Here is a 576,716-nt window from a genome sequence, read left to right as displayed (position 1 = left end):
GCTTCCCCGAGCAGGGCACGTCCGTTATTGCGTGCACGCTGTAATTCAGGAACTAGCAGATGTCTGAGCTTCGTGCCCAGCCTGACAAGACATAGGAAGGGAACTGGTTCAGGGTTTGTGCACAGCTGCGCTGGTCAGATGACTCTGTCAGCTGAACCTGCCTCTGAATCAGGCCTGATTTATCATAGCAGGGACTCTGACCTTTGTCTGGTCACAAAAATACCATCTTGGAAAGCTATCTGAAGGCTTTATAAAGAAGGAGAGTGATGGTAATAATAGTTCAGGGGCGTCCCTGTAAAGGACTCTTTGCCTGCCGGCTGTGATGTGCAGCTTTCTCCCTCTCCGTGTCTCTCACCAAGGCTAGTGGAGGCAATCACAAAAGGCTTGTCTCATGGGATGGTTAACATTTTTGCTTGCATTTGTCTGGAGATAATGGGGCATTGCTCTGCCTGGTTGTCTCGTTCCCACCTTCAGGCAAGTGCACCTTCAGATCCACCTTCAGCCTTGCCTGCAGTGTGAGTGGCTCAGACCCATGACCAGCCCATAGCTCTTTGGTGGCCAGAGTGACAGGAGTTGGCAGCTGCCTTTGATCCTGTGCCACAAAACCAGTATACGTGGACAACCTCAGCGCAAGCTGAGCAGGCTGGGCTATGTTTCTCACCATCAGGGCCACCTTGCTTGGAACTGAAAACCTGGGCTCAAGCTCTGCTCTCATGTGGCAGGGCAGCCAAAGGCTGTCTGAAGATAGCTCTGCAGGTCAGCCTGACCTGGGCTTGACCACATTTCCAAATATAGCTGAAAAAGAGAACTGGAGAAACCTGTGGATTTCCTTTCAACCTCATCTGCCGTGGCTGGGCACATTGTGCTGCAGGCTGTTGTGGCCACAATTAAGTTGTTAAAATGCTCAGTCGGAGAGCCCAAAGCTGTTTAGGCAGGGCTCTGGGGTGCCTTTCCTACTCTTTGGTGAGACCTTGAAAGAAAGCAGGCTCTGCCTTTTGGGTGTGAAAACGGGAGAGCGTTTTCTTTAAAATGAAAGTGCTGCTTAGCAGAGTTATGTATTCACCAATGTTCCTTTTCCTTCAAAGTCCAGAGCATAATTGTCTTTGCCTACTGTGTAAAGCAATAGGTACTTACCATTTGCAGAAAGAAGGGAGCATAGGTTGGTGGCTAAAACTCAGGAATGGCAACTTGGAGATATGAGCTCCATTCACCCCCAGGCACTGCCAATCTGAGGCATAATTACGGATAGCTATTAATTCCTTCCATTTTTTTCTCCAAAATGTCCTGATGAAAGGTGCAAATGAATCCTGAAAGACACTGTTGTCAAAGGGACCTCAGCAGGCAACTCTGCAGAAAAGGAAAACGTTGTGCAATATTTACTTGTAAAAATCTGTGACTCGTTCCCCAAAGGCAGGCACACAAGGACTGCGGTGTTTGCAGCAAAGTCCAATCTGCAGCTCTGGCCCTGAAGGAATTACAGCTACTCCTGCCAAAAATTACTTGGTTCAAGACCTTTTCCTCAACCTTTACAGCATGTTAGGTTTTATACCTAATGACAAGCAGCAAAAATGCCCCTCAGAGCAGCAGGCAGAATACTACCAAGATGCATAGGTAACCATAGCAAAATCAGATCAGGATATGGAAGGACAAGAAGAATGGTGATCACATAATTTGTTTGCAGTGATTCATGGTCTTGCACTTTCACAAATTCCCCTCAGCCTCCTGCACAAGGATGCACTGTCTGTCTCTGCAGTGTTCTGTGGAACAACTGTGTCTCTTGGCTTTCCTGGACAGTACTCTTCTCCCTCACCTGCTCCGGTGATCCTGCAACTCGACAATGCCTGCAGTATCATTTCATTAATATATTAAATACATTTCATTAATACATTTAATGCTTCAGCGATATTTACTTAAGTCCTGTGGCCACACTTAGGAAAAAATTGCTCCTTTTACCAAGAGGAGCCAAATGGAATGGGTGTTTCATGAAAGCAACAAAAGTTTGGGAAGAGGGGAGAAGTCAACTGAGTGCAAACACTGATCGAAGCTGTTCTCTTGCTCAAAACAAATACTAAAAAAACTTGCTCAGTGGGTCATGATGAGCTCATTCAGTCCACTCAATTACTGGAAAAATCTTCCACTTTGAGGAGTATGCATGCGTCTGTGTTGAGTCAGAACCTGGCACAGCAGCTTCAGTACACATTTTTGTTATAAAAAAGTCCCCTTTGTCTTTTGCAACCCTAAAAAAATTCTGGCCCAAACACTTTCTATGTTTCACATTTTTGACACAGAAAACATGGGCACTGTAGTGTTATGTTTCACCAGGAAGGTGATGTCTTCAGACCTAGGTTAGGTCTGTTTTCCTACCTGCAGCATCTCAGTGTTGTGCATCCTTTTATTTGCTGTCCAACCGCCTTTTATTAGATATACAATTAGTATGTATGAAAAGGCTGCAAGCATATATGATTGTACACAGAAATCACATTTTGAAAAGTGTGCTGAAAGCATAGCAGAATTCTTCTGCTGAACTTATTGGCATATTTTCAATGCAAAGCTGGCAGCTATTGTATAATGCCTCCAGCCTACAGTACAGGGGCCTCAGAGAAAATGATGTGTTAGTGAGACTGAGAAAACACAGTCACAGACACCACAGAGCTATACTGGGAAGGGCACAGCAGTTGCAGGGAGGGGTCGTGGACAAATGCGCTATTTCAAGCAAAATCTGAGAAGAGGATGTATTCTTAGCCACAGGAAGAGAATGGTCTTAATCTGGGTGGTTAATCATGTCACATGAAGAGAAATACATACTGTAAGTCCTCATGATTTCTGTTTCCAACAGCTTTTTTCTCCTCTGAAATGACTTGCATGTAATTTGGTGCTGCTCATTTGCAACATAGTAGCATCTGCGCTCTGGCATTGTTGATGGAAAACTGGAGGTTCTCCGGGTGGTACGAGCCATGCTTCTGTCACAGAGTTAACCTCCATGTGTCTCTTTCTGGGAGACAGGCAGAGAGAGAGAAAGAGAGGGAAAAAAAAATGTCCTGCTGACGTCAGTGAAGACCACACTCTGCTGGATAATATTACCGTGTACCTCAACCGCCCACTCCCTTTAATTTACTAGAAACTAAGCAAGCTGTTTTGAAACCCATTGCTTCCAGCGTGTTTGCACTGTTCTCCCTCGACCAAAGGCTATTAATTGTCAGGAGCTTGAAAGCTACCTGATTCCTTGTTCAAAGCACTGAGACAGAGGGGATTTCCATGAGTAATAATTTCAGTCTGTGCCTGTGCAGCGCACCGTAGGCTAGAGTAAATTGATCCAGCTGCTTGCAAGACTAGATGGAAAAGTGCCCGGGGGGCTGGGAGAACATCACCAGATGGAGCTGGATGCTGTTGTCATCACGTGGGGCTCCCCAGCTGCTGGGCATGCTCGGGCTTGACTTCCACCATAAGCAGGGAGGCTCAGCCTTCCTGTCTGTGCTGACTTGCAATGCGAGGCAAATTTGCCAGCACATGTTGCAGTGTCTTCTCTTGTAATAAAAAGGATAATTTTAGATTAGCCAGAACTAGCTTTTTTTTCTCTCTCTCTCTCTCTCTTTTCTTCCCTGCTCAATGTCCTCACTCCACTGACCCCAGTATTTTGTGCATGTATTTTGCTCAGCAGCAATCTTCTCTGTGACAGAGACCATAAAAGCTTCCGAGAGGCGAACTACTTCTACAAATAATAAAAACTGGCAGGATTAACCTGTAACCCGAGGCGATGAAAATATAGATTCCACTAGCCAGATGGCAGAGTTCAAAGATCCACTCACTTCCTGGTGGAGGTTGCACAATTTATTTTTTATTCTTGTTAAAAAGAAATAAGAAGTGAAAACATAGCAATAAAATGTGTACTGCTTGCTTCTCTGGTTTTAATCACATTTACTTTATACCTTTATATTTTGGTGTTAGAGATGTTAGGAAATACATTCTCTCTCCCTTCTGGAGCTGTTTACATCCTACTTGTTTTTTGGTTTTGGTGGGTTTTTTTTTTTGTTGTTGTTATTTTCCTGGGATGTTTGTATGCTCAATTCAATTTAGTCTATTGGAAGAAGAGCATTACATAGGAGGAAGTAATTAACATAGTAGGAATGCAATTCACTTATTTTTTAAATGAGCAATTTAATTAGAGTTGCAGGGAAAAGAGATAGCACCCTGGATTTGATGGCTGCATCTTTGCAGGAAAGCCCAGGGCTGGCAGCATGACAGCAGCAGCCCAGTGCAAGCTGGGCAAGAGCCAGGTGTGCTCAGAAGGTCTGAGGGCTGCCTGAGCCTCAGCTCTCTGGTGAGTTCATGGAGGGAGAGATCCATGTTGCAAACGAGGTGCTAAGCCATTAACGAGGTGGCCAGAGAAAGGGCTGCACCCCTACGGTGGGACAGGGGCAGTGGGGAAAGGCATCCCCCAGATGCTAGCACTGAACGCTGAGGATAAGAAATGAGGAGCAGAGGCTTTCCCTCCCCAGTGCAGAGCAGCTAGCTTGGCAGGAGAAAGTAATTTTACATTTCCTGTGTCCCCCTACACAGGAGCATTTAAGTGGGACCTAGTTTATCCAGGGAGTGGCAGGAGCAGAGGTAGTGCCATGATGCCCCACCCATGCTGCATGCCCCATGCCCCACGCTCCCGTGGCAGGGTTGGCCAAGCAACACTTCTCACAAACAACAAACCCACTCTGCCTCTTTACCTTCCCATTAGTCCCTACTGACTAAACCAACACATGCAGACAGTGTTGCAGCAAGGGGACCTTGCCACATCCCTACCGAATTGGCAGTAGTGAATGTATTGGAGAGAGAGGATGAGAGCATGTTAATCTGTGAGCAGCTCTTGGTTCTTCTTTTCCTGGACCGGGTCCTACAGCTTTCTTCACCAGCCAGGCATTAGCTGTGAGAAGAAAGGCTGCGAAGTGTGAGATTTAGATAAGCTCCTGTGTGCCCATCTATCGTGTAGCTGTCATGAAGTGTACACAGAGGTAAACGGCTCGGCCAGCAAATCGCAGAAGTGGGAGTGGAAGAATAAAGTTCATGGGTTGTTTTTGTGATCGTTTGTCCTCCCTCGCCCGCTGGGCCACTGATGAACACAGGATTTGAGCCGGTGGCAGGGATTTGGAGCAGGCTGCAGGTACCCTTCAGGAGAGCAGCACTGGGAGTTCCAGGCAGAGAGTTTATGATTAATTTTGCAGGCATTTACTGTGCAACGTGACATGGCCACTGGCCAGCTCAGAAGTTAAGCCAGAAGATGACTGTCAAATGAAACTGTTACGTTTGGCAGATCTTTCCAAAGCTGCTGTGCAAAACAGGCATAGTGAAGCTGATTTCTGGATTTTCCGGACCCTCTGAACGGCATATTCTTGCAGAGCAGTCTTCTTCATTTTCCCCATTTTGGCATAAGAATGTGTATGGCTTACAGGCTGCATGGATTTTAGGTCAGTATTTGTGTACAGGCAGCCCTCTCCGTGCCCTAACATTTACCTGCAAACCTCTCTGGTAATTCCTTGTTTAACAAACTTGCAAGGAACCAGCTCTACTTCAGTTGGCTTTCTGAAAATAAAACTGTGTTTTCTTTGAAAAGCCTTTTCAGCCCAGATGAAGGGGGGGAGGAGATGAAAAAGCTGGTGGTGCGAAACGAGCTCTGCCCGTACAAGCAGATTGCGATAGAAATTTCCCCCTTGTGTGGCTTACCCTGAGCTAAGGTCAGTCAGTTAACTCTGTTTGGACACCGTCTGGCATGAATACTTCAACGATAAAGCTTAATGTGTAACCCAGGGCTTTTTTTTCTTCTGTGTCAGCAGTTGGCAGGAAGATACTGTAAATAAGGCTCCCTATGAGTAAATAGATATGTGTGGAGAGGGGAGGGGAGCACCACAGTAAGCAGTTTTGAAATTTATGCCAGCATTGCTTCAAGTGATAAGGTTATTTGAGTAACCTGCAAACCATACGGATGCACAGGTTTCAAAAACAGGAAAGCGTCTTGTTTAAAAAACTTCTGAGGCAACCCGAAGGCTTAGAAAAGAAACTGGCTATGCGGTTAAGTGATTGTACTTCCTTGTTGGTATCAGGATTGAGGCGGTGCAAGGCCTGTTGGGATGGCAGTGGTGCATATGGTGAAGGGGCAGCTGTGGTGGCCATGCTCACATCCAGCCACGGGGCTTTTTGGAGGGCTGAGAAATCTCAAAGTTTTCCTACCCACTTCCTCTTCGGGTGAGCTGGGAGCATTTTTTTCTCACTCTCCTTTTCAGTAATGTAATAAGAAAGAAGTAAATAATCCAAGCAGTCCGACATCCTCAGAGGATGCTCTGTGTCTGAGCTCACCCTGTCCCCTCTCCCAGCAGACATGGCTCTGCTGTGGGCTGTGCCAGGCTGCCTGATGCTGAGCCTGGCTCCTGACACTGCCAGCCCAGCACCAAAACAGGGAGGGCTTTGGGAGGGCAGGGCTTTCTGTGGGGTTTAAACATGGATGTGCAGAATTTGCTGATGCTTTTGGAAAGTCTGATCGCTACGTTTCTCCATAAATAAACCAAAGCCATGTACTTTCTGTTTGACCTTTGCTTTTGGATTAAGAAAATCAGGCCACAAGGTCTGAAGTTTAGTTTGTACAGGACAGAGAAATGCATTTGCCTGGGCACACGTGGCTGCTGGTGCACACGTGTCTTGCTGAACACAGTGTGACCCTTGCTTGCACTGGCAGCATGCTCCTCAGGGATTTACATAGCTGGTACCTAGAAAACACAAGTCTTTCTCACCTGAAATGACATAGCTGACACAGTTCCAGCACACTCTGTTATTATTTATTGAACAGGACTCAATGGACAAAGTTGGGACACAGGCTTTGTCTTTCCCAGCATCTCTGGTTTCCAGTGGAGGTCACGCTCCTTCCTGTTGAATTTGGGTATGTCCATTTTTCGAGCCCTAGGGGTCAGACAGGGACCCGACTGGGTCCCTTCCCAACAGGATGGCTCTTCTCTTCCTGGAAGCAGAGGGAATATTTCAATCCCAACCTGGCTTCCCCTCCCTACCTGCATTACCTTCAAGAATGTTCACTTAATCTGGTTTTCTCACCAGCGGCAGCTTCAGTGCTGGCCACAGTAGAGCTCCAGCAGAGATGGCTTTGGTCCTTCAGGTCCTGTATTTCGATTGCTCTTCAACTGAAATGTCAATGTCTTCTCAGTCACTTAGAGCAAAGAAAACGTTTGAAAAACTTCAGGAAATTAATTTATCTAAACTTGGAGAAATTGGCTTTTTTTGGCTAGAAATTCAAGCTCCAGCCAACACAGCGGACTTTTGCCAACTCAACTTTTGCCTTGGTCCTAGAAGCAAGCAATGAAAAGGGAGGAAAAAAAAAAGAAAGAAAAAAACAATCCCCTCCATTGCCCCTTAGATTTAATTGTGGTTTTTTTGTAAGCCTTATAAATCCTGCCCAAACCACGTCATCAAGCTACAGGGAAACTGAAACCTTGCCCAAGGCAGGAGCCAGCAGGGCTGTTCAAAACAGAAGGGTTACATTCAGGGACAAGTTCAATGCACTGCAGTCTTGTTTTGAATGGGAATGTGCTCGTCTGTGTGTGTATGTGAGAGAGGCACCTGGGTGCCTTTATCCTCTCTGGATGTGAGAAAAGCTGCAAAAGGAAGAGTGGCATGAGTGGAGGCAAAACAGACATCCTTGCCGCCACCCCCCCAAGAGCCTTTCAAGTGTTTTTCCTCTTGTGCTGCAGCAAGGGGGAGCAGGAAGGGAGGGACAGAGACTCACACCAAACTGACCTGTCCAAGCACTTTATTTTTTCCTTTGGGCATCAGACAGACAGAGGGAGGAGGATTTTTTAAAAAAAGTGTCTAAGCTGAACTCCTGAGGGTTTTCTTACCCTTCTTTCTTGTGGCACTCTGATATAATTTTTTTGCATGTAACTCCCAGCCAGAAAGACAAAAGTGAGTTTCAGCTTGGTATCTTTGGTGCTGTCCTGTGGTCCCACGTGTAGGGTGGATGATGCCCAGCTGAGAGATCAGCAGCATCTCACCAGAGTAAAACCAGAGAAAAACATCACTATTAGTATTTAATGGCAGGGAGTGTGCATGATAGGTCCTGCAAGGTTTCAGCAAGCACATTTTTTGGATTTTCAGTGAAGCAGGGCTTGGCCTGAAGCAGTGGCTGGCATTGTGCAGGGGCACAATTGCCTGCCCATGAAACAGGGGCACCACATAGTGCCCCACTGTGCACCTCCCTTCACCTCAGTAGCTGGCAGCTCCCTGTCCCTCTGGAAGGGAAAGAGCTAACAGCATCAGAATCTGCTGGGGGCTGAGCTATCCCTAGCAGTGTTTAGTCATCCATCTACAAACTGCAGCAGAAGCTGAAAATGTTTGCTTGGTTTTATTTGGCTTTTTCCCCCACCTCCTGTAGTAAAATACATTTAAAAGCACAAAGGGATAAGGCCCCCTCATGCCAAGCATCAAGCTGAGCCCCCTCCACTCTGAAAAGTCCCACACGCTGACCTTTGCCTTCACTTGGTCTTTTTTCAGACTCATCATTATTCTGGCCACATTTGTACTTTGGAGGAATGCAGGTGTTTCCTCTCTTTCTACCAATGTGCCCATGCTCTGGTTTCTGAAAGGTTGGGGAGGCTGCTCATGCGTGTCCTGTCGCGTTCAAGAAGGCATTTGAGGAAAATGTGGATGCAGTTCAGGCATATGACCAGGGAAACTAAGCATTTGCATGCACTTGCATGTAAGTGTAATTTAGGTGGGCAATGTGCCGAGCTTGCTTGAAAAACTGGCCCATGTTTTTCCATTTGTGGGTTGGTTGTTTTTTTTTTTTAAGTTAAGGAAAGGCAAACAACTTGTTCCTCCATTTGATCTGTAATAACCTGAGCTAGTTCCCTTGGAAAGCTTATTTGTTCTCCTTGGCTGCTGAAGTGGATGCCACATTTCGAGCATCCTGAGAAGAGACGGTGTGCTTATGGTGTTCTTTGTTGCTGAAGCTTTTGTTGGACGATTATGAGACTCATTTATATAGCTGTTTATGTATTAAAATTGTTGGGTTGCCTGGAGCTACGGATAAGTGCTCCTTGTTTGACATATCTCTAAATAAATATAGAGGCACATTATTAATGGATACAGCTTTAAAAGCAAACACACAGAGATACACTTAAAATAAGGGGAGGAAAAACCAAGGTTACATCATGTTGCTAGAAGCCAATTCCTTTGTTTTCTAAAACGTTTCTCTGTAGGACACAGATGATTTTTTGACTCATTCAGTGTTTGAGCATTCAAAAAGTCTCATGGTCATTCCAAAATTCTTTCAGCAGCATCCCACATGTCATTGACAGACAGATACAGTATTTTACTGTCCTGTATATCCTTTTCCCCTGATGGACTCATGTTGTTGTATTTCCGGAGATCATGTTGTTGTATTTCCTCCCTGCTGAGGGAGGAATCAGCATTCTGGGGCTAACTAACTTTGCAGTTTGAAGAGTGGCTGGCCCTGGGCTTCTACATGTGTATGAATGCAAGAGATGGGTGAACACCGTGGGTGGCCAGGAGAAAGTGGTAGCCTACTGGTAGCCTACTGCTCCTGCTGTCATGCTGCTGATCCTTTAGCTGCTGAGCTATGGCTGGCACAAGGAAGCACCTCCTAAATGCATAGCTGGTCCCCTAACTGGTAGTTATGAACTGCCTTGTGCACTCTCTGACACCCCTGCTGCACCCCTTCTCTGGAGAGCAATGTTCCTGCTTCCTCCTCCTCCTCCTCTCCAGCTCACTCAGGCTTGGAGCCAGAAGCTCCCACCCAGCTCTCACTTGATGGCCCTGCTGTTTGCTCCTCAGCCCTACCAGGAACTGGTTGTTGTTTATTTTGGATCTGAAGGGCGTGGATTCAAGCAGGGCTGTGACTAAGGACAGGTTGTCCTGCCTCTGCACAGGGAGCTGAACCAAGAATTCAGAACTGCAGGTCAGGTTGAGAGCTGACAGCTGGCATCCCTCTGTTCTCACTGCAGGCAAATCAATTCTTTTACTGCCATTTGCACCCTGGGCCAACAATCTGCAGTTTTGGATAGAGGATCCACCACCATCTGCCTATTCCAGAAGCCAGCCACCTCTCTGCTCAGACCTCCATGCTCAGCAAAACCCTTGTGATGACATTTGGGACATGGGACTGAGAAGTGCCTGCCCATCTTCCTTGCAGAGCTGCAACATTCCCAGGGCTGCAGGCGTGTCCTGCCTTGGCAAGTCAGATGGCTGCATCTCTGCACTCACCTCAGTGACACTGTTCCACCAGCAAAAACCTGCAGGACAAACCTGGCTGTAGGCTGTAGTTTTTGTGGGCACAGACTAGCTCTCTGTGGCATGCTTACTGTGCCCCAGGGGCAGGCTGGGACCCTGAACCCTCCCATGGAATGCAGAGTCAGAGCACAGCTGGGTGCAGTGGTGCTAATGCTGGCCCAAAGGGGCTGTATGGCTTAATAAGAGCCCTCTTGCTCTTCGCTAGCTTAGGTCTTGATTGTTACTGCTCACCCAATTAAAAAATAAATGTACCGTGCTTGGAAAACCACTGAAGGAGCAGCTTGGCCGGGTGAAGCAGCAAGACTCCTCAGTGCGGGCATGCAGGAAGCATGTTAGCTATTTAAGCCCTCAGAAGGGATGGTGAGGCTCCTGGCAGCTCCTCCGGCTCCTTCCTGGGACACACAAGCCCCCAGGCTGAGGGCTGGTGGCTCTCTGGAGGGTGGAAGCAGAGCAGACCTTGTTATTACCTGCTTAACTGGCCCCTTCAAGTGGCTCACCTATTTCCTATGTGGTTGTTTGTACAGCGATCTCATCTGTAGGTGGGTGAATTGTTCTCTCCCTCACCTGGCACTGCTCCTGTGGGCTAGGAGGGATTTGGCTGGGGTGCTCCTGTTTGTTTGCTCTAGGGAAACGATGTGTGTTCACGTTCCATGTGGAGGGTGCAGGCACAGCAGCCTCTGAACCCCAGAGCATCAGCTTTCGGAGCCAGGTCTTAGCAAGGGCTCCTCAGACTGCTGCCGTCTTCTGGAAGCACATGCCTTGGCACCACCTGGGATGCTGCCACAAGCAGGGATAGTGCCCCAGCCTACTCCTTTGCTCCATGAATAGCCTCCCTGAGAGGCGCAACCTTGGGGCTGTGTGGCTGCAGGAAAGCCAGCCAGGCGCAGGCACCCCTCTGCCAGCAGCCCTGGCTGTGGTGTCTCTGCTGTGCTGCATCAAAGTCTCAGTCCCTGCTCCTGCCGCCTTTGCAGCAGCGATGTGGTGTCCGAGCAGTGGCTTCTCCCTGTGGGGACCATGCACAGCGGTGCCAGACACAGCAGGAGAGAAAGGAGAGAAGACTTGAAGGAACACACAAGGTTTATCAAGAAGTGCAGCCCCGTTACAGTGCCATCATTGCCCCAAACTTCTACTCCCTTTCACTTGCCTGTGTTATGGGGATGTGGTGAGATGGCAAAGGGGGACTGGGCTGAGCACTCGTGGGCTGTATGGGAGATGTGTGTGTGCCAGTCGGCCTCTGCTCAGCTGCTGCTCGGACTCCGAAAAGCTATGAGCCTGGCGGGAAGGCGGGACACCTCTGGCAGCACTCTGCCATCAGAATGAGAGCACCCATGGCACCTCTAACCTCTAACCAGCATCCTGGCCAGGCTCCAGGGACTTGTGCAATCCCCCACCTCCCACCAGCTAGAATTCAGTTGTCCTAAATGACTCCTGCCCTCTTCAGCGAACAGCCCTCTGTCAACTTGTGGGATGACTCTCCCGAGGAAAGTGAACAGAGCTAGCTTTCATCCATGTGCTGTTAAACATTAGCTGCATCCCTCTTGGCAGGCAGCCACCGTCCACCTTCTGTGCTGTGCTCTTTGCCACACGTGCCGGCTTGCTTTTGGTGTGAAGCGCTTGCTCCTTATCCTCCTCAGATGGGCAAGCAAAACTGCATGGTGTCAAGGTGAACGTGTTGAACTTTTGGTTAACTTGCAGGCTTTCACTACATGGCAGAGCTTTGGAAAGTGATGAAGGAGACAGAAGTGTTGGAAAATATGGAGAGAGAGTAAAAGGGCAGGCTGGGGTGATCAAATTCCAGCCAAAAAAATCTCCAAAGCAGCACACCAGAGATGGATAAAGAATTGCCAGTGAATCAGGGGAAGGAATGGCAGCATTGTCTCATGTTTAAACAGAGAATCTGTAATGGAAGAAGATGAAGTGCCAGGAAACAAATATCCCTCTGCAGCAATTGTTTGATCCCTCCCCCTCCAAAAAAGCAAGTTGCTGCTGGCTAGCTAACAAGTTAAAAAATCCAGTCCAAAACCTAATCTAGTCTCTTGTGCCAATAAGCGCATCTGTCGGTGTGTCAGTGTTGATCCTCCTTCAGTACATGCCACATGCTCGTGTCTTTACACAAGATGGGCTGGAAGGGCCATTAACTAGATTAGAAATTCTAAGGCACAATTAAAAACCATGCTGCTGCTTTGCTTTAATCTTCTCTCCTCTAGCTTCGAGGCTTGTTATTTCCCTGGCCTGACAGAGTCCTAAATTGTTTGGTGGTGGTAGGGTATCATTACACAATGAGGGATGGTTTCTAAAGTGTGTAACATCATGCATTACCTTGGCAGCAACACCCAGGTCCACGAGGCTCTCCAAAAAAGCGTTAACCCCACCAACTGGCAGAACAATAGCTGCATTTACTGCCTTATGGGGGGAAAAGATTTGGGCATTGAAACTGTGCAACCAAGGAGCAAAATGTGCAGTTTGCTTTCCGGAGTTACCCAGAAAAAAACAGTACAAGGAAGGGAAACATTTGGTATATTTGTTAAAGATGCAGCTGTCCATCTACAGACCTATGGCAGTTGGTGGTACATGGGAAGGAGGGAGGCTGAAAGGTTACTGGCTCAGTGAGGCAGGACTCGTGCCATAGCAGCCTAGAGGAGGGGCCCCGTGCCAGCAGCCAGGACGGCTGCATCTCCCCCATTTCCATGCAAACCGTTTCTCCAGGGAAAGCTTCAATGCTGCAAATAACACCATGGTACACACTTCTGCAAGAGAGGTATTGCTTTTGTTCCTGCTGCTCTCTCTGAGCAGCCAGGGCAGAGACGTGGACTCTCTCCATCCTACTCGGAGCCAGGGAGCTCAGGCAGTCCTTGCCCTGCAGCTTCGAGGCAGAGAGCACCTCTCCACGCCTGGCTGGTGCCTGTGCCCCAAGGGCAAGGAGACCCCAGCAGAAGCAGCACCATTTGGAGCATTCCTGACCTCCTAAGCAATATCTGATAACATAGGGTGGATTACAGCCTGTTTTCTGAGACAGGGAATTGCTGCTGAATTGCTAGTGCAATGTACAAATGCAGTGGGAATTTTACAGAGGACATAACATATTCTAAAATTACTTTTTTTTAATTCCTTGGGTGTTTTCCTCATGCAGAACTGCGTTTATTACTATTATTAATGGCCTCACCGGTCCTTGTGGTAGTTCTGGGTCTTTATAGTTACTGTCATTATACAATATCAAAGGTACAGATCGAATCCTGGCCTACCTTCATTAAAAAGTAGAGTTCAAGGATTCAATTTTTCACACATTTGGGCATCAGGATATTTTTTGCATTCTGTCCTGTCTTTATTGTGCTGAAAATCTTTCATCACAACTGCCTATAGAATATAGCAGGAAAACAGTTCCCTGCTATAGAAATTAAAGACATTATAATTGTCCCACTGGGATTTTAGAAATGAATGCTATAGTGTCCTAGTATTTCTATGGTACCCTATTTGCTTATCCTTTTTAAACGCTACAAGATTTTTCCATATGGTTATGTTTAGGATGCATTATGAAGGCCTTTCTTCTTCCTCTGAAGCATAGGATGAAATATGGGTCATGGCTAGAATGAAGCAGTAAGGCTTTGTGATCTGGTAGTCTGCTGCATCTGATATGGCAAACCCTATGCTGCTAGGAAAGCCACCGTCCTTTTGGGAACTAAATGGCTTGGTGGGGTTGCTTTAAAATTGCAGCTACACCTTTTTGATACTTTTTTGGATGAAAGAACAAGATCTTTCACTCTCCTGGAGTGCCAGCCAGGTTTAAAATTAATATCAACCGACGTTGAAGAGGGAAGGAAATGAAAGAAGCATTTCTTCCCCAGAAACAGCCCTGCTTTCCTGCCTTTTCCGTACATACATAGACGTCTGTCAGTTTTGGCACCAGAAAACATTAAAAATAAGAAGTTTTTTAAATACCGGGAATTCTTCTGCGTTTTTAAATGTCGCCCAACAGGAATGCAGAGACTGTAAAACAGACAAAAGAGAATTGAGCCAGTCAATGCTTCTGCAAAGAGCTTATTCCCGCCTAACAAAACATCTGAAATATCCCGTGTTTTTGGAGAAGGCTAGAACAAGGTGAAAGGCACTGTCTCCTCTACCCTGGAGCCTGGAAACTGAGAAGAAGCCCAGAGCTAAGGAACAGGGGTTGAGTTTCCCACTGTCCCAAATTCACTCCAGCTCCCTAGCAGATTCCAGGAGTCTGGGATAGCTGATGTGAGATGCCTGTGGTCTCTTTTGCTAGAAGTACTGAGTACCTATCCTAGACATTGATTTGGAGCACAATAAACTGTGGTAAATCAGGCTCTTGGCACGCAGAATACAGATGTTTGAAACGAGCAGAGAGATATCTCTCAAGAGATATTTTCCCCAGCTATAAAAGGGGGAAATAGCTACACTGCAAGAGAGGAGGTTAAATCATGGAGTTTTTTTAAACTGCTGTGAAGCTCTGGAGAGGAAACCATTACAGCAGTACAAATTGCTCTTTATTTTTTATTTTATCTATTGCCTCATTTTCAAATAATGAAATTCTGAATGTACCTCCTTCCTAGCCATGGAAAAATAAGGGAATGTGGGAGGATTCTTAATGACACTAATAAACCCAGCTGAACACTTTGCCAACAGTTTTTTATATTGCAAAAATACCATTTTATTAATACAAATGGTCTTTATAGGATTGCACTCGTTGTGGCACAGGCTTTGTTTAGAAAAATATACAGACCAAATTATTTTGTTCAAAATGTTCCCTTTTTAACTGGTTGGAATGGAGCACTTAATTTCAGAATTTCATTTTGTAATGACTTTTTTTGTTTTGTTTGGACAATCTAATTTATATGCCATAATAAAAATATAAAGAATTGATGTGATTTTAATGAAAGTGCAATGTATTAACATGGGATAGTTTTATGTGACTGGAAACTTCAATTAGTGGGAAAAATGCCAATATAGGTGGTCAACTCTGTAGCCTTGCTGCCCTTCTTTACCCAGGGAAGAGATGGAAAACTTGCTGGAGTGTCCAGAAAAGCCATCTTTCCTTCTTCCATTCAATCCTTCTTGTTATTAACACCTTTCTTGGCTAAAAGGTAGCATGATTTCTACTGCAGGGTATTTTCTTCAGGCTGCAGTTCATAGATTTTTCCCTCTTCTCAGTTGTGTGGAGGTTGTGGCCATGTGTGACAGGGGGATCATTCACTGATTCAGCTGGCAGTGGAGTGGGGGTGTGCATAGCCATCCCTTTCGCTGCTCCCTGATGCTGACCTTCCCTTGCCCCGCCATGCTGAGCTCAAGGGTCCTCTGTATTTGGATCTACACGTGCTGTTAGGTCTGGTGAGTGCTGTAGGTGACCACTGGTCATTTTCTTCCTACCATCGCCTTCAGTAGTATGGTGCTGGGGAGATAAATAAATTTCTGTGCTTCTTAGGGGTTTTGCCTGCTGATGTGATGATGCCATTTGGGTTGACTGGTCACTGCCTCATTGACTAAAGATGCTAAATCATGATGTAAAAGGAATGCTGCTGCCTTATTTTAGGGAAGAGGAATGTGGAAACGTCTGCCTTCGGCAGTCACCAGGAATGAAGTAGGAAAAGGAATGAGAAATGTGGGCCCTAAATTCTGTTAATGGACAGGCGTTAGAGGTGATATGATGCTCTGAGCAGTCGGAACCCAAGCAGAGCCCCATGCACAATACATGGTGTGCGCTCACTGCCGAAACCACCACTGCTCTCTTCTTTTCTGGGAAAAACTGAATACGTGAGTCTCTGCAATATGTGCACTTTGTTAGGCATTGTCTGGAGTGGCTTTTCAGGGAGAAAGGGAGCTCACTGTGCATTAGCTGGGACAACTCCTCTGAATGTATGCTCGGCTTCCTTGTGCCTCTGGACCACTCCCTCCTGTCTGGCTTTTAGCACTTCCAGCCTTCAAAATGTTCAAATAACAGTTTATTCTCAGAAGACCTCTGTGGGAGGGATGGAGGGATAGGTAAATCCTTAGTTTGCCAATTGGGAAACTGAAAAATAATCCCTCATCCCTAATTTGCAGAAAGGCTTCAGTGTGCCAGGCAGTGCTAAGACCACGCTGCAAGCACACGCCTTGCATGCTCAGGAGCAAATGCACACTTCTGAGTGTCTCTGTACTGATACAGCTGCATTTTTATGGCTTAGTCAAGCTGTTTGGACACTGCAGGTTCAAACATAACTTGCTTTTGGTTTCCCTCACACAACACACATGTATGAGAGTGTCTGGTTCAAACTGCTTATAAGAGATGTATTTCCCTGTTGGGCTTTGTCAGTGAGGAGGAGGAATGTAGAATGTGCAGTGACATCCATAGCAGTGTGTACATGGGCAGAGCAGAGCACAGCCCACTGGCAGTACTGGCCAGAGGCGCTGACGTGCAGTAACCGCTGTCAGATACCGCAGGGTGTGAGAAGCCAGTGGCACTGCTGCCTCAGGTGCTTCTGGGCACAGCTGCTGCATCTGCGTGACTGGTTTGCTCTTCTTGGAATCAAACTAGAACCTCTGAAGGATATTGCATTAAATTTCTAAAGCAAAGTCAAGCCTCTTTGTCTTGTGATACTTGTTTTAATTTTACTGTGGGCTGTCAGGAGAATAATTTGTGATTAAAACTGAAAGCTACCTTGAAGCAGCTGCCAGGCTGGGGGATGTTGGTGGGGGCTCCAAGGGGGTTAGTGAACTCCAGGTCTTTGGTACGTTGTTTTCCCCATGCCTAGATCCATGTGCAGGATCTATTCCCAGATCTAATCAGGATTTGGACTTGCAAAGAGGTGAATGTTAGAGCTGTGAGTCTGGGAGGACAAGGCAGCCCTTGTGTGATTTACCTTCATGCTGCTGAGAGCTGCTGAAACCTTTCGTGAGAAAGGGTAGAGTCTGATTTAACGGATTTACCAAAGCTCTCAGGTGTGTGGCAAAAAGTCAGTACAACAGGTCTTTGTGAGCTGTGGATTTATGACATGTAAATAAGTTAGTGTGCTAATTGTGGCTGGTGTTACAGGTAGCATGCAGTTAAAAAACGTCTTGCAGGGTGTTTTATGTGGGTTATTTCACACATACTTCTGTGAAATAATGTTTATAGATCCTCTCTCTCCATTCCCCATGACTACAAGGGTAGGAGCAAGGAGCAGCATTCAGTGTAGGCTGGCCCACTCTTCGTCCCTGGGGTTCCAAGTTCCAGCAACCAGGAATCATTAAGCCAGAGGAGAAAAAAATGACTTTTGGCTGCGCCTGAGCCCTTCCATCAGTGTTGCCCAGCAATCTCTGTGCTGAATGGAAACGGTTTCCTCTCTCCCAGCCCTAAGCTTACAGACTGGGTTTCCTGCCTTCCTGTTAGTGCCTCCACCTACCCAGACAGCTCTGACACTTCAGACTTACTGATCAGCTATTTTCTACCACAGCTCTTTTAGCAAAAGTTTTACGCGGCAGTGTAGCAGCTGACTAAGCAGCAAGCCTGCAAGTGAGAGAAATGAATGTAGGGCTTTTTTTATACGGCAACCTGACAAGACTCTGTCTCAAACTGTGAGGCATTTCTCCATATGAGCAGCCTGTTCAGTGGATGTGCTGATGTTCGGTTGTGCTCTTGGAGTTGGGATGCAAGCCCTGACGGGACCCCCGATGAGCTAAAAAGGCAGGGGGATGTTTCAGATACAGTACCTAGAAGAGAGGAGCACAGGCAATTTGCATAGTGAAACCACGATGTGAAGATATGCTGAATATGTGACTTGGCTTTGAAAACAGTCATCATATGCAAAAGCAATCAATGCATAGGAGAAATCTTATAGAAAGAGACTCTGTGGACCAGAAATATGAAAGTTCAAAGTGATTTTCATATCAGACAGCCTGTCATTTCAGAAGGCTGCAGAATGGGGCATTTTGGGGCACCACAGCTGAGCTGGAATCAACCAGCCATCTCTGAACTGAATTTTACATACATATATATATACGTACGTATGTATATATATACGTACGTATGTATATATATGTGTGTGTATATATATGTGTGTGTTCCCTCCTCTGTGCTAAATTCCCTCTTTAGGAATTTATGTCAGCATAGTGCAGCCATTCAGAGCATATTTCCATAGTGCTTTCAGTTTTCATGCTCACTTTTTCAAATTACTTCAAATATATCTCAAGAAATTACCTAACTCTGTCTTCAGTTACTGATGGGTATACCTCGAAATATTCAAAGCGCTTGAAAAGTTCTGATATCTTTGCCAAACTATATCTAGCCTTGTTGAAGTCCCTGTTTATTCAGACACTAGTGGCAAAAACATCTGTAGACTTCCATTTTAACACTGGTAATCTGCTGTCATCTGTCCTAAACGGGTCTTCATTTTTACCACACTAGGCAGGTGGTGAAAAAAACCCTGGAACATAGTCTTTTGCAGATTTTAGGAATTCAGAAAATGCATGTTATTGCTATGGGACCTGGGTTCCACTGTGAGGTGGTCTTATTAAGTGCCCCATTGCCAAGTGGCTGGTATTTGAGGGCAGAGGGGTCAGGACACCAGCAGGACATTAACACTTGTCCGCTGTTGGGATACACTCCTGGACAGGACTGCTAATGCCGGGAAGGCAGGTTCCCTCCTCCCTGGAGAAAAGTGAGAAAGAGGAGAGGAATAGATAATTATTAACAAGGCAAACCAGCAAAAGTGCTAAATGAGTTCACAAGGACTTGAGAAGGAAAATGGAGAACATAGATGCTCAGGAAAGTATTGATAATGAGAGGAGACAAGGTGGATGGGCTTTGTGAGAGTTGAAGTCTGGTTCAATGGTAAGATGGAGCAAAATTAGAAAGAAAGTCTAGGGCTGATCTGTGTGCCTGAAGATGACAGGACCTGGAGGGAGAGGTGACTTCATCTGAGGGTGCTCATTCAGGGAACTGGTCATTTCTTGTGCTTTGTCTTTTATGAACAGCAGTGGCACATTTCTATCTGTACCTGCTCCTGTTTCAATGCTTACCAGTATCCCCTTGAATAGCTAATTTTTAGAGCAAAAAGGATGAAATATCCATTGATGTTGGAAAGAGGTAGCATTGCTTTCATTCAGAAGAGACCTTAGGGGTGCCTATGAAAAGTGTTGGGAAGGCAACTCTGCAAAATTGAAACCTTTATTCTTTATACTTGATATAAAGATTGAATTAAAGTTCACCCTCAAACTGGGGAACTGAGAAGGATGCTCAGTACCAGAATTTCTACTGAATGGGTCAATAAGCCCACTGATGTGCTGGTGCCTTTCATGGCATGCCTGGGAACCACTACTGAATGCAATGCAGCATTGACACTTCAGTGAATCGATTTCTCTGAATGCCATGCCAAACAGATGAGAAGCCTTTGTCAGCCAGTTTGGGTCAAGTCTGTCATCCGATCTCTGACCTGTACCTTGTGGTAGTGGAGTATGAAGGATGAAGTCATCAGGAAAGTGCAAAGGTCTTGTGTCCTTGGAGGGAAGAGTTGGATGTGCAAGAGGATGTATTCAAAACAAATCAATAAATCAAAGATGCCAGCCCTAGACAGATGTGTTTCTGTGCTGATTCTGGTGCTGATTCTGGTGCCCGTGCAGAAGCACAGCAGAGCAAGGGTTGCCTCGGTGTCTGAGAGGGGCTTTCACACCGTAGGTTTGAAATGTGCTGTCACCACTGGAGCATCGGAGGAGAATTAACTTGCAGTGCTGTATGCCTTTGCTTCCCTCACCCAGAGGACTAAGGCCAGCAGAAACAGAAGGATTTTTCAAAGTGGTGTGGCAGGCTAGCAGAAAAAAAGGAATGGGTTTTTGGTGTTACAGCTATTCCTTGTATGTAAATATCTCTTTTTACTGCGTTCAGATTCCATTTTCCCCAGGCTTTCCTCTGATTTCATCTCAGCCAAGGTAGGTGAGGCTCATCGGTATGTTCAAGAGGGAGGTCTCAACTACTGCATCTAGATAAGGTGCCCTCAGTCAAATGTCACAGCCTGCCCACTCCAGTAAGGGGCATCACTTCTTCCACAAGCATGAGAATGTCCCAGATCCTAATGCCAGCATTGCTGGGCAGCTTGGTGGCTTTTCATCTTTCCCCTCTCTGTATCTCCACATTGATCCCAGGATTTGTGAGATGTCAGAGAGGCTGGATGTTCTTGTCTCTGTGGTTTGGACAAGAGAAGGAATAGGACTCATCTGGCTCAGAAACTCGGGATATTAGTTATGTGGCAGCCTGCATTGGTAGGCTCTCCATCAGGGCATGCTGACCACTGCATGTACCAAAACAACGCGGGTTGCTTTTTCTGGCATGGCATTGCAGCTTCATGCCTTTACATGTTTGCATGGAAAGTGAAACAAGGGCCAACATTTTCAAAGATGAGGGCTCAGAGGTATGCAGAGACTGTTAGTGGAAGAGTTTGCTTGAAGAGCTGGAAAATTAAATAAGAAGAGTCTAAGAAGGGTGATTTAGGAGTGTAGGAGCAGCAAGATACCAAGGCTATGGACAGATAAATGTAGCATCAATTTGTAGTAAATTGCAGTGTAACAGCTCTGTGCACACAAGTATTATGGGGTTTCAAAAGCCAGGCAAGTTTAACCCTTATACCTCAGGTCTGAATGGTCACTGTTGTGGCTGAACTGGCTAGCTCTCACTGATTGCAGTGTGTTCCTGGCTTTTTAAATATGGGACAGGTTGCTTGACCAGGCCCCTCACTTCCACCTTATGGGAACTTTTTTGGCCTGTGTCAGCTCTCCATGGGTCACTATCCTTGTATGCTGGGGCATGCTCTGCTTGTGAGAATGCTTGCCAGATCTCATAGAATCATGGAATATTTTGGGTTGGAAGGAACTTTTAAAGACCATCTGGTTCAACCTCCCTGCAATGAGCAGGGCTATCTTCAACTAGATCAGGCTGCCCAGAGCCCTGTCCAACCTGACCTTGAATGTTTCCAAGGATAGGACACCCCTGGACAACCCATTCCAGTGTTTCACCACCCTCATTTAAAAAAAAAAAGCCAGTCTGGGACTCACTCCCCCATGACCTCCAGCAACCTGGATGTTCACTACCTCTCATGCCCTATGGCCCCACTTCTCTCTGTGAAAGGTTGCTGGAAGGCATTGGTTGGGGAGGCAGCTTCTTAATTTAATTTGAAGTTTCAGCTGTTGTCAGGAGCACTGTAGGATCAGTGGGATGAGCCGTTGCTGTTTCTCGCCGTTAATACCAGTGACATTGTAATTTTCATGGCTATAAAGATGCCTGAAGCAGAGGGTGGGCCCCCTTGGAATTAGCAGCAATTTATTTTTCTTTTCATTACTGAAGAGAACAAATGATCTTTCCAGCAAGCAACCTTCACTTCTGTTGCCATGATCTGCCCTACTCCCAGGAAAGAACTCACTTCAGAAAGACTCTGTAGCCCTGCAGAGTGTGAAGGGCTGATCACAAAACACACACACACACACTACACACACACACACACACAAACAAAACAGACAAACAAAAAAAACCCAACAAAAAAACCCCCACCCCAAAATAAAAAGCAGCTGCTGGAAGTTAGAGCTAGACTAATGTGGGGATGAAAGCATTTATGCAGAACAGAGGTGGGGAATATTGGCTCAGCAGAGTGGGTGGAAGTGTCCTCATGAATGAGCAGCACGAAGGGAGCGAAGTGGGGCTGCCTTGAATAACAAAGAGGGAAGGAGGGCGTTAGAATTTGATAGTACAGACTTTGGAAAAAATGAGAAACCAAGAAGACAAGGAAATCATGGCTAATTTAAAACTGCCTTGGAGAAGCAGGTGGGAGGAAGACCTTGAACATTTGTTACACTTTGATTTGAAAGGAAATGGGAAAACAAGGGTTGGAAGGCAGAGCAAGGGAGGGCTCATCTCCTGCTTGCTCTTTAAAATTAACAATACTGACTCCTGAAGAGAACATTAGGGATTTTCTGAGAAAATGCAGAGCTCCTGGAATGAACTATCCTAAGGGAAGGGCTGAGGAAAGAGGATGAAGCCAGGGGCTTCCAGAAAAATGATGATGATGTGATGAGTCAGAGGCACTTTCGGTTGCACTGAAATATTTACTCTTTGTCTGCCTGTATCCACATCAAGAAACGAGGGCAACCCTTCTTTGACAGGTTGGAGTTATGCTATCAGGAGGTGTGCTAAGAGGATAAATAACAGCATCCAGAGGACCTTTATCAGCTCTTCCTGTTGTTACTTGCTTTGGACCAAATTCTTATTGACTCGGTTGGGTGCGTGCTTGGGGTGACTGAGCGCAGAGCCTGAACACCTCTTCCCAGTGTGCCTGCATTTCCTTTTTTTGCACGCTTATCTTGACAGAGGTGACAACTCCTTTAAACAAGGCACATGTGACAGTGGCACTGTGCCCCTCTTGAAAAGTTGCCCAGGCCTGTATCTCGTATTTTGTACAAAGAGAGCCAGGACCATCCAGAAAAAACAGGCGCAAGCAGCCAATACAAGCAGTTTCAGTATATTCTCTTCTCAAAAAAAAAAAGCCTGAACATCTCTCCAAAATAATCAGAGCTATTAAATAACACTTATTCTGTGTGGAGGAAGTACAGTACTATGGGACTACTAGCGTATGCCAAGGAAAACACTTGGACTTGCTATAACAATGGACCAAACTGAAGGAAACGGAAGGCTGTGGTGCCTACAGGCTGTTCTGGTGAGAGCTGGGGGGGAGCGGGACCTGATGGTGGACCTGAGGGAGGACAGCCACGTGGTGGTTGTGCCGTGCCATGCCATGCATCCGGAGAGCTGCTTGGCTCGCTCTCCCCCAGACAGTGTCTCCCAGCAGCGAAGCCCAAATCAGGTCATGAAAGCAGAGCACTGTCACCATGCAGCAGGTTTGTGGTGTTCAATCAAATCACAGTGATTTCACTAAGGGAAGAATTTAGGTTTTATTTGCAAGAGTAAATACATATATTTTTCTTTTTTCTTTCCCCTCTCCTATATCAAATATTACCTGCTTGTGTTTGACAAATAGTCAGTCTTTCTGAAACACTGTTCAGGATTGCAGCACCAGCACTGAATAAGGAAAGTAGCACTACGTATGTAAAGATTTTAAAGCTTGGAGTACAAGGATGAACTGAAAAAATCCTTTAAGGACTGTATCTGATCAATGCCATATTCTGCCTCCACCTTTCCCATGCAGTGTTAATAACCTTGTTTCAAACCAGACTGTCTCTGTCCCACTTGGCCACATCCCACTCTCCCAGGTATGTAGATCTTCAAACATCTATCCTCAGGTGTCTGCTCAACAGTAGTATTGAGCAGCCCAGACTAGATGCCAATGTGGCCACGGGTGGGAAGGCAGTGAGGCAAGCAGCCTGCTTACCACAGGCTGCAGGATGAAGAATGCTGGTTGTGTGGGGCCAGATGATACTTGCTGCTGCAGCAACACAGCATCGTGGCACTCATGCAGAGATCCCTCACAAGCACGTCATGCTTCATGCAGAGAGCCATCACATGAAAAATACACCACTTGCATGCATGGGTATCGGTTTAAAAAAGAGTAGTATTTGGCCTGGGTAATTATATATTAGCTGTGCATGCCTGGTGATGGGAGGGGAGGGTTTCAACTGTGTCAGAGATTTTATATGTGAGAAGAGATTTAATGAAGCCCTCTAAACTCACAGTAATTTTCTTGTGCTTTTTGTGGAGCATGAGGTGAAAAATGTAGATTTGATTAGTGTTGCTGGATCCGTTCTGACCAAAGACATCTTTACTGTGTCTTCCCATCTGCACACAAGGAGACATTTTAGTTCCCGTGTTTCTTTTTTTCTACCTCTGCACATGAAACAGATCTTTCCTTCCTATAGGTCTCACTGTAAAGGTATTTATCCTTGATCTTCAGTTGCCCTCAGTCATGCCCAGTCTCCATTGCTGCTGTTCCTGTCTATGGCTGTGCACGGGGCAGCCCCACTCCCCCACAGCCATGTGCAGTGTGGAGCAGCTGCAGCAGGGCTCCCTTCTGGTCTCATGTATCCCAGCAGCTTCTCTCCTGGACTGTGTGAGATCCCCATGTGATGGCCTTCATGCAAGCAAGTCATATCATGGTGCTTAGTGGAAAAGGGGACACTCACTGGAATTGATACAGGGGTGAGGTGGTATCTTCTTGGTATCTTCTTCAGATTGCCCCTGCTTCAGAGATCAGTGTGAGGATGTGGCACTGGGAGGACCGGTATCATACCAGGGCAGGGCTTCTCATGTCCCAGAACTGATGCATGGGGCAAGTCCCTGATGCCCTGGAGGCAGGAACAGGATGGAGGAATGGCTGAAACAGAAATTGCTGACAGCCTTATTTTGGTCAATGTCCCACTGAAGTCAATGGGATGTTGCTCCAGGAAAAACTGGATAAGGATCTGAGGTTTGGCAGTAGGAAAGGTTCTGTGTTCTTTCTGTTTATTCTCTGAGTGGAGCCCTAACCCACTGTTTGTGACTTCATGATCATTTCCAGAGCCTGTACTACTGATGTCATACCCAGGGGATTCTGGCTTCAGGTGGGAAATTAACAGCAGGAGCAGATGAACTCTTTAATAAACAAAGTTCCTGTTTTCATGCAAATGTCTTTAGAAATAAGGAATGAGGGGAGTGAGAAATACAGAAATTTATGGTATAGAAGCGACGCTGTTTGGAAACAGACTTTTTATGAGTTTTCCAAGAGGCGCCAGCTGCTCTTTAATGTTTTCATTTAAGAGTTTTATGTATGAAAGCTCTAGCTTGTGTAAACAGCAAGGCTGAGAAAGTTGCAGGGATTGTTGTTAATGGTGAACCTAACAGGCTGGGGATCTGGCTTGGAAAAGACTGTCAGTGTTGATGTTTATTCAGAGCGGAGGTTTTTTCACGGCTGGATGACACCTCTGATGTCCCTGTTGTTCTCTGAGCTCTCCTGTCTACGCCCCTCGCTCTCGTGACTACCCCCAATGTCCCCTCCTTCCTCCAAAGACCTGGGAGAAGGTGGCACAAGCGCATAGTAAACCCTTCAGGCAGGGCAGCACCTTCTCCGCTGTGCCGCAGCTTGCCATCCTCCGAGGTGCAAGCCCGGGTTTAGGAGGTGACCATGATGCACTGCCCCTTCCTTACCTGTGGAGGCAGGGATGGATAAGGCGCTGCTGCGGCAGCATCGCAGGAATATACACCAGCCACCCATTGCTCTCTCTGTCATGTGCTCTGGTACTCCCTGCCCTCACCAACAGCCACTGCTGATCTGCATCTATTAATCTGCTATTTTGGGGAGTGCCTATTGTGCACTCTAATTAGTATAATTGCTTTATTTTGCTGGAGAGAGCACTGGAGCCCACGCTACAAACAGCTTTGTGTTTTTCTGGTGAGTTCCCTTTGTTTGGCAATTAACTCTCCAGGAGTGACATGTGTGGCACTAGGTTAGAAAAAAATAGATGAAGTCCCTTCAGCAAGGCCAGTGGGCATGAAGCAGGCAGCTGCACGCCCAGCACATCCCAAAGAGGACCTGAGCGATGATCCATGGTGCTTGCTGCTCTCCATCTTGCTCTCATGTTTTTCTTCAGCAGCTTTCTGTTTGCTTATCTACAGGAATACTCTGCCTGTTTTTGAAAAGGTGACTGCTGATGACAACTAAGATAACAAGAGAGTGGGTTTTGGGGTTTTTTTCTGCCTTCATGAGCACACCTCCGGTTCTATTAATAAAATCCTGAATCTGACTCGTCCTTCTGAGAACTCCCGGCCTCTCTTCACCCATTCAAATCTGTATTTTTAAGCTTCTGTAGGTGGATTGTCGACAATGGTTGTTATGCAAACTCTGAGTGCTGGCTTCAGGAGCTTCTTAGAAACATGCAATGAGTAATCTTTATGTTTCTGACAGGTCTACGAGGAGGGAGGGTGTGCAGTTTTGCTGAAGATAGGTTGACAAAATAAGTGTCAATTCATGACAAACCAACTGCCAAAAATATTCACATCAAACACTGAAAACAATTAGCGAACAGTATGACAGAACATCTCTGAGGCTCGGGAGTGTACTGAGGACAGAGCCCCTCAGTAGTAAACTGATATTTCAACCTTCTTTTTAAAATTTGGGTCAGAAGAAATGGTCAGGACCTTTGTTCTCCAGCATTATTTGCATGTTTGGTGTTTTGTTTTTTTTTTTTTTAACTCATAGGAAGTGGCTATACTTGAAAGATGAGATAGCTATGTTTATTTTTCCAGCTTGTTGTGTGAAGTGAGCACTGATCACGTGAGACCTAGCTAATAAAGTGGGGTCACAGAGGTGTGAGATGGCCATCAAAATTTGAGGGGCTCTGGTCAGTAGCAACATGGACTGCAGAGGCTTCTGTACTTGAAGCTGAAGCAGCAGTCCTGTGCTCCAATGGTCTGCCAGCAGGCTGATACTTTTGGAAAAAAATTATCTGTAGACAAACTTCCCTGAACAGAGAATTGGCTGTTGATAGGTTGTACATGGCTTAAATCAGAAGTACAACGTGCAAGCCTCCAGATGCCAACTTGGACAAAATGGAGAGAGAGGGACTTCATGGAGAAGGGGACTTGCAGTAAGATAAGTTCCCTCCTCAGGTAGCAGTGCATTTGGGTGAGTCACCATGTGGTGCAGTTTGCTGTTTGACCTAAACAGGATGTTGTCACATCCTACACTGCCTGGAATTAGGAAGTTTGGCTTTGTGGTACCTGTTTTCTGACTGCAATGTGTGGCTCCTGCGACTGCAGAGCATGCCAGCAGCAGGTGGGGAAGAGGAGCCAGCACAGCCCTGTGATGGCCCTTGGGCTTGAGGCTGCTCCTGCCTCTGACACCCCGGGTAAGTCAGCTAGGAGTTTGTAACAGCATCAATGAAAGTGGTGCAGGCTCATCTCAGTTGACTTCCCAAGGTGTTAGGCTTCTCTTAATGATAGTTCACACCGCTGTCAGCCTCCCAGCCCTCCCCAAAGCAGACTTGCATTTGGCAGAGGCCTTGTGTCTGTTTGTAGCTGCATGGATGTGACCCTGGGGTCAGCAGCCGCTGAAGGGCACAGCACTGGGTACCTTCTATGACCTTATATTGCTGTTCTCTTTAGCACCCTGTGTTACTGTTAGTGGGCACACCCAAATACCCGTAGCAACCCACATCTTTGCATCATGCTGGTAGTCACAAGAAGGCAATACCCGGACTCCACCAGCTGGAAAGCCCCGTCTCTGTGCACAAGCATTGCTTATTACTACACCACAGCTCACAGATCTTCAGAAGTCAACCCACTCCATGAATCCGTGTTTCCTAATGCTGAGAGTCCCATTGCCTCTGCCAGTCTGCTAGTTCCATCGCTCCTCTCTCAAGTGAGTCAACAGCCATCTGTGCATGCTAAAAGTCAAATAATTTTTTCTTTAAGGTTTTTCTTGTCACTTATAATGAATCCCTCTGCATCACCCTATGTGGTACCTAGTGATGTCCAAGATGCAATTAGGAGGAAAGAGTATGATCTGAAGCCACCCACACCAGCGTGATATTACCTTTCTGTCTCAGCTGCACTTCAGCAATCCAGCTGAAATGAGGCAGTTTTCTCTGTGCTTGGTACCAAACACTATTCTCACTGAAGCAGAGGGAAGTTTTGTTTTTCCCTAAATAGGAATGATTTGGCCTTTGGTGGTGCTCGACTGGAAAGATTCCAGCAGTTTTCTGATCTTGTCAGAGTGGCTGAGATAGTCATAAATCAGAAGGGCTGCTCCAGAAATATTTTCCCTGGGTTTGATTCTCCATCCCACCATGCTGGTATAATGAAAAGAAAAATTGGGCCCACCACTGATTTAATTTTACAGATAACCGCTCTCTTTCCAGGCAATCTTTGTGATTAATTTTTCTCACAGTCTGTCTGGGTTTTTTGGAGGTTGGTTTCATAGGGCTGCAGAGTTTTTTTTACCCTCCTCTCCCCTTCCATATGTGGAAGAATAAAGTGAAGAAACAACATTTTCAGAGAAGAAAGACTTGGAAAGGGTTGCTGTTTTCTGGGAGTCTGCTACAGCTGTTAATTTGTGGAAAACCTCAGTGGAAAGTAAGCAATATGGCAGCATTGCTTTACACGAGAATTCAACAATGGCCTCGTTCCAAACTGTGGCTGATTTAGGTTCTTGGCTTGCACAGCCAAAGCTTCATGTAGTGTCATGCTTTTTTTAATAGATAATGTTGATGCAGCTGTGGAAGGCTCTGATGTTCTTTTTTATTTATCATGGAATTGTCGTCATTCAATCAAGCTTAAGCATTGTGGAGCTGTGATGTTATTTGTCTTTGCTTGTTAGATGTTGGCGGGTGAGCCTGAGACGGGCTGAGATGTTGTTTGGGAACCAAGAAAAGGCTCCCTCCCTTCCTCTTTGCCTCCTTCACAGAAATGCACACAGACCCAAACTCCCATCCAAAAAAGCAGGAACGCTGAGAAAATTTGGAGCTAGGCTTAAACATTGTGGGCTGGGACCCTTCTGCCTCTCCAGAGCATGCACACTCTTTTCTTCTTGTAGGCTTTGCTCTTTTCCAGCATTTGTCATGCATAGTTGGTGGCATATCAAGATTCCAAGTACTGTACTGAGTGCAGTAACCTCTTTTTCTTGGATGGACATTTTGTTTGTGGAGGATACAGCATGGTGCTCAGTTGTCTGGGCAGAAGTGAACACTGAGGAAAATTTCAGCTATGTGATGTCTATTAGATCAGAGATTAATTTTCCAGTAGAAATGTCCAATTATTCAAACCTCTCCAGTAGATGAAAGAGCTTTTTACAATCTATTTTTCTGAAAAAACCCATAATTCATTTGGCATGGATTACATGACCTATTAGGGATTAGAAAAGGCAAAAGTGTTTCTAATTAACGTCAGCCCAGCTGTTAACTCGCGGAATATCAGTGAGTGGTAGCACAAGATGGCTCTCACAGATAGTTCTGTGACTACAGTTCATATGTACATTGCTACCTGGACCTGGAGCCTTCTGCATAGTACGTTACACGAGTTCCCCCTTCCCAGGTAAGGCATTAATGTGCACTGGACCAGTTACTGCTTCTTGGCTCTGCCTCCTTTTCCAAGGCAGGCTTTATGAATGGGTAAGCCCCACTTTTTTCCCAGCACTACCTTGTCACACTCACCTTCCTATCTCTGGGCCATACACTTGCTTTGATTGCATCTTCCTCACCTGTTTGGCTATGTATCTCGTTTCTTTTCCTCAGGGAGAATTAGGGCAGAATCTTTCAATCCTTAGAGTTTCCCCAAAGGCATCTGGACAGAAGAGTAAAAGTAGAGATGAGCCAGAAAGAAGCAGGCAGAGGAAGATGAAAGAATTTGGAGATGGGAACTATTTGCTCTTGGAATGAAGCTTCCTCCTGGCTGGCTTAAGGCAGAGCAATTTACTCTTTTCTGTAACATGCACAACAGCTTAGGCCCTGCTCTTAGAAGTAAACATTTCAAGGGTGCCTTAGGGGCCCCCTTTTTATATTTTTATAAGCTTCTTGGTCTCCTTTGAGTCTCAGGCTATATCCCTATTGCCAATATTGGAGCTAGCTTGAAGTGGAGTAGTGTCTTGTGGAGATACTTGAGCTAGGTTGATCAAGTTTGGCTGCTAGAAGTAGTTTACCCATAGCAGTGTATTTGCCAGACCATTATACTTGCCTGCTGCCATCCTTTATCCTGTACCAAGCCCTGTTCAAAGCTGTCTCTAGCTCACACTGGTGACTGTGCGGCAAATGCTTTTGCTGCAATCCTGACTTCTCTGCAGCCACTCGTTGAGGCTCCAGGACCTAAATGCCACAGTCAGGGTACAGCATGAGGCTTGGGAGCTGGAGTCATGCTGGTGCTTTTGCAAACTTTTTGTAGGGCTGAACCCACATTTGCTATTAGCACTCTTCAATGCTTTCTTGTTTTTTTCTGTCCCCTTGAACTCACACTGCAGCCCTAACTGACTATCGTGTTTTGTTTTTAATGACAGAGCAAAAGTGCCAAAATATTTCAGTAGCTCCCCTAGGAACATCTGCAACTTCTTTAGCTAGTGTTTTCACAGCTGGCCATAACTTCATTTTATTTTTGAATGCTAATAGTAGTGAATCTGGGATCCTGAAGGAGAACAATGGCTAATTTCCCTTACATCAGGATTTAAAACTTACAGGAGACTACTCTAGCACCTTTGAATAAACGACCAGAAACAGAGCTAAGGGGTACTCTGTCGTTTGACAGATGAAGTTTCTAAGCTTCAGACAGAGCTTAGACCAGCCTTCTGACTTAGGATGAAGTCTGTGTTTGGAGCCACCAGGATCAAAATGTACAGACCCCTTAAATAACTGCTGCTGCTGCTGCTGCTGCAGTTGAGGTTTGTGCTGCCATGTGGCAGGAGAGCCATCTGATCACTGCCTCCAGTGCAGTTTCTGTCATCTTTGATGAAAAAGGTAAGAATAAAATCTCACACCTCTAACATGATACCAAGGTCTAGGAACAGGAATTAGGTCTGTGAATTTGAACTTCATCTAGTAAAAGCGCCGTAGACCTTTAATTGCAGCTCAGATTTGTTACCTGCTAGCTATGCTTAGTTGGGTCTAACAATGAAAATAAGCCACGATGCTTAATCATTGTATCAACCTGTCACTCATAATCTTTGTGTTGCGCCTCTTCACTCCCTACACTGAGCTAGAAAAGTATGAAGAGAACAAAAAGCATGCTGCAAAGCTTCCAATTTTATTTCACTGACAAATCTAATAGAACCAAAGAAGCTTTAGACTGAGCTCTTTACCCGAATGTTTTTTCTCCTACAATGGCATCCCCATTGACTCCTGCTGGAGTGGAGACTGTATCTCCCCTCACATTCAGCTGCAGCACCAGGACCACTTCTGAGTTTGGTCCCCACACACCCGTGAGAGCTGCATTCTGGCCCAGGCAGCAGCTAACAAGCTGCACTCTTTTTCTGGAGGGCAAAGTGCTGGGGGGAGACAGGTCTGCAGCCACAATTTGAACAAATGTAGCTGTGGCACTCGCAGGCTGAGAAGCAAAGAAATACTTCATCCCGCATGTTTCCTTGGGACATCCCATTTCATCAGTGGTGTCTTCCACTGGTGACACAGGCAGGCTGCAAATCAGCACTGGGTGTGTCTGCTCATGGAGAAGTCCTTGACGGTCTACCTTTTTGAGGGAGCCAGAGCTGCCAGATGAAGGATGCTGGTAGTGGAGGATAGTGTGACGTGGCTCTTCCTGAAGGTGGAAGACAGTTTCCCAAAGACATTGCTTCCCAACGTAGGTGGACCCATGCCAGCATGCTCAAGTACTGATTATATCTGACTGTGAGATTTCCCACAGCTCAGGGGAAATGCTGGTGTGGAGTAGGATTTGGGGTTCCTGTTGTGGCTCACGGCCGACACAGACAGGTACCTCTTTTGGGCTGTTATGGTGCTCCCCTGGGGGCAGAAGGCCCAATACCCCTCTTGCACTGGGACCATGAGCTTGTCATTTTCTCAGAGGTAGCAGTGTTTCTTTTAATGTGCCTCTAAGTGAGAGGGGAGGTAGGCTAGGAAAAAAGACTTGATGCTTTTTTCATATTTCCATGGACGTGCCCTGTCAAACTCAGTGGGAACTTTGCCGTTAATTGTAACTCAAGCAGACACGTTGTTGAGTGTGATAAAATCCAATAGAAATCTTTAAAACTCCCTAGATTACCTCCATTGCTGCAGTTAATTTTTTGTCCATGACTTCTCTACGAAACCAGATACAACTAAAACATGCAATTCAAGAAGGCTTAGTGCCTTGACCTAAGTGCTAAGGTATTGCATGATCTGCCTGCCAGATACCACAGCCTCGCTGCTACAGACAGGTAATTAGGTCACCACTTGTGAACTTTTGGCACACACAAACTTTTGGCCTGATAGCACAGATGTCCTCAAGCAAGCAAAGGCAATTCCCCTATCACCATGAATCTAACGAGCACTGAACTCCAGTCATTTAGAATAAGGTGGCTTCAGCCTCCTCCATTTTAATCCTACCTGAAGGCACAGAACTTGTCTACGTGGACATCTTGCAGAAGATGCCCACAGCAGCTGGTGTGGTACCATGCAGGGACACTCAGTGGGATCCTGTGCAGACATGTGTGCAGTGCCTACTTTGGGACCCTCCACGGGGGCAAATGGTGTGCTTCAGCACTTTAACACCATCGCAGGAGGTGTGTGTGTACTTCTGTGTCATAGCAAGCCTTCAGAGGCAATGCCAGACTGCGACAGAGGACCGTGGCTAAATACTGAGCCTGGCAACACTGCTGTTTCAGGTGCATGGGAGACAGGAGGTGTCCTAAAAATGCCTCCTATCATTTTTCATAAATGGAAAATGCAGGGTTTGGTCAACTCACCTCCCTCTGTCCTTGCTGTATTTGTGTATTCTGCATATTTTTTCCTCATACTCCATCTCAAGACACTTTCCCATCAGCTCATGCTGTTATGTCACTCTCCGGTGGGTGAACTCAGTATGACCAGGAAACACTGAAGGAAAATGAGATGCAGATGTGGTAACTACATTAATATTCCCCTTCAATGCCATTGCTATTGGGGAGCTCAGACTGTTAATTTGACTTTGCTCCTTCACAGAGCACAAATACATCAAAATGTCAATCTTATCTGCCTTTTGTTTCAGCCCACCTGCCCCCCTGGAACAGCTTATTCAATGTACTTGCATCCTCCCCAGTCATTCTCCATGGGTGCAGCACATCTGGTGGGTACCAAAGGGGACACTGGAACCTGAGAGGGGCTCGGATCTGTGGTTCAGTTATGTCATGTCTGAGTGGTGCTTGTTTGTGTATTTTCAGAAAACCCAGAGTAAAAAAGGCTTTCCCCCATAAATTAATAGTGACCTCAAAGCTTCCATGGTGGAGAAACTGCTAGGTGATGCAATGCCAGTAAAATAGAAGCAACTGTAACTTCACAGAAAAAGCAGTGGTATTCTGATTAATTGCTCTGTTTTCTGGGGTTTCAGTAAAAATGTCTGCTGATTATTTCTGAAACTTACGATGACTGTCTAAGTGCATAACCTCTTCTTAACATCAATTTGGCAAACAGAAAAGGAAATATATCATACAATATTCTGCCTGTAGGGCCAAGTTCTGTCATTTATCTGCTTGAAAAGCCTCTGTTGACTGCCTTGGGATTTCTCCTCGCGGAATGATGGCAGGACATGATCCAGACCCAATATAAATGTAACGTATTAACCGGTATATCTTCAGATGGGGAAAACGTGTGTGGAATTTCTCTGCACTATCATATGCGTACTTTATAGGCAACTGCATGCACAGTTATTGAAAAGAAGCACAGACGTCTGTAGTTAGACATCAATGACTATTGTAGGAGGGAAAAGAGGGAAACTGGAAGGCTTAGAATTTGTGCTTTATTGGTTTACTGAGAAATACAAGATGAGAGAAATGAAAACAGTTTGGGATAGAACTGTAAGGAAGGGAAATTGGCATTGCTGGCAACACCGATGAAATATAATGTCTTTGCCAGAAGAGTATAAATAATGGGTTTCCTGATAGAAAATGTTGATGAGGCCAGTAGGGGGGAGAGTCTGAGGAAAGTGTATGCATGTGGAAACTGAGTTTTATTTTGGCAGTGACTGAAAATAACCATGAAGCCTGGAGCTTGTAAACCTGGGAATCCTGAAATTAATAATTTTGAGAGTTAACTGTTGGAGAGTGACAGCCCCATGAGGACCATTTGCTTTTCAAGTCTTGCATACCCTTGCCTATTTTAAGTCCTGAGACTCACTGCTGGCCACATAACAATTTATGAACCAGTAGTTAGCCAAGATAGCAGCCTTCATTTCAACAGCAGCTATGGAGGCTGCAGAAAGTGCTGGTGGCAACAGGATGTTTGGTAAAGGATCTGTTTTGGGCAGGTTTTACATTGCATTCATCTCTGCAGTACCTGATTGATGCCTTCCTTAGTTGTGTTACATACCACCACTATCTGTCCTGGGCTGTTTTGTTCTATTCCTCTCCACATGGGGAGGAATGTGTACTGTATAGTGCTCTGTTTCAGTAGAGTTTCTTGCTTAAGTCTACACTGTGGAACACACGGAAGCTCTGAAGTTCTCTGTCCAAACTCCTGCTCAGAACTTCACAGGGAGATCAGGTTTTTCAAGGCCTTGCTCAGGCACATTCTACATATCTCCAAGGATGGAGATTTCACAACTTCCCTGGGCTGTAGGCCTGCTTCATCAAGTAGGATGATCCTTCTTTATAACTTTAAGTGATTGGTGCTGATCCAAGTTTTAGGCCTTTACAACAGAGGATGCTGCTATTCATTGCCTTTGGGGCCGGTTTGGGCTGCTTGAGTAAAAGCAGATGAAGGAGGATTTTCTTGGCTTGACAGCAAACCTCAGTATCAACCCCAAGAAACTCGATCTAAAGAGGTTTCCACAAAGGCAAGCCTTAGGCTACCTGGCAGAGAGAAAGAGGCTCCTGCAGGGAATAGTTCAGAGCACCTCTGTGAAGCTTCTCTTTTGAAATGCCCTCAAGAAATAGTAGTCTATCTTCACTGATAACGGCAGGCACGTAGGAAGATTAGTTACCCCTTTGCTTCCTGTATGCATCCTCCGTGCATGAGCCTTTCTACCATCAAGCCTGAAATTTGCACAGTCTTTTCTTCATCTGGACGGAAAACTAAAGAGGTCTGGAAAGATGATGGGGAGAAAGGTGCCGCTGAAAGGCAATGATTCAACTGCTTGGATTTGCGTGTGATAATGATAATGCTGATGATTCACTGGCCCTTCAGCTCCTTATCCTGTGCATAGGTTGTGACTGTCCTTCAACAGACTTCGGCATTTATTGAGATAGAGCAGTATTTGCAATCAACCATGGTTTTTCATCACCTGAGAGCTGGAAAGTCTTGGTCTTATAAGGGATCTTGTGGCCAAAATCCCAAACAAAATCTACTGCCTCTAAATCTATTGGTTTTCCTCTACAAATACAAATTGGTAGTTAAGATCTCAAAACAGCCCAACATTCACACATATCCAAGGAAAAGCAGACTGGTGATCAGTTAAAAGACTTGCTACACTGTGTCCCCAATTCCCACATAGTCAGACCTTGGTGGGTAGCATAGGAAAAGTGTTCTCGGTGGGTAGGCTCCTAAAACTTCTTCCTCAGTGCCAGAAGCTGTAGTCTAAACAGTCAAGCAGCAATGACATTAGAAAGGGAAAAATGAAAACATTAGGAATTGTCTAGACCAAGTACAACTCCATCACTTCTACACCACGCCATGTTAAAAAAAAATACTAGAGACTTCCTCAGCATTTTGCTTTCATATGCATGCACGATGCTCTGCTTGGGGATTGTCATCAGCTGAGGAGCCATGTGGTGCAGTGATCCCAGTGTGTCCAGCACAGGTTCAGGCCCCTCTATCCTGGGCAAGCTCCTGGCTGGGAGGACACTGCAGAAGTGTTTGCTACATCCTCTTTCAACTTCATCTGTGCTTAGTTTTCCCGGCAGATAGGGCTGAACCTCCTAACTATTCATTTTTCAGGAAAAATATAAGTCGCCTGCAATGGCAAGATGCTGCCAGAAGATGTTTCATTTTGTGTGCAACTCTTGCTTTGGTTCTATTCTCCATGTTGGGATTTGAAGTCGTAATGAAAAATTATGAGATGCTACCACATTTTTGGAAAATTATGCAGGTGACCCAAAGCTAATGGGGTACAGGCCGCTCCTAAAATTCCACACATGCCTACAGGATGCAAGGAGGCTGGTGAGCCTCTTTCAGACTGCCATCATTCCCCTTGGAATAGTGCTTCCCTTCTCCTGCATTTGTAGCCTGGCTTCTCAACAGAGCAAGGCCCATGGGGTCTTTGTTCACGTATGTGTGAAAGAAAGTCCCTGACAAACATCTTTCAACATTCGGCAGATTTCAATCAAATTTGTCAGTAGGATGGAGATCTCAGCAACTTTATGTTCTTAACAAGTTTTGTGAAAATAAACAGCCAGGTAAAGAGGAAAGAAGTCCTCACTGATATTCCTACTGTGGGAAAGGCTAAATTACGAGCTTGTATCTCATTACAGCATCTGGATGGGAGACACAAAGCTCCAGGGGTTTCCCTGGTTATGGAGCTATTTTTTCATTTCCCCATGCCGAGTCAAGGCAAAGAACTGCATAGCAAGAGGCGGAGCTGGGGCCAGTTTCGCATCTGCAGTAAAGATGGTAGTGCTGGAACTGCCTCACTTATGGCTCAGTCAACAGACAGCTTCTTCCTAGGCCCCTTTGGATCACTGTCCACCGTAGCAAAGGCCAGTGCATGAAGTGTATGCGTGTCTCCTTCTGGCTGCTGGCAAACAAGTGCACTTTTTTTCACAATGCTTACCCAGAGTCAACTGTCTCTGGCTTCCTGTCTGCAGAATCTCTTTTATGAAGTAAATGTTTATGCTTTCAGACTCCCTTTAGGCCTGTATACTCATTCAGCACATGGCTGCAGGATAAATCTGTTCTTGCAGTTAGCAAAGGAGTAAATGCATTCTCCAAAATCCTCAACGAAACCACGAGAATTGGAGGGACACCAAATCCAAACATTCTTCTCATTTACACTGTTGGAGCTGCTGGGAAACTGGATATTTTGCAAAGGAACTGTCTTTTTTTTCCCTTTCACTGCTTTTTTTTTCCTTGAAGTCTGCACCAATGGAATGAGTGAATTATTTCCTGGGGCAGCTGCAGTGTAGCATCCAATACTTTATTCTTTGAGCTCATAAAAATAAATGCAAGAAGAAAGTGGCAAGTTGCTCAGTGTTCCAGAGGATTGGGTGGCTCCAGAGATTTCATGTTTATTTTCTTGGCATGTGCTAGATATGTCCATCTTTTCTCTTTCAGCTTCTGCAGGCACCACCTGCCCCTTGTTCTTCTTGAAAAATAGATGAAGTAAATCTGAGACATGGGGCCTCAAGGGAGTGCCTGGGGAAGGAGTGGAATAGAAAGCAGTAGGAAAAGAGAGGCTTGTATCTCTCTTCAAGGGATGTAGATGATAGATTTAAAAAAGCCTTAAGTGTCTGAACAGTTGGTGAAAGCTGTCAGCCATCACGCCTTACTTGCCTACTTACATACCTCTGCCACAAATTAAAGGAACAGGCATTATATAAATTTATGGCCTTGGTCCCTCTTACAGCCCCATTCCTTTCCAAGCTGTGTAAGGTGTCATGATTCTGCAGCAGTGGCTAAAGCTTAGGGCAACGAACTGTTGCCCTAACCTGTTCAAAATTGCTTTGCTCATCTTACAGGATCCCTAATGCAAGCTGCTGGGGTGGAAAATGCAACTTCTTTCCCCTGGAAACAGAGGTTGAGCAGGCACTGGCTGAGGTCTTTGCTCTGAGATCTGAAACATCCAGGCTCACCATGAAGGGAAAATCTCTCTCTGGCTTCTTGCAGCGAGACAGGCTGGAGGCGAGGGGAAGGTGTAACCAGCTGACTGGGGAAATCAGTTAAGATGCACAGAAAAGGAAGCCAGAGGCTGTGTGAATTGTGCACATCAAAGTCAGCAAGGCATAAGCTCAGGCTTCCTTTCATCCAAGGCACTCTTCACAACAGGTTTCCTACCATAAATGTTATTGCAATGTGCACATCCAAACAAATAGCAGAGGAAAGACGAAAGCAGCACTTTGGGTTTGAAAGTCACTCTTAAGGCCCTTGCACCTAAGAGGCAGCCAGCACCACTGGGGTCCTACACCATGGTGCTGCCATGGAGCACCATGGATAGGGGACCCACATGCAGCACCCATCCAGGGCACCATCCTTCACCTCCTCCCCTTGCTCTTTGCAAGTAGCCACAGCATCAGCTGAGGCAAAGCTGTGCATCTTGTGAAAGTCCACGTGGCTGTGCTGATTCACACTCTCCAAGAATGTGGCCTGTTCTCGCTGCCTTGCTAGCTGGTCTCCAGATTAATATTATTCTAGGTATTTCGGACACTTATGCACAGGAGGTGTCTATGTGTTGCAGCTGATTGCACTTCAGAGGAACACTTACAGTCCATATTTCTTTGCTCCTTGAAGTACTGGAGCGGTCTCCACTATTTCATACATTTTAATGCAAAAAAATCATTTCCTCCTATTTCATCTTAGATGTAGGAGTGGCAGAACACATGCTTGGAACCTTCTTTAGGCAGTTGAGGAGGGAACAAAATATACGTGGATCTCTTTCATCTATCCTGTGCTGGTTTAAAGGCCTTGATACGCCCTGATATCACTGGGACCTTCTTGGGTATAGAGAAGGATGAGTGTGAGACCCTATCAGTGTGTTGAGCAGCAGCAGAGTGTGCTAGTCTGCAATTCCTGCCCGTATGATTTGTGGCCCCCTACACTTAATCTCTCTGCTCCTCATCTTCCCATCTGTGAAATGAGACATCTCTTTGCCTTTGGAGAAGGCGCTGAGATACTTGGAGGAACAGCGCTTTTTCCATTGGCAAGTATTTCTATTTACGGCAACTTCTGGGTTTAATGGTGTCAAATGGTATTTAGCATTGTCCGAGTTATCTGTGGAGGTTGGGAAGAGTGAGATGGATATTATTTGAGGTGAAAGCAAGTCTGGCTTCCAAGGTCCCATCTCAGAGCACATTAAGAAAATGTACAGATAGAAACTTCCTGGCCAATGTGTTTGCTTCCTTATAACAATATAAGTGAAGTGTTTTGAAGAAGGAAAAATATAGACATGACAAAAGTGATGAAATCAATAAATTAGTATCATATTAATAAAAAGCCACTTCAACCGCAGAAAGAAGGTTTAAACAAACATTAAATAGGAAAGAAAGTTGCCTGGGAGAAAACCAGTTGCTGGAATTAACTGTAACCAGATGCAAAGTGCCATTATCTTTCTGAACAATGTGCATTTATCTCCAGCAACAGTCCAAAGTGGCTGCCACTTACTGTAACACTAGGACAATTGTTGGGAACCCTGCTTTGGCAACCTACAGGCTTGTTTAGTTATAAAAGGACAAATTCTTACATTATGGGAGGGGTACGCAATGAGACATACACATTTTTTAAATTAAGAAAGTCCTTTCTTCTCCTCATGTGAGAGTAACTCAGAAAAGACAAACATGGAAACTTTCTTCCTGTGCAAAATCCTGGCAAGCCATGTAGCAGAATCCAGAATGTCCCAGTGCCTCACCACAGTTCTGCCACTGCTTTACTGAATGACCTTGGACAAGTCACCTACCAACACTTTTATCTCCTCTACAGAAGGGATAAACTACCCTGAAGCAGATGTTTGACACCATGTTAAAAGCAGGATCTATGATTGGCTACAGGAAGGAAAGTACCATGTTATTACAAGAGGTGACCTCCTCAAGGATAGAAGCATTACAATGATGGTCCATGTAATGAAGAGGAGGTGAAATAATAAAAAGAGGGAGACCAAAGCCTTACCAAGGACACTGTCAGTGAATTTGCATGGACAGCTGTCAGATGGGGCTGATTTGAGGATAAAGTCCACTGGTTCAGCATCCTGGTGGGCTTCCTAATCACAGTTTGAGTCTCCCAGTGCTACTCCACGAGTAGTTCCGTGGACACTGCTACTGCTCCTGGAGCAAAGCACCACTCCAGATGTGATGGGTGGTGAGAGTCTCTTCCTAAATCAATCTTCAAAACTGGGATAATATGCCAGAGACTTTTAGTGAATTCACTAAAAGTAATAGTTTTCAAATGCTTCCATAAAGTGGTACAGCTGGAGTTTGAGAAGGCTTTTTATGGCTTTGTGTTTTGTTTTATAAGTAAAGAGCAGAAAGGAATACATGCTATGTATGGCTGTGTTTATAAGGGTGGAGAGATCTGGGTGTGCAGATTGAAATCCTGTGTAGAAGTGTGTGAAGCAAACCAAGTATGTCCTTGGGAATTAAAATAAAAATAACCCGTGACCTTTCCCTAATGAGCTGTGTGAAAGGTTGGTAGTGATGGCCAATAGACTGCACATGTCATAACAGCATCTCATATGCTGTTTCACAGCGGGAGTCACAGCAAGAGCTCACTAGTCTTGATTTCTCCATGCATTTCCAGCGTAGCATCCACTCTACTCAATCCTTTATCTACACCCAACTTGCAGCTACAAATCGCTTTATGTGATATGCAAGTGCACATGGTATACTCAGACTCATTTTCTTTCAGTGTGTAGTTTATCCCATCTGGTCTCCCCCCCCCCCCCCCCCCCGCATTTCACATAGAGGTGCATGTGCCATCATGAGCCTTCTATGCATGCAGCACTTCATTCTGCTCTGCCCAAGGGGCTGGAGTTTTAGGAAACATCGTGTGGTTGTCCACGAGCTCCCAGTTCCCAGGAAGGGAACACTGCAAAGCCTGTCCTCATGCATCTAATATAGGTTAGAGATAAGTATCTGACCCACGTCTAGATGTCAAGCGAATCACCTCCAGTATTTCAGGCCAGTACAACTGAAGGAAATCCAGGTAGTCCTTATGAGGCTAATATACTGGCACAGCATTACTAATAACAGACTTTTTACCTAAACTGCCAATGTGTACTTGATTTTGATTCTTAGTAGTAATTTTTTCTCTCTCCCCTGCAAAGTGGTAGTATTTCATAACTATGAGAATGGTTGTAACTGTGGGGCCTTCTGGCTTTAAAGTAAATGCTTTTCCTAGTGGGAAAATGCCCTCAGCTTCCACAAAGAGCATGCATACCACATTGAAAAGCAAAACAAACACTCATCAGATCTTCCTGCAGAAATCTGGGAATTTGGGTTCTCATTTGTGTGTGTGTGTGTCTTTCTTTGTAAAGACTGATGAGGTTTAGTAAAGAGGGAAATGGCCAGCGCAAGGGATTTTTGCTGTTTGCTTAGTGTGCCCCTGGGAGGCTGTGGGAAGAGGAAGGAAGAGCCACCAGGAGCATGAACTCGACCTGTGCTGTTGGAGGTGGATGGTGTGCATATGGTCAGAGAAGAGCAGGATGGCCACATCGATATTGCCAGTGGCAGCAGTGGTAATCAAGCTGGCTTTGAACAAGCTGAGCAAAGAAGTCTATCGGAGGAAAGGCATCTCTTGCTATGTAAGGCCTGTGGTCCACCCTTGTGCTTCTTTGTTGTGCTTCTGAGTGCTTATTATTTGCACTGGTGGCATCTAAATATTCCCAATTCAGAAGGCAGCTTCATTTTCTGTCAGGCTCTGTCAGGTGAACCTGCTGCTTTCTGCCTCCTGCAAACTGTAGGTTCACCCTCAGGCTGTGGCATTTCTCCGGCTCCCCCGATACCCAAATCCAGAGTATCTTGTTCTTCCTGGGGTCCTGGGGCTGATGAGGAAAGAGCCTGTGCCCAGATGGCCTGGCTAGGGCTGGCTCCCACTGGCCTCCTGGGATGCTCAAGGCTGCCTGCCTCTCTGCTGGTTGGACCATAATATCCTGTGGCAAACACAAGAATTTATCTAATAGAGCAGAGCTTTTTCTTATTGAAGAATCAACTTGAATCCATACAGCAAATGTAGCTTGCCCTAAGTTGTCTGAATTCCAGCCTTTAATGTGGGAGTCTCCCTGGTCCCCTCAGAAAAGTTTTGGGACTTGAGTTTTCAGGCTGGTGTCCACAGTATGGTCCCTGGTGCCACCAAGACCCATCTCCTTTGTGGATATGCTTTTGGAGTTCCCTCCATGGACTATCTGTGTTTGACCAACATGACCCAGTTGTTCCTACTCATCCAAATCACGGGATTTCAATGTTTGAGCAGTGGCTTGTCTAGACAGTCAATTACTTTCTGCTCTCATGTCTCTTTAGAAACTTCAGTGAGAATGTCTTCTTTGACCTTGCATGTATAATTATTTGTCTTCCCTATAAATAATGGATTTCTTTGTTACTGGTTGGTGCTGATTCATTAATATTTTCTTACCTTCTTGAGTTTCAAACACACTTAGCGTCTTTCCAATCTACTCTTTGCACCAATGACTGGTCCTTTGCATGCTTCCTAGCCCTTCTCTCAGCTGCTGTGTCCACATTTTCTGTAATCCCATTCACTTTAACTGTAGATCCTCCACTGATATGTGCAATCGCATCATCCCAGCTTAGCTTTTGTTCATGAAGAGTGGCACAATTTGCAGAGTTTCCCTCTGCTCATGTATTCAGACTCAGAGAATCTCCTTTTCATGTTCCTCATCTTCATATCAGATCCAGGAATCTCAGTTTTGCTCATTGAGGGAGAAGGGAAAACACGGCAGAGAGGGGCAAAGTGGGACCAAACCTTGGGGTTGTGTGCTTCACAATGCAGAGTAATTTGCCAAGGCATTTAGTAGCAAAGCCCCACAGAGGGCAAACCCACAATGAATCTGATGAGAATGTGGAGAGTAAATTCCTAGAAGAGTTGCAATGACACTGGCTCTGCTTGCCAAGTGATAGCTGGAGGTCACGGTTCTTCAATTTTCCCTTTTGAAAACCAACCCAGGTCAGGTTAGCACTGTGGGTCTCGGGTAACCCCTCGCAGCACATGAGGGCAGGAACAGCACCACATGAAACTTGGCACAGCAGAGCTCCAGCTTTGGTTAAGGCCCCCTCGAGCACTCTTCTAATTGAGATGCTTAGTACCGGTAATTAGTAAGGGCACTAATTGTCCGTTTTTAAGATCTCATCTTTCTCACACTGCAAATTGGCTGGTAGAGAGAAGAAAAGGCACGGGAACTGTCAGTACCTCTCTGCAGACAGCTCACTGCACTTAAGGAAATAGACTTTGAGAAGTGCAGTAAATTTACTGTAATCTGCCCAAAGGCTCTGTTAGCTAAGTCAGCACTTCATGAAAATGATAGCAAACTACCCTTTTCTCAGTCAGGACAGGAATTCATAGTGTGCTTGTTGAGAGGAACTACAAACCTGAAAAGGGCTGTACTTCTCAGATGAGATCAAAAGGGCATGGGAAGGGCTGCTCAGAAACAGGGAGAGCAAGCGAGGCACTATGCTCTCAGATCCCTTGGGAAGATCTCTTAGAAAGAACTCCAAGACTGTAATGTTACAATGCAACTCACTCATGCAAAATGGAAGGTCCTGGCCCCACATTTGCTTTGAGCCCACTGCTCCACCCCTTCTCCCTGTATTTGGAAGAGGTTGGTCACCCCTTGGGAAGTGGCAATAAAGGCACCCAGGTGCTGGGGTTGCCTTTCCAGGGTGAAAGGCCTGAGTGTGGTGTGTGCCAACAGCCAAGCTATGTGCCCAGCTGACAACATTCAGGATGACCCAGGCTTCTCATCCTCTCTGTCCTGGGATGCCTCACCCTTGGCCATGGGTAATCCATCCCTGCCTGCCTGGGGGCACAGGGAGAGCATGGTAGCACTAGCCAAAGAAGCCCTTTGTGTTAAAGTGGTTGAGGCAGAGATTTCACTGGCTCTGCACGCTGGTAGCTGTTTACCAGTGGTGTAGTGGTTCATACCTGCTCACACCCTCCTTGCACTGCAGAAAGCAGGAAATTGGCTCTTTGTGGCTGTTGGCAGGCGTGCTGGAGTGTTCTTCCCATTGATGGAGTATTGCAAAACCACACAGCTCTTCACTGCTTCCCTGGAAGTTGAAAGAAACTGAATTTTTTCTTGGTTTCACTGGGATCAGCAGGAGACCAATACACAGGGCATCAGCAATGCCTACCCTGCGATGCCAATGAGTTCAGCAGCAAGGAAAGCTGGGTCAGTGGCAACTTCTAAGCACATGCATCCCCATCAAGATATGGGATTTCCTCCCTCCTGGGTCCTGCTGCTTACCTGGGCTCTCCAAGGCTGTTGCTGTTTCCACAGTGTATGCAGTCCTGATCTTGTAAACTGTCCGGCTTGGAAATCCCAAAACTAACCTCTGTGGGAGCAGTGAATACTTGGTTCTGAACACTGCTCACTGGGTCCATATCCCTCCTGAGGCTGCTGGTGGCCAGCTGGTGGCTAGTTCCCATCTTCTTCAGGGATGGTGGGAACAAATAATTTATTCCTGCTTCTCCTTATGCTGAGGTGTTGGTGGGCTGATCTGGGGTGAACAGTACATCATTCTCTGTTTGACATGAGCTGTGTGAGAGTGGGACTGTACATGTAGCCTGTTGCCAGACAAATAGCCTGATGTCTTGGGAAATAGTCTTCATTTGGCATCTGCAGATGGCTGGCTGGTCTGAAATGCTATGTTTGCAGTGTTTACAGGAGGCCCCAGCTGCAGACTACAATTTCCCAAGATTTAGGGTATTTTGGACCTGTGGCTTTGGTTTAGACTCTTGTTCAGAGGCACAGTGACCAGTTGTTTTAAATGGAGAGCTGACTTCACATGATAAATCTGCTTCCTGCTGTAGCTGGATTCATCCAGTCCATTTGTGTACAGAATGCCTGGATTTAAAAAGTCATTTGGTCCATGAGCTATGGAATTCAAAAAGCCCTTTTTATTACAAATTTATGTCCTTTGTGTTCTGCAATGCCACTGAAACATGTTTGCTCCACCATGTCCCCTATAGCTTTGGGCACCCTTTAGCATTGACAGCTCCTTCCCAAACTCCCATCTCCCTCTAACTTTCAGTTGTCTTCCACCTTATTATTGCTGTAACCTCAGCTCTTTTCCATGCTCCCACCTCCTTGATCCCAACATCCTCTTGCATGTCTCATGACCTGTTCCCTTGGGAAATCTGACTGAAAAGCAGATCCAGGTTAAGCTGGTTCAAAATTGTATTTTTACATTTTCTGCAAATGTAGCAGAGTGAATTTTACTGGAAACTAAGCACAATTTATAAGTCTTTGCAAGGCCAAGCGCCACCCAGATCTGGTGCTGCACCACTGCAGCAGGGGCAGGGCATCCTTTGCCGCTCAGGCTGGAGCGTTGGGCTACCATCAAGCTCACCTAAAGTCATGCTGCCATCACCAGAGGGTCTTTCTGCATTTTCCCTGGTTCATGTGCCACAGAGTGCTGTCTGAGCTCTCCTACAGCCACAACATGAGCTGGAGCAGTTCATTGGTCCAGGTGGAAATGAATGACTTGGTGAGGCAGTGCTCAGTCTCTGGAGGGTGGATGAGCAGCAACAATTCACTCCACAGCTTCATGAGCCCTCTGTCTGATGTCAGGCAGGTGGCAGGAAGGTAGGAGCAGCGATGAGAGGCAGGATAAGACAGTAAGCTTTCATCAGGGATGCTGTATTAGGTCAGTGTTGGCTGACCATGACGCTGTGTCCCAACACACCCTTCATCTCAGCAAATGTTGGAATGACAAGTGCTGGGTGTAGTAGGCTAACATGAGCTTCATGCTTGGGGGAGAGGAGGAGGAGGAGCAGGAAGATAAGGGGAGATCCCATTACTTTTGGGGCCAGTGCAGAGGTGATGTTCAGGCAGCATAAACTCCCTCCTCAGAGCAGCGGGGGCCACCACACTGTAAATAAGCTACTGCATCCTTTCAGACCCATGCAGTGCCAGGAGACGTCAGCCTTTTGCTGTTAATACTCTCTTTGTTCCAAAGCAGATTTTATCAATGCCACTGGATGACTCTTTTCTCTTTCAACAGAAAATTAACCCAACCCTCCAGAACTTCCATTAAGTAATGGTATCATATTAAAAGAAAACAAACCAGGGAGAAGAAAACCCCAGTTCTGGCAGTTTGCATCAAGATATGAAGACAAATTTCCAGAAAGTTGTGTGCACAGGGATTGCAGAGTGATTTGGTGAGCATGCCAGTTCTGTCAAAGTGGGAGGCAATGGTGTCAAAACTATTGATGACAGGAGCTGTGCTCACACAAGGGAACAAATCCTTCCTAGTGCAAGTCCGGGTGCCTCAGAAATATTCTCAGCCTATACCTCTTTTCCTTCACCTCAGACCAACTTGTTTTTTCCTTTCTGCTTTTACAAGCCATGTCAGGCTCATCCAAAAACCTGTCATCCTTTTTAACAAAAGGGTGAAATAAACATCCCAGCATCATCCTCGGCAACTTGCCACAGGGAAACTGCTGCAAGATATGACAAGATGAATACTGCCTTTAAATGTGATACGGAGAGGAAACGAATGACACCCGCTTGAAAGAAGCAGCACCGGGGCCCCACAGGGCTGACCTGATGGTAGCAGGATGGGGTGCCAGCATGGCAGTGAGCAGGAGAGGGCTGGGGAGTCTCCTCCCTGGCACAGCATGTGGTCCTCATGACCCAAAGGGTCCATTGGTCACACTAGGGCCCTGTCTTGGCTGTCCTCATCAAACCATGGGGGTTTTTGGATGAATTCCTGTTGGCCTGGGCAGATAGCACTGTCAGGGCTCTCCCAGGTGGTGTGGAGACAGCATCAGGGCAGCTGTACCTTGTTTCATTAAGTTGTCTATAAAAAGGGCAATGCTCAAGGCAAGCTAAATTTTTTTTTTAAGAAAAAGGTAATTTTAGTTGATCTGGACTGAGGTGAGAGGAAGAGGCTAACTCTAAGTTTGCTAAACAAAACTGGTGAGAGAAAGAGGGCCAGTGGGGAAATAAATGCAGTATCAGGGGATAAGAAGAAAGCATGATGTGCAGAGCTGTCAGTCTGGAGGCCTTTGAGCCTCCAAAGGGCTGTGCAGGTGCTCTCTGTCCAGCCACTTGGCCTGCAGGAATTTGGTGCAGATGATGTACCCACACATCAGCAGCAGGAGACACTTGGTCCTGGAGATGTGGTTTAGGGGTGGTCTGACTGCTGAGCTCTCCACCACCTTACCCTGCTTGTATCTCTCTTCTGTGTGGCTCCTTCTAAGGCAACAGCACAGCAAGTGCAATGCACTGAAATGTTGTCATTTAAAGGTGATCTATGGTTTATCCTTCTAGTTCTTTGCTGTTAAAGCTTCTCACTGCCAGGGACCTACCATAAAACACAGAAATGTAGCATGCTCTTCATGGAGACACTTGAGTTATTTCAACTCAGTGTCTCTAATCTCAAAAGCACATCAGAGAAATGTATAAAGGATGCAGTCGTTGCCCCAGAGATATGATCTAAGCATAGATAAAGCAACTAAAAAGATGACATAACAGGACACTAGAGGGAAAGGCATCAAATTGTTGTATCTGGGGTATTGCAGCCTTTGCTAAGTTTGTGAAGTCTAACAGTGCTATTCTCTGTGTGTCTATGCATGTATACGCACACATGCATAGGTGTATTTACAACCATTACTTTAGCTACAGTTGCTAAAAATTCATCCCATAAATAATTTGAACTAAAAAACTCCTTAGTGATGTTCGCTGGTCAAAGGGGATGAGGACAAAAAGAAGATAGAAGTGTAAGAGTTTTCCCTGGCCACCTTGTTTCCCTTCTGAACCCTCCAAATGCTGTTGAGCTCTGTGTACTAAAATTGTAACTCAAACATACTATTATATGTCTTCCACGAGCTCAAGCCCCTGTCTACCAGTTTGTTAGAGGGCATTCACATACTTTGGCTTTCACAGTGTCTGTGCTTTAGTTCATTAGCTCACAAAAAACTTTGGGTAGCTCTTATAACCTTGGGTAGCTCTTATAACCTCATTACAAAAATATCCTTGTTGTGTGGATAATGGGGATAATGCTTGGCTACGTTTCTGCCAGGAGTTCTGATAATTAATTATTTAATCTTTATAGAGCACTTAGATCTTTGGATACCTCTTGATAGAATCACATATCCCCTTAGCTGTCAAACCACAATAGCACCTTTTCAGCCCTACTGGCGATGCAGCAAGATAGTAAAACATCCCCATTGCCTGAACACACTGAGTGATTGGCTCTACCTTTATCAAAGTAAACCACAACAGGTTTCACTACTTGAATGAAATAAAGCCTGAAAGACAATATGAGAAAGAGACAGTGAGGAGATTAATGCTAGTCTTGATGGAAGATTTCCTGGCTGGCTGCTTTTGCCCAGAAAGCCCCTCAGAGAATGCAATTAGTGTGTTTTATGCACACATTAGCAGCATTTCTTCATCCGATGCCATCCGTGTTCTGTGTGCTCTCTTCCTCTCTCATGGGTTTGAATGCTTTGTGTTTATAGTTTTGTAGCCTGGGTCACCCTTTCTTTTGTGTCTGTGGGGATGGGCTCATCTGCAACATAGATGTAGAGCAAGGTTGGGGAAATGGACAATACTAAAATGTCACTGCCTGGCTGGATGGCTGGATGGCTGTGGGAAGGCTTATAGCCTGCATGTGAGTCTGCAGTGCTTGAAAATCCAGTTCAATGGCACCAGAGGACATCCCTGTGGGCACTGCTGCCACGTGCACTCGGGCAACCTGTTCCAGGCTCAGGTCAGGCCAGGTGCTGAAGCAGCCAACCTGGGTCACTTGCTCAATAATTTCTAGTCCTTGTTAGCAAATGGTGATGGTGCAGCGTTCCTCCTGGCTGTGAGCCATGGCAGTACAATGCCACCACAGGTGACCTCCACTTTGTGCTGCCATGCAGTACTTGGGGCAGGGCAAGCTGTTTTTTTTTTTTCTCTTAGAACAGGCACAAAATGGCAGACCTCAGTACTTTGTAACAAAGCTGGATTTCAGTGCAAGTCAGACTTTGCAAATTTCAACAGATCTGAGTTTGAATTAGAATCTCAAATTCAGGGGTGGATCTGCTCTGAACCTTAGAACAGTTTCTGTTCCCTGTTTACTCCTTGGATGGAATAGAGAAACTGAGATAATTGTAATTTTACTACTATAAAGAGTCACAAATTCTGAAGCTTTTCATCCAGACCATGCAGAACAGACTTTGATGACTTCAGAGATATTGAAATCCAGCTTGAATCTGTTTATGGTTTTACAGAATTACAATATAGATTAACTAAGCTTGTAAAAACCCAATACACAAACTCTTCACCTCATCTTAGTTTCTATTACCTATCTTAAAATTGAGATTTTTTTTAAAGTCACATTGAAGTACAATTTCAATTACATCCTGTTAATAACTAATAATTTAATGGCAACTCAGTGCAAGATACCACCCCACCAAGGATTGGCATTTAGAGGACTACGCCTGCAGGGGTAAGGACAGTTTGGTTTCAGAGCTGTATCTCCTTGGTGTGACTGTTCCTGATGGATTGTGAACAAAATTTTATTGTGAAATACATGTCCTTATTGGAGTTGCTGTTAACTTCATAATTGCTTTGTAATTACTAAGGAGAGAGTATCTTACACTTCTGACAGCCAGGTGCATGTATTGCTTAATCTGTCTCCATTATGGTCTTGGCTCAGTTCCTGAGGGTGCTTTCCTATTCTCTTTCAGTTGTGCAATACCAAAACTGACTAAGTGGTGCATCTGCTGCTTTGTTCCTTCTTCAGAGCTAACAACAGGAGCAAACAGAGATGAACTTTCAAGAAGTTGGGAGAGTCAGGTTGGCCGAGATCTGGGCATGCCACTCCTGTCATGAGCTTTTTTCCCAGCTGGAGGCCTTGCTGCCTGCCCTGAGGCAGGCTCCTCACAGGGCAGTGGGGAACAGAGCACTCAGACCACCCACTCCTCTTGCCCTGCAAGCACAAAGCAATACCACAGCATCTTAACAGGCAGCACTGCCAGGAGCTGAGAAGGCTACCAGGAGAGAGGTCAAGGGTCTTTCTTCTGGACATCTTCAGGCTGGAATATGGGTTAGAAAAAGTTTCATCTCAAACAGTGATTAAGAGTGGGACAGCAATGAGAGAAACAGTGAGTTGTCAGCAACTTCAGATGAGATTCCTGCCCTGAGGGAAGTGCCATTCGTCTGTTTTGCTGTATACGGGGTCAGAGCTTATGCTAAAATATTGCAAATTGTCAGCTTTGTCTGTGGCTTTGGGAATATTTCAGTGGCCCTTGCTGCATGCACTGGCATTCTAATGGAACTTTACGAAAGGGCTTTTTTGGTGTAATCCGTCAACAGATAAGCCCAGGGAGAAAGAGAAGGAGAATTCAGTGCCTTTCCCACGAGAGGCAACAATGAAGATGCATGCATTAAGCATCCTCCTCTCCCTTTGGTACAACCAGCAGAGCAGGGTCTCCAAGGATCTCATCAAGCACAGTGCTAGTTGAATGGGTGTCCTGCCTGACAAAAACTTTTCTTAATAATGTTTTCACTTACATGTAAAGAATAAAGTTCTTATCTTATCCCTTCCTATATCTTTTTTTTTCCCCAGAGAAATCAATATTTTTGGTATACGTGACCAAGGAACAACAATCTCATGGGGGTATTGTCAATTTTATTGACTTTCCAGTAGAGCAGAAATCAATGAAACAGGTTACTACAGATACAGTTTGCTTGTTACACATGTGACAGCCATGCAAAGCTCTGACCAGGCAATAATTTCTCCTAGGACTGATGTTACACCTCCAAGGCCACCATCAGTGTTCAGTTCCCAGGCAGCAGGAGCCTCTGGTAGGCTGCAGAGCACCCCAGTCTATCCACAGCTCTCCCCTCTCTCTTCTAACCAGCCCATGTGCCTGCAGGGCTTGCAGGGTCCTGTTATTGGCATCCAGCTCCAGGCAGCTGCCCCTTGGGGGGTTAGTTATGCCCAACACTTTTGTTCCCCATAGCCACTGGCCTATTTTCTGAGCTCGTTACTGGAAACTCTTGCATCTTGGGCTGACAAACTGGCTTCGTGCTCTCCTCTGCCAGGAAGATGGAGGTCCCCTTGGGCTATGGAGACAAAAATGGCCTCTTTCTGAAGAAGCTTCAAGTGTCATATTTCTCTTCAGTCCCTGTTTCAAGGTCAGATGATGTCAGCATTGCTCTCTTGTCCACAGTGGACTGAAAGCATGAGAAGCATCAGACTTCCCCTTCCCTTTTCTCAGTTGTCTGCTTATCCCCATAGAGTAGAAGTTGTCTTTCCAAGAGAAAAGAGTGCACTCTGTGTTATAACAGATGAACTTTTCAGCCGACATAGCTCCCCTTTTCCCATTTCCTCTGTTGTTAGTATCCCTTTCCTGCTGAGAAACTTTTTAGTCACGAGATGCTCAGCAAAATACTGGCATTTCAGAAGGTGCTGCAAAAGACCAGAAGGGGGAATTTTTCATTTCAGAAAACAATTGTGTCTTCAAGGCCTCATAGTCGGTGCAGTTCTAGGAAATGCTTTGAAGTAGAGAAGGATGTGAGATTTTTTTGGAGTGACTCATGGCTTTTATAGATTACCAGTTTCACAGCCTTGGAGGCTGATAAGTCTGTTCACAGAGCAGGTGTAGCAAGCGCCCTGTGAGGCCTTGCTGTGTGTGTAGGGGGGTTGTGTCAGTGTTGCCACAGGGAAATACGGTTGTGTGGATGCCCTTGACTTTCAACCCTGCTGTTGTGCTTGCTGTGGGGGCTCCCAGGGCTTTAGGATGCACAACCATCTATAGAGGCACAGGGGGAGACCTCTTGATGTCTCTTGATGCAAAATTGCACTTTTAGAGGGAGCAGGGAAGAGAAAGCTGATGTGAGGAGTCTTGAGGAGAGGCCTGCACAGAAGCAGCTGCATGCCGTGACATGGGAAAATGAATTCCGGGTGCCCACAGATACATCATGATGGTGACCAGAGTACGTCTGAGTGGGCGCTGAGCTCTGTCCCTCAGCGTGCCATGGTCTGAAGAGAAGCCTGAATGGGCTTTACATAGAACCCCCTTTGTGCACAATGCGCTGCTGTACCTTCCTTTCCATCAAATTTTACAGCTTCTTTTAAGACTTTTGCCATTAAATGGAAGTGGAAGGGGTAGGAAATTGAGGAGAGATGTAAATGCAGCCTGACTGTGCTTTATTAGATACATTTACTAGCTAGTTACTGGTCCAGCTTGGGGTTAATGCCTGAATTGAAGCATGACTTTGCAGTAATCCACAACACTGTAGCTTTTGGAGGTGCAACACTCCTGTCTTTTCCTCTGGTTGTGGCATGCTCTGAAACATCCTCCCATCAAGTGCCATGTCCAAGTGCTTTCTACACATATGCAGAGCAAACGCGAGGCCTTTTTTTACTCCAGAAAAACATCTTGGACCTTTGGTTCTGTCATCGGTCAGATGAAAGTCAGCTACTCTAGGCCTGCTCCTATTCCCAGTCTGCTCTGGAGTGCATATTCTTCCAAACGTTTGAGTTCTGGCTGGAAACAAGTTTCATGTAGGGGCACTTTTTAATAGGGTCCTGCCAAAATTTGGTCACACAGCTGGGCTAAGTGATAACACAAGGCCCCCCTGTCCCTGGGTGCTGTGCCCTGTGCTGTGTGATTCTGTGGGGCACTGCTGGTTCAGCATCACCCAGCGGTGGTGCCACTCCAGGTATCAGGATGTACCTTGGCCTTGGAAAATATAAAAGGCCTCATCCTGCAGACCTTTGCAGGTAACTCTTTCATTATAATTTTCTTTATAATGTTTGGAGACAGTGGCTTGTATGGAGGTGGGAGGATGGCATACATTTGTTGCCGCTTCTCCATTACCTTGAGGCAGGTTAGCCAGGTTGTAGATTAACTGTGCACAAAAGCCCAGCAATTACAGTACCATTATAGATATGTGATTATGTATATCCTTAAGTTTACGACTTCATTCTTTCTTAAACTCATTTCTCAAAGACAAATACACTGAACATGTGGTGTTTTCTCAGCCTGGGCTGACATGCACTTTGTTTGACCTGCCTTAATCCTGAACAGGACGTGCCCTCCTGCTTGCCCTGCTACCTATCTGCTCGTCCACCCTGGGTCTCAGCAGGACGGCTGAGACTGAGAGACCTTGAGGAGATGCCCATCAGAGCTGCTGGGCATGGGCTGCAGTAGTAGAGGGCCTTGTTCATGCTGCCTGCAAGCACCGCACGCTTCCATGCTCCCTCTGAGCCCAGCTGAGAGCTGCCTGCCTATCTGTGGTTGCCAGGGCTCAGCTCCACTGGGGCTTGTCAAAACCAAAACAGAGCTTGGTGTCAGAAAGGAAGGCGCAAGAGCAAACACTGTCTTGAAACTGCTGAGCACTGACTGTGGAGAAAGAAGGGAGTAAACAACCCCTGGGCAGAGGGAGAGCAAGATGGAGGCTGGATCCTTGCATCCTCCCCACAGAGGCTCTTTGCACAAAAGGCAGGCAGACTTCAGGGATCAGCAGGCACACCATGGAGGTATTTAGATTCCCCATTGTCTGCAAGCTGCATCTTGGACTGACAAGGGGAATAGCCACCTCTTCACCCTGCTCTCTGTCCAGCATGCCTGCTGTTGCAAGGCCTTTCTTGCTGCGGGCTGTCAGGAACAGGGGCAGACCCCAGCCTCACAGGGGGGCCAGGGGTGTGCTGGTGTGTGGGGTCACTCTGCTTATCTGTCAGGGAAACCAGTGCACATCAGCCTACAGAGCTGCTTCCAGTGCCTTCCCATTAGCTGGCTGATTTCCCTCTTAATGCACACATTATATTGGTATGGCTGTCAAATGAATGCAGAAAGCATTGAGAAATGCATGTTGACTTATAGACAGCTGGAGATTTAGAGTGATTCATGGAAACACCCATAGCTGAGAAAATACTCATAAAAGCAACCAGCCACTTATGCTAGCTTAACACTTCCACTTCTGGCTGGGACAAGGAAGTGCTGGCTCCTCAGGAAAACAAGTGGGCAGGCTCACTCAGGTGTGTCTGAACTGTAGGAGGAATTTGCCTTGAAAACATTTCTGATTCATCCTGATAAACCCAGTCTCTCAGCCCTTGCGCTGGCTGCGAGTGGCCCAGGTCAAATCCATTGGTGACATCAGACAAGGGATTTTTGGCAGGCTTGGGGGAGTGGGAAGGACAAAAGAGGAAAGACGAATCCAGACCCAGACTTTGCAACACTTTTGAAAAGCCCCGCCAAACCCCAGAGCCAAACATAGCTGAGCTGGGGAATACCATGAGTACAAAGTTTTTCTCTTGGGCCTGTCTCCCATGCTCTTCTTCCTCTCCAAAGTTTTGCCACTGAGCTTGCAAAAAGAAAATAAACTCCATGTTATTGACTTCAGCACGTCTCTGTGCATATGGTTCCATGATGGTTCCGTGAGTATCGGCAGGACTGCACTGCTCGGGAAATGTTGCTGTGACATAGCCTGAGGCTGGGAGGCACTAGTGAGCCCCGGGCAGGGAAACCCCACTGGCTGTCTTTATTGCCAAGCTCAAACCATGGCTGCTCACTTGAGAGGCAGCCAGGGCAGGGTGAGGGGTACTTCAGAAAGGAATAGCTTTCTGGGAAATCCTCCATCCTTCTCCCTGGGGCTGTGCACTGTGTGGGGGTAGGCTAGCAGATGTTTCACTGATGATAGCCTTCTTTCAGGCTTTCAAATTGCCAAGTTCTGCCCTTCTTTCTCCCTTCTCCCCTTCACAACTAAAAAAAAAAAAAAAATCCATCTACTCCTTAAAGTTTAGAGATTTTTGGGAGGTGCTGAGTTAACATGGTGGATTTTGAAATAAGATGGATTTTGAACTTGAAAAAAAAACCCCTGAAAACACAGAACTGAACACTGAGTGCAGCCTTCCTGTGGCACATCCTCAGCTGCATCAGCACACCCTGCTGATAGAAGGAAACACTCCTGCGCAAAGCATACACTGACACCCTCTCCCTTTGCAAACCAAATTAATCATACGCATGTGCCATATTCCATTTTAATTTTTATTACACAGTCCAAGTTTAAAGGTTAATGTAGTACGGTACCCCATCTCCACTCCCATTACAATGGAGTGCTTTGAATAACTATTAACTTCGCGGTTAACTGAAAGAAAATTGTTAATCATCTACAAGCTTATGTTGCATAAAAATCATTATGTGTAACTTTCTCCTGACTGTGGGAGAGCCCTTTCCTCAACGCTGACCTTCAACAACACCTGGTACCTGCAGTCTGCAAAACACAGAAAATCATACTACATGGGCTTATCAGCCAGCCAAGGTCATAAACTGCGTGAATCAGTGGAGCGCAACTTATGTTTCTTGGTGTTGATGTTGATCCAACACCCAGTTCTTCTGCCAGCAAAGACAGAGTTCTCTGGGTCTTCAGAAAGCACCTAATAAGTTGCTTTGTTTTGCTTTGCTTTGTTTTTTAATTTAGCAAGTTAAGGCTAATCTGTGGAGCATGAGGTGTTGCTGGGACACACACTGTGACAGTACAGCCTGTCCTTCCCACTGCACAGGACGTGTGCAGACCGGCGCATGTGTGCACACTGCGGTTCAGTGGCACGGTTAGGGCTGCCTGCCCCAGGGACCAGCTCTCATCTGGGTATCAGGGGTGTGGGGAGGGGGGTAAGCCCCTGGTGACTTAGGCATACCCCCCACCAGAAGAACCTGCTGGCACCGCACATTTGGGGTGGTGGCTTCTGCTGCTTTCTACTTCCCTGTGCAGCTGCTGCCAGTGGCCAAGTTTGGCTGCAGAGGTGCAGCCTCCCCGTTGAGTGATTACATGGAGAAGGCTTGCGTCCAGCCATTTGGGAAATAAATCACCCACTGTTTGTGAAGTAGGAGGGAAGCACTTGGGATGGTGAAAGATTAGACTGTAAGCCTCACAAAACTCCCCTTCTGGCTGTAAAGATGGGCTGTGGATGTTGTGTTTTTTAGCTCTTTAAATGATTATTTCTGTGCCAGACTTATTAGGCAAGATATTGTTGGGATCTTGGCAAAGAGAGAAATACGGCTGCAGGCTTTGCAGACTCTCCTCTCCGCATCTGGTCACTGTCAGGCCTTCAGCTAATAGGCCAAGGACTGTGTGCTACAGAAAACAGCCTCTGCAGCTGTTAGGGGCTAAATGTAACTATATATTGCTCCAAACACAAACATTTCCACATTAGGCATTGCATGTCCTCCCCCAGCACAGAGCTGCAGCCACTGACCTCGGGAGCCTGCACTACATCAGCTTGCCCTGGCTTCTCCTTGGCCAGCAAATTCTGTCTCTTTTTATGGCTGTGACTCTTGAAAGTGAGAGCAACAACCCCTGCTTGGGTCAAGTTGAATGAGGCCAAGCATTGTGCAACCTCCTGCAGACAGTCTCAGTGCTGAACAGCCAGGAGCCATGGGGTGGCTGAGGCAGGAGCCCAGCCAGGAGAGACTTGCTGGGGATGGAGAGTGGTAAGAAAGGTGGGGAGAAATGGGTGGTCCCAGGCATCAGGGAGCTGCAGAGGGAAGGGTTTTGGAAGAAGGCACAGATCTCCTAGAACTTTGTAGGTATCTCTGGCTTCATCCCCCCACCCCCCACCCTGCCTAAAGCCCATCGGAGAGCTGGGAGCTGCTTTTGGCTCTTGCTTAGAGTTCAAGCAAATTGCCTTGCATGCAAACATGAAGTCCCTTGCAGGTGTCCATGTACAGTGGCCAGCTCCCCCAGGTAGTGTGTTTCCTCTCTCTTCCTCCTCCTCTGCTTTGTGCTTCTCTCTGCCATCCAAGGCCAGAAGCAATTTTGTCAAGACTGCTTTCAGAAAGGTGTTTTCTAAACTTGTCTCATGAGAAAGACACACATGTCTCATCAGCTGGAGCCTTAGTCCACCCCTGTGTTAAAAATAAAATCAACTTCCATCCAGTATCTGCAGGAGCGCTCACTCATGCCGGAGGGAATCTGTGAGTGGAGGGGGTTTGGTGTAGCTATTTCCAGTTCTGGCCTGTTCCCAAGCTGCTGCAGAGGTCTGTCCTTCAGTGCCTGCTCAGGTGAACTGGATAAATGACAAGGCTCAGGGAGGCTTTGCTCCAGTGCAGCAGTTGGGTGTCTAAAGCAATCTTTACAGAGAAGGCTTTTCCAAGACCTGGCATCCAACATGGCAGGTGTGTCCTGGGCACAGCCCCCAGTTTGGAAATTCAGCACCGTGCTGACTGGACCCTGCTTCAATATCTTCTGATTAATTAAATGTTAGCCTGTTTATATCAGCCCTCCAGCCTGCTTGTCCACCGCACAGCACTATTTGGTGCTGCGGGAAAGAAAGGCACCTTTGCTGTTTGGCTGACTGCAGGCTGGATCAGCTGGCCAGGTGCATGGCCAATTTCCATTGCTGCTTTGAAGCTGAGAACTATTTTGAAAAGAATAGAGCATTTAGCCCTGTAAGTAAAAGCCATTTATCTTAGGATGAAAAAGTGCTGGCATGGAAAAATTCCAATGCTATGAAAGTCTCTTTTCCTGAATGTCTTGGATACTTGCTGGATTAGGTTCACTGGTAAGGAGCTCAGAGTTATGAATGTCTCTTTTACAGAAATGAACTGCAGAAGGAAAAGGCAAGCACTGGCATACTTGCAAGTGGGACAGAGCAAGGTTCCCCATGGACCAGACATTTCTGAGATTGCTTTTAGAGGTACGGTCAGTATTGCTGCAGCGAGCTGAGGTGGTAGTAAATCCCCTACTGTAACCATAGCCGTTACCATTTCCCAAGGGTATAGTATCAGCAGAATACCTTATATAAACAAAGCAGAGCAGTATTGGCTTTGCTCTGCATGGCTGTTTAATAACACTTTGTGCTCCGTTTGGAGAGCATCAGAGTGTTTTACAAACACTAATGAAATTAGCCTCATGATGCTCTGGTGAGGTGGAGATATTAGCCCTTCCCCTGGGCTGAGTGCGTGTGTGGTGTAGGATTCCCAGCAGTGTGGGGTGCTCATCCCTGTGCTTTCCAGCAGGAAACACCTCAGTGGGATAGGACCTTCTGCAGCCCTGAGTCTGCTCCACCACTTCCTCTCCAGATGGTTTCTGATGCCTGGTCCCAAGGGTGGGTGTGGGAGGAGGTGGTGGCAAGCATGATGCTGTGTCACCCCCCTGCTAAGCACAGACTTTCTCCTGGGTCAGAGCAATCTTCCAGTGCTAAAGGTCTGCTGAGCAGAGACAGAAAACTCAGATCCTCCTCTCAGATTGCTCAGTGTATCTGCTGCATTTTGGGGCCTTATGTCAGCTTACAGTGGCTGAGCTCCAGGACTTTTCCCACACACCGGTGTAGGATAGTGGGTATGCTGGACAGGAGCTCTCTTGCTTGCACTGTGCATGGCTATGACCTCTTTGGATGAAAGATGGGATGTTGTGTGGAGCTTTCTGATGATCCTGCCCTCCTCAAGCACAGTAGGCCCAGTTTTGTCACAAACATCAGCGCTGGTCCCGAGATTGTTTCAGAGCTACCACTGGTGCTTTGCTTTAAATAGATCCTAAGCAAACCTTTCTGTTTGTTTTTCTTGACATGGTACTGACTGGTGCTTTCCAAGAAACAGGGAAAAAAAAAGCTGGATTCACAGTGGTGACTTTGACTCCATCTGGCAAAAGCAAACTGATCTCCTAAATGAGAAAGGCACAGCCACGAATAGGAAAAGTAAACAGGTCACTGCGAGAACCAGCCTGTTCCTTCTGACTCAGTGGCTGCCAGTGACAAAATCTCACTAGTACTTGGTTAGAAGATCCCTCCATTTTAGGATTTGCTCTATCACAGGAACACCAAAGGGCTTTCCAGAGACATGAGATCTGCATATGGAGTTTAGTATTGGATTTCATAAAGTTTGCTGCACTTTACCCTGCTCTGCTAGGTAAATATTTTGCTTCCAAATCATCATTTGCCTTTCTGGGTCATGTGACCTGTGAGGCTGGTAAGCTCATGCCTGTTGCAGGGGTGAATACCTGACAGAGTGGACTGGGGAGCAGGAGTGCTGGGGAAGAGAGGAAGACATGCCAGGTGCTGCCCTTCCTACCACCCAGAGTGTGCTGCATTCCCTCTGCGGAGTCTGTAGGATCGTGGTAGTCTGAAGCTCAGAGGAAGGGCTGAGATCTTCCTCCAAGATGGGCACTTGTTGTGGAGCTCTCCAGTGAGAGGTCTGGACTTATGAGAGGCTCAGAGTGGACCCAGAAGTCTGCACTTCTTAGACTGGACTGGGGAGCTATCATGCATCCTGGGGGGGAGAAACCTCTGGGATCCTCTCAGAGCCTTTCCTATCCCCTCCTTTGCTGTGTTACTGTTTTCTGGCTGAATGTTCAGCCAGCAGGAGCTGAGAAACCACCCTGCCTGTGCAGTAGTAACACACAGGCCATTGAAAGTAGTCCCAGTGACTCAGAGTGGAAGGAAAACACCATGCTCGGGTTTGAGCCCCTGTTATGAAATGGAAGGACAAAAATAGCACTTTTTAGCATCGTCTCCATAATCCACCTCCTCTGTGTCCTCCTTATGGTTTGTCAGCTAGTGCCTGTAGTACTGCTTGTGCTCCGTGAATCCACAGGTCTCTCGAATGCCTTTGGCTGGCATTTGGCTGCCAGGATATCACAGAATCACAGAATGAGTAATGTTGGAAGGGACCACTGATGGGGTTGTCTGGTAGAGCCTCCCTGCTCAAGCATCTTACAGCACATTGCACAGGATTGCATCCTGCTGGTTCTTGAATATCTCCGATGAGGGAGATTCCACATCATCTCTGGTCAACCTGTTTTAGTGAGCAATCCCCTGCACAGTAAAGGGTACACCAGCCAGAGTGAGAGACAGATCCCTGCACTTAGGGCTTCAGCTCCAGTGAGTCAACAGTGTTTGGCTACTGATGAGCTCAGACTGCAGCATTTGGGTAGACATTCCTAAGCCTCTCCCTCTGACCGCTCACAGGTGCTTCGAGATGTGGTCTGATTTGTCTGGGAATGGGCATTCAGACTGTGATTTTCTACCACTGGGAAGATGACTTGGGAAGTCCTGGTGGGCTTTACCACTGCTGGTTGCAACCAAGCAGGGAGAAGCAACAGCATACACAAAGATGCAGTGAGGGCTACAGGTGATGTTTTCTTCTTTCTCAGTCAGAGGTCTGAACTGGTCTCTCCATCCTTTCACAAAGTGGCCACTCTGACTAGTCCACATCCAAATTCTTGAACTTTGCTAATGGAGGAAGTGGAAATCTACTCCTGAGGAAAATACTGTGCTGAAGGTACTGATTTTCACGATGGGCAGAGCCAACCCCCACATTGCAACAAAAGCTTAAACATGGGTGTACTTGAAGACTTTGTCAGGTCTGGATATGAATTTTGTGACTGGTTCTGTCTTAATGACTGGCTGGACCATACATTCCTGAAGTCCAAACTGTTCACCTTGTAAAGCTCCACCTCTGAAGAGAAATTGCCTACAGCATTACCTATACACAGCAAGCACATAAGGTGGGCTTCTAATTGTGGGGGTGGTGGTGAAAAATGGAGTTTAGTTTTATTTTGGGCTATGTTCACACATCTAATAAGGCATACGAGCATTGACAGGGAGAACTTAGGGCAGATTTTGTCATCCGTGCCAGTTGGTGAGCTGTGGAGGGAGCGTGAACATCCCAGACAGGCTCTTCCCTACCGTCCCTCCCCTTTCCTGCCTGTTGCTAATTAGAGCTTGGCTTAAGCCCTGAAGCTTGAATTTGAGGGCCACTTTTACAAACTCCCTGTTATCATGACATATAACATTGACATCAGTAGGCAGTCTTGGTGTGTAGGTAGAAATTCCATCCTCATCTGAACTGATTGCTGGCCTTTTGAAATACTGCTTAAAATTTGGACTTTTTATCATCTGAAGGATAAGTCTCTGGTACTTCCCATTTATTTTTTTTTCTCCTGCCTGTAGTGCCTGGAATATATGTTAACAGTCTATTGATGGAAATGATAATTAGGGGATTTGTCATGAAAAATGTGCATGAACTTTTCAAGCTGTCATTCAAAAAAAGATTTTTTACAGTCAACTCTCAATTATCCGTGAGTGCATTCTCTGAGCTGCAGATTAGATATGCCATGTTTAAAAAACCCAGAACTCTTTCAGAGCCATTATAAAGTATAATGCACAATGTTTTTTTCTGTTTATTTATAACCTCATGCTGCATCTTAAACTTGATTTTTTGAAGGTAAAAGTATTAAAGCACTACATTCCTGAGGCCTTATTTACATGTATTTTGTATTATTGGTTTTGCTTTTCTTTCTCTGCCCTTATTACCCCGGATACTGAGAGCTGAGCATATCAGTTTATAGCATCTGTGGAGGAGGGCATATGACATGGTAACCTTTCCGCAGCTGTTTTCTTTTCTTCTGGTGCTGCATAAGGGTTTCTGCAGTGTGATGCTGCACAGCCAGATGGGGTGGAGAGGAAGGGGGAGTGCTCTGCTGTGAAAGAAAAAAAAAGAGTCTGTACCTGAAGGAGCATGAGTGAGCAACAAACAGCTGAAAGAGAAAGGATGTCTTAGAAACCATTTGTCAGGCTGGAAAAACGTCAACTTGTTAAAAACATGCTTGTTCAGTTAAAAGGATGAATTGACAGACGAAGGCTCAGTGCAAATTCATCTGCCAGCACTTCAAAAGCCCTCACAGCTGAATCAGCATATTTCTGTTGCCATACATAATGGATGCAGCCAATGTGCCATTACGATGCCCACAACAACACTTGTGTTAAGCTCCTTAAATTAGCTTTTTATGATAGTCACACTCTGTAGCTGTAGCTTACTTTTTCCTGGGCCTCCTTCTCTTCACATGCCTTTTGTTTTTGCAGCCCTGGGAACAGCTGCCTAAGCAAGGATTTTGGGGACGGAGTGGTCCTGACTCAGTGCTACCATGCAGAGATTTTCAGTCATGTGAGATTTTCATGCTCTCTCTGGCCTTTGCATTGCCTGCAAGTCCCACTGGCATGTGCTGGTGCTGCCAGTCCTCACCGTTAGCCAGGAACCAGGGTCCCACAGTGCTGTGGGCTGATCCGCAGGGTGCTGGCATGCAGGAGTGCAGACCTAGGGCAGTGGGCACTTCCTCCACACACTGGTACCTGCTCCTTCCTTGCCATCTTCTCACTATCTCTGCTACCAGAAACACCTTTTCTCTGCAGCACCTCCTCTCAAGGGTCCCTGTATCACCCCAGCCTGGAGCTGCTGCCCTGCTCTTCTCCCATTGGGCTGTGGCTTGAGGCACGTTCCCCTCCTGCCTGGCTAAGCTCTAGCCGTGTCAGTGTTGGGTACAGATAGTGCTAGAGAAGGACCCAAATCAACCCCACCTAGACTTTGGCAATGTCTGGGTCCAGATACATGGTTTGATTGTAAGCTCTCTAAGAATTGACACCTGTTTTTTTTGGTGTTGCTTGAAGAGTTTGAAAGTAGCTCGGGATTTTCACAAAAAGTCCTGCTGAGTAAAGTATTACTGAATGATTGCCAACATTAATCCAAAACCTACTCCCCTATAATAGATTTACTTTTTTTTTTTGAGCTGAAGGAATGTAAAAGAATAAGAAACAGTAAAAAAAAAAAGAGACTTTTTTGTGAAAACAGAAAAAAAGAATAAAGTTGGCACCTTTTTATTCAAACCAGAAGATTTTCTGAAAACAACTTTTGGCTGAAATTTTTTTAAAAGTGTTATTTTAGAACTGTCAACCAGCTCTAGTATCTTATGAAAGATCTTTCACTTAATAAAACTGCAGGCAGAGAGGGAGAAACAATATATCCATTCACCTCCTTTAGCCCCTTGCTCCCTTTTCCTACTACCCTGCTTGCTCCTGAAGGCGCAAATCCTATCAGGTGGTGTGAGCCTTTCCATGGGCTACAGTGGGATTTCTAGGCTAGGAAGACATTTTGTGAGCCACAGCTGCAGGGCAGCAAGCCTGCAGCAGGTAGAGGAAGCACACTCCCTGCACGTGGGGGATACACAGCACCTCTGCCACGGGGTGGTGGGAGCTCTGACACCTCCAGTAGATGTGCTATGTGGAGGCCAGTAAAACACAGCGGAGCATGCAGTGGTGCTGGCTAATTCCTGTTTCCTTCAACAGGCTTTTTTCCTCCTTCTCTTGACCCTGGGGATGTGTTGCAGATGAAACGTTGCCCCAGAGAGCGGGTGGAGGAAGGATGGAGTAGTTGGAGCTCTGTACAGCACCCTTTGCAGGGGTGGCAGCAGGGCAAAGCTGCCTCTGGGAGCCTCCCTTGCTGTCCCTCTCCAGAGGTGGGACCATAGGGACGGCGAAGTGCCTGTAGACTCCGGAGGCATGAGCAATGTTTCTGCTTGCTATGCTATTTTGGGAAGTTTTCATAAGGTAAACAAGGGCCTCCTCTTGATTCATTGAGGTCATTAGTGAACTGTAAGATGGTATTTACATTGCTAAGGTATTCACACAAGCTCTCTCCCAGACGGCAAGTTCACAGGGGAGGAGGTGACCTTCAGCGTTTCTTGTTTTGCCCTGTATCTGGCATGTGGGGGGCCTGCCTGTTTGACTGGAGTGCCTGGGTATTGTAATCAAAATAAATCATCCTTATCATCGCTGGTGGCAATACTGCAGAGGAAAGAGAAACAGGCGCCTACTTTGCACTTTGCGAAAATGACATCACTGTGAGGAGTGGGACAAGAGGTCGGGGGATGAACTCCAGGCAGCTGCAGCTGCTGCCTCTCCTGAGCAGGGCTCTCCTTTTCGGGGCCAACCTCCCAGCTTGGCAGTAGCATGGATGAAGCACTGGACATGATGGGGAAACTAATCTGCTGTCCAAATTAAAGCAAATAACAATGGGAAAGTACTTCTAATGAGAGAAAAGGAGAGAGTGTGGTCCAGCCTATCACAAATTGACAAGGGAACCCCCCAGTTCTCTGCCTCTGCCCTCCCTGGGGAAACCACAGGAAAAAAAGCATACAGTGAATAGTGGAACTATTTAAGACTGCTTTTTTTTTTTTTTCCTATGGATTTATATGATTCTCGGAGTGTTGAGGGATGACTTATTTCTTGTAATACTGAAGAAAATGAGCACTTGGAGAATCTACTCAGACTAGCAGTGCTATGAATACCATAATCATAGGAAAAAACTTTACAGTTTGCATGTATTCAACCTCAGCAGCTCCATATAAAGAGCAGGCCATGGGCTAAAGACTGAACTCTCTGATGACCAATAAGGTATAATTCTTTCCCTTTGAAGGAGGATTTTTAGTGACCCTGTTCAGCTGTATATTTTCATGAAACTTGTAGCAGCAACTTCCTATCTCAGAGACCAAAACATTTCAAAGAGGATTTTCCGGTTGATGTCAAGGAAAACAGATGTGGGAAAGGTGGGGAGATGCGCACAGAAGAAAGGGCTTGTGCTTGAAGCAAAGCCAGGTGAAGCAGGTCCCGCCTCCTACCATAAGCAAGGCACACACGCTGATCATGCCTCTTCTGCCTGGCCATAAGGCAGGGATGAGCACGATTGACGTGGGCACTTAGGCTGCTGAACACTTTGGTCTCCTTGGGTATGAGATGTCACTCCCTTGCTGCAGACCCTTCAAACCCCGGGCAAAGGCACTGGCTCTGTTACCTAGGAGAGGGTAGTCACAAGCTTCCCAGCTGCAGGGCCAGCCAGGGAAGATTTCTGCCTTGAGCTAACCCATGTGATATCCCTGGTGATGCTCTGCACTCTGGCAGGACTAGGCAAAGGGCTTTAAGATGGGTTTCTTTAACGCTTCCACACCTCTCCTCCTGCCTCAAAGAGGCAAATCCTAGCTTTGAAGCCTTTGAAATGACATCAAAGGATGAGATTTCCAGAGGAGCTTAAGGGAGTTGGGTGCACTCATCTTATTGATGGTCAGCAGAAGATGGGTGCTTAATCCCTGGAGGTGCTTTGAAAATCTTGTCCTACATGTGCATCCTTGCTGGGGAGGAAGTGAAAAGCAGCTGGCAGCTCCTTGGTTTTTTAAAAGGCAGATCTTGCCTTTTTTTCTGAAGATAAAACATGATGGATTTGAAAATTATGTCCAAAACTCAAGTTTGCTGTGAAAACCGCCAACCACTTTTTAAAGGGGAAGGATTTAAAAACAACCTGTGATTTTGCCCGATACATAAGATAGTAATTCATCTGATTATAACTGTGGTGCTGTTACTTGCTCTCTATTCGACATCACTGCAGGCATTTTGTAACCTTGCTGGAAACCCGAAAGCCTCTCAACGTGGGTAGGTAGTACTACTTCTCTGCCTCTCTTGGAGACATCCTTCAGTACAATATAGTCTGTGTTACTTTTTGATAGGGGTATAACCACCCCTTTGCTTCTGCTGGTGAATATTAAACCCAGGTGGTTTACCTTGTAGCACGCTGGAGGAGGAACTGCAGGGGCAGCATGTACTGTTGGGATCTTCTCACTGCTGCCAGAGCCAATGCTAGATGGTTGCTACCAGGATGTCTGGGGACCCTGAGGTGCAGATTGACTTGCCAGGGACTGTAAGTGCTGTTTCGGCCAAGCCTGCTCAGAGTGATATGCTGCCAGGCAAGCATGTGAGGTATGGTGCCTCTCCTTGGGGATGGTGGTGAGCATACAGGGAGGTGGTGGGAAGGGGCTGTGGCTGTGGGCAGTCCAGCAGGGGCTGTGGCCGAGGGCTGGCACTGATGAGCTCCTGCAGAAAGGCAAAGGAAATTGGGCTGCAGCCTTGCTGTTGTGCTATTTTTGTTCAAGGTAATAACAGGAACTCCACTGTAAATAAAAATAGACAAGTGAAGAATTTCCCGAGTCTGTCTCTGCTCATTTCTTTCCTAGTGAGGAATTATCCCACTCCAGAAGAGTAAATCCTTCTTGTCTGCTTCTTGTAAACTGGGACAATAACACTGGAAGGGAAAGAAGAGATCATGGAGTTGTCACGAGGGTGACAGCAACTTATTGTACACTGGGTGCCAAAAATGCATTCTTTAAAGCAAATAATAGTCATGCTCTGCGGGGCTCATCCTGACAGCGTGAGGGCAGTCAGAGCCAGTCTCCGCCATTCTTGGTGCCAGACACCTGTGGAGGCTGCGCTGGGTGAGGGCCCTTATCTCCCAGCTGCCCAGAGGGGCCGTGCCACTTGCTCTTGGCTCCACCACATCTCTCCCCTCCTACCTGTCACCCACACTTTGGCGGCACCTCACCTTTGGAAACACACAGCAGTCCTGCTTCAGCTGATAACCAAACAAGGTGTGTGGGGGTGTAAGTTTCTTTCCCTCATATCAAGTGTCTTTTTCATAAATGACAACCTTTTGCCCCAAAGTCTGAATTTCTAGAGGTACTTTTTTCTTCTCATATGATCCAGATAGCTGAAAGTCTCCCACCCTTAGCAACTGAATGTGTCTTTTGGTTAATAACTGCTGCTGTAATCAGAAAAGTGCATTAATCACACTATTCCCACAAAGCCAGAGGACTCTGCCAAGAATGGGATTAACTGACCCTTGTCACAGTCTGCCTGCCCCTCTGATAGTGCTAAATGGTGCTCGATTGCTCCATTTCGAATGTCCTTAGCGTTCGAGGAAAACCCAAGTTACCAGGAAATGCGAAGGCATTTTAGGAGGAGTCCCAGCAGATGCTTTGAAGAACCTGCAGATGTGCTGCAGACCACAGATGGGATGTGGCAGAGTCAGAGGCAGTGTCACACAAACCCAGCTGAAAACTTCTCCCCGCTGGAGAGCTCTGTGCACAATGCATGCTCACACTTCCCATTCCGGATGAGGCTTTGTAGGGAGAGTTAGTGACTCACTAGGGGTGGGAGTCTTATTAAAGCTGTTGTATGGAGGGAACGTCAGAAGCTCACCCAGTTTCATATGTTGGTTTTTCCATTCTCAGCTATTCATGGCTACAATAACAAGATGGATAAGCCCACTATTATTGTCTGTACAGAAAGTGAAGGGCAAGGAATGTCTACTTGCAGAAGAAAATGCAGGAATGTTGTTGGATTTTTTCCCCCAAATTGTAAGCAGTAAGATAGTGTTTTCATACCCTTTATTTTTGAGAAGCTTAATTATGCTTTAATAAAAATCAAAATGTCAAAACACAGAAGGCACTATATCTTCTCTGAAAGTGTGTTACCCATTGTTTTTTTAAAAATTAGTTATTGATATTGAGGGATAGGTGTTTTGAAGAGGGGGGGAGGTTCTTGTTTCTGCCCCCAAATCCCAGCCACCCTATGATCAAGCTTCTGATCAAAGTTTACAAAGTTTGAAACTGCAGAGTAAAGAGAAATGCAAAGCAGCTTGTGAATTGAGAGGTGTGAAACCGAGGGTGTGAAACAGCAGATCTAATCTGTCAGGTTAGCTTTCTCTCTCTACTGAGATGTAACCCACAAAAGATGAGGCAACTCTGCCATACAGGGCTTGAACTTGAGAAGATTTTATAAAGACCTGTATGAGATGGATACCCAGAGAAAGAGGGATTTGCGTGCATACGAAACCCTGGTAGCAGAGATAACTAGTTCTGGAGAGCTGAATATGGCCTTAGAAGTCCAAGCTCCGTCCTTACTTGTGAATACAGCTTTTGTTGATGGCTATAGATGTTTGAAGGATGAAGCACATGGATGGTCTCACTCCCTCTCCGCCTCATGCCGTCTATTCAACTGACAGAGTTGATCTGGCGTTCAAGCTTTTTAAGCAAACATGAAGCTCCTTCATGCCTCTTACCCCGGTTGCCCTACCGAGGACCAGATGATTGAGACTGACAGGAAATACTGCAGTAGAAAAAGTGGGTGGTGGATATAATTTAGGGATGCTCTCTTATTTTACCCATTCTTTTTAAGTTTACCTCTTTCCTCTCTAATTTAGGGATTCAGTGCATATCGTTTGGCTAAAGCTCAATACAGACTATGCAGAAAGCTGCTGTATTCATCCACTACCTTGCTGAAGCCTGGATTTTCATAGCAGCCTGCTGCCAGCACTGCTGAGGAGCAGGATATTTACTCAGTATATTACTTTTATGCTTGTCAAGCGTTTCCAGAAAAAATTCTTTGTATTTTAAGATTTTTTTCCTAGAGTTTATGATAAAAAATATTTTCAGTTCAAAGCTTAGTCTTCTGATGTTTTTTCATCATGGCATCAGTCTATTTAAGCACTTACATCCATGCTTAAGTGTAAATGCATGCCTAATAGAGTTAAAAGCAGCTTCAAGAGTGTCCGTTGTTACCCTACTGAACAGGCATAGGCAGTGTGTAAATGTAGTTGTCTTGCTGAATCAGAGGTAAGTGATAATATGGTCTCACTAGCTGAGACAGAGCAGTGAACTGCATGTGTTAACAAGGTGAGACTTCAGAGTGGAGGTGACATTAGAGGACAGGGAAACCAGTTAATAGCAATTGCTGCACCTTGACATCACTGCAAGGCAAGAGTCTGAGCTGAAACAGTAGGACTTTGAGGCGTAACGTGGAAGTGGTCTGGACATTTTGGATCTCTGTTGGCTTTCCATGTGGGCATACAGAGGGAAGGATTTCTTCTGTTCTCATGTGTGCAGTCATACTCCTTACTTTCTCATGGTAGGACAAATAGGCCACCAAAAACAGAAAGTAGGACATTTGGCCTCTCTCCTCTATGGGAGGTGCAGTGAGGATTGGCTTCTGAAAACTAGGACAGTACCTCCAAAAGTAGAACAGCTGGTCACCCCATTCGTGTGTTTGTTGCCTTACAAATGTATCCTCTAAAGTTCAAGATTTAAGAGATGTTTTTGGCCTACTTAGGGAAATATTTTCTGAAAACAGGGACACATACACTGGAACAGACCCAAACCTCTGCTTTTCTTCTGGAACACTAAGCAGAGCTAGTGACTGGAGGATCTACATGCTAGGTAAATAAACCTAACAGGTGCTCTGCATCACTACTTGCATATTAAGCAATAGCACGGTGACAGATATGCCCTCCTTGTCCAGGAGATGTTCGCTTTTCAGTAGCAGAACATGGGCAGAAGGTCTTGCACTGCAGCGTGAGGTGATGCTTTGCTGCAAGAGAACTGTTACTGAATCAAACTTGTGTATTTATATGTGCCGTACACACATACATATAATGACATCTGTTTGACCAGAAACAAACACCTGACTTTCATTCAAGCAGCAATGTGGAAAGCATCCACAGAGGGTTTAATTATCCTGCATTAAAGTTCTTCTCTAAGTGCAATTAGGTCCATAATGTCTACAATCCCATTTGAGTGCTAATGATACCGGTGGGGCAGTAGCATGTTGTCCTGATCCTGGGGACCATGCAGTAGCCTGTATGGGCAAACAGGAGCAAAGAGTACAAACCAGGTCAGCTGACATCATTCTTGGAAAGAAGCTGCTGTCCTCACTGGTCAAGGAAAACCCCTCTGTGGCTCCCTTAGCAATGGCCATTAATATTTCCACCTGGTTGTAACTTGGACTAACCCCACGTAGCTTTGCACCTTGAGCCAGAGGTTATTCAGAGTCGTTGTACTGCTCTGAAGTCTGGGTTCGTTCTCTTGGGACTCATCATCAGTCAAGTCAGGTATGAGGCTGAATCTTAATAGTTAGAGAGAGAGGCTAAAAGAAAGGGAAGCCTTCCAGTTTTTTTTATCTAATAAGTGTGCTATGGTAATGAATTTGGAGCCTAGTGGATCCAGTTGTAGTGAGAAGCTCACCGCCTTGAGAACAGGTCTTTAATCCACATAAAGAGGTGTTTCATAAGCCATATGTGATGCCCTGCTTTGAATATTAATACCCAGAGCACTTATTCAGCTCACAGCCATTTCATGGAAATATCATGCCTCTGTGAGGCCAAATGGAGCCCTTGGGTGCTCCAATTTTTTTTTTTTGCAAAGACAGTTTCAGGTTATTCTGTACTCTTAATTCAAAATTCTTATTCAGCTTAGAGTCTCTGAAGCCACTGCATTTGTATTATATAATATTAACTGATTTTAGATTTAATGAAAATGTGAAGGAGACTATAGGACAGCAGGTTTGGTCTACTTAGCGAAGTGACCTGTTAGTCATATACTTCATGAAGTTACTTAATCTTCTACAGGGCAGCCTCTTCTATAATAAAATAGGAGGCAGAGACTGTTCTGGCAAGCACTCATGTTTTTAAAGGCCTTCAGCAAAAGCTGGGGAATGAATATTCAGTGTGAACTGAGATGCATTCTAGCTGTGTCAGCCATATAGCTTTTGTTTTTTACATTTATATCTGTGGGCAGAGCTGGGGAAATTACAGCTACAGAGCCCCTGGTGTAGCACTTGCTCCCACCAAGTGCTGCTCATCCAGAGCTGAGGGCACTGTATCTATGGCAGTGGCAGGCTCACAGTGAGGTGGATGTGGACAATCCTGGTTATTTTTAATATTAGGGTATGCCTGTGATAATGCCTAGGAAAGATGGTTTGGGCTGTTAATGCTGGGCCTTGGTCATGCTCCAGCTCAAGCAATCAAGAGTGGAGCCAAGTCAGCTGTCTCATGGGGGATCCTTCCCACAAAGCCAGACTTACTGAGCAATGAGTGGGTTGTCACTTCTGTGCAGCGGTTGTTGCAACTGGTTTGCTCTCCCAGTGCTGGAAAGGGATGTAGCACTTCCTGCGTTTCTCTCTGGGCGGTTACTACATTTAAATATGCTCCCTATTAAAACGTATCATTGTTATTTGCAGTGCTGCAAAGCACTCTTGTTCTCTAGTGACCAGTAGGACATGGCACATACTTGCAAGGCAAGAATCCTGCTCTGAGGCAGGGCAGAGGCAAGGTAGGGTTTGATGTGCGTATAGCTGGGCTAGCTAATTTGTGTCACACACAGGTGCTTAGCGTTTGCATTACAAGTACTTGTCTCTGTGTTTGTTTCTGCCCTTTTTGCTGTATCAAGGGAGCTGTTCAGAAGAGACAGTTACTCTGGATTTGAGCTCGATATGAATGTCTCTGGGACACACAAGAAGAGGAAAGCCAAAGCTCAGAGAGCTGCATTAATATCTTTGAGACATGACACTGAGTCCTCTGGTATGATAAACAGACAGGCAGCAAGTCGAAACCATTGCCTGGTATGAAGTGAGTTTCTGTTCAGTTGTTTTATTCTACCACTTTCCACCCTTGTGTGCTAACCCTACCCTTAAATTCAGACTGTGACAGACCTTGCAACCTCTGCTCATCAGCAAACCTTCTCATCCTCTTTACTGTATTTATTTCTGCATGAGGCAAGAGGCTCACTTAATGTTTTGGACCAAATCCGTTTGGATTTCTGTTGTGCAGCCTATGATAGAAGTGGTGGACATAGGATCACACAGATCAGATGTGACCCTTACAGATCCAGTTACTCTTACAGGAGACTGGGGTGGGCACAGCCACACCACCAGCCCAAAAGAGTTCATCCTGAGTGGCTAAGTGCTTGCAGGGACAGGGGCCTGGAGCTCCTGTATGAGCAACTACAGTGTTATTCTGCTGAGCCCGATAAGAAGTCCTACCTGGGCCAAGCAAAGCAACATAAATATGATAAGGAGAGATAGGCAAATAGCCTCCAGATATTTTTAGGTACACAGCGTGGTGTGGAGCTGTCCTGGGCATCTTAATTTCCTAAGCAAGATGAAGGTATGGCATGCAAAGGACTCTGTGGATAAGAAAGCAGAAAATAAAGAATGAAACCATCTACCCAAAACATAATTGTCCGCTAATGAATTCAAAGAGCATCAAAAACCACCCTGAATTTTTAAAGCATGCCTGATCCCCCAGACTGAATTTCAACAGGAGACTAAGTTGCTCACAACAGAGAGGAATGTAAACCTCAGATGTGCTGCAGGCAGAGGAGTTTCAATGCCCCCACACTCCATGGAGGCAGATGGGAAGGTGAAGTGGATGCTGGATATCATAGCCTTTGGAAAATCCCTCTCCCCTACCTGGATATGATCCTCTGCCCTCTCTCCTCACCTGGTGAGTATATAGTTTCTTTGGTGCTTGAGCTTGTGTGGGAGATAGATCAGTGATGCTCTCAGGAGGTGAGGAGGATGTGCAGAGACAAAAAAGAGGCAATGGGGGCTGAGGGAGAAGAAACAGTGGTCAGAGACAGCTGAAAGGCTGCTGACCCCCTGAGAGGGGAGCTCCGACCTCCAGGGGGTGATAGCTACTGGAAGTTGAACAGCTGTATCCTTTCTCCCTCCTCCTCTGCTATCAGCTTGAGAAAATACCAGGATTGTTTCTCTTATGAGTGTCCCTTGTCTGGACATGCAAGGGAAGCTGTATCAGGTGAAATGGAGGCACTGTCCCCAGATAACTACCCCTGCCTGCAGTGGGACCAGCGCCCTTGTGGCTTTGAAGCACCACATGTCATCCAGAAGCTGAGCCTGGGGTGGCTGCAGCATGAGCAGGGTGGCCTCTCCTCTCTGTTACACCCAACGTGCAAAATCGGTTCCCTCTTCCCTGTCTGGGTTTATCTGTCTCTGTGAGCTCTTTCTGGGCTTCAGGGGGTTTGCTCAGCTCTGGCCACACAGGTACTAGAAAGAGATGGCTGAAAAGGCTGCTCCTGATGAGGAAGAAGAGAGCATGAGGTGCTGGAGGAACTGACAAGCAAGGAGATTGAACTGGGTGTAACAAACAGGTCTAGGATTGTGGAAGAATCACCTTCTCGGTAAATGCAGAATTTGAGGTTTGGGAGCTTGTTTAGAGGGTGTGGGACTGGGACAGGATGGCAGCAAGCCTAGCCCTTAGACTGGAGAGGATTTAGGTCTTTCTCCCTTTACTGCTCCATGGGGTGCATAGGGTAGGACTTGCAGGGGGAGCACTGGGCAGGGAGGAGAGAACATGGTTCTACCTTTGTGAAAACAGTGATGGAGCTTCCAGGAAAGCAGAGGCTGTGCTTGTGGCAGCTGGATGGTGAACCAGGAAGTGGCAGGAATTCATGAGAAACAACAAATCTGAAGAGAGGGATTCGTTTTTTAAAACTGAAGTAGGCACAGAAAGTGGCAGGAGGGTGATTTATGTACTTAAGAAGGGTTTTGGCATTTGTACCCAGCCTTGTGGTTCATTTCCTCATTCTCTCAAACCTGTAAAGACTGAACAAATGTTTGGTAAACAGGAACCTAAGGTTTCAGCGATGAAAAGCTTTAACTCTCACCCACAATGCTGCTTGCAGCATTGGCTTGGAAACGTTTTTCAGAAGATGATGATTTGCCTCCTCCCCCAGTCTCATGACTGGGGTAGCTCCAGCCATGACCCCCCGCATTTCCTCACTGCCCTAGCATGCTGCCAAAGGCTGGAATGAGCAAGAAAATGTGTGGTGAGCTGGGGCCCTTCAGGTCAGCCTCCATTGGCGCTGGCAAGGGCCAGCTCAGAAACTTGCACAGCTGCTGCCCGGGCTCAGTTTGGGATATGAATAACTGGAGAGCTTTCCATCACCAGGGCTGTCGGTTCAGGTATTTGCAAGCACTTTCTTTGGTGGTTTCTTTTTAGTGTGGTTGCTGGACAGGGAGGACAGGATAGAGAGAGGAACCTTTCATGCTTCAGCCTTCTGCAGCATCCGGCGTTTTCATGAAACCACAAAGGACGTTAAAGAAAAAAGAACAAGCCCTCTGTTTATAGGGATTTAGACGGTCAAAACAAAGAGGGGGCTGTGTTGTTCAGTGATCACTCAGAGTCAAGGAGCCAGAAGACATAGGTTCACAAGAGATGGGCTTCCAGGCTGAAGCCCACTCTACCTTCCCACCCTCCCTGGGCCACGGTTTGCTGCCTCTTGCTTGTGCTGCTACAAGGGTTGGCAGAGCTGGCTGGCACTCCGTATCCAGTGTGCTGCCCAACATTGCTGTGCATATTAAAAAGTCTCTCAGGATGATGACTCTAGCTTTCTGCAGCTGCCTGGGAATTTGTCTTGTGCAGGGCTTTTCCACTCAGAGCCCCTTGCAGGACATTTTGGATGCAAAGGAGAAGTGTGCAACACCCAAACAAGAAATGCACAGGGAAGGGAGTCAGGCAATATGTAGTCCACACCCTGACAGCTGCAGCTGCACTGGTTGAGTGCAAATGTTCCTTTCCAACACCTGTGTTCAGCGAAGATTTTTATGCAAGCATAGTAGTAGGAGGCAGCACAGAAACAGGTCTGATGGCAGCAGCAGAAAGGCTTCTGCTCCCAAAAGTATTCTGGATGCTTTTTTAGGAGCATTGCACTGGAACAATGGCACTGGGAGGGGAAGGGTGATGACAGCCTGTGATTCTTAATCATTCACTCATCTCTCCTCAGTGTCCAAGCTGACTGAAATGCAAAATGAAAGCAATTGTGCTGCATAAATCAGACACTGTAAGTCCTTTCCATGATCTAAATCCAGTTTCTCCACCACAGCTCTCAGGCTCTGTGCTGAGACGGACAACAGGGTGTGAAGTTGCCCCAGGCCCCCACTCACCCACCATGCTTCATCCCTTGGAGGAACAAATTGCAAAACAAGAAAGAGCCTGTAAACATCCCAAGCCAACCAATGCTCTTTGTTAGGTATTTGTGAAGAAAGGCATTTTGGAGGGATGCAATACAAATGACTGCAGTGCTGTTGCAGACAGGTCTGTCCAGTTGATCCTGAGCTATGGTGGTGGCTATGGGAGCCTTCCTGCTCCCACACCCCAGCAGCTGGCATGATTTCCAGAAAGGTGGGGGTAACTCGGGAGTAGAGCATGAGAGAGGCACAACTCTGCACACCCATGGGTGCCCTGCACCAAGGAGCAAGTGACCCACAACACCCACACTCTGCCTCAGTTCTGTGCATCGAAACTTTTTCATCCAATTAAAAGTAGTTCTGTTTTCCTAGATAAAGAGGCCCCTCCCCACTGCCAAAATTCCTGGTTTCTTGTCACTGCTGGAGTGCTCCTATCTTTTAGGAGGAAAAGCTGCAGGAGGCAGAATAAATAAATAAGTTCCCACTCATATTTTTTAGTCACCCAGCAGCCATTGGACACCTCACTTAAGTATATTACTAGCAACTCAGACATTTCAAACATAAACAGCAAGCAAGATGGTATGTGTGTACTGCCTCCAGACGCTGCCGATGCATGGCTGCTGCGTGGGCTCTATGCATCCCAAAAGCATCTCTCGCAAGCTGGCCATTGCCAGTGGGCAGGGACAGCCAGGAGGGTGCCAGGCAAGAGCCCTCCTTTGCTTTGCAGGGAGGGTGAGCACCCACTTCTGGACTTCCCCAGTGCTTAGCCCCCTTCCAGGGTTCAGATCCCCCTGAATTAAAGGGTTGGTGGTGTGTGGCGGTCTGTTTCAAATGAACTATGTCCAAATCATCTCCTGTTAACCTTTGAGGAAAATATTGGGCTAAGAATATTTTAGAAGGGCGAGGGCTGAATCAAATGCTAATGTTTTAATATTAAATTTTCCTTTACAAGCTGTCCATTCACAGAGTGCCAGTGAAATTTTGAAATCATATTTTGGGTGTGGAAGAGACCTCATAATTTCTAGTACTTATGGAATCTGTGAAAATTATTTTCTGTTTAGGATTGTGTAAAAACATTCCCAGAGACAACATCTGGGGATTTTCTAAGGAAAAGATGTGGAGATACAGTCTAAGTAGGCTCAAGGGTTTTCATCATCTTGGTGGAAAAAATTAACATGTTTTACAAGGGTATTTTTTCCAAAAAAGGCTTGATTAGGAGTCTCCACATTACACAAGTGACTTAAAACTTAAGATTCAAGCTAATTAAACACATTTTTGCTGTACCATGCTGTTCATGCAGATGCTAATTAATCTAGTCTATAGATTTTTTGGCCCCTGTGTAGAGTCAAGTATTCTTGCTAGCAGTTGTTGGCCGATTAGATATGAGTTCTTTTCAGCATTGATTTTGTGAATAGTTTATATTTGCTCCTAGAGGTTTCTGTTGACTCTTATAGACAGTCATACTGGTCCACAGTACTTCTGCAGAACTATCAGAGTAAGTGTGCAAGTGAGTTTTGGATGTGCATCCCACACAATTGTGTTGCCCAAGTGTGTGAGCTGGAAAACACACACAAAGGCAGAATCCATACTTGAGGTTCCCTTATAGTTAAAGTCCTTCATGGAATGGCAGATATTCCTGTCCACCAATAGCATATACCAAATCATCAGCCAAGGAATTCCTAAAAGGCTCTGGGATTTACCACGAGGTAGCCAGAAGGTGAGTGTGGTCTCTCAGGTCAACAACAGCATGGGAGGGGTAATTCCAAGTTCAGTAGCATCATCCCAGACTTACATGCTGGTAGGTCACATCAAGCTAGCCAATACTGCCAAATAGATTAGTTTTCCAGACCTTCCCATCAATATTTTTGATAGCTAAATTTCTATGGATCACACCTTTAGTGTTATCTGGAAATATATTTTGGTGTCATGTAAGTGTGTTATCACTCAGAGACAACACCAAGTGCCTTCAAACACTAGGCAGAGAGCCAAACCTGTCCTTGGATGAATATTTGCAGTTACTCTTGACTCCCTGTTATCTGAAGGTCAAGTTGGACCCAGACTGAAACATTAAATGTGCCAAAGACGTTTTAGGAGGACAGAAGTAGTTATCAGCAATTTCCAGTTGCTTTCATCTGGTGATAGGGAGCTAAAATGTAAGAAGAGCCAAAAGGAACATCCTAAATGCACATTGCAGGATTCTATGATCCCTTGGTTTCTAGCTGTTTAAGTGTAAGATATTTTGCTCTTACAAGTCATGCTGAGCTCTTTCATAGTATTTTTTGCCAAAACTGAGCCCAACTATCTCTAACTGAGTGCACATTTTTTGCTTCTTCTACTGACTTTTTCTGTTGGGTCCACCTTGCAAGGTGACACTTCTGTACAAAGATAGGGGTGCTTGAAAGAGGCATTCAGCTGGGTCCACCTCCCCCTCCTGATTTCAGGACGTATTCAAATGTAGTCCTATGTGCAAACGTCAGTGAGTCAGCAGTACTAAATGTTGTCTGGTAAACACCAGTGCTGTGCTTGGCCAAGATCTTATGGAACCCAATTCTGTGCATGCTGAGCCTTCAGGCATACTATCAAGGATAGGTAGAGGACTGTCAGAAAGCATTGAAGTTTTTCGGGTTAGGGTATGTGCAGTAATGTGACAGTGTTACTCCAGTGTTGTGCTTGTTGCATACAGAAGGATGAGGGAATTCCCAGGCATTTTCTGGGAGAAATAGCCAAGCACACCTGAATGAGCAGCAGACTTCCCCCATGCTGTTTCTGTCCAAGATCTTCCAACTAGAATAGAAATCCTACAAGTTTAATAAAAATGAGATTTTTTTTCTGGTAGGATTTTTGGGCTAGCAATCATTTCCTATTAAATTGGATGGAATGATGTAACATCCCTGTATGTGAGGTTATCATTCACTGTTGAACTTCAGAAGGCTTTCCCACAAGGACAGAGGTCGAAGTCATTCTGCAGGCACCACTAAGCTACCAAGTGGATGTGCCTGGGGCTGAGGCTGCCCGTGGTTCCCCTTAGTGCAAGCTCTGGCAATGTGCCTCTGCCTAGGGCTGTTATGGGGAAGCACTCCCCTGCTTCTGTCCCCATTCATGGTTGGGATGGCTCCCACTACCCTGTGGCATGCCAGCTGGGAAGGGCTTCTCTCACCGTGAAAACACCTCCCCAGATGCTGGCCTGGGGCCACCAGTGTTCCACATTGGTCTCGAAGTCTTCTCCAAATGGCAATGACTCCTCTGAAGTCTCCGCTAAATGAATGTGCTCTTTACAGGCAACTGGACCCAGAATACTGCCTTGTGGTTGCTAATAACCTGGGTCAGAACTGAACTGGTGATTTACTGGGGAAAGGCTTCATATCTTCCTCCTTAAGTGCCTGCCTTGCTGCTTTGCCTCTCTCCCTGATCTCTCTTCTGATCCCCTTGCTGCTCACATTCTGGGTATTTCCAGCTACCTCTGAATGAGGTATTAATGTAGATAAATATTACTGCAAGGAAGTCATGGCCAAATACTCTCTGCATCATCTACATGCATTGGTTGGGGAGTGATTTTTCATTTCATACATCATTTGCTATTTCAGCATATGGCAATTCTGCAAAATAAAGAAGGAGAATTAGAGAGCTGGAGAGCCCACCCTTTGTTCTTGCTGTTCCCAGCACTTGCAAGTGCAGGCACAGGGCGACTGCTGTGCAGTTACTGGCCTAAGATGCGTTTGGATGAGCTCACGTGAAACTCATCCAGACCCTGTATGCGACACACTGCACAACTGTTTTCTTCCTGTCTTTCTGCCTCTCTGTCTTCTTTGCTGGGCTTTAACACAGCCATGTAGTTTTAATCTCTTTTCACCCCCCAAACCTCCCCCTCGCTGTATTTTTCAGTGTAATTACATTTTTCAGTGTAATTGGTCCCAGCATATAACACAACAATCAGCTCTTTCCCCTAACTCCAATAACAGCTCGTACCCCGGTGAAGTAATCTTTCCCACCTGGGCTGCTCCAGTGGTTTCATACCACTTAATCCTCCCTCATGAGCTGAGGATGAGTTTAAGATAACATCTGCTAGGCTTTATGTTGGTTGTGTTTGTACTGGGGGTCCCTCGGTTCCCATTGTCAAGAAAGTGGGAGGAATGGCTTTGCCAGAGTCCCATATTTTCTGGGAGCATTTTCTGGGAGATAACCAACTCTGCTGGGCTCACTGCTATTAGAGGGCCCATTAAAATCAAGGAGGTAGGCTCAGTAAATTTATTCTTCTGGACTGCTGTACTTATTCTGCCTGCCTATTTTCCCCTTGAGTTTCTTTGTGAATTCATTCCCCCTCTGTTTCCTCCCTGTTGCTGGTGGCATCAGGCTGTAACTAAGACAGGAGCTGAGCCACCTTCCCCTTGGCAAGCCACGGGCTCCGGTGGTCCCTCACCTTGATGTGGTCCCACAGCTGGCAGTGTTGGCCTGTCAGTGGTGCTGCTGAGTCTTGTTTCAAGTCCTCTGCTGGAAAGAGCTACTGAATTCACTTTATGGTGACTGCTCCTCAAAGGCAAGGTGCAGCCTCACACGATGCTCTGCTGGCAACGTCCACACTCCCTGCAAAAGCTGTGGGCAACAGGGATCTTTTGCAAAGCATTTCAGGTGTCTGTTGATTCTGGGGACATATATGAAGATCATCTCCTCTGCCATACTGAAAGTCTGGTGGGAACTACGGAGGGTCTTTCTGAAGATCTCTCCTCCTCATGGTCTCACACGCCATGCAGAGCTCATTCATCTCTGCAGTGTGCTACTGCACGCCTTGAAGTGAGCCATCATTTCATTTTCAGTGACTTCCTAATGTGTTTGTTCCTTTTTAGCTCCAAGCAACAGCACAGGCATTGCTGCATTTGGCAAAAGAACAAAGCCTTATTGTTTAAAGCCTGTGCGCTCCAGTATCAGCTGGGACAAACACACCATTGCACTCTTAGACCTCAATCTCAAAAGCCAGCTGGACAAAGAGTGAAAAGGCTCAAAATCACAAATTAGAAAAACTCTTTACCTTTATCTTCTCTCTAAAGGACTCTGTCAAGTACAGTTTTATATCTGTGCTTTCTTTTTGTTAGTAATACCTCTTCAGAAACTTGAAAATAGCATCTTTCTCTCTTGATTTGTCCCCCTGAGCAGCACTGATTTCTCCCCCTCCAATCAACACAGCTCATTGTGTCTATTTGCTTATGCAACTCTGTTATCAATGAATGTCAGTGTGGCTCTGATCACACAAAGTGGACATGCTATCCATTTCTTTGTAATTGCGTGGCAGCAACAGCACTTCCCAGGAGTCTCCTCCACAGGTCCTGCCTTCTGAGGCAGGTGCTGAGGTGATGCCTCAGCTCTTGCACAGCTCAGTCCTAGTTCAGACCCTGGCATCCAATGATGGACGAGGCCCAGGAGGCTTGTGTATCAGTTTGAAGTGCTTTGTGGCCAATCGAAACACACAATGCTAGTATAAAATATCTCACATTGACACAATGCCCAATTTTCCTGACATAATTATGCCTGGTAAAAAGGGCATCTTTTCTGACATGCTTATCTACACCTTAGAAGCGTGAACCTGGAGTTACTTTGCCACAGAGTACTTATATAATTCTTTCTCCATAAGCCAGTCTTCTCAGCTTTCAATTATTTTTGCCAGTTCTCCCAGCTCCTCCTCCAGCCTGGCAGGCACACTGGTCAGGAGGCAACCAGAAAGAAAGCTTTCACAACAGCCATCAGACAAGTGCTTATCTCTCTGCCCTGGGATATGTCATGCAGCCCAAAGCCACATTAAGACTTTTTCTGTTGATGTGACACATTGTAAACTTCTGTCCAATTTCCTGTATGCTAACCCTGCAAAGTGTTTCATTGCATTTGGGTCTTCTCTCTCCATTTCGGACTGTTTCTTCACTAGACATATTATTCTGTGTGTCCTTTAAGCTAGGTCATTTTCTTCCCATGTCCCATATCTTTTTTTTGTCCTTTCGTGTTATTTTCCACTGCTGGCTGGTGATTGCATCTCCTCCCCAATGTAGTATCAATTGCAGTTTTAATAAACACACTGTCTAATGCTTTTTCTAGATCATTAATGAAGATGGTAAATAAAACTGGAGCTAACACCAGTTTCTAGTAATAACCCTACTGGATGCCTTCCCGCAAGCTGACAGTTTTGTCGTTGATCACTATTCATCACCAAGGCTGAATGTCAGTGTCCCTGTGAGAGGTAATTTATATTCATTTAACACCATTCATCACAAAATCAGAGAAAAACATGGCCAGAAAGGACCTCAAGAGGCTGATTTCAGAAATAATACCAAAATTTCCAGCTCACTTTTAAACACTGGTGAGGATAGGGGTTTCACATCCTTGCCAGGCAGGTGAGTTTAGTGTTTGTCAGCCTTCCTCTTTGCCAAGCACCTAACTTCAACCCTCTTGCTGCAATTCAGGTGCGTTGTTTCTTACTGCACAAACAATGGATATAGAGAGCCGTTTGGAGAACAGTTTATTCCCTCCTTCTCTGGAGATAGTATTGTGTCTCCCCTGGTCTCTTTCTTTCTGGAGTAAACAATCCCCATTGATTAAGTGTTTCTTTCGAATTCCTCTTTTCTAGACCTTTCCAGACTCTCCTAAGCTGAGCAAAGACTGTAGCAGTACTGGGTAAAACAGAGGGCAGAGTCATGTATTTTACAGGTAGAGCTCTCTTAGAGCGCCCTGATACGATGACTGCCTTGTGTATGACAAATAGCACTTTTTATTCATTTCAGGTTCCTGCGTTGCTGCACTACTCCACATCTGCCTAATCATCTGTCTCTCATTTTGTCCCTGTGCAGCTGACTATACCTACCTCTGTGCACAACTTTGCTTCTCTCCTTATTGAATTACATCCTTTTTTTCAGACCTTTTCTCTAACATGCCAGGATTATTTTTCATTCTAATCCTCTTTCAGGTCTTTACAGCTTGTCTCAGCTTGGTGTCATCTGCATACCTGATAAGGATGCCCACTCTCCCAAAATCCAGTGGCCGGACCTCTGCTGAACCTTACCTAACCCTTTCTTGTATTTTTACAAAGACAGTTTCTTTCTATGTATGGTTTTCCAACCTGTTTTGCACCCCTCCCATAAGGTAATTTCTCTAGGGCATGTTTCCTTAGTTTACATCTTGTAACATGAAGTGAGATGGTATCAAAGGCCTTACCAAAGTAGAGATACAGAAGTCTCCTGCTTTGTCTCAATCCACAAGACCTGTTGCAGGATTAAATTAGGCTGATTTGACATGATTTGCTCCGGGCAAATCAGCGCTGGTTGTCCCTCTTCTCCTGGTTGTTTCCTAGGTGCTGATGATTAGTTTGTTTAATTATTTGTTCCAGTGCATTTCCAGGAACTGAAATAGAGCTGACTGGCCATAGCTGCCTCCTCTTCTTGTTTTCCATTTCTGCAGGGTGCTGCTCTGCAAGGATCCCCGCTTCCCTACACTGGTCCTGAGGGTTCATGGAGGATCCCAATCTGGCCTGACTCCTGCATGGGATACTGCTGTGATGCTATCAGACCAATGCTTTCCTCAGCCTTCCTCTGACCACCAGTCTATAGCCAGAATGCTCCCCTGCTCACCTGCCTATCCTGTGCTAGTTATATTTCTTTTACATGTATTTCTCGATTTTATCCATCATAGTATGTGCCAACCTTTGATGTCAACCCTGAGCCATTTGCATGTATCTCAGTTTTCTGTTTGCTTCCTCCTTCCCTGTGAGCCCCCTGAAGACTGACTGACTTAGCCAGCTGATCTTTCCCTATGTTTCTTAACCTTCATTTTGTCGTCGGCATGACTTGGTTTGTGTTGTTGCAATTGTTCCCGTAGACAATTCCAACACTCCTGAAAGTCTTTGTCCTTGGACTTGTTTCTCTGACTACTTGCTTAGCAGCACTCTAGGTTGTCTGTGAATATATGTGGTGCTCCACAAAGCCTCTCAGTGGAGAAACACAGAAGCTCAGACTTTCAGTGAAATGGTGGACTTCACCCACTTCCAACTGGACTTTCCCAGCCTGCACAAGACTTCTTGTTTTCAGCAACCTCTTTATCTCTTAGCAAAAATAAGCACAGTGAGCCAAATTCTGACCTCATTTACACCATAAAACACTGGAGCTGTGCCAGTAAACTGCTGAAGTTGTTTTGGGCTTACAGTGATGAGAATGAAAGCAGCATCTGCCTCATTAATTCCCCCAATCCACAGAAAGTAAATGATTCCAAGAGGAAATAGCTCCACAGAAGGGAGCCCTGGAAAGAATTAGAGTCTGACTTAATGGGATTAAGGGGGAAAAATGCTTAAGCAAATCCAAATCAATCCTCTCCTCAAAACATTGATGGTGCCAAAATAAATACAAACACTGTTTTGGGAAGGAAGAGGTTAAAAAGCTATGAAAACAAAATATCTCAGCCTCTTCTAATGATGTCCTGTAGCAGAATGAGCACAACCCAGAAAGGATTGCTGAATCAGCAATACTGTACCTGCCGCTTGGTGTTTATCCATGGCACTCTAAGGATGGAGACTCATTTCCCACTATATCCATGGGGCTCATTCTGCATTTTCAGGTTTGATAAAAATACTCCTGGAAACCAGATGGCATTACAAGAAGGGATGTGTGAACAGGTCCGGCAAATGGAAACATCTCTCAGATGCCTGGCCAACGTAACATCCAGCCCCTAGAGCCGTCCCTCCAGTCGTTGCTTCGGCTTTTTTTCTGTAGTTAATTACCATCTTCGCACATTTCTTCACCCACTCCACCATGTGCATGGCACTAGAATCAGATGTGCCAAAAATAAATCATACATGCAGAGAGCCTGCTCCTGTGGTGTTGCTAGACATACTGGGAGCTGCATGCATTCAGGTTGCTTTTGTACAGTCATGTGGAAAGGGAAATATTTTGAGTAACTGGCAAAAGCCAGCACATTTCAGGCAGGCAGGTGGCCATGCATGCTGGCATGGAGGAGACCAGGAAGGAGCACAAGGCTCGTGCTGCCTATTATTAAAAGCTAAGGCAAGCATGATCCACTCATGCAAACTGCTTTCTTGCACCTCCTGCCAGCAGGGTGGCTGTCCCCATTCACCCAGTCGCCCTGCTCAACCCACCAGAAGAGCTGTGCAAAATAATTAGAAGGTAGTCATACCCTTGAGTGGCATGAGCATTTCTTTTTCTATTAGGCACAAGAGCACACCATTGCCAAGTGCAGTCAAGTGCCAAGGACACTGACAGTCTACTCTGATGACTTTTGAGGAAAAACAAGGCTCCATGCAAAGACCCTTACACTTCAAGATGAGCTTGACTAAATAAAAGCATTTAAAGGGGATATGCAAGAATGTACAAGGGCCACAAAGCACTCCCTGTGATGGGAAAGTGTGAGGGGGCTGATCTACTTCACATAATTTAGAAATTATAAGGCAACTTGATTAACAGTGCTGCAGTAGGAAAGAGATTTCTGACTGGGGGCTTCCATTTAGGAAAAATGTGCAGTGGCTAGAAGCAGAGGCAAACCAGATGCAGAAGAGGAAAAAAGGGTCTACATGTTATATGCATGTAACTAACCAAAGAAAAGGCTTTTTTAACACCTTGGTAGACTCTCTGGACCTTTCAGTCTTTAAGCCAAGACTACGTAACTTTCTAACAGATGCACTTGCAACTCAAAATGAAGTTGCAGGCAAGCATCAGAAATGACTGGAGGAGGTACCCCGGAGCTCTTATGCAATAGGTTACACTTGATGATCATAAGAGTCTCTTCTGACCTTAAGCAATGAATCCCTGACATTCAACTGTGCTCAAGTGTGGCACTTTATTGTACAGCAGTTTTGGATCAGAAATAGCTGTTATCAGTGAATTAAACAGGAAAATTAACAACATGGTTGCTCCAGCACCCCTTGTGCTCCTTAATTTGGTATTTCTTTATTTTATGTTGTCCTTAAATTTTTAGTGTGCTGCAGAACTGTGTATTGGATATGCAGAAGCACAGGGGTAATTAGAAGGCAGCTGGAGGGTTTTGGCAGCTGGGAAGGGGACAACAAGCACTCTTGGCTCTGAGAGGCAGTGTGGGTTTGTGGGAAAGGGATTTTAGCTGAATGCTAAGATTGTCAGCAGGAAGAGTCAAAAGGGATGACAATAGTATTTGCATCATCTTGAAGTTAACCACTTACAGAAAACAACATCAGTTTGCAGCAAAATAGAAGCTCTTATTCAGCCTGCAGACTGGTAATCTTGCGAATCTTGCAAGAAAAATCTTTTTTTAATGCATCTTGACTGGTTTAAAATCTAAGTATATGGCATTTACAGATTCTTAAGGCTTCAGGAAAGCTCCACTGTCACAACAGACAGCTCTTGGTGCTGTGCCTGCTGTAGGAGTTTGCACTGGGGCAGAACCAGGGTCCACATCCACAGTAGTGCACAGTTGAGGTAGACTTTGCTTCACTTGTTTCACTTTGCCACAATGAGTCTGCCTTGGTGTGTCTGTTCTCCTCTTCAAATTGTAGATACTCCGCTCCCTTGTTGCCTGTGAAGACTTCAACCTTGCAGCCAGAGAAGGGTGGTCCATGTAGGAACCTGGCCTTAGGAAGGGGACAAGTAAGGCTGGGGCCAGGGAGGCAGGACCTGGATGCATAAGGTGCCTTTCACTAGCATTTTAGTTTGGATGAAAGAAACAGATCTCCTGATTGTACCACATAACTGTGGTTTGATGATTCACAAACATCGTGGAGGATCGCAGCATGCAAGCTGGGCTCCTCTCAGGTGATACTGTGCCAGGAGAGGAGATGCAGGTATCCACTTGAGGTCATACAACCCATGGCTGATCAGTCACAGGTAAAACACTGCTCTTGTGCTGCTCTACTTGCTAAGACAGAGAGAGATTTTACCCTGTGTGACTGTGGCAGTCAAAATACCCTAATATCTCTTGTTTACCAAGTGGTTGAGGTAAATTATATTCAGAAGGACCCATCAAAGGAACTGTCTTGGTTGCAATGGGATCAACAGGAAGGCCAGAGTGTTAGCCTCTGTCCTGTGATTTACAGAGGATGGGAGGTTGGCTTTCTGTTGAGAACCAACTCGTTCTGATCTCTCAAGTTTTCCTGCTTAATATCCTTGCCCTGAATCAAGGCGGTGCTTATTTTTCACTAATGTCTGAGTAATAATGTAGGGGAAATATAAAGCAGTGAGGTTACAGAACAGTCCTGAGATTGGCTGTCAGAAACTGGCATAACCCTTCACTCTCAACCAGCATAACCCTTCACCAGTCAATATTGCCAGAGACATAATTTCCAAGGTAAGCTGTGAACTTCCCATTATTAGAACAACTAACTCTGCTTATTTGAGCAAAATCCTCTCCAAGATGATCATACATTTCCTTCTCCAAACTTGAAATTTCCCTTTGATTTTATGTGGATCACTATTGTTTGAGTTGCTGAATATCATGGGAGGCTGGCCCTCCCAATCCTCACCAGTGATGGTCAAATTGAATCCTATCTTGTATGTCATTTCTCAGTCAGAGAACAAAATGCTTTGGCAGTCTGGATCAAAGGCACTATATAAAGTCAAGATTATTGTTGTTTTAGTGAAATGAGCTCCTGGAAACATCATGTCGACTTCTCCTTTGAGGTTGCCTGAACCATGGAGCCTTTGGTGTCTAATAGCCTGACACTGTATCTTGTGTAGGTATAGCCTATAAAAAGAAATTTATAATGAATTAGTAAATTATTACTTATTATTTTTAGCACCTCAGAACACAAGCCTGTATACACGATACAATGCATATACAGGGCCAAAAGCTGTTAGAAAGAGACTAATAGGTGAGGCCTTCTGTTTGATCCAGCATGGACATATTTTACATACTCTCCATCCCATTTTAGGTGGATGTTCAGTCAGCAAGGTGAGATGTTAGTTCTGACTGTACATATTCAAATTTTATGTTGTTGGCAAATTGATATGAACAAAAAAGATATTCTGTGTGAACTCTACAAAAGGGCTAGGGATTATGGGCGAGGAAGAGCCAAGGCTTCTTGAAAGCCCTGGGGAGACCTTATAGCAGCCTTCCAGTACCTGAGAGGAGGCCACAAGAGAGCTGGAGAGGGACTTTTTACAAGGGCATGTAGTGATGGGATATTTTACATAACTATAACTATTTTAAACTGAAAAAGGGTAGGTTTAGATTGGATATTAGGAAGAAATTCTTTTCTGTGAGGGTGGTGAGGCATTGAAACAGGCTACCCAGAGAAGCCATGGATGCTCCATTCCTGGAAGTGTTCAAGGCCAGGTTGGACAGGGCTTTGATCAACCTGGTCTAATGAAAGATGTCCCTGCCTATGGAAGTAGATGATCTTTAAGGTCCCTCCCAACCAAAACCATTCTAAAATTCTATGAAATTCAGCTAGCTCTTTACATTATTCTTCCAAGTCAGAGAAAATCTCATGTGTGCTGTGAAATTCCCTTACTTATATTCCTGATTCCTCCTCCATCTGTAAAAGGCTTGGGAAAAAAAAACAAACAAAAAACATTTAAAAATGGGTTGTTGTTTGCAGTCACTCTTCTGTGCAAGGTCCCCACAATGGTGTTTATGCCCCACACCAGCTCAGCAGCCACTATTGTTCAGGACCCATGATAACCTGCCACCAAAAGCTGTGATGTGGCTGGCTGGCTGTAGCTCCTAGAGGGACAGTGCCAAAAGAAATCTGCTTCACCTCCTTGCTTAGTCAGGCTCCTCACCTTGTACAGTGTGCCATGTCCCTGCATTTCTCCATGTTGTTTTCCTGAACCTCTGTGCTTCCCAAAGAAACTCTGACAGGGATGAGCACATTCCCATGGCAACCAAAACACAGAAGCTGGGCAGGGTTTCTTCCCCGGCAGGGTTTCTTCCCCTGACCATCCTGAGTCTGTGTCTGTGGGAGCATCTCTGGCACTGGTACAGGTAGTTGTTCTGGGAGGGGACCCTTTTTGGGTTGACTTTCTTAGCAGGAAGCAGAATGCGCAGTCCTCATGTGGCATCTCTCATTAACTCTCTTCTCCAGGCTGTACAATAGATGGGAGGACAGGGGGGAGGTTTTTTCCTCTTCCCCTGTACACGGGCCAGTGTGGCACAGGTACTGCATGCAGGACACAAAGGCTTGTGCCTGCCAGCAATGCCAGGACACTGGTGGAAAACACAACTCAAAGGAGAAAACCAGCACCATCATGGGCTGCCAGGAGGGAAGCACATGCTTCTGCAGGGAAAGTTCCTTAACTTGGGGTAGCTTGGATCTCGCATCTCACTTTATTTGCTTCCAACATCAGAGACAGTGGAAGGGGCATCCTCTGGCACCTCCGGAAGCCTCTGAAGACCCTTCATCACCAAGACTTTGCTAGGAGGTTGATATGCCCCCAAGGGACTAAAATCCAGGGTTTGAGATATGGTTGGAGCAGCCCTGACCCTCGCTGCTCCAGGACCAGCTGCCACTGCATGCATGCACGTCAGGAGAAGGGGAACTTAGTAGGGAAACATCACGAAACTTCTGAAGGTGCTAATTAAGCAACTTTTAAGTTATAAACATTTTTAATTGGACTCATTTTTGGTGTCACATACTATCGCTTGATGAGACAAATCCTAAAATTAAAGCTGTTTTAATCTCTCTCTCTCTGCTCCTCCTCTCTACCCTCGTTGTCTTTCTGGTTGCAAAGTAGAAAAGAAATCACTGAGGCTTCTGGGCTTTACTGAAGACTGCTATTTTTAAGGTGTTATATTTGATTTACTTTAAATCTGACCAAAAACTCCACCTTGGGACCAGACCTCCTTTATCAATGTTGTAGCTAACTTTCTGCTTTTGTATGTAGATTTTTAAGGAGGAAAGACAAAAATCGGGCTTGTAAGAGATGCTAGCTACCACCTTAACAGTCACAGCACCATCCTTTAATGTAACCTTTGCCCAGGGATATTGCAGGATATCACTGTCTGCTTGTGATAAATGATACGTCATTAACTCTTTCTTTTTTATATTAAATGTTTCTTAAATCGCATAAATTGTCTTGTATTGAATTACAAGATCCAAACACCATTGGGTTTTCCTGTGTGCTCCTTTGTCACTGTCATGGGCCAACCAAAACTCTCAAGGCTTTAAGGGAGTGGGGACTGTGATCTAGGCTGTGCAGGTCATACCCTGTTATGCCATGGGAAAAGCTAAACACATCAGATTTCAGCCTTTCTCTTATGAGCCCACTGCTACTTCACGTGTGCCTGCCTTCATCTCTATTGTGCAAGACCAATTTTAAACCCAAGGTCTTGAAATTAATGACTGTCTATGAGAGCCTTTCCCCAGGGACTGAGGAGAACAGAGATGGGAGGGGATGAAGATTTCACTATCAGTCTCATCTTTTCTTTCCTTGCCCTGCAAGCACTCCTTAACATGGCACTGTGCTTACAGCAGAGATATTTTGGCCAATGTGCATGCATATAAACGTCTGTGCATCTGCTAAGATGCCACCAGCCAGGGATGCACAAGTCAGGGTGCTTGAGCATGAGGTGGGAGGAATGGATGGAGCTGCCCTAGGACTGCTCTGTGCTCAGCCTTCAGCCTTGCAGCTGGGGTGTGCTCCTTTTACCTCCCCACTGATGGGGTCTGTACACTAAACTTTGGGGGATTTATAACCAGCCCAGCCAAGAGGAGACAGATACTTTGGGAAGCAGCAAGATGTGGTCCTGGCAGCTTCCTCAATTCAGCACTGAAGCTGGGTATTTCACAGCTTGCATAACCCTAATTTGCTTCAGGATTTTTGCTGAGGGGATACGGTGCCAAGGGCTGCACGTAGAGGTTTTATTTCACTTTCAGAAGGCTGCCTGCCATTTCTATATTCTCATGCAGTCATGGAGCACTGCTGGCAATAGAAACCTTTAGTTTTCATTGATTATTCATGACACAGTTTGCCTTGCTAGGCATCCTTACAGGCCACAGAGCCAGCAGCCTCCCAGTATGTGTAAGGGGACACATTTCCTTGCCGCAGACAATTTGGCTTGAAAATTTCCTTGAGGCATTCCAGCTCTGCAGGTAATGAAACACTTGGGTGACTTTGACTTGGGTTCACTCCTCACCAACTGCTGGGTTGCCTGGATTCCCCTGGCCCAGCTGCTGCCCCTGAGAGGGTTTGGTAGTCTCTTTTTGCTAGGACCTTGCCTCCTTACATCCAGCCATGAACTCTGTGTGCTAACTCTGATCTCTGCCCTGCAGGGAACTGACTTGGGTCCCTACCACTGTAAGCTGGGACCTAGCAAGGCCAGCAAGGAAATGTCAAAACTCAGACATCTCCATCTCTTTATGGAGACTGTATTTTTGCAACAGCCTGTTTCTTCTTTTTTTCTCCTTCTTTCCCCACCTCTTTGTCTGCTAAATAAAACAACCTACATTTTTGACCTGAATTACTTTATGTGTCCCTGAAGGCATATGCAGCTCCTAGGACTGTAGGAGGGTTTTCTTCTTTGGTGCGGTCAGATACCATCATTAGAGATGACAGCCAAGCTGGATCCCCTCCCAGTCTGAACACTATATTTCTATTTTGCAACACAAACAATAACCCCCCAGATTTATGTAGCACTGGCAGTCAGGGAGAAGCTTGGGCTGCTTTACAAACAGGCAGGCATCAATTCCGTGGGCAAAAAACCTCCCCGTTTCTGCAGGTGAGAACTGGGAAAGTTAACTAATTGCCAGCATCACTTGGCCTGCACCTGGATTCAGTCAGCAATTACTCCAGTGCTGTTAACAGAGGAACCAGCAGCAGACCACAACCAGGACCTCAATCTGAAGCCCCTCCTTCTCTGCCCCACTAGTGCCTCTCCATAGGAAACCACCAGGCTTCCCCAGGCTCCCCAGAGGGTGTCCAAGGACCATACACCCTTGGAGCGGCAACAGAGGACAGGGTGGGATTTCCTCTTCTCTGCCCTCACCTCTCTGCTGCCAGCTAAACCCCTCCAGAGCTGCTAAACCCCTCTAGGGAGGTTGTGTGTCAGACCTTAGCAAAGACCCACACAAGCTACACGTTCCAACTGGTGGGTTTTTTAAAAGGACAATGAAATTCCTCATTCTGCTCATTTTAACGCTCTTCCTATAACCTGCATGGCAGACTGGCTGAATTAAACTAGCTGTGCTAATTTCTCTTGTTACAGCAGCCCTGCATAACACACAAAATGCTTGGCTTTGGAGGATGATATTATAAAGAAGGACACTATAATTTAGTGGCTCATTTAATGTGAACCAAGAGAAATATGAGGCATGCCAATGCCGCACTGGGGCTCTATTTATATCCTTTTGGCATGCAGTGTGATTTATAATAAAGGATCATTTTTATATAGTATTAGCGCAGTAATGGAGCTTACTGGGTTACCACGTCTGAAGTTAGAAAATATTGTATTAGAAGAAGCTCTTCAAACACTGTGTAAGAATAGCCCTTTCTTCAATATTAAATCATGATTCCAAGCTTTTTAAAATAAATATGAATGTATTCTATTTACCTAGGAATCTGGGTTTTTATCAATGCAGGAGGATCTCCACCTCTGAGCTCAGAAGATGTTGTGTGCAGCCTCACAGAGTTCACTTTTTGGCTCCCAGCCCTGCTGCTCAGCATCCTGTGGCACCCTCTGGCATTGGTAGCATCCTTCCCTGCCAGGAGCCCAGGAGGTTGAAAGGCAGAGAAAGCAGAAGTCATCTTTTGCTGGGGAGTGTGGTATCACTGCTTACGGGGAGAATGTCCTTCCTCTGTCCCCCTGTGCATGAAGCCCTGTGGTCCCCCAACAAGTCTCCCTTGCCCTGGGACTGCTGGTGGGGAGGAGGAAGGACGTGGATTTACCCCCTCAGAGTTTTTCTGGAGGCCACACAACAAGTAAGTGGTGGAGCCAGGAAAAGAGCAGAGCCACTCCTGGCACCTCGCCCTCTGCATGATTCAAAGCTTGTTTCTGAAGCAAGAGAACTGCATAATGTTTCATTTGTCCATGTAGAAAGCAGCGCATTCTGCTTCCCATTAAAGCTTGGGAACCTCATGATGATTCAGAGTGCATGCAGGAATGCAGCTCTATGATTTTTAGTGCCAGGCACTGTAATGAGTGCCAATGATTAGTTCTGCCATGCAGGTGGGTAAAGAAATTAAATTTGGCTTGGAAACAAGGGGGGAACTAATCAGCTGGAGGATGCTAGGGAGGAGTAGAGCTTGTACAAGGTGGAGCAATGCCTTTGCAAATGTCACTTCCCCTGGAGCTGATGTGCGAGGTGGGGAGATGTGAAGGGTTTTCCTTAAAGCATTAAGGGAGCTGGTGTTGCTCACCCCTTGAGGAAAGATGGTCTGCCCTTCCTCTCCTCTCCACTGGGTAGGGAGGAGCAGGGGGAGGCTGCAGTACCCCTGCTGCCATGTCTCAGTGCCAGAACAGAACGCCTCTGACCAGCTCCACCAGCTGAGGCTTGGCTCCTGGGGACAAGGTGACAGTTTGATTCTTTTCAATGCTGATGGGGCTAATGGCTACCCTGGCCATCCTGGACCAACCTGAAGGAAGGGAAGCCATGAGAACGCCACGTTTGGTGCCATTCATAACATCACATGGATCTAGAAGACTGTGTAAGCACGTGCTCCCAGTCCAAGCTCCCTCCTGGTTCATGCCAAGGTGGGTGTCACCCTGCAGCCCCCAGCACATGCTGTCTTGCTGGAGATCTCCCTGCTCTCCCAGCCCTGTGCAGGGACACAGCCACTGTTGTCAGTCAGGAAGGTGACATGCAGGACCAGACAAAGCCAGAGCTGGCTCTGCTTTCCGCTGAGCCAACATCAGGGAAATTGCCCAGCCACTTTGAATAAAAATGAATTAAGCAGCCTGGCAGTAACTCAGACTGTATTTTATTAACTTGGCCAGAACCAAGTAATGCTAATCTACCTCCCTGAAATTTCTTATTTTACAGCCATGCTCTAATATATGAAAATGTGCTGGCAAAGTTTTTGGTAGGTTACAACCCTCCAGTTAGTAACAACCACACAGTAGGGCACTATCCCTTGGATAGGGGCTGAGATACAATGGGAAGCCCCACACAGCCCACCTGAACACTAAGGAAGCAAGTGATGGCTTCCCGTGCTGCATGCTGTGCTACCTTGGGAAAATCCCCAGTGGCTCATCACTTTTTGGGTGAGGAATGCCAGGTGCTTGAGGGGCCTTGGTGGTCACTGGGCAAGGGTAGGCACTGGCTCTAGCCCACAGGGGTGAATTGCTCTGCAGAGGTGCCTCCCTCCCTCTCTACCTCCCCTGTGTAGGAAAACAGTTTTTCTTGGCTTAGCAAATGCTACGTCTCAGTCTCTGCAAAATTGGGGATGCACTTACTCATACTGCTAGGTATGATGCACTGATGCTCACCCTTGCTTTAGACAAGGTGCACTCCAGGAAGGAGTTAGACATCTACAGAAAGGCAAAAATCACCTTCTACACAGGCTTACCCCTCTGGGCCACACACTAAACATGGTGGAATCCAGGATGGTGATGGAGAGCAGGACTCGTCAGTGGCTGAGAGCTCCCGCTAGTGGCCCCATGGGGGCTGCAAGGAGTCAGCATGCCTGGGGAGGTCTCCAGTGGGCTGGCAACCCACCAGGATCCTAGGGTGCTTCTCTCTGTGTTTCACAGATGTTACCTTTGAGCTTAGCACTGGCAAGGGAGTCACCTTTGGTACAAATTCATATCTTCCCCATTCCCTGCATTCTTGTGCCCTGTGTAAGCCCTAGCAAGAAATAAAATTGCCATGCCTTCCTTGTTTATTAGCAGTAATAATCCTAGTAATACTTCACACATCAGTAAGACCTTCCATCTGAGGAAATGAATGCACTTTACAGACATTAATGATTTAGGATGCTTAGCACATCTCTGAGATATGCGAGGAAAACCAGTCTTTTTTTTTTACAAATGGGAAGCCGAAGCAACCTGTAGGTAGGTGACTTTTGGCCATGCAGGAAGGCAGCAGTGACACAGGGTGAGAGTTCAGTCTCCTTCACTACTGCCTGTGACAGTGGCTCCCTTCTTTTGTTTTCCAGCCAACCTCTTCTCCATGCCCATGATGCTGCAGTGGTGCCAACAGAGGAGCTGCTGCAGGCTCCTGGAGGCCAGACCCAACTTGCTCACTGTGCTGTTTGGGGGCTGTTTGCCTTCCCAGTGCTCACTTGCTCAAGGTGGACTGGCCCTTGAGTGACTGCAGGTGCTCACTACTGCTTGGACCAGATTTGCTCTAGCAGTCCCCACATCTTGGGGATGGCCTCAGGGTGTGATGATGCCTGGCACTCCATAAATTTCTCCAGTCCTCAAGGTAGGCAGGGAAGCCTGCCTAGGGGGTTTGAAGAGGATGGCACCGCAGGAACAGGTTGGGTGTTGCATCCCATGCCAGGCAGCTCTTTCACTGCAACCTTTCCTGCAAACACACTGAGGCTGTATCGAGTGCTGGGCTGGCTGCAAACACAGTCATCATTGCTCAGCTGCTGTCCCATTGCCTGTAGGGTTGACATGTGGAGAAGAAACCTGATTATAAATAGTCAGATGAACTCCAGATCACTGGGCAGTGAACTTTGTTGTATATAGCTGCTTTGTAAAACGAAACCAGCCTGTGCCTCCTCCGGTGGAAAAAGAAAGCAAGCAAGGACCACACCTCTTCTATTATGTGCGTAGATCTGCCCATCAAGGTCTGGCAGCACTTGCCTAGTTATATGAAATGCTCACTATAAACATGGGACTACTGGGTGGTTGGTTGTTAACTATTTAGGGCACAACTTGAAATATTACCATTTGGCCTGGACCACAGGCTGAAATGTGATTTTCTGCCTTAAGACACAACCAGATCTGGGTTGTCTGCTTCCCTCTGCTACGCAGAGCTTATAAATAACCCCCTTCACATCCTCAGAACAACTTCTTCTGTTTTATTTTAAACATGAGAAGGAGGGGGGGGGAAAAAAGCAGGCAGGCAAGCAATAGTGAAAGTGCCACCATGTTGTTCTATTTTAAACTCTGCTTGCCTGCACTTTCAGATGCAGGCAGGGGAGGAGACCACTGGGTCGGCCCACCACCACCCGCCCAGCTGCTGCGGTGTGCGTGTGCCTGTGCGCACTTATTGTTTTATCCTCACGTCACCTTTCAGCCTGGGCCGCTCACCCTCCCTCCGTCCTCGAAATTTTGATTAATAGGTTTGCTTGCTTTTTATATCCACACATGTGGCACATCTGGAGCAAGGCGTGCCTCTGCTTTCTTGCTCGTTTTTTATCTCCCTCTCTATCTATATATGCACGGTTTTTCTTCTTTCCTTTTTTTTTTACTTTACTTGTGACTGCCATGGCAACTGTTACATGTTTGGCAAAAAGCTTACAGAGAAGAAAAGGGGCTCAGCGCTCAGCTGGCAGATGTCCAGTGTAATCATGCTGCAGCGCCGAAATGAGGCCTTTGGCCGGCTGCCGAGCTAGGGAGAACAAAGATGTCAGTTCCCCGTGTTGGCGGCGGTGCTTGTTTGGCACCCTTATATGGTTTCCCAGAACTCCTCGCCTTGGCGGCTTTCCATTCCCTTTAGGGCAGCAAACAGGATTAGCACACACAGACTTGTTTTTCTCTTTTCTCCTCCAACTGTTCCAATGACATCATCCCTGCTGCATTCAGCTGCCAGCAGGGTGACTTTGGGGGTGGATTTTTTTTCCTGTAAAAAAAACCACCACTGCGCACACACCAGCAAGCACGATGGTTTAGGTAACCCTTGCACACCTTTCTTGTTAAATTAAAGCCCCCGAAGTGCCGAAAGCTCAGGTTAACCAAGCCAGATACACTGCATTTTTTTTTATTTTTTTTTTTTTATCTCATAATTGAATTCCTGCAAGATAAAAATCTCCTTTTCCTCAGTAGGCTGTAATCAGTGCTCACAGAGCTGTGGTTTCCAACTGCCCTTATCATGTGCTTCCTTATGAAACTCCACAGAGAAATAGCCTTGGCTTGGGTGCCAATTTAAAGGGCCCTGTTGGCCCTCCAAAATGGCAGGGCTGGGACCACCCAGGCTGGGGTGCAGGGGTGTTTGGGTGCCCACCAGGCTGCTGTGGGATAGTGCAGGAGGGAAGCCCCTTCTGTTAAGGAAGGACTTTGCTTAGGAGTGGTTTTTGTTGCTGCTAGCCATGGAGAGTGGGGAGAAAGATGTACAGGAGAAACTATTGAATTTTCTGCCTTTCCCCTCAAAGTCAAGACCTGTTTTTGCCTTCTGAACATCTTCTACCCTGGGTGTTTTCCTCTTTCCACCTGGTCTCTTTGCTAACCAAATAACAGAGTCATGCCCTGTTCCCAAGGGAGCCCAGAGGGGTGCCAGCATCACCCCCCACCAGAAGGTGGGCAGCCCTTGGCAGGGAGGTCGGGGCCAGCTGGGGCAGCAGGGTTGCCTCCCTGTTCCCTGCGCCTCTTTCCCTCCCGGCAGCACTCCTGTTTTCCTTGGCGCGGGCTGCAGGATGTGATGCTCACTTCCTCCTGTTGATGCAGACCCAGGGAAGGGGCCCAAAGGGGATGGTGGGCTTTGCATGAAGGGTTGCTCAGTGGTGGAAAAGCTCCCCAGCTAGAGGCTGGCCGCAGACCACTGGATGTTAGTCAGCATAGGAAGAGCTGGCCAGTCCAGTTCCTCATTGAGTCGCTCAGTTTTTCCACTGCAGAGGTGGACCGACAGACAGATGGACAGACAAATGTAGACGGCAAAGTAGGGTTGCTAGGAAAGCTTTATGTAAGTGGCTCTCGGCCGGCAGCTGACAGTGCAGCAAGTGTTCAGCTCCCAGAGCTCCACATCAAACCTGGCAGCACATCAAAACCTCTGTTTCATAACCCACTAGAAATAGGATTTTCTAACAGCGCCAAGAGGACTCGCCTTGTTGTTCAGGGACCTGGGATTTTACCAGTCGTTAATGGTTAACTAGTCAATGGCCTAAAAAACTCGGTAGTGCCTTTCCCCATGATGAGGTATGGGATTTTACCAGGTGTTATGCCTGGCAGCAGCCATGCCACCCTGGTCCACCTGTTAATAACATTAATTAGCAATTAACAGCAACCAAATAATTACAGAATCAGCTGTCAGGAGGGACACCATGATGCTGTGAGTGGCTTTCCCAGGATGGGAACTGCTCTCCCTGGGAAGTGGGTGTGTGAGGATGGCTGGGGAGGGAGCAAGGCTGGAGTGGGGACTTCCCCAGGGAAGCACAGATTTCCAGAGGCAGAGATTTCATGGGAGGAAGAAGGCACCAAGAAATTAAATTGATGTACCCCAACTCTGACAGCTGAACCCCCCCGGCAGTGGCAACCCTCGCCTGCTCACTCCAGCTGACAAGGCTGGGCTGATGTCTGGGCTCCTCTGGCTCCCTCCTCTGAGGGAGCAAGGCAAGCATCAGCCATGCCCTGAGCTTTACAGTGTAAGACAAAGCTCTGCAAGTGCTTTGCAGAGCAGAGCTGGGGCTTTGGCCAAGCCTGGCTGTGGCCAAGGGGCTTGCTGCAGTGCTGAAGGGCAGAGAAACCAGGTGCTCCTCGGATTCCCTGCATGCTTTGCAGGGCTGCTCCTCTGTGAGAGGGAGGCACCTCCTCTGCTCCAGAGCACCAAAGGGGATGGTAGTGTACTTCCACCTGGGCCTCTCCCCACCCTGGCTACATGCTGAGATGTGCTGATGGCACAGGAAAGGCAATTACATTTTTTTCAGACACTGAAATAGCAGTGAGTGCATTAGATACATAGATTCATGGAGATGAAAAAGGCTCAAGTATTCATCTTATTCACTGCTCTCTCCTTCCCGATGAAGAGTTATCCCCTCCTGGACATGATCCAGTATTTTGTCCAGCCTTGTTTCCACTGATTCAAGTGTCGGGGCTTCCTTTGGGAAATTCCGTCACTGCCTAATGCACTTTGCTGTTAGGAAGTGCATCTTGCCCTGCATTTGGCTTCAGCAGTTTGTCTCTAGGCTCTAGGTTTGCTTCCCAATGTGCCAGCTGCTGTGGGTTCCTGCCTCCTCCAGGCAAACTAGATGTCTTCAGCTCTTTTCACTTTCTCCATAGGTCAGTCTTAATCCTTTAATAATTTACTACTTTCCTCCTCTGTGTTGCCATCTGCCCTCCTATTGGCCTGGTTCTGCCATACATGGGCAAAGTATCGCTGGGTGGAGAAAACCTCCCTGGTGTGGGACTGAGGCGCCGGGGGCTGTGACAGCAGTGGCTCCCTGACAGCTATGTGCTTCTCCAGCTCTGGGCCAGTGAGCGTGAGCTCAGCAGCTGGCACAGGAAAGCACCGCTGGAGGGATGCTCTATTTAACACCAACTACTAATGGCCCAAAGGGGTTGTTCTGGCCAAGTAGGATTGCTGAGGCACAGAAACACCCTGGCTACACAGAGCCTTTCCCCTGGCCATACTCCCTGCATAGGAGCAGGCAAGAGGTTTGGGTGGAGGAACTTCTCAGTGCAACTCCAAAAGGGCGAAGGGCCAGGTCAGTTTGAGAAGAGCGTCCTGCCCCTCCAAGGACCATCAACAGTGCAGCTGCAGGATGCCTCATACCTAGCCGGGCGTCTGAACTGGATGGAGCAAAAACTTCCTGTGTAGTCAAAAAAGCTGGATTGACCCACGTTACATCCCTGAGGGCCTCTCATGTAAAGCAGTCTCCTTCCCTCCATCACATTCTCAAAAATGGTGTGAGCACCCCTTGCCCTTCATAGAAGTTGTCATCTGCAGCTGATACTCATGCATGTTTGGAGGTACGGGAGTGTTCCTGTTCCTCACCCATCACCATGAATTGACCCCAGAGGAATACATTTCTGTGGTTCATATTCCAAGCCCCTTTTTGTGTCCTCACCTCATTTCCCTTCTTTTGTGTCCCTGTACTTGCAGCTCCTTGAAATGGAGCCAACAGGGCCATGAACCCCTCCACCCTGTGCTCCCAACCATCCCCTTGCACGCTGTGTCCCCTCTGCCTTCAGGCAGCTCAGCACAGCTTGGCCTGGGTCAGATGCCTGCGTTCCTCCTCGCCCTGGGACCCAGCACTCTTCCTCTCTTTTTGTTTCCTTTTGTTTATGGTACTCAATCCAGCTCTCAGGCCATGCGCAAATGCTCTGCTCCTGGCCAACTTGAACTCGTTTCAAGGAAGATTGCACAAGAGTTCAGGGCTGGTGCTCGGAGCCAGGCCTGCTGGGCTGGCTGTTTTGTTCTCTCAGCCCTAGTCCTGCCGGAGGACCTGCTGGCATGAACTCCCGCCAAAGTGGAGTCAGCAGGATGCCGCACGAGCTGCCTGGCTGGGAGGAGCTAGAGAAGCAGTCCTGTGAGGTCAGGGACAGGCTTTGCAAATTCAGCTTAAAAAAAAAGAAAAAAGAGCAAGTTTGTCTGGGATGCTTTGCTTTCCCTTTAAGCCATTCGGATTGATGGTAAACCCAGCTACCTACAGGTATAAATAGCTTTTATTCCAGCTAAGCAATAAAAGCTCTGCTGTTTGTGGTAGAGAAGCCAGGCTCCAAGTGGTGAGAAAGGAGCCGACAAGCAGAAATAGCTTTCCCAAAATCAAAGGAGAAAAGGTGGAGGGGTCCTGATGGCACACACAGCTGTGAATGTGTCCAGGAGCCTTTACCTCCCTCCCTTGGCACAGGGCTGGGGCACCCTGCAGAAATGGCTCTCTGGGTTACCATTTGCAGTCTGGCTGGCCTTTGATGAGAGAAAGCACTTACTACCCTTCTTCTCTCAAGCACAGCTTTTATTTCAAGTGATGTGAAACCCTCGCATGCGTGGGTTTAAAAAAGCTGTGGGAGAGTAGTAAAAAAACCTTTTTTTTTTTAAATGGTTCCTAACTTGTTCTTGAAGACAGTTTTGTTATGTTTGGTTGGTTGGCCTGTCTTTTCAGTAACCTTGTCAACAAAAATATCAGCAAAGAGATGATATGGGAATACTTGAAAAAATCAAACCTATCCGCTCAAGCAGGCTGCGGTAGGGTGGACCCTTGGAGAGTTAGCTGACCTGCTGAGCCTCTGTCAATTATTTTTAAAGAATCACATGGAATGTGAAACTTCGGCACGCAGGAGGTTCCTCAGCAGTCTGCAGCTGAGATGTTGAAGTGCCTTGGGACAACCATTGCCATCACAACGAAGAAATTTTGTTTACTTTCCTGGCACGGGACCTCCCCACTTTGAAGGAATCTGGAGTGACTAAAAATCCCTTGGCAAAGCTCTGTCTTTCTCAGAGGTGGGATTCATCTCAGCTGACTGTAGAAGTGTGAAAGTCACGCAATGATCCAAACTAATCATCCTTCCTCTTCTCACAGGGCATAAGAAGCAACATGCATCTCACACACACATATATATGTATATACATATATCTATATATATGCATGCATCTACATACATACATATATATATATATATTCAGTGGGACAAATCTCTTGCTGGAAGTGCCCACCTCTTCTACTGAGCATAGTGGGAATTTGGGAGTTTTGGTTATCGATAGCTGTCTACCTTAGAGAAGATGAGCACTAAATTGTATGACTTGCCCTGGAGAACAGGCTTACTTTTGGTCCTTTGGAGCCACAGAGGAGGTGCTTGATGGCTTACACTGGCTATGCAGTGACATACAAATTCTTTCTCTGACTCACAGGTTCTAGTGCAGTTTCTTGGCTGTTGGCAACCTCATTAAAAACCCTGACGAATGCAATGATACAGCCCCTGAATTATTCTCATTTCCACCAATTTTCTTTGAGAACATGGCAATATTCTCCCCATATTTTACAGTTTAACATAATGCTGATAAATGATATGACAATGATAAATTTTCATTTTATTTAAAGCTGTTTATCATCCATATCTATTATAGAAAGTCATCAATTATGCAAAAAGCGTGAATGTTTAAAGAGCCTCTAAAGTGTCTCTATTTATGGATTGTATGTGTGTATTCTTTACTCCTTACACTGGAGACTCCTGCATTAAGTATCATTTCGCACAAAGAACCTGAAAAATGAAACTTGACAGGGAGATCTTAGACAAGCTGGAGGCTTGTCACAAAATGTGGCGGAGCCATAAAAATTTCACATCTTGGGAGAATCCTTCAACACTTGAAGCTGGGTCCTAATCAGAGAACCAGTGGACTAGATAGATACAGTGTGTCTCGGATCAAAAAGCCATGCTCTATGGCTCGCCTGAAGTCACCTTCCATAGCTTAGCCAGGGCTTCTCAATAGAAGGGGAAATAATTAGGTCCTTCATGAGCTCTCATTAGCGGAGGGTCCACACTGCTCACAGCCCAGAGATTTCTCCAGTCTGTGGTCTGTCGTAAAAGCCAAAGGAGCAGCATCCCAGCAACTGGCATGTGTGTGGACCATGCTGCAGAGATTGTGGCTTGCAGAGGTCTGCTCTTGCTCTGGAGCGAGGGAACCAGATGGATGAAATGGCTGAGATGTCATAAGTGGGGCAGCTATTGCTCATCTCTGAGTTTGCACAGCAACTTCTTTGCTATGGAGGGACAGATTCTGCTCACAGGGCAGTGTCTTTGGAGCCACCTTGCACTAACAGCAGTGTAATTGGCAGCTTGTTTTGGTATGTGAATTAAATCACAGTAACAGGGAGGTTTTACAGCAAGGAATACAGGTCAGGGAGTGAATACCAAACAGAGACCCTTTAAAGTAGCTGAAGATGTTGGCATCTTGGATCTTTTCTTTCTTTCCTTTCAAGATAGTGGGATGACAAAAAAAAAAAAAGAGTTAAAGTAAGGAAATTAGATCACAAAAAGCAAATTAACTAAACAGCACCATCCTGGCCTGATGCTGATCTTGCACATGGTGTGCCAGTAAATCCCAAGTAACCCAGCACACATCTGGGCGTTTCTGGGGCGGCTCTGTCTATTCAGGCCTGCCAGGGTGTTGGAGGGGGCCCGCAGCTGCCAGAGCTCTTCGGTAGCGTGTGACAGGAAAGGGAGAGCTTTCTCACACATCTGACACAAGAGGTCGATTGTGGGGATTGCTGACGGGTGACCTCCCTGTGCCACCGGTGCTGGGGCTGCGGGCTCCTCTGGCACAGGCACCCACCAGGAGACCTTCTGCTCTTGCATTACAATGCCCATAGCATTGTAAGTGTCCTGTAGTTGCCAAAGACTTAGATACTTAAACATCTCCCTGAAGTAATTAGTTGTGTTTTTAAATTACTTACAACGTATTTAGTGCTGTAGGGGATGTGTCAGGTTGTGACAGAGAAGGGAGCAGAAAGCCTGTGGAGTGGGAAGTATGGTGGCATCAGCTATTTTTAAACATGCCATGCAAGGTCACCTCCACAGTATCCCTGCACGCGGTGCTGGTGTCTCCCGCCCGCCTGCCCTTCACAGCACATGGTGATCTTTGCCGTGAAATCTTTAATTTTCTTTCATTCTTCATTTCTATTCTTTGTTGCCATCAGGAGATGTCCTTGACAGTGCCATGCAACTTTAAGCCAAGTAGGCAATAATACAACGGCGGAGTTGCAGCCATCATGCCTTTTATTGAGTGCATTAAAGGCCTGGGATCAAAGGCTGGTTACTTCCAGCTCTAGTAGAGTTGCAGTGGCACATCAGTAGGACTTTTTTTTCTCCCTACCAGTTCAAACAGCTACACAACTTTCCATTCAGCTTCTATTTTTTCCTTAGGTTCAGGGCATGAGGATGAATGGCCTCTGAATCCTGGCTTCTCCCATGGCAGACACTGCCTCTCACTGCCAATCTGCCTGTCACAGAGCTTGTTGTGGATCTTGTACCCAGTGCTCTGACAGTTAGGCTGGTCCAGAACATCACCGCTCTACCAGAGAGAACCTTTTGCTTTACAGCCATGAGCAAAACCAGTTTCTCTTGTGCCATACAGAGAAATGTTATTTTCTTTTGGTAGCTCTCTCCTATACATGCTGATGAAGGGAGAGAGGTTCCCTCAAGAACTCCTCCATGGCCCTCCCAGTACCTATTTGTGCATGTCAGCATCTCTGTTTTTTGCCTCCTCTGCTGGACACACTTCCCAGTGCATCCTGGGATTGTGCTTGTCTTTCCATGACAGCATCCCATTGGTGCCCAAAATAATTAACTACCAGCATGTCCTTTTCCCCTTCAGCCAGTTCCAGATGAGTTCACAGTTCACAGTGTCAGTTCTTGCTGTTAATCCATAAACTATAACCTTTACATCGGGTACTGTTCAACATAATTAGATTTCTATTACATGGTGTTTTTCCTGCAGTTAAACAAGACTTGCTTTACTTCAACAGCCAGCCCCAGGTGAGGTTTAATTGTAACCTTGGTGTTAAAGCTCTTGTGCTTGCACACCATTCTCTAAAAGCCTCCAGTCCACCACACCACAGCCTGCACTTATCTTGACGTGACACGTTAGCAATCATCCATAGCTCTCTGGCAGCGAAACCCAGACTTGCCCTGCAGGATGTCAGCCCTCTCCCAAGGATCAGCTCTTTTCATGAAGAGAAGAATAAAACCAGGATGGATCTTAGTCAGGTCACCCTGACTGCAGCATAAACACAGTACCTGCTCTGGTGCAACCTGGAGTGGAAAACAAAGGCACAATAGACCAAACAAGGTCATTAACAACAATTTGATCCAATTATATATCTACAATCAGGGTTCTATGTTTGATGATTTTTATTTTGTGCTGGGAGGGAGGGAAAACAACCTTGCACATAATGGAGCGGTGCTGGGTACTGAAAGGTGTCTCCTCTCACATAAAGCAGCAGTAAAGCCTCCTCAATCCACCTATACCTTGGTTGAGTGTTCATTTACCCCCGCTCTCACCACTGCTATTCACTGTGGTTAAAAAATGTTGGTATGCAGGAAAAGTTTCCTCCTACAGTGAGAGGGCTGCGGCCACCCCCCCGCCTGAGCCCAGTGGCCGCTTTTACACCACAAGAGCATGACAGTAAGAGAAATGCCTGGGGAAGTGAATCAATAGTGGCACGCTGGTCAGCTGCAGGGTGAGGATGGGGTAAATTGCTGGAAGAAACTTTCCCAGCCACCGGAGGAGTTGGGAGAACAATGCGGAGAAGAGGATGTGAGGCACTTCCCGCCACTGGCCAGCCCCGCGCCAAGGAGTGCCGCAGCCTCCAGTGCTATCTTTGTACCCTTGTCATCGTCTGGAGGCGGCTTTTGCTGTTTGCTGTGGGTTTCTATACTCTTGTTTCTTTCAGCTCTCTCTCAGAGATCTAACTGTCTCTGTAAAACAAGGGGACTGTTTTCCCCAGCCTTTCTGGCTGACATCCACTCAGCCCATCCGAGGCAGGTCTCTGGGCCAGACTGGGAGTGTGCTGGTTCCTCTCTAAGATCTGTCTGCTAGAGCAGCGCAGATGCTTTTTTTCTCTTCTCATCCCTCTTTCCCTCCTTCTATCCCTGAGAGACGGAGATAGTGGATGTCTTGTTTGTTCTGCTTTCCCATCACATTTTTCTATTACCAGCCACTTGAATCTCTGTCTACATCCTGCAGAGCTGCTTCTCTCTACAATATTCAAGTGCCTTTTGCAAGGGGAAAAAAAAAAACCTCACAAAAAACAACCCCAAACAACCCAGCCCTGTGATTTTCCTCCCCGCTCTCAGGAAACAGGTTTGTTTGTTTTTTAATGAATGCAAAAGAATGCAGATAGCGGTGAGGAAAAGCTTGGGCAATGAGTTCGGCACTTCTTTATTTTGGCTTCTCCATGTATATCAGCTGAGCCCAGCAGGCAACAAAGCAAGAGCTGGATGTTATTTCAGGAAAAATCTGGTCTTTCATGCTTGAGACAGAGTAGTGTCCCTGGAGGGCAACCCTGGGCTCCTATAGTGCATGGATGATTTGGACAGAAAATGGTCAAGGAATTTCAGCAATGCTGCTTTTCTTCTCTGTCTTCCAGGCTCTTTGCAGCAGGTGTCCCCAGGGCTGCCCACTGCTACTGAGACAGGTCGGAAGGACTTTGCACTTACAGCTCTGCCTGGCCTGGTATTTCCCACTGCTCCAGCGCTGGACACTTATGGCTGCACAGGACCAGAGACACAACAGGCACATCCATGGTACATTGTGAGAGGTAGATGGTGCATGGCAGTGGTGGGGACTCTGCCACTTACACCATGTGGGCAAGGCAGCTGTGCTAGGTGGCATGGGCAGAACATTAATAACAGGTTCATTCCAGCTGTGTCCTTCTTGGAAACAATGGGCTGAAATCACAGTCACGCTGATGTCCACACCAAAAAGAAAAAAAAATCCTAAAGTGATGTGGCAGATAAAGCACAACATTTCTCTTGACTTGCTGCTCCATGCTAGTTAGTTTTAGGTGTTTCTGCCTTACTGAAAGTCAAATTTCAGTCTTGAAGCTTCATTTCAGCATGAAAAGTAGAAGTGCATTACACACAGTAATCTGCTTAGACTTATAATTTAATTTAAACAGCATATATATTTTGGCCATGGCTCTTTGCTGAATTCAGCACAGATTCAGGCTTGGTCAGACTGCAATTGCATTTTTCCATGCATAAAATATTCATTGGACTTTTTTACCTGGCTTTAGCCATGATATTGTGTGAATCACATCTTCGGAATACCTCAGTAGTTAAAGGCATATCTGTTCATTGGGATCCAAGCAGCTCCAAGATAGGTCACCTCTGGTTACAAGCCTGATATTCATTTTCCCATGGTGAGCATATTTCTTCTTTAGTCATATGGGATTTTTGCTTCTTTCAAAGTATGTCTTTTGTAGCAGATTTTAATGTAGATTTTTATGCAAGAATGTATTACTAGGTTGTTTTCTATTGATGCAGAGAAATCTTTTATGCAATTTGCATCCCATTAACAGCTTCATAAGAGACGATCCTGATTCTAATGGCTCTGCACAATAAGCCAATAAAGCCAAATACGGAAAGGATTATGGAGTGTGTTGCTGTCATACCCACAAAATGGTTCATATGTTCAAAAGAGAGGTATCAACTCATCTGACACCTAAGGTTAGTTCTAAGAGTTACTACTACTGATATTTTTCAGCAGCGCTTTGTCTTTTATCTCCTGTAGGTTGCCTTCTCAATTTTCTTGCTCTGGAAGCAGAAACAGAAGAGGATCTCCAGCCTGCAGCCTTGCATGTGGGCATCCTACACAGCCTGACGGGTGGAAAATGCTGCCGGATTCCAAAACGACACAGTGCTGTTACATCATTTCTCTAGTGCTGGAATAACAACAGAGGCTGCCTTAGGGCAGGTATAGGTGCTAGCCGGTGTCCCCGCCACCGACACCTTCCTGAAGGCGTATTTACACCCTATGCTTTCCCTGTAGGAAAGGCCAGGTGTCTGTGCTGAGCCTCTCAGACCTGCTGCCCATCTTTGATGCTGCTGGCACAAGGTAGGATGGTGGGCAGGCTTACCAGCTGTGGAGGATGAATAACTCTCTCCCCCGGTGTCAAAATTTCAATCCTTAGCCTTGGGGGGAGTTTATCGGGTTTTGTAAACAGGATATTGTAAGTGAAGAGCAGATGTTAGAAGCCAGCCTCCCGCTGCCTGAGACCCTACAGCTATGCAGAGGGATGCAAGGGGATGCCCATATGGGGAAACGGTCCCAAGCTGTGGAGAGGTTTCTGTTCCCATCACTCAGGGAGCACATTTTTACAGTGTTTTTATATAAAACTACTGCTGTGAGGAATGAGGTGGCAGAAGAATGAAACTGGTAGAAAGGTAGCTCTGAGGAGAGAGGGAGTGTGGTGTGAAAGGTAAAGCTGTAGTCCAGAGCATGGTGGGATCTGCCCACAGCTGACTTTTCTCTCTGTCCACCAGATCCTTCCTTGTCTCCTCCTGCCTCATCTGGGGACAGCACTCACAGGTCAGCTCAGCCATCTGGCTCCCTTGTACCCTCTCTTATCCTGCAGGACACAGCCTGAAGTTCTCATATAAAAACAAGTAATTGTCCAGGCTCCTGGGAAATACATGGAAGGGTACTTGTTTGAACTGTGGCAATGCCCATACCACATTCCCCCCCATGCACATGTGATGCTCTATGTGTTTTTAACTAGCTGAAGGTTTTCACAGACTCATTCCCTAATAGAGAGACTTTATAACAAAACAAACAGCACTCAAAAAAGTATTTTACCTTCTTTAGTCATGTTTGTATATGCTCTTCTGTTTTAATTGTTCAGCCATTATGGGGCTTCAGCATGTTTTGTTTGTATATTGTGGCCTGCGTTTTCAGCTTCATGGTTATCAATATTGTCTTTATGCCTCCACTTGATTTAGAGCAGCATTTTCAGAGTCGTGACCCATTCACACTGTTTTTCCTTTAACTTCACTAAGCCGCTGTTGCTGCCATCCACCTTTGAGACAGCAGCACCATGACCTGAGGATTTTTCCAGTTGTTGCAAAGCACTGAACAGGCATGGTTCCTCTTCCTGAGACCCACAGGGTACACTGACTGGGCCTGGCAGTGGCAGGAGCTGGATACCAGCTTCAGATCTGCATTAGGAGCTGAGTTGGCCCAGTTTTGACATGTTCTGATTCACGGTCTGGTATCTTCTGACCTCTTGTCTCCACATGGCACAACTTTGAGCTCACCACGTGCCCCCGATGGGTGCACCGCTGGCTGCTTTGGGGTAGGCCCAGGCTTGGGAGGGTTCTCAGACGTGGACCAGCCTGAGGAGATGGTCTGTCACCTCCCAGGGTGTAGAATGTGTGGAAACTGGGTCTGCTCCCCTAAAAATGCAATTTTCTTTGCCACAGGATTTTGCACTAGCCCAAGCTTTTGTGTTTCTTAAAGTTCTAGCATCTGTAGGGTGTAACTTTATCAAAGACTAAAAAAGACAGTTCAGCCAGCTTCAATATGACCCTCCCTTGTTTTCTTTTCCCTTTCTCTCAGCCTTTGAATTTTCCCTTCCTCTGGACTGTATATTTTATCCTTTATCTTTTTTCCTCTACAACTCTATTATGGTGATACCTAGCAAAGACCAGGAACCTATTAGACACAGACAACAAAGACAGTTTTCAAAGAACGTGGCTATAAAATGCCTTTTTTGGAAGTTTCTGCTTTCAGTTACTTTTTTCTCTACTTTGTTTCCCATCCTTTTTTCTGAATATTTCCTTCCTTCCTTCCTTCCTTCCTTCCATCCATCCATCATAGGAGTATGGGAATAAGGAGCTGGGAGGAGTAACATCACTGAAGTGTTTCTTTTCTTCCCCATCTACCGCTCTGTGTAGCAGCCAGAGAGGAATACAGAAGCCTGTCCTGGAAAGGTTTCGGTGGAGCAGTCAGTGAGTTGAAGGGCTGGCTGCTCTTGCTTTCCAATGGGAAAAGGAGGTGGCCTAGCTGCAAGGTAGCAAGTGACCTATACAGGGGGCATTACATTTCCAGATCCCAAGACCTCATCTACCAAATGTGGCCGAGCTGTGCCCCTGGCAAGGTCAGTGTGGAGAGCAGGCACCCACGTGGCTGTGTGATGGCCCTGCTTTGCTCGGCAGAGTTAGCTACCTCAAATGCCGAGTTAGCGGGCAGAGAGCTAGCATTCATCCTTAGAAGCTCCTCAAGCACTGGGCAGCATCCTTAATCAACATGTCTTTGAGGCCCTTGACAAAGAATACAGCAAAATTATTATTTTAATGGCAGCTAACATACAGTTTTCGAAACACTCAGGATTGTTTCGGTTTATGCTTCAGACCACAACACTTACAAGACAAATGCTATGCTCCTCGGTGCAGCTTCCTTTAGCTATGATTTTATTTCTTTAGGGCTAAATTTTGTTTTAGCTCTAATTAAAATTTTATTTCTGCTAATCCTCTATAATATTTTCCACCATGGCATTGCAATGCCTGCACTGGCACTGAAGGCTTTTTTATTTGCAATTAGGGTTGACATGCACACACAGACAGGGTCGGAACTTCTGGGTTGGCTTTCTTGGGGGATTTCAGGCAGGTTATGTGGGTTTTCTCATTTAGGACTTTGGTTGTGTGCAGATGCCTTCAGGCTTTGGGGAGCAGAGAGCTGCAGGACTCCTTTTGGTTAAAAGACAAGCTAATGGGCCCAAGCATACAGCAGTGGCTTTGAGAGGTTACACAGAACCATAGAATCATAGGATGGTTTGGTTTGGAAGTGACCTGAATGATCATTCAGTTCCAACACCTTCCACTAGACCAGGCTGTTCAGATGCCTATTTGTAGTGTCACTTCCTATCACACTTGCAATGGAGGCAAATGTTTGCACTGTGATAACATTTCTTCTGCTAGAGCTTTCTGTTTGGGGATGCTGCAACATTTTCTGCAGGGCATATCGCCCTATGTTGGGGTTGTGTGAAATCTCATCTAAAAGAATTATGGCTAGGCAATGTTTTATATATTTGACATATCTAACAACGCATATTGCATCACGGAACTTAGTGCGTGATAATATCCACCTATTCTGCTGTACCTGTAGGAGACTGGGTCGTGAGAAGACAGAAATTAATAACCTGGTGAAAGGAGAAAGGAAATGTCTCTAGGTGAGAGATAGGATTCAAGTGAGGACTACCAGAGCTGCTGCTTCGCATTTGACTTGAGCTGAGCAGTAGTTTTCCTTTCCGGTGTCAAGTGCTAGGCTTTGTAGGCAGCCAGGCGAATGTATGGCATGGATTTCAGGTGACGAAGTGTGGAAGTCTAAGATGGCAAATTAAAAGTCCTGGGAAGTGATCAAGGCCAGAGGGGGAAGAGCCTTGAGGGTAAGTCATATGAGTAGTGGCTGAGGTCATTTGGTCTGTTCACCCTGGAGCAGAAGAGACTGACGGGAGACCTCATTGCAGTCTGCAATTTCCTCGTGAGGGGAAGAAGAGGGACAGGCACTGATCTCTTCTCCGTCGTGATCAGTGACAGGACCTGAGGGAACAGCCTGAAGTTGTGTCAGGGGAAGTTTAGGTTGGATTTAGTTTTAGACTACTGAGCCTTTCCCTCCCGGCACCTTTTCAGGACCATTGCTGTAGCTCTCCTTTGCACTTTCTGCAATCAGCTCAGTCTCCCTGAACTTCAGTGGCCAAAACTGCACAGATGACACTTCAAATGAAGCCTTGACAGCATAGACAACAGGGGAAGAACGGTTTCCTGTTTGTCAAAAGCTGTGCTTCTGTTTGTACACCTCATTAGAGCACTTTCATTTTTTACTGCAGCATGACCATGCTCATTCATGTTGAGCTGACATCCCTAGACCTCCTGCAGAACTGCTGCTGTGCTAGTTGTTCCCCAGTTGGTCTTGCAGTCCTTGATGATGCCTACAAAACCCCAGAGCTCCACTTTGTCTATTCTGAATGGTGCTTCTCTTCCCACCCCTCTATCTCATTTGTCGAGATTGTTTTGCATTCCCCTCCTGTTCTCCAAAGTGCTTGTTCTTCATAGTGTCCTGTGCTAATTTAATAAGTGTTCCCTACTCTTGTGGTTTTTTCCAAAGATATTAATGACAATACTGTGCACTGCCAGACATAAAACAGATGGCTTCAGACTTCATTTGATATGTACTGCCTGTTTGACAGTGAAGCATTTATAACTGCTCTTAGTCTGGTTTTCCAAGCAGCTGTACACTCCTCTAATAGCAGCATCTTTTAAGGTGTGTTTCTTTGCTTGGTTTATGAAAGTGTCAGGTAAGACAAAGGCAAAAACTGCATTAAAATCAAGATCTAAGACCTACTGTAAAAGGAAATTAGATTGATTTGATGTGATTTGCTCTTGTCAAATCAATGCTTGCTGCTCTTCATCTGCTTGTTGTCTTCTAGGTGCTGGAAAATAGTTTATTAAATTATCACTTCCAGTATTTTTCCAGGAATTGATATTAATCTGCCTGATCTCCAATTCCTGGCTTCTCCTTTACATCCTTCCCTTTCATGATAGGTGCTAGATTTGCCTTTCCAAGTGTGCAGAAACACATGCCCCCCATCCCTGACTTCTGTGCTGATGGTGCCAAATGGGCTTCAGCTGTTTTACCCAGTATGGCAGAAGACTTTCAGGGCTTCTCAGTTGGAATATAGCTGAGTTATTTAGACACTGTCTGACTGTTTTGTTCTTTCTTGCTGCCAGTATTCTTACCCTCTGACTGGGTATGCTTGTTGTGTTAAATGGAGCACTTTTGAGCAAAGACTGAAGGAAAAAAGTATCAAACAAAAAGCATGTTTGACATCATCACTCAGTATCTCCTGTTTGTGAAACTCAGGTCTTTCTTTAGCTCTCCCGTTGCTACTAGTGCATGCACTTCACACCCACTGTTTGTTGCATCACATCTTCATGTTGTTCTTCCATGCTTATGCTGTTCTTTTAAACTTAGTAGCCTGACCTAGTTCTACTTTCTGTGTGCTTCCTCTGCACTTCTGCAACTAATGAAGAGTTCGTGATTTAGCCAGTTGATACCTTACTAGCTTCCCTTTGTACTTGCGCTGTGTTGTCTCAGTACCAAGAAGCTCACAGTAGTTCTGTGCCTTTCATATAACTTCCTTAGGGCACTGCCAACTTCCAAAATGTCCTTTCTGCCTAGGATTTGTACCTCTGGGCTTGTGTGTACTAACACTGTGAGTTAGCTAAAGTCTGTCTCAAAGCTCACTGTTTTGTCTTTGTTTTCTTTTTTTCCCTTTGCCTCCTTTTCTAGAAATCATGACTTCTAATACTTCAAGATCACTCTCACATCAGTTGCTTGTCACCATCACCTGCAAAAACAGTTCCCCTGTATTAAGCAGAATAAAATTTTTTAGAGTAGCTGGCCAGGAAGAAGCTAGAGAGATGGCAGCTGCTGTCAGTTCAGGGAAGGGCATAGACTGAGTACCAGAATAGAGCCAGACAGAGAAGCCCCTGCATATTTAGCACTTAATGGTGTCAGTAAAAGTTATAATTACCTACCTATGAACTTGTCATTAGTTTCCAGGAAGTGTAGCTAACGGTGGTGCAAATATTTGTGTTATTTGAGTAAAACATGAACAATGAAAGCATGTTATTAAAATACTTTCTCAGTTCTGTTTGTCTGTCTTAGGACTTTTTAATAATTGTACAAATACAATAAGAGGGCTGAGGCCTTATTACCATAGAGTTAAGTCTTTATTAAATTATTCATTGACATTAAATTGTGTTTTCAAACACAGAGGGGCCAAGCAGAGCTGTTTTGTCTTCATTGAGCCAGACCCTCCAGCTTCTCGACGGCCAACCAAGATGCATCTGGCCTTCAAGACCATATGAAACTTTTCCAGCCAGCTTTTTCCAGTGCACAGTGTGCGCTGTTCCTGGTAACATCTCACTCCAGCTACATTAGCCCTAGAAGAGCTTTCTTGTGCCAAACTCCAAGCCAAAAGTCACTTTCTGGGAGCTGCTCTCTTCTTTGCAGCACATCCCACACAAGCTGACTTTCTTCCTCCTGTGGCTGTTCCTAGGTGAACGTCCATGTGCTGTTCTGGAAAAGCTCCCCTGAGCGGAGTGAAGGCAAGTTGGCTTTTGGCTGCTATCTGTGGCTCTGGCATGTTCCTGCTGGTATCCCTTTAGGTACTGAGAGATTCACCAGGAGGGTGTCTGGTAACTCTGCTGCAAGTTATTTTAATAACATTATTGATTTCATTACTTCGCTGTAGTTTTGCTTCACTACATCAAATCTTGGCACTAAGGTAAAGCAGCAGCTAGTTAATTCAGTATAAATTATGCTTCTTTATGGGGCATCCAGAAGTAAAGAGAGCTCCCAAAGCTCCCATGGATATCTGCCCAGAAACTGGGATGGTTGCTAAAGGAGCTGTTGACTTTACCTTTCCAAACAACCACATGAGCACAGCTTTATAACTGATTCCTCTTTGTATAATTGTATAAAAAGAAAACACTCTTCCACTATTGTAGAAGAGCTATGATGATGTATCAATAGCTGGTATTCTTGCAGGCAATCTGATTTCTGTTCTCTATCTTGCAATTGTTGATCTGATGTGTCCTCTGATGGTTGCTCTTTGAATCATAGGAAGCTCCTTGGGAAAGTGCAGAGACCTTCAGACCTCAAGGAGAATAAAGTGGTCACAGGTGGTTGACTGGGTGAGCCATGGCAGTAATGCTGCATAGTCTCCTACTCATATGGGTCTCAGAAAACCAATTTCTCTTTAAAAAGAAAAAACAAATCTACAAAATGCTGCCACAGTACATTATTCTTTTACAGTCTAATTCAGAATCAATTGTCATGAGTTGGAGAACTCATGCTCATACTCTTGGACTTTGGATCAGATCTTAAAATGCTTTAAAAAGGCTGTGAAAAAAACGATGGGAAGATTTGAAAGGCTTCCCCATAAATACATAGATGGGTAATGTATTTTTTTTTTCTAACATACCTAGAGGCTTAGACAACTGGCATATTTACATCAACATATTCTGGTTAAAAGAAATCACATTACTGGCAAGCAGAGGACCCCCTAAACCTATAGCTCATTTTCCCTGAAGTAAAATCAAAAGTAGCAGTGTCAGCTCATCATTTCTTAAAACAAAACATCTATTAAAAGTAACTCACCTGAGGGAAAAGCATGTTGTAACAGACGGACTTTCCACTGCTCCTCTGAGAACACCCAATGGCCAAAACCCTTGCACCTAGACCCCACTGCTCAGATCTGCTGATTTTGCGGGAGAGGACTGAAAGACACATGACAATCCCAGGATTCATCCTCCTATTAACACATTCGCAGAAGTAGCTGGAAGGACAATTTACCCTATCTCTTCCCTACTGCTTTTTTATTCCAATAATTCAGTTCATGTCCATCCTGAAGAATTAGTTCACCAAAGAGCTGACCTTGTAGGAAACTGAAGCATGCTGGAGAGAAAATAAGCCCTAGTTATTAATGTAAAAACAAACAGCTCAGTGATGTGTGATACGAGTTCCAAAATTACATTTAAAACCTTTCAAAACTAAACCATGAAGAGAAGGCCTGACACTTTCACTAACACTGTTTAGAGTGAAAAGCCAGAATGGAAAAGCCTAACTGAAAATGTATTTGAAAATGGTTTCATAAAAATAAGGATCACAAGAAACAAACTGGAATGAATATAAACCATATTTGGCAATAGTACTTTACAAATTGCCTTGATTTTAGAAGGATGCAGAGTGCATGATAAGATCAGCTGCCTGCACAGGCTGTTTTATAATAAATGGCATTGCATTTTTCATCCCCAGCACAATCTCCAGCCATACAGTACTTTTATTTATTATGAGAGTGTTCAGCTGCAATGACAGCTGAAGTGAGGAAGGAAATGTCTTCAAGAACATGGGAAGAATCCCATAAAGTTAAAGGAGTGGAATGGGGAAAAGTACTTTAAAGTACAGGTGGTAGTGTAAATTGTTGAACATCTGAAATGTTTTCCCCTGGTAATTTTAATCACTTTGTGAACTCAGTCACTCAGGCTTTTGTGAGACACTTGGTTTATTGTGGAAACTTTATGCCATTAGTTGCAGCTCAGGAGTCAGCCCTGCACTCAGGGCTGTGGGCAGGACACACCATGTGCAGCAGCACGCTGAGGCTGGCTCAGAGCCACTGCCTCCAAACACCCACCACCATAAAATTAGCAGTGATCATCCCAAATGGGGCACTGATGCCCAGCAGCATTGAAGTTTACCCTATGGACACCAGAGAGCATCCTCAAAACCACCACCTCCAAGAGGGATGTGCTCACCCACAGAGTCATACTGGGCTGAAGGCTGTGGGTTGGTGATTGGGTCTTCTTTGCTTTGTGCAGGGAATGAGCTGAGCATGTCTCAGTGTGAAGCATCTCTGATTCTTTCCAGAGATGCCTGCTGGGAGCTAGCCACCTCCTGGGTGTGCTGCTCCAGGGCCAGGGCCATGGAGGGGCTCCCTCAGCCTCCAAGGACACGTGGACCATGGGAAGCTGGCCCAGGAATGAAGCTGGTTTTGAAGTATCCCATGGAAATTGTGCATACAGAAAGACGGAAGGGCATCTCAGGGTGGTTTATGCAAAACAAGTATTGTCAGACACATAGCAATGCTTCGCAAATTTGGTCACATTTCCCTCTACACTAATTCCACCCCTTGCTGTTCTTCAAGCACTGACATATTTTGCCACTGTATTTGGAGATTTCTCTTGCCTCTGTTATCTAAGAATAACTAAATTATTTTGCTTGGTGCCTTTTCTTACCAAAAGAATAGTTGTTGGCTCAACTCTTATATTGTTAGCATGCTATCAAATCTCACCCGTAGTCTATCACAGTGAATGTAAAGGTGATTTAGACAAAAAAGGGTTAGGATAAGCAGGTGGTATTTCAGTGTGATTAATGAATGGATATATCTAATGCTGATCAAATGACTGGACCTCATTTATGGTAGGCAAGATTTGGGCAACCTCCTTGCTGGCAGCTGCCAGAGACAATGACAAAATTTTCCTCACCCATTTATATTTTTTTCTTTCTCCTCTTAATTGACTTAGACTTCCAGAAACTAAGGACTTTTGTTTGCTGGGACTTTTGTTTTCATCATTAATGAGGTAGGTTCTGATCTTTAATGTTCAGTATTTGAACCACTCAGGCTGCCTGAGTCCTATTTCAGCTATTTACACAGGTATGTAGCAGGTATAAGTTGCAGTGGGCTTGTTGGGGCAGCTTTTTGCCTTTTTCCTGAAACAGATTTAGCAGACCCATAGACTGAAGGATTTCCCCTTTACCCTGTCATCATCCTCTGTATAAGGAAATCCTTCCCTTCCATTAGACTTCCCAGTGAGGTCCATGTTCTTATTTCAGTTCCCCGAGGGATGAGAGTAAGGTGATGAAAAAGCCAGCATGACTGGGCATCGCTCTCTCCCAAACTACCTCCTGCCCACACACCAAATTCCCCTTGTTGTCAGTTAGTGTAATTTACCATAACATAAACCTTGTCCCGAATGCTATTAAAAATGCAAATTATGTCCATCGAGCCCGAGGACTGGCAAATAAGCAGTTCCTTTGCCCACTTCCTCCTGGCCTCAGCACACGTTGCGCAGACGATGCTCTGCTGTGACATGTTTGTGAGATCTCAAAGTCGCATTTATTTTTTTCTTAATTTAAGCAATGCAGCTGCAGACTTGAAACACAGCAGACATTTAGAAACTGTATGACTTTCCCTAACTGTCTGTAACAGTTTCAAGATAAGTAATTTTTAAAAGAATTACTTTAAACGGAGACTGCTTTAAACCACACCTCTGTACTTCTTGGTTTTGCTTTTATCTTGGCACAGATGCCTACCCTCTCTCTAGCTCCTTTGTAGAGTTCATTATGCAAAGGCAAAGAAGCTACACTAACATTGTAATTTTGTTTGGCAAGGTGAGCCACAAAGCATATGCTGCGTCATGCCTTTTTATTACTGTGCAAAAATTGCCAAAGCAGCCTAAAGGAGGAATCAAGGACATGATCGTTGAGAGGAAAAGAGGAAACAGTCCAGTTTTACAACACTCAGGCTTGTAACCACTTGCGGTAGGTAGTTTCAGAACTGGTTTAATTTTAAATTATTTTTTTACCAACCAACAACAGCTTTGAAGTGACTGGTGTTTAACACCACCTCTTTCTGATCCACATTGAGTCATTTTTCGGGGCCCTGGAGATCCAAGCTCTACCTGTGCAGTGGGCACTGTGTGGGCAGGGACTGTCCCATCCTCTCCCTGCATAGGGAGATGGCAGAGGTAAAGCCAGCCCAAGCCAAAAGAGAAAGAAAATCTCCTTGAGCAGGCACTGACATCTGTTTTCCATTAAGGGGAGAGTGGTGTGTCACACCTTATTCTGATCATGCTCCAAGAGCAAAACCTGCACTTCTCAGTCTAGACAACCTGTAATCAGGCAAGGGAAGAGCGGGCAAAGGGAACAATTAATGGGTGTGATCTCAGCCTTCTGCAGCCTGCCCTAAAAAGCTCCAAGGACTGGCTTTCTATGTGGGCATCTGTGGGAGCATAGATGAGACCCCCATGTCCACATCTCCTCTGGGGCTGCCCATGCCATGGGTGCCCCACTCCTGCTCCCTTCATACACTGTGCTTTCATTTGAAGGGGATCAAGAAAATCATTTGGCTTAAAAATAACCCAAAATGTAAGCTACTTTTAACTTGGTCTCAGATGTAAACCACCACGCAGCTCCACGGCAGGACTGGGCATGAGCAAAAGGTTTGAGAGGGGTAGAAGGAGGGCAGTTTTCACTATATAATACATTGCAACATCTCCTGATTGCTTTGGTTGCAATGGCTATGAGCCCATCTGAAACTTCAGAAACAGCTTTAAAGAAGTGGCTGTGTGGAAGGAAGCCCTGTGTCCACAATAGAACCAAACCCCAGCCTATCCACCCCATGGCTGCTGCCCATACACTGCTGAGGGTAGGCAGGGGTGGCAGGAAGAGAGAGGGGCTGTATGGCAGCAGCAAAGGGCACAACTTCCTTCCCTGCTCATTCCCAGATTTGGTGAACCTTTGGAGGCAGAGGAAGGAGAAGAAGAAGGGACGTTTATGTTATAGTGTAAAAAAAGAGGTAATGAAAGTGTGGTGATGCCAGTCAGTCGCTGCACGCTGCGAAAACACAGGGGCAGCCTCACCCTTTTTGTAAAAGCCAGGGTGTTTGTTGTGCTGTGCAGAGCGGTGACCGCCCCAGCAGCCAGCTGCTGGTTGGTGCAGGCTGGGGGACTGCTGGAGGGAGATATGATGGGGGATGTCTCCGGGGGTCATTACTGATCTGTCTCAGGCACCAAGAGGCACTTCTGTGAGCTGGGAAAACACTTGAAAAGGAGAAGTGGAGATGTTTGCCTCTTCAGTCAGTTTGCTCGCCATTAGTGTTTTCCTACTTCCCTGTTCTAAGAAAACACATTTTCTGTATGTGAGACTTCAAAGAAACGATAACCAGCTTGGGGCAAACACCTGTGGGAAAGGGACAAGGCAAGAATGCCTTGAGAAGTGCACCAGCATCAGGCTTGCTCTTACCCTGCTGATGGCCAGCCCTCCATGCAGGCATAGCCCAGAAAGGCAGAGGCTGGTTAAAAACAACGAGGCCTGTGAAGCACAGGGAGGCAGGGAAGGATGGAGAGGTTTGCAAGTTGGGACTCTGTGAGGGAGAGCATGGCAACACCAGTGTGCTGGGAGAGACAGGTTTCCTCAGAGACACAAACGAAATCTCACTGTCCCGCTTATAGCTGCTCTCAACACTACATATGACAGGTGTCCAAAGAAAGGCAGTGACACTAAACACGTCCCTTCAAAGGACAAAATGCAGAAGAAACTTTCAGCTATCAGCTTTTCATAACTCAGACAAAATGCCAGAGAGGCTGCTTTGATTGCCCTGCCCTCCTCCTCCCAGGGGAGAACACAGAGGGGACACCAGCCCTGTGGGACAGGAGATGGGCTGCATGGACCACATTTTCTCTGGCAGCCACCCTGGTGTCTGTGAATTTTGGAAAAAAGTGACCACTGCGGAAATCTGTTACTTAAATTTAATATCCTGTTGTCTGTGAGGATGCAGTGTTTTTGGGAATTTCAGTCCTGGCAGTTAAAAATAAAGCAGCAGTGTGGAAACTGTGAGACAAACAGCTCTGCCCCTGTGCATCCAAGCTGGCATGCTTGGAGTCCTCAGAGTCCAGTTGTACTCAGCCCAGATCAAGTCCATTCCCCACAGGACAGCAGCACTGGAAACCACTTGGAAATGTATCCCAGCAGAACAGTATCACCCACAACGCTTACCTGCAGCTGATGTGGAGTTACAGTGACATGAGACTTCCTTATGGCTGCACCAGGCTATTTTAAATTCAAGGCAGGCATAAGGCATGTGACAGTACATGTTGTTCATGTGAGGAAACTCTTTCATTAATATTCTCACCTCAGAACTGGCCTAAGGTAGAGTTTTTTTGAGCATGCAACACATTTAAAATGCAGGCTTGCCTTTAACACCTGAAACATTGATGCAGCTAAAATCATTGGTGCACTTAAAATCAGACCTTCACAGGAACCCCATTTCCTCTGAGTGCCAACAGACTTACTTGTATGGGTAGAAATATTCTTGATCTTCAGTCATCAAAGGCTAATCTTTTTCAGAGAGAAAGAAAAAGCAAAACCTCAAGAAGCTGCAGGATGTGTTGGGCTTAACTTTTACTATCTAAACAGTTATTTGAACCAACATAGTGGTGCAAAAAAACATTTCCACCCTCCATTTCCACCTGGAAACACAGTTTAGAGGATTTAGAGGACACATGGGTCTCCAGGCCACACTGTCAGTAATTCATACAGGATTGGACACAGAAGTGACATATGTCCCCATGGCCTGCATTTCTCTTGGAGCCCCCAGCTGAAGCGGGAGGGCTGTGATGCCCTGGGCTGCAGCAGCTGGCTCCTGCAGCAGCACAGCTGCCCACTGGTTCGCCTGGCAGGGCTGGTGCCAGAGTAGGGAGATGTGTGCAGCCTGTGTCCACGTGGTGCAGGGCAGGGCAGGCAGCTGGGGCAGGAGCTGCGTTCCCCTCGTGCCAAGATGTCTCTGCCCGTGAGTCACAGCCCTGACTCATGAGCTGGTGTGGATTAAGCTGTAATTTGAAGATGTTGCCACCTACATGTGTCTGCACTGCTCCTCTCCTGGAGGTGGCAGAAGCAAACACATACTCAGTCACCTCAAAAATTCAGCCAGACGTGCTAGTTAAAACCCCAGATGAGGACAGGTTAGGGTGAATGTGCAGGCAAGCACACACCTTGCAGCAATAAACCCAGGGGAGGAGGTTTCCACTCCAACTCAGTGGCTGGGAAGATGCCTGCCACTCCCACATGTCAGCTCCTGCCATGGTTCTTGCTGGCTCCTGTCATGGCTCTCTCACCTGCCCCTGCCCAAACCACTCACCTGGCTCCAGCACCCACGGAAAGGTCTCTCTGCTTACCCTACACACCACAGGGGTCCTCCAGCACCAGGGCAGACGCTTGCCAAATGAATGTGTCAATGCTCTAAGACTCATGAGCACCACTTCTCTTGCCATTTGCATTGCGTTGGAAAATTAGTTATAGTGTGGCCTAAGAGCTAGAAACATTTGCACTGACATATTTAATTGACAACTGAAATTGTCAATTAAATTAAAATAGCTTTGATTTAAGTGAAAATTAAGACAAGTGGCAGTATCCAGGATAAGATTGATCAGGATTATTTGTCACATTTCTGTTGGAAGAGCCAAAATTCTGTACCATGTGCTTTTTCTAGGTTTTTGGTGGTTTTGTTTTTTTTTTTTTTCCTGGCATTAAACCACCTGTTGGAAGACAAACTACGCCTTATCCACCATAAAGGCAGCCAGCACACTTGTAAACAATTTCTGAATAAATGGAAGCATGCATTTGTGCAGGATCAGCACTTTGCACCAGGAAGCCACCATGTTTGTGATACTTTGTTGGAAGCCATAAAGCCATATTTTTTTTTTCTTGTATCAGCAGCCCACATGTGCAATGCCTTAACTAAAATGCTTTAACCTCGGCCCTTTGATTACAGCAGCCCAACCCTTCCCATAGGCCAATCCTCAGGTTTGGGTTAGTCATTGCTTTTGGTTTATACTTAGGAATTTTATTTGATGCTGGAGCAGATAAGCAATGCATCTGCTCCATCATATTTCCCAGCATGTCTCCCTTTGTTCTTTTGCCTTCTATCTGCTGGGATCTCTCTGCAGAGGTCCCTGCCCTTGTCCTGCTATTTCCCCCTTCTTTTCTAAGCCTGCCTTTGCCTGTGCTCCTGCAGGAGAAGCAACCAGCCACTCTCATTTAGCAATGCCCTGACTGTTTACTGATGTAAGTTCCCCCGCTCAGTATTAATTTCCCCTTTGTTTGCCTAAACTACCCAAAAGTCTCTGAAATTTGCAACAGTTTCACCTGAAATGAGAAAAGGGAAGAGCAGAAACCCTGCAGTCCTGCACGTGGCAACCTGGTCATCCCACCGCGCTCCCTTCCCTGCTTGCAGCTCTCCCACACTCGAGGTAGGGGTGTGCAGTGGGGTGTGCATGCTGAGTCACCGCCTGGGGTTAACACACACCAGCCTTGCGACAGCAAAGACCCATTACTGAAACAAAAGCGATGCTGACAGTTCACAGTGCACAGCTAATGCTGATTAAAGGCCAGCCTGTGTCTTCAGGGAAGAGCATGGCGGGGGGAGTAGGGCCTGATGCCCAGAGGAGCCTCAGCACTCTTCTGGCTGACTCAGCCAGAATTGCCCCTGCAGGTCCCCACACGGGACCCCAGCCCTTCTCTTAGGTACAGCTTCTCTGGCACCTATCTTACAGCATATAGGTCCGGTGCCTCCAGAAGCAGCCCCAGCCTGGGCCAGAGCTGGACAGGATGAGGTAGGCAGGGCAAGAAATGCTCCTGCCCATGCTACACACAGCTGGTCTCCTGTCTTGGACACATATTTGCTCGCTGGAGCAGCCTGCAAAAGAAGATGCTATAGGCATGCATATTTAAATTTCCTTCCAATGGATATCAAGCCAAATTCCACATCTCAGTTCCAGGGTCAATCAGACACACTGCTTCAAAGAAGAGAAATGTAAGGGTAAGGCCAAACGCCAGTGCCTTCCTCCAGAGGGGACAGAGTGCCTGGCCGCTGCAGATGTGCTGCCTTTCTAGCAATTCATTCAGCAGAAAGGGAGGGAGGAATCACAGCCCTGCAGTCTACTGGGTTTTTTTTTCATCTTTGCTTAGAGGTCTTACCTGGCAAAGCTGTTTCCTGAGGTCAGTAAGTTAAAGAACAGTTTTTGGTGAACAGAGAACTTGTGAGTCTTTTGCTAAGCTCCTCTGCCGGGGGAACATGACTTGTCTCTGTAAAATACTGCTATTACCCTGGGAATATGTGCTTTGACCACGGGGCAGGAAAGTAAGAGGCAGCCAGACCTTCTAATCTTCTGGCATCTGCTTAATAAAGGGCAGGGAAGTGTGGTTTTTTCCCTGGGTCAGCTAGACTTGTTCTGGGCCCTAGCTGCATGGCATCAGCCAGAGTGTATGTCTGGGTAGCGCATCCTGGCATAAGTGACACTCCCAGTGTGGTCCTCCAGCATGGCCCAGTACCTCCATCCCACCTCCTGCACTGCTGCAGCTGATACATTAAGGTGCATTAGCACCAGCGCTGGCTTTCCAGAGCAGCCTGCCCCATTCCACAGTTTGCTTTGGTTTTGCCCAAGCTGGGCAGCCCTGCAGCAGGCAGCAGAGCGTGACGTGCAGACAGGCCACAGCAAGCCGTTCGTGACACTGGATCCAACGCCTGGAGAAAAGCACCCTAATCCTGCCAGATTTGCTCCTTACTGGCATCCACTGAGCTAATCCTTCCCGGTGTGTACCTGACCTTCTCTTTTCCTTCCCTGGGAAAGCCGTCAGCCCTCTTACCTGACAGCATTGTCACTGGGCAGCTGAGCTCTCCATGGGGAGACTGGGACAGCCACCACTGCCATGACCCAGGCTTTCAGGCTGCAGAGACAGGCCAGCACCGGGGACTGCCCTGGTTCACACCTCTGCAAACCCAACAGACGCTCACAGCAAAGAAACAGAAACCAAACCAGAAAAATGAGGCGGCTGCAGGAATGTATAGTTGGTGGACTGCTGCTGCTGGCTGTGCTGGGGCTCCCTGTTCCTGTTGGGATCTACCTTTGCTGCTGTTTGCAGCCTCCTCAGGCTGCCTCTCCAGCAAGAAAGCACACGGCGATCAGTGTGGTGATCACTGGGGACATTATTGCATGATGGGAAAAACAGCTACAATAGTGGCTGGGCGTGATGCTGAAGAAGTCATCTTCCTACAGTGTCCTTAATACAAATAGTCTTACGGAAAATGAATCAGCCCTCTCTGGGCTTTTTTCCAGAGGCCACTCTGACTAATTTTGTCCAAAGCAGCCAGGCTGACCCTGTGCAGCAGTGTGACGGTGGCAGACAGGAGCTGCTCACGTTTGAGTGGAGGCAGGGAAAAACTGGTTTGCAGGCCTGCCCAAAAAAATGCTCAGGCTGACTCTGCCAAAAACCACACCAAACATATGGTAAATGAAATCACTGGCAGGGAGCTGGCTTGGATGGCAGGAGTGTTTCAGCACTGTGGACTGCTCGTTAGCTGAACTGAATTGTATTTATGCTGCTTTAAGCAGCCCCATATTTAAGGAAGAGAAGGCAAAGGAGAGGGTAATGCCAATTTTTGGGTGTGCTTTTGATGTCTCTCTATGCACATTATTTGGCATGTTAGCACGGTCACAGCACTTGTCCCATCCTGCATTTAAGAGCAGCAACAGCATCACAGAAGGTTTCACCTCCTCGTATGGCAACAGTCACCTGTGGAAAAGCAGACAGAAGGATTTTTCTTGCTTGGAACAGGGAGTCTGCCTATTTCACCATATGAATGTCCTGTACATTTCATGGAGCTGATGAAATCATGTACAGATGGGATCCATCTTAACAAAGGCTCTTATTCACAGGGCAGGTTTCTCTGCTGCATATCTTGGGCCACATCCCAGCTTGCATAGCCATATCAACCAAATGCATCCACAGAGACAGACAAATTTCTGAGATGATACCAGACGCAGAGATGCTCTTCCTCTGCTGCTGAGAGCAGCATGACTTACTTGTGCAGCACTGTGGCCCCCCTAGAAATCTGAGCCTTGGAGTCACAGTAATAAACATGCCTTTCCTCACATGGCATCCATTAAAAGGATTCAGGTGCCGGATACCACTTCCAGGGTGCTGCCAGGTGCTGTGGAGAAAGCACACCTGCTCTGCTGTGGCAGAGCAGCAAGATCCTAAGAAAGAGGTGCCCAATGTCTTCAGAAATTTGATAGCCTGCCACAAGAATAGCTGTGGTGGCTACAGCTACTGAAAGAAGATGAAAATAGAGCAGACAAACAGCAGTTCCTTTTTTTGAGTTTGGGGTATCATTTTTCCTCCTGCAGCCAGAGTGGTGGAGTTCCTGGGGCAGAGTTCACCTCCACGTTCATGGGCAGCTTTCCACCACCCTTTGCATGCTGCACCTTGGAGCTCAACCATTCTCCAGCCCTACCCCATCTCTTAGCTTCTCCCGTTTTTCTGCAGGCTGTGGCATCCTGATCCTCTATTGCACTGGCAAGGGCTTTTTTCAAGGGAAGGCAGGGAGGCAGATACCTCAGAGCTGCTGTCCTGCTCCTGACTCTATGAGCACACCTTCCCGGGGCTGAGTGATCCTATAAGCCGACGGGATAACCAAACCCCAGATAATCTGTTTGTTCAACAACCCAGTTTGGACAAGGGAAATCAAACTTCTGCGTACAATCCAGCAACATGCATCAATAAACTCTTCCCCCCTGTTTTTAATTTCTTGTCATGCGTTCAGCGCTCAGTCAGTAGTGCCTTAGAAACATATTGCTAGCTACCCACACTCAAAAGGAGAACAGCAACAACCACAAAGGGAAATATATAGAGGGATGGCTTAAGTCAGTTTGGAAATCGCTTCCCATATGAAACACTCCTTTAGTCACAGGCACAGAAAAGCATCAAAATTCCCTGCTTCTGATGTAAACAACAGAAAGAAAAAGTCATCTGGAAGGACAAGATGATTCATACTGAGAACCTGACTCGCAATATTCATCAGTGTTGAAACTGCCTCTGCAAGATCATTACATGTGAAAACAGCACCAGTGAAATCCTAGCTTCTGCCATGAGAAGTATCATTAGCGGCACGGTGGTGTGGTGAGACTCCAGTGCCACAACACTTGCTCGGGTGAGTAATCATAAGTCATCCAACCAGTCCCAGCTAAAACAGCACTGTCATTCAGGTAAGACTGCTTTACATAAGGGCAGCTGCACAAACTGGAGCACACTCAGGCTTTGCAGCCCTCTTTAACTGCAAAATAGAAGGTTTTTTCTTGGTCTTGTAAAAACTCCTGCTGAGGGTTCCCTTACAAAGATGCTGCTCAAGTTGAGCGCTTGAAGAAGACTGGAAAATTTGGTCAGTCTTTTCCTTTATGTAAATTGCCCTGACCCAAGTGGTAACAGGGCACAAAGGGCCATGCTGACTTTATGCATTGTTAGGAGATACTTTCCCCTGAACATTTGAATCTGTTTACTTAATCTTCCAGGCCTTCACCCATGAATATTAAATTACTTGATCACTATGCATTAGGAGTCATCTTCGCACCATCTGTTTGTATTTGTCATCTAACCCTTGTAAATAATAAAATGTACTTTGTTCTCAAGTTCATGGATCCTAGCAGGAGAGCAATTGCTGTAGAGGAAAAGTACTGTGAAACTATTGGCAGTGACAGGACTCTTCTTTAAGTCCCCATCTTGCCACTATACAGTAATTAAATGAAAGCCAAGATCTGCCCCAAAGAGTGATGCTTAACTTCCATGGTTTCCTTGAAGGCCCTGAAAGTGTGCAGACATGCTTACCTATGCTTCTAAAAGAAGGCAAGTCAGAAGAGAAGGCTGCACTTCAGGGGAGCAGCCTTTCTGAGCACCAGGCATGCTCACAGGAGCTAGCTGCCCTACTCAGGCAAAAACATGTGGCTGTTTAACAGGGTGGTCTGGGCAACTGGTCTGGGCAAACTTTCTAAGAGGTATACTGGCAGGGAAGAAACATCTGAGGAAAAAGTAGTAAATAAGTGGATATACAAAGTTGCTCTCACACTGGGAGTGCCATTAAAGAAGTGAAATTGTCACCCATCAGCTGAGAGGTAAAGTTCAAGGAAGGCTAGGCAACTATCAAAGAAAACAATGATAAAATGCAGTTGTTACAATATGAAATGAATCCTTAGAGGGAGCTCTGCCTGAAAATTTTATTAGATCACACAATGAGAACAGCCTTGACACATATTACCAAGGTTCAATTTCAACTATCAATGCGGATAAATGTGTGAATCCTTAGGACAGAAGTCACGTGAGTAAAAAGAAACACACACCATGGCTGAAGACCTCTGTGGACAACAAAAACTGGCTGGCGAGCACACCTCACAGGCATGGAGCCCTGGGAAGCTGGTCAGAGACACACTTTGCAGCAGACTCACAATTATTTACATGCCCTAAGAATTTGTCTCTCTGTGCTCTTATAAATTAACCTATATGCCAGGCAACTATCAATAAGCACTCAAATTGCTACTGTCTAGTTAAAACCTAATGTAGCTGGTTAAAGAAGGGATCGTTTAGGAGATTAAATGGAATCATATTATTTCTATCCGACGTGTTGGTAGCAACAAATTTAGGCAAGAAAATGGTTGTCAAATATTTGTTTAACTGGAAGAGTTATTTGGGCTTGGACAAGATACCACTTGCCACTCTGCTCAGCCTTGCAAACATCCCACACTAGGAGGTTACCTATTAAGTGATAGACAATATATCTTGTTAGTTGTTAGAGCATGATGACCTTAGACTTTGCCCAGGTATTTAATAAAACCATCTGCTGTCTAGGTCTGCAATACTATTATTTTTACATGAGGATTAGTCTTCTTGCTTCACAAAAAAAGGTTGTAATAACAGTGCTAAAGATGAGCAGAGCAGCATGGTATTTCAACTCAGCTGGCCAAGTAAAATATACAGGTGGTGCAGCTCACCCCAAAAATCCCAGATCATTGTCTTGAATCTGGAAATCATGATGTGCTGAAGGCTGAGGGGCTGTGATCCAACTTTGTGGACTGCACTTGGGAAAAACTCCTGTGTCTTGCCTGATAACGAGCTGGGAGTGAATTCCACTGTGGTGCAGGCTGCCAGTTGCTTTGCTCTTTCTGTCACCGTTGCTGTTTCCTTCCCCAAATCAACAGCAAGGGTCCAAAGGTCACCATTTAGTAATCACTGTGCCTTCAGATCTTTTTCTCCTCGATAACATGCTTTTAAAGCGTGTGCATTAAGTGCCAAATAATCTATGTCTATATCTATAACTATAAAGGGTCTAATTCTGTTCTTGCTGAGAGTGATGTGATTTTTGGCCTGGGCTTCTCAGAGAATTTAGGAGAGGGAAGAAAACAGTGGATTTCTCTGTGCAGCTGTTGTCTTCTGGTGAGTACTTCCATGGGGCTTCGTGTAAAGCCATTCCCAGCGTGCTGGGAACCTGAGCCTACTGGATTCAGTGACAAAAGTCTTAACGACTGAGATTAGTCAGTTTCTCACTCTGGAATGTTGCAATTTTTGTGCAAATAGTCTTTTCCTCTGAATAAAGAGAAGCTGAAACCTGGTGAGCTGCCAGATGGAGGAAGCATTAGAGGTGTGAACACCAAAATGCTCCAAAAAACAAGGCCAAGAGAAAGAGCCCAGACCATACTTTAAATTAAAAAGTGCACATTTACAGTGTGGTTTTTAAAATGTTTTTATTTTGCTTACTCCTTATGTCACTCCAGTGTGTGTATGAGGAATACAACAATCATGAATTCTCCACACTCTCCAGTTTAATTCCTATATAAGACCTAGGAGGAGGAATACTTGGCACTCTGTTGCAAGAGAGGTCAAATATGAAACTGAACATATGAATGTAATTAGGAGGGCATGTAAAATATGGGGGCTGGATGTCTTTACAGTGTCCAAAGCAGGCATGTCTTGACATGCCATTGGTTGAAGAGGATTTTAAGTATTCCAGTCTGTCAGACAGTGTATCTGATTACATCTGAAGAGTTTCTTAGTCTTCTGCTCATCTGATTTTTCTCATATTTCAAGTGTAGAAGTTTGATTCTGAAAGCCTAGCATGCAGAAATAGTCACCTGTTTTTGAAATACATGAAATAATATCTTTTTATTACCAATGCTAGTTTTGGAAGAAGGTGTGAAAAAGTCCAGGTTCTTCCCATATGTGCCCTATACCCATTCTGAGGCAAAGTTCTAAGGAAATTTATGTATGCTACCTGGAGCTGCATATAGCAGGTTGGGATGGGTTTTTTTCAACCATTTGTAAACAGAGAAACTGGTATTTTCATATCGTATAGAGCTGAGTTGGGGTTCTTTCTATTGTTTCACAAATGATAAGGGAATGGCTAAAATCTGCACCAAACTGACGTACAAAAATCTATCTCTACCTTTTGCCTATGATTTGCATTTTCTTTTAAACCTTTCCAAGTGAAGCAGTAGGCAAAACCCCCGGCAACCAGAAGCATGTGCAAGGATGCAGAAAGCTTTAGAATATGTTTCCACACCCTGCTGACCTATTCATCAAAAAGTCTGCCAAAACACGTAACTCTCAGTATAAAACAAAATTCACAAGAAAGGGCCTCTCTTGCATTAACCTACTTCTTTCCAGGTTGCATGCCACTGCAGATCTCCTAGAGGAAGGGGAGCTGAGCCCATGATGTGACTTTTCTGTCAGTCCTAGGAGTTCTCCCAGCTCCTTGGCAGAGGGGAGCACTAGCAGGAGCAACCCCCCTCAGCACTGGCGATGAGTCAGGCTGGGACCCTGAGCTGAGCCAAGCAGATGCTACGGTTCTCTGGACGAGGCAGGAGTGAGCTGTCAGCTGCACGACCGCTTGACCTCACGTTAACCGGTGCTGTGCATTATCACCTCAGGCCAAATGCCACTCTAGTGAAAATTCAGTGACTTAGCCGAGCTGCCTCCGGCAGGAACTATGTTCCCACTGTGATCACTGGTTTCCTGAGGTCAGGGGTGGTGAGCGATACTAGGTTTAGATGTGCCTGGCTCTTTCTTTTCCCAGCTGTCTCTCCATTTGAAACACCATCCCAGTCCAGGAGCATCACGCAATCTCAGGCTAAGGTTCTCACAATCCCAGAGAACACTTGTGGAGCCATAAACTTGACATCAATGGCTTCAAATGGAAAGCAGTCCCCCAGACTGAAGTAGACAAGGGAGTATCTTCCTCCCTTCATACCTGCATCCCATGTGCCAATTTTCCAGATTTTAATACAAAGTCCCCTTTTATATTTTGTGGGCACGCACATAAATGAATATACACACACACACATGTACACGTTTTATTCCAGTTTTGTACCAGTTAGACACCAGGCCCGATAAGAACAACATCAAAAAAATCATGCTGGTACTTAAATGTTTTTGTAGCTCTACTGAGCCATAAGGACATTCCTCTGCAGCGCAGGGATTTCCCCACATTATCAGTGTTGGTGATGGAGGCAGGAATGCTATAGTGCTCTGCAAGAGACGGATCCCACTTCTCAAGCTCCTCAGGCCCCGGTAGGAAATGGCAGACCTACATCCAGAGTGGTCCCGTGACCCTTGGAAGCCCAGCTGGTCCATGTGTCCCTCCCTCTTCCCCACTGTGCACTCCAGCAGCCTGATGAGGTGGGGCACAGCCACTGGTGAGTAACAGGATGGGTACAGGTGCAGCATGAGAGGCTTCTGCTACAGCTCCAAAGTGATCCCACTGCTGAGGTCCCTTCCCAGCCTCCCATCCCGGCCTGCTCCCTTTTGCCCCAGGAGCACCAGCACAGCAGGATGGGGGCACCTGGGCAGGTTTAGCTGCTCTGCATCTGTTGGTGCTGCCGGATTTGCTCCAGCAGCAATGCAGGCAAGATGCCAAGGGCAGCGTTAGGCAGAACCAAGCAGTCAGAGTGGGGGAGAGTGGGACCACTTCTTCTAGCGGCAGCACCAGCTCATTGTGCCCACCAAGACAAAGCTGCAAGTGTGCTGCATGCTCTCCTCCAGTAGCTCACCCATATCCAAGACTATTTGGATCAAAGACAGGATGAGATGGTGCTCTGGAAACCAGGGCCAAGCTCATGGCGCTCTGGGGTGGTGACTTGGTCTGCTATTATGTAAGATTTAACAAAAGCTGTATAACAAAACTATTTTAAGTAAGAATGTTAATTGAAGGCTGAGTCAGGCTGCAGCTAAAGCAGAGATGTTTTTGAGAGGCTTGTACCCTTTTTCATTTGGTCTGTATTTTTTCCACTTAATTACAATGTGTGTGGAACAGCAGTTAGCAATAATAGTAACTGGCAGAGGGAAAATGGATGATCAAGATGATCACCCTCTTGCCTCTGGATCAGCCATTGAAACCCATCCCAGATCTGCAATATTCAAAAGTCATTAACCTCTGAGGCTGCACAAGGCGTATGGGAAGTGGAAGCAGACCATGGAGCAAAGAGGCAGCTGCTTAGTACTCCTGATCATGATGAACTGTGTGTTGAGACTGTGATGAGACGTGTTAGGGGGCAGGTTGTTGAGGGATGCCTGTCTGGCACCTTCCAGGAGCACATGCAAGACCCCTGAATCAGCAGAGAGTGGTGGCTTGCAAGCAGCCTCTGCAGCCACCCCAGCGAGCTCACTGACATGCCCATTCCTCAAGCATGATGCAAGGTTCTTGGCAGGACCCATTATGAAGATGACTGGTCCCTCATCCAGTCCTATTTGGGAGACTAAGTGATACCCAAGTCCCAGCCTTTGGCAAGTTCCTTTAATGACTAAAATTCGCAGGAGGAGACTGAGTTTAATTGCCAATTCCAGCACAGGTGTACCAGTTATTAATGTTGCTAGTGTTCTTTTAATCAAACATGAACTCAACTGTACTTCCTAGCAGGCACCTCTCTTTGGAGCTCAGCTTGAGAAGGAGGGATGTATGTCCCTGGAAAACAGATGCGCATGATTTTTTTGCCTGAAACTACACATGGACAGGATGAGGTAATGCAATACAGATCTGCTTTAAGTTTGCGAACGCATCATTAATGCCTAAACTCCTAAGTATTGCTCCTCAGCATTGCTACACAGTATTATACTACTCATATGACAGAACGTACAAGAAGACAAAAATACTCTTTTTTACTTGTTTTTACTTACATATTACACTGTAGTCATCAAAAAGATAAGGCTATGGGCTGAAGCACAGAGAAGAGCATTTCTTCCCTCCTCTGACTGCGCAGAATGCTCCCTGAGGGGCTCCCTGCAAAGGAGGGGTACTGCCTGGGCATCAGGAGGAGAGAAAGGGAGAGAATCAGATGAAGTGCCAGGATGCCAAAACCAAATTTTGGTTCTATTTCATGTTTTCTCAGATTTGGGTACATTTCTGTTGGCTCTTTACATTGCAAAATTGAAATAGTATAGCTGCAATGATTAGCAGAAACATGGGCACCTCAACCATATCTCAATGTGCCTGGAACAAACCAAGGCTGCAGCCTAATGCATCATTTTGCAGCCTTTGCATGCTGATGGCCAAAATTCCTGTGGAAGGAAGACTGGCCTGTTCAAGGGACTCTCCTTTAGCAGCTGCACATTGCTCTCTGTGTTAAAGTGTTTCACAGGGCAGGGGGACAGGGAAGCATGGGCAGGGAAGGGCACCAGCACAGTTCATCTTGCTACCCAGCTAGGTGAGCATGTCTGGTTAGCTACCCGGTGTTTGGTAGCTATAAAATCCTAGCAATTGCTGGGGAATCAGAGAGGGAATCCACTTCTCCTCTCTTCTCTCTCTTCAAGTCTCTTTGAACTAGCTGATTTGTGAGGAGGCCAAATCCATCACCACCTTCCCCCTAGAGTGCCCTTCCAGGTGCCTGTGCCCTGCAGGGAGGACAAGGCAACCGCTGGGCGAGTAGAAAAATGGGATTGCAAAATGGCTGGTGCTGCCAGGAAGCCTGGAGGTCAGCAGCAGCACAGAGTACCTTCAGCTGGGCTGCCTGCCCCACCGATGGTGGTCCTGTCCTGCCCCAAACTGTGGGGCCATGGCCATCAGCAGTCGAGGCAGGGAGGCCTTTGGGGACTGCGAGTTCTTCTGGCAGGCCCAGGAGGTAACTTGCCAGCTGGAGCTGTCAGCAAGCGCCAGTTTGCTGCTTCAGTGGGATGTTTGGGTAATGCAGGAACTCCCATGTTGGAAACAACATTAACAGCCCTGGCCCACGATTCAAGAAGGTCTGGGCCTCATTTCTGACTTTTATTTTGTGTGAGGACCCCACTGCCAACTCCCACAAACAGGAAAAAAGCATTTCCCAGCCTGAACTCCTCAGCCCATCTGAGAAAGCCCTTGGCTCAGCCTCCCTGGGGCTTCTCTTTGTGCTTTGCTCAGGCAAAGCAACCCTTCCACACATGCAGAAAGGGAAGCTCTGCCCCTCTGCAGCTACTCAGGGCTCTGCATGCTGCATCATCATGGGCTCAGGGGAATGAAGCACAGACAAGGCATACAACTATCTGGGAGCTTAAAAAGAAGGAGTTTTAAAGCCCTCTGTAATTTTTTCAACAGATGATCTGTTTCTGTTCTTATTTTGTAACGTTTCCTGTGGAGTCCACGCCCCTGTCCAATTTTCGAAGGGTACTTGGAAGCCTGTCGACTCCCGCACAGAAGGCAGGGATCAGAGCCAGCACGGTGTCATGGAGGGGTCACGGCTTCCTGGGCTTCCTGTTTATTTTGGGAAGGGGTCACCCGGCCAGCCGGCCGCTCTGCCTGCACCTCGGGAAGCCCCCCGCCACCACATTCCTGCCCCCATCGCCCATGGATGCAGACAATTGCTGACTGTGGCTCAAAATGCAGAGCACCAAGGCGGGGTGTAAAGGGGATAACCCGATATGCCTATTTACCCAGCCTAAGGATAAGGGACGGAAGCTTTTCCACATCAATTACCCTTTCTTCTGGTATCTGGAAGTGTCTCTCTGAAGTTTTTCTTTCTCTTCCAAGGGCAGTAACTTCTGAAATTCTTAAGTACTTCCATGATCTTTTCCTTGATGCTTTTTTTCTACTCCTGCTTGAAAAGAAGGCATAAAGTCAACTGCACTGCACAGTTAAAAACAGAATTGTTTGCTTTTTTAAAGAAAGCATGCAATTTTTGCTCCAAACTGTCTAGGGTAGAGCCCACCAATGGAGCAGCAGCTGTAGCACCCAGGCTCTTGTTTGCAGTATGAGTCCCTTGTAACTAGTCCTGCCCAAACCATCTAAAGCAAAACACTGGAGCAGAATATCAGCATACATACATATTTCAGGAGATGGTACACTAGTCTCCTTCTGCTGTTTCCTTTTCTAGGCAGGCTCTGCTTAGGAGCCTCACAGCTCTTCAGAAGTTAACACAAAACAGCAGCGTTCAATGCAGCTGTTTTCAAGGAGTTAATAAAAGGCACCATGTATGGAAAAGGGCAGACACTGAGTAGCTGCTCGAGTCCCTCTCAATCCTCTGGCATGTCCTGCCTTGAAGGGAGCTAGTGCAGTGACCTCTCTCCAGCCTCAGTAGAGTATTTCTGTGCCAGTGCCTCTGTCAGCTCCTGCCATCAACAGTCAGCTCCAGGCTGCAGGGCAGCCGTCAGCACACCACTGACAAGCGGCTCTCAGGCAAGCGTGCTCTTACCCGGTGAGCACGTAAGTGCACATGGCTTTACATTCATAGTGATGCTCCCGTGAATAAAGTTATAAGTGGTTGTAAACATCTGCAGGATCGGTGGCTTACCATGAGCCTGTCCAAAGCCTATTTATGTCAACAAGCTGTGCCTGATTACACTCTCATTTGCATCGGTATCTTTTTTTTTTCCCTATGGCACTAACATTGTTGGCCCAGAATCACCTGCATCTGACCAAATCCAAAACCTCAAGGACTATTCCCAGCCTCTCTTCTCTCAGTTCTGGGAGAACAAGCTCCATAATTCATTATGGATCAATGAAGGAGAGGTGGTAGCACTCTCCAACATAATCACTTTTCCATCTTGGCTCTGGCCATTTTGATACTACCCTGCAGGACTTCTGCTGCAACAGAAGGATGCCAATAAGAGCTGTGGAGGAAGCAGTGTATATCTGCTGGATGAGTATGCGAGACAGCTCTTGATGGGGAGGGAAAGAGGAATGCCAAGGGCACAGGAGAGCAGGTGAGGAGCACTGGATTGGACACAGAAGGAAGGGCAGGCCCCATGGGGAATGAATATGTAGGTAAAGTGCAGGCTGGGGGCACAGTTCTGGGACAAGGAGCTGCATGCGATCACTTCCACTAGCACAGAGGACAGGTGGTAAAGTAAATAGGATCCTGCAGGGAGAAAGAGAAACACAGTAAAATCTCAGTGTGGTTCACTGAAAAAAGCCAAAAAACACACAGTGAAAAGGGGCTTGCCGTGGCGATGTAGGGGTGGCAGACACAGTTCATCTCAAAGAGCTGCCCTCTTCAACCTCTCCTCTCCCTTCTTTCCCTAACCCATGATATTGGGCACACCAGAACAAGACAAAGGCTTTCCACACTGTGCTAGACCCCCATCCATGCTACCATGGTGCTCCTTGGCCAGGCACTGCCCCAGACCTGCACAGCCCCACATCCCATCAGACGTCCTCCAGCACTCACTGCTCCTATCTATAGCCTTGGTGTGTCATAGCAAGCGGCGTTTCGCAGAGATCAGGCACAAAAGGATGGTTTCTGTTTCAAAAATGAGAAAAAAAAGGGAACAAGAAACAAACGCATTATTTGTTTGATTCCTGTGCAGTTACCGCTGCAGCAGTCAGCAGCTTTGAGGTATTTTTTTTTGTGATTTGATACATAAACCGCATTTCCTATGTAGCACTGCCACTATTTTTTATCAGCTTTTTGACATTGAGCTCAGTAACATGGGTTTTTGTTTGGCTTTTTTTTGCCTTTTCCACCAGAATGAATTCAAAGGCAGTAAATGTGGCAGAACCAGAATACTGCTCGTCTTGACTTTTCCATGCAGCTAGTTTTGATTAGAAATAAAGGAAAATGAATACAGATCACATTTTCTGTCCTGCAGTTAAAAGCCTGCCACAGCTGAAAGCCTTGCTTTCTTCTTCCCCTGCAGCCTCGCTCAGCTAGCACTCCAGCTCTGCTCATGGTCTGAAATGTGCAAACACACTGTTTCTTGGCTTTCCACCAGTATATATAAATATATGTAATTTTTTCCTTCGGAGAACCTGGAGGCTAAAGCAAGAGGGCAAAGGAGTACGTGACTAAAACATCCAAACTTCCTCTTTCATAAGCCATCACATGATGAAGTGCAATTACAATTCCTGCCTTGTCCCTGCCAATTGCAGGCTCGTTGCCTCATCCGAGAAACCCGGCTTCTTCCCCCCGTATGTGTGAGTGTGTGTGTGTGTGTGGAGGCAGCGATCGCTGCAGCCGGCTTGGCGAGGCTCCAGCTTCGAGCTGGAGAAAGAGGGCAGTGGGTGGAAGACGAAAACAAAGCTCTGTTTACTTAGCATGCATGGATAAATCGTCTTTCCAGCCGGGGAGAGGAGGAGGGAAGAGAAACAGCTTTAAAGGACTTCGATGCAATGCGAAAGGAGGGCTGCTCGGTAAAAGCGAGCCGATGTTAACCCCTGGCTCCCCGGGAGCACGTCGGTGCCCCGGCGGGATTGTCCCCTTCTCCTTGCTCCTGCCCCCCGGCCTCGGATGGCCGCCTCAGAGCGGGTACGAGCTGTGAAGGCTCCGGAGGCAGCCCGTGGGGCAGCAGCCCTGGCCGCCGCCGGCGTGCGGGGCTGGTTCGGGGGCCGGGGCGGATTTTGATTTCGTTTGTGTACAGCCCGGCGCCGCCAGGACGCTCAGCCGGGCGTGCAGTTGCTAAGTCACCCAACCTGGCAGGGAGGCCAGCGCTGGAGCCAGCGCCAGGACGACGAGGAGGCCGGGGCAGGGTGAATCAAGGTCCCACCGCGGCCGCCCCAGGGCGCACAGGAGCCCGCGACATACCCAGCCCCCGGCCCCGGGCGAGTGGGGGGCGACTGCTGTCCCCGCTGCCCGCCCTACCCCCGCGCCGGGCCGAGGAAGCGCAGCTGACAGGCTGCGCTCTTCCCGGGGCCGGCCCCACAACGCCCCGTCCGCGCCGTCGGGCGTCTCCCAGCCGCGGGGAGCCACCTCTCGGCGGCGGCAGCGGACGTCAGAACTTCCCCGGCCGGCCCCCGCCTCCCGCCTTCCTTCCCTCCCTCCCTCCCCCGTAACCTACATAACGCCGTGGGAAGGGCGGCCCGAGCACCGCTGTCGGAGGAAGCAGCCTTCGCCGTGTTTACCCTGCGTGGGCAGACGCGTGCAGCCGGCCGTACGTGCCGGGATGCGCCAGATGAGGGGTTCCTTCACCTTCCGCGGCAAACGGGAAGAGCGAACACCCTCTTTTCCTCCCTCCCTTGCCCCCGCCCTGTGTTTCGGTGTGGATGCAGGCAGCGGATGAGCAATTCGCAGCGTGTATGGGGCACAGGGAAACATGTCTGCAGGTTTTTGTTTTTTGGGGGAAGGAGGCGGCGTTTGCTTAGTCTGTGTGAATTTCGCTAATCTGCATTAGAGAACCGCTGGTTTGTGGTTGAAAATGACAGGAAATCTAGAGCGTCCTATTTCCTGTGCACAATGACAACAGTTAAGAAAAAAAAAAAAGCTGGGTAATCGTTGTATTTATTTCTAATGGTGTCTCCTGGCCCGGCGGGGAGAATAAAGCCGACCCGTGCCCGGCGGTGACGATGACCGACCCGGCGGGAGATAGCCCGGGCACCGCGCCGTGCCCAAGGTCACAGGGCGAGCGAGGCGGGAGGCAGAAGGGGGGACATCGAGCCCGTCACTACGCCCACGGGTGGGAGGTTTCGGCAAAGCCCCTCGGCGGCGCAGGAAATAGTAATGAACCCAACAATAACAAAAATAAAATCAGAGAAGGAGGGAGCTGCAGCGCACCCCCGCCCCTCGCATTGTCCCTCTCCGCTCCCACAGCCCTCCCCGGGGGCGAGACGAGGCGGGGGCGCAGTGGCCCTCCGGTGGCAGGAGGAACCCCCGGTGCCGGTGGCGGTGCCGGTGGCGGGGGCGCGGGCAGGGGCCGGCGCTGGGATCGCGGCGGCGGCGGGGCGGGGGCGCCCATCGCGCAGGCGCGGCCGGCACTGTCGAAGAATTGAGGCGGCGGCGCGCAGAGGCGGCGGTGGCGGCTGGAGCCCGGCACGGCACGGCGCCGCCGCCAGCCCCGGCCCCGGCCCCGGCCCCCGTGGCAGTCCCCGCCCCGTCCGCCGCGCCGGCCCCCGCCGCCCCGCGCCGCCTCGTAGTAGCCAGAGAGCGGGGGAGCCGTGCGGGCGGTAGCGGCCGCAGCCCTGCGCCAGGCGCGCGGCGGAGATGCGCGTCCCCGCCGCCCTGTGAGCGCCGCCGGCGGAGACGGCGAGGGGAGCGGCGTTCCCTGCAGCGGCTGTGCCTGCTGGGGCGCCCGCCGCGCCCCGCTCCAGCGCACGGAAGAGGAAGGCGAGGGGGAGGGGGCCCGGCGGAGGGTCCCGCTGCGGCCGCGGCACCCGAGCCTGCCCGTCGGGACTCCGGTGACGAGGGGCGGAGGAGGCGGCAGCGGCGGCAGGAGCCGGAGCGGGGGGCGCTCGCCGCTGCCCCGGGGCCGGGACATGTCGTCGGCGGCGGTGGCGGCTGCTTCCCGCAGGCAGTCGTGCTACCTGTGCGATCTGCCCCGCATGCCTTGGGCCATGATTTGGGACTTCACCGAGCCCGTCTGCCGGGGCTGTGTCAACTACGAGGGCGCCGACCGCGTGGAGTTCGTCATCGACACGGCGCGGCAGCTGAAGCGGGCGCACGGCTGCTTCCCCGAGGGCCGGGCCCCGCCACCGCCCCACGCCAAGCAGCCTCCGCTCTCCGCCAAGGAGCTCCTGGCGCAGCAGCAGCAGCTCGGCCACCCCGCGGCGGCGGAGGCGGCGGCGCGGCCCCCGCCGCAGCCCCTGGAGCGCTACTCGCTGGCGGCCGAGAGGCCGCCGCCCCGGCTGGGCGCAGAGTACGGCGGTGGCCGACAGGTCAACGGGATCCTGGTGCCCAATGGCTTCCCCAAGCCCGAGGAGCCGCCCGAGCTGAACCGGCAGAGCCCGAACCCGCGGCGGACGCACGCCGTGCCGCCCACCCTGGTGCCGCTGGTGAACGGCGCCGGGCTCCCCGCCGCCATCGGCGGCCTGGGCAGCCGCGCCGCCGCCGCCGCCTCGCTGGCCGCCATTTCCGCCGCGCCCGCCCCGATGGCCGTGCCCGTGCCCCAGCAGCCGGCGGCGGCGGCGCAGGCGGCGGGGCAGGCGGCGGGGCAGCCCGGCGAGCTGGGGCACAAGCGCCCCGGTTCCGTCTCTTCCTCGTCCTCGGGTGGCGGCGGCGGCGGCGCGGCGGGGGAGCACGACGGCGGCGCCAAGGAGAAGCGGGGCTCTGCCGAGAGCCTGCCGGCGGCGGCAGCGGCGGAGCTGGCCGCCGAGGGCAAGGGTCGGCCAGGCGGCGACCAGGAGTGGCTGGCCAAGCCCAAGACAGTGCGGGACACGCTGCTGGCCCTGCACCAGCACGGGGGCCACGCCGTGCCCCCCTTCGACAGCAAGTTCAAGAAGGAGCCGGGCATGGCGGGCGGCAGGCTGCTGGGCTACGAGACCAACGGCTCCGTGGCCAAGCCAGGTGAGGCGCCGGGGACCGGGAGGCGGCGGGCAGGGTAGTGGAGGGGACGACAACACGAGGGCCTCTCCCGGAAAGCGGGGCGGGCGATGCCGGGCGGCTTTGGGCGTGTGGGGCGGCGGCCCGGCTGCTTGGGTGGCCGGGAGGTGGCCGCGGCCACTCGTTTCCGCGGTTGCTCGGCGATGCATTGTGATTGCGCTGCCTTCTTCTCACCCTCCTCCTCCCCCCACTCCTCCCCACCTCTGCCTCTGCAGGGGCCCGGGCCGCCCGGAAGAGGAAGCCTTCCCCCGAGCCGGAGGGCGAAGCGGGACCCCCGAAGATCAACGGGGAGGTGCAGCCCTGGCTGCCTCCCTCGTCGGAAGGGATGAAGCTGCCGCTGACGGCCACCCCGTTCATGTCGCCCCCGCCGCCCACCGCCTCGCCCCACTCCAACCGGACCACGCCGCCCGAGGCGGCCCAGAACGGCCAGTCCCCCATGGCCGCCCTCATTCTGGTGGCGGACAATGCCGGGGGCAACCACGCCTCCAAAGACGCCAACCAGGTCCACTCCACCACGCGGAGGAACAGCAGCAGCCCCCCCTCGCCCTCCGCCATGAACCAAAGAAGGCTGGGCCCCAGCAGGGAGGTGCCGGGCCAGGGGGCCAACGCGGCGGCAGCGGGCGGACTGGAGCCCGTCCACCCCGCCAGCCTGCCGGACTCGTCCCTCGCCGCCAGCGTTCCGTTGTGTTGTACCCTCTGCCACGAGCGCCTGGAAGACACCCACTTCGTGCAGTGCCCCTCCGTCCCCTCCCACAAGTTCTGCTTCCCCTGCTCCCGGCAGAGCATCAAGCAGCAGGGAGCCAGCGGGGAGGTGTATTGCCCCAGCGGGGAGAAGTGTCCCCTGGTTGGCTCCAACGTGCCCTGGGCCTTCATGCAAGGGGAGATTGCCACCATCCTGGCCGGAGATGTGAAAGTGAAAAAGGAGAGGGACTCGTGACTCGCCTGCGCTCACCACCCAACATCACCTTGAACTCGAACTGCTCGAATTATGTATATATCTATAAATATATATATATAAATATATATATATCTCCAAGACAAGGGAAATGTAGACTTCATAAACATGGCTGTATAATTTTGATTTTTTTTGAATACATTGTGTTTCTATATTTTTTGAAGACAAGAGGTATGTACTTATTATAAAGGCATTTCTTCTAATTCTTCTCTTTTTTTTGCCTTTTTTTTTTCCCCTTTTGTTATAGCAACTATTTGTTGTGCTTCCCTGGTGACAGTTACTGTTCAATGTAGGCTGTGACTTGCGCTGCTTTTTTTAGAGAGCACTTGGCAAACCAGAAATGCTTCTAGCTGTATTTGTATGCACTTGTTTCTTCTTTTTTTCTTTTCTTTTCTTTTTTTTTTTTAAATGCCAAATACACTTTCTGACATTGTAAAGATTGCCTTATTGTCTGTGATTCCTTATTCCTGGCCCCTGTCCTGTAGAGCTGGTCGCATGCAGGCTTGGTCTGAGGTGGTTGGGAACAAGAGTGGCTAGCCAAGACAGGGATGCCCTTTGCCATCCCACTTGGCCAGGCAAGCTTAGGGAGCATGAAGGCTTTCTCCCAGAAATGCATAGCTCGTGTTGCAATGGAAGATCCTCCAGATCCAGTCCCAAATTGCTCACTCTTTCTCAAGGGAAGTTGCCTCCAGAGTAGGATGTGGAGAAGTGTCCAAGAGGCGCTGTTGAGTTAGGGATTTCTGGGTTTGTTTGTTTTTGGTTTGGTGTTTTGTTTTTTTTTTTTTTTAAGGCAAAGTTGACCGCAGTTCACGTGATCAGTTGTAAGATTACAAAACTGCATTTATTCACCGATTGCATACCATAACGTGGAATTTTGATAATGAACTTAATTACCTGATTGGCGAAGGCGCCAATGTAGCACTGCCATTTCTGAAGGCCTTCAGTGTCACTTCCGGGGCTTTCGTGTCTTTGGACAAAGCTGGGGAGGTGGGGAAGAAACTTTGTTTTTGTTTTTAATTTTACTTAAATTTCCAGATAGTGCAGATGGACTTTGATTTTGCTTATCAGTCGCCTCTAGTGCTGTTGCTGTTGTTACTATCACTGACCCGGTATTTCCAAGTAGTGGCAGGTACGATGTGGTACAGTGACAGCAGTGACTGAGGCTCTGCCAAATTGCCCACGGGCATATCAGTGACAGCCCAAATGTGGGTGGAGGAAACCTGTAATTTCCTTATTACGTATGCTTGAAACAAACCTACTGCTATTCTTTGAAAATGAAAATATAAACTGGTTGAAATGAAAGCAATTAGGGCTGTACATAATGGCCCTGGCCCTGCCTTTTAAGCTACTTTGGAGAACTCTTTTGTAAAGCCACTTCTTTTGATTACGCTTCTGCATCACCAAGCAGACTTCTAAAATCAATAAATCATTGGTTACTAGAAATAGTTCAAGTCTTATAGTGATGTTTTTGTGCTGTTTATAGTTTGTTGGCAACGCTGCAGCTGTACGAGCCCTTCTGTTGAGGTGTTTATAACTTAGTTATATGTCGTTGTTTCTGAGCAAAAGGGTGGTGAGGTCGTCCCTTCCCAGGGACCAGCTAATAAACACTTTCGTTATCGAAGAGGAGGAGGAGGAAAAATCTGTTCAGCCAACTATAAATTTGAAAAATTTTGGGTGCTTTTTAGTCAACTGTTCTTATTGTGATAATGTTCAAACTGCAATTTAATGCAGAGTAGATCTTTTTGGAAGACTACATTTAAAAAAAAAAAAAGAAATTATCATTATTAGTATTTGAAGATCAGAACTGCACATGCACAGTAATTTTTTATGAAGTGTTTAATGAGCACACCCACTACATTGTGTTCCATATTACAGGTCAATGTAATATTAGATAAGACTTGCATGATAAACAAATTCAGTGAAGTCAATATTACGCTTTAAAACTTATAGTCAAGATTGGTGTCTTATGTAAACACACTTAGCCAATTTGAAGAAGACGCACATTATATATATATACCTATATATATATCTATATATAAAAAAATGCCAACTGTAAAGGATTCTTTGGAACCACTATGATCTGTGTAAATGTGTATTTAGGCACTTTATTAAAAAAATGGAATTTGAGCTGATAGATGGTAACAAGTTCTTCAAAGTTGCTTGGCCTAATACCTCACATGGGATGAAGTTCATGTTTTTGATTAAGGTGGTATCCCTACGCTTTAAAGAGAAGCAAAACTGAAATCCCAAAGACTCCCTAAAAAAAACACCCTTTTGTGTTATCAGGTGGCCCAGCTCTGAGCGTGCCGAGGGAGAGACCTGCTCCTGACAAAGTGTACCCTTGTTTTGGGGCCAAGGGACATTGATGGGACTCGGTGGAGAGGCCTGTAAGGAAGCACACCTTCCTCCTCTTCCTGCCAGCTGCTCCACTCCTGCAGCTCTGGGACTCCTGGAGAGGATGGAAACTCCCCAGCTGGTGATGCCAGGCAGTGGCCCAGAAACAACACTGATGGAGAAGAAATGGCACATGGTGGCTGTGCTCACACAGCTGACTTTCAGCCCCTAGACAAGTCTAATCTGCACCATACAACTTCAGAACTGCAAAATAAAAAAAAAAAACAAAAAAAACAACAAAACCTAAAATTTGAGGGTGTTCATACATAGCTCATTTTTTTTCACATTGAATGTTGCTTTTTTCTTTTGGTTGCTTTGCTGAATTACAATAACGCTCCAGTGGATTCTCCCTTTATTACTACTTCCTGGGCTACAAGCTTTTTTCTTTTTTTCCTATAATTTTTAAGTGCTTTAGCTGCAACAGTGCTACTGTTAATATTCCTTTTTAAACTTTTTAAAAGGTGATACTGTAATTTGTGTAGTATTAAAAGTGTTTTAATGAAGAATGTGTGATTTTTTTTTTTTTTTCAAACTCACTTCCATTACTTTTTTTTTCCAAGATATTTTTTTCCTGGCAGTTCAACTGCACAGTGTTTTTGTTGATAGCTGCTGAACTAACCTGCTGCCATTTTTACATTTATGGTTTCTTTTTACTTCTGGCACTAAGTATAAGGAAACTAGGAGCTTTAAACACTTCCTGCATTTCCTTGTATATAAAAAGAAAAATTGAAAAAGCTATAGTTGCCCAAGTACAGTATTATTTTTTCTTTCTTTTTTTTTTTTTAATACTGTCCTGACACTTACTTGTAAACAGGCAGCAGCGTGGGGCAAGACGGTATGTGTGGAGCCGGTGGGTACTGCTGTGTGCCTGGGTCCCAGGGGGTGGGAAAGGTGCCACACAGGGGAGGCTTTGACTGCCTTTGCAGTGGCCTCAGAAAACCTGGTATGTTTGGGAGCTCTCTTTTTAGATTTGCTGTAAACCAGGCCATGGCAACCGCGTGTTTTTATGAACTAGCACTTAGGCAAAGGGTATAAATACATTTGAGAGTGCTCTCTAGTGGCTTGTTATGTCAACAGAGCCCCTGGATCCTTTCCTTCTGCACCCCGGCCAAGCCCTGCTTGTCCGTCCATCCTGCTGGCAGGGCAGCCGCTCTTGGTGGGACTGGATAGGACACTGCTCTGGGGACACCCAGCCACCCGCTTGCCTGCAGTGTGGCACCTGCCGGCTGCATCTACTCCATGTGTCTACTTTGCCCCCGAAGTAGTGTGGGACACCCTGCATGGTGTGCAGGGTGTTATGGTGCAGCTGCAGTTCCCACACCAACACAGCCTCTCCTCAGGTGGGAGGAAAAAACACTGGATTGTGTGGAAATTAATGGCACCAGGGGTTAGCTGAGCTACTTATAGCCCTGGTTCTACTGCTTCAGCACGTGCTTTGCCACAGCAGGGCTACAGGTGGGAGACGTCCAGTAATTGGGCTTGAAAAGGTTCAGCCCTCAGCATTTCATGTTTCTCCTCCTTGAGCGTTTGCATTTAGGTCACTCCAGTGCACCTTTTGAAAAATAATTGGTAGAAAACCCCAACCACCATTTTTACCCAAGTGGACTTTCATCTCTCCAGACGTCACAGTCCAACCCAGTATAAACTCCACCTTCGAGCATGTGCTCCCATAATGAGGCAAGTAAAAAAAAAAGAAACCAACCAACCAAATAAACAAAAAATCAAGAATTTTTTTCCCCCCCTGTTTAAACAGAAGATGGTCCTGGGCAGCATATGGATTCACTTCCTGCAGCGGGTGCATTGCAGACAGTGAGCCTTACCACTTGCCAGGCATGGCCATGGAGCAGCACAGCTGCCCTGCCCTCATCCCATGTGGGCCACCAGGATTCCTGAGTCATCCTCCTTCCCTTGCCCTTTGTTTGCAGGAGCAGACGCCTTTCCTCTGCCAGGGCCCAAGGTCAGGCAGTGTTCAAAGCAGATGAATGGAGTGCCTGCTTATCCACTTCATCACCCGGAGCTGCTGCTCTGCTCCAGATGTAACTCTTTCACTGCCTCCAGACAGCCTCTGGAGCACGCCATGGGCTTTGAGCGCCAAGTGCAGGGTTTGAATAATTTTGTTCCTTGAAAGACTGAACTCTCCCTTCGGGGAAAGAAGAAACACTGATGTCTCCCATAGAAAGCTACTAAGTGCCATGTTAGTGCCCATATGACTGTCTTGCTTGGCTGACATAGGTGCACTGAAGATGGGGTGATAGCTCTGCAGTTATTTTTAGACATGCTTCACCTAACTTTGCTTTTCTTTCTGCTACTCCAGAGCCAGTTTTGTAGAGAGTGGCATAGCAGTGTACATATTAAGCCCCAAAATGTTGCATCAAGTGGAAGACCCCAATAAAACAAACTCACGGAGAAACCAGGAAGAGCTCAAGGAAACTTCTCACTGTACTCTAGGTGTTTCTTTGGCCAGTCACCTCTGACTCAGCAAAGACCACAAGACGCATCCCTGCTCATTATCTCCCATCTCCATGCAGCACTGGGGCAAGTGTGAGAACCCACTCTGTCTGGCAGAGCACCTGGCTATGCCTCCACCTCAGGGTCCCTTTGTCTGACCCCCCACCTGCTGCTGCTTGCTCTAGTGGTCCCCAGCCCTGGGGTGTTCCCGTCCGATACTGGACCACTCTGTCTAGGGGCAAAGGGTGCCCTTCTGGGTGGAGGGCTGTGGCTTCCCTGAGAAACCCTGGGGAGCCTCCAGTTTTGGAGGCATCTTGGAGGTGTTCAAGGCCAGATTGGATGGGGCTCTGAGCAACCCGGTCTGGTTGAAAGTGTCCCTGCCCATGGTAGGGTGGTTGGAAATAGATGATCTTCAACGTCCCCTTTTAACCCAAACCATTCTATGATTCTATGATTTTCAGGGAGATTTCAGCTTCTGCATCTGGGAAGCACATTCACTCTTCACTGCAAAAATGCCAAGTCTGCATTTTCCTTTACCCTCTTTCACTATAAAATACTTATTTCCCCCTCCCTCCCCAACCATCATGCCTTTTTTTTTTTGGCAGCCATTTAAAAAAAAACAGAAGATAAGTAAACAGAGATGAAAGGTGTTATTGGTTCACCAGGTTGCTTCCTTGCAGCAGGAGACAACTCCTCCTGTTCCCACACTGCTGGGCTGCAGTGGCAGGATGGTGCTGGGGAAACATGCAGGCAGTGCTCTTCGGGAGTGCCCCAGCTGCAATGGGGACCTCACCCTACCACCCACTCAGCCAGGGGCATGAGAAAGCAAACTGGACCTTCCCTTTCTTCCTCCCGTGGTTTTGACGGTTTTTTTCCTGTTTTTTTTAAGCATATTTATGAGCTGAAGGAGGCTTCATTTTTTTTAAATTTATTTTTATTTTTTAGTAGATTCCCTTAATTTTTTCCTTCCAGAAATTAAGGTTTTCTCCAACCCTTTTCTAACCCTTTTTTAACCCTTTTTTACAGGAGTGTCATATTCTCCAACTGTATGTAGAAGGGGACTTACAGATATTAGGCAACAACTGCATAATGGAATGAGGCATTTAATTTTGTCCAGACTACTTACAACGCTTTTTTTTTCTCTTACCTTATTCAAGTGCTGCTAAGCACTAGGAATAAATAATTTTCTCTTTTAAGATGTACCACCCCTCAGCTGATAGTTAGAAGGCTCAAAAATTAGTATACTGATGAAAGACTTAAATGAGAGCAGGGGAAAGTGATGCTGAACATCACCTTTCTTTCACTCCACAAAAACGAGGAAATACATCAGCTCCTGCACACTGACTCATGCCTTTGCAGGTCCTACGTCAGGAATTGCAATGAAGTTAAGCCAGGATAAGGACCCCTTTTTCCATCATGCTTTCAGAATTATTCATACTGTAATAATTCTAAAAACCCTCCAAATACTAAGTTTCCTGTGATTTTGTTGTGGTGATTAAATAGAGTTCTATCCAACTTCTCTATGAGAGTACAATTAGAGCAACGTCTCCTTCAGAAATTGCAGAAGGAAGGGGTTTTTTTCCTTGCAGAAAGTACCTCTGGACAACACAACACATCATGCCATAATAACACTTCCCTGTGCTCCCCTGCACCTGAAAAGAAGGGGGCTGGATGGGCCCAGCTGGGGCTTTAACTTGTTCTAATTAGTTCAGAATTTTTACTTGGACATGTAAGCTGTACCTTCTGGCTTTCCTGAAAGAAACAAACAATGATAAACAGCATGAAGTAATGATTTTTAGATGGGCTTTTTAAAGGCTATGATTTACTTTCATATTGTGAGAGCTCTTCTTTTTGTGTAAGCCTTCTGCTTTTCTTTGGAGAGACAAATAATGTGTGCTCTTAATTGAACCACCTACTCTAATATTTTTATAATCCAAATGGTTATTTCATCTCATCAGTTCTGCTTCTTTGAGTTACTGTGGCTCTTTGCCCATACCTCTTTGTCTGACCATGTTAAAATTAACTTGTGAAGGTGGAGGTCTTATTTCAGCTCCTTGTATATTTCCTGAAATCTGCCTCTTAAGGGGGAGGCTCTCCAGGTACCACCTTTCTGGGATTGGTGGTGCACACTAGTTGGTTAGTCATTCAGCTTCCAGCCCTCAGGGAGAGCTTGCAGGAAGGGCTTTGGAGGTCATGATACTGGTAGAACATGTGGACCAGCAGCCCATCCCAGCCATGCTGCCTCCCAGTTATCTTCTGGGCAGAAACATTTTGAACTGCAGCAGCAGCATGTGTTTCTTCATCCTGTGTCACAAAAGTTTCCTGACATTTAGTGTTTTGGGGTGGATCCCTTCCTTTTCTGTGAAGAGTGCCAATTTCAGTGCTGCTTTTGATTGATAACAGTCCATGAAGTACTGGAGCGACACCAATAAATGTGGCTTGCGTAGGCAGGCTTCTGAATTCCCTTTTTAGCTGCTCCCTGGCTGCAGGGTATGGGACTTCCAGCCCTGCCAGCTTGCTCTTGTCCCTTCCCCTGCTGCAAGCAGTGCCTTCCTTGGGGGAGAGGTGCTTGCAAGGGAAGGGGCTGTCCAAGAGGGCTGGGGTTTGGCCATATTGACCCTTCTCACTGTGTGCGACCTCAGGGCTCATTTAAGCTCTTTCCAAGCAGCTCCAAAGTGGTGCTGTGACATGGCCCGTTTCATCCTGATTGTGATGGTGCATTCCCCACGCTCCTCAGGACCACTTTGTGATCAAACGAATTCCTGTCAGGCTGTGGGCTTTGAATAAAGAGTTGGCCAGTGAAGCATCCCTTGTCTGTACCAGGAACTCTTGCACGGCCAAGGCAGTGAATGAGAGCAGGAGTAATCAGTCATCCATCCCCCAACAGCCTTGGAACATTCTTTACCTGAATTGTAGCCTGAGTGGAACACTATCATTATTACTGGACTTTGGAAAATTCCAGTAATTACTGTCCTAGATTCTGTCCAGGATGGAAATTTGTGGATTATTAAAGCCAGTCATCTCATGACCCTATAAGCAGTGGTCCCATGTAAGGCCCTTTGGCTTTCTTGGACTGCAGCAGGCTGCCACCACCATTTCCCTGAGTGGGACATCTTTTGGAGCTCACAGACCCTCAAGTTTGCAAAGTTCTGAGGACCATCAACAACAGGGCCTGAACTGATAGCCTCCATTCCTTGAGGCTCAACCCTTGCCTGTTGAGGAATGCCAAAATGTTTGAAGTGAGTATTTCACTGAACTTGCAGTAGAAAGGACAGTTCATTACTGTCACCTTCTTGAAAAGAGACAAAATGAAAAAGAAACAGATTTTGCAGTCCCCAAGTTTGGTGAAATACTCATCAGGGAGAGGCTGGTGACAGCAGTCTGAATTTGATCACTCTCTTAGGTGGTACATGACATACTCCTTCAGGTGCCCCTCCTCTCATGACACCTCAGTAACCAAACTTTGGGCCTTGTCATGGTACCCACAAGTGTATCAGTGAGGGTCCAAATTGCTGGGAGCTGTTGTACAGTCAGGCAAGAGTGGTTTAGGGAAATGGCAAGCAACACTTGTAAAACTGTTAATGTCATCTGGGCTTCATTTGCTTTTAAAATGCAGTTAAAAAGGCAAAATAAGGTGAATTTACTCTCCAGGCAAAAAGCAAAGCTCATCTTTTAGAGACTGAATTGCTGACCCTTAGTAAGTTTAAAAAACAGACCAGAAAAAGCAACCTTTTTCTTTTGGAATCTGTTCTCCTTCTAATCCTAAACTGGATCCCACCCTGCCAACAGCTCTGTCATTGGCTTCATCAGCTCCATGGGAGCACCCCTATGGGTAAAGTTTCACCAGAAATGTGGGAAAAATCAGGCTTAAAATGTAAATTATGAGTTACAACATAGACAGTTTTGCTTTATTTATTTATAAGAAATCATTTCATTATAAATAGGTTTTTCAGTTAAATGTATTGCTAGCATTACCCTGTTACTTATTCATAATTAATTAAATCATAGCAGATTTCTATGTTATTATCATTTCCATAAATTCTAAATAATTCAGAAGAAATGTTCGTTCTCTCAGGGTACTTAGTATGTGCAGATAAGGCGAAGGAGCAATCTGGGCCTGAGCAGAGCAAAGTTCCTCTACCCTCACCTTTTTCACAAGCATGTCTTCAGAAACACTGGAAAGAAACAAGGAATGGGGTGGCCAATGAGTGAAATAAAATGCTGGCTCCTGTCGTCAGCATTGCAGGGCTTTTGCCTCCATGCAGGGCATCTCCTGGCTGCTTTCAGAATAACCAGAAGGAAATGCAGAGCTGTAGGGGTGAAGGACTTGAAGCTATTACTGATCCACTGGTCTGCCTTTGCTGCATAGTATTTGCTTCCCTTCAAGTAAAAGGGAAAAGGGTTTTTGTTGTCACTTCAAGTTTGATTTGCCTTTTGACAAAGAAGCAAGAAATGCTGTTGGAAAATTCACAGTTAATCTAACATTAGAAATGTGTTAAAAGTTAATTTACCTGGGAAATACAATCCTTGTTCATGAATAACAAGAGAAAAACATCATGCTTTTAAGCAGAATTTCACAAGTATTTTAAGACTTTGCTCATTGGTACTGGCATCTCATGGTTTTATAATAAATATGAGGGGGTGGGAGAATTTCTTGGAGCCATTTCTTACTGTTGCTGTCTCCTTAGCAGTGTCCTATCTGTAAAGAGTTTTGTGAGTCCTGGGATGCAAACCATGTCAGGATGAGGGGTGGGGGTGGCTGGATTCCAGCAGTGCAGTGTGCTCTGTCATGCTCAAGTCCACCAAAGAGCTGGTGGAGGCAGGAATCACAGCAAACATAACTGGGTCAGGCACATAGAAGGTAAAACAGAGTCAGGAATTGCTTCAAAGTTAAGGAAAAGGATAAGCTGGAGAACTGAGCTGAATTTGAGTCACTTCATTTGAATCACTGGATATGCCCTCTGAGTGATTTTCTGGCTGCTGGTATGTCTGTGCTGCACGTGTGCATTTGTGTCTCGGGAAACATTAGCAAAGCACCACTGTGGGGATGTCACTCGGGAGTAAGGCTGACCACCAAGTCATAGCTGGCTGGAGTGGAGCTATGCTGGATGAAGGAGTTCTGTGGCTGGTCTTCTTAGTCTCATCTCCCCACTGGGGGAGAGGTGGAGAAGCACTATACGGCTGCGCAGGGCCAAAGCATTGCATTTCAGCACGCACCAGGCAGGGAAGAATTGTAAGCGGGTAGCACCACTTCTGTCAGGAGTGCAGTAGGAGGCTCCTCGCTGTCCCTGGGAAAGGTCTTCTCAGAGAGAGGAGGGCTGGGTAACCTCTCGCATGCAGAGCTGTGAGCAGCATCCCTGTGCCCCAGGCAGCACAGGCTCCTGCCTGCACTCCTTTTCTCCTTCACTCAAAGGCAATGGTGGAAAAGATGGAGGTGATGGCATGAGAGAAAAGAGCACATGGATTGGAGCCTGACAAGCAACCTGTGTTGTAGCAAATGGTTACAGTGCCTCTGCATTGGTTCGACCACAGGATATGTGCAGCTGTATGCTGCACACCTGGCATGCAGCTGTCTGACTTTCCTTTGGCTGTGGTCACCCAGGTCACCTCAGCGTGTAGGTTTCTTAGAGATACATATTTAATAGAGCTACCCATGATTATTTGCAATAGAGGGAAGTTTGTTGGACAGGATCCTCTGCAGAAGGCTGTTGGATGTCTTCTCTTTCTATCCTGTTGGATGCTCCTCTCTTTCTATCCTGTTTCTGATGCTCAGCCAGGGCCGAGTTCACTCTCCATCGCCAGAGCACTACTTAGCTGGTCCTTCTTCAACACCTGTGGGATAAGCAACAGCTCGCCAGGCCTCACACCAGCTTTCTTTCTCCCATGTAAACTCTGGCTGGGCTGGGGTCGCTGTATATTTATGACAGCACAGCAGAGGCAAGTTAGGAAGACTCTGTTCGGTAGTGCAGAAGGAAGCAGGGGGCCTCTTGACGAAAGAACACGGTTGGGTTTCTCTGTCTGGCAGACAACAACAGAACTGTGTTGTTCTCGCTCTGGAGAGTTCCCCAACCATGTAGAGAGTGGCACAGGGGAAGGAGCTGCAACATGATGCCTCTCCAACTGAGTGCAGCCAGGAGAGTAAAGCTTATAGTAGCAGCTGGGGCCATTAACTCTCTAATCTCCCCCTTTTCATTACATCAGAATCTCTGAGCTTTGTGTTACACCAGTTGCCTGTGGCAGTTTCCTGAATGGATGAAACTCCACTGAGATTAATGGAAAGGAAATTATTTGTTTGAAGATGAGTGGTTTGGACATATGGAATTTTGTGCAGAGGCACATAGTGATGTGCCCACTGCAACGGGCACAGCAGACCTGCTGTGAAACTCAGCACTCCTACAGACTCAGCATGCTGGGGTTTCCTGCCTTCTCACTGCACTTATACGGCTCCAGCTTACCCTGGAGCTGCTTCTGACTTTCTGTAATAGTCATGGCCTGACGTGCATTAGGCCTTTTTTGGCTTCTGGATGCTATCAAGTTGTCGAGCTGCTCGCCGCAGCTCATGAGAGGGCTGCCTTGCACGGGGACAGAGATTGCAAACCCATGGGCAGGGGGCACTCTGCTGCGGTGCCCCAGCTCACAGGGCATCTGGTGGGCAGCCAGACCTGCAGTCAGGTCTGATCCTTCACTCTTTTTTCTTTGTTAAAAAAGACAAATGCTCTTCATCTCACAGGCAAGGTGCCCGCTGGTGTACAAGGCCCCTTTTCCCACATCTCCCCTTCTCAGCTCAGAAGTGTTTAGTCACTGCCTTGTGATGTCCCAGCCCTGTCAGAACCCCATGCATGGCACATGAGCCAGCCACAATCCTCCCAGGCTGAGCTAACCCTCAAAGGTGGGACTTGCCGGTCCTCCTTGTTGTGCTTGTTCTCCTGTTTGTGCATCAGAGGAAACCCACCTCAGTGGAGAACTTTGTGTGTACGTGTGCATGAGCAGTAGCACAAGAGAAATGGTGTCAAAGTGAAGCAGAGGCAGAGAAAGACTGCCTGTCTAAGCAGCAATATGATGTAGGCCTGATAGCTCATTGCAAAACCTCCCTGTGTTTCTTCTTCCATCACCATTCCATCATCACAGAGCATCTGTTGCAGAGGTGTGGACTCAGCATGTCCCTTGCCTGCTGGAGTTCAGAGGGGCTCCCCAGCAGAGCCAGTTTGCTTTGTCCTCACCCTCCTTTTGTGTGATCTTCCATCTCTTTTTTTTTTTTTTTTTTTTTTTTGCCTTTTAAAACAGATGGGAGAAACTGGGTCTAGAGGTCAATAAGCCAGCTGTGTCCGTACAGAGGCTGGTCAGTGAGGAGAGGTGGAAGCAGTGTCTCCCCCAGCCCTAGGGAGCCCTGGTTCCCCTCTGGGCACAGCGTTGCAGGCAAGAGTAAGCAAATGAGAAGAAATTGCCCTGACTTAGGAAGAGGTCATGCAGAAAGATCCATGCTGGCAGACAAGACAGTGTGCTAAAGATAACTGTTTGACAAACTATATTTACTCTCCCTTTCTGGGAGGACTTACAGGGGATTTGGAGCATTGTGCTAATATAAGCCATCCAGTGCCTGCGGTGGAGGAAGCGCCTGCTCTGGTCTTCTTTGCGCTTGTGTCTTTACAAGCCTTGAGAGAGGACACTGCTGAAAATAGGCTTGTCTCCTAATTGTATTCTTGGGAATGCTAATCAGAGGGCTTGTTCTTCCCACCAGCAGCAACTGGGCAGCAATGCTGTGTGATCAAATTCAGCTGCTTCCCTCCCCACCACCACCATTTCTCTTGCCAGCAGCACTAGTTGTCCCTGCCCATGTTCCCTGGTAACCAGCATGGAAGGTGACCCATTTTAGAGGCTCTGAGAACCAGGGGAAAGCCCACTGCCCATGTTTTCTGGGTGTTCTGGGAAACCTCCGGCCTGTAGCTGGCTCTCTGCCTCCCAGAACTCTCCACCTAAACAAAGGCAACGAGGGGTAGTGCCGGACAAAGGGACGAAAGAGAGAATCCTGCTAAACAGCCATGACTTTTTAGCTGATATTCAGTAAGATTTCCATCACACAGGAAAAGAGGCACTTGAGATTTTGAGTATGCAGTAACCATGACAAATACAGAAGTACAAAAACAGCTCCAGGCAGCTAGAAAGAACAATACCGAACAAACAAATTAGCCATCTGTAGCATCTCTAGCTCCTGAAAGTAAACATAAACACAGACCCACACTGAAAAGGACTGTACTCATAATAAATCAATTAGCTCCACCAGCCCTTGGAGGCAGCAGGGGGTGAGGGGCAGGGACCAGACAAGCAGATTTCTCTCTGCCTCCCTTCAGGTTGGGTCTCTGGGCTCATGAAAAACTCTCCCGCGGGTTGGGGAGTGAGGATCAGCTCACCAGGGTGCTCCCCCCCATGAGTGACAGTGGGAGTGACACCATGGAAAATCTTCACCCTAGGAGGAGGGGAAGAGAATGTCCAGCGTTCATATTTCAGAGACTTCCTTTCCCAAGCCCCAGCTAGTGAGGGTCTTGTGATCCTTCCTCTCTCCTCTTCTTTGGGCACAGCAGGGTGTTGGGAAGGTTATAAATACAGGCAACCGTTTGCTCTAATCCAGCTCTGACCATAGGGATAAGTAGTGCACCAGGCTCCTCTTTCCTTACTCCCAATTTATCCCTGATTGACTTGCCCATGCCGTGGCCACCATTCATAACACTCAGTTTGCTTTATTTCTTACTGATGTCTCCTTATACACCCACAGAGAGGCAGCTTAAAAAAATCATCCTCTTGAGATGCAGAGGCACCAGAGTGGTGCAGGGTGGGGGCATCAGGGCAGCCCTTTTGGGAGCTTAGTTCCTCTCTTTTCTGCATGCTGGGACCCTGAACTCCTCCACAGAGTGTGAAGACCAAGACATTTGCTCTCTAAAGAACATCTGTCAGGTACTCAAGAAAGAGAGCCAAACCTTTAGTACTGCAAACCAGAGCTGTGCTCCCCACAGCCACATCAGAGGTCAGTGTGCAGTGCTGCGTCCCACCAACTGGGAAAGACAGTGATAGGACATGTCTCCAAAGACACTTCTCATGGATCTGCTGACCGGCTTCCACTTTTGAGTCCCCAGGCTGTCCCTACCCTCCTGTGACAGGTGCAAGGGCTGTATATGAACTGCTTTGCTCACCTCAGGGGATACCAAGGCAAGAAGCTATGAAGGGCATGCTTGCAAAGTCATATTGCCATATCATTGCTGGCGAAGTCTGCAGGCAAGAAGGAATTTGCTGTTACTGTAAAGTTCTGCACTAGCTGTGCTTAATCACATCCCTTTAGGGAGGGCACAAGTAGGTGAAACCTGAGCTGGGGGCAAGGATTAGGAGAGCAATGCAGACTGGAGGAGAAAACAAACACACCCATGAAAGGGTGGCCTAAAATCTGTCACTGTCAGAGAAAGAGCAACAGCCGCATCTGTCTAATAGCACATACCGTTGGGGTAGGAACTCTCCACTGGTGCATGACCTTCAAGTCATTGCCAGGAATAGATTTTGGCTCCAATTTCAACCCTAACTAAAGCATCTTCTCCTGTCACGATTTGGAAGCTGAGGTATTTCAGTTTCCAGAAACAAACAAAGCTCACAGGAGGCAGCCCAATTGGCCTTGGCTGCCGCAGGGCCCAGCATGGCAGCAGTCCCGAAACAGCGAGGCTCTGCACTTCTGGAATGACATAGGGCGAAGGGACTTGAGGGCTTCATTCCCCCGCTCTTGCCTTTGTCTGTTGCTCCTGTCTAGCCCTAGCTGATGCGATAATGCAGCTGCATCTTTTCTCCTAGTATGTAAGAAAAAACCTTTCTGTTCATTCAAAGGACTGAGTATTTTTAAGGGTATAAATTGGTTGTTGTCCCAGGCTCTTGCTGCTGGTTTCCATACCAGAGCTGTGTTTCTCTCCAAGGATCCCGAAGCCCAACAGCTGAAGGGAAGTACAGTTCTCGAAGGGAGAAAGGTTGCCTTCCCTTCAATTTAGCAGAGATGCATGGTGGGACCCATCTGTTTCACATTGCAGCTGTTACCTTCAACCTAATTAATGAAGCCTCCCACTTTGACACCCTCTCACCTGTTTTCTGATGGTGGCTGAGAAACATGGAGTGCTTTGCCCTAAATGGAAAGTGGCAGTGCAGTGAGCGGAAGGCAGTGTGGGGACCCAGGGGGCACAAACCCCCTTCCAGCTGCCACTGCCCTGCCCTGCCAGCCCAGGGCAGCCACCAGCCCCCCACCAGGCACTGCTGAGCACTGATCCCTTCCTGCTTTCTGAGATGGCGGCATTGGAAGAAAACAAAGCACAGTCTGTTCTGACAGTAGAGGGGGCCCCCACTCTCAGCAGGGGTTTCAACAGCACTTAGAAATGGGGTTCTGTCTCCCCTGCCTCTGCAAACTAAGGTCTGGATTCACTTCTTCAGACCTAGCAGCCCGTGGCGGGCTGCAATGACAAGGTCATGGCCACACACAGCCTGTGTTCCTTCAGCGATCTTCTCATGTGGAGGCAGACAGCATGTGCATGTGGCTGAGAGAGAGAAGGGGTGAAAACAACACATGAAGGCCCATGCACACTCTGTCTGACCTCTCACAGACCAAAAGTTCCCGAACTACTCTCAGGAAGAAAATGTTTTGATAAACATCACCTGAAACCGAAACTGAGGTTTCAGTTCAGTTGAAAGCCGTGCCTGATACACATCTGGAGCCTGGGGAACTGAAATGATAATCAGGATGAGCTCTGGAGAGCATGTGCTGATGGTGCAGAAGGGGGCAGCTGCTTTTACCTCTGGTACTTAAATCACTATGCCTCCATGAGCATTCTCTGTGCTTGTTTGAAGTGTCACTTCAGCAGCCAAGGAGAAGAATACGAGCTTTTGTTGGTGGCCGTGTCTGCTTGCTCGGCCTAGCAAACTGCAAATTGCAGGGGACACTACCAACCACAGAAGTAGGATGGCTGTCTGGCAGCATTTCAGAAACAGAGGACCAGGCTTGGAGTGGAAAATATTTAGAAGGACTGTTTAACTTGCTGAAGCCTGGCACCATTAGTTGGCTTCTCCCAGGTGAGATGCATCCTTCTTCTGTATGGACCCACCTTGGCAGACACTTCACAGAATCACAGAATGACAGAATTGTTGGGGTTGGAAGAGACCTCTGGACATCATCTTGCCCCCTGGCAAGACACGATCACCTAGAGCAGGTTACACAGGAACACGTCCAGGTGGATTTTGAATGCGTCTAGAGAGGGAGACTCCATGACCTGCCTGGGCAGCCTGTTCCAGTATTCTGCCACCCTCAATGTAAAGAAGTTTTTCCTCATGTTGAGGTGGAACTTCTTTTGGTTTAATTTATGGTCACTGTTCCTCATCCTGTCACTGGGCACCACTGAGAGGAGCCTGGCACCATCCTCTTGGCACCCACCTTTGAGATATTTATATGCATTAATGAGATCCCTCTTAGTCTTCTCTTCCCTAAACTAAACAGGCTCAGCTCGCGCAGTCTCTTCTCCTAAGGGAGATGCTCCAGCCCCCTAATCATCTTTGCAGCCCTCCCTTGGACTCTCTCCAGTAGCTCCTTGTCTTTCTTGTACTTGCCTCAGCCAGTCAGGCATAGCAAGGAAAGGCATATAGGAAGCCATCAGGACAGATAGAACAGGTTTTGTATTCACTTTGCACCACTATAAATGAGCACGAGGTATGTGGCAGAAATCCACCAAGCCTCATAAAAGCCCAGTGAAGCTTTTATGCTGGGAAGAAGATGCTCTATGTGAGGAGCCTGCAGCCAGCAGGAGATATAAGGGCATTTAAAGTCTGTAAGGATGTTGTCAAAGCTGGTGTAGCAAAAGGAAAGTAAGGCCTTTGTAGATACCTGGTTTAGGTCTAACATCCTCCAGACACAGTAATGACCGTGGTGGTTTTGATTCATCTGAAAAAATTCCATGGGATTGCTTGATTCCCAGGAATTTCTTGATTCCCTATGGATTGGCAGAGAGCACAGGGAGTGCTGAGGACGGGTTTTTTTGATCCTTTCTTTGGGTTTTGTTTTGGTTTTTGGTTTTGGTTGGTTGGTTGGTTGGTTGTTTTTTTTTCCCTAGAAGCCAACAGCACTTTCCATAGTACTGCAAAAAAAAAAAAAAAAAAAAAAAAAAAAAGCTGAAGCCCTTGAAATTGCTTGAGCTACTGGAGCAGAAAACCCAGTGCTGCTCCTGATGCAGCAGGACAGCCTGCTCTTGGGCATCTTTGGAGCCTGAAACCCATAGCAGCCACCTGCTGTAGTGGCCACAAGGAGCTTTTCTGTGCGGGGTAACTGTTAAACGTACAGAGTTCAGTTTATTACCACATCCAACAGGTATGCCAGATGCCTTACAAACCCATGAGACAGCTCCTGCTAGTTAATGCTCTCCCCCTGTTCCTGCTCAGTTATAGTCCATTTCTGTGCATTTGAATGGATGGGAGCTGTGTGTTCAGGATTTTCACAGCTTGTATCTCCCGCATTCATGTTTTTTAAAAGATCCACTTAATCTAGGGTAGATTTGTCCCTTCCTCAGGTCTGCTTTCTTCAGGACAAAAGAGGTGAGAGCAGGAGGAAGAACTCACAGGGTTTGTGTGGCATGGCAAGGAAAATACTTCAGTTTATGGATCATTACAAAGCTCCTGAAAATTAAACTATTTTTCATATGTAATGAACTGTGCCTGTCCTGTACAGCAATAAAAATATCAAAGGTAGTACTGAGAGCTAATGTGGTCCATAAATACTGACTCGTATTCATAATATTTTCGTAGGGCCATTATAACTAAAATATAAATGGAGTTTTTATTTTAAACATTTAATATTAATCAAATGGTTCTAACAAACAACTGTGACATAGTCATGGCCTAAATAATAAAAATTAAATGGGTGATGAATTCCTGTGAAAATTTAATTTGCAAAAGAAAGAACATTGCATTAATAAGACATAATTATATCATCAAATATTTACCATTATTTGCTGGAATCAATTTTATTTTTATTTTAGATAATAAAACAGTGGCTACATAAAGCAGCAGGCTGGGCCCCATACAAACTTTCTTCTTCCCCCCAGGTCAAGCAGGCAATATGCTTTTAACTCATGTTTTGCTGCCTTGTTTCACTGCTTTCCTCTAACAGCTCCAAATGCTGCATTTAGAATCCTGACATGTCTTTTTTGTTACTCAGTACATACCAGTACAATTATTTCAATCCACATCTCTATAGAGAATAAATAAAGTGGCTCAAAATTCCTTTGCAGACTCAGATCAGTGGATGAACAACCATTTCACATGGGCTGTCTGCTGCACACAGCAGCCACCTTCACTTCTTCAAGGAACACTGGTGTTTCCTACCACAGAAGCAGTGAGAAGAGAAAATCAAGCTGAAGCTGTCAAGCTGATGTTCCCCTCCATCCAACAGCCAGACTGAGGCTGCTCTCAGGGGTGCATTTAGCAGAGGGTGACATCAGTTTATGACCATATCCCTGAACCCTGTGTTTTATTCCCAGTCGTGCTGTGGTGTATTTCCTGCCTACAGATCTGCAGTCCGAAGAGATTAGGACCTTGTCTGAGGTGCTCCTGCACCTGCAGAGGTGTAGAATGGTGGCAGGATTTCTGTGCAATCAAGGCATGCCCCAAGAATCTGGGCAGAGTCAGTGAGGAAAGGACAGACCAGAGTGGGACATTATAATTTTGGATCAAAGCTCTCCATTCCAGGATGGTTGTTTTTCTATCAGCTTTTCCAGGACATGGTTGCTGCCACACGGTTTCGTGTTGCGCTTGTTTTAGACAGCCTTTGCTCAGCTCAGCCAATGCTGAGAGACTTGGAGGGTTATTTGGGGTTTTTCAGGTTAATTTAGAAAACCTCACTGATTATATATCTGCCAGCATAATTTATGCCTCTGAGGATTGGGTTGATTAGAGAATCAGTGTGAATGATTAATTTTATTCATTGAAGGCAGAGCTATGAGTGTGCTGCAACCTGCGACTGAACTGATATTTCCTTTAATTGTTCAGCTGGGTCCCTGGCAAGCATGAGCTGAAGCTGCACAAACTCAGTAAACATCCTAGTAGTCCAACCTTCAGCAGTCCTGCTGAGCCAAACCAATCCCAGTTTGTCTTCTGGCTACAGGTTTGAGATTCAACACCCCTATGCATGCACACACATATGGGAGCAGCTTTTTGACTTTGGATGGAGGCATGCTTACATCAGATGTGAGGCCCTAATGCCTGATGCTGGCAGCAGCAAGTGGCTGAACATGGGACACTGTGCTTTACCCCATGTTTTCAGGGGGCTGCTGTCACTGGTGTTAAGCCCATGACTCTCCCATGTCTCATGGGCAAGGGTGCTCCCTGCTCTGGTACCCAGAGAGGTCAAAGGGAAGGGAAAGCAGCAAGCAAGCAGACAGTACTGGATGGTACTGCAATTATTTATAACATTAATGAGGAGGGTATTAGGCTAGGAAGCACACTTTAAAATCTACGAGTAACTCCAGGTGGGGAAGCACACTTTGCAAGCTTTGGAGGGCTAGAAATCAAAGTGGTCTTGGCAAGTAGGAGAAATGGTCTGAGATCAATAAAATAAAATTCAGTACAGGGGAGTGCACAGCACTCACTTAGAAGGAGGTCTCAAGCAGATAACAGTGCTGTGGGGAAGGGCTAGGCTGGCAATAGCAGAGCAGGGGAGGTCTGGCTGAGTGGCAAGGCAGAAGACAGTGGTCTGGAATGGGGAAGGGGCCAAGCAGGAGGTGCCAGAGGTCATACCAGATGTGAGATGGGGGAAATCAACATTTCTCCCTCTTCAGGGCTGAGACAGGAAGAGGACAGCATCCCACTGATCCAGGGATGATGCAAGTGAGCATGGAAGAGAGAGGGGCATGGAAGCCTGGAAGACGTGGCTTACAGGGAAGGGTTGAAAGAGCTGGTTTGTTCAGGCTGGAGGACTGGAGGATGAGGGCAGACATGGCAATGTGTCAAATATGTAAGGATTGCCATTAAACCAACTATTCTTCAGGTAGCAGAGAAGATGAGTTCTTTGTCAGTGGGAGTGAGCTGGGTTACAGCTAAAGGAAAAACATGCTGCAAACAACAGCAGAGGTGAGCCCTGGTGGAGGGTTGTTCCTGTCACCAAAGATATTTTTAAAATATCAGTCAGGATATCAGCTAGAAAGAGAGGGAAGGGGTGGGGAAGAGGGTCTGGATGGTCTCTCAAGCCGTACATGTCCACGACTGCTGTGAGTCAGATTGGGGCAGTGCCCAAAATGTGTCTGGTGAATTCCACACGTGCCCAGAGTGACTCCTTATCCCGAGTTGTATGTTGTCCTAAAATGGTCCTTGATTTTTGCAGAGAGGTCATGCCTCCTCTAAAGTGTGATATTTAGGGCATCAGAAACACTTGTATCCCCAAAAGCACGGGGCAGATTTTTAATATTTGAAATTATTTTCTGCAATTCATCAAGCCTGGCTGAGTTTTACACTCATTCAGATCAAAGTTTCTCTACTGGCATGACTACAACACTGGCACTGCCAAAGCTAACATATAATATAAATTAAATGATAAGTCACATGAAATATTGTTTCATCTATATCCAACACTAATATTGTAAGATGTAGAGCCATAACGTCCTTCCTCAAAAATAAAATGATAATTGCCAAAAAAGAGATGCCAGGAAGAAAGCAGAAGCTATTCAGCATTGTGCTGGGCATTAGCTTAACTGGGAAATGGAGGTAAGGTTAACCTGAATGAAGCCAATGTGCAGAATAGGTCAAGTTAACTAAAGATATCAGAAAAAAAGGCTGCTGTTTCAGGCATGATCTGGTTAATCATCATGAGGACTAGGTACCATAGACTCAGGGAAGTCAGCTAGAAGACTACATTTAGACTAGGAAAGAAAATGTCTTCAGGTGTTGTTATTCAGGTTCAGCTAAATTCACTCACCTTTTCTATCCTTCTTCATAGACATGCCCTGTGGGACCCTCAGCAGCCTGAGCTGTGCTGTGTTGGGTAACCTTCATCTTCTCCCCCCAAAGATGGATCAGAAATAGCACACATACATCAGCACATTTCACTATTTATTATACATTTAAAGCGTCAGATCTTCTGGTAGGAAAGAGAGCTCAAATATGTGATTGCATGGGAAAAAAAACCAAAAAAAAACCAAAAAAAAAAAAAAAAAAAAAAAAAAAAAAAAAAAAAAAAAAAAAACAAAAAAAAGAACATCAGGTTTTGCTACCAGTTGTCCTTGCTGTAAACCCCCCTCTGCCTACTGCTAGGTGGCAACTCCCTGGCTTGCTTCTCTTTCTGGTTGTCCACAATCAACCCTGTGCTATTTCTTGTTCTGTTTCCCCAGTTGGCTGGGTTGTGCACCAGTGCCTTTTATGGCAGGGCACGGGAGGTCAGGGCTTCAGCTGTGCACCCCCAGCCTCTTGCTGCTGCCCCCAGCCCACCTGCACCCCTGGGACAGGCGGCACAGTGATGGGGCACAGGGAGGGTATATTTAGCTCACCAAGGAGGAGGGCTATGTCATGACATCAGCCTGGCTTGCTCCTTGCTGCTGGGCCATGCTCCCCCGCCTGCCCTACACCCTTGGCATCGGAGCCTGGCACCGCCCCGGTCACCCGCCTCCTGCTCTCGCCTCCTGACGCAGGGTCCATCCAAAGTGCGAAAACAAATGGCTGAGTGCCCACGTGCTCTGCTGTGCACAGGGCAAAAGCTAGGGCAAGCCCTGTCACTCAGCCGCCGCTATTTTGGCAGCACCAGTGGCTATCAGCACGGCTTGGGAATTTCAGTCCCTGCCTATCTCCAGTGATAGGCCCCGGTGGCCCCGACACACTTTGGCTGAGCGTGACATTTACCAATGGTTATTCCAGGGCACAGAGAGGGCTCAGAGTTCTGCAGTCACAAGAAACACACATTCCTCTGGGTTTATCCTTGTGACTTCACTGCAAGCATCTTGACAGGAGTAGTGATTCCAACCTCTCTGGTGTGGCAAGCTCCAGGCACCCACCTCCCAGCACAAGGCAGATGAGACCCAGCTTGCTTCATCTCCCCAGACTGGAGGCTTTCCCCTCTGTTAAGCAGCCAGGAGTGATATCTGACAGCCAGAATTTTTTCCCCACCTAGAATCAGGATTTCAGCAGATGTCATGGGCATCTACTGGTCCTTAACTGCGAGAGGGGTCTGGCCCTACCAAAGGAGCTGAACACAGGCAGTGAAACGTACACTTTGTGTTTTCGAGATTAATGAGGCTTCTTTCATGTGTGACACAGATGGCTGGATTTTTGGCAGTGCTGACCACCTATGACTACTATGACACTCACTTGGAACATGTCAGCATGTAGCACTCTGGAAAATTAGGCCATGTTTCTCCAGTGCAAAAGGCTTGTTGATGTGTGGGATATCAAATGTGTAAAATTATTTGCACTCTACTTCTTAATAACAATAAAAAGATGAGTCATAATTACTTTCTGAGAATATTAAAATCCTAGACATAATGTTTCTTGCTCTGTACAGTCAATCTGTAGAGCACAGTGTATTAAATGCTCTCCTTTATTACAGAATAGTGATGCCTAATAACTCCCAAGCTCAAGTTTCACTGCAGTATTTATAATTCACATCCATAATAACATTTTCCCATTTAACAGTCTGGGGCAGATACCACAATGCGTTATACGGCACGAGTGCAAATAATGAGATAGGATGATGTCACTGTGTAGCGTTCCTCCTAAGCAATCTAAAAATACTCCATCCCGCTTTCCCACCTTTCATCATTGCCTGCTTCTTCCCGCCTGATGCTTTTGCACCCGTTTCCATGGTAACAGCTTCTATTGTAGCTCAGACCCTCATGCAGATGTTGTCATTGATCCAACACCTTGCGGCAGCTTTGATGGCGCATTGTCTCCTTGTTTCCCACTCTCCTGTTTCTGTTCTCCCCCAGAAAGGATGGGTTGGGATGCTTCCTCCTGCTCAGTGCCTTTGATCTGAAGGAGGAGAAGGGAGAAAGTTATTGATTTGGCTTTATTATCAATCCTAATCCTTCTTGGAGGGCTTTCTGAGAGCTAAAATAATACACCATGGAGCCAGCTAAAGGTTTATTTGTGCAGTTTTTAAAATGGGTTCCTTAAAAAACCCCAAAACACTAGAGGAATCAGGAATGATTAGCATTGGGAGACCATAATTAAAATCTCTCTCTGACAGCACAGGGAGCAGTGCTTCATAGGGGGATGATGCTGCTTTACTGCTTGCACTCTGTGATCAGAGCCTTTTTTTTTGGTCGCTTTCTTTCTTCCATTTTTTTCCCCCTGCTAAGCGCCTAGGGAAGTTTCCACATTTTGGCCATGTTCATTGTTCAGGCTCTCCCCACCCAGGCTTTTCACTCCAGCTTGGCTTGGAGGGAAAGGGAGGGAGGTGGCAGAGCTGTGCTGGAAAAGCTGCACCATGGATTAGTGCTGAAGTGAAATGTAGCTGTAAGAAAAAAACACCAGAGAACAAGGAAAATCTGCTTAATCACTTATTGTCTCCAGTTGTTTTGCATTCTTCACCTGTCAGTCCTTGCTGGAGTTAGACATTGTTCTCCTGATGATGAGAACCTGACAGATGGATGGTAATGAATGTGTAACCGAAAACCTGGGCTTTTGCATCTGCATTATTTATTCACCTAAAGCAGGAGCTGCTCTATATTTAGTGTATGATGTCAGTGGCTTGTTTGCATCCTTAGAAACTGGCAGGGAGCCACATCTCACATGACATATGAAATCACTGATAAATGCTTCTTTTCACTGAAAGAAAAACAGCTTAATAAATGCAGCTCTTTTCTGCTTTCATCTCTTCCCTCCCTACCACGCTCCCTTCCCCTTCTGGGATTTGTCTCTCCGTGGCGGAGCTCAGCAGCATCTGTGAAGTGGAAATGAGCAGGCAGTACTGCAGATCAAAATGAGGCTGTGGGTATGCTCGGGAAGTTGCTGCCTTCCCAAGCCCCTGTCTGCTCCCCCTTCCAACGCTGGGGCTCTGCCAAACAACTAGCCAAGATGGGCGGAAGGGAAAAAGGAAGAGAGGGAGAGCCTCCTCCACCACCCAGCACAGTCTTTGCGGGGATGCTGGTATTCCTGGTATGTAATGAGTTTCAGTTGGCTTTTAGCAGGCAGGGAGGAGGAGGAAAGGCCAAGCTCCCACACATGTTGCCTGGTACAGAAATGGCCCTGTGACAGATACTAGCAGTTATCTGCCTTGAACATGTCTTTGGTGCAAGTGTCCAGAAACAAGACCTTCCATCCATGCTTTCATAGGGGAAACACAGCCAGGACACTTTTCTGGCATTTCTGCTAAACCAAAGGCCGTGCAAAAATAGCAAGTTTTATGTATAAAAAAATAGACTTGGGTGCCAGAACTTCAGTTGCTGTTGCCTGGCAGGGCTCCACCAAAATTCCATGCACCAGTTCACGCCAGCTCAGGGTCAGATTCTTAATTCAAACATTGTGCAAGTCAGGGGGTAAAGAAGCTCAGTGCATCTCCTAGCTCACAGGGGCACGCCCATCCCGACACCTTAGGGCTAGTTTTCCAAAGCTGGCAGGTGCCATGGTTTCACGGACTATCTTGGCTTTCCACAGCAGCGGTGATAAGACCTGTAGTGAGATCCTACAGGTTATATTTTGTGACCTGAGTGGGTTGCTGCTTTGGCCATCACTCATTCAGACAAAGAAAACAGCTTGCCATGGGGCCAGTGTCCTCAGCAATACCAAGGGAGATGTGAGATATTTAAAATAGGTGATTGATCCATAGAAACAATCAGAACATTTACTTCAGCAAGGATTTCTTGCAGCAAACAAAAGCAGTTCGTGTGAAGCCAAAGATTTACTCTCCCCGGCATTTCCCTACCAGCGTTTAACACCATTGCTGCCAATGCAGACTCAGTAAGAAGCAGAAGAGAGAAGACAGCCTTGCTGCAGAGCTGCTATGCTGCAGATGAATGACTTTGCCTATTAAACAAGCCCATTCAAGCTTCCGCTTCACAGCCATTTGCTTGATGGGTTTGAACAATAATGAACTAGGATTAAAAAAACCTGCCCCTGAGAAATTCAGGCTGCTTCAGCAAATGGGATCAAATAAAGTTGGTAGTATCGTGTGGCCTGCTAATATTCAGGAGTGACATCCATGTATCCTGAGCTTATTCAAATCAGCATTTTGCTTTGGTTTTGGTGAATAGGTCGACCTGCAGGTTAAGCATCAGAGAGACATTTGGGAGGAATTAAACAGAGAAAGGTGGGGACAGAGCACAAAAGGAAATTTTTTTCAAGAGCTTTAGCATAAAATGTCCTCCATAAAGGAATATGTGAGACAAGGTTTTAGATGAGACAGTTTCCCTCCCAGGAAAAGCATCATGAAGTTGTTACAGAGAAACTCATTTAAGAAAAAAGCCAGCCAATGCCACAAGATGATATCTCAGTAGTCCCAGATGTTCTCTGTCCTGGAAAAAAGAGGGAAGATTACTCTCAGAAATTCACCCTGTGTTGGCAGGATACTCAAGGAAACTTGGAGTGAGTTCGTAAAATATAGAAAGATGCTGCTCCTAGAAGTAATGTAGGCAGAAGCCATAAATAGCTAGCTGTCATTTCAAAAGGCTGAATGAAACCTGATGTCCCATACTGGGCAGGAACCAGTATGATGGCTGCCATGGGACTGGCAATTAGGAAACCTGCATTCGTTCCTGATCATGTAATGCATTTTCTGTGTGATACTGGGAGATCCCGATAGCTGTCTGTCTCTGTTCCTCTCAGTAATACCGGAAAATCACTTCTTCCCTTTCCCTAAGGTCATGATCCTTTGCATGTTAAACACTGAGGGCTTGGGTGGTGTCTCGCTGTGCCTCCACCAGCTTGCTCAGTGATAGATGCTTTGCTTTCTGTTTGGGCTTCAGCTATAGCTATGCAGCTACTGAGGGCAACTGCTTTTGCCTAGGCCAAATCTTGCAGAATTGCCTCTTGCTGTTAATACTCTGTCAAGCTGCAAGGCGCTTATCTTGCTGGTGTCTGGACAAAATTTTTGGCAGCAGTGTTATAGCTGAGACATCATGGCACAGATGTGGGGATGGGAGAGGGAGCCCCACTGATGGTTCAGCAGGATGAAGCTCCTGAGCCCTTCCAACAGGATACTGAAAGGACATGGCTAGTTGAGGTCTTGTGCTCACTGTCACCTCTGGCACTAGCAGCCATCCCAGGGAGTAACAGTCAACACAGTCCTAACTGCAGTCAGGGCAGATGGCAGGGAAAACCCCTGAGGGAGATGGTAAAGCAGCTTTTTAACGCATCACCCCCAAAATCCCCACCATGATCAGCCCTCAGCTGCCATGAGTGTAGGGTGGCAACTGTAGCTGAGACGGAGAGCTGAGGGGCAAGAACAATGACTATGGCCTCTCCTAACTTGTTCCTGGTCATCTTAAAGGTTGTGTGTGCAAAGGAAAACACAAGAACTGCCTGGCATACAGCAGGGATGCAGAGCTCTAACTGGCACCTGGAGGAATGGGAGGTGTCATGGGGGGTCTGGAACTGATCTAGCCTTGCTTGCACCAGCAAGTTTTCTACCACCAGCTGTAGGCCAACATCACAATTATGTGACATGCAAATGCAGCACTCAAACACCTAAGCCAGTTTTACCTCACACCTTTCATTATTTTGGAAGGTGTTTCCATAGAGGTTCTTATTTCAATGTATTAGTACCGTGTTTCACTGCAACTGAAGTTCTGACTGTGACTTCAGCATCATTTAACAGCCAAGGAAATGAAGTGAGAGAAGCCTGAATTGACAGCAGGCTGGGATAGCAGGCCACTGTCATGTGGTCCTAAGCAGACGAAAGTCTGCCAAGGGGGCACTAAATCAGGAAAGCTGTGATTACTTTTTTTCCCCTCCAGTGAAAGCTGAGAGATAACTTGCAAAGCTTTGCTTTGAGCAAGCGGTGACAGAGAGGGTGTCCAGTGGATACAGCCTTTGTAACTTCTCAGCAGTTCCCTGGAACATGAACCTGCTCTCCAGGCTGAAGCCAACAGGAAGGGCATCTTATGCTTGCCATTTTTGATGAGAGGATTTAAGGGCCATCCAGCAGAGTATCTAACTCTAGAACTATAAGCAATCAATTCATTTTGGTGCTCTGAAATTGTGCTAAACCAAGAAAGATGGATAAAACAATAGGATGTCAGCAAAAGAGTTGGGTGGCTAAGCCAGATATTCTCTCTCTCTCTCTCTCTCTCTCTCTCTCTCTCTCTCTCTCTCTCTCTCTCTCTTTCTCTGTGACATAACCCGAGCACATACCTTCCTCTTTGGCTCACAGTAGTTTCATTTTAAGGCCTGCTAATATAGATCAGTGACAGAGCTATTCTCTTACAGAGGGTCAAAAGCACTTTTCACATATTTTCACACTTTTTTTTTTTAACACAGCAATAGCCTGGGTCTTTACTTCTCAAGCAAAAAGCAAGTTGCTCTGGTTATTTATCTTCATCCAGTATTTTGCTTCATGCGAAGCTGAAAATGAGAAAAGTATCTACATATCCTCTAAGTTCCTAAACCCAAAGCATTTAATAACCAATAAGCCATTAGTGATCCACCATTCCTTTGTATCCAGAACAATTTCCATCTGAAACCCTGACAACAATGGAGTGATTCAAAGCTCACAGATGTCTCATGAAGATTTTCTCAGAACATGTAGTCAGATGCATTTCACAAGTGCACTCTGTTTGCCATCAGACAAATATGATATATACTAGATTCACCTTTACCCATAAACCACTTGAATGAGGTTTCATCAAAGAAAATATGCTTTTCATTGTGCTTTTTACTGGCAACAGAGCTGTGCCCAGAAGTGCTAAGTCTTTTTCTTGTAAATAACCACAGGCTTATTGCTCATCCTCTCTCATTCAGAACCTGGTGGGCATGCAGGAAGGGAAATGACACTTCCACACAGTTGTTGGTTCTAGACATTGGGGATCCTTTCTTATACTGAACTAGGAAAGAGAAACAGCTTACTTCCCCCATATTTTTGGAGCTCAGCCTTAATTGCAAATGTGATGCCCTTCAGTGTAATCAGTTATTCCCTTGTTCTGAGCTCTCCTAAATGCCTGATTGACCTTCACCATCCCTCTAGCTCTTTGTCCCTTCTGGCAACAGATAAGATAAAACCATTTAATGTGTTGGAGAGCTCCAACAGATCTTTCCTGTGTGCATTCTGTTGCAGTTGTTCCCTGACATTGTGTTGCCCGCTTGTCCAACTTTGGGTCTGATTGATAGAAGCTAGGAGAGGTTGTTTAAACAGATACGGCAGCCCCGTGACATGGAAAAAGACAGGGTCAGCTTAGGCTTGCCAGAGTAAGAAATGAAGGATAAAGCAGTCACCCCTTGCATCTTTACTGCACGTGTAAGGAACTGTTTCATGCCCCTTCCCCCATCTCTCGGCTGCTGGGGAACAGAAGAAGATATAATGGGACTGTCAGAGTTGTCTTCCCTTTCCCTTTCGCCTTCCTCTCAGCCTCATCTCATCTGCCCTAGCCGCTCTTGCTGCTCTTGCCCTCTTAAAACTCTCTTACCTCTGTTCTAATTAAGATCTTAAACCCCATTTTTTTTCACACTGATCATGGCACTACATCCTTTTATTGGTCCACCTACAAGCTGAAGTGACTGGCCTATGTAGTGCAACGAGGAAGGAGATAGATCTAGTGCGATGTGTTGAGATGCCTGGATATTTGCAGTTAAGGAGACTTGCCTGAGCATTCCCTCAGCCTTCCGGGGGGAGGCCAAGAGTGGGGCAGCTGACTAAAGAAGTCTGGCAGGGTGGGGTGGGCAGGGGGCCGGGAGACCCTAGCAGCAGTGAGGGGAAGAAAGGTGTGGCTTTATGCAGCTGATTAACTGATCTTCTCTGCTGTTTCCTGACTCTTTTAGAAGATCCCTAAAGTTTGAAGTGGAAACAGTGATACACGGTTGGGCAGCCGCTACCTAATTTTCTCCTGGCTCTGTTGCACACCACCCACAGCGGGTGGGATGAGGCCCCCCCGAATCAGCAGCTGCACTGATACAAATTCTTCTGTCAGACAGGGAGTGGGCAGACTGAGAGAGATCGCTGCTGGCTATGTCACTGCAGTCCCATGCTTTTACTTTGGGAAAGCTGGTTGCTCTGTTCCTTCACTGTGGGTGCAGTCCATTCCTGCTCTGGCTGCCAAGTCATAGACAGCTCCCTCAGTCCTCCAGAAGTGCCCAAGACACTATGGTGACAAAGACAGGAAAGGTGCCAGCAACAAGATTGGAACGCTGGAGGATGTTTAGACCCTCCTTGGGGCTCCTCAGCAGTACAGGTGAAACCAAATCTTTTCGTCTGAGGGCTGATCAGTCAGGGCCACTCCAGCCATTGTACAAGGAGAAGGATGGATCTGGAAGAGGGAGATGTGGGGCAGGATCCAAGTGTCCTAGTGTTTCACCCCCCAATAGGCTAACTACATCCTCCTCAACCTAACCTCTAAGCGGTGGCACCAGCAAACCCAGCTCTCCAGGACTGTGGCACAGACAGAATAGCTGGTGGGGACATGGCTGTTTTGATGCCATGAGTCATCTGCTGCCCTGAGCCTGTGGCTAGGAGCCAGCCAAGCAATACCTACAACATCAGGCAAAAGCCTGGCCCAGGCAGGACCAGCTGCTCCATTACTACCACTGTGCAGCCGGCTCCTGTGCCAGGATGCAGGATTTTACCAACTATTTGTCCTGGGGGCAGCACAGGCTGATGTGCTACTTGCTGACACACTGCACAGCCTTTGGGACCATGCTGAATTCATGGGGTGACATGGAGTCTGGGCCCAGCCTTGCACAGTGGCTGCAATGAACAGGGCCAAGCGGGGAGGGCACGAGCAAGGGCTTGCAGCAGCAGGATCATTGCGTTTCCCTGGTCTGCTGGCTTTTCTTTTCTTGCATCCAGCCTTTGGAAAATGTTGCAGTTCAGTCACATTGGGAGCCATGTGAGCACTGGGCTGTGGCCACCCTCCTGCTCCTGGGCTGTGGCAGGCTGACACCTACTGTGACCTCCTCACCCAGTGCCCTCGGCACAGCTCCTGGCATCAGATATTCCAGTTTTGCATAGTTGCAACTCCCACTGACTTGGGTCAGAGTTTTGCTTGAGGGCCTAGAGCAATGGCATTGCTTGAGGCTGTTTCATGATGAGAGTGACTCACTGCTCCCCGCCTTGGTGTACAAAACAAGCAAGGCCTGAACTTGTCCCTGTTCCCATCCCATTGCCTTGGTTTCCACCCAGCCAGAGCAAGCAGACCTGTGAGGGATGGCCACCCTTGTGAGGACCCAGTCAACAGGCTTTTGCCAGGCTTCTCTTACAGGTGGGTAGCAGTTGACACTAAAATAAAGATAAAAGCTCTTTTTCTAGTCATTTAAGTCCATTCCCCCTGTCAATTGCAGAGACAGCTGTGGGAGAAGCCAGGTTTTTCACCCATGTCTCATTTGAGGGATGTCTTGCCCCTCTCACACTTGGATGATTCACTGCTCTCCAGGCCTCCGCTGCCAGGAGTGCACAGGGGCTGTGGATGTTGCAGTGCATCTGTCTCCCTCCTTAACAGCCTGTTGTAGCAGAATTCACCCGCCATCACTGTGACTTAGCTATTTCCCTGAAGGATCTGGTCAGCATCAGATATGCACATGTGCAACATCCATTTAAATCCATAATAAATGTGCACACACATTTTGTGTGGTGACTGGCCCCCTGACTCACACAAAAATGTATTTTAAATGGGGTTGGAGGATTTGGGCCGTCATTAAATTTCCAGGAACAAGGCCCAATCCTGCATTCCTGTGCAGTGGGGACTTGCAGATGTGCATGTCTTAAAGGACCAAACTCACACCGCCCTTGCTGCATCCCCCTTCCCAGCCACCTCCCCAGGATGAAGAAACACGACTCCAGCACTTTCTCAGTGGCGTAGACTTCCTGTTGCAATCCTCCCCTCCCTCTCCAGCACAGGGGAAATCTGCTTAGCCTTTACTTTCTCACACATGTTTCAGATGTGCAGGGGTGTGATTGTAAACAATGTCATCGGCCGTGCCAGAGCTGTCTGCTCCTGCCATGCTCCCTTCCCAGCACCCCAGGGGTTCCCGTAACAGGGCGTAAAGCAAACAAAGCAAAACAGTAATCTGCTGTTCCAATGGCATTTTTTTTGTTTTTAGAAAATGTTAATGATAGGTTATGTGATTACCCTAGGTTTGGCTCCACTTACTCTTTATTAAGCACATCTGGTATTTAGTAACAGCGTAAGTAGCAGGAGTTTTTCTGGCGCGCAAATGAGATTATCCAATGTTGCCATGCAGTATGGAAACTCTTCAGGGAAGCCAGTGAACTGTGTGGAGATACAAGACTTTCTTGTCGGCTGGGCATCCAGCCAGAATAGCTAAAAAATGTGGATTGGCACAGAGCTGTTGCCACGCAAACACTTCTGGAAATTTCTGTGTTTGGGCCTGCCAAATCTTTCCTATGTAACATGAGTTTCTGTCTTCCTCAGCAGCCCGTCTGAAGCCTGAGTTCTCCTCTACACTTTCAAAAGGAAAAATAAAAAAAAAAAAGCTCCAAGGAAATCTTTCAGTCCTGTTTCCAGCACGCCACTGCCAAGCTAACAATTTCACTGAATTAGGGGGAATTTCCTAAAACATTTCTTTGAGCTACATTGAGTGCAACATGTGGGAGACAACTGTGTTTCCTGGAGAAGAAAGGAGAACTGTCTCACTCGTGGAGACTGCCTAATGTCTAGCAGGAGAAAAACAACCAGCCATGACAAGAAAATGTTTTTTAAAACTTGGCGTGAGAAGTAGGTTTTATTTATTTTGAATGCCTTTTCCAGTCTGGTCAATGTAGTGTATGAAGAGAGGGTTGGTAGAGGAAAGCTGATGTTTTTGTTAGGGCCCGGGGCGTGGAGTCAGGAGGTCTGGGCTCTATTTCTGGCTCTGCTGTAGCCTTCCTGTGGGACTTGGGTGAAGCTGTTGGAGGTGAGTTCTTCCCGTCTCTAAGCTTCTCCATACGTTTAATGGGGGTATTGTTTGCTCGTTTCATACGGGTTTGTGTGAACTCAGGCACTGTGGCCAAAATTTTTTATCCTCTGCGTTTCTTAAGGAAAAAACTGGGAAGAATATGAAGCAGTAAAGCAAATGTTCATTTGTTGCTTGACTGTACTTGGCGGCTGCTGTTGCAAGACACTGGCCTTTGGATCTTTAAACTTGGTTGCTCTGTGCCTAGGGATCTTTGTGGGTGTTCCTGACAAACCCCTGTCAATTTTGTCTCTCCAACCCCTAACAATGGGACACATGCATTTATATTGCAACTTTGTTGACTTAGTGATGGTGCCCTTGGGAAGGAGTTACTCTGGGTAGTTTCTAGCCTTTTTCACTGTGAAAGGGACATTTAGTGTGAAGGTTGGCCATGAGCAGAGGGGACTCTTCACAGCAACTTAAAAGCACATTGTGCCAGTGACGAGTTCTAGCAGTCAGGTTGTGCATGGCTGCCCTTTCTGTAGATCAGCTCGCAATGCAGCAGGGAACTACCTGGGTACAGCTCACAAAAAGAGTGCAAAAGCACCCTACCAGGCACTGCTGGCTGCTGCACGGTGGCTCAGCTGTCCTCTGCGGTGAACTTCTGATGCAACTTCCAGCCACAGGAAAGAACATCTCATCCAAAGAGCTGACTCAGCTACAAGCTGCATACCAACATAAGTGGAAGAGGGGATCTGGCTCTGCTACTGCATGCTTTCGACCACAGCAACCATACACACTTCCAAGAGGGGCAAGGGAAGGGACAACCATCAGCCCTTCATCTGTGCAGCACCAACAACATTCTTTGGGAAAGTGGGAAAGGATTAGTAACAATGACAAAACAGGCATAGCTGTCCAAAGGACAAACAGATAAGCTTGGGATTTTCCTGTCTGCTGACCCACCCTTTGATAAACCAAACTAATAACCTCTCCATGAGTTAACTTGTGCACAAGCAGGGCTTCTTTTCAGCCTAGTCTTGCTTCTGTAAACATCACTCCCATGGTTGTGGCTCCTGTGGCTGTAGTGACATCCATAGCTTGTGAAAGACATTTTGCCCAGTAACTAATGGGTGAGGATACAGAAATTTTGCAGGGCAGTGAGGTGCGAGGAAATGAGAATAATCCACAGCATAAAGAAGGAAAGGACTGCAAGAATGGGGAATAAGAAGGTGTAAGATTCAAGGTGAGAGAACTTAATTTCCCCAGGAAGGCAAAGATTAAAGAAAATATCAGACAGAGAGAACTGAGGTGGAGAAGAGCAAGGGATAACTAAAGAGACAGAAAAAAGAAACTGAGGAGGATGGTGGCCAGGGATGAGTGGGAATGACCAGGGAAAAAAGGAGAGGAGTAGGTAAAACCACTGTGTAAAGAAAAGGAGTGACATGATGAACAAGAGAAGAAAACTGTATTTTAGAAGAGGGAATGCAAACGAAGACAGAAGAGGATGACATAGAGAAGAGGAAGAAGAAGAGGAGAAGAAGAAGAAAACAGAGGTGGAAGGAGAAAAAATAAGACAAAGACATGGGAGAAAGCAGGTGAAACAGAGAGACTCTTCTTAGACCTTCTTAGATTAATGAAGTTTCTTTTTACTAGTTCAGTATTGTGTTGCAATGTCCCAAGAGGCATTTTGTTTCTGTGGCTCTTTTGACCACTTATGGATAATTATTCTGGGTTCCATGACTAAGTAATTTAGATGAAAAGGAAAAGAGCCTAAAAGTCACCCGGATGTGTCATAAGGCTTTGTCTGAAGAACTGCTCCCTTTAGAGGGAATTGTTTCTAGAAAATAGCTGCGATGCTGACATCCCCAGTGTACATGTGGTTGGCCTCTGTGTCGCCTGGGTAAGCTGGAGGGGCTCAAAGATTTCTGAGCCCTCCCCACCCACTTTGCTATAAATGACTCTGTTCTGCTTGGGAGGGATGACGAGGAAGGGAGGATCCTAGCAAAATCCTTTTGCCAGCTCGTCTCAAAGCTGGCTCTGATCCTGCAGGATTTGACCAATATTTGTTGAAAGTGGAGCAACTCAGAGTGCAGGGTGGCTTGGTCCTACACCCCACTCAATGGGAAGTGAGGAAAGCAGGAGTGGATAATAGATTTCTCTTCTGATCTAATACTCCTTTTCTTTACATGCTTTGCTCATATTAACTTGGTGCCTTTTATTTACTTATTGAAGTGAGACATAAGTGTTTTACATTCAGGAGGCAGATAGACCTGACAAGTACTGCATCACTAAGAAACCTGAAGCCCAGGAGTAAACATCAAAGGAGAGCCTTTTCTCTGGAATTATATAATCTCTGTTATGCATATGGTAATTAACACCTTACAGTAAAGAGGCAGAACATCTTAGTTAATGTAAGCAAGGCATGTAACTGCACTGTATGTCTTAAATCACAGTTTCATACGATAGAAAATCTGGCATAAAAAGCATCCAGTGCTGGACCAGGACATCACAGCCATGTGCTGCCAAGCACTGAACAAGCACAGAATTACTATGCTGGTTCAGATATGTTTGACAAATTCTGGCAGACACTGTACCGAATCAGGTAATGTCTGTCCTCCAGTAAGCATAAAACTGGCATAAACACCACATTGTGTGCTCTAATTGAACAGAAACATAATGGTGTTCTTATGCCAGATCTGGATCCAGTACACACAGGAGGTGCTCCTATGGTGCCAAAATCTCATATTAATGAAGCTGGAAGCAGAACCATGTGCATTAGCTGCATGCTTTGAATTCTTAGGAGTGGCAGCAGTTCATGGCAGGGGGCTTTTTCAGAACAATCATAAAAGGACTTTTTTTTTTCTGGGGTGACAAAATTATTTTCTTTGTTTCCGATAATCTTAGCATTTGCAAATACTGAACTGGTCCTTTTGTTTGCTGCATTCATTTATTGCAGATTGTAGTCTCAGTGCAGCTCATGTTAGGATGACCAGTCCCCATGCTCTCCATCATGTAGTTATGCCAGTCTGTTTAAAGATGCTGATCAAGCATAATGTTGACCTCATTGCCATGAAAATAATTTGCCATACCAGAACTGCCACTTAAAATCAAACATTTAAATCATTTGAGACTGAAGGAAATAATTTGGTCAATCAAAACACTCCCTTTGGTTTGTCTTAATGTACATATCCCAGCAATGTGCCAGAATGGCCCTTGGTATTTTCCTGTTAAAGTTTCATGAACAAATTGGAGAAAAGCTTGGAATGATTTCTCTACCTCTGGGGAAAATCACAGACTCTCAACATTATGCTTCACCATCCCTGCTAGAGATGATTTATTCCTGGGGCTCATAAAAAATTCTTGAAAGAGTAAAATTTTTGCCTTGTGACTGCAGCATATTGCACCAAGTGTCGGACACTTTCAAAACAATTTCCTGAGAGGATGTGAAAGGTAGATTGGGATCCAAGGGGACACATTTTTCTCCTTTCCTTTCATATTCCCAAGGCACCTTCCCACTTCTGTAGGAAATGCAGTGCAGAACACTAATCTTCATCGACTAAAAGGAACACTTTTTCTCATTTCAAAGAGGAAAGCAAGTTTCAAAAATTGAGGCTAAACCTGGTAACTGTAATAACGCTTGGCACTTACATGCAGGTTTTCATCTTCTAGCCACTTTACATTAAGTAATGAATCCTCAGGACTTCCCTGTGGAGTAGGTAGCTGAGTATTATTAGCCCCCTTCTGCAAATGGGAAAACCGAGGCAGAGATGTTAAGTACCTTGCCTAAAGCCACCGAGGGATTCTGTTGTAGAGTCAGGATCAGAGGTTAGGAGTTTTTGTGCTTTCAATTCCTGTATCTATTGTGTCATTTAAGTACAGAGCCATAATTGAATATTGTAATGACCTAGGGGTGAAGTGATTCCAGCTACTCAGATCCGAGCATGGCTCCTCTGATGGTCAGAAACTCAGTGGTGCAGTTGCACAGAGCCGGACAGAGCACGAACGCCTAATGGGCAGGGTAAAGAAGTGTCGTTCTCTTTGGCATCCTCAAACACACCATTGGTCAATGTTCATCAAGCCAGGTCTCAGCTCAGCTCTTCAGCAATCTGTGCCTTCACTTTAAGGCATAAGGCCAAATGTTTGCCTTGATGGGTGTCTTGCCACTAAGAAATGCATCTTCAGAGGTAGAAGCTGCTGTTAAGACCGAGGCTGCTGTTTCTCTACTTTTGTGTGAAGCTTGTTAGAACAGGCAAGTCCCTCTCTAGGTAATTCATGCCTGTGCAGGAGTGTGAAAAGAAACACAGACCCCTGTGCTCTGGGCTAAAGCAAATTCTTCACTACCTTTAGGAACAGGACTTTTGTATTGTGTGGTTCTCACATTACACACTTGGAGGAGCCTGGCTGTCCATATAGCAGAATATATGGGTATGGATACAAGCCCTACTCTGAGAGACACGGGCAGAAGGAGCAGGCAGTCTGCTCAGATCATGATCACATCACCTGACTGGGAGCACAGGTCCTTCTTTTCACAGGGCTACAAGGAGGGTTAACAGATGTCAGCCTTATCCCCTGATTCCAGCTCTTCATGTAGAGAACGTATTATTCCAGTTGGGAACTGGAGTCTATTTTGCACCTGACAGGGCCTTCATTTTGGAAGGGAATCAGAGGGTTTGGAACTGGAGACAGATCCACACCCCAAGTTTATTTTGTTTATGCACAGGAAAAATGTGGAAATCCCCAGCTGCTGCTGGCCTGGATAAGGATGATTGTTGCACTGAAAACACAGGACCATATTTGCTCTGAGAACAAAAAGATGACATTTTCTTGTTCCTGTGAATTTTGTCTAATGATTTTGCCCTGAAAACCACTCAGTTTTACTAATTGGTCACTAGAGATTATGAACATCAGCCTTGCATTAACATTTTAAAACAAAATACTACAATGATTTTTTGGAGTTCTATGACTAATTCTAGTAGTACTGCAATGAAGTATAGGGTGTTTAGAGCAAGAAAGATTGTGTGATAATGCCTGAGTCACATTAATTAGATTGTCAGAGACTACTGAACCCCACCATTAGTGTGAGAAAAGCTGAGAAGGCAATGAACCTTGCAGGGCACTGATGCTAACTGATATTTATCTTGTATTTTAATATACAAGAAAGTAAACTCCACCTAGACCAGAGTATTAACTTCTCTGGAGTCTTCTCCCTTGGGTTTGTGTCCTCTGGAGAGGCAAGCGCTCCACTCAGCAGTGCTGAACCCTGAGGAGCCCTGCTGAGCTGCATGCAGATACAGAGTAGGTTCCCTTGGCCAGGTCCTTCATGAGTGACCCCTGGTGATCACCTCACATGATCAGTGTGCAGATCATTTACTACAAAGGAGGTTCTCCACGTTGCTTTGCAGGCAGTGGGATTTTTGCTAAAGATTAGTGTTTCCAACTGCACAAAGTGTTTATAAGGCACACAACATGTCTGTTCAGAGCAGAGTATGTTTTTAATATAATGTAGTACGAGCATGTGGAAAAAATAATGGAGGCTGTTCTCCATTCAGAATTCAAGCACAACAAACTGTAATTATATCAACATGTTTAGAACATGTTTTTCTTAAGCATTTCATTAAATATTAAGGAAATATAAACACATATGTTAAAAATTGTGCCAGTGTCCTATAGATTGCATAGGAAGGACTTGGATTTTCCTTTCACATTGGGATTGCATCATAATTCCATGAGGTCATCTTTGTCTGCGAGGAAGACTGGGCTTACAGTTCCCTCCCTGCTACATGTGTATGTGGTGCAAAGGGAGGGCATGTCTGGAGCACTGTAATGTATACGGTGTGCTAAAATGTATCTTTGCTTAAGCTATTTGCCTCGTCTTTACTTTTTATTTTGAAAGGGAAATTCACTCTCTCCTCTGTTGCTTACATGAGAGCAAACTCAGCCAAATCCTTTCTTGGAGAAGGGAGCTCTTTGGTAATCAAATGTTTTACTTCTTCACAAATCAGTGAAAGAGGGTAATATAATTATATTAATGCTCTCAGCTGGTCTGTTTTATGAGACTGTTGTAACAAGACCATCCATTCACTTAGAGACTATTTTGAAAACTAAAGGCAGAGAAGCCAATGTCAGACCAGGGAGCACTGTGCACCAAAGCAGGATGGGTTGATGGAAGGGACATGGCTTCTGGGGACCAAAGGTGTAGAAATAAAGAAAGAAGTTATGAAGCCAAATGCTGTCCTCTCCCTGCTTTTGTTTTACCACACCTGCCCTACCCTGTTTTGTACCTCCTGCCTCACTATTCCTTCCCTGTTTTGCTCCTTGAGCCTTTATGCCTGCTGGAGGGTTACAGAAACCCTCCTCGCAGGAAAAGCCCCCCCATCACTCCCACAGTCAAACCTGCCTGAAACTACTGCTGCTGTGGCCAGGACCCTGTTGGAGGGGAATGAAGAGCAGAGGAGGGAGGGATGGCCAGAAACAGCATCGTGCCCTGGCAGCTCCTAGCAAAGGAAATGCAAGGGAACACCTGATGTACATGTGATGTTGCAACTGGGTGCTGGTGAGTATCTCAGGGGAGCTTTATGCCGTGTGGCTCCTTGAGTAGGTACGGGCTAAAATGAATGAACACTGATTTTCTTCATTTTTGCTGCAGTGAAAGATAGGGGCAGTTACTCGGTTCAGTCAACACTAGCTGCTGTAGAAAGGTTGCGTTGAGTGTGGCCTGGGGAAATATATGGTTGAGAGCATTGCCTTTTTAATCTCCATAGGCCATGTAACTGGATTTTCCCAAAATACCATCCGAGCTCTCAGGCTGTTCTGTGAAGCTGACCCCCTTTGGAAACCCATGATATGGTTAATATTCTTCTCACATCTGCCAGGATTTAACCTAAGCACTAATAATATTACTGGAATGTCAGCTTCTATTTTAAACTAGTGTTTTCCTAAATTTTTCCTTAAATATAGTCTGATAAAGGAGGAATAGAAGGAATCAATGTATTGGCCTGCATAAGTCCTCATCATACTAGGTGTTGGATAAGGCTGGAATTCATCTACTTTGTTACACACAAAGTTTTTCCTAAAATTTTTTTCTGGAGCAAGAACACATTTTAGTACTGTCATAGTTATGACACCAGGATCCTGTGAAATAAAATGGTGGGGGGTTATCCCTTACAGGAAATAGAGTGATGATGTAGGAAGCTGCACTGTCAGCAGCAAACCAGTGCTCTAGAGTGTTTTTAGGGTGCAGTCAAGCAGTGGAAAGGCTTTCCATGGTAGATGGTACAAGACCAGTACTATATTAACTAGAGGTTACTCAGGATTTCAAAGTTCTTTTATGAGGAAGCCAAATTGCTACTCAGATAATTACATGGTAATTCAAGATCCCTGAATTCCTTTCCTGCTCATTTCTTGTCTTAAGGTGCTGGTGTTGGTGATCACTACGCAGGAGTTGACACACCAACTGTGGGGCTGACGGGTTCGACTGCTAGTGACCCACTGTGAGTCCTTCACTCTGACTTGGTGCTGTCTACCGTGTAGAGGTGTTCTGTGAGGCTTTGTTAATCCCCACAGAGCCGTCTGGTTTTCATAGAACTACAAAATGTTGTCACTATTACAGAAACACCCATTTTATTCCATGCTGTGACTGATAGCCCATTATATTTTCCAGTCCCATTTTGCTTGTTTTCTTCTGCCAGTACATCACTTAATAAAAGAATTGGACGGCTCTTCTTGTACGTGATGAACAGCCAGCCCTTTCTCAATGTGTGGCCCTCGCCTGGACTTGCCATTATTTTAGGTGTAGATGGGTTTGTGTACAAGCCTGCGCATACACGTGCATGCTTGCAAAAGCACAAGCTGGGTGAGCTCCAGGCTAGCCATTAGATTTCCCCTGCTATTACTCTACTGTACATATTCCTAGTAGATTAGAGCAGAATTTTTTTTATACACTCTTCTATAAAAAGTGTGCTATATTGATTGCAGCACAGTGAGCTGCTGTGGTTGATATCCAAGCTCTAACCCAGATAGGGATTAGCATTACATCAACCATCAGGCGAGGGAACCTGGCGAGCTGCCAGCCTGTAAAAATGGAAGACATTTGCGTCACTGTTCCCTTGGTAATGCTTCTTGGAGCCGTGTCAGCTGTCCCCCGAGGTTGTTTCCTTAGTATGTCAACAGACATTCCTGAATCTTTAATGCTGAATAGCTCTTTTTCCTCTTCCAAAAACACTTAGGTGACAGTGTAGCTAGTGTCTCCCGCTGCCCTATGTATTAAAAAATTATATACCTGTGTAGATGGAACTTAATACCTTTCGGGGGAGGGTCACGGCAGTTACAGTCAGATCTGGGTGAAGCAAAAAGCCCATCTGCAGCATGATTGCCATTTGTATGCACTGAGGAAGCAGCAGCCCTGCTCAAACCACTCCTCCGCCTCCGGAGCATCCCACTGAAGGGAATGAAAGCATCTGTGTTAGATCAGTTGTTGGAATTTGCTAACATTTGGGATAAACTCTCTGACCTTGCTTGAGGAATTCCAGTTCTATACAATAACTTCAAATTAATGCGCAAAAGCTGTAGGGCTGTGTGTGCAGTGACCTCTAGCTTCCGGAAAACATTTGTTAGTGCCAATTGTGAGAAATAGTCAGAGGTTTTATTCAATGACATTTTCACCTTTCTGCTTCTTTGTGCAGCCAGCTGATGTTTTCAACCTGAAGAATTAAAATGCAAGTGAGATACACTTAGCAAAATTTGAGCATGTGCCCTTTCAGCTGAAAGTAAACATCTGCTATCAAAAAGACCTTTTGTTCTTAGGTGACAGTTTTAAGTTTGCTGTAGTAATTAATCACAGATTTGTAATTTAATAGTTCGGGAAGAGCAAGCAAAGAAGTCATTCTAAGAAATCACTTTGTGAGTAACTTAATTTTGGTTAAGGAGCACTACCAATTGCTCATGATAATTTATCACTGTCGTATGCATTTCACGCAACCCACTGACCGAGCAGAAAGCCACTCTGCTGGTTAAAATTCAGTTCTGCCAAGGGGACTGTGAGCTCTGTTATTTTGCAGTCTTTATCCAGTACTGAAGGACTTCCAGATTCCTTGCTTGAGGAATTTGACCCCAGTGCTGGAATTTGCCTCCCGCATAGCACCCCGAGGCGAGCTGTTTCCTTAAGCAGCCATGGGCAGGCGGCGGGGAGGGAGGTGCTTGCTGGTGTCCGAGCAGAGGCAGACGGTCGCTGCCTGCAGCTAGGCCAGAGCTGCAGAGCGTGAGAGAGATTCCCGAGAATCCTGATCTGACAACCTGCATTAGCAGTGAGGAAACCACGAAGCCCTTCAGGTGAAGCATTTGCACATGCCCATGTACACGCACTTGTGAGGGAATTGGTGCTCCTGCCTGAGCCTGGTGCCTGTTTGCCCTTACACTTGCCACTTGCCACCTGCCTAGTCTACAGCTCTCATGGCCAAGCTCTACCCTTGTCAGACAGGTGACCGGTGACTCAGTTCAGTGGGAGAACACAGAATACCCACTACAGCAGCAGCCCTAGGGAGGAGTAACCATACCCTCCGCTGTCTCAGCGTGCTGGCAGAACTGGCTTTCCCCTCAGTCTCCTGACACCTGAATTCCACATAGAGATAACTATTGCTGCTTGGTCTGCACCTCATCTTCTCCGGAACCTGGTGCTTATTGAGGTTAGAGTCACGCAGTGATGGGGGTTTGTTCTACCTTTCATTCCATGTTGCTGTTCTGTTGAGAGTGCTTGAAGAGGGAGGTAGGAAAAGTGTGGCTCACGAGGCTAATCCAAAACTGGGACAGGGCCGTATGCTGGATGCAGGTGGAGAGTACCAATATCCAAACTGAGGGATGTTTGGCTGTAGTTTACCAGCCTGGCAAGAGACAGGAGCAAGGCCCCAGATGAGCAGCTGGGCTTGACACATATGCCAGAAGCAAGACTGATCCCAGCTGTAGCTGCTTTTGCCTTTTGGCTGCCACAGAGACCTGCACAGGGCTGTGTTTGCCTTCTTGAGAGAGATTGCCTCTGTGCTGTAGGTCTCCCTGAGGGAGAAGAAGCCCCCACAGTAGGATCAACAGTGTGGAGAGGGCAAGGAGAAGTAAAAAATTTCCTTCTCAGAGACAGAGGTTGTAATTCATCCCTCTGAAGATTGCCTCCTTCCCTCCATTTACCTGCTATAGACCCCAAATTTTTCACCAAGTGAGATGAGCCCCAAATCTTTCTTCAAAGCCTGACCCTTCCCTACTTTCAGCCCTGTGGCTCCTCTCTGTCTGTTGCTATCATGCATTTCTATATATAATACAAGACTCCTGTCTGCTGCAAAGGGCGTTTTCTGAGATAAAGTTAAATACACAGCAAAACCTTCAGAAACAGAGTCTTGAAAACACAATTGCTCTATCCTGACTGCATGTGTCATTATTCAAAGAGATTGTCGAATGAAGGTCAGCTCTTGAGCAGGTTTGAATTTTTATGGTGCTGTGAATGAACTATTTCCTAGTCCCAGAAAGCTGCAAGTTGAGATCTTTTGTACCACTGAGAGCTAGGCTTTGAAAATCCCGGTGATATCTGAATCCCTAAAACTTCTGTCACACAAGTACTGCTCATAGTCACCAAGTAGTTGTAGCTGAAGGAGGTGGGTGCCAGCTTGCCCTTGAGCTCTGTACTTCCTATCAGCTTTCCAATAGTGCTTCCTCCCTATTTATGGGTGCAGTTCAACACTCTCTGCCTCTGCACGCAAAGAAGGCAGTGGGAACCTCACCACTGATCTCAGTGAATGTACAAGTACCCTCACAACACTGATGACAATCTACAAAGCCCCATAGAAGTTCCACTTTTTATGTCCTCTTTCCATGTGTGATGACAGCTTGAAAGGCTTCAGAGGGTATGCTGACCAGCTTTTAAATCTGACTGTCTGAAGCAGGCAACCCCCAGAGATTGGCACAGATTTGACACATCATATTCTTTCACCTGATCTAAGCATGCCAACTTAATGGGAGTAGTTTTGGCCCACGATATTCTGAAACTGCTCACTGAAACTGGTAGCTGGAGGAATAGGCAATATCCCTGCCTCTATTTGTGCTGCAGCAATATTCCATTAAATTAGCCCTGGATGCAGTCTGGCAAGCTAATGTACATCCATACCAATTTGCTAGGCTGTCTGCAAGGTTCTCCCCCAGGGACTGGATTCCACGATGATTTACTGTTAATCATTGTTTCCCCATGACTTTGTGCTTTTTAAGCCAAATGCTCAATATTCTGGGCAGGTGTCACATGGTGCAACTTCCTGCTGTGGTAAGAGAAAGTCAGCTGCAGCCCACGGAAATACTAAGCTAGGAAGGTGTGGCTTTCTGATGGTTAGCACAGGTTCTCAGGTTGCAATGTGAAGGACATTGTTGCCTTGGCTTCTCTTGTCTTCCTCTGTCATGGAAAAGAAAGCGATAGCACTGGCAGCAACTGGCATATCTAAAGACCCAGCACTGAGCCTTTTGTTTTCAGAGTAGAGTTTGAAATGAGTCATGTACAGGTGAGTCAACTCATAAGCTGCATGGAGAGCGTGACGGACATAGGAGGAGATATGCAGGCCCATGAAGAAGGGTATCATGCGTCCTTTTGTGATGCCAGAGTATTTAGAAACTCATGCCTGTTTTCTGGGATGGCTGCTCAGCCAAATGTTCCCATTAAAAAATGACTTGTCAGCTAACTGTGTTTGTCCACCCAAAGCAGACATTCTGTATCCGGCTGTTTCTCCTAACACAGGAAAGAAGCCTGGTTCACCTCAGCCAGTCGGCTCTGCTCAGAGTGAAGTGCAGGGAAAATTCCATAAATATCAGAGAGCTTGGGTTTAAAAAGTGTGTACAGAGACTTCTTTGAGATTCCAGATGTTTTGAATTGTCTTTATAAAAATAAAATGATCTTTTAATACTTCATCTGTGTTATAAAAATGTTTTGTTTGTTTTTATCCAAAAGTGGTGTTTGTCCTGGACATTTCATAGGTCTGTGCTAATGGATATCAACAGTGCTATGACTCGATATGTCAGTTCCAGAAACCCAGCTTGTCCTCCCATGCCCCTGACTTAAGAAATTTCTTGCTGGAGACTTGGGCCAGGACAAGGAGCAAGTGACTGTTTCCTTGCATAGCTGCAGAAGGTGGGTATAGTGAGTGCTTGGAAGACCAAAGGGCAGATAGCCTCGCTGAATGGAAACACTAGTTATTTCTGGCAAGTATGTGCCTCATGTGAGAAGTGTATGCTGTATTTTTGGATACCTCTGACGGCAAGTGAGTGCTCTTGAGGGCATGGATGTGAACCAGACAGGAGGCAGGGAGATTTCTGACCCTTAAGGACATCCAAATAGGATGTCTACAAAAATACCTTGACAGGTCAAGGAAACAGTGTTGTGGGTAATGAATGTTATCCCAAGCAAGGTAATGTTCCTAACTGATTTCAGTGAAACACCACAGTATGTGCCAGGTATCATGTTCATGAGATGGGCTGGTTCTTAATGATATCTTCCAACCAGCTTGTCTGCAATAAATATAAGCAGCACATGGCTAATGATAGGAATAAAAGAAGGTAAATAAGAATACCATACAAATGTAGGATGGATATAGCTGACTCAGGGTTAAACTTCGGTGGAATTCACAGGCTGCTGATGGCTATGGACTGAAATGGATATCTGCTGTAGGGAGACAGCCCATTGATCACTGGTTGGCATGGCCATTCTCATGGAGGTGGAAGGCTGTGCCAACAGACAATCTGCCACTTCTCTGAGCTCTGTGTACATCAGGTCACCAGTGTTGTGAGTGCAGTAGAAGTCAGCCTTAACTAATACACAGAGATGAATGCAGGCATTCTCCAAATGGATACTTCCTTTTCCTTTTTTGGGGGTTTTGTGAAAAATTCAAAAGCTGCTGATAGTTGATATCTCTTTCTTTCTTCCTTTCTTTTTTTTTTTTTTTTGTTTGTTTGTTTGTTTGTTTGTTTGGTAGTTCCTGTTGTTACAATTGCCAACAGAAACAAGGATGTTCCCCAGCCCCCATCCTGGGCTGAACATCTTTAATGGGATCTCATCTTCTATAACAATAATGATAATTCCTCCCATGCATGTTACTCCAGTTTTACCTTTCCATTCTGGGAGTTCCTTCAATATAATAATACATTTCCCAGTTACTTCCCCCATTAATTTCTGTAGCAAAGACTGGTGTTCAGATCCTTGTGCTGCTGACTTTGGACATGTAGCAGATTTTGGAGTGGGACCTTGAGTGAACAACCTTCTTGGTTTTAGTCTATAGCATGGGTGAGTGACAGACAGAGGCAGGGTAATGATTGCCTGTGCAGAGGATGCTACCTGAAGCTGTGTTCCAGAAAGTGTAGGGTAGGAGTTATCTGACCAAATGTAGGTGTCTGAGTATTCATCTTGATTCCCTATAGTCAATGGAGAAAAATAAGCACTTCTTGAGTATGATTCGTCTTAGTCTAAAGGGGATGTATACAGTAAATCTGATGATTCGCACCCCAGATATGCCTATTTCTCTGCCTTGAGTACGAAAGGTAACTTGCTCAGAGATGTAGATATCTAAAGAAGAGTGAGACAAATCCCACTCAAGGCATTATGTTTGAAATGGCAGCTCAGGAAAATATGCAGAAATAATATCCTCCCAGCTAAACACTGTTCAAAATACCTCAACCACCTTTTCTACAATTTTCTACATTTTTTCTCTACACCTGCCATTATGAAAAGTGTATTGTAGAAGATATGCCCCAAGTTTTTTTATTTGTTCACTTCTTCAGCAGGAGCATTAGAAGATTGCTGCAGGTTTGTAATGTGGAGGGGAGCAGAGAAGTTCTGTTGGTCTAACTCGCTCAGGAAGTGCAGTGCAAAGGTGGCAAGCATGGTCTATAGTTCAAGACTCAATACTGTGAGAAAGCAGCATGTTGAAGCTTCATATCACCATTATGCATGTCTCTTGCATTTCACAGAGTGGGCCAGGGAGTGTTAAACACCAGTCAGACTGGAACAGCCTTCCATCTTTGTCCAGAACGAGGGAGAGGTTGTAGGGGAAAAGGAGTTTATATTAGTCTGCTGCTGTATTGTATTTTGTAGAAGAGCTTTCCCCTGCAGATACTGTGAGCTGAATACTGGTGATGCTGTCCTCCATGCTGACTTCTGTCCATCCGTCCTCAGGGAATTCTTGAGCTCTGACTGTGCTGAATCAGTCAGTGCCTGGCTGCCTGTTGACAGTGTAAGCAATTGCAGAGAGCGCAACAGGAATAACAAGGCCTGCAGTAAAATTAGTGAGGAGGCAGACTTTAGAGACATAAACTCTTCTTCTTGTTTTTGCCCAGTAATATCCTATGGGTATGTGCATTTTGGAGAGTTTTCTCCAGGTGGGAATTTCCATCTGGATACAGCATTTTTGAGAGAGCAATCAAGCCAGGGCCCGGCTGGCATTGGATGGGGAAACATGATGGCTCATCAGTTTCCTCCATTGGACTGGTGCCACCATGGCTGCTCTCCAGCCATTGGATGGAGGGTAACATCTGCTCAAGGTGATCCCTAGGCAGGAAAGGGCATGCAGAAAACAGACACAGTCAGACCAGATGTGCAGTGACACAGTTTGTGATAGAAGTGGGACAGCAATGTTGTAACCACATGAACTTTAAAGGGACCATGATCTCTGTGACACAGTTGCTCTTGCTCCAAGGGCAGGGGGGTGTTTCCTGCAGCTGAAAACATCAAATAATTAAAGGAGAAAAAAAGTGGTGCATGGAAGCAAAGCACTCTGAGATGGATTTTTAAAGTCTTTGTAATATTACACTTCCAAAATTGCCAGGCATTAGTGGTGAGTTCCTGATTTGCTTCCAAAGATGCTGACTGTCAGAGTACAATGCCAGGCTCTGTGTTGGCTCAGGCTGGAAAGGATGATTTCGTATGTCTTGTACAATTTAACTCTGCAGTGAGATGACTTAACTGTCTGCAGGCCTTTGCTGGTGTATTTTATTGAGCATTATACGAAGCCAGGGATGCTGTGAGGGGACCTTTATTAACATCTAAAAATAAAATGTTTGCATTTCAGTGTGAGGTCTGATGCTTAACATCTGAGGGCTGCACTGCAGAGCTGCCAGGTGAGAGGCACTGGGGCTCCAGAGGTTAGCAGGGTGCCAGGGTGGGGCTCCAGAGGTTAACAAGGTGCCAGAGTTCGAGGCCAGCAGCCTGGTTACACAAAGGATCAGAGCAATGGCTCTTGCCTTAGCATCAAGTCCCCAAGAGGCTGAGAGCTGGAATACTGGAAAAACCAGACCGATCCCTTCTCTTTCCCAATCAATCCTATGTAGCAATCAAAAAGAAAGAATGGCATGTGACTCTTAACTGCTGGCCTAAGCTCCTTCACTAGTTTTCTGGGAAGGGGCTTCCAGTGGTGTTGCAAGGCCTGTATCTCTCGCCCAAAGAACCAACAACCCTGTTGACTCTAACTGCCTATGGGACATGGAAAAAAGAGCCAAAATTTTGGTGCACATCTTCATCTCGTGTGGTTGTTTCGTACTAGACTTTGTGCTCCTTCTGTTCAACTAGAAGAATTCTTCAGGAAAATGGCCCCACACATTTTAGTGTTTAGATGCTAACAATCTCCATAAAAACCACCTTCTGCTTTGTTGAGCAGGTTCGCTTTTAATTTTTCCCTATCAACGAGGTATGCCAGGTTAGGCTGAGAATAATGTTGCAGTAACTGAAGTTATGCAACTAAACAAAGTGCATGGGATTGTCACAATGTGGTATGAGGGAACCCTCAAAGATTTCCATTACTCTGGATGAGAAGGTTCTTCCTCAGCTCCCGTCTCAGTCCAGAATAAGAAAAAACCTCTCATATGCAACCCAAAGAGAAAATCAGATTTACAATGTTCAGATCAATCCTTGGGGAAAAAAAATTAAAAAAAAAAACCCAGAAATAATCTAGACATACTGATAAGTATATTTTTAATACAGTTGTTTTGGTTTTCACCAAAAGAACAAAACAAAAAAAAAAGATTGAGGTAATCTGGGGTGTAGATCAATGCCAGGGGATTTCAACACTTTAAACACATACTTTTTTAACCTTTCCTTCTGTCTCCAAAGTTTTCTTACAACTTTTTCTTCATAGCAGAACCACTGTATTTTTGCTGCATTCCCCGTGGTAGGGACATATGGATCTGAAAGCCATCAGCGGGCAGGGAAAGGAAGGCAGGTAAATGAAATCTCTCCCAAAGCCTGGGAGGAGCACATGTGGGGGAGAGTATTTCATTGTGCAAATTCCACACTGGTGGAATGTGGCTTTTTTCCCCTGAAATTATTTCTTCATGTGATCAAGGCTTGTGCAAATGGAGGTTGACTGTATATTTACTCAATGTAATGAACACAGATTACATTTTGGAACATCTTTCTAACCCTTGAGTAATGTTGACTTGTTTCCATTCCCTATCCTTTGACTATTACCTACTATTTAGTGTTTCTTGTTTAATCTAACAGGCTAATGGGTCATCTTCTAGTGTTACCTGACTCAGTAATGTGGTTAAAAGCCTGCAGAATATGTCAACACAAGAAGGACAGAAATAAGTGGCCAGCAGGATTGAACAGGATGGACTGGTTACTGAGACAGTCAAGTTCTTCAGATAGCAAACTGCCCAGTTGCCTTCTAGTTCTTCTGTAAGGAGTGCTTTATTTGTTTCTTTTGATTAATTTTTAAGCTGCAACCATAAAATCCCATTGCTTTGGTCAGAAGGTGTTTGGTTAAAACCGTTGCTGGATAAGATACATGTTATTCATATGACTTTGGGTGTATGAGCAAGTGTTTTCAGAAGTACAGACTGATTGGAGGTGCCTTCATTTTTGACTTTTGTGCTTGAGCATCTTGGAAGACATTTCAGAAAATTGTCCTAAAACTGGATCTTATAGGTTTCAGTAAGAGGAGCAGTCACTTGGTTCTCCATGATTGCATTGTAACCTGGCAAAACTAGGTCCTTAGTCTCCCCGTCTTCCTGAATTCTTCCATCTGTAAGTATATACTTACCCCTTCTGATAGAAGTCAAGAAAGTTTATTCTGTAGTGGGGAACCCAAATAAAAAAGTAGCACTAAGCTGAAATGCGTTTGCTGTCTTCAAATATCACTATTTTTTTTTCTCAGTGAAGAGCTTTAGAAAAGCCTCTCTGATTTTCATCTGGAATTAAAATTCCATATGCAGTATATTAAGTGGCTAATTATGACATTCATTTTACAGCCTTCCTCTGTATGACTTGATTGAAATGAATGGATTTTAATCTCGGGGGGTGGAGGGAAGGAAGGAATAAATGCTAAAAGGTTTGTTCTGTTTCAGCACTTGTATTTTGAAACTAAGTTAGATGTTTAAGACAAATATGGAACGTCTTTCCTGGAATTAAAAATGGGCCACTTTTGCAGTTCGATAATACCTTCTGGGATGTGGTAATTGTATGTGTGATTGACATGTATTTTAAAAGGGCAATTCTCTGGTTCAAGGAAGCAAAGGAAGGCAGTGGAGGAGAGGAAAGTGTGAAGGAAAGTGTTCTAACTTATGATTTTATTAGTTTAGCTGTTAAGATGTATTCAGTCATTCAATAAAGCTTATTCATAAAATTCATTATTCATTAAAGCACTTTGGGGAGCGGGGGGGAAGCACTAAACAGCAACAGTCATTTATTTACACTAGCAATTTCATCACGGAATTAGATCATGGGGCCAGATTCGCCTCTGCATTTTGGCAGCTCAGTTTCACTGACATCATGGAATAACTACCAATTTAGACTAATCTGTGGCAGAACAGAACCCAGCCCATACTGCTTCTTTAAGAGGATGCCTTGGGCAATTTCTTTGCTGTTTTATTGCTGGCGAGGTTTTGGGCCGCTTTACAAATGGATAAAAAATTAAAGAAGTATGACAAATGGATCTTCTCACTGAGCAATATTCAATTGAATCATTCCATTGAGATAGTTAGTAAGAGATGGATGTAAAGAGCATTCACATCAATAATTAGTAGCTCATTTTTAAGAGTTTTTACCCCTGCTGTTCTGACAATATTAAAACAGTTTAGGTTTTCAGTCCTCAGATAAAATGTTCGGGGTGACAGCAGGGGACAGGAAGGGATCACACCAAAGCTCTGATTTTGTTAATATGATATACAACATGTAAGATCACGGTAGTCAGTAACGGGAAAGAATCAGTAAATGACTGAATTCATGCCGTTTCCAGGAGAGATGCATTAGGTAATGATCATCCTTTTTCACAGCAGCACTAACGGTTCTGCTTCCTAAATGACTTTTAGCTGAATCTCAGTGATGGAGCAGCCCCCATGAGACTGAATGGGTGGCTTAGCACCTCATAATTGACTAATTGAGGCACAAAACTGTCTGCAGGCTCTATGCCTAGGGGGGAATGTCATGCTTTGGAAATTTCAGACAGAATTTCTAAAACTCCTTGGCATTGCTCATCCTGGAAATCCTACATGTTTTTTTATGATTTGGATTCTTACCGTAAGACCAAGATAAACGATATTCCTTTCTATATTAATGAACAGCAGGTCAGGAGACAGCAGTAAGGGGAATTAATGCTGTACCCTGATGCCACAAATATTGTATCATATATGGGATGGGACTGGCTAGAAGCAAAGGCATAGCACAGCTACTCTGGGGGTCCTTGACTTCCCCCATTTCTGGTGTGAGTTGCAGGAGTCAGCACTGAGATCTGGCACCAATCACGTGGAACCTGAGGAAGATACTGATCCACAAGGCTACTAAACCAGGTGGTATTGTGGAGGCATAACATGAACTTGAGCTTTTTTTGGGACTCTTGCTTTGCCTCTTTAAAAATCTTCCTACACCGTGACCTTGGACTCTCCTTGTTGTGCAGGGTGATGATGCAACTCCCAAGGAAACAGCCACGTGGAAAATCTGAGGCTCACAGTCATAGGGCCAGGTTCTCTGATGACAGAAAGTAGAGTAGTTCCCCTGGAGTCAGTGGACTTATTCTAGCTGACAATCTGACCTATTGAATTTCCAGTTCCTTTTGTGGGAACAACTCGGTGCATGATTTGATCTGAATTTCTGGGGCAGGGTAAGCCAGGAAGATTTCAGACTTCTAATTGGCATTAGAATGTCTTTAGAAATTCAGCCTTTGTCATTTTATCTTCTGATCATCTTTCGGGCTGCACAGCTGTCTCTTGCTGTGACTCCTGTACAAAATCCACAGTCTCCATTACAGCAGTCCTTCCCTGGTTGACTGTTTAGAGTCTGCCCTAGTACGATAAAGGTAGAGCTGGCAATTTGCTTTTGGGACAGGCTGTATGAACTCTAGAATAGAAGGCAGCTCTGCTTGAAAGCAGGGGAGCTCCTTGCCACTGAAGCACTCCCGGAGGGGGAGGGAAAGAAGACAAGAACCAGCAAGCTGCACTGGCTCCCTGGTTCTCTGTCAAGTTCATATTTAGTGCCAGTGTGGACATTGGATAGGGCAGCAAAAGAGATTAGGCAGGCATGTGTCACAAACACCTATGAAGACTGGAGAAAAAGAGACAACACTACACTTCCCCAAAAATCAGAAGTACAGAGTTCCTGTCGTGGGTTCCTATCAGGTTTCTGTCTCAAAGCTGCAGAAAATTAAATCGGAAGTATCGGCAGTACCTCTGCTAGCCCTTCCTTAGAATCACATGGGAAATACAAACACATTGCTGTGGCACTGGGTAAACAGGAAGCCAAAATAAGCCCATTCATGCTGCTAGCTGTACTGGGTGATAGCTCCCACGTGTTTCTGCAGTATCTGGATGTATACCAACTACAGACTGGAAGAACTCCATGTAAAATCCTAGAAATGTCTCAGAAGCGTTTCCAGTCCTCAGAAAAATGACACATAGGGAAGGTATCTGCCCCAAAGTTGTGTAATCAAGAAGCTGGAGAAACAATAGATTGGTATGCTGCCAAATTGTGCAGAAAATGGCTGACTCATGCGAGTATGCAATCTTTAAATCTGAAGTAATAGTGGTAGATTCATAAGTGGGAAAATAGTGCAATGAGTCTGCTGAAAGAAAAGCTGTCCTCATGGATAGTAAACTATAGGAGTGTCTAAAGCTACTGCAAAAGTGGAGCATAGGTGGAGTAGACGAGGTTAGTTCAGAAGGTAGAACTGAGAAGCATAAAATAATGTAAAAAGCAAATGCATAACTATGAAGCAGAAAACATCGGGGAAGACCTTTTTTGTTGTGAGAAAAATGTACACATGATAGGGTGCACAGCAATGCCATTAATATGGTGCAAAGGGGCAAAACTAGAACTCTGTGCTATGTGCCAAGAGAGAGCAGCAGCACTTAGAATAATGAATGCTATGGAGACAGTAGGACATTACTAAATGTGTTAGGTTGCAAAGGCTTCCTTACAGCTATGCCAAGGAAGGAAAGGAATATTAACCATGCAAAGCTGAATTAAAGCAATGCAATGACCCTGTGCCATTAGGCAAAGTAAATTGCAGGTCGAATCAATGATGCTGGCAACAACAAATCCTCTACTTTCAGCTGCACCCAGTGAATTGTCACCACAGAAGGGCTTTAAGTTTGAAGCAAACAATTCGTGCAGGCAATGGAAGCAGAACAAATTAAAAAAAATAATTACATGTGCCTAGCTGGCAATAGTTCCTAGCATCCCTGCAATGAAGCTGTTAGGAGGCATATCAAGAAGTGTTTGAAGGGGAGGATGTCTTCCAGGCATACAATTGCCTTCATCTATTTCCGTCTTTTCAATTTGTGCCTCCAGGAGTGGCTACAGAATAAAAAGAAAAAATAATTGGAGCAGTAGAGGGAATGGAAAAGGAAGACATTTTTAAGTAATGTTAAGTAACAAGTCACATAAGTAGTTTGGATGCTGAGAAGCCAGACAACCTACCCCTTTCTGAAAACTGAAGTACCTTCAATAAGCTGGAAAAGAGTGTTCAACTGAATGGCTACAAATGAGGAAATATCCATCTTGGTGAGAACAAACAAATTGTTGGTACATGGGGTTTTGACAAGAACTGTTGGGTAAGGAAAGAAACTACCTCACCACATCTAGGAAAAGAGCAGATGAAAATGGTTGTGAGTACCACTGGGATCAGATGTGAGGTGGGAGAGCATCAGTGCTGTCAGCAAGTTGTATTAAAAGGACTCTGAGGGATCTGCATAATGGCTGCTGATGTTCTGGGGATGGAGGCAGAGATTGTGTGGCAGAAGCTGTGATACATCATGATCCCATCTTCATCTGTCAGTTAGAAAGACTCAGGGAATGGATCTAGAGCTGAATAAAACCATAATGGCGTGGGGATTGTTTGCAGTACCCTGTATGAGACATCTGTTGATGTCCCAAGAGCCGGGACCAACCTTAGCAATTTAGAGCAATACAGAAGCTTCCTACTCTCAGATGCACAGACTCCACTCAGAGTCTGTTGGGATTTGCAACCTATCTGACAACTTTTCTTCCACAGTTTTCACATATGTGCAAGTCATTGATATAGCTCCTGAATAAAGATGCAACATGGATAACTGGTATCATCAGAGAATACAACAATTACGCATGTGAAGGAGCAGACACTTAACTATCCAACTTTTAATAAATAGCAGATATATAACATATTGCTAATGAGGAGTTCTACACATTAGAAAAAGACATGTTCCACTTGCCAACCTATAGCTTGATTTTAGTATCTCCAGCAGAACAGAGAGATACATATGAACAGAAACATTCATTTTTTTTCTATTGGAAAGGCCAGAAAGCAGAGGGAAATGTCTCCATTTTCAGGAGTATCGGATCTATTAAAACAGATTGAATGTACAGGAAATCACGATACCCAGATTGCAGGGAATGGACATTTTCTTTGGGAATTGTCCAACTATCCTCTGGAGCCGCAGTCTGTGTAGAGCAAGCCAGAAATACTCTGTCTTGGCCAAATATTCCAGAGGCTAGCCAACATCTGGTGATCTGTTGTGGCATGTATAGGGCAACCAGCAATGAAAAAATGGAAACATACTGCTCTTCCCACCATCCATAGGGAGAACACAAATGTGCCTCTCAACCCCAAGTTTCGCTATGTGGGCTGCTACTCAGACTTCTGGCCAGTGGGTAAGTTTAAAGCAATGGGCAGAATATTCCACACAGTTGGAACACAGATCTGTTTGCTTGAAATCCATCCTCAAATTTACTCCCTTCAATCATTGCCACAGCATTGCCACCAAATGGCAAAGTCAAATTAACACTTAAAATGCCTGAAATTTTATTTGTACCAAAGAACATGAAGAAAATACATGGCATTTCTGTTCTTGAATAGAGAAACAATCTCATGGAAAATGTGGCTCAATCTGCTTCCATCTTCTGATAACTTGAGCAGTGGCAGCATTAATGTGACTAGTAGCAATGAAAGAAATCACATATAGAAGAAACATGTGAAAGCCAAAGCCTCTCGTGACTGGTGAAATAAAGACCTCTCAGAACTACCAGCAGGACAAGGTATTCATATGAGATTATTTCCTCTGGACATACCATGTTCTGGGATGCAAACTATTTTCTTGAGCTGATAAGTTCTTGCTCATGTAATATAGCATTTGTAAATATATATTTCTATGAAACCTCAAATACATTAACTTGCTGTGCACAGAAGACACGGAGATAACAGTGAATTACTCACTTTGCAGACCTGATTGACAGAGCGCAGATCAAAGCAAAAGAGCGGTGACTGTGGGATACCCCAGAAATACATTGCTGAAGAACTTGTGCAGAATGCAGTCATCTGTGGTCACAAGTGAATGATACATGAGCTCCAACATCAAGGCTACTTCCAGATGTACACATGAGGCAGTACAGTACTCTGGCATGAAAGAACAGCCTCTTCAGACACAGAGGAAAAAAGCCTTGCTCCCAAAAGAACTGAACAGAAAAAAAAATAAAAATAACACCCCTGCAACCCAATACATTAGCTATAAAATGAAACAGATGTTAAGAATGTACATTAAAGGTTCACACAGGTTATGCTGTTCATATTTAATGCTGTGGTCTCAAACGTGACTAAAGCTACAAAACCAAAGTGCCCAACTGGGACTTGGATATTCAGGCAGAGGATAATGTCACCTTAGCAAGTGTTGGATGAGAAGCACAGAGGAACGGATAAACCTGCAGCACAGAAAGGTTGAGCTGCAGGTAGCAGACTGCTGCAGTCTGGATGGGAGACAGAAGGGAGGCAGGGAGCAGCAGGGACTCAGTCCCTCAGGAAGCACAGCCCTGGCCGGTCAGGCTTCCCTGCCTGTTGCAAAGGACAGGAGGAGTGACATTTCTGGTGGCCCTGGGAGTGCACCTCATAGATACATCATTTTAGGAAACTCCACTGAGGGCAGAAATAAGCAACTGCTGTTCATTCTGAATACCATAAAGGCCAGTGTGCTTAGAGCAAGCTTTTCAAACTTGAGCAGTGGGTGCCCACCAGGCATGGCCACCAAGTCTGCAAAAGGCCCATCAAAATAAACCCACTTAGAGTCATTCAGCAGGAGATATGTGCCCTCGCCTCCCCCCCAAATGATAGAATTCCCACTTATCAAAAAAGTGTCTAAACTCTCATTGGTTTTATTTTCAGCCTGCTGTAATAAAATAAGCCTAGTTGTTTGAAAACTATGAGGGGAATGTGTTTTTATGGGCCTCCTGGTAAGGCCAAGGAGTGTTTGGGGTGCTTGTGGGATTTAGGTGTCAAAATGATGAGTAGAAAGAGGTGTGTCATACTGTCACTTCAGAGCTACTGCCTGTCATCCAGAACTTCTCCATAACACTGCAAAAAGGGGTTGCTAGCGTTTCAGTCCTCGTATTTCTGAAGCTCATTCTAATTACTGAAAGTATCACCAAAACTGCAGTAACACTGATAGTTTTTATATAATAGTTGATCCTTTACAGAGAAAAATCGGGGTGCCTTTGATCTGGATCGTCTCTCAGGTGTTTCATGTCTATCTTGATATGACATAAGACATAGTAGAGAGAGAGAATATTTAAAGAATGAACCAGATAAAGCAAGATGTCAGACTCCAATTGTACATTTCTTAGGATTACAGCAGACATATTGCTGGATTCCAAGTCTTCACTGGCACTCATGACAGAAAGCCGCTGCAGCTAGTGAGCTCTGCAGGGTCTTGTCACTCAGCAAATATGGTCTGAAAAGTGTAATGTCTTTTTCTTCTTGATACAGCTTTGGGTAATGCAGATATGATCTTCAGCAACCAGCTGAGAAATAAATCAAAATGCTGGCAAACCAAAAAAAGCCCCCTGTAAAAAAAAAAAGACAAATACAGTACAATACCTCCGCAACAACAATTAGACACAAAATAAAAGAGGCCACCAACATTTTTATTAGTTAATTGATTTTTTTTTTTACTGTCATTGTTGTCAATTGGCTTTAAAACAAAACCTCAGCTCCATAGTTGAAAAGAATATATTTGCCCTGTTGGTCAAAATCAGTCTTACATGATCCCACCTAAATTTTTGGACAAAAAATGCATAGCCAAAACAATTCTGATCCTATTTTTGTTTTAAACACTTACATGACATTATGAATAATAAGTCAGTAACTTCCTTTAAGGGCTAATGTCTATAACGAGCAAAATGCCGAGCACTCCTTTAGCACTGTGGTCTCCTTCCACCATCTGCTGGGTTTCCTTAGCTATTGCAGGACTTAAAAATCAGGTTCTTTTCCAAGAATAAGATTACTTATTTTAATATTCCCCCTTTTCCTTCATCTCTCATGTTTATTTTGTCACTTATGAGGCCCTGAATGAAGAATTATTGCTAATTCTTACTGAAATGTATTTTATCAAATTTATTTCCAGATAAGGGTATTTTTTAAGATAAAGGAAAGATTTCATTTGGTTTTGTGAGTATAGACAAAAGTAATTTTTGGTTAATTCTCTTTCTAAACTGAAAGAAATTTTATTGAAAAAATTAGGTTTTTTCCTGTATCTAGCTGACTCTGTTTTAAGTCCTTATTACTCCATAACAGCATGAACAGGATTTTGGCTTGGACTTCATATCATAAACCATGACTAATTAAGTATATCTTGCAACAAGTTATTTATTAAAGGTGATTTACAAATTAGAAGCTACACAAATGTTTCTTCTCTTAAGAGTCCAGGATGAATCTGCCTCAATGCTGTTTAGGTGGAGAAAGTATTTATATAATATAAACTGAATATATTTACATAGAATTATCAAGAGATGAGAAATGCTGTATTCCCCTTCCACACACAAAGTCAAGCATGCACGCACCTCTGCGTTATTTTTAGACTTGTTTTTCTTAGTTGCAGCACATTTTAGGATGCCTTACAGTCCAGAATATGGAACTAGCTAGCATTTATGCATTTAGCATCAAACACTATGTATCAACACAGACATTTAGGACCTTTTCAGTATGTGAGAGGATCTCATATGAAACTTAAAGAAGAAACATGCATTTTGGCCTAGTAATGATGCTAAATCTAGAACAGGCATTATGATAGTTCACCTGAGAACTTCCTTGCAGGGCTAACCAAAAGTTGGAAGTTTTCTCTCTGGGTTTTGTTTTCCAAATGTTTTTTGAGGAAAACTCTGTGCCATGATCTGTAATCACTACTTTTTTTAAAGCGCAGATGGTCAAAGATCCCTGGAGTGGGCTTAAAAACGTAACTCCATTATGAGTATGTGTTATAAAACCAGTTTCCCATGAAAAAGATTGCAAAATCTCCAAAGAAACAGCTTTGCTCAGCATTCATAGATACAGTAATTTCAATGAAAACCAGAAGGGATCTAGGCTAAGATCAAATGCTTCTTGAAAATTAGATCTCCTTTTTCTGAAGAAAGCACATTTTTTGCAATATAGCATTATGGCTCTACAGTGGAAATTTTCAAGAATTATGCAACATGATTTAAAAAAAAAAGAACTAATTAGATGCAGTGACAGGAGGCGGAGGTCAAAGAAACCATCTTAATGTCAAGATTCTCAAAGATGGAGAGTTATTTTGAATGCCTCCATTTTTGGGCAGCTACTAGAGGAGAGCCACACTTTCAGAAAATGATTCAGCTTCTGAATGCTGGGTTCCATTAAAGTGTTTCTATTGCCCAGAACTTGATGATTAGTTATTGTGGTCTTCAAGTTGTGTGATTATAGTGGTACATTTTCCTGAGTGTAAAAATGTGGTAATAAATACCTCAGCAGTGTGCTTTGAAGTTTCATATATTATTTTCTATAAAATGGTTTGAATGAACCTTAATGAAAGACCTCATAAATGTGTAAAAGACTACTATTATAATTTTTTATGAGATTGAGATTTAAGAGGTGAAGCAAAAAAGAAATGCCAAGACAATATGACAAATGTCTCCTTTTTACTATTCCTGTGTGGGCAGCAGGAAGAGAACCCAAAGTAAACCTGCAAGACCAAACTAAATTAATTAATTAATAATTGAAAAATATTTTAAGTAATACCCAATATCTTAATAATGAAATTGTAAAAGTGAGGTATTTCTAAAAATTAGCTGATCTAGAGGTTTTTCCTTTGACCCCACTATCTTTAAAACACACTACAGAAACTGAAAAGATTGTAACCTCTTGGCAAACCTTTCACAGCATCAAACAAGGGCCCTCCTCTGACTTTGAAGATATTCTGCAATCAATTAAGAAGGCTCTAAATGATGTCGGAATGAGTCAGGAGTTTTGCAGAATAACTGGCAGGCTTCCACTTAGAGACAATCATTGGGAATATGAGAAAACAGGAAGGATTAGCCATCCCCATTAAAGACAACAGCATCAGGAGCTGTTTTGAAAACACTAGGGCTTCTTCTTGCCTAATGCTTCCAAAACTGCTGTTCTCAGCTAAACTGAACTGATTTGTTCTGTGTCCTTATTTTTAGTATGGGAAATTCAAAATAAACTTGGAAGTAGTTCTTTGAAGTCAAATGCACAAGTCAAAATGTGGAAATTTCATCTTAACACAACTGATTCCTGCTTTTTTCCTTGTGGGGTTAGCTAAACCAGCGTAACCTAAAGTACTATGGAAGATGAAGGAGAATATTTTAAACCTGTTTTTGCTTGCTTCCCATTGATGTAAAAGACTGTGAGAGATGGAAGGCAGCAGTGGTGTGGGCCTTTTACAACCTGACTTCCTACTGAGGAAATAACACTGGTCTCAACCAGTGGCTGTCCAATTCCTCCACCGATCTAAAAACCAAAGGTCTTTTTTGTACCTAGCAGGCTGTCTCTATGCTTCCAGAAGGGACAGATTAACTTTAGCTCAGGTCTGAAGAGCTACTCACCAATGCTGTATTTTCTGAAGCCAAGGAGCTACAAAGTTCCTCATAACGTGCATTCTGAGAAGACATTGACTTGCAAACCTTCACATTTGCAAAGAAAAATATCTAGGAGTTGGAAATAAACTGAAAGCTTCCTCCCTACCTCCACTTTCTCTTCCCTTCTTCTTTCCTCCCTCCCTTCCCCCTGCAAAAAGTGGCATTTTTTCTATATTCCCAAGGAAGTAAGTGAGAACCAGACTGGTCCTTGTGGTTTGCTTTGGTTACATTTTTTATTTTTTTAATCTACCTTTCTGTATTATTACTCCCAATAATAACACCAGGGCTTTAAAAAGACTAAAAGCTCACAAAGCTGGTAAATTTTCACACAGAAGCTACAGTATATTTTCCCCACTGTAGTAGATCCTCTTATCTGGTTCATTATCACTAGATTCCCCTGCACATTAAACTCCAGAGGCAGCAAAATACTCAGGCATGGGCTTAGAGATAAGCTCATGTTTACATGATTTGCTAGATGAAGACCTATAGACAAAAGCTGTTATGGAGAAACTGTGATACCATATGGACATTCTATCGTTTGTCACATTTCTTCCAGATCTACATATGCTTTTCAGGCTGAAAGCTGGAGAAGTATGTATTATATACATTTCAACAATCATTTGCTTCCCTGTAGAACCAGTGGTAAAATCTATTTAATCTTTAACACCTAGCTCTGAGTCTGAGCAAGGGGGAGAGGTCAAAAATGAACGATGCAGCCTACAGCTGAAGGGAAAATCCTGAATTTTTTTTTTAAATGAAAGCAAGCAGGGTCAATAAATGGGGAAACCAGCTGTTACTGGAAAGCATTTTAATTCCAGTTTGTACAGCAAATGCTACTCAGCTATATGAAGCAGATGAAAAAATGACCGCAGATTTCAGTAGTGTCCTGTCAAGTAGGTTAGCAAAATAAAGACAGATGGCAAAGGATTATATCTAATTCTTTTTACTAATTCATCTTTTCCTGACCATTCCACTGCACTCAGTCTAACTAGAGATTTACCAGCTTAACTTCCCCTTTGTAGCTCACAGTGAAAAACCACATAACAGATCTGCAACTTCCCATCATTAGGAATGTTTAATTGGACCCAAGTGTTTTTCATCAGCTGCCTTTAAATGCTGCTTCTGAACACAGGATGTTTACAGTATTACAACAGTAGAATTCCAGCTTTATTTTTAAAGCAAACATCCTAAAAAGCCCAAGAATATTGGAGTAGTTCTGATGAATATAGCTCAAAGAAGAATTTCAGGCTGGAATCTCTTACACAGGTGTGACTAATTTCACAGCACAATACTAACAGTAGTGTCCAAAAGATACCTTACTGTTTCTTTCCTGTGCTCTTTTTTCCCATGCAGATAAAGAAAGAAAGCCATGTAGCACAGCCCTGATAATGCTGAAAGCATGCAGTCCATGATTCAGTGCAAGAAGGCCCATGCTGCAGTCAGAGCTCTTCGCTGCCTGCCTGATTCTGCTCTTTCTCCTTCTCCTCTCAATTATTTAAAGATATTTTTTTAAAATCTCACTGTTTTTTTATGTCTCTGTTTTCAAATATCTGGCTTGATACACAGTTACCTGATGTTCCCAGGTGATGATGGTCAATAGTAACTCCTTATGGAGTCACTGGGGAACTGACAGTATTCAACACTTTCCTAAGCCTCAGTTACAGCATCTTCAGGGAAATGAGGAAGAGTGTATCCTGCATATGGCCTGTGCTGCCCTCTCTGCTTCTCCAAATTACTTTTACACCTCCCTCTGTACTACACCTCTTGAAAATTCCAGATCTAATCTCTCTTTTAGATAGTCCTTTTGGTTTTCTGTGCATTTATCATTCTTCTCTTTGAGTTTCTAAATTTCTCCAGTGAAAAAAAGTCCAGGAAATGGCAGTTACCTTTCTTCCTGTACCTTTCCTTTTACTTTCTCTCCTCTCTTTTTCTTCACTATCACTTGCTTTCTTTTCACCAGAAAAAAAACTTGAAAGGCACAAAACTTGAATGTCAGTGACAACAGCACCATCTTCTGTTCTGCAGAGACTGTCAAGGCTTCACTCTTGTGTCTGAGTCCTTCAGACATGGGTCTGATTGAAAAATCTGTAGCTATAGCCAGACCTGAACTAACTCTTCGAGTTTCAATGTCTGAACAGTTCTGATTGTATGTGGGGAAGTATGAAAGGTTACAAACAGTTCTCATAGCACTTATCTCTGTGGGACACCTTTTATTCTCCTCCTCATAGATGTTCAGTTACAAAACTTAAGCTACTTTTGCTTTCCTTCCCTGTGGCTTGACACATTGCTGGTTTCTGGTTTTGTTTATTTATTTATTGCAATTAGTGTTATCCTTACTCTCTACTGATAGTATTGTACTGACTGTCACCAGGGAAAATACCCAGCCCAAATAGATGACAAGATATACACAGACAGGGAATCAGCTTATCAGTACACATAAAAGGCCATAGACCACAGAAAGGCATAGACCATGTGCGGCCTAAAATTCGTGTCATTGTGACAACAAAGGGTTGTTTGGCTTATAATAGAGAAAAATGAGGTGGGAGTTAGTATGAGAAAAACACTGTCTTACTTGAAAGACTAATATATGGACAATTAAGACTGGCAGGTAGGTCAAAGGGTAGATCAGTGTGAAAGTCAATGTCTTGGTTATTAGATAAGAGGATGAGGAAGGATGGACTAATGGGTCTGGAAAGGGAAAAGGGAAAGCAACAGCATGTGTTTGATGTATTACAGAAGAGGGAGCCAGCAGAGGGACATAAAGGGAGAGGTGGCAAGGTCAAAATAGCAGGCTAATAAACAGATCTTCACAGCAGCAAGATCTAATTAGGGTAAAATTGCTTTTGTTAAGCCAGGGCAGGGGATATGGATGTGGTACGCTGACAGGCCAGACAATAATTTTAAGTTTGTGGATAAATAGGAATGTGCCTGTTTGGGGGAAATTCTGCAGATAGAATTTGCAAGATACGGGGTTTGTTCATCTTTCACAATGGTGTTTGGGGAGAGAAATGTGGAGCTAGTTACTTAACAGGTAGCTTGTGAGCAGTGATAGCTGACATACTATAATAACAGTAGACAGTATAATCAGATTGGGATATACAAATCAGACTGGGATGCTGGAGAGGACATGCTCACTGTACGTGGGTAATAAGTTCAGAAATTAAAGGGAGGAGGGAGAGACTAGCTGGACGGACAAGCTGAATCTCATTTTAAAGTGGTAAAGAGTAAGACATACTTGCACTGTGACATGAAAGAGCCAGAAGAAATGTTTTTGGGGATGGGGGTAGGAAGGCAAATGAAACAAGTACTAGAGGGTCAGGAGATAACAGCACAACCACCTAGTGGAAATGTCGTGACTAGCTTTCCTGGCTGCATATCAATGATTTCCTCTTTCAGTTAGAACAATTCTGCCTCTATCTCTCTTAGCAAGGGGGTTCAAGGACTTTAAGGCAAACTGACAAAAATGAGGTGACTTTCTTCTTTACCTTTCTTACCTCTTGTAGCTCCCTTTTTCCTTATCCCCTGGCAGAGAGGAGAAGTTTCTCAGTAACAGTCCCTTTTTAATCCTTCTACTTCCACCCACCTTGTCAAGCTTCACCTAAATCTATAAGATATACATATGTCTGTACTTGGGTATGAACCTTTGCCATAATATCTGGTCTCTTTTCCCATCTATGCTGCTCAGCACAAGTGCTGTTTTGGAGTGAGATTCATGTACCAGCTATGTGCATTACTGGTTTTTTGCACAGCAGCACTGAGGAAATCTAGAAGAGCACGTGAATATACCTAACTAACAGGTAAGGTTTATTGTATGGAGCACATCTGTGCTTTTCACTTCTTTATTGTGGGATAGGGATGTGGTGGCCAATTTTCTGCATAACTCTTTCAGAAATCTCCCATTTCCTTCTCCTGCATGCAGTGGGAGAGAAGACAAAAGGCTGTGTTACATATCCAGTCCATCTAGAGACCTTACACTATGCAGACACAATCTAGCAAGGAAAGAAAGTCACACTGCAGGGTCAACTGAGCCCTCCTTCTTATGAATTGTGCAGAATTACCTGTAAATGTGCAGGTGGTAGTATGGGACTTTCATGAGACAAAAGGTATTTTGTGTGATCTAAAACCATCATCAAAACTAAACTTTTTAAAGACATATACTTGGCCTGGGTTCTAATAATCTAAGGTAGTGCCTCAGTACCTTAGCAGTGTCTTTATGGCAAGAGTATAACACATCCTTCCAAAATGGTAAGTGGGGATTTCCAGGATTCTGTAGTTCATATTGCACCTTTGTCCATGATCCTTTTCTAAGACAACCAGCCACTGGAATGATCATCCACAAATTGTTCCTGGTATAGAATTGCCTGTTCGTATGATCACAAGGGAAAGCATTTACACAAGAAAAAGTATACATTTGCTGGAAACTCAAACCGTCAGCAAAGATGCTGCTACAAAGTTCAGATAAGAATCAACAATAACATGCTTCTCATCTTTGTTCTCCCATAGGCTCATCAACAGTATTAAATGGCACTGAAAGACCCTGGTAAAGGGAAAGGAGTCTGCAGTAAGCCCTACATCTGTTACAAGGAGTTGAGAAGTATATTGTGGCCTGTAGATAGTAGTGGCCTGTGAAGAGGACATGTTCAGACTGGCCATTTATTTCAGGGCTGTCTGCAATTACGGTGGATGCTTTTGATGCTTCAGGTAATTCCTCTTAGTCTTACATTATTAAAATAGATTGCTCTGATCAAGGGAGAATATCTTGTCTGGCAGAAATAAAGCAAGCAGCTACAGTCTGTCCTCTCTAAACAAAACAAAACAAAACAAAACAAACAAACAAACAAACAAACAAAACCACAAAAAAAACCCTAAGCTATTTCAACCTTTGATCTTGGTCATATGCTGAGGTTGGAAGGGACCTGGACAGGTCAGGGAATACAGGATACCTTATAAATAGGAGTGTAGAGTACATGAGAGATCAACATGTGTGGAATGTTCTGAGTGCTGAGGCTGGTACAGCAAGCCTAGGCTGGAAGGGCTTTGGGATCCTAGAGGTGGCTGCAGTTGGCAGGCTGGGGGACTGTGAAAAGGGATGGCTTGGAAAGAAGGCAGGAAGGGCTTGGGATAAACTTGGAAAGCATAGAAAAAAGGAACAGGACACAGTCTTTGGTGGGGCAGGGGTATGTGTTGGAATTGTAGAGCTGGAATGCACATATTTAGGGTCATAGCATGAAGACACAACAAGTATGGTATGAGGGTGTGAGTGGTGTGACTCTTGCCATCTGAAAATTACAAAATGCTGCTCCTTGCTCATTTTCTCTCTCTTAAGTCCATATCCACTTTTCTGGTTTATTTGTTGTTGTTGTTTATTTATTTTGTTTATTTTGTTGTCGTAATGTTCGATTCAGAAACTCCCCAAGCCTGATTTCCTTTTTTGTCTGACAATATGATCTGCAGTGGAACAGTTCAAATTTAAATGCTGTTGTTTAATTCAATGTAATAAGGTGTTAGATTTGGCACCCCACTGTGATAAAAATAAAGGCAAAGCAGAATTCAGACAGGAATGGAGAAGTAGCACAGCACCTAGTATATTTTATTCCGTTTTGATTACTAGTTGTTGTGCAGACCTTTAACGCTTCATTTGTTTAAGTCTTACAAATGCCTGGAAGGGAAGAGTAAGATTGAAATAAAAAGTGCTCGTCACCTTTTCAAGCCTGATAAAAGAAACACTCACAATTCATCAGACTGCATGCTATAAGTAGGAAATGGAAAAATTACTAAAGACATCAGAGCAAATAGAAAAGCAAACAAACATATATTATGGTAGGGAAGAGATTTAAACTGTAAGCATCCTGTTTACTAAGATACATTGTAATATTTTCTCCTATGAAACATGTTTCTGTGTGTGAAACAAAGTACTTAGTTTTACTTTAAATTTGAGTAAAATGTATCATTTGGACTGTTTTCTTGAGCTTCTCCTGTATTCTTTAGTTGATATGTAACAGAACACATGCAAAGTGGTAAGGCATGTGGAAACTGGGTTAGCTACTGGGTTTAAAATAATTAATTTCTACTGTCTTTTTCCAGAATAGATTGCATATTCTGGAAATATGCAATCACACTGTAGGTTCACTTCTAATAAGACACTTCAGCCATTTTGCAAGCAGTAGAATCTCAAAGAAAACAAATTTCTAAAATTTCTAAAATGCATAGCTAGGAAAAGGAGAGACTATTCATGTGAGAGAGGAGTGATCAAGTGGAAGCCCACTCAGAAAACTTGCAGTTTTTTCTTCATTAGACTCTAAGCAACTATGGCTTGGCCAAGGTAATGCACATGCCCACTAGAAACCTTGTTGTATCTGTGCTGCTGTGCAGGAAATTTGCTGTTCATTGCTTTCACAGGAACAGAAGGTTCCAGGTTTGCCTTTTCCTATAACTACATCTAGGAGAGTAGTTTGCCACCATTTTTGAGGTGCCGATCTCTAAATTTTTTTCACAGGAATTGTAATCTTGCGTAGTGAATTTACACTTACCAGAAATTGGTTTGATTTTCTTAATTAGGTTTTGGCTGCACCAGTACACTGAACTGCATGGGAGTTGTTCTCTGGCCTCAGTGCTGGTGGCCTAGACCCTCCTAAGAAGCCGACGGCACAGTCAGTGTCCAGGAATGCCTCTGACCTTCTGAGGAAGAAACTAGGCATTCAGACAGACTTGTGGTATGCTGTGATGAGAACACAGACTGGTTTCAACAACTTCTTTTGGCATAAATGGTTAGAACAACTGCGATAGGTGGGAAAAATGGGTATTTTGTGTATTACTCCTGCCTGGTCTTGCACTGTAATGTGTGTGAAGAGTAAAGAGAGTTTCTACGGCACATAACGAAGGAACTTCACCCCCTCAAGCCAGGGGTCCACACCTGAGATGTGTCCATTAGGTCCCCTCATGCTGAGCCCATGAGAGCACACAAGGGTCCAGGCTGTGCCTGGCAGTCACCATGACCAGGAACACTCATGCAGGTGGGTACAGTGTCATGGGGGAGCACAGCACCACAAAACCCCAAGGGCTAGAACCCTCCAGTCACTTTCCCCCCAGTGCTAGTGCGGGAGCCACGCAGCTGATGTGACTTCCCCTGCAACCAGTCCCTTGGCCGCTGGCACAACAGGGCTGCACAGGTGGTGCCCATCTCACTTTTCACAGGAGCACAGAATCACAGAACAGATTGGAAGGGACCTCTGAGGTCCTGTGGTCCAGCCCTCCTGCTCAAGCAGGGTCATCTAGTGACAGTTGTACAGGACCACGTCCAAGATGGGTTTTGAGTATCTTCCAAGGAGGGAAACTCCTCTGGGCAACCTGTGCCTGTGCTGGATCACATCACAGAAAAAATGTTTTCTGATGTTCAGAGAGAGACTCCTGCATTCCCGTTTGTGCTTTAAGTTTGGACCCTTTCCAGTACGTCAGTGTACCCCTTGCACTTGAGGAGTCCAGAACTTGACTCAGCACTAGAGGGGTGTCCTTACCAGTGCTGAAAAGAGGGGAAGAACTCCGGGTTTCCACCTGCTGCCCGGGATACCATTTGCCTTCTCTGCCCCAATGGGACATTGCTGGCTCCTGTTCAGCTTGGTGTTCACCCCTTAGGTCCTCTCGAAAGGCTTGATGTTTTGTGGGTTCTGGTTTGTTTGTTTGTTTTTAAGTGAAAACTGGCTTTAAAAAATGTTATGACCTGAAGATGAAGAATATTTTAAACGCAAACATACCGCCAAACCATGGTTTAACCATACTGTTTTTTCGTCGCACGCCGCTCCTCGGGGGCCCCGCCCGCCCCCGCCTGCGCAGCCGCGGAGGCGCCGCTCCTCCCCCGACTCCCCCCGCACGATGGAGGTGGTGCTGGCAGACACGCTGCTGTCCCGCTGCGGGGACCGCGCCGCGCTGCTGCGGGCGGTGTGCGCGCCGCTCTCCGCCGAGCGGGCGGAGGCGCTGCGCCTGCTGCTGCAGCGCCTGGCCGCGGGCGGGCCGCCGCCGCCGGGCGAGGCGGAGGCGCTGCGGCGGGCGGCCTGGGAGGTGGCGCTGGAGCGGTGCCGGCCGCTGCTGCGCGGCGGGGACGGGGCGGCGGGGTGCGGAGAGCGGCTGCGGGCGGCGCGGGCGGCGCGGGGCGCGCTGCGGCACTGCGTGCAGCTGTGCGGGGCGCCGCTGGCGGCAAGGCTCGCCCGCGACGCGCTGGCCGAGCTGGCGGCGGGCGGCGGTGCGGGCGCGGAGGAGGCGGCGGTGGAGGCGCTGGTGGCGGCGGCGCCGCGGCTGGAGGAGCCGGCGCTGGTGGCGCGGTGCGTGGCCGCGGCGCTGGCGCTGGTGCGGGAGGAGGGCGAGGGCGAGGCGGCGGCGGCGCTGGTGGCCGGGCGGCTGCTGCCGGCGCTGGGCGGGAACGGCGCGGCGCTTCCGCACGTCTGGGAGGGGCTGCTGGGCGCGGGCGGGACGCCGCGGGCCGGGAGGGCGCTGCTGGCGCTGAGCGCCTTGGCGGACGCGCTGCTGCCGAGGGGCCCGCCCGGGCCGGAGCCGGGGCTGGACGCGAGGCTGTGCCCGCGGTTCTGGCGGGTGGTGCAGGAGGGCCTGACGGAGCGGGACGGGCTGTGCCGCAAGCGGGCCCGCTACCTGCTGAAGCGAGCGCTGGACCTGAGCGGCGGCCAGCGCGCCGAGCTGCGCTGCCCCCCGGACGGCGGACACGGTACGGCCGGCGGGCAGCGGGAGGGGAGCACGGCCCGGGCTGCGGGCCGAGGAGAAACCTGTGTCCTCCTCTTTTTCTGTCAGAGTCGAGTCTGTTTTGGTGGTCTGCTGAGAAGAACGAGCAACTCCTGCAGTTTTGGGAAACTTACATTTTGATAATGGAAACTTTGGAAGGAAACCAGGTGGGAGCGCTGTAGAATCTGTGCCCGTCTTAGACGTACTCACTCATTTCTGGCACATGTACTGTAAATGTCTTTATTGGGCAAAGTATTTCCAGTTTTGGTGATTGAGGGTGTCTTAAGTAAGCATTAACAGTGGTATTTTTGTTTCAACTTTTAAATACTTCAAACACAGCACGTGTCATTCATTGGGAATAAATTCGTAACTCTGTGGAATAAATCAGGTTAAAGTAGTGGATTGAGCTAAGAAAGTAATACCTGGATTTTCTTTAGTGCTAAACTGCAACTGTTACATACCACAGGCATTGCAGGTTTATTTAAATGCACTTCTGTTGTCAATTACTATATTAATTGTATTGATAGTAAATTCTGGCTCAAGAGTAACTGCCAGTTCCTAGGTCTGAGATGTAAACTATTTACATTACATATAATTTGCTTTTCAGATCCATGTTATAAAGCCAGTATTACCAAAACTAAACAGTTTATATGAGCATGCCATATCACAGGACAAAGGTAAGATGTAACTTTTTCTGGTACATCTTTAAATATTGGGCAGTTAAGTTACACTTTTCTGTTTTCTTCTGCTGTTTTAGTAGCAGCTTTTTGTTATTTTTTTTTCTTATTTTACGTGTTTTCTGAGTGGCTGTTCCAGTTTTTGTTGGTCTGCTGTATGCTTGGTAAATATGCATAGGCAGTGGCCACCCTTTTCTGAGAAGAAATCCTAATATATGCTTATTTCTTATTATGTTATATTTTAATACTATTTTTCTGTCAACAAACCCAAATAAAGGATCATTTTCCACTATGTTTTGCTTTACTTAAGCTAATGTGAAAATAAAACCAGAGAATCTTGAAGTGGGTCTTAGTAGCCAAGTCACCTACACAACTCTGTAAAAGGGGAAAAAAAACCCCTAACTTGTTAGAAATGGAGAGAGAATAAATAAAATGAGTGTTGAGGCAGCATGTCTAGGGCAAAACGGAGCACACGTAATTAGGCAGTGCAAGATGTTAGAGATTTGTAAAGTGGGAAGACTATTAATGTGAAAGTATTGCAGGTAAATATATTGGTGTAAGTGAAGTTGCAAGAAGAAGGATGTGGCATTTGCCCTTAATAGTAATTTTAATTTGTAACTAATATAATGTAGGGGGTAAGTTTGAAAAAATGTGTTAATTTTTTTTGTATTAGATTAAGCAGGGTGTTTTTATAAATCAATAGCTATAGTCATCTTTTTGATTTATCTAGTGAGTAGACTATAATGTTGACTGAAATGTCAGTATGTTGTGTGTTAATGTCTCACTGTCATTTCTGTGTCAGTTTAGAAGAATTTCCTTTTGTAACAGGTTGTTGGCTGTTTCACCCATCGTGGCATATGTGCATTTATAAACGAATGTTTGAGAGTGAGAATAAAACATTGACAAAGGAAGGCATTCTTCATTTTCTGGAGCTTTATGAAACAAAGCATCTTCCAAATTCTCTTGGTTTTTTGGAGGTAAGGGCGTTACTGTTACTTGCCTGAACAAACAAATGTTTTAATTTGTAATATATCTTAACAGTAATTGCTTTAGTAGTGTTGGAACCAGACACATTATGTATAAGTAATTTATTTAGCTGTGCAACTGATAGCAGTATTTGTAAGTAGTGTCATATATGTAATTACTTGAAAAATGGCCAGGCTAGAGAGAATATGTTTTTGAGTGCAGTCATTCATTCCCACGTTTCAAACTAATGCCCTCTAACTAAAGTTGGCTCCCATTTTAATTCAGATTTGTTGCCAGAACTGAAATTGTCATAGGAGTGATAGATGCTTCAGATTTTCAGAGCTCCCTGTGTTAAGGAAGTGTTCCTGTCTGACCATTCGGATGTCACTCTGGGAGTCACACTCGCACCCCTGAGACTTCAAGTGCTGGGAGTGAAGCCCCCTCACAATGGGTGGCTCCAGTGAGCCAATGGGTCCCTGCTTGACTTCCCACACTCACTGCACTCAGACAGGTTTTCCTTACCAACTCTACCCTGGGTTTCCTGTAGCAGAGCCCCAGATGACTGGTTCCTTTAAGTAATTTAATCGTGGTACCTGACATGATAAGAGCTCCTGTTGATGCCTCCGTAGAGGGAACCTGAACAGAAGAGTCCTTGGGATTTTGTACCCTTACAGTCTGTGCACCCACTCTTCGTGTGCCTTGCACGTGCCTCTTGGTCCAACAGTTGTTTTTGATCTGGGGTCTTCTCATTGTCTATTGGGTTCTGCAGAGTCTCTGTGTGACCAGCTGGTGCCGCAGGTCCCTGTGCTATTTTGTTAGGTAAAGTGTCAAGTCAGCCTCTTAATGAGTAACTTGAAATGAAGTCAACCTTAATATACACCCTAAATCATTGCACCTATGTTGCATCCTAGTCATTCTTTTATTTAATGTTTAAATATCTTTGTCTGTTTCCCAAAAGGATTCCTTATTCGCCTACACCTTTCACAATACTCTCTGAAATGTACCTGCTGGAAAAATCACTTTGCTTGTTTACTCTCCTGGTCCCCCTTCTCTTTCGTTACCTCCTCTTTTTGCTCCTACTATTTACTACTGGCAAGAGTGTTCTCTAATTTCTGACTCTATTCTTCTAAAGTCTAGTGAAATAAGTTTAGTTAGCCTCTATGTAACAGTGCCTTTCAAATGTACATTTAGCCATTGTTCTTATTTTCTTTTATCAGTTTGTTATTGGACCATTAATGGATGCCCTCTCAGAAAGTTCCCTCTACAGCAGGTAAGTCAGTGGTTTATTTATTTATTTATTTGTTTATTTAATTTCTTGATTGCTGGACATGTGTTCTAATAATACTGGTTTTAGTATGTGGGTAAAATCTTAACTAAAGGAAAACATAAAAAAAAGGTGCTGCTAAACAGGTAAAGAGTTTTTCAGGAAAGGTGGGTAGCTATGAGTGAGATAAAGTAGGTTCAATTTAATCCTAGTAATAGCAACATAGGATGCCTCAAGGTCCTATTTTGCAGCTTGTTTTGAAATATTAATTTGGAAATGAAGTGAGAGATGATAAATTATTAACTTAGTGGAGTATTTTTTTACGTTCTCATTTTCTTGCCACACAGAAAGGAGGACTGCTCTGATTACTGCCAATTCATAACTGCTGGAAGTGGGTTTTTACAGGAGACTATTTGTGGTTGGCAGATGACACTGGCCTCTCTTGTTGTAAATATATAAAGAGCAGAGAAGAATTTGAGGAGTTGCACTCCCATGTCAATGGCCTGTTTAGCAGATTCTGCAATTAACCACTGAATAACACTTTGCTTTTGTTTAGGAACAATCGTAAACATTCTAAATCTTAGATTTTAGATTAAATCTCTTAAATCTAATATTAAAGCTGGTATATGCTGTCATATGCCAGTTGTATATTTGATGTTTTAAAACCAACAGGACACCAAGTCAGTTAATAGGAGCCTGTCCTCCTTTGGGAATGAAACTACAGAAGTTTTTGGCTACTTATTTCATGCTTCTTCCAGAAGAAGAAAAAGGTATGTTTCAGTTTCACCTTTATATTTTTTTTTATGCAAAGAAACTAAATAAAAACTATGGACCCATTTTCTGTATCTCATGTAAATATTTACTTGAGAGAAAAAAGGAGTAGTTCTCCTGGCAGTGGATTTTCCAGAGGAAAGAAAGGTCTTCAGAGGCTTTAAGGGATGCTGCAGTATTAAGTTATGAAATTGTTTTAGGGGGAAACTGAAGCAGACTTACCTTTTTTTAATGGGAAAAAAAAAAAGGCAAAACAGGCTTCAAAGTTCTGAAGGTGAACAGTATTTGCAGATTCTTTTTTCTTTATCTGCCAGACATTTTTAGTCATGACCTGGGCAGTGAGGCATTCAAAAGAGCCAGTCCAAGTGCTGAAGCAGAAGCTGAATAGGGATTCTTTTATTGTGAAGTTGGATGGAGGAAGAGTTCTGAGATTGTTCCAAACTTTAGTTTTAGTGTAGGCTGAAAAGAAGGAGCATCCTTTGGCAGACCAGAATTTAATATCTGGTCTTATTGGATTAAATAAGGATAGAACCAGCTCTGTTCAGCACCCTGTATCTACAGGTACATATTCTGGTAGGAAACATATATTTGTAATGCAATAGATGCCCTGTTTCTCTGCCCAGTCCCAAGACATGTATTTTATCACAAAATGGAAGGTCTGTGATTAGCAATCCTGAGACTGGGTGGCCTGCTTCCACTGACTGCACATGCTTATCGAGGCTTGCTCTGGCCATGCCAGCATCCATTAAACAGGTTGAATCACTGTGTACTATGGTCTACCATCACACAAACTGAGTAGCAGCTTAAAAAAGGCATTGTTTAGTACTCAAAACAATCAGTTAAAATTCCATTCCTGAATATGGTGGTTAATGCAGATTACCAAAGCCAATATTAGGTATCGTTCTGGTTCTCTCCTTATCGTATTACCTTAATGACAGACTTCTTTGGAATGTAATTTTGTTGTCTTTCATTTAATTGTCAGAAATTATCATAAATCTTCTGCTGGGGTCCATGTTATTTAAATGCATTGGAGAACAAGAAATCACTTTGGCTTGTTTGTTTACTTTTATTTTAAGGTAGCTTCCTGTTAAAATTTATTCAGAAGATGACAAGTAGGCATTGGTGTGCTGTTCCCATTTTGTTTCTTTCTATGGCTCTGGCATCTATCCCTGCATGTAAAGTACTTGGCGTTGAAGGACTTCATGCTTTAAGGTAAAATATACACTGTGTTGTGTTCTTACAGACTCCTTCCAAAGAAATGCGCTGACAATCTGGAGAGCCAGGATTTAATTCATGTTTGTTACTTCTGAAAGGATGGTTGTGCATGGGAGTGGAAGGTTCTCCTTTATGTCTAGTTTGCAGAGAAAAGCAGTTCAAAAAGTAATGTATTTATATCTCTGTGTGATTTAAAAAAATGAGTGTTTTGCATTTTAGATCTTTGTAGTTTCTTCTTTTTTAGCATAATTTTTCCCTGGTCTTCCATGCTTCCTGATTGATATATATCACACTTCTTTTTATTCTAATTACGTTGCAACCTGGTTTAATAGAAGTTGAGGCTGCTGGAAACTGAAAGATTTGTAAATAAAAGGCTAGATAAAAGTTCTTGGCCTCAGTATTGATCTTAATCACATTGATATTTCCTAAGTGTCTGCTTTCACTTACTAGTGAGCCACTAAAAATCAGTTGTCATTCCAGTTTAATCAAATTTGAGATTTTAAATAAAATCTTACTCATGGTTGAAGGAATATTGCATAGAAGCAGTTTAGAAAAAGAAAAGGAAATAAAAAGTCAGACACACCTCTGCTAATAAAAGATCATTGGAGGTTTTTTTCAGTTTTCTACTCGAGTGAAAATTTGATGGCAAACGTATTTTATTTCTATATTTGTTACAGATAGAAATGCAAATATTAAATTATCAGTTTGAACTGATGTAATTGTGGGGATTGTTCCTTTAGCTTTGATTTTGTTCCTTCCTCTCTCCCTTTTTGTTTTGTCAGGTGTATGCTCATCCAAGTTTTAATATAGGTGTTTGAAAGTACCTGTAGCAGTAGCCTTGGTGCTGGATTGTGTGGTGTCTGATCAGGCAGTGTTTGTGTCATACTTAGTAGAATATGTTCAATGCAATTCAATGTATTGAGAATGGTTAATAATTAGAAAATATATGAAAATGTTTACGTTTTTAAGAGTGTGTTTTATACAGTGTGTATTTTCCTGTTTCCAGAAATGTCCTCCAGTGTACTATGATTACACATCAGATTTTGTTGCGTGGAGCTGCTCAGTGCTATCTTCTTCAAACAACTATGCATTTGACAGATGTGGTCAGTTTGGAGGGTTTTTTGGTTTGGTTTTTGTTTTTATTTTTTCCCTGATGTAATAGAAATACAGTAGTAATGCTTTTTTTTACAGGGTAATCAGTATTCAAAAGATTGCTAGATACAACATGGAATTACTGATTTTGCTGGACTTGCAATTTTTTTTTATTGATTATTTAAATTGTACTATGTGAGTACGATATGCCTCTGTTAACTTTGGTTTTAATCAAAGGTATTTTTTTATTAGTGTTTATTAGTTGATTTTTTTTATTGTAGGGTTTTCATGTGGTAGTTATCATAATGAGATATTATTCTATATTTACTGTATAAACTCAGGTTTTAAGAGATAGAAACTAAATAGACTTTCCTGCAGTACATAAGAGGATAAAAGTATTCATAATACCAGAATAATAAAACTACCATTATTATTCATAATACCAGAATAATAAAACTACCATTATTATTCATAATACCAGAATAATAAAACTACATCACTGCTGAACTAGCACAATCTTTGTTATTCAGTAGTCAAAGTATTCATACTTTATTTGTTTTATAACATACTTGCTTTCTAAATGAATAGACAGTCTTCCATGTTGTGTATTACAGCTATAAACCTGTCTGAATTTCCTTTTAGAAATACAGAAATAGTACTTACCAATGGCTCTTAATCATTTCTGTACATTCATTTAAAAGGTGTCGTCAGTGAATAGCACTATTCTTCTAGTAATTTATTAATTTTCAGGTGGACTTTAACACTTGGGAAAAATAAGTTTTTTCCTTGGTAAAGATAAGTTGATCCTAAAGAGGCAAAAATGAATCTTCCTTATGAAAATGAAGAAGTAAATTTCTTTTTCAGAAACTAGACAGAGAAAGGCAAACTTTTTGTTATGTAGGTGTTATGTGTTGTATATTATGTTGACAGCTATTGTATTTTGATTAATTTCTTCAGGAGAAAGTGTCCCTCCCAGAAGTTGCAAGCTTTCTTCTGTCCCTTAGACCAGAGGAGTCCCTAAGGAGGGATACTTTGTTATGGACAGAGGTGAGAACTGAAGCTGGTTTTATGTTCATCAAACCCAGCAGAAATAACAGGATAGTCTCAGAGGGGAAAACGTGCATACCATGTAGAGTGAGATTGTAAGTTGTAAATTTTCATGGGATATGTTTTATGTCTTTGCAAGATGTAAAATGCTGTGAATAAGAATTCGAAGATGAAATAATTATATATAGTTATTGGAGGCAGCTGATTATGTAGCCATAAGTTTTGGTTAGTTGTACAGCAATTATAATGATAAATTTTTTGCATGGTGTCGTCTTGTTATGTATACTGTACATTGCATCTTATTCCATTGATTTTTGGCATTAAAAACTAAAAAAATGCAGGTCTCACTAGATAACACTTGACTGGAAGAAACCCGTCTGAGATAAGGGAATTTTTACCAGTCTTGCTTATTTTTTAAGAGTTGTATTTTTTTCTTATATTAGTACCAGTGATTTTTTTTGGGGGTGCTCTGAATTACCATCTGGAAAAATCTTTTTCTGTGTGGAGTTAGAAGGGAGCAACCTGCCAAGCCTCAAAGTAGCTCTGTTGAACACCTCTCACAGTGTAGATTTGTTGATGTGACATTTCGTGTTTAACAGTGTGCCGCTGTTAAGTTAGCGGTGTCTGTACACAGCTGGCAGATGTGTTTAAGTAGTAACATACTGGTTTTAATGTAGCTTTGCAGTTGGTTGCACGTGAATGACACATGCTTCAGAAAGTCTGTAACTTCTGATTTTGAGCATCAAGAGACATCATCATTATGTCAATATGTACGCAGTCTTGTGGAAAAGTACTTTAAGACACCAGCGTCTGAAAGTAAGTTAAATGTTTCTTAATAACTCGCCCTATTTTTAAGATAATTTAAACAAAAAATTACAATCCCTTGGATTTTAGAAGAATTGTTTGTTTATAATGTTATTAGCTCAGAACCTGTTCAAGTACTACCCAGTCTGTGGTGTTCATGATTCCTAAGTTTGAATCTTATTTTTTAATTCCAGTTTTCCTTCAAAAATTGATGTCCTGCAGTATTAATTGAAGGTTAAGTCTTAATATTCAGTTTTAATGCTGCACTGATGCTTGTCCATTAAACTTATTGGGTTATATTTTTGGTGGTATCTGAAAATGCTGGAATGTGGGGGTGGAGGAAAGCACAAGGAAATATGAACACATACAGGTTTTGTTGTGTTTTTCTGCAGAGCTTTGTAAAAACACTGACTGTTTTTATGGAGAAAGAGGCCATGTAGTTTGGCAGCTTGGAGGCTCATTACACACCTTCCTGTGCAGCATGTTCTTTTGAATTTGGACAGCTTGCAACAGATGAGCTGCCACACATTATAACCAAGGAAGGTTCTTTGTAGGATGTATAAATGTGTAGATAAATTCTAAAGGGACCTCTTTGTTTACTGACACGTTTTAAATTATTACAACTTCAGTTTAGTGTTTATTTTCAGATACATTGAAAGGAATGGGAAATTGATTTTTTTTTTTTAATACTTCAACTCTTATGTAGCATTCACTTATTTACTACTTAAGTACTGCAGTCATAGTGAACTTGATATGGTTTTAGAATGTCAAAAGTCAAAATTGAACATTTTTTAAATAATATACATATAGGAAGTAAAAAAAGTAGGTCAGAGTTTGCTAATGATAAATAGCTTCAGAAGCTTCCTGCAGCCCAAGAAAGTTAATTAGTTGTTTTTTTTTTCTAATTTCCTTTTGATGGAATAGTTTCAGTTCTTCATATAACTTTTAGCTGGTCAAAATCACAGCTGATGTTTCTGATGAAGTGTAGTGGAATTATGTTCTTGGTAAATGTAATTTGAATTATACTAATGTATTTTTAAAATCAATAGAAATGTTAGTTGGGAACTACTATATAATATATGCTACTGCATAACACATTTCCTAAAACTGATTTCAGAATAAAGCCCAATGAGTTTAGTGCCTCTCTTTGAGGCATAGGGGAAAAACAATTATGGTTTTAGTTTATGTCTAGATTAAAGAATGCAAAAAAATATTAGTAATACTCTTGTTAGCATTAATTGGTTTTGTACTACTAATTTATTAAAGTAAGTTACAAACCCAGAAGTTTTAGAAATCAATATGAAGGTATTTTTTAGTTACTGTGAAAACCTTAAATTATCTTTAATCAGGAGAAAATTGCTTTATGCCTGACTGGTTTGAAGCTAAGCTTGTTGCAACCATGATTCTGTTGGCTGCTGATGTGGAGCAGATGAAGAATAAATACAGGTAAGTATGAAATACCTTATTTTACATTTCTCTCTTTTTCAATCCCTCACTCCTGAAGGATGCAGTAGAAGCCTGATCAAGTTGGGAAGCTGTCCACTTCTCTTTGCAGACTTTCAGTCAGCCTGATCATTCCTCAGACCTTGTCCAACTGTTGCTGCAAACATACTGAGTAACATTTCTAAAGATACCTGAGTGACTTGGAAATGTGTCCTATTTATTTCCATAAGTAACTTCAGCACTTAAGGCAGATACTCGGAAGACTTTCTTTTTAATTTTTGTTTTTGTGTAGTGGAAAAAGCAACATAGAATGGATTGAACTAGAGGCTTTCTTGAACCCTCTTCTGGATGTCTTGATGAAACTTGGCAGTAATGCTTACATACCAACTCTGAAAACAGATAAAAGCCTACAGCTTCTCTTGAAGTTATTGCAGACCCGTTCGTTAAAATGTTCCAATGCGCAAGATGGTTAGTGATATCTTCCGTATACTGTGTCTTATATTACTTATAGTATTAACTACAACTAAAGTATTTACTGTTTTATGGCTATATTGTCAAATTAATACTAGCCTAGAAGTGGTAAATGTAAAAGTTGACACTCTGGCATGTCTGTTATAAAACTGAGCTGTGGGTCCAATCCTACAGGTATCTTAAGGACTGGGAACTGAGAACGTGGAAACCTTCTGGGAATGCAATTGTTATCCATTGCAAATATTTATAGGCCTATTCTTTGCCAACATGTCAATTCCATAAATCATTTAGACACTTCAGAAAGAAGTTACTATGGAAACCTGGCCTAACCTGCTTAGTTGCCACAGGTGATTCAAACAGACTCTTCCCTAACTGCATAAAGTGATCCTGCTGGACATCCTGTTTTCTGAGGTGACTGGTAGGCTAAGAGGTGCACACTTAAGTACAAGCCTGGTGATCTGTCAGTCTGGGAGTTTTGGCCTCCCTCAGATCAAGCACTTTAACTTGTAGACCTTTCAGGAGAGTCTGAACAAAAGCTATGGAGTCCTTAGCACTCCTTTTGTGAGAACTTGGTCAGTCTGTAACCAGAATAGACCTGTATGTTTTTCCTGAAAGCAAATGAAAAATTGCCGTATTATTTTCATGAATTTAGATGCTGAACAGGAACAAGAGGGATCTTGGTGTTTGGTTTCTGTTTCCCCAGGTTATTTTTTAATTTTTTTCAGTGTTTTTATAACATGGAGTACGAGAGAAATTTTGGAGTGGGGAGCTACAGATCTAGGCTCTCATGTGGAACAAAAATAATTTCAGGTTCTACATCCAGGTTTCATATAGATGTCTAAATGCAACCCTGAAGTAAATGCCTACCCTCAGTTTAACAAGTGCTTTATACATTCAACCCCCTGCTGCCCTTGAATTTTAGCTGTTTGAAATATGGAGCATTAATTATGCAAGCTGTTGAAGTTCCTACTGGGAGATGGTCTCTGACTGTTGAAGTGAGTTCCTTGAAATGAAACTAAACTGGAAGACATTTCCCAGCTACCACTGTGCATTCAGTGTACAGCACAAAGCTAGAACAAGCCTGAACCAAAACCCTACAAAACACATGCAAACGCATATTAGATTTTTACTATCAAGAAGAATTAATTTCCTTGTTTGTCTTATTTCTTTATGTGCTTGCTGATGTGTCTGCAATGTATTGTTCCTGCCTTGCAATTTTGACACCTGATATAGCATGTTAAGTTCTGCTAACAAGGTTCTAAAGGTGTGGGAAGGCTGAGCACTGCAGTGTTTCTATCCTTTTGTACGTCTCCACAGGTACTCCAGTACCATCCTCAGTCTTTCAAGAGGCTTTCTGAATTGCACTTGTAATTTTAAGTTGAACGAGGATTACTTTTCTTATATTATTTTCTACAATGATTTTGTGCTTCTTCCTTCTGCACAGGAGAACCAAGTAATATATCTTTTTTTCTCTGCAGCTGTGAATTGACTGTGGTGAGGGGTAGGAAGTTTAATTCTGTAAAATACAGAAGTTGTGTTTCAGTGTTGATTAAATGGGAGGTGAAAAGTCCTGTTTATCAAATGGAAAATGATAAAACAGTAGGGAATAATTAAGGAATTTAAGCTTGTAAACCAAAAGTAACAGCAAGCAGGAAGTGTTTTATTTAAGAATATTTTAATGGGGACAGACATGCCTGAAGCGCGTGCTGAAATCAACATTCTTCGACAGGTCTTACCGTCTTTACTATTGTTAGATTTCACTATTTTTAACAGTAGGCTTTTGCTAACTTATTTTTGATAGTGTTACACTCAAAACAAATGGGGTTTTATCTGAAGAATTTCTGAATTTAATTTGCAGAAGATGTTTTAGTGATTTGAGATTTATGATGAAACATGGTAATAGTCTGACATAATTAAACTATTTGCTCTAAACAATTTAAGCATTAGAAATGCAATGAGCTATTTTGATAGAGAATATTGAACGTAAGTACAATATGGATTTGGAACTTCTTGACATATGTCCCTTTATATTTTCACTTTTTGAGGGTCTTCCATTTCATAATAGTTTTGCTACATGAAGTATTACTCAGGGTCAACTCCAGAAAAAAAACCAGTAGCTCTCACCTCTGGGTAACTCCTAAATATTGAAGCTAATGACTGATATTTTTAGAACAAAATGGTCATGCAGAGTATTTTAAATCTGTTTTCATACAGATGAGATGTTATTTCTTTGGCTTTCAGCTTGCCCGTATCCTGGAAGGACAGATTGAAGTGTGTTAGTGGTTAAATATGTTTTACCAGTCACCTGCCTCCCTTGTGTGATAAACTTGTGTCTTTTTGTTTGTGAAATGCTATGCATATGTGGTATCCTTTGTAGCCTAGCCTTTTCTTAAAGAAAGTATCACATTTTGCAATGTTAAGCCTGAAAGCTACTTGACTGAAATCTCATAAGATTACTCTGTACCTGAAGATGAATTATTTCTACGCAGCAAAAAAAAAAGAAACAACCAAACCAAAAACCCCAAAATCTATAAATATTAGGAATGGAAAACCATATTTTTCTCACATAAAATTAATTGATACAAAAGCTTTTGTTCCTTATTACAGAGTGTGGTGGTTTGAAAAACCTTTTCTCTGAGGTAGTAATGGTTTGCCCCACTGATAATACTGGACCAATCAATAGTCCACGTGCACCCTACGGAAATTACATACCCACAGAAACGGAAGAGAAGGTGGTGAAGATAATTTTAGAAGGCAGGTAGCCATGATCTGAGCCAGGAGGAAGCAGGGGGCCAGTGAGCCCCTCTGGGGGCCAAGGTCCCCCAGCCCCCAGCTGAGGCTACGGGAGACCCGGTATAGTGTCAAAGCTGGACCAGGGCCCGTAATCAAGAGCTGGAAGAGTTTCCTTACTGTCAGCAGCAGCAGAAGACATTGAAAAGTGGCAACGGAGCAGTCCTGAACAGAGACAGCGATGGCTGAAAGCCAAAAGGATAACCAGTAGCAATGAGATAACATGAAGCTGGCTGAAAGATGCAGAGATGTTCCTGCAGGAGGGAGAGCTGGCAACAAAACAGAGGAAAACTCAATAGAACTGGTTTGGGGTAAGACTGTATTACTTTCCCAAAACCCAGAGACTTCCTGAAGAGGGGTGGACTTCCAAGCCCTTAGGGAGTCCCGAAATGTGGCAGCAGCTAGAGAGAGAGAGAAAGGAGCTGAAAAAACCCAGAGTCATCCTGAGAACTGAACCAGGACGGAATGCGGAGGAGGTGGCCATGCCCTCTGCTGCTGCTGCTGCTATCATGCTGACGAGCTGAGACAGAGCAGAAGAGCTTTGGTAAGACTGAACTGAAAGCTGCCTTCAATGTTCTAACCCAAGAGGAGTGAAGATCTACAAGGAAATCCCCCGAAGGCTCGGGCTCGGAATTTCCACAAAGTAAGAACAAAAATCCTGACTGCCACACTTAAATCTGCTGCCTTGGAAAAAATGGAGGACACTAACCAGTGCTACAAGAAAACTGAAATGAAGGAACTGTGACCTGAGAAGTGACAGAAAGACTTTTCTCTTTTCTTCTTGGACTTTTATTGAAGAAAAGGAGAAGTTTAATTTAATGTAAATATATATGTGGGTGTAAATATACCTTTGTAAGTATTTTCCCCTTCCCCCAATAACGAATGGTTGTGTTTTGTCTGAAAACTCTCCACATGAGGAGAAAAAGATATCAAGTCCATACCATCATTAAACCCTCTCACAGGGGCAAACTGTGGGAGGGGGGCTTGAACTTAAAAATTAGATTCTTGGGAGTTTCAAACCACCACACAGAGTCAGTTCATTAATAAGATGTTTGTGCAGAGAGTTGGGAATAGGACAAAAATATGTTTGAAAAGTTGGAAAACTATAATTTGGTCTTCTGGTCTTGCATGGTTTTTGGTTCATTAATACATGATAAATCTCTGGAAAGGATGTAATCTGGTTTGATTCTTTCAGCCCTATGGCTTACACTGCTGAAGAGTGTAAAGCTGTTTTAAGGTATTCTTAGGTATTTTAATATTATTGCTGTATAACTTTGACTCTGTAACATAATTAAATCTGCATGATATAATAAAATTCTTAAGAGAATTGTATTTCTATGTGCTAATACATTTTTTTTTCACCACACAGATGGGGTATTGTTTTTTATCTGGAAATCTCTCGTGACACCTGTGGAGAGTATTCTTGAATTTGTTCTCCGACGTCTTACTACAGATGAGCTATGCACTGTAAGTAATGATTATGAGGCATACTTTGGTGTAGTTTTGCTTGTTAATTTGATTTACCATTGCTCCTAATTTTTATATCAAATCTTGAAGCACCTAGAAAGTCAATTTGCATAGGAATATTTCTGTTAACTTTTTTTGAGTGGGCACAGTAAAAATAAAAAAAAGTCTTGACAAGTAATCTTTACTGTCTAGTCTGCATTTCTTGTTTCTTCTTAAATCTAAAGAAATCGTATAGTAAGAATCATATAGTAAGAAATCGTGAGTATTATATACTGCATTGTATCTACTTGTATAACTGTGGACATAAGATGTTAGGAGTTTGGAAACTTTCAGTACACGGCCTGGTTATCATCTTTGTTAACTATCTTTCACTGCTTATTGCTGTGGACAGTGTTTAAGTTTATACCCCAAAGAAACCTGTGACTTTTAAAGCAAAATGACTTAATGGTAGAAGAGGAATTTGACTTCTTTAAAAATAACGTTTTGAATGTATCAAAGAACAGTGCTTTTGAGAGAGAGAGAGAGGAGGTACATGTTTCTTTTCCACTACTTTAGTGGACAGTCCCAAAAATGAGTGCAATGGAAGAGTGATGTGAAAGTGGTCCAGTGTCAAAGCAAAAGTTAGAGTTGAATCAGGAGAATGACATCTAAAAGTCAGTGGAGACTTGAAGGTATATTTTATCTCAAAATTAAAGAAGGAAAAGTTCTTTATGCAGTTCCTTGATGCACGGTTTTATATCGAGGTGTTTTCTGTACGTGAAGGAAAGTTGCAAAAACAGAAGGGAAATAGAAAACCATAAAACAAGCAAGATAAAGCCATGAGATAGAATGTGGTTAGGGAAGGAAGTGCAAGATGCACCTTTGTGTATGTACAGGGTGCAGTGGTGTGCTGTGATCTGAAAGTTGAGTTGGATTTGAACACTGCTCCTGATACTCAGGCTAGCTCAGGTGTTTTTACATGGCCATTCCTTTGGGCCCAGGCAGGGAAGTGAACTTAGCAAAAAAAGTGGAGATTTCTTTCAGAATTTCACACTGTCTTTCTTTTCTAAGGCATACTCCAGAGCCCTAAAAGTAAAAGCACCTACAAGTTGAAAAGATTTAAAATATAGTAGCCCCCCCAAACAGACAAACCCCCAAATTAAAGGTTTTTTGATTACAATGAATGCTGTTGTTTTTCTTCTGCTATCATTGTTAAGAATAGTTTTCTTTCTGATTTAAGTTTCCTCCTCTTACTGATTCAGATTACTGTTGTTTCCTCATTTTTAGGTTGGTGACCTAGATCGTTGTGATCTGTACTTAGCTTTAATTCCAGAGATAGTGCATTTGTGCTTGGAAGTCAGCTGGAAGAAAGTGACATCTATCAAGAATTTCATATCGTCTCTGACAAATGCATCTATTTGTAATCTTCAGGAGAGAAATTCCGAAAAGGTAACTTAACATTATTGACAACAATAAATTTTAATATAAAACCAATAGGTAGTAATTAAAATATTTTTGATGCTAATATAATATTTAGATTATATATTAATAATTATATAGTCATACGATAAATGTAAGTTATATACCAGTATGGATTTTTATTATAAAAGTACTTTATAATGCATATTAATATTATCTATAATGTAAAATTAAGTAAGTTTGTGTGAATATGTATGTCTATATATATTCCCTGACACATATGGCTTTAGTTGGCAGTGTAATGTTAATGTAAAAGATCTGTAGCTAAGATTTTCCGTACTTTTGTTTTATTGCATTACATTATTTAGGAGTCTGTATAGCTGAAGTAAAACTTAAACTGTAATAATGGACTATGTGTACTCAAGATTTTTCCTCAAATATGAACCTGTCTTACTGATTAAGTTACTATTAAATGAAAATGCCTTTTGTATTAATGACCTGTTGAATTTCAAAGCTGGACTATACAGAGAAAAAGAAATTCCAGAATCCAGTATTGCTTTGGCTTTTTCATGTAGTTCTGTTAATGGTCTCGTAGTTCTACATGCTAGGCTAGTATATCTAAATAGTTATATTTTCAAAAGGTAAAGAAACGTTAATAACTTCTGTAAAAGAAGATTTAATTTAAGATTTGTTGGGCAGTATAAACTTTGGTATTATTGTTTTGTTCAAGAACAGTTAATAACACATTCAAATGTTGTAAGTATTTTATTAGCTAGGTTTTCCTTTCTAAGGAATCAAACAACACTTAACTTTATTTTTTTCCTTTGTTTCTGTGAATTACGTACTTATTCCAGTAATTTCCAAGTTGACATTTTCTGTTTCAAACTTAGTGTTCACTGGGGGCCTCTACCAGCTTATTTTGAATTCAGGGGAATTACATTGTCATGATGATTTCTTCAGCTGCACATATAGTACATCTTCAGTTTAAGAAGAAAATGCTGAGTAACTACAAATGACAAAAGTCTTTTCTGTGCTCTAGGCAGCCCAAAGTAGCTTGGAGATATTTAAATAACAGAAGTTTTCGTACTATAAGGGAATTACATGCTTACTGACTTTTTTTCTTTAACTGATACTTTTTATTTCATGCCTCTTTGAATATATGTGTTCATCACAGAAAATAACCATAGTATGGTTGTGACCTTTTGGGTGCTTGAAGCCAGCTAGTGTGTGGTATTCCAAATTTCAGCTATCTTGTTGCATGGGATTTCTGATTAACTGGACCCACATCTTTTTTTCTAATTGCTATCCAGCAGTATATATGAACTGTTACTTGGCAAGATAGAAGTGTTCCATCGCAGCTGAGCTAGGTGCTTACACTTAATGTGTAAGTGACCGTAATTTACAAGATTTATACTTCTGTCAGTGCTTGTAACTTGTGATTTGTTGCACTGTCCCAGCCAAGCTGTGTTAGGCACAGGTAAGAAAACAAGGAAGTAGAAGGATGCAGAGTTGCTGCCTTATGATGTCTGAGGTGATACAAATAGGATGATTATCAAATGTATCAGTATGTTATTTGTATTGTATTAGAAGAAATGGGTGCGTATTTGTTCACATATGATTTGGTTTTACTTAGGAGCCGAAGGTTAAAGAACAAATCAAAAAAGTAGCTAGCATGGCTTCGCTTACAGCAGTATGTGAGATAATGGATCGGAAGCTGGAAGCACACCTGGAATCTCTGCCTTCAGTGGATACTCTGAAGAAATTTATTTCCTTTACTCAGTTCAATGAAGTATTGAAGAAACCATCTCATATTGAAGAAAAAAGTGGGTACGTCTGTGCTAAAGCTTCAGTAATTGTCCAGAAAAACTTGTTTAATGTGAAGCAGTTGTTAAGATACTGGATTTTCCTGTTCTTTCTTTGATAACTTTTTGCCAAGATAAAAATGAATAATTCTGTACACTAGCTATTAACTCAATTGCACTTTTGTCTTAACATTCAGGTTTCAGAACATTAAAGCAGGCAGAATTGATCAGACCAAACGTCCTTTTGTTCAGTCCTTTAGTGCAATGAAGGCAGAGTTAGCTTTGGACGCTACTTACCCTTAGGCCCCCTTAAATATTTATACACTGCACAAAACCATGGCACATAAACAAGCAAGTTTAAATGGAAATTATTTACTGTTGGGGAAGGGAAACCAGAGCAAGCCAGAGGGCCAAATACTTGGGTAACAAAAAAAACATGACCAACATATAGTAACGTTTCCACTGAATAGTCTCACAGATGTTTATGACTAATGAGGCTGACTGAGCCCAGAATTGATTTTACTCTTTTTAAAACCACTTCATTTGTAGATTTCTTTTCCATGAACTTGTCCAGTCTCCCCTTGGATCTATATAAATCTTAGCATCTTAAAGTAGTATAGTGAGTTTGTACAATTAAGCACTTGCTGATGGAGTAAGAATGTGCAGGATAAACTTAACACAATATATATTTAAGAATAGTATTTTTCTTAAAGCTTATGTGAAGAAGCAACATCTCAAGGATGGGGAAAAATTGCTGCACGCTATGTTCGTGACCAGTGGATTTGCCTTCGTTTCATTTTAAATTCATTTCCAACGCTGACTCAAGGGTGTGAAGAAACTTCAGAAATGTCATTATCTACAATTGAAAGGTCAAAAAAAATTTTGCAGTCTGCATTAGAAGCCCTAACTATTCTTCCTTCAGACCAAGTTTTACCTGTGTTTGACTGCATGAAAGTCCTTGTTCCCAAGGTAAAAGATAAACCTCCGCAATATTAATAGTTTTTGGGTGTTTTCTTGTCAAATGTACCACTTTGTTCTCTTTATTTTCAGCTTCTGGACTCATCAGAATCTCTCTGCATAGAAGCATTTGATTTGACTTGGAAAATTATATCCTCTTTGAGCAATACACAGCTAGTATTTTGGTCCAATCTAAAAGCTTTTGTTCAGTTCATCTTTGATATTGAGGTTCTCGCTATTGCTGCAAGTGCAAAGGGTCAAGCATATGCCAAAATAAAAGAGGTCAGTTTTAAGAATTCTTTTTTTTGAGAGAGAGGAACTTAAATTGTGTCTGGATCTTAAAACGTGTTTTATGTTTTATTTTCCCTTCAGCTATTGTTGTGAATTTTTTCTTTCCAAAAAGGCACAAGTTTGAGAGTATTAAGATGAAAGGTCTGAGAATTAGATTGAAGATAAACAAATATATTGTTTGTTCTTGTAACACAGAAAATTAAAAGCAGTTTCTTTGTTTTTTAGACTGTTTGCTATTTTCTGCATGCAGTAAAATTAGTTTTTAGGTCTTTTATTTTATTTTTACATAATGTCCTTCCTCTTGAGTATTTTCTTTAGAATTTGACACCTGTACTTGTCTCAAACTACTATTATTTTAGAAAAATTATGCCTTTTGCTAATCGTTTGGTCTTTATGAAAATGCTGTCTTAAATAAAAAGTTAGAATAGTTCAAAACTTTCGTGGCTTCTATTGAATAAGCCATCTTTACTTCCTTAAAAATGTCTTTAAATCCTTTTTTTTGGTGATGGTCCAGGTGTAGAAAACATAAAAACCACAGTCACATTAGAGTCAAATTTAATACTGCGTGGTAGAGCTGCTTCCATAGGTGAGAAGGGGAAAAATATAATTTTTACTCTTCATTCGTAAGGTGTTTGCAACTGCCAGTACTCCAAAAGTACTTGCATATGTCACGGTGTTCTTTTTTGATTTTTAAGTCACTAAAACTGTATTTAGTACTGGGATGTTGGTTCATCTTGGCTTTATACACTGGAAAGTTGTTTATTTTCTTTTTTAAGTAATCTTTACGGGGGGGGCGCGGGGCGTTGTTGGTTCCCCTCCCACCCCCTATGTTTCAGTTAAACGTTTGTGCAGAACAGTCCACAATGACTGCAGGACTTTTACTAGAACATTATGAATTAGCTACCAATATATATGTATGCTTAGACTTACTGTCTCATGCGCTGCTTTGAACTTAGCACAAAAATCACATTAGGAGGGGTTGCAGTGTTGCTTTCAAGTCACCATAAGTAGGTCTGTTCTGGTGTCATGCTTGTAACTGTAAGTAGTAGCAAATGTCTCAACTTTACAGAACAATGGAAACTTCCTAGCTATTTAAAATTGCTGTGATATCCTCATATTAGCCTTAATTATCTTAAAATATAGTGCCATTTATTTTGTTTTTGTTCTTTTTGAAAACATGCTTCAAATGAATGTTACTGTCATGTATTTTAAATGGTAGAGAACGCTTTGCATTTGTAGCCTTTATGTGGACCCAAGCCAAAATAAGATACACACGCGAAGATGGTAAAATATCTTTTCCATTCTAGAAATGTATTAGCTCTTTCTTTTAATGAGTATCTGTAACAGCTAATTGTATGCTCGGTATTCTAGTAACTGATGAGCTATAGTTAGGTTTTTTTCCTTCAACTTAAAACTTGTTTAAGTTCTTAGAATTACTGTCTTAACTTCAGCATTAGTATTTCAACCATTATATAAGGTGTATTTTGCCAATGTTGAGAGTCTTGAGTCTGTGTGACAGCTATCCCATTGTCTGCAGTGGGACATACCATGACAGCAGGCATCAAGGAGCTAATGAAGGTCTCGTATACTCAACAAAGGGCATCTGGTCGAGCCACCTTCTGCCCCTTCATAAGAAAATGAAGATAAAGTTCCCAAGCAAGTGCCTACTTATGTATATTCTTATCCCAGTCGTCGGCAGTCTCTGGTGCCACTGCCCCCTTTGTGTGATGGCTATATAGCTGTAGCTAAAGAGAGATGGAAAATGGAACTGCCTGATACTGATTTGTCACAAAAGCATAATTTTAATTTTGTCTACCACAGTGCACTCTGTCTTTTTAATAGTTAGAAAGGGTGGAACAAAGGGGTATTTCTGAGTCAAAAAATGGAATAGTGCTATGGTAAAATCTAGAAGAGTTTCCTCAGAGGTCCTAGAGCACTCTGTTCTTAAGCTTCATTTCTTCTGCTGCGCTCTTCCTTTTATTTTGTGATTATTCAAACGTTAATTGTGCTAGAACTTAAATATCTTAAATTCTTTTTGTGTGTGCTGAACTTCTACTATGTTAATGAAGCAGTTGAAAAAAATTTCCGGATTGCAAAATGCATAGTAAATGTCATGCTGCTTCCCTACAGGTGAAACACAGTAGTTCAATTTTGGAATTACTAGTAAAGTTCCAATGCCTGTCTTTGCACTAGAAAAAAAGTTTGAATTCTTGATAAAAACCCCACATGCTTCTAGGGTAGAGTTTTCTTTCCAGAAAGTGTTTCTTCAGAGTGTATTCCAGTAGTTCAGTTTTAAGCTCTTAATGAATTTCTTGGTGCTTTAGTCCTTAGCAATTCAGAACAACTTTCTCTACAAAACCGGCATTACTGTCAAAGAAGTGTTGCATTATCAAAAATATCATTTTAGTGCAGGAAAGCAAAGCAGCTCTGTCTTATAAGAGCTGTCATATGTTTTGGAAAAGCTTTTTCATGGACAACTTACTGACAGCTAATAGGAATTTATAAAAATGCATACCTATTCATTCTAAATCTCCCTGTCCTTTCGCAAATGCTTGCAATTTCTTAGAAAAAAATTTACTTTGCAACTGAAGTTTACTCCTTCACTTAGCCTAATGACGTCAGTAGGAATGAAAAATTTTGGGACTGTTTTTTTTGTTTTATTTTTCTCCTTTTTGGAGAAGTTCTAAATAGCAGTTTCAAATATCTTAAATATGCCCTCCTTAAAAACAAAAAATAAAGTGGAAAAATGTCTTTGCACCATTTAACTCAAATACAGACTTTAACTTCAACATGAATGTAATCCTCATTAAAGAAGAGAATTAGTGATATGACTGCCATGTAAGAAATTTTGTTTAATGTTTAATTTATTTTTTTTCATAAATTGGTAAGGACTGATTAAAAACACCAGGTTTGTGCTCATGAAGTAAGCCCTGGTGTATTTGTTCCACTTTTTAGGAGACTTGTGTAAAGGATCCGGTGTTACATCTGTTTAAGCAAAGATCAGTTGTCTTTTGTTAACATAAGCATGTACTGAACCAATTGTTGCCCATTTGCCTGCCCTTATAAATTGTAAAGAAATTGAAGACAGCATTAACCTGAGCAGAGATAGGATGCAAAAGATCATCAGACCTACTAAAATAGACATCACTGCAGTATTATTCTAATAAGTTCGGCACTTCTGAAAACTAGTTTTTGAATCTTTTATTTCTTCTTTTCAGATAATTTTCAAGCTCATAGATCTGTCCACTACAAAGACTGGAGTCTTCAATGTAGTCCTTAGTCATTGTTGTCAATCTTGGATATTTCCTAGTGTTGATGAGAGAAGTGCCTTGACAAATGCTTTCCTAAATGCTGGAAATTATTGTGAACTTATCACTGAGGCTTGTGTCTTTGGAACTGTATTTAGGAGAGATCAAAGGTATAAAAAAATCTTTGTGATTATATTTGTTATAATTTTGTGTTCTTTGTTTTCTTTTAAACTTTGAAATAAGTATTAAAAACAGGTTTTGTATGCTATTCTGTTAATTTTGTTGCTTTGTCTTCTTTTATCTGTGAAGACTTATTCAGGATGTGCATGCCTTCGTAGAAAATCTTGGAGAAAAATGTGCAGCAAACATTGTTACAGAAAGGTAATGACTTTGAGGATATGTATTACAGTATTTGGTGTGGATTGTGTCTTCGTCATGATTAATGCTATGATAGGAAAGATGCTGGTTTTGAATTCAGCTTCTTATCATAGGATATCTCAAGTTGGAAGGGACCCATAAGGAGTATATTCATGACCTTTGACCAAACTGTAAGCGTAAATTAGTTGTTAAAAGACTGCAATTTACAGGCACAAAACTTCAAAAACTTTTTGATATACCTATTTCTGTGGAGAATTGTTTTAAACACCTAGATGCTAGTAAAGACCTGAAGATAGAAGCAGGGGCAGGTTATCTGGAACTCACTAGTTTTCTTCATCAGCAATGATGAACAGACTTTAAAATTCTGGTTCTGGGTATATGCATATTGTCTCACTGCAGACAAACTCGATGGCTGTATGTTGAAGTTAATGTGCTTTTTTATAATTTAAGAATTATCTTTGTCTGAACAAGTAGAGTTTGATTTTTATTTTTTTATTAATATTTTACAGTACAAATCGAGATGATCACTACGTTCGGGTTTGTGCTATTAAATTTCTGTGCTTGTTGGATGGATCAAATATGTTGCATAAGACGTTTATGGAAGACATTTTCATCAAACTACTTGATAAAGTAAAATTAATTTCTCTTTATATGTAAATGTAATGTTAGTACAATCACTAGAATGCAAAATATTTAAAATTGCCAGGATGTATTTATGGTTGTTTGTCTAGCCTCTCTATAGATTTGCCCAGTAATACACTTTTTTTTGGTTATGAGACAGAAGTTAATTTGGCCAAACCAAAATAGTAAAAATTGCCTTTGGGGTTTATTTCTCTCTTTTTAGTGGACTTCATGGCTTCCTGGAACATTACCCAAATTGTAACCATTCTTCCATTAAGAGTCTTCTTTCAGGCTGCATTCTGAAGCACTGCATTTCACTTTAACGATTGCAGACTACCTTTTGAATTGAGAGAACTTTGTCTCCTTAGAATACCTTTATAAATAGAAATAATGGAGAAGATTGGGGTCTGATTTTCATTTACGTCATAGCTGCTTACGCATTGACAGTAGTCTGAAGTCGGTGGTAAATTACTGCAGCTGCTATTAGAACATCTAATACATTGTGGTACTATTGAATTCTGCTTCTGTCTGAAGAAAAGGAATGAGTTGGTCCCTCATTCTTCTCAATTAAGTACTGGAGAAAAGCGGATAGTATTTGTATTGTGAGATTGATCAAGCAGGAAAAGTGAGCTTTAGAAGTGACTGCCTTACTTTCTTAAATATGAAGTTTAAACATGAACAAATAAGTGTATTTGCATTTTAATAATAATTAGAACTTGAAGCACTACATTATTTTCTTTTTAGGAAGTTAAGGAAATAGTTTGGGCTGTCATGTATTTTGAAGGGCAAAACAGAGCATGGAGGGAAAGAATCTAAGCTATATGAGAACATGAATTTCAAATATTTTAAAAGCTCCATCTTATCTATTTTCTTTCACTTAAAACATCTTATTGCAGAATATCAATTTCAGTCTCAAAACTAGAGCTATAGTTACAAGCTGATCTAACTGATAGCATGACTAATTAAATGTAGACTCTAAAGTAGAAGTATTTTCATTTATATACTCATCTCTTCACTTAGGATCTTTAGTTCTTACATAACTATATGACAACTTGAGTCTTCATGCTGCATTTTATGTAATACTATTTTAATTGTTCTTACACAGTAAGTGCTATAAATTCTTCAACTTTCTGATGTTTCAAGAGCTTTAAAATTAACATTTTCTATGCTCTTAAGTAAAAATAGTAATTGGAATTGTGTATGTTTTTCAGCTTTCTGAACTTCTGAGAATTTTCTGAAAAGCTTCAGAATTTTTCTTAATAACTTAATATATTTTCCTAACTTTATGTTTAATGCTGATACTAGCTGTGCAGTAGATGCTGCTTTCTTAGTGCAGTAAAGTGTATTTCCATGTATTCAATTTTAAAGGAAGAATAGGTAATAAACTTTTTAATTTGCTTTTAGGATGAACTGGTATCCAGATCTAGAACACGCTATTATGCAAACTCTTTACAGCATAGAATTAAAAACCGGGTATGGCAGACACTCTTAGTTCTTCTTCCAAAGCTTAACCAGGTATTGCCCTTCACTATGAATTATTAAATAAATAAATAAATACTTACTTTCAAGAATAATTTAGTGTCATGCAAACTGCGTATGTTAAATTACAGCAGGGTATAAAAGGCATGTAATCTCTGGCTGATGTAGAAGTTTTGTGTAGTTTCATTCTTTCAGTCTGAAGTCCTGGATTTCTGATACATTTCTAGAGGACACTGAAAACTGATTCTTGGATTTGTGAATTTTAGGAGGCTAGATTGTTCCTGTTAAAGCTAGCTAAAACTTTGTATTGATTATCTGATTGAAAGTTTTTCATTTAGTAAAAATGTTGCTACTTTATGAACAGTCAAGAAATTGAGAAATGTTACTTTCATCAAATGCTGGTATAGTTAAAGTATATCAAAATATAGTAAAGAAACTAGATTCTAAAATGTTTTCATTTGTGTATTAAAAATGTCTAACATTATTATATAGCTGAGAATGTTCTTTTATTTAGAAGTTTTTTTATTCATGGAAATAACTCTAACAATATACTAAGTGTTTATCTGATTGTTTTCTCAGAATTTTTTGTGTGGAACCCTTGACAAAGTTTTTCAGGCTGGATTCAGTAATAATCAGGCATCTGTGAAATACTTCATAGAATGGATTGTTATCTTGAGTCTACATAAATACCCCCAATTCCTTAATAAATTCTGGGATTGCTTTTGCTATGTAAGTAAGAACTTTGGCATTCACTTGAAGAGTAATTTGAACAAAGAGGGTATAGTTTGTCTTTCCACACCTTATTTTCTGTGCATTCCAATCTTCCTTTAGAAGAAGTGGGTTGTTGAGCAGATCAATTTAACTTGGAAGTGATCTGAGCTATAATCTGAGACATTTAGAAATTTGGGATGTATAAGTGGCTGAAAAAATGTGAATTCTACCAGTTGAGAGATTTCCTTTTACAATGTACTATTCTAGGCAGAGTAGAGCTGCCATAGTGAGTCAGAGTAGTTGATGTAAGAGCTATCAGGAACACATGGATGCCCTAGATTCTGAGTCTGGGAAGGTACTGCAAAGTCACTTGTGGTTTCCACAGCCAGCTTTTGTCTTCTGCATCCTCTTTGTTAGCGGGAGTGTGACTTGCATAGCACGCATTCAATTTGCAGCTTTTAATATGGACTTCTCTCACAGTGGAATTCTGTAATGTGGTTCCAAAACTGGAGGCAGGGTTTGAATGATGGTAGCTAAAAGCTGTAAAAGGGTTGACTGAGGAGAGCTGACTTACTAGCAGTTAATTTTTGTGTCTTGGATTCTTCTCTAAGTAATTATCCATAAGGATTGACCTGCAGAAATAGTAATTGTCTGTATTGATATCCTTGAATTTGTTAGCATTATATATTTGGGCTGAGAAAAAAATGTATGTCCTTGAATCTCTTCCAGTGTGTGGGAAGACGTTATTTGTGATGGTGCCTCTACTGAAGCATTAACTCATAAGAGTTAAATGTAGATGTTTTCTTGCTTATCAAATAGCCTAGTTGCTACTGTAGCTTTTCTAAAAACCAGACAATAGGACAAGAATTAAGCTTACATTAAAAATATTGGAAAATTGTGTGTGTGTGTGTGTGTGTGTGTATATGTATATGTATGTATATATATGTATATGTATATATATATGTATGTTTTCTGCCCCAAAAGGTCAGATTTTTAATAGTACTCTCTTTTTTTAATACAGGCTTTTAATACTGAGACAACTTTGCTTATTAGTGATGTGGGCTGTTACGATTTATACTTTTTTTAAAGTGCATAAAGATGCCTTGTCATTCCATCTAAACTGACAAAAAGTGCTGTAAGGGATGTAACCTTGTCCTATTTCAGAGTTCTTTCCAAGAGCTCAGGCAATTGGAATTACTGTCATTTCGGTAGATGATAATCTGTTGATCAAAGTGATCTCATGCTGATAACAAGTGTACTAAATCACAGTGGGGCCCATTCAAACAATCAGAGCAAGCAGAAAACATGTAGATTTATGAAAAAGAAATACAGATTGTATTTTCAGAGGCTATCCTTGTGTTGGGGAATATAGTTAGTGCAGGTAGCTCGGTGTGCAGCTGCAGTGCAGGTTGAGCTCTAGGTAGCAGGAGCCCCAGGCAAGAGTCCGTGAACTGGTGACAACCCTTCACATTCCTGGGGGAATACAGTGAACTTGAGTTGAATTTTAGCTCATTTGTACCACTGTGTACTTTATTCTGATTGATGTGTTAGTAAAAAACAAATAGTGTGTTATGAAAAATGAAATCTTAATAATATCAACTTTGTTTTTTAGTAAATTTTGCTGTGGGAACATGCAGATTTTTTAGTAGCGTTGATATTATTGCATGCATGGAACATGCTGTGAAAACTTAAAAGGTGTAAAAACATCTTATGTATGCATATTTCTCATTACATTTTCTTTTGCTTTAGGATGAAGAAAAGCTTAAAACAAGCATCTGCACGTTTTTATCAGTCTTATCCCACTTTGACATCATTCTTCAAAATGCCTCAGAGAAGGTAAATTTGACTAGAAATGTTCATTGTTTATTCACTTGCAGAGTATACAAAGTTCTGAAATGAAAACCATTTTTGCAATCTATTTTTAAGACCTTTCTAATACCTGCTTCCATATTAAGGTATCCTTTGATATGGAAAACCCTTAACTCTTCGTGTTACCTCTGTAAAAGATTGTACTTATGAAAATTAGCTAAATGGCAGATGTTCTGGATATATAGGGCCTGATTACCTGTGAAATGTTCTGGAATACTGCTCCAGTTTTAACTAAACATGTGGATGCACCTGAGTTTTCCTTGCTGCTTTTAATCAGAAGTAAATAGAGGTTTCCTTGTATGCACAGTAGTAATTTTTAAAACAAATGAATACATTTTCAAAAAACAAGTGAGGCTGTACATCTGTGTCCTAGTGAGAAGAAAGGAAGGAAATTAAGAACATGTTTTGAAGCCTGTTATTCACATATATGTACTGTTACTAAAAGGCAGTTTTTTGAAGAAGTGTTTTATTGGCCACTCATAGCTTTTCTGCTTCTGAACAGTATGTTAAGGCTTAACAAAAATAGGAGAAATTTCTTTATCTTTTTTCTTAGAGGCCAGCTTTGAAGAAAGCTCTCATAGTTGTTCTACAGTGGTGTTTCAACCATAATTTCAGTGTTCGACTTTATGCATTAGTTGCCCTTAAAAAAATCTGGGATATGTGCAGAATGCTGCATGTAGAAGAATTTGAAGCTCTGACACCAGTTATTGAATCCAGCCTTCAGCAAGTGGAAAACATGCATGGCACAGGGTTAGTAACATTCTTCTGACTTACAGCTTAACTTCCTTTTTCTGAACCATTTGCAGCAAGTCTAATTTTCTAAAATGTCATTTGATAATTTCTGTGGGGTTTTATGTGGTTTTTTAACTCTGTTTAAAAAGAAATTGGCGCGGGAAGACATGGAACAGAAAAAAGCAGAGAGAGGAGTCTGCTTTTTTGTTTGCTGACAGCTAAAAGCTGACACTGAACCATAGGCTAATATCCAGCTTCCTTCAGAGACCTAGATGGGATACTTCTTTTTGCCAAACTTGCTTCTTTTGATAATACAGTTTGGAGATGTGTTACGGACCTTTTTTGAAACATAAATAAAAGTTATTTCCTGAGTGCTGTTGTTTTTTTTTAATAGGCGTTTACTTAATTATTTTCTTTCTCATACAATGTGTAGTATATAAACCAGGTTGTCTTATTCCCATCTGACAATTTGAAACAAACAAAAAAATCCACTATCTTGCCTTTTTTGTGTACCTTACTCTACTTTCTGCAATTGCAGGAATGCTAGAAGGAACTGGCAGCGAATTCAAGATCACTTCTTCTTTGCAACATTTCATCCACTTGAGGATTACAGTCTAGAGGCAAGTCTGAGACCATGTTATTTGTGTTTTACAACTGTATTTTTATTTTTCTTGGTATTTTCTAATGTGAGATGAAATGATCGACTGTTATTCATTTAAAACTCTGAAAAATTACTTTGCTTAAATTGTGATGGATTTTAGACTAAGACTGCAGCTTAATTTTCTTCTTACTGTTGTGATAAAAACCTAGGTCAGTTAAGAGGTATGTGTGATGCATGTGCCCATCTGTGGGGGTTAATAGGGTTTTTGTGACTGGAAAAGGTGATTCTAATAACTGAAGAGCATCTACTTAATTGCATGTAGTTTGTTAGGATTTTTGAGACATCTGTTCTTAGAAGTAACTTGACGTTGCCTAACTAAATTGTTGCTTGATGTGAACAGGATACCTATATATAATTTTAGAGCATCTTTTTAGCTATTTGTTTTGTTATAGCTTAAATAAATGACAGAGGAGTAAACACTGAGGAAGGAAGGCAAAATAATAGTGCAGATAAATGAGACAGAAGAAGTAAGCTGAAAATACAAGCTAAACATGGATATGAACAGGAGTGTATGTTCTGGCACAAACAGTGCCATCTTTGAGAGGAGTTTTTCCTGTTTTTAACTGATATTTTTGTGAACACAAATATGCTAGATAGTGGAAAGTGAAAATCCTGAACAAGAGGGTTAAAAATACCAAAGTAAGGCTAGTATTTGTGAAGTATTTAAATGTATTCAGGGTCCCTCTTCATCTTGAAGGGTGCATTGGGATAAACAAAAAGTCTGGGTTTTAAACTCTTATTCAGTCTTTCCCTCAGGGTGTGTGTTTGTTTCTCCTTGATAAATTGTGATTAGCTGTATTGGTAGTGCTGAGTTGGATTTTACCACTACATTTTAATGCTTTCTACTTTATTCCTTTTGACATTAAATCAATCCGCGTTCTTTACTAGAAATTTGTGAGAGTATTTGAAAACTCCTTAGTGTTACACATACAAGATTTTCACAAGACCTTTGTGCTGAGAAGCAGAGTGTTAGTTCTTTTGTATTCTAGAATTGCAGAACAGTAATCAATCTAGATCCTTAGAAAAGGTCTAGTTAGAGAGAGAATGAGACTAGATTTATGAAAGTTTGGGATAGCACTATATGTAAAGTTATGAATATAGAGAGATATATTAGCAAGCTGTGTCAAGTACCAAGAAAAACAAGTATTAAAAGCATAGAAGGCTAGATAAAAGACGTGCAATAAAACTACCAGAGAATAATTAATTATCTGGGTTTGCTTGCTTTAGTGGTGCTCTGCTAATAACACTGTTACATTGCAGACAATATTTTACACTCTTCCCCGCCTTGCGGAACTTGCTGAAGATGAATGGATCTCACTCTCTAAATTTGACAGATTCACTGATATTCCTTTGCCACCAGGATTTCAGTGGTATCATTCTCGAACGAAACTTCGTGATCTGAAACCAAGTGACTGGTCTCAGCAAGACATGGGTAAAATATAGCTAATCTATATTAAATTTAATTGTTGGTATGTAGTAGCTGTATATATATATGTAATCAATCTGATCTGGTTTTGAGAGTCATCTACTTTCTACAGTATTTAGATTTATCTTTACTTAAGTAATCTTCCTTACTGAAGCACTAGTTTCACTACTGCTTGCATATCCATATGAATACAACTTTTTTTTTTATAGGTTCACATTCAGCTGAAACAGATAGCCAGACAGAATGGACTGATGTTCAGAAAAAGATTATACCCTGGAAAAACAGTACTCCTACTTTAGACTTGGAAATGGCATTTCAGGATCGTGCTGCTAAACTTGGTAAATCAAACAGCAGATTGATCGTGGTGGCTTCACTTATTGATAAACCTACCAATTTAGGAGGTAAGGTTGACTTCACATTTTTAAACTTTTATTTTAGACCTTAGAGCCCACTTAAATAATAGAAATTAATTTCATTTTATGTTGTTAATTAGAAAATTTTTTAAGTACTGCTCAGAAAAATAGATCATTATCCTGAAAAAAGAAATACTACCTTCTTCAGGGGTCTTCTATAGTTACATTTTAAGGCAAAAAAAGAAGTATCTACACATAACATGCATTAATTAAGTGGAACTTTGCTGTAAATCATGCTCAGTTTCTTACTGAATTTATATTCTTTGTTACAGTTGAGTTTTTCAACTATGGTTAAAGGAGATATGTTTTTTCTTTAACAAGTAAAACAAATCTTGTAGACCTACTAGATTCTCATGACTGTTGGTCATTAAAGTCCTCTTTCCTGATTAAGAACTCCTTCACGATGTCATGTCAGTTGTGATATAATAAATCCTGCAACTACTTTACTGCCATTGTGTTTGATGTTGTTAGTTAGAACAGCACTGAGGCTGTTCATGAAAAGTAAGCCCACAAGCTGGTGCTGTCTGCATTGTAATGCTGTCATGTGTCATCCTGTCAAGCCTTTCATTTAGCAGCTACTGGATTTAAAGCTTAAGCTTGTGTCTATATATGTCTAACCATCCATCCTTGCTAAGGCTTAGACACTAACCCCTTATTTTGTGTAATTAGTATTGTAAAAACATGTTGTCAGACATAGTACTTATTCTAATTTTTATCTTTCTACTAAGTTACAAAACATTTTTTTTTCTGGTTTTTTATATGGAACAAGGCATGGCTTGGAACAGACCTGAAACTGATAAAAATAGATGACTAAAGTAACATTGCACTTTTGCATTCTTTGTCATTTTCACCTACTAAAGCATTCTGGCTTGGTGTTTGTTTTCCACACAAAAATTACTTTATGTCTTGTTTTTGTAGGTTTATGTCGTACAAGTGAAATATTTGGGGCATCTGCATTAGTTGTCGGCAGTCTTCATTATATACAAGATAAGCAGTTCCAGCATCTTAGTGTTTCTGCAGAGCAGTGGCTCCCCCTTGTTGAGGTGAGTGGAAACATTTTAATCGTTAAAAAGTGTACCGAGCATCTTCAGTTGTCAGATGCATAGTGCAGAGTCTTACATTTTATCTTGAAAAAATGAACTTTTTATTTAACAGAAGCACCCGTTGTTATCTCTGACACTTAATCTTGCATGTTTTGGTATAAGCTGTGGGTCAACCTCATAAAAAAAAAAGAATTTTAAAAATACTTTCAGTTTCTTATTGCTGTGGAAAACTGATTATGTGAGCTGTCATTGTTACATCTTATTCTGTTTTATAGTGGTGTGTTGGAATTTAATGTTCATTTATAAAAGTCGAACAACAGTTTATTTATTTTGCTTCGTCCATTGCTTCTGGTAACTTCATTGTGATTTTCTGAGTTTGCCTGAAGTTAACTTGTGCCAACTTTTAGAACTATTATCTGGCTATCAGTTTTTCCAGGTCAGCTCTAAGTCCTCTGAAACACTCAGTGGAAATTTTTGTTTTTTTTTTTTCCCCCATGGTGTTTATTTTCAGAACAAGATAGCTGTAGTGTGTTTTGCCTAAAACAGAGTGCTGATGGATACATTGTCGTGCCTGATCTCTGTACAGAAGTGTACTCATGGTAGAGCTGCTGTTGCATGAAGAAATTGGCATTTTAATACAAATAAGCAGTTAAGAGAGTAGGATGTAGATAACTAAGAAATGCTTCGCTTTGAGCTATCCCAAGTTGCAGTTCAGGCCTATAAGGCAACTCAGTTTCAGTATTGGCTGTTCTGTTGTATTGGGAAGGAATTTCAGGTTAAATAACAACTGTCTCTGTGCCAGAGTGATTCTTTTACATTCAGATACAAGGCTTGTAGCTGTCAGAAGCCTAGAAGAGCCTTTCTTCATTGTATTGGTGGGGTACATTTTTGTGGCATTACTAACCTTTTGTGTTATTGCTGAAGAGTTTATAAAATGTTGAGCTGTGTATACGGACAGAGTCTTCGGGGATAAAAGTCAATGATCTTAAAAACTGTCCAAGTAAATTGTTTTTTACAGTAACTTCAGAAGTTTACAAAAGGTGTTATTTAAATATTTTTGTATTTCTCTCTACTTTTAATGGGTAGGTGAAACCATGTCAGCTTGTTGATTATTTACAGCAGAAGAAAACAGAAGGCTACACTATTATTGGTGTGGAGCAGACAGCTAAAAGTTTTGATCTTACAGAATATTGCTTCCCAGAGAAGTCACTATTATTGCTGGGGTAAGAACACATGCTTTTTTTGTAAATCTACCTTTTGCAACCCACCCCTTCTTCTAGTCAGAGTTTGGTCATATGAAAACCAAGTGACAATGGTAAAGGTGATTTTAGAATGGGAAGTGATTATGGAAAGAGTAGAGCTTGGCTTTATGTGCTAAGGAGTAGGAGGTATTGACAGCTACTCCTGAATGATCCTTCTCCTCATACTTAATAACCTGTCCATACACTGTAACTCCTTTTTATTATGGGTGAAGGTAGCAACAGCATGGATTGTATTTTTCCAGGTGTGACAGAGATATCATCTGTTCAGTTTAGTTATATGGGGCCCTGTATGTGTAGGCTGTGGTGAGCTCAGCAAGGAGTGAAGCCTGTTTGCTCTGCTTAACTTGGTGAGGAGGGCTGGAGCAAAGGGCGAGTGCGCATAGCTGGGAGATGCTTTAAAAGTTAAGGACTGAGCACAAGATGAAGTTTTTGCGGTACAAGCAGAGGATGGGACAACAAGCAAACGGTGACTATAAGCAGACAAACCTCAGATGTGATACAAAGGGGGAGGCTACTTAAAGAAATCCACGGTCAGAAATCCACAAGCCAGAAAGCTACTGGCATTGCAGGGCTTCTGAGTGAGACCAGGAGGAAGGGCCTGCCTATTCCTTTTAAGACAGTGTGAGCAGAAATACCTTTTTTCCAACTTTTTTATGTGTAGCTTGTCTTCAAAATGCAGTTCTCGTAGTCACTTTGTTCTCTTTTAATTAACAACGTAGTTTTAATTACTGGTAACCTCTGGTATCTTCTGATGTGCTCAGTTCTGAAAAGGTAAAACTTCCAGTTCAAGGCTTCAAATGAGTTTTTGACATTCCTTTATGCCAAATGTAAAGTGAGCAGGTGAGCTTGCCTGCTGTGCCAGCAGCTTTATGCCCTGGTCATTTCATCTATAGCTGATCATTTTGCTATATATGGAGTTTAAAAATAAAAGCAAGAGAGTCTTTATGTTGGGTGTTCGGCTATTGCTGGACCAGTGAACTGAAAATTGAGTGCACCACCAGTTTTCCTACATCAAAGCTTAGTCAGGCCTTCCCATGTTTTTTTTTTTTTTTTTTGTACTTGTAATGTATTACTGCTTTTAAAAAAATCATTTGTTGTCATCAGTTACACTTGTAGGTAGATGCACCATATTTGTCAAAGGATATTTGGATGCTGCTGTGACATTTGTATTTTCTGCTTTCTGGAACACTTGTCCTTTCTCAGATACAAGTTACTGTTTCTTCTTTACTAGAAACGAACATGAAGGAATCCCAGCAAACCTGATTCACCATCTGGATGTCTGTGTGGAAATTCCTCAGCAGGGTATTATTCGATCACTCAATGTTCATGTAAGCGGAGCTCTGCTGATCTGGGAGTACACAAGGCAACAAGTGATCAAGCAAAACCAACAAAAATAACTGCCAAGAGTCTCGTGCCTTATAGTACAGCTAGGTGGCTTCCTATGGTGCTACGACATGAAATTCTGAATAGATGAGATACAAACTCAGGGTGAATGAGGATTCTTAACTTTTGCATGTTTTGTTTTCTGTAGTGTTCAGGGTGACTTTTAAATGCCTTAATACTTTACCTCCTTAAATTGTTGCATTGGAAATAAATACTATTTATATTGCATGTGGCGTGTGTGTTTTCTCTACTGTTAGAACATCAGTGCAGTACTGTGAACAATCCCACACTCAAAACCACAGGATTTTTACTGCAGTTACTTCAGTTATGGTGACTATGCTTTAAATTGAAGTGGTGCCTTTAGCCAAAGTATTAATGATTCCAGCATCTAGATCTACTAGATTATATAATTTTTGGAAGGTAACTTCACTTACATAATTACATTAAATGGTGCCCCTTGTTTAAATGCCTTCCACAGTCAAGTTTATTAATCCTGCTGTAAACTCTCTGTATCTTTAAATGGAACTGCATCAGTAAGGTAATCAAATTATACAAAAGACCATAATATGAGAATCATGATAAATAAACTGACATACTTCTAGCAGAGATACTGATTGAAAACTTATCACTAATGTAAAAATTCCTATTGCTTATAAAAAGTAAGCATACTCAAAATAGGTAGATTACATATCATATGCACAGGATGCATTAGGTCTTCTGATGACCACTGTTATATAAAGCAATGTCTGACTTAAACTGTATTTTAAAATACTTTGAAATACTTGGTAAATGATAAATACAAATTGCATTATACCACCACCTCCCTTTGACAAGACATGAAAGTTGGAATGGACTTTTCTTTTTTTTAAGGAAAACCCGGCTCACTTACTGAAAAAGAATTTTATTTTCTCCTTAGAATATATACATTGCAGTATTAAACAATTATTTGTGTGAAAGAATTTTAATAATTATACATTCAAACCCTTAGATTTGTGAACAACCCTGTACCATAAGCTGTACACAACCATCTTTCAGCAGACATGTGAGACCTGGCAACAAGAACAGCAGTCTGCATTTCAGGGAGACAATCTTGCACTCAGGCAGCTCCTGTTGCTTTCTCTTGCTTCTTCTTTCTATAGGTACTTGATTTATTAGGAAAGCAGAGTACCTAAGACTTTCCGGCAGCTTCTGGAGGAATATACCCTTCTGTTTCAAGCTTTTTTTTATATTTTAAGAAGTCTCTTCTTTTGTCAAAATGTTTAACCTGTTTAAAAAGAGAAAAGATGTTCATCAGAAGAAACTAGCAGAGGAAGAGGTTTATGTATCACAAGACAACTATGGAATTATCAGTGAATTGATAATTGAGGATTTTACTACTGTAGTTAAGAGTTTCTTCCTCTGTTGAAATAAAAGACTAAAGAATGGCATGTTTGGTTTTTGGTTTGGGGAGGCTTTTGGACCCTTTTGGAAGTGAACTTCATTTTTCTGAAGTTCACGATCCTGTTACTTCATGATCTAGTAAAAGCAGCCTATTGCTTTGCTCTTTTCACTGCTATCAACAAAGATTATTTGTGATGCAAAGGTAAGTCCAGCAGCTTTTCTGTGGCATCGCAGACCACGTAACCTCTGAATTCATTGCCTACAGCCAGTGATGTGCATGGTGCAAAGCACTGCTGATGAGACTGCCATCCCCGGAGATGAAGTACAGCAGAAGCGCAGTGTTTGAAGTACAAGTCAGTGCAGCAACTGTGAAGGTACTTGGTTTTAACTGACTTCAGTCTACTAGCTGCAACGGGAACTGTTCAGCCCCTCAGACACTATTGTTACGAAAAGGCAAGGCCTATTAAAAAAAAAAGGGTTATAACTTGAGCTAAAGAAACTAAAAAGCACAACATGAGCGAGTTACATGTAGGCAGGTGGCTTACTGTGACGTTACGCTGCATGAAAAAAGGGTATTTTTATGCACAAGAAGGTATCAGATGCCAGTCTCAAGATGCCACACAACTGTAGGCACTGTGTGTCAGCTCCCTTCCATACTGGCCTCTCTTCTTTAGTAATAGTAATTTACGGGCACTTCTACAAGCTTTCAAGTATCTTTCAAGACTTTTTTTTCCTAATTAAACAATGAAGTTTGTATAGCTGTGTATTTATCTGAAAATCTGAGATCTTATTTTCCTTTCCCTTTGTACTATATACTGCTGCTCACAGTTCCCGGGCCAGTCAGTGGTCCATTCAGGAGCTTTCATTTCCCAACAAGGCAAACCAATTTACGCCCGGCAAGGGTGCAGGCTTATCCATGGGAAAGCGTAAGGCTGCCCACGCTCTGCACTCCTCGAAGCTGGAGCTGCCATCCTTAACGAGGTAGCTGTGACTCCGTGTCGCTGCTGTTACAGACTGGCAAGGACACGCTCTGTTCGTCCAGCCTTAGGCAGCTTCAGGCGGTGCTCACCCACTGCTGCGGGCAGCGCGACTCGAAGGCCCGGCGCAGCTTCTCGCACTTGGCGGCGTCATCCCCGTGGCTGTCCAGGCACTGCCAGAACTCGTCCCGGGCCCCCCAGCACGCCGTCCTCTCCTCCCTGGTCGGCGCCGCCATCCTCGCTGCCCACCTGGACACGACACACGGCGGGTGTCCCAGCACGCCTCGCCCCCGGCGCCTCCCCACGCCTCGCCGCTCCCATGGCGGGGCGCCGGCGCTGCCCCGCCCGCGGCCGCAAGGCAGCGGGGGAAGCGGTGCCGCCGCCGGAGGGAAAGCCCCGCGCCCGCCCCACACTCACTCACCCACCCGCGAAGGTCACGCTCCGGAAGCGGTCCCGGCCCTTCCCCCCGGCGCGATGGGCGGGCGGGCCCCGTGTCCCGCCTTGCCGGGCGGGGCTGCGGCCGCGGCGGGGATGGGGCCGTGGGAGCTTCAGTCGCCCTGCGCTCTGCAGCGGCCCTGTCGTCCCGGGCCCGACAGGGACGCAAAAGATATTTGGAAGTATCAGTTTCCTGGGATGCTTTTCTGTGCTTAATTTCTTTCCGGTATTATCCTCTGTTCTCTAGCACACAATAAACATCTGTTTTTCTTCTAATGAATTCTATGCGGTGCCTTAGTGGATAATTTGTTCAAAGAAATGAAGTGTCTCTGCTTTCTTTCTGAGGCATAGGAAAGCTAGTTGGATAATATCGTTGCTTAAATGTTTGGGGCCAGGACCGGTTTACATTTGGTGTTTATAAAACCCTAGGAGTTGGAACTCAAGTAAACAGTAATGACACGCAGTCTGAACTGCTTCAGGTTTGCTAATTCAATGAATTAGGAAAAAAAATCTGAGAGCACTTACGGCGCTGTAAATTTCTTACAGTTTAAATACCAAAACAGTAAGGTAGTGACTGGATGGAAGGCTGATAATGATAGCATGTACACATCATGCATTTTTGACAGTTTACCTTACAGGATGATTCTCTCCTGAGAGTTGGTCCATTGATTTCATTCAGTACGCTTCTTACACAAATTACTCTGGAAAGGTTTCTCGGAATGGACTCAGTTGCTGAGCCAAGATGATAATAAAAACAAAAACTAGTTTACCCCGGTGGAAGAAAAATGTACCTATAGTCACGGATGGTAAAACAACAGCAGAAGCCTGGGGGTGGTCAGGTGGGCACCCGGTGGCCTCAGCCCAGCAGCAGCCTCAGGTCCAAACCTACAGTGCTGGTATAGAGCATCAGGGAGCAAACTCTGTTTCGTTATTTCATCTGGGATTTGGTGGCATTTCCTTCTGGCAGCCTGTAAGCCAAAGAATTGGTAGTTTCCTTTTAAGCATCAGCCTCCTGGATATGTGGAGCAGTTTTGAAAGCCATGGTGCCTGTTCCCATAGTAATGCTGTGCAGTTTTGGGAAGGGTGATATTTTGGCAGCTGGGAAGGGCCTGACTCTGGGAGTTGCTGAGCCCCTGGCAGCTCCCAGACCGCCTGTCAGCTTTACAGGGAGTTTTTCCTGACAGGTCCATGACCATCCGGCAGCTTTACTAGTAGTTTGCCGATAGCCGATGCTCTATCTGGTGTGTGAGGCAGCCCATTCGAGGAGTGGGTGTAGCTGTCGACCTCCCTTGAGCTGCATTTCTTCCTCAGCGTGTGATCATGGTACTGGCTGCTGGTGGAGGGCATCCTTTCCTGGTTCTCCTTGCAGGTGGCTCACTCCTCTTGAAATATGAAAGCTATTTTAAGAGAAGGCCAAGGATTTGAACTTCTTCAGCAGAGCTCCCTTGTAAACCAGCCAGATCTGGAGGGAATTTTGTTGTCAAAATTCCTAACCAACTTCTTGGAAGGGATACTTTTTTTTGAGAAATGTTAATCTGACTGCTGCTGTAAGATGTATGGTATATAATACTGTTCATGCTCTCTTCCCTGGCCATTTGCTTAACCATGTTCTGTTTGCTGCACTATGGTAGGTAAGAGATGCAAGAAATACAGCCATTTAATTTCTAATAGAACAAGGGTTTTAAGGTGATTGGAAGTTACTGCAAAAATAGAATTTCTGTTATGTTTTGATGTTGAAAAGAATTAATATTGAAGTAAATTTACATTACAGCTTACTTAGGACCCTTTTGCACTCAGGATTTTGTGAAGCAAGCTTTTACAGGCATGAATATTGAAAAGAAAATTAATATTAAATCTCAAGACTGAATCATGTGATAATGGAGTATAATAGTAGGAAATGTCAGTTGTGGTTTAGATTTCAAAATTTATGGTGCGTATAAAATTGTTTAGTTACTGCATTCACAAAACAGAAGGGATAATATAATTATATATAATTAATCACAAAGCCCAAATAGCACATCTGGGATATTTGTGATAAATAGTTTATTCTTTAATGACCTGTGGCCTGAGAAGTACTCACTGGAGACAATCGTAAGTAACTCTGTGTAATGGATATTATGGGAATTTAGTGATCTGGTTTTAGAAAGTATGAATAGAAAAATACACAGATTTATCTAATACATTTTTAATGGCATTATTTCCATTTGGTTAAACTGCCATCATAAGGAGGTGGGGTTTTTTTGTTGTTAATTAGCCAATTCTAACTATTTATCTTTAGTCTTTTACTTTTGGTAAATGAGCCCAGGAAGTAATGAATGGGATATTTATCATAACTAGGCAGAGGCTAATGTTCTAGAAAGAAGAGAGGCTGAAAAAATTCCAGATTTGTTAGGTGTGCTAGTTGCCACAGTTGAAGCTTTTGAATTATATTTCCATTTAGCAGTTAGTGAGATAGATGTTAAAGAAATAGATGCCTGTTTCCCACTGAAACTCTTGCCAGAAATGCAGTTAAAGTGAATCATGTGGAATTTATACAGTGGTTCAGCTCGTAGATTCTTTTGTGCCTGTCCTTGCTAATTGTGAAATGACGCTGTGTGTGCTTTGCCTTCCAGTAATGTCTAACAGATCACTCCTCACCTACAGCCTTACTTCCTTACTTACCCCATATTTAATTGAAATTTGCCCAGCAGATTCTTGATTGGCAACCCTGATGATTTCTCCTTTCACTTTGGAAGCAATTAGCACAGGTTTCCCTACCAATCCTTGATGTACTGTAGCTATGTTCAGCTTTGTGCTTATACCAGGAGCTCAGTTGATTTGTTTTTCTTTTATTGAAATAGTCTAATAGTCCATAATAGATGTTCAAGGAACTGGATTTAAAAATGAGTTCTTTAAGCAATATAGCCTTGTGTATAACTATTTATTTTGCTGCAAATAATAACAAAGACTTACCTAAGGTAGTGTGGGACATTTTCTTCTGTTACGGAACACCAAGGGTTTTTTTTAAACAAAACTTTTAAAATATATAGTTCAAGAGAACCATAAGTTAAGATTCTTTCCCTCTTTCCCTCTTTCTCCTTCCTCCTTTCCTTCTCAAATGTCCATTAAGGATGTAACTCTGACCCCTTTGGCATTACAGTGTTCCTTGCTATGCTTGGTGAAAAAAATAATTTTAAAAAAGCAAAATCATCACAGCGATTGATTGTACCTAGTTTTATTATTAAAAAGGGAGTAAATTAAGCAAAGAAGCCCCATGAAGTGCACACAATAATCACCTCTAGATTGGAAACATTTAAGAAATATATACTGTACTTTGTATGGCCTTATGCAAAGCACTCCTCTTCATTATTTCATAAAGACTTCACTCTGAGTTTTACTTTTCTGAGTTTCTTTTTAACAATAACATGCTGAAACTTCAGATGAGTTAGCAAAAATTTATGTGTATGTTTGAATAAAGAAGGAGAAGTGTACAATGAGAAAGAAAATGGTAACTTTTGTTTGGTGGTCTTAGCAAATAAATTTTCTAAATCCTTAAGAAAATGTGAATATTCATGTGATTTTGTTCTTTTTTTTTTTTTTTTTTTTTTTTTTTTTTTTTTTTTTTTTTTAATTTTAACTAAATGTGTGCTGGGGCTTTTACCTTGATTTCTTCAAAATGCTTACTTTGCTGGGTGTTGTGACGAGTATCCCCACACTAGGGAGTGCCAGTGTGACATGAACATAGAGGATGAAGTACTTGCCTTGGGACACTGGGGGAGGGACAGAGGAAGAGACTACTCCAGCTTTCTGTGGTAGCTTTATGTGTGTCAGTGGGCTGCACGTGTGCAATCATCAGGTAGTGCAGGAGGGGATTTGACTAGGAGGTAAGCCATCTGTGCAGGCTGGTATGGAGACAGAGGAGAAAGAATGGTGATTTTCATCTTCTCCAGACTGCTTAGTGATTTGAAGCCTGCTGAACAAAGGCTTACTTGTTTTTTTTGACTTCTCATGGACATCGGTGGAGTACTGTGTGGAGTGCAGTCTGAAAATCACTAGACTACCTAGAGGAGTGGTGATCATGATGATGAAAAAGCTCAACAACTGGAGTTTTAGGATTCTTTTAAGGTGAAGTAATTTACATTAATAATAGGCACTTGTTTTTCATGACAGAGTTCCATTTTTGTTCAATTGCTAGGAAGGAAGAAAACAGAAAACGGAGCATTTTGGGAAAACAGGTGATGGTGGGAATACTGACCTCACTGGAGTCCGGGTTTTAATCTTGATTATAGGATTCTTTAAAAAATCCTGCAAGGATCTTTTAAGTGTCTGGGTCAGTTGGGGGATGTGCAGAACTTGGAGTTTGGTGTAAATATTCCGTGGAAGTTAGCCAAGGCAGCTCTTCCTAAGCAAAGGCAAAGTCTCAGTCTTTCAGTAGTCTTGTCCTTTCATGTTAAAAGTAGTCTGAAGGATGGATGGCTTACTGCAGACTTGTCTTGCCCTTTTTTTTTTGAGAGATTAGGAAGCACTGCACTTAGATTTTCTAATGATGCTTTTTACCAAATAAATGAAGCTACTGTGGATGACAAGAGGTTTTCTTGTGGATTAATAACTGGTTAGTGAGGCAAGAAACAGCAGGAATAAATTATTGCTGTTCAAAAGGAGAGAGATTACCAAAGGAGCTGTGCAATCTAAAGACTGGTCAAAAAACCCCATTTACTGATCATACTTTTTTACTGTTTCAAGAGAGTGAAGAGTTACCACTGAGAGAGGATCTGTCACTGTCATGTAGCCAAGCAGCAAAATAGCTGGTGGCATTCAGCATTAATAGACATGAGGTAAAAGACATGGTAAAAAAGTCTAAGATACATGGTGAGGGGCTCTAAGTTTACTGTTGTCACTCATCAGAAAAATTCTCAATTTATAGTAGATATATGCTCTGTTAAAGCACATCTACTTTAGTGAAAGATGCTCTGCAGGTTGGTTGCTGTTGTTCCTAATCAATGCACTGATGGCTACGCTGAGATGTTATGTGGACTGAATCTAGAACTGGAGGGAAACCTGGGAATGATGATCTGGAAAACTCATTTGAGTTCTCTTCTGAAAGATCATCTAGTTCAGCAGTAGGATTAAAGAAATGTCTCTAGATCATTGCAGAGAAATTGCATATAACAGGTTCTTAAATACACTGCTCTTATGAGCTCGACAACCTCCCTTGTTTAAGCCTTTTCCAGAACTATAACTCTGCTTATAAGTTCCACTCTTCACTATCAAGAAGTTGGTTGTATCCTAGTTTACCTGTAATGTGCAGGGAGAAATACTGATTGCCACCTTCTTTAAAATGATCTTGTGCAAATATAAAGATCCCTCTAGTAGGGTTTCAGGTAGAAAAATAAAATTATGAGGTTTATTGTTTTCAGAAACATTAGTTTGAGCTACTGATCCTGTCCTTAGGAAAGAGATTTCCTCTTAGAAGTTTTTTAGGCTGCTGATGGGCATCTGTTCATTTGACTTCCATTTCATTTCCATAAGATCTTTCAGCTCTTTTTTTCCTTATTTCCCTTTCTAATGTTCAGGACTTCTAGATAAGGTGCAGGCTATCATGGAAATTCCCTAGAACCAGCTAAAGAAGAAAATCTAGTTGCTTCTCTTTTAATAATGATGAGGTAATTAAACTCATCCATCAAAATCCATTACTGCAGGCAGTTCCTGCAAAGACAGTTTGCATGAGGACTGGATTGTAAAAGAAGATTCTCAGCCTTGGCCTTTGCCAAGGGGTAGTTCAGGCCTTGAAAGACTCCATCCTTTCTGCAGTACAAATCAGGGACATGAAGGCAAACTCTCTGTAATTTATGACTTTACAGCATGTGCACAGACTCGAGTTGTTGCAAGGGACAGATGGGCATCTTCCCCTGGAAAGTGTTTTCTAAAAGGTATTTATTTCTTGATCCCATCATCAGCTTTCTTGTGCTCTTGCTTCACACCAGCTACATTGCTTCTGGCTTCTATTCTTTCCTCATTCCATGAAGAAACACCCAGTCCAAGCCTGCTGTCTGAGTCCACATAGCCAAGACAAGGTGACTGGTGCTATTCCTAAGGTTTCTGAAGGGCTGGAGACCTATGACATCCTTTTCAGTTCCATATGTTCCAGTTGTGCAGATTTGGGAGTTTATTGAGGATATGATCCAGAGCTATGGAAATCCATTCAGAATTTTGTGTTCACTGCACAGGGAATCCTTTGCTTTTCAGTGGGTTTTCAGGCCCGCAGGCACAGTAGCAGACAGGCTTTTGACCAGAAATGGTGTCACCCTGGTGATGTTGCCTTCTCTATAGGGTGAAGATAATGTCTCTATTAACTCTGACTAACTCAATATTGCACTAGCTTTGTTACGGAGAACTCTGGAGAGCTGGGGATGAGTGACTTGTCCCTGAGCTCACAGGAGACATTAATTCATCCCCAGAACATGGTGAGCTACAGGTCCTGCTAGTGTCTACCATTAGCTCCCAAAACAGTTAAGCTACATATTGGTTTCAGTGTCTTCTGTTTATCTGTTGGTTATTGTGGTTGGATTTCTGCCTTTCATGGATATTTTCTGAAGACTACTGATATGAATACAACCATTCTAGACAGAAGAACAGGAGAAACTTTTTCAAATGAGCCCATCTCTGCCCCATGGGCTGACGAGAGGCTCATGCAGCCACTGTGGAGAGCTGCAATAAAAAATATGATGTAAGTAGCAGCAGGAGAGAACCATAGACAACAGACCAAAGAAAGAGAAACACCAGGGAGGAGGAGAACTTCTGTGCCTGCTTCAGATTCCTCACTGCTGTATTGTGCAGCAGTGAAAGCTGGCAGCTGCAATGAGGTCTGGTGATGCTGTTTACTTTCCTGAGATTTTTTTTCCAACTCGCTCTTTTAACAAGCCCACTGGATTATTACTAGTTTTCCCCTTTGCTGGAGGAGCTAAAGACAATTTGAGAGCTAAGATGGGGTGGAAAGTTGCCAGTCCAGGTCAGCCTTTAAACAAGGTGCACACTGGTGCTCTGTGAGGGCAGGAGCCACACACTGACAATGCAGGAGATCAGCTTCAAAGACACCAGGCAGGGACCTGCAGTTCTGCCCCAGTAGGAGGTTCGAGGTGGCTATGGGTGGGCTAAAAGTGCTGGTTCCAGTCCTGTATTGCTCTCTGCTGCAGAGAGCAGCGTGGGGTCCACACAGGCCAGCAGGGTCTCTGACTCCCAGGGTGCTGCAGAGATTGCACCCAGTGCTTTTGGCCTAAGAGGGCAAGCAGGAGAGCCTGCTACAACTCAGCCGTCCTCTCCAAGGCACTGAATTTGTCCTGAGAGTCCTTCAGCATTCTGAGATCAGAAGCATTCAATCTTGCCTTCACCTGAAGGGCAGCCCAGTTACATCTAATGCCTTTGCAGAAGGGTTTGCTTTCTGGCTTGTCCTTCTGATGAGGGCCAACAAATCCAGTTCCTTTCATTCCTCAGCTTCAGACCTGTAATGCTTTGGCACTTAGAGATGCACACACATACCATATGGACATGCTGCTTTCCTGATGTTCTCCTAGTCACATCCTGGGCTTCACTGCCTGGAAGGTTTTCCTACACAGTGACTTATCATCAGACCAGGTGTTTATGCTTAGGGCAAGGTGTTGCCTGAAGAAATACAGGTCACTTCATCTGATTAATTTGTCTATGTGCAGTTTAAAATTGCTTGACATGGAAAATCTAGTTGGTTCTAGGGAGCTTCCACTCAGGAGAGACAGTAATAAAGTGCTGTTTGAAATCCTGGTCCTTGCATGTATTTAGACTGTTCTCAGGAAGGATGAGCCAACAGAAGCAATGACAGTTGCATCTGGTAAATCACGGAGTTTTACTAATGGTGCTATCCCTTCTGGTGCATAAATTCTCCCACAATCCATACTGAATGCTAAAAAATCTGCATCCATTTTGGTTATAAACATACATTAGTTGCAGTTTTAAAGGGGCATTTAGAGCCTTTTGGATACCTACCAGACTGCATCAAACACACAGTAAAGGAGTGTGGAGATCACAGAAGGTGCCACTTATTGGGACTACGGAAAATGGATTGTATATTCTTCTTTGGCCTTGCCTCAGAAAGGGTGGAGTGTGGGAAGGAGTGTGAGGTTCTTTGAGGATGACAAAATGATATATCCGAAGTGGAGTAAAGTTAAATCTGAGAGCTTTGAGATCAAGTCTCTATGTGTGCCCTTCAAAGCAGTTATTAGAATTGTCCCTTTGCCCTCCTCTGCTTCCCAAACAGATAGGTTTAAAAATTCAGGTGTGTAACACTGAATGGCACAGTTGTTGTGAGCAGCTTCCCACAGCCTCAGATTTGCTTGTGCGTGTAATCTCTGTTAGCAAGTCTTTAGTGTCGGGTCATCGAGTGATATGTAGGGGATAAACATACAGCCTGGAGTAGGGCCTAATTATTAATGTACAAATTCATGTCCCACTCATAGCACCTAAATACCTGTTAGCATATGCATGTATGGGTGGTCACTGATGCATTTAAAGGAAGGTCATCTTTTCCTTTAGTCTGCTTCGGCTGGACATGTATTTCCTGACTGATGCCTAACAGCATCCCTCCAGATGGATTTGTCCAGGTAGTCTAGAGAAGACTTTGTTGTCAAGGACAGACTGGCTACCAGTGCATTGAGCTGCAGCCTTGGTTATTTTGATGATCGTGTCTCTCCCTTCTGATCACTTTGGCTAAATACTACCCACAGTCAAACTGCAGTAAAGGTGCAATCAAGAGAAGGAAACGGATAGCACTGACCGAGGTTGAGTTTAAAATCTTTTATTATTTAGCTTTGCCAAACAGATAATGGAATCTGAAGTTGATTTGCTAAAATGTTTTGAAGTGGATGCCACCCCTGCCTGAGAAAAAGAGGACCTCAATGGCAGCAGGGACCTTAGGCTATGGCAGCAGTTCAAAAGAACACTTTTAATTTTGTATGCAACAATGTAAACTTCAAAAATAGTAAACTATAACCTTTTTTCCCCCTGTTTTTACATAGCATGTGATCTATCACAGATAGAAATTTAATGGCGAACCAAAATCGCGTAAGTAAACATCCTGGTGCTTACAAGTTTCATAAAAAGTGTTACATTTGATGTAAATATCTTACATTTTTAACTCTTAACACTCACAATTATGGAGTAAAAGCAACTGGCGATTCACCCCCTTAGTCCATGCTCTCAGACTGTACATCAGCAACCACACTCTTGCCAGTCCCTTTGATCATTTTCGGTCAGATTGTCCCACACATGACCAAGACTTCCCCTTCCTCACATTGGCATTAATCAAGCGCAGCTCCACACAGGGGTAAAACCTGTGAAGTGAGGAGAGAACCAGGTCTCCTGCACTCAAACTTTCAGTCCCCTGGACCCTGTGTTCCCACAGAAGCCATGGCGTGTGTGGGAGGCACGGCCTGATGTCAGTGGGAATTTCGGGTCCCCTGGGGCCGCAAACCTGAGCCCTGCCATTGCAAGTGCCTCGCAGCAGGACCTGGTTCTGTGTGGATAAAGACAAGAGTTCTGTAGAAGGCACTGGATTTCTCTTGCATGATTTTAAACGTGGACTACAGTCATATGCAGAATAAGGAGATTTGGGCTCTAGACTGCTTTCTCTCTAGTGCTTTAGTGCAAGCATTTTTAGCGCTTGAATTTTCCCTGTTTGCAGCGCAACATGCGCTCATCTACATAGAGTGATTTCTAAATCTAACTTCCACTCTTTCCCCCATCTTCCCGTCCCCGAAAAGATTCCTTTTTTTGTTCCTTGAAAACTTTCAAAGTACAGCTCTGGTCAAAAATAAACGTGTGATGTAGCATAGCATTTGTTTCTTTTAAATCACAGTGTGCAATGCATCATTCAGTACCTAATGTTCAAAATGTCTGCCCTGCTTTTCATGAAAGTCATTCTTTAAAATAACCTATGCAAATATATTTTGACTATATATTACATTCATTTAAAAAGAGAAGAGAGGTTCTTGGTTTGCAGTTTTTTTCAGTGTACTACTTAAGTGAAAGGTTTGATGTGAAAAAATACAAGCAAACTGGACATGCCGAGACTTGATGCTTTAGATGGTGATCATATCAAAACTGTACAGGTATGTACACCGTGTTGGACAGGTGTGCTTCTTCCCAAGAAAAGACCTTTGCATCATCATATATAAGGTTAACCACAAAGTTTTGGTAAAAAGAGCATTTAATGAGCAAAGGATGACATGGAGGGGCGAGTTCTCCGGCTTTTGTTAGGCAGTCCTGAAGCAATGTCTCCATTCCCTTCGGGAATTTCTTCCTTCTTCCGGACTTTGAGACGCGTGAGGAGCTTTATTACCCAGACGTCCCACTCCTCTGGCAAGAGCAACAGAAGGAAGCCCAGGCCAATAATGATGATGGCAATTACTCGGACACTGTTGAAGACAATTTCACTCGTGTAGTGATCAACAACTGTGTGGGACATTGAACGGGTGTTATTACATGAGAAAAGGCATTAGGACAGTATCTCCTTCCCGCCCCCTCACCTCCCCAGCTCTGAGGGCTGGCTGTGGCAGGAGAACATGACCATGGAGGCAATGATAGCAGGGGCACTATCCTTCCTGCTGGACTAGCACACAGCAGGGTACATTCCTGCCTTGAACAGCACAGGAACTCCCGCTGAGGTCCAGGTATGCAGAGAAAGGGGCCTTTCCCTTCCCTAGTACAGCAGCCTCTTCGTGCAAATTTTTCTTCTCACCCTGACTGCCCCGCTGAGTAACAAACCCTGCACAGGCTGAGCCGTGCACACCATTTGGTACCCAACTCTGCCAAAGCAGTGCCCAGCTCTGCGTGCATATAGTGGGAGCTGCCACTTGCACTGTGGTACCAGTTGAGCATGCTGGGTTTTAGGAGCGGTGGCTCTGTTTTGGGTTGGGGTTGCCTCTGCACTCCTCTGCCCAGTCGTCTTGGACTCTGCCATCTCTTGGCTTTCACTAAATTTCAGAAAAGTGTTGGAGAAACATACCAGTCTATGCCCAAAATTGAATTGTCTAGTGCTCTTGATAAACACCATGTTATTTACAAGGCAAGCAGAATTACAAGTACCTATCTGCTCTAAAATTAAGCAATTTTATTTATTTTGATTTAGTGTTAAGCCTGCCTTGAAGAAATAATTAAAAATTGATTTCTGCTTCATCCACGAGTTTTCATTTCAGCTCAGGGATGAATGACTTCAAATCTACTTTGTTTTCCAGTATATAGGCTTCTTCAGACAGTAACTTACAAAACAGTTCTAGGGGTTATGAATATTCATGTAGTATTATGCAATACATATTTAACACCTAAAGAATAAATTTTTAATCAGTGTCATCTCCGTAAGTCTTTGAGAGAAGATGCAAAACATGTTTAATAAAACTATTTGCTTTTATCCCTGCTGTGTATTTGAAAGGCCAAAGATTTAATGTATACATTGAGATGCAAAAGAAAGAAATTATTACCTGCGTTCACTGGGACACTCAGTACAATTCCAAGAGAAATCAAGGTGGGGTAGGTAATAGCAATCCCAAAATTTAGTAGAATATTGAATGCTGAAGAAGGAAAGAAAAACACCTTTTGGTACAGTGAAATTAGGCAGAAGGAATGTTACTTGAAGCATTTATGCTTTATTACTCTCTCTGCTTGTTGTTCAAATAGAAGATACATTAACTTCTGTTGTTATTCCTGGAAGATACCAGAAGACAGAGATCTGTGTGCTGGATGTCCACCTGCCTGAGACATTGCTGTTTATGGGGAAATCTGTATCCCATTGGAGTGCAGTGGCAGGATCAGGGTGAGGTTTGGGTACAGCCTGCCTCTCAATGTTATGTGCAGTAATTCCCACTCTCTGTACTGATCCACTGATCCACTTTACCCTGCTGAAAGACTAAATACTCTTCATCTGGGAGTTTCAGCCAAACAGTAGCTTCTGTTCTTTTTTGTAGAAAAGCTGCCCCCAGCTGCAGGCGGAAGATGCTGTAAATCTAACCCTCTTCCAGGCAGGAACTTGCTAAATATAATTTCATACAATGAAATTATAATATCATTATAATATCATTACAATGGAATGATTATAATATCACTCCATTGTAATACCACACACTCTTCATCAAGTGTCTTATGACAAATTAATAATTGCTTTGGACCAAATTCACTCTTGTTTTAGGGTGATTGGCTTTACCAGAGTCAGGAAGGCCTTGCCAATACTGAGCTCGGGCTCTGACTCTCTTCTAGTAGTACCCATATATTGCACACCCCAGTGATCACTTGCCAAGTTCTGTACTACTTGCTTACAGACACCTTCCATTGAGTCCACTGATAAGTAACCTGGAGGTACTTCTGGAGTTAGTAATTTTGACTGTTCAGGGTAAAAGGAGCACGGACTGAAGATAGGGATAGAGAAGAGCTATTTCCAGTAGAAATTATTATTTTAGGAGATGTAATTCCAGCATCCAGTTTAGGGACCAACTGTGGCAGCAAGTCATCTCATCTAGTTCAACAGTGAACAACATCACACTTCCGATAACCATTAACCATTAAAGCTTAGATTTGGAATCCCTCCCCAGCCAGGTTCCTTTGGTGGCACAGCAGCAGCAGCAGCAGAAGAGAAGAGTGCCACCTACCAAATTTCCACCAGCACTATGCAATACTACATTTTCAAAAGTTTCCCTCTCTTTAGAAGTAGAAATTATCTATTACTACAGGCATCAGAGGCACTGGAGTCTGGCCTTGACTGGTCTGGCCTAACCTCCTTGCTCTGGGGATGCTGATGAGCCCAACATAATGTCCCACCAGGAGGGCTGCTTCCTGTTGCAGCCCAGGCAAGTGTCACCTGTCTCTGTAATGCAGAGTTCACAAGTAGGAGTTAGGACAAGCCTTACAGTTTAGTTCTGCACCTTCTAATGAAAACCACAGTATTTTGGCTTCGTAATAATAGCAGAATGAGGTATACATTGCCCCTAGGAATGGACCCTCTCAGGATATCTTAAGCTAGTAATTATGTTGAGAAGAAGTGAAAACAGCTCCAGTATGTGAGAGGTCTGCAGCTTCCACCAGTGGTCAATTTGTGGCACTCTCCTCCACCCTAATCACTGTGAGAGCCCCCCATATACTCACTCAATAAGAGAATTGAAAATCCGCAGAGGTTTCCCCAAGGAACGATGTCAAAAGAGCTCCAGTACTCCACTTTGGTAAAATAAAGGATGACAGGAATACAGGTAACGAAGAGGATGTTGAAGACAGCTAACACAGACAGGAATAAGGCAGCTTCTCCAAATTTAGCACTGCCCAAAAGAAGTTTGAATAAAACCTACAAGAGGAAAATACATGGTTTTAACTCTCTTGCAGTGGAAGGCTGGCGTTCTCTCTTGGCTCCAGTGGAACCGAGCATCCTGGCCTAATGGGCAATAATTGGGCCCAAGAAGCTGGGTCCCAAGCAGTGTCAGCCCACACCTATGCAGTGATGCTTGCTGGACACTTGAGACGGATGCTCGTGCAACTCTGGAGAGCAGCTTGTGTGGCCCAGCCCTAGCCCTCTCCCTCCTGCCACCTCTTGGAACACAGGCCGGGGCAGGTGCCAATTGAGTCCATGCAGGAAGGGGACTCAGCAGTTTTGTCTGTGCATGTCCTGAAAGGAAAGGTCACTAACCCTAGCTTAGACCCTTTAGTCTTTTTTCTGCACCTCCAGAAAACTTGACATTAAAAACAGAATACTTGGTGGAGCAGGGCAGGAGGAGGAGAGGAAGCAATGACCTCCCTGCATCACTGGTCCAGGCCTTGGGCTGCCACCTGGGGAGTGCTATGGTGGTGAGCAAGTGCAGTCCATGCTGTCTGGCTGTCCTTGCACCTTCTCCCTGGGAACTCATCCCCAGAAGACAGTATAGCAGCAGCGCCTCAGTCCAGAGCACAGATGCAGCCTGGCTAATGAGACTGCAGGGAGGAATTTAAAAGCTTTGGTTTGTTAGTGGGAGAAGGAAAAAGACAGTAGAAATGAAGGATGCGATTGGCCCATTTGGGGAGTGCCTGTGGACAGGTCTTGTCTGGAGTCTACATCAGTTTTTCACCACACATCTGCAGAGGATCTGTTGGACACCATGGGCTGTCAGTACAATTTTCTCTGCCACTGGCTGCAAACCAGGACAGCCTATGGGCTCTGACTTACTGGTTTGTGCTGGAATGGCAGCCCCCTGGCCTGCGTCAGCTCTCTCTCCTTTGCCTACCCAGAGCAGGCAAGTCTGCAGGGCTGCCTGCTCACAGGGCTCTGCCCACTCCCATCACCTCGCAGCCATCACTGGCCAGTGCAGCTGTGTTGCTGTTCTGCATAAGGGAGCAAAATGTCCCAAAAGCCACTCATTTGCCACCTGAGAACAGCATGTTGCCCCTGGCAGGGCAGAGAGCTGGCACAGCAGACTGAAGTGTCTGTGCCTGGGGTAACAGAGCTGGTCAAGGTGGCTCTGCTGGATGGGGCACAACCTGTCTGCCTGCAGATCTGCCTGCCTCTTTGGCACGCACAACTCATGGAAACTGAGCCAGACTGTGGAAAGGAAAAGCAGAGTGGCAGCAGCAGTGGCAGTGGCATGCATTGCACAACAAGCTGCTCAGCTCCATCTGTCCTGGCATGCAAGGCGCACTGCAGAGTAACACCCTGCCAGCACTGCCGCCACCACCTCCTTGTACATGGGCCCTGGTGGAGCAGCCCTGAGACCCCCATCCCTGCAAGGAGCAGCAGTGTCATGGAAGAGAGGGCAGAGCTAGGCTCTAGCCTTGAATAACTCTGCCTGACTGCTGATGACTCCAGAGCCATGGCATTTCTTTGGATCTGGAGGGCCACATTTCTGGTCTTGCAAGGGAATGTTATTTTAGAGGAAAGAGCTGTACGAAACTTCATGACCTTCCTGATGTAAGACATCATCTGATCTGAAAAAGTGAGCAGAAGGCAATGCAGTACTGTGCTGAGGGGCACTGGCAGGTGCTTCTCAGTTTGGTTAGTCTCCCTGGACTGCCTCTATTATGGCTGCAGGGCTTTCCTGCCCAATTTCTGTTGGATGACTGGTACGACGCAATTCATTAGACCAGACGGAGATGTCTACACCTCCTTCTAGTCTACATATCTGAGCCAGAGTGGGTGAACCACACCCTACAAATGCTTATTTCTCAGTGTGGACTGTGACTCTGAGTGCCATGAGCAGCATAGACACAAATGCCTCTCAGGCTGAATGAAATGGTCTGCCCTGCAAAGAAGGCTGCATGTCATCTTACACATAGTGCCGCTCATCTGGCTGGTAAGGATGAGGTCTTGATTCATAGGCATGTGCTTTGGACTTTAGGCATGTGATTATTTCCATGATAAGCAATACCAAGCAAGCCCAAAGCAGGCTCCATATGCCACTGAAGGAGGACTGGCAAGGGGAAGTAACAAAGTGACTTGAAAAAGAAGCTAAATCTCTGCAGAGTGAGTGATTAAATCCAGCACCTATAGAAAAGCAGCCTCATTTTTCCAGAATATGGGACATCTGTAAACCCTCCTGTGGACACTGGAGAAGATTATACCCAGGAATTAGGAGTTTTTATCCTAAGTGAGGGTAGACATCAAAACAAGGGAACACCTGAATGCAGCGTTGCATGGCAAAGCTCTCAAAGAAGGGCACGTGGCACTGAACTGCACGGAGGTTTGCAAGTATGACAGGAACGGTTAAAGTGAGTGACGAGGGTGACAGGCATCTTTCTAGGGGGGAAAGACCCAGGTGTACTTACCTTGTAGAGAGCAGACATTGAGGCAGAACCCACCACGAGGGCTATCCCAATAACTGAGTGGCTGTGAAACCCATCGGCATATGTCATCATAACTATCCCTGCAATAGCAAATATAGCAGCCACGATCTGGTTGGAGACAAAGAGAGAAAGCAAAAAAGTGTTACTAAACAACCCCCACAATGGAAAACAGGCACGTAGCTTTAAATGTACTTCTGTACTTCTGCATCATCTGCTTATGTAGAAAAATAATAGCAAGCCCCGGCTGATACCCAGGGAGCAAATGCTGCCTGCCCTAGTGGTTTCTCTGTCTGCAGGGCAGACAGAGCTGGAAGGAGTGGCTGTTCTGGGAGTGTGCAGCAGGCCAGACCAGAGGGCTCAGTGTCTCTGACTGAGCTGAAGCGGGGATTTAATCTCTGTCACTGAGCCTCACCATCAGTGGGTCCCTGCAGCCTGTGCATGACAATAATACACAAGTAAGTTATTCCCTGGAGCTTGCAGGAAAGGCTTCGAATCCTGTTGAAGTTTTGGAGAAAAAAGGTTTTAGAAATAAACACAGGAATAAAACTCATGCAACTACTTTCCAGTCTAGATGTGTCATTTCAGAGCAGAAGGTTTATTCAGCCAGCTAGGCACACCGCAATGCCTGAAGGGGATCTCCCAAATGGAAGAAGCATTCATGAAGGTAGGGGACAGGCTGCCCTGATTTAACAGGGTCAGCAAGAGACCCCTGACTTCTCTGGGATTGTGCTGCCAGATGCCTTCAGCCTCCCTGGGTGGTAATTCTGGGGTGAAAAGAGCTTTCTGCCATGCTCATGCTTCCTGGCTCTGCAGTGGTGCGAGGGGCACCCTGCTTAGACCACATGCCATTTGTCTGCATAGTCATGGTGATGCTCCTAAGATGACTGGTATATTAGTTTATTTTGACACACAGCTGAGTTAAGTGCCAGCCAACTGTCCCCTCTCCCAGGGTCATACCAGTGTTTTAAGCCTCATTCACAGGCTGCAGCTGTTTACACATCCAAAAGCAAAGGCCTCTTCTCACCTTTCCTGTTCCCTACCAGAGATTCTGGCACTGCAGTTAAGATGCAAGCTGTGTGCCAAGCTCTGCTGCTGCCTGATGAGCAAGATGGTAGCCCCTTTACCAGCTTCAGGTCCCCATTCCAGCAGCACCAGCAGCCTCTTCCCTGAGTTGAGTTGGGGCTGGTGCCAGGGGGCACCTATAAAGCAGATGATCATCCAGCATATCCCTCCTGCACACTGACATCAACACCTTCAATTTCCCCTTACAGAAAAATGCAAACAAACCCATATCAATTTCTCAACAGGTGTAGCTGTAGAATGGCAGTGTGGCGTAAGGCTAGAAAAAAGTCCAAATCAGTGGAAGCTGACACTGCCTGGAAAATACACCTGCTAATAACATCTCAACAAGAAGGGACTTGAGTCCAGAAATTGCTGTACTGCTGTTCAAGATGCGGCACAAGCACAGTTTCAGCAGGCTATGGAGGGACAGAGTTTCCCCTAGCTGCTCAGCCCCTTGCATGCCCAAACTGAGGGACAGCAAGTTCTGAAGAATCTGATTTATGACCTGATCAGGAGCCCTGTACAAGCTGCACAGGCTGGGTATGCACACCACAGATTTGGAGAGGTTCAGATACAGCATCTTGGCTTGCAGTCCTGTGGCCATCAGGTCTCTCCATGCACAGCTGTGTGGCATCATTTCTAAACTGAAGTTTCATAGAGGTGTAACTGGACCCTATGGTCCTGGACAGGCTTCTCTTTAATGCAGGGAGAGAAACCCTGCCGATTCATGGCTCTACAGCAACATGGGGCTGTTTCAGATAGGCAGCACTGAAAGAGCTCAGCAGTTCTCTCACCAATGTGCTGGTGCTTGTCAAGTAAAGATTCAGACACTCTGCATGGCTTCAAAGGCATAAGAAAAAAGGTTATTCAATGAGACTAGCACGAGGCAGGTGCAGAAAAAGATGCAGAAAAAGAGATTTGTGTTCACCCAACACATAATTTAGTGAAGGAAAGCTTTGCTCTTGCACACTGTGGATGTAAAAAGTTTACAAGGATAAACTCATGGAAGAAAAAAAATACATCAATGACTATTAGCTATAGAAACATTGCTTCCATCTCAGGAAGTCCTTGAGCCTCAAATTGCTGGAGGCTGGAAAGTCTCATAAGGAAATATCATTATATATAGATTTTTCCAGGTGTCCACAACAGGCAGCTGCTGGAGGCAGGCTTCTGGCGCAGAGGCACCTTTTCTCTGACTCAGTACAGCTCTTTGTAGAGCTGCAAGAGACGTGACTCAGGCCTATCTGAAAGATGGCAACTTTGTATCTCCCTTCAACATCACCCATGCTCCAGAACCAGACGACAAAGAGTGGAAGATGCAGTGTTTCTTGTAGCATCTGCTTCAGGTGTGGCTGTCTCCTGTCTGTGCTGTATAGGTCTTGTCCAGCCTTCACTGGAGAGCCAGGGGGAACCACAACCGAATGCCAGGCTGTGGCATCCAGCTGGTACCTCCAGGTGCATCAGCGAAGGGAGCCTTCCTCAGCCCCCCAGAGGGTGGCTGTAGTGCCTCTGTGGTGGAAAGCTGAAGGACGCATTAATGAACTGCAACATGAAGACTATCCAGTTTTGCTTTTAAAGTCAGGGGCTGATCGACTTCAGAGCACTTTCCAGGAAGCTGTCTCTCTGCCCGGTTGAAAAGGAAGACTACAATTTGGGATTTGATAGTATATTTATTTCCAAATCCCACAGGCAGATGTGCTTGTCTATATGTGTTATCTACATAGGAGGCACTTGCAAGCAATGGCTCTCTTGGATCCTGAGCTGTTTTATTCCCTGTAGCATGGTCTGAAACACTGAAGTCAAAGATCAAAGCAAATATACACAGTCTGCAAACAGTTTTGTTGGGGCAGAGGTCCTTGCCTCTTTCATCAAGCATGTCACAACTGTCAGATGGGGCTTGGCTTCACCTCTCAGTCCCTTGTTGACATGCCAGGTGTCACATACACCTTCTCTTTAAGCCTTTCAGCCTGCCTATCAAGCACATTGTTAGTGTCAGTGACAGGCTGCTTGCACACAACAGTGCCTGCAGTTTCTTGCAGATGTCTCAGTGCTGCAGGGCTTGCAGAGGCAAAGCTTCAGGCACTCACAGCTTCATTATGTGTGTGTCTTCTCTGACAGCTCACAGCCCAGTTGATCCTTGCTCTGGGCACAGCGAAGGGAAAGGGGAAAAATCGCAACTTCATTACAGGAGATGTAGGCCTTTGCAAATGCCTGAGTGGCAAGGATGGGAACTTGTAGCTTGCCCTTACATTTAAATTCCAGTCAAATTGTGATTTAAGTGCCTATAGAGCTAGTAGTTGCACTTCTGAAGGCCAAGTAGAACACTTGTGCTTGCTTAAACCCCACTGAGCTGTTGCCTTTCTCAACTGGCCTCTCCTTCAGCAGGCATGAACAAGGACATCCACATGTGTGATCAGAGCTTTGCTGTGGCACTCTGTCCACCCTGCTGTGCTGGTGTGGGGATGGAGCAGGAGCGTGGGAAGGCACTCACAGTAGGACAAGGCACTGTCACCCTTGCAGCCCTTGTCTACCAAACACCCTCTCAAAGGATGCTTCTAAAAGGGTCAGCAGCTTTGACAGAGTGTGGTCCCGAGGGACCACAAGCTTTGGGGCTGGGCCGTGTGCTAGCTTGCAGTCCCCAGGTCACTCCCAGCAAAGCCCTAGCAACTGTCCCTCCTCCTGGTTGACAGTCCCACAAAGAGGGCTGTGTGTTGGGGTTCATCCTGAGGCTATCCCTCAGCAGTGCCATGCTCACTGCTTATCACATGGGCTGTACAGAAAAGAGAGGAAAGAGGGAAGAAAATGATTCTCTCCCAAGACTCCATGCTATGTCCCTCTGCAGACAGGAGTGCCTTGGCACTCGCTCTGTGCCACACGAAGCTGGGTTGCAGGACTGCTGTATCCTTCCAGTCCCCAGGGACAAGTGCCTCCTCACTCTCATATTGCCACAGGTCAGGACACCACAACTGCTCAAGAGTGAACAGCCCCGTCTGCCTGTGAACCCCTTCCCCCTGCACCCAAGTCCCTTGCTGGCCCATCACCTGGGGAGGAGACAGCTGTGTTCTTTCTTGGGTACAAAGGCAGGTTCTCAGGAAGCCCCCCTGGCACCCCTCACCAGTGCCAGGTGCCACACTGAGGGGCTGGAACACATGGCAGGAGCATTACACAGCCCACACTGCTCAGGCCCTTCTGGTTCTCTGTTTCATTGCTACTTTCCCAATGCAGTGCTGATAGGAAATGAAGGACAGCTGGACATGGCTGGGACGACCACTCAGGTCTGCTTCCCTGCTCCTTCCACTCCTTCTGCCCCTTTAAGAAGGGGGGCATCCAGAGCAGGATTCATCCCCCAGGACATGTCACCTGCCATGCCTTCCTGGTAAACTGCCGGAGAGTCTCTGACCATCTTGGCTCTTCAATCATGGCATGCACCCAGGAGAGCACAAGAAGCGTCTCTGCTCCAGCATGGGCATGCCCATGTGGGTATCCCTACACACAGGTTGGCTTCTGTTCCTCCACACCACAGTATTATCCAGTAGTGAGAGATGGCACATTGAGAATGAGGAGCAAGCTGCAGGTGCAGGACAGCAGTGGTCATCCCTTCATACACTTCCTCTCCTAGTGTCCCACCAGTGCTACAGCTGACAGTGCCATGAGAGAGATGAAGACCACAAAAATAGCTTTTTTTCTTTTTTTTTGATTTATCAAAATGGTCAGCACATCCAGCTATGATAACAGTGGCACTTCTCTGCCTCCAGGATCATTTCAGGATACCCCTGCACTCAAAAACCAGAGTGAATTTGTTTTCAGCATAGGGCTACCTGGGTAGTGGGGGTGGGCAGACACCAGCTGGCCAGGTTGGGCTTTTGGCAGGTACATTTTGCAAGCATCCCCTGAGCATCCTTTTGGCTGCCACCACAGAAAGGCTGGCCAAGCTCTCCTGCCAAGTTCTCCTGCCAGTCAGGGAACACTTCCCAAAAAGTTAACTCTCGGTTGCTCCACGCAGCGAGGGCTAACAACCTCTTCTGAGCACTAACAGCGTTGCCCAGGTGGGTGAGCAGGGAGGTCCTCAAGTGATGGGCAGGAAATAGGAATTATTACAGTTATTGCTGTAAATATTGATTATTAATTAATATTAATTGGTACAAGGCACGAGGAACACACTGGTGCCTTTTCCTTCCAGTTACTCCTGGCCCTGGAAGGAGCTACTTGGCCCCAGCGCTGGTGGGTTACCCACCTCCACCCTCTGCTTCCAGAGGACACCACGTGCTGAGGGATGCCTACATGGCAGCAGGGTTTGCAAGGAGCTGAGCGGTTTTCTGATAAACCCTCTGCATGCGGCTCTGTTGCTGCTGCGGAGCAGGCATTCGCGTGGGGCGCAGGACTAAGGGTGTAAGCAAACATTTGAGGTGCCACCAGGAGAGCAGCCCACAGCTGCTGGCCAGATGCAAGTCCCTATGAGTTGGCATGACAGTGACACATGCTCATGTTTTGGCCACAGGTGGGCAAGGGCAGCACAGCTCTCCTCTCCTGTCCACAGCTGCTGCTGACTAACATGGATGCAAAACATAACTGTACTGAAAACATAACTGTACTGCAAACCTGCTGTCACACGTAGAAAGGTGAGAGCCCTGTTAAATTCAGAGGTTGGGATCAGAAATGCATTGTGTGCAGCCATGGTCTGCAGGAATATGCAGTCAGAAATAACTAAGTTTGGTGCCACAGCCTGGAAATAGTCCCTCAGAAGGGGTTGGCAAAGGCCGATACAACATCCACAGCAGCATGGAGATAGCACATATCCTTTGTGACATGCTCTGGAGCAAATTACCTTTTTCCTGAAGGAAAATGCACAAGGCACCAGACTGGGGGGAGCCAGGGTCTCCAGGAGATCACAGGCACCTGGGCAGGCTGCAGGGAAGGACTCATCCTGCTCCACAAGGATTTCTGTGCCCGCTCAGCTGTCTGCATGGGTGCTGCTTGTCTCAGATGGCAGGAGGCAAGGGGTAAAGGGAAGACAGAGGGTGAGGATGAAGAAGGGAGACAGAGATAAGGAGTCACTTACCCTCACTCCCATGAACCTGTCCCTCAGAACGATCCATGAAAGCAAGAACACAAAAGCTTTGTTGCAGCAGAACAACACGGAGACATCCGTAGTGTTTATTTTCTTTATTGCATGTAAGTAAAGGTAGTTTGTGAGTGTCCAAAGAACACCAAAGGGTGCTGCCTTGGTAAAAAACACCTTCAAAGTCAAGCCATTGTCTCCAAAAAATCGACAGCACTCCCTAAAACAAGGAGAGAAAGGCAGTGTTATTACATATGCCAGTCACAGTCTGCAGCAAATATATGGCTTTTTTTGCTTTTTTGCTTCTCTTCATTTCCTTTGGGGAAAGAAGGGCACACACCTTAAAGAGGAGAAGAAAAACAAGTTTCAGCTTCTGCTGCAGCAGCCAGCACCTGCACAGGGTACAAACAGGTGGGGCTGCAAACATGGGAGGGACAGCAAAGAAGGAGCAAGGGGAGAGGTGATGACAGGAGATGAAATCTCACTCTCATCATCAGTCCCTTCACAGTGAACATCTTGAAGCAGCAGCATGGAGTCATCCTCCTCCCTTCACCCCTGTGGGCATCAGGATGCCGAGGAGCCAGGGCTGGCAGCAAAGCCTCTAGCTCCCCGCTCCTGCTGCAGCCACGGGAAGCTGGTGCCCATCTGATCTGCTATTGTGGGGCTTGTACACCAGAATGACTATGTGCTGTACAATAAAACTCTCACAAATAATTGTGTCCCCAGGTTTGCTACTGCTGACGGGGAAAACTGATTTTCCTTGGTGTCATAGCACAGCTTGTGAAGCCGTACTAGGAAGCATTTGATGAAGAGCTGTCCATGAGTAACAGTAGATAAATAGTTATGTGAAGCAAGGCAGGACTGTGATTTAACCTACACTGTAAGCCCAAAACAGTCAGGGATTACTCCAGAAAAACCAACTATCAGCTTGAATATTTTGACAGAACATTTGAATGCAGCTGTTCCTGCTGTCCACCAATTTCCAGGCCCAGCACAGACACGGGCACATCCAGTGCACGTCTGGAAGGAGAAATCCCCCTCACTGTGTTAAAAGAGAAATTGTCATCGAAGAGTGATCAAACCTACTCCGGTCCCCATTACCAGAAATCCTGCACCTGCTGCTCTCACCTACCATCTCAACCTGCTGCTCACTTGCCAATACAGTTTTGTTTGCTGGGATCACTGTGCTTTGCCCACAGAGCAGTGGGACTATGGGTGTGGACAACAGCCAGAGAGGCTATAGGGAAAAGCTGATGCAAAGCTCAGATGTGCCCTGGCCCTGTGCATACCCAGGTCATGCCAAGCATGGCTCCTCCTAGGCAAGGAAGCTGCCCTGCAGAGCCACTCATTCCTTACTTTGTGCAATCCTCTGTGTGAGGAGTAAATTCCTACAATTGCTGGTCTGTTCTCAGATAAGGTGGCAGCAGATAGCAAGAAGCTGTGGCATGGCAAGGTGTAATGCCGTATTTTTGAGATAAATCTTCCTGCATTATTTTTCTTGATTCTACCATCATGAGCTAGCGCTCCATTGTAATCACAGCAATTGGTTTAAAAAAAAAAAAAAAGGCATTAGCCAAGGCAACAGCCAAGGTCTGTGTAAGAATGAAATGGAAATGTCAAAGGAAGGATACTGAAAGAGAAATGTACTGGCTTAATAGCTGCAGCAGCAATACAGAAAAGTTTGCTTCCACCCAGAAGTGTTCATATCCATGTTCACAGACAATCTGAAGGCTCATGACTGAAATAAACAGCGGGATTACACTGTGGGGAGGAGGTCTACATGCAAACTGAGAGCACTGCAGCCTGGTTACATGTGGCTCTTGAGAAGTGTTTCCAGTGTGATGTTCCGCAGTGGATGTGGCTGCCGTGGGGTGTTGTTGAGGTGGCTGCCGCAGAAAACATCCTTGCTGTATGTCGGGGTAGATGGAATGGTGAAGAAGAGAAAGAGGGGCAGAAACTTGGCCTGGTCGCACTTCTCTTCCTCAGGATGCCAACTGGGAGCAGAAGCGGCTGCCTGGCTTTCAGGGCAACCTATTCCATGGGCAGACAGCAATGGGGGCAGATGAAAACTTGCTTGTAGGTATAAAATAAAGCAGTGGGAAACACACAGCACAAGTGAACCCACCTTGCTGCCGCTGTGGCACAAACCCCCAAGCAGGGCTTAGCGAGTCCTGACCAGCACTGGCTGGACTGCAGTCCTCTCTCCCACATGGGGATTCTGGTCCCCTGCTGTTTGTCACAGGGTGCCCTATCAACTTGGCCTGAAGGAAATGCGTAGTGTCACTTGGGAACAGCATGTAGCTGCTATGGTACTACAGGAACCATAGTGCTGGAGTGAAAGATGCTACAAGAAAAGCCTAAAGCACAGCGATCTTTCTGTGTTTTTACTCTAAACTGTTTGCTGGTTTTGTTAATCTTTTGTGTACTAGTTCTTGTTCTTCCTCATACTCTTTTTAGTGTGTATCTTCATTAATCCAGCAAATGGCAAATTAGCTCTACCTGATTAGCCCTGTCTCCAGCACAATACTAGCAAAATAACTCTGTCATTGGAAACAAGCATCTGCAGTGAAGTATATCAGAAGTTGTCAGTGCCAAAATGGCATGCTACGTAAGAATTAATCATATTGAAAGCAGGTGTTGCAGTCAAATAAAACTTGCAAATAAAATATGACAGTAAAGCTCCATTTTCCCCCTATCGAGTTCTCAATTATATATTTAACACTATAATATCTTCCACTGCCTGTTTTGTCTTTAACCATTGCTAGGTGGTTGGGATGTTTCTCCACTGCTTTGAACCTCATACAAAACAAAAGAATGCATAAAATTCTGCCGATACTACTAGAAGGAATGCTTTTTGCCCCTGTATTGAAAAAACAAATCCCACCTATGAAAGGCAAAGGTAGACAAGAACCAGACAAAGTACCCATAGTACTCACGCCAGGGGTTTGGTCTCTTGACACTTCCTGCAGAACAAACCTATGCCAGAAAGGTTAGTAAGCCATTGAATCTGCCATTACATCTTTGGAAAAGATGCAGCAAAGTAGAAAATTTTTGGGAGGAATACACATCCTAAGGGAATACTTTGTACAGGCCAGTTATTTCTCCTTTCCAGACTGTTAACATTTGTTAGAATTTTTTCATTGTCTCAGTGCTCATACTGTAGCCTTCTCCTTCAAACCAGGTTTGGATCTGCTGTTGGTCTTAGCGGGTGATATTTTTATTTTGTAGACTATGCTTCTTACTTTGACCTTGCAAGGTCTGTACCTGCAAATTGAATTTAGCTAAATTGCTCCTAATTTTCAGCAGAGTGAGCATCATCTCCCTGGAGCACAGCAAAGCCACCACCGTGCCAGTGAGTCTGTCTTCTTGATTAGAGATTGGCAGGCAAAACATGTTTTGCTAATCCCTGCACCAATTAGGGCGGCATGGATAAATAATCTGCAGATGTGCAACAGTCTTACATTTTCTGTTCAGTGTACAAAAAAAAAAAAAAGACACGGACTAAAATGTCATACCGTGTCTTTTGGGAGGACTCACAAGCCAGTTGTAGCAAAGAAGACAGACAAGATGCCCTGGCTGCACTAAGAGGGAAGGAAACTAAACTCAAGTTTAATTCCTCCCAGTGAAAAAAAATTCAAGGCCTTTTTTTGTAATTCATCCTGTTAGGGCCACAGTATCTCTCATGCATTAAGTTCACAAGTGGAAGTAGGTATGAGTGCTGCATAGGCAAAAAATACAAGTTAATCCAATATATTCCTCAAAAATGCTCTCCAGGAAAGTATATGATGTGTTTCCCAGAAAATAGGATCATGCCTCCAGCTCCGCTTCCCTCATGCTTGAGCCACTGCTGACCCAAAGGGCAGTCATTACAAAATCAGCCTCTCAGGTGGATATACTTCAAAGCAGTGCAAGCAAAGGGTGAGCTTATGAAACTCACTTTACAGATGTGCAAGCTGTGGCACGGAAAGGCAAAGTCCCTGTGAGGGCCACCTGTTGGTTGCACCTTCAGAGAGCTGGGGATTTGCTTTTCCTGCAAGTTTATTTTATAGCCAGCTCTTGTTACTTATCAAGACAGTCCTGGAGTGCCTTTTTCCTGAGTCACCACAGGTTCACATGCCAGAAGAACAGTTGCACGGAGGCTCCTGTGGTGTGTCCCAGATCATAAAAGGCTGTGAATAAATCTGCTAGCCTCAGCACTTTGTAGAGAGCTGCCCAGGACTCCTGACATGGCTTTTACTGCCCTGCTGGTCTGAGGCTCCTGCAACAAAACCTGTATACTACTGCTTCCAGCTTTCCTCAGGAGACTGCTTCCCAGTGCTGGGAGGGCACAAGCTTCTCCTCAGCTTCCATGTGGCAGAGGTCTGAGACCTGTCCTGGGTGTGCTGGTGCCCTTTACCTGCCCTACTGCCCGCACTGCTACTGAGGAATGCCCCAGCCCGTGGCCAAGGACCTGTCATTCCTCAGACATGTACTTATCGAGTCCAGTCTGTCTGTACTGGGGACTGAACTAGGGCTGAAGACTCTGGCCCTTCAGTCTCTCATTCCCTACTTAATGAGAAATGGCAGCCCTGCAGCCTGGGAGGTAACATCAGCCCTGGTGACAGCATTGGTTTCTGGAGTTGGAGGCAAGCGCTGTCTTATCTAAAATACTCTAGTGGCTTTTTAATACCCATCGTCCCACACGGATTTTTCTGTAAGCATGTTATTAAATGCAAGAAATTGCTATAGAAGCCAATCAAGCATCCAGCTGCTACTTTTAAATGTCTGCATCTGCGACTGACCATTACTAGTTTCTACACTTGGTTTGGGGCTAATGTTCTGCCTTTAAACTTTATCTCTTCTGGGAGTTTCCAGCTCATTTGCAGAAAATGTATTCTGATAGGCAATGGAATGAGAAAATTGTCTTCTCTTGAATGGAACAAAAAAATCTCCAGACTGAACTTCTCAGAACTAGAGAGACAGAAGCAATTGGTTTTGCTCAGCACTGCACACATGCCAAACTAGGTGTTTGCACAATAAATGGTCCCAGGAAATGAGATTTACATAATACACCAGAATGGCTCCAAAAGAAGCAAATCATAAAAATCTTACAAACCACCTGAATACGCATTTTTGAGAAAAGTCTTAGCACAGACTCAGAAGTCTTAATGAGAAACTGTTTAGACTAACATTTAAATTAAAAAAAAGTTTAAAAGAACAAGACCAAGCCACAGGGAAGAGTCATATACTGTAAACTGCCTTAGCAAAACACCATGGTGGGAGTTTTGGGCTGCAGAAGCAAAGGAAATGCTTGCAGCTTCTCCTGCAGGGTGATCCTCCATCCCACAATTTGCTGCACCTGGGGCACTAAACCTGTTTGGTTTGCATCTGCCATTTCCACTGAAGGCTGCAGGAAGTGGATTGCATTAGGATGACTATTTCATTTAATTTTTACACATGAACACACTGTAGTTTTGCATCTAGGTTGTTTCTTTTTGTGGGTGCAGAACCACCAGCCATGTCAGATGGGACATTGGGAAAAGCTTAGGGAGAAGGTAAAGTCAAGCAGCAGCAGTAATGCGCTGCTGACACTTTAGAGGAACAGCAGTGGCTGTAGCAGTGTGAGCAGACATTGCAGCAGATTTCCTGCAGAGTCACACCTGTCCGTGAGCACCAGGGCAAGCTGAGCTCACTCTGGAGTGTGTTATCACAGCAGCCAGGTGGTCCCACCGAAGTCGTGCCTTCAGATTGCTGCATGGGACAGGCTAGCATTTTTGGGTCTTGGGTCCAGCCAGAGGCAATGTGCCATTCTGGAGAATGCAGGAAGTATTTCTGGCAAGAAGAAGCTTTTAATGTGACAACATGCACTCAGTGATCAGACAGCTGAAGTTATGCATTATCCAACATTTTCTGCCTTTACATCCTAGAGGTACACAGACCCTGAAGTGCTTTATACTCTGCTAGACAACTGGCATTATACAAATAAAATGTAAGACCGTCGCTATGTGCAAGCCCCAAACACCCACAGATGAGGCAGGCATCACACCTGAACAGAGATGAGCTTTTTAGTTACACTCAAAGACTTTTTTGTGGAACACCTTGTTACTGAGCCCATGAGGAAACACAATCCTTGACTTAGTCTTGTGTAGCACTCAGGATTGGCCTCAAATCTTCATCAGAGCCCACCAGAGCAGTGGCCAGGAGGTACTTAGGCTGGACATTCCCCTCCACAGCAGCAGTGCCTGAAGCTGAAAGGGGCAGCAAGGGGAATGAAAGCTTCACAGGTGACTGGGGATTACTGGCGTGCAAGCCAGTGGGACTGGTGCAAGCAGAGGGCCCCTGGTGTCTGGGGCAGGGCTGAAGGATGAGCTGGACAGAACTGATTCATTGGCACACTGGGGTGTGATGGAGGAAGAGTATGCCAGGACCCACCACCATGGCCAAACAAAGTACAGAGGGAGGACCATTAACTCCAACAGCACCAGGTACTGCCAAGCACAGGCAGCCACAACAGGGTGTGAGGAGCAGTACTGAAGCTAATGACAATCCTTAGGGAGTTATGAAGCAAGCTGAGAAAATGAGGAGCAGCAAGTCACCAGACAGTATTTACTCAAGAGTTCAAAAAAGCTCAATAATGAAACAGGGAATTCCTAAGGAGGATCTGTAACTCTGCCCTTACAATAGCCTTCCTGCCCAAAGCAAATATCACATTGATTCTTTAAATCTAATTTGTGCTGTGACTGTGGCTGGCCATCAAATTTTAGGATGACCATTGCTGATTAAAAGCCGTGCTACATTACCTCTTCTTCCTCCTGGATTCATCAAGGAGTGATGAGGACAGAGAACGTGCAGTTCAAGGAGCGGGCTTACACAGCCACGGTGTTTCAGGCACTTGCAAGAATTTTCATCCCAGCAGACTGGCTGGTGAGCAGGTGTCCTCAAAGTGTGACCCCAGCACTTTGAACACTTCTGCTTGGACCATGCACCTAATGACTGCCACCATCCTCAAAAACAGGATTCTGACTGCTTCTGGCAACTGAGTGCTGATGAATTCAGACCTTCCTGAGGATCTCCTGCTTTACCAGTCAGGTAGAAGTGGCCTGGGGCTGCTGAGTCTCCAGAGGGACTGTTCCCCTGGAGGATCTTACTCCTCACTTTTATCCTGTGCAGTTGGGATTGGAAAAACCCTTAGGGCTCTGCCTGCCTGCCTGCAGGGAAAGCCTCTCACTTCTGCAGGTGCAGCTTCTTGTGGGCAGGGAGCAGCGCAGCAGCACAGCCCATCGGCAGCACCAACCCAACATCCCCAGTGCACTGGGTCCAGACAGGGGAACACACCCCAGCCCTTGGGAAGGGCACCCCAACTGCTTCAGGGCCTCTTTCCTTGCCCAGTGCAGGTGGGTGTTCCACTGAAAAGCTGGGGCTGTGTTTTGGGTGGCTTGGGAGATGCAATGGCACCAAAGTCACACCTAACCTGTGTCTTGCATGAATGGGTTTGCTAATGCTGGCCTTTAAAAGGTTAGTTAATAAAAATTTTTTGGGAAAAAAAGCAAACCACAAACCCACATTGTTTTTAATGTAACCCAAGTAGAGTTATTCCACTGCAGGCCCCAGCAGTTTGGAAGGCACTTCAAGCAATGCTACACTTCAGTTACTGAAAAGGTGAAAAGCCTCCCAGGGAAAGCACTGCAAAGACTGTCAGGGGGCCGAATTTGAGGTCTCTGGTGATGGTCTATCACAATTTCCCAGTGTGAGCTTGGACAAGTCCCCCAGACAGTCTGTCCCTCCTCAGCTCAGTAGTGGGGTATGAGGGTACAGACTCTTGTTATTTCCCAGGGCTGTGTTGAGGTAAATGCAGTCAAGCATTTGTGCAGCATTCAGTGTGTGGTGAGGGACAGCATATACAAACTGAGGCAGAGAAAACCTAAACATTAAGCTCTCAAGGCTTTGACTGCCGGAGTCAACATGATCACTGCTCTCCGTCATCATGCAAAATTTCCATTGACGTCAGTGGATGTTTTGGGTGTGAAAGGCCTGCAGAGTCTGAAACTGTGCAGCCATCGCTTGTGGATATCTTAAGCTTGGCCTGATGTGATTTATATCCAACTTGTCCTCTTCAGCTGTGACCTGAACCACTTACTACTTTTTGGAATAGTCAAAATGAAACTTTCAGGAGAAGCTGGCCAGCTGGCCTCCTGTGAATTGGATTTTTGTAGTGGTTGGTATAGGCAGACAAAAAAAGCATGCAAGAATAAAATGCTTTTCTCATAGCTGCTGTCTTGGTTTCTGGTAGTAGGGTTTTTTTACTCTGCTGATATAGCAGCATGGTGCCGATAGGACGGGGAACAGTGTTGTTGTGTCTTGGAGAAGGAAGGAACAAGACAAGAGGCAATACAAGGAGGAGATAAATGTCTCAGTGATAAAATTGGCTACACAAACACCTGAGAGAGCTGTTTCTGAAACACATATATATATGTTGGAACATGTATCTAGAATACATGCACACACACACACACACACACACAAATATATACACCCTCACATACACATGTAATTTGGACCTTTATGCCTGTGGATTGCCAGAGAGACTTTGCATAGAGATATAGTTCCAGATGGAAAAAGCCCTGCCAGTCCTTCCTGCTGGCAGTGCCAGCCTTGGGCCATGGGCATAATCTATTTGTTCTGTAAATCTTCACTACATCATAAATCAACTTCATAGCTAAGTACTAATTGTTCAGCACCATAACAGGATACTGTTTGCAGGGGACAGCTGGGAACAAGAAGGCATGTGAGTCAGGAGATACCAAAAGAGACACCATCAACTTGGCAGTTAGTCTATGAAAAGAAAGTAAGTTATACAAAAAAAGAAAGCTGAGAGTTCACTGACATAACAGAGAAGATGACATTTACAACGCACAAGTTGCCCCTAGATGCATTAAGTAAACGGGATACAGAAGGGAAATAATCTTTTCATTTTTAGAGTACCTCCTCTCAAGAACAGGTGAATCTTTTCTGTTTGAAGTTTGTTTGTCTTCTTAGTTGCACTGCTGGTGTTCATTTAGCAAGAAACCAGAGCACCCTCTGCCCTGTACTCCCTTACTCTGTCCTTCAGCAATACCATCCCAATCCCAGACACAGCAGCACAGCAAGCGGAGTGAGGCAGTCTCTGTGATGGCATCTACCCTCATCCCAGAGCCTGACAGAATAGCACCCTTCAGAGTGCTATTCGAAAAGCACCCTGTGAGAGATTAAGAAACTCAGAAGTCCTATGTCACATGAGGTGAAGAAGTACAGCTAATGAGTTTGGTGCCAAAAGGGGAGTGTTAGAAAATATGAGGTTCAGCACTTCTGAGATTCAAATTTTTAAACAGCTTTACTTGTTTTGACTTTTCTCCCAATAGGTTAGTCCTTCAGAAAACATGTTCTGTGATACATTGCTGTTGCTGGTTGTATTAAGTTTGTATGACACCTTAGAAAAAATGGTAAAATCAGAGCAATAGGTAACAAAAATTGAATGCTTTCCTTTGTGCTACTGGAACACTCAGGTCACTCAAGTAGCATACAATAACTGAGAATGGTTTGAAAATGAATTACTTGTTGTCCAAGAGAAACAGAAAATTTTTGGCTCCCCATGTAAGCACTTTGAACAGTAAACATGCAGATTAAAAAGTACTGACACCCACTGTATTTTTGAACAACTGGATAGTGCAGAAATGGAGCCACAGTAGCAGAAACTCCGAGAGACTGTACTCATGAAGAGTTAGGCAGACATAAATGCAGTGAAGAGCTGTGGGAACTTGTGTGGTTTGGATTTTTGAGGGGAACATCTTCTCTACAATGTTGTTCTAAAAATGTCGGTTGGAAAGTTGTATGACAAGGTGCACAAAAAGTTGTACATGTTTATTTTCGTTCAATTTGAAGAGAAACAAAATGCTTACTCACTGAATCGGAAGCTTCTGAGGAAGGAATGGGTTAAGAAAAAAACTTAGAAAAATACTGAAAGAAGATATGAAATTGTTTCATTTGAAAAATTTAAGTGAAATTCGCCTTTTTAATTCCAAATGCATATTAACTAAATCTACAGTGGAAAATAATGGAAGTCATCAGAATCAGCAGAAAATTATAAAAAATAATAGGCAAGAATGTATTGTAGTTGAAAGGCGGTTTTATTTTCATTTCCCATCTCTGTATGCTCTTAGATTTTGCCCTTCATCCATTTGGAACAAGATTGCTTTTAAAATTTCAAAATGCCTCCTAGAAAAACAACCTTTATATTATCCCTTAACAACTCTTCAATGTGACTGCATAAAAGGCACTGCTGAGCCAAACTTCACAGCCAAGAAAGAACTTTGAAGAAAGGTAGGAGAGTTTTTTTCCTCCATAACCTTGCAATATAGATTATAGTTATCTTCATAAGTAAGACCCTTGGTAGAAAATATTAAAAGAAACAATAAACCTGACCATGCACATGCCAGTCCAGGAGCCTCGTCTCTAAGGAATTTTCTCCTCCCTACTTTTCAGAGTTACAAATTACATGCAGTATTACACGAGGATCCTATGTAAAAGCAAAACCTTCTCTGAAGACTCAAGACATAAGAGTACAGAGCATCAACTTCATTTTCTTTCTGAGCATCAGAGACAGGTCCAGAGGATGGATAGAAACCACATTTGTCTTTCAGTCTTCTTGCACTCTGAGGGGTCTACATCTTCATGGTTCTTCTTCCAAGCTCTTTTTATGCAAATAGATTGATGGGGCATGCATTCTTACATGGTTCAGAGGATGAATCTCAGTTTCATGCTCCATCATTCTGAAGGCCATGAGCTTTCCTCCTTAATACACTCCAAAGAAAAGGAGGATACTGAGTTATCACAGAGCAGCTCCAGGAACATGATTTGTGTCTGCTTCTGCAGCTCAGAAAATTTCCAGCTCCTTCCATCATCTCCTTGCAACTTCCCAGACACTCCAGGTGAAAAGCCCTTGAGGTTTCAGAATTCTGGAAGTACTGTTGCCTTTCCTCCTCTGCTGAAGCCAGCAGCCTCCATTTCCAAAGGAGCTACAGCTGATTCTTTCCTTGAGAGATGTGTCATTTGCACGGGAGAAAGGGCTGCCTATGGGCTGGGTATGCACAGAGTGGAAAAGGTATCTAAAGGGATATGCTATTAGAAAACACATGCCCATGTGTATCTTCTCTGGGATGTGGACACTGACAAGAGAGCTATGAAGCAACTCATAAACAGCAACAGATGCAGATATCCCCCAATAGTGGCAGGAATGACAAATTTCAAGAGAGCCTTGCCTGCTGATGCTGTTGTGAACTTAGGGTCCAGAAGCAGGAGAAACAGCAAACAAATGCCACTGATTCAAAGAACTGCACCGCCCCTGTTATTGTTGCACTGGTCGGATCATGTCTCTAAAACAGGTGTCAGCTGCCAAAGCTATTAATCTTATGCTCATCTGAATTCCAGAATGGTGTAGCTTTATTTACCTCTCTGGTTTCTATTGAAAATGTGGAGCGGCACATATTGGGTTACCCCTGTGCCTCAACTTTGGGTATTAGAGAAGCCACATTTGGCATTGCCGTTTCTTCCAGATGTTGTCAGTGTCCCATTCTGGACTTTTCAGCTGACATCCTCATTTGACAGAAAATAAGAACTAAAATACCTAATGGGGTTATTAGCCCTCAATTGCTTCATTCAAGATGAAGTAAAGCAGGCACGATGTTAAAAGGAACAGAGAAGAAATGTAAGAGAAAAGAGAAAGATCAGATAGAAATTGATTTATTCTAGAAGTAAACAAAAAGTTTAGGGCACTGAGGTGATTATACTGCTTAGAGGTTATAAAAAAAAAGAAATCTCTTTGAAGTCCCTGGAAAGACCAAAATGAGAACAGTGGTGAGACATACTCAAGAAGTAGAAGGAAACAGAACTTAGGGTGGTTTCAGATCTGCCACATGTGAAAACGAGACTTGACGCTGAGATGGTGGAGTAAAATGGTACTTGTGACTAAAAATTGCTGGAAGCCATGAGAGTTCCTCTGAACAGGATGCTAACCATTATTATTTATGTGTTTGGATGGGAAACACAGCTGTTCTTCAGAGGCAAGGCAGAAATTTGTTTTGAATCTAAAGCCTTTCACAGATACTATGCTTATTTGTGTGTTTTAAAATGTTATTTATATAAAATATTTTATATTTTTAAGGTTTTACTCTTACAAGGTAAGAGGCAGGGAAGCACCAAAATTCTCTGGCCAGGATCTGGTGCCACAGAAGTAGGAAAATGCAAAGCAGTTGGGTCTTGTCATGGCTGTGCATGTGGGGGGGGAATGTCAGTGTGGTTTGGATAAGGCTGTTACAGCACACACTGCTCTCCTTCCTAGTGACATTTTTTATGTACTTGTTCTTTTTCTTTTATATTTTTATTGCCTACTAAATGGTTGCTTTTGGCTCTGCTTTGTGTGAACCTCAGTGCAAAGAAAACAGGTCTGTTCAGAAAAGCACTTTGCAAACTGTCCTGACAAGGAGTGAGTTAGTGCCTCACTAGCGTATTATGTGCCGTCCTGATCTTGGATGTGAATCCACAAATTAGGATTTCAACTCAGCCACTGCTGAGCATACAGATTTACTTTGTGAAAGACTGAAAAACAGAAAGGAGTCCTTATTTGCAACAGTAATAACACAGGAACTTTTCATAACCAGATGCAGAACTCCTGAGTTAATGAACTGGAAAGCCCATCTGCTGGTCCAAATGCCATACTTGTCTTTTTGGGATGAAAATTATTGAAATAATAATACAGCATAAGCCTTCCCTGCCTTCTCTGCCCAATCTGTGTCAGTAAAACATTCATTCAGAGATGCCTGTAAAGGGATGGACCTGGACCATATGGGAATTACCAGCCTGGGTCCAGCCAAGCCCTTCCTGTCTCTGGCAGCTGTTGGCAGTGGAGGCACCAGGGATATAGCACACTTGAAGAAATCCATTCCCCACAACAAGCTGCCACTTTCTTGTCTTTCTCTTCCGGCTCTCCTGCTTCATCCACCTTCGATGCATTAGCCATGTACCTTCACTCAGCCTGTAACATAAGTGCAGCTCCCTGCAGTTCAGAAGCAGTGAAAATTAATTACAATTTCATTAATTAGAGCACTATGAACTGCTTAGGTGTAAGTGCAGAGCCCAAGTACCTCTCTATCGCCTTTTATGAGTCACTGGCATAAACTCCTGATTATCTGCACAGCTTAGCTTGGACTTTGCCATCTCCTAGGAGTGCACTGTGCATGCTTGGTCTCATAAATTTGGGACCTCCTCCTGTGACAAGAAACCATCCAGCCATGCCGTGATGGTGCTGTTCCACAGGGTGACTGGGATTCCCTGAGACTACATTATCATCACCTTCTGAGAAACAGTATCATCACCTTCTGAGAATTAGTGTAGCAGATAGAGGAAGAATCCAGATTATCCAGGGTGAAAATACACTGTCTAGCAAGAGAAGACTTGCAAGAAGAGCCTTTGATTTCAAGTGGCAGAGACTGACTGCTAACAGTAAACCCGACATGACTCAGAAACATGGTATCTGGATTTCTCAGAAATGTGACTGTGACATTTGAAACTGCCAAATGAAAATGACAGCGTTTAACCTGGATTTCCCTTATCATAATAGATCATGCATTTCATGCTGGAAATGTTCTGACCATTATCTGCTTCTGTGCTATTACATTTTGATGTGCCTCTGGTAATGGCTTTAAGAAAGTGTCTGGAATAGTGCGTGTTAAAAGAGTTTTCTTACATTTAGATGCTCAGATACCATGGGATTGAGTGTAGCACAGATGAATATCCTTTTATGATATAAGATTTCTAAAATAAAACCTAATATTAGGAAAGACCCTTGTGTACCTAAATTAAAGTCAGAAAAGTATTTTCTGTTCTTTGACTAAAGGAGTCAAGCTCCTTCTAATCTGCATCAGTAAAGCGTGCAGCACATCCACTTTTACAGCACTCACTTTTGGCTAGAATGAAATAGCTTTGTGACACACAGCTGCAGTTTATGTCATCTTCCTGGATTAAAGGGGTAGAGGGAGTTACAGGGAATGTGGGACTGTGATTTTCTGAGAGAGACAGTAAGGGCTGTGCAATGAGCCTCCCTCCTGCTTGCTGGTTCTGAAAGCCGAGCTGCAGCGAGGAGAGCCAAGTATTTGCCAAATACAAAATTACTGGGCTCATTTGTCTTCCATCTTCTACTCCTGTGACATGCTTATTCCTTCCTTCATTTTGGAAAATGACCTTGTGACCCTTGCTTCCAGCATCCATTCTGCTTCCAGAGCAGCTGCACAGAGAGCAGTGAAAAATCTGCTCCCTGCTATTACAGGGTAAAAGCACTATGAGGGGAAAAAGCATGGGGTGTCCTTGCAGCAGGAGTCAGCTCCTGCTGAAACCTTGCAGCTTGCCACCTAGGAGAGGAGTGGACTTTATCTAGCCATGATTAATGCCTGCCCTGTGAGTGTGCCTGCCCTGTCTTCTTTTTAAAGCCTGTGACTTAGATTATAATTGTAAAATGGCTTTTCTGGCCCTCTCCCAGATCTGTGGCTCCAGAGACCAACATCAGAATGTGCTAAATAATTTGGATTGGAGACCCTTTGGTTGCAATTATGGTTAATGCAATTGCAGCCACCTACAGTGGATTGTCTGGGAAATGAAAATGGTTGGGTTTATAACAGAAAGCACGCGAGGACGAGGCACAGTGCTGTTCTGAAAGCGGTTAAAAGCAGAGGAGAGGAGCAGTTAGCTGGCCTGTTTCAGTGTGCCTGTGAATCCTTACACATGCATAGCAGGGGGTGTTAAAAATTTAACAGAATTACTGCTGGGGATGTATCACAGCCTACATACTCCGTAAGAACTTACCTCAGTTTAAGTTCAGACATGGATTAATTTAAGCAAATAGCTTGTTGGCTTTATCTGAAAAAGCAGGTTTACATCTTTCTAAGATTCAGATTTCTTTCGACTTTGGATTTCATAAACTACTTTTGGTTAAGACAGCTAAGCCAGGCTGAGCTCAGTGCCACGAGTTTTCTGGGGGAGCTTCACAGTTAGACTTGTCATTTGCCTGCTTCTCACTTAGGGCTTCTTTTTTCACTGTCATTAATAAGATCTGGACACCTTATATCATGTTCTGACATGAACTGGGTGAGACTGAGGTGTTATGCTGGTAGAAAGCAGATCTCAGGCAGAAGAGGAACTGGGCCTTTTGAAAATCCTGGGTTTATCTCCATATATAAGGAAATTTGTAATTATTTCCCTCCCTGTTCACCTGCCAGGTTGTGCTACTGCATCACATACTTTGTTACTTAGGCTAGTGGGGAGGTCCATGCAGGGGTGACAAAAGCATCTCCCCGATGTCCTCATTCTTCTATTCAGCTTTAGAATCAAAGAATCATAGAATCATTAAGGTTGGAAAATATCTCTAAGATCACCAAGTCCAACTGTCAACGTAGCACCACCACTGTGTTCACCACTAAACCATGTCCGCAAGTGCCATATTCACATATTTTTTGGGTACTTTCAGGGATGGTGACTCCACCACTTCCCTGGGCAGCCTGTTCCAACGACTGACAACCCCTTTGGTGAAGAAATTTTTCCTAACAACCAATCTAAACCTCTTCTGGCACAACTTGAGGCCATTTAATCTCATCTTGTCACTTGCTACCTGGGAGAAGAGACTGACACTCACCTCATTACAACCTTCTTTCAGGTAGTTGTAGAGAGCAGTAAGGTCTCCCCTCAGCCTCCTTTTCTCCAGGCTAAACAACTCCAGCCCCTTCAGCCATTCCTCCTAACTCTTGTGCTCCAGCCCCTTTACCAGCTTTGTTGCCCTTCTCTGGGCACGGCCTTCCCTTGGCAGATACTGTGGGCCCACGGCCCTCCTCCACAACGTGCCAAACAGCAGCTGCAGAAGTCAGCAATCTCCAGTTAAATGAAAAAGAGCAGATTTTAGCAGATATGTGCCTCAACCTTGACGGAAGATTCTGTAGCACAGGTGCTGTGTTTGTTTCCCTGCTGAAAAAGCACCTAGCGCAAGCTGGTGCAAGTCAGGATTTGCTGGATGCTAATTTCATACAAATATTAAGCAATAAGGATACTTACATGACTGTGTGCAAGGAAAATGAGACAAAGGCTTAGATAATGGAGATTTAATATAGCATGCACACTAGGAGAGGAAGGGAATTAGAAGTCAATAAATAGAGAACAAAAATATATGAATGAACAGTTCAGCGAGGAAAATGTGTATGGGTTTGAGTTAAGCCACAGAGCCTTGAGCCATGAGCCTGTGAGAAAAAGTAATACAAAGATTAAGGCTGTCTCCTTATTGCTCATGGCATCTGAAGAATGTGTAAGATGACGGATGCATTAATTAGCTCACTGCATCCCAGTAGCTGAAATAGTTGGCAGGTGGGCTGAGCTATAAACTAAAATAATCCCAGCATGTGAGAGAGGCTGAGAAGGCAGCTTCAAGATTATATGTCAGCTGCCCAACACGAAAACATGGAATAATATCTTGAAAGTACATAGTGAAAAAACAATCTATCTAATAATACTTACTCTTTGAGTTTGATATTAATTTTTATTGCTATGCTTGTTCAGTAAAAATATATTCAACCTTCTCTCTTCATGATCAACAGCACATGTAACATACATGAATACACAAAGTTGAGGGTACACAGTCAATGCATTCTTAAAAGAGAGTTTTCCCTAATTATGGAGCATAATTTATGAAATAACAAATAAACTATTATTTTGCTAACTCCCCATATCCATCTTTACTCATGTTCACTGCCAGAATGGGGTAATTTTGTTTTATGTGAGGTTGATATTGAAACTTAGAGTATACACAGACATCTCTGAAAATTGAGGTTTACACGTTAGAGATGGCTCACCATCACATTTAATGTATACGTAAATCATCCTAGAAAGTAATTCGACAGAGACAAATGATTTAGAGTTAATGAGATTGACTACATTTCTCATCAACATAATACAAAAAAAATTTGACAAATAATCCACAGACAACACAAATGAGCAAGCTGCAGGAAATTACTGGATTACTCCACTTTCACACTGAAATCCTAGGAGGATCATAACAAATTAAAAACATAAATTCATATTCAGGTATCTAATGCACCATCTTTTCCAGTGGGCTGAAGACTGTCACCACCCACAGATTTCAGAAGGAATTATGGGTGACCAAATTTGCATCTTAAAATAGATGTAGGAAGATTAAGCGCAGTGTCTCTTGCACAGGGCATCAGCCATGGTGGGATTCCAGTCCAGGAGAGAGTAGAAAGACCTTTTTGAAGGGGTGTTTTGCCTTTTGGAAGTAGGAACAGTTTCTGTGTATGGCTGTGGAGAAAGAAGCATGTACCAAAAGCTGAGGGTGCTTTTTAAATTTTCATGGATGGAGAATCAAGATGTCTGTTGAGGGCATTAATTTTATACTGAACATGAGTGGGATGGAAAGCAGTGTATAAATAAAGGTGAGAGTTTATCCCGCAGCCCAGTCCCTCCACACAGCTGGGGTTCTGCCAGGGGTGGGGTGGGGGGGTGGGGTGGTGCTAAGCCACTCAGGGCACCCTGTGCTGCAGCCACCAGGCTTGTGGTTAAGTGAGTGCTGGGTGTGCTTTGTCCCCCTTCTGGGGCTTCAGTTCTTTTCATAGGCAGGGAGGAAGGGATTTTTGGAGCAGCACGAAGCAGTGCTTTGCAGACAGACAGATGCTTGAGAATGAGCAGCCTCCTTCCTGCTGTGAGAAGGCAGGTGTCAGCTCCCTCAGAAAACAAACTGGGGTCTGATCCTGGGGTCTGTGCTGTCCTATCAAGACCCACAAAGTAAGATACATGTTTTGCAAGGGGATTCTTCCTCCCCAGTCAAAGGCATGACCCCATATTTTACCCTAGAGCTAGAAAGCACAAAATCTGTGGTTTCATTTTCCTTTCTTTTTCAATAGTTTGCAGTTTACAGGAGAGCTACTGATCTGCAGAACACTGTATGAAGACTGTCAAAAGTAAAACAGCCTGTTACCTCTCTGGCATGTCACTGTTCTTGAAGGACAAAGTGGCTCAGCATGTGTATTCAAATGGTGTATATATACACACACACACATATATATGAAAACCACCATAAGGAGACATTTCCAACAGCTTTCACTACTGGTTCACCACTCCTTCCAACTGAATCATTACAGTTTCACCAGTCTTCAGTAAGAACAGAGAATCCAGCAGCAGAACCTCAAAAATGCTACCCAAGATATGCTGACACCTCACCGAGTCTCAGCAACAGTCATTCAGAGTCACAGTGCCCTGTGATACCCCTATCTGTCATCCCCCTCTCCTCTCCCCAAGGTACACATCACAAAATCTGGCTTGTTTTACTGTAAATGTGCACTGGGGGATCTGTTAAATTTGGCTCTGTCAATACTGCACCTACACAACTAGAATAAAGAGCTTCAGTGTTTGAACTCAGCCCTTTCTCAAAACTTAATGTTCTGTGATGAAATTGAGAGCGAGGGAGGTTACTCAATAAGCTGAAGCCCTTGAGAGACAGAAAAATGTACTGAACAGTAGCTCATATCGTTACTAATTTTAGTGGCATGTCTGAAGTTCTTTTCGGATTGTCTCCCATGAAGAGTGACAACAGTAATGTGGTTTCAGCCTCTGAGGTGAAACTATTTGTTCAGAAACCTGGCAGAGGTGATGCCTGTTTTGCTACCCTACTGTCTTCTGGATCCCTAGCAGTAAGGGTGCTGCTCCTCTGTCAGGGCTCTGTTACGGCAGGGAAGGGATCTGAAGCACCTCACTAATGCAGGTGGGCAAAGCACCTCTGAGATGTGCAGGGCTCTAGGTGGCTGGGGACACCAGCTTAGTTATCTCCTAGGGTTGCTGGCTACTTTCCCAGGGCTGGAAAGTGAGTCAGCTTTGCCATGGCCACGTTTGGGCTACCCAGGAGGTACAGCCTGCTGAAATCTCACTACAACACCAAGAAATTACGAGCTGAAGATCTATAGGGCAAGCTGGCCATGGGGGAGGCTGTTTTGCTGAAGGGATCCCAAAGCAGGAATGACAGCTCCTCTGTTCATGCAGAAAGAACAGTGGCATGCACTGGCAGAAAGCAGGTGAATCTGGCATCTAGCTGGAGAAATTTTCCATCTCATTGTAAATCACCCATGCTTGTTCACTGTGTAGTGCTTGGCTAGAACGAGCAGCTCCAGTCACTTGTGAGCATGGGAGAGGCATGAGATATGTTCTGAAGACTGTAAAACAGCTATGAGGAATCACTCAGACCTACTGAGGACATCAGCATGATTCGTACCAAGTCTAATGGAAAAATCAACTAATTCATTCTTGGAGAAGCATAAGACGACAAAGTTGCATCAACAAATCTTGTCTGGTCAGTGCTGTTTGCATCTTAACTGCCAGAAAAAGAGAGAGCACCTGACCATGGCGGTGGTTATAAACCCAGTCCCTGTGGAGGAGGGTTTGACCAGGTAAGCATACACTTAAACCAGGACATGTCTTTCAACTTTCTGCATTTTGCCAAGCACAGAGGGACTGTGTTCAAAGGCTTAGGTGAGCTGAGTATGTGCTAAGGAGCTTATCTACAGGAGTAGGTTAGATCAGCCATGATAAACCTACTTAAGATGGGCTCGCATCTCACCTGCTCCTCCCAGTTGGTCCCCACCATATCTTTGGCCTGTCTGTGTTTGTGAGGATGGATTTGCTCAGGCTTTACCTCTGAGAGAGAAGAGAGGTTCCTGAGGAGGGAGAAGTGTCTGCTGGAAACGGCTGTTTGCAGGACAGGGTATAGGTCTCAGCCTATTTGTGGCTCTGACCCTTTGACAAGCTTTGCTCCACAGGAAGGAGCGCCACTCAGCATCACTGGAAATCAGTACTGGCACTCCTAAACCTTAGTAATTAGTCAAATTAATTATTAAAGATACAGAAAATAACACTAGCAAGGAATCAGCAGGGTTTCCTGATTACTTACTTTCAATTTGGTTCATAAATGTTGCTGGGGAGTTGGGTGCCAATTTCAGGTGACTTCCACTAGTTCAGATTCTCATCTTCACCCACTTCAGAGCTGTGCCAACATGAGATATTTTTGGTTTGAAAAGAGTGTAAATGAACTGAGAGTTTGGCTCACTGGTGAGGATTGGATAATATGATGACAGAAGGGCTTTATAAACACTTATTATTCAAAATCTCTTCTGCAAACGTGAATACGCCTAGGCAATTATCTTGCTTTAGCCACAGATGGGCAATTTTGATGCAATTATTATGCACCTTCAGTACTACAAAGCTTTCAGTGCTATTCCTTTTGAAAATGTCTGAATTAAACAGAATGACAAAACTAATGAACTATTGCATCCTTTTCCTGTCAGCTGCACAACATCTAGTAGATGCCATCAGCATGCTTCACGCAGAGGAGCTGCGTGGTCATGGCTGTTAGCCCAAAGGCATGCAAAAGCTGAGCTTTTTGTTGAAGGCAAACCCATCTGTAGCCTTCAGTAGCTGAGTTACTACAGGAAGGATAATTTGTCATTGCACACTCAGACCATGACATTAGATTGATACCAAGACTTTATTTGTCATCTGTCTCTCAAATATCCCTAGTGACATGTTTCTACGTGTGCCTAAAATCTGTGGTTTTTCACTGTTCTACACTAGAGAAAGGCTTTTTGAGACTCCAGATACCACCAGCATAATAGTGAAAGGTGTCTGAAGACACACTGACAAAGAGAACAGGATTTTTTTAGCACAATTGCTATGGAGGAAACACACTTGTCTCCAGTTTCTCGAAACCACTTGTCTCTGGTTTCTTGCAGCAAACATATCCGGAAAGCCAGCTGTTTTTTGTTGATTTTTTTTTTTTTTTTAATCCTTAAAACAAAACAAACCTCAAGAAACATAAAGCAGCAGACAACAGTTTGCAACTTACCAGCCAAAAGTAAGGTCCACAATTAACTATACATAAAACTGGCATGATTTTCAACAGGAATGTCCTCATTATGACTCCTGCTTACCTGAAAATAAAGCCAATTCTCTGCTCGCTTTTGAAAAGACCCTAAGAAGCTTTCTTTAGCAGTTTTGCAAATTTTATTTGTACATTCATTCTTGTTAAGAAACAAATCTGTTAACACATGAAATAACTGCTGCTGGTATGATTAAATCTTCCCTAGGTTGTTCTCAGTGACTTATCTGTACTCCTGTAACTTGGATGGCTGCTGAGCCAAACCAAGCCCTGGTGTATCCCAGGTAAGAACCTGCAGCCATCCACAGGACTCAATACATGAGCAATACTATGGTAAGCACACTCTCCACTGAAATCATATAGGAATTATTGATTCAGTTTAGCCTGCAGAAGAGCTACAAGAACTATCATTCACGTGAACGTTAATTTCAGTGGAGCTCATGCACCCTGCTTTCACAAAACACCACATTTGGCCCACCATCTCTGATGTCCAAGCATGCACTAACCACTCCTTCAGGCTCTTGTTTTTCTCAGTCTCCTGACAGCTCAGTTGCACACTAATAGGAACTACCTCCCCTGTTTCAAACACCTCACTCATTCTGCTTGATGCCACTCAGCTCTTTCTTCACCTTCCCCTATCCATACATAGTTTAGCTGACCTTTGAAATATCCCCCTACAGTTACCCCTCTTACGTGATCAAGAGTACAACTCTACCAAAAAATCCACGTGGAACATGGCAAGGCAGAAAGTTATGGAACTATCTGGAACTACAGAAGAGCATAGTTTCGTAAGTTGTCTGAAAAAATCTATGAAATCAATAGAGCTCTTTGTTAAATGCTTTAAGACTCTCAAAGGGTTGGCCTTAATTGCTAAAAATTTAATGAGCAAGGGTATGTCTGCATGTATGTTAACAGAAGGCAGCTGATCGTGTGGCTGTATGTCACTCTATCCTCTTCTGGCACACTATTTTTCAACATTATGTTTTCCTACTTCAGTTCTCCAGAATCAAAAGCCACTTTTTAAAAACGAATGTGGAGGAGTAGGGTGAATTTCAGTCTTATCAAAGCTTGAGCTTCTCTCTGCCAGATGAAATACATCTAAATAGCTGTTAACTTGATAGTTTTAATATTCACTGAGCCAGACCCTTCTCTAATAGAAATTAGGAAGAAATTATTTACTGTGAGGACAGTGAAGCACTGGAACAGGTTTCCCAGAGAAGCTGCGGATGCTCCATCCCTGGAAGTGTTCAAGGCCAGGTTGGATGGGGCTTTGAGCAACCCGGTCTAGTGGAAGGTGTCCTGGCCCATGGCAGGGAAATTGGAACTAGATGATTTTTAACATCCCAGCCATTCTACAATGAAATCAGCATGTTGCCATGGGGCTCAATGGAGCTGTTTGAGATAGGGTCAAGTGCTGCCTGGACCCATCACATCTGATACAGAGAACTTAATGAAATACTGAAAATGCTAGGTGCAAATTTGTTTGATTATTAAAAATAAGTTAAGCCCTCATTATAGTGGCTTAATACCATCTATTTTTGAATTTCAAGGTTAATAAAAAATAAATCAACATATCCCTGCCTGAGGACAGAAAAATATTTAAGGTGGCTCTGGCAAAAAGGGGCAAACAGAAGCAGAACGGGTACCATTCATGGCAATACATTCCGGTACATGTAATTTTAGAGTATCCTAGAGACAGCACATAAAAAGATGCAATGAAGCACACATAAATTTAATAATAGTTATGTCTCATTCAGTGTCTGCAGATCACCAACCATTAGCAAAATAACAAAGCAGATATGATGTGGCTCTGCACTGAGCAGGTTGGACTAGAGCTCCCTCCCCAGATCCCCAGCAGCGAGAATTACTCCATGATTTTATGACCTGATGTTCAGGGTATCATGGTGAGATGGTCTAACAAGAGCACCATTTTTTAGATGGTGAAAATATCAGAGAGCATTACAAAGCTGTAGTTTCATTTTTCTTCCAGGTAGTACTAAAGCGTACTGAAAACAGAGGTGAAATTCTTGATATTTTCTAATGGGCTAGTGAATAGGAGACTTCTTCAGAGCAGAATTATCTTTTTGTACTTGGAAATCTATATGTACTTCAGCTGAAAGCATAATAAGCCAGACTAGTGAAGAAAGCTGTAGTTTCAGCTAGAAAAAGCAGGATTCAATTTTCAAGTGGCCTGGATGGCCTCTACAATAGATACAGTGAAGAGCATTAAGTTAAAAAACCCCAGTATTTCGGTGAAACAAAACATTTTTTTAGATGCAACACAAGGGCAAATGCCAGATGACATAGCAGAACACAGTCCTCCTCTAGCAAATGAACCTAGACTCATACCATCCAGGGTGCCTCATCTCAGCAATGAAGGTTAATACTACTCTGTCAATGAAAGGGCATCCATGGTGACTTGAGACCCCTGGGGTTTAACTTTTGTGATTGTTGAAAGAGATGAGGGGATGCCATCCTTCATATAAGGCTCCCAGAGGTCCACTCCCTCTGCAGGAATCTGAATGTTTTGCCGCAGCAGTGGAAGTTTTTTGAAGACACGAAGGACACATTGGAGCAGTGAAATGAGCAGCTTCAGTAAATGACTAAACAGGTCCCCAGCCCCAAAGAGAAGGAACACAATTTATAAATTAACAAACCACAACCCCAGCTCTAGGTAGGGAAACGCTCACTTGGGAGATTCAAGGAACAGGGAGCAGATGAGGCAGCCACAGTAGACTTAGACAAGAGACCCAAATGATATGGCAATGACCATAAGGTCATAAAGTAAACGAGGCTCTTTCATTTAAACTTGCTGAGTTGTAGTCCTGACCTGAGGGACTGACAAACAAACCAACAGGTGGCTTGTTTCTTTTCCACAGTTAGGCTGAAGAGAAGCAGTCTTCACTAATTGCCATCCAAAGCAAGCAAACAACATAACAAAACTAGATTTTACTTGCCTTCTCCATTTTGGATTGGATTCTCTGGCAAGAAGCTACTATTTGGAAAGGTGTTCTAGCATTAGAAAACACAGAAATGGTTGTACATGAATGTGTGAGTACATATATGAATCAGTCTGCCCATCAGCTCATACTTCAACATTATTTCCCTCCAACCCCTCCCCGCATGAACGTTCACAGGCAACATTATGTAGCTGCTTGACAGAATTTTTCAATTTATGATGTTTTGTTCATATATCTATGTTGCTGCCATCCTTCACCTTTATCTGTTTCTCCCTTTTTACCAGTTACAGCTTTGTCTAACAAGCAAAGGTGGCCAGCTCCTGGAGACCTGGACTAAACAAGATCCTCAGCCAGGTATGTGTGCATTTATACGAAGCTGCCTTTTCACACAAACACAAACAATCCTGGGAAATCTGGACACAATCCAGAACCACTAGGCAGCTGGACAAAAGGGTTTTTTCCACTTCTGTAGTACTGCCAGCCTCCAACACTTCTCTCTATATCATCTGTCTTTATTGAGAGCTGTTAATTATAGCTACACAGTCTGTTGCCACACATGCACTTTCCTTTTTTAAAGCAGCTTTAAAGGTAGATGCCTTCAAGATATTTTGACACAGATCTGGGCTGGGGAAAAAAAATGCAGAATTCCTTATCACTTTTTCCTGGTTTTTTTTTTGTTGTTTTTGTTGCTGTTGTAAACACCATGGAGAATCTGTCCAGGACAGTTCCTATTCAATGAGTTTGTGCACTAGGGGTCACTTCGTATGGTGACCAAGGTAAAATACATTCCGCAAAAAGACCATCTGTGAGATCTTCTTCCATGTTATGTTGATTGGGAAAAAAAGCAAATCCTCAGCTTTCACCTTCTTTCTCTATGCAGTAAACACGATCATACACTCTTTTCCCTGCCCTTTTTTTTCCTTTACCAGCCATAAAATGCAGCTACTTTTCTGTTTGTGTGCGCAGGTCATGCCTGGAGGCAGTAAAGGAAGGAGGTGACCAAGGTCCCATCAGCCTGGCTTGCTTTTGTTCCATGGTTGCAGTCAGCGCAGAGACATCAGATCAGCACAGGTGGATTTGCTCTTGAGGTCTCCTGAGAAAAGCCCTAGCAATATGGAAGTTGGCAGCTTGCTTTACTAACCAGAGGCATTGTTAACGAAATGCAGTTTAACTACTGACCAGAGATCATTCAGTGCTGCAAGACATCATATTTTTTTCCAAGCAAAAACCATTACATAAATACATTGTTTCATATCACATACCCTGTCTGCAGGTAGCAAGAACAATTACTTCTCTTTCTAGTCCTTGCCTCAAGCACTGTTACCTCGTAGGAGGCAGATAATGTAATTATTTTAGAGCATCTGTTCAAGCCACAGCAGAGAAGACAAAAGTAATGGAACAACAAGACAAAAATTACAGGACACCACTTAATTCAATCATCCTTGGAATGATTTTGCAAACCAGTCTGAAGATTAAAGAATATGGGTTTCTCCCGATCAGGAAGTATCCAATTTTTATTCTCAATTAACATTTCACAAAAGTCTAAAAGCCCAGAAGAGGTGATTCTCAAGAGATGAAGGATCTTACAGGACATGAATGTTAAGAGCTGTCCAGAACATCATGGCCGGAAAAATAAATGCAAACTCCAAGTATAAACTGAGGTTAAATTAGAAAGGACTGATATCCTAAAGAAGGACCCATGACCATTTTCTCACAAAAGCTAAGACTAAAGCTCTCAGAAACATTGCTAGCTACCTTAATAGAAGGAATTAGCAAACTAGTCAAACAGAATTTTAAAGGAAATCTCTTCAAAGTATTTCCAGGAGATGTAAAAGCTGGGGTAGGTTTAGAAAGGGAGGTAAGCATATAAATGCCACCTTTACGTTTCTGAGCCCACCATACAGGCTTATCATTGTGAAAGCTACCTCCAGAGAAGTTAGGACTTAGGCATTAATTTTGTGGCCTTCTGCCAGCCACTCACATCATGAGTCTAATGTAGGTACCAAGCTCCCATACTATCCATTTGAGGAAGAGAAAAACTACCTCCTCCACCACGGTCCAGGAGCAGTTTTTTAGGCTTTTCAATGGAAGACATCAAGAGGAGGAGCATCTCAGTTCTAGTTACGTGCCAGACTCTGAGAAGGTGGAGGGCACCCAACAATAGTGAGTTTGACCAATAGCTTTTCTGTTTCCCCTCACTCTTTCCTGCTGTTTACCTTACATGCCTCACATTTGTGTTTCTGCTGTAGATGTTTGCTCTCCCCATGCATTCTGGGGGGAAATCAGGCATCCAGCTTCAAGCCAGCAGTGCTGGAATATCCAGTATGACACTGAGAAGCTAACTGTGCCGCATTTCCTCCCTAATCTAGCCCCTGGTACTGTCTTCAGGGTGTAGAGAAGACTGATGTGAACAGGAGGCTACTCTAGAAAAACTCTGGATCTGTTATTTTCTCAAGAACAGGCAGCCCGTAGAGCATATTTTTGACAGCTGGCTGAGAAATTTTTGTTTTTCAGGAGACTTTATGAGCAAGAAACCATGACATTAATCTTTAATCGCCTAAGAAAACAAGTCTCCCCAAGGAAGCTGCTGAAATGATGACTTATGCAATCATCTGGCAATTGTGCAGCAAGGCTGTATTATGGCAAGTCAGCAGTGAAAAGCCATCTTCAGAACTCTTGTGGGGTGGCAACACACCTATCCCACATCCCATGGGGACAGACTTTCCTTTTCAAAAGGAAAGAAACAGCAGCTACCACAGGTTTCATCAGGAAGAGAGAACTACTTCACTTGAGAAACAGAACTTGACAACAGCATCACCCTGAGCTCTGGGGCTTGGGCTTCAGTTGAGCTAAGCTCAAATGAATGCTCCATGACAGATGTCCACCAGCACTGCCACTACCAAAAGCACCACACTGTTCCAGCAGAAGGTTTCACTAATGCTACTGCTTGCTAACGGTACAATTTGACCTTGTCTTCAGCTAGAACCCCTGGAAGAAATGAGCAGATTCACTGAAAGCAGTCTGAAAGGTGATACAGTGGTCTATCAAAAACACAACACCACCAGCAGCTTGGACAACTGTGGGAGAGATAGAGATGACTACGAATACCATAAACCTCTTGCACAATAGCCACATCTTCTTTTAATTAATCGCTTTGATACCAAGCACAAAGGTAAGTCCTGACAGATTGCTGCAAAGATCAAACTGATTTAATCTGGAGTTACTCCTAACTCTTATCTGTGTAACTCGGGTAGGAATTTCAATGGTTCATTTTGTTCTTTAGTTGGTTTTCCTAATTATTATTTTTATTTTCCCCAAGAAGTGAATGTGAACTTGAGTTGTAAAGTGATTTTATTTTGAGGAACACAAAGTAAATAGGTATTATTTTAAGAATAATGTACTGAATTAGACAATTAGAGTTTATAAACTGAAGTTTTTTGAAAGAAAACATGCTTCATTGGGTGACATTTGCTAAAAACACTTGCACTTGTCATGTCTTAATGCCTCCGTAGCTTATTTATGAGTCTCTTAATGCTGTTTGCTCTGGTGGTGAAGCTCCCACCTAAGTAGTAATACAAATCAGTAGGATGCCAAAAGTTAACCACACTGCAACATTTTAATGCTGCTGGGTAAGAGACACTCATGAACACAAAACAAGGAAAATCAATAGTAAAAACGCATCCAATCACACCAAATCAGGCTCTGACCTTCCTTCCCTTAGAGTTTCATTGTGGCCAGGGCACTGGTCACCAGCGCTGCGTGGTGGGGTTCTCTGCCTGCTGCAGAAGAGGAGGGCAGTACCCATGGTGCAGTGAGTTGCATGTTCACATGAGTCAGGACTCAACTCCTTGAATTACTAGGAGTGCTGGGCTAGTGTCTTGTCTCTTCCATTGTAGGAGAAATGCATGTGAAACACATTTAGAAACTGGCTCACATTCTCCAGGACCTCAAGTGAAGCTATGACACTGCAACTTTGTGGCCACTGAAGAGCCGAATCTTGATTCTGAGCCCATATGCATATAAATCAAAAGTGACTCTTGTGAACTCAATGAGCTGGTGAATCAGAGTGATTACTACATTAGTCCTCTACCATTGTTGCGCCAGTATTTTTGTTCAGGTTCAAGGGCATAACAATACTTTGGTGGTACTTGCAACTTTTTTCTTTATTTTCAAAGAAAAATCTTCAAATTCTTAAGAATTAGTGGCATCTAATTTGGGGGCAGTACAGAGACAAAACTATGATTCAGTGAAAAAGAACATTCTAAAATATATTCAAACATAGTTGCAGACCAGAGCAGGTATGTGTGATGATTCATTCACCCAACACATTAGGTGCATTCAAGGTTTGAGAAGACATTTAGTTCTAGCTTCTGGTGTTTTCTTTAGTCCTAATGCTTTATAAAATAAAAGCAAGATCTAAATGATAAACAAATAAATAAATAACCATGCAAACCATTCCTGATAGTCCTGTCCTTTCCTTCTCAAAAAATCATTTGGTTAAGACCATACCATCAAAATAAACAGGCTTTCTGAGGTATTCTCCCTCTAAAATGTGAATGCATCCCTCTGTTATTCCCCCAGCTGGCACACAGGGTCAATCTTTATAAAAGGTGTGTTTTGTCCTGCCTAAAGATATGGAAAGCTAAGCAATATCTTACAGAGATTTTAATTTAATCTTTCATGTAGCCAGGGTGTTTTAAGCCCTAGTGCTTTTAATTTATGTTACCTCATAAATTAATAATGCAGGTATGATGAAGGATAGCACATCAGATTAAATGTGTCATTTTATAAAGCAGTTTGGAAGCAAAAACTATGAAGTACTCTTAAATGATCCATTAGGTGCATAAATCATTGCATGTGCTATTTCTGGACTGGACAATGGTTGAAATGAATAATAATTTAGTTACAATAATTTTATTTTAAGATAGTGAGCTGAACCTGGCATGCTCTTCTGTGGCCTGCCAGAGCTCTTTTACCACTCCTGCACGTGCAGCTCCATGCAACAGGGCATGACATCCTTGGTAGCAACCACGGGAGAAGTTCTTCCTGAGCTGTCTACACTTAGGCACAACTCTGGCATTTGATGGAGCTGTACAGCAAGTCTAGAGCAGTTTGGATGTGAATGCATGAGTTCTGGTTTGCTTTGAAGAGTGACTCTCTCCCCATGTTGTGGACACAATTGATAGTCTACTTCAGCTTAAACAGAAAGCTCCTTACCATGCAATATGCGTCAATCATAAATCCTTAATAAATACTTTGCTTGTGGCCTAATACTCAAAATCTTATAAAGAAACTGAATAAACCTGCTCTTGCATTCAATGTACCACTATAAAATTTTGGTTGCAAATTTACTACTATTTTACGTAAGGGGGGAAAAAAAAATCTGTGTAGTTTGAAACTGGTTCATGTCCATGACAGGTATGTTTGTCCCTGAGACTACAAAACATAAAAATTCATGCATTTACAGCATAGCATACATACTGGTATGATACAACAGAAATTTTAAAACCATAATAAACCACATAATCTATTCACTGTTGCTACATTTTATGATCCTCCTTCTGTATATTTTTCCTAGTGGTTGCTGTTCTTTACATGCCCTGTAACTGTACAGGGAGGTATCCCAAAGCACACCTGCTGGGGCCGGTGTCCTGAGGAAGGAGCAGTGTGAAGGCACTGCCTGTGCCACACAGAGGGGAGGTTGAGCTGCCCAGCCCTGCTGAGGAGGAGGTGGCTGCACAAGTGTCCTTGGGGAGCTTTGCGGCCAAAAATCACCAGGTGCCTGTGGATTTTAGCAACCTGTGTAGGCAAGATCTGAGAATCTCTTCCTTTACTGCTTCACTGCTAAGGTGAATTAGATATCATATTTCCACCATCTCCCACTACCAACTTTTCATTTATCTCATTTAAATTCCTGCCAGAGAGCTCAGATAATATATAAAATATAGATGGAAGCGAAGGATAAAAACAGCAGAAAGTGATTATGCCGGTTTCTTTACAGCTCCAGGTCAGAATTGTCTTCTTTTAACTATCCAGAAGTCCATGAAATGTCTACCTAACGTTTCCAACCACACCTGGAGCGCAAGCTTTCCTGAAGCTGGTGCTGCCTCATATAGAGCTGCAAAGTCTCTGTATATGTCTTTCTCTCTATATTTGCAAACATAATATGCAAAAAGGAGGAATAATTAAGAGGAAAGATTGGAACTCAACGCTTGGGTTTTCTGATGTGCATGCATCTCGGCTGTAATGGAGAAAGCAGATCAATCGTAATTCTTTTCACTATAACTCTTAGTGCAGCACCACTGAAAGGTCTCAGTGTAGACAGTGGACATGCTGAGGCAGACACTATGAAAACATATGGTAAGGGGCAGTCCTCCCTCCTCCCTAAAGGACTTTCTCATCCAAAAGAACAGAGAGTACAAGAAAATCAGAGGTCTGCAGTGACTTGCTCCAAACCATGGAACAAATCTGCAGCAAAGCTAGGAACCACAGCCATATCTCCAAATGCACAAGTCTACCCTGATACCCAGAAAAAACTCTGTAAGTTAACCTATTCAGATACACAAATGCACATTCTTTACTAAGCCTGGGCAAGCTTACTGCTAATGATGTTCCCCTGCATCCCAAATAGGTTGCAGGGCTTGCACCTGCTCTTCAACTCAGCCATCATTTAATTAAATGGAAGACATAAAACTACCAACCGTATCAATTTACTGCAGGAACAAAGAGTATAATGCTCTGGTTTTAACCCCAGGGATCTGGCAAACCACAACCACTCACCCCAGAATTTAGCAGTATTTAAACCATTATCTGAGAGCATCTGGGAAGAAAAATACTTAAAAACAAAGAAACAAAAGGTAGTTGCTTTGGGGCTAGATTTTGTTACTGTTTTCAGATTAAACTGTAGCTTTCTGTAACCTTCATACTCCTCTCATCTCTGAAGGAAGCAACTTTGCTGTGGAGTAAACAACAAATACAGCCTGAAGACTAAAGTACAGGAAACAGGGCATCTTATAAAGATGCCTTTAAAACTTCTGGATACTGCTCTAGAATCTGCAGTGGATGGTGATATCCTTTACCTGCAGCCCCAAATTATTTAGAAGATGAAGAAACTGTAATGATGGCTGAGCAGCAAAATTTCAGCATTTATGATCTTAACCCTCATCATCTGAGGTAGAGCATTTCCTGAGCAGCCTGGTAGATTCTTCCTGCAGTAAGTTTCCACCTTGCTGTTGCGCAGCTGGGAGCTGAGAAATGTGTACTTCTTACTGTTTACTTTTCTGAGCTACTTCATTAAAAGGCTATGAGCCCCACTGTGTAACAGAAGGGGAAAACGTTGTTCACATCCTTCCACGTATCGGGGAAGCTCTCTGACATGGGACATCTTGATGGCTGAGTCATTCCATCTGTCCCAGACACCTCTCAGGCCAAAATGAGCTGAGCTGAGCTGAGCTGAGCTGAGCTGAGGGAGCGTTCACTGAGAGGCAGTCCTTCATGCAGCCAGAGCATCCTCAGCCCCTCACAGTGGATGGGCACTCAGGGCTTTCCATGAGTGCCTCAGGCTTTGTGGGTTTGGCTTGCTATAAAGACAAGGTGTGCTGAAGACAAAGTGCTGCCTTTGGTTATGACTGTGCTTCCTCCCGGAAATAAACACAACAGCTCAAGTTTAACTGGGATCAGAGCTTGGCCTTTGATGTCAGGGGCATAGTGCCAGGAAAATACTGCAGCACTTTTCAGTCAGCTATTCAAGGCCCTGCTCTAGTCCCAAGTTTGGAAAAGAAAAGCTTACTTAGCTTATTCAGAGGCTGCCACAGAAGTTAGCTGTGGGTAGGGGAAGGAGATATTAATAAAAAAATTATGTTTGCAGAGGTTTAGAACAGAAAACTCTTGAAAAATAATTGCAGAAAATGTGGACTTTCATTACATGATTTCTATGTGTTGGAAATAAATCTGGATTTCTCACTGTTGGAGTGAAATCATATTAGGAATTATAACATAGCACCTAGCATAGAACACACAGTGAACTCAGTCCATCCTTTAACAAACCTGGAGACGAAAGCAAACACAAGTTCAATTTAATTGACTGATTTGAACAAAATGTCTGCTAAATGTAGAGCAGCATGCAAGAGCCACAGGATTAAAAACAAAAGTTTCCATACCTGTATCTTTGCTTTGGAGACTGCTTTTCAGCTGACTTAAAAACATGTCCAAGATAATACAAAGGAAAGAATAAAAAGTTCCAGTTTGTTGCAAACCATGTTAGAGTAAAGGGTGCATCGAATTTCTTAAAGGTCAATTTTGCTAGCTGGGTTGAACCTGACCAAGAGGAGCAGACACCCAGGACCACGGCCACACCCCAGAAAATCTTCTTGAGTTGTGTCACGGAGCACTTCCAGCAACAGCGGTTCACCCTTCCACCGCCTTCCGCCCCAGCTTGCATCTGTGCTTCAGCTGGAGCTGGAGACTCCCGGGAGCGCTCATCCCCTGGGGAGAAGAAAACACATGGCTTACATTTTAGTTTTCAAATCTTAGGCCCTTCTCAAGTCACGTGGAGCTTTACGAACAAAAGAACCCACCAGATCCTGCCACAAAATGTCCTTTGTTTTTAGATCATTGCCAAGCCTCTGGTTCAACTGAGGCATAATTAGAATGCAAATAACAATTATCACCTCTAGATTTAGAAGCCACTGGGTAAAATGGAAATGAAAATTACATGTTGCTTTGATGTACATAGAAAGGCTTAACACACCACTTAAACTCCTGCTGTTAGGATGTGTAAATGAATGAAAAATATGGTATTGAGTTTAATAAAGGGGATTACAACAACACTTGAAATTGTTACTGTCTTGGAAAATGTGGAAATGGGCAGTTTATGGAATGTGGTGTTTCTTAAAAGGAGAGGGGGGACAATGTATTTAATCTTGAAGTTACGCACAATCACTGCAACATAAGTAGCATGATTAATACTGAATTAGATCACCAGACATTTCAGTGATATCTAGAAAAACAGGTCTCCTGACACTGTAGCCAGATGGCAACCCACAGGCTGCCCTGAAGTCTATCTCTGACCAGGCAACTCTAACATTTTTTAGCTCGAGTCCTGCACCAAATGAGACTGGACTGGAGCTTTGCCCTGTTATAACTGAGCCTAGCATGCTGCTGGAAATTTTTCTCCTAAAAAAACCTTGCCCATTATATCCTTAAACACGAATTGTTATAGCCCTGCTATAACAGGGCTATATCTACTATGAGTAGATAATGTATTCTGCTTGTGAATGAATGAGCAAAGTGAGGTTAGGTGGTTCAGTTCTCACAGAGATCAAAATGTGCTGACAGACCTCAGCAGTAGGCCACTGCCTTTAGGGCTCTCTACCTGTCTTTCTTAAATTCACCCCATTCAACACCTGCTACAATTGTCAGTCACCCAAATGCAACACTCGGCAGTTATTTCTTCTACAGGCTGACTTCAGTTTAGTTGGTCCATTCACTTGAAGGAGGATGTAACAGTAATTCATGTTGAAATCTAGGAATCTACAGCTTCAAAAGTGTCTGGAAGTCACTGCACGCATTGAAAGATGAAAACATTTACATCCAGGACAATGAAAGACTATATTATTGCCAACATTTATATATATTCAAGGCAGACTAAGAGAGATCCACACACAAAAAAAATCCTTCCCTATCTTGGTGAGAATTAGTATTTGGGATGGAAAATCTCTTAAAACCTCTTATTTCAGGTTAACCTAAGTTTTTATTTACATGAACTAATACATTATGAAAGAAAAGGTTTCTTTCTATGAAAAGAACTATTTAGTTATTTCTTTACAGATAAGAAATGCATGATCTGAGCTAAGAGCACCATTTGTTTGTCCAGTAAAGCAGTATTTTATAACAGGGAAACCATGGTCTCTGTTTGACAGAGTGTACAGCACTCAAAGCATAAACATCTAGCCCTTCTGAGAGGCTTTGAGAGAGATGGGATGTTGCTGATCTCTCGACCTATTTCAGTTTTCTATAGAGGATTGTGTGGGCAGCCTCCCACATAACAGAAGATGCACCAGTAGGTCAATGAACTGTTCAAAGTTAATGTGACCTTGTATTAAACACATAATAGAAAGGTTACAAGCTATCTGCCAAATGTTAAAAGAAGCTAGAACTGAAAAAATACTGCCTGTGAACCCTTAGCTTATACAAAATAATGCTAATGCATTTTCTTAGTAATACATTTCTTGTAACTAATGCTTCTTGCCTCACTTGCTGCACAGCCAGTCAAGGTTCAGTTTACCGAACAATAGTACACTCATTTCTTTTAACCACACCGTGTAATGGGCAGCTGCCAGCACTCTCTTTGCTGTCTACCACTCAATGATCACTGAATTTTTTCCCTCTTCTCAAGATTTTCTGCTGGACATTGTCACTGCAACACCAAACACTTCACACAGTCTAACAAACTCCAGCATCCTTCCCATGGACCACCAGGATTTCTGGGCACAGAAAAAAGCGAATCCATGCAGCCAGGGTGCCAAATGAGCTTAGGAGGAGTTTGTGCCTCTGTGGCAATGCAACTGCACTCAGAGTTAACATTTCTGAAACTACTTGGAGAGGTAGGCAAAAATGTTCCTCCTTCTAGAAGACAGCCAGTGGAATATCTGCCATGCTCGTCTTTCTGCAGTTATTCCCCTAGGAAACAGGAAACCAGGATTTAAACCACTCCTGCTGAAGACATTCGACATGAGGGAACACGCCTTAAGCCACTAGGGTATATGAGATCTCAAGATGAGTAGGTGCTCTGAATCAACACTGAAGCTGTATTATTTTTTCTAAAATATAAATCGATCATGATCGCTGAGACATCAAGATACCAGTAGTCTTGGCAGTCCCTGAGAAGGGGGGAACTCACAGCTATACCGTCTGACGCACCAGACACTCAACATCCAATAATACAGTGTTGATAGACAGCCCATTGCAGACACTGTAGAGAAGATCTTCTCCCCACCAAGGGCTGAAGCCACCCGCCCTGGTCCCCCTTGTACTATGCACATACGCAGGAGCCCAGCTGTTCATCTGGACAGCTTGCATGAATATCACTTCAAACTCTATTCCATGGCAATTATTCCCTATAGTTAAACTTCACTGATGCTTTCTCTGCTACACAGGCAAAATTACTTATCCAGTTATATTTAATTTTGTGTTAAACACATCAACAGAAACATTCATTTTCAGCAACAGACAATACTGCATGTATCACTTCTAAAGTGATCTTGCACCTCAAGGGTTAAATTTCTAGGGATGCTCATTCTTTTCATGCATTTACATGCTGGAGTGGATAAAAACTCATTCCAGACACGATGGGTGTCATGATGATAGGGGCAAAAATCACTGTCCTGGTGATTAACAGTTACAAGCAGAGACTTGTAATATCTGTCAGTGAAACTGTATTGCGCCCTCATGATTTCTTGTGCTGCCAGAGGGCTAGATGCCAAATGGGCACAGCCTTTTCCACTAGATGTGGTACTGTCCTGAAGGATATCTGGGACACAATCTGCCCCCAAAAGCCGGATTGTCTTTGGATATGATGGACGCTACAGATGATATACACCCATGTGGTCTCATCCTGTCATTTCCCATGTGGGGCACTTGTCTGCCAGTTGGCACACACAACACCCAGAGATGTAGTTTTACCTGCCTATTCCCTTGTCTCCACTGGGGACATTCTCCTCAACGAAACCACAGGTGCGCAGATGGGGTGACATCAAACCCACACTGGTTGAAAAGCTGCTCGCTCTCTAACACTTTTAAATAGCTTGTCCAGACCTCTTCAAAAGTCTGGACAAGAGTCTTAAGACTCCTGTGCATAGCTAAGCAGCTAAAGGCTTACTGTAGGACCACACTGTACCTCAATGTGCATGTTAAAAATACGATACTGATAAAACCAAAGGTGGTGTTCATCTTCTCAGTTTGAGACATCTGCTGTGCAGACTTGTGTATCTGAGACAGTGATTTACACTTTCTGCATAGTTAGTAGACAGAAAAAAGACATTTCCATAGCACGATTTATCTCCTAAAGTAGACGATTAAAACAAGCCAGATGAATCATCCTTTCTGAGTGCCTGTTTCTCTCCACCAGCTCTAAACAGTCTGGGGCAATAAGCTTGAAGTAGGTGTCTCCTGTGTGGGTGTCTGAAGCTGGGTGAGATGAGTCCCATCTCTCCACCACTGCTGTCAAGAACAAATAGTAAAGCCACCACAGACAGCACTGGAGGACTCAGAGCTGCGCAGCACCACATAAACATATTTAGCTGTCATCAGTGACCTGCTTTAGCCGCTGTCAGCTAGTCAGCAAATGAGTGGAAGAAGTATTTCACAAGTGCTGGGTGCCCTTGTCAACCCTTTATAGTGAGAAAGTGACCCTTACAGACCAAGCTCCTATCTATTAGGGACCAAAACATGTACCTAATGATAATGCACGACTCTGCCAGCTTCCCCAGGCTATGAATGTGTTTCAACTTAAGCAGCCTCTCAGATGTTTTGTAACTGCTTGAGCATTGCACAGAACAAGTTTGTAGAGCTTGCAAAAATATATGCTTATCATAGAGAGGAGAGAGAGTTGAGGCAAGTCCTGTAAGACAGTGCCTGATTCTCAGCGTGGTTAGAGTTCTAGAATCCCGTGACATGCAGGGGAATCAGAGCTGGACACTAACCAAGGTGTATTCTCAGAGCTTTGAATGCTGGGTGACCTTTTCTTCACCCAATAATTACTACATGGAGATATCAGGGGGAGACAATTAGTTCCAACACACCTGAGAACAGACATGATGACTTCTGATGGTGGTTTTCTCAACGCACAATATTATTTGCCTCAGTAGCAGACTCACAAACTCCTCAGATTTTGCTTTTATCCCATTCCTGCCTACCACATTAACTATGAATTATTTTGATGTTCAGGATTTTTAAGCTAAGCTGTTAAAAACCAGATGAGGCATCTTCCTGTAAAGAGCACATGAAATAACAAATCCATGAAATGATTTATGTCTCTAATTGCCATTGCAGTTGTCTAAATCTGAAATGTTAGTATTTATTCAGATATGTTGCCCAGGTATTTTCTTCACAGTCAGTCAGGTTAAAGAGTGAGGAGGTTGCAGGGCCTCACTTGTCACCTGGCAGATCACCTAATAGCTAGTGCAGCTTTTTTGTGCCATTGTCAATGATAACCTCTCCTTTCACAGGTCATCCTGGTAGCTGTTTTTAAGGAACTGTTAATATTTCATTTCGGAACACAGTAATATCAACCTTCCTGCACAGAGCAGTAATGAGAGCATGCACAGCCTAACTTCTGCATCAAGGGACATTACCTCCCTCTCCAAATTAGCTTTAGCTTTGCCAAAGCTGCTTATACCAGCTGCATTCTTCTCCCAATCCCCCTAGAGCTCATCAGATGCCAAAGAATATGTTCCTGGGCATCCCAAAGCACCATGACTCCTAACACCCAAGTGCCTCTCTTACACACAGACCCTGTCAGGATTCAAAGACACATCTGAAAGTTTCCATCTCTCATTTTAGGGGTCACCTCCAAGAAATATTTTCATTCTGTATCAGGTAGTCACTGGAACAAGGCCTAGAGCCTCACTTTTTCTCCTCTGGGTAAATGACCTCCTCAATTCATGCTTTCCCAATAAATAAGCATGTCTTCTATTCTGAGCAGACCAGCTTTGCTGATATCTGGGTTCCCCTGGCATCGGAGGGCCTGTGTGTTAGGGCACTTCCTTCTAGCAGCAGGGTAGAAGGCTGCTTTATGCACTGAGCTACTGAAGAGGAGCACACACTCCACCTCCACTTTTTGAAGGAAAAGTTTCAGCCACTTAGCTGCCAACTCAGCTCTGAAACAGACTGGTAAGCGCTAAAGAGAGTGAGCAATAGTTAGGGATGGGCATCTTAGATGGAATAAAGCACAGGTCTCTGCTCAGCATTATCTACTGGGTAAACTAGATGATTCATCCTACAGCCTCACCAGTGTTCTCTGATGGTGGTCCATAGGCATATCAATAAAGGAGATACAGGCACCCTTTTAGATTTTTAAAAGGCTTCTGATAAAATCTCACTCCAAAGGGCCTTACAGAAAATACGCAGACAGAAGTGGTGTTGGAATGGATAAAAGGCTCGGTGCAAGACAGCAAACCAGTGAGGAGTAAATACAGCAATAGGGGAAGTGGACGAAGCTCTGCAGAGGTCTGCTGTGAGACCTGCACTCTCCACCACTAAGCACAGGTAACCTGACCGAAGGGGTGAGCCATGAGGAAACAAATTTTCCTAACGATGTGAAGCTAGGCAGGTCAGCGAGGGCAATGGCCAGCTGTGGGGGTTGACAGGCTACGTGACTGGGTCATAAATCAACAGATGGAGAAGTGTGCTGACAGAGAGGTGCAGGTGGGAGCAAACTACCCACATGCTGCATGCTCAGTGATGTGCTCTGGCCGTTGCCACCAGGGATCCTGAGCTCTTCACAGGCTGCTCCATGGAAAAGGGCAACTCAGTGTTTCAAGAACAGCCAAAAAAGCAAAATAACTGCCAAAAATTACTAGTTACGAAGCAGAAAAAAAGAGAATTTTTTTTCCTCTACATCTGGGGAAACTGCAGCTGTCAGCACACCCACACTCCGCGAGATGAATCTCAGGCTAGAAAATACATGTTCCCAATCAATTCCACCAAGCTGGAAGGAAGACCCGATAGACCTCTGGTTGGGCCTCATATGGCAGCTGTGTATGTGATTTTTGAGAAAGCTGCTCTTGGATTCCTACAGGAAAGCTGTGAGTCCCTGTGGGTGGCTGGTGGGTGGGACTGCAACACTCAGCATTGCAATGACTTTGAGTTTGCTCAGATTTCACTAACTTTCCAACCATGGTCAGGGCTGAAGGTCCAAAAGATCAGTATTATATTTTTTAATGAATATCAATTAGTGTAACATAATGGAAAAATGACAAAACTCCATAAAACTTTATTAAATCAGTTTTTAAATGAGAATATTGCATCAACACAGCATTGCACATATGCGTTTTTAGATGCTATTCGGGGAAAGTTTAAAGGACTTTCTTTAAATATTTTGCTCTTGCAGTAGCAGACAAAAATAATTTGACTTAATTTGATCATGAAATGGCATGACTAAATTAAGAATAAATCAATACAGAAAATAGTTTTAAAGTCCACAGTACAGTTATTTTAAAGAACAAAACCAGGGTATTAATCTATTAGGTCAGAAGGTCTGAATTTGGTAGAGGCTACAGAATAAGGGATGTAGATATCTGAAAATGGGGAAAACTGCATGACCATGAACTCAAAGCAAGAAAAAAGTGTTCTGAGTTCAGACCCTCTTTTGCTACAGGAATTCATAGTATAAATTAACTAATTATAAAAGTAAAGTGCTATGATTATCTGTGCAGGATATTCAAACTTGTCTGATCATCTCACCTTAATTTCAGCAGGGCAGAAAATAGGACTATTGGTTCATTGGCAGTCAAGATGATTCTCTTGTCCTCCTGTCAGTGGAAATATGTCCGATAGCACTGTACCAAATAGGCCTAAGTTTCTTGTAACAGGTACTCCTATATCCTAAAGTATTACTCACAGATACAATGTTTTTTATCACTAACGGTTATAATACAATAATTCCTGTTTTATCCTATGCTAAATATTATACCTAAACTTACTAAGAGCTGAAATTAAATAACTGGCACGTTTGCTGATGACACGCCAAATTCTCCTCCCTAGCATATGTATGCCTATCTTCCTCTGTCAAATACTCCAGCAAGGCTTTCTGCAAATATATATATTATAGTTTCTTGTTAGTGATACAGAGAGAGCTGAAAAATTATCACCTTCATATTGCAGCAATTTGGACTTTAATCCATTTAATTTATCTTCAGAGGCACCTGCTTAGAAATTCTATTAAAAGTGCTGCATTCGAATTGACCTTATTAAAATATGATATTCTACTTTGAATTTTGTGAGGTGGGGAGTTCCCCTAAATACTGTCCTTTTTATGATTAATTAGAATTCATGACTGGAGTCCCTAGCGAAAATGGAAGATACTGGGTACTTACTACAGTATCAGCATTGTGGGACTGGAAAGTGACCACCATAAAAGCATGCAAAGAATAACCCTGATTATAAGTTATGCATTCTTGATATTATTCTGCATTCCTTTCTTGAATAAAAATCGGACTGAGTCGTACACTGAGTTACCTGGCGACGTCACTGGGAGTTTTGCCACTTACTGTGAGGAGTTACGGAAGCAGAACTTCTATTAGCACAAAAATCAGATATGACCAAAAACTGTATTCTGTGAAAATTTTTATCAGAGTCTGTTCAAATGTCAGACTAAACAAAGAGTTAAGAAATGATAAAAAACCAGGCTGGATTCTATGCAGGAAACTACTGTATTAATTATCTAGGCATTTGAGTGCTACATGTCTTTCCTGAGTAATAGTTTTGTCTCCAAGGGAATTCAACTACTTACACTAATATAAAGAACACATTTACATCAGTGCATATATACAGGGAAGTAAGTGAATTCAAACTAACAGTGAAGGCTATGCTAATTGCATTTTATCAAAAACAGGACAATGTTCTTTCTTCCCTATGTAACTTTCAAAAATTCAGAGTTGCTTGTCTTTCAAGTAAGCACAGTTTTAGACAGAAGACTGCTGTAACCCACTGGTTTCTTCCATACTGAATTCTAACTCCAATTGATTGTTCTCCTAGAAGCTAAAGGATTAACCTGCTATTGAACCTTAAACACAATGCATTTCTTAGGTCTTAAGTTCAGAACAAGATAGTTGGAGCACCTGTTCTCTGTCAACCAATAACCAGATATTAGTGTGGACATGACAGAGACTTGTGTGTGCTCACAGTGGCTAGAGTAATGCACATATATCCACAGAAGTCCCCACATGCTCAAAGATCTACTGGAAGAAAGAAGAGATGTCTTCTTAGGTCTCAGCAGCAAACTCATCAAAAGCTGAGTCTCCTTTAAAAAAACCCTAGGTTTGGCTAGACCCACGTGGGCACTGAGGTACTCAGTATAACTGTGAGCAAAAATACATTACATGCAAAATTTTCTAGTTTCTATTTTCTCTCTGATACTTGCCTCTTCCTGTTTTTAATGAGATAGGCTTTAGCAACCCACTATTCTTCACTTGTTTCAATCAGCTACAGAAAACAGACTCATGCCTTTTTCAACCACACTTACAATATTATCCATGCTGAGAGTTGCACTATGGAATTTGAGGCAATTGCGGAAAAGCCATTTCTAGCTCTTACTTCCTCACTTCTGTACTCTCTATGACTGAGTTGCAAGGCTTATGAGGCTTATGCTTGTTTGGTTTTTTATTTAACTGAGGATGCTTGGGGCCAGAAATAGTGATACTGAACAAAATGGAACCTATTACTTCCAGAAGAGTCAACATTTAACTTCTATATAACCAAAGGGCGCTAGATCCCATGTCAAAATTCATGTCTTGAGTAGGACTTACAAAATTTCCAGGCTGGGTACCCCTGCATTATGTTCAGGTAGAGTGGATCCATGTTTCTGGAACTGGGCAGCTAACATGGGAGGTGGCACCTGGGTTCTCCAATACGTGTTGCCTACACATTTGGTGGGCAGCTCTGCCTAAAAGCAAGCCAGCTCTGCACTGCTAAAAACACCTTGTTTTCTGTTGCCTTTGATCTTATGCCGCAGTGGCTGTCAGCAAAACTCAGTGAAGACTACAAAGTAAATCTACTCTTTTATTGGCCAAATTCCTGCTTCCGCAGGATGCTATCCAGGTCTGCAGTGGCATCTCACGGTTTATAATTAACAAAGATTAACTGGGCTGTGACTAAAGGTTGGCAATGGTACTCCAGCCAAGTGCAACAAGCTGCTTACTATATAAGTGAATGTGCTATACTGAGTACAATGTGCTAGGAAAGCAACAACATAAATAATCCTATATATGAGCCTTGTTGCTGGGAAAGTGCTGGGGAATACATGTTCAGCTAACACAGACTTGTATATTGAACTACTAGTCTTTTCTGAAGTCCAGCTCTTACACTGAGCTGCTTCTATGCTACAAATCCTACTGTTTACAATTGTCAGCCTTTAGGAAAGAGGGACAAATTTCTTTTACAAGAATTACAAAATGAAATCAGGAGACAGTGAATAATGAATTCTGGTGACTTAATATTTATTTTCTACTGGTTCTTGTTCCAGCTTCTCGTGGGAGAAATCTATAATTAAATAGATGGATTAGTAATCTGCTTATTTTTTGTGAGCAAATGCCTAAATTGATTTAAGATGACTACAAATGCACCTTACTTCATTTAGGGATAAGTGGGTGAAATGTAATGGTCTGTGATCTACAAGAGGTCTGAGAAGATGATCCAATGGATGCTGCCATTCTTAAGCTCTGTCACTGTAAATGAAACTATGGTTTGTCCACAGTGTTTACATATTGGTTCATTTTAGCCACTAACGTAAGGAAGCTTACATAAATCTTTAATAACTTATCTTTCTGCTTCATGATGCATTAAAACTCCTGCTCTGGCATTAGTTTAGTAACATCAAAATGGCCTCATTTTATTTTTGTATCATTTGAGGCAGGGACACACAGTGTAGAAGTAATGAGTCACCTCCAAACCTATAGCTTATATTTGCACAGGCAAGATGGCAGACAAAATAACCAGTGGGACATGATAAAAGATGAGCTGGAGGGACTCCCCAGTGAGAAAGCCTAGCACAGCTAAGAGGAGCTCATTTTGAGGCTGTTTAATGTCTAAGAAAGCATGGTGCCATTTGGGAAGGGAGCCAGGTGTTATGTAACAAGAAACTCCTCACGCCTTGGAACAAGATCTTGGATATCTGCTTAAATACGCTGTTGTGCTAACTGAAAATACTGCAAAGAATATGAAAATTGGGCAAAAGTTGCCCTGGGCCAAAGCCAGAGTGTAATTACTGCCCATGTGCATTTAACACTCAGTACCCACAATAAGCATGGAAGAGGGTACCTCTTTTCCATCAGGGGAGTAACTCACAATATCTTTACCCTGTAGTAACAGAGTGCATGCTGGCAGGTACCACAGAGAAGCAGACACACAGCAAACCTATACCCTCATTCATTCCTGTAGCTGCACACAAACTTGTTACCATCACCTTCATCCAGTTCCAGTCAGGAGCAGGAGAAAGCTGCTACCATAGCTATGGAGCAAGAACAAGGTGGGTTTGATGGTCTCTGCCCTGATTGTGAATGTTCACATTGAAGAATGTCTTCTGTGCAAAAAGACAGCCTGAACAAAAGTGAACATTTTCCAAGTTAAATACTTCATGCAGAAGCCAGCATGCATTCCTCCAAGGCCGCTTCAGTGGGGAAGCACACACAAACCAACAGCCCTGGCTGAGCCACCAAACCACTGGCCTCTCCTGCTCTCCACCTGCTTCTGTTTTCTAGAACACGCAAGCACTGCATATGTCTATAATGTACGGCTTTCATGCGAAAAAGACCAGTGGGCACAAATCTTGCTTCTACAGACGTGAAGTCTGGGGTGAGATTTTCAGAGGGTCTGCCCTAGTGCTCAGTCAAAGTACAAACAAATGTTGCCTGACTACCAAAACCTTTAGATGCCACCAGCTAATAGTTACACAGTTTTATCCAGAGATATATTTATGCATCATTTGAGCATATTTCCCAAAAAGGATGCTTTAGTAGGAACCTGAAGTCACTGATTTCAAAAAAGAAGGCTTCTCCCACCTCTATCTGCATTCATGACAGGGTTCTCCTGTGGCCAGAAAACATATGTGGGAATTTTGGGGGTCCATTCCTATCTGCTGTAGGTCTTTTCTTGCCAGCTTTGTGAAAATATATGCTGCTCGTTTTTAGGCAAGTTGCTTCATTCTGCAGTTTCTGGGCTGCTCCATTTGCAAAATGAGGATAATAAGAATCTCATCTCTTAAGGAAGCAGACTGCCAGTCATGAAAGTTTTTGCTGTGCTTGGGATCTTCAGTTTGTGCTTGCTAAAAAAGTGAAAAAGATTTATTATTAAAGTAATTACAGTCTTGATACGCTTGTGATAAATTCCCTGCAGGCATGCAAATATATTAAAGGCCAAATTTGTTTCTCATTTGTATTTACACAAATTCCCTGCAACTCCAGTGATGGTTACTCCAGCTGAACATGTGGCAGAATCTGGTTCCATGGCAACTCAGTTGATACATTTATGCGTAATAACTGATAGCAGAGAGGTGTCATTTGCCTTATAAGCAACTTTGAATATCACCAATATTCAATATTCCTGACAGAACAGTGCAGAGGAAATGTGCTATATCCTTGGTGCTGAAAGCATGGGAATAAGTAGCTCTAAGTAGGGGCTAACTAAGCGAGGACATGTTTTCTCTGGTGAGGTGATTGTTCTGCAGCTCTTCATCAAAGTTGATGTTACCTATCTCTGATGAGGTTACCTGCTCTGAGATGCAGAGCAAGAATGGAAATATTTACCTTCCCAAGGAGGGGAAGTCAGTCCTCAAAGTACCCTGTGCTTTCATGTACGAATAGGGTGAAAACAGTCAATTGGCTGGTCTGAGAGGAATGGTCACTGCAGCATGGATAGAAATTGGCAAGAAAAATAACAACAGAAAGATGAAAAAGCACAGATCAGGCACCAAGCCTACATTTCTCAAAATATGGAGCATGTGCAATGGTACCAGGTACAGAAAACACAGAAAACACACTGCTTGCCTGAGCAATGCATGTAGATACAGTTGTCTTGAAAAGTGCTGGTACAGCAAGCTCCAAGCATACTGATGATTCAATCTCTGAAATAATTCGAAATGGCAGTCACGCTTCTGAAGGCGCACTAAGTCCTTATCTTCCTTTTAAAGCAAAGAAGCTACTGCACCAGCAGGAAAATAGAGGGAATGCTGGAGGGCTTTACAGCTATGCATATCAATGAAAGGCTCCTCTTGGCTAACCATCCTAGAATGAAACATATTCCTAGTGGTTCTGCCAGAGATCCTTGAAATGCTTTGATGGCGGTTGATAGGGGAGAAAATAATCATAACTACAAAGCAGAGGAAAGTTCTTGCTGTCTTGCTCTTGCAGCAATGTCTATGTTCTTGCAATGGGCTTGGGCTACCAGAGAACTTTAGAAAGACAAATCTTTGCCAGAGGTACTGCAGCCAGACCAAGGGAAGTCAGCAGTCCACAGTATGCCCACTGCCTCACTTTATTTTTGCCTATAACTACATTGAGGCTTTTTTACATGGCTTTAAACACCAGCTGACAAAATTAGTCAATATTAGTCTGAAAGGAAATGTTGTCAATTGATTTGGAAAAGGAAGCTCTCAACAAATTCAGTCTGTTTCATTAAAGAGAAGGAAAGAAACTCCAGGTCCTATCAGACACCATCAAGGCAATTTAGATTTTTGCCAGTGATGACGAAGAAAAAAGGAAACTGAAGTAAAGAAGGAAAAGTCTAACTAGGTCAACAAAGTCCCTGGTGGGTGGCCATAGGGTATCTGAGAGTTGGTATGCAGAGCAGACAAGGAAATGCTTGAAAGGATTCAATTTTATAGCATGGTGAAAGATTGCTCTGTTTATGTTTCTATATAAGGTAGGTAATAAACTGTATTTGAACTGGTAAAAGAGGAATGAGATGACCCACATTTCAAAGCTGGAACCCAGTGGGTTATTATTATTTATGATTCATAAAGCATTTGCAGTGCACCACAAGAAAGGGAGACACGCTCCTTGCCCGGAGGAGCCTCCAATGCAAACCCTGAGAGAAACACTCTACTGTGCACGGGGCCAACTCCAAGAGCTTTTTTAAATTCTAATTATAGTGTAATGAAGATCAGGCCTGCTCTTCTTTACATCAGAAAACTGAGATACCTTTTCCTATCTCTACAGTAGGTGATTTTTATGTTGTGGGAATGCAACAGCTGTATTCTCTGCAAACTGAAATAACAACATTTAGGTACCCGATATTCCACTTTTACTTGCTGATTTTAGTTCCTTTTCCCCTCCTGTGCATGTTCTCACTTTCTCCTCCACAGAGCTTTTGCTACCGTTTTTTCTTTGCTTTTCTTTGTTCTTCAGCTTTTCAATATTATTTTTTTCTTTTTCATGAGCTTTCTATGGAGTGTCATTCACATTTTGCCTTACTGTTCTATCATTCCCTTTTTTGAACTGTTCTTCCTCTTTGCCTCATCTTGCTCATCCCTTTTCTGCCTATCCTCCCTCCGTTCCAACTCCATTCTTTCAACCAACTACAACACCCCCCAGGAGATCCCCCACACCAGTGGCTTTCCCTTTGCTCTTCCTTCAGGAACTGAGCTCTACATCCATCCCTCAGATGGGGTCCTCTTCCCAACCTGCACCCTGCCTTCACATCACTCCCAATCTCACCTGCTGTGCCCCTCCAGGACATGGCTTACAGGTTTCTACCCAAGATCACAGCTCCTCACCCCAAATCTCCCCAATGGGTACACCCAGAGCTTCAGATTTCTCCGTGGAACCCTCCTGAGCACATCAGTGCCCTTTTCAAGGTCCCCTGCCATGATCCTTGAAAGTCTCCAAAGGTCCCTATGGTTCCTCAAGGTCTGTCACCCCCTCCCCCACTGCTGTTGGACTCCAAATGTCTGCCCTAGCCATAAGACCCCAACCCCACGGCTACCATGCTGGTGGACTGGCAACTATAGGAGAGGACAGACGGTTGGAACACGGGGCTATGTTCCTCTCATCGGCAGAGCAAATCCGTCCAGCATCCTCCTTCCCGCCTGCCAAGGGTCCTGCACGGCAGGTACTTGCCTAGGGGCTCGGAGGCTGCTCCCGGGTCCCGAGGGGAGCTCCGGAGAGAAGCTCTGCCTCTGGAGCACGGGTGAGGAAAGACCCGGAGCTGAGCCGGGGTACAGGAGTAGGCGCTGGCGATGCCCGGCCGCGCGGTAGATGCGCGCCCCGTGGGTCCCCACCGCCCGCCCACGAGTCGCGCAGTCCCCGCCGCCGGGCAGCGCCCCAGCACCGCACTCGGTCTCCCCAGAGCATCCCCCATCGCGGTACCCGGTCTCCCTGAGCCACCCCCGTCCCGCTCCCAACCTCGTCGTTTACCTTCCACTTTGGTGAGGGTGAGGACGGGGCTGTTGCAGGCGCTGAGCGGGGCCACCCTGGCCGAATGCTTCTTCATGGCGAGCCCGTCGCCGGCGGCAGCTCCCCGCCGCCCCGCGCCTACATCCTGGCGCCGCCGGAGCCCTCCTCGGCGGCGCTCCCCCGGCACGGCTCCCGGCCCGCCGCCCTCTGCCGCAGCACCGGGCGGCGGGGGCTGGGGCTCGGGCTCGCCCGCCCGCCCGCTGCCGCTCGGGGCTGCTGCAAACCCGACGTCACCGGCACGGCCCCCCCCGTCCGCCCCCAGGGCTCCCGGGGCCGCCCCCCGGGTCGAGGCGGGGGGAGGCGCCCGTACACCGCGGCTCGGGGCGCTGCGGAGCCCCCGGACGGCGCCGGCTCCGCGGTCCGGCTCCGGCGGAGCACGCAGGGAGCCGGGACCGTAATGCGGCTGCGGACACTGCTCCCGCTCCCGTTCCTGCCGGTGCGCCAGGGCTCCCCGGAGCAAGCCGGGCTCCCGGCCCTGGCCGTGCATGTTGGTCCGGGGCTACTGCACCGCACGGGAAGGGCTCCTGCCTTATCACGGTCTGCTTGGTTCTCTTCGCACTGTCTGAGGGGAAAGGATAATTTGCGCTCTCCGAACCAATTCTGTATTTGCTCCACATTATCCCTCCTTTATTCTCCTTCAGGTCCAGCCACTATTCTGGGTCGATTTTCATCCATGCCTTTAGCACTTTCTACCACCCTCTCCATAGCCTTTCTGTTCTTGCCGTTTCGGGAGACCAAAATTCAACCCAGCAGCCAAAATGAGGATACCCCATGGATTTACCAATGATATTCCAATGCCTGTAGTCACATACTCTACAGCTTTCTTAACACAGTTTAACAACTTCTTTTTGAGGCATGAAACAAAATATGTCCATACCTACGCACATTAAATAAAATTTAGCATGTCACAACTGGATACTGCCTGTATGTAGCAACTTTTTATGGTAGAGTCTTTTTTCAGCAATAGAGTTACCATTCTGTCAAAGCACAAAAGTCCACCCGGTATTAATTAACAAGACTTTTATGTAAGTGGATCCAGGAGAGAACACATCATAATGAAACAGGTAAAAAAGATTTATATCACTATAAGTAAAGAACCACGTTTCACAAGATTCTGTGGATGGTGACCTCAGCACCTGTTGCTCCTTCTGATTTTTTCTGTGGCTATGAAAATACTCAGCATATTTACCAGGTTTCAAGACAAGATGTGTCAGCAGACAAAGACGCAAATACTCAACATTTCTTAAGATTTGGTCAAATTAAAATGAGTGTACTTGGCAAACAAGACTGGGCAGCCATCAATACTTCACAAACCTTCTAAAGTATTTGTTAATTATAAAAATAGTAGCTATTGAAAAGCAGTCCCGACAGACTGTTCAGGAAAACGTGGGAAAACACCACCTTACTTCTGCTGTCTGGAGAGTTCTTCATATTTAAGAGGCGAGCTTTCTCAGAGGTCTCATCTGGTGATCTGCAGTCTGATGAAGCTCCAGGGTGTTTTGCACTTCCTATGCCTCTTCTGTGCAGAAGTAGCTCTAAGTAGGGGCTGACTAAGTGGAGGATGTGTTTTCTCTGGTGAGGTGATTGTTCTGCAGCTCTTCATCAAAGTTGATGTTACCTATCTCTGGAAGATCCCAAGATGCAGAGCAAGAATGGAAATATTTATCTTCCCAAGGAAGGAAAGTCGGTCCTCAAAATACGCTGTGTTTTCATGTACAAATAGGGTGATGAGCTTTATACAAAAAATCACTAGGCTCCATTCAAAGTGAGCCTTCTGGAGAGAATATTCATGTGCTCAGTGCTAAGACCACAAAATATCAGCTTGGTCAAACTAAATACAATCAACCCTGGCTTTCATGGTTATTTCCAAGTCTTCTTAGTAGAATTACCTGACCAATTCAGCTTCCTGGGATGGTACAGATCATAGGTATGTTTGAGAACTGTGGGTCCATCTTGTTTCATGGCACTATTTCATCTCAGAGTCCAATTAGTTTCTGATTTTTTAAAGAAGTTACATAAAAGGAGGCAGATCTCACCTCAGATGGTTCTATCCATGAAATAGTTTGCAATGTTGGAGTGCCTTTTATCTGAGGATTTCAAAGCACATTATAAAATATTAATTCATTTTATACTGCCTTTGTGAAGAAAGTTAGGGCTCACTGGTGGGTAAAATACAGCCACAGAATTTAAGAGACTCCCTCAGATTTAGTTGACTGGTACTATCAGAACCTAGAGAACCCTGTCTGGCTTCTGTCTCAGATCAGATCTTCCAGGATCATCTGAGCCTCTGCTATATAAGCACAAAACCACTAAATCAACATTTTACATCCAAATTTCACTTCGGTTTTTTCTAGAGGTAAATTGCTGTGCAAGGCAGGACAATTAGACTCCTCTTCCAATTACACTTGTAATCAGTGGATATTTATTAAAAAGTCTTTGTTGCTGAGCACTTATAGTCTTTCCTTCTAAAAGGCTTATGCTGTCTTATTCTTTAAAGGAAAGACACAGTAAGTACATTATTTTACTTGCAGGATGGTGCTGCTCACCTAGAAAATCACATTGAGAACAAATGGTTTTTTGGATGACGTGTTACTTTAACTCCGCATATGTGCAGTATTGCAGGGTTCGTAGAGTTGTTAACGTGTTTCAGGCTCGCAATGCTCTATTTAAGCTTAGAATTCCAAACATCAAAGACCTGTATGCAGTAACTCTGTCCTGTGGCTGGCTGGCCCCCTCTGCTTGCCCAGGTGAGGGTGACGTCCAAGCACCCTGCTCAGCAGAGGCTGATGCACCTCTGCAGCTGGTGCTGCGGCAGAGGTAAGAGGCATCTTAAGCCTTCAGACCTGTTCTCCTTCCTCCTCTGATGATGCCTTGCATGACCACAGCACTCAAGCCTCCTTTCTTTAGTGTTCAGTTTAGTCATCTCAGAGAAGCTTTCAAAGCAAAGCCATCGAGGACAATCAGTATCCAACTAAGACTGTTTTCAAACTGGGGAGGGAACACTTGTGGGCTTTTGGAAATCTTTAGCCCAATGTGTGTGTGAAGTACAGCTGACTGGGACTGATGCAGTCAGATATGGCTCTGCTCAACTCTGATCCCAGAGCATTTTAACTCCATCATTCTCCAGTTTCTCTTGCTGCCCTTGCAGGCACATATACTTACACCAGAGATCCACACTAGGCTGTGTTTTACACTGTGCATAAAAATACCAGCCACATATCACAATAACAAAAGGTTGTGTTTATTTAATGAAGACTAGGGTGCCTGAGGACTGTGTTCCAGGGACTCTGCAGTGAGAGCTGCATTTGGCAGCAGGCTTGTTACTTTCTGTAACATGTATTCTGCTGCAGCATCCCCACGCCCCTAAAATTTAACACATTTGCTGCTGAACTACATTCAATTTAATTTACAGTAAGCATCTTACAAAATAAGCAATGCAAAATTGATGCACGCAGGGTAAAATTTCAAGTCAAATTTATGGCTTTTTATCTTTACAACACCACTCTCGTATTCAAGAGGCAATGGAGCAGAAATTGGTGGATGTCTAGGCTGCAGACAGCTTACAAACGTGAAGAGAAAACTCTCAAACCTTGGAAACGAGAGCAGATTTTCATTTCCAATCAAGGATGCTTCATGTGAAAAAGGCAAGGTCGGATTAAAAATTCAGGATGAAACAGTCAAAATTTGCCCAATTTGAAGAATTTTTAGTTTTGTTACAGGTGGTTACCCTTCTTCATTTTAGATTAAGAAATTATAGTCACTGGGTTGGTTTTGTACACATAAACCTATATACAAATGTGCTCACACTCAGAATCATACTGCTTTTAAACGTCTGTATCATCACTACTTTTCTGAAAGATTCTTTATTGACATAGAAAGGTAGATTCAAGACAAAACTAAATTCTCATCGTTATGTGTGCTACAACCTTTGACTCTTATCCTATTAGATGGGTTGTTTAACCAACATGAAACATGCCCAGTTGGTAACAGGCACAGTTGGTATTTCTCCAGTTCAGACATTTTCATGTTTAGTGTACTCATTAATAGGACATTTATTAATTTATATGTTTGCCTTATCACTGAGGTCAGTAACTGTTGTGCTTAGCAACCTGAGAGGAAATGGAGTGTGAACTTTTACTTATGTAGCCAATTTCCTAATAGGCTCAATCTCGTATCAGAATGAATTCATCTGCCAGGAGTCAAACGTATACATGAAACCTACACTGGCCACAACCTACCAGGAACAGATCATCCTTTCCTCTAGTATATTTGAAGTTATTATTAATAATAATTATTGATCTGTTTATTAATTATTATTAATTATTAATCTGAAATAATTATTAATCTGTTTGTGAGGAGCTTGTTCTACTTAAATGCTGTGTTACTTTTGTTTGGCTACTGTCTGATAACTTTCTAATCTGTTTCTATTTCCCAACTCAAAATCCACAGATGTCAAAAGCACATTTTTAACTCAAATATTAGCTATTTTGGAAGTGATGGTTGCCATCCTGCAACCATTCTGAAATCTGCATTTAGATGCGCTGTCTCATGACCACTATTGTTTGCACGCCTCCTACATTCACAACCTCCACTCAGAACAAATTCACATTTTTGTCAAATTTACATGCAGTTTTTCTCTGTGATATTAGCCTAGCTGTAAGGACAATGTCTTTCCAATTTTCCCTCTTCCAAAATACTTCAGTTACTTGTAGTATCATGTCTTGAATTCACAGAACAAGGCAGTGAAGGAAAGGCCAAAGGAAGAGGAATGATTCAAACCTCTCTGGCTAGAGGTGTTCACCAGACTGCATCACACAGACACTGCTGTAGAGTTACTGCTGTACCTGAATGCATTATATTCAAATTTGATCAGAACAGAGTGCTACAAATAACAGTCAAATGCGAGGTGTCCATAAAGGCTGCAGATTCTCTATATGATCATATATCCAGCAGTTCCTAGACACAGATGCAAAGTCCTGGTGAGAATATCTTCCTCACGTTTTGGTTTTTTAACCTTCTGTTTATAACTGCGTAAGCATTACTGGAAGAGATGGCACTGATGGATTTTATTTCCAAATCTCATAAAATATTAACTGTTTCCAATATTTTCTGAGAAGCTCTCATGGTTTTGTGCATAAAGAACATCTGCATTTCAAATAATACTGGTGAATTCCACAAAATGTAAGAAAAAAGCTAGATTTAAGTCTCAGAGTTTCAACACCCTCCTGGGTTTATCTGGCAATTGCTTTTCCTTACATATTTGTTTATGGGACGCTGTCTAACTAGAAGACCTAAATCACCTCAAATCATAAGAAATCCCCATCATTATGCCATCAATATCAACAATTCAGTAACAGCTACTTCTTAACCTTTTCATTATCTACGATACATACCGAATTAAAAATAACTGGGCATCACCTCTACATTCTTCACTACCAGCCCACTCCTGGTCAGTTGTCTTTGCAAAGCACTGAATGTGAAGTGCATTCCAATGTAGTTATGCACGTTTTCTGCCACAGAAACAGTATGTAAGCTGTTTTAAACCTCTACTCCTGCAACACTTTTAGTAAAGATGCAAAGGCCAGGAGACCATGTTTGACAATAGCTCATACTTTAGGCATTCTTAAGAAAGACAGGTGAAAAAAATCTGAAGTTGGAACATATGAAAACAGAATTAATATATCTAAAACCTAAAAACAGGATTAAAAAAAAATCTATTTTCAGACTCTGACTCAGAAAGAAAAAAAAATAAATTCAATCTGTGAGGCCACCTTTTGTCCTCAAAGAAAAGGTTAGAATTGACTAAGCAAATAAGCATATGTTCCTGACCTCAAACACACAAGCAGAGATCATGAGAACTGAAGACAGAATCACATTCTTTTTTCTTCTTCTCACCTGAACATTTACAGAACTATGCACTGCCCTCCCAAATAGTATCAGGCATGACAAGAACAAGAGATGAGATGAAAAAGGGACATCCAAAGATCTTTCAGAAAATAACAGTAAAGACACTTCCAAGTAAATATATTCTGTATTTCAAGTCACCTTTTTTATGGACAGTGCTCTGGGATGAAAATTACAAAGTCTGTCCAATTTAAGTTTTACTGCCAGCTGCTTGAATCAAAGATTAGGTAGGATTTAAGCACTCTCAGTGGCCTGTGAACTGGAGATGGTTTCAGCCTACATAAATAACTTGCCAGATATTTGCCAGGAAGAAAATTGCTACCTATTTAAAATACAAAAATGTGTAAGAGCCAGCAGATCCAGACCAATTCCTGTGTTGCCCTTTTACCAGGAAGACTGATTTTAAACACTTTAAATAAGTGCATTCTTTCTTGCTCTCCTATGTATACTCTGCACTTCGTCTTTCTTCTTATTTTCTATGTCAGTATTTCTCTTGTTCTTTTTTCCTTTTCATTGTCTTTTCTTTTTCATGTCTTTCCTCTGTCAAATTTCTCCCACTGCCAATACTAAGAAGCTTGCAATATGGACTGAATGCCACATCCACTTATAAAGTTACACAGATAAACAGAAAAAAAACATTCAACTCTGCCTTCTTTTTTAATTGTTCATATCCATCACAACACTTAACAGTTAGTACTGGGATTTTTGGAGGTGTCTTAGACCTCACAATTTACAGCTTCAAAGTAAATTTGCTTTAGCTGTCCAGAAGCTGTGCACCTCTTAAGCTCTCCTACCCTTTGCTCTGTGATTTAAGTTTCTGTCTGTGCACACTATCGGTGCTATGTCCAGAAGAATTCAAGACAAGGATGAAAAATAATGTCCTAGGCACAAGCTCTCCCTAAATTTTCCAAGTCTGTCCTGCTTCCTCACAGGAGCTCGAAGCGAGGTTCAGCAAAGTGGCCTTCTGGGTTAATTCTCAGGAAGCGGCAAATCAGATCCCTGGAAGCAAACAGCTTAATTTTCCTGGGACCTCTCATCAAAATGCTGAAAGCAAGTAGCTGTGCTGATTGCCCTCAGAGAGACCATTCAGTTTGGCACACTGAGTTCCTCCTTCAAGCATAGATTTTATTTAAAAGAACTATATAGGATGAGCCTTTTAGCACCATATGCTTTGTAATCATACCCTACCTATCCCGCTATCCTGATCACTCCAGTCTCCCACTCTCAGACAGGCTAATTGCTTGTTCTTGAGCCCACTGGCTATTTCCCTTGCTGGCTGTTGCTTCTTTCAACTGCCATTAAGGCAGATATTAATACAGTTGGGCCCAACTATTTTATTATGAGACAGCAATATAACCCTGCTTCCTAGAAGAATATCTTCCCTCAGACACTGGGAAAAGGAAAAGGGAGAGAATGTTGGGGTGGAAATGCCTATTATATAACCTAAAAGTACCTACTAGTGTGTGCTATGAGCAGTGGCAGTGCAATCCCCCCACTCCATTGCAGGCTCTGCCATCATCATGATACAGGGCCTGAGTTAAGCTGCTGCTACCAGTTACTCACAAGTACCCTGGGACATAACTTAGCTACTTTCTTAATGTGCTTTTGAGATCCTACGCTGAAAAGCCCTGAGAACATCCAAGCATTATTGCTATTAAACACTCCAAGTGTATCTAACAGGTTTAATATTTATAATCTATTACCCTTTCTTAATGTAGGAGATGCCTTTATTACATTACTGCTGTTTATCACTACTGCAAGAATAATTACAATCTCTGGGTCACACACTTAATCTGAGTTTTTGAAATGACAGTGAAACGGTGCTTTGTAGACCAAGAAGTACCTCTCTTAATATTCTAGGTGTTCATAAATTGATACATAATATTATATATCTTTACAGAGTGAATTATTTTAACCTCACAAGTGCATTGCTGAATAATGTAATGTCAGCTGTATATCTACAGCAAAGTTATATTGATTGTCATTCATCGGAAACACCACAGAGAAAGATTAAATCCTTTGTGCTGCTTCAAGGCCCTGAGAGTTTTCATTAAAGAGCAGGGTTAAAGATGGGAAGCTAGTTTGAGGTTCTGGCTGGAAAGTTAGGAGGGCTGCTCTGTCCCTTTGGAAAGAAGGTACTTTATATGAAGGACCATGGATGCAGTCAGGAAATTCATAACAATGTAAAAGTACAATAATTCCACGAATTTAAGTGTACCCATATCAGATGAATGAACAGGCAACAAACACTATAGTGTACCCCAAATATCTTGCACTAAATTCAGTTTTTTACTCAGACTGTAACATTGTGTTTGTAGTATCCTTCAAGAGAGGGATGAGACTGAGGAAAATGAGTTTTTTCCAACAGAAATACTTTGAATAAACAAGGCAGGATTGTAACATTGTGTTTGCTATCTGATGAATTTATTTAAACTAAAATAAGCAAAAAAAATCTCCTTTTTTAACTCTTCAGATTAGAAATTCACCTTAACTATAAAATATTTCACATGTACTGACCAGATATTGCTGAGATGGTCTAACAGATTGCCTTTGACTTCAGCAGATATCGGGGAACCACAGCCTTAGGGTCTGTGAAGTGGGTCAGAAAAGAAACATGGTTTCTCTTAGTCACTCTCATACTTCTCTCTACTTTTTTAGCTGGGACTACACTATGGCACATAAATTTACTACAGATATCTTATTTTCCCCCCACCCTTCTGGGCACAAGGCATGTGTGCTGTTTGTGGAGGTTCTGTATGATACACTTTTATCCTTTGTCAGCTTGATTCTTGCCAACTTTCAGGAGTTTGCAATTTTTTGTTTCAAAAAGCAGCGATTTCTACAACCTTCCTGGGGACTTAAATGTCCATAGGTGGACCCTGTCTGTTTTTTTCTTGCAGTATGAGAAGAAAGAAGTTACAGTGGGTTCATACTGTCTCTTGCTAGCCAGTAACTACTAAATCTGTATAGAGCTTGTTAAAATAGGCATGAAGATTTTTTAAAATGCTGGAGTAGAAACTCTCCATGCTTATATGACAATGCCTGTGAGCACTGAAGATGTGTCATTCTATTCTATAAGCCCTGTCTTTTACACAATAACAGGACAGCTCTTTACAAAGACTTCCTGCTGCTTATCATTAATCCCTCAACTTCTAGACTGGATTGGTTAATGCTTTTGGGGAATGAATCTGTGTGATTAATTAACAGTACCAGGGATATCTGTAATAAGATTATGCACATGGTTTTCCATTTCCATGACTCAGCTGATTTTCTTTTGAACTAATAGGAACTTTGTTATTGCAGTCAATGCACTCAACATTGCAACTGTGATTACTGATAAAACAGTAATAATAAAACAGCTAAAGAGAAACAAAATTTAAAATGTAGACAAATATAAAATATTAGCTTATACAGTAGCAGGAGGGAGGGCCACGTTAAGCTATGAATCCATAGGGAAGCTAAAAGAGGGCAAAGCATTAAGCAGAAATATCCAAGGTAAAGAAGGAAAGTGAAGACCATCAGATAGGATAAGCCAAAGACAGGTGGACAATAGTTAAGGCAAGCATCAGAACACAAATAAAAAACATAATTTGAATCAGAGATAATAAGAATATTGGGTTAACTCAGAAAAACTGAAGTACCTGCCTATTGTGAGGAAAGTCCATGTGTGCTTTGGATAGAGCAAGAGAATTCAGCAGATCCTGTTCCTTTCAAGTAGAGTTAAAAAATAGGCCATAGGAGCGTTCATTGTATGGCACATGGATATGTAGTAGGAGTAATGGGGAGAAAACTATCCCCTTATCTGAGGCTCCCCTGGCTGGTACCTAAGGCTCTTAGCATAACCCTGAGGGAACATCAGCTTCTGGTGTCACTTACAGTAGGATGAAGCACGCTCTGATCTTTGCTAGGAGCTGGACAGATGCCTGGATGATGGTAGGATAAGGGACCTGAGAGCAAGAGGCAGCCTATCCATCTCCCTCTCCAGTGTACTGAACCCCCATTAGATAGGCTCCAGCCTCTGCACTGATGGCAGAAACATTCTCCTGAGATCTGGAACAAGGAAACTCTCCCCTGGGGCGACTGTTTGTGCTCTTCTTCCCTCTTCCACTCCCAGTAGATGGAGATCTGGATCTCAGGTTAAACTTTCACTGAGCTGTGAAGCAGCAGGAAAGCAGATTTATACCTTGCATGTTATTTCCACCAGCATCCCCCCAAGTGTATATAAAACATTACTATAATTCTGTCCTAGGGTTATGTTGATATTAATAAACCACTTGAATTTTGCTCTAAGTAATTAAAACCACAAGTACCTTTTACTGCAGTTACATGCAGGAGGCAAACACGGCTGGGGCTTTATTATTTAGATATGTGTAATAGTTCAGACAGCAGTATATATTTCTTCAACTGGTTTTCTTTCACAGAACAGTCTAAAGCCTTCAGCAATGCAATACACTGTTCCTCAAAGCTTCAAAACATAAATGCACATCCCATACCACCTGATGGAAATAAATAGCACAAACGCCAAGCAATTTTTTCCTGATTAACTGTGTATAAAACACCTGTTTCATGTGGTAACTGAATGAAAAGAAATAACTCTTTGGTGTCAATTTAAACTTGGCTTGGATATTAGCATTTCCAAAGCAAAATGTAATTACTGAGTAATTGTAAAAATGTAAAAAACTGAGTCTTGCTCATGGAGATCTAAAAGAAAAAAAAAAAAAAAGCTTTAGAGTCAGTCCAGGCTCTCTGGCTCTTTCAGACACCTCTAGGAATAAGCCAGCCCTTCATCAGCAGTAAGCATAAGACTTGCTGTTTGTTCAGTCTTTCCCCCAATAATTGCATTTCTCTAGGATTGACCTTCTAGAGAGGATTAAAATGACAGCAACAGCAGATACATAGAGAAAAAAGGGAAAATCAGTAGGCAAATGCATTTTTGGGAGACTGGAAGGTTATAAGGCCTCTCAGGCCCTATTTGCTGAAGCCTTTAATCACTCTATAGGGCATAGCTAGTGCATTTAAAGGATCTTCAGAAACCCTAACTGAAAAAGCATATATACTCCCTAGGCACAAGATTCTATATGGGAATTGACAAGTTTTTTCTTGGTTTCTTTTTTCCATCAGAAAAGCCTATCTTGTGCTCTTTTCCTGATTGTTTGGATGTCGAAGGAAGGGTGCAAGCAGAGAAGCAGAATTATGCCTGGAAGGCTTGCATGAGATAGATGAAAGAATCAAAACACAGGTTTAAATCTACAAGGAGTTAAGACCACTGCATGACTAAGCTTGAGATAAGTTCTTGCCAGTCAAATAGGAGAAAATACACTTGGGCTTGTTAACCAGGCACTCAGAATAGTTTTTCCATCACAACATTTAAATGCGACTCATATAATCACTGTGTAAAATAAGGTCATAGAAGGCATATTTGGAGGAGACATTTTTTTGAATGATACTTTTGTGTCTGACAAAGCAAACAGCATCAGCTGAAGATAACAATCCAAAGGCAGAAAATGAGCAGAAGCATACAAAACTTATTAGGGAAATTAAGGTTACAGCAAGGAAGGACATGAAATACTAACAAGGCAAATATTGGGAGTGCAAGATAGCTCTGCTGAGAAAAAAAGCAACAGAACTCAGCCCAAAACAGCACCCAAACAGATATTCACAAATAGTCTGCATCCATTTCATTATTTTAGGAGTGTAAAGATTTTCTTGAAAATTACTTTAAAAAATAAGAATGTTTTTGCTATATGGACAGGATCCAGATGGATCCCTTAGGCCAATCTCTTTCCATTAACTGCAGAGCACTACAGAAAAATCCTCCAAACTACAACTCTAGCTTTTAGAGGAATACCTTTAGATGAAAAGTGGCCCTGAATTTCTATGTTTCAGTGTATGCAAAACAGTAATCACCATCATCATCATCACTGCTTCATCTAAGCTAATGCTATGTATATAAAAGAGTTCTGACCCTGCTCTTCCTCCTCTGTCAGTGTATAATATACATAAAGATAAGAAAATAAGCTGTTTACATCTTAGTCAATCTGTACCACCTACATCAAGCTTCTCTCAATTTAACTGCCAGTTAATGTCTTAGTGCAAACTGTCTAAATCCCTAAGGAGCAGGATTGGTTCAAGTCCTTTTACTTAAATACTAGTCTTCTTTATCTTATATAGGATCATACAGCTCTTCCAACATATAATAATTTTCAAGGAAGCCACCACCTAGATATTGACATTCTATCTGATCACTTTAAGTACTTTAGCATTGAGCCAAGCTATATGTTTTTATCTCACTACTTTTATCCCCTCTATCTTATCAAACATGACTTTATCGTATTTTTTTGCTAATCAGGGAGAATCTTAAACAATTCACCCTTAGATAGTAGTGTCATCTGTTTATCATGTGCTGTAATCATTGAATACTACCAGAATTAGTGAGGAGTTGCTTGTATTCATTGAAAAAGCTTTTACCTATGGTGTGAATATTTCATTTCCTACTATTACTCCCTTACTGGGTCACTGCATGTAAAGTGAAAAAAAAAGCTTGCATATTTTATTTCACAGTGACTTTTACCCCTACTACTACTAATTAGTTTTTTGGATTTGTTGATTTTTTTTAAACAGAAAAAGTCTTTAAATGAAGAGACACCACATTACCAGGAAAATGACTACATATCAGTGTGCAGAGCCGTATAACAAGTTCAGCCAGCCTGGTCTCACTTCCAGGTAGCTTGCAGTTTCCAAATTGCTTTATCTGATTCAAGGGAAGTCACTCAAAGTCACTGAAGACGTTGTTGTAAATGTTAGTGCAATGTCACTAGATACTGGAAACAATCAGAGCCATTATGTTCTGCCTTTCATATCTATCTTTCATTCTTTTTACCCTACCAGCAAGAGGCTTGGGAAAGTTCTTTGCTGTATTTTTCCTGTATTTCACCTGGAGAAATTATGTTTTCTTTTTTATTTCCAACTCAAAGTAAGTGCCATGCATCTAGTATAATGAAATTGCTACCCAAAGAAACTGCCAATGATTGCCTGATCAGTGCTGAGAGTTTTGGGTTTACGGTTTATTTGTTTTGTTTGGGTTTTTTTCCTTCTTAATAGCTGCACAACTTTGAAGTGAAAGGCACTGGAGAGCAAACGGAAATCATCACTGTTTCTCTTGTCACTTATATATTAACATTCTGATATTCTCCTGCCTGCTTGTATACCACACACAAGCATTAACAAACTTCATTTTAAAAAGAGATTTAAAGAAAAGTGGTACCCATTAATGTACCAAATTGGGGAAAGAAAGTTTTTTGCAGGGTGAAGATGCCAAATCCTCAACAATTTCAGTAACAGGGGGGAAGATGAGAATATGTGCTTCTGGAACAGGTCTATCTTAAAGAAGAAACAGATAATTTATAAAATGTTAATGATTACGGAAATTCCATAATTAGAATCAGTGCTACTTCTGTTGCAGATAATACAGATGGATGAAAGGGAACAGAGAAGGTCCTCCAGGCTTGCCGGAAAATTTTTTGCTGTTCAGCACTGAGGAGGATTATGAGAATCCAAAGCCTAAGTAAGGGAGAAGCTGACTAAGAAGGGGGAGTCAAATACATCCGGATGTGAAAGGCAAATCAACTGTAGATAATACATAAGATACAAGAGTGTGTCAGAATGGTTTATTATTAATTTCAACCAAGTGTCTATTTTATTGTGTTATCATTTTTGTTTTCAGACTTACCCTCCATAGCATGTATTTCATTGTGAAGGGGCCTTAGGGATTTGCCACGGATCCCAAGAATGACTTGAACTGAGCCTCAGACTCACAAGAACAAAGGAAAGTGTGCATAGCACAAAATCATTTCTATTACAGTCACATAAATCAGCATATTGTAAGTCATCCACTTTTATCTCTCATGTCAGTAATATGCTCTGATTCCCAGAAATAGTCCTATATATTAGCAGGCTGTACGTCTCATCAGCTGAAGCCAAAGCAATGGCAATAGGAGGACTGTTTTCAATTATTATGTCTTTTAATACATATGCATTCTGGGTTTTTCTGCTGTATTGCATGCTTGCTGCTGACGTTACTCCTCGATATATTTCAATGTCAGGCCTTATAATATGCAAAAATGCCCAAGCATATAATAGAAACACTAAATAATGAAGCTTCAACTTCAGCCAACTTGAGCACATCTTCAGAGATCTCTATCTGCTTACAAAGTGATTTGTTAAGTGGGTTTAAGTAGATATTTAAAGCTAAAAATGTGCATCAGTGCTTCACTGATCCTGATTCGCCTCCATCCCTCCACGTCACCTATTTGATTTAACCCTCCAGCACACACATTTCCCATTCTTTCATTTGACATTGTTGGGAGTACAGTGTAACTCCACCCAAAACCTCCCATCCTCTCCTGAGTCCGACTGAACTTATGGTCTCAGTATATTTTTCCCTGCAGGAGTACCACAGGTCAGTTTTGCCCCATGTGAAAAACACTGTTCTGTTTCACAGCTGCTGGCTATCTGTTTCACTGGGTAAGTAATCAAGAACAATTTTCTTTTTTTTCCTGTTTTATGAGAAAATTCAAGCAAGAGAAGTCTGAAACATGATCTTTCTACCATTTTTCATTTTCCCTGCACTCACTTCACTCTCTCCTATTTAACCTTTCTCTAAAGGAAATAATTCTGTCTTTCCATCCTCTCTTCCTTCTGGAGCTTCTCTGTGACTCTGATCTTTTCCCTCATATTTCTCCTATTCCTGCTACAGTTGGTCCATGAACAGTTTGTCAAAACTGGCCACAACAGATAAATTTTATGTAACAAGTTATGGATTTATAGCTATGGGGAATTATGCTACTTCAATGTGGAACCCAGAAAGACTGTGAGAGTAGTGTTTCTTTAAATTTAGTGGTCTGACTTAACATGATTAGTCCTGCCAACAACTCTGACAGAAGTCAGAGAAAGAAAAGAAGGGACAGAAAATACAAAGTCACGTTTTAATGTTTTGAATGTTAAGTAAGACAGAAAACTGGCTATGTGCCTGTCTTTCTTTTAAGTGTATTTTTGAGACCAAAACCCTGTAGAGGTATTGCCTTTCATAATTTGTAAATCACATTTTCCTGTAGAAAGGAGGAAATGTTCACATTACAAATCATTCTGTCTGGGACAGAAAGGTACTGCAGTGTAATTAGCAGGAGGATATGGCTGCTGTAGAAAGTCACCTCTCCTATGGAAGAGAGGCTTTGCACAGTCCAACCTAGACAGGTTTGAACAATATTACAAGAACATTCATTATATCCATTATAATGTCTCAAGCACATTTGTGGCCAACCCAGGCTGCAAATACAATACATTTTCCTCAATGGATTAATAAGAAATCAGAGGTCCTAGAATTACTTTGACATATAATTTAAACACATTGTAATTCTGACAACTCTTAAGTATTAGAGAAAATCCAATATAGAGACTGTGTACTGAGAACCCACAATGTATTAAATTTTACAACGCATAATGGTGGATCTGTTGATTAGCCCTTGGCTATAACACCTAAGAGATGTCTCAGAAAAAGTTCAGAAGACAGCTAGACTATTTCACATATATATTTGATTTTATCTCATGTCTCCTTTTTTTAACATTGTTATGTATAACTATATTTTCATGTTTATGATCAAGAATGTAGCCTACTGCTTTGCTAGACAACACTTGTCTTCATTCACTTTATGCCTGCCCACCATTTAAATCTTGCGAGACAGATAAATTACTTTCTCAGAGCAAAAGGGTGAAATAAAGCAGTACTACAGTCAAGCTGTGGATGCCTGCAAACTAAAGCACACAGCTTGGACTTCCAAACAGCAGGTGAGGAAAGTGTGCACTGCTGTATGTGGAAAACTGTGTGGATATCGATTACAAAAAGTGTGCTTGTGCAACTTACACTGTCTTTAGAAAACCCATTTGTGACAGAGCACAGGTGCCCCCCAGCTCCCCAGACTAAGCATGAGATTTCTGCACAGGCACAATCCTCTCACAGGCATGTGGGAAAAGAGGAGATGTGTGCACTCAGATACCCAGGAGCTCTGCAAGCACACGGTCCTGCTCAGCCACCCTGTGTGAAGACCTCAAGACTCCTGCAGCATTTGACAGTGCTTTTAGAATTTGTGAGCGAGTACTTCTCTCTCTGCTACTTCTGTGGATGTATACCCTGGTTTCTCCTCTGATTGTAAATGTGTTCAAAGAATTTCAGTGAAGCAGAAAGGCTCTGCTCTCCCCTTTGGAAGCTCAGTTAGTTACTTGCATGAGGAGATGTCCTGACTTTCCTGAGCATATCTGCACAAGCCTACTGTGCAAACTATGTCTGTTGACTCTCCAGGAGAAAGGTACCTGAAGTCTGATCTTAAAGACAAGATCCAAATTCCACAGCAGTCAACAGAAAGGCTATTGCTGATATTTGTGGAAAAATCACTCCTGGCTTAGGAGACTTTGGGTTACTCACCAAGTACTCACTTGGTCTATTCTGCTGAAGTCCATGGAATTGTAGAAGAGAAAAAGTCCCAGAGCAGGAAGCATTCAATAAATCACTACTTTTTCAGCAGTGAATGGGAACATAGGGAGTGCTGGAAAGTGCAGAAGGTTTTCAGTGGAGATTGAAAGAACCAGAGCAAAGAATTTAGCCTGGGCATGTTTCACCCGTGAACAGCTACCTGACATCTGGTCTCCAGGCAAAATAATGTTATGGGAAGTATATGAAAATTGTGTAGCTATTCAGAACATCATATTTATAACCTGTACCTATGACATCTTAAAATGTTTTGTAAAATAATCTTCACACAGACACACTATTTATAGAAAACCCAGTGTCATTTTGAACTACTAGAAGGCAAGAGGGAAAAAAATCCTGAAAAATTTATTCAATTCTAGTGATACATCTAGTTTTATTTGCTTTCTCATGCAAATAAAGGATGTTTGAATGTTATGTATGTTATCTATGAATGTTATTATGAATGTCCTTGCATTCATAAATAACTGGTGCATGATAATGAACAAATAAGAGAAAACTGTTATTAGAACCAATAATGTACTGTATAGTGAGTGATTTTGCATTTAAGGTATGGCCTATCTCAAATACTTCTCTTCAGTTTGAGCCTTACTACAAAGACAATAGAAACTGCTGCTCTGCTTTTTATAAAACATCTTTGTCAAAGCACTAGAATTGGATTCTAACTCACCGAAATGCATTAGACTTTCACACAAAGCGCGATAGGCCTTTTCCTCATCATTCAGCCATTTTGGCTAGTTGTTACAATCACTTTGAGATTGTTCTGATTTGGCTCTCTCTGTTATGCCTTTTAGAGCTGAGACAAGACATTCTGCTTGCAGTATGACTAAGTGTATTTGGCATTTGCTGCACTCATATGTGTCTGTTGTTAGCGTGGAGCCATATAAGCAGAGACTCATCACAGAAAGAGCTACAGTGCTGTGATGGGAAGAAACCCCTGATCGAAAGTGGGGGGAGGATGGTGCATGGAGAGAGTACTGGTAAGAGCATCATCTGTATTACTGTATACTGTGTGTGCTGTCTTTGAATAACCCAAAGCAAACAGAAAGCTGAGAGTTTGTTAGTACATGAATAATGAGTATTTCAGATACATGATCTATAAATATGATACAGTCCTGGAAATGTAGTTACCATCAGTAATTAGCACAGTTATTATTACACAAAATGCAGTAACCATTAAAACTTGAAAGAATATGCTGATTAAGAAACACAGTGGGGAGAAAGAAAGGTCCCACTTGCTATATTTGCATATTTTTATTTCAGAGCTTGTGCTAGAGGAGGGTAAAAGGCTGCTTCATCACAGTCATTTCCTCACAACCACAAAATTTACTTGATGATGAGCAGCAAGATTGAGATGATAAAAGAGGGGAATCCATCCTAAAAATTGGAACAGGGTACATTCAAACTGTAAAAGAGCTCCCAACGCAAATCAGTGTGGCAAACTAAGTCACCTATTCTGCTAGGTAGTTTTGGAGACCCACTCTATGGGCAGGGGATTGCTGCCAAAAGGATACCTTGGCTATCACTGTCAAGTCCACACTCAGAGCCCTGACTGCCATGCAGATGGGGTACTCCAACAGTGCAAGCTGCCGTTTTCCACTTCTTTTTTCGGTTTTGTTTTACATTATTGGAGCAGCACCCTTCACTAGAATAAACTTGGATGTTTTGTATTCTAGGCTAATATTTGCAACAGATTTGAGACAACCTAATGCCCCTTGGTTTTCCTACTTCCTGGGTAGTCAGGAATCCAGATCAAAAGGGGTGTGCAGAAACCCACCATATCTGCAGTCTAGTATCTATGAAGTGATCCAGGGGCCTTGGAGGAGCTTATGGCCAAGTGTTAGGGAGAAATCAGTCCTGCCTCATAGGCAAAGGTATGCAAGGAAATGTTCATTTACCACCTTGGGTGACCCTCAGGTTAACAAAAATATCTTTGCATGGAAAGATACATGTTTCCAGAAACCTAGAAAAGGGGACAAACTTGTAAGGCTGGAAAATAAATGACTAATCCCTCCTTAGAAGAGTAGGGAGAAGCAGAGCTTTGTTATTCTGAGCTGTTACAGGGTACATCAATTAGTTTGAAAGTAGGCTATGTGGCAGCAAGGGCTAGAAACGTTGCTGACAGTATTAAAAACAGATCAAAAGACAAACACTGTAAACTGGGATTTGAGTTTTAGTTGCTCTGAAGAGCTGTTAGCAGTGGAAATTACCTTGCTACTAACTATCAAGACAATATTTTCATGCAATGAGAATGATCCAAAGGTAATTAGCATCAGTGGAAAAAAACTCATGAGTGAAATTTCTGTCTGCGCTGAAGTGAAGATGAAATGCTTTAGTTGTAGGGGAAAGGATTCTGTCCAATGCACATCAAGTGAAAGGGTTACACCCAGTGAGCACTTCAGACAAGAATAACACATCTCCCTTCTCTTCCCCACCCCTTCCTCTTGGTTGTCTCTCAGACATCATCAGCTTCTCCTGAAGATCTTGTGAATAAGGAAATTTCTTAAGAGTGACAGGAGGTGCACACCTGCAGTATGGTTACACTCAGAAAAGTATGTGAGAAAACAGTCTCTAATGTGCAGCCCCTCCTCACACTCCTTAAACTAAGGACTACTTATCCATCTTTATATATTTAAAAATAAGGCACTTTAGAAGCAGTATGAAGCAAAAGTAATTTTAGCAACACCTTTATAAGTTTGACAGCTTTGATAAGGTAGGAAAAATATGTAACATGAAATAAATACATGAAATAGGAATAAACCCCTCAACCTGCCTAATGTCCAGCTAATAATATATTTTGACTCATACTATTCAATGACTAAGAAAATAAGAAAGATTTCAAGAAGTATTTCAACTGGGCTATGCAGTCTGTAGGATAAAAGCTATCAAATAGTGCCTTGGGTTACATTTGTGATATTTGAAATATACTATGGTATCTTTTTTCTGTCATCCTTTGCTTGATTCTACAGTCAGCCCCCAAAATGAATGTGTTCATAAACCAAGTTTTGCTTTTAGGAATGAGCGCACTAGACTTTTAATTTTTGTGGCACTTGATTGCAAATATCTCAAACCCTCTATGTTTAATAAGCATCCTTCATCTCGTTCCACACCTCCAGGCCATGGTACACTGCTGAGTCCAGAATTCAAATGCATCTCTAACTTTCCTTATCCAGTGTTACTGAGTCATAGCAAAGTGAGTATTAAAATACACAATTGTGCCCTACTATTCATTCATTTCATGTGAAAACAACAATCTGAAGTTTTACTTGTCTTAGGTCTACAGAGCTAAGTCTACAGTTTTAGGGGTGGACATTTGAGATCATCTTCAGCCTTGAACATCATCAACAATCCTTTCCAGGTAAGTTCCACTTAAAAATCTTCAGTATGAGTAATTTTATTACATGCAATTATGTTAAAATCTTTCCTGCTTAAGATCCCCAGTGACTTTATAGTTCAGGAAGAAAACAACATATTTTGCTTGTAAACTTACTGAGTGTTTATGTTTTCTCATACGTGTTTTGGGCTGAAACCTCTGCAGACCTTGTGGGGAAGACACATGGACAGACTAACTTAAGCTGACTCTCTTTTAGGCTTTCTGCATTTTGGAGAGGACGGGGAAGAGGAAACTTTCACTGAGAAAATGTTGTCCTGACATGTTAAAGTTCATGGAAACCCTAAAACCCAGTTATCTTAGATTAAAACTTTGCCCAGTAGTGTCAAGTCTGCTCTTATTTTAAAATGTCCTTGAACAATTAACCTACACCGACCTAGATTTTTAAAGATTGCCAACAAATCCTCAGACAGAATCAATGGTATGTCTCTTGGACATGCTATATGATGTTAGCCTGTACAGGATCTGAACAAGTAGGTCTCTCTCATCCTGCAAGGATTATGCAAAAGGAAGGGGTTTCTTTTCCAGATGAAGAAGCTCACACATGAGAAATGCTGCCACACATATCAGTCTTTCTGCTACATAAGGATCCAGCTTACTGAAATGCCACAAGTCCCCCTGTCAAAAATACAAAGCTTGTTTGCCAGTGATACCCTCCTACTCTGCCGCAGCCCACAAGATGCTTAAAATAACTAACCAAAGGTAAGCTTCAAAGCCTTCTGCCTTAAGCTTCAGTTTCAAACAAAGCAACTGAAATTTAAACAGAGGAAGTAACTGTTGTTCTGTTCATGACTTCACCCTTCAACCAGAAATAAATATAAATCCCTTATTCCTTAACTATTTCATGAAACTGTGAATCAAGTGAGTGTTCATAAAAGTCCAATGCATTATTAAAAGTTACAACAGTGGTGTGATCTTCAGCATGAAAATACAAGAGTACTTGAACGGCCCTGCCATCTTTGGTCACCTTGTAAGTATGGAAAAGGTGTTGAAAAGTTCTCCAGTGCAACTCTGTATTTTCTCTAATATTACTACTCCAGTACTTAATACTGGAGGCTGTAAATCCTGAACAATCTTCTACCATTAGCTGCTGCCTTCAGTTATAGTCAGCCTAGCAAGCTTTACCTTCCAGTGATCAGAATGAGTCATGAGAGAGACAAGCAAGCATCTATATGACTGTCCATAACACGTAACTGTGTCACACTGATGGATTTATGTATTACAGCTCCCTGTGTCCTTTCTTTTGCCTGCCCTTTCTGGCTTCCATCCCTTTTTGACCCATTCAACAGGTCAAGCAGGCTCCTGCTTAACTTTCCTCTGGAAAGTTTCCTTTGTCCCATGGCAAGTCATGGTCTGTGCTATGTGTTTGCTGCGTGACCCCTTTCTGCCTCAGCCAAATAAACATAGATGATTCCACTTCATTCCCATCACATTCTTCTATCCCATTTCTGTCCTTTAATTTCAAGTCAATGATTTTGCAGCTTGACTCTTCTTCCAATCTTTCCCAGGCTACAAAGGGCTGAAAAGCCTCATTTCCTTACATCTGAGCCATAAAGAGGCACTGCTGACTGTGCTCGGAAGCACCCTGGGGTAGCAGATGTTAAAACTGAGATTAGTAAATATTCTGGATATGAAGCAGCATGAATGAATTTGAAGAGATGAGCTTCTAGCTGTAATGACAGGGACTTGAGAAGAGTTAACTGCAGTTTGGGTAGCACAGAGGAACATTTTCAAAGATAGAAACCCTGAAATGTCAAAGAACAGAGTTATCAAAACAGATCATTGTTAACAAATGGCTGTTTATTGCTAACACAAAGCAAGTGTATGATTTGAAGCTGGATTCTTTCTGTAAGTGTTTACTAGAGGAAGAGACAAAAATAGACACAACTGCTTCCTTATGGCCCACTACTACATGGTTTTATTTCCAATTACTTCCAGTTTCAATTACTTCCAATATGAATTCCAATTTTTAGTCTTTGACCCACAGAGTCAAACCCTCTCTCAGTATTAGTGTAGATATATCCTATTGCCAGACTAATTTTTTAGAAGAAAATTAATTTGATATAGTAACCAGAATAAACTTCATGCACTTGAAGTTATCAGAATATCATGCATGTCTGGACAAGACTTACCATATCACAGTTGATTTGTAATTCCGTTGGTGATTATATTGCTTAGTTTGGGTTTGTCACCTCAGTTTTCCTGTCTAAATTCGTGCCAGCATCTATGCATCTTTGGAAATGCCTTCACACCTCTTTTGTGGTAGAAGTTAAATCAGTAATACATAATGCATGGTAGGAAAACCACACTGCAGAACACAATCTCGTCAAAGCGCCACAGAGAGGAGGGACTGAAGTTATTCAGACATTTCAAGGAAAATACCTTGATACTGTTTTCAAAAAATATTCACCAGGACATTTCATCCATAAATAGTTTCTGTTACTGTGGGGTTTTTTCTGCATATGTTCAAACAGATAAGAAATGGGCAACAAGTGCATATGCCAGCTGAAAGCCTCATTCCCTTGCTTCTGTGCAGTACAAAGGGTGATTGGTTTAGTATTTCTGAGAACTAGGCTGCCTGCTCCCCTCTGCCAAACAGTGGGAGAGTCAAAGGTAGGAAGAAACCTTTGCTGCTCTCTTTGGCATTTGCTGGCAGTCATGCAGATATGACATTATGAAGTCACATAACCAAACATCCATTTAGTGTCTTTACTGTAAATAACACCTTTTTTCTCTGGCAGGCAATCTCATCCCACTGAAAGTGCCACTAACGCATTAGTGTGTAATTGAAGTAACATTGGCAATGCCATCTGAGAAAAGGTTTAAGCTTGACACTTATTAAAACACTAAGGATGAAACAAAACACTTAAACTATAATTTGCAGGGTAGGTAAATATCTAGCAGACTTTGATGGCAAGGCAGGGGAAAAAGAACTTATTACCATTTGACCTTTTGTTTCAGAAACAAAAAAGCAAACTAGAACAACCCTGCCTGGCTACAGGGAAATGCAAGGTAACATAAGGCAAAATTCAGCTATCCGGGGTAACTGAGTGAGCACTCAAATCTTTCGAACACACAGACCCAGAAGTTACAAATCACAGCACTGCACAGGTGGAGCAGAAGGTTGGTTTCCCTCTGAGCAGGGTACTGAGGCCTTGGTGGCACCTCAGAGCAAGGGTAGGCTTAGTCAGTGTCAGGGACAAGTCAGCCATGCTAGCTGGGGTAACCATGTCAGGGAAGGGATGCAGCAGTGAGTGCTTCTGCATGAGCTACAGATGGGAGCAGGAGCCTCTGGGGATGCTGGTAGGCAGGCTGGTTGCTAAAATCCATGTCCTCACAGCTAGTTGGAGCAAGCTGACAAAAAGGAGCTAGTATCACACCTTCATTTTATGCATGGACATGGCCCCTGTTTCTTGAGCAGAGACTGCAGTATCAGAAAAATCTGAAACTTGTTCCTTCCCTTGATTTCCAAAAGGAATGGTAGGAACTGCCTGCTTCTCCTCTTTAGGCCTCAATGAAGTGAGGAAGCTGCTACGTCTCAGTACAGTCCCTGGCATTGGTGAGACATCACCTATACACCAAAGGCTTCACTAGAACGATTGCACCAGTCAGGACTGGTGAAACAATATCTAGTCCATAAAGTATGCAACTTCACCAGAAAACGGCCCAGTATAGCTGTCATACTGGCAGGAAATAGTTTTGCTGACCTACCTGACTTTGTTTCTGGATTAAGCTGTACAGGCAAAAAACCCCCTCCTGGTAAGAAGTAAATTTAGGAGGGTTGCACTCTGCTAGTGCAGCCACATATGTGAAACCTTCTTCAGTAGAAACAAAGGATGAATTTGTCAACACTTGCCAAACAAAGAGTAATCAAGATCTGCTTTTAAATTCCAAGTAAAAGAAGTCCATTCAGCCCATTGGTCACAGAATTGTGAACTGCCAAAGATGTAAATCTCCTAAAGCAGAGACTGTAACAGGCATTGCTGCTGGGAGGCAGGATTTAGTCTTTGGATGATAGTAACAACCAAGAACTCCAGCTGAGATCAGTCTGACATGGCAGTGAGATGGGAGCAAATATATTGAGGATGATTTCAAGACAACCAGACAAAAGCTTTCTCAGGTGAAATATTTTCTATCTGTATTTTCTGTATCTCAGTACAGGTGTTTCACGCAACCACCAACTATTAAATACAGTCAAAATCTGCAACTCATATAGCAGGTCCAGAACTTGCTTCAGGTTGAATAATCAGAATGTACAATGATCTCAGGTATTAGCATGTCTTCTCAGCTGTTCTTTGAAAATCATGAGCACCAGTGAGAGCTAAACCCCATTACACAGCATTTGACATCAAATGTTTGAGATCTTATGCAGTTTTCTACATTATTAATTTTCTACCTGATGGTAGTGTGCTCCTATTATTTTTGCCTCCCACTCTTGTTCTGTAATCAAAAGCCTGAAGTAAAAATTCAGGTTAATTCCTTTTATTTTACTCCCTCCTGCTGCTGTTCTATCTGTCAGAGCTGCTGCACGGCAGAAAAACTGTAGCAGAACAGACTAATGGAAACATTGCTCTACCTTTTGCAATATTAATACTGACAGAATTTCACAGTTCCCTGTCTCAGATAGTAAAGAAAACAGGTCTTATTTTTCATGTTCCAACTATTATTTTCCCATCGTCACAGGGTAGCAGAAAATCAAAACCACCCACCATCTCCTGCACAAAAGCTACCCCTTGTAGCTGCATGCAGAACACTGTCATTTTCCAGTGGCTTCAGTGATCCAGTTTTCCTCCCTACTTTTTTTTTGTTTGGTTTGATTTTTTTGCTTGTTTGTTTGCTTGCTTTCTACATCTCTATTAGTATCCAGTGCATGGCTAGAGACAAAGCAAAATATAAGCTTCCACCTGCACTGTGTCTGGAAGGAAAGGTTAAGTCACCTCTGTGTAAGTTCTCCTCCACCACCTGATCTGGAAGCACAGTGCAGAAGGTGATGGAGCTAGAATCATCCACAAGAGGAACAAACAAATATGCGATACCATCTTTTTGCCTTGTTCAGACACAATAACATTACTTAGTCGCATACCTTATAACACAGGACCAAGAGTGAACATCCTCTTTATCTAACACCTGAGATTTGTATGATTACCAATGGATGGATTGCTAACAATTCAGGTAAGCACCTTAAAATGTCAATCTCTAGCACAACCTGCAAGCTGCAAGTGCTACTATTGAGATTTAAGGGACTACTTTGCCCTCTTTTTTTTCATATATGTATTAGTAAAATATTACTATAATGCCCTCTAGTGTCCACAAATAAGAGACAGAATATCTTGCTACTGCTTCATCTCAGCACTTCTCTCTCGGCAGGGAAGTTTACAGCCTTACATGCTGCTGAAGAGCATGCAAGAAGTTCTGATTATTAAATATTAGACATGCGCTGCTTATTCCCATCTGTTTCCCTGCATGGAGACAAAAGACAAGTCCCACTGAAGCTGACTGGGGCATGCAGGTTGCTGAGATCTGAGGCTTTGCAGCAAGGTCCCTTAGGAGTCTAAACATGCCTGGTCATCTGCATAGGGATCTACAAGTGGATGTAAGAACATGCAACATCTGCCTCAGAGCAGTCAGTTCACAATGAATGCCCAATATAACACCACACAGCTCCATAAGCAGTATTGCTTGTGTGATTTCTTGAGATCAGAAACAGGTTACAAGCCATCCATCCACATCACCCTCCTGCACAGAGATTCCCAAGGAGAACATCAGGCTCAAGCAGGAGCCTTAAGGTGATGTGGCTGACTAGGGTCTGGATAGAGAATCAAAAAGATGCCCCATAAAGAGGTAGGAGTGGTATTTCTTCACAGACCCTAAGCTTTGGGGCGATGTGGAGGGAAGGGGGGCCTGATCCATCTGCATGCAGGGTGACACTTAGTTCTTGGAGGAAAGACATATATAACATTGAAGTTAAACACATGTGAACTTGACTCCACACAGAAAAAACCTCAAACTTTCTCCTGCTCCTCCTCCTCCCATTGCTATTGCCTTGAAAGCAAAGATACCCTCAGAAGTGCAGTATACTGACCACAATAGTAACACTTTGCAATGTGTTTATCTAAGCACAGATATAATACCGGATGTGCAGGAACCCAGAAAGGTTAACCTGACTTTTTCAATGTCACAGCACATGGCCATGAATAGATCCAGACCTCCTGGCTCCCAGACCTGTGCTTAAACCACAACAGTGTGTTCCTTCCTCTCAGCAAATGTGCTGAGAAGTTGCACAACCTGAACTTACTCATTATTTTTCTTTCTGAAGTTCCTGACAGGAATCCATAACCAGATACTTCAAACTCAGCATTACAATTGCAATTTACTGGTGGTGACACACATACTGTCTTTGTGTCTGATGTCATATCAGGTCACTTTTAGACAAAAATCTGATCAATGATTAACAGCTGAGGTGCAATGTATCTGCAGAGATCTTGAAGTCTATACTGTGAATTCCAGCACTATCCATGAGACTTAAAATATGTTGCTTCAGGATCATTCTATTGCCACAATTAGTTTAAATACTACTATTTATTGTAACTTCTGATTTGACTGAATTCGATTCACTTAATTACTTTTGTTTTTAACCTTAAAAGGCAACAGTTAAGTCTCCTGTTTTTTTTAATGGGGTCCTCCCTTTAACGCACTCTGCTGAAGGAATGATTCTCCCTTCCCTCACTAACTTTTCTTCCACTGCAATTTTACAGACACTCAAGAACTGAGCTGCAGTAGCACTTCCTTGATGTTATGAGAAGACTATTTTGAGCCTTGAAATCTATTATGTAAAACGAATAAATCAAATTTTCCTCTCCCCTTCCCTCCTCTTCTTTTTTTTTTTAGAGCTGGGGTAGACCACATATGACTTGGGTTCTGCTCTACAGAACTGCTGAAAGGGGCTTGCTCTTAAGTTAGTGATAGGAAATTACCAAATTACAATCCATAGATGGAAGTCTAACCAAGCCACCATTAGACTTGGCTTCCAAAGACGATAGCAAGGACAGTTTTGGGGACAATTCAGCAGAAGTAGGTCACTGAATGAAATTCTGTTTTACAGCAGAAAACATATAAAATGTGTTTTACTTCTTAACATATGAGTATGCCACAGTATAAGCAGGGATGTTCTGCAGTTGCAGTGAAGAAGAGACTGAAGGCTATTAAAATTGCCTCTGCCTGGCAGGCACTGAGCTGAGGCATGCCAGTACATGCTCTGTGTAGAATACAAATGGCCCTTAGAAGGAAAATATATTTCACTGTTTTTTATTAATTTCTACACCACTTATGCTGTCCTCTTTTCCTCTCACTTCAGGGGGTCCTAGGCTGTAAACCCTACCCCACCCTCCCCTGGCAGGCACAGACTGCCTCCCACTGACAGGAGCAGCTTACACTGCAGGATGAACCTGTGCTCCTGCAAACCCTTGACGACCGAGAGCCTCTTGCTCAGGGCACAGCATCCTTGTTGGACAAAAGTCAGCACTGTACCATGCAGGAATGAGGAGGACATGCAGAGGAAAATCTTAGTATTGTTGTTTTAGTATTTCACCTTCCCATTGAGAAATGTTGTAAGATCAAGTAATTGCAACCATAATTCTGTTCTTCCCCAAAAGAATTTAGAGTGCCTAAGTTCAAGGAGCAAATTACAAAGATGAGTTTACTTAAGACAAGATACCTTGAGGGCCAGATATTTAAAAGTCAGAAACATGAAGGTACTGGTCTGTACAGATGAGGAACGCCAAAAGCTGATAATATACCCAATTTCCACTGAAATTAATGGAACTTGAAGAGACCTAATTCCCCAAAACTCTATAAAAATAGTTGTCTCTCTGCAGCTTCAGGTGCTTTACTAACTTTAAATGCCAGGCCTAAAATCCAGCTTTCAGCAGTTAGTTCCATGTGTTAGATGGATCAGGAAAACAAAAGCTTTAAAAAAATATTTTTATAAAAATAACTCAAAATATACAAAGAAACATATTGTCAAATGTTCCTTGACTAATTCGGGAGCCAAAGATTTGTTTAAAGTTGTAACAAACTAAAAGGCAAGGTTTTCAAGGGTACATAAGGGAGAGACAGATGCTTACTTAAGAATTAACAGAATTCATTTTAATACTATTAAAAAGGAAAAGATCAACACAATTTGATTAATTTCATATAAGCACACACTCCTCAAGCAGGAGGGACTGCCATAGGGCTAGTTATTCTAATAATGTTTGCCAGCAGTATTATTCTTTTAAGTGTTTTGTAGACAAATACACTTGATATACCCATTAAATGTGTTCCAGAATCAGTTTTATTAGACACTGGTAATAGTCTAAATATTGACTTTTGTAATCCCCTTTAAGAGTTGCTGCTTTCTGCACTTGACTTGACATTTAGCTCAGAACAGAGTACACCAATTACCATCCTGTTTATATGAGTTATTTAAATCCTTGGATGTGTTACCTAAAAAATTAAATGAAATGTAAAAGAGGAAACCTTAAGCTTAGTGGCAATATTTAGGTATGTGAAACATCCATAATTCATAAATATTCACATAGTTTCTCAACTTCTTTCCCAATAAACATTTAAAATCAATAGTTTTATGTTTTATATGTATCATCTTAACTGACTTGCTACAAATCTGATGCAAATTTCTGTAGGCTTAATGTGCTTATTGCAAAATCGTACTTTACTCGTGAAAAACGTTCCAAACACAAAAAATTTAAAAGAAATATAGAATTACTGAAGCAAAAGAAATGCTGATTTCACCTTGTAAGCAGATTAAAAGTTAATTACTTTTACATGAAAGCAACATGAAATGGCAAAATGGACAACATTCTCTATTCCTCAGCAAAGCAGAAATAGTAAAACTAAAAAGACAGTATTCTCTGTTATACAGTAGTCCATATGCCCGTGAATTTTTCAGCCTCACCACTGCTTAGCAACACAGATGGCCCTGCCAGTGTAGGGAAGAGGAAAGCTGGGAAAAGAACACACTGGGCTGGGAGGGGATGCTTCCTCCTTTCTGCACAGTAAGGCTTCTGGACAGACACTAGACAGCAACATACTTCTGGCCCATATCAGCCCTCGCTATATCCAACCCAGTCAAGTATTTTCTCCTTTCAAACTGAAAACATTAAGAAAAAGACAGAAACAAGCTCTCAGCGCCAAACCAATCAACCCTTGCTCTCTTCCCAGGTAGCTACCGAAGTAGCTCAAACAGCTTACAGTGCCAAGCAGCCAGCTGGACATGACCAAGGAAGGTGTTTGTCCTTCACGCTGGTGCAGCACTGGTCATGACACAGCCTTTCATCTTCTGTTTTGTTCCTGGACTGTATTATAATGGCAGCCATTTTGAAAATTAACAACTACTGTACAAAACTTGTGTATCAAAACCTGTTCAAAGTAACAGGAACACATCAGTCAAATTCTGATTGTGGGTATTCTTCTATTATTTATTCTAATACTAAAGTTTATTCTTTGGACTCAACCTTTGTTGGATCACTTCAGACTGAAGTCAGTAATATTAATCCATGTCAAACTGAAAAATAATCTATTCAAAATAATTGGCTTAGGATGTCATGCTGTCCACCTTTCAAAATACAGGTTTGCCTCATACCCCCCAAATGCAAAATTCTTTTAAGATTCTTGCTTGTATTTTAAAAGTTTATCTATTTTTTTCCTTGTCACTTGTTGAGGATGGACTCTTGTAACTCTAACTGGAAAATATTACTGAAAAGTTACTTTTAAATTACAAACTTATAATACCAACATCTTTTTTGTCAGTCAGAAACTATTGTATGAATGGAGATCTGATTGCTGACAGTGTTTCCTTTGGACCATTACAAAAAACCTCCACGTATTTAAGGTGAAGGTCACATGCATAGGTATTGCTGCTGAACTAGCCCATAATTAGTTTCTTATAAATAATACTTTAAAAAAGCTGTCCTTAAAAGATACCTTTAAAGTGAGGTAAATGTGTTTTCTAGAAGGAATTATCCTGGTTTATCTACCTTCCAGCCAAAGTAACTTTTCAAAAAGAACCATTTTTGAACTATACCAAAAGTGGCATAGGATAAAATGCCCCTGGTAATGTTTCTAAGTGGAATTATGGACAGATCAAATCCTACCTTCTCTTCTACACGTGCCAGTGGTGTGAATGTTGCATAAGCAGATCTTTATTTGCTCATTTTATTTTTGCATCTGGTGAGAGATTACCTTTTGAGTTACTAAAGCAAAATTTAACTTTTCAATTCAACCACTGAGCTGAGAGATAAATACATACTTAGGTGCTTGCATTCAAGCAGACAGGTTCCCCTCTGGAGCACTTTAGAGATTTCCATTCATTTGACATGGAATGCAGAGGCTTATTTTAGGAGGCTTTCTTCACTAGACATCTAAAATTCAGATCCAGACTAGACAGTCAGATGCAGAGTTGCAATACCTAGATGCAAGCTGGGTAGGCAGACAGGGTCTTATCCCATGTGATTAACATTTTATGAAAGTCAGATGGCCTTAAGTGAAATGTCTCTCTCCCAGTAGTCTTTCTGCCTTCAAATGGCCATTAAAATCCTGAACTATTTTTAGCATTTCCATATGATTTATTAAATATTAAAATTTAAGTAGGTATGGAAAATTACTGTGCACTGCTGTCAACCTGAAAAACAGCTTGATATGAAAAGTTTTGGAGACTGGAACTCAGAGCTATATTTGGGTCAGTACAAGCAAAGTCATGAGGCAATTTCATCCTGGAACTACGTATTGTAAAAGGAGGTCAAGAAGTATGAATGCCCAAATGAATGAAGGAGCACACACTGAAGTTCAGAGAATGAAATAATTCCAAAAGAATAATTTTGAACTCAAATTGGAAAGTAATTAAATTATGCGAATTTGGATGATAGTCTCATCACTCAGTGGTGAGATATCATACTACATACCTGCAGTAAAAAGTACACTAAACTTAAAAGCAAAACCAAAGGAAACATTTCTTTATTAGTAAAACAATACTGTTTTTCAAGATAGAAGTACCTACCTTCTGAAAGTACATATATTCTGTTCCATAAAATGTTTTGATTTTGTGTCACGAAATGATTTTATCAGATGTTCTCGGCTGACCAGCTGCAATTAAGATGGCAACAAGATGTCTAGATTGCTGCCCAGACCCCTGCTACAACCCACCTAGCCTTTGTTCTCCAAGGGCTCCTCACAGCATCGTTCTAACCCACCCCACAAATCACAAGAGCTTGCACTTCCCATACACTCCTATTTCTTTTAGATGTTATGCTAAACACACTGAATTTATGCTCATGGGGTCACCCAAAGAAGGTCTATACATCTTTAAAAAGGACTGCTAAATGGTAGGATTGATATCTGTGTCTTATATTGTTAAAAAGTTGTTAAGCTTTCAAATAAAATGAAGCAATGGAGTGCTGAAACATCTTCCAAAGCAATGGAAAGAAGTATTTGAAAGTCTCATTAATAACAATTGATTAGAGTCAGTCAGAAGCGTACAGTGCTTTGTGAATTGTTTCGTCAAACAGAAGCTGCCATGATATGAATACATCTTAATATACTTGGCACTTGGCTGTGAGTTTAATGATGATAAATTGTGGGAGATGGAAAAATACAACTAATTACTCTGTGAGTATGAAGCCTTACTCACCGGAAATTAATGTGCATTCTGGGAAATAAATTAATTCCCGCTGTCCTTTCTGAAATACATATTATTAAGACGTATTAATTTTGACAGTGACTTTTCCAAGGTATAATATTCAAACACATAAAGTATTTGCTAGTTATCTCTCATAAAGACAGATGAAACATTTCAATATGGTATAAATTGCATCATTGAAATAATCTCCTATTGTTGGTAAACTTTCAAAACTTAAACTACAAGGGAAGGGCTTTCTATAAAGCAATTAGTTTGTGGAAGTAAGTAATCACAGTCTAAATTTCAAAGAGTTACTCTACATTCATATGTAATTTTATTTTTACATCAGTCATCCTTTACTTTGAAACCCTCCACCTCAACCATGCTTTTCAAGGACAGCACTTGCTCTGGAAGCCTCATCAGCTGCCTAATGCTTCATGCACATCTGGCAGCCCTTCACATGCCTGGAGACTGCAAAAAAGAGCACAGATGTTGCCTTGCTTTTTGAGATGCTTCAGAGGCCCTCCACTTCTGTATCTCCTTTTTGACTTAGGCTGTCAACAACACAAACTCCAAGTGTACAACGGGGTATAAAACCTGTCTTTGCCCATGTAAACACACAAACACACCCGGCTGTAGGCAGAACAGCGCAGGTGCACAGGATGCCAGCTCTCAGGGAGAAAATGTTTGGCTACCATAGTGTTTAGTTACTGAGTCTGCTTTGTGAATACATCCAGGTGGTTTATCCCTCAGAGATCATGATCCCTGGAGAATGAGCTCCTTAAGACTTGTGAAAGACAACTCCACTGAAGTCAGATGTGAAAGAATAATGAAATAGTTCAACCTAAGACAAGACTTCTAAATTTAATGTGATGTGGGCAAGGCATTATCTATATATTTTGGAGAATTGACATTAACAAAAATATTTAAATAGTCCAAATTAAGCAATATGGAAAGTGTAATGACTCATAAGAACAGGAACAGTACAGTGCTAAAAAGGTTAACGTTTTACCTAATTAACAGAATAGCCTCTAAGGAAGATTATGAAAGAAAAGAAAACAAATCCAAAACACTCCAAGAGAGAGTTCTAGGGTAGGGAAATTCAAGTGTATCTTGTAAACCTCCTTAAAAGGCTTCTTAAGAGTTTCTAATTCACATTCTTTTAGTCTGCCACACCTCCTCTCAACTCAGTACTTTGAAGATTAAAGCAAATATACTGCAACAAGAGCCAACAGGATCTTGCTCTTTAAAATGATCAACCAAAAGTGTACTTTGCACTCTAGCTCCTGAAGCTGTTGATTTTTTAGTCACTCTAATATCTTTTCCTTGCTCACTTTTCTTTACTATTTTACCTTGCAGGGGCCAGTTCCTCAAAATAAATCTTCATCGCCATGTCAGTAACAGTAAAGATACTGCAGTATTGCTCTCTGTGTACTTTGGAAAACCCGAATGGACCTACATGACAAGCACATTTTAAGAACTACTACTCCCCCCTGCCAACTGAGATAGAATAATCAGATCCATGTACATGTTCCTCTTTCATTATGATTCCATGGGGTGTAGGCAGCTAGTATACACACACATCAATCTGTGCACTTATGCCTGTGTGAATGGTGGAAAGAAATCTACGGTTTGAAAGAAATCTACCCTCACTTTCCTGAGAGGTGAGTGACTATCTAAAAGAAATAGGAAGATGGTTCTCCTCACTTTTCAGACCCTAAAAAGTGTCTGACTGGTTCTAAACCAAATCAGCTGTAACATCATTATAGCTCTTCAGATGTTTTTATGCTGTTCATCTTTATGGATGATATAAATTTACTGCTAGGGTCTACAAAAACACATCAATTACTTACTATGATTCAAAGTCTCCCCAAATTGATTGCGGATTCAAGATGTGTGGATTCAGTAGACATCTCGGCAAAAATGTGCTTATGGTTATTGTTCTAGGAGTCGCATCTGAATATTCCCTTGTTTTGCTATATAGTTCCAGCTTATGTTGTGAGATTCCTCCAGATAATTTATCTTGGTCTGCTCTCCCAGGGATAAAAGCACAGCTCTGGTTCACTCATTCTGCTCCGTTCCCCTCTTAAATACCAACAAGCACTTGCTAAGTTCGTCCAGGAGCTGACCCCATTTTACACTACAGGTGCTGTGCTCCGCTGTGCTGCAGCACTAAGGAGTTGCACTGGCAGCACTGTGAGACTTGGATACTGAGCCACACAGATTACAAAGCAAGGTAGAGTCCTTGCTCTCTACTGTTGCTCCTCAATAAGGGGCTGCATTTTCAGCAGTGCTGGCTGTAACGAGGTTCTTGGGTGGAATTCTGATACTCTTTTCCTCAATTTCAGAGCAAAAAGTCCATAAGACGACTGAATACAGCTCTAGACAGCTACAGCCAACAAGGTTTGAAACATTTTGTTTCAATACGAGGAAATGGTGGTATAGTGGCTGCAAATCATATTGCCTTGGAGTTGGCCTCATTGTTTGAAATCGGTGCAGCTAAAAAATACATACAGATCTTATTAATCCAAACTTTTCAAAGTCTCTGGCAGTAATTTACTGAAAGAGCGCGAGCGCAAGTGCAAGTGCAGGCCCCCAGAACCACCTCCTCCTCTATCTCCTGTGTCCCAATGTATGCACAGTGTCCAGATAATGCTGATGTGGCAAAAGGTTTAGAGTGTCTAGCCTCTCTCCTCTGTAAATTCATATTTGCTCTCTCTTTGGTTTGCAAGGGGCAAAAGTTACACAAACACTGATGGAAGTCAACAGTGTCAGTGAAGATAATCAGAAGAGCTCCTACTAATGTGAATCAATTTTTCAGGACTGTGAGTTCTGTCTATACCTGCACAGGTCAAATTGCTCACAAAATGGCCCTGTATTAGGTTCCTGGAAGATAATCTCCTATGAGACTTTTTAGAAATACCTTGATTGCTCCATCCCTTTTCTTAAAGTAAAGTAAGATTGAAAATGCCCAGAGATTTCATTAATAAGGGGATCAATAAATGATGGGAATACATTGACAGGTCATCATCCTTTGTGTCATTCCAGTGAACACATTTTTTTTTTCAATATGAAACCCAACCCATAGTCTTTTACTTATTAAGAAATACAAAGTATTAAGACCTTCTCTATCATGTTACAAGAAACAGCATCACTGTGTACCACTCATTGTAGGTACAGTGCTAATAAGAAATCATGGCTGCAGTGATATTCCTGATAAATGATTGGGGGTTTTTAATGGTAACTGAAATAAAACCACTTGAGCAAATTTTGCAATAATTTAACTAAAGTAGGAATCTCATTTTTATTTTAGATTCCACTTAAAGTTTTTCCACTTCAAACACAAAACATGAATATGCTGTGACTTTAAGAAGCTGCTTGGCAAAACATTGTTTAAAAATCATTACACTTGTACAATTAAGAAAACTGACATTGCTGTGAAGCAGAGCAGCTTTTAGGGAAATGAGGATCTGTGGTTGTGCTACACACACGAAAACCAGAAACAAGGACACCAACAAAACTATTCAGTATATATTGTGCATTTGTGTTTTCCCATCTGTATGTGTGTTTGGGTACATATTTTATGCACAGGAGCTCTGGGAAGGAAAACAGGAGAGAGAGCGTGAATATACAATGGTATCTGGTTATATCCTTCTGCCTTCCAGCAGTTTGCAGCCTAAGAGCTATGTGAAAGAGACACTATCTTCCTCTCTTTGTTTAGCAGCTATAAATTTGTAATGTTTTCTGTTAAATATAGAATCATAGAATATCTCAAGTTGGAAGTGACTCACAAGGATCATCAATTCCAACTCCCTGCTCCTTGCAGAACTACCTAAAATTAAAAAAAATGAGTGTCATCAGACAATGAAGCTTCTTGAAATAATCTAAATATGTGATACAAGATAGGTGCTTTGACTTCTAAAGGAAAAATTTGTAGTAAACCATGACCATGTCGCCTTGATGTGAACTTCTCAGTCTTTCTGGAAAAAGCTTTACATTGTTTTAAGAAAACTATAATTTTACTAATTTATTTTGTAATTTTACAGTTCTTTCTTTGATTCTTTTTTTTTTTTTTTTCAAGCTGCGGTGTGCCCAAATATTATGGGAAGGGTGTTACAAGAAGCAAATCTTGCTCCATCCTTCTAGGATATAGAAACCTTGGGTGGAAAGGTCCGTGCAGAAATGCCCAAAAGAAAAAGAGCAGGAAACAGTAACTTTGAAACACAGGGATGGTGCTGCTATACTTCAACTTAAATATTGATGTCACGATCCTGAAAAGCATCAACTGCTTTACTTAAACACACTATAGAATAGAGGCATATGTTCAGACCTAAGGGAGGACTTGGGAGAAGTCAGGACATGGGTCCAACTCCAATTCCTTTGGTTGTGAGCACTCCATAGTCGCTGACATTTGGGCTAGCAGCTGCCCCCTTGAAAGGAGCCCAGGTGCTGTATAGTGGCACTACAAAAGGTTACAGAGGGATGACTCACCAGGGTCACTTTGGACATCTGCCAAAGTTCGTAACTACAAGAGAAATTTTGTCTCCTCTCACCAAAAAGTGACTGACTTATTTCCTGAAACATGGAGCTTTTTCTAACTTACACTTCAGTTTTTATCTTTTGAAGTAATGTACCAAGAGCAGATAACTAGTACAGATCAATTAAAATTACTATTTATAGGATGGAGTTCTACTTTTTCCAAATCAGCTCAAATCTTCCTGCTTTCAAATGTCTTTTTAATTTGCCATGAACAAAGCAGAGAAAATCTATCATTGAGCAAAGAGATTTGGGCTTATATTTGATCATTTTCCCTTCACACAGACAGACTAACACAAAGAAACCTTTGCATCATTGAGCATTTCAGATAAGAGCTGACAGTATCTACTTGTGTAAGTCAACAGAGGCATCAGTGGGCTTCATTCTGTCTACAAAAAAAATCAGACTGATCCTTCTCCCTCAGCTCTTAATACAAGCTTTCAAGAAGTAACTGTAAATATTTATTTTTACAAGCCTTTGTTCCTGCGAAATGCATTGATACTATTTATGCTACTGTTCTACACTTGTATGAAAAAAAAGCTGAGATCCACTGAATTATCATTAGTAAGCTTCATAAACTTTTGATTTTCATTATGACATTTTTCTGTTACTGATAGCTAGAAATGGTCCAGGCAAGAATCCCTCCAGTACAATCACAGGTACAAGGCCAGGGTACCACCTAAGTGCAAGGGATATATTCAAGAGTAACAATCACCAGTTGTGCCCACTGTGCCCCCACCACACAGTCACAGCACTAGGCCTTCTGTGTATTCACCAGCCACTCCAAATGGAAGACAAAATGCATTAGTTTAGACCTCAGTCAAACTGCTTTAATATGCAATTGTGCACATGGTACTTATTACTGATTCATTAAGCCTCAATAATATGCTTGTCTTGTTGCCCGCTCCCTACCATACCTGCTAGCCCAAACCAGGAAAAAAGGGAATTCACCTCTTTGTACTGACAATCTTTTCTGTTGTTTTCCAGCCACTGTCATTTTCTGAAGTTCTGATTGCTGGCATTTTATATATAATTAAAAAAAAAAAATCCTGAAGATTAAGCCTACCACTATTACTTTTTGAGTTGTACTATTTAATAACCAGGTGTCTCCTTGTAGAGAAGAGGCTGCAGATTGAAATGAACATCATGTGAAACTTATGTGCTTTAGGTAGTATCAAAGAGGAGACTGAACCTAATATCTCCAAAATTGTCTTAAACTAGCAATTGCTGCTACTAGCATGTACGACATATTAATTGGTGTTTACTACGACCAATGGTAAAATAGACAATTATTTACAACATAAAGTGTAAATAATTGGAATACATCCCTAATTTGTTAGGTAAACAAGAAAAACAACCTAGTGAATATGGATTTTTATTCCATTCCCAATATGATACTGTCTCAAAGATACTTTCAACTCTTGATACTACAGAATTACAGAATCATGGAATCATTTGGGTTGAAAGGGACCTTCAAGATCATATAGTTACAACCCCCCCTCTCCAGAGACAAAATAATTCATTTCACTAGGTCTTTCCTAGTTAAGTGTTTTAATAAATATACACAAAATCCTCCAAGTTTCATTTTTACTTATTTGGAAAAAGTAAAATAAAATTAAAAAATTAAAAACCAGAAATACAGTTCTTGTAATTTTTTTTTTTTTTTTTTTTTTTTAGTTCTGCTGCTTTCACATTTCAAAGCAGTTTGAGAAAAAAGGTTTGCAACTATTCAGTTATGAATCACTCCCAAATCGATATCCTTCTTATAAAGCATGGTTCATTCAAGCCTTCCCAGCATGAGTCACTGAGCTGACATCTGCAGGATAAATGATTTCCTGGGGACTGAGGCCCAGGCCATAAAAATAAAAAGAACACAGAAGGTGTTTATAACACATATTTGGTACCACTACCACCTTCAAAATGCCTGCTTCACTGTCAGAGGATCTTGAGCTGAGCACAAGGTGTCCTAAGGATTAGTATCATCTGAGAGCAAATTAGCTGCTAAGAGATCCAGCATGAGCTAAAACCCCAAAGCAGGACTTGTCCTGTGGTCTGTCTCCAGCCTTGCCAGTGAGCCAGAATTTTGTGGCACTCTACACAAGCTGCAGAACTCAACCAATGATGTAAGGATGTGTGTTTCTTTAAGGAGTCAGAAGACTCAGCAGGTATCTCTGGTGAGTATCACACTCAAGCCCTTGCTCCAAGAAGCTATCTATCTACATTAAGATCTCCCAAGCCCATCTGAGTCCAGGAGAAAACTTCTCTCAATTTCTTCACTTTACAGCTTCCAAGGGGCCCCAGATTATTTATTGACAGAAGTGTCTCTGCTACTTTCCAGTTGTGAGATGTTCTCAGCATGCTGGTGGCTTTACACATGGATATGGAAAGACAAGGAGACACCTACAAGTTTTGGCTTTGCAATCAGCCATAGCTGAGAATGGTTTTGAAGGTCTTATATGGTAGGCTCTGACAGACTTGGTTGAGCAGTGCACCAGGACTGAGTTGGGAGGTTTCTGCAGATCCTTACATAATGTTTCTCTTTACAGATTATGAAACATTGTTAAAACTAGAGATGCTTTAAAGGAAGAGTAGTGAAGACCAGATGACCACAAGCCTTCTGGATCAATGGTCAGCCTTCAAACTTCCTTGGGGAGTACCATATATAATTTTTTATGCAAGCTTTTATGTAAAAATATCATATAAAACTTGACTGATATAATTATCTGACATGGACCCACTGACATATTTTGAAACCATAGCCCAAAAGTAAGAAGAAAGTCTTTAGTTTAGGTTAGTAGCCGGATCCCGATCTTCCCCAGTAGCGACTGGAAGGTGTTACTACTCCCTGGTAGGCACTGGCACCACATGACAAGGGACATTGCTTTTAGCCATTCTGCAGATATGAGTATTGTGTGATACCATGATTTCCAGGTAGCACAGAAAGTCGTGGAACTAAAAAAGTATGGAGAATTAAAGCATCCTCTAATTGTCTCAAGACAATCACTCAAAGCTAAAACAACTTGTTAGAAAGACAGAGACAAATTCACAGCTCCACAATTTAGTGGTATGGCAGCTGTGTAAACAAAATCTTGAATGTGTTTCCAACAGTTATTATTTTACCACACTTCTTCTTCTGCTAAAGTTCCACCTTTTGGATAATTTATCACATGAGCATTTTAAGATGTTTCAACAAAAATTATTATAGGCCATAACACTGTGAAAAGAAGGCTTGAACCAACCATCTGAGCATAACTTTGTGTCCTTAGAAATCAGGCTCAAAAAACACAGTGATAACATTTATGCTCAGGACCATAAGAAGTAATAAGCATATTGTGTTTTGTGAGAAAATGCCTTGACTGTGAAGGGTAATTCATGGCTTTTGAGTGCTTGTGGCTGATAATAGGATTCAAAGTTCTAGTAATCAGAGCAGCATTTGTGAAAATATTGAAAAAAAAAAAACAGGAAACCTCCCCCCTCCAAATACTGCATGTGCATGGTAACATTTCACAACATCCAACAAGGAAAACAGTGACCAGATGTATTTTCATAAGCATTTTCACACTTATGAAAATGAAAGAGCAATGAAAGAATGAGAAACTCTTCAGAAAATCTGCTGTAAAGTCAACAGAACATCTTGTTTCACTACATTTCTAACCATGTGAAGAGATGTGAAATCACCAGACCCAAGTAGGCAACAAAGTAAGTTTAACTTCAACTTACAGATTTTTTAATTGGTTATCACAACTTCCATAAATACTGTCCTTGAGATAAACTTGTTGAGACTGGCAATAGTTAAGAGAATGGTTTTTTACTTGCAACTGATTTATATTTTAATAGATGCTGGAAGTCCAATCACATACTGGATCGCCCTGTGAGGCACTATAAAAAGTAGAATGAAAATAATGCCACTGGCCCAGTGATATACTTTATGCATAGGGCAAAATAATACAGAGAGGAACAGGAGATGGATGATAAAGTACATTAAAATCAAGCCCATCTAAGCAAGTTAGTGAACACCCTAGATGCTCCTCAGTCTCTACATTTTCAAATTTTTGTAAAGAAAGAAAGCAAGCCCGCAGGGTGGGGAAGTGGTTAGTATTTGCATTGTGTTTGTTCAGTTTTTTCAGAGCAAAAATTGCAGAGCTAAAAAAAACAGCAGAGCTAAAAATTTGATCAGCTAAGCCATGCTGCAGTGGTTGATTCCTATTAATGTTACAGTAAATATGGCCATACCAATTTCTGAAAACATAGATGTGAAAGCAAAAATACTCTCTGTGTGCCTATTAAGAGCACCACAAAAAACCCCATTAACTCAGAAAATAAATTTAACATTATAAAATTAATTCCTGCAGTGCCACCTTGTGTTCAGATAAAATTTCTTATCCTGTCAACCCCTCAACCTTTATTTGTGCCAACGAGGCCACCCAGCCCTGGAAACTGATTCACTCTTAGACTAGTTTAACAACGGAGTGTCTCCTCGGACACGTTTTAACATTAAATTCCTTCCTGGAGTCCCAGGAACCTCAGTTCAGAGGCCAGATTCTTCTAAAGTTGGGAAATTCCTCAAGCTGCAGCAGTACCTGGCAGTTGGGATTCTCTAGGATAAAATGGGAAACAGGAAAACTCCCTCGAGAATGAATAAACTTGCTGGACTTTGGAACACTCAAGGAAAGGATGTTGCAAAAAACATTTAAACAAACTACATTAACCTGACTGCAATAGGTCACAAAGACCTACATACAAGTATAGATCCAGATTTAATCTCTCTCCACACAGAGGAGTTTTAGAATTTACAAGCAACTCAGTTCTAACTGCAAAAAAATCTGGTGAGAAAACACAAGCAGTCACTCTCTATACAGTATAACATCAAAGTAGGTCACTTCTATTCCATAACAGAACACAGCAGAATTCCAGGGTAGCACAGTGAGGAAGGTGTAGGTAATACCTATGAAAAACCCCCCTGAAAGTTATCCCAAAACCAGTAGCACAAATGAAAGAATTCCACTGAAGTTCAGCATATTATGGTCATTTCATCAATATCACAAGGAACTAGATGCCGTTCTCAAATCCCCAAAGCAGCAGATTTATTTATTTACAAATTTATGTTACTTTATATTTTTAAAGAAGTTATTTATATTTTTAAATTAGTTTAACTTTAATGACCACAGCCCAAGGACTTTCTGGCCACATATGGTTTCCACAGACAGCGGAGATAACAATGGTGCCTCTAAACTGGAGCTTATGGATAGGAGATACATCTACAAGGCACTGTGCAGAATCGAGGAGTTTAGGTGCACACAGGAATTTAGCTGGGCAGGGGGCTCCGTTTCATCTGTTGTGGTATGAATATCAAACACGCAGCATGACTTGGTGCTAACCTAGGGTTGGAAAAGCTTGACTAGTTCAGTTACTTGCACTGTTACGCTCTTCCTACAGTGTCAGTAGGCAGTACTCATTCCTGCAGTTTTGTGAGGCTGCTCCAGAGAAGAGACTTAACAAGAGTATCCCTTGCAGAGTGTCGAAGTCATACAGGCATTATCCTGGGAAACAATTCACAGAACACGATGCAGAGATTTCTAAAACTTATATTTTACCCAACTCACAAGCGCCTTCCCTGCCACTGACCTTCAAAAACAGCAAACACACACCTGCCAGAAAACACATACCTACAGAATACCTGCCATGGCCTTATAGCATCCTCTGTGACACTGCTGCTCTCACTTACTGTGGCATGCTGTGATTTAGTAAGGATGAAGAAGAACAGGAGAGTGAGCAGGAGATTCTAGATAGTTTGAAGCAGGAGGAGTCATGGAGTGGCTGTCCCAGGAGATGGCAGCATGATGCAGGATCGTGAACAGCAGCACCATCGGCCATACCCTGGCTGTAACCAGGTGCACGAACAATGTTGCTGGACACTGCTAAGCACTGACCTCATGTGTCTCAGTACTTCTGGGCCCACATACTGTTCTCACTCCGGTGACAAATCTGTTGGGTACCACTTCCAGCCAGGAGGACTTGAGTCAGGTCATGAATTCCAAGATGTGAAAGGCCACTCTCATTAAAGACTGACAGAAGGGCTGAGGTAGGATAGGAGATTTAGAGATCATGTAGTCCAACCCCTGCTCAAGCAGGATCAGCCAGAGCCAGTTTCCTAGGACCATATCTGTATGTCTTCTAAATATCTCCAGGGATGGAGGCTCCACAACCTTTCTGGGTACCTTGTGCCAGTGTTCACCATAAAGGCTCAGTGTGACTCTCCAGGACTTTAGCCACCTCTGCCAGAGAGGTGGGAGCATTCCCAGATCAAGCAGCTGATATAACATAGCACTTGGTAGTCTTTTCCCCTCCACTCTAGAGTGCAACTTTCTTTCTTGAGTTTTAAGGATTTTGAAGCATTTGAGGTGTGACCTTCCTTCAGCAAACACCACAGCTATTTTAAAGAACTGTGAGATTCAAAAAAACGCAGTTCAAAGAGATGGGAAGGAGACCAGATTTAAGATGAAAGATTCAGAGGCTTCAGCTAATTTGAGCTTATGTTCTGCAGACTCTTGTTGCAACTCGTGGAATTCCATTAATATGTGCCTACCCAGATATGTTGAATTAAACATCCATATACACTGACTACTCCTTTGGCAGATCAATCCAAATGCTAGCAAACTCTTTGCAAGAAAGCTGCCTTCTTTTCTCTCCCTAACCTTAGACCGTGGCTGTAAAAAAAGCTTTATTCCTGCAGTATGAAAAATCTCTTGACATGTGAACCCTCTCAGCATTCTGTCATGCCAGAGATTTTGCTATCCTGAGCTTCGGGATGTTTTGACCATGCCATGGTCGAAAGAGGGAGCACAAGCCATTCTGCTTTTATTCTCGGGGCTCCTTCATCAGCAGAAATGCTTGGTTTATTTGCTTTTACTTTTTTTTAATATGACATTTTCAGTTCTAAATAATTTATGGAAGCTGTCTGGAAATTCAGAACACTCCTCATCACACAATGCATGAAATCTGAAGATAAATGGATGGTGATTTGGAGCCTGAGAAATAAGAGTTCAAAATCAGGCAGGATTTATAGTTACTTCAGAAATACAAAAAAAACCCCCAAACCCAAACCTGGAGTTATGACTTTCAATTCTTGAGCAAAACAAATCCTGGAATACTAGACATTTTGTGTGTAAATATATGTATGTACATATATTGCATATACATGGATGTATGCAAGCATGTATGTGTTTTACCACATCTAAAATGAGAGTGAACATTTCTACCCCATTACAAAGAAGGAAGAAAGTCTTCCTCTTGCAGGTGGGGACAATCAAACAACAAAGACAGAACAGTGATTTCAGTCAGATGGCACTAGTGACAGGGCTGCAGGAGAATCTTGGGGTTTATGCTCAAGGCTGGGTGGCAGACCGCTGTGCCCCTGCCGAGGGGCTCGGCTCAGCTGAATGTGGTTACAGTTTACAGACTGAACTCTCTTCCATTTGCTAGGCTCTGACCCAAGGCAGAGCAGCTACGTGGCTGTTTGAATTTCTCTGGGCTGCTATAATCTGGAAGGCTTGACTCCCACTCTGTTGTCATAGCCTCAAAACCATATTGTCCCAGCGATGAGAAGGCGTTAAACTGTCATGTCTGGTAAGAAAGTAGACATGCGGGGTATATTACAGCAAGAAGAGCATCCTATGGGAATGCTTTTGCTTGCAATATGTGAGGGTCTGTAGGTGTACCTTTGGAAATCGCAGATTTTTAAGATAAAAAGAAAACAATTACCCACTAGCTAGTTTACAAAGAAGTCAGGGTTAGGGTACTGTAATTTAGTGAGGATAAAGAAGAACAGGAAAGTGAGCAGGAGATTCCAGATAGTTTGAAAAAAGAACCATATGCACTACCAAAAAGAAACATATGCAGTAATAAAATCAATTAAATCTTTGTGCAAAGAATTATATCGGTTTGATTAAGCTCAGACTTTGAGGGAGATCCATAGCATTGTCAATTCTCCCAGTTTTATGCAGATTCTCAAGACACCTGCTATTCTGCTTCCACCACAATGGCAGATGTGTCCCTGTGAGAATGATAAAATACCTTTGAAAATATTCTTAGTTGATTAGGGGGGCAGGTAAAAAACTCGATGCATGTGCACTCTGGGATTCAGTCATAAGACAACAAAATTAATAGATGAAGAACAATAAAATGTTATTTATAATTATATCTATGGATTTTCAAGCCCTCCCTCCTCATAGGATTTCTGACTGGCAGTTCTGGAAAGCTTAGTGATTAAAATATTGAACATCCAAGAAACTAGCAGATGAAGGTACTGAATTTACTAGTGCAGCATAAACTGAAATGGAGGCCTAGGTATATAGTCCCAAAAATCTGGGCCTGAAGAAACAGTTAACTATAAAGGCTTCTGCCCTCCAACAGAGATAAGGACTAAAGAAAACAAAAATCTACATCTCCTGTTTCACCACGAGCCAAAAGGTGTGAGAGTTTTGAGTTCCTCAGAGAAGCAGTTAGCCGGAAAATGAAATGAAACACAGATCCTCCAAGTAGTGCACAGACTTCCTCATTACTGGTATTCCCAGCATCCAAGCTGGGAGTAAGTACCAAGAAACGTCAACAGCAGGATAATACCAAGGTGCTCACTAAATCTCAGGCTTCAAGGCGACACTAACAAATCGCACTCCTTCTCAGTCTCCCATTAACCTTTCATCTCTCATCTTAGCTCATTCAATCTAACAGCTTTAAGTTGGCTGGAATATAATTGCAAATTCTGCATCACCAGGTGCATACTGTCTCACAGTATATGTGCTAGTCCATTTCTTCGCTTACTTTGACAGAAACCGTGCAACAATCTTATTGCAAGGATTGTCAGGGACATAGCAAGCATGTTGTCATGAAACAGCATCCAAAGCCGGTTTTCTCAGAATGAAAGAAAGGAGCTCAGGTTTGAAAGGGCATAATATTTTGCTCCTGAAAAATTGACATTTTTTTGCTCCTCAGTTGCACTATAATGTTTGCCAATATTCAGTGCTGTTGTCCTCAGAAGGGAGAAAAAGTCTCTTTTTTCACCAGCTGGTGCCCAGGAATAGAAACAGAGCACCTGCACAGTCAGTGTCAGGTTACACATGACCCATTTGGCTGCCAGTTCTAGGTATAGAGAAACATGCTCCTGAGTCACACTGAGTTCATTTCCAAGTGTTCTGGTAGGTGGAAAAGCATAACGATGAAGAAGAGTGATGTTTCCATCAATTTTAAGGAGTTCTTGAAACTGTTAGGATGCTATAAAGTCATCTCATTATAAATCTCAATGAGCTATATCAAACTACTTTTCCTGGGACTGCTGAATCTTAGATTTAGCCACCTTTCAATGTTAAAGCAACAAATCCAATACTGAGCAACAGGAACATGCTAAAAAATTTATCATTAATTCCTCTTAACCAAAGTCTTCAAGCCTCTTCTTGTTGGCTTCTCTCACTTATCCCCTCTCTACTGCTACTACTTCTTCATCCTTCTTGCCAGCACCTCTCACAGGTTTGCCCCAACAGTCCAGCGCACTGGTCTGCAGCAATGTCCTTCTTGCAGCCCCTGCAGCTGCCTTACTTGTTTCCAGCATCCTTACAGGAAACATTCAAATAGAAGGCTTGAAAACAGAAGAAAGTGTTTCCTTAACACTGCTGCTGTCACCTGTCTGGAGCATATAGCTTGAGCTCCCAGCTTCTCTTTAGAATGGGAGAATCTAGTAAGTTGGTATCAGTGCTCTACATTGGTCTATGAAGCCTTCTGCTCATAAGAGCTTAAACCATTTCTCCACTGAAAGTCTTAATTAGATTCATGCCAGCTCCCTTCATCCCTTTATAGTTCTCTGGGTATAAACTTCATGTAAAAATATCTTCTAATGTTTCTTCACATAGCTAGAATTACAGAAAGAGGTTTCAATGCAAATGAGAACAGCATTCAGGCTGCCTATAATAAGTTATATGTGCCTTTTGATAGGACATAATATACTTTGCTGTTCTTCATTCTGATTTTTCATAACACTATCACCACTGATTTTGAGCACAGTACTGTGAGATTAAACAGTAAAACGGAAATTAAAGATCAAAGAGATGTGAGACAAATCACATGATTTCAGCATACTCTTCAAAGTGTTGTAACCCTGTGCTTTTGTCACCTGGCCACCGCTCATCTTCTAAGTTATCTACTAGTAGACTGTGTGTGCTACTACTTCCCTGTGAACACTGCACGGAATGTCAAAGGAGGGACTTTGGTGAACTTAATGTGGGACATCATCCATGATAACAGACCAGCCAATATGCACTGCTTGGCTGTGTGGGTGGCAAAGGATTAACTTGAAAGCTGTCTGTGGTTGTGTCTCAACAGCTTGGTGAGAACTCTTTTGGGAATGCCCATGTGGGCTGAAAACTACATAAGTGATAGGGACTTCTGCACATATAGGTAACTGGTGAGACCAAAGAGTACTGTGTCATAGGCTGATTATCAGGTCACACCTCAGTGATGTCACATAGGCCGAGCTTGGCACCCTGCTGAAATTATTTCAGAGCTCCTGTATCGTGGTTTGACCCTGGCCAGATGCCAGGGGCCTATTAAAACCACTCCACTACCCTCCCTCTTCCCCTCTGCATCAGTGCAGAGGAGAGAGGAAGAAAAAAAACAGCAAAGGAATTTCATGAGTAGAGATAAGGATTGAGAGAGCAGTGCAAAACTAACAGGCAAAACAAACTCAGAGTGAGTATGAAACTTAAATTTATTACTAACAGAATAAGAGCTAAAGAGTAAGAAATAAAACAGTCTCAAACACACTTTCCAGCCACCTCTCCTTCCTTCCACGTTCTCCCTCCTCCGCCTGCATCACTGCAGGAAGAGAAGTCTACCCATAGGGCAATAGGTCTTCCAAGTCTGCTGCACCTGTGGGTCACCCTTCCGTGGGCTGCAGGGAGCAGCCTGCTACACCATGGTCTTCACCACGGACTACGGGGGGGCTAAAGCTCTGAGTCCTTCCCCTGTCCCATGGGGTCCTTCCCATGGGAGACAGTCCTTGATCAACCTCTTCAGTGTGAGTCCATCCACCCCTCAGGCAACAGTTCTTTTCAATCTGTTGTCCTGTGGACATCTTCCCTAAGGGGGTGCAGTCCTTCATGGGTTGAGCTGTACCGACGTGGGTCTCCCACAAGTCCTACCTGGAAAAAAACTGCTCTAGTGTGGGCTTCCCTCTCCACGGGTCACAGATCTTCGGCAGGACTGTGCTCCATTTTGGGCCTCCCACAGGGGTCACAGCCTCCTTCATGTATCTTCCTGGTCCAGCATGGACTCCTCCATAGGCTGCAGGAGGGTTTCTGCACTGTAGTGATTCTTTATGGGCTGAAGGAGCTTCAGCTCTAAGTCTTTGCCCTACTTCTGGGGGACGGGGGGGAAGGCCCCCCCTTCCCTCTCCCTCCCCCTTCCTTCGGCTGCACTGACCTTGGTGACTGCTTGTTCTCTCGGACTGGAATTTTTTCTCCGCAACAACCTTCTCCTCCCCCATTCTTAAATATGTTATCACAGAAGCGCATCTCATTGGCTCAGCCTTGGCCAGCAGCAGGAAATCCCTCCTGGAACTGACTATCATTGGCTTTTCATAGGACAGTGAAAGCTTCTAGTACCTTCTAACAGAAGCCACCCTATAGCCCCCTCCTCTCCCATTATTAAAAGCCCAGCCACAGGTTAAACCTACGACATCCTGATTCTGGAGCAGGCTCATTCAGGGCAACTTTGCAGCTCTCCACATAACACAGGATTGCCCTATATGACTTCCCTTGTGTGATCCAAGGTATGGAGTACACCTTCGCAAACTTTTACCTATTTGCTCTCTTGCCAATCAAGCATATGTTATCAAGAACAACATATATTAAAGCTGGTTTATTTTAAGATTGAATGTAATATTCCTAACTTAGGACCAGGCTCAATCACATCAGTAAGTGTCAACTAGCAAAAGAATAAGGGAAGAAAATGAAAAACAGACTTCTAGGAAAATTCCCAATGTCAGAGATTTCTGTGAAGGCAGCAGCAAAAGCAATTGAGAACTGGGTCATAGTGGAAAAATGGTTACCATTTAGCTGACATCAAAAGGCAGGCTGAAGAGATTTAACATAGTATGTGGTAGTTAAACATAACACATAACCTGCTGGCCTCAGAAAGCAGCAGTTACTAACAAATCTGAACAACTTCCTTCTCATGCAAGTGCCATTACTAAATCCATTCAATGCTAGGATGGAACACAAAAGTCAAAACTATCCAATACTCTTGAGTGAAAGGAAAAATATGTGCAACTCGTGACAGAAAACTTTTCTGTCATCATGACAGAAAACTTTCTACTCAGAAGTACTCATTGGCTTGCAGATGCATGACTGCGTCAAGCAACCAGAAGAAAAGAATAATTCTAAAATCATCTTAATAAGAAATACTAAATAAGCAGTTTTGTCTCACGAAACCTATACAAGAGTCAAGCTAGTTTTTACTCTGCGTTATGAAGTTTAGTAGACACATACAAACTAATTCTTAATTAGCTAAACTGGATCCTGGGCATGGTATTGCCATTTTAATATGGCACCTAAGCCAAACAGCGTATCTGAGAGGCAGGGTAAATTAGCCTAGATAGAGCACTCTGCAATACAGCTGTAGGTTTGCCAGAGCCTACACTAATGTGTAGTGATTAGAGTTGGTTAAAGCTAAATGGAAATAACCTGAAAATCTTATGTGTGCACCACTGTGCCAACAGCAGCGACCTAAGACCTTCGAAAATAAATATGTCACCTGACGACAGGGTAAAACTTACCCTCTGCTTGAAACTAAGCAGTGAAGAAAGCACAGCTAAAAGTTGCAATTGCTCTAGTTCACTGAGTGTTCCCTGGGGCACTGCATCCTGAAGCCCAGAATAAAAGCTATCAGCATCCTGAATGGAGCTGTCAAGCCACGCTTGTTAGCTAAATTGGTTGAGAAGATGAAAAATCCCTTTTCACTTGCAATTGATAGAGGCAATAATTCAGGCTTGCCAGAAGACTCTAACAGTGATGACATCTGAGGCAACTTTAAACCATCTAGAACTCCTTGATGGGTTTCTGTGAATTGGGCTCCCATGGGACTCGCAGGGATAAGTAGAGCCTTGTATAAAAATCTTTCCATGGCTGAATGTTTATACAGCGCAGAACACTGTATTTTCTTAATGGCAGGTAGTCCGTAGAAATGCAAAGAAGTTGGATGTGGAAGACTTTGATGGCCAACACTTACCTGTTTGCCCAAAGTCTCAAGTTTATGAAGTTTTTTTTAATGGGTGCTGGGATGATTCTTAAAGAAGTATTTGAGAAGGCCCCCAATTGCTCGTACAAAAGCAGTGAACTCAGGGTGTATACCACTACAAAAATCTTCTTGCCACCCAAAGCAAGGCAGCAAAGAATAAACCCCCTAAGGCTTTGCTCTGTTAGGAAGAGGTTTTCCTGCTGCTCTGAGTAGATGCTAAAAGGTCCCAGCAGAGGCATTTACATCCACTGGATGTACAAGAGATTTCTATAGACAGAGGAATGTATTTTTAACTGTTCATTTTATGAATGCAAGAGTTCCTAAGAAATCACCTAAATGAGTTTGGGGAAATTCCAGTGGTTTTTCAGTAAGGCACAGATAAGAAAGCTTTCATCTGATTTCTAAACCATGAAGAATATCTTCCTGATGACAGGCTACTTGTAGTATGCAGATGCCACTTGCAAAAATTTACACATTTTCTAATAGTGTTGCTGCTTTTCTTGTGGAAGCTGGTATTTCTCCCTGTGAGCTGTCACTGCTACAGAACTCAGCTCTACACCATTTAGTCTATAGACAGGACCTAAAGACCAGGAAACATTCAAAGCACATAAATACTGTTCTCAGTGGAACAATTCATAGGTTTTCTCAAAGGATGGAGACTAAAGATGCTCTTAACAGAAGCCAAAGTACCTGAAATACTCAAGGGAAGAAAAACTGCAGGACGTTTCCTGTTATGCATTTATTTTTTTCAAAGGTTGCTGATCCATGCATTGGACACAACCTATTCGTCTCAAGACTGATCGTGGCTGCAAGGCTTATTCATACATACTCCTCCTGCAACACAAGCACAGAGACAATTTTTGTTAGAAGTGCTTAAAGACAGAAGACTGACGAATCATACTAGGAGAGTGAATGTGCCCTCTGCTCCTCACGAGAACAACCACAAACAACATTGCTGGAAATCTCTTCTGAAGTCGGCCCAAAGAGAGTTCACCAAATCCAAGAGCTGACCAGAATCTCCACTTGTTTGGCACAATTTCCACCTGCAGAGCATGGGAAGAACAATGTGCTTGTCTGAACAATTTAAGCAGTGCATGGATGGATGGTGTTTGCAGCTGGCTGGGGGCAGAAAAAGCAAGTCAATACCCAGAAGACTTGGGATTCTGTTTCACCACTATTACCATTCTTATCTAATAAAAAATCTCACAGAGATGCCCTGTTGTCAAAGATAGTCCCACTAATGGATATTACACTAAATACATTTGTATTTTTACTTGCATTTATTAACACTGTAGTTTTTATATTTTCACAATAGAAAACTACACTGAGCTAATGAACAGCTCATATCTCCATTCAAGTGCTAAGCAAGTCTCCCACAAATCTTCAGCTGAAACTGGGCAGTTCTGCAGTAAGAAGTTTTGCAGGAATTCTTGGGAGAGGTTTTTGCTTAATATAGCCAGTACTGGCCTTTTTTTCCTTTAAGGGAAACTGGCATCTGGAAGAGTCATATTTTAAGGAAGACAGCCTAAGGCAATTAATTTTTTTAAAAGAAGCCCAATCCAACACATGAAGCAGCCGGGTTTCAGTGCTAAAAATTAGATCTCAAATGTTACAATTGAGCCCTTCAGGCATAGGAAGAGATGTATTCCACTCAGAGAAGTTCTCTATCTAGAGGCCCTTCACCTCACCGAGAACCTTGAAATCTGCTAAACTGAAAAATAATAAATCTTCTTAAGCCTTCTCCTCTTGAGTGAGCTTCAACATCACAGAGTCATCAAGGAGGTTCTTCAGCCCTGGTGCAGATTTTTCTATACTGGTTTCTAGAATGAAATGTCCATGACTTCACCTCCAGAGGAACTGTTCTGAAATCTGGGTTATAAACTTGAAGCTATTATGACCAAAGACTATGAATAGAAGATATAAATTTCTTTTCACAATAGACCTTTAATATTATAAGATTCAGCACAGATTCTCCTTTCTAATGATGAGAAACTAATCTCCATGTTTCAGAGAGATCAACTCTTTAGTTGGAGATCATGAATTTACACAAATCTGGCCATTTTCTCCACCACCAGCTCCCCCTGGGAGTTGAATGCAATGTGTGAAAAGTGCAGACTAGTAACTAAATTCTAAGGGTAAAAAATGCCCATTCACTAGCCTGAAGCAGTGAATGTATTTCTTAATGCTTTTTGCCTTAGGAAGACACCTTGTGTCTCAGAAGTACCTCCATGTAATCTGAAAAGACAGATTCTAGCAAGTCAAACTAGCCTAATTTTAGGTCTACAGCAGGATGTTTTCTCAGTGGAATCCTGCTAAAATCAAGAACATGTACAATTCTTTTCCTCTTTGCAATTTAAGTTATTGCATTAAAAAGTAAATGTGTATAGTGTAGTCTTGAAGTTTATAACCTCCTTGAAGTTACCTGCAGCATTTGACTTCTATTCTGTTGGTCTACTGTGATGTCATTTTACCAGCTTTCACTACTCCAGATTGCCTGATGTGAAATCTAGCATACGATTTATAAGCTGTAAAATATTCTTTCTGTACTCAATAAGTAAACACAAGGTAACAAGACACATCATATTTGGTCCACTTAGGTGCTTGTAATACATAAACCAAGGAAAAGGCCCTTTTACTTCCCCCTTAAGACAATTTTTAGCATTTCTTCTTGAATGCTTCCTCTTCAGGCTATTTGTAACCTGGTATTAAGATGTCATACAGCTATCCAGAAAAATCTCCCTGGTAAACACGGTGAGAGGAGTCCCCATCACTGGAGGTGTTGAAGATGCCACTGGACAGGGTGCTAGATAATCTCACCTAGGCTCCCTTTCCTGTCAAAGGTTGGTCCCTTCCAATCTGGGCTGTTCTATGATTCTGTTGCACATACACTGGTTTCATGACTCTGAAGAGTGTGAAATTTTTCAAATTTAATGGACCACATTCTTTCCGTACTTTTTAGTCCCTTTATTCTGGAGAATTTAGTACACATGATGGAATATGCACAAGGTATGAGTGCACAAGGGCAAAAGCACCACTGCAGTTCTTCAGCTAAGTATGCATAAACTACATGCATCAGGATATCCATCAGATGCAGATCACATTAGTATACAGCCAAATTTTACATAATAATTCTTCACTGCTTGAGCACTCCGAGGCTCAAATAACAAAATAATTTTTCTGTTTTCTCAGTTATTCACATTGAAAACTCCAGACAAAGACTGATAGTTCTACTCAATGTACAGAAATACAATTTTCCAAATAGAGGCCTGCAAGTGAGGTGCCCTGCTGTTTTTACTACTCCCACAGCAGACTCAAGCTCTCAGAGAGTGCAGGAGACCTTGTAAAGGACTGTGATTTACAGATTCATGGTCTTTTGAGGAGAGCAGAAGATGAGATCTACAGAAGGAACTGGCACATAAAGAAAAGGAAAGATAAATGCAGGGCAACTTACAAAAGAGTTGGCTTCAAATAGAGGTGGTGCTTTCTTTCCTTAAATGTTTTCAAATCCCAGTGATGCTTCTGTGGCTCTAAATGGGTTTGAGAACCTTTTTAAATACAGCCCAGCTTTCACGAAAGATTGAAGATGTGCAGCCCTCCTGTTTAGCTGAAAAATGCTTTTGGCATTATCTGACAGAAGTAGCAGGATCATTTTATCTAGCAAACAGCTTTAGCAAGCTACATGGTGTAAAAGCCCAGCACATATCATACAAAACACTTTCAAGGATGTGTCACAGACCACGTCCTTGGGTTTGTGGCTACGTCTCTGCTGTCTGACCTCCTGCTCTTGCAACCTGCAATTCTGGTTTAGCTATGGAGCTGCCCAAAGCCTGGTATTTTGTACTGCTGAAGAGTTTCTTCTTGATCATATCCAGGATTTTATATATATATATATATATATATATATGTGTGTGTGTGTGTGTGTGTGTGTGTGTGTGTATGTGTGTGTGTGATAAAAACATATTGCACATTATGCAACATTTGCCCTCGTTATTTTAGACAGTCATCTACAGTCGTCTACAGATAGTTGAAAAGAAATAGAAAAATAAGAGACAGCTAGAAAAATAGAGAAACACACAAATCAGGGTAATGTCAGGAAGGAAACAAGCTATCATTATGCCTTTTCTTTAAAAAACAAACCAAACCAAACAACTATCCAAACCTAGTATTTTCAAATGTATGACTTTGGACACTGTTCTTTGAAATTCATTTACCATTCCCTTTCCACATCTTAAACTCTCCTAATTCAAGCCTGTATGAAAAAATCCCATAGCTCTGTGAGTAATTATTACTTGTGTTAGCTCTCCTATCAACTGATTTTTTTGGTTCCTCATGTAAGCAATAACTGCTTTCTTGTTTCTTTTTCTCTTCTTTCTGTTTTTCCTCCTGAATGCTCTTTATCATACCACCAGAGCTGCTTTTATTCCTTTTAAAATTGCTGTCAGAACGACCCTCTATGAAATACTGCCTTGAAGGGTTACTGTCAATCTATTAAGCTGCTATGCTTCTGATACTGCAGAGATAAGCACCAAAAACACTAGGGGAGGAAATCAATAAAATAATGTACTTTATAGGTGTGACATCATGAGCATGATATGGTTGAGCAAAAAGTCACAGCATTCAAGACCTTTCGATCAAAAGAATGTGAAATGTGAAATGGTAACAACCAATGACTTGCCAGACCCTGACTAACAAGAAATGAATGCACAGTGTAATGGTTAGGTTTCAAGTAAGCCCTGAAGATAAAGACATGTCACATACAGTTAAGTGAATGCAGCATGGCTACAATTAGAGAAGACTTTCTGTTCCTAGAGATATTTCTGGCCCCATCATTACTTTTGAGAGGGAGTCTCTTTCAACATGGAATTGCCTGTATCTAAATGCATACTTGGTTAATTGTTTCCACTTTAGTTTTCAGATTTTTAAGTTCTGATTTTTGATGCCTTTGCACTTACACCACTGAAAACAGTTTATACCCATCTTGAAAAGTGAATGTAACATTTATGTCATATTCTCCATTCTCTGCATTCTTTTTGCACAGATGTGTAAGGTGCAATTTCTTTCTGTGTGCACACAGTGTAGAAAGATGGTAGTATCTGTTATGTTTAAGAGAGAAGGCACAAAGAAAAAAACAGGGTAGAATCTTCCTATTCACATTGCCTACTAGACTCAAAATATGTTTCCCACCAATTCAGGGAGCACAAAATGGACTTCAGATATGCAGTTGGAACAAGGAAAGCAAGATCAGTAGCTCCCAAGTATGTCACAGAATGTTGTTGTTGTTTACATTTAAAGGCCCGAAGCAAATCCTCCCCCTCTCAGTCTAAGGAAGGCAAAAGCCAGCTATGAACTCATCTACTCAGGTGGGTCATCTTTGCAGGCAGTGCAGATGCAGTAACTAATGTGAGCTAATTAGACAGTAAACTATAGGCATTTCCAACCAGCCAGCTGGCTCTCATCTGAGTATGACTCAGCTTCTACAGGGCTTTCCTTTTCACTAAGTTTGCAGCAAATTATGGGGCCAAGTGTCCCCACAGTGCTTTGTCCCACTTCTGGGTTCAACATTGTGAACTAAAGACAGCAAGCCATTCTGGAGACACTCGAAGTTCAAGTGGCCAGAATGAAGTATGTAAAGTCCAGGAATCAAATCCAGGAAACAAGGGTGTGACATCTATGCATACGATTTTTGTTTGTTTGTTTTTTAACTTTTTCTTTAGAATCGTGACAAATGCAACGTGCACAATGAATCTTCACACCAGTGTCAATAAACAGCAATGCCTGGGTGTGCAGACCACTGCTCATAGTGATTGACTATGTTCAGTGGCCTGCTGCCTCCTAACCCACATACATATGCATGTTTCCTTGTAGGGCATACTAGGTTGGGTAACCAGCTGTGTCCTAATACACACGCAAGCTTTCTTGTAGGGCAAATGCCCAGGCAGGACTTTGTGACACATTTACAGTGCTCATCAAAGGCAGCCAAACCCAAGGATACACTGCGTTTCAAAAAGCCCCTAAGCCACAAACCATGAGAGCCGGGGAGAATACTTATGGGGAGCTACAGCTGCATGCCTGCCCTGTCTGCGACTCTGTCCTCAAAGCCTGCTGCTGGCACTGTTTGAGATAAGATACTGGGCTGGACAAACCTCTGGTCTGAACTGGCATGGCCATTCTCACGTCCTAATGCCCTGTTGACAGCCTGATATGTTCCATGCTCACTAATCCATTGTGACAAGGACTTGTTCTAACACTTCAAATTTCAAAAGCAGACATTTTTTCAAAGGTATTTTAAGCAAATGAAATATTTCTCTTCCCAGCACTGGCTGGTTTTAGCACTGCAAATGTTGGAAAAGAGACCACATCTTAAAATTTTATTTCCATCTGCTGACCAATGAATCAGTTTGATGCAGTGGATGGTCGGTTAAAATCAAACACAGGTAGAAAAGGGCAAACTCTCTTTCAGTTTTGGAAGTTCAGTCCTAAACTCCAAACATTTCAGAAAGTTCCATAGGAGTTTATAGGGTCACTGCCTAGGTAAGCCAAAACACCAAGGTCTCCATCCATAGCAGGGCAGATCAAGATTAACTGAGCCCTCCTCTTCCCTATCCTAACTTCAAAAGTAATGAAGGATATTGCTGAAGCTGAAACAACAGCCACAGACTTGTACACTTCAAACATTACTACTGTTGCGAAGGCCAGTTGCTCCTGTGCCACATGGCAACGAAACAAATCATACTTATGAGCTTGCAGAGATTAAGAAACCTACTAAATCATCATCCTGAGAAAAAAATTACTTCAGTTTTTCATTCAAAAGGTACAGTGCAATTTCTACTGCTTTTGGCTTGTTACCCACAGCCTAGAAGTATCGCCATAGTATCTTGAAGATTAGGATGTAGCCATCTCTTGTTGGAAAAATTACCCAAACAGCATAGTTAAGCAAAATGTAGTTGTGCTATGTATTAGGAAAACTCCTTTCTTATTTTCATAACTAAGAACTGGATAAAGGTTGGGACATACATGGAAATATGTATCTAGGTTGACCAGACTCCCAAGACCCTAATATTGCAAAATGTACAGCCATTACAAAATACATGAACATACTCTGACCAGCTTATGTATTAAAAACTATATAGGAAAGAAAACTCTTTTGAAAGAACAGAGAAAAATATTCAAATATACACTAGTTTTAAAGGAAAGGCAAATTTTAAATCTTACTGATATTTCTAGAAAGAAAAAGAAATCCCCCACTAGCTACAATGTAAGTCTAATTCCTCCAAGTAGTATCTGCAGTTGTACTATTTTTTTTCTTATTATCTCTCTTTTCCCCATTTCTTTTGTAAAAATCTACCATAAATCATAATGGAAATTTATTGAATGCTCAGAGTAATCTTCTTATAAACCATATATGCAAAGTGAGCATACTCTGAATAAAAGATAAGTTTATTTTCTCCTTCATTACCTTTGATTACAAGTGACCTTCATTGTTAGTTGAACTTCTGACATTAGCAAATTGAGAGAAACGACAGACTGCAAAGCTGTATATCTACCTATAGGTTTCAATTTCATTTATACAAGTATGAAATCACTACTTGTAGGAAAATGCTTTAGCCAGAAATACAGTTTTTAAACTAACATAATTTTTCTAAAATAGGGCCAGATGGAAATAAAATTATCAACAGAAGTCTTGTTTTACTTCAGGTTTCTTAATTTCATCTAGAACAGGCCAACTTTTCATAGAAGAGCTTATAAAGTACATAGATTCTCTAAAAAATTAACTTGAATTACCTTTTTCTTTAGGTCACTGTCACATGAAATAAATTAACTTATATTATGTACCTGAGTAGAAAACCTTCAGATATCTTAATGGGTTATTTTCTAAATATCAGGAACTAAAGTCTAAGATAAACCAGGATCAAAAATTAACTTTCACCATTACAAAGCTGTCTTGCAATGTAAATTGGAATAATGACATTAACCTCCAAGTAAAATTACCAGTCAGCATACTAGCAACTATTATTAACAATTCAATAATCTCCAGCAAAACATTTCAGTATTTTTAAGCTATTTTCCAAATATTTTGTATTAACAAGCAATAAAGTGTGCATGTGAAAAAAAAATAAAATTTAAGAAAGGATTTAAAACACGGTGAAGTATTTAGCATTTTCTTACAGCTTTGAGCAGCTGAACACTCTGGTATTACATTTTGACACAGAATAACTTTTCTGATGGCCCAAGAACCACTGAAATTATCAAAATGAGGAGCATTTCCTGCAACTGCTGGTGTTTCATTTCCCATCCAGTTACACAACTGCTTATTCCAAGACATATGCTTTATGCACACACAGAGTTCCTACAGGCTCAAAATGGCTAACTGCATACATCGGTTTGGATGCTGACAGCTTAACTATTCATACAGCTTAGAAAAATTACTCTGTTTGATATTAAGCCAACTCACTTGAAGGTTGTACCTCCTGATCTCACATTTCAGAACACTAATTTCACTAATAAATTCATTTTAATGTAGCCTTGAAATGAATATGTGTTGAATAACAATATAAATCAAGAGACGACTCCTTGCTACTTCAGTGTACTTCAGTGCATTATAGTTCTGGCCATCTGGCTGAATATGAAATTCTTAGACCAAATTAACTTTGGTAAGAAACTTCCCTTGTCATTGTTCAGGTACAAAATGGACACAGGATAAATCTCATTATCCCACACAATCCAGTAACATCTCCCTTTTCTGTGATCTCAAAGTTGAAATTTAGTCAGCAATAGCTGAAGCAAACTTCTCTTGACCTTGAGAATGCACTCCTGGGTAGAAGGTTAAAGGGTGCTTACTCCTGTGCTGAGGGCACTTGGCTACTTCTCCTGCACAAATAAAACCTACTGATTCCTTCCAAGTGAAGAAAAGGAGTGTGCACAGTTTTTTGCTAAAAATCATGCTATGAAGAGTCAGCTCACCAAATGCCAGATGCTTTCCTCCTCAGCATGTTTAAATTGACATTTAAAATGGCAAAATACAGGAAAAAGACCAAAAGTATTACCCTGGTGCATTTACTATAATAACAGGATGTAAAATTAAACTAAGAACTGGTACTTATATCAGCAAAGAACTACAACTTGGAATTCCTCCCTCTGATAAGAAACCGGTTAGTATCATGTATCCTCAGAGACACTGTTGACACAAAGAAAGCTGACAGAGTGCACAAGGAAATTACCTTGAACCATACAACAGAAATAAGGAGAGAAAAGAAAAATCAAGAAATTTTTTTTTCTTTTATAATTTCCAGTTATGCTTCATTCTGAACTGAAGGGCTGAGAACAAAGATGAGGAAGGTCTATGGATTATACTATTACTGGCAGCTGAAACAGTGGCAGAAACATGAAGACCCATTCTTGATCTCAGCTGAAACAGTGGCAGAAACATGAAGACCCATTCCTGATCTCTAGCAAGAAAGTATAATAACTAAAGATAGATATCACTGGGAGGTAGACTCCAACAAGTTCTAGCTTGGCATTTGCTTGGTTTTTTAATCCTCATATTACTTACTTTTAAAATTTACTGAAAATTCCAGCAATAACACAAAGGTCAATACTTAAGAGGGTATACAGAGCCTACACAAACTATTACATAGCTGTTGCTGTAATTGCTTCAATTTGAAAGATCACATTCAAGAGGAAGCCCATCAGAGGTCTTCTGTGCTTCTCTATAGCATTGCAGGGAAAACACAAATGATAATCCAGTGCAGAATCTTCTCTGCGAAAACGATCCTGAAACAAGTGCCGTTTAGCTAACTATTTGGAACATGCTTAGGAATAGCTTTATAAACAGCACAAAGGATCTTCTGAATTAGTGACTTGCTCTAAAAAAGGGAATGAGTCCACTGGAGTAAAATGTGCACTATGATTTAACTTACACAATTAATTAGTTACCCCTTAATTATTCAGGCAAGTCTAATGCATGGTATATTTTTTTATTATTAGTTTTAGTGATTAAAATTCAGCTGCCTGTAGAAGATAGTTTTCTATAGTAAATTGATACTGAAACTTCCAGTAATATATGATTATATCATTTTGAGTGTAGTTAAAATGATGCTGTTGTGGATGAAACCTCTGTATTCATAGTAGCATTTAAAATTAAGAGATATCTGCAGATATTATAGTCTTGGCTGTACTTTCACAAAATACCTAAAGTAATTTGATCTACATATAACATTTGGAAGCAAATTTTAGAGATTCCTGAGTTGTGAATCTAGAAACATGAAGTAAATCAGAGAGCCTCTGTGTATATAGAACAATTATTTCAGTTTTATAGCACTGTCAGAAGTGAATCCTGTTTCACTGCTTTCTTTCCCTGAGGAAGACTTCCCAGGGAAGTACAAGACAGACTCCTCTGTAGACATAAGCAGAAAAAGCAATGAACCCAGGCTTATTAGCAACTTTACTGTATCGGCTAGGAAGGAGTACATTTACATGATATATAAAGTTACATGTGGAACAGTTTCTTACTGTTTTAGTCTGACCTAACTGTGTATTTTGTGTGGAAATGACACTAAAAGAATTTTGTATAGAAACTGAAGCAGCATCTCCCAGGGCCTTCACTTCTTGGGAGGGAATTCTGTGGCTGGGGTAGGCAATAAAAAGGGGTCTGTAACTGCACACAACACGGTTTCTCCTGTTTTGACTAAACTCTCTAATCAACCATTTAAATACAAATTGTCCAGATTTTTTTTTTTTAATTATGCTGACTAGGATATGTAAAGCTACTTAGTTACAATCATGTCTTAATTTTTATTGTTTTCACCTGTACTGAAAAACCTTTAAATATGAGCATGCCTCATATGAAACAGTTACGTATAAAAATACCCTTTGGTGCTATGCTTTCAGACACAGGATGGCATACAACTCAGAAATTGTGGACTAAGTGGCTTACAGTCCCTTTGGGGTTTTTCTGATGCTGCTAAGGGACCACAAAGAACTGCTGAAATAATTGACAGGGGTGGAAACTTAGAACTTGATCAAGGGATGTCATCACCAGAACATCCATAATATGTCCCTGAAAAATCAACAGGGCTCCATGCTGCTCTCTGCCCTGGGAAAGATGTCCTCAAGAAACCTCCTACCAGACACAAGCATGCTAGAGACCAGAAGCTCAGCTTACATCATTACACAGTACCATAACAGCCTTTAGTTTGCTATCTTCAAAAACCACACTGTATTCTCACCCCAATTGGAAATATTTCAGTGCAAACAAGTATTTGCCCACTTTGCTGATTGTGCAGCTGACAGAGAGGTCATGATTTGGAGGTCCATACTACATATGGTTTCAAATGATAAACACATCTACTTCATCCTAGAGTAGCAGCACTTCAAGAATAACTAGGTTTAGCTGAGATGGAGCTGTCTCCATAGCAGCCCTCACAGTGCTGTGCTTTGCACTGGTAGATAGAAAGGTGTTGATAACACACCAGTGCTTTGGCTACTGCTGAGCAGTGCTGGCAAAGCATCAGCACTGTCTCTCCAACGTTTTGTCCCCTCCATCAGTAGGCTAGATGTGGGAAAGATGTTGAGAGGGGACACAGCTAGGACAGCTGACTCAAACTGACCAAAGGGATATTCCATACCATAGGATGTCTGCTCAGATAGGAAAGCTAAGAAAAGGAGGAGGAAGCAGGGGCATTTGTTATTTACACTTGCCTTCCAGAGCAACTACTACATGTGCTGAAACCTTGCTTCCCGAGAAGTGGCCAGACATTGCCTGATGCTGAAAAGTAGTGAATAAAATCTTTGGGTTTTTTGCCCTTTGCTTGTGCATGCACAATCTTTCACTTTTGGCCTTGTCTCAACCTACAAGTTGTTTTCCATCTATTTTCTCTCCCCTGTCCAGCTCAGGAGGGGGAGTAATAGAGCAGTGGGTTCCTGGTGTGCAGTCAAGGTCAACCCACCACAAAAACAGTCCAACAGAAAAGGCGGTCAAGTGGGTGAGAAATGAGTGTTTACTAAGTTTTCTTAAAGCATAATGAAAAGGTTTCACCTTATTTTTGATTCTTGGAAATTTGAATTAATGAGTTGTCTGAAGCTTTTTTAGCTCCTTTATTGTCTACAAGACAAGACACATCCTGTACTAGCAGAGTTCACGTCTCATCCCTAAGAATTACAAAAAAATTAATCTGTGATCAGTCTACAGAATACAGATTGTCCATTATTAGCTATTTGAATGATTCATGAGATACCATAAATTGGCACAAATACTCTTTCTTAATCACAGCAACATGTTTGTCATTGCAAGGAGGCTTTAAAGTGTCTTTAACTTGCATTTCTCTGCTTTTAGAGTTTAAAAGGTAGGATTTTCTTCACAAAAGGATGCTAGATATGATGATGTTGGGCTTTCAGAGTAGAATCCAGCCCCTGTCCATAGAGAGGGGGAGGAGTGACAGAATGGGGCACACAGGTTACCACAGGTCCTGAAATTAGGCAGCTAAGCAACTGAAAGGTAGTAGATGACACATCAGGAGCTGGGGTTGGCTCCCTGTGGCTCTGTCGTAACTGCACTTAGCATCGCCAGAGTGAGGCAGCTTCCCAGTGCACAGCCCAGCAAAGTGCCCTGACCTTGACTTAAAGACAGATCTGGAATCAAGGTGTGGATTTTCCATTCCTACTTGTAAAACATTAACATGTTGTGGGAAAAAGAGCCATATTTCCTTGAAATACAGAAAAAGGGATGGCTAGAGAAGCCAGTGCACTTATACAGGAGGACAGATACATGGTTTCCAGAGACTATTGAGATTCACGTTTTTTTCCTTCTTCCCAAATATATAAAAAAATCCAATCAAAGTTGTATTGTTTAATATTAACAAATATAAGCAGACCTGGAAGCAGAAGAGACTAGCTTTATTTTGATGATTAGTCCTAAGGAAGCAAAGAGGATTCAAGGGCATACTTACGTGCTTATTAGACATTTGGGCGTAAGAGGAGTAATACTCTATGGTTTCTGTTTCTTTTTCATCAGGAAAGGTTTTTCATGTTTGTCATCCTTTCTTTTCAAGGCAAATTTCATTATAAAAGGCAATCCAGCAGTTCATCAAAGAACACCATCACGGGTTGGGTTTTTTTTGTTTGAAGGGATGTCATGCACCAATATAACCAAAATGGTATGGCAAATCTGAATGCAACTAATAAATGAAAAGATCAAGGAGAGTTCAAAAGCTTGAAAATTACTTGCCAATGTGTTAAGGTACTTAACAGTAATGGGACACTTGTATCTGTAGATACATCAAGACAAAGAGTGGGAATGGGAAACAGTCTGTGCTAAAATATATTCTAAGGGGAAGAAGATTTTTATGTTCAGCTTGCCTAATTTCTAATGAGACACTGAACAAAAGGGTATACTCTAGACAAATGAATAGCAGTACTTCTTTTCTAATGCAAACTTCATTTTGAAATGGCCTCAGATTATGTTTAATAACGGAATTATAGTTTGTGCTTTTTGTTTTCCAGCCATGGACAAAATGAAATTCTTTATTTTATGTTCAAAATAAGGACTCTGATTATCCCTTATACCAAAAGAATTTCAAAAAATAATGGTGGAAATGGGCCTCAAATTACATCTGTGTTTATTTTAGGCCTTCATAACATTGTCTGCATGGTACAACATGGATTCTGAATAAATGAGAATTAAGGTCAAATTCTATTTAAAAGAAAGCAAAAAACAAGAGGTAGTTCTTTTTCTCGACTTAATCTGAAATCATTACAAAGAAATACCTAATCCATGGTACTCTGTTGCAACCAATGGAGCTCTACAAAAGATACTCTGACAAAAAAGATACTCAGAATGAGATTTGTCAAGAAGACAAGTGTCACAGAACAGGTCAGTCTTAGTTGCCTCATTCTCCCCAGTAGTGATAACCCAAGCCTGATCTTCTTCAGGTACTGTATTTTGGAAATTCTTCAGTGGATCCTAACTACTTAATCAAAAGCATTCATTTTTCACTATCCTAAGGTTATGGGTAAAATGAGATAAAATGTACCAACCAAGTCCAAACACATCTCAACTTACTTCAGTAGTCTAGACAACTCCACAGGATGTGTACAGAGGACTCCACTTTCAACAGCTCACGTATAACCATGTACATAAGTGCTGCATATATAAAAAAACCTATTCTAGCTTCCCACATGAAATGAAAGGCTTCGTGCTGATCATTATCAGCCAGAAGTGAGATCCTGAGGCAATGATAAATCATGAAAACAGCTCAATGCTCAGCAACAGGCAAAAAAAAGGCAATCAAATATTTGGAAATCTTAGCAAGGGAATAGATGAACATGTTGCTATGCCACTATGCAAATTTGTGGTTTCTTCACCTTGAATACTGCATGCAGTTTTTGTCCCTTCATCTGAGAAAGGAAATGGTAGAGCTGGAAGTGGTTCAGAGAAGGGCAAAAGGGACATTGACACCACAGAATGGCTTCTAGGAAGGGATAAATGGCATAGGAAGGAATAAATAGAAGGAATAAATGTCTGAACTACACTTCTTCAGATGGGAACAAATGACTTTGGGGAATGTGAAAAGGGCCTAGATAAATTAGAGGGCTGGGAAATCACCAACCATATGAAGTTTAACAAACACAAGTGCTGGACTCTGCACCTGGGAAGGGGCAACCCTGGATGTACATACAGACTGGGGGAATGAGGTGCTGGAGAGCAGCACCGGGAAAGAGACTTAGGGGTCCTGGTCAAGGGCAAGTTGAATATGAGTCAGCAGTGCCCTGGCAGCCAGGAGGGCCAACCATGTCCTGGGGGGCATCAGGCAGGTCGAGGGAGGGGATTGCCCTGTTCTGCTCTGCACTGGGGCAGTCTGACCTTGAATGTTGTGTGCAGTTTTGGGCACCAGAATGTAAGAAAGATATTAAGCTCTTAGAGAGTGTCCAAAGGAGGGCAACAAAGATGCTGAAGGGCCTTGAGGGGAAGCCGTATGAGGAGCAGCTGAGGTCACTTGGTCTGTTCAGCCTGGGGAAGAGGAGACTGAAGGGAGACCTCGTCGCAGTTACAACTTCCTCATGAGGGGAAGAGGAGGGGCAGGCACTGATCTCTTCTCTGTGGTGACCAGTGACAGAACCCGAGGGAATGGCCTGAAGCTGTGTTAGGGAAAGTTTAGGCTGGATGTTAGGAAAAGGTTCTTTACCCAGAGGGTGACTGAGCAGTGGAACAGGCTCCCCAGGGAAGTGGTCCCAGCACCAAGTCTGCTGGAGTTCAAGCATTTGGATAATGCTTTCTGGCACATGATGTGATTCTTGGGCTTGGTCCTGTGCTGGGCCAGGAGCTGGACTTCGATGATCCTTGTGGATCCCATCCAATTCAGGCTATTCTATGATTCTATGATTCAAATCATAAATGTCATGAAAAGGCTAGACAGGGATTGGTGTCCACTGTCTCTTCCTGTGCAAGAACTAGCAGGAATCAAACAAAGCTAGTAGGAACCAGGTTCACAAAAAAAAGAAAAAGAAGTGGTTTGTCACACACTACATAAAATATTTGTGTAAATTCTTGCCAAAGGATATTGTGGAACGTGCAAGGTTTAAGAGAATTCATGGAGAAACTGGGCAAGCTCATAGCAAAGCTTTAACTGAAGGTCATTAGGTATAATAAATAACATCTTGCCCAGGAAGTCACTGAGATGCAGACACTGGATGCAGCTATAGTATTAGAAAGAGGTGTCGGTATGGGCTTGTCCTGATCTTACAGCTGTTGATGGACTGAAGATACTGAAGTACATGGACCCTTGATATGACCTACTATAGTTCTTCTTGCACACAACACACTTACTCAAAGAGGGTTATACTATACATTACATGCACATGCTTTCACTTGCTTAGATCTGGGCAGAAGCAGGACTACTGAACATAATAAAAAAAAGAAAAGAAAGTACAAGTCAACATTTAAAGAAGTGAGCCATCAAAGACTGCACATTCAGACACATCCTATACAATGAAATAGAGTATGTTTTTCCCTGAAGCTAAGTGTTGGGTTACTTTGGTTTATCCCTTTATATACATTTACTATCCAGCAGCATTTACATTTAATATCTACCAGTATTTGAGAGACTACTTCCTGATGAGATGGAACCCTAATCCAGAGAGCAGCAACTATTTATTCTCAAGACATCAGTTAGGTTTTTGCCTTTGGCTAAAGATATGGAGGCTACAGCACATGAGAAGTGTTCAACATGACAAGTTATATATGAAAGAAAACAAGGTTAATTTAAGAATATAATGTTCTAAAAAGAATGCATAGGCATTTTTTGCACTAAATTTCACCTGTTTAATGATTGGAAATGTATTCCCAAAACTACAACTACTAAAGAGATATGAAGGTAAAAAACATTGACCACTGTTGCCAGGAAACAGTAAAATACGATCTGAAACAAACAGCATTTAAGTTATAACTACAATATGTGAACTTCAATTTTTGAAAATCTTTGCAGTCAGAGAGGAAGAGTAAGTTAAACCATACTCTCAGAGCTGTGTGGACATTGTTTGCAGCATCAATTATTATGTGGAGGCTTTAGGAAGGAAATAACTACAAAATTGGCTGAAATTTTGCCTGCACTGGAAGCATGGGAACAAGTTACTGGCAAGAAAAATGTGACAGGGTGAAGAATGCCACTTGAAACTTTCTAAGGAGTCATTTCAAGTAATGGGGAAAAAAAAAACAAACCCAACAAAAATCCACAGAGTTATAAAAAATACTGCCTATATCATGTAGGTGGGGCAGTGCCTACTGTTACAGAAAAGTAATTGTCCTTTATGTGTAGATAGGTTCATAAAGAAAATGAAAACTGTGACTAAAACATATTAGGACACTTGTAGTATCTTGCAGGGGCAGCAATGTTAGTTTATGCTCAAGCTGACTTTGCCCTGTTACTACTCGTGCTAGCACAACTGCTAAGCCTCATCTGTGAAACATGTCAGGAGGTCTCCCAGCAAGGAACAGTCACAGCACTCTACAGTCTGTGGGGCTGATTTGTACTCAAAGGGGTTCCTGCCATCACAACACTTTATTCAGCAGCTGCTTTGGACAGCCATTTCTCCCTCTTCAGACAGTGAGGTTGCTTCCTCTTCCCCCATTTATGTGACATGAGGTACTGATGTACTCTTCTTCACTGAAAAATGCCAAGACCCTAAGCAAATTAATTCCAAGAACAAGGAAGTAATTCCTTACCAGGAAACCCCTATTTTATATGTGTCCTCTTCTTACATCGTTCTCAAAATATCTGACAATAGCCACTCTGAGAAACAACACATTTTAAGGTTAGATGGATCTGTGATTTTTGATTTTCTACAGTGTTCATACACTGGGTCAGAAAAAGGTTGATAGGTTTGCACAAACTACAACATCCCCCCCTGTATTGCTCCAGAGACGTAATGGCAAATAGATGAACAAAGATTGCCAAAGCATCCTGAGAGGACAGTTTTCAAAAAAAAGCACTCAAAGGACATCATATACACAACATGATTACAGAGGTTGAGGAGGACCAAAAATTTTATATAGGCACTCCAGAAATGCTCTCAAGAAGAAGCCAGATCTCTACTGAAAAATAGTTTGCTCTTGACAAATTTATCATTTGTCTATGCTCACATTTATGCATATCTATCACTGTCAGGTCTTGAAAGAAACTTATTTACTTAGACTTGCTCTTAAACCAGATAATTATATACAGTATTATGCAAAAAAGACTGAAGCCATCTATAATGCCATGCTAGAAATCTTCAGTTATTCAAACAAACACTATTTTTCATTCCAACACCTTAATATTTTAGCAAAATTTTAAATCAACTATCATACTAAAAATGAAACTGCATAGAGAAGGCCGTTTTCTCCTTCAGAAGAGTTCACTAAAAACACACTAAAACAAATTCAGAGATTTCTGGCCCTTTAAGTCATACTAGAGTATATTAGGAGACCTCTCTGAAACATCAGTGCATTAGTGGCCATTGTATTATAGTAGCTAACACAAGTCAGTCTAATTGTAATCATAAATATAATAAAAAAACTTGTTTTCCACAGCATTTAAGTAGAGTATCACAAAATCACTTTTTAGAATGTATTCAGCCACCAATCATAAACACGGAAATTTGCCTGAAGCGAGAGATGTCTTCTTTCATTTAATTTTAACACAGTTTGTTTAAATATTTCTATCCTTTGCATAGAGGATTTACTTTTAACACGAGATTAAGTTGCGAGAAAGACATCTCGTTAAGCTCAGTTGCAACTACCAGTGAAGAGTCATATTAACATATTGTTCCTGACATGTCACTTAGACCTTTACAGACACATTACTCACTGAGAAATGCCTATGACAGTTCATGGAGATGGAGGAGAAACAAACATTTAGACAGGTATCGAACATCAATCTAAGAGACAAAATATTATTTGCCCTAATTAATAATTCATATTCACAAGGATCCCATCAAAATGGTCTCTTCTGAATTAACCTCTGAGACATTTTACCCCATTTATCAGAGAATACAGAGCTCCTTAAGACCCTTGGGGTCATTCATGCAGGATTGAGACTTTACCTCCCAGTCACTTTTTGTTGCTGCCCTTAATCACTAAGTGATTGTGTTTTATCAAGCACTACAGCTCTTCACCGAAGCCAAGACATTCAGGCCTTGTGCTGCTAGTAGGCTTTTAGGGGCAGCAAGAGACTCTCAGGCATGTTTGTCCTGCACTCAAGTTACCCTGGAATGTAACACCTCCTGCACCCCAACTTGTGCACCTCCCACTGCTAACAAGTCTGTACTGCCTGCTTATGCAGTCTGGATAGCTTCTCTGGATGGGAACACATGGATAAAGAGAGATAGTAGACCTGTCCTAATGGTATCATCTCTGGAGTGCCCATCAAAAGTAAGAGTATTAACACAAACTGATGTCTGCCAATAACAGCTGACTGAACTATAACGCTTAAAATCACTGATATAACTATGAATAAACTTTGATGTGTGTACTTCACCTGTGAAATTTCCCAGGGTCTGTGATTCAGTCCTTAATCTGTAAGTCTACATCTTCAGTTTAACAATGCACAAAGTTTCGCATTTCTGGTGCTGCCTAAGTCAAACTCTTACTTTGAAGACCATCATCCTGCTCCTTCCTCATATATTTCAAACTATCATCCAAAACCGAAGTATGGTTAGATTAATGCATGGCCTGCATTCAAATAACTTTTCCCATATACTTCTTTCTTAATTTCAAATTAATTCCTCCACTGATTCTACAGGTTCCACTGAACTGAACAATTTTATCTTTCTTAACCTCAAAGTTCTCTAGAAATTAAACCTAGATGGTCAGGGTGGGAACTGCATTTCTAATATATTTTCTGGGCTCAGCTCCTGCCACATTTTCACAAAGATATAGGCTTTGATTGTATCACAGAGACTGAGAGCAAGAAGAGACAATTTGGGGTTAGAAAGCAGAATAGTTGGAAGAAAATTTATCCATTCTCAGTCTCACTGCTGTCCAACAAGAATTTAAGTAAACAAGACCCCTTTACTTCATTTTCAACTCAACAGCTTTTCTGTCGCACTGCCATGCATTTATCTAGCTCTTATTGTCTCATTTCCCCGTGGTGTTCACTTCTAACCACAAATTTCCATTCGTATATACTTTCACCTATTGTACCTCTCGCTAAAAGGCCCCGCTTATGCTTTCATTTCCTTTTACTATCCGACAAGTTCATCCTGTAACAAGCATAGTAACATATGTGGAAATCTACCTCATATACTTCTCAGTAATTTGACAGTAAGACTCAGCATGGCTGGTGGTTTAGCAGACTGCTTTGAAAGAGGAGGAGACAGGAAGATTTGGAAACAATGTACCAAAGGCAGAAAGTGTTTCATGTAAGGGCAATGTTATGGAAAATACTGTCAAGGTCTCTTTAGGGCCATTCCTCTCAAGCTCCTCTAAAACACCTTTTATCCCCAGAGTCAGTTTAGAAAAACAAGATTCTTTATTTGCAATATTTCAACATCCTAAAAAATCATTTACTGCCACATTCTTCCTCCCTTAGTTGATGTTTGCTCTCTTCAGTCTTTCTAGCACAGGTCACAATGATGTCCACTATCTAAATAGTGCTTCCTTACATGCTCCAATTGTTGGAAAAAGCAGGTTATAAACACTTTATATAAGTCAGAGGTAAACAGACCACATTCTCTCAGATTGTAAGTCAAAAGACCTACATCACTGAAGCCAACTGGGATTAAATGGGAAGTCCTTAATTTATTTTTAAATTGGATTAGATAAAGTATTTGTCTTGATGATCTTCCAACCAAATCCACTCTCTGAAGGAAAAAAAAATCTTAATTTCTTCCTACATATATCCAAGTAGTCAGAAAAAAATGGGTTCTTTGCAAGTATCTCTAATGGCATTTAAAGATGACAGGCTGGTCAGTCAGATAACACATTCCTGTACAGATTCCCATTCAAAGCTTTTTATGAAAATCATCTAGCAAAAATGTTTAAGGTATTTTTTAAAAGTTAAAGATAATGACTTGCTGTCCTGTACAGACAGAATGAAGGCTACTTGGTTTACTAATGAAAAGCAATTTCCAGCTGCTAGCATCCAAAGCTCAACCTGGACCAAAAGAACTGTGTCTCTAATTCCATAAGGCATGTTTAATGCTCTAGTTCCTGAATTCCTGGGATAAAACTGCAATCTCCAATTCTCCAATTCTAGTCACCTGAGTATATGCATGGTGTGGTTTGGTTTGCTCTGAGGCACATGAAGACGTATAGTGTGAGAAATGAGTTCCAAGACGTACGTTGTGGCAGGAAGGTCTACCCCAATAAGACCTAGAATCCAATCAGAGAATGCACACAATGCAAGCCATCATCCAAGCTATCATGCAAGTTCAACTGCTGGTGCCAGGGTGCTGTCCTGGTGTTGAATTATGCTAAAACTAGCCTAGGTCACCAGACTTCAAATACATTTACTGCTTTCTGAAGCAGGATTTGACAGACAAGCTGGAAGCTGGCCTGTAAATTTGTGCCTAGCAGTCAATCACTTTATACTATAAAAGTCCAGTCCCCTTTCATACAGTCAGGTTCTTCTAACATAACCCTTCTTGAAGAGTGTGTGGAGACTCCTCCCTTGGGTGGAATCCTCCCTCGTTCTTGGGTGGGAATGGCCTCCAAAGATACTCCTCAAGGTTGAGAGAAAGAGATCTCCCCACGAGAGTTGGTATGGGTGAGTTACATCAACTGTCTACTAATAATTATTTTCTTTTTGCTAGCTTTAATATATTGTTTCAATAATTGCTTTGGTATAGTGCACTGTCCTATCTTATACTATACTACTAGTAGTTTTAGCATTTATATTGTGTAGTAAATAATTCTGATTAATATCTTTTGTCTAATCATTTTTAATAATAAATGATTCATTTTATATAAATATTCTCATATTGCCAGTCATTAAAATCTGCGAGTCAAAAGTGGTTCAATCACACCTCTGTAATTCCTCAAATTTAAATCATTGACATAATCTAAGGCTAAGGTTGGATTCAGCTGCATCTAGACTCCTCTCTGAGAAAGAAATTTAGAAAGCAAGAGAGTCCTTTCTTCACCTCATGACTCAATGGCAAGGCTTGTTTAATAAATTTTGTCTAAGCCTTCCACTCCCACACATGACATATGTGACCTCTTGGCTCAGACGGACTTACTGTTGCAGTCTCAAATGAAGAAAGTGGTGGCAGAGAGCATTCCATCTCTCTCTCCCCCTTATAAGGTTCTGCTGGCAAAGTCTGAGAAACACTGAAACAGTACAATCTCCTTGTCATTACCTCATGCGGTTTAAAGGTGTTAGTGATCCATCAAGTGGAGTTTTGGGGAGGTTTTATAGAAGATAAGGAGAAGGAAAGATATACTGATGGCAACAATGGACAGAATTCACACCTGCTCTATTGTGGGTACACTCTGCAAGGCAAGCAAGAGTAAGAAAAATGAAGGACATGCTTTAACTTCTAAAACAAACACCAATGGCTGTACCAATCTGAGCCACATACTCATTTTTCAGTGTAGGACTACAGTGAAAGCCTTGGGTTTTTCCAAGCATAAATGTGGCAGCAATTCAAGTTCCTGAGCTGAAAAAAAGCACAGACAGATATAAGGAGCTGACAGAAAGCTATCTGAGGAACAAATGCAAAGTATAAACACATGGATTTCCAGGCTTTATTCCGTCCTTAGCTAGCTAGACATGCAATGAACACCAAGGGCCAAATCCTAGTTCCGCTCAAGTCAGTTGGAGTTTTGCCATTGACTGTAACTGAGCTGTATTTGCCCCTGAAGTCAGAATTCATCATTCTTTTCACAGGAAGAGGGCTGTAATACTTGCCTGATGTTTACACTAAATGGAAGTTTCACTGGAGGTTGAGATGATATGCATAATATATGTCTGCTACTCTTTTAAAAATATTTTTTTGGAGAATCTTGTAAGCAGGGATGTTTATGAACACAAGTACAAGAGAAGAGTTAGACCCTGTGTGGGTGGGGTGCTGCGTAAACAGAAGTTTCATACAGCAACCATAACCCTCAGTTTCTTCACAGCAGTGTTTGGAATGGTCAAACAGTCGACCTAAAGTCTGGCTTTGTTCTTGGAGCATTCCAGATGATGGCTGCAAACATAGCATAAATGTATTGCAGTCTGTACTGCCTTTGCAACACATGCAGTGGTTTAGGGAATGCTAATACAAGAGCACCAAACTCTCTTCAGTTCTGACTTACTCCAGACTGAATCCCAGGCAGGAAAAACTGAGAGAATCTGGAGCATAAACTCTGTTATTTACCAATGTGTCTTCACTTGTATTATCACTCCCACATATTTAAGAAAATGTGGTGGTAATAATTTCCTCACAAAACATTAAAATACCTGTAATCTAGAAATATATTCTTAACACTTTCCCTGTCTTAAGAGGTCATAAAAGCTTCAGGTACCTTCTGACTAATGCAACATATTTGCAGCTGTGCTCATGAGAAAACGCCTTAATCTCATCTGATAAATTAGAGCTTTGACTTCATTCATCTTGAAATTCCTTATTGTATTACCCTGCATTTTTCAAAGAGGATTTTGTATTTTGACTCCTATCCACTTGTCTCTCCTCACAGTAATTCACAACTACATCACCTATAAGCTCCACAAACACAGTACTTACTCTCTTCTTATTTGGCAAGATATTAAGGTTTTACGTCTTTAAAAAGTCCTCAATTTCTATATTATCTTTGTTTGACATTTCTGGTGTGACAAGAAAACCTGGGAAATTTGTCTGCAAAGTGAAATTAATAAGTTGCAAAAAGGGATATTTTTTGAATTTTTTTTTTTGTTCTCCTTTATATCTATGAAAAAGTAATTATTCAGCATATGGTAAGAAGTGCATCAATTTTTTTTTCAAATACAAAAACATTTCACTGTGAATGCAGTTACTTCTTCAGTGACAGTTTCAAACTTCAGAAATGGAAAATTGTTCCCAATATTATTCAACTATTACACTTCAAGAATAATTACTACTTTGACAACCATAAGGCAGGAAGAAACCTCAGTTTAAAAAGTCTTCTGAAGAACTGCATTTATGACTGCTCACACATATTGCTTGACTGCTCAATGGCTCATTCCTTTTCTATTTCCATAGAGTCATATGGAGTATCAGGAGGATTTTTGAATTCCAACTCTGGTCTTAAACAAGTTGCGTTTAAAATCATCTCTAACTAGAAAATCACGTCCTATGACTTGTATCAAACCTAGTTAGGCTTAGAAAACCTCTAGTCTGACTTTGCAAAAGACAACAAAGCAACACAGAAAGTTCTAAAATTGCCTGCCTAAGGAGAATTATAAATCTGAATGATCAACATTTGGTTCATATGCAAGATAGCAATATAACTGTGAACATATTAGACTAAAAGATAATTGTAATGCTGCAAACTGGCTTTACACACAAAGCTATGTTACTAAGAAAGCATGTTCTTTAGTCTGTCTATTTATAAAGAAAGCATGTAATCATGGATAAAAAGAATAAAAACAAGACAGCACTCAGTTCAGGGATGTAAGTAATGACTCTGCAGCAACAGAGTATAAACAACAGAGGCATATAAAACCATATAAACAACAGAGGCATATAAAGCAGAAGGTACAAGGATGCTGCTGGAAGCCTGCTGCAGTATCAGCTCCTCCCAGAGCTCACAGTTGTAGCAGCACCTTGGGACAGAGGTATGAATCTACATCCTTTGCTTTATAAATGCCCTGAGTCACCTTCTTATGAATACAGGCCTGTAGGCTAGGCCTACAGAACTGCTCAGTTTTCTATAGCTGAGTGGGTGGTGAGAAAATCAGGCACCTCTTCAATAGGTACAATAACACTGTTGTACTTCCTTCCTGGAGTGGAGCATTTGCAACGGTGGCTGCAATTTATTCCTGTCTTGGAACAATGGACAGATGTAACAAAGAGCTGTGTGGTAGATGCAAGCAGAGCCTACTCAGAGTTTCTCCTAGTTAGCTCATAGTTTTCCCCTTTTCAAGTCTAACATGATTCCCTCCCATTTCCTCTGAGAATGGTTATAGACAAAAACATCTATATAGCTGGGTGTGGCATGGGCATTCCCAGTAACATTTGAATCTCTCCTGTGCCTGAGCGATGTGTCTTCTGACATGCCACACGCTGTGTCCAAAATAACAACACTGTTTTCTCCCTTCTTTGTGGTATGGTCTAGGGTAAATATAACTAAGAAATTTTCGGCAACCGCACAAACTAAAACATGAGCATCATCCTCCACCTCATGCTGTGTTCTCCTGGCACATTTTTTGTCTTTTTAAATAGGTCTAAAGTTTATTGCAGGGTAACTACAGGATCAAATATATTTTATGGCCAGTAATGAGTAAAAGCACATGGAAAAGATGTAAGGCACACTGCTTTGACCTAACCAGCTACTGACTGGCTTCAGAGGCTGAAGTGAACTGGATTCAGAAACCCTGATGACTCCACCTACACAAACTGGGTCACATCCAGGTTCTACAGGCAACTTGAATTCCAGGATTTGCAAATTACTCCACTTTTCTATCATAGTAATTTTAATTTAAATGAGCATTTCTTTGTATTTTGCTACTTCTAAAGTGAAAATAAAGAGAGAAAAAATTGATCTTACAGCATCATACTGAAACTTTACTAATTGAGTCAGGCGAAATATTTCTGGATGCATTATCTTTCTGTTACTTGAAGTAGTGGAAGAATTGACACCAGACACATGATTAGCATAGGCTAATACGCATGAAGCACACACAGGTTTTCATAGTTATTTGTTAACTTTGAAGAACATTACGATTCATAAATCCTGGACCACATTTCCAGCTCTAAAAGGGAGCATTTTTTACCAGAACCAGACTTTTCTGCTGCTTTTTTTTCAAGGACAGCCTTGATGACTGACCTTCCATAGTCTGGGCCATTCATAACTGTCTCCAGATCCCAGACTTAGTCTTGACTGTGCTACCTCAGTCACAGTTCTGCTAACTCATTTTCTGAATCCTAGTCTTTCCTTTTCCTTCTAAAAGCAGTAAGTGAAATAATGAGAAAGTAAGTTTGAAGTCTATCTTCCATTAAAATCAACAGAATTAGTATGAATCAAGGGATTTCTTTTTTCCTGACAGATTATTTAACAGATAAATTCAACTGGCAAATAGAAGCAAACATTTAACAGCACATCCAATTTTAAACATTTAGTTCCTGAGAATATCCAGGAATTTTTAACAATAAAAAGATAAAGGTGAATGGCAGAATCATCATGGCTGGGCTTCGCGAACAGAGATTCAGGAAAGGTCTCTACCCACATTTGTTACAAGCGTGCTGGTGGCTAAAAAGGCCAATACGAGACAGGCATGTCCGATTGCAAAAGGCACAGCACAAAGACTCCTTAGGTGATAAATTCTGCAAGGCACGATTCTTTCTGTGTTGCATTTTCTCCTCAAGAGTGATCCTGAGTGCGTTCTCAAAGGCATCAGCAGCCTGGAGATGGTGTATCTCCAGACCTCCCGATTGGAGGCCAGAGCAGACCAGTTATGTTGATCAATATGGCCAAGGCTGAGATGTTGTTTCAGAGAGTCCTTGTATCTTTTCTTCGGGGCTCCTCTCATGCGGCAGCCAGTGGCAAGTTCACCATAAAGCAAGATCTTAGGGAGGCGGTGGTCCTTCATCCTTGAGACATGCCCTGCCCAGCGCAGCCGTGTTCTCAGTGAACGGCAGAATCAGATGAAATGGAATAACACAGTACTGAGATAAAAATTCTGGCCTTATCATCTGAGTTTCTGTAACAATTGTTGATAAGAAAAAGTAATAAGAGCAAATGCAAAACATTTCAGTCAACCTTGCCCTAAACTAATGCAGATCAATGGCAGTTACTCAGAGGGTGAAGTCTGTATCACTGATTCATCCTAACAAATCCAGCAGCAATCACAAGAAAGACCAGAAGATCCGTTTGACCCAGATACATACAAACCTGTTGTTTGTCAGAATCCAACTGCATACTTAAGAACGTTTAGATTTTTAAGCTCAGAATTACAATGCACCATAGACATGCACTGTTCCTGAGATACTCTTTTTTTCCAAGAGACTTGGTTAATAAATGCTATTTGCCAGATATTGTTGTTACTATTGATATTAATCATACTTTTGCTGAGTCTAAAGAGGAGTAAGACATTTTACTAAGCACTTTGTACATAGTGAATAGAAGTAGTGTCTTTGCCCTAGAGGTGATGCCTCCAATACCCCTTACTGAAGGATACACCTTTGGTTGTTTGCATTAGCAACTGCTCCCACCACCTACTGAAAATTATTAGTATCATCTGTTGAGAAGCTAATCCTACTGAAACATTTGGTTGCACCCCTTTTCCAGTTCTGTATATTCAGGAGCAGCACAACAATGCATCCTCCAGAGGTACAGTTTATATACCAAAAACTTGCTCTTTTAAAAGCTATGAAATATTTTGTGGCTCCCAACATTTTCTCTTTGAAGAATAGAAGAAAAAAAAAAGAAGGATCCTTCAAACTGTTGGGATTATGAATCTTCAACCCACAAATCCACTTCCCCCTCCCTGCCAATAGTATCAGAAACTATTTCTAAACAAAGTCTTCAACAAGACAGATTTATAGCCCTTTGCAAGCACAGCAGGCAAATTATAATACAAGAATTTGTTTTTAAGCAAAATTATTCACTATCATTCTTGAACTTGGCATTACACTACCACTTGGTGGATCAGGATTACTTATTTTTGTTGTTTGGTCACATGCAGTTACCTGTGTATTTCCCCATTATCTATCCCACCCCAGCTTTTCCTTTCAAACAAGCGTAGACAATTCACATTATAAACAGTAACAATTTAAGATGACAGAGTTCACTTTGGATAAAAGAATTAGCTATTGCAAGCTGTTGCTAATTTTCTGCTTTGGCATATGTTCCACAAGCTTGCATGGAGGCTTTAAGCTTAATTCTCTCCTATAAGCTCTGTAAAGCTTTAACTGGCTTTTTAACCATAAAATTCCCACCATTTTTTTTCCTTCTGGATTGATGGATTTGCTGGCTTTTAAGTCTAATTCAAGCTGCATTCTGCATTTTGTATCGTTGCTTCTTTTATACACACACTAGTCCAAAATTACCTTCATATGCAAATATATAAATCAGTACTGGTTTCCTGTACCACCCAAAGAATTGCTAAAACTTCCTTGTATCAGGTGGTGGGTGCTCTGCAAAGCACCCTGATCCCCTCTGGACAAATGGGCATTGCTCAGTATTTCCTGTAGCAAAGGTCAGGTCTGCAGGAACCATCAAGCCACAGCAGATGCAGACATACTGGATGTCAATCCCACTTGAATTAGCCTGCCAATAGCACTGCCTGACCAATTTAATTGAATCAAAATGTTTTAAGAAACTGAGACTGTGTGCATTCTTCATTGCAGATAGCTTCAATACTACTGCCATTATTAATACTAAATCTGAAAGCAATGGCACAGCAAGATGGTGCTAACCTGACTAAGTACCTACAGGATCACAGAATCATAGAACAGAATCACAGACTCATCTGGGCTGAAAAAGACCTCAGAGATCATCGAGTCCAACCCTTGTTCCAACACCACCATGTGGCACTAAGTGCCACATCCAGTCTTTTCACTTCATCTCACAGTCCCTCCTGATAGCTCATCTCCTGGGGAGAGGCCCTTGCACCTCTTAGAGGAAAGACAGTAGATATCACACCACAACTCACACCAGAGAGGAGCACCTCACACAGATCCTAGAGCTCTGGTAGCTGTGCTCTCCAGTTCCATTGCTTTGCTCAGCCTTCCTCTTCCTCACACATCCACAAAATCACTCTGGCCTGGTTGGCAACAACAGGTCCCGGGCAACATCTGGTCTCTGACAGGTAATGAATTACACTAACCTAAGTCACCTGCTTTCTTTCAGAGCCAAGGCAAAGGCGCTGTGCTGGGAGATGGTGCAGCTTCTGCTGTGTGCAGATCTGTTTGTTCACCTTGAATTCCCCAGGAGCTTTCTGGCAATGTTATTAAAATTACCAGGGAAACTGCTCTGACTGAAAATTAGCAGCAGCACCCCAGGTATGTCTGCACTTGTGTGGATGTGAATGGATTATTTCTGCTGCTGGAATACTTCTACTGTTGGGAAAAGCACAATTAATTACAACTGTTATTCAACATACAAGATCATCTATTAAAAGCCACCTACAAATAACCTCATTTACCAACACAAGTTTTTCTTATCCCTGAATCATCTTCCTGTGAGCAGATGCCAGACGCTTTATAAAAGAGTTTATGAGCCTACAGATTGAAGTCTAGAGGGAAAATCCTGCTGACCAGTCATATGAGATAAAACCCCCATAGCTGCTGAGTAGCATGTCCTTAAAGTACTTGCTGTTCTTGATGCTGAAGGACAACAGTGTCTCAGATGGGTACCAGACTTTCAAACCAAACCAGCAGCACAGAGGTACCGCTTTTGCAGTGCAGTTTGTTTAAGCAAATCAAAGGAGATGGCAATGCTGCATCAAACAGCAACAGAACAGTAAAACGAAGATAAGAAAGAATACAGCAAGTGAATAATGTGTAGACGAGGAAAAAGATGGCCAGGAGGTAGCTGAACAGCAAAGAAAATGAAGGCAGTAGAGGAGGGAAATGACTGAAAAAAACAAAGAGCAGTGATTGCACCTAGTCAGCTCCAATCTTTTGAAATTACTCCTGTTTAAAAAAATTATTTATTGAATCTTTTTTCAAAGCCTTAAATTATAGGAACAATTGTACTGCTCCAATTCTAGATAAACACCTATAATGAAGGAAATTGAAAAAGCTGTGTTGCTTAAGTGCTGCTATCGCTCAATAATGTCACCCCATTTACAAAAAAAACCCTAATCCCTGTGGGCCAAACAGACACTACCGAAATGTTACTCACATTATTATCCCTAAAGTCTTAATTTTCAGACTTTTAGCATAGTTATGGTGAACTTCTGAAATACAGAGAGATTTGTTTAAGAACCTTTGAATGACTTCTGAATTCATACTCAAACACATTGAGGAAAATTTCCAAAAGCACTTAAGCGACATGGAAGCACAAGCCCCAGGACTCTCACATTCTTCCCTGATATGCAGAAGTGCAGAATACTGCATAGCAATAGTGGCTACAAATACACCTCACAGCATTTACTTTCAGCTTTGCCTGTAGTGTTTCTGGGATACCAACACTAATGAAACCCTGGAACTGTATGTTGTAGCTTGGACAAGCATCTTAAACCAAAAGGTAGTAAAAAAAACCACTGCCAATCTGAAGCTTTAGAAAGATCTAAACAATCTGAGGCTTTCACAATTAGAAAAGTTAATATATAGACATTACACATTTCAGTTCACAAAACAAAGAAAACAATGAGCCTGCAATATTCTCTTTTTTAAATCACAGTTTTATCCAGGCTGTAAAACTGTGTGGAAGGAATTCACTTGCAAAATACAAAGGCTAGTTACAAAGCACAGACTCATAAGAACGACTGCATTGTGGGGCCAGGGATGAATATTCACTTGACAAGCTGGTTGTTAAGTACCTGCCAGAATATTAGGAAAGTTATACTGCCCTATATATTTCTTCTTCTTACCAGCAGAAGAACACGACCAAGGAAAAAAAAAAAAAGCTATGGTTTTTGTCTTACTCTACACTGAAAAAAGTAAAACCAAACTTAAGCAAAGAAGGAAGGGTTGATGGCAGCATCAGATTAGGCAAGTACATTAGTAAACCAAAGCCCTTCTGCACACATTACAGACCTACAGACCACCTTGACACAACTACAGCAAGATGAATTTTCAATATTGAGTTTTCATACATATTGACAGTTTCATTTCCATTTCTTTACTATGAGACTAATTTTTAAAATTTCCATTATTTTTTCACCATTTCATCACTCAAACTCTCCTTGGGATTAAAGTCAGAGCAGAGGAATCTGGCATTACTCCTGTGAATCACTAGGCACCTGTTATAGTTCACTCTCGCCATCCCTAGGCAATGCCATAATTTCCCTGTGTGATTATGTACTTCTCTTTCCTGGTTCACCTGCCACTCAATACACAAATTGCTACACTAGGGAAAGCAGAAACAGCTGTCCTAACACCACCTGAGTTTGTGCTGTCTCACCAACCCCTTGATGGAAAGGCTGGATGCTGTTCAACGAGCTTAACTGCAAGGTCCTGAGTGCTGGAGGGAAAACCTAGTAATGCTAATATGGAGTAAGCAGTATTTCTGTAGAAATGTGAGCTGTTGTGGATCATAAGGTGAATAGAAGTCACCGAGACCTTACTGTTGCCTGGGATGTATAAAGAGAGAGATCTGGAGGCACAGTGGGTGAGGCTATGGCTGGGAGGGTGTCCCCAGGCACACAGAGTGACCCATCTCCAGCATCCTCCAGCAACCAGAGCTCCACACATGCAATGTGAGCCTAGGCACAGCAACCAGCATGCATCTCACTGCTGGGTTAAGTGCCATGTGGGCATGCAGTCCTGCAACTTGAGCAGCTCCTTGGGAAAGGAACTGCACACATTCAGCACAGGTAAAGTCATAGCTGGAGTAGCTGTCAACCACAATGCAGACCACCTGGACAGAATCCAGATGATCAGAAGTCAGGCAGCAGTGACCTACAAATAGATAGATGTCAAAGGGATGCAAAATACATGGAGAGGAGACAGAGGTAAAGATATTAACAGCCTACCAAAACATGAAAAGCTGCTGCAAGCAGGAAGGGAATAATGGTCTGCAGTCATGGGGGGAAGAATAAAAAGAAGTGAGCTTCAGTTACAGCTAGATAGATGCAGGCGTGATGTCTGTGATGAACTATTCATCACCTTGACAGGTGTCTAATGAGACAATAGCAAGCATAGGCATAGCCCAGGTAAATGCTAAGAGGCACTGACTCAAAGTTCAATGAAGTTGCTACAAAGATGACTACCGTTCCACACATTCTCCTTAGCACAGCTGGCTACACAACTAGCAATTTGTGTGAGTGCTTCTATGACCGACTGATTTATCAGCTAATGATGCCTGTCTTCTGCAGAGGTCAACAAGTGCAGAAGGAGGTAGATATGTTCACCTGAGCAGAAACCTACATTAGTAGAGGTGGTCTTCCATTTCGGACTACTGCCAGTGACAAAGAAGCATCAGTGCTCCCAATCACTAGTGAAGAACAGTGTTCTCTGCTTTTTCTCCCCTGGTTGCTGGGCAACCACAGAATCTTTTACATCTGTAAATGCCACAAATATCTTATTTTGAGCCATTTTAATATTCAGCCTGGTGAAGAGCTGATTCATCAGCACTTTTCTTCAGATGGATATAATTAAGCTTTGCACTGTAGTGTATGCCTCTAGAGTTGGTAATAGGTTGAAGGTACAGTAGATGAAACAACAGTAGGAAAAACACAGGTTGAGCATCACTGGAAAGGGGACTGACACATTGCTCATTCTTCATCCTCACATGGACTAAGCCTGTATCACAATGGCACTTAATAGAATGGGAATCCTTAGATATATACGTGGAAATTTTTTGCATGCTTAAGTTATTCTATTTCTATCTGGATAACATGTATGAGAGACTAATAAACATAAAAGGTACATGACTGATGTAACAGTCATGACTAAAATTACTGGCAGAGTAGGGCATGCATAATTTCAATCCTGTTTAGTATCTCCCAATATCTCTTGAAAAAAACAACAGACAAGCCCAATTAATAACCATGTGGACGTATACTTCTACCATTACCACTACGTGGCACCAATTATCAATTGCAGTGTTCCACACTATCAATAACCTCACCCATAATAACAGTAAATAATCTAGCTCCTCCACAGCTTGTCAAACTACTAGCAGATGTTTTGTGGCAATCTTGCTGTGGGGGTGTAAGATTTTCACTATATCCAGTTCTTTTTTTCTGCTGTGCTGCCTGCCCTACCGCACAGCAGCTGAAGCGAATACACACTTGTGGCTCACTCCTTCCCACACAAACTTTGGTTTTAAGCATCTGAGCTGAAACTGCCAGTGACACCAGGTTTGAGCAAAGAAAGTGCACTGCAAATGGGACTGTGCTGAGGGGGCTTACATACTAACAATTCTTGCCAAGTCTGCCATAGGGTAGGAGGCTATGGGTAACAGCATCTAAAACTTCTGCACATAGTGTGCCTAAGCTATGCCCTAAACCTCTCACAATTGCTCAGCAAAGTTATAGTAGTTACTGGTTTGAGGAAGTGAATGGAAGATAGGAAAGTACTGGGTTTGTTTGCTTAAAAAAGCCTTTAAGCCATCACCACTTCCCTCGGGGGTACTGGGCACTTAACTGATCAATTTGTGTTTATTTAGTGCTTTTGAAAACCCCTTTCTGCACACTCATAGTTCTTGGTGTTGGCTGCTCTGCAAACCAGGAGGATTCTACCACTGATGTTTAAGAGGAACAAAACTACCTCAAGGCAAGAAACTGTAAGAACCATTATCTTCCCTTTCAAGTCTTCCAAGATGATGCAGGACACCAAAGCTTCTTTACATTTTTCCTGCAATGTCGTGTCATATATGTCAGGTCTTTCTCATACAAGCACACTTTAGTGTACAATAAGTCATATTAAGACAATCCACAAAATATAATGAAAATGCAAATGTTTCAAAACATCCCATATAAGGGATAAGAGAAAAAAGCTATTTATTTAATATTCCAGGTTGTGACCTCATTGACCTACATGAAACAGTATACCAAAACCTTACCAAAGCAAGATTTTGCTGCTGACTTTAAGAGAAACAAATGGAGTAAGATTCAAGTAAAATACTCCTTGAAATTATTTCCAAATAATTTTTAAAAAGGAAAATCTAATATCCCCATCAAATAGCAAGATAAAAAACGGGCACATGTAATACTTGTACGAAAAAGTGGGAGTTTTATATGTGATCTCAGTTGATTGATCTTAGAACTCTCCACACTTGTATTTCATTTTAATGACAACCAGGCAAAACAGATTCACCTCTAAAGCAAAGTTGACATTTTAAAATGTAACTACAAGTTCAGCTTTGACATTGCATTAAAAACTAAAGCCACTGATTAGGAATATATTTTAGCTAAAAATTAAGCATTGTATTTTAAATATTCTTCTTCAGAAAGGAGAAAGTCTACTAGCCACAGAAACTGCCCCAAAAAAACAAACACAAATATTTTTTACCATGTCCTTAATTTTTCTAAGCAATGATTTCTGATGAAACTCACAAGCTCAGAGGTTACAACATCCTCCATAGAAAACTTGAGTATCTTAAGAGTAATTGGACTGCCTAGGAAATACAGTAATATCCTTCTATTAGGAAGTGAGCTAAAGTGATAGGGAGCCTCTGCAAGGCTGAAGTAAAAATAACATCTAGTCTCAATCTCAGGACAAAGAGGTATGCCATCAGTCATGATTATGAGCAAAAAGTATTTGTTAACTTAAATGGCTTGGAAAACAAAACAAGCTTGGCTATTTGCAGCAAATGTGTAGGGAGGCTCACTCTTTCCTTGAGTTGCTCAGGCTTTCAGTGTCCTTAATCCCTTTGCTTTGTCTCAGCCTATGCCACCTGGATATAAATCTCTTCTAGTTCCTATACATTAAACTGCCTTTTAATAACTTACAAGATCCTGTGGGAAGATACAGCTTATTTATATGCCTGCAAACAGTGCAGGATCTATTTTTTAGATCCTATTTTTACCACGTCATTGGTAGTACACATCAACTCCTCCTCAAGGTAGTTTCCTGTACAATGACGGTTCAGTAGTTGCATTACAAATGATGTGGTGACTGTTAGCAGACCAAAGATGTACAATTCCAGCAAGGCCTCCTCAAGCATTTTCTTTCAAAAGGTCTGATGCTTCACAGGCAGAAAAGTACATCACATAATGTCCTGAATTTGTTTCTCTCAGGCAATACTGATTCTGATAATCTATGTAGAAAACAGTAGAATCATGGTCCCTTTAATATTTCCAGATACATGAATGCTAAATTAAGCATGAGTGTTGTGTTTCTGTCCCTTTTTTATTTCTTAAGCAAGCTAAATACTGTATTAATTTCTGCTATTCTTCACTTAGAACATGACCCCCTCCAGCCACCTAACACAAATGATGTTTTTTCCTTCGGGTTCACTCAAGTTTGACAATATACCAAAGAGATGGTGTCCAGAACCAAACTAAGCATATATGCAGTTCAATTCTATCATTGCCTCAATTGCCTTTTTGCCAGGATGGACTGACAATGCATGAAAACTCATATTTTCCTCCACTAGTGTATCCCATTATAAATTCATGTCTACAGTATTTTTGCTACTCTCAGATGGCCATTGGTATTGCTGTGTCTCAGGTATTTTCTCTTTCTAACAAATACTTGTGCAGAAAAATCTCTTTCTGAAGCTGTATAAAGTAAAACTCTCACAAGTGTGGATGTAACAGCACTTTTCCAAATTCAGCTTTTATTTCTGTCCATATTTCTAAATTGTCTTGGTCTTTTTATATTACTTCACTGTCCCTACTGATGTTCTGTAGAATTACTGTTAAATGTGTAATTGTATCAGCAACATACTACTTTCTCCAGTGATTCTTCTCCCTATTTAATCAGAGATGCTGTGCTGAATTTCAGATTGATTAAAAGATATCACTCATTTTAAGACAAAATTTCCTATCTTTTGATAACATGTCAACCAAAGAAGAACTAAAGTACTTTTGTTCTTTTAAAATTGTGGCTGTTACAGCATTAATTGTATTCTGTTACCTAATTAGGAGATCATCTTCACAGGTACCAATGACTGTGTAATAAGATTAAAAAAAAAAACTACCACAAACAACAAAAAAATCAAATAAACAAAAAACTGCCATACAAATTCCAGCAAAACCCAATTTGTCAATAACATAACCTGACTGCACCACAGAACTACATCCTCCACATCCCCGTGGCCTATTCGTAATAAAACTATGTTAAGTCATGAAAAATAAATAATTCCTTTACACTATTTGAACTAGATGATTTCATCAGTTCTAAAACTTAAGTTACATAAATTCTACACAATAGTTTCAGCTGGCATCTGGTAAATATTCAATTAAGCAACGATATTAAAATCCAAAATTACTTGTAAAGAATAGCACTGCTGGTAAAGCATAATGCTATTAACACTCCTATGCAGCAAAGAAGAAATTTAGAATCCAGCACTTGACATGCAGGTCAGACCTTCCAGTTGCATTAACAGCACAGATATATCGAGACTACAGGTTACAGCGTCTCCAAGCCAGACGCAGATTCTGAAGGGAAGATTGTAAGACAGAAGCAGGAAGACTGCAATAGAAAAGTGGACATAATGCATAAGATCCACTAGGATCAAGGGCACTGATTTAGGCACATACCTAACTGCTTCCACAGGAAAATTGTTTTATGCATATAACATTGACTGCAGAGTAAAAAATCCCAAAACAATACTAATAATAATTTAAAAATCCCAGCTATCTAGTAAGCCCTAAGTTTTAAGATATTAAAGGGAAAAATAAAGAAGAACTGAGGTTCTTCTAAGAGAAGAAAAATAAGGAAAGCAATAAATAGAAACTTACAGGTGAAAGTCTAAATGAAAGTAATTTTATTTTTGTCTCAGTGATTAAACAGATCACCTAAAAAGTCTGTTAGAATTAGAGATGATTCTGTCTTTCCCTGTTAATAAAGAAGAGACCTTAAATCTTAGGTTCCCCTGTACTCTATGAAAATGAAATTACAGATGCTTTACGTAAGATGGAAACATGCAGAGACAGTCAAACAGAAGGTGCTAGGAAAAGTACAAAATAGAGCAACAGAGCAGAAATAGCAAAAAGGAAAGAAGAACAAAACCAATGTCAGATAAACCTTCTTACAGTGAATTTATCATAGTGACCAAGGGAACAAAAGGCAAAGAATTTAATGTGAAACTATAGAAGTTAACTAGATACACTGTTCTATGGTATTTTTTCTTTTCCTATTGAATCCAATAATGTCATCATTTATATTAAGCAGTATAGAAAAACTGAAGATGAGCACATGGGTAAATATATTTAAGAAATCACCAGAAATGTTGATAACTTCATCTAAACTGTAACACTCCTTTCGAGAGAAACCAAAACTTTTCTCACTGTTCACAAAGTATTGCAGTGACATGTCCAAATAATGATCATCTCTGAGTTTGCTGCTTTAGCCAACAAACAAAATTAGTAGGGTCTCAAAATTCCAGAAAAAGCCAAATGAAATAAGGTATTTGACTTGAAAAACAGCATTTAAATCTATCCGCACTTACTACAGAACTGTTCTTACCAAAGGGGGTAAAATTATAATAATAATAATAAAAAAGATATCATCTGCACAAGTTGGAATGAAAGGAAAACATTTTCAGGTACTGACAAAAAGAACCTGGTAAAGAGATGACTAACATGACAAAAAGCAAACAAACAAACAAATAAAAAAACCCAGTGTCCTTTATTCCTTCTGTACAAACCACGAAGGCTGCTTAGAAGGGGTGTTAAATAAAAGATCACAAAGAGTGTTTCTCCTCATATTAAATAACTGTAGATTCCTCAGGTTTTGATGAATAACTGAAAAATAATGAGTGTGTGAAATCATGACAGAATAAACACAGTGGCTTCTGACTTGGTTGGTTCTGATTAAAGAGAAAGGAACTTAAGTCAGATTAAATAAAATTCTTTGTTTACTTTTCATTTCTGCTTAAACCTGTTTAATATATACTCACAACAATGGATGGGATAAGCTCACACTGTGAACAAATCCTGTTCCCCATCACTGTGGGACTATCCAGGAGAACTGCTAAACGTGGAAGGTACTGGAGCATGTCCAAAGAAAGGCAAGGGGGCTGGTGAAGGACCTAGAGCACAAGTCTTATGAGGAGCAGATGAAGAAACTGGGATTGTTTAGACTGGAAAAAAAGAAGGCTCAGGAGAAACCTTATCAGTCCTTACAACTGTCTGAAAGGTGGTTGTAGTAAGATGGGGTTTGGTCTCTTCCAGGCAAGAAGTGATGAGAGGAAATGGCTTCAAGCTGTGCCAAGAAGGTTTGAATAGAGTATTTGGAAATATTTCTTCACCAAAAAGGCTGTTAACCATTGGAACAGGTTGGCCGGGGAAGTGATTGAGGTAATTTAAAGGTCTGTAGATAGGGCACTTAGGGGAGTAGTTTAGTGGTGGACTTGGCAGTGCAGGCTTAATGGTTGGACACAATGATCCTAGAGGTCTTTTTCAATCTAAATTATTCTATGATTCTATAATTCTGTTTTAGTCACGTTCATGCGCAAAGCACTACAGGGCAATGTTCACCGAATTCCTCGATGCCTCCACGATGCTCTGTCCAAATATCTGTACAGCCATTCCCCACCTTCCCCTGCTACCTCTTTTCACATGTTTTAATTAATCTTCAAGCTGCTTCATTTCATTTTTGTTAATACAACACAAAGAGGGATAGTAAGGCAACTTGTTGGTTAAGGCACTGCTGGCATCTGTCCCAGTGGAGAAAATCAGTATGATCAGCGCCCAAGAAAAGGTGCCTGTTGAAAAGTATAAGCAATAGCAAGAGCAAGCACAGTGTGCTGACTCTCCTCATGTATGGTTCAGATAGCAGATATATATGGGCTTGGCAGGTCAGAGGCTGCTTCTAGACTAACACCAGCAACACAGCCATTCTCCAAAAATGTCTTGTTCCTCTCCAACATGTCCTTTTTTTTTTTTTTTGGTTTCCTTATGTCCTGGGTCAGTGAGGTCCATAATCATTTCATTGATTATCTAATGAAAAATTCTTTCTCTATAAGAAAGATCAGATAACTTTGTAGGCTTTTAACATTGTTCCACTCTTATCATACTGTATTATCTTAATCTAATTAGCATTTCCTCAGATGAAAGCTGTGTTAGAGTTCTGAATCTATGTGTTTTTTCCTAAATTACTTAAAAAAAACCCCAAACAACAACCAAAAACCAACAAGTCATAGCGTATAAGGATGGATATACAGTCATTTAAATACTGATGTAATATATTCAGATTCTTAGAGTTGCTGCTTAACATTAGTGATAATGGTTATAGTTTTATCATCCTGATTTGGATGAAAACAGCAATTTGATACAGGCATTGCAAAACCAGCATAAAATTTTGTTATTTTTAATTTAAGTAACTTAAGCGAAGTGGATACTTTGAGGCAAAAAGCTACTTTTCCATAACATATCTCAAATTTTAAAATAGTTCACTTTACACAGAAATTAATGTCTTGTAATAAATTGAACTATGATAATAGTCTGGTGCAGTCACTGTCTCATTCAAGAGTCTAGAGAGCTAGTACATCCTTTAAAAAAGAACAAAATCACATCATCATGGTTGGGCTTCGCGAACGAAGATTTAGGATTTAGGCTAGTACATCCTTTAAAAAAGAACAAAATCACATACTGCATCTTCATTCACAGACCTGAAACTTCTTTTTGTAATCTGATCTTCAGCTTCTACGCTTACTCATTTGATTTACTCAATCAAGAGGAAATTATTTACACTCCTCCAGAAAAGATTACAAATACCAAAAGTGGGCTCAGCCATTCAGAAAATGCAGTCCTGGTTAACCAAGCAGGGACTGCTACCTCTTTCATGTTTGAACTCACTTGGAATTATCTGAATAGATTATAGTATATTTACTTGGGCATAAAGTCCCCTAAATTTTCATAATTAGACTTTACTTATGAGACTTTTTCATAGCTCTTTAAATAATGAAAGTTATATATTTATCTATATATATAAAGAAAAGAAAATTTAGCACAGTTAACCACGTCCATCACTTAAGATCCACATAAAAATCCACTGTGCTGGAGTTCAGGAATGATTCAAATTCAATTAAGAAAGTGAGGAAATGCAATAAACTTTCAAAGGTGCAACTGAGATGCATAATACACAGTCCCGTAAAAACAATGGAAAATGCCAGGATTGTTTCAGGCTTGTGCAAATCTCATCCTTTTTGTAAAAGGAGAAAAATGCAATGCATTGCTGCCAATCAAAGAAGTCTGTTCACTTTGTCCAGACCACGGGAATCTCCCCCCCTTCAGTTGCTACATCAGAATGCTTCAGAACTGAAGCACCATTTTGTCACTTTATAAATTGCTTCAGCAGGCATATCCCTCTCCAAAAGAGACTAAAATCCTGGAACACCTAGTGAAAAACGTCTGTTTCAACTGTATCATACAGAGGATAGTTAAACCTGACACAGAACAAGAGACGCCTTCCTTGAAGATGCCATAATATTGCAGAAGCATCAACACCAAGAACAGAAATTCTCCCAGAAGTTCATTCCTGGTGCAGCACGCTCCCTTTCCTGTGCAATGCATAAAAGAATTAAATAATGGGAAAAGCCACACAGGAGGGAGATATCATCAGCAGTAACCAGAGAGGGAAGAGGCCATCACTCAAGCTGTTTACTTCCCTCACTGGGTTGCCACCATTTCCTACACATAGGAAATGTGTAGGACCTTGTTCATAGGTCAAGTCATCAGGTGTTAAGAAAAATCACTGCCAAGAACAGTGCTGAATGTAATTCTCTGCGAAACTATATTCATGGAGAACACAGAGATGGCTTTAGTTTGCTTATGACAAAATAAGATTCTTGTCTATCCAATCTCTAGACAAACCTCAACTTCCTATTTCAGTCTGTTCTGCACAAGGCTTGAAGCTCTTGATTTGTGTTCCTGCACTTCACACTTTCACCCTGAGAAAGAACACAACTTGTCAAATACTTCTTGGTAATTAATACGATGTAATCTTTCTGAACACACTAGTCACCTTGGAGGCAGTGAAACAAAATTTAAAAAAAAAAATCTGTAAAAGATACAAGTTGTAGAGCAGCATGCAGCTGAAAGATCCAGGCTGCAGCCTGGTTTGAGATCACTCACATCACAACATGATCATCACAGGTCACCCAAGCTGGCACGTAAAGGTCCAAAACTACCCCACAGGACATATGTGAAAAGAGAATAGCATTCTTCTGCTGGTTATTTTCTAACAAAGTTCTACAGCAAATCCAAACACCCTGTCTCATATTTATAGATGTTATAAACAGGAAAGTTCTCTCATTACCTTTTTCTGTTAAAGAAAAGAAAAACATTTATGCAACTAATACAGATGTCTTTTTTCCAGCAAAACCGGGAGAACCCAAATGCTTTGTCTGACTCCATGATCAAGTTCCCATTAAATAATAAACCACACACAGTCCCTTCTTCCCAGCCATGTCACAACGTATGTCAGTTGACTGGTATGCAGGTGTGCAGCCTCCTCATGTCAGACGAGAAACACGTTGACCCTCAGCAGCACAATCAGTGGGCATAACTTATTAATATTTACACTGTGATAACATTCAGAATCCAGCCAAACTGGGATCATCAGTATCAGTAAAAGAATTATTATTTAGAGCACTTTTCCCCGACAATAAGCAAGATAAAAGGAGGGTATAACAAGAGGATAGACAGAACAGAACTGGGGAGGAAATGCAGTGGCAAAAATCACAAAATACACCTAACACCTGGACCAGTTGGGAGCAATATTCAAAATTAATTCCTGTTGTCAGGTTATAGGTTTTATAGATAGCATGTGAGAAAAAATTTGTAGAGGTGGTTCCAGCATGTGAAAAAAAATAGCATGGGAGAAAGGGTTTAGGTATAACATGCTCGAAATACATTTGAAAACTGAAAATCTGAACTCCATTAAAGACAAAGTCAAACTTGTATGAGAACGATATCGTGAAACAGAGTAAGTAAATTTTTACTTACATTTTACATTCAAAGATCTTTTGCACTTTTCAACAGTTTGTGACCAGTTTGCTTTTTACTTAATGGGGATGAATGCCCATGCAATTGAACTATATACTTTTGAAGAGGCCTCCTGGTTTCAGAAAAAAATACACATAATTTAATTTGAGACAGAGACCAAGATGAAAATAAGTCTACCTTCTGTTGATACTTTTGAAAACTAAAAATTACCTTTTCACCTTCCTGTCCTTCATCAAAACTATATGGTAATGTCTAGGCATCAGTATAGTTTTTATATTTTTAAGATAGAGAAATATTTTAGGTTATACTCTTTTACCTGGCTCACCTACTTGTGTTTCTATTTCAGACAAGTTTGTTTCCTAAGAGACATGGCATAAGGGGGAATGACATCATGTTCTGATATTTATTCACTGTTATTTCGGTAGCTAGGCTTTTTTTACTGCTTAGCAAAACATCATTTCATGATAAGCTTGCTGTTATCATCCAATCCTGCTCTACCTTCTCAGGTACTCGAGAATTCTGAAGTAAATCAATTTCAAAACCTATCAGTGAAGTTCATTGTTATTTACATGGCCAAAGACTATTAAGATTATTATTCCATATCACTTATTATAAGTGGCACAGTATATTCTATCTTTAGGGGAAAAGTTTAAATACACATAGGCAAGCTGTTGGATTATTTTAAGACTCTAACTGAACCTATGAAACACCAGCTGCCAAAAAACATTCAAAACCTGAATTTAAATATGTGAACTCCTATTTTTACCAGCTAACTTCTAGGGATCGGGGAAAAAAAAAAAAAAAAAAAAAAAAAAAAAACCAAAAACAAAAAACCTCAACAAAAAACAACAATAACTTTCTGGAGAGGTTCTCTCACAATACCTTCTCAGACCTGCCTAACCTTGCTTTCTCTTGAAAGCTAAATAACAATTAGATGGAACATAACTAAGAGCAACCATGGCAATTCCTATCCTCAAGTAACAGGATTCACTGGAAAAAAGTGCTGCAAGAGGTGACAAGCTATGTCATAGTGTTAGAAAGTCTAAATCAGCAGGAGTGTACCAGCACAGAATAAGCACATCTGATTTGGGGCTTGGCAATGTAATTCTGATGTCTTTCAGGTACAGTATCCTGTCTGTGGATCCTAAATCTTACTGAATAAATAGTCATTTAAAAATCCAAACTTTCTCATTATAACTGCATTGTCACATTATTTCAAATTATACTTTTATCCATCACCTGCTCAACATTATGAATAATGATCAACACAAAAATTTCTCCAGTATTTTGAAATAATTTCGCAATGCACATTCCAATTTCTACGTTAAAAAAAAAATCTAGCTCTGAATTCTACTGAGTACCCAAACCAGTGATCTTAATACACTGTGAGTGCTTACAGACTCTTAGCTAAAGCATATTAAGGCTTCATCATAGGAAAATAGCACAAATTTCTTTTCTAATGCCTTCCCTCAGTTCTTCCCTAAACAGGTTTGCTTTATTTCTTCTGCCCAGGTAGAAAGCATAGTCCGTAGACTTTTCTATCAAACTCCCTTACTAATTTTTCCCTTTCTCTATAAACACCACTCAATCAGTGTTGTATGCAAGTTGAAATAATTGGTTGTTAAACTACAATATTAATTGCTGCAACTGTAGAAAAGGCTAAATTAAGTCTTTTGCAAGCTGTCTTAGATGAACAAATCTATAGCTGTGATACAGATGATAAATTCAGTGCAAAACTAATGGAGTTATACACAAGCGAACAAATTAAATTATTAGAATTAGTTCTCTTGGGGTACTTGTTCTGAGAAAACCTCACTGTTTAAATTCAGTGACACATATTTCACCAAGGTAACGCTGAAAGCCCAAAAACATTGGCTGCTAACACTGCACACATGCACATTTGGTTTGCAAGTGCGTGAATTATATTTATATTTAAATCAATGAAAAAGTACAGAGCCCTGTAGCATCAGGATTAAAATCTTGATTCAGTTATGTGGAATATTGCACATGGACAGGCTCAGCCACTAAGCAAAGGGAAGGAGAGAGAACTGTGGATTCCAGTGTTAATTTATCAAGTTTATGTGGAAAGGAAGGGTATCTTTCTCAGACAACTTCCCAACACAAACCACTTCGGGAGCACAGACCACACCAATATGTTACTCCATCCCCTCTGCTCTTGTGGTCCTGAACTGATACAGTACAAGTCTAAACAGTGTCTGTAGAAAATAAAAGCAGACCCTGCTGCTCGTTCAGATCACCTGATTGTATCTTCCCTGCCATCAAAATCTACTTTCCATGGAAGAAGTCTCTCTTCTCTGTCCCTTATCAGGAACAGCTGAGTTTGCTGGTCAATGAATTTCCAAGTCAGGTAAATCCACTTAACAACACCAGGTTAGCAAAAAGCATAATCAAGATCTGACCACTATTTTTGTTTATTATAGATGCTTAGGATATAGTATAGAGAGAAGGAAATGTTTAATTAGAAAGAATCTCCTTAACATTATTCTTTAGTATTTATGTGGCTATATGCAAAGGTAATTTCTGACTGACACTAGACTGTCTGTTTTTTTCAGTTTGGTTATTTCAGATAAAGTTGCTTTTTCCTCTCTGCCTACATACAAAACAAAATAGTACAATTGCAACACAGCCCTGCCAGCACTCACCTCTTAACAAAATTTATTGGGAGCACAGTCAGTTCATGTGTTAATATTTGAGCTCATAATGTATTTAAATAAGAGTATAAGACATGTATAAAGATACCATAAACCCTGACACTTCTTAGATTTTCACCAGAAGTCTAGTTTTCTTCCTAGTTCTAGCTCTTCAGACCTGTTCGAAACTTTCATGACTTCTCCTATGTCTTTGCTATTCTTCAATGTCTTTCTTATACTATTTATTTCCTTACAAGTTTTCACAGAGCTCACATCAGATGCAAATTTGGCTGCCCGCAACCCAATGCTCCATATGGCATTCTCACCCACGTACTCTTACACTTCCATAAAAATCTGTTTCACTTTGTGTTTTATTTTGCTTTGCAATTTTTTATTTACTGAATTGATTCAGTGTTTTCCTTAGATTTCCATATTTTATCCCTGTTGCTCTGTTACTGCCAAAATATTTTTTTTAATTGCCATGTCATACATGCATATGATAGTCCAGCACATCATAACTATCAAAACCAGAACTCAGGTGAGTTATGTGACATTTGCTTTGTGAACTGACATTTCTCATTTCATCTGCAGGAGCTCTGAAGGAAGGTCAGACAGTTTGTCCAGCTCTTCAGAAAAGGCTTGTTTAAAGGAGACAGAGGACTTCAATATAAATTACTAACATTTCATTCTTAGAGATGACTCGCTATACACAAACAGATTGGGACATATATTCCTCTGCAGGACAGATACTACTTTATATTCATAATATTCATACTGGTGCCCAGGAGCTGTACAGATTCTTTCATAAAACAACTCGAAACCCCCTCTCAATTTAGAAACCTATATTCACTCATTTTAAATGTTTAAAAATAACTAGTATAACTTGTGATTTCCCAGCCTCCCCCTTTGCCATTTTTCCCCAACTGCTTTGAGAGCCACCTTTTTGGCACCAGCCACCTTATGTCTTTGGGTTTCCTGTAGAAAATTCAGAACATATTAGCAGTTCTTCTTTTTAGCACATCAGTGCCCAGGATGTTGTTAGTGTTTCTGAATCTCTTTTTCTTTTAGATCTGATCTTTACCTATCCATGACTAGTACTGCAGCTAGTAGTGCAGCTGGCTGTCAGAAGAAAGAAAGAGACCTAACCATGACAAATGAGAAACCTAAACAGATGAGGAAAAAATTCATCAGTAGTTGAGAGAAGACAGATGAAGCAGTAAATGGGGTAGAGACAGAAGAAAGGAAGAAGTTAAGGGCCTCAAGTGAGAGAATAACCTACAAGATAGGGATCAGACACGGTGCCAAACCAGGACACACAGTCCTTCTCAGAGAAGAATGACATGCAGGTAGTCACAGATCCCAGGTTATACCTTGCAGAAACTCTACTACCAAGACAGTGAAGACAAGACAGTCTAAATGAAGACCAAGTCAGGATAAATCAATCCAAGCCAGAGACCCTGAGGATCTAACTGTTGCTGGAGTTAATTGAACTGTCTCACCGAAGCTTTAGGGAGAATCTCAGTCTTTTGTCCAGCCATTCAGAACTTGAAAATTAGTGTAGGCAATTGAAACTCAACTCTTTCTAGCTTTCCAGGCTGCTATGGCCTGGAACTTATTATCTAAAACACTGATAAACTGGTGTGTTTGATGCAAGAATAAAAACTGGTACCTCTCCTTTTCTTGCCTTTGCCAATTCCCTCTCTTTGCAAAAGTCTACACTAGGTAGGCTTTAGTCATTAGACAGCTACCCAAACCATACTGCAGTGTAATTCAATTTGGAAGACTGATTCATATTTGCCTTATTGTATATGACAACTGGCTAATGTATAGAGAGGACTTGCAACTGTACATCACACCAATGAAGTGACTTGTCTATTACGAAGGAAAAAGAAAATTTAAAATTGTACAGTGTATTTTGCCCTGATGTTCATGTGAGTTTTTGTCCAAACTTCAGCATCATTTTCATCACAGAACCCTCCTTTGCTCTTCACTTCCCATGCAAAGCAGACAAATCTAGCACCCCGGCAGTAACAGCAGTGGCTAGAGAACAGAAAGCAACAGTACAGCTTCCCACATGATTCACTGCCCAGCAGGTAAGATGAATTTCTCCCCCCTCTACCTCCATTCTCCTCAATCAAATCACACGCAGTCACTTGCAAATAAAGTGTAGTTAACTATGGCTACTTAAAGATTACGGTCCCTTAAGTGATGCTTATATAGAACAAGAAGACTTGTGTTCTATATAAGAGACTATAAATCTCTTATAGTCTACAAGTCTATAAGACTTGTGTATGACAAATTTTTTTCTTTTTCCAAAGACCTGACCCAGAGTTAACTTTGAACACACAAAAACCAAACAAAAAAATCCCAAACCAACCAACCAAACACAAAAACACCAGAAAAAAAGTAGCTAGAGTTACTCATCACATGCCACATTTGGGATCCAGGACATCTGAACTAGTATTTTTTGTAAGATAGATATTTGGAAATTCAATGCTGCTTTCCTCAAACTCTACAACTGATAATTGCCTTTACTGTCCTTTTCAAGCTACTTGTTTTAAGCTGGATTCTACAAGCTTGTGCTGCTTAAGTAGTACTTTATTCCACTGAAGTCAACAGAGAATCAATTTAAATAAAATCAGTGATGTATTTGGTTTGAAGAGGATTTTGTGCTTAAGGAAATGGTGTTTCTTGTAAACAAGGTATCAAAGTCTTCATTTTACAACATGTTGCTACAATGTTTAATTGCTCACTCAGAATTATTACCAGGAAAAATATATTTTTCTGAAATCAGTCAAACATCCATCAAAACAATAATTTATACAGGTTTTAATTTGCATTAAATAAACCATAAAGAAACCCTGTCACAAGAACTTTTCCTTATAGACAAATCTCTGTGTCTAGCTTAATTGCTGAGCACATGTGAATTACTCTGAGTTATATTACATCCTGGAAAAATGACAAGATCAAAGTGTTGAAAAAAATTAAAGCACAGAGATCAGTGATTATGCTGAAATGGACAAAATTATTAAGAGAACTTAAGTATTTCAACAATGCATGGAATTATTTATGTTTGCACAAAAAAATTATTTGATTTATTCACACAAAAATTGACTTACAATTTATATATGAGAGCAATGATGCAATCTTCTAGATAGTTATAATTAGCATAGACAAACAAAAATGATATTTTACTATGTGAAGAATATTAAATTACTATTTTCAAAAAAATTTTTCATTCACTGTCAGCTGAAACCAACTATTTGGGGCAATACAAATAATTAACATCCTCAAAACTAACATACGCAAACAAATAATTTCAGTCACACAGCTACTGCACAGCTTAAGTTGCTCACATGTGATTTTGCAAGCTTGAAACTTGTATATCAAATAGTTGCAGGGACATTTCCTTGGAACTTTAGTAGCTCCAGGGAAATACATCTCTCTCGTTTTTTTACTGAATAAAAAACACTGAAGACCTCTATCTTTCAAATATAAAGGAGATGCATGATGCTGTAATTATACCCATGGGTATTTTCATCTGTTATTTTGGTTACTGGATAAGGTCCTTAATATTTTAATGGTGTAACATTAACATAAAAAAATTATGAGAGGAAGAGTAGAATAAAATAGAACATGGTCATCTAGTCCAACTGCCAACCCCAGGGTTCACCAAAAGTTAGTGCATATTATTAAGGGGTTTGTCTAAATGCTTCTTTAACGCTGACATGCCTGAAACATTACCTTCTAAGTACTACTATAAGGTTTAAACTCATTTGTTAGTGCCAAAATCTTATAAATTCAAAATTATTTGAGATATATTATTTTAAGTATGTAATGGTTCAGAATTGCTCTAATTTTACCACAAAAAAAACCCTAATGAAATCATGTTATGAGATGTCGGAATAAGTCAGCCTACTAGAAATAAATCAACAGAAACAAAAACAGGCAAGAAAGACCAGACTTGGAAGGTTGGTTATTGTCAGAGAAATTCGCCAGCTTCAACTGGAGAATGAGCTGAGATTCATATGATCACTTTTAGTACAACAGGCAGCTGTTACACAAAGCAGATTACAGTGTAACTAACTGCATTAACTGAGAGCTATACATCTCAAGTGAAAGAAGCCTTTCTGCAACGTGTTGATGCTTTTGTATCTTCCAATTATTCTACAATGCAAGTGATTCAGCTAGAGCAGTTAATATCCAAGGTGTTAACTAATATTACACCTCTTGATCTAGATCTCCCTTATTTCTCTGGTACAATTCTTAGAAATGGGCATACAACTCTGACTAGGTTCTACAAACCTCCCTCCAAAAAAGTGTTTCAAGATCCTAATTGTCTCAACATTTGAGATTGTTTTACCTCTTCCTATTTTGAACTGCTCCAGATAGAAAGGCAGTTTCATTGCTCTCATGCTGTCCTCTCCTAGCATAAATAAGGATCATTTTCTTATAAATAACTGGAGGATCCAAAACTGTCTAATTGCCTTCTGCACAGAAACAAAGTGAAGGAAACAAAGCAATTCACTAGATGTTCACAAGAGGAATGCTCTTGGCTGGAAGGGAATTTACTATACAGTTTTACATCAACAGATAGTTGCAACAGGAATGCTCTCAGGTGGAGGCTGGAACCAGATCCACTTCCATTTGAAAAGGGCAGAACTTGTTCAAATATGACAGGAGACTCTAGCCTTGTGATAGCAATACGTGTTTGTAAAAATACTTTGGCTAGCATGCTCTGGGACTCTCTGGAGGTTTATGAGTGTCCAAGCTTGCCAAACGACATAGCTTTCACAAACCTGTTTCAGAGTCAGACCAGAATCCTCAATTCCCTTCAAGACTGCAGTATTCCTTCACACCATTAGTTGTTGGCTTTAGTTAGGCAAAATTCTTCTTAGCTTCTACCAAAGTTTTACCAACATGAATACTGAAAATACGGACATAAGAGGTTATGCCCAATCAACCAGCTTCATTAGATAGGTTTTAAACTTTACCTGGGAGTTTCTCCAAGCTACGTCCTGTCATTCGTACGGCTTTGTAGTGGGATGGTTTAACAATAACAAGAAAAAAAAAAAACCTAAGATAAATCTACATTTTGTTATCTTTACCATTTCAAATTAATCCAAGAACACTGTAATTCCATCTCACTGCACACTGTCCTTTGTCTACGTTCGCAAAGAGGTCTGGTTTTATATGTTCTTATTCTTCAGCTGACTGAGTCGGGGATGCCAAAGCCTAACTGGCTTCCAAGCTATAGCTTATACAATCATGAACTAGAATGCCTTTCTTTTACTGTTTAAGAATTCTTCTGTCTGAGATCCATTCAGTGTTCCCCAAGCTAATAGAGGCAAACTGTCTTCATCTGAGGTGGAAAGAATGAACAATATTTTATTTATATATTTATATTATTAATTAGGGAGTTCAAGTTTACAAAAATACGGAATTTTCTACTGGTAACAGACCTGTTTGAGAACTTTCTCCTCCTATATTGGTGCTTCTACAGCATGCCCTGCTAAAGGTCTCAATCCTTAACTCCTAATCTAAAACTAAATAATTGTATATATAGTCATTCTCCTTTCAGCACTTGGGCTCTGGTAATCAGTTTTCTAGGCAATAGGAAGAAAGAATGGTCTCTTCTTAATTTCTGTAGATGCTTTCTACCCATGTTGGGACAAGCTATTAAGTACTAAGCACCAAGTTTAAGATGAAGGAAATTTAAAATTGCACATCTATTAAAAGAAATAATTATTCTATGATTTAAATAGAGCTCCTCAACAGTGCTCAGAAACATATAATAAAGACCATGTATGGGTAGGTATAATTGGATGCAGTTGCCTTAGGAACAAATGTTCAGTATACAAAGCAGGAAGCCTGCTTAAAAGGCAAACTCAAAGACTTAAGCCTGGTGGGTGAAACCTGGCTTGATTGAAGTTACTGAGAAAAGTGTCATGGGCTTGGTTGGAATCAGGGATTCTTCCCAACAGCTTGTCTAATTCTCTCTTATTATTATGAGTGCAGATCCAAATCACACATTACTTCGATCCGAAAGTGCTGCACTGGATGTGCATTTCCCAGCTTCCTTTGCTCAGTAAGTTCATCAAGAAACAAAAAGTACTGAGGGAATCATAAGAGAGCCTAGGCTTACACTCTAAAGATTCTGGTATCAGTCCCAATTCCAGTGTATTTTTATTATATAGACAAGAGATATTGTGCTTTTAAAGAAGTATTATTGTAGGATGTAAAAGAATTTGACATGCAGAAATAGAACACCGTCTGACATACGTGTGTTCTTTTAAAGTAATATTTATAGCAAAGATTCCTATAAAGATGCTATGCAAAAATCTTTCTGTTTTGTAGAAGTAAATACAGAATGCCTAATATTCTTTGCCAGAATGATTTCCACCGAGATCCAACTTCTACTACGCAGATGCCAGCAACAGGAGGCACAAAGTACTGTTCCCAGAACAAGATTCAAGACGTGTTTCTTCTTCGTGCATTTCTCTACGAAGAAATTACTCATCCATTCTTCTATGATTTACTCTCATTTTTGTTTCCATTTGGAGAAATGTTATAAAACACAAAACTACTTCTCACCCTGTATGAAGTCAGAACACATATACAGCGTTCTACTTCTTGAAATCGCTATCTGCAAAAGACAAATAATTTCCTACAGATATTGAACTACACATTACTAAGGTATAAAGTTTCAAAGGAAGTTTTCTTTCTTTGAAACAAGAAAAGAAAATAAAGAAGTCATTTATTAAATAAGTTGTGTATGAAATAATTCCCAAAGACTGTGAAGTAATTTTATGAACTGAACCAGAGATGCAATTCCACACTGCACCCTCTAAGAGGATCATCCTAAGTCTTACAAGTCAACAACTGTGGGAATGCAGTCATTTAAGAGGTCTTTGATTATAGACATTTTCCATGGCTCTACTGACTCTTAAGGGTTTTGTTTCTTGACTGCCTTTTTCCACTTTACATTATTTTGTCATTTCTTCTCTTTATCTAGCCTCCGAAAATTAAATCTAAACATATTTCTTTACATTTTAAACGTCTTGTTTCTGAAGGAAACAATTGCTGAAGAATGATCCTCAACTGAGAGGTTACCAGGCCAGTGGAAAACTAAGTGCTGCACAGCAAAAAATCACTTTAGCAAAAGTACAAGGAACAATATGTTTTCTGTTATTAATTTCTGTTCCATGGAAAGTGTTAACCAAAACCATAAGCGGTATCTAGTGTCTAAGCTGAAAAAATTAAACATGATTACCATAAGACTATTACCAAGTCGCTGCATATTTAATTAAATCAGACTAAAATTTAAAAAACACATTGCATAAAGTGAGCAGGAGAGACAACAAAATCATAAAGCCATGAAGTTGTATTTCCTGTTTCACAGTGCAAACACCGCATCATTGATGTTAATCCTGGCACCAATGATTTCAGCTAGGGCAAAAATTTGCAGGCAGATAGTCCCTGCTGAACACCCAATAAACCACATTGTCTGGATAAAAGTTACTGTTTGAAAAAGCAAAGCCAACTCCAGGCTTTCAGGACATGATCATGAAAACACCATCGCCATCCTTACAAGCATGTCAACTCTGAAGGAGCAGGTCCTTGCTTCACTTTCCACCTGAGCACAAACCTGTACTCTGTTCACACAAAGTGCATGGATCTGGCAAAGACAAAGCAAGATACCCTGGATGAGGTAGAGCCCCCAGGCTGCCATAGGGCTACAAACAGCACAACCGTCACTGAGCTTAAGAGTGGAATGACTTGGCCTACTCAACTTGTACAGTGGACAACAAGCTCAACTTCCATGCTGCTTTGGTACCTTAGCTGATGTGGAGATAGTGAGGAAAAGCATCAAATCTGTGGTATTTCTGATGTAAAAGCCAAGGAAGAAAAGAAAACCCACTGATCAGCTATACCACATTATTTATACTGCAGTAAGACTAGTAGGACTTCGCACCAGTGTTCAAAACTGAAAATGTAGTTACTTCCTTTAGATATACAGAGTTCCTCTTCACTAATTATTCCACAGAAGCCAGTTACAGCAAAGCAAGAAGAACATTTATATGCAAGATTAAGGTCCTATTAATCCCCTAGCAGCCAGTTACATTCCCTTGTCCTGGAGAAGCTCAAATATTCAAATTTCCTTGCCTCACGTGATTGGCTTGCTGAGTTAACGCATCCCATTGGCTGTGTTATATCGTTATTTTTCTAAATGTGAGGCCACCTAAATTCCTACACTACTGAAATAGCTTTTCTCAGAAAACAGACCAATTCTTATATTGGCCAGACACACTCATGGAAACAAAATGACAGGAAACAAAATAAGGCATATTTTGTAAAAAAAAAAAAAAGAACCTCGATTTCTAGAGAACTCTTGAGGCCCTCAAGTTTCAGAGGAAAAGAGAGGTGTCTGAAACCATTTAGAGGTATTTTTTTTATAAGGGGAGCAGAACTAGCTTCTCAAGGTTTAAAGAAAATTATATCAGGGAATATTGCTTCTGAATCCCTCCCATCCAAGGAATATTTCACAGACTGTTCATAAAGCAAATATTTCTCTGTGGTCTTCCATGCAATCACAGTATTTTTTTTCTTCCAAGGATGTGCTGAGGAATGAAAGAACATGTGCCTAGTGAAGATAATCAGAGAATCAAAAATTCTCAGGGAAGTGGTTTCTACAATGAGATGTATCGTATGAAGGCAAGCTATTCCCCAGGCAGGAACCACAATTTGCAGATAAGTTTCTTTCTATGAACATAAATGCTCATTGTATTACTGTTCTCAGAGTAGTCATCATTCACTAGCAACAGAGGAAAACCTATGGCTCCAGCTTCCAAAACATAAAGAGGGACCCTCGCGTTGCAGAGAAGGGCACTTGCCAAAGGGCTACAGTGGCCTTTATGTAACTTTTCTAAAGAACCATAGAATGGTGTTGCTTGGAAGGGACCTTAAAGACCATCTACTTCCAACTCCCTGTCATTGGCAGGGTACACCTTCCACTACACCAGATTGCCATCCCTCTCTTCCTCTTGAGGCTTATTTGATCTCAAGTAGATGTCGGCACTTATCAGCAATTTATACGAGGAATATGAAACACAAACACCTTATTACACCGAAGAAAGATTAGGGCACAAAAATTCACCTTGAAGACAGCCCTGACATGAGGCAGAATCTAATAAAATTAGCTATTAGGCTAATGAGCACTGCTGGCAACACATTAAGCAGTTTTAAAAGCGACAAACATCTTGGACCAAGAGTCTTTGTCCTTTTGTGGCTTTGTGTTTCAGTAACACTCCAGTTACACAACAGTATCTGATATTACAGTAAACTAACACAGACTCTGTAGTCTGATTCCAATGCCATTATCTCATGCAATTAATTGCTTTTGTTAAAGAAATTTAATTAAAGTTGCAAATATACAGCACACAGTACACTCCAGAACTATTACAGTAACTTACCCTGATGAAGGGTCTCCAATACAGATAGTTCCAAAAATGAGCATTTGTTCATAATTCTTGATAGTTTCTAAATTATTTTTTCACAAATTAGCTTGCTCCCTCATTATTCCATATCAATTCAGAGTAACATGTGTTTTTAGCAACAATCCATTATTATGGATTCAACAAGTTGATTAGTGAACACGTTCACATTTCTATTTTTAAAAAATACAGTTTTCCAGTGAAAGGATTCTCAAATGCCAGGTAACACTCTTCAAAACTCTTAACATGGGCCCTGACTTTGCAAAGTTGTACAACTAGCTTTAGTAGCAGGTTTTCATGACGAGGCTTCAGTGGTATATTCTAATATAGCAACATTCAATGACGTTATTTGTTAAGGGTATAAAATAAATGCTGGAAGCCAACAGATTCCTAAATGCTGTCGCATGGACTGTTTTGCATAAATGGCATACTAAAAAGGATGTGAATTGCATTGAAAAAAAAGTCGAAAGCAACTAATTAATTTGTTTAAATAGCAAACTAGCAAAAAAAGAGGGGCCATTTTGTAGGTGGTAATTTCTAGTTTCTTCACTATGAAAACTAGATACAAAATATGAAATATTTATCCATCTGCCTAGTTAAAAGCACTGGTTACTTAACACTATACAATTAAAATTGTTTAGTAAACAATAAAGATACTAAATGTTCACTAAACATTTACTATTTACTAAATATTTATTAAATAATAAAAAATGTTTAGCAAACCAGTTTAAATTACAACTTGCTTGGTTTGCCAGCAAGAAATTTAAAACTTAAAAAGTTTGTGATTAATCAAGTTCTATATTGTAACAGGAACCAGTTTTCTACTTGGTATTGACCAAAAAATTCTTATCCCTTTTCAAAAATCAAAGAACCCTGTTTCTTCTCTATTGGAATTGTCTTGAAAAAGAAGCTCCTGAAAGGCTGTTTATATTTCAATCTCCCTTTTTCTTTAAATATTCATGTGGTATCATTGCAGCTGCTCAGCATTCAGCATGTGTACTCCTGTGGCTGGATTGAGTTCATTTTGTCTTGCAAGACCACCCAAAGAGTTAACACCCACAGGAGTCAATGGATTCCCTTTCAAAAGAGAAACATACCCTGAAATATTGTGGGACATCCACTGCAGACTTGTGATTAGATCTCTGAAATATTTAAAAAGACTGTTTCTTGGGACAGTTCTTCTCAGCTATGCTGACCACTAATATATGAGGCTTTGGAAGTTTTTGTGTGAGGTGTCATATGGAAATAAACCAGTAACATCCCTGGTTCATGTATCGCCACACGTAGATTTAGCTTGCAGCAGACATTTGAAACAATGTGCCATGGTACTTTTAAATCTGCAATGCAATTCGTCACCGTTGTTTTCTTTCACTTGTAGGAGTTACTGTGTTTTCTTAGGTTTTCTTGCTGGCATAACAATCAGTTATGTTAGTATTTGCCAATGACAAGCTGAAGAGCACTGATTAAAAAATGAATCGGGCCTCAGATACCGTAAGTCTAGTTTAAATAAAAAAAAAAAAAAAGAGAGAGATAAACCACATAGTTTTAGTCATTTTCTAATCTTCAAGGAGTAGTGGGGGTATTAACCTATAGATTGACCCTGGGGCAGCTATCCAAGTTTCTCTCCCCGAGCAAGACACCTAGAAGTTACTCCATGTTTTCACCTGAAAAGCAAAATTCTCACATAATCATTTGACCTCAGAAACAGCAACATAAATGATACCAGAAAGCCTTGCATTAGTTATAAGCCAATTACATTTAGTATTTATGTACTGGAAAGCAAAAAAACAAGCAATCAGTCTAAATAAATTGCTTACAGCTGGCCTGAAAATGGCTTTCCCCAGAGAAAACTACTTCTGTCTTTGAACTTGTGGAGCATATCAGCTCAAAAACTAAGTTAAATTTTCCCTCAGATGCAAATATGAGAAAAGAGTATTTGCACAAATTTCTCCTGATTCATATCCCCACTAGATTTGCTTTTAGCAACTGTGAAATTTCAGCACATGAAAAGAAGATCGCAAGGAGGAACACTGGGGATCAGTTGGTCTTTAGCTGTATAAGTGATACTCTAATATTTATAAGGCTACAGTATTCGTATGTTTAATTAGCAACAACCAACACTAAACTACTACCTTGAAAGACTGTTAGAGTCTATAACTGGAAACAGTTTGCCCAGAGGAGTTATGAATGCCTCATCCCTGAAAGTGTTCAAGGCCAGGCTGGATGGGGCTTTGAGCAAGCTGGTCCAGTGGAAGGTGCCTCCTGCCCATGGCAGGGGGGTTGGAATTAGATGATCTATAATGTCCCTTCCTACCCAAATCATTCTATGATATGATTCTATGATTTTCATACTCAAACAATTATACTTTCTGAACAGTGTTCAGGCTATTCAGCCAATGTGTTTCAAAATGTTACTTCTATTGGTGATAGCACTTAAATTCCACATTGAGGTCAAGACCTAATGTGCTACATGCTGTATGAGTACTACGTTGAAATTCTGGGCATTAAAATATTATGGTTTATTTTGTTATTGCTGAAAAAACCATGAAGAAACATCAAAAATATGAAAACTAATATTTAAAGTAGCAGGTACAAGCAGAGCCACAGAACTTCAGTTACTGACCACAATCTTTTCGTTTCACCTAAACATCATGTCACTTAAAACTTATCACTGGAACAACCTGGGATTATTCACAAGGTCAAAGTCTCAGAGAAATGTATGTTCACAAGCCATGAACCACAGATATCGGTCAATTTCTAGTAAATAGAACTTAAAGGAGTTAAAAGTATATACTTTTCTCTTAATATTCTTTCTGCAGGGAGAGAAACATCTGTAAGCACATAAAGAATCTAAGTGAATAAAAGTGGGAGGCCAGGACGCAGATAATCTCGATTTGTCCATAAATCTGTATTTAGGAACATGTGTTAAGGATATATGAAAGTCTCTGCTTTAAAAGAAAGACCCAAATCTTAAACAAGGAGTAGAAGCAGGTATTCTGTAGGAAGAGGCAAAGATTGCAAAATGGGGATAGCTGGCTCAAGCCCACGTGAACGTATTTAAAATACTAATCACATAATGAGAGACTGTAATATTGAATCACCACAAAATAGACCTAGTTAATGTAGAGCAAAATGAATGTTTGGCAAAGGTGATAGCTGTGCACATTTCCTGTGGAAACAAGCACCCTGCCAATTGCTACAATCATTAAAATAGACAAGTCTTCCATACTGATCAGGAAGACAGTTCAAGAGTTTAGTGACACTTGTATTTCTCAAGTGCAGAAAAGCTCCTAGGGAACTATACTTCTAAAAATATTTAGAAAACTAACTCCTACTGACAATGGTGTGAAATGGAAACTTAAAATACGGTTGTTCACCTTCAAACTTGCCTCTGTTCTTCAACTGAAGTCTCAGGCTTTCAAGAGGCACAAATCATGAAAATTCATTTAACCTTCATGGAAGAGAACTGTAGTGTTAATACAGCTCTAACAATAGCTTGATCTCCATACAACACTGGGACCTGCAAATTTTGTGGTGTTGTTTTCAGAGTTTTTTTTAATTAAATTCTTTGATTATTTGCTAACTGAAAAAAATATTAAAAATCATTTAATATGCCTCTTACTGATAATGAGGTTTTCACAAATACTGAGCCCTGTTACTGACGTAGCTGCATCAGAGTATGATTCTACAACCTAACTGCATCTTACATGTGTTTCTTTCCCTGTGAATTGTATTTGCAAAACCAAATCAGATGCTGCAAAATATTTCCCATGGGACAAATATGAATATTTGATTTAGATTGGAGACCAGTTATGCCCATAATTATTTACCCTGAAGACCAACTGTGAGAACTTCAGAAAAATAAGATTGGATCAGGACACACTTCTATCCTCTTTCTGAACACGGGCAGATGTTATGGAGGGAAGCATAATCAACCCCAAGAAGATGCCTCCTAATAGGGGCTAATTTGAATTCTGCATAATGAACTTTAATATTCTAATATTTTCCCAACTTCTTACAATTTTAGATCTTGTCACTGCTATCTATTACAATCCCTTGAAATTTTCATCTCAAGAATAAATTACGTGTTTTCTTAAAAATTATTTATTTTTCTATCAGTCTTTAATGGATGGCTTTTATACTTCTTTGACTAACTGTTTTTCTCTTATGACAGAGTAAAAACTAGAAAAACTCTCCACCTGCCTGAACAATATGTGTCAGTACTCTCCATATTTTTGTTTCAACCTCTTTAAGGTAAACAGCCAAAACTCTTGAGACTCTTTACAGATTGACTGTACTTTTTCTCCTTTTTCATCTCAGAGCTTTCTGTAATATTTTTTGAGAGGAGATAAGCAATATTACCGTATTTCACTAAATTCTCTGAAGGAATCCTAACACATAGGAACTAGAGTACATTATTCCAATTCTTAAAATCTGGTTTGCAAGTTCAGTCAAACAGCAGAGGTCTTCCCTGAGCTGTGAACATTACTAATCTCACCAGCCAATGTAATGTGAAATCTGGCAGGTAATCTTAGCATTTTCAGGAGACATCAGGCTTCTGTTTATGATAACTGAATGACATTTGTTGACATTTTGGCAAATCAGCTGGCTGAGTCAGGTCTCCCTAAAGTAATATAACAAGTCCTTTCTCGTTCTGTCCAACACATATCAGTTCATGTCTTCAGCAAAATTTCACTTCTTCCTCCTCTCTTTCCTACTAATTTATAAGTATATTAAATACTGGAGTTGGTATATAACCTTGAGGCATCCCAGTATGTTTTAAATGGTTGGGTTTTACCGCAACAAAACTATTCTCCAAGTAAGTTTTGGGGTCATGGCAACACTATCTCGTATTATCTCTGGTAGTTTCCCTAATGTAGTTTTGCTAAAAAAAAAACCATAAAACAACAACAACAACAACAACAAAAACACGAGCAAAAGCCTTCTGAGTCTTTCAAACAATTTTATACATACATACATATACATAATATACAAGCAGCCTAAGTGAAGTAGGAAAGGAATACAATTCAGTGCAAAAGAAGTAGATTCGGCCCTACAGGGGATTTAGTTACAATAAAAAGAATGTCACTGAGAGAGAGAGAGAGACTAAATAAATCTAGATTAGACTAGATTATGGATTTATTTTCCAGAAAGCAGGTCCATTTGCACTCTGTAATTATAATCATAGTTCTAACAGCACCCAAACATCTACAAGAATGCATAATAAGATGACAAAAAGTACCCAGGTTGTGATTTGAACTTAATAAAAATCATTTGTTTACAGTACTCGAGCCAATTAAATCTTCTAACTGGAAGGTCACATGGAAAATCCTTAACCCAAAACTGGGCATAAGCCCAACTTGAACGAGTATTTAAAGAAATTTCAAAGCATCTGTGACAAAGTTGTCTTCCCACTTTTGATGATACATCCCATTTACACGTATTTAGTCAGCTATTCAGCAGATGCAAATCAACACTGCTCTGCTTCAGCCATGCCACAGAGATGGGTCTTTTCTTCTGCATGTTCTTCTATGTTCCTAGCAAATTGGATTTTAAACTGTCAACAACTTCACATAACCTATTATTTTTAGACATACATTTATGAAACTCAGACACTTTGTATATTTATTCCCCACCATTATAACTCAAGTATGTAATTTTGTTATTCAGAATGACTTATGAGAGAAAATCTAACTAGAATAGCAGGCTTAGGCTTGCTATTAACTTTTTCAGGCAGAGTTATAAATTTCAACAAATAGGTTATAATTGAGGAGCCAGCATGACCTTTATTATTTCAGAAGGTTCAGCCATAGCAGCTCAGTGTGACTTCAGCTAGACTATTAGTCACTCTGCCAGATAAAATCATTAACATCCAACTCAGTTTAGCATCCACATATGATCTGATCCTTGAAAACTGACTTGAACAAGCTTTACTCTCATGAATAGTCCCAGTCCAGGCGATGGAATTGCTCTTATAGAAATACCAAACTCCCAGTGAGTAAAGTAGCAGCTATCTGATATTTCTGTCATAATTGCAATCAAGAAAAAAAAAAGGCTCACAGAGAAGAAGTATTGGAATACTTATTAGTAAAGTCCTATTTTCAGGCAATCAGGAGTGGTTCTTCTTCAGAGAAAAACTGAACTAGTACTGTGTGCCACGCTGTCTTGTATCATTCTCTTCCATTATTAAGCACACGTCAAACAGATAATCCAGTAGTAAATATTTCAGAATATTTGCACTTAATAGTTAGAAAAGTACAAAATGAAAAGAACCACTTCATCAGCCAGTCGTTCCAGCAAAGCAATGATTTCTGTTACAGCAGAATCCTTTTTACAACAAAAACCCCTGTGATGTTACAAATGACATCAGGACAACCAAAATAATTTTATTACTTCAGTTAACTCGTAAACTATTCTGCAACTTCTTAATTCATACAATTGTCATCATAGTGATGAAAAATGGGCAAGAAATGGGGTATTACACATAAAAAATACTAGTTCATATATTTTGACTACTCAAGGTAACGTTTCCCTTGTAAATAATCTATGTGGAGGAATATAGCTATGTCTCTCCTTGTATTTATACCATAGGAAGCTTCTTTCTCAAGTGCACGCCTAGAGAAAAAACAGTTCCACTTGACATAGGAAAAGACATATCATTCAGATCAAGTGCTGTGAAAAACCGACAGACCCCTAAAACGATGGAAAGACAGGCTGGTAACGTGTTACTTGTGGAAATGGTGTGTGAATGAACGTGCAGGGGCTCTTACACAGCTGTCAAACACCGTAATCAGCGTCGCTAAGTGTGCCTGCAACATTAAGACAAATATTTGACCTATTTTCTTAGTAGAATTTAGCTGTCATCGTTCTTAGCACCACGCTCCTGTGAGCCAGCAACTGCCTAAGGACTCAGACAACATGAGCACAGAATTCTCCGCCGAGAGTGATAGCACTTAGTCCCACAGGGCGACTTTCTTCCAGCGACAGAGCGATCGGCCCCTCGAACCCACCCCCCTCAGCCGGCTCCGTCTCGCCTCCGTCCTGGCAACCCCCCAGCCCGTCCGCGCCAGGGACTCACGTTTGTAGCTGGCGGCCCAGGGCTGGTAGCCGTAGTAGCCGGTGATGCGGAGGATGCGCTCCTCGATGGAGGTGAGCCCCACGGACGCGCTGGTGAGGTCCTCCACGGAGCGGGACCACTTCAAGTCCTCTTTGATGGCCTCGTCCACCACCAGGTACTTGAGCTGCCGCAGCTGCGGGCTGATATCGGACAGCCGCCGGGGGCTGACATCGGGGGAGCGTCGCATGCCGCTGCGGGTCGGAAGCGGGGCGTCAGCCCGGGGCCGCGGCTCCGGTGCCGCCGGTCCCCGCCGACCCCGGGCGAAGTTGGCGGCGGGCGGCGGGACCCCCGCCGGCAGGTGAGCCCGCACGACGCCCGCGGCGCCGACAACTTTCCTCGCCGCCCTCCACCGGAGCGACCCCCGGGAGCGGGCGGCGCCGCCGGCAGGGGCGAGGTGGGGTGGGGTGGGGTGCCCCCGTCCCTCCCAGCCCTCCCGCCCGTACCGCGGCGGTACTCACAGCGTGGCGGCTTTTCCCCGCGCGGAGCCGTTGGGGAACTCCCGGATCCCCATGGGGAGCAGCAGCGATGGCTGGGGGGCGCCCAGGCTTCACGGCGGGGCGAGCCGGCGGCACTCACCGGCCGGGTAAGAGGCGGAAAGGTAGGAAAGGAGGGAGCGGGGGGAGGCGGCGCCCCCGTGGCAGAGGGTCCCTGGGCTGGCGCTGGCGCTGGCCCCGGCGGCGGCCCCGGCGGCAGAGGCAGACAGGGCGGGAGGGAGGCGGGCAGGGAGACGGGCGGGCCGGCGCTGCCGCCTGCGAGCCGCTGCCGCCTGCGGAGCGCGGAGCGCCGGCGGCGGGGGCCGGGCAGGGCAGGGCGCGCTCCGCGCCCCCCACCCCGCGCGCTCCCGCCGGCCGCCAGCAGGGGGAGCCCCCGGCACCGCCAACGCCAGCGGCCCGCGGGGCGGGGCGGCCGCGCCTCTCCCGGGAACACCCGCCAGGTCCCGGCTCGGTCCGGGAGCCAAGGCTTTCTCGGAGCTGCTCGGTGGGGGCAAGCTGGAAACAGCGCGGCGGTGCATGACAGCCCGAGCGAGGCAGGCCCTGAAGTGACCGTGGGCTCCATCTGACCAGCGCACCCACCTGATTGCCCCCGTAACGCCGCCGATGCAGCACCGGGGCCGCACAGCCTTCTATCAAACCACGTTTATTTTTATTGTTTTTTTTAAACACGCCGACCAACTTAAGTGGCAAACATACAGTTACACTTAAATAAACATGCGAACATACGTGTTACTTTATACGAAGACAAAAAAAAAATAAGATTAAAATCTAATAATAGGTACTTACACAAAATTTAACCACATAAAAGTAGAGATAAGCGTAGGCAGAAATTTCTTTCCTATGTGTGTGTGCATCTCATAGGAGGAAAAAGGCAAGTCCAAGGAGAAAAAAAATGTTCTCTTTCACTGCTGCACAAGCTCAGTTTACCTGGAACATTATACCACCAAGGTATCAAATGTGGAAGCGAGCTGGATCAGTTAAATGCAACCTTTCGCTGTCACTAAAGGTAACATTACAGGATCACCACATCACTATCAGAAAGGGAAAGTAAAAAAAAATCTCCAGCAGATGAAGGTCAAACTAATTTTAATCTTAAGTACCTGTGTACTGAATAATGCACTAAATTTATTTTATTTCCCATCCAACCCTTATTTTGAGCCTGTGAAGGGGAAAAATATTTGCTGCTGAGGAGGTCAGTTCCAAAACCTAACACAGGTGAACAGCAGTGGTCCAGCAGTGCAAGCAGAGAGTAACTGTGAAGGTGTTTGATGCTGCCTACTCGCAGTGACAGAGCAATTTGCAGGGTACACAAATCAACGCAGAAGGATGATTTTGGTTAAGATGAAAAGATAATGCTCACTAAATCTAAGGATACTGATCACTGTTGTGATTTAAGTTTCTTTAGGACATTTAGGGGAGGAGTGTTGATAACAGGCATGAATGGAATTAATCATTTCAGTCAGGCCTCCAAAGTCCAGTATTGTTCAATATGCAAACTCTATCCTCTGTCTGGATTTAAGTGATGAACAAGGATACGATTTATTCTGAGAATTCTCTGTAATACTACATATATCTAGTGTCAAATTCCTCCAAAATTATAGGTCCAGAAATGCAAGTCAGGGCTGGCTGTGCTTGGTACTGGACTAATTCACATAGGCAGGAGATATCTGAGTCTCAGAGCAAGCAAAGGTTTTAATAACCAAGCAAGCTGAACATTGTTGACCAGCCAATAGTGACTGACACCTGCTGAGCACTCACCTGCCTCTTGGCATGGGCTGGTGCAGATTTGGTCAGCCATGTGAGAAATTTTGTCTCCATCACTGACATATTTAGTTACCCATCTTCTGTAGCACCAGAGAATAGCCGTGGAAGTCGGAGATCCTGTTACACACATATCCACTTTAATAGGCCAGAACCATCTCATTCTTCCGTCCAATAAAAATTTTCCTGCTGTTTTATTCTTCCCCAGCTGCTGCCATTTTGAGGTGCAAATGAAATGACAGATGGGTGTTTCTCCTGTCATGCGGGAAAGTGACTTTGGACAGCTTAGGTGGCAGCACTGACAAACTTGAAGTGAGCATGAATCTTCCAAGAGAGAAAAAAAATGCATGGGAGTGAACATTTTAAAGTTCACTAAAACGTTTAATAAATATGCCATTTCAAAATTATGGTAAGAGGGCAACATCAACAAACGTCGATGTAAGCGATGTTTCTTCTTTAAAAAAAGCAGCTGCTGGAGACATGCAAATAAAAATTCTCATGTATATTATTTTAATTATGTTTAAGCATTGTAGCTAAAACTGAAACATTACAATATGGCATTGGACAATAAAAGATAAAGTGTGGGATTTCATATGATTTGAAATATGTAGATTTATGGAGCTGTTTAAGATTTTGAATATGAGAAGAAAAAAATGTGATATACTAGCAATGCTACTGTGTGTAAGAAACAAGAGATAAAGAAAAAATTTGCTAAACAGTATATATCTATTTAAGGAATAGTGGGCAAAATTGTATGCATCATGAAGCTGGAGCCACTATAAACAGCTTTTCTGAACCTCTCACTAGCGAGAGTTTATTACTTTAAAAAAACACCTGCAATCATTAAAACGCAGAATAGTTAGGAAATAGTATGTTTTTTAAAATGTCAGAGCCCTATGGCAAGGGAACAATAACTAATTATTCCAGAGTGTGGTGACTTATTCTGTCCTGTTAGATACTCCTTTTTACTTTTCTCCAGACAACATGAAATTATATGCTTGACTGACACCCAGCTCTTAAAAGGCACGGCCATTATTATATATTAGCATTATGTTGTCTACAATGTGATGCTGTGTCAAAGGAAAATATAATTTAAACTGTATTTTTTTTCACCTCCCATCAATAGTAGCTTGCCAGATGTTTCTCTGGGATGGAAGTTTACATTTATCAAAATACGACTCACTTCATGAGGAAGGTAAGTGCATTTTTTTATTTTTCCCAACCCCTACCCCAAGATAAGAGTTTTAGATTTAAAGGATACAATGACATATTAGAATAGGATAGCAATGATATTTCATTGGGCAACAAAATAATCACCACTGCATAAACTACAGCATGAAGCTGATGTGTACCTTCTTCTCCAGTTCATAAAAATTACCCCTAGGAAGTGAGTCTTTAGAAGAAAACTCAACTCCCTCCTTAAGCAAGGAGAGATTTAAGCAAACAGTCTTCTAACTGAAAATTCTGTAGTTGATGTATATTCCTGCTTCTCTAGTATTTTTATGTTTAGCACTGAAGGTATAAGCCCAAGTCATTAATCAGATATTCCTGCCCCAAGAGTTTTTGGGTGTTGGACAGAAATACACTATACATGATAAAAGTGCTATGTAGTACATGGAAATGCTTGTATGGCAAAACTATTCAGTTTCCCTGGCTGCGGTCAAATTTGACATCCACATGAATGTAATGCTACTGCATATGCTGAGTGCCTCCAGCTCAGTCAGTAGGACTAATTGTAGTATGCTGATTAGACTAAATAGGAGTGCAACTTTGAATGTAACCCATTTCACACACAAAATATTTTGAATCAACAACAAAAAAATACATAGCTAGAAACTTTCTAGTCCATCCTAGATAATATTTGCTTGCATTCATGTTTTAAAATATTTCATACCAACTTTAATTGGTTTCAATAAACCCAAAGAACCAAGAAAAAGTGATACAGCAGGCAGAGAATGGCCGAGTGGAAGACTGAATAATAAGCAAATATCAGCCTGACCACCTTCAGTAGAAGCACACTTGTTCTCTCAAGTAGAGAAACCAACACTGTGCTTGAGAGAGCAATCAGATGAATTTGAGACAAGTTGCAGCACATTTTTCACATGAGCTCTCACATTCTTCTGAGACCTCTGCAATGCATAGCAGAACCAAAAAAGCATCAGAAGTTTTGTCATGACACCTTGCTGAAAGCAACAGGAAAGCTCTGGAAATTACGATGTAGCTGTCTTTTGCAGTCAGGAAGGGACATACAGAGTCAGTGTCCCAGTTCCTGGGAGGTATACTGATTTAAAGCAAGCTGATTTTAATCTGCTACTTTGAAGTGGTTGATTATAAACTGTTCACTTTCTTTCTTTGACAGAGACTGTGGAAAATAGAAGTCCCTTTTATTTGGAATGGAAAATAGACCTATTTTTTGTTTTGCTACCCGTTGTTAGATGAGAAGTGCAGAAAAAAAATTCAGGACATCTCATCATATCTTGGTGGCGTACCAGCCCTGCCAGTGCCTCTCTTTTCAGTTCAAATCAAAAACTGAAATGCAAAGAGCAGAAAAATAGTAACATTTCCTTCTTCCAGCAAGAGACCCCAAAAGGACTGTAGGAGGTGTCAATTGCAGAGAATACAGAACAGCAGACCTCTTCAATAGCCCATATTTTAAGAAACAGAGGCTTGAATTTCAAAGTCAATTATTGTGCTATATAGCCTTGGTATCCCTTCATGTTCTGTCACTTCAAGTTATTTGTACTAGAAATAATGGGCTGCAAAGCTGAGGTTAAGGAAAGGCTAGATACTGTGTATAACCTCTAGTTTGTCCTTGTACCACAGGTTTATCTGAGAAGTGAGCCAAATAGCCAGGGAATAAGGAAGAGGATAAAGTCATAGGAACAGCTGTCTACACTGGCTAGCCTGTGGGGGAAGGAATTAAAAAAAAAAAAAAAAAGCAATAGCCAAAAAGACATAGGGGATAGAATAGAGAGTGAAGAACTCTAGAAAGAACTTGAAAGAAAACTCTTAATGAATTTGTGCTCAGGGTAGGCAGTTGCTTTAGTGAATTTGGGCATAATATTCATATTAAGTTTTAAATTGCTTATCTGGATATTGTGCTAGTGCCAAGAAAAGACTGATAATTCTCACTCTTCAGAAAAACATACTGGGTTTTTTTCTAGTTTCTAAGGTGTTTGATGCAGAAAGTGTGACACTAGCCTTAGACTGTGCAGATTTCTCAGCAGGAGAGATTTCTGAAGAGAAAGGAACACTTGGAAACTGATTTGACAGGCAATTTTTATTGTATAAAATTAATGGCAGCTGTTTGAAGCTGCTCGTGTGTCTGAAACATTAAAAAACCCACAGCTGAATTTTTGATCTGTGAGAATAGAAGATCAAAAAGGCATTACATTTTTTCCATATGGTTCCAAAGTGTGGAGCATAGCCACTTACTTCCATGCATGCATTTTAAACCCTATTTGTAAGTTAACCATACTTATTTTTCCAGATTTTCTGGAAATAATTTTGGAAGGTACTATAACTATTCTGTTACAGCAACTCAGACCTCACTTCCCCCCACAATATACAAAAAGGTGTCCTCTTTCCAACTTTTTATCACCTACAGTGGATAGATTTCATCATGTCATGGATAAAGACTGTATCTCACTACACTTTTACTCACATATGGGCAGATGTTGGCACTACTGTGAGCCCCAGGGCTGCACTGCTTCTTAGTATAAAGTGATATAGCATTCAAAAATGAGTTCTTTCGTCTTGCATTTCTTTAGTAGATTATTTTATTGTGGTGATAAATTTGGAACAATGAGATTATTTGATTAAACCTTCTCAGTCACTGCTGAATGGACTACGCTCCTTGTAGAATTAATAAAAAGGCCAAGACACCTCATTAACATGCTTGGTATTGAGCTGGATTGGCAGCAGTGCAGTTTAATCCTGCCAAAGGGCATTTGCTGAGGAAAGTCAGAAAGCTTTTAAATCATATTCTTAAAGGTTGAGTCAGGAGAAGATGACCTTGCAAAAGCTGTATTCCTGAACTGTCCAGACTTCCCCCCAGCCCATTCATGCTAGAGCTGCTTAGTGCACAGAACAATACGTTAAATAGTATGGCTTCTCCTTGTGTAATTCAATGCATCAGATTTGATTTTGCTGTGCATGCTGATTGGAAAGCTAGATAGAAAAGCTTAGTTTTGTAAAAGCCACATACACTAGCATCTTCTAGCAATTTTTTTTTTGGTAGCTGAAAGTATACTAGCATCACTTGATGGTCTAAAAGTAGACTTTCACTTACAATAGTTGATACAGACACACCACATTGCTTTCACCAGTGCCTCACAGTCTTTATAAGCAATTACAGCTCATAAAGACATGGAGAAAGTGGATGAAAAGCATGTGTGTATAATCATGCCTATCAAAATATCACAAAGATCAAGATTAATGTCATCATTATTGCTTCAAATCATGCATCTATGGCACATAACTACATTTACTTTATTGTCACGTAAATTGCGTTATAGTTCCCAGACACAACAGCCTATAAAACAGATCTCAACCTTCTGGCTTGGAAACGCTGTTTAGATTATTCACTCAGACATGTAGAGCAAATGTCCCAGGTAGTTAAAATATTCTTTACAACTGGTTGTCTAGATGGAAATAGGCTTTTCATATGTAGATACGAGCAGCTGCATTTCTCAACAGAAACAAGAAGCGCTCCAGCAAACTAGTTTCAAGTCATAAAAATTTAAGGCAGAGTTCTTCACCAAGCTCAATTAATCTATTTCAAGCTGGTGAAACTTCACCATCTTAATGGAGTTGCTTTCAACATCTAGCCTGTGAATTCACAGGTAGGCTCTGAAGAGTGGCATGAGTTCTGTGGCCACTTTGTCATATTTTCAAAAGAAATGTAGCTGCAAGAAAATTTTATTGCAAGTGTCTTAACTTCTATTTTTGCTCAAGTTAAGCATGTAAAAACATATCAAAAATTACTAGATCCTTGTGTTCCTTTCTTGGTAGTGTTTCTTCTAACGTGCATTTTTATATTCCTTTTTCTAGGCTACCTTTATTGGTTTTGAGCTAAAGGTTTTCCTTATATGTAGTTTTTCCTTTGCTGGCTCATGCAAAATTCCTATTCAAGTAAAATTAGAGGAATGTGAGCCATGTGAGCAACATGATGAACAGGAGACAGTATGTGGAAAGCAAACTAAAACCATGCATATAGGTAAGGAAGAGATCACATAATGCTTAGGTATCTTCATTAAAGAAGGGACACTCACCTTGACTATCTCAAAATACAGATATTGTCCCTGAAATACTAATCCAGAGACAAAAATTACAAAAAGTTGTCCTAGGATATAGAACTCCATGGCACTTCAGGAAATGACAGTGCTATGTGAGACTGAGGACCTGTGAGAAAGACTGGGGGAGAGACATTCTTCAGGCTACTGTGGGTTTTTTAATTGAGTATTTGGCTATAGAGATAAGTAAAAATACTAGCCCTGATATTCTTTGGTTAGAATCTGTGTTAGAGAGAGAAAACTAAGATATTGCAAACGTCCCTAATAGGATTTTTTTAATACCTGCCAGAAATATCAATTTTAGTTGCATCAAATAGTTAAAAAAAAGGAAAAAATTAAAATAATTATTTTTTTTCTGCAGTTGAGATTTCACACATTAAAAAGTTGATAAACAGCAATTTTTTATGCTTTACTGTGAAATGAAGAGGTAATTTTCACCCTTTGTATCGCATGTGGGATTTTTATATTGCTTTCAATGCATTTTTGTAAACATTGGAAAGGAAATAAAATAGCCCCTATAAAACATAGTCAATGTTACTGCCTGAACATTGAGCTGCAGATAGTGTTTTGTAATCCTCCAGTACTCATACACATATATATCAAGAGTTTTAGCCCTCAACTGCTACTAAAATTAATGTCTTGTAACCTTAAATATATTTCTCTACTAAAACAAAACAAATCCTCATCACAACAGATTTTAGCCTGCCTTTTGACACCAATTATGGACAAAAATTTTATTTATTCCTTTCGTTGTCATATCTAAAAGGGCCTTTTTTCGTGGCTTCTCCTCACACCTGCTGCATCGTCAGTTACTATGATACCATTCAAGACCAAAGTCCACCCACACCATGCAGTAACTGAGGTGGTCATGCTGTTCCACATGCCTCAGGTTCACTTTGACTGCGTTAGTCCATAAATAGTACCTTGTCCTTGCAAAGCTGAGTAAGAGCTCCCTTCCCTATCTCCTCCAATAGATGTGGATGTTCTCTGACTTACTTGGTATAATGCTCCTGAATATTATACAAAAGCAGATATTGTAGTGTACAGAAGCCATTTTTTTAAGGCTAATCTTAACAGCCAAATTAAAAAAAACTGAATGAAATATGCAGCTCTGCTCACAACTTTTTAGAGATACACAGCAAACATGGAAGTTACAAACAGCAGTTTTTCTGACATTGTAGTAATCCATGGACTAGCAAGCTACATTGGCTCTGGTATATCTCTCACTAAAGATTAAATATTTCTCTTTCTTCTGTGATTAGTAGCTTTGCAGAATGTGCTTATATTATTTTAGTATTGAGATATTTTATGATAGTAGGACAAGTAAACCCAAAAATTCTACAAAGTAACTGATGAAAAGTTTCCATTGATTGAAGCAAGACCTTTAAATTAAGCTGATGAAAAATATTTGTGCTTATTTAACAATTTGCCAGTTAGTAAATCCAAGTAATGACTTTTTTAGACCATTGTACAATTAGTAAGTAGACCTTGGAAAACAGAAAACAACAGAAACAAGGATATGTGCAAAGAAAATATGCTGCTTCACAGTTCTTCCAGAGTGCATTTATACTCCAGAGAGAAAATCTTCATGGTATTAAGGGAATCTGTATCTATCATGACAGCACACCACCAGATCATATTCAAAGGTTTATGAAAAATCCACACTCACTCCCCATGAGGCAGCCTAGGAATGGAAGCTATTTTTCAGGCTTGTGCATCTGCAACATGAACAAAGTTTCACCATTTAGGAGACACTGCTTTATAGTGGAAAAAAAGGGGGAATTGTTTTCACTTTCTCACCTATTTTATTCTCATGAGGCCATAGGACTGCACGGGCTAACATCACTTTTCCTTAAGTAAGCAGATCAGATTAAAAATAGACTGGGTACGGCAATAAGATGCCATCTTTACAGTCTCACTATGCTGCAGTTTTAAATCTGGAAGTAGGGCAAAGTCTCATATGAATCCCTTACAGCGATTTGTTATGAGAAAGAGACAATACTTGAATTTTCCTGTTTGCCTGGGACAGGAGGAGGGGCTTACATCTCAGCAGAAAACATACAGGTTCAATGCTAAACAAAACTATCCCTACCAAAACAGCGAAGTGCTTCTCTTAGGCGTGTTTGCTGGAGCCTCCAGCATTATGTGAGTAGCTAGACACACATCAAGTCATGGATTCCATCTTGTCCATCTCTTCTCCACAATGGTGACATCAATCTCCATTGTTCACTGGCAGCAGCTATTTCATGTGCCAGGCCAAAATCACGCCAGTAAAAACAATATCAGATTTCTAAAGAAGTGTTGTTGCAGTTGCTGCTGTTATTCTGTTTAATGTTTTGTATTGCATTAGTCAATAGGTACCTCATTATTTGCAGCCTCCTTGCTTTTTCCATTTTATTACATTTTAGTTGTCAAACAAGATTCAAAAGAAATAAATCCTGGAACTGTTGTAATGACTTGTTTTCCCTTTTCCGAATGTCCATTCTCTGGTTAAGAATGAATGCTTTTTCCAATCCCTTCTGGAGTCACCATCTCATCTGATAAATTTTAGTTACTCTTGATACTCATGCCTTACCCATGAATGTTCATCAGCTCTATTGCCTATGAGCCAGCTCAGAGCTGCAGAGATTATTATCTGTCGTGCCTTTCAGAAATTTGGTTTGTAGCACTAACTTTTGAAAAGATTTTTTGCTGACATTTTGTAAAGATACAAATGAAGCGCAAAAGAGATTGCAGCCTGCGATGCAAGGGAGTGTTAGGCAAAGCACTGCTTGCCTGCTTCCATGGCTCCAATTTCACCACATAGAATCACAGAATATCTTGAGTTGGAAGGGACCCACAAGAATCATCCAAGTCCAACTCCTGGCCTTGCACAGGGCAGCCCCAAGAATCACACCATGTGCCTGAGAGCATTGTCCAAACACTTCTTGAACTTTGGCAGGCACATGCGAGAAGTAGTCATCAAAATGACAAAACAGAAGCAGCCAATCACAACAGAAAAGTAGACAGTACCAAGAAAAAACACAGCATCTCCTCCCGCTACTCAGAAGCAGGAAAGGAAATTTTGTGAGGAGAAAAAGCCTGAACATCTTTGAGAACTCAGATTATTATGGAATCTAAATTGCTGAGCATCAGACAAGAAGGTATAGTTTTCCATCAGTGGTAACAGTTATCAGCATGTCATTTTCTTCTAAAGTTCAGCCTGCCCTCTATTATCTTGTTCTACAATAGGCAGAATGGCTGCAGAGCACCCTCTCATCACCTTGGGGTCTACCTGACTGCAGGGGTTTGCATCTAGTGCCACCTGGGTTGTGGTATTGCTTGACACAGCTTAACAGGACAAGCAAATATACAGTGAGAGACCAACTAAACTGATTTACAGAAAGTACATGTACATATGTAAAGGTGGGAAATAAAACCTTTAATATGGCTATGACCAATTTTTTACTGAGGATAAAAAGGTAACGTGCAATTATGCTGTTCACTTGCACTAAACATATCAATTATATTTTTAACTTGAGGTTAAAAAGTCACTCCTCCCCACTTCATTACTTCACCTTTCCTAAGCACCTGTTAATTTTGTTTGGTTTTAAGTTAATTACCCACATAGACTCAATCATTGCCAGTGTTCAGCAAAAGGCACCAAGAGCTGAAGGGAGGAATAGGAAAATATCCATGAGAGTGAACTGTGCAATTCTGGAATATGGAACTGTCCAGTGCCAGCATATACATGTTCTTACCCTCTGTTAGTGCCTTCCTAATAAAGTACATGTGTCTGCATACACACACACTTATCTCCAGATCATGGTATTGATCTACTCATTCTCCAAGCTGCTGTACCAGCTGTGGGCCCCACTGGAGGCTGCTGACATAGGGAATTTTTACCATCTTCTGCAGGAACATGGCCAGGCCCTAAATAAACAAAGAATCTACCTGTAAAGATGTACCAAGAGACTTATTCTCCCTCCCTTCCTTTACCTGGGATCAAACTTAAGCATTAATTTTTTAATAGAAGGATAGTTTTGTAGTCTCTGTCCTCTTTGATCATCCAGAATGTTTTAAAAAACAACCCATTGGTTCCCTTCCTTTTGAAGTTGTACACAGCAGGATCATTAGCAGTAGATAAACAGACAGATGTAGTGCTCAGTATTAGGTTTCCACGGTCACCATAACAACATTTAGTAGGGATGCTGAGCTACTATCATTTAAAATGAGACTGACAAGTGCTGCAGAGTTGTGGGCAGGTGACTTAGCTTTTGTATGGAGGCTGTTCTCTCCAGCAGCAAGCCAAGAACCTGGAGAAGGACCAAACAAGAGGCCAGAGCATTCTGGTGCATCAAAGGAGAGTTGGTAACTTTCAGCTCTGCTCGTCTCCTGAGAAGAGATGAAACTTTGCAGACCTAGGTCATTCATTTTGCAGCTTCTAGTTCTGGCTGATTTGCAGCTTCTGCTCTAATTGTCAAGCTGTAGAGAAGCTTCTGCAAACACTTGCCTTCTCTCCCCTCTTCCCTCTACCACCCCAACTTTATGGACCATGATTAGATGCAAATGTAATGAGCTCAGTTCAGAATTTGAGAGTCATTTATGCATAAGCACTTGTGTTAGATTTTCCTTTTCTAAACATAGTTTGAGTGGAAAGTGGTAGTTGAAAAGTAATACAAGAGAAGTTTCCTTTTTCTCCAGAAACCAGATGTGTAAACTGTGTTTAATTAATTTCTAGGCAATTATAAACATTATCAACGTGAATTAACAGTCTTACCTTATCTGCAGCAAGATAACATCTTGTCACACTCAAAGTCATAAAGCCATTCCAGTGACAGCTCGTTGATGGTGAAGTGCAATTATCTTCCTTCATATTGGTTGCTTAGTTCTAGACTGGCAGGCAATATACGTTGGGAATCAAGTGCCTGGTTAAAACTGCAAAAGAGTTGACCTAAAGTGATTCCTAAATTTCTATCCCATTTAAAGACAAACAGTAAGAAATTCCTGAGGTGTGACACTGGATGTTTTGTGGCAGAAGCTGGTAGGAATTGGAAGTAACCTGCATGTCACTGGTACTTCTATGATAGTTTCTAGCTGAGAATCATTTCTATCTAAACAACATTTCTCTGTGCTGTAGGTAGCTTCATCTTTATCTTTTATACTATGACAGTACAGCATAAGATAGAGATTTAATTAATATCACCAAAAGTTTGTGTTTGACATGTAAATGAAAGCCCAATTCCTAGTTCTGGCATTTAACCCGTGACACCCAATGAATGATAGTGAAGCTTCAAATGTGATCTTTTTACTGGAGGTTACAAACCCAAAAATCCATAAGTAACAGTCTACACAGGTGAGCTCACCTAATATCGAAGACTTGGAGGTAAGAATAGTTTGACATTCCAACGATAGCACAAGAGTTTGCTGTCAGGAAGAACAGGAGGGAAAAAGAAGACGACCTTAATTTAGGACTTTCTTGCCATAATAGTATTGGCAACATTATGCTGAGTTTATGTAAAGCATTATTTGTAGTGACAGTGGACACAGGCATCAAAAGAGAAGCCTGATGGAATGAGTTTTGGTGCTAAATAGCATCAAGACATTAGGCTATCTCAATAGACATAAGTGAAAAATGACATTTCTCAGAGTTTGGAGAGATTCATTTCAGAGCAGCCTGCAGCCTCCAGGTGGTGCAAAAGCAAGGCTTTGAATAGGTGATTTTAGCGCAAAGCTCCATGCAGAAGGTTCTGCTGCTGCCACACTTTGCCACACCCAATTACTAGCACTTCTTGTCTGTATAATAAAATCTATTCATTTGTTTCCTCCTCCCTAGGAAGGTGCAGCAGAGAAAACACGTGATGAACTCTTCCACAGCCTCTATTCTCTGTCCCTCTGTGCTGCTCATGAGGAAGGAGGTAGAGAAAATCGGGAGTAAAGTTAAGACTAGGAATAAGGCAGTGGTGAGGGTAAGGTGTTTTAAGATTTAGTTTTTATTTTCTCATGATCCTACTCTGATGTGATTGGTAGTAAATTAAACTAATTTCCCCAAATCAAGTCTGTTTTGCCCATTACAGTAATTGGTGAATGATCCCTCCCTGTCCTTATCTCAACCCACAAGTCTTTTATTATGTTTTTTCTCCCCCTGCCCAGCTGAGGAGGGGAGTGATAGAGCAGCTTTGGCAGGCACCTGGCATCCAGCCAGAGCCAGCCCACCACACTTCTCTATTTATCCATCAACACAAAAGAATTTGGGTATTGAAGAGTACTGAGCTACTTGAATTCTAAGAATTGTTTTGCTTGCTAGTACATCAAGGCTGACATTGACACATGCATACTCTTCATTAACAGGGAGAAAATGCATTTGAATAGAAGGGAAAGCAGATCAGACTTTGCAATACTTTCCAAAATACCATGTCTAAGCTAAACAAGGCATTATCAAAATCTTATAAAAAAATCTAACAGCATTTCTCTCTTCTTGCCTGCTTTGATCAGTAGTGAGGAAATTAAAAAGGCTGTCACTGATTGGCCTTAGCACCAGAATCTTTTTGAGATGAATGATGCAATTTACACCTCTGAAAACGTTCGGTTGACCATTCAAGCAGTCCAGAATATCATCTTTCTCCAAGTAAGCTTTTTATAGTTGTCATTTATAGATCTCAATAAATGTCAGAGGTGTTAAGTGGAACAATTGTTCTAATGTAGAAAATGCAACCTATAGAGAATTTTTTTTCCTAGCAAAACCACATAACTTTTCACTACTCTGTCCTGAACTGGAAACTCAACTATTACTCTGTAGGTAGAAAGATTGCATTCAGATTCTGATTTTTGAAGCATATTAGCTTAACAAATTAAGTGTGTCCAGTTCTGGGCCCCTCAATTCAGGAAGGACATTGAGGTGCTGGAGCATTTCCAAAGAAGGGCAACAGAGCTGGTGAAGGGTCTAGAGCATATGTCCTATGAGGAGTAGCTGAGGGAGCTGGTGTTGTTTAGTTTGGAGAAGAGGAGGCTCAGGGGAGACTTTATCACTCTCTACAACCACTGAAAGGAGGTTGTAGCCAGGTGGAAGTGTCAGCCTCTTTTCCCAGGCAACTAGCAATAGTCTTAAGCTGCACCAAGGGAGGTTTAGGTTAGATATTAGAAAGAAATTCTTCACAGAAAAGGTGATTAGACTTTGGAATGGGCTGCCCAGGGTGGTAGTGGAGTCACCATCCCTGGAAGTGTTTAAGGAAACACTGGATGTGGCACTAAGTGCCATGGTCTAGCTGACAAGGTCGTGTTCTGTCATAGGTTGGACTTGATGACCTCAGAGGTCTTTTCCAACCTAATTGATCCTGTGATTAAAAAAAAAAAAAAAAACCAAAAAAATAAAGCCAGAACTTTGTTTTACCTATTCTTAGCAGCTCAATTGTTAATTTTAATTAAAAAGCCCTGTTAAACTACTGTTGTGTAGTATTAAAGTGTTTGTCTACTCTTCATATGAAATAGAAGATCTACAAATATGGAAAAGAATTTGGGCAGGTACTGAGGTTATGCAATTATTAATATTTGAGTGTAAGTCTTTAGTTTTTGGAAAAGTTTGATCAGTTACAACGGGGTATTCATCGGAATTTTTCAGAAATAATGTACTTATAGATATCTAATACACCTTTTCCCAAGATAGGATATTTAGAAAATATAAAATCAGTTGCTTTTTGTGAATATATCTATTGCTGCCTATTTAGGACTACTTTAGAAGATGTACTACTATATTCAGCAGTAGTCACCTACTGCAGTTCATCATTCAGAAAGGGATGTAGGGAAGAGCTCAATACTCCATCACCACACTTTCAATGCTATCTGGTGTCCCAGGCTGGCTGGGAGATGCATAAACATTCCAAGTGCTAGATAGATAGGATTACTGGGATTTGAAGTCAAGCATGTGCTCTGAGATCATTGAGAAGACAATTCATCTCCAATGCATTCGACAGGCTTCACAGGGTTTTCAGAATACTTGTCTGTAGATTATCTGTCTTCAGAAGCAAGAAAAAAAAAGGCACTATTAAATCAACATCAAGGAGATTGGCAATTTCACCTCCTGCTTTTCTTGAAGCATAGGAAGAGAGGACAATCCGAGAAACCAGTGTGCACAGGAAAATACAAGAAGACTGCAAAGCTGTTCCCTTTGTTGAGCTTTCTTTTAGAGCTTTCATAGCTCCACAAGACAAATCTCTTAATTTTGCAGTTCCATCAGACCAGCATTAACTAGTGCATAGATCTCATTGACTTTACACTGCAGCTTGTAAGACACAGCAACATCTGTTTTCCAACCAAACTGAAGATCAAATGCGGCTTACCCAAATAGACACTTTGAAATAATGAATGAGTATGGGCTAAAAGGGTTCCCTCAACAGTGATAAGAGAAACCTAGAGCACCTGCAGCTAATGTTGAGCACACAGCTCACACAGCCAAAGCAAGCGATATTAACAGCTTTATGCTGCTCTTCCTTTTTACTCTGGATAGGAGTAAAAACTCAAACAATAACCTGACAATGTTAGCAAGATATACATCACTCTCTCACTCCCACTTTTCCTCTATGAATATCAAATCCTCTCATGCAAAGAGGAAACAAGGACTTTAGAGTAAGCAAGTTGTCACTAGTAAGCAGTCTAATCTCATATGCAATACAGTTTGAAACATCTGGGAGGTTCCTCCTTAGTAACACAGATTTTGCAATTTCCGTTTTTCCACATGAAACATCTATGCTTCAATATTCAGTATTCTGTATTACAAAGATACATATCCTAATTCTTGTTAACACAATGAATATTTGTATTGCATAAGCAACTAGTTATAGGTCCTATGATCATGAAGAGGAAAAAAATAGAGCATTCATATTTCTTGGTTAGACCATTAAAAAATTGTTAATATATTCCTCCTATTAAATCAGGTAAACCATAACGCTAACAGCAGCATAACATAGAATGTACCTGCTAGAGATCTCTGATTCAAAAGCTTTTATAGCTCAGTTATGCATTATGTATGTGATTAGTGGATTCTCTTTCCAGCTTAATCAAGCTTAACTACTTGGACTGCAAATACTCTCTATTCTCAAATTACTGAAAACAATTATACAAGTACAAAGAAATTTCATTTAAGAATTATGTAACTGAAAGTAGGAATCAGCATTGATCCAATTAATGTTTAAGTTCTGCAGTTCTGTAACAGAAGCCAATTAATATTCAGTGATCACGTAAAACATCTTCCATAGAGCTAGAAATGTGCCTGAAGTCCATCAGCTTCTGAGGGGAGAGGTCACTAGAAGTACCTTAATAAGGGCTATTTTAAAATGAAGAGCTGGATGTTGTGGTTTTGCTAATAATTAACAAGAGTTTCTCTACTTTCCATGAGAAATCCCTATCCTAGATTCATTATCAGTATTTCTTTTCATATGTCTAACAGAACTTTGGCGTAAAATCCCCAGCCATAGCCCAGAAGCAGGCTTTTTCAGGGAATAGCTCCTCTGCCAGCCCAGCCTTTCCTTCAGCAGCCCTTTTCAGACTGAAGCTCCTGTCTTTCTCAACCCTCACCAGCAAAGACCTCATTCAATTTGTTCCCTCTGTCTTCCAGTCTCTGCAATTAGATGATCACAAAAGTAACCAAAATTACTTCAGCTGAAGCACAATTCCTAGTGAGAGTATTCAAACACAGCTCTTTCTACTCTGAAGATCATACCCTTTGGTAGTAAGTGTTCATATCGATGCATGAAATCCAGAGTGTGTTCTGTGGAAACATAGAGCTAATTTTATTCTTTAAATTAAACTGTTCTTCAGAGAATATCACTGTTATGAAGAAAACATTATACTGTAGGTACAATTCCTACTAAATGTGTTTTCTCCAAGATAAGACTGAATCCCTTACTCATTAAGTATCAATTTGGTTTTCTTTTAGGCTTACTTTCTATCAAATATTTTATTAAAAAGCATTACATGAAACTGGTGTTATCATGTCATCTTGGTATCTGAACTGTGTTTTGTGAACCATACTTTCATAGTTAAGCAACTTAAGAGGTTCAACACATTCACCCTCTGTGACTTAAAATTTTAAGTCTTGTCTGGTGTGGGACAGGGAGGGTTGTGAGTTTGTCCTTTCCCCTCTCACAAGTATATTTTATGGCATCTCACCTCAGAACAGGGCAGATTCCAAAACTCACTTAAATTGGTCTATGCTGAGGGGTGCTTTACTGCAATTATTACATCCTAAAAGGATGTTTGAGTGAGTGAGCTGACCTACCATAGGGTACTGTCCTATTGCTCACCAGCACTACAGCGAGATACCCCTGCATGCTTTGGGCAATGATGGACTCTTCTTAAATCTAAATTACCAGTTTCTCGCTAGATTCTCACCAGGAATCTTCTTTGAGCTACATAGAAGGGAGAATGGGACAAGGTCATGTTTACTGATAGTAGACCTAGAAAAAGAAAGGACTAGAGTCCAATTTCACTGCTCTGGTTTTGTGTTGTCACATAATTACAGAGCTTCATTTCCTGCCTATAAATTGAAAAGCTCATTGCAATACATTTTTCCAACTATAATTGCATACCCATGTAATTCAATCCTTACTGTATTTTATACTGTGCATTAAATGAGTTGCATTAGAAAACAAACTCAATGGTTGTTAGTTGTTAACACATTTAGGGAATTGAATCAAGCTTAAAACCATTGCTGAAGCATTTGACACAAACCTCAAAGGCAAATCATAATACAAATCTTGATTATTTACCCTGTTCTGTAGATCCTTATTGCCTCTTTGGGTAGGAGAGGGAGCGCATGCCAATTTACTTATACTGACAACAGTTTCTTAATAGAGTTGTGCACCTCTCATAAATAATGTTTTGTATGCACCTCATTAAATGTGTGGCAGGGGAAGTGGGTGGCTGGGGAGGCAGAAAAAAAGCCTCTTCTCCATGGAATCAGTTCCAAGGATAGCTTTGTCTTCATTTTGCTCCAGAAGGGCAGGATAGCTTTGTCTTCATTTTGCTCCAGAAGGGCAGGAACTGACTGAGGTACTCTGCAGATCCAAACCCTCATCTGCAGATGTTCTGGGTCTCTGGACTGTGCAACATAAGGTCATGAAGTCCTAGCCACCCCTAGTCCAAATTTCAAAAGACAAATGTGCTGCCTGTGGTCTGGTAGGCTATTAAAAAAAAAAAAAAGCCTGACTCACAAAACAGTTTAACAGAAGCAAAACATATACTCAGGCAAGAATATTTATTCCTTGCTGCCTGGGTATATGCAGTTGCCTCCCTCTAATTTTGTGAAAGCAATTATTTTATTCATTTCACATTATGTCAAAATTCCACTCCACTGCTTCCTGCTATGCAAGGGAGGTATAACCACTACAAGAGGGTCCTGAACCTCTGGGTCTTACACAGTCCAGTTAAGTAGAACTTATTTCTTCCCTTTCCAGTTCCCTCACAGTTTTCAGCCTATTGTCTTCTCTTGGTCTATGTGAGTTTATAGGCATGTTCTTCACTGGGAAACATATCTCCTTTTGATTTCTGGTATGACTGACATAAAATGATAAAGTGGTTGGCATTCTTCAAGCAAACCCATGGGAAGATACTTTACTTAAATCAATTTGTACAATATTCAGAAAATACTAGGTGGACAGTGTAGGGCAGTAAGAAAGATGTCAATTAGCTTGATACAATTTGCTTCTTCATCACATGAATCAATTATGTCTTTTTTCCTAGATCTGTGCAATGAAATTAGGAAGAACAAAGGAAACCATAATGCTTTACACAGCATAAGCCATGACACTACAGGTGAGTTTGGGTCTCAGAGATCCATGCAAGCACTTTCTGCAAATTTCACAGCCTAACACTTCCAGAAGCACAATTGGCTTTCTGACAAAACACAGTCTCCCTGGTGAAAGCAAGACTTCATTTAATGATATTAAAAAAACCCCAAAAAACCAAACAAAAACCAAAAACCAAACCTCCTTATTAAAAAAAAGTATAAAACAAGTAATATTTCTTTAAAAGGCAGCTTGAGAAATTGTTTGTTCTGATTCATTTAAAATTTGATGCCTCGAATTTGTGATTACATCTAATGTTGGAACCTTGCAATAGTAAGATTGTGTAGGAAACAGGGATTCATAACAAAGTATTCGTTTCAACTGATAATTGCTGTGAGTCATTTCTTTTCATATCCAACCTTTAACCAGTGTGTATCCAAAACCCCAAGAAGCGAAGTTTATTTTGTACATTTTAAACAGGCAAACTAGGGAAAAGGAAAGACAGTTCCCTACACACTCAACTGCAGTGTGCCAACTACCAAGTTTTGGGAGTTGTTTTGGACTACAAGACCAAAGCAGAGGAAGAGGTTGTACATGAGGGCAGGCTGCAGGACCTACCCCAATTATTCTGTACTCACCAGTTGTCAGTAACTGGCAGCTTCATGAAGCATGGTTCTGCTGATTACACTGCTTCTAAAGAGGGACTCAGAGCTGAAACCTCTCACCTATGATCACACTGCATCTCCTCCAAAAGCCTTCACCTGCTGTGCTACCCAGCACAAGCACAGGCCTTTCGTTCTTCCCATAGACGCCTGCAGAAGCTTCAAATAAGGTCTCTTCAGAGCTCACTCTTCCCCAGAGTGCCTCAGACAGAGACACCCATCATCCCACCACCTAGCTCCAAATAAGAGGCCACAAATTAGCATGACTGATATTAGAGCAAGAGCATGTAGGAATTTCACAGCAGCAGATGGACCTCTGGAAGCTGCAGCCCTTAGCTCTGTTAGGTTTGGCAGATGCAGGAGAGTCCTGCAGCTCCTGTGAGCCCCACAGCTGCATCCCAAAATATTTACACGGATCAAGAACTTCCTCACTACCCCACAAAGAGCCTAAATGTGAGCTTTGGCAGGCAAAGTGCTGCCAGAGAACAGGCGTTTCAAGAGCAATTATCAGTTCACTCTGCCTTCTCCATGCCACTCAGTGGAAACTCTGGACCTCATTTTTGGTTAGTATGAGGCATGTGGGGAGTTTTGCTTAAAATAAGGTCCCTCACCCTTCCCATGAGAGCCTGCAAAGGGTTCTCTCACATTTGTTTCCTACATGTAGATCTCATACGGACCCTTCTCATTTTTCACCCTTCTCCAGGACTGCTTTGAGAGCTCCCTCATAGTGCAGTCCTGCCTAACTGATTTGGGCAAGAAGATGAAATGGGCTCCTTTTAACCCTTTCCAGGCTGCTACAGTGGAAGAAAAGGGTGCTTGCACTTCCACAGGGGTTATGAGCTGTTACTGTAATTGTATCACAAAATGAGCTGGTCTGATGTCTAAGTGTAAAGTGTGCAGGAGGCAGAAGAACTCTTTGTGGGCTGGTGAGGCTTATACAGCAATGCAGCATTCAGCTCCACTACTCCCATTTTTTTAAAGAATGTTGATCAAATGAATATAAAGAACTGCTGTGAAGTGGTTCAGGGACTGGAGCAAATTGGTCACTGCAAAAGACTTTAAGAAGTAGTTTATTTATTTTGTCCACAGAGCCTAAGAGAATTGACTACAGTACATAGCTATTTGCATGAAAAGAGGAAAAAAACCCTAGTATTAATGATCTCTGTAATCCAGAGCTACAAAAAAATCTCAAATGAGAAAGCTCATGTTTTAAATTTGCATGAAATGTAATTTTCAAGAAACCACCCACAAAGGAAATTAATGTATTCTTTTTTTTCTGGTTTAGTCTTCATTATTTCAGATCTTATAACTTGGTAGCAGTTTCTATTTTTTTAATTAATATAAAAATCATTTTACCTCTGTGCCATCAATAAAAATTATCCTAAAATTATACATATTAGAATATATATTTATTAAACACAGAAAAAATGAGGCAAATATGTGAGCCTGGGTGCTTGACTATTAATAATGACTTTGGCAGAAACCCAATTTTTAGTATCTTTTTTAGAAAGGACCTTATGTTGCTAAAGACATTTTAGGACTAAGAGGCAGGGCAGGCTAGAAATAAGCTCCTTTTCAGAGGAAATAGAGGCAAAGTCACTTTCTGGTTTGGATATTAATCAATTTTTGGGAGATTCCTGGAGAGTCTGATAAAAAAGTTAATGGGTTTTCTCTGTGGCAGTTCTCCTTAGAAAGTCTACTGAATATCCATGGGGAACTTAAATAATCCTTCCGAATGCGTTTTTAAATTTATGTTCTTGAAATATCTCCGTAGAGAAGGTATTCTGTATTAACTTCTCTAGTTATGACAATAGTTTCTCAAGCAGGCTACTGCTTTAATCTTTATTAAACTTTGTAAAGATTCTTTCAAGAAAGTTTAACTATGTTTGAAATCATGTCAGCTTTTGCATAATTTTACATGATTTTACCTTCTTCGTGGAAGAAGGAGCCAGCAGCTCGGCTTCCCTCCCTCTGGAACAGCATGCTGTCCGTCGCGGTGCAGGAGATGCCAAGGGTGGTAATGTGCCTTGGCTAAGGAGGTCCGTGGGGAGCCCAGGCCTCCTGCACAGCCAGGCTGGATGGAGTGCAGTGCAGATCTCTTCCACGACACATGCTGGTCTGTTTCTATCTCTGAAATGTGGCTTGGCTACTTGAAAAAGCTGGGATCTGCAGGTTAGAAATGGACATTGCAAGTCCCCTCTCCTTTCTAACTTGGTCCCAAGGATCTGTACCTAAAGGTCCTTTCCTGCCTTCACATGAGATTTTCTGTGTTACTTCACAGAGAGCATGAAAAAGTCTAATGGGACGTTCAAAAAGTGTGGTTTTGGGTGCTCCTTGTTCCTGTCTGACTTCTAAATCCAACAAACTCCAGCCAAGTGAAGGTACTTGCCAGAGAGCACGGCTGTCACCTCAGCAAGCCAGCCTTTGCTCCCAGAAAGGGATGTCATGGGTACCAACTCTTGATGTTCATCTTGGCATGATGCTGCTTCTAGAAACTGCCATAGAGACAGAAGCAAAAACACTGCAAGTCTCCCCACCACCCCGGGGAACATCCTTGATCTGCCTTTCTGTGTTCTGTTTGGCCAACAACCTGGCTCATAACCTGTGGCTTTGTAACAAAATCACTAAAATGGTATCTAAGGGAAATAACAGCCCAGCTCTGGCTCCTGGGTGTATTTTACCTATGTAGAGGATGGTCTTTGATGGCGCTTGGGAACATCAGAACAGGACAGGTGGATGCATACATGCAGTGCTAGTGAAACCTAAAAGAGAGCAGTGGTGGAATGGCAGAGAAAAGCATCTATAGTCTTTGAAGCCTGGGATTTTGTTACATCTTTGTCTCTGCTCCTATACTAGATAAAACTTTAGTAATAATATTGTCCATTCAATTCTAAAATTCATGCTTCAGTACTTGCCCCAGTGACTTCGTGCAACAGCACAATCCACCAGTTAATGAAAATCTGCATAAGGATAACATCAAATTAAAAAACCCCTCTGTTGGACCAAGGATGCAAAAAGACAGGGCCATGACTGCATTGCAGGCGCAGGGGGTGCAGGCTGACATTTCTAATCTTGAAGCAATAACTACAAAGCTGTAGGTGTCTTTTTGTGGGAGATGACTAAGGTTTTGGTGTTAGGTTCTGTAACACACAACCTGGTAGCTGAAGGAAAGGCCCCCTCTGCCCCAGCTCTGAACAACAACTTGCTCAGTCTATGTTTACTGGATACTTTTATCTCCATGGCTCATCCCCATCGACCAAGTTGTGACAGGAGAGTAAAAATGATTAATGAAGCAAATTCTCCTTTTTTTACCTCACAACAAAGTTCTGGATGTAGGCGTGTTTCTATAGTAACAATAACGTCCTCAGAAGAATTTGTTGGTTTATCTCCTGGATTAATTCTTTGGAGTCTTATAATATTTGGACTTTAAAGCATGTTTCTTCTCCACAGAAAGCAGATTGTTCTTTCCCTTATAAGGATCCAAAATTAAATAACATGTTGACTGACATTTAGTATTGCTGAAATAGGACGTTTTTACAATTGTATAATGCCAAAAACACCCCAAGCCAGCCCTTACTCCCCAAAATTAGCTAAGCATGGGAGGAATATATGTGAAATATGCTGAAAAGAATGGAGGGAGGGATGCTCTTTGGTAGAGCATGGCAACATCTCATGACAAGAAAGAGTGCAAAGGTGTTTTTCCTAAAACACAATCAGTCCATAATTAAGCCATTATATATACTCCAAAATACCATGTAGTATCTCTTTCATAGGATGCAGGTTTTGACAAACACTTTTCTTGTTTGCAGATGCATTTATACAGATGCTTAGTAGCATATATTTTTATGCCAATGTTATATAAAAACTGCTTTAACTTCCAGAAACACTTGAAGATTCTTTTGCCATGCCCTGACAACAGAAAAATCACACAATGCAGTTACTTCATGCTGACTCTTTGCAAGGGGTCCTCCATACTTTCAGAAGCATCAGTGTATTTCAGTCAGTCTCCACGCTGCGCTGAAATTAGTTTGTGGCACAGAAGGTTAATTCTTTTCATCTTAAAAGAATAAAGATTTATTTTTCTAAATATGACAGATCTTTAGGACAGAATGTAAACTAAACCATCCTACTTTCAAGTGAGTTTTATGGGTCAGTACAGTTTACCCACCCAGAATATGTGAATTTGATCTATGTGACACCCCTGTGCCCTTGCAGAACAAGGTCTGGTGCACTTCTGGGGTCCTCTGGACTGGCCCCAAGAGAAGAAGGAGGATAGGCTCCCTAAAACCTACTACATTTTGAAGTGATTTAGCCATGAAAACTAAACTTTAAAAAAAACTTTAAAAAATGTTGGAGACTATTCTGGCCTTTATTTCTTTATTTTAAAAACTGTCCCAAAATCTGGACATGGCTCTGGGCAACCTGCTTTAGTGAACCCTGCTTGAGCAGGGAGGCTGGACTAGATGGTCTCCAGAAGTGCCTTCCAGCTTCAACTGTTCTGTGATCAGAGGGTTTTATTTTTTGCCTTGCCGCAGCTTTCTGCAGAAGCATTCCCACATATCTCAAAGCTGTAAGACCAGGCCAAGACTTCTTGTTACACATGCCCTTTTTATGCAATGCTGGCCACAAGGGACAGAAGCTTGTCAGCTAGTGGGAGGCAAGCAGAGACACATAGAGATAGTACAGAGGATGTGCAGAAGTCACCAGGGAAAACACAATTCTCCTCATTACCCGGAAAGAGCTAACACCCAACAGGCTGCAAAATGAGCAGCAGAGCTCTGGTAGATGTGCTATGCGTTGCTGTGGGACCTTACGGCTGCACTCAGGTGGCCCTGGGGCTGTTGTACCATCTTCTGTTCCTTAGGGATCTGAAACAGGTAAAGCAGAGGCTGAGGTGACTCATCAGGAGGGTTTAGAAGGTCTACCAGTCAGATGCAGTATCTTCTGATATCCTAGATCCTCCTAAAACACTATTGACTTGCTCTTAGTCTCCAGTTTTCAATATCACATAGATGTTGGTTGATTTATCTGAACAGATACATACATTGATAAATATACACATTTTTACCAACTTGAAAAAAATATCATCAAACTGTTGCATAATACCTGGGAATAAGCATTACTAATGGAATATTAACCTTTCCACTATTACTAATCAAGAGTATTAAACTTGCAAAGAAACACAGAGCAGTCAGAAAGGTGTAGTTTCTGAACACAGACAGCATTAATGCCTGAACTTGAACTGTGGCAAAAGAGCAGCTACAGCTGCAATATATGCCACGATTTTCTGCATTTTGTACTCTGTAAATACTTTGACTTATGCTCTGACAGTAGTGTCAATCTGGGCAACCAAAAACTGTCATAATGAATGTTAAGAGACAAGAAATCTGGGAAAGTGAAAAAAAAATAAAAAATTGTTCTCTTCATGGGAGAAGCACTTGCAGATATGGCAGATGTCAATGTCATGGCTGCTACACATGGAGCCAAATAGCTCTGTAGAGGTGATTTTGCATACAGTTTTGGGAATAACTCCATGTAAGAGAACATGGAACTATTTGTCCTGGGTTTAAGTATTTTTCTCTTCAGATTTTTCAGGATAATGCTCAGAGACTGCCAATCACATTTACATCACCTCAGAGAAAATATAATTTCTGTCATGATTTCAATTATTACTTCCAAATATGCCCAATCCTCTATGTACTACTTGTTTCTAAACTGGCAGTGTGCAAGATTTCAGTCTAATAAACTGTTTTCTTCCTTTTCAGATCCACCTTTTTGGTATTTGAACCCAAGTACATAACAACTGAAAACTTATGAAGACTGAAGACCGGTTGAAAACTGATATGAAGGCTGAAGCCTACAGTATCTATCTGTTTCTTCACATGATTTGAGTATGTTCCAAGACTTTGGATTTTCCAGCTTCAGCATCTTTTGTGTTGGAGTCCATAAAATAGGCTGAAGAACTGTATTTGTTCTCAGCAGTTTTGTTGAACTGGAATACATGTGAAAGTTTCTTATCTCCTAAAACAAAGGTAATGTAGAAGGTGTATGTTATTTTTCTGTATGTAAGAAACATCACTATACCTATATTTTGATAATAAAATAAGGTGGGCAAGTGGAGGGACACATTCTCAATGACTATTCAAAGTATGGTATTCATACTGATATGAATAGAAACCTTAAGTACCAGTGAAATCCTGGGAAATAGACAGGTTTCTTCCTGAGAAAATAATCGATTTTCATTTGAAGATCTTACTGGCTCTTACTAGTGTTCTTAAGAGTATTTAAGTATTTATTGTTCAATATACATGATCTCTATGTTATCTGTCAACTTCTCCTTGAGGCTTGAAATAAAACCAATGCTTTCAGCATTTCTTTTCTACAGGTCCATTTGCAACTTTGTGAAAAGTTATGGTGTGTTTTTTTTCTCTCAAGACTATCCCAGCTGAGTTTTGGGTCAAGCAGACTCTTTGGAAGGGTATCCCAGCTGCTTTTCAAATAGTGAACATCCCAGCCCACTTTCTCCTGAAATCTGTTAGGATCTAGCTTTGAATCTGGCTCTAACTGAATACTCATCAGCCTCTGAGGGAGTAGTAAGCTAACCTATTCCATCTCTTTTATGGTATTAGAAAGCAAAACGCCGGAGTTTTTCAGCTGTGAAGAAAAGCAGTTCCAAAGTATACGGTCAGGTCAAGGGTTTCAAACTGCCAACATCACATGCAAAATAAAGGACTATGTTGCCTTTCTATTAATGGTGTCATTTTAATGTAACTCTTCCTTATCACGAGTTTTTTCATGAAAACAGCCATTTATTCAAATAGCATTATCTGAGGGAGGATGAAGTTAAAGAGTTGTGACAGAGTGAAGTAAAAAAAAAATTTAGAAGTCACATTATCAAAAGGAGTCTTCTCTGACTCATTCAGTTATTTTATGCCTATATAAGCTCATACTTGTACCATATTTTCATTGAATTTCATGATATAAAAATAATGCTTAATTTTGAGTGTAATGCATTCTGTATAAAGACCGAAAGATATTTAAAAGTATAATGGTAATCATCTGCCTATAGCACAAGATATTATACCTGAATGCATTTTATTGCCTTTCTTCATTATATTCTCTGAAGCAGTAGCAGGAATTTGGAGACACAGTAATCATCCAAGCAAGAAATAGAATAGATGAAGCAGTTGACTGGCATATCCTGGACAGTGAGGGTTGGGTGTTTTTTTTTTATTAAGCACAGTTTAATTAGTTTTTGGACTAATTACGTGGCAGTGACTGTTCAATATGATAAAGGTAGCTGCTGCACTTAAAAGTATTATACACCAGAGGGTATAATAGGGGACTGGAAAGTAAAGTGTTTGGAAATCAAGAAGTGAGAGAGTTGCTATTGCCCTTTCAGCTTTACCATGGTGTGCTTATATACACACTGTTGTGGGCAGTGGTATGTGTTTGTAGGCAGTGCTCTGCGCAGGACCTTCCTCCTTCAGATCATGGGATGAAGCTGCTTGCAGAATGAATCAAGGCTGTGCAAAGAGAAGGGCTAAAACCAACTCCTGTGCCCATTGTAGGAACTGGAAAGTACTCAGCAGATGAGTAGGAAAGGATGAGCTCATGGCTAAGGCAGATTAATTCTGCCCAGGATATAGTTTTCCTATCACTGCCTCAGTCACAGACGACTCTTTTAAGTGCCAGCAATCAGCAGCTGTAACTCTGCACGCACTTGTAAGCTGCGTTTGGTGGGACCCAGGGCTGGTCCAAGAGCTAAGCTGCAGAAGGTGTTAGCACCCATCACAACAAGTGCTCTCAAAAGCCCAGGCTAGTTATACTGACCTAAGTGTTCCTTCAAACTGGAAAAACCCTGTGTGTAACAGTGTGCAGAGGTCCCTCTGTATTCAGGATTGCCCTTCCACATGTTTCATCAGTCTAATATTATTACTATGAAAACACAGAGCTTATGGATTAGAGCTCTCTAGTGCCACAAATGTATGAATTTTCACTTTGAAGGCACTGATGTGTGCAGTATGCAGAAGCTGCTATAATTGCTAACTATTTTGCTTTGTCCTAACAACACTCTAATCTCTAATCTAGCCTGGGACCAGCAGTACAATGAAAACCACCCTTAAGGTAGACCATAGTTCATCTTCTTCAGCTATTTTCCAGCATCAGTAGCCTCTCTGATGCTAGAAAATGCATTCAGATAGTTTTACTCTTGCAAACCAAACACCGGCATATAGGAAACCTTGGCATTGTGACAGATCGTGAAATTGCAATACTGTTGAGTTGCCTATAGATGCCTTAATGTAGCCTTCATCAAATGGCGCTTTGGGTGAAAATATGGGGACTGTACAACAACAAATTGCACCCCATGCTGCAAGATCTATAGTGCTCAACTGGCAAACTCATGTCAGATACTATTTTTTCCTCCATGATTCCCTATTCCATACAAAGCTCTGCACAATCTCCACTGTCTTCAGTGGCTAAGGCAGGTTTATATAAACTGTAAGTCCAAGTGGCATCTAGACAAAAATAAATTGCATTTGAAGCTTTTTGGTCACCCTTAACCTGAATCAGAAAGAAAGATTATGCCTCCATATGTAGGTTTTTCTAGTACTGCTCTCTCATTAGTCTTTTTGAGAGTACACATTCTCCAGCTATCCTGAATGCAACCCTTCACATTTACAAGACCACCAAGTCTTTTAAGACAATGGAAGATAATGATCTTATTTTAAGGACAAGTAAACGGAGGAAGATATGAAAGCTGTCTAAAAACTTGGTTAAGCAGATGAAGTTCACAGTTCCTTACTTATTTCTTTGGACTGAAGTACCTAATGTCATTTTGCTTTAATTCAAAAAACAGTAAATACAAGCTACAAAAATATTGAGTCCAAGATGACAATACTGGCAACATTATTTTTATAATAATCACAATATATTTCTAAAATAAAGTATTTTTGTTGTAGCAGAACAGTCCTCTGTTTCAAATCACTGAAAGGTGTATCAGTAATATTCATTCACCCTAGGAGCAGAAATCTGAGCTACATCATTGATTTCACTTCAGTATGTTCACAAAAGCTAGAAATTCTATTATGATTTAAAAGTTCTTTTCAAATGCAAACACTTTCATTTGAGAAACATTTTTTAAAAATATTATTTCTACATGATTCTTGTAGAATATTGTATGCATAATATTAATAGAAATCTTTACAGTCATTTGGCTAATTTCAAATATGCTTTTCTTTTGGAAGGTGCAGATTCACCAGGCAACCAGGTCCTCTGTGTTATAAACAATTAATGTTTCTAGTAATTAATGTATTATGTAAATTGTTTTTTCGTCAAGTTCATGCAGTACCTTGGTTGTCCATTCAGTGTAAGTTTCATAATCTTAAGAGAAAAGATCTGCAGTATTACCAAAGTTCTCACTGCAGCAATAATTTTGCTTCTCTGAATGCCTAGGAATTGCTGACCTGTCTGGAATACCTCACATTTCTGTAGGGTGACCTCTCATGTTACCTACATTGCAGGGAAAGGAGGTACCTGTTGTCATATGGTCCCATCAATTTAATGTTTGGACCCTACTGCAGCAAAGTTATGTACAAGACTAACAGTGTAACTGTAATTATGACTAAAGGGGACAGATTTTTCCAGATACACCCATTAGATTATGAGCACAAATGGGACTTGATTGTACCAAACCCAAAATGCCCATTTTTAATTTCTTGCCAGCTGATCAAGGCTGGCAAGCAAAGAATCATAGTCACTGCAAAGAGAGCGTTCACATGTATGGCTATTTTAACAGTGCCACAACAAGCTCTAAAGGGACTAAGAGAAAAGCTATTTTGACCTTTGTGAAGGTGCTGACCAAAAAAATAACCATCCCAGAAGACATACAACCAGCAAGAAGACAGCAAGCAGCATAACACTGCACATTTGCACTCTGCATCAAAATATCAGTGCAACTCACTGGAGTAGAATTAACTGTAGCAGAACAGCACTCGCCGTATTTGTAGCTCAGGCAACAACTGCAGCATAACATTTACTAGAGACACAATAAGCCTGAAGCAAAGCTAAAGCATTTTGCCATGCATTGATAGGGGGGGAAACACAGCAAAGCTTGGCTTGCCAGGAGGTTTTGATCAAGTATCACTGGCTGTGCTGCATAATGAGTCCAGATTTTTTAATTGTTCTCTTGCCCCAGTTTGGGCTCCTGAAGTATAAGATACAAGATGATGGAAGACTTCACAGGGCTTCCTGGCAGGCAGATTTCACTCAGCTGATAAGGTTTCCCTACAAGACATCACAGAGCTATGTTGAATTAGTTTGTATGTGGCCTGAGCTCTTCTGCAAAAGTCTTCAAGACTTAAGTAGCCAGGTGGGCTTAGATTAATACATTCTGCTTTCTCACAGCTGTACATAGCTGCTGAGACTGGAGGCAAGAATAGGACAATGAAGGCTGAAGATCTGAAACGTGGCAGGCAATGACTGCTTCTGGTGGGAATTAGAGCCAATTTGTACAGAATCCCTCTATCTGAACAGTATTTGTGCACTGTGGGTGTTAACACAATTCACAGCCATCTTCAAAGCTGCATGAAAGTCTTAGCACATAGGCACTCTTAGGAAGACTTACTCTCTTAAAGCAACTCCCATTAGTTTCTGTAGGAGACCCAAAGTGATACCATGGGAGGACATAGACCCATTAAAATTTGCAAATGAAAACCATAGCTTCCCATTAATGAAACACTTCTACAGAGAAACCCAGCAAATTTATACAAAGTTCGGTGTATTAAAGCCTGCTCAGAGATCGCAACTGAGAATAGTCACCACTTTTAAATCAATTGTAGCTTACATGAGCTAGGTGCAATTTCCAGAGCGATCATGTCAATTCTGCAGAAAACCATTGTGCGAGATAAGAATATCAATTGTATGATATCAAAGGAGAGAGAAAAAGCCAATTCCTTTTGGGTTCACATGATTGCAAGTGAAAGACAGTAGAACATCAGGGAGTCGCTTTTAACAGAAACACAGATAGCAGGTGCTTAATTAGACCCAGATCGTGTGTATCTGACTGCAAATACATAATGAATAGGTAGCACTTTCAGATGAGACAAGGCTGATAATCTGCTCTGTTTTTTCACAAAACATTTGTGTATTTAGAGAAGTGATCCTGGCCACAAATAATCACACACTGGCTGCTGCAGACCTGCCTTTGGGCCTAAAATATCTTAAAATCTACCTTCAATGACATTGTAGTTTGTACATGACAGAATGACAGAAAAAGACTTTCTGCCAGACCTAGCCACACCAGAGATGTGCAGTTTACATTTAATGAAAACAACCTATAGTAATCTTTCGAATTGCTTGCATTTATTTCCTTCCATTTGACTAAGACGAAGTACATGTCATGTTTAGGATCTATACTCGTACGTTATGGGGACAATTTTGTAGAGCTGTAATAACTGCTATAGGTTTTAAAGTTACTTGGCTTTTTGTGCCAAGATGACAGAAAAGAGAGTGAAGGGGTTGAACACAGGAAAGCTGTTGGTGTCAGTGAGAGCATATAAGTATTTCCATTTCCACACAAATGAGACACCAGTTAGGGAACACACTTGCATTACTTCTTCATCCAGTTTTTACAGAACCGACTAGCATGTCTCTGGGGATTTCTCATCAACCTCTAGCCTTCAGGAGAATAAAAAATCCAGGTTTTTATCTGTATGTTGTTCATTTGCCTATACAACTCCAAAAGAGACTATAAACAGGAGGTCTTTATGACCCAAAGAGGTTTCTGAAAATGCTGCTTCTTGATGGAGCTTACAAATATACAAATTTACTTGCATCTTTTCTATACCAGCATTTCCTCTTTCCTAGGATATTCCTCATAAATCCCTGAAATGAAGTTTTTGAAAGTATAGGGAAACACTTCAGCCAGAAGGATGACAGCTTAGCTTTGTCCAGAAATGAACCTAATTTATGATGCTGGAACAAGACCAAGAATTAAACTATGGTCTTTGGAGACTCTTTAAACTGTACTTGGAAGCTTCTGTTTATCTTATTCATGATGTCTCTAGTTTAACAGCTTAATATTTCTTTGAACAATCATGAGATAAGAAGAGGATTTCAGAATTACTTTATGTCTGTATTGGTAGATTACAGGCTAAGTTGCAGAAGTTCTCTGAACTCAAACTGATCAGGGAATACAGAGATGTGGTAGTTTATCACTAAAGCACTGAAGATTTCTTTTTTTGCGTGAGCTTTTCTTCCTAAATATTCAAATCCCTTTCTTACTCCCATACATGTGGACCATGATCAAGTCACCTCTTAACCTTCAACTGCAGTAGGTGAAGAGATTAAATTTTATGTCCTTTTCCTCCCATTTTAAAATCTTCCTTGAACCCCTTTGCACAAAGCATGATACAAAAGAGTATTAGCTCTAGAGGAGGTTATTTTATTCCTGCAGTGGTGGTATTATTAACCTGCAGAGAAACAGCATATTCTCCTCGTGTGATATTTCTTGCTTATACATCCTTTGCCACAGTACCAGGTAGATTCTTTATTGTCACAAATAGCTATTTGAATAGTGCTACAGTACACATCAGAGCAGTGTAACAGTGTGATTCCTTTTCTCCTAGGGGGCAAAATACAAATCCATGAATTAATCAGATTGCAGTCCCTCTCTTTATCTTTAATATTTATTGATCATAGACTGTTGTTCTTTAAAAATTAAAAACTGTTTACAGAATATGAGAGAGGTACATATCTACACCTGACAGTTTAATATGCTTCCATTATACAAATGTCTTTAAATGAAAGTAAAAATAGTAGTGACATATATATTTATTCACATACATAAAATATGTACATTAATAGGTATATCCATAGACATTAAATAAGTACTTTTAGGCATAACCACTATGAAAAAAGTACAATTTCTAGATATAAAAAACCTACAATTTTTAAATATCAAAAAATTATTTTTTGTGACATGATCCTCCCCCACTCAGTTTTCCTGAATCGTTTGCCTTTTGAGTGTTACCCCTGAGCTTTTTTTGTTTTTTCCAGAACCACATTCTTGTCCTCAAAGCTGTACTGTGATCATGCCTTTCTCATATGTAGCTGGAGGAATTAATTTTTAAACTAGAAACATTTTTTTAGAGATAATTCTGTCTAGCAGACACAGAATAATCCTGAGCCTGTGACAATACCTTGTTTGGAAAAGTAATATTTAGAAACTTGGCAGGTGTTTTGCCACTGGCAGGGATAGCCCTGTGGTATGTGACCTGAAATTCTGGGTGATAATGCAGATCCTTTCTGCATACAAAGGAGCTGCTTATCGAAGTCCTTCCCCTGATTTGGGCATGCCTGCAGACTCCCCAGCAGGAAGTCGCACCACTGAACCAAGGGTATTCCATGCTTTCCCTTCCTACTTGTCAATAATTACAGCAGATAACATCACACCTGTGCAAAATGCTGGTCCCTTTGGCCTTTCACAAGCTGGTGGTTCACTGGAGGCCCATCTTTTCCTTTTTAACTTGGAGAGTGTATATTAAAAAAAAAAAAAAAAAAAAAAAAAGGAAAAAAAACTCCAACACATTAATAGATCCAGATTTTTGCCAAACTGAAGATGGTATCCCAGCATGTTATGAAACCGCATGCACTGTTTGCTGGATTTCTTTTTTCATATCAGTGGAAGGGAGGCTTATGAAAGAATTTCCACATATTATACAGAGAAAATTGTTTACCAGAGTTTGTTATTCCAAATCTTCATTAGACACTCAATAGATAATTTGGACTCTGAAAACCAGAAGTGGTCTGCAGCTTTTGAAGCTCAGGCTGCTTTCTCACTTGAGGCACTTGAAAACAGGTTTATGTGATATACATATATATAAAATGAAATTTGCAATGGAAACTGCAATCCCAGAAAATCTTCCTTTCAAGAGATAATGAGATTTATAAATCCTATTTTCACATGCCACTTTTATATGATAGATACACATGAGCACAATTTCTGGCTATTTATTTCAAGCCTTTTACATCATCTGTATGTTTTCATCTCCTTTTTTTTCCCAGTAGGAGAACTTCTTTGTGCTTATTAAGTAGATCCACCTCATCTGTGAGTATAAAGTAAGACAGAAAACAATTAGATATAATACATGACTTTCACAGATCTGCATGTTACTTCCATATTCCATAGACTTTGACCCATGCTCTTCTGGAAAAAGAAAATTAAGGTGGCTGCTCAGCCTACAGATGGGGAGGGTGGGGCTTCTATGTGAACCTGAGAAGAAGAGTCTCTTAGCTGCAACTAAAAGATGGAAATATCTGCTAGGAGGTCAAACTAGAATGCAAAATCCTGTTAAAACTGAAAAGGAGCACTGAGATACATGACCTGAGCAGCAGAAGGACAGAGGGCCTGTGATGGTGAAACCACAACAATGCTGACCTGGGAATGTGATTTTTTTGAACAATCACTGAGCAGCTAGTCATCATTTTGGCAAGAATCATCCTTCCAAAGTTTAAACTAAAATGGAATGTATGTAACTGATGAAGATCAATAGATTAAGAGCAACTGAAAACTTCAGTCTATTGATTACTTGAAAATAAAAAACACATTTATATAACAAAATGTGTACAAAACTTGGGCGAAGTGAAGGTGAACAAACATCTTCCCTCCAAAGTGATGAGAACAGCATACCAGTTATTTTTCCTAGAGAAGTAAAATTTTCTGCTTGGGAAGCAAGTTTTGGCATCATGTATGCTCAACTAATTGAGAGAAGTCAAGGTGTGAAGGCTCTAGTCTCAGAATAGTACTGAGGACTTACTAGACAGTGAAAGCACTCAGGCAGAACAAGCCTCTATCCTCTGCATATGTCACCTTTTGAGGCAGGGAATAGCAAAGTGTTCAAAGTGATCAGGTGAGACTTGGGTGATGTCTACTAACATTGTTGCAGTGGAAAGCTTGAAAAAGAGTCTCATGACACCACCCTCCCTCAAGAGTGTGGCCATGCTCGACTAATGTGCTTCCTTGCTCCTAGCACAAAGCTGGAAAAAAACTTATCGGTATCCAGGGAAGAGGCATTCATACTCATTTTTTGAGTCAAGTGGGCCAATACCATAGGAATGGAGGTGGCGACTGCTATTTGATACCTTACATAACCCTCCCAGTGTTGAAGGATGCCTCAGGAGAACTTCATCAATGAGTTTTGGTCAAATTAAGTGGTTAGTTTTGAACACGCTGAAAAAAAATGGGATTAAAAATAGGATTTTTTTTCAGGAATGATTTCTTTGAAAAGTATATTTTTTAAAAATTTTGCAATTTTTTTTAAAAGATCAAATTTATAACTATACTAATCTCTGCTAACACAATAAAGAAAAGGGTGATTAAGAGCTCTCCCTCACAACACTTTCATACCAAACGGTCTTGTCAAGAACCCACAAACCTGAGATTTTCCTTTCAGATTAAAGTACTTCTTTCTTTTCCTTTTTTGCTTGGTCATCAAACCAGGAGGAAGAAGCCCAATCCATTAGCAATCCTACCCAGACAGTAGGCAACAGAGAATAATCCATGGTATGAGAGCGCCTTGAGTGATGCTGACTGTACAGAGGAGGCAAGTGATGAATAGACAAACCAAAACTACATGCAACTTTCTTCCCTCTTTCCTTAGCCCTTCTTTGATCCAGTCCTGTCACCCAAATCATATGATTTCCCACACTGAAAGCAGTTTCCAAAATGGTGTTTATCTATTGCTGCTGCTGCATCATTTTTATATACAGTCTGTCTTTTAACCATTGTGCCAAATACTGCATGGCATTGGCAGGGCAGACACTATTTGTGCTCTAGGGTCAGTGTTATGAATTTAAGACAGGCCATCTCCTGGCATATCAGCCATTCACCTTTGGAGAGAATTTCTACTGAATACGTGACAAATCTCTTTTCTCCTTCCCTTTTCTTGGATTATGAGTGAAATAAAACACAGCCTATGACATTAATGGTCTTGTAATATTGGTTGAACTATTTGGATGCTAGGAGACACTGCAACTGAGGTAATTTGTTCAAACAATGTATTGGATCACAGGTTTCTTTTTGCTTTTTGTTTTGCTTTTCCCTGTGGGACCCATTTGTACACTGAAGAAAGTAGGAGCTTGCTTAATACAGCTATTCAGTGTTTTATCTCACCTTCATTGTCTTGTCAAACCACACAGTATTTCTGTTTCTTTTCGTGACAGGAAAACTGTTGCTTCCCCTGCACTTTTCTGCACACTCACACTGCAATATCTGAATACATAACAAATAGATGTTCATTTACTGCCACAGCAATCTGGTGTTGAGGGACTTTTACTTTCTCTCCTTTTTACAGGATCAAGAGAAATTGAAATGTCAGACCATCCATTCACTGCATGGTCAGGTCCTACTTCAGGTGGGATTTCTCCTTTGGAAGCAATTACATTATAAAAACTTGTAACACATTATAATTATATAGTTCTATAATAGATGTGCTGGGGACATGGTTAAGAGACTGAAATGGTTTATGGCTTAAACACCATTAAGATCACCAAAGCCCAGTCCCCACCTGAATATGCCTCCTGGATTTCAGGGAACTGGAATGTGAGTTAAGTCTCCTGACAGGGATTTGAGATAAGATAAAGGTGATACTACTGTCTAATCATCTCAGGTTTAAGGAGAAGTAAACAAGGCTGGGAGGAGGCCACAGGCAACAGGCTCCTTCACACAGTCTCCCCCTCCCTCGAGAGATTGCTCTGTTAATGCTAATGGCTCAAACAACCAGCAGGGTGCTATGCTAATAATGTCTAGAGTGGCTGCCCAGGTGCTGAGGGCATGCATATCCAACACCTCAAGCTACAAACTGGGTGTTAAACAAGATGAGGAAAGAGAAAAACCCTGCAGGGTGGGGTAGTGTTTCTTTTTCCTTACACAAATTACTCAGTTGTGATAACTCCCCTCGAGGGAAGCACCAAGACATTCATGTGTGGCCTGGAGGTAGTCATCTCTGCTGATGGGCCATAATGGACTCACCTACACTGACATAATAGGCAGCTGTAACATCTTAGGAGTTGTCAGACACTTATGACATGTCCGGTGATCCAGTATTACATCATCCACTGTAAAATTCCCTGCCCCAGGGGAGGTACTAGGATCCCAAGTGTATATAACTCATGAAATCTTTGAGTTTTGTGGACTTCCTCCACGGATCAAGACCATCACTTCAACCAACAGACATCAAAATTGCAACTACCAAGTCTCATCACTGGATCCAACAGGTGGTGACTATATAGCTTTCTACTTTTATCCTTTCTTTCTCTTTCTTATACGTTTTCTTAATTGCTATTTTTATGCTTTTATATTGCTATATTACTATAGGCAATAACAATCAAAACTGTTAACTACCTGTTTTCCTCTGCCACCAAAATTGTTTTAAAATAAGCCCTACATATATACATTTAGAAACACTGACAATTTAGCGTTGTTTCACTCTAATCCGCCCCAAGGGATCTGTTAACAAGAACCTGGGCTACCCTCTCCTTCTGGGGTAGGTCATAACACACGGTGACACTTGAACTAATTCAGATATTCTAGCCAAACTAGAAGTGCTGTAAGAGCCACAAGGGTTGCAGTATTTGCACTGTGTAAGTTAGTACCATCCCTCTCATAGCCCAGTGCCACATCATCTAGGCATGCACTCTAGCTTTGAAGCCCAGTTCCTAGCTGTTTGAAAGTGGTGTGTTTGAGTGTCTATGTCTTACATCAGAAAGTAGTGGGAATAAATTACAGGATTTGTCTGCACAGCAAAATGAGGTGTGTCTGCTTCTGCACAAACAAGCTGGCACAGCTCGTGCTGCAGATGAAGGAGACTCAAGCAGGCTTTGCAGGGAAGGACCCAGGTGCTGGTGGATGCTCACTAGTTATAGTGCCACGCACGCAGGCAAAGCTTTTTATTTATGGTTCTGTTTGCGGCTTGCAGAAGCAAATACACCACACCTACTAAGTGGTTATACATGGTAATTCTAAAATGAGGCCACTCATTGTCTGTTCCCAAGAGCCGTCAGAGTCTCAAAGCAGTGATTCATGTGGGAGCTCAGTGGATGGATGCAGCCTGCTTGCCTGATGTCAGCATCTCATTGCCAGACAGCTCCCTCTCACAGAGGCTTAGAACATGGGGTTTGCAAGGTTTGACCCTCAAAACTGCATCCTCCCATGAAGAAAAGCAACATGATTCATGCACTTTTCTTCCAGAAGCTGTCACTAGCAACAGTAAATTGTAGAGAATTAAAGTCTTTCTCTCCAGGTGACTTACAAGAGTTTAAATCAACGCCCCTTCTCTACGTGCCTTAGTTCTTTGTGGCCCCTTTTGGCATGGTCCCTATCTCTAGTCTTTTTTCCCTTGGTGCCCCCTCCTTCCTTCTCCATGTCCCTACTTCTCCTCTCCTGCCTCCCTCAGCTTGCAAGCTTGGCTTTTGAAGGTTCCTCCACCATCTTCTCCCACAGGATTTCACCTGGCTCCCAACCCTTCATGCAACACTTATGCCCAAACACATTAGAAAGTAAATCAGCATTCCAGGTTGCTACAGGCTTGGGCAGAAAGCCCAATGAGAGTGTTTCTCTTTTGCTGTGTTCAAGACCAAAAGTCAAAACAATTGATTCTTCTGTGAAGAGCGCCCAAGCAATCTCTCTGCTAAGTGAGGTATAACTAGTCCCACTCCAAATACAGGGCACAGGGAGCAAGTGAGGCCATAAAGGGCACAAAAAGCAAACAGCCCAGCCACTGAGGTGATGAAAGCTTAGAGCTGATAGTGTCTGAAAAGGCTTTTATTTCTTCCAATGAACATTAGATATTTATTACGAAGTCCAATCTGGATTTGAAGGCAGTATTTTTTAGGGAAAAAAAGTTACAAATATGTGAAACCTTGAAGCTGGGTGTACTGTTCATGCCACCTGAACGGTTTGGAAGAGAGTGACTTTCTACCCGTTTAATTCAGAGGATTCAGTATTTCTTTGCCTTTTTGTCTTTCACTCAGCCTTATTTTCTGGTAGAAATCGATAACACCATTGTTTGAAAGCAAAATGCTTGAATACAGCCATAAAGGGTTTATACTCCACAGTCTTTAGAAGGAAGTATCGGCTGTTAAGGTGTACAGGTGACCAGCCCTAAGCCAAACACTGCACAGGATTAAAGAGGGAAAGCAACTGGCCGGGCATATCTGAGATTGCACTAATCCAACAGGAACTGGAAAAAACTAATAGGCATTTCGGAGAGTGAAATAGGAGCATGAGGAACCCCCTTTAGCTGAAACTTCAAGAGATAGGGAGATGCTTATTTATTGGCTGTCACTGAGGTCAAATCAACAAAGCTGGGGCCTGTGGGCAAAAATTAAATAGACGCAGGTCAGTTATTTGGGAAAGGAAAGGTATTAAAAGGGATTGGTTGCTAGGTGAAACAACTCATGATTTGGGCTCTGTGGGTTACTCATCAAACATCCATGCAGCTGATCAACACAGCCTGAAGCAAGACAATAAACCTGTTGTAATGATACTGTGCACATCTTGCTTCCTTCCCTTGTCAGAGCAGTCGAGAGGGTGTCCTCGAATGTCAGGCTAGATGGGGCTGGAGGATGGACTGAACACCACCTTAGCATCAGTGTTCCTAAGCAATCTTCCTAACATGCACCCAAACTTGTTTATTTATTTTTGTTTTAATGAAGATTTAGTGCAAGAAAAAGTGTTTAGAAGTAGTTCATGTTATTGCAGAATGCTGGTTTAAGTCTGTTTGCACTCTTCTGCCATATTGTCCTTCGTAGCAGCCCTTGGCTGATCACAGCCATGAGAATGATGTCCAGGCTCCAGCCACACCTTGGTGTTCTGCCTGTACCCTGTCCTACTTGTTTTCCTTCATTAATACACTGTTCAGGGAAGGTTGAGGGACTTGCCAAAACTGGGCACTTTCTGGAGTTGTTTCCCTCATTAAGGTAGTACACAGAAATTTGTATCAGTTTGCCTTGTGTCTGTGCCCTTGTCCTCTTCCCACTTTATTCCCTGTCAAGTACTTTTCCTGGTTAGCAGACCAGAAATTAAATTTCAGCCACACAGAGAACTCCTGGGGATACAGTCTCTACTTGAACCAGTGGATTACTTTGTTAATTCCCCAATGAAGAAATTTTGGGAGAGAAAAAGTCTATTAGATGTGGGGAAAAAAAAAATTTAAAAAATTGATGTGTTTGACAGCGAGCTAAGAATAAACTCAGAAGCAAGAGCTCTGGCAGGCTGTAGCCACGCAGTGTGATCTTTTCCCAATCTGGTCACATAAAGGGGAGGTTTGACAAACCAATCACACAAAAGCTGCAATTCTGCATGTCTTGGGCAAATCCATCAGTGAAGTTTGGTAAAATTAAAAAAAACACCAAACAAACAACAAAACCAAATAAAAAATCCTCAGTCCTCTGCCACGTGTGCTTGTTGCGAGGTACCACCCAGGACATCCTGGCCCTGTGGGCAGAAAGGAGAGCGCTACCACCATCATGGTTTCCTGCAAGCCATAGCTGCCCTCAGCTGGGGCTGTGTGAGATGTAGGCAGAGCATGAGCCTCCCCTAAGGAAAACATAACAAAGAGAAGGGCCACAGGTAAGTGGAGGCCTATATTTGCAACTACAGGTGCCCAAACCCTAGTTTCATGCAGGGCACCTCCAAAAAGGCTCAAATCCCTATTCCATGTGGACTTTTTCATTGTGCCCTGTTTTGGGCCCCTGGGAGCAGCACCAGAACCTGGGCTTGCTGCTTTGCCTTGAGAGAACACCCTCAGCCAGAATGTTGTGACAGACCAAGCACCTTGGGCTAAGAGACATACAATTTCTCCAGAAAGAAGAGAAGGGTCCTGTCCTCAGCCCATGCTTGTCTGGGGTACTCAGGTTCTGTGCCCTCCTCCACAGCTACAGTTCCCGCCTCCTGCCTGGCTATGGGGTCAAGCAGAGCTGCAGCACATGCTCATATGCTCCACAAGCCACTGTGTGGGTGAGGTTTTCATACCATCTCAGACTCAACCTGGCTGGGGTCTCTGCTTCTTTGTACGCTCCTGTGCCTCAGCCCTAGACAATCATCTTCTTTTAACAAGCTCTGCACAAGGTTTATGGTTTCTCATGTCCTACTTTTACGGGTTACCACCAAGCAGGAAATGCATTTGATTGTTGCATGCAGCAAAGACATTTGCTATGTGAAATTTCACTCAACCTAAATAGAGCCAAGCACCAGCCTTAGGAGGAGATCAGAGGTCATATCATTACAGTTGTGCTTTAGGGCATCAACATATACCTCCACCTCCCCACAGGCTTGAGGGGACATCCCACACAAAAATCTCTCCCAAATAAGCATAGTAGGGACATACCAGACTTTCAGTCTCTAGCAGCCTACATTTTACTGAAAGTTGCTTCATTTTTTGGAACTTCATGAGCATTCATCCCTAACCTCTGACACCCACAGCAGTCAGCTGTTTGGCATTCACTTGCCATCAGAATTGGGTGATTTCTTCTCCTGAGAAATGTCTGGAGCAGCTGAGTTTGTAAAAGTGCCAGAGACTAGCCAGGAAGACACTTTTGCATGACAATGTGTTTTAAAGCAGCCATTCAGTCGGTGAACTGGGCAGGGACAGAGGAAAGAAGTGCCCAAGGATCCCCAGAAGGGGATGGTTCAGCAGGAGGTGGTCAGAGAAGGGGGACAGGGGTGAAGGAAAGACTAGGAGTAGAAAGGAATGGGCAATCAAGGGGAAAGTAAAGAGGAGTTAAGGCAGTTATGGATTTATGACAGCTGGGATTTTATGAAGCCTTTCAAATAGTGACATGCTTTTTAGGCATTTTGAGTCTTTTCCACTGCTGTGTGATAAGAGAAATGCAGCTGCAAGATGGCATATGGCTCAGATAAGAGGAGGCTAATAAACATATGGATGAGGTTTAAATCCAGCTAGATCAAAGGAATATATTTGGCTATTCTCATAGCAAGGGCTTTATTTATCTTTGTCTTGCTATTTCCCCTCAGATAGGAAACTCATCCTTTAGTCCCAGGGCAGTCTAGCCTTCTTCTCTAGGTCTCCAAACAGAACCTGTGAGAGTCTAAAAAGAAAACTGATCTCCTAGCTTACATTTGCTCCCAGCACAGCCCTCTCATTTCTCTCTAGTCTCAGCTTCTCACTCCCTAGCATCACCCTCACTCCTTTATAGCCTTACCCACTCTAAGCAGCAGTTACAGCCCCTCACCAGTCCCTGCACACCCCCTCTGGCCCTGAGCTGGGGAAAGGTGCAGTGAACAGGAGACACATGCTTCGTCTTACCTTTTTCCAGGACCGAGGCCATTGCACATACATGAATGCACTGACCTAGACAGACTGCCTGCAAGGCTACTCACACCTCTTGCACCCGCCAGCACTGATAAGAGGCACCATCACTCTCTGCTGCAAGTCCTCACTCCATAGCTAAAGCTGCCAGGACTTGTCTTACCAGGTGTTTTTTCTCTGCACATTGCTAGATTTTTGTGATACTCCTTTTTATCTAGTCTTAGTCTGACCCTCTGAAGAGAAGAAGCTTCTGCCCTTCAAACCACAGACCTCTCCCTACCCAGTCACTGATTGCCATCACCTACCCCAGCTGCCTGATCTCAGTTAAAGGAGGAACTGCCTGAACCCCAGAGGACACATTTTCTTCTTTAAAGAGCTCTGCAGATGATTCTGTGACTCTTCACTCACATTCATCCAATAAAGTTAGCAAACATGTTTAGCAAAAGAAAATGACATCATCTTAAATATAGCATTGAGTGTGATTTTGGGGCAGGATTTGGTCTACTGAGGAATATTAACTCCCCCTTTAAGATAATATCTACTTTATCTGTTGCAAAAATATATAGCTCTGTTTACTCTCCATAGGTATTTGCCCAACAGACAATATTGTCTAGTTTTGAAAACACATCAGGCCACACAAAAGAGCTGCCAGACTCTTATTGAGCTAATGATTCATTTTGTATCGTTGTTTTCCTTATCTTGGGATCCAGGCTGTCATCTTGAATTATTTTAAAATGAACTGCTGCATCTTATCTCTATTAGAATATTTTATCCTCTGTTCACTCTTGTATCTCTTCCTTATCCACAACATTAAAAGTAAACAATTCTGATCCTTCTTATTTGATTATTGGAGTTTTAATTTATCGCTTCTTAAATTCGGAAAACTTTTTAAAACGAGAATTTATATCTCACTTCCCTTTATATTCTGATTCTCTGGTGTGAGTGTTCTTCCTGGCTGCTCAGCTCTTTCCAGCAGACTTTTCTCATACGCTGGATGATGAAACTCCACGTCCACCAGTTCGCCTGGAACATATCACCTATGTGATGTTGGAGGAGAAAGACTCCTAGAGACTAGAATAGGTGATACGTGAGCCCACCTGTTCTGTCTACATTACACCATTTCTCCTGCTTCATTAGCCACAGGGTCTGATGTCCTGCCCACTATGCCCCTCCGTGCCAGCCCAAACAGCATGGTCCTTTCCTGTGCACACCAGCTTTTCTTTAAGTTTATTTTAATTTTGGCCTCTTATTCACAAAAATCAAGTCCAATCTACACAACCTAGTCTCACCATAGCATGGACAATATGTAGATAAATGCCTAGGTAGCTACGTTTCTATTGGTTCAGCACAACACATGCATCCAGTTATCAATGAAATACAAATCTGGAAAGGTGGGAATTGAGTGAAATGTTCTTTTAGCATTTTCATTATCACAGGCAGATTGCAATGAAGTAGCTTTACACCACAACACCCAAGCAGTCATCTTATAATCTCTAAGTATGCCTCTCAGGAGCCATTCATTTAATATTTTATCATATTAGGCTTAAAATTAAGAAACACTTTGTACAGAATTGCAATCACATGAACCTGCAAATACAGTAGGACAGGACATATAGATATAGAGTAGAAGTGGACCAAGTATATGGACTAGTAAGAAGCAGGGATGCGACACTGCGCAGCAAAGCTTCACTGATACAGATATGGACATAATTAGCAGAGGCCCAAAGAGTGGTGTACAGCACCCTGCAGAGCAATCACAGCTCCACACCAGAGAGCAGAACAGTAACTGGCATCAGAGCAGAAGCTGAAATGAAAGCTGACAGTGGAACAAATGTTGGTCGGTAAAACACAGGCTGATTATATACCAGTTAGCATTGATTTGGATGCCAAGAATAACAGCAGGCACTGGAACAGAGTGGGGGAGTGTGAGGCACTGAGAAAGAGCTCAGCACAACAGAGCAGGAGATGATTAAACAAACAAACAAACATACAAACAAACCCTCATCCCAAGGAGGAAATGATTAAAGCAGCATGAACACAGAGCTGCAGCCACCTTCAATGGGAAGCAAATTCTGCAGAGAGCCAGCAGACTGGGAAAGCCAGCAAATGGCAACTTTACATTACTGAGGAAAACAAATCAGTAGGAGCTGTTAGCCAGCATATGTTTGACCTTTCTGAGAAAAACAGCATAAGCACTTTTATTAGTGAACATGGCAGGAAGATGAGCAAGCATAGAAGAAGGAAGTTTGATTTCCAGACCCTCTACGATCCTGCCTGCCAAGAGGTGGGAAGGCATGCAGCCATTGGCCAGCCCTGGCCCTGGCCAGTATTCCTTCTCATAGGCAAGGGAATGTGAGACATGGTCATCTGCACTACTCTTATGCAGAGTCTCATTTAACTCTTGAGCACTTTGGGACCTGTTGGAAGATGTTTTGCACACAAAAGGCACTCTTCTCCTAACCAGTGGCATATTCAGGCTCTCTGTGGCCATGTCTTACTGGGAGAAAGGGGATGACATCAAGAAGAAACACCCAATAGGTTAAACCATGTTAGGTCTTGTATTTCATATTTAAAGCCAGTGTTTTGATATCCATCAAGACACTTCTTTTTTCTTTCAAGAGCACAGGGAAAGCATTTTTCATCTCCTTTGGTACATTTTATTAATGGGCAGAGGTAAAGTTAGGAAAACAACAAACCCCATCATGCTTGCTAAAAAGACTTACAAAATGTGATCATAGAAATAGCTGGCTAGAATGTACAAATGCATACAGATGGGGAGTCCTGCCAAAAGGGTTATTCCAGTCAATAGCACAGATTGGTTGGCCTCATCTCTACAGAAGAGTTTAGTGACTCACACAAATTTGTTTGTAAAGTTAGGATACTGCAAGAATTACAAACAGCATAAGGACTTAAGTGGAGAGAATAAAAAAAAGATTAATTGGTAGGGGTGTTACCAACACATAGAGGTATCTCAAATCACAAATTAGCCCATTTCACTTATTGCCTATGGTGCAGACAAGGCCTGTATTTATAATGGGTGACTGGATTATGGCATAGGAAAAATTAGGTAGTCCTGGGGCTAGTAAACACATGAAATGTGATGGAGGAAAAGTGTGGCATAATTCAGCGGGGGTCAAAGAAGAAAGTCTGTTGCCTTGTGCTTGAGATTTTATCAAGGGCTACTGGGGAGGAGGATGATCTGGTTGCACTGTAAAACCATATGCTGCTGCTTAGCCTCCTGCATGCAACAGCCAGGAAAATTGTAACAGTAGATCCAAGAAGTATCAGGTGAGAAGCTTTCCATGGTGGCAGGGAAGGCCCTGGCACTCGATAGGGGCCACAACAGCCTCACTGAGCTGTCAGTGTGCATTTCTCATTGACTGCCTTTCAAAAAGATGATTATAAACACACAAATGCGAAAAGAGCTACTCAGAAACAAGAGATAAGTCTCTCTGTTTCTTAAGGGTAGTTCAAAAAGCCTGTCTTGTGTAGCTGTGTTAAGAGAAAACTGAGAGTTGAATTATATTTGAGCAATAAATAAGGGAAGAGAGAGGAATTATTTCCATTCAGATAAAAGCTGCTATAAGCTTAAGCAGGTATACACTGAGACTGAAATAATTTGGCTTGGAAAGAAGAAGAAATTTAATTTTCAGAAATAAAGTGCCAGAGCTACCTTGAACAGGGATGCTGGGAGAAGGTATTTGATTGTTACAAGATAATGTCGGATTATGTTACAGAAGAGATTGTGTGAACAGAGGGATGGTTCTTGGTTTTGGAAATGATAGTGTAAGATATGGAGTTTCAATTCCTTTAGTATTATTCAGAGTTCCAGTTGAAAAGAGACTTAGTCACATGTGTTTGTGATACTAGATTTAGCTGTTCAGTCTCATGCTAGGCCAGTTTCCTAGTTATCTCTTGGCTCCAGAACAGATTTTCTCTTTCTTACTTGATGCTGTTCATTCTGATTTTGATTTTTACTCTTCTTTAGGGCACTACAGCTTTTGCAGGCAGCAGTAAGGTGTTGGTCCAGGTGCATGGATGACTCAGTGGCACAGAGAACACTATCAGGCAGTCCACCAGTTTGTGTTCCCCCCTGACCTCAGAGTGGTCCAGGTCAGCTGAGACAATTTTGCTTGCTCTTTTCCATGAAATTTTAAGTGGTATTAGACACAATGGGGGAAGACTCTCATGTTTGGCAGCTGACAGAGCTTAAAAATGAAAAAAAGAATATGATAAAGAAAGGTACTGCCATCTGCAATTGAGAAGTCTTTGCAACTGATAGGCTTTTTCCTCTGACCTGGACCAAGTCCAGTCCTGCAAGCATTTCCACAGATCAGTAGATCTGGGATGGGAGAGACCCTCTCATTTTGGGGAAAATTTACCTACAGAAACCATGACCATTTGTAAATTAGAGCTTTCAGTCTGTACCCTTCCCAAGCTGCACACTCGTCCAGGTTTTCTTGTTTTATTAGAACAGAAGAACCAAATCCTACTAAGTGACAACAAATAGAAAACATTACATGTAAATAACCCAAAAGGTATAACCCATTTAAATATAACCAAAGGAGCTGTTATTTAAAGTGCATATTTTTTACCCAAGAATATTTCCCAGCTACTAATCTGTAACATAAATGAGCATGAAGTCTATTTTCCTGAGCAGGAGCACTGCTTACCCAAAATCTCCTTCAGAACCAGTCTTAGCAGCCATTAAACCTGCTAGATGTACTTAGACTAAACCATTTGACAGCAGCATCTCTCAGAGGACTGATAACGGAGTAAAACTTAAGCCTGTTAAAAACATATGCTGTTTTGCCATGGCTTTAACACATACCTAGAGCTAATATGAAGCCCAAATCTCTATTTGTTTTGAGTTTGTCCCTCTAGATGGTATTTATCCAGCACCTCCAAGCCTGTCACAAATAACTTGCTATAATCCATTTAGCTGGGCTTGAAGTTAAACAGTATCATATGGAAGAGTAGCTGTAAACGCTATGGTTTGTGCACACCATTGAAGTTTGGATGAGAAATAGGCCAAATTTACATTAAAATTTCTAAATTCCCATGGGAATGTGCACCGTAGCTGCTGCATGGGGGTGAGAATATGAAGATAATCTAAGCAAGAGAGGAACAGAAATTCACATCCCATCTCACTGCCTGTTATTGCTTCCTCATAGTCTTTCAGAGACCAGTTTGTCATTACAGAAATTGAGTTCTTGGAATTGTGGAAGAAGCCTCAGGTCTCATACATGATTCTGATTCTTGGATAAACTGTGTGTCAATGCTTTCATCTATAGTAAAATAGTACCACAAATATGAAGGGAGCAGAATCTTGTTGCATTTCTAGAGTGTGATAGAGCCGTGATCTACCAAGCAGAAGGGTTTATAAAGTCAATTAACAAGATAAACTGGCTTCCTTTTGAGAGAGGTGCAGAAATACAGGTTGAAATTGGAATGGTGACTCCTTGTAATACTCAACACATGGGTTTTCTACTGCTTTTATATCTCACGCCTAGCAAGATGTGAGGTTAAATAATGAGATGTGCTTAAAATGCCAGATTTGACCACATGACCTCAGGGAATGCCTCACAGAGCTGCAAACATTGATAGTATTAGGACAGCATAATGCTGCTGATGCAACGTCTCTAAAAAACATTTAAAAATAAGCTCGTATTGCATTCAAGAAGGTTGGTACCTCCTGGATTACAAGATGACTCCAAAATGTTGTGATAAAAAGGTAGAAAAATAGCAGAAGTAAATGGTTGTTAGCTATCCCTCTTGGTCAGTTTGGTGCATGCACATTCCTCTGTTTCTTGGAATGCAGCAAAATTACCTTCCTGGGGTCTTGCTGAACTGGGGTTAGCGCTTTCCATTTATTCCTGCTTTTCTGCTCTGGCTACTATCTCTGGAAGTTTCACCCAGGCTTACATTTTGCAGCTGGGAAAGAAAGTCCTGGGTAACACTTGCCCAGGGGGTTCTATTTTTGTTCAAGCATTCAGTGTCAGTCCTGTCCTCATACAGATCAATACATTACTCTATTTAGTCACCAAACTCACATCTAAGGGCATTCAGGACTAAAACTTTTCAAAAAACTATTGTTATGTTGAGATTAGTTTATGTTTCAATGCGTGACTTGCAAAGAAAAATCCGCAACCCTTATTAGCCTCCTTTGTGAGAAGATTGAGGTAGCAACACTTTCACCATCAAGATTACCAGTAGCTTGGCAGATATTCACATGGTTTTGGATTGCTTAGAGGTGGGGCCTCGGTGCCTTAATCACCTCAGTATCTTGGAGTTAGGTCTCTTGCCTCATCTCTAATAGGAAATTGCAGCCTCAGTTGTATTTTAATCACAACCAGACCTCACTAAGGGAGTCACAGCACAGGTATCCCCATTGCACACCACAGGGCCACTGTCTATCATAGAGGGATGCTACAGCCCTAGAGCAGCTCTGGCTAATATCAGATCTTTTTTGAGCTGTACTCTGAAGTTAATAAAAATACACCTCCCCTCTCTGTGCAATGCCCTCCCTGCAAGGTGCTTCAGTCCTGACTAAGGGAGCATTTATACATTCAGATGTGTGCTCAGCATCTTGTTGATGCCTCAGGCACTGCCACGAGCAGGAGGATTGATGAGCTATTGCTTAAAATTAGTGCTTTGAGATTGTCTGAAATAAATGTGCAATTGATGCTTCTAGCAGCTCTGCCCATGTTTCTCTGAGCTCTGACAACCTCTTGCATCCTGAGGGTCAACACAAGAGGCAAACAGCTTCTGCCCAGGAGGCTGGGCAGATGGGCTAGGAGGGGTTTACAAAGCTCCTGGCTCTTGTAGGGTGCAGCAGATTATGTTAAAAATCAATGTCTGTTTCAGACATTTAGGACCATGTAGGGCAGAGAAGACTTGGTGCTGTCACAGCCTCTCCTGTCCCCATGCATCTCCCCCAGGGTAGCTGGGGTAGGGACAAGTACCAGCTGTGCCCTACAGGGACTGGGTGAGGAGAGGGATGAAGGGAAACCTGGGGGTCCCCAAAGAGCTGGAAAGCATGGCAGTAGGAACAATGGTGGCTAATGCCATCTTCCCTTTTTACTCCCTGGCCACAGCCCAGCCCCACTGCAGAGTTACCACCACGAGTACTGGCAGCAATATGGCACCCTGGTTTCAGTGCTCCACTGAAAAATTCATGTTGAACCAGGAATGAGCTGAGCTTTTGTCAAGATGTTTGTGTTCAGCACCCAGAAGAGCTTGGCATGCTTTACCTACTAAAGGGGACATTGAGGGATGCTCTTCTTCTCAGGGCAAGCTGGTAGCTAACGTAATGTGGTCTGTCACCTAGCAGACAAAAACATAACAAAGTCCTATAGAAATGCTGCTTTTGGAACAATTAATTAGAAATTGTGTAGCTAGCCAAAGGAAACAGGAAAATTTTAACTGGTAATTAGCATCAGGGACAGAGAATGAGAGCTGGGACACAGTTTCTGTCAGACTTAGAATTCGGATCTGTTCTAATACAGCTACTGCAAATATGTCTTTGTTCCTGTAAGATGTCAGGGAAGAGCATCACAAGGGCCATTTCTGCCTTTAAAATGCAGAAATGAACCTTTTCCCTCCACACTTGCCAATTGTAACAGATTGACTAGTTCCTACTTCTGTCTCTTTGCACTGTATTTCAAAGCTTCCCACACCTCAGTGTGGAAGTTTAAAAGTTAAGTAACTCCAAAAAAGCAATATCTCCTCTTTGATAATCCTTCTATCAAATTATTTTACTCCTTTCTGCACATTGCCTTGTGTGTAGGCTCCTTTCCAGTGCCTGGAGCACTCTGACTTGCCCCTGCCCGCTCCAAGTATTCACCATGTACCCCCTTCACTGGAGGGGTAAACATTTTTGCTGTTTACCTTTGGTCTCAGAGCAGCTGTGGTCTACCTTCTTGTGTCCCATTAAGGCTGCTCTCCCCTCATCACTCCATCTTCTAGAGGTGGGGATGTTGCTTGCAAGCCTTCCTGGGGCAAAGACTGCCTGCCTTCACGCTCCATATGGGTCAGGAAAGCCACGGAGTATTCTCAGCTCTCATCAGGGGTCAGCAGTACCAGGTCGAGCTCCCGGGAATGAGGGGTCTGATCAATCAGTCTTTCATACTTATTTTTCTCTTCGTTGAATGTGCAGCAGGAATTTGAGTTAAATGAAGTGTGGGTTTTAATTTTTGCATACTAAATTTCAAACAAGGACTTACTGCCCCATGCAAATAGCATTAATCTGCAAAAGTAGCCCATTAAAACATTTGCGGGACTTTGTCCTAAAGGTGGTGATATACTTTGTTACCAGCATCAATATTTTTTGCATCTCTGTTCAGAAAGCATTCCTCAAATCACAGCTTGCAATCACTACACAAATTTATCAGATCTTTGCCCATAATCAGGAACCCAGCCCAGGAGTGCAGAATTAGGATTTGCTAATTCCTATCTAAACTGATACTACAGTTTGCCATCTTCTGTTTATGCAAGCATTCCAATTAATTTTTGCTCATGTGTGCCTGAGATGGAAGCTTTACAGTTGCAGAATAAAATGGCATTGCAGGCCAGAATAAAATCAGACTAATGCTTATAAGCCCAGCAGCAGTGCACTTAAAAAGAAAAATAAAACCATTTAATTCTTCTAGATGAGCTATTAGTTTTTATAGTCATTACATTACTAGCAGCATGAACCTTGGCTGACGTAGAGAATGCAGACAAGTGAATCATACAGTCCTTATATACCAGACATTGGAATTGGTTTTAGAAATAAAGTGGTATTCTTAGTGGTGGCTGCAGCTAAAGTTAATGGGCAGGAATGGGGCTTTCCCAGGGACTGCCTGTCCCCTCACCTAGTCCCATCATCAGTCCTTAGGGTAGATGGTAAAGTTCCTTCTACTCTCTTAATCCCACCTTGCTGCCTAATGAAATGGCCCGGCTAGGTATGAGAGAGTGCTTAAGGACAGTCAGAGAATATTGCGGGGAAGATAAACTTAGAAGGTTGAAAGGGTCCACCAGTCTCAAAAAATTAGGCACAGAGAAAAGAAGTCACAGCTCTATGTGCTACTCTAGATACTTGCATATACATACAGTACACACAAGACTGCAAGACCTCTGGGATTCGCACCAAATGAATTCTGGGAGCTTTGAGCCTCACAGAAGAGTATGTTTCTCACTTTTTAAGGCAGAGAGTTCACTCTTCTCTTTCCATTCAGCCTGGAAATTAAAAAGGAAGGCAGACCCAGGGCCAGGGTCTTGAGCCACATTTACCCCTGTGACACTGACCTACACTCTTGCTCATGGGTCTGAACACTCAGTAAACTTGATACAGGAAAACTTATAATAACAAGCAGGAGCCTGTTAGGAGCTTGCAGGAGCTCAGGGACTATCTACAGTGGGGAAATGCCACACCAATTTCCTGATTCACACGATATATGGTGCAACTGAAGTAACAGAGAGCTGCAGACTATAGACAAAAGATGAAAAAGCTACTTCCATTAAACTCCATTTTAGATGACTTTTGGCAATGTCCTTGCTCTTCCTTTCTCTAACTCCTAGTGACAGGCAGTGAAGCCTGGTGAAACTGTGTGGTCACTTAGCAGTTTGCCAGGATGATTTTTTCCTGACACTGGCTGTCAGCCAATGCACCTGCTCCCAGCCACAACGTCATTTGGCCCCATCTGACACACGTGAGGTCCTATCCTTATCAGGTAAGGCAATTGTTCTGACAAACCTGCATCATCACCAGCAAAATAACTGCATCACAGCCCTCATAATCAGCGGCAACATGATGACCTTTGAAGGTAATTGTGATAAGAAATCTGTGATAAAAAGCATGTAGAATGGTAACTTAGGATGGGATGAAACTAACACTGTAGTCATTAAAAATGACACAGATTACGTACCTAATATGTATTAAGCAAGCATGCGACTTTGCAGAACTAGTCTCCAGGATTTCAAAAATTACAGTTTCTGTTTGAAACAAGCAACATGAAGATACTTTTTTTTTTTTGCTATCTATAAGCTTTTTGATACATGCTACAACAATGACAGATACTCCTGCAAAGAAGAAAAGCCCCATTCTTTTGTACTGGTGCACATCTGGAATAACACTGCTTCCTGTTATATATCTAGAAGAATGAACAATAATGGACTAACATAAGGGCAATAGTATTTTTAGCAACTTACGGTTCATCTTGGTACATTTCTGACTACTATTTACAAAACTAATTGTAATGCGGAGATGCAAGATTTGGCATTAGCAAACAAGTTCTGTGCAAGTTCCTATCTACCTGGAGGACAGCACTGTCCAAGTTACAGCGTGCAAAAAGTCTTCCACTGCCTTTTGTCCCTTTTTCAAGGGCCCATCCCATGCAGACACCTGCTTACCGCAAAGCACTTAACTTGAAACTGCCTTGTGGGAAATAACAGGTAAATCTCCATTTGGTTCTGTGCAGAACAGCCTCTTACTGACCAACGCGGAGAGCACGCACATCAGTGCAGCATGTCTCTTACACATCATACCTACGTTGCCTGTCCATGCCTCCTAGATACTGCCATAGATAGATCCAGAACTGCACATTGCTGGGAGCAGGACAATACTCGGGAACTGTTGCTACACGCCCGTCTTCTCCTTACGCAAGTTCACATGTTGGCTCCCAGACATTGCCAGAGACAAAATACTGTGCTAGACAAACATTTAATGTAATCCAGAACTTCTGAAAGTAAATTCTTAATGTAATCCAGTCTTAAGAAATCACTCTGACATAAGCACCCAACTAGATAACTTTAGTAATGCTGGCACTAAAGCTGCAAACAACTCCAGTCTCTGAAGTTACCTACTTGGAAAATAACTCATTTCAATCTCCAGCAAGTCTTCAGCACCCACACGAGGTGCCACTGGTGAACCATGGAAGAAATTCTTAGGGAAGAGGAGATGCTCTCTAAGGGACAACATAGCTGTCACTCAACTCCAAAATCAAAAATCAAGCGAGTTTTTCCATTTTCTTTCCTCTAACACAATGAATGGTCTGCCAGTTCTTTCCCTTGAAAGAACAATAAAACATGTTTATATTTAATAACTGAAAGACAAAGAGAATATGGCAAATGTCAATTATAGTACAGGAATAAAGCAATTAATGGTAAATAAGCTATTAATGGTAAATATGGATCAACTGAAGACAGGAGAGTGAGGATAGGACTCAGGCAATTCTTTTATATGTACACGTAATTTTCTTGCATTTCTAACTCTCTTGCAACTTTTGTTTCAGGACCATTGCTTTATGACCCATGCTCTCTGTTTGGGTTTACATGCATCCACGTCACAGTTTGCCTTGAGGAAAGAGGTGCACTTTATACTACATTATCTTGCATGATAATCTTTCTCCTTCTGATTTGGATTCCAGTTTTAACTCTTCTGATCTTATGTGTTGGTTTCACCCGAAGATGTAAAGCTGCAGGAAACGAAGGCCATTATTTTCATCAGTGGTACTGATAACCTGCAATGACAGTTTTTCAGATTTCCTTAAATATTGGAGCAGTTAGCTCATAAGGACATGATAAATGCTATGTCACTATTTTTTATTTGCTATATTCAATCAGCATCCAAAACAAAAACAAACACACCTCGAATTGCTTTTTTTTAATAGTAATAACCAGCACATCGCTAAGCCACAATCAATATCAAGGTTAACGTAACACTCTCTGAAATTAATAGTCCCTTCTTAAGATGAGGAAAGTTAACTAAAGGATGTACAAATGCAGACAGGATTTCTGCAACGTATGTGCACGCACACACACCACTAAAGAAAATACTCCCACTTTATTGTGCAGGCAGGCAAAAGCCAGACTTTATTTAAAAGAACAAATACTCACCTGCATCACAGTATACTGCTTAGTTTATCGCTTCTGCTTTGAATTTTGTGCTTTCTTTTCACGTGTCTACATTTTGCAATTGTGTACACGCCGCGAAATTAACTTTATATATCATTTAACATCTGTTAGAACTTAACGTTACACGGAAATCGAAAGAAATCTTGAATTTTAAGGTACTGAAAACAATGAATAAGAGTCCACTGAAAAAAAACCCAGTATAAATGTTTCTTGTAGTACAGTACTCTCAATTTTATGTCAGTGTCATTTTACTGCCATAGTTTTCAAATATTGACTGTATAAAGAGAAGACTAGGGAAAAAATATGCCATTCCTAAGTGTGTTAAACTCTGGTGATTTATGATATATGTACAGTATATAAATATATTTATGTATATATGTACATATATATTGTTTAACATTCATTATAAATAGAACTGTGTTAACTTAAGCAGTATAAAAATAGCCACTTTCCTGGGAACATGCAAACACAATATGCTCTCACCTAATCTATAAAACTCAAAACAACCAAAACCTTTAGCTTCGATTTTCTATAAATATAAATCTTAATTGAAGACTTTCAGCTGATTTAACCTTAAAGTAAGTTTTTCCAGTAAAGATATAAAAATCTGTTTGATGCTATCTATAATTAAGCTCAAACACAGTATATTTTGGGTTATTTACTTTCAAGTATTTTTCCCATGTGCGCTAAATCTAGACACACTGCATTTTTTTCTTTTACAGTAAAATATTATTCAGCTCTAAACACTAAAAGCCAAATTACAGGCAATCTGGCATGCTTGCACTGCAGGAAAAAGGTTCTCCTCTACACTGTTTCTATGTGGGAGGCTGTCCTAATATGGCTATTTGTCCTCCAGATCTTTTGTTCATTGCAAAGCATTATCAAGATTCCCATATCGTAAGATTTTTAAGGCCAGAAGAGAAAGTACTACAACCCATAAGTCTCATCTCATGCTCACTGAAATTCATGCTGAGATCCCTGCATTCAGCACAGTGACTGGTAGCTGGACCAAAACACCTCTCTCGTTACAGCCAAAGAGGTTCCAGCTTCAGAAGTTGAGCAGGATCTTGACTTTTTACGGACTTTTCCCAAGGGGAAAAAATTTCGGTTCCATCGGTTCCATCTGAACCAAATTTTTCTTTTTTTCTTGCCATATGAAAAACTGAAAAATTGTTTTGCCCTGAAACATTCCCTTCTCCTCCAAAGTGGTCGGAGTACTAGTTAGAAAAACAAAAGAAGAAATAGGAGTTATGTTCAAAGGTGATCCTATTTCTGTTCCTCCACACTACCAATAGAGAGCACACACTGGGTTGTATGGTGGAAAAAACATCACCGAGCCCTTCTTCTGCTCAACAGATTTCAACCATCCACTAGGAGAATGCCATAAGCACATGAGTATGCCAGCCATGGCATATGCTCTTTTCCATTCCATTCCATGTAACTCAAAACTCACTCCTGATCATTTCAGAGGCCTGAATTGCAGCCGCCTTCCTTGCCTACAAGTCCATCTCACCCAGAACTTTTGAATTCCTTTTGCTATCCCTCAGAAAAGAAAACAAATAGCATGGAAGACTGAAGGCACACTCTCTTTTGGTGATCAAATGACCTTTCAAGGAAGTAGGAAATTTAAATGCAAATGGTATGGGCAAAGGAGGGACCACAGTCTTGGTTTTTCATTCCTAGAATTATTATTTGCACCTGTAAGTTACTGGGTAATAATAGAGGGATGATCTAGATATTCCCCCCTTCAGCAGATCTATAGATATTGCTCTGAAAATGTTTTCCAGATTAGGATGCTAGCTATTGTGACTACACTTCTGACAATCAAAAGTGCATATTTCAATATTGCTGTCACCTAGCTGGAAAATGAGGCATGCAACTCAATGAGTTGGATGTCAGTGAAGGCCTACTTTCCTAAAGATGTTCAGCTTGTGCAAGCCTTTCTCTCTGGCATCTCTGAAAGTGATACAACCAATTCCTTATTCCTCTGGCAAAATGGCCTAATGTTCCCAGCCACATCCTACATTTTTTGCTTTTTCCCAGGGTAGCTCCCACATTTTCCTCAAAAGTCTTTTCTAGCCAGAAGTGATAAATCCTTGTTAAAATAGCACAGTCTTCCAGCTTTTATATTTTCAGAAAAAAAAGGGGTTTTCTATTTCTTATGGTAAGTAGCATAAATGCACCAAAACAATGGTATGGATATACTCCTGTATTAATTGTTTAGAGAGCTGTCATTGGAAGTTGGGGACTGGGAATTCACGAAAGGCTCGTTTGCTTTCTGATCGTCCTTCATGGAGGCTGCTTGGTCTGAGATGGAAGAGAAGGAGAGCTGGTCATGTTCCATTATATGCACTTGGTCCTCTTCCTTGTCCTTCTTCACATAAAACAACTTTCTAAACTTTTTGAGCTCATGGAGTTCACAGAAAGTCTCAAGAACCACCAACATTGCAATTAGGCCCATCAACAGATAACCTGAGTACAAAAAAAAAAAAAAAAAAAGTGGTTTAATTATTAGCAAACTAAGTTGGGGCTGGAACAGTTTTAATCCTGTAACTTTTCTCACCCCTATCATCTCTGACTAGTATGTTAATTTTCTTTATGACACAGTTTCAGAGCTTTGGACTGTCACATCTTTTTTTTTTTCTTTTTTCATTCCACAAGGAACAAGATCACACATAATCTGAAAAAGCAATGCTAGTGGCTTCAGTTCTGTTACAATTGTACAGAAGAAAAATGTGTAAAGCTATTAAATGAAACAGAATATAAAAATTTACAACATGCACACTCCCCCACTTATGACCTTCATGATTAAGTCCCCTACAAAACATTTTGATCAAAAGATCAAAAAGAAATTTTTCCCTCAATATTCCTATATATTACAAGTAGAAGTAAAAATACAGCAGCTAATTACAGTAATTTGTTGGTAAAAAGACAGCAGGTAATTATGGTAATTTGTACCTGTTTAGCAGGACAAATCACTTGTATTGCATGAAAAGTTTTTAACTATTTTCCTTTAAAATTACAAGATATCCAACACCCTGAAATGACTGGAAAAACCAAACAACTAGAAATGTGTACAAACCCAATAAAATCAAAATGAAAAATTACTGTAAAATTGCTCCTGGAATTTTAAAAACCTGACAAAGTTGCTATATTTGATGACACCTTGAAGGTTATTTGAATGTTTTTCTAACATATATAAACTACCCAAAACTTGGAAGTGTTACTTAAATTATATTACTGATGACTTTAGCCATGTACTGACTGACTCTGATTCTGAAAGGTAACAGTCAGCTCTGATAACTGAGACATTTGGAAATGGAACTTCCTATGAAAAGCAGAACACAGTGCTCTATTTTTTCTTTCCTCTCCAAACATATGTGTCTAAAATTTAAAGGAAGCTGTTATAATGAGCATTTATTAATCTCAGTATTTCATTAGATACCTATTATTAATCATTACATTTAATGAGGAGCATGACTACTTGATTATTTTATCATGTCAATGAAGTAAATCAAGCAGAAGCTAAGTGTATAACTATTCATATAACATGTTCATCCAAAGGCTGAACATTAAATGTGCTGAAAGATCAGCACAGACTAATGATTATAATCTACATATGGTCACTGCTCTATAAATATTTCACCTGTAGTTACAGATTATTTACTGGCAATAACACTCTCCTTTTCCTTCCAGGAGTACTATTAAATCAATACTGCAATACCAAATACTGACCTAAATCAGCACTACAGCTAAAATTTATGAATTGTTTTTAAGCTTTAACTATGCATTAACACAAGGAAGAAGTGACAAAGCTATGCCAATTAAAAGGCATCTATAAATCTACACTGAAAATTTGTAATTATCTCTGAAACTCAGTCCAGTTGATTGCCAGTTATTTAGAAAGGACTGGTGTTCTCTTAAAAATTCTTGAAAAGCCTATAGTACTACTAAGCATTTTCTGATGTAGAACTCCAAAACACCTTGAAGAAAATTGAAGTTCAGCAAGAGAAAACATTTTATTTGGTTCCTTGAATTGCTCATATGAGAGGAAGAAGAATAATTTAAAAGGTACAACCTCAGAACCTATTGAAATTAAATATTCTAAGGTCATCACTTTGCCTAAAAACTACTTTTTCCTTTTAGTATTTCCTGCAATTTATTTCCTAATTGTTTTAAAGTTTGTAAAAGGATAATCTGAGCCATAATGTTTTCTACCGATTTTGAATTTTCAGAATAGCTTGGACTGTAACAAGGCCTTTGCTATGTGTGACTTTCCATTCACTTCATCAACTAGCACCCCCAAATCAACCCTGCAGATCAGCAAGTTAATAATTAGAAACTACCACTCGTAAGATAAATACAATGGGTAAAGGAAAAATCTCCTGCAATGCCAACAGGCCTGGCAGGAGAATAAAATAAAGTGTTCTGTTGGCTAGTTCAAGGCCCTGCTTCAAGGAATGAAAATTCAAGGTCCAATCTTTCTTTGTATAAAGCAAAAAGAACAAGTCAACAGACACTTTGCCTGCATTACCATTGCTGGATCAGGCACAGAAGCACAGTCAAATGCATACTGGCCTAAGAAACGGACCTGACAGGAAAGGTTTGGTTTGGCTGTTCAGATTTTTTAACTGGTGCGTCTGATGATCCAAGGACTGCTCAGACTGAAGCTGTTTCTGAAATGGAATGCTTCAAAACACTGTCACTGGAAAATATTGCCATCAGCACACATTTACTCAGAATACCTACATAAAGATAATTTCCTTAGCTTCACTTTCTTAGAATCATTGATCACTGCGACCTCTTCTGTGTCAAACATAATGAAACAATTTAAATTTAACATTTATGGTCTCACTTTGCTATCATCTCAGTTTACTTGTCTGTCTTTGACAGCTGGCCATCTTCAACTACCTTGTGTTACAACTGAAGTCAAAAACTTTGTTATTCTGCCTCATTTCCCACTGCTCCTTGATTCATTTCTGTCCACCTGTCATATCACCTTATGAGATGACCTTTAGTTACACGGATCATCTTCTTGGCTCTATGATGCACTGAAATCTTAGCCCAAGATGCTCTTAAACCATTCACGTAACAGTAATGTGAGCTTTTTTTTCCTACTATTAATAAGAAAGTAAGTAGTTATGGTTAGCTTAATGGGATTCTGGTTTTAGCTTTTTTTTTCCTTAACCAAGAAAACTAACCTTACTTAAAAGTTTCCTCCTTACAGAACTACCTAAATTAATGCTAGTTTGCTAACCGACAACTTACAGAACACTCACTATCCACAGGATGGAGAAGGAAAGTCTTGTAGCCACATAGAACTGTGCAACTTATGACTATGTAGCTTATCAGTGTAGCTTAAGCTATGTAAAGGTCAGGAGTTTCTCAACAGACAGGAATTTCTCAAAAGACAGAGGGTGTCTTTATTCTGTAAAGCACAACTGATAAAAGGAACATAAAGCTAACAAACTAGTCAAAACTGCCCTTTTGGTTGGACACTGTTCCAAAAGGCATGGACACTGTTTTAAAGGGCATGATGATGCGCCAAAAGCAAGAGAAAAGGACAGTGTGAGGAAAACTGCAGAATGACCAACAGAGGGTTGTGAAGGACCACCCTAAGGGACCACCAAATCAAAATGGGAGGCATGTCAAGGCGAGGAACAGTTTTGGGAAATGGGAAGAACAGATCTGTGGAATCCATGAATTATTCATTAGATAGCTAAATAAAGATATGAAGCTTTTGTAACTTGGCATGCATGATTTTTGGAGGATCCCATCTCCTCGTGCATCCAACATCGTAAATAAAAGAATGCTGCTCCCTAATACTCACGAAGAGTCTTTAGAGAGTTCTTTTATACCCAGTTTGTGGGCAACAGTGTGATTGTTGTTGGTTTGGGTTTTTTTTAATTTAAAATGCCTTCTACTTAGCTGGTTAGTTTGACACTTACATGTAATTCCAATTTTATACAGCTCTCGGAATTTTTGATTGTAGCCTTCTCCCGGCACATAGTCACCGAGGCCAATGGTGCTTAGGGAAATGAAACAAAAATAAAAAGATTCCAAAAAATTCCAGTCATCTTCCAGGACCGAAAATATTGCTGCTGGGATTAAGAAGAAGCAGGAGACAGTGATGAACCCAAGGACCATAGCATGGATGATTGCAACGACCTGCTTGGAGAAGCCCCAGCGAATGTGGAAATACAGTACAGGCCGCCTGGTGACATATACTATGATGCGCTGCACCACTGCTGTCAGGAACAGCAGTGTAAATGGGATCCCGATGACTGAGTAGATGATGCAGAAGGCCTTTCCTCCATCAGATAAAGGCACTGTGTGTCCATAACCTGAAACAAAGCAGAGGGGGCATAGGTTGAGTTAAAGGTAGGAGCTCATGTATCAATTTGATAATGGCTATATTGAGTGAGAAAAATAAGCTGCGCTGCACTGTTGCTAATTCTGAATTCTGCTATTATTGACAAATGCTGTTCAAAGGTCTGTTTTAAGCAGGCAAACAAAGCCTCAGTAAGCTTCATTTAGCTACGTAAGCCTCAGCCATAACTAAGTAAAACCAAATATTTTCATATTTCAAAATTGTGAACATCATTGTATAAATGTTTATTTTGGAGAATGAAGAAATGCCTAGTCAGGAGCAGGAGCTTATGCCAGAAAATTTCTATTTTATCTGGGTTTTCCTGCTGACCTTTTCATTTAGTTTTACAAAGTGGTGTAACTTCTTCTACCCACACTGTGAATTAGAATAATATGTACTTCAGAAAAATGTTCCTACATCTACTTTGTAGTAACACACTCCAACACCTTTTGTGAAAATCAATTAAATTACATAGAAGTACTGTAATCAACATTCCATGCTATCTACTTCCATTCTTCCACACATTATAATCCACCAAAGATATCTAAAAGCAGAACAAACATTTTCACAGCAAAGCTCCTAGGATCTATCCACTGTGGCTGGATTTTTGCCTCACCATTTACACACTGGAAGTATCAATAGGTACACTGCCAAAGCACACTCTGACAGACAGCTTAGTTCTAAATGTAAATCACAGGAACAGAAAAGAACAGTAAATCCAGCATAAAACAAGAATGCTTTCTTCTGTTTGCCAACAACAAAAAAAAAAGAGTATTTTGTTTTCATTGCAGCAAGGAAGAGGAAATCTCTTGAAATCTAGTGTGGGCAGCCTTTACACTGATATCAAACCAAGGAAGTGCAGAAAAGGCCCTCGCAATTCTGCATCCCCAAATCAGCTAGCTCACTTGGGTTACGTTAGTGCTGTACAACAAGGCATTTTCCAGAGCTACTGCAACTGGCTGTCCTGAGCAGTCCAGGCAGACCCTAGTGCATACAGGATTATGCTGCTTCTGATTTCTGAACTGGGCTCACTCTGCACTTCCCCAGTCTGCCCAGTGCAGCACTAGACTGGGCAGACATTCCACGAGGGCTCTGTATATCCATGCTTAAAGAACAAATGCACACTGGAAGAAGAGCAGAGAAAGGTTACTGAAACCATCAAGGAATAGAGACTATTTTATGAGAGGAAGACAAAAGTGGTTGACTTGCTCGAAACAACTGAATGTAGGTTGAAAAGTAAGATTATCTCCCTGTTAATGCATCAGCATACAAGTACTACCGAAGGAAAAGAAATTCTTTAGATGAAGAAGAATAATAGTGCCACACAAACAAACAGCTTTGATGTAACATGCATAAATTTAGTCTAGAAATTAGAAAAAGGTTTTTAAGCTTCAGAGAACAGCTTTGGAGCAGCCATACACTTCCAGGACTAGGGAAAAAAAAACCCAGCTATGTTAAAGTAGAGCCCAACGAAGCTTGGTAACTTTATGGATGTCGCAATATCACAAAGCTATACATGACAAGCAGAAATTGAGCTTGCAGATCCAGAAAGTCCCCTGCAAGTTCCAGGTTCCTACATTTAACTATACAGGAACTATAATGCTAAAGAGCATTGGTAGTTTTAGACTGAGGAGAGAGTTTATGCTCCTCTTAGCCAGCAGCAGTAAGATGACATCTTCCAAAAACAACGGATGAGTGATCTGTGTTTGCCTGCTACTCAGGAAACAGAGTCACTTGAGAATGATTATATGGAAAAGCTTGAGCTAAAACAGTTTCAATTTATGAGGCTATGGCAAGTGGGGAAGAAAAGGATTCCTATTTTTCCCCAGAATGCAATTGCTTTTATGTGACTTTTCCTAACAATGCCAATTATCTTAGTCATCACTGTACAAAAGTCATCAAAAAAAATAAAAAACAAACCAACACAGCCATAATTTAAAAGAGAGGAAATTATGGATCTGAGACAGGAGATACTCTATATCTGCTTTCAGACACTTGTGTTCTATTGCCTCCCATCTCTGCTCCTGCACCTGTTTGTAGGTTCTTTGTACTGTACCCTCTTCAGGGAGATGTGTATGTCCACTCATCCTTCTCAGGGGAAACCACCATGATCAGAAGCTTTACAATTGCTATCCTAAGGTATTATTTTGGTATGAAAAATGAATGCTCACCAAAAGGGGACTACTTATGAAGACATTTTTTGATTCCATCAAGGACACTTGCTATGGGTGACCAGAATTAAATGGCCTGTGTAGCATGTCTTATAACTATTACTGATTATGAAGACAGACAAGATTTATCGAATGCTGTATTTTCATATTGTATAATGCAAATACCAAAATAACAATCACCCATTTAAAAGCACTGGCCTTTGAAAAGCCACACCCTAAGACAACCTGTCCAAGCACTGTTACTTACAGTGACACCAGTGATAAAAGGATATCACCCACAAATAAACTCTTCTATTGTCTATTCATATCTATCCTTCCAAAAAAAGGAATCACAGAAAAGAACACATTCAAGACCAGGTGATTTTGCCAAATGAAATAAGATCAATGACCCATGTAAGCTCAATGTCTTGAGACAGACAATATTTGACTGATCATACAAAGAGCAAAACCCCACAAGATGTTGGCAGTTGGGTTTTATTTCTGTTCATACATGGGGATTTTTTCCTTAAAAGTCATTTATTTTCTTATGACTTGAAGGATTTCTACTATTATACACTTATATAAATATACAAAATGTCTTTATCTGTTCTGATGTAATTCTGAATGTTGTCATATACTAAAAAAGTGTATTTTTAGAAATCATTTAAAATACTTTAATATTTTTACATTTATCTTGGTGCTGAATTATACAAGTCAATTATGCATTCAATAAAAATTTTTCCATGTGCTGTCCTTCAAGTTGGTCTTTTGCTCTTATATCTTTCTAAACAGGCTCAGTCATGACTTTTCTATTCTCTTCAGTGGTTGTATCCTCCTGTGCAAGTTCCTCTTTTAGTTATTTTCTCCTGTGTCTTAGCTGTGTCTAATTGTTCCTGTTAGATCACTCTGTAGATAAATACATGGAATTGATCACTTATTCCAGGTAAGATATATTTTCTCCCTCCATTTTTATGTACCATCATACTTTGTTTTTCTGAGTCTCTCAGTAGCTTACAACAATGTCCAACTCATAACAGCCTATGTCAAAGCCAGCATTGCCTATGAGCATTTCACCCTACTCTTCCATCCTGTGTTAGCTTGGCACTTGTTGGCACTCGGTGTTTTCTCCTTTCATCCTTTTCAGATACTGCTTTGACAAATCTAAGCAGTTGTGTATTATCTCTGCTTTGTCTCTTCATAGTTCAGTCCCTCCTGTAGCTCATTAATGGGTTCCGCACTATATTAAGAGGCAGTGGCTGCCTTACAGGTCTTTCAGGACCCTGAATTGAGCATTTAGTGCCAGAGTGCAGAGGTGCCGCAATTCTGTGTTGTAACAACCCAGCCTAGACTTCCACACAGAAGTCCCCGGAGGCTGCCCTGAAGAATGGACGTTCGAATGTTGGATCTGACATCAGGTGAGGCAAGTACCAGGCAAACAGAGGTGCCATAGCCCTCGGAAAGCTTCCCTCAGCCAGCCTCTCCCAGGCTATGGTGATGAAGCCTGGCAGGTGTGTACCCAGGCTGCGGCACTGCCTCTCTCTCTTGCCCCTCTGTTACGCTCCCAGGGCATCAGCTATCCATGCCTGCTCTCATGGGCTGGTCCCCTGAATGGGCACCACTGTCCACAGCATCAAAGCTCACTCCTTTCATGAATTAAACCATCAATTAATGGTTTTGTGTCATCTTGTTTCCTTCTGCCAGGTGCTCTTCTCTTTCTCTTCTACTACAAGTTTTGTCAAGCCACTGCTCCCTCTGGCCCCAGGTGACCTGTTGCAACACCACCATGCCCTATGTAGAAACACTGAGATTCTCAGGGTGTGGAAAGGGTTCTACTCAGCACATCAAGTGTCCTCCCCAACACACCCATTCAGATGGCAAAAGCATAACACGCAAACTCAATGTGGTAGCATAACATGACAGGTGTATTCATCCCTTTGCTGGTCTGAGTCAGTGTCCTTGAAGAGAAGTCAGCCCTTTAAATTGGCTCATAATCTCAAAATACCCCAATAAATCAAGTTAATCATGTCCTACGTATTTTAGAGTTATGCAAAAATATTTCATTCACCCTAAGCATAACTGGAATGACTCACTGGAACATGATGATGATGAAGATGGTCAATGATAATATTTACATAATTTCTAGACTTTAATTTTTATAAACCTTTCACATTTTCCACTATGTTTAACATCTTTTTTCCTAACTGGTCTATTTTCCAAGATAAAAAAGGAAATATCAGGTGATGGTAGATCCATGTGGTAAAAGAATTTGGTTGCTGCTATGCTCTTCCTTGAAACAGAAAAAATACTTGAGACTCGGTTTTATGAAGCAGGATGTTACACACAGTGGAAAAGCTCACCAATACATTTTTGCTAAACAAATCCGAGCTTTTCAGCCACACTGAGATAAGCTACCCTATATGGCAGAAAGGAGGAGGAAAACTTCCACTATGACAGGTATTTTTAAGCAGAGGAAATCCATTTGGATGCTACATTTTGCTACCTCCTCAGCTGAGTTAATGGAACTGATTTTGTGTGCATCAGAGGAAGCAGGAGGATGAGGTGCTGTAAACTAAGATGATGATCTGTGTTTAAAGGGGAAAAAAAAGAAAATAAAAAAGAGGGAAAGTGAGGAGGAGGAGATTTGTTTGAAACCGAGTTCATTTCACTAATAAAAGCTTACAAGGCAGCCCTTAAAGACTTGCACCGGCATAATTAGGAAGGTGTCGAAGGGTGTGGCAAAAACCTCTTAAACCAGTTTTGACACTAAAGAAAACATTCATTAGATTAATTCTCACTCAGCACCAGTAAGGGTTTTAATTTCCAGCTGAGGTGATTCAGTATGGTGCTGAACCAGCTCTCTTCAATAATATTATATCCCTCAAACCTCACTAGAATAAAAGTAGTAAAAGCATCTTTAAACAATTAATTTAACCATGAGTTTTAGATCTTCTCTGTAAAAATTTCTTGCCTAATCACTTCTCAGAGTAGAATTGTTTTGTTTTGCCAATTTCTAGAATCAAGGGGCTTCTTTTAAAAATACCAAACAAACAAATAAACACAAAAACAAACCCCAAAGAGATTCCAACACAGTGATTTACATGTATCTACTAATGGTACATGGTTTTGATTTCTTCTGAGACTGTTCTCTGCTGCCATTAATTATCAAAGCTGAAGACTACTGATTCCTCAGAATCAATGTTCTGCTAGCTAGGTTTGGAGTTGCCCTGGAAAGGACCAGCATATTTCATATATGATTCATACAGTCAGCTCACAAATGTGACCTGCTGCACCAAGAAAGGTTGAAATGTCTTTTAACACAATCAGTTTAGTAATAAGGTTGTATGAGTAATTTGGCTGACTGTCAGCAATATCTGAATCAAAGAAACAAGGTGTGACTATATTGGCTTCTATGTTCAAAACCAGTTTCAAAATCAATTTCTACCAGAACAGCTGTATGTCAGAACACTTATATCCTGCAAACCATATGAAGTCTGGCACATCTGTTCATGCACAGGAAGCAATATTTCACCTCTCCAAAGAAACCAAGCTAGAAACTGCATCCACAGATGTTGGGAAAAGGGGATGCTAATGAATTAAACCGGCAAAATGTTTGTATGAGGACAAGGAATACTTCCATACTTTATTCATATTTGTGTGAATACACTGAGAAAGCCAGCTTACTCTCTGGTCTTATATTTGGTATTTTTTAAACTGCCCAAGGATTTGTACCAGTGCTGGCAAAACACTGATGTTCAGTTCCTGTTCTTATATATTCTGAGTCAACTTAAATAACTGGTGTGAAAGGGGGCGTAGCTAACATGTAACACATTCACATTCAAAAAACATGGCGACTATTAATAAAAAAAGATAACCCCAACATATACTGGGACGACAATTAATGCTTCCAACTTCCCACTGAGTATGTTCTTAGTCCTCTGAAAAGTCATCCCTTTTCCTGCAATAAGCCCATTCCAATTCTGTGCTTTTTCTGGGAGTCCAACATGAAGAGACAGCAAAGGATCTTACTGACTGGGACCTTTGCATAGAGTGGCACTTCTGGTGGAAAACCATTTCTATAGTAATAGAATAATTACCCACATGGAAATACATTAAAAATTTAGTATTTAACAAATATTTTTATATACTATTTTGAAACAAATGTAATAAGCATTTAGAACTTAATACATAAATGTTTAAAACTAAACTAAAACTGATATGGAAGTATTTTATACATCCCACAATAATTATCACTATTGTTTATATTCTTTTCAGTTATTTTATACTTATTGTGCTACCAATGTGGAATAAAAATATTTCCTTTCCCTCAAAATGTCCAATTTCAGTAAAAAATATAAGCCAGCCAGTGAACACGAATGGAAAAGTGGAAAAGGATGATATGACACTGGGCAGTGTGCAACACAACAGCACCCATACGCCACCTCCAACATCACTACTTAACCTACCCTTTCAGGTATCCACATACATCGATCAGCTCCCCCTGAGCTCTCTCATCTCCAAGCTCAACAGTCCCAGTCTCTCCCACACCTAGTAGGAGAGACACTCCAGTTCCCTCATCATTTTAGTAGCCCTTTGACAGACTCTCTCCAATAGCTCAGTCTGTATGCTCCACAAGTGTGAACCAAAGTGGGAAGTGGGAATGATCTGCAGTGCACTCTTGATCTGAGGGCTATACTACTACAGGGCCAAGAAATCTGGCAGACTTCAGCTGCCTTCAGAGTTCAAAGCTGAAGTTAGCAGCGCTTCTCTGGCATCAGCTCCTCCACTTGCAGAGCTCAGCCAGAGTGGCTTAACTGCACAGCTCCCCATATTATTCTACACTACCTCTTGTCCCAAAGATCATCCATGTATTGCTTACACCATCCAGCAAGGCAAGGCGCATCAGAGGCAGAGGCTACAGTCTGATGGGCATACAGAATGGCAGCAAGCAGTAACATTTTGTCCATTTACAGGGACTGCTGGTTTTGACAGTATTTACCCACAGTAACTACGTAATGAAGTAAGTGAAAAACATTACAACCCTATAACAGTGATGCTAATGATGAAGTCATTCCCATATCAGCAGCTGAGATCCGGGGAGGGGTGTGGGGGGGGGTATATAAGGAAGTACTCATTACTAGAGCAGCAAAATAGCAGAAAGAATCCACTGCACAGGAACCAAATGCAGATAAAATATTAAGTACAGAAATTAGTATGTCCCTTCTACATCTGAGGTGATTATTAGTGAGTGTTTGGTGCAGTATTATCTCTTCTCAACAAAAGTACCAGAGAGAAATACAGCTCAAAAGATAGTAACTTTAACTGCAAAACGATAGCATTCTTCCATGCCACTGCCCGACACCAGATCTTGCTAATCCTGCCTGGATACATTATGTATGAGTAAGACAGGTATTATCAACCCAAGGGTACTGTCAGACCCTTTCAGCATAGTCTACATGAAAGCACACGTGTTAGACAGGGTGGCAGGACTCTAGGTGAGGCACACACTCCATCCCAGGGCTAGTAAATATGCCTCTAAAAAGGACATGCTCTCCTCAGGAAGCGCTTGGATTCTCCAGGCACTCAGCTGGAGAATAAGCTTTCCCACTTATCCTGCAAGAGCAGATTTGTCAAAGTTTACCTGTAAGCTACACAGCTCCTACCAGACCGTCCATTGAGAAACTCCTTTTGGTTGCGACAGGCTAAACTTTCAGCCTGACATGCAGTTCTTGAGAGCTGGACCCATACTCCCACAGAGTCCTGAAAACTTCAGTCATGTTTTTTTAAATGACGTGTCATTAAAGATTTCCTGTCCTCAGTGTGCTTAAGGAATGATTTCAGCAGGCAGAGGTCTGCTAAACCTCTGTGGCAAAACATTCAGGCTTTACATATTCAAAAGATACGCATGAATTTCTGGTTTGCCCTTTGGGTTCATTGTTTTTTAAAAGCTAACAGTACTTTGGGGTTTTTTTTAAACCCAAAGTTTTTATACTAGAAATTGGTTCCTCTTACTGTCATCCTGGATTTAAGATCCTATAAGGGTTAAACGGCAATCAAACCAGAATCCATCTGGTGTTGGGCTACTTATTCCCCCACAGACCTCTCAATAACTGCACATTTCTAGAAATACCTATCCAAAACACAAACATCACATCTTTAGATCTACTTCTAGCAAAGATTTAGCATAAAGAAACTTTTATCTTGTTTCTACAGTTATTTTCTATTATCTCAGATTCATTTTGCAATGGAGAGAAAAAAAGTAAAAGTTACAAAAGTCTGTTGAACAAAACCCAGCCAACACGTCAAAAGAAAGGTGAGACTTCCTGAGGGCTCCTCTGAGAATTCAGCCAGGAATATTCCAATTATTCTTTTATTGGTTTACTTGCCTGCTAGGCAACAGATGGTCAAAAAATCTGTATCAAAGTAGGGGCTCTACCAACAGATTAGTTTATTATGAATGTTTCCTAATATAACAAATTATGTAAGTCTCAGAAACTTAAATTTGATAAAAGAGAAATGTGAATTAGTTTTATTAGGAAAGTTTTACTTCTAGACCTCTGAAACATTAGAAAACAAGATGAGGGTTTGTGCTGGTCTTTTGTGAAAGGTTTTTGCACTGGTATGTTCAGCAACATGAATACAACAACATTATTATAATATTGAGGTTTTAAAGCCAATGATTAGGAAGATTAACAAGCAATCAAAGAAACAGGTTCTTTAAAAACCTTCCTAAGAACTTCAACACCAACTTCAAGGTATTGAAAGAGGTTGTCATGGTTTAACCCCAGACAGCAACTAAGTATCATGCAGCTGGTTGCTCATTCCTCCTTCAGGGTGGGGAGTAGAACCAGAACAAAAAGCAAAACTTAGGGGCTGAGATCAGAAAAGTTTAATAATTTAAACTAAGTAAAATATAATAATAATAATTGTAATAATAACAACAATAATAATAATAATGAAGATGAGAGAGAAAGGAATAAAAACCAAAACAGGTAAGTGATGCATAATACAGTTGCTCACCACCTGCTGGTCGATGTCCATCCCATACCCAAGCAGCAATCGGCCCCTCTCAGCCAAGTCCCCCCAGCTTATATGCTGAGCATGATGTTCTGTGGCATGGAATATCCCTTTGGCCAGTTGGGGTCAGCTGTCCTGGCGGTCTCCCTCACAGCTTCTTGTGTGACCGCTTGCTGGCAGACCATGGGAAACTGAGAAGTCCTTGATTTAGGGTAAGCGCTACTTAGCAACAACTAAAATATCAGTGTGCTATCAACATTATTCTCATCTTCATCCTCAATCCAGAACACAATATGAGAAATTAAAATTTGTTTTTTTATATAAATAGGCGTATTGTGAAGTTGTAAGATATCCAAGTTCCAAGACCTGAACTTGGGTATCAGGGTCTCTTTCAGTGGGATAAGGGAAATGAGAAAATTCTTAAAAATTAAATCTTTTAGGGCCATTTTGTACACGAGGTTCTTCTTCTCTTTGGGCTAAGAACAAAGGAAGATCCATCACTTTTGACAGGGAATGGCTTGCAGCCAATTGGGATAAAGGGAAAGCCCCTTTTCAGAGAAAATAAACCTTTTTAGGTAAAACTGAATACATTAAAACTTATCTGAAAAGGGTGGGATTTTGGAAAACTATAAAATGTATAAGTTGTACGCCCACAAGATCTTTTCTCCCTGAAAAACTCAGTGAGAGAAGGACCCGGCACGCTGAATAAATTCTTTGTTTCTTTGTTCCCCGAGTTATGCTGTCTTTCTAAATTTAAAAGAGGGATTTTTCCCACAACAGCACCGTACCAGCTACTAAAAAGAAAATGAACTCCATCCCAGCTGAAACCAGGGCAGGGTACAAGCCTTTCTGCAGTTCACAGAACTGCAGATCCTGAGATTCACATCCTGAAATATTCAAAGTAGGAAAAAAATTTAACATGGACAATACTTTGGCAGAGAGAAAATGTCATTATTGACTAGATTTAGCCAGTAGCTTGATATTGGTCTTCTCATTTCTTTTCATTTCTTTGGTAAAAGGCATGATGAGACTTTCACCTTGACTGCAGCATAAAAATGGTATATCTTTCACAAAATATTTTACACATCCAGATTTTGTCTTCAGTTACAGCAGTCTGTACCTATGGAAAAACTCTTTTTAGCAGCTAAGACACATTTAGCATCTAACTCACAGTGAAGCTCTGAGGACACACACTTTTCGAAGAGACTGGCAGAAAATGGAGCTTTTTCTCTCCAGAAAAGATCTGGAACCATGAATTCATTTCATACTGCAACTTTATCTTTCCACACGCCTTCCGATTTTCGTGTAACAGGTTTTAAAGTTCTGTCAATTACTTCAGCCTTCCACTACCTGAAAGACCTTGTGTATGAGAGATGTACCACAGGGATGAGCCAGCTGCCACTGCTGAACCCAGCACCTGTGCACCATGGTACTCTGCTTGAAGCCTGGTACAGTTCATTAGAAGGAGGTTTCTAAAAATTTATAATTCGCACCTGTTACCATCCCAAATGTACCCTGGGATGTGTCAAAAGCTTTGAATGTGTTTCAGTGGCACTTAGTGCAGTGTTTTAATCACATATCCAATTAGTGAAGAACACCTATCTAGTCTTGTTAAGTTATCATTTCTTGCACTGAAATGAGCCACAGTTTTTCTTCCCACCATCTGGAAATAAAAAGAAACTACCAGCTGCAAATTAGTATGCTCCCCACCTCCACTTTGAAACAAAAATTGCTTTATTGCACCATCAGAAGGAACTGAGCATGAAAACAGTGAATGAAGCTTGTATTGTGGGCAGTAAGGAATTATAACACAACATTAAAAAACTAGGCCATTTCATGCTGTGGAGTTAAAATCAAATCTGTAAGCATCATCTTTGCATTAAAATGCAACTTCATGTAGAAGAAAGCTTTATCTACTAGATGCAGCAGGGGAACAGAAATATTTACTTCTAATCTTGTCATCGATTTGGCATGTGGAACACAGGGAAATTACTTGCATCAACTGTTTTGTTTGGCAGAGGAAGACACATAGTCCTTACCTACCTTTGTAAGATATTTCAATATTTCATATGTAAATCAATCAGACATAATTCATTTGCATGTGAATAAATCCTATTATTGTCTTCTGTTTTAATACCTATTTCTCAGTAATTTCTCAGTAAATTTCTCAGTAAATACCTACTCAGTAAATACCTCAGTAAATACCTACTAAATTTCTCAGTAAATTTCTACTAAATTTCTACTAAAATTTCTCAGTAAATACCTACTTCTCAGTTGAAGAATTCAACAGCATGCAAAGCAAAACAGAAGCAAAACAATTTAACACAAATTGCAAAAATTCACTAAAGCAACTAACAAAAATGCACAGAACTGAAGTGCAACACACTCCACTTTTACACACAGCATATTGCATCTTGAATACTAATTTCTAACTTAAAAATAATAGTTAAGATAGATTAGGAGACAATACCTACACAAGGGCCAAAGTGAGATAGTTTTAAGGATGAGACAGCTTATTCTAAACTCTAAATCACAGTCCTAAATATGATGCTTGATGATACTCTGCCATCTGAATACAGCCCACCTGAATATACTCACAGTTTCAAGCTCAAAATAGAACGTGAATTTGCAAAACTCAATGGGGAAATAATTCAACTGTTGTAAGAACTAGTTTAGTGAACTATAAACAAATTTTATAGATACACTAGTCATATTCAATCATTCACATGTTTAGGGCATCCCACACAGCAAATACTAATTGTGGGAAACATAAACTTGATTTGTTACACTGGAATCAGGATACTCAGGATAATCACAACTGTATATCCTACCAATAAAAAAAGGGAAAAGAAAAAAATAGCATTGCAATTGCACATACTATTTATCTTCACAAGCAGATGAAATGTAGAGGATTTTGCTTATCTAGAAGTTATTTAGAAATAAATAGGGATGTAGCATCTAAGGTAAACTACATATACAAGACATTTAGCCAGCAATGTAAAGACACACACAGAGCAACTTAAATAATATAGTGTTTGAAAACCACACAGTATCTGTTTAGTTTTATGGCAATTTGTTTTAAAACAATGAACCCCTCTTCAATTTGTTAGAAAAATGACTCTTGGTAGGATAGCTGATGATTCTAGAAATTTTACAACTATAGGATGATTTTCCTAGTGAAAATACATCATACTAATCTCTCGGGACAGAATAAGATAGCCCTGCATAAAACAGAAGCATTAAATCAGTATGAAAATTCATCAAAAAATACTCCAGCTCTCCAGTCACAATTCTGGTCCCACCATGTCAGTCAAAGACCATTGACACTGACCAATGATTTTGAGTCCAATTTCCTTAAATCCCTTTCTAGCAAGGCAGCACACATATCAGAAATGCTTAGCAAGACTGAATCACACTAAGGTTTCATGTTCAGCACCTCCTGCTTGCATTTGCAAACCATGACCAACCTGAAAAAGGCTGGATTGATATGACCTGTGACTCTACAAGGAAAGCGCGATACTGTATGTGGTGTCTCTCAGACCTCAATATAATGGGAAAAGGAATGTAAAATTGGTGGTAATTCCAAAAAAAAAGGCCTAGCATCAAAGAGCCTGGGCAGCAATGTGTAAATTGATAGTTAACACACCTTGACAAGGGAGAGATTTCTTTGTAAGTGTCTGGTCCTATGAATGCATCCAGTTTCTTGTAATTTTCAATTATCAGAATTTGTAAACTAGTTACAGTGGTATGACTGCATTACTTCCTCACTAACTTCAAAGACGATGCAATTTATCATATATCACTAGTTACCCAGCAGGAAAAAATAAGGTTCCCCTTGAGATATGTGTACCTGAGATATACAGGATAGAAATATTTTAGTGGTGGCATCTGTATTAACAAACAGGAGTCCTGTTAAGTTCTTTCAGCTTTGCTAGCTGACATTTTAATCCTGCTTGAAATAATGCTCCTTTACAAGGGACAGGCAGCAATTGTCAGATACATTATCATTACAGGAAACATGTTCTTAGGTTGCCAGCTCCTGTCTGTTGTTAATTGTCCATACATTTTTGACTCTTTCTGTGCTTTTCCCAAGTTGTTACATGAAACACCTAACTTAAACCCAGTTTTGCTAGGAAAAAAATTGCTATGTGGATCTACCCCCTTTTGCATTGGTTGCAGTTTACCTGAATGCAATAACTCAGAGCAAACTAATCCACCAGGAAATGAATGTTTCTTCCAGTCTGACAAACTGACTTGGCTTACTGTTGTGGTTCAGCTGGCAATAGACCTAGCACAGGGTTGGACCACAGGTGAGAATCAAGAATCCAAGACATCTTCATACCGCTGGCAAAGCTGTTAGGTAGGCTCACCCATTTTGTTTTACAACACCCTGAGCAAATATTTAACAGGCAAAGAAAGGCATTCATCATGCTAAAGCAGAACAAATACTGCCTTCTTCTCAAAAAGGCTACTCATGTATTTGGTCAGTTAAATGGGCTGTATTAACTGGTGTGTAGTTCGTTTTCTATAGAGGACACAACTGAACAATTCCCTAGAAGGGAGAGGCAATATTTCTGGAGTCTCCACTGAAGGAAAGATACAGAAATGTGCATTGCACACTTCGATATGGTTTCAGTAATTCCTTATTCAAGTAGCTGCAATTTTCTCTAATGTTGCTGAGCAGAAAAACTATTACCAAAGGAAAAGAAAAAAGAACATCCAGTGCAAGAAAATAAAAACACACTGAAGTGCCCCCCTCCCCCCCGACGGGAAATCAGCTTACTGTATGGGAACACTGCCCAGCAGCAGGAATGGAGAACTGCAAGACAAAATTCACAAGCTCCTATTCTCAACCATACTAATGGCTCATACATGACCTTTCACAACTGTTTGTCTGAGTTCATTCTTTTGCAAAATACATACAGAAATGTCACTGTAATATCACAAGATGCAGAATATAATAGAAGTAAACCAATAAAACAGTTTCTGGTATGCACACGCTTCAAGATCTTCTGATAAAAAGTGTTTCAGAAATGTGAAAGATTATCACCATCTCCCTCATGACATCTAAGGATATGGCATAATGCAAGGCTAAAACCTGGAGTTCAAACTTCTGTTTGAGATGTTGAGAGAGCTTCTGTCTTTTGCTTTGGCTGAGATTCATGACTAGTAAGAACTCCTAGTGTAAATGACATTTGAAGCAGCATACAAAATCCTGTCAGGTGGCTGTTAGCCCCAGAAAACCTGACCTGAACATTCAGCTGGCTTCACTAGGTACATATAGCCGCACTAAAAGATATGACTGAAACATAAACACTTACCTTTGCACTACAGGTATGCATAACAACTCCAATAATAAACTAAGGCCTAAATCTAAGGCCTGAGATCAGCCTTAGCTTTACTATTTTCTTATCAATATAAATTGTTGATTCACACAATACAACATCATGTAGCGTTCACGGTTCTTTGGTTGCCCAACCAGAGTTGCAGCAGTGAACCACAAGCCAGGTTGGAGTCCTTGATTTTTCATCAGATGTACGAATGCACATAGGTAAATTAAACAACCTCTTATCCTCACATAAGAGAGTTTCATTGCTAATTTCATTGTTAAATAGTAATCATTCAAATTATTTAGAGCATTTTGCGTTACTTTCTGCGCATCACTTACAGCTTACAGTAGCTAGGACTTTCAAATAGTAATACAATTATAAATCTTTGAGCCTTATCAATTTTTGCCATGGTGCTGAGTCAGCATTCCAACACTAACCAAAAATATAGCCATGAGGATCATAAAATCATAGAATTGTTAAGGTTGGAAAAAAACTCTAAGGTCATCAAGTCCAATCATCAATATATGTAATATCTATAAATACGTAACAAGACATGCTGTGAACTGTTTAAAATTTAATTGTCTATTAGCAAATCATACAGCCCAGAGTTTCTCTCTACAAGAGATGGAAGTTCTTTAGAGTTTTCTCATTTCCTTTCGGCTGTAGGCATCAAAGGGAAAGGTCTGTGCCATTCTTGTACAGCACACGGTTGGGAAAATAGCTATTTTGAATAATATACAGAGGAGAGATTCCAAGGCCTTCTCACATTAATCTTAAATACAACAAGCAATTTTTAGGGCTCTTTTCCCTTTTTGTGAAGGGAGATGTATAAGCTTCTATAATGAAGTCCCCAGGAGTTAAACATCCAAGCTATTTAATTTTATAGCAGATCTCTGGACGTGTTGCTACTTCCTGAACACACGGGGTATTTTTCCGCTTCAGCTTTCTTTAAGTCACATCCAGTACAATCTCAGCACATCAGGGAGGAGGTGAAATCAGATCTTCATCTTGTGTTTGCATTTGCTGACTAAAGTAACATCCCCCTTTTCAAATTATCTTGTAAACAAAGGAGGATAGCTACTCTAGCTTGCCTCTGGACTTTGGCACTAGTATTGCACATTGCAATGTCTAAGCCTGCCAATCACATTTTAAAAGCTTGATCGAGCAAAATATGTGTTCATAGTATGCCATGTAGTTTTAAAATAACATAGAAAGTAAAACACCAAGTGTCACATAAGAGAAAATTCAATACAGACTTTAAAATAAAATCATACGCAAGTCCCATTCTGGTGAGTGCTGCATCATTTGAGGTCTTCTGAAAGATCACTTTCGCCTCTTAATGCTGAGAAATCTTCTCACACTTGGAAATAATTGTAGTTTTAGTATGTATTTCATAGAATCATAGAATGGTTTGGGTAGGAAGGGACCACAAATATCATCTCATTCCAACCCACCCTGCCATGGACACCTTCCACTAAACCAGGTTGCTCAAAGCCCCATCCAACCTGGCCTTGAAAACTTCCAGGGATGGAGCAGCCACAACTTCTCTGGGCAACCTGTGCCAATGCCTCACTACTCTCACAGTAAAGAATTTCTTTCTAATATCCAACCCAAACCTACCCTCTTTCAGTTTAAAGCCATTCCCCCTTGTCCTATCACTACATGTCCTTATAGAAAGGCCCTCTCCAACCTTCTTATGGGCTCCCTTCAAGTACTGGAATAGGTCATTCCAGAACCTTCACTTCTCAAGGCTGAACAATCCCAATTTTCTCAGCCTTTCCTCATAAGTGAGGTGCTCCTAAAAACATTTTCAGTAAAGCTGAGCAAAGGATTCCTTTTACAGTCATTTTTAGCAATATCATACAGCCAGTACAGCACAGACAATAAGTCATAAAATTCAAGTACTGCCTGAAATGTATTTTTTTTTTGCAAAAGCCACAGTTCTGAAGCTAGATTCATCTCTCATTAGAATCAAGCTTCTGCTTATTGAAAAAAAATGTAAACAATTATATGTCTTAACCTTATCATTTCAATATCTAATTCTGGTTGTTCCCTCTCCCCACTTAACCCCACTTATGTATCTACTCTTGGAAACCTTTTGTGAAGCAGCTACTGTTAAAGAATTTAAGATTATTTAGCTGAGCAAATTTAAACAGTGTTTAAGTAATTGAAAGGCACAGAAGGAGGTTCATCCTACTACAAGTAGGATGAAATTCAGAGGTACATTTTAACCTTTTCATTTTAGCTTCTGGAGTTATTTTTAACATATTCAGAAAAAATATTCAGTGTGTGGGAAATGAAACGCTCAGCAAAAAGAGCAAAAGATATGATACACTCCCATTCTTATAGTACCATGCTCTCAAATGCTCTCAAAAGCTGCACTTGCAATGGTATTAAATTGTGCTTGAAAACACTCTATATAGAGGTTCTGGTCACTCCAGAAGTTTACACTTTGCAGTAGAGGACAGTAAAAAGACACAATAGGCCTCTACTCCCTGTTATCATAACAACAGTCTGGACTCAGAATTCTCAGGAGAAAGACGGAATACCGATGGTAAAGTTTCTACTAGCAAATAGTATGAAACTTTGTCAGAGGACGTAGCCTCACTTTCTCACACACAAGCAGAGCTGTACTCAAAAGACTACTGGATTGGCTTGTTCCACTGGCAAAACCTGTTTCCCAGCCCAATCTCCACCCTCAGCTGCTGCTAGGGAAGGCTGCCTAAGTGATCTCCCTCCTTTCCCATTGGCATTTCCCCAGTTCCTCAAAGATGATGTGATAACTTCGAAGCTGCTTAAGCAACTGTCACAGAATCAATTTAGAGTACAGTCTATGGTACTACTTAGGAAGCATCAGCTAGTAAACGTTTGGAGTCTGGTGACAGCTGGTGTACCACTTTGATTCATATGTGCTTTTAGTTCAAGGAAGTTTGTATACTCTGTTTTCAGAGACGAATGTGTATCTTTTTCTTTCCAAAGGAAAGAAAATCCATATGTTCTTCCAAGAGGTGCTCTGATACTTTCCTGAAGCACAGTCACTTGCAATGCTGTGCTTCATTCATTTCTTTCAGTTCTGCTTTTAACCACATTGCCGTTTTGTCCTCACAAGAAACACAATCTGTTTCAGCTAAGTTCCTCGGTGAAAAAGTGAACTGACACATTTTTCCCAGGTATTCTGGGTCACATCTGTAACTACACTAGGTCTTCAGTTGAATTTTGTACAAACATCATAACTCTCAAGCAGCTGAGGTCAGATCCAGAGAGACAGTAGGAATTTAGGTAGCTAATTCCTAAGAAACCTTTTATTGCTATTCTTTAATCCTAAAGGCATCCAAACTGTCATAGGAGTCCTAATTTTTCTCAAATTGCTAAAATTCCACTTCTGCACATGCCAAGAAATATTTTGGTCTTCATATGGTTTCAAAGTAGCTTGCAGCCTACTTGATAATTAACCTGGAGCAGCAGCTAAAGTAGGCATTTCTCCATAGAGTATGATGTTCCTGTATCCAAAAGACCTCCACAGATTATTAAAATGATGATGCAGTGGGCCAAAGTGAAATAAAGAAAGAAAAAAAACAGCCAACAAATAAATGAAAACAGGAGAAACAACAGATTTAAAAGAAGACTTATTTTAAATTACATTCAGATAAAAGTGAAAATCCTACTAAACAATGGTCAGGAATTGATTGTTAAGTTTTAGAAGTCTTGCTCTGAGAATGTACGTGATTTTTAGCTTGGGATTTGATTTGTAGATGTCAGTAGAATAGTAGCAAAAATTCCAGCACTACAAAAGGATTAAAAATAGAAAATATTTAATGAAAGGTAATTTGGGGGAAGATGACTCTCTTTCTTTTAATAAAGATGTAAATATCATAGAATAAAGTCAGAGTAATGATTAGAAATAATAACCGAGCAACAGGAGACCATGTAATTCATCTACAACAGCAAATAATGGTAACACAGCTCAATTAGGAAAAACCAGAGAAATAGCAAAGGTAAACATTTACAAAAAAAGCAGTCAATTAATAAGCCCAAGGCAGAACACCAGTAACTCAGTCCTGACCCCAGTTAAACTCTGTGTATCATACTAAGTTCAATGGACTTGTTTTGTGATTACGCTTTATTTATTTTGGGGGGAGGGATAGTGGGTGTGTGTTTCAGCAAGGGAAGAATTACCCTATGCCTAACACAGAAGGACTACTGAGGCAGCAGCTGCGGCCCTTCACCTGTTGAGAGCTGCTGGGATGGCTCCTCATCACTGATTAAATTTAGCAAGGCAAATGGAACCGCATGACACAGAAGTGAGGACAGATTTTTGTAAGAAAGACATTCCATCCATGAACAGCCAGCACTGCTCTAAACAATAATACAGTCCTGCTACTCCATGGCATATCCAGTTTCTGCCAGGAGATGGTTTTTACTACTCATTGCCTGTAAACCACAAATATTGGATTAGAGTGACTCTTGACATCCTTTGTTACAGCAAGCACAAGCAGGATTTTGGCACAGCTGATTGCTGCAGTCCCATGAGAAACCAGGAACTACCACCCTGCCTGGAACACAAGACATGACAGACCCAGATTTCCTCTCTGCTATTGCTTGCTTCAATGGAGAAAACACGACCTTTGTCCTGGGCACACAAGAGATAAAGTGACCAATCTGCCAGCTCTAACTGTCATCTCTGGCAACTGAGTGGCTTGTGTCCTGAAGCACAGAGCCTAATATCCTTCCCAAAAAATTTATATCATTGCTTTTGACACATGCAGGTTTCTTGGAGACCTTCATACAACACATTTTTGGTTTGTGTTTTTTGGTGGGTTTGCTGAGTTTTGCTTTGTGTTTTTTGGGGATTCATTGTTTGGTTGTTTGGGTTTTTTTTTTAACTTAAGCCCCTACTTTTCTGCTTTAATTTTTTTTTTTTAATACTTCATTGAACATTCCCATGATTTTGTGTTGTAAGGCAAAGATACCAAAAGCATCCAATCTACTTTCTCAGTATTAGTTCATACATACTCAACTTCTCTTACACCTTCCCTAGATGTAGTAGTCTTTTTGTCTCCTCTTTCTAAAAACAGCTAGAAAACCCTGGTTCAAATCCTTGTCCTGAAAATAACATTAAGCCAAACTCAATTGAAACCTCCCACATCTCAGAAGGCAGCATCTTAACCCAGGGGCCAGACTAGAATATGACAGAAGAAAGTCTGGAGCTTCTCCATGAAGTATAAAGGAATTCTCCCTGAGAAGAAAGCAGACACTCAGGCAGACAGAATGACTCTTTGACTTCACGTTTATACTACTTAATACAAGTGGTTCCAGGACTGATGTATTCAGAGGCCGACAGCCTCGGGGATAGTAGCTGTGACTACCCTGTCCCAGAACACCCTGTAGCCTTCAACCACTTGGCTTCAGATCCAAACAGTTGGCTTATTCAACGTAATCCTTCTTTTCTGGCATCTTTCTCAACCTACCTTGCCATCATTTCCTTTGATTTTCTTAGAAGTACTCCAATATAAAAAACACTGTCGCAGGGTGAAGCACAACCTCGCTTTGCCTCGAGATCATCTACAGCAAATTACCTTTTCCCAGAGATGTTGTTTTCAAGTCATAAACAACTCTTAAAAGAGAATCTATGAGTGCTACACTCAGAGCAACAGTACAGTGAAGCTTCAGTTTTCTGCTGGAGTCAGGAGTGACTACTAGTGAGTAGTCTCACTACTAGTGAGACCAATCTGAGTTTAATCCACCACAAAGTTTCCATATTTTCATATAAGAAGCAACAGAGAATCTTATGACTGGTCTCCCATTTGGTATGAATTATGAAATGTATTTATTCGGTGTGTATTAATGAGATACCACAGGCATCGCCAGGGACACAGCCCACATATTCTGACAACATCAACATAAAATATGCATTTTACATTGAATTCAAGTATGAGACAAAAAAAAAAATCCACTTTCCCTAAAGCCTCCGTGAACTATCCTCTTTCTATTTAAGTCAAATTCACATTTTTCCATAAGGTATGAGAGACACAGGTAGTTTCATCCATCTGAGGGTTCTACTGTAAGAGACTACATATCTTATGATGTCTTTGCAATGCTCCATTGTGATGCTTTCATGGCACTACCTCATATTGCATGGATTCGTTAAGATCTGTAATGAACTTTCTTTTGCAGTGCATCCACTTACTCCAGCACATCACAGCCTGTTACTTTTTGTAAATAAAGGCACAGTTAAGTTTCTCTGGCAAGTCATCAGTAGCAATGTTTATGAGAGTCAGACCTAAGCAAGAACATCCTTATGAATCAAATGATATATGCATTAACTCCTCGTACTGCTTGCCAGTAAAACTCCTGTAAGTTATTTAACATGAATGCAAAACTTTCCCTGAAAGCCATGTTTCTTCTCTACTAGCCCTTAAACCAAGCACTTTCAAACTAATAGCCAGTGTCACCACTTATCTACAACTACTGCATACTCTCTTCATAACACAGCAAGCAGAAACCCAAATCCAGTATATCGTAGATCTTGGGGGACATTCCTTGCAGTGGAGCACAACACACTCATCCTCAGTGTCAACAATGAAACTGGTACAAGCCCAATTCTGGAGGAGATGCTGCTTTGCACAAACCACCCTGCAGACAACTACATTACAGACTTCGAAAGTGGTTGAATACTAACAGTTCTCTTACTGTCTTGACTCCTGTGGCTCAGAGGAATGACCACCTGACCTTAATCAAAAGATTTAAAACATGCACTGCCATCACAGAAGATGCAACCTCTCACCCCTCCTCTGCAAATCCCTAAATCATGGCAAGGCTCTCCTAGCTTCCTTCTAGTGGGTATCTTGCCAACCCTATCACAACAGAGAAGGATCTTTTTCAGCATCCTTCTGGTATGCAAATGTTAAGTGAAATCTACAGCCGTGTTTGTGTTTCAGATGAAGGCAAAAATACTCAAAGCTGGACAGTCAGAATAAGACTTATGGTCTGTTTACACAAAGTGCCATGGGACATCCTTGCACTGAGAAGACTCTTTCCAAAAACAAACATAAAAATACAGGCCCCAAGTTCCTAAATCAGCATTTCCTATCCTTCCCTACTATTTTCCTTCAAAAAAAGAAGTCACTGTACTCTTCATATCTTGCAACACAGCTAATATCAAGCAATATCAATTTCTTCAATTACTTCATTCTGCTTACAGTTCATGTAGTGCAGTATTCTCATATTGCACCCATATGGGATAAGAACGTAGACATTGCCAAGAGTAGTGAAAATACCACCCAGAAGAGTGAGTGCAAAAAATTACTTCATTTTTATTGTTAGTAATAAAAGACATGAGTACAGATGGCCCCACAACAAAGCCAACCAGAAAGAACTGCTTCAGCACGATGATTCATGACATCTAGCACTGAGACAAGCAACAACCATAGATATGTATAAGGTCATAATTACAGAGAGTTTCCAAGACAGACATTATTTAAATGCACACAGTTGTATAGTCTTACTGTTTATGTTGTCAATTATTAGTGACCTAATTGCTTTCTCTTACACATGGCTTGTATGGCCTTCTGCATGACTGCTTAAGTTGCACAGGGAGGAATAAAGTCTTTAGAAGAGAAACCTCCTGCTAGTCACTTCTACAATCTGCTGAAGCCTCACCACCAGCCCATTTCACTGCCCTTTGTTTGCCCGTCCTTTAGGCAGCTTGTGACAGTCCTGTGACAGCCCATGTGTGCAGCAACATAAACTGCTTTCAAGTAACAATTTGCCTTTACTGTGTTTATTCTGCAAACTCCCTCCATTTATGATTTTTTTCCAAATTCTTAAATGACTTTATCACTTTCTTCAAGGATTTTCTCTAGTGAGTAAGAAGCCAAAGAATATAATAAGGACAGGAAGGAACAAGTGAAGTCAGGGATGCTATATTTAAACACTGTCCCTACATGTTTTATATAGAAAACTGAAAGGCTACGAAAGAAGCCTTGTCCTCTGTGCAAGGAGTAGGTGTGCATTTATTTACATGAGGAATGACAAATTCAGTAAGCTGAACATATGGAACATCCTTGTGCTCCCTGCAATTTCACTTATGCACAAGAAGCAACCCTCAGTTGGTACCACCAGTATCAGAGTTCTCTTTTCTGCTTTTATTCTTACTGTACTTGGCAAAGGGAGGGCATTTCAGGTGCACAGTTTGTAATAGTACAGCATTTTTTAAATGTTCAAGCACTTCTGAACAGCTGTTTGAAGTGACCAGGCAGGTTCTGCTCCTTGTCTTCTGTTTTCATGGCCATTTCAAGAGCCTTGAAATATTTCTTGCACAGGTGCAGACTTAATTAGGGAGAAAAAATGCACCTCACCAGAAATCTGCAGGCTCTGGGGAATATTTGAATAAGTGTTGGTCATACTACATTGATCTGGATTTATACCTGTCTACCTTGTACAAGTTATTTATATTAAATAGGAATCAAGTGCAGCTAAAGACTACTACATAAAAGAAGAAACAGACAGCTTTTGTTAAAAGGGGCCCAATGCAAAGGACTATTGGACATAGAAGGAAGTACCACCATTTGATCTATAATATTGACCTATTACATTAATGATGACTAAATGAACTTCAGTTTATGAAACGGACAGAAATAATGATAACTCATGCATTTCAGACCTCTGTCTTTTCTGAGGATATGCCATTTAAGTGGAGTTCTCTAAAGGGTTTTCCATTTGGACAATGGTACATTGCGTCTCCTTTTCTTGTAGGGCCTCTATGATCAAGTCAGCCACACATGTAGGGCCAGGTTATGCCTTGCCCTTAAGAAGATGTGCAGTGGGTAAGAGATATCTCTGCCTGAACTGTATTACCGAATTCAAACGCATTAAAACATGCGGCTATGTATTACCAGGCAGTACTAAGGTGTTACGAACTCAGTCCCACCCCCACCGTCCTGATTGTGAACATTTTTTGATTGATTCATCTCTGAAATCAATATTGCCAGATTTAAAAATAATAAACTGCAGGGACTGTGGATTGGATTTGTCTGGCAAAAAAAAAAAAAAAAAAAAAAGAGAAGTTACATGCAGTACACTGTGTAAGAACATATAGAAAAGCAGAACCAGGACCTTTCTCAATACCTTTTTCTTTTTAAAAAGGGTTATTATAGAAAAAATAATTTGAATAAAAAAAATAGCTCTCGAACAAAATAATTTACATTTTATAGTAACAGACAGTGTAACTGATTAGGAATGAGAACAAGCATCATAAGGTCAATTAGGCACCTTAAGTTTAAAGTGCCTTACAGTTTTACTGAAAGTAAAAAAATAAAAAAAGTAAAAATTTGAGTGCTGAAGTATTATCACAATTCTATGTTTTTTCCACTCACAGTATTACTATACACTGATTAATGTTTAAAAATTTATTCACTGAGAACATTCAACTGTCACAAGCATGTCACTTTCTCTCTTCACACAAACTTTAACTCTAGTTATTAATATGCAGAGGAGGAAGTGTTGTGTGGACACCCATAACCCTGGTTTACTTTTTACAAACACAACCTCCTTATAACAAGCAGACACCCTAATCTCTAGACTCAATGACAACTATTTATAGCAATATTTACAGGACAAGCACTGCCTGTTTGAAATCAGTCAGGAAGCACCAAAATAAGATCAAGTAAGCAAATTATTAAATTATTAATATCTGCTGATTACGTTTCCCATAATAGAAGGAGTGCTAACTTGGGGGCAGGGAGGGGGGAATAAAAAAAGAAAGAGTGCATCTTTTATAGTAGTATCAACGTATTGCCAAGACTCAAAGCCCTCTGGTTGGACAAATTTTAGGGTGATTCTTTTAACGCTTTTCTTATTCGACAAGCCTTTGTTATTTATTTCAGTGAGCTGCATTCAAATCACCAGAGCCCAGCTTCCCAGCACAAACGTCTCCACTCATCCTTTAGAAATCTGTCCGCTATGCTCTTAAGTGAAATCCGATTGCTGAAAAAAAAAGTGCTTATAAAAACTATGGTCAGATGAATGCTTCCTCAAGCTTTTCAAAACAACAATGAAACCTGCTATTTAGAAGAAAATAAGCATTATCTTTCAGTCTTTTACATGCAAACGTTAAATGGAAATTGACGGTAAAATACGAAACTGAAGTTTAACTTCATCAGTAGGCTCCGGTTAGCAGTTTTCCCCTCTCCGCCCAAATCAGCCTGAAAGAAACGCACAGGAGACACCCCCAAAATAATTTAAAAGTTCAAAGAAAGAGATGGGCATTAGGCAGGATTTTCGAAACCGCCAATGATTTCAAGGAGGGGGGACCTGACAACCTGGCTTTTAACGCTGAATTAGGGCGGGTTTCAAATAGGGGTGATGAATCCTACACAAAACATGCCTCTCACACACGAGAGTCTGGGAAGTAACAATTACTGGGGAGCCCAAGGGCCGCAGCCCCCCGAACGCCCGGGGCTGGAGGTCGCACCGTCCCCGCGGCCCTGGACATCCGGGGGCCGGCGGGCCCCGGCCCCTCTCCCACAGCCCCAGCTGCCCCCAAACCAGCCCCTCTTATCTCCGCGGCGGCCCTGAGGGGGTCCAGGCCTCCCCGGAAGGCCTCCGGCGCCTTCCCTTACCCGTGGTGGAGAGGACGGTGCTGGCGAAGAAGAGGGAGGAGGTGAAGTCCCAGTTCCAGTTTCCCGAGGCGTTGCTGAGCACCGAGACGCCGTAGTTGCTGGCCTCCAGCACCCGCATCAGGAACTGCTCCAGCTGCTGCTCTGAGAGGCAGGCATGCTCCTCCAGGAAGCGCTGCTTCAGCTTGCCCAGCTCCTGGCGCAGCAGGTCCTCGTAGGGCAGCTCCACCGAGGAGAAGACCACAGCGCCGAACACCAGGTAGAGCAGGTAGCCCAGCACCAGCAGGGCGAAGCACCAGGCGGAGCGGTGCTGCTCCACCAGCCGCACGCAGGAACTGCCCGCCAGCGACTGCAGCATCTTCCCGAGCCGGGGCCGGCTTGCGCCCCGGGCCGGGCCGGGATGCCGAGGGGGAGCGGGGGTTGAGGGACAGAGGGAAGGGAAGGGGGAGCGCGGGCGGCGCCTGCCCCCTGTGCGGCCGCTGCCTGACTTTGGAGGCGCGGAGCGGCGCTGATGTGGCGCTCACGTGGCCGCGCGGCGCAGGTACCGCGGCGGAGGGAGAAGGGGAGGGAGGGAGGCAGGGCCTCCTGCTGCTGATGCTGCCCCTGCCGCCGCCAGCCGCCCGGTCCCGCCGGCTCTCCCGCCCCACGCCTCTGCCGCCGGCTGCCGGGGCGCCGGCGCTTTCTCTCGTTTCTGTTCCTTGTCACTGAGTAACGCGTGGGGAGCGCGGGGGATCCCCCGCTGGCGCTCAGCGAAGCCGATCCAGAGCGCCCCGGCCCCGCGCTGCAGCGGCGGTTTATTCCCATTTCCACACAAAGTCTCTGGAGATTTCTTTGCCTCGCTGTTCCCCACCCCCTACAGTAGGAAACTCCCAAAACAGCAATTCCTTCCACTACTGAGTTGTTTTATTAGTCCTATTTATTTATTCATTCACATTTCAAAGAAGAATAAGGTGACGCAGTGTGAAGCAGTAGGCTGAATTTCATTCAGTTCAGGACGTGAGGAGTTCAAAGAAACTCAGATGTTGGGCAATAATGTCCTCCCTCAGGTCCATAGCTTCAAAATGGGGCCTTTTAGGGCGTGCAATTCAAACTAGCTGACCTCCATACAACTAGCAACTCTGTAGCTAAAGGAGTCTTTGCCACTGTGCTGGGTTTCTGGAGACACTTTTTAATGGTGTGAAGTGCCCAGCTAGTGCTCAAAGCAGCGTCCAGGATGAATACAAAGGCACTGTTCAGCCATCCCGCTGTGTAGTCGCAGCCAGTGATCTTTGCAAGTTTCACTTTGAATGCTTCTTTCTTCATCCATCTCAAACTCTGGCCAGCAACCACACAGTTAACTTACCAGATGAAGTTCCCCACCAGATGAAAAGGATCAGTGAAAATTAGAGCTTCCTAAAGTATCCCTTAGGGTGAATAAAGGCAGCTTCTGGTAAAGGAGAGAGATGAGATTCTCATTCTCGGATCACATCCTGCCAGGCTCTGCCAGTTCCCTTTCACCTCTCAGCTGATGGCTATTTATACTACAGTCACAAAGTAGTAGCTTGTACATTAGAACCCTACTAGGGCTGAGCCAATGAATTTGGACAGAGTAGATCAAATCCAGCAACCTATCTTAAGCTCTGAGGTACCCCTCAAAGCTGTAAGGGCTACCATGGGAAAAGAGAGAAAAATGAAAGGCACAAAGTAATGTTTTATGCCAGAAACTTAAACCAATGTGTCAACATTTCCTCTTATAGGAGAGCTACATGAAACTGTGGGATTAATCTGGCCTAGCAAAACAGCTCATCCAGTTCCTGGTTCATTCCCCACTGCCAGCCATAGCTGAGCCATTCCAGGGACTTAAACATGGCCCGCACTCCCACTAGCCTTGTTTTATGATCAAAATGTAAATATGTTCATACATGCAAAAAGCAGCTGCTTGAATGCTTGGTCAGTAGTGCACTTGGGGGATGTGGCAGGTACATACGAGACAGGCCGAGCAGGCAGACTCTCGATGCTGTGCCAGGAACACACACACGTGCTGGCCCACACGTGTGTATCTGTGCATCATACAGCTGGGGAGGGGGCACTGTGGACACTTGCGTGTTTTAGTATACAGGTAAAGTTTTCCCCCGTGGCTGAACTCCTCGACTGTTGCAAATGGTTCCAAACTATTTATATGTAGAAATTGTAGCACCCAACAGAAGTGCAGCATAATTAAATTAGGGCAAGGGCTTGAAATGAGGAGCTGAAGAAAATCCATGCTGTATATCCAGAAGTTAATTGACAAAAGGACAGACAGAGGCAGAGATGTCACATCCCTATACCACCACTTTAGCAGCTTTCATCAGCATCAGTGTATTTTTATAATATAAACTAGTGATGTGTAGGAAAAAGGCAATTTCAGTCAATAGCAATAAAAATTGATTATACTGTCTGAGAGTGTAATGCAGACAAGCTTTGGAAGGGAGTATTCCAAACAAATGTTTGATTGCATTGCACTAAGGCAGCATGAATTTAAACATTGTTACAGAAAAACAGGTCAAGGAACCTCATTGATTGATTTGGTATGCTTAACTAACTCCATCCAATTAGTTAGTCACTTGTCCCCTCAAATTCCAAATGACTGAGTACCTCTATCTCTAATAGAAAAAACATTTAAAACGGTACATGTGACATACTGGGATCCATTTTGATCAAATGTACTAGCTATGGTAGGTTTCATAATACAATTTTTAATTTATTTCAACATCTGGTAGGTACAGTTGCATTCGTGATAGAGAATGGTCATATCTTTGCTATAAAACAGTATTTTCCCAACCTTCAAGCTAAATATTTGTTTAAAGGTTAGAAAATGTTTGCCTAAGAACACACCTCACTTCAGTGGTCATAGGAAACTGTAGCTGGGTAGCTGAACAGTTTTATTTACCAGCCTCCTTCAGTTTTCCATTTTTATGAATCACTCATTCTCCATTTTTAGAAGCCGCTCACACTTAGAGGCTTGCTGGGATGAGAGAAAAGAGGACTCTGCTGAATACAGCCTGCACTACTCTTCTAACTTGATTTTTCCCCCCACAATTTTTTGGAGGCGTGGGCTGAGGGAAACAATGGCAGAGCATCACAGCTGTGTCACCAAAGCATTCAAGTTCTTGCTTCCAAAGCAAACATCTAAACAGTCTGAGTTTTAGCCACCATTATTAATGTTCATGTTTAACTCAAAGCCTTTAACATACCTGGTAATTTAATTACAGATTTCTTTGGGATAGGTGTGCAGAAAGGTGTCTTAATATTCAGTTTTCTGACTTCAAGTGATTGTATTTACATAATACATTTCCTGTTATAGATAATATCCTATGTAATGTAATTGTGTCATTCCAGTTTAATTCCAGAGTATGCTATAACCATTTTCACACTGTTTTGCTCGTCAAGGATCAGGCTAATCAAGGATTCAATGTACTGAATTCAGTGTTATGTACTATATAACAGAAAGTCCCAACATGCTTCAGCAGGGAGTGACTGAAGTTGTGGAGGAGACTGTTACAGACCAATCTTTTCCCAGCAGAAGTTTCATTCTACTGTGATCATCCCTCTCAACAGAACATGAATCCTGTTTATTAATAAAGTATACCACATCGTCACATCATTCATCCACCAGCTATGCTCAGTAAGTGCTGGAGTAGTCCAGCTGCAAGCAGAGTGAAGAAACCCACTATTGGTAGATACTGGTGCTCTCTATTGCACATCTCCCCTCTGAGCTACAGAAAATGCAAGTACAGGTTGCCTGTCTACAAGGGTAGAAGAGAAGACAGACACTCTAATCCACCACTGAACTGAGACAGAAACCACAGTTGTGCCCCGGGGTGCTAGAAAACCACAGAGAAAGTTATTAGTCTCTCTAACTCTGCTTCCTGGGGACATAGGACAACTCCCCTATGACATCCCTCGGCTAGCAGCTTCTGTAGCATAGTCCAGAGGCTGAGAAAATCCTCTCTTGTACATGAGAAGTGTAAGGCCCTCTGAGAACTGTGTAAATCACAGACATTTTCTGTTAGGAGAAGTGAAATTGAAGTAAAAAGGTTTTGTGTTCATGGCAAGTCTGTTTTCCTCTGAGATTTTTGGTTAACTAAAAGAATCTTTATACTGACACATTTCCAATAAAATGCTGAGGGGCTTGAAACACCGGAAGAGATGGTGGCTAGAGGAAGAGGACAGCCTGGTGGCAGTGACTAGAGAGGGGGACCACTGTGCTCTTGTCTTCTGTCCAGTGAATGAAAATGAAAATAGATAAAAATAGTAGCTTCAGTGAAAAGCAAGAATAGCTCACAACAGTGCTTCAGCGCCCAGAGACTAGCCTATGCTGAGTGGCATATGCCAAAGAGGAGATTTGACACTGGGGTTCAGCTGCTGTAATCACTGAGCTCTAGTCTGTGAGCAGGAATGAGTCTGAGGAAAAGGAAAACACCCATGTTTAGCAGTGTTACTAATATCAAGACTGTAAAATATTTTCAGCACTAAAGGAAACCCTGAAAGTGACTCATATACACAAGAAGTTTCAAGCTGACTGAAAGGATTATTTATTTTCCTTTTTTTTTTCCCAAATGAGTAGTGTCATGGCCAAATCACAAAAATTTTTACATCAGTCTTGGAAGAAAATGTCCTTCCTGTTATTATATTGAAGAACATAAATCCCAAGAAGTGGGTAAATAAAATCAGTTACCAGGCAATACTTGTCCTGACAAACCTGTTCTGCTCTGGCATACCTACAGCATGAGTTCAGAGAACAGAGGAGGTGGTGTTGAGGAACAGTGGGATGAACCAGGACAGTGTGGGAGGCAATAAACAGTTACGTGGGGAGAACATGAGGCAGTATCAAACCTGTGTCACCCTGGCAGCTGAATATTGACTAGCAATAGGGAACTGATTGGTCCTTCAGTATTTTTTCTTCAAATTTGGTGTAAGTATGAATTCAGTGGTTACAACAAGTCTAAAGTCTGACTGATCAGTCCTAAATTATGTGTAAATGAAGAAAGAGAGCCATAAATGTAAGATTCTCTGAATTCACTTCCATTAGTGCTTCTGCCACATTTAACTGTTCCACTGAATATTTTTTAATATGAAACTGAGGAGAAGTAGAACCCTTCAAGATTTGCTCTATCTGTTAAATGAAAGCTGGGACATAATAAATTTCCTGTTATAGAAGTAAATATATTTGAGCAATTGTTTCTGAACACTCAATTTGTGAGCTTTTGCAGAAGTTAACATAAAGTTGGCTAGCTCTGATTGAATGTCATGGCCCTGTGGGCAGGCAGGATGTGAAGTTTTAAGAATCACATCCTCACAAGCACTGACACAAATGTAGTTATGTTGAGAAGCAGTCAGATGGGTTGCCATGTGTTCTGTTTGCTGTGGGTAAGGTGTTCTATTTTGGCTAAATGAAATCATCTAGTTTTGGGTCAAATAATGTAAATCTTATAGAATTTGAAACAACACAGCTTGAATTTATAGAAAAAAAGAGGTAATCTTTGAAGAGGGGATTCATTCCCATCTTAATGTGGCAGAAGGATGGAGATGCAATAGGAGAGTATAGGTTATTTATTTAGTATGGAATATTTAGGTCTTTAAAATTTATCAGCAAGCAAACTGATGAGGATAGAAATATTGCTGTGGAAGAAAAAGAGTGAAATCTTTGTCCATGTTTATGCCATTTCCAACATCCTGCCTGGCTGAATTCTACTTGAGATGGAGGGGAGAAGGCTTGAGATTTAGTGGCTTCCTAACAAAAAATCATTTTATGCTGTTAACTTAATGGTGCAACACTGTCCACAAAGGTTAAGACCACTGATCTGTAATAGTGAAGGAATGACTGTGCCTGGTTTGGAGCTATATTTAGGGGAAGGTTTATGTCATGAAGTAGTAGTGTTTAGAATCAAGGAAGTTTATATGCATGGTCAGGCACAATTTCTTTCTTGAGTGAGTCATCTTTGATGTAAATGTGATTTTCCTTAGAGTTGCAGTAGGTATTCATATTTAACCAATGATCTTGGTATCTAGGTAGAATAACTGATAGACAACTTTTTTATTAAGATAATCGTTTTGTGTGGAAAAATTAATTTCGTGTATACTTGCCATCAGGTTTACCCAGTGACATTATCCAAAAAGGCACATGGTTGCTCTAAGAAGTATCAGTCCAGTGGGGATGAGGGCTGCATATATGTACATAAATACATGCATCCATGTATATGCGTGTATGTTTTTATATAATCTTATATATAACATGCTTCCTCAAAGTTCTCACTATTATATTGAGTCATATCTGTGTAGAAAGGTAATTTCCTGTGATTTGTAGGATTGTGTTAATGCTAAAGGAATGTAATAGCTCAGAGAATTCAGGATGTCAACATGACCTTATTGGAACATTACATTAAATAAATTTCGTTGTTTTAAATAAAGTGACCTTGCCCTCCTAAATCCTGTGACAGTCACCCAGCAGAATTGGTCTTTTTAACCTCTTGTTCAAAGTGCCCAAAAGAAGAAAAATGGTTAATATACTTAATACTTTTTACTGAAAATAAGGCTTCACAGAATATTTTATATGTCTTCCATCTTCTCTGTAGAATTTTTTGTACTTCCCCCTGCTTGGCAGCCTGCTGTTAAAGATGGCTATGATGGGAAATAAGACAGTAACTGAGGTGGGCTCAAACAGCTGTGGGTGTCCAGGTGTTCCTCCTGATCTTACCAGCTCTGGGACCAATCTTGGCTTTGTCTCTGAGATGGTTCTTGGGCACTCAGGAAATGATAGTGTCTGCAAAGCCTACCGTCTTTCTCTGGGTCACTTTCTAAACACACACAGCCCCAGAAAGGATTACACACTAAATGGTCTCTCTGTAATAACTTTTTCCAGTAGTTAGGCTATATTTCCGTGGTTTCTGATTTTGGTTAACTGAGGGCCAGTCCCAGTCACTGAGGAGTATTGGTAGGTCCTTTAGCCTGTTTTAATTCAGTTTGTATTGCTGTAGAATTTGTGTACTTGTACAATCAATTTAATGCACAAGCTGAGTTGAACTTGTGTTACAGTGGCAGACAAAAACTTGGACCCAGCAGTGGTGACATTCTCACTGACAGCCCACACACCCCTCTTGTCCATGCACAGAATGGTCACATTAACTTGTCAAAACAGCTTTCAGCTTCAGCTCCATTTGACTTCATGTTCCTGCGTACCAGCATGTGTACACAGCACAGCACTGCTCTCTCAGGCCTCCCTGCCCTGGGCTGTGAGTTCAGACAGAACAGTGTGCACACCTGGACTGCATGCACTGTGTGCTGAAGCCTGGTCCAGACACTGTCTGCTCTTTGGCTCTGCCTTGGGCAGTTGGACTTCAGAGACTGGAGGTGTTTTTGAAGTTGTCATTTGTAACAGTGAACGTCTGGACACCTGCAATGATCCTGGCCCATCTGAGACCTTGTGGAAACTACACATTGCCTCCGGGCCAAGATGCTTTGCTAAAGCAGGGAAGTCTGGTGGTGGATGTGGATGCCTGCACATGGATCTTAAAGGGCAAGTTCTTGGGGTGACTATCAGATGCTGCCTAGATGCAGCCCATGAAGTAAGGGACCTTGGAAGAAGTAGGGTTGCAGCTCTGGGAAAGAATCTGTTTCCTGCTGCAGCCATAGCTGATAGCTAAGATGTACAGTAACTTGGCTTTTCAGGGCTCTAGACTCCTAGAGATTTTAAATTCTAATGAGAGACCCATCTTTGCAGTCTCTAATACATAAAATACACTCTAACCCAGAAACTCAGACATGCCTGAAAACAACCCTTGTGTCTGACCTTGGGTATTTCCTGTGCTGATTGAATCCTACAGTTTAAAGGAGTTTAATGTTTAACTGTAGGGAGGCATAAGCTCCATTACTTTCCTACAACTGTCCTAGCAGGAGGGAGAACCCAGGGAACACTCTTCCCTGGGCACAGGCTTTACAGCCAGCCCTTGGTGGGGGGTGAGCTTTGAAACAGGCACCCTTCCCTCATCGTTCCTGCGGATCAAATCCACCTCTTTCAGTGGTCAGTCCTGATAGCTCTGAGGCATAATAGTTCTTCACTGGGAATGCAGCATAAACCAACATACTGAACCAGGAACCCTCAGCCACAGCATCTGTTCCTCATAGCTGAAGGTCCACATTATCACAGTGAAGTCAGCAGGAGTTACTCTTCACTGATGAGGAAACACAGGCAAAACCATCTAATTTGTGATACTCCCACCTGGCTATGCCGTTTGGATAGGTTCATTTTCCAGACACACCTTCTGCCTCAACAGTGTTAAATTTTAATAAGTGCAATTCGTTGCCTTGTTGAACCAATGTCTGGAACAGCCCATGGGTACTATTGCCACATGCACCTGCTATAATGAATACCAAAGCCTATTTCAGTGACCTGAATCTTTTGAAAATTTAGTCCTTTATTTTTATCCACTTAGAGGGAGCATAAGCTGCATTGTCCTACTTTTCTCAACTGTGTCATCTGACTCATCAATCAAAATTGAGTTTGAATCCTATTATCACCTACTGATTTTCAATCAACCCAAAAACCTATCAGAAGTACAAAAGGATGATTTTGTCACTCAGCCCAAGACACCTTCACAAATCTTCTGTCATCAGATATCTTAAAGTTTAAGAAAAATACGATTTTAGCAGGCCTAAATTCTACACTCTCCCCTGAAAAGATACACTAGAAAGAATATCACAGGACAAGAGAATAACTTCTGTGAAGTAAGACAACTTTGAGATTTTATACTATTGGGTTGATTAATTTTTAACATAATACAGTATTATTGTTGTTTTATCCACTTCTGTCAGAGTGCACTGTACGCTCTTACAGCATTTGACAGATATAGAAATATAAAAGCTGTCTGGCCTACAGGCTATTAAAAAAAAGGCTTAAAGTATAAGTCTATCCAGAAGAACCTCTGTTACAAACCTAACAGTTTCCCCCCCTGTACTTTTAGAAATGCATGAAGCAATTTAAAAACATCACCCCACCACCACCCTCACCACCAGAATCTGTTTTTCTTGCTGTAATGGCAAAGAAAGTATCAGTGACCTGATCCTATTCTGTCTGACTCATGAGACCTATATGGGACACAATTACAACATATGCTAGAAGATCATTCCTTCCTTCCTCTTGAAATCTCTTTCTCAGAATCCAGCCTGCTATCCTTCAAAAAAAGTCTTCAACCTTGCCAGGAATAAAAAATAAAATACTGAAAAACCCAGTTTCCAGAGGAAAAAAAAGACTAAACATTTCTCACAGTGCCACCATTTCTCTTCTGATGTCTCACACCCGATTTTAAGACTGATCTACTAAATGCTTTGAGAAGATCAGGTTGGGACCTAACAACTGAAACCCTGTTGAATATTGCCAACTATGGATTTTGATTTTGTGCTGCATTGCAATTTTGTCTACCTTTCCCACTTCTTTGTTTAAACTAGTCCTACCTGTGCCTCCATTTGCTCCTAGTTAAAAGTCCTGTTCTACTACACACCCCATAAAGTGAATTTAGGATTATATTTTCCTAAACAGAAAAATGAAAATTAACACTATGTATATTTTTCAAGCTGTCCTTTCATGGATGAAGTCCTAAGCATTACTTCAGTGCAAACAATTAATGATAAAATATTAAACCAGGCTGCAGAATTGACCATTAGCCTAGGTTTTCCAATGAAACTGAATTGGTGTGAAACTAATTTTGAGACAGTACATATACAACTTAGGGGATAAGAACAATCTTCCTGACAGGCTTTATGCTTTGGATGAACCTCTGCTTTCAAGTCAATGTCATATCCTTCATCAAAATAAACCAAATCAAAATACTAACGATCAATAATAAATTTATAATTAATAGTAATCTGACATACTGCCATAATGACAATTAATTTTATTTTGTGTTTATTAAGTAAAGGGATGCATTTTTCTAGGGAGTGCACAGAGAAGGAAAAAAGAAGGAGAAACCCGTAATATTATTGGGTATTAGAATAACTTGTCATATCACTAGTCAATAGGGACAAATAAATCGTTTTCACATCGTACTGATGTCCTCTGTTTCACTACAATTGAATTCTTACCATAACTTGTTTGGCTACAAAATACAAAGCGTTTCATATGCTGTGTGCCTACCTCACCACATAAAATGTTTCTTTTTGGAAAAGTTTTATCAGTAGAGTGCTATTTACCTGCATTAATACAAACCACTGTTCATGAGAAAAAGTGAATCTGCTGATGAAATCCAGTATGTCCAAAATCCATTATTGAATCAAAAAGGAAAGTATTGTTTAGAGAAGGAGCTCATGGGCTGTATACTCTTCTTTAGTTAATTTGAGCTTTGATTACAATAATTCACTATAAGGCACAAAGGAGCTAAAATAGAGAAGAATCAGACTGTGATAAAAGATATTTTCAGCAAGATTTTTGTAAGAATGATGTATGGTGTTATACATTAAACATTAAGCTTGATATTAAGCATTTAGGTTAGAGCTGAAAAGACCCCTTGGTCCTCAAAGGATTCTCAGTCCAGTTACACAAGGGAAACAAGCATGAGAAGACAAGCCGAATATGCATCCAGCAGCTGGAGGCTGAATGATCTCCTGTCAGAATTCCAGTAAAGACAAGTCTCCCCTAGCCAAAACCAGTGAAAGGCTCTTGTGATCTGCCTCAAGCTGTTTAAGGCACCTAGAAGAAAAGTCCTACTTGTCAGCTAATAATAGTGACAAGAATCACAGAATGGGTGAGGTTGTATGTATACATGATGAAAATGATGATGGTTATTCCTACTATTCAAAACCATAGCAATTTCATCCAGAGTTGCGAAAACCTCAATATTTTATTGCATATTTATAGCCTCATGCTATATTAATAATATATTAAGCCACAAAACTTATCTAAGGTATTATATGATATTAGTGTGCCATAATTACTGAACAGCTTGATGATTTTGGGCACTGAAAAGAGAGAAAGTTTCAGTGCTTTTAATCTCCTAGCAGCCTTTGAGTGAGGAAATTCTGTTTTCCTCATTTTATGCCTGAAAAATGGAGTCATAGAAACAGACAATAACTTTTTGAACCCTGGTCACCATGAGATGGGGCAAGGCATTTAATAACATAAATAGTCAGGAGTGCCATCAAACCTCTACTGGCATCACTAGGAAGTTGATATGTACAGTTGATAACAGTACTTTTTTTTGCAGTCTCACGAAGGACTTGCTTGCCTCCTAAACCTCTAATCCCCAGTGACCAAAGTCACAGCATGGAAGAGAAAACAATGATGGAATCAGTTGTTTGCTGCCAGCAAATAAGTCTGTGTAGAACGTGTAGGGAAAGTATATTTTTTTACAGCATGTGGAAGGGATGATTTCCAAGCTGACCTCTGCCAGCAAGTTTTGTGCCCTGGTGGGGTCTTCTTACCTTGCTCCTTTACTGGGCCACACTCTTTACCTGCCAGTAATTCTTGCTGGATTTTCTGGATGTTTGTATCCATGCAGGCACGTCCAAAACTCGTCCATGTACCAACTGCTCTGATCCCAGTCACCATCAACCTTTTCTACTTGACATCCTTGTAATGATGAAGCATCTCCCAAACATTATCCCCCACTAAAGAACAGCAGTTATATTTAGTTTAAATATCAATGGATGAAAAATCCTAATTTAGTGTCCAATTCTTACCTTGCAGCACAATGCCTCTGCCAGAGCTGGCCTGAGTGACTTACCATGGTGTCCAGGCTGTGGTGGAAATATGTGACATGCGCCAGGGACACTGCAGCTGCTGGTGCTGTCTCCTCCCATATGGCAATATGTGGCCCATGTATGACATTTCCACAGGCAAAGGGGACAACAGATCTGAGGGACCATTGCGCTAAAGGACCTGTAACAACTTAGCAAAGCCAGGGGTCTTGTGGTTAATTCCCTAAACACCAATTCAGAAACTTGAAGATAGGCACTCTAAAATTTTTAGCTGCGGGCTTCTTTCTGCTTAGATGTTCCCATTCATATTCTGTGATAGATAGAAATTATTTTGGAAGAACAAAAGGAGCTATTACCACAGGATCATATAAATCCTCCCTGTCTTCTAGGAAGTTCAGGCTGAAAGAAAATCTGGATGTAACTATCCCAAAGCATTAAATATTTATGAAAAATATATATCACATCATTTTACAAACAATTGCGCAATATACTTTTGTGACTTTTCTCCCAAGGCACTTCTTTTATAATTGATGACAAATGGTGTGATGCTTTGCAGCAAGAAAAGATCTCCCCTCCAGCCCCCAAAATGAACTCCCTAAGACATATTTCTTCTGCTTGATGTTAAAGCAGAAAACTGCATTTTCACCTCATCATTTTCTATTGTAATGGTTTTGGTTATGAAAATAGAATAATCAAGAAAACTATTTTAAAAATAGCTTCACTAAACCACAGAGGAAATTATATTGTCTGCTGAGTTTGAAAATCTGTCTATAATTCGATTTAAATGTTACTTTTTTCAGTGCATTTTAGCATTTCTGCAGACTGTAGTCCTTATGAAGTATATAGTTCCAGCATATAGCCTTCCTCTTTTGAAAATTATGGCCCTGTGGCATGCTTTCAGGAGAGTATGTCTTTATATTAGCTATAAAAGATAATCAAATAGTTGATGCAGTCTCATTCCTGTAGCATAATTTGTTATCATTTGCTTTTCTCTATTTGTTGTTGTCTATGAGGAAAATTATTGATCTGTAGCTAAGGATTGTACAGAATATTACTATAAATGTCTCTATTTTGTATTTTGCAAGTGATGCTTTTATATATGAAGTGCTTTTACTACACATAAAGGGCAGTGGGATTTCAGTAATTGTAACATTTTCTTTCCTTCTGCAGTCTTACTATATAAATAAAGTAAAAAGTTATTAGTATGAAAGATCTTTATATGGCTGCGCTTTTGCAGAAATATGCCAACTGACCAGCTCTTGTTTGTTTTATTTCATTGTCTACTATTTCATAATGCCATCACTTATGAGGTTAGGTTTTTCACTCATCCACCTGTGGAGGCCATTTGCAAACTGAGGCTTATTTTTTGAAAAAGATACTGAAGAGTAAAAAGAGACTCCTAAAGAAACTATCTGGTTAGTTCATCTGGTTATCAGGGCATTGCTATGCTTTAATGTCTTCTGAAGGCACCTACAGCACATAGTGTGTGAACAGGGTGGGGAGGTGGAGAGAGGAGAGGGACACAAACAGGCTGTGGTGTCCCCTGGCCACCTGGTCTCTCTGCCGTGTGTCCTGATGAGGTGCACTCCTGTAGTAGCTGCTGCAGTGCTGGCAAGCCTCCATGATCCTTTCCTCCTCATCTTCCAGTCCACTTTTAACATTTGACCAGCTCAGATTTGCCCCCCAAATCAGTGTCTGAGCAGTGAGAGGGAGGGGAGGGAATGAGAAGAAAAGGTGCTCAAGGCCAGATCATTAGCCAGCACTGATCAGAGTAAACAAGAGCAATGTAGACGGTTTATCCTACCTGTGTTTCTGATGTGCATGCCTCCATCCTTGAGAACAACGGAGCTGACCCTCTCCTCTACCGTGTCCACCTCATTCTCAGGTGTTCAGCCACTGTTAAATTTGTGTTTTAAACCAATTGAAATATAATGCAGTGAAAATATGTTCTCTTTGGGACCTCTGATTTTCAGAAGAAATAGTTCCCCTTGTTAGCCAGAAATGTATTGTAAAAATCACAGCTCAGCCCACATGAATCCTGACTGTACTGGAAACTTTAACCTAATTAAACTGTTAACTTCAAACTCTGGCATAAAAAGAAAAAAGGAACAATTTTTACATTAGGTAGGTAAGGCAGTATATCCCATTTTGGCACATTTTGTACCATACAATGTTGAGTTCAGATATTTCAAATCTAATTAGGACATATACAGTGGACTTTCACTGACTTGTGATGTAAGTAGAGCCATCATTTCCAGCGTGAGCAACTCAGGTGATCCAGCCTGCCTGCCCTCCTGGCTTGCAGACCAGGCTGTTGAAACAATGCCATTTCTTTTATCAAAAACTCGTGACTCCAAAGGTCTATCACTGCAAACAGTTACGGGAGCAAATCATATGTCAGTTTAAAAAAATTGAAGAATAAATTGAACTGCAATAGTGTATCTGTTCATCTATTTAAAAATAGATGAACAAAGAAAATGCAAAGCAGAGGAAACAGCCAAGAGAGGTTTACAGATTACTCGAAGGCTGAAAAATTGCAAAGAAACTCCCATTCTGGAAACAGCCTGGCTCAACACCCACTGAAACCAGAGAAGTGGTTCCTTCACTTGACTTTGAAAGTCTTATCAGACACATCATTTGTGTCTTCTCAAAACAAATAGATAGTACCTAATTTCCTTTTTTGTTTACACGTTCATGCTAAGAGCCATTAACATCCCCCAAATAAGGTAAAGGGAAGGGTCTTGGACATGTAACAATCTGGCCTTCAGACCATAAACTTTCAAGTAAATGGTGCACAGCAAATCTATCATCAAATAGAGTGAGCTAAGATTGTCCCAAGAGGCCTTATTAAAGTTACAGGAGAATTATGAACACATTCAAAAGGTTCTACTGAAAATTGCTATCAAAACCTCTGAACTGTTATAAATATCCTTTGGCAATACTCTTGAGTCTTCCTGTAACATTCTGCAGAAGATGCAATTCTCCTTTAAACTCCATAGGGTGGTTCAAAACCCTGCAAGGGTTATAGTTTTGTAATAGATATCATTGTCTCAAACAGTTATTTTAAAATGCTCTTTCAGAAAAAAAAAAAAAGTAAGGAAAAGTAAAAAAAGAAAAAGCACTTAGAAAACGAGGTTTTTTCACAAAAAAAAATAGAAAGGAGACAGCTGAAAAAATTCAGTATGTGTGTGTCAGTAAGTGTGAATATAGAGAAACTCAAGGACTAGTAAAGAAATTAATTATATTATTGAATCATTAGCAATCTACAAATAACTATAGATTAACATCTTCTAAAAGTGACTTGGTGAAATTCTAAGAAATATCACTAAACCTAACAGTCTCAATTACCTCCCAAAGCTAGAGAGGCCAAAAATTTTCCTTACAAATACTACTATAATCAGCCTGTCCCAGCAGCTCACAAGGCAGAAATGTTCCAGAACTAAACCTCTTTGCATGTCATCTGGATTTGTCATCTTGGACAACATCACAAAGACTGATTTGTGAGTCTTGTTGATTTGTGATTCCAGTTGAACAGCATGCATGTAGGTGTTAAGCTTGAGTGTAGAAGTAATGTAGTGGTTTTTAGAGGGCTTTTGTGCCTGACCTGGTAAGACCTTCAAGTGCACTGTCAGGAGATATTAAGTCTCCCTGTGAGACAAGCTCAACTCTTATGTTTCTGTTCCACAGCATCAAGTCTGAAGAGCTAAAACACCATGAACATCTGTTACTTTGTAGTCACCGAGGCTTATTCATGGTTCAGCGTAGAGCTACGCTTAGTTTCCAGTAAGAGGGCAGCTTGCTCCTACACAGTCTGAAGAAAAGTAGCTGTGATGAATGGATAAGCCTCACTTACATTTTGTATCCTGATATTCTGCTGCCAGGCTGGGCTTTGAAACTCTTTCTCTCTGAGAAAAATTTCCCTTTATCCATGGGAATACCTCTGAGTATTAATGGCTCCAGGGAATAACAACAGCCACTGAAAAGTTGGTATTTGGGACTTGTCTAATTCCTGACAGTTTTTCTGGACAAACATCATCTGACAGGACTCACAGGAATAAACTTTGCTGGGCGCTATATCAGAGTGGGTAGGTTTTCTTTGGAAAATAACTTTGAAATGCTAATAATTTTGTTAAATTTATTTATGCATTATTCCTAGAATTATTCTGTGCAGCTGCTCCATTTCTCATTGTTGGGATTTTCCCCACAGGGCAGGGGGAACCTGTGAGTTACAACTTGAGACCAGTTATTCCTCAGAGCCTGGTCAGGCAGTTCACTATGGGAAGGGCTGATCTGATACTGGTGCCCTAAAAATGTTGTGCTTGAGTCAGCTCCTGGCTCAGTGGTTGTCAGAAGCTCCTGGCTGTCAGTGAGAAATTTAAGTAATTAATTTCTTCCTGAAGAGATTTTCCTGAAGAAGCTGAAATAAATAGCTTGTTTTAGAAGAAGTCCATCTTGCTTTTACTGAACTAATTACCCTGCAGTCATATTGCTGGTTGTCTTTTTCTAATGCATTGTGAAATCTGCTGAATCTGGAACCACAGCAATTATGACACCTCAGGTTCATTTGTGATTGAAATCAGTGACTGTTCTTACAGCTGACATTTCATCAAAAAAACTCAGAGCATTTTATGAACAGAGGTTCCACCCAGAACAGTTGGAAGAGTATATCAATTACTAATAAGATATCCTTATACTTGAACATTACATGATGTCTTTTCTTCTCAAAATGGTGCCCTAAAAATGTTGTGCTTGAGTATTGTGTTGAGTATTTTATTGTGCTTGAGTATTGTGCTTGAGTATTTTACAAATACACAAATACACTAAAAGCTTCATTGTATGTGGCACTACATACAGTATAGGAGCAACCAAATAGGGTTTAAGGTAGGAAGTGAAACTGTAATTGCCAGAAAAAATGATAGAAACCAGTCTGAGATGCAAAAAGTAAATACTCAAGTTAGAATTTGGCCAGGATATGAAAGCTAAAATATGTGTGCTCTTGGAAATGAAATAATGCCATTTTTAATGACCACACTGTCAAGGGTATTCATTTACAACTGTTTTAACACAGCTCCTATCAACACAAATCTGGACTTTATGTTAACATAGGGCCAGAGAAATGAGTCATATACAGTGAAGTAATAGTGGATCACTGAACCCACCTCTAGGTGAATGTCCTCGAGACTAGCTGGGCATTAATGGGGTGTGACTGCTCTGCTTAAGGTGATACAACTGCAACACACAACAGAGACAGGACAGGTTTTCTCTCTGTTCACAGCAGAGAGCGTGTACTCCCATCCTGGGTCACGCAAAGGATGTAGAAACACAGGAAGGGGAAGGGGAAGGTTTAGGTAGGGACAGGCAGCCACATTGCTGTATTAGTTCTCAGGCTCTGTGCAGTACATAGGGATTTCAGACATGGGCAAACAGCTGATGTGGGGGTTTGGCACACGTGTGAGAGAGGGCAGCCATCCTGGCATCCTGCAAATGCCAGAACTGCTAGTGCTGGGGCAGGGGAGGACTGTTTGGTGCCTGTGTGAGGGCGTGTGCCAAAGAACCTGCTGATTAATGGTAGGCTGATTGAACTGAGGCACAAGGAGGCTGAGTACTTTGGTAAATCGTGCCACTAGCTGGTAACAGAGAGAGGATATTTTACAGACAGAGAACCGAGACAGTGATGAGGTGACTAAATTAAACCCAAACATGTGAGACAGGTAAGAAATTAACTAACATCTCCATATTTCTTGCCCAGGTTCTTAAAGCAGACGTTGTTATGTGCTCCACTTTGTCCCTCTGCCTCTGTGAGAGTCTGTCTCTGCTGAAAGCCGTGCACTGCTTTGCATGCTAAAAAAATACTGTGTGTGATGAAAGGCTTGGAGCCAACAGCTGTAGCAGCCTTAATTAAAAATGCAATTAAACCCCTCGAAGGAGTTACTGTTAGCCAAAGGGGCTAGGAGAAACCAGAAGGTTGGTCTGGGTGTTTTTTTCCCCTTTAATATACTGGAGTGGGATTGGAGCTAGAGAGATAACAGGGCAATTAAAAATGAGAAATGAATTAAATTAATGATGAAAATGGCTGGGAGAGGCTTAACTTTTTTTTTTTCCATCTGTCTATATTGTATTAAATAAAGAAAAGTAGTTTGAATAATCAAGGTCAGAATGATGCTGTAAAATTAATTGCTAATTAAGAACACAGAAAGAGTAAATGGAAAATATAGGATATATGATGTAATGGCTCCAGTGATACATATCTCTAAGGAGCTAGAGGAATTGTGCTGTCTGAATGGATTTGATGAGGTGCTGAAGACTGTTTACATCATCTGGCTTTATGTGCCTAATGGCAGTGCTAAGTTACAAGAATCACCCCTCTGTAGTCATGGTGAGGGAGTCGCCTTCAACACCACAACACTCCACTGAGATACCAGAGGAAATAATGTGTTTTCCATCAGGGATAGATGTGATGAAACATCATGATGATGATGCTAGTGCTTCACTCAGCTTATTACAGTGTTCTTATTACCAGGACTTTAGAGCCTTACTGATATTGAGTTCATGCTAGCTCTGTATTCCCTTAACTCCATCAGCTTCCAAAGGAAAAAATGAAGGAAACTCTCAGACAGAAATTAGGCATCTTCAAAGAGCAAAGCTGCCACTTCAGTTGCTTGTACCAGCACTAAGCTCAGAAGGGTAAACTTCAAAGGGAGTGAAGCCTCTTTTCTTCAGCAGCTAGATGAAGCAAACATAACACATATCAAAACAGATTCAGTTTTCCTGACTCCAGAGCTAAGAAAACTACTTTTATGCATCTAAAGACTTGGAAATCAAAATTGATTCCCTTTTGATTTCATCCTTGTGCCTTAATCCTTTAATCAGAAATGATCCATGGCAGGAATCTGTTTTGTTAAGAAGAACCGGCAGAGAACTGTAGAGTTGGTATACACCCATTTGTAGGTTGGGTGTGGCTGCTGAAACTGCTAAAATAGCCAGGGGGAGGAGAAGACAGCAAGATATCCAGAGTTCAGCGGTTCACCCTTCCACTGTGTACCACCTTTGCCTTCTGCTGAAGATTTATGCATTCTTAATCATTTGCATCGGCTGCCTGGGCTCTGGAAGCAGTGTGAAGTAACTATATACAGGGTAGTCTGGAGGGAACATTCCAGCTGTCATATAAGGAAACCGCTGGTGTATGGTGTGAAAAGAGAGAAAACAGCTCTGACAAGCAGACCATGTATGAAATATTGAAGTGCTACTTACTCGGCTGCTGTAGTCTTGTATCCAGCATTATTACACCATGCACTACCAATGGGTAGCACCAGGGAGTCTAAGAAAGCAAGGGGAAAACTATTGCATACAGGTTTTTTTTTCCTATCGGCTGCTAATTAAAACAAATATAGCAAAAAACAAACAAACAAACAAACAAACAAAAAACCAAAACCAGAAGAAAGTATCTTCTTCAGTACCCTGCCCCTCCTAAGCAACCAGTCAGATTCTGTCCCAGTCAGAACAGAACTGGCTGCATGCTGCCATTCCCAGCAGTATGCTGTGCCCACCTTTCCAGCTCTGCATAAACATCCCAGAGAGCGCAGAGGGGTGGCAGCACACTGGCAGTATGTTTCAGTCATCATTTTGAGATAGAATAAGGATAGAGATCTCAAACTCCCAGTTCAGTCTGAAAACAGGCAAAGAACCTCATCATCTTCCGTCTCCGAGACTAACAAAAGCTGTCAGTGGGTAAGATGGAACAATAGAAGACCCCAAGCCACTGAATGGGCAAATAATCTATTTTAAGTTGTGATTCCAGGGCTTGTTCCCACTGACCTCCACTCTACCCATTAAATCAGCTGGAATCAGACTGTGATCATCAAATCTCAGTGACTTCTCTTAGATGATTCCTCTTAATGCATGCATGCAGAGGAAGGCAGGAGAAGCTTGAATGGCATTTTTAACAGCTTTAGCCTGCAGCAGCCATCAGTGGCACATTTTTTGCTTAGCCTTGAACTCCAGTGTACATTCCACTTGTTATTTTACAAGCAGCATTTTGGCATTTAGTCAGAAGGAAAGACTACTGCAGGCAAATGAAAGGTAGATGAGCAAAATATTTCCATCCAATTCTGCCGTGAACACTGGCTGGTCATCTACACATTTCTTGTTCAGAAACCTTGGGGATAAATTTGCATGAAACTGTATAAATGCGCACTGAGAAAGCAAGCAGTGCATGAGCTGGGAAAAGCAAGGACCACAGCAGAAAGATAAGCTTTAATCTCTTGGTCAGTTTTGTTCTAACACCTTGTACTTTAGGTAGATCCACACAGTGTTTCATTAGCTCCTCTGACCTGGTATTTGTGTGATTATTCCCTCTTGTGTCAGAAGAAGATATGGGAAAACAGGCATAGTTTCTACCTTCACTGGATGTGAAATGCATCTGTCTCTGCCCTAATCAGGATGCTGTTTCCTAATGTGGTGTCTCTTCTATGTTCTCAGGGATTAGACCCACTTTTTAATGATCATCTGCAACAACCTCTGAGATTCAAAGAACTTCAACTTCCCCCGTTTACTTATCACTATTGAGAGAGAGTTTTTTGAAAAAATACTAGTAACTAACATTCTTGGTATGTTCTCCTGTGCTCTTCTGACATGGGATATTAGAGTGGACATAATCCTGCAATGTTACACAAGAGGTCAAATACAACTCTGAGACTTCTACCCTCTATAAGTAGAAATCATCAGCACTAAACTTATGCGTGAGTTTATCGCCTGCAGCTCTCATCCTGCCTTCAGGTGTATGTGGCATTGAAGCATTTCAAAATAAAGCTCCACAGAAAATTCATGCTACTAATCCATACCTTATTTTAATTCTACTTAATAAATCCGTAGTGCACATTACTGTCCTCAGTGTTTTACCAGTGATGACTACTATAAAAGAATCAGATACACTGGTACACTCAGGTTCCTTTACCAGTGACACAAAATAAATGAGAAAACATTAAGAAGAGCTTCTGATGGCTTTGCATTGCCTGATTATCACAAAATCATGGCTGCAATGCATTAAAAACCACTCCATAATCAGTATAATTAAAACCTATGTACATCCTCCTGTTTCCAACATGAAGTGATCATTTGTTAAATTGCCACATAAGGTTGCTGCATCAGCTTCTCATTTCAACCTGATTTCATGGTGTAATAGGGCTTGCACGATCACACTCTGCGCTTGCTTGCAGGTAGGTGTGATTGCACTTGTCTAATGTTGTACTAAACAACCAATTTCAATCAAAGCTTTGGAGGTCTCAGAGGTATTCTGGTCCTATAAGATTTATGACAACGGAAAAGTATGTGAAGGGAGAATTTTCAGTACATGCTTCTCCTGAAAGAGTTGTAAACACCATTTGCTTTATTAGATATAAGGGAGTCCACGCAGGAGCCCAATTAAGCGTTATGGGTCCTCTAGTTTACCAAAGAACTTGTAAGTAACATGATCATCCCACATGTACAGAATCATTGCAAAATAAGGAAAATGGGGACCTCTGGAGGACTTCTAAACCAACCAACTGGATAAATGATACTGTGTCATACCTGATAAACATCTGTGTAACCTGTTAAAGATTTCCAACCTTGGGGTCTCCCCAGGCAATTAAATGAGCAAATATCTTTATTCTGCACCATGTTATACTACAACTGAAACGTTGTAATACATTAGTGAAGCTCTATAAAATATGGGTCAAAGCCTGCAGTTCGTGGCTGCATTTGCATTTCAATTTACAGCAGTCTAGGTAAAGCAAGGAAGGTAAAACAGTGCTGCAGCATTGATTTCTCTCAGGGACATGACAGCTGCATAAAGGGCTCTGCTAATTATAGCCACCAGCTATCAACCAGCTCCACAAAAGCCACTGCAGCTATTTGGTGCCTGCCACACTGCACGGCTCTTTAAGCTGAAAGCGTCTGTCACACTTTAGAATTGATTTCCAAAGGTAATGCCCCAGCAGGCCCCTGCAATAAAGCAAGGGTGGACTTGACTCTAAAATGTCCTTCTGATGGTGAATTGCTGCCAGAGCACTTTCCTGCAGCACACCTGATTTTTAATTGATGGGACTTCTCAGAAGGTGGATCCATTATGCCTGACTCAGTTTCAGGACTTTTATCCCAGGGAAGTTACCAGCAAAGTTCCCTTAAATTTATTTTGGAAATAATGTGGACTATCCTTGAGAGCAAAAAGTGCAGAATTTTTAGGCAGAAATATGCTGTTCAATAAAACACTCAAGAATGTCATTACTTCTCAAAATATCAGTGTCTATTTTCCTAGTTAAATGGAATGAATCAGGATAGGTAAAAATTACTGTTTTCATGCAGACTTTTCTCTGCTGAAATATAAGGCTACATTTGGAGGGATGTGATAATTTTATACACAGTTAAGAGCAGTGCCTTGAGGAGGACTGGGAAATGCCATTGTCTCTCTTTTCTCTGGCTTGAGGGAGTCCCAACTCCTTGCTCTCTTGCTTCCTTCACAGCTGACATCAAACTTCTACTCACCGTCCATCTGGGTCCCTAGGCTCTGTCTATATGCACTGTAAGGTTTGGGGAAAGAAGTAGAGGAAGCAATATCCATGAAAAACAGTCTAAAGAGCTTTCCTTGACCAGACCTTATCCCTATGCTTCTCCCAACCTTTCCCTGGGAGTGAAAATTTTAGTATGAAATTCTCTTTGGTAAAAATCCTTGGTTCTGTTTCCAGCAGCTTAAAAATCCAAACAGTGATGCAGCCTGGCAGCAGCTCCCCCTGCTCCCTCCACCGCAGGGGTGGTTTCTATCAGGTTTGGCTGCCATCGGCCTATCAGTGCAAGAGGATAATTCCTCAAAGGAGTGAGATGACTTTATAGAACAAGGCAGCGATGATGCAATTCATACCCTACTCTCCCTAAGCCTGCCTTCTTGCCAAAAAATGACAAAATATTTAAGCATAACATAACTTTTTAATTGTTTGTGGCATTTGGAGTTGAAACTCTAAGCAATAATTATGCTAATGAGAGATAAAGTATGTTCTTGGCAGCAGAACACTTTTTTGGCATTGTAGTTGATTTGTTTATTTGTTGCTTTCTTGTCATCATCACTGGCTTCTGTTTGTATGCCGTAAGTGCCATTTACAGCTGTCCTTGAGAAAAGTGCTGCAGCTCCCAAAAACTGTTTTTCCATTTCTTTTTTTTGCTTGTTTCAAAAGTAACAGCTTTTTGTCTTTTCAGGCCTTTGACAACTGCATGCCACGGAGCTGTTCCCTGAGAAGGATAATGGCTTTCTCACCAGAGCAGTACAGCAGAGCACCAGGGGAATAGATGTGGGGACTTGCCATTACAACAGATAGGAGAGAAATTAAATGCCTGTCTGCAGAGACCTCAGTATTGGGTTGAATGATCACATTCCCATTTTGGTTCTTAATTGCACAATGAGCAAGAGGAAATGGAGTAGATCCAGGGGGATTTGCAAAGGAAGAAAGCAAATTCTCAGCCAGAGCTAGCTGCAGAGAAGAGCTTGCTGCTCTTCAGCTTACACATTTTGAGCATAAGGAGCAGCTCTGTGTAAACAAAGTAATTTTCACAGGGAAATCCCATGGAAAACTGGTGATTCAATTCTACTTTCCTCCAAATATGGGTCTTTGCTGAGCAGGACCCAGGGAGAAGTGAGCTGGGGTTGGAAGGCAGGGGAGGAGAGGCTGTCAGGTAGTTGCATAGTGCATTCCTGCAGTGTGGTGTGCAGTGGCCATTGCTGCAAATGCTGGCAGCAGAAAGGCTGTAGTCCATAGGGCTTCTGCCCTGCCTGGTTTAGGGCTGTGTACAGATGTGCTCTGCCTGTAGAGGAGTCCCACCTACTCATGAAGAACCTTTAGCATACCATGAGGAATGGAAGCATCAGTTCAGCTGCAATGGAAGGATGCTTCAGTCACTTAAGCAATGGGTCAGACAGCTGACCTGTGATCTGCACAAGCCAGAAAAGACCTAGCTGTGGGGGCTAGGTCACCAGCTCTGTGTAGGAGCGCTGTTGTACAGTGACTGTGACATGGATCAGAACATGAGAGTCTTTAAACAGAGCCTTTAAAATGGATGTGAGGCTGATTTCCCAGTTTCCTGTCACACCTATGGTGTGACACACAGCAGGATGTTGGCATTTCATAGTAAGATACAACTGATTCTGCCCAGTGACTGAGTTATCCTATGACACTTCTTTGAAATAATGGAAATGGAAAGTGAAATCTATGCTCAAATTTAAAAATACAAATATGTGTTTGGCTGTTAGAAATGAGGAGCAGAACACAGAACGTCTGATGGATCTAACTACTCTGCACTGTATCTTTAGCTTGCAATAACTGACATACTTTTCTTCTTTTTCTCTTTGGTGATATTGCCTGAAAAAATCTACTACTTACCAGATCAGTGATTCAGTATGTTCTTTTTCTCTTTGTACTAGACCTGCACTAAGCACAGAAGGACAACTAGCCTCTCAGTGCACAGAAGTTCATGATCCTTAACACACAAAAAGGTCGCTGTATCAAAGCTATATGTTTCAGCACTCTGTGTTCCACATCACCATTTCTACACCTTTGTGAGTACTTGGTGAACAGTTGGGATAGATGATTTCCAAAATTACAGAATCTGCATCATGTGTAATTAAAAGAGCTACAGACTGATAAAAATAAACCTTGTTGCCTGCTTGAGATTATATTATGAGCAGCTTTCTCAGAGCCTGGCACTCGGCAGGCATTCTTGAGAGGTGCCATGATGCATTGTGAGCAGTTGCTGATAACAATCCTACCACCCCAGCATGTCTTCTGCTATGCTGACACAGTCCCACTGTCTCTGATTCTGCTCCTTGCCAGAGGATCAGACCTAACCAGAGCACACTGCTGCAGTGAAAATAATGCAGTAAAGACATGAAATAAAAACAACTAGGAATCACGCAGATTTATATAAGAACATACACTCCATGCTGACAAACGTCAATGCAAGCACGAGCCACTGGAGATTCAGGCTATGCTCCCTGACGGATGCATTTCCTTTTTCTATGTCTTGGCTTTGATTTTTTCATTCCTTATTGCTTTGTTCAGTGGTTATACCATGCAACACACTTGTAGTGCTCCAAACATGAAAAACAAAATAAAATAGAGATAGAGGGGGCAAGTCACCAGCTTCATAACTTATCGTCACATGTACAAGGCAGAAGACACTTCCATGGGGCTTGGGTGAGCCACTGATATATTGCAATCTGTTTCTTGATACCCAGGTGAGCAGAAAGGAAGGGAGGAGTTAAGAAATTGCTGCCACATCAGTATCTGTTTGCTGCTAATACCCAGCCCAGGTAATCGCTTACACCCATGTTTAGTGTTTGTAAAACTCATTTCTCCTGAGTAGCACTTCAAATTAATTTTGTACTCATAAGAAGCAACCAGATGAGAGCTTAGGATGAGTGCATCTCTGCCTGCTTCCATGTGTTATTCTTGAGTAGCCCGACACTTCAGAAAACTCAGGATTTTTCCTTCCAGCTACCTGCAAGAGGTAGTTTTTGTATGCAGCTGTAGGTCACTCAGGAGACTAGCCTAATCGGAGGACTGGTGCCCCCTGAGCTAGTCTTTTGAATCCTAAAGGTGGCTGAAACAGCCCACCACCAATGATATATCAGGATTTACATTTCCTTAAATTTTGCTTTGAAGTATATCCCAATTCCAGAACAAGAAGGTTACTATAGTTACTTGAAGATAAAAGAGAACATTACATCACTTTTAGAAAAGCAAAGAAGAAAACAGTAGTGTGGGACTCTGTCCCAAAGTCTGAATAAATTTTTAGATTGTTGTTGGATGAACATTTGGATGTTTGATTTTGCTGCACTAGGAAGTTTTCTTTCTGTTTCAAGAGTCTGAAAATTGATTTTCCATAACCAAGCAGCATGATATCTTTTAAAGATCTAGGAAGTACTATACCAGGCTCCTTGAATGTATTAGTAGGTATTTTTTTGTATTAGCCTAGAAGAAGAATAAGGAGGAAGCAGGTGGCAGTCACCAGTCAAATAACCTTCATAATGTGGAAAATACTAAGCAGTTTAAAAGATGCTGGCTGTAGCAAGATCTCCAAGCGCTGCTGACTAGCAGGGAGATAATTCACACTCGGATGGGTGAAGCCACGCTTGATTTGCACAAGATGATGAAGGGGAAATAAGGCAAGGCAGAATGACTCAGAAGCGCCAAGGTTAAGGCCAGGAAGTGTGATCTTCAGAGTGGAGAAAATGCCTGAAAAATGCCTCCTGCTTCAGGTAACCAGAGCTGAGCACCTCTGGAGCAAAGTCAGGACACTCACACATGGGCTACTCAGCTTCTTGCTGCTTGATTTCTGCCTATGTACAGGACCCCCATGAGGAGCAGGTACAAAGCCAGCAGAGTATCACTCTTCAGGTGCCTGTCTGTGTTTTCACATCCTATTTTTCCAGATGTAGAGCTGCAACATCTGAATGTTCATTAGTTGTCAGGGTTCATAAATGACACTTCTTCAACTTCTGCTTATTTTGGCTATCTTTGCCTGTTGTTTTCTTTACATAGCTGAGTGTTAGCTAGAATTTTCTATGTTTTGAAGATACCACACGTCCATTCAGGAACTTCCCTCCATCTCCAAGACAACACTCATATTCTAAGTCTAAATATCATTTGAAATTTTGGGACTCATCACAGAACTTTAATCTCTGGTTTATAACGGTTATTAAACTTCTGCACATGATAAAATGCTCGATTGAAATATGCCTCAGAATTAGAGCTGAGTAAAGACAGAGAGTTTTAATTCACAAAAGATTTAGATTTTTCAAAATCTGCTTTTCTTCCAGTTCCAAACAGCCCCCTAAGTTTCTACAAACTGGAAGGGTACTGCCTACACTGAGGTGGAACAGGAGCCCCGGAGGCCAAAGTGACACTGCCCTGCAAGTACCTGGAGGAACCCAAACTCATGGCTCCCCGACAGCCACCCAGGAAGTAAAAACACAGTTTGTGTGTATGGCGGGTGGGAGACAACTATTTTCAGGTGGAAAAGTGACTTCTAAACAGAAATTCATACATTGATCAGGTTTTGCACAGAATTTTGTACATGATATTAATCAGAAAAGTGTCATGGCTGCCAAGATTATTTTGAATATATAGTACATTGCAGTGCCATGGCTACTTGTGAAATCTACAAAAAATTCACTTCACTTGAAATCTATGCAGAATATTTCAGCAGTTTTCAAGTTTCATTATTGCAGAGTCCATTTGTACTCAGTACAATCTAATTTTTAATTTGGCTTATGAAATCATAGATTGATTTTAAAGTGTGTATACAGCAAGTTTTTGTCTATCAAATTTTTACATACTGTAATGGACATGAACTTTAAACAGTTAGTTTACAAAGAACATACTTTAACATGGAGAATAATATAATGAAAGATGGAACCCTTTTCCTTGTGATTTAGCCAAGCAGGTTCGCTTTTGGTATTCATCTACTTCAAATGAAGCGTATCTAAGTCGTTCATTCTGATACTTGTGCTTCATTTACTAGTATGATTTTATATAATCTTGACAGCTTTAAATTATATTCAGGTACTTAGACATACCTTTCAAAACATCTTAGCTCTTGATGTACGATGGCCCAATCCATTCCCTGGCAGCTGGACTTACCATGTCAGAAATCAGAACTGAAGCATCGTTTACTTGGCATCTTCTCAGGAATTTCTGTGCCAGGTGCAAGTTTCCTGTATATATAAAACTCTTTTCCAGAACATTCAGTTACATGTTATAGCTGATTAAAAGTGACACTATGTGAAAAAGTGTTACATATTGTGTTATCCTTCTGCTCTGAGCACCCTGTACATGCCCTTTGCATTCATAGCAGGTCTAACGAAGATGTCTATTGGTTTTATAAGTAGCACGATAACCTCCAGAGAATTGTAGGTATGATTTGGACAAGAGTGTTAGGATCACACTTAGCAATTATTTTGAGCTGGATTTCATCCTTGCTGAAATGAGGACAGACTAATTAGACTTGGACTCTTCAGCGGAAAAGAAGAGACAGCTGAGAGGGGAGATAATAGAGGTTTATGATGATAACTGAAGTAAACAGGGACAATTACTCAGCCTTCCACCCACTACGAGAATTAGAAGGCACCCCAATTATCGGGCAGCAGGCTTAAAACAAAGAGAAAGAAATGCCTTTCCCCCTCATATCTAATTAAACTGTGAAACTAACTGTTCATGGAGGTTGCAGAGGCTGAACTTATAAATTAATTAAAAAAGAGATGAGATAAATTCATGTAACCAGAAATGTTCACCAATGGTGAGGGAATGTGATTGTCTGGATTCAACCTTTGGCTCAGGAAGCCCCTTAAAAAAAACAGTAGCTGGGAAGGTACCACTTTGCATTTGTCCTGCTTTTTATGCTCTCTCATAAGGACCTGTTGCTGGCCACAGCTGGAGGCAAGATGCTGAGTGGATCTTTTGACTCACACAGTATAGTTGCTTTTGTATTTTAGTTACAGTCTTCATTATGTGGCCATAGGATTATTTCAGGCATCCATATCATGAGAAATACAGCAATAGAAGAGCCGTGAGAGATTCTGAGCTCCCTGGGGTGATGAGGAGTAAGCAGATGAGTGCATCATGCCTTCAGCAGTGCAGCTACCCTAGAGCTGGCTATGTCCAGTCCATGGCCCTAGGACCGTTCATCTGAGCCCTGGCCTACTTTTGCACAGTGAAGTCACTGCACTAGAACACACATTTGAGTGTCCACCACAAAAGAGGGTCACCACGACAGAAGAGTTACCACAACTTCAATCTCCTGCCATGAGCAGGATGGGCTCTGCAGGCTCAGCCAGTACTATAACGTAGAGAACCACATGGTCACACACCTTCTTCTGGACTTTTATTACAATAGAAGACCATAAAAGCAAGCTGTAGAACAATACAATCTAGACATTTGGTACACTGCAGTTACTGCCTCAGTCCTTACTTTTCAAAATCTTGCAGTTTTCTGCTGCTCCAAATTTTGGCATGTTATAAACTGGAAAAGGAACATATACACACACAAAGGCACAGCATTCAACACATGCAACACATTTGCTTTCTTCTCAAAGGTCACCAATTGGGAGAAAACAGAAATTCTTTATCCAGTGCTATTGCTTTGTACCTTTTACTGCTTGTGACCTTCTAAAAACTGTGACCTTCTAACCCCTAAAAACTGTACAGAGGCACAGTCCTCCGTTCAGTAAAATTAAAGTTGTGAGAGAATCAAGATGATGATCTCACATTAAAAAAATAATTATTTCATTATGAGAATGAAACAATTTCTCTAGACAAAATAAAAGCCTATGTCAGATATAATACTATAAGAAAAAAAAAAGTATCTTCTAAGCCAAGGAAATCACTGAGGAATGGAAAAGGCACTAATTTCAAATATGGGACACATCACCTTACTGAAGTGATAGAAAGTGCCCTTCTAGGAGATCACAAATCAGAGAGGAGGGTAATCTGAAAGACACAAAACTGAATCAATATACTTTCCTCCTGAATGAGGGTCAGTTTCATTCTAGTTTTCTTTAAAAAAAACCCAAACAAAACCAACAACAAAACACAAGGGGGGGAAATGGCAATAGAATAACTCAAAGAAATAGCATAGCTGCTTTTCATCACAGTTCTTTCAAAGCTGATTTCAGATAGCAATTTGCCTGGAATTGCTTCTTGAACATTCCCTTGGTTTCCTATCTGCTGTTCCAGGTTGAATGAAAGACACAGTTGCTGCTGGTAAAATAAGCTTTCTCTTTTGAAATTGTGCCAACTTGTGCTCTCTGCCATCAGCTGACGAGCCAAATGGTTCTTCTGGGTAAATATGAATTTCCAGGCAACTCAGCTGTTTGAAGCCTCAACAAAATAATACCAAGGCAAAAAAGAAAATAATCCCCTCTGTAGCATCCATAAAGACAAACCAGAGAGATCGCAATTATATCATCATCCACCTAATTTAAACTGATGTGAAGAAAGCATGCAAGGGGGTTTCAGGAAATTTCAAAATCACTAATGCTACATCTTAAATATACAGAAAATATTTGCCTTTCAATCCAGTGTAATTCTATCAATAGATAGGTTGCAGGTGATGCAATTGTCTGTGTGACAAGCCAGATTACACACACGCGCACACCCACACACCCCTCCTTCCCCCTTCAAAAAAGGTGATCAGAGAGCCAGATTGTGCTGTCTCTGTCCACCTTCTGCCATTTGCTTTGCTGGAGAAGCTCCAGCTCAGCTTGCTGCTTGTGGGGATGGCCTGAGCCAGATGGGAACAGAAGCATCCCCACAGGAGCAGACATGGCAGGCGAGGCCTCAGGACCACTCCCTGCAGCAGGCTGCAGAGGGCTTGGTGTGATTCCAGCCTCAGTGGAATGTTTGGCCTCTTTGCCAGAGAGCATTGCCCATGCAATGGGGCTGGGAGAGCAAGATGTATTTCCAAACCTCCTAGAAGTCCTAAACAAACATTCATTTATTGTAATTTTTAGCTGAAGACCCAGATTTTGTATGGAAGCAACCAAGAGGCAAATGCCTTTAATTCCCTGTATCTATCCCCCAGTAGCAGGAAGCAACCTCGGGAGTTGGAGGGGCAATTCCAGATTAAAAGCCTGGTAGGCAGCTGCTGGGTAGCCATGTACCAGCACCCAGAGGCGTCTGTCTGTGTCTGTGCCTGAGCTGCTGTACTAGTGGCAGAGATTAATCATCAGGCTGGTTTTCTTCTGCTGAAAAAGATGTCCTTTCCCTTTTGTTCTGCCTTGTTGAGGCACCATTTCATTTTGTCAAGGAATATGACAAAATACCTATCTTGGAGCCTACAGCATCATGTGAGGGAGGAAAACCACCCCCGGCCGCCAAGTCCTAATTAAAACTCTACACAGCTAGAGAAATAGAAAGACATGTTTTGACCTTAATAGTGTTGCTGGAAAAGGCTTTATCCTAGTGATTTTGAGGCTTTCTGGCTGCCCCTTGCCAAGCAGAGCTGCAAAAAGCTCAGGCTGGTATCGATCACACAGCAGTGCTCACGTTCTCTGCCAGCCTGCCAGGCGGGAGTTGTTTTCCAGTCTGTACATCATGTACAGTGTGCTCCTGTGTTTCCACAAAAGCTGGAGTGTTTTGTCAGTAAAGACTTATTTCATAACAGCTACATGACAAGAAAAGCCCGGTCTTGGAGGGCAGCAGCCTTGGGGTTATTCCAGCAGCAAGGGCTGTGAAAGACAAGAAGCCTGTACCCCTGCAGTTCAGTGCAGTGTCACCTGGGAAAAAGCTGGGGGCAGGATGAGCACAATATAGACAGGATCAGCAGTTATCTTGGTCCACCTTTCTTGGCTCTGGCAAGCAGAGCCTTGATCTGCATTCAGGTTTTTGGCAAATGCAAGTTTCATGAGGATTTTCTACAAAAGTCCTTGCGCAAGCATGATGTTGTAATGTTAATGGATGGCTGCTTTTACAATATAATACTGACATATTGCATTACAGAGAGAAAAATCACCATAAATGTGAGAAGTTATGTACTTGCCCAGGAAGCTGTTCAGACAGGGGGAACTTTGGCAGACATTTCCTGCATAAGCTGCCTGCAGAAAGCATGACAAAGGGGTAAAACCCAGGTCACACCTCACCTGGTAAATTCAGAAGCCCCCTGATCTAAGTCCGAGGGTGTCAGCAAAAACCAGCTGTTTCAGTTCACTGTGGTTTGCACGCCCCAGAGGCTTTTCTAATAGCAAGCCTATCTGGACTTTACTTAGCCAGCAACACTAGATGAGAACTGGTTATATATTTCAGGCTGGAAACTCATGCCCCAGTCTGTCAACACACCCGCCTTGAGGTCATCAGTCAGGGGGAAATGGTTTCAAAAAAAAAGCAGGATTTCATGGTGCAGATTCAGACTGTGTTTTTAGGAATAGCCAGTGGAAAGCAGAGGTGGAATGCAGAGATGTAAAGCTTATTCTGTGAAATAACAGCAGATAATACTACAAAGGCAATGACATTCTCAGAAGTTACTGTTTCCTGCTGCTGCAGCTAATATGCAGGTTCTAGGGCTACTTGCAATGAAGATTTACAGCCAGGACCTAAAGCTATCATCTGCATAGAGAGAGGTTAGCTTAAGTGGAATACAGAATAAATGAGGGTCTGAGCTGGGAGGAAAAAAGAGAGAGGCATAAAGAATAAAGGGGGTAGAAATAAGTGAGTTGCTGAGCAAAGTTTATGACATTTCAATGAGAATAATCCTTTCTCAGACCACAAAAACATTTAGAGAGGAAATATTGCAATAAACCTCAGAGAGGCACTGACAAGAGACTGCAAATTCAGTTCCAAATGTTTGAGAGGTTGTTAAGTGGACTAATATTAAGTGGGATTATAAATATAATGACATGTAATATAGCTTTTAAGTAACTAGGGAAGCATTATATGAACTGACAATGGCGATCTGGGGCTGTGGGACCTTAATAAATTTATGAGAGTTTATTACTCAATTTCATTTATTGCCATCACAAGGAATGCTTACGCATGAGAACTTTACATGAATTGAGATAATTGATCATCCAGGGAAATGTCTAAATGCATTTAAAGGAAACTTTCAAATAACAATTTTAAATTAACAAGAAAAAAATATGTTAAAATCTACTCAGGGAATATTGTTATTAGCAGGACACCATCAAGCCCTTAGGCAAGAAATGTTCCCTGTTACAAGATATTTGATCTTGACTGCAGGAGAAGCAAAGTTTTAAATCAGCTCTCCCAGTACAGGTTCTCTCCCCAAAGACACAACAGCATGTGTGAACAGCACCGAAATCGATTCACTGCAGGTCTAAGTATCAGCATGAGTTCTGATTGCCCATGTGCCCTAGATGGAGCTTCACATTAAGCAAGTTACTGCTGTGCCCTAAATCCAAGGAAAAAGCAGTGGGGCTTTCTTCAGCATGAGCATTGCTCAGGTTGGAAGGTGATCCCAGGCCCCAGTCCAGCATCTGCTCAGCTTTTCCCAAGGAGAAGTGATATGGAGCGATGGAAACGTAAGGGTTTTATGCCCTCAGGCTGAACTGGAGGGAGCACAGGGACATGTCCCCTCCCTGCATGTCTGTAAGCCACTTGTGGATTTGCTGTACAGTCACCAGATGGCCACAGCTGAGGCCCCAGAGTGGTGAGGGAGGGAAGGAGGGAGATAAGGAAAGAAAGAGGTGTCAGAAAAACGATAAAAAGTAGAGAATGGGTAGGGGAAAAAGGGAGAGGGAAAGTGTAAAACATAAGAGAAACAGCAAAAAGAAGAGTTCTTACACATGAAAAAGGGAGAAACAGAATAAAGCAACTGAGAAATCAGTCAAAGAGAGAATGTACTTGAGCAACGGACAAAGGACAGTAAAAATTAAGAAATAGAAAGAGGAAGTCAAGGACAGAAGTTTCAGCTGCAAACTCTGTTACAGAAATCCGGTTTCAGATCTCACTGAACCTAAATTGGTTCTTTTTATGTTTGAATAAGATTTTTTGGTGGATTTTCACAGTAGTATAAAGAGTTCCTGCTTCAGTACAGGTTCAATTGCACAAGAGTAGCTGATGTCAAAATAGATACAGAAAACTAAAGGGAGACAAGATTAAAAGACTGTAGGTTATGCAGGGGGCATAGTGAATTATATCTTGGTGAAACCAGCCCTTGGCTAAGGTCCTGCTAAAGTAAGAAAGAAGTCATGTAGTCTGGAGCCACATAACTCAGCTGGGACTTAAATGACACCAGTTCAGGATTCAGGAAGAGGAAGTGACAGCTTCCCAGCTGAACCTTCATCTCTGTCTTTCCGTGACCTTCCTGTTCTCTACTAAAATCTCACCCATCTTTCCAACTTCCAAACCTTAAATATTGTCCCTTATTGCTTATTCACTTGTAGGTCTTTGTACATCGGTTTACCTGGCCTTTCTTTCAGGCATTTTTATTTGAAAGCTTTAAGCACATTCAGTGCCCATGAGTGCTTGTTAAATGAATTCGTTAGAAGGTTTTCAGCAAATTAAACTGTTTAACTATGTGAGATAGTTTTCCACGGGACATCACATCCAAGGAGCAGTGCTGATTTTTACTGCAGCAGAAGCACTGTCAAAATCCTGAAGAAAACATTTGGCAATTTAACAATACAATCAAATAATGTAAAGTCAAGAGACATTGCCTGTGTAGCCTTTATGGGAGTTTACTAAATGTGTTCATTTATTAAAGGCAGCTAGTGATCTTTGGAACCTCTCTACTGTACAAGCCTGGGAACCATCTGGGAGTCAAAATCAAAAGAGTTTTCATGCATGAAGTCACCTGCAAAGAACGAGCAGCGAGAAAGCAGAGCTGCTTACACCTTCAGTACATTAGAAGCAGGCGGTGGGACACTGCCATTTTAAACTTAAGTTTGTGCTTGGCCAAGACTCTTTTTTGGTGATACATTTTCAATCAAAGAAGTGTGTGTCTAATTGGCCCTGCATCATCAGGATGCAAACATAGGTCCATCTCCACTGAGCCACATATGGAACACACAGGTTGTGGGAAAACAGATGGGGGAGGGAGAAATCGGAGTCTGTTTTGATAATCAATCATGATTACTGTCCTTCCGTACTTGTGCACTGGTGAGGCCACACCTTGAGTAGTGTGTCCAGTTCTGGGCCCCTCACTTCAGGAAGAACACCGAAGGGCAACAGAGCTAGTAGAGGCTCTAAAGAATAAGTCATGAGGAACAGCTGAGGGAGCTGGGGTTGTTTAGCCTGGAGAAGATGCTCAGGGGAGACCTTATAACTCTGAACAACTACCCAAAAGGAGGTGGTAGCAAGGTGGGGGTCGACCTCTTCTCCTAGGCAACAAGTGAAAGGACAAGAGGACGTAGCCTCCAGCTGTGCCAGGGGAGGTTCAGTTTGGACATCATTACGAATTTTTTCACTGAAAGTGTGGTCAGGCACTGGAATGAGCTACCTGTGGAGGTGGTGGAGTCACCATTCCTGGAGGTGTTCAAGAAATAACAGCAAGGCACTTAATGCTATGGTTTAGTTGGCATGGTGCTGTTCCATCAAAAGTTGGACTTGATGATCTTGGAGGTCAGTTCCAACCTTAATGATTCTATGATTCTATGATCTATCCTTTTTGTCTTTCCCTTTCCTTTTCATCTATGTCCCTTTCTAGCTGTTAACCTATTAGAAACAAAAAATCTTAGTTGTCTGGCATTTGCCCACTTGTATATGTCAAGTGTTGCAATCCATCAGTGATGTCCTAGCGCCACAGTGTGGGTTGAAGGCTGCTTTGTACACTGGATCTGCTTCTCTTACATCCCTTTGAAGTGCAAATGCTAACATCCTTGGCCATGAGTCATTAAGAGCCTGAGATGTTTTGAACAAAGGCTGGGCAGCTCAGTGAACAGATACCTTTCTAATGGAACTGTGCTTTAATGGAAAAACTTCAGTGAGGACACTGTTGGCATATTTTCCCTCTTATTTCCATGTACCTGTTAGGGAATAGAGATCTAGGGCAAATAAGGACAGAAGAGTAAACTCGGACTGGAGAGTTACTAACTTTAGCTCTACTTATGGAAATAATTCCTTGTCTTTCTTGCTCCAAAATGGAAGAGCAGGAACACTGTGTCTTATGTCCTATCCCTGGTGACAAGATTTATGAAGCTTTGGATTGGGTTTCTCAGCACACAAAAAGGAGTCTGAGTCACTGAAGTGTTCCTGTGATGGCACCCTAGGAGGGACAAACTCAACGATTGTACAATTCTTGTTACACACCTGTCCCTCACCAAGCCCTGTGCTATCTCACAGTAGTGTCACTGCTTTGTGCTGTCTGGATTAAGGTGGGAACTAGGGACACCGTGCTGACGAGAGCAGGCTGATTCCATCCCATCCCCTCTTGGGTTCCTGGCAGCATCTGGCACTACGTGTTCATCTCCCACTAGAAAATCAGCACATATTATTTGCATTCACTTAAGCTGAAAGCATCCCTATCCTTCTTTCTCCTTGCACCCTGTTTCTAATGTCTTGAAGTTGTAATAATCCTTGCTTGCCCCTTTGTATCTGCTAGTCTGAAATCTTGTTTTTAGAATACACATACACACACTTGGGAACTCCAGCCCTGCAGAAATCAGAAATCAGCTTTTATGAACTGACGTGCTTGTGGGAGCATATGGTGATGCCCTCTTTTTGAATCTCAGCATCAAAGGAGGGAGTTCCACTGAGATATCATTTTGAGCTCTATAAAAACTTTGTGTTATCATTTTAAAAAGCAAATTTTTGTTTATTTTCAAACTGAAATGAAACTTCTGAAGATCTCAAAAAGGTCTCCCTTCTGAGAGAGAATCCAAGATGAATGGTATGGTACACAGTATACAAAACTAGTCCCAAAAAATGATGCAGAACACATGATATAAAAAGAAGTTCATTCCTCTAGTGCAGATCAGACATCAAGGTCACAATCAACAGATTTTTTGCCAGAAGAGATCTTGCAGAGAGAAAGCTTTTTGCTTTCAAAACGAATCAAAGAGAATTCCTGGTCTATAGTATGTGACTCTTGCTATCCACTCAGTTTTCATCTTTATTCCAATCTAAATAGTTTTGAAGAGTGGAGGTGAACAGAAAAATAACTTCTGAAGAGTACAGGCAGCTCCAGGACTAAAAGATTGATGAACCTTGCACTGAAGGACATTCAAGAGTGAAAGCTGAATGAGCTCTGGATATATCTCTAAGTCCTGTAATGAGTCATTGAATATTAAAACTTTTTTATTGTAGTTCAATAAATTGCCTAAGAAATAAAATATTAATTGAATGCTTTCAACACGGATTGGATCTTGAACAAAGAGAAAAAAAGCTTTTTCTCATAAAAAGTCATTTTCTTACACAACTCTCAGTATGGTTTTGAACTCAGGAGGAGCAGCACTGAAGAGTTACTTGAACAGCAAGCTTAGCAGGAACTGGAGGTTTGGAGCTGCTGCCTCACCCAGGAAAAAGTCCTTTTTTGTTAGAGGCAAAGGGGTTCCTGCTGAGGGGAATGTAGTCATGAAACACAGAATCTCTCATCAAACATTTGCTGTGATGAGGAGAAGCCCTGGATCTTTGTTGGTGCTGAAATCAGTTGGAACAGATGACCCCAACACATCTCAACTCTTGTGAGCAGGTGCTGGAGGAGCTCAAGGCAGTGCATACACTACCACCTCCCACTTGGGAGTGCACCAGAGAGCAAACCCAGGATAAAAGGACAGCAGCCATCATGAACTGGTTTCTCTCTCCACTCTCTCCCTCCAAAAAGACAACATGTATCACCACTCTCTATGGACCCCAGTGCTGACAGCAAAATCTCAGCAGAAGTCTCTCTTGTCTCCTTCACTGACAGTCAAGGGTCAGGTTTAAGGTCTGTGGTAGAAAAGGGACTTGTCTGACTCTAGGGGAGGGCCTGAAACCATTTTTTTGGTGAAAACTTGGAGGATTGAAAGGATCAACTTGAAGAAAGCAAGTTGGTGTTGTCTCGGAGCAGTGTCTCTCAGGCAGATGTCACAGAGTGCATCCCTGCACCTAGTAAATTAGTCGGTGAAGGAAATGATGCCATTTGGTACCACATGCTTCACTGCATTTAAGATCTTTGTGACCCAAGGAAACACTTACCTTGCTTTAAGATCCTCATCTTTCAGTTTCAGTCAGAATAGTAGTTGTAATTGTACCAGTTGATGGTACAGTTATAAGAGACACATTATAAGACAACTGTCTTCAACAACATCATCTTACTCAATGGCACAAAATAGTCTTGTTGAATGCAGTAACAATTTGATATTTGGGAGAATACCTATTCCTCTCATCCTTTACCTCATATAGTGAAAACTTAAACGATGCCCTAATTCAACCCCGGCGGTATCTGTCTGCTGTTGGTGTAGCTCAGGGGCAGCACAATCTAGTGCTTTGTGGCCAAACACTATGAAAGAATCACTTTGGCTGACACCAGCTTTTATTGATAAATAGTAAGCATATCAAGACCTCGATGAGCAAAAAGACATAAAAAGAAAGGAAGGATAAAATAAAAAATAATACTTTCCATAAACAATAATTTCTGCTGGGACCATGAGGGCATTTCATGTTTTAGAAGAGACTTTCTTTGTGTGAGCATATGCTGTTTCTCTAATACTTTCTCTTTATAACCTTTGATAACCATATAGAAACTTCTGGCACTCATGGGCAAAACACGAATCCCAGGGGTGCTTACTCAGTCTAAAATAATAGTCTGTTTGCTGGCATAGCCATACCGTGTTTACATTTTTGAGGGTGGCTTCATTGGTGCCTGCCACACATTATTTAAAGTGCACTTGAAGAAGTCTGCGACTGTGACTTCTTCATTCTTTGGCAGCTATTGCAGAAAGGTTGGTAGGGCTAAATGATTGAAATTATTTGTAATGTTTGGCTGTTGGGTAAATGATTAAGCAGAACATGTCTGGAGGAAGAAATAACACAAAAAGTTATTTATGTGCACTTGATTTGGTAAAAATACCTCAGAAAATACACTGAACAGTTTGAGAAACAGCATTTAATGAAGGATGATTACCAGTGTATTCAAAGACATCTTCTCAGCTAATGTTATGCATTATAATCTAATTTTTCTATAATTTCTAGCACTTTATGTTTTCCTCTTTTTTTTTTTCTTCTTGACATTAAACCAAATGTAGATCTGACATGTTCTGTATGGGAGAGCCTACAGCAACTAAGACTTCAGCAACACCTTTTGCTTCTTTTTTGATAGAGGAATTTGAAACAATTACCAGTCAATGTAACATAACCTATAATTCTACACCTAGCTTTGTAATGAACTATAGATTGAAAGGCTCTGAAATTGCTGCAATTACCATCTCCCACAAGGGGCTCGTTAAAAAAAAATTACAGTGGATGATCTGAACAATGTGGAGGAAAAAATTCACACCGAGCATCTGGTCTGTTTGCAAGGCTGTAATGTTACATCTAATACAACAGGGGGGAAAAATGTTATGCATATGATTTGTGATGCAGACACTGCCAGAAATACCATTTACAAGAAAAATATGATGTAGAAATGTTTCCCTTTTTTCATTAAGGGACTTTGTATGATCAATTACTGAAACTTTGATCCACGATGATGTCTCTTTTGCTATTCAAGACTTAGGTAGGTTGCATTTTAGAAATTTCAAGGAATAGATCGCTGTAGAAAGTACTTATCTTCCCCTCATCTTCCCATCAGAAACTTGGCATAGCGTTAAACTAAAATTACCACATTTGAAACAATCATGAAGAAGGAAAGGAAGGAAACATGGTTATGCTACATTAAACCTCAGGCTCTCCTGTGCAAGGCCTTTAGCTTCAAAGAGTGCATCGATCTGAAGGGGAAGGTTAGTTCAAACCCAGATTTGGATTTGATGGGAAGCCTCTCATAATCTAAAAGAATGTCAGAAAAAATGACAGATAATGACAGTTCCAGAAGTAAAATCTAAATGGTCAAAAGAACAGCTATTTAATTTTTAAATATAATCCGACAACTTAAGTCTCAAAATAATAGTAAAAACAAAGAGGTTGATCCATGTTTTATAAAGGATGGATAAAAATAGGACTAACTAAACTAAAAATAGATTAGAGAAGAAGAAATGGTTTATTAAATAAAGAAGACAGTAACCAGAGAGATCTCTAAACGAGCAATAGCAAGAAAATATTTTAATTTCTTGCAGAGATAGAAGAAAAGGTGCAACAAAAGCTAAGGGGAATAATTTATCTGAAGTCTGCTTTGGAGAATGGTTGCAAAGACAACTGAAAACATTTCTAAAAACACAACTGTCACAATACACAGTGAAACACTTTTAAGGAGAAGATTTATGGTAGCATGAACAGAACAGAAGAGAAAAAGCTGTGAGGACAGTCAAAATTCAAGCCCTTCCACTTGCAAGAACAGGGAACATTGACTGTTTCTGTGATCTGAACTGCAGGGTTAGATGCTTAACGCTGACCAGGGAATTTTCCCACTGAGATTATAATGAGATGAAACAATTGGGGAAAAAAAAAAAAGAAACAGTGAAAAAATACAGCAAAATTAGTTACTGAATTTCGAATGATTGTCACCAATAGCGGGAACTTTTCTTGAGAAAAGATAAAGTCCTCTAGTAAGCTGACTGGAATGAAAAATATATATGTTTAATAAAGTCCCTGCTTTGTACAGGACTTAGCCACATCACAATCCAGATTTAAAAGGCATCTGTGAGGATGGTTGAATGCAGAGTACAACAGCAAGCAAGACAAGGTCTCTCACTGAGCTACCAAGAATGTTTTGGAGCCCCTTCTCTGCACTGCAAATGTGATTCTAATGTTATCTCTCTATTTTATAATTCTATTACAACTCTGCCATTTTCTACAGAGGCAAGGGGTGACATTAGGAAGAATTGCTTGGATCCTGCTATCTGGCTTTCTGTTAGTATTCTTCATGCCAAATGTCTGGTTCAGCCTGAATTATTTGTACATGACAGCTCTTAGTATTTTGTTAAGCTGAGGTTAGCTGCCCTATGCTCTCAGTGGTTTGTAGTCTAAGAGTGAAACCTCAAACTCTATATCTAAAGAGGAAACCATTATGGATTTCAGTCTAGAAACTCATAAGATATGGATCTGGAAGTGGATCCAGTGTTGCTTGTGTCACTGGCAGAAGAGTGGAGCATGTTATGCAATCATAAGCTTCATCAGTACAATGTGTACTTTATGACATAAAGATATTTTGCACAGTGAAGCAATTTACAATAGTTCTAGATCTAAGCAAGCTTGAAATCAGGCCCCTAAGACTGATCTTAATATCTCCAGCTAAGTCTGTTCCACTCTTTTATGGTGATGATGCAGTCTTCATTTCACAACCGTGAAATCACATTAGTAAAAAGTGAGACCTGTTTATGGATGAGTAATGACTAAAAGCAGAAATTACCCTTTACAGAAAGGAACAAAAGTAATTGAAGAGAAAATGAGAAGGATGCTAAAAGTCTCTGCTAGTGACATTGATCTGGTAACTTGATTGTCATGGGATGAAATTAGATGTGGTATGAGGATAGAAGGGCTGGCTTGAAAAACTCTCTGGTTTAATAATATTTAATGACAATTTGGGGCAAGAATGTGCCCCAGTTACTCCTAAAGTTACTAACAGATTCCCACTGGGCAATAGGCTTAAGAAGCTTTTTAAATGTAAACCCTATGCCACACAGATTTAAGCAGAGGAAATGGAGTGCTAGAGGAAGAAATGCCTACATTTTATTTATATTTTTAAAATTTCTATGGGTGTGGATTAGCCATTACATGCATCCTGAGATACTGAGAATGTACTTGCTTTCAGGCTCATCCAAGCTGATTCTTCCCTTTAGAAAAATAAAAGCTGACTCTCATCTACCCTGTTGTACACTCCTCCCTCCCCAAAAAAAAGTCTTCTATTGTCTATATCTCAATTTATGCAATCTTGTTGTTTCAGAGATAATGTAACATGAACTGGAGACAATCCCAGGTCAATGGGTGTTTTTAAAGCTACTTGAATGCCAGTGAAAGGATAGTAATTGAGACCAGAAGATGACCAGGAAGGTGCTGGGATGGAATCAGCATTGTCAAAACAGTAATGGGACCAGGAAATGGGAAAAGAAGACCAAGCTAGGTGTTTTATTGAAGATAAATAGGCTCATTTCTTTCCAACATTTCATGAAGGAATTTTCATTAGCTTAGTAAGAACCTACTTGGTGTTATGTTTATTGAAGATCTCCTTTCTGCTTTGTATACTGCACTGTCCTCACTGGGTGGGGAGTGGGGAGCATGGTTTGTTCTGCTATAGAAGATCTCTATGTATCTGTGAATATAGATTTATGTTAAATAAGAAAAGATAGATAGATAAATAGATAGATCTGGTTTTATTTCTCTCTTAGAAAATATAATCACTCTTTAAATTCTTGTGTGCTTAGTTAGTTAGGACAAATGCTCCTCATTCAGCACCGACGAGCCTTGAGAAAATAAAAGGTATTTTCTGCAGCCTGAGAATTTGGAGCTACAGGTATTTTATTTTATTATAGAAAATAGCATGAGCTAATTAAATTTAAACAGCAAAAGAAATTGCTAATACTCTGAATATTAGAAGACACATGGATATAAGCAAATAAATTGGCTAAATAAATGTCTGGTGAATATTATCTAAATGTTTTCTTCCCTTAGGAACATTGCTAAGCTTGATTTAATTTATTAATATAGTTTAGTAGATGGGATTTCAATTATAAAAATATAGTAATACCCTGAAGAAAGCAAGCAGGATCTTTTTCTAGGTGATGCCTTGCTCATTTCGTTGGACATGAGGTTTATGAAAATATGGCCATGCCTGCGTATGAAAGAAATGTAATTCAGCATACTGGAATATCTGCCAGTATTATGCATGCCATCCAGGGACTTGGTCAAATCACCTTAACAGGATTATTTCCATTGGTTGTAAGAGCTGAAACATATTCTGCAGTGCACTTAATACCTCATTCAGAGTGCACTGAACACATTAAGCCTAATCAGTCAGCAGTGTAAGATCAAGAAATGCAAGAAAATTTGTTGCAGGTTTGACACAACACTACATCATGGTCCGTGATTTCAGTCTATTACAGAGGTCTTCTCTGTATGTTTCCCTCTCAGTTCTGCGTGTTTATTTCAGCTCCTTTTGGCTGAACACTCATGCAATGTTCTGAAATTCTTGGATGAAGGATACTCAACAGAGGCAGGGATCATATCTCACATTGAGCAGCAAAAGAGTCAACAACCCACAGTAGTTTGATTCCTTCTCACAAGTTCAAAATTGACGCAGTTGTCATGATAACCTCGCCAATTCGCCAGATTATCTAGTTCTCTCCTTCCTCAAATACTGCTTAAAAACTTCAGCATGTGAGTCACCCTGCCTTTCTAACAAGGGTGCTGAGGCACACTGAAGAGATTTCATTAGAATTCTCTACAGGCTGAAATAGATTATAATAAGATTACTGTCAGCAGCAGAGGGAAAACTGCAAAGGTAGATAAGAAATTCTGAAGGTTGCTGGAGGGGTAAGGGATGCTAGACAAATAGGAATCTTTTAAAATAAGCAAACCAATTGAATCCCCTTAGGACACCAATAACAGCAAAATTGCAGAAAAAGTTGTGCGGTAGAAACATTCCACATTCACTAGAAGTCCCAGTGGAAAAGAATTTTCAGATCCATATGAATTTATGAAGGAAGACTTTGAGGTTAACTGCTTTAAACTTCTATAACTCTCAGAAAAAACCTATAGAACTATAGCAGTCTCCCAAACTGTATAACGCTGTGATTTACTTTTAAAAAACAGTTGGTGTAACATGCTGCTTAGAGCTGATGAAGTATGCTATAGCTGGATCCAAAACTTGTCCCAGGCACAGTAGGAGAAGTACCGGGTAGCATGAACTAGGAGATTGCAAGAGAAAGCTAAAAAAAAAAGCACCATTTCTAGCTCACTTACGTGCAGACTTATCAATAAAGAGTGCCAAAAAATACTGATTTCGTCCCCAGTCAACCCACATCTTCATCCTCTTGTAACATTTTGAAGGAGTCACATTCTAAGGACCCTTGTGTTCCCCTTCTGTGCTTAGAGGGAACAAATTCAAAAAAAGCTAATTGATTATCACCTCTGAAGCCTTCCTTAGCTATTTTTCTAGTTTAACAGCAACAGCTAAGAAATTTAATAGCAATTAATTCTGCTGGGAATTGCTGGCTTTCACAGCAGCCAATATTTTCTTACTGTTTCATTTTAGCCTCTCTTCTGACTGCATCTGTCTGCTACCTTCTGTCTGCCTTTATCTTTCTACTCTTTGGAAGAGGAACCACTTTTTTTTCTGTCTCTCTGATAACAAAGCGTCCTGAAACTCTGACTGAGCTGCCACCGTGCCACGGCACAACAACAGTAAAGCATTTTCAGAGCCAAAAGTAGGCAAAAATGGAAGGTCAAGAAAACTTCCATCCATCCTTTTCCTTTGAGATGGGAGACTCAGTAGGAACATAAATCCCCCTTTTACTTTATTTGCTAATGGGGCAACAATATGAGTCTGTGATTTTAGTTCCAACATGCATTTTATTATTAAGAAAGTTTTTATTCAAGATTCTCCGCAAAGATACATACATACCCCTCTTTCATCTCTCCCAATCTCCTCTTTCCATAAATTAATGAAATTTGTCAAATCTAACAAAATAAGGAACCCTCTATTCCTGGGAAATTTTTTATGCTGAGTGGTAAGGAGAAGTGGCAAAGACCAGGAAAGCCAACAGAAAAATGTTTAGTGCATTCTCTCTTGCACTACAAAGTCCATTTCTATAATAAAACACCCTCTCTTGTAACAGGAATTGCTAGTTTTTACAACTAGCAATTCCCTGCCTCTTCTCTTTCAAATGTAAGAAATACCATATATTCTGTGTATTTATGGCACTTTCCAAAGTGGAAATATTACTGCAACCAAAACTATGCTAGGAGATAGAAGTGTGATCCTGCAGTGTCCATCCTGGTTAATTGCAATGAAATTCTTAACAATTAGAGATATTCTAGTACATCATCACTTTAAGCACTTAAATTAAAAAAATTAACAAACCTATCAAGCAAACAGTTAATACAGTTCTGACCTACATTCACAATACCTTCTTCCTCTTCTATATATCAGCACCACATGAGGTTTAGTGCAAAACTTACCAATATAAAATTTTTTGAAGACAATCCTGCCTCCAAATACCTACATTTTATTTCAAGACTAGCATATTTCATTAATTCATATACTTATCAATACCATTCCAGTCTTTACAAACTATACTTAGACACAATTGAACTCTGGTGAAAAAGAATGCACACAACTTACATTGAAAAAAAAACAAAATCCTTGGTCTTGGTCAATTTTTGTCACTGCAGCTCAAAATAGAGATCTGCCAAAGTCATGTATTATTTCCTAGAATCATGGCAATTTAAATAAGTCTGAATTAGGTTCTTAGGTGAATACTTGGGCCTATGAATGACATTTGGTTTCTAAGTGAAGATGCAGAACAGAAATATTGCTGAACAATATGCAGGGTTTTTTGTGGGTATCTTTTTCTTGAGCACGGGATACAAATTGCCTTTCACACATACTCACTTTCACATGAAAGTGCTTTTTAGTCCTTAGTTGGACAGTGAAGGTACTCAAGTGAACTTTTCTACCTGTGGTGAATATCACGATTTTCAAGAACCTGCTTCACTAATTACAGGAATAAGACTTTGGACCACAATTTACACTTCTTCTCTTCTCTAGAGTCATTGATAACACTTCCATAATATTGTGATTGCAGTAGATTTATTTTAATCACAGTAGTTTAAGGAAAAATAGTTGTTAAGGACCTAAGCATTTGGATAGATCTCCAGGGAACCCACAGTGCAATTATGAACTCCTATAATCCCATATCTGCAGAATACTATATGTTGGATCCTCTGGTAACAAGAGACTACAGCTACAACAGATGCATCTATATGGAAACTGCAGCACATAATTCAGTCTACGTGCCCATTCAATCCTTAGTCTCTTTCTAGGAACTGCCAAAGGCACTAATTACTGCCAGGGCAGTTTTGCAATCTGGGTGCTTCTTCACTAGGCCTGCAAATAACATCATGGCTGTATTTAACAGATACCAAATAAATGGCTATAACTCACTAGAAAGGTAGGATTTAGTGCAGTGATTTGAATATGATGTTCCATATTGCTTTACCAGTTCCTTTACTCAGTTGCTACTGTGCAGTCCTGGGATGTTTTATCATTCACTGAAGAATATTAGCTTTATAAATAGGATCTAAGGCACAGAGTTTTTGAAAGCAAGGATAGGGTAGTGGTTATAGTTTTCTAACCTTCAAAAATTATCCTGTATCATTGAGTACACCCCTTTTTAAAGGAATGTCATCTCAAAACATTCTTTTTTTGGTACGTCAACCATTGCTAAGTATGTAAATGAAGTTTTCTCTACTCTTAAAATAGTCAAACTAATGTAAATCATGCCTATAGGGCTTGGTTTACAAGCATTCAGTTTATGCATTTACATCTGTAGTGCTGATCTGGTCTACTGCTTCCTAATCCTTGACTCACGGCTCTCAAAACCACCTTAGAAGAGGTTCAGTGTTCTTGTTCTTCCCTCACAGACTCAGGGAAAATAGAGGTGAAATGGGAAATTGCTGAATCTGACCTCCTAGTGCAAGGTCATTGTTTGCATAATACATTCCGGACAGATTGGAATTTTATTTGAAACTTTCCATGATGGAGAACCTACACTAATACAGAACTGCAGTATCACTGTCTGTACTATTAGAACAGTTTTCCTCAAAAGTCAACCTACTACTTGCATGCTGGTCTGTTACACCAGTAGTGAACCCAGAGAAAAGTTTCTTCCTCCTCTTTCCAGCTGTCATCTAAGAGTTTGACAGCCATTTCCATACACCTCACATACTGCTGACTGGTCCAAGATATGTTCTGTCTGCTGTACTTCTATGGGAAAGAGAAATAGCTTTCTACCCTTTCTCTCTCAAGTACATCAATCATAATTTTTTCCCACCCTTATCTTGGTGCCAGCAATTAGCTTACTCCCTTTTGTTTGTCTGTTTATTTCTTCCCTTGCTCTGCTGAACTTTGTAATGACTAAACTGAATCATTGTAGGGACAACAGGATCTCCATCCATGGATATAATAAGAATTTGACTGATCAAGACCCCTAGCAACCTGCTTTAATGACAAAGCCTGCTTTGAGCAGACAGTTTGACCAGATGACCTCAAGATATCCCTTTCAGAGTAAATTATTCCATGATTAATATTTGTAGGTTGGAACATTTAGGATGAATGCCCAAATTAGCCTTTACAAAGGTATCATCTGCTCCACATTAATTGCCATGCAATGGATTAAGTGTAATATCCTTCTCCTCTCCCCGTGATAGATGAATCATTATCTCATTTCAAGAGAAAGGTGTGACTCTTTATAAAACCTAATGCAGTGCCATTTGTTTGCTGAAAAAGTATTCCCTGAGGTTTAATTGGGTGAGAGAATTTGAACCTGGCCACAAAGTCTTTGCTTCTGATTACCTATTCTGATTGATTGCCACTGGGTTTTTCAATCTCACATTTTAAATAGATTTTCCTTCCTCCTCACAGAGGCTGCTCTGCTCACAAATAGGCATATATTTAAGCATTCTCATCTACAGTAGTGGATTAGCCTCAGCACTAACCAGCATGAGTTTTCTCCTCTTGGCTTTGTGGTTTCCAGAGGTTGAGAACACAGCAGGAATGATGGCTCTTGCTCTCCTGGGTGACTGAGTCACTGGTTCAACTAAATGAAAGTCCATTAATTATGAAGGAGTTAGCAATAAATAAATAAACTCTCGTCTGTGAAGATTTGTTTTATTCAGGTTTAACCATAACTAATTGCTTCTTCAATAGCTGTTGGAATAAGTGAACAAATTTTTTATGTTGCAACAATTGTACTGGAGTGCCTTTTTAAGGAACAGCTTTTTATTGCTGATTGCATTTTAGTGGGTGAGTGTATGAATAAGAAACCTATTATCCATTGAGGAGCTCTTGTCTCTTGCTCCTCAAATATAATTATTTTAGTTCAAACTCTTCCCTTTTTTCCCCCAGTAAACAATATAACTTAAGATTTTAATGTACAGTCTGTTCTTTTCCCACCCATCATGGGCATTGCAATGCAACAGAGGTGAGTATTCTGCCAAAAAATCTGCATGTCTTGTCCATATTCACCCAGCTGGGGCCAATCAACTATTCCTTAGAAAATTAGATCAGGAGGCCAGTTATGCCTCTAGGAAAGTTATGTTTCTGAAATATATGACTCAGTCTCACTACAGATTGCTGGGAAAATATACAGGTCCAAGGTGTTATGACCTGCCCCAGAAAAAGGGGGGGGAGACGGGTAACCCAGCTTCTTATCAATAATTCCCTTGGGGTGGATTAGAGTAAAACGACACTGAACAATCAGCATTTGAAAACATATATAGTTAGGGTTTATTTTAAACATATATAGGTAGGATTCATTTTAACAATTTTGTTTGAACAGGTATGTTAGCATTTTGGGTGTTATCATCTATATCACCTATAGCAATATGGCATAGGGATAACCTCTGGGGGGAGAGAAAATGCATAAGGGAGGGAAAGGAAAGACAGGATAAGGGTAAGGGAGAGTAATGGAAAGAAAAGATGAGAGTGGAAAGATGTATATAGTCACTGCCCATGAGGTCCAGGGACGAAACTTAGTAGTTGCAGCTTCCATGTCTATCAGTTGAAATGGTGGCCTTGATCCGTTAGGGTGAAGGAGGGAAGCCCCCACACGCCAAGAAGTTATGAGTTATTATATCCATGGTTAGTGTCATGGGCCATGCCATGAGCCTCCAACAACTCCTGGACCTGCTCAGAGTTCCTGTGTGGGGCCTGGTAAAAGGGTTTTTCCTGCCTTTCAAGACTGGCAGGGGGGGGGATGGGCTTTGATGGGCCATCAGAGGTATACTGCAAAAGTCCTGCAGAAGCCTGCAAAAGTCCCTTGGCAATCCTACAATGCATAAATCATCAGTCGTTTCAGTCTCTGACACAAGGTGTTTATTATAAAAATGAATTGGTTATAAAGTATTTAGTGCACCAAGGGTAAACAACGAAATGTAATGACTGCAATATTGTGAAAGTGATGTACGAACTCCCCCCTGCACTCTTAAGCCAGTAACCTCATAATGTAGGCATTCTCCTGATGAAGAAATCACTTCAATCATAGGACAACCATGAAGAATCTTTCTCTGCTTTACTATATGTACGCTTAGCAAAGAGTCATCCTTGACCACTAGCTTTCTCTGTTTTCTGTGTGCTGTTCACTAATTTCTAGTTCTAAGAGCTGAGTAATCATGGAGATCCAAATTTCCCACTGATAAATTAGGACTAAGAAACCATTAAATATCTCAAAGTACAATTATCCTCTTCTCTGTCTCTGTCCTTCTCTCATATACATCCCAACGGATCAAAATATTTATTTTTTGTTTGTTTGTAATTCCTCATGCAAGAAATACTTTAAAAGATGTTAGTTTTCCGTTGTATGGAAATTTCAGGAGTGAGAAGATAATCTTATACTGCTCACTAGCAGTATTTTGAAAATATCTGCACAGGAGGTTTGTTTATCCCTACTGTTTCACTGCTCTCCCTTTTGGGGCCTTTCATAGAATCACCAAATATCTGTAAAATTTTCCAACAAAAAAATCCCAGACCTTTTTTTTTTTTTTTAAGCTTTGGAAATATTTGTACAATTGTTCACTTATCAGAGTGAAACTGAAGAATGCCAAAGTTGCCAACACTTTATAACCTATGTATCATCCAGCCACAGAGCTTCCTTTTTTCCCTTGGTGGTCAGAGTCTGTCAAGAATAAGTAATTAGTCAGAGAGGAGAGAAAAAAATTTGAATGATGCTGCAGACAGTGGTGTTTCATTCTAGTCAAACCAGTATCACATTATAATTTTTGGAGAGGCAGATGAAGAGTACAGCCTTTTTTGGGTGCAGGAGTGATGGTCGTCTCCACCCATCTTGCACACTGGCCACCTGACTGTAGGATCTGCATTTACTGCTTGCATTATACTTGAACTCCAGAGAGAACATTCACAGAGATGGATAATGACGATTGGTCCTTGTCATGGAGAATGTGCTTGTGAACAGGGGGTGGTCCTAGATCAGACAGCACAGGGCTCAAGGTGCACTCTCAAACTCAGTGGCAGCAGCTCATCACCAGCCCTGGTATTCACATGAAGATGAAGTCCTGTTCTCAAGGTTCAACTGTAACAGCTCACATTTTTTATTAAAATGGTACTTCTCAGAGCTGCTATGTACCTCTTACAGCAGGAACCTCAGAGAAGGTCATTTATTACTGATGTATTTTTAATAGAGCATCTGTCTCTGAGGAAATAATTGATCATTGCAGCTAATGGCCATAATATCATACAGTGTAATTAATAACTGTATCAGCACCAGCTAGTCATTTGAAAAAGAGAATTTCTGACCTTTATAGGATTTCTAATCCTATAATAGATAATCCTATATTAGAGGTTGGACAAAGAAAAGCCAAGTTCCAGGGCTCAGAAACTTTTAATGAGAACCCACTTGGAAACAAACTGAAAAATGGTCACAGAACCGTTAAATGTAACCCATCATTGTTTCTGTGAGCAACTGCAGTTAATGAAACTGGAAGATCTCATCCCCTCCATAAAATGAATATGTATTTGCAAGGGGGGAGAATTACATTTATGGCGTTTATTTGTTGTACGTTCTTGTTCTGTTGCCTGTCTTATTTTGTGCCTTTAAATAACCTTTAAATATGCCCTTCAATGGACAAAAGAAAAAGTACGTGTCACACTGACATTGAGTCAAGCAAGAGAGGAGAAGAAGAGGATGCAAAACAAAACAAAAAAATGAGACCTCTTGGTCTCCATGTAGAAGGACCTCAGTAGAACAAACATGTCTCGAAGAGAGTCTCATACATTTATCGATTGGGTAATTAGCTGGTGGGGAAGGCTAATTGCCTGATATTTCCTTTTAGCTTAGTAGTGAAGATTCGGAGAATGTAAAATTAAGATATTTCATATATATTGAGAAAAAGGAGGCGACAAGTCAAGGACCATGTGGCAGAGTAGAAGAAGTTGGAGATATAAGCTCTGAGGAACACAGAGGTTTAAAGCCCAGTGAGGCAAAAAGACAATACGACACACTAGAGAGCAATGAAATGTTCCTTTGTACAAGAAGCAGAAATAGTGTAAATCTGGGATAATAAAATATCTTCCCAGATATTTTTTCTCATATTAGTATGGTACCTTGAATTCCAGTGGTGTATTTTTAGAGTCAGCTGTAAAGACTACACTAGGAGAGATCAGCAGGGTCTACCTGGGGACGTGATGCCACACATAGTGTCACAGTGCCACTGCTGACACTATGTCTGTGGGTAGGCAGCAGCTCTAGGCTGGCAAGTTAAGCAACACACATCTCACAGTGTGCTTCTATCAGATACTCAAAAGTAAAGTCATATTGTACAGAGCCTGATAGTGGATGTTTCAATGTAAGAATAACCTTGAGTCTAAGGTTCACTGAGCCTCCTTATTTCTTGTCCTTGCAAGGCAACATTTATCCAGCTGCTATAAGCAGCTGCCTCCACCTGTCTCTGAGGCTGCTCCCACCACCAGAACTAAAACCACGGCTTGACCCTACTGTGCAAAAAGACTCAAAGCTAGGGCAAGGCCAGGCGGGAAACATGGAAAAAAACAGTCAGCGGTTCCTGCTATTTATGTTATCTTGATAACTGTCCCTTACAGCCCCCATGGAGCAAGCAAACCATGCACATCTGCCTTGGCAGGAGCCTATGGAGCTTGGGACAGTTCTCTGGCATGATTTCCTTCACACTGCAGTATGCAGGCTGACATCCCTTGTAGGTTGTCACTCAAAGCAGCTGCCTAGGGAAAGAGCCAGTTTCTTACAAAGCGGACTTTAAGAGCACTTGATTGTACGTTCCTTTCACATCACTGCGCTTCACACACCTAAAAGCAACAACAAAAAGAAGTGGTGATATCGTGCACTTTCTGGGAGAAACTTCTACTTTCCTAAAAGTTTTCACTGTCCTGCTTCACCATCCCAAAATGCTTGCCCATTTATACATACAAAGACCAGAGGCAGGGCTGGATGCCTCTTCCGGTGAGCATAAGCAAGGTATAGGGAACACTTTTTAGACACAAATGACTAACATATCCCTCCTTTTGTAGGGCAAATGAAGATGCATCTTCCTACAACAAATGAAACAGGCGTGCACACAAGATGCAGCACCACACAAACTGGGTTGATTCTGGAGTAGTCTCAGCCTTCTGAGGTGACTCAAGAGAGCTGGAGCAGTGCTATCGGTCTGTGCAGACTTGCCACCACTGCTCCAGGTGAACATTCCCTACTCTTTTGCCTGCAGTGCTGTGCATGCTGCAAGCTGTCTTTTTGCAACTCTGGCTGTCCAACATGGCTTTTTAGTTTCTCCTCACTGCATGTGTGCTCTCTCTGTCTCTCAGTTTTTTAAGTTAGCCCCCTCTGTCTCGCCAACCCCACTTTCTCCCTCTCTTCCAAGTCTGTGATTCTACATGCTTTAAAAAAATACAACACAAATTTTTACAGAAGCAGGTTTCTATCTTCTGCAGTTTTCACCAGGAGTAACCAAATTTGTTTGCGCTGAGGAAACCTCATGGCCACGGGATCCCTACCATCATGCACATGACGTGGTGTTCCTGCTACAACAGGAGCAGGGATTTCAGACTCTTCATACACTCAAGACAAAGAATGATGAAGATAAGGTAGGTGTGCAGTATATGTTTGACCCATTCAGATTGAACTAGAATGGTATTAGATCAGGGTCCATGGCAGCAGGTGAAAAGGTATAGGCTTGAGCAGGCTGGATTTCACTTGTCTGCAGTCTCAGCAAGGCTTCTATTTGCTCAGGCAGGCATAGAAATCCCAGAGGGGGAGACCATTATCCTATTTACTGAGTCACGATGATTCACTTAGCATTCAGTTTCCATCAGATATAGCAGCTCCTGGAGTTTAAACTAAATCTGTTTTCATCCTGCTGTTATTTCAGTTTCTCACTGGTTTATCCAACTTCTCAGAAATTTCCACTTTCTGAGACAAGAAACTGTAAAGCTAGTCTGGGTGGTTATTTATTTATTGAGATACATTTAGAGAACCTTGTTTTAAGTATAAAGTACAAGGAGCCTAGGCAGGGGGCATAAAGCATGCAGTATGGTTAAAATCCTCAAGAATTACTTGTCTTGTTTAGAAAGCAGCTTTTACGTCATTGAAGGAAATGTTTTAACCTACTGTGAGAACAACTTAAATGAAAGCTAACCTTGAAAAATGTCCTTTTTTGAAAATTCAGCAAAGCTGTGGCATAGCCACTCACAGAGAGGATCTTCCTACCAGGGAACCAAGCAGACAGCTCTAATCAGGAGTTAGCAAAGGGCAAAGACACAGCTACAATATGAGTTCCAAGGACAGCAGAGTTGCACAGTGTCTGCAATCCTGACCAACTCTGAGAGTAACCAAACAGCTGGGAGAAGAGGATGTGAAGATTGACACTAAAGTGACAGATCTAAGTCCCCCATAAGGCTGACCTGGATCAAGAAATCATGCAAAGGGGCGGCTTCCTCTCTCCCCAAAGCCCAGTGCTACAGAAAAATCTATGTTGTGCCCAGGATCAGATAGAGACTGCAGCAGAACCATTGCTCTTTCCTTCCACCCTGGAGATTGCCTCATGCTCCGTAAGTTCTCAGTGAGCATCTGACTGTTGCTGTGCATGTCAGATGGACGCAGGCATATTCAGAGCACAACTTGCAAATGTTTAGGAGGACCTCTGATTTCAGCTGCATACCAAACTTCACTCCTTTTGAAGTCAATGAAAGTCCTACAGATTTCAATGGGACTTCTAATTCAATCTGTAAGTCCATCTCTCGCCTATTCAACTTGGAAATCATGATTTGAGCTTGAAGACAGATGATGAATTATGACTTTTACTGAGCAAGAGAGACATAGCATTTTAAAAGTATTAGAATTATATAAAGCTGAGCTGTGTTCCAGTCACACTCCTTGAAACAGATGCTGCTGTACCTCTTTGATATACTCTTTCAGATTCCTCGTGTCTCTGAGGAAATAGGTTTCTCAGGAGCCCTTTAAAGAATATCAAACATTACAAGCCACAGGAACATGTTTTCTGAAAAATACTCCACAGTGAGTAGAACTAATTCCAGGAGGAGCAAGTTAGCACTGATAACATATTTCCAAAATATAATTTTTGACAGCTCCAGTGACATGATCTATTTTTCATGGCAAAACAGCATCTTTAAGAAGTGACTTTAGCCTCTACTCATGCAGCTGGTACTTCAATGCTCCCCAAAGGCTATGGATCCTGCAGACTCTCAGGCTTCAGAGCTGGGACAGATGCACCAGCAGAGATTTAAAGTACCTGAGTCCTTGCAAGGGAATGTTAGATTTGTGAATAACTCGGGAGCAAAAACTATGCCAAAACTTCTTAAGGCAGAGTTGGAACCAAGAAAGTCGTAAGATCTGCATCAGCTTTAGCTCTCAGCTCTGTGGCAGTACTTTCAGGCACTGTGTACGGTTCCAACCTGTTGAAGAACAGGTGATGTGAAGCCTCTTCTGAGGGCTTTCAAGCACCCCTCTGTACTTGATAAGAAACAGAAGGCGTATACCTTATGCCTCAATGAACCTGGTATTTTCTTGGGCTACTTTATTTGTCCTTTCCAAAGGGCCATTTTCTGCAAGTGTTCAAGGAAGAAGCACCTCACAAGAATTAGTATTTTTTTTTCACTTGGGATATCTCAGAACAAGTTCTTTTCTTCAGCCAGCTTTAGTTATGAATGTTCATTCTACCAGTTTTACCATTTTGTTTTGTTTATACCAATTCAGAAAAGAAAATATAGAGAGCGTAAAATCACTGCTTTTTGCTAAAGTAGGAGAGATTTGGGCATCTCTTCTTATGGTGAGGTTTTCTGTACAGGGCTACCACCATGGCTAGTGAGTGGAAGGAGGAAGAAGAGACAAAAGTGAAGTTACAGAGCAGAAGGCAATTCACAAGGTGGAGGAAAAGAGCGATGGTTCTGTTGCAGGCTCCATCTGATCCTGGGCACAACATGCATTTTTCTGTAGCACTAGGCTTTGGGGAAAGAAGAAGAAGTTTTGGTTGACAATTTGCAGACTGCTGGGTCCTTTCCAAAACTCAAAAGCTGTACGCCACAAGCGTCAGCAAGTTCCCTGAATGGCAACTGTTCTGGATCTGGCTGTTACAAATAGGAAAGATCTGTAGCAAACTGGATTGGAAAAGCTGCTTCAGTGAAAGTAAGTGTCAAACTGGCAAACTTTACAGAAATGAAGGAGAAAAGTTTGCTGTTCTGCACTTATTTACCTCATCTTATTGACCCTCAGGAAAGGCGTCAACACTTTAACCAGGAAAGAGGAAAGTATAACCACACTCTCTCTCTAGCTGCACAAAGAACTCTTTACATGAGATTTCTAAGAAGTTAAACAGAATTAAGCAGAAAATATAAAACACGGAACATGTCAATAACAGCTCTAAAATATTCACACAGGCATGTAGGAATCATTGATGGGAATCATAATGGGAAATCATTAAAAGTCACAAGAGGGGCTGACTAAGTATTAGGGAGCAAAAGAGATGAAACAAAATTCCATAACATTTTAAGTTTGAGAAGGGGAGGAATTATATCCAGGAAAGGCTGAATTTATCATATGCTCTTTGTTTCATTCTTTACAAGAAAGTGGAATAGTATCTAGATACCTATTCATTGTTTAACATCTCCTTTCTCCATCTGGCCTGTGTTCCCTCCTCTAATTACCTGAGGTGCTGGATGGCATTCACCCAGGAGTGAAGACAGCTAAAACAGTGAACAGTCTTGAGGAACTTTGGAAGATGGGAAAGGTCCCACAGCAATGGCTATGATACTTACTCTTCCCATCAAGATATAGTAAACAAATGCAAAAATAGAAGCTCCTATAACATTACACATTAATCACCTGAACTGTGATGGAAGAAAGATCTGGTGCAGTTTTATTGAAATTACTGTATGCTACTGACTTGAGCGATGGACTAGCAAATAAGCTTCCAAAGAGTGCAAACCAAAGCTTCATCCTGTCGAAGGGCAGGATTAAAATTCAGAGTGCTTCTCCCATTTATCAAGCTCAATCTCAAGTCAACAAACTGGAACTGATTGCAAGAAGTGCAGAATAGCACACTAGAGTGGGAAAGAAAGGGGATGAACTCTGCTCAAATGGAAGGGGAGGCTTCCTCTGGTCTGCAGTGTTGCAGTGAATAGGCACAAGAGCTATACCAGGCATATTAATACCAACTGAAAAGGCATCAACAAAATGCTGTTGTTGGAAGAGAAAAAGGTAGATTCCGTTTAGGTACATTAGATGAAAAAATAATTTACAAAATAACGGAGGTAATTATTCCTCTACTCAGCACTGGAGGATCACAATCAATAACGTGCCTATTCCTGGAGAAATTGCACTTAATAAAACATGGGTAAAAGTAGAAGAGTCCAAACTGAAGCAACATAAATGATCAAAGGTTCAGAAACATTATTTGTAAGGAAAAGATGAAAGAGCTGGATTTTTTTAATGTCCAGAGCAAAAAGGAGAACAGAACCAACAGTCTCCAAATATAAAAAGGGATTTTATCAACAGCGACAGAAATTAATAAATTATACTTCATGTCCACACAGGAAAGAAAGGCATTTAGTTGAACAACTTCTTACAAAACAGCACTATTTCTGTAAAACTGATGGACATCTGTGAGGGATTACACAGGTAAAGCTAATGGCATCTCAGAGCAGGGCAGCAGGCCTCTTGACATCTCTTTTGGAGACTGATTTCTTTTGATTACATTATTTTATCTGTCTTCAGTTATTTATTCTAAGTGCCCACACTACAGCTGCTAATAACAAAAGCAGAGCTCCCTTCCCTTTGAAACCACTTTTCTCCACTGTATTATTGTGCATAATGACCATATCATTAAGAGTCAGCAGGACTAAAGGTTTTCTGTACTTTAGTTCCCAAGCATTAAAGAAACAGAGAGGATAAATGTAGCATAGCTGTTGCTTCTGCTAATGAGGGGGAAGAAAAAGGTCAGCACCAATACAGAGGGGAAAAGCTCCACATGAAGTGTGAGGATAAAAGCAAACGCTAAAGGCAGAAATGTAGATAATCAAAGTTCCTTAGCAACCCAGAGTGACAATCACTACAGAGATGTACAGTAGCTCACCAGGAGAGATATTTGTTTCACTGAAATTCATGATATTGTCTATCCATGCTTAATAGTTATTTTAGCTTCTTCATATTAAATACACATTCAGATTTTCTGGATTCCTCTATTAATTGAGGTATTTACGGAGCTATGTCAAAACTATTTAACCTAATGAAGAAGATATAGCAACTGTAACACAGAACAGGAACAGTCCTTCACCATTTCCTACAGCTCAGTGCAAAAATGCGGCAAGGTTCTCTTTCTCCATTCTCTCTCAGCAATGGATATGGTCTAAACATGACATCTCTTCCTCCCCCTGACAGTGCTGTACCATGTCAAGTAGTGTCCGGTAGGCAGTGGCCAGGGCCCAGCAGGTTGCTGTGAGCTGGCCATCTCTGGAGCTGCCAGAGCATTTTCCCTTCACCAGTCTTATCATGCTAACAGGATCCTGCAGTTGTTCAGGGGTGAATTTCCAGATCATTGGAGGAGAAAACTTCTCCAAATACTGGCTGATGTCCTCCCACTTCCCGTGCCACTCAGCATTATCTGCTCCCAGGGCAGGTGTCCAGACAACCTCCCTAGAAGGCCCTGTTCTGACCCTAAACATGGTGTACACAGTACAGAGCAGACAGAGCAACACTAACAATAACATTATGCTGTCCTTAACATCAAAAGGGAACTCAATATTTTCAAAAACTGTTGTAGCAGGTCTGAAGGGGAAGAAGGAGGTGAGAGGCTGGAAACAACCATCCCCCCCTGTTCCCCCAAAGGGCTGGGTACGATTTTTAATGAAGCCCCAGAGGTAGCAACCCAAACCAGGACAGGCAAACAGGACTGAATACACATTTACAATGAAACTCATTGCTTCTGATGTTAGAATGACATAAACATAATATACTAATAAAGCAATTTGGATCCCTCTCCCTGGTCTTAAAGAGAGCATCAAAACAGGCAAATAATACCCCATCTGTGGAAATATGAACAGGCTCAAATACAACATCCATGTGAATGCATCAAACAACATGGTGATCAGGGAGTTTCTATATCCAAATAGACAAATGCTTAAAATGAAATTGTGATTCTGGCTTCTCTCTCTCTGCCCGACGTTGGGCGCCAAAATTGTGCTGGTTTAAGAGTTAACCAGCAGGGGAAATGAACTCAACTCAAAGGAGAGATTATAACTCAGAATAACAATTTACTACAATAATACAGTAAGTACAATCATACAGACAAACAATTGGTGTTAACCCACAAAACCCAAATGTATAACCCAGCACCCTGGGGCATGAACAAAGTGGTGTTCCTTGGGCTCCGCTTGAGTCCAAAGTAAAGGGAGAGGGGAAGAACCTGCTGGTGGGAGAGCGGTTGCAGTCTGGTCAAAAGTGGTGATTGCAGTCCAGTGATGGTCTAAGTCTGGTTGAGAGCGATGAGATGCAGCCTCCCTCTGGATCCCACGAGGGGTTGCAAAATGTTCTAAGACTCCAAGATTATATATCCTCCAGTTCAGGCAGAAATGCTCAGTGCTTCCCTCAGGGCGGGGAGTTCCACAAAGGGTGTGAGGACACGAGCATCCTCCTGTCTCACAGGCCTCTTAACACCTAGTTTATAGCCTGAGGAGTCAGGCTCTATGGGCAGAGGGTGCGAATAGTCTATTCACAACAGTTTCTGGGAAATGGCATGGAAGGCTATAGAATACACAGTTTTGGGTTACACCCATGCCATGATGAACTGGTCTCAGTTGTCCTAACTAGGACAGATGGTTTCATTTGCATCATTTCTAATGATGAAATCACACCATTTGGCGAAACACTGAAATGTTTTCTGGTTGTTTTCCTGCAGACCAAGTTCTGACTCAACTACACTATTTCAGGACAAGGCAGCATTTTCAATGTTTTCATCATGTCATTCATGGAGAATTATTCAGATATTAAGACTGAAAACAGTTTCACAGCTACAACATAGAATCTTCACAAACAAATACAGAGAAGAAAAAAGGTACATTTGTTATCTGGATAAAAAAGCAGCAACAAGCCCATCTAGGTTCTTGCTTCCTCAACTGAGTCACAAGCTTAGAAATCATTTGACCCCCGTATGGGCCATTGACTGAAGAGTTGGACTTGATGATCCTTGTGGGTCTCTTCCAACTCAGAATGTTGTGTGATTTAAAAGTGATCTGTGATTTAAATCAAGTGTGGCTTTTGAAACGCTACCTCCAACAAAAAACAAACAAACAAACTATACACACACACATACACACACATATATATAAGTGTAAGAGAAACAAACACCACCTCCCACACACCCTGTAGCAATAAAGACATCAAACTGCAGATTAGAGACATTCAATAGGGAGGACTGGAGTGGACATTAAATGGAAAGGCTCTGCAACTAGATAAGATCTGTGCAGCACAAGATGTCTACATCAGCATGGAACCTCTGCGTGAGGTCACCTCCTCCTGCGAGAAAGGGAGAACAGTCGTCTCTGCCAACAACAGGAGAAGGTCTTGGAAGAACATGGAAGGAACCATGTCAGAGCAGAAGTTCAGCTATTGCTCAGCAGGATGTCCTGAGGCAACATGACCAAGCGTACATCAAACGTGCAATTACTGATGGCTTGGTACAACTCAGGTATTCCATTACACAGAAGTCAGCATTGCAGAATCACAGAATATGCCGAGTTGGAAGGGACCCACAAGGATCATCGAGTCTGGCTCCTGGTCTAGTACAGGACCATCCCCAAGAGTCACACCATGTGCCCGAGAATATTGTCCAAAGCTTCTTGAACTCTGTCAGGCTTGGTGCTGTGACCACTTCCCTGGGGAGCCTGTTCCACTGCTCACTCTCTGGGTGAAGAACCTTTTTCTGATATCCAACCTAAACCTCCCCTAATGCAATTTCAGGCCATTCTATTGTGTCCTGTCACTGGTCACCAGAGAGAAAAGATCAGTACCTACCCCTCCTCCTACTCTCTAAAGGAAGCTGCAGACTGCGATGAGGTCTCCCCTCAGTCTCCTCTTCTCCAGGCTGAACAGATTAAGTGACCTCAGCCACTCATCATACGGCTTCCCCTCAAGGCCCTTCAGCATCTTCATTGCCCTCTGCTGGACACTCTCTAATAGCTCAATATCTTTATTATATTGCAGTGCCTAAAACTGCATACAATATTCAAGGTGAGGCTGCCCAAGTGCAGAACAGAGCAGGACAATTCCCTCCCTTGACCAGCTGGTGATGCTTTGCCTGATGCCCCCCAGGACACGGTTGGCCCTCCTGGCTGCCAAGGCACTGCTGACTCATACTCAACTTGCCATCGACCAGGACCCCCAGGTCCCTTTCCATGGCACTGCTTTCCAGCATCTCATTCCACAGTCTGTACATATATCCAGGGTTGCCCCATCCCAGGTGCTTTGTCACCCAGCCTCTCCCAGCACTGGCAATGGGAGACAACATCCTGCATGAGCTGCCTATGTACTGCTCCAGCTCTGCTGCCTCTGACACTCCTGCTTGACAGGACATGAGCACTTTCCCCACACCCTCCTGTCTCACTGCCAAAGAGCAATCCCATTGCTGTCAGGTGTTTCCCAAGATGGACACAGATTTCAAGCCAGCTGGGATGCACGCAGCACCAGGCCCATAGTCTAGCCAAGACAAGAAAATTAAGCATGCTACCATAGATCATATACAGTGGTATATACAGCTCATTCCCAGCTGTTCAGCTGTGTGTTCTGCCAAACTTGAGGTAGCAGAGTGCAGCCAGCTGTGTCCAGACAAGGGTAATGGAGGCTCTTCTATGTTCAGATGCTGGCTGTGCAAGAAGCAAGGGTTGGAAATACAGCTGCTATTCTTATCTTTCTGAGCACATACTTGTGCTTCCAGAAAAGTGTTAAAGTTTGTGCTGGGATGCAACATAGTTAACTGCTGACAAAAATACAGCTGTCAAGGGTAACAGGACTGGTTTCTCCCCACAGGCTTGGTACTGTTTAGTAAAAACAAACTGAACAGCTTTAACCGTATCAGTCCATAATATATACAGGTACATGGTTACCATCTTGCTTACCACCTCTCTGAGTAAAAATTCTCCTGTCTCTGGCTGCTACACAACTTGAGCCATCAGAGCACTGCAAGTCTCCTGCAAAAAGTGACACAGCACCAAGGGCCTCAGAGACCACTGGATCCAAAGAGGTCAAACAAACAAGCTGACCTTCAAGAGGAGATAGTGCAGTGGCCTCTGCAAAGGAATTGCAGAGCATCATATTTGGAGTGTTAACCAACAACTTGTCTTCAGTCCCAGAGCAGATAAGATGATGCAAAGACATTATTTCTGAGTATTCTAGGCACTTAGGGTGGTAAAAACAAACAAGCAAACAAAAAAACCTCCTTTGCCCTGTCACGGAAATTAAATTATTTTGCTTGACAATCTATTTAACTCACTACTATTCCATATTTCGACTGATGTGCTAGGTGAGTCACCACCATGGCTTGCCATCAATGCCTATAATAAGCAAAAAAGTGTTATTTTCAAGACATCAAAGTATCTGCTTGTATGAGTAGGATGGAGGGGCTTTTTTCTTTCAAAAGTGGTAACATAATACTTCCATAACAGACTCTCTTTTCACTGGGAAAAAGTTTTTGAGCTTCAGCAAATGGAAAGTAACTCATATAACTCACATTGTATATAGCTTGATATACCTTGCCTATGTACCTAAAACCTTGTAGTGCCAGGACAAAAGGAGTTTTGAAAATCAGCAGTAAGGTGATTGTATCAGTATCGGTCAGATGGAAGGGACTGACTACATACCAAGAAAGGAAAAAGGACAAGTCTGGGAAAAGCATTTACATAGTAGCTACATAATTGTGTACCTGTTGATCATAAGTATACCAAAAATAAATTTATATATTGTTTCTCTAAGGTAAAAAGATGCTGTGTCCACCTTTCTGGCATTCGGATGTGCACGCAGTCAATTTGATACAGTGAGCTTAACTGACAAGGTGGTTTACATGTGCAAGCCCAGCAACTTGTCTTTGCCATGGAAGTGCATTTGGCCATAGCCATTTGAATACAGTAACTGTCAAGCTTTGCCATTACAAACACTGACACACATAAAAAGTAATCTCTATCATCTGCTGCACTTAATATCAATTACAAAAACTGGTGACTTCAGTTACTGAGTCATAACCTTTAAAACTTGACTGCAACTTTTACACCAGGACCAAAACAAAGTACTATTTGGATAGGCCAGTATCAATTGCAGCTTTAAGAAAATCAGCATCGTTGGGATCTGAAAGTATGAAGGCCCTTTCTGATGAAAACTCACATGACATTTGCCATAAGAACCCAGTGCCTGCAGGTCTTTGGAGGTCTGTAACCAAAACCAGCCCCCAATGCACCTGTGAGGTGCAGCAGTATCACCTCCTTGCTACAGGTATTCAGAAGTACTCTTATCTCGCTCCAAGGGGTGTGAATCTGACCCACTACAGTGAGGTCACCTTTTTGTAATGTATGTCTTCTATCCATCACTTAATATTGTTTGACTAAGTCTCCTGCCACACCCTGTCTCTAGCAGTTTCTAGGAAATACATTTGGATGGGCAGACAGGAATTCACTACTCACTAACGGAATTATCCCCAAATATTTGAGTTTAGTTACATCAAAGGCTGAAAGTTTTCAGCTACCACTTTCCAACAGCAAAATTACATTACAGAATTCTATCGTATAGCTTTAGAAAGTGGTGTCTGTTAGACTTGGATAGCTCTGGATTGTTATCAAGGCAGTCTTTCCAAGCCAGCTTTATGTACTGGTGTGGACCATGTTTAATTATAAGTGCTGGTTGCTTTGCTATGCACTGCAACACAAACATTCAGTGAGATGGTGTATTTCAGATGCCATTGCACCTTGTTCATTTCACATCACGGGCAAGTATCTGTGCGGGGTCAGCACAAGTACTGGAGGGCAGGTTAGGAGCCAAAAGACCCTGTCTGTATTCTGCAAGCAACTCCTGCTCACAAACACAGGAAGGAAGGCAATGCAGGCTGTCCTCAAGGAAGATCTTTACAATCCCTAAAAAGAGCTAGGAAGAAAAATGTTGTATGTAAAATATCACCATCTCTGTCTGACATTTGAGGTGAGTCTCACAGGCAAAGAGGAAATAATACTGCTACCCAAAACATAATTTTTAAATCAAACTTGCCAGTTATTGCAGCATTTATCTGGGACCCACCTGTAGCTCTCAAAAGACTGTTTGCACCAGCTCCTTGACATTATCAACTTGTGTTATTTGCTGCCTCCTGAAATGTCAGCTGCCTAACCTTTCCAGGCTGCTCTTATACACAGTCTGCTTTTCCAAAACTCATTAAATACAGCAAAGTCCTACAGTCCTTTGTAAATCTTGCTGTCAAACCAAGCTGCAAAGGGAACACTAAGATGTTTGAACCGTCTCTTGCTTTGGGCACTTCCCATTTCTTCATGCAGAGGTCTGCCCTCATTGTTTAGTTGTGAGAAAAGGATTTTTTTTTCCTTTTTAATAGTATAGATAGTGCTACTTACAGTCAGTCTTTTTTTTTTTTTTTTACAAACATTTTGCAATCATAAGTACTCCCTAGCTACCAGGGAGACAATCCTCAGCAAAAGTCAGTTCAAGGCTCAAGATTTGGGTTTCCCAATTTCCTCTAAGCTGTGCCTATTGTTTAGAATAATCTCTATGTAGAAGGTCTGATACACTGGGCACTCTGTAATCTGTCTAGGAAGTTGCAGGACTGCTGTTACATCATCAGACAGGTCAGTATTAACAGCAAATGTTAAATATTATGTTCCAGATACTACGCAGTATTAACTTTCTGAAGGGAAAAGTAAACCAACGTTTGGTGTTGTACCTCTGGGATTGATTAAAAATAAACAAACCCCAAAAACAACAACAAAAGAGTGTTTGTCTACCAACCAGTGAGTTTAGCTACAAAAACATTATGTGTGTTGAAACTGGGGATTATTCCATCACTAGGTTGTCACACACAAGACGATGAAAAGTTTATAATAAAAAAGCCTGGGCTAAAAAATGTGCTCTTCCTTCCAACACTGGGAAATATTTTCTTAAAAAGGCAAGGTATAAATTACTAAATTTCAGGTTATTTCCTATAACTAATGAAGTGCAGGTCAAAAGTTACCTCTTTTGTCAGTTGTGCATCAACTAATAGACAAGTTCCTGGAGAGACTTGAAAAGTGTTGTCTCTCTTTTGTTCCTTTCCACATCCTTATATTTTTTATCAAAATGTTTAAGAAGAGAGGATGAGGACTCAAGGAATTGAGTTTTGTATCTGATCTCCTCTCATGTCCTTCATTAATGGAGCTGGACCACTAATAAATGTTGGTTTTCAATGGATGTGTCTCACACTGGGTTTTCAGGCAGACTTTACAGATAAAGCAGCAACATTATTTTGATCTTTTCCTTCACAGGGACATATCAGAGTACACCAAATAGCCTAAAACCTAACTTTGATTCTCTAATGAACAGAGAAAGGTGTTTGAGTGCTAGTCAGAAGTTGTTTTGTTCAGTCTGAGAAAAGACAGGTCAGTGGTGGACATGGGATTAGGGTATCCACTTGCATAGGGGAATACAACAGAAGCATCTCATTCTAGTCAGCATGGTAGTTTGGACATAATCTTTCCTGTAAGCCCACCAAGAGAAGCTAGGGGTTTGGCTGACCATCTTTTGTTTTCATTTTCTCTTCGGACACCAGTGTGATAATCTGGTTGGTGGCAGTGGGGTGGATTTAAAACCCTGTCTGAGGTCTTCAGAGACTGTGCTATTATTGCTAAAACTGCTGATAACCACAGCATAGGTGGCTCTCTCAGTTTCTCACCAGCAAGAGATTAGATGGCAGCTGGGTAGCTCACTGCTGGATAGCAAATGCCTAATGGGATAACTGAACATCCAAGGCATCTAAGCACCTTGGGGGAGTTGAGATTAAGCCAGATGATTTTGCCAGATCGTAGTTCACATTATCAGCCAGTGCAGGAAAGCAAAGTGGTCAGTAACCACTAGTAGCAGAGGATAGGAAGAGATAGGCAGTGTGGTCAACATTTGGAGCAAGGTACAGATATAGGTGTCCAGGGAAAGACACCTCTCCATAGCCTCAGCTCAGAGCTGCTCACCCTCGGCTGTCTGAAATTGAAGTGATTAGAGAGAGCACTGTCACCAGCACAGCTGGGCTGTGGCAAAGGGGTTTACTATCATCAACTGAGAAGACAAGTTTATTTTGCAGACACCTTCAGGCCAAGTCTTAACAGCTGTTTCAGCCTCCAACTCTCCAGAGGACACAAGGGTCAGTGCCCATAGTGAGCTGAGAGTCTGCATGCCCAGTGGAGTGACACTGTGGTTTTCTCTTCCATTCCTTTCCCTCTCAGAGGAAACAGACTGTAACTTAATGAGAACTTCTTAGCAGCAGATAAATTCCATTTGAAAGCTATTTTTTCATTATGGCTGTCCCCACGTAACTTACCTAGGTTTTACCAAGTTGATCTTGAAGGTGTTTGCTCCATAATGAAGTGTTATTCCCCATGAAAGTGCAGGCTTAAAACTGTTCCCCCTAACTCGTATTTGCATAATCAGTTCGATGGTTAAAAATGCCATTAAAACAACTCAACATTAGGATTTCATAGATGCCATGGGGGCAGTTCATCATCTCCCAGTAAACTGGGATAAATGAAAACACACCCACATGCCCTCTTGAGCAACAGAAAAATTTTAAAAACCCACAAACAACAAAAAAATCCAAACCACCACCACCATCTTTCTCTCCCCCTCCTCACCTTCACCTTCTTGATTCATTTTTATTGAAGTTGGCTGTGAGGGATTAAAAAAAAAAACCCACAACAAGTACAAACCATCAAAAACTCAAGCCTTGCTGTCCATCTTTATGCCAAGATTAAGGCTTACATTGAACACTATTCAGCTGTGTCTAGCTTTTTCAGCTTCACAGTTTATACTTGCCATTTTCCTAGTATTTACCCTACACTAAAACCACGAGGTCAGTAAGGTTCAGGTCACCTCATAGTGCTTAGATCAACAGAAGGAAAGACATTAACCTAAATAGTTTCAGACGAGATGAAGAAATAGAAAAGAGGTGATCTTGACTAACTTTTAAATTGCTAGTAGTTTGATTTTACCCAAGCTGTCTGTCTCTGTTTCAGCCCAAAAGCTTATGCTCTGTGCAGAATATACCCTTCCCGCATGAAGGCATTTCAGAGTGCCTTCCAGTTGCTACTATGGTGGCCCTGGGGAGAAATTTAGCATTCTTGTGAGCTACAGCTGTTCAAAGATTATAAGGAATGGGTATTTTTAACTAAAGAGCTAAGCAAGTGCAAAAGTGCTTGCAGGAGGATGGGGCCAAAGATGCAATGGGTCCCTTCAAAGAGCCTAAACCAAGGTGTTAGATTTACAAATGTAGCAGAAAGCTCAAAGCTCTGCAGCAAAGCAAGTGTGCTGGTATCTCCAGAGCTGGAGTGAGGAGGGCACACTGAAGCACAGAGAGGTCTGGCCTGTCCCTAGTCTTGCACAAGAGATGACAGCCAGATTTGCCAGCACCTCCCTTGCTAACAGGCTCACAGCTGTGCGTGGAAGTCCTCTTTCCAGTACTAAGACTTTTGCTAGAGGCAAGGATCGCAGCCTGCTCAGAGAGCCATAGCCAATAAGCAAGTCACTTCTTTCTTCCTTTGGCTTCTTTTAATCTGTGTAATTTATGATTTATTTTTATTTTATTTTAAGGTACACTGTAGTGCAGCCAAAGGCTCTGCTAAGGTGAAAAAAGCAAGCCTATGTTGTATTTCCTGAGCCTGATCAGCACAGCACAGACAGTTAGGTAAGAATTATTAAACCAGCTGAAAGGGGGTGGGCAGCAGTAAACACACATGTTTTGTACTATAGGTGAAGGGGGAATCAGCAAATGTAGTTTATGAGAAACATCTGCTGGAACCTGATAATAAAAATTTATTAATAAAGTCAATATAGGTGGTGTTTTGTTGGGTTCTTCTCCACCCTTCCAAGACTTGGAGATGTTGCAGCTTTATTACCAGATGTCTTCATAAATTTTAATAATATTCATAATAACTAAGTCGGATTCATGGAGCTGCATTCCATGAAATATTTTAATATAGCAAAAAATATCCCCACACATATACCCAACACGTTGTAGCAATTTACACTGACAGCTAGAAGAACCCATTCAGACTAAAATTCAGCAACAACGGTTGAGATAACATCAGCTACTTCATGAACCACAGGAAAAAGAAAAATTTCCTGTCTGCTAATAAAAACTTCCATGGCATCATTAGAGGTAACTAAGATATGGATCATGACAGAAAACATTAGCATTTGAATATACTTACCATTTTGGTTTTTAAATATAATTTCCAGGCACGCAGAAGCACCTTAACCATTACTATTTCTGAAGAAAAATGTCTTTGAAGAAAAGGAAGACTCTTTTAGAACACTCAACACAGACACAGTTTCATAACAAAAGCCACAGGGCAAAACACGAGGCTTAAAAGCATCACATTTTATGATACTCCGGAAGCATCAAAGTTAAAATATTCTTCTCCATCTCCTTATGTATTTTTACAAGAGATAACAAAAAGTTGTTTATTACTACATCATGAATGCTCTTACATAAGGTTCATCAGGGAAATATTGTTCTGTCAGAAGAGTAATAAGGCCTACTCAGTGCAACAATGGTTTGAAATTAGGGAATGCATGTTCCTGACTTGAGCACAAGTTTGTTGCATGACCTGAAGTAACTTGTTCCTTGCCTCATTTTTAGATAATCCTAGAAAAATACATGTTAGTTCTTTGGATATCTGGCAGTTCAACCTCCTATTCAAAGCAAGGCTAATTTCAAAGCTGGACCAGGTTGTACAGGGCTTGGCGTAGCTTAGTTTTGAAGGTTCTCAGGGAGAGTTCCTGGGAACCCTCTGAGCACCTGTTCCTGTGCTCAGGAAGTTCATTACAACAGAAGGGTTTACCTCCAAACAAAATTTTCCTTTCTGCAATTTGTGACAATTGCTACATGTCCTTTTATTCTGCATCTTGAGAAGAGCCTGGCTGCATCTCCTTTGCAGTACCCCATCAGGCACTGGGAGACATCAATTAGGCCCTTCCCTAACCTCTTCTTCAGGCTGAACTAGACCCTTTCCCTCAGCCTCTCCCTGTATATCCCATGCAATGGGCTCTGGCCACATTAGCCACACTCTGCTGGGCTCTCCCTTCTGCTGGTATGGGGATATTGTTATAAAACTCTGCTTAGTAGTTCACCAGCTGTACTGAGTTATGCAAGAGAATTTAAACTAGCCAGAGCCCAGGAAGTGTGAAGCCCTTGTAGACTAAAGGCTCATTAAACATGCTCAATCCTCATATTTATTTACTCCAAGTAGCACATGATTTGTGGGTGTATTGAAAATCAACCCATTCTCCCATCCTGAAGCTACAAGGACACAACAGGTCTACAGCTATCAGAGCAATGGATCTGAACTCTCACTGGAAAAAGCAGCTTTAAACTGTTGTGTTGGATTCAGGACCTGTTTACAGAACCTATTTATGATACAATGGGTACATGTATGAAGCACCTATTTCTATGGTCACCTCAATTATTATTTTGTACTTGAAGGTTTATTCAAGGGGCCATTTAGCAATAGATGGCAAGCACTGTGTTAAGAATTTCCCCTTAGTTTCGCTACCAACTAGCCCAGCTAAAGAACAGATGTAGTTATACCATTTTTGAGCAGCAAACTTGCTTAAAGCTAATAAAATGGCAGTGCTTTGTACAGTGCTGAAACAGATTCTCATCACTTGTGTAATTAGCCATACTCTGGAGTTTGTGCAAAACATAGATATTTAAGCAGCAGTTTCTATGACTACCATCATTCTGCTCCTTATCTCTGAAGGATTAGCCAGGGATTCTCTTTAATGGGTGTTAAGAAGGGAAAGTCATGATGGCATAGTACTGCTTGCGATATGGTGGGTGTTAGAAGTGTAGGGAACCATTTTTTAAGAACACTACTTTCAAGACCCTCTCTATCTTGGCCAGGTATATTTGTGCTTTTAGCTCATGACTGGTCATTTACAATCCTGCAAAAAGATTTCCAGGGAGCAAAAAGGGAGCAGAGTCCAGAGCTGCAGCCTAAAGATGTTTCAATACATTATGTGTCTTCACCTTCTCCAGAACAGAGGGAAAAGGTCAGCAAGCTGAAGATTCAACATCTAAGACTCTACTTACACAGAGTTTTAATTTTAATCAGTTTGGCAAAGCGGCTGGAAAGGACAGAAGAGACTTCCTTTAAGAATTAGAGGACCATGAAAAAATGAATTTATCTCTAACAATTTTGCTTTTATGACTGCACCTGTGACAAGAGGGAGCTGGTTCCAAGGCTCCAAGATGATCATTCTCAGTAGAGCTGATTGAAAAGGAGCTTCCTTCTCCCTGAGGAAAGGCATGGACTTCAAAATGTGTTTTCATTCCAAAAACACTAAAAAGAAAATATCTTGGAAACTTTCACAAGAAGAAATAATTTTGCTCCAATGTTATTAAAAGGACTACTTGAACACTTATATAGTTTTAGTTTTGATACAGAATTTTAGAAATCAGAACACTGAAAGCCAACACAAGAAACCCAAATGTTTAGGGAAATTCAATGAATTTCCATGAGAAGACACCCAGTGCAGTTTTTTTTTTCTTGAGACCTTGTTTTCCAGCCAAAGCACCTTTAAAGAATGAGCACTGAGCTGAATCTGAATTCTGTGTCAAACCCTGGGCAAGTCTTCATTCTCTGTGCAGTTGAATTTGAAAGGCTCGGGAGAAGCTCCTCTGACTTGTACCAAGGAAAGAATCATGAAAAATAGATAATAAGTAAGAAGAGCTAAATAATTCACCGTGTACCTAAGT

General features: G+C 42.1%; 5 protein-coding genes and 2 long non-coding RNA genes across 12 annotated transcripts; 4 read left to right on the top strand and 3 right to left on the bottom strand.

The window, feature by feature from the left end:
- The first annotated feature begins 45,744 nt into the window (after positions 1-45,744).
- On the top strand, positions 45,745-50,251 carry LOC120322930. The gene is made up of 2 exons (XR_005562927.1): positions 45,745-45,870; positions 49,390-50,251. It is a non-coding gene; the product is annotated as an uncharacterized LOC120322930 (long non-coding RNA).
- An 85,790-nt stretch (positions 50,252-136,041) lies between these two features.
- IRF2BP2 (interferon regulatory factor 2 binding protein 2) lies at positions 136,042-141,039 on the top strand. Of its 4 annotated transcripts, XM_039379530.1 has the most exons (4): positions 136,042-136,659; positions 136,794-137,165; positions 137,417-138,327; positions 140,443-141,039. In XM_039379530.1, the coding sequence occupies exons 1-4, from the start codon at positions 136,139-136,141 to the stop codon at positions 140,520-140,522; spliced, it is 1,884 nt and encodes a 627-aa protein (XP_039235464.1). In that variant the 5' UTR covers positions 136,042-136,138; the 3' UTR covers positions 140,523-141,039. The 4 variants fall into 4 exon arrangements, with proteins under 4 accessions (XP_039235464.1, XP_039235465.1, XP_039235466.1 ...); XM_039379531.1 differs by lacking the exon at positions 140,443-141,039 and having other exon boundaries at positions 136,819-137,165; positions 137,417-140,288; XM_039379532.1 differs by lacking the exon at positions 140,443-141,039 and having other exon boundaries at positions 136,042-136,683; positions 136,879-137,165; positions 137,417-140,288.
- Positions 141,040-205,234: 64,195 nt separating this feature from the next.
- On the top strand, positions 205,235-240,001 carry TARBP1 (TAR (HIV-1) RNA binding protein 1). Its single transcript, XM_027750498.2, has 30 exons — positions 205,235-206,078; positions 206,162-206,259; positions 206,700-206,769; positions 207,598-207,746; positions 208,953-209,005; positions 209,672-209,769; positions 210,847-210,982; positions 211,992-212,088; positions 213,035-213,124; positions 213,802-213,940; positions 215,278-215,374; positions 215,664-215,839; positions 220,002-220,099; positions 221,366-221,527; positions 223,131-223,324; positions 224,013-224,268; positions 224,350-224,538; positions 227,766-227,965; positions 228,105-228,176; positions 228,683-228,803; positions 230,199-230,309; positions 230,853-231,002; positions 232,734-232,820; positions 233,407-233,603; positions 234,124-234,205; positions 235,507-235,678; positions 235,882-236,073; positions 237,004-237,128; positions 238,215-238,351; positions 239,622-240,001. The coding sequence occupies exons 1-30, from the start codon at positions 205,235-205,237 to the stop codon at positions 239,785-239,787; spliced, it is 4,758 nt and encodes a 1,585-aa protein (XP_027606299.1). The 3' UTR covers positions 239,788-240,001.
- Positions 240,002-240,658: 657 nt separating this feature from the next.
- On the bottom strand, positions 240,659-242,568 carry LOC114003485 (cytochrome c oxidase assembly factor 6 homolog). Of its 2 annotated transcripts, XM_027750501.2 has the most exons (3): positions 242,552-242,568; positions 242,223-242,379; positions 240,659-241,037 (listed from the first exon to the last, which is right to left on the bottom strand). In XM_027750501.2, the coding sequence occupies exons 2-3, from the start codon at positions 242,364-242,366 to the stop codon at positions 240,942-240,944; spliced, it is 240 nt and encodes a 79-aa protein (XP_027606302.1). In that variant the 5' UTR covers positions 242,367-242,379; positions 242,552-242,568; the 3' UTR covers positions 240,659-240,941. The 2 variants fall into 2 exon arrangements, with proteins under 2 accessions (XP_027606302.1, XP_039235454.1); XM_039379520.1 differs by lacking the exon at positions 242,552-242,568 and having other exon boundaries at positions 242,223-242,514.
- Positions 242,569-251,352: 8,784 nt separating this feature from the next.
- Positions 251,353-422,277, bottom strand: SLC35F3 (solute carrier family 35 member F3). 2 transcript variants are annotated; one of them, XM_027750546.2, is made up of 8 exons: positions 421,993-422,277; positions 421,496-421,725; positions 296,581-296,905; positions 264,479-264,698; positions 258,340-258,465; positions 255,703-255,895; positions 254,049-254,138; positions 251,353-253,023 (listed from the first exon to the last, which is right to left on the bottom strand). In XM_027750546.2, exons 1-8 carry the CDS (start codon positions 422,043-422,045, stop codon positions 252,779-252,781), a joined length of 1,482 nt encoding a protein of 493 aa, XP_027606347.1. In that variant the 5' UTR covers positions 422,046-422,277; the 3' UTR covers positions 251,353-252,778. The 2 variants fall into 2 exon arrangements, with proteins under 2 accessions (XP_027606347.1, XP_027606348.1); XM_027750547.2 differs by lacking the exons at positions 421,496-421,725; positions 421,993-422,277 and adding an exon at positions 311,548-311,916.
- On the top strand, positions 421,222-448,428 carry LOC114003506. Its single transcript, XR_003546268.2, has 5 exons — positions 421,222-421,832; positions 424,916-424,984; positions 434,899-435,031; positions 440,799-440,870; positions 447,270-448,428. It is a non-coding gene; the product is annotated as an uncharacterized LOC114003506 (long non-coding RNA).
- A 27,036-nt stretch (positions 448,429-475,464) lies between these two features.
- Positions 475,465-507,906, bottom strand: KCNK1 (potassium two pore domain channel subfamily K member 1). The gene is made up of 3 exons (XM_027750545.2): positions 507,214-507,906; positions 481,679-482,074; positions 475,465-478,202 (listed from the first exon to the last, which is right to left on the bottom strand). The coding sequence occupies exons 1-3, from the start codon at positions 507,566-507,568 to the stop codon at positions 477,943-477,945; spliced, it is 1,011 nt and encodes a 336-aa protein (XP_027606346.1). The 5' UTR covers positions 507,569-507,906; the 3' UTR covers positions 475,465-477,942.
- Positions 507,907-576,716: the final 68,810 nt, after the last annotated feature.

This window comes from Pipra filicauda, unplaced genomic scaffold (genome assembly GCF_003945595.2).
Source record: "Pipra filicauda isolate LSUMZ 115617 unplaced genomic scaffold, ASM394559v2 scaffold16_size7369187_pilon, whole genome shotgun sequence".
Lineage (NCBI taxonomy): Eukaryota > Metazoa > Chordata > Aves > Passeriformes > Pipridae > Pipra > Pipra filicauda.
The sequence above is the reverse complement of the archived record's forward strand: the minus strand, read 5'-3'. Positions and strand labels throughout refer to the sequence as shown.

What these genes read in the sequence shown, in the direction of transcription:
- TARBP1 (XM_027750498.2), top strand. Translation starts at nt 205,235, where the DNA reads ATGGAGGTGGTGCTGGCAGACACGCTGCTGTCCCGCTGCGGGGACCGC. An exon ending in CCCCCCGGACGGCGGACACG is followed by an intron (nt 206,079 to 206,161) that starts GTACGGCCGGCG and finishes TTTTTCTGTCAG; the next exon opens with AGTCGAGTCTGTTTTGGTGG. An exon ending in CTGGTCTCAGCAAGACATGG is followed by an intron (nt 235,679 to 235,881) that starts GTAAAATATAGC and finishes TTTTTTTTATAG; the next exon opens with GTTCACATTCAGCTGAAACA.
- KCNK1 (XM_027750545.2), bottom strand. Translation starts at nt 507,568, where the DNA reads ATGCTGCAGTCGCTGGCGGGCAGTTCCTGCGTGCGGCTGGTGGAGCAG. An exon ending in CACCGTCCTCTCCACCACGG is followed by an intron (nt 482,075 to 507,213) that starts GTAAGGGAAGGC and finishes GCTTTGTTTCAG; the next exon opens with GTTATGGACACACAGTGCCT. An exon ending in GTATAAAATTGGAATTACAT is followed by an intron (nt 478,203 to 481,678) that starts GTAAGTGTCAAA and finishes TTTTGTACTCAG; the next exon opens with GTTATCTGTTGATGGGCCTA.
- SLC35F3 (XM_027750546.2), bottom strand. Translation starts at nt 422,045, where the DNA reads ATGGGGATCCGGGAGTTCCCCAACGGCTCCGCGCGGGGAAAAGCCGCC. An exon ending in CAATGTCTGCTCTCTACAAG is followed by an intron (nt 255,896 to 258,339) that starts GTAAGTACACCT and finishes TTCCTCTTGTAG; the next exon opens with GTTTTATTCAAACTTCTTTT. An exon ending in ATTTTCAATTCTCTTATTGA is followed by an intron (nt 254,139 to 255,702) that starts GTGAGTATATGG and finishes TTCCTTCTTCAG; the next exon opens with CATTCAATATTCTACTAAAT.
- IRF2BP2 (XM_039379530.1), top strand. Translation starts at nt 136,139, where the DNA reads ATGTCGTCGGCGGCGGTGGCGGCTGCTTCCCGCAGGCAGTCGTGCTAC. An exon ending in ACCCTGGTGCCGCTGGTGAA is followed by an intron (nt 136,660 to 136,793) that starts CGGCGCCGGGCT and finishes CGGCGGCGCAGG; the next exon opens with CGGCGGGGCAGGCGGCGGGG. An exon ending in ATATTTTTTGAAGACAAGAG is followed by an intron (nt 138,328 to 140,442) that starts GTATGTACTTAT and finishes TTGTGTTATCAG; the next exon opens with GTGGCCCAGCTCTGAGCGTG.
- LOC114003485 (XM_027750501.2), bottom strand. Translation starts at nt 242,366, where the DNA reads ATGGCGGCGCCGACCAGGGAGGAGAGGACGGCGTGCTGGGGGGCCCGG. An exon ending in CGCGCTGCCCGCAGCAGTGG is followed by an intron (nt 241,038 to 242,222) that starts GTGAGCACCGCC and finishes CTTTTTAAACAG; the next exon opens with GTTAAACATTTTGACAAAAG.